Raw genomic sequence first — 576,716 nt, 5'->3', positions numbered from 1 at the left:
TCTTTTTAACCTTTATTTAACTAGGCAACTCAGTTAAGAACAAAGTCTTATTTACAATGACGTCCTAGGAACAGTGGGTAAACTGCCTTGTTCAGGGGCAGAACGGCAGATGTTTACCTTTTCAGCTCAGGGATTTGATCTAGCAACCTTTCAGTTACTGGCCCAACGCTCTAAGCACTAGGCTACCTGCCACCCCTGATGGGATGCAACCTACTGATTTGAGTGTTTCTCCTTTTTGTCTCTGCGCTCCCACTGCAAGGAATAATAGCAGGGCTGATGGTGCACAGTGAATCTGGGCCTTTGAGAAGCTGCCTCTGATGTGGAGATGTGGAGAAATTGTTTTCATAATCAAGACTGAGCTCCTGTATTTGTCTCCTCAGCCTTGTGTGGAATTTGAAAACAAGAGGCAGTTTTAATCACAGAGAATACATTTGGAACAGTGATAGGGTGGTAGGATGATATTGCAGAGTGCACTCTAAGACATTCTCTTAGCTGAGAGCGTACATTATTTCAGTTTCTTTGTTTTGTTCAATATTGCGTGTGTGTTTAATTAAGAGGAGGTGGTCTCGGTAAACACTATTTTGTTGATCTGACAAGTCAGCCAAAGGGACATTGTGTAAATTAGTGAATTGAGCAAACTTGTTATCTTGGTAAATTGTGCAGTGATATGATGTCAGGATCATTTGAAATATTCTCTGTGATAGTTTGGGGCAAAGTTGCAATTAGGGTTTAATGAGGGAAAGTGTTTGCTTGTTCAGTAATACTTACAGTGTAATGACATTAGCCTCATGGTCAAAGGCTCCTGGAGGAGGTTGTCAGTGTTGTTAGAGAGCACACACACACGCAGTGGCAGATTGAGGAGCCGTGCAACTGAAAACCCTGTCACCCATAGTTTAGACTGCTGCTGGGCTGCTGAAGGGAGACGGACCGGGAGGAGAGAAGGGTGTGAGTGGGGCAGGAGGGTAGAATGAGAGGTGAGACCGGTACTTGGGTCCAGAGTTGTGGATAGCTTGGTAGGTGAGAACCAGGGTTTTGTAGTCAATGCGTCAGGATGTGGGTAGCCAGTGATGATTAACAGCTCTGGAGTGATGTGCACGTGGGGGAGGTGTGGGGGAGGACACATGCAGCACAGTTCTGGACATATTTAGAAACTTGGCAGATGCGTCAACAAAAAGGGTGTAGTCCAGACGGGATGAAATAAAGGCGTAGATGAGTCGCTCAGCTGCAGGTTGTAATAGCACAGATCGTGACCTGGCAATGTTCCGTAGATGGAAAAATTTGACTTTGGTCATATTTTTGGGAGCTGACTGTCAAATATTACGTTTTTGAAACTCCCTGGAGGGGAGGACCTTGATGCCATCAATATTGAGGCTGTGGCTGCTGTTGTTGTTAATGATGGTGCCAGAGCCAATCAGGATGAACTCAGTCTTTTGCAGTACTGGTGTGACTGCAAACTGTTTGAGCTGAGGAGGAACACATCCAGTGATGATGGACTTGTCGATAATTTCTGTGAAGAAAGGCTCCAGAGCAGGTAAGCAGGTCTTGACAAGGGAGGTGGGGATAGGGCAAAGTGAGCAAGTGGTGGGTCTCATTGTCCTAACCAGCTTGGTTAAATCAGCTGCAGTGACTGTGGTGAAGTTGGAGAGCGTGGGACTGGGTAGCTCAACTACTGGGGCAGGAGAGGACAGGATAGTGTTATTGATGTTTCCAATTTTGCTTTGGAAGAAGCACAGGTATTGATTGCACCCTTCTGGGGAGGCGGAGGTAGCAGAATTGTTCATAGGTTGGAGGAGCTTGCTCACAGTAGAGAACAGCTCCCGGGAGTTACCAGTGCCGTTGCTCATTAGTTGGGAGTAGTAAGATGTCTGAGCTGCATGTAAGGCCTGTTTGTGTTTTAGCTGATGCTGCTCATGCATCTGTGCATGCACAGTTAGCCCAGTTTTCTTATACTGTTGTTCTAGATGATGGCCAGTTGCTTTGAGAGAGGGTAGCTATTTAGTGTACGAGGGAGAAGTTTTGGAGAAAGACACCATACAGGTTTTCAAAGGAGCAATTTCATCCAGTATGGAGGCCAAGGCAGTGTTTTATTGAGCCACAGAGTCAGTAACTGGTAGGTAGAATATGGATTCAGTAAGCTGGACAGTGTTCATTGTTTTCAGACTCCTAAGCTGAATGGAATGTTTATTTTGGCGTCGGTAGAAGAGCTAGGGTGAAGGTGATGAGTTTATGATCGGACAGCCCTGACACATTTCCTTCCAATTTGACGAGATGCCACGCCCACGGACGCTAGTTTCTTCTCCACAATGAGTCTGAATCTGAGTACCTTCCCGATGATTTCTAGAATGCAAACACATTCTAACCGTTCTAACTGTTCTGACTGGTCCCAAAAACGGATTGGTTGGACCAGAGCCAGAACACACATGGTTAGAGCAGCATTTTGAAAATGTGTCATTGGCTTTGATACTCTGATTTGATATAGATAATCCAATCGCGGAAGACTTTGTTTTGTACAACACATCATATTGACAGTCAACACAGCACCCTCTCCAATCTTTTTTCTTTTTTCTCCCTTTTCCTTTTTCCCTCCTAAAAATTCAGTTTCATTAATAATAACTTCTCCTGGCATCTAACGGACGAGTCAGAGGTGGAAATCGAGTTAGACCGCTCTGTGTGGTCTGGGCCAAGGACAGTGGATCAGCATATCTGACACCCTAATCCAATTGAGCCTACTTTCCCCTGCACTCTCAGACCTTGTCCCTTCACATGAATTTCCCCCCTGCCTCCAATGCTGACAAGTGGGCTGTCTACAGGAGTCCCACGGAGGTTGGGTTGGAGATTGTTGTCTCCAGTTTGGGTATATAGAGGCCAATCAGGAGCCATAGGGGGGGAATATAAACTTAAAGCTGCAATATGTAACATTTTGGCCGACCCAACCGAATTCACATAAAAATGTGAGTTATAGATCTGTCATTGTTATTGAAAGCAAGTCCAAGAAGCGGTATTTCGGTTCTATGTGCGCTATTTCTATGCTCCCCGTGTTTTAGTTTCTTTTTTGCATCTTATACTTTTGGTTTTGAACACCAGCTTCAAACAGCTGAAACAGCTGAAAAAATATTGCACAGCGGTTTAGATGGTACATTTCAATGTTTCTTGTTTTGTCACAAACTGAAATTAGATGAACTATTAGAAATGTAGCAACCAATAAATGGTGAAGTGATTTCTGGGTAGTGCATCTGAAATGCATTGAATCCAAAATGGTTCACATTTGTCATGGCATGGTATGGTCTATCGGGGTCATTTCAGGGGCATTTATAATAATAAAATTATACATTTAATTTACACAGTGCTATTACAGAGGAATCAGTATATACAGTAGACATAGGCAACGTGAATGTACAATTGAAGTCGGAGGTTTACATACACTTAGGTTGAATTAATACTCGTTTTTCAACCACTCCACAAATTTCTTGTTAACAAACTATAGTTTTGGCAACTTGATTAGGATATCTACTTTGTGCATGACCCACGTCATTTTTCAACAATTGTTTACAGACAGATTATTTCACTTATAATCACAATTTCAGTGGGTCAGGAGTTTACATACACTAAGTTGACTGTGCCTTTAAACAGCTTGGAAAATTCCAGAAAATATTGTCATGGCTTTAGAACCTTCTGATAGGCTAATTGACATAACTTGAGTCAATTGGAGGTGTACCTGTGTATGTATTTCAAGGCCTACCTTCAAACTCAGTGCCTCTTTGCTTGACCATTGAAAAATCAAAAGAAATCAGCCAAGACCTCCACAAGCCTGGTTCATCCTTGGGAGCAATTTCCAAACGCCTGAAGGTACCACGTTCATCTGTACAAACAATACTACACACGTATAAACACCATGGGACCACGCAGTCGTCATACCGCTCAGGGAGGTGACACGTTCTGTCTCCTAGAGATGAATGTTACATGGATGTGAAAAGTGCAAATCAATCCCAGAACAACAGCAAAGAACCTTGTGAAGATGCTGGAGGAAACAGGTACAAAAGTATCTATATCCACAGTAAAACTAGTCCTATATCGACATAACCTGAATGGCCGCTCAGCAAGGAAAAAGCCACTGCTCAAAAACCGCCATAAAAAAGCCAGACTACGGTTTGCAACTGCACATGGGGACAAAGATCATACTTTTTGGAGAAATGTCTGGTCTGATGAAACAAAAATAGAACTGTTTGGCCATAATGACCATCATTATGTTTGGAGGAAAAAGGGTCAGACTTGCAAGCCGAAGAACACCGTCCCAACCCTGAAGCATGGGGGTGGCAGCATCATGTTGTGGGGGTGCTTTGCTGCAGGAGGGACTGGTGCACTTTACAAAATAGATGGCGTCATGAGGTAGGAAAATTATGTGGATATATTGAAGCAACATCTCAAGACATCAGTCAAGAAGTTAAACCTTGGTCACAAATGGGTCTTGCAAATGGACAATGATCCCACGCATACTTCCAAAGGTGTGGCAAAATGGCTTAAGGACAAAAAAGTCAAGGTATTGGAGTGGCCATCACAAATCCCTAACCTCAATCCTATAGAAAATATGTGGGCCTCCTTGTTGCGAGCAAGGAGGCCTACAAACCTGACTCAGTTACACCAGCTCTATCAGGAGGAATGGGCCAAAATTCACCCAACTTATTGTGGGAAGCTTGTGGAAGGCTACCCGAAACGTTTGACCCAAGTTAAACAATTTAAAGGCAATGCTACCAAATACTAATTGAGTGTATGTAAACGTCTGACCCACTGGGAATGTGATGAAATAAATAAATGCAGAAATAAATAATTCTCTCTACTATTACTCTGACATTTCACATTCTTAAAATAATGTGGGGATCCTAACTGACCTAAGACAGGGAATTTTACTAGGATTAAATGTCAGGAATTGTGAAAAACTGAATTTAAATGTACAGTCGTGGCCAAAAGTGAGAATGACACAAATATTAATTTTCAGAAAGTCTGCTGCCTCAGTTTGTATGATGGCCGTATGCATATACTCCAGAATGTTATGAAGAGTGATCAGATGAAGTCCCTCTTTGCCATGCAAATTAACCGAATCCCCAAAAAGCATTTCAACTGCATTTCAGCCCTGCCACAAAAGAATCAGCTGACATCATGTCTTTGATTCTCTTGTTAACAAAGGTGTGAGGGTTGACAAGGCTGGAGATCACTCTGTCATGCTGATTGAGTTCGAATAACAGACTGGAAGCTTCAAAAGGAGGGTGGTGCTTGGAATCATTGTTCTTCCTCTGTCAAACATGATTACCTGCAAGGAAACACGTGCCGTCATCATTGCGTTGCACAGAAAGGGCTTCACGGGCAAGGATATTGCTGACAGTAAGATTGCACCTAAATCAACCTTTTATCGGATCATCAAGAACTTCAAGGAGAGCGGTTCAATTGTTGTGAAGAAGGCTTCATGGCGCCCAAGACAGTCCAGGAAGCACCAGGACCGTCTCCTAAAGTTGATTCAGCTGCGGGATTGGGGCACTACCAGTACAGCACTACCAGTACAGAGCTTGCTCAGGAATGGCAGCAGGCAGGTGTGAGTGCATCTGCATGCACAGTGATGCAAAGACTTTTGGAGGATGGCCTGGGGTCAAGATGGGCAGCAAAGAAGCCACTTCTCTCCAGGAAAAACATCAGGGACAAACTGATATTCTGCAAAAGGTACAGGAATTGGACTGCTGAGGACTGTGGTAAAGTCATTTTCTCTGATTAATCCCCTTTCCAATTGTTTGGGGCATCCGGAAAAAAGCTTGTCCGGAGAAGACAAGGTGAGACATCAGTTCTGTGTCATGCCAACGGTAAAGCATCCTGAGACCATTCATGTGTGGGGTTGCTTCTCAGCCAAGGGAGTGGGCTCACTAAATTTAGCCTAAGAACACAGCCATGAATAAAGAACGGTACCAACACATCCTCTGAGGAACAATGCCTTTTCCAGCATGATGGAGCACCTTGCCATAAGGCAAAAGTGATAACTAAGTGGCTCGGGGAACAAAACATCGATATTATGGGTCCATGGCCAAAAAACTCCCCAGAACTTAATCCCATTTAGAACTTGTGGTCAATCCTCAAGAGGCGAGTGGACAAACAAAACCCCACAAATTATGACAAACTCCAAGCATATATTATGCAAGAATGGTCTGCCATCAGTCAGGATGTGGCACAGAAGTTAATTGACAACATGCCAGGACAGATTGCAGAGGTCTTGAAAAATAAGGGTCAACACTGCAAATATTGACTCTTTGCATCTTCATCTAATTGTCAATAAAAGCCTTTGACACTTATGAAATGCTTGTAATTGTACTTCAGTATTCCATAGTAACATCTGACAAAAATATCTAAAGACACTGAAGCAGCAGACTTTGTGGAAATTCATTTTTGTGTCATTCTCAAAACTTTTGGCCACTACTGTATTTGGCTAAGGTGTATGTAATCTTCCGACTTCAACTGTATGTGTTTTATTATGGCAGAGTTGTAATGTCATGTGTTCTACCAAAAACAATCAGACATATTTCTTAAATGTTGAATTGATTTCAGCCAAACAACCTCAAAATGCATCTCACTTCCAATTCATTCTAATCTGAGTGTCGTATTATCCGTCAACCTTTTACCAAGGCGTTAGTTTATCAGTGCTGAAACATGGCAGTGCCGTAATGACTGCTGTTATCAATGCAGAGGTTAGCCTTCTGATGTCTGTGTTTGTTCTAACAAGCACACATTTTCCCCATGTACTTGATGGACTCTAGAGGCAACCATTTGTTCTCTCCGTGTGTCTCTCTAAGGTCTCTCTCTGTGTATTTCTCTGAGTTTGTCTCCGTGTATCTCTCTGAGTCTCTCTCCGTGTATTTCTCTGAGTTTGTCTCCGTGCAACTCTCTGAGTCTCTCTCCGTGTATTTCTCTGAGTTTGTCTCCGTGTATCTCTCTGAGTCTCTCTCTGTGTATTTCTCTGAGTTTGTCTCCGTGTATCTCTCTGAGTCTCTTTCCGTGTATTTCTCTGAGTTTGTCTCCGTGCAACTCTCTGAGTCTCTCTCCGTGTATTTCTCTGAGTTTGTCTCTGGGTATCTCTCTCTCTCTCCGTGTATTTCTCTGAGTTTGTCTCCGTGTATCTCTCTGAGTCTCTCTCCGTGTATTTCTCTGAGTTTGTCTCCGTGTAACTCTTGGAGTCTGTCTCTGTGTATCTCTTGGAGTCCTGCTTTATTACTTAAACAAGCAGTGTTGGATATTGAATCATTTTATTGATAAAATACGCCACATACTGAATAATACACACCACAAACTTGATAATACACATCACACACTAGATAATACACCCCACACACTGGATAATACACCCCACACACTGGATAATACACACCACACACTGGATAATACACATCACAATCTGGATAATACACACTACAAACTGGATAATACACACCACACACTGGATAATACACACCACACACTGGATAATACACACCACAATCTGGATAATACACACCACACACTGGATAATACACAGCACACACTGGATAATACACATCACACACTGGATAATACACACCACACACTGGATAATACACAACACACACTGGATAATACACACACACTGTATCGGTTGAGAACAAACAAAATATATTGTGGTTGTTTTTTACAGCACGGCATCAGAACACAGATACTGAAGTTAGTTGACATTATATACAATATGTCTGAAGAACATTGTGTTATTAAAGTGTGAGATGAGTCAATGTTGATATAAATATGTTCTCAGCAGTGTTAGGAATGTACTGTACATAGTCCCTTGTGTGTATGCTGTCTGCCCTAGGGACAACAACGTGCGCTTGCTCTTACTTACATGTTAAATGCACAGATTTCTATCAGGATACGGACCAGTTAATGTAAGCAGGCCTAGGACCCCAAAACATAGCAAGAGTAGGTTTGTCAGTGTGCTACCTAACAGGTTTCACAACAGCAGTGAGAGTAGCCGACTGTACATGTTTATTTGTTACAGCAATGATTTAGTTCATGGTCATACATTAAGGGGATGTCTACAGTGTGCCTATACAAAAACACTGTTATAGTTGGATGATAGTCTTTCTTGCAGTATTTCTAACATTTCTTGAAAGTGACACACCTGTAAAAAAAAACATCAGTAGTTCAACAGTTTAAAAAAAGATGGCCTATCACAAGATTAAACATAATGTCGACCTAGTCTTTGGGCATGGTTTTATCAAGTTGGCTCTCAATGAGTGTTGTACAACAATGAAACTTTTAATTGAGAATATTTTAAATGGCATTGACAGTTTACAAAGCATCCACATTTCACAGCTACCTAAAATGTATCGGCAATATTCACAAATCCAAAGCAGACTATTCAATGTGAGTTCACCGGACCAAGGATATGTGGACCACATGATGTCAGCTTGGCTCAAAGTTTTTCCTTCCATTTGAAGGTCAAGGTGAGCTCTTTTAAAGGCGTATTTGTATTGTACATTTCTCGGATGTGCCTCAGGGTTGTACTCAAGGATCCATGTAAAACAGTGTTATACATTTAATCACGTTTCTTTGCCAGTTTAGATTCTTCTCTAAAACATATATTTTATCCAATATTGTCTCTCCTAAGGACAGGTTTTTAAAAGGTTTGCTGAAAGAACATATAAAATATGTTCATAGAAATTAAGGTATGATAATATGGATTGTCATGTTCAGCCAGGATACTATCACTTAGCATGTCCCAGATGTCATCCTCTGAATATTCTATGCATTCATTGCGTGGCTCATGCCATGTAAATCCATTAACAGTAGGTTTAGTGTTTCCTCTGGTGATGCCAATTGGTATATTCATAGCACATTTCTCAGGCAATTAAATTCATACTGCTTCCTTCCCTTCCTGTTTAGAAACATCTCTCTCTTCCTTCTTACCCACTCCTTCACTCTCTCCTGTCTTTCTCTCCTTCTCCCTCACCCTCTCTCTCCCCCCATTCCTCTTCTTGAGTTTAAAATGTGGATATACATGTTGAAGACTCTCTATTTCCCTCCACACTGCCTCCTGCAATGGAACCATCTCACCGTTTTTACTTCTTACTCTGACTCTGTGTGCCAAGCCTTCATCTTCCAGGATAAAAGTGTGGGGATGCATTAAAACCTCTTTGTTGAGTAGGAAGAATAATGTGACACATGACACATAATGATACCTTTCCCACAAACATTTGTATTCATTAAAGAGGGAGCACTCTGAACCATCTCTCAATTCTGAAGTGCATGCTAACCAGTCTGTACTTTGCCTTATTGAAACCCACTCCTGGAATGTTCCCGTTATTTAGAGTTCTCTTCTCATTTAGCAGGGTTATGGAGATATATCGACTGAGTGACAAATCAAAAGGGGCAAGTTACAAGATAAGAATCTCTAAGAAATGTAATTCCAGTGTTGGTGAAGCTACTCTGAAAAGATAGTTTACTAAGCTACCAATTACACACTGAAATAAGTTAAGCTACACCAAAGCTACCCCTAAGAAAAATGTAGTTTACTACATGAAAACCCCTTTGTGAAAAATTATTATATGTAAATCTGAAATGTCATAGACTAAAAACAGATCACTTTGAGGTTATATATTAACAGAATATGTAATTTAGTCTACTAAACACAAAAATAATGTTTGAAGTGAGAATTAGGCAGCTCTGATTCTAAAATAGAAAGGCATCACTTGACTACTTCACCCCTATTTGATCTTATTATTGCTAAAAGACTAGTGTCTAGTTCCAGTAGTTTAACTACATGGCAAAACAAAGTTATTAACTTGTTATGGCTGGGGGCAGTATTGAGTAGCTTGGATAAATAAGGTGCCCAGAGTAAACTGCCTGCTACTCAGGCCCAGTTGCTAATATATGCATATTATTAGTAGATTTGGATAGAAAACACTCTGAAGTTTCTAAAACTGTTTTCAAGTCTGCCTATCAAATACACAGTGTCTATGGGGTCAAATTGCACTTCCTAAGGCTTCCACTAGATGTCAATAGTCTTTAGAACCTTGTCTGATGCTTCTACTGTGAAGGAGGGGGGAATAAGAGGGGATTGAGTCAGAGGTCTGCCAGAGAGGCATGAGCTGACCACGCACGTTCACGTGAGAGCTAGCTTGAGTTCCATCGCAGTTCTGAAGACAAAAGAATTCTCCGGTTGGAACATTATTGAAGATGTATGATAAAAACATCCTAAAGATTGATTCTCTACTTTGCTTGACATGTTTCTACGAACTGTAATATCACTTTTTGGACTTTTCGTCTGAACTAAGCGCTCATGCATTGAGCATTTGGATTACTGGGCTAAACGCGCAAACAAAAAGGAGGTATTTGGACATAAATTATGTACTTTATCAAACAAATCAAACTTTTATTCTGGAACTGGAATTCCTGGGAGTGCATTCTGATGTAGATCATCAAAGGTAAGTGAATATTTATAACGCTATTTCTGACTTCTGCTGACTCCAACATGGCGGATATCTGTATGATTGATTTGTTGTCTGAGGGCCGTACTCAGATTATTGCATGGTTTGCTTTTTCCGTAAAATCTTTTTGAAATCTGACAGCGGTTGCATTAAGGAGAAGTGTATCTATAATTCCATGCATGATAGTTGTATATTTTATCAATGTTTACTACGAGTATTTCTGTAAATTGATGTGGCTCTCTGCAAAATCACCGGATGGTTTGGAACTACTAAACGTGCCAATGTAAACTCCGATTTTTGTGTATAAATATGAACTTCATCAAACAAAACATACATGTATTGTGTAACATGAAGTCCTATGAGTGTGGGGGGAGGGTGATCATCAAAGGTTAGTGATTAATTATCTCTATTTCTGCTTTTTGTGACTCCTCTCTTTGGCTGGAAAATGACTGTGTGTGTTTTTGTGACTAGGCTGTTGTGCTTTCGCTGTAAAGCCTTTTTGAAATCGGACATTGTGGTGGGATTAACAACAAGTTTATCTTTAAAAGGGTGTAAAATACTTCTATGTTTGAAGAATTTTAATTATGAGATTTCTGTTGTTTTGAGTTTGGCGCCCTGCACTTTCACTGGCTGTTGTCATATCGATCCCGTTAGCGGAATTCAAGCCATAAGAAGTTTTAACTGCTGAAAACACTACCCAGATATGAATTTAGTTCAACTACCCCCAAGATACTGGAAAATGTACTTAAGTTACTAGTTGAACAAAATGTAGTCCACTACTCCCCATCTCTGGTTAATTCTGGTCAATTTTCTAACTCTGTGAGATTGGGAAGGCCGGTAGCCTTGTGGTTAGAGCTTTGGACTAGTAACCAGAAGGTTGCAACATCGAATCACTGAGCTTACAAGGTAAACAATGTGTTGTTCTGCCCCTGAACAAGGCAGTTAACCCACTGTTCCTAGGCTGTCATTGAAAATAAGAAGTTGTTCTTAACTGACTTGCCTAGTTAAATATATGTTTTCAAAAATTGTGTATGATATACATTTAAACGGTTCCAGTGACAGAACCATTCCAGTTCCTTCTTCATCTGCCATCTGCCATTACTTCTATGTAACAGCAATATTGCTATTGTAGTAATTACAGAGTTACCACACAGGTATAAGAGCAACTAAATGTAAATTGTTACCAGGTCCATAGACTTTAATCTGAAACATCATGTTGTTCAGGCTTCTCAGAGCCACGGCTCTGTGTCTACATGGTAAAATTTCTGTGTGTAGGTTTTAGTTTTTCTCAAGAATGTACCATAGCACAGTTTGTGTCGGTAGACTTTAATCTAAAAGACCACACTGTCAGGCTTTTCAGAGGCACTCCTAAAGTTGTAAGTACAAAAACACTGTAACTATGTCCTCTATGGGCAGAATAGTTTTCACAGGATCCTACACTAGCTCCCTGTCTGACTCCTCCACTCCTCTTAACACTTCTTTCTGAGGACTAAATCCCTTTGCCTTTGCCTGATTTATCACGGCCTTAACTCTGTCCCAATATGTCACCGACCGGAGAGTTTTACATTTTTAACTCTGGCGTTTCTCTGGCGTTTCTGAAAACGGCTGTCATGTGGCTGAGCCCTTTATGAAGCAAAGCGAGGTGACATGTTCTTCCTGGAACCGAAAAAGAGAGTTAGGAGAGCGAACTAGCTCCCCCCAGCCTGGCTGCGAGCGTTCCATTTCCTTCACCAAATCATAACTGGGTAATGTATGCTAAGCTGCGTCCTTATGAAGGGGGAATTAATGGGTGGGGTTGGTGTAACTGCCTTAAACAAGGGATTACCCTGTCGCTGATGAGGTTGGGCTCTGTGATGGGATTATTTACACTGCTCCAGTGGCAGGGGCCAGGTGTCATTAGGAACACAAATCCCCTAATACATTTTCTGAAGTGGGGGGAGGGTGATATAGCAATCGCACAGGGGGACTGCCATGAACAATGTTCATGTCATCTACGGACGCTCTGGATTTGTAACGTTAATCTGGGCATATTAGCGAATTTGTAGTGGGGGAAAGTTTTGCTCCTTAGCTTTTTCGCTAAAGTGTCTTTTGATCGCCCATGCTGGAAGTGGAGACAAGCAGGCAGCAATGGCTTAATCAAAGGAAATATTGGTCTAGGCTTCAGAGGCTGTTGAGAGGTTGAGGCACCTGGGTTACAGGACCTTTGACTAAATACAGTACAGTAATCCTCCCAAAGGACCTTGCACATCTTTTCCTGTTCCCATAATTCCCCTCTCTTAGCCAGGCCTCGGCATCAACAATTTAAAGCACATATTAGCATTCCTTTAATCCCTAACAAGAGAATGATAACACGGACACTGCACAAAAAAGTTGACTGATTAAGTGCTGTCTTGCTTATCAATTGTTTCAATTGTTTCCTGTCCATCAGCCCTTTTTAAAAACATTTTATTTAAATGATCATTTTATAACAACTTAATCCATCTCTTCTCCTAATCCCTGACGGCCCAGTAGCCCTTTCATAGATGAAAGGGGGCTGCTGACCTTAGTTCCTTTGTTATGTCTTTGTTTTAGTATGGTCGGGGCGTGAGTTGGGTGGGTTTGTCTATGTTTCGTTTTCTATGTTGTGTTTGCGTTTGTCCTGGTATGGTTCTCAATCAGAGGCAGGTGTCGTTAGTTGTCTCTGATTGAGAATCATACTTAGGTAGCCTTTTCCCACTTGTGTTTCGTGGGTGTTTATTTTCTGTGTCTGTGTGTTCCACACGGAACTGTTTCGGTTTGTCATTTCACGTGTCGTTTATTGTTTTGTTTCAGTGTTCGCTTGGTTTAATAAAGAACATGAACACGTACCACGCTGCGCATTGGTCCTCCGATCCTTACTACTCCTCCTCGTCAGAGGAAGACAGCAGTTACAAGAGGTGACACGTTGAACACCACATTATCGTTACATTACACATTCCCAAGGATGACTGTATGACTGCATTATGACTGTAACTCTATATGTACCCGCACGTTTACATCATGCCTTCATCATGTATGTCATAATGACATAGACGTATAGGCTTTATAGAGCTGTTCTGCTGCCCCACAACCGTCCATATGGGAGTAAACTAAGCGTTTTCACTGGGGATATTTAACTCTAGATAGGCTACGTGAAATCCCTGGAGAAATGCTCTGGTAATTCTGCTCGGAGTGTTCTTCTTCATTGGTCATTTACAGTACTTACATGTGACAAATTAATTCAGTGAAAATGAACTGAGCAATTAAAATTGTGTGAGCATGTGTGGAAGAAGTCTGTAAAGAAACCATTATAAAACATACTAGTACATTTAGTGTTTTTCTACTGACTTTTCTGTGGGTACATTGAGAAAGAGTGTTTGAGAGGAAAAATAATTTGGTGTCTAAAATGTTATGAACCAGTAGATAGGAGTCTTGCTGCATGGTGTACACGGTCGTAACTATTTCTAGCTGTAGTTTGCCTTCACTCCCTCTTTAAGTCAAACCCTAAGGGGCATCAAAGGGCTCGCAGAAAGTAAGTAAGAGAAGTCCCTGGGACTTTGGTCTCGCAGACGACAGCTTTAAAAACTAACAGATAGGTTTTATGTTGACACTAAGTGCTCTTAGTTTGCTCAGAGGGAAATTATGGCGTATTAGGCTGTGGAGTAGAATGAATGGCTGTGGAGTTGCTTGGAGGGGGTTATCTACTGGAGATAGACTGTATTGTGAGGAGGGAGGATTTTCAAGGCACAATCCTGCTACTTCATTATTCGCTGCAGTGAAGCAGGGCCCGGGTGAACAGCCTTCTCCCTTTCTCCCGCTCTACTCCAGGTCACAGTGCATTCTCACCACTGTTCTCCACCGACAATGGCTCATAACTCAGCAAGACACCCAAGGAAAATAACACTTTAGAGAGGCCCAGTGAGTACAGGCTGGCAGACCATTTAGTGGTTTTCATACACATTTCAGAGGAAGGGGATGATAGCTTGGGCACTTATTTAACAAACTGTCATACATGTAGCAGCGTGGATTTCATGGTCGCAGGGCTTTTGGATGTTCTCCTGTCATTCGTGTGTGAGATTTGAGCAGTGATTATTGTTAACAGAACCAACCTGTTTTTGTTCCCACTGAGAGGTCCCTCTGAGGTGGCCAGATGACTAGACCATCTTAAAAACCTCTTAAACTTTGACACACGCTCCAGTGGCATTTTCTAAATGACGCATAATATTATATACCACCCTCATGAAGTACATTTCGGGTTTCAAAACTAGTCCTACAAAATCACAATAGTACAGTTGGAAAGTTAGGGCAGCGCACAATTGGCCCAGCATCATCTGGGTTAGGGTTTGGCCGGGGTAGGCCGTCATTGTAAAGACACATTTATTCTTAACTGACTTACCTAGTTAAATAAAGGTTCAATAAAATAAAAAATAAATAAAAAGATAAGAAATGTGGGATTCAGAAACATGTGACTATAACAGAGCCCAAGATACCAAAGATGTTTGTTTGTTTTTTCAAAATAACCAATCAGAGTTGAACAGGTTAACCTTCCCGGGTGTTCTCCTGATGTATAACGCAAGAGTCACAATCTATTTTGATTTGCTTTTCGAGTTGCCCGGGTGATTTCTCTTTGTGCTAGCACACATTCAATATAGTAGTCTCAAATTACCCACTAAGGACTGTATCAATCAAAGGACCACCGTGCATACAATACAAATGAGTAGTTTCATTAAGGCCCACAGTGTAAAGAGAGACAGCTTGTTAATGAATTAATAAAAGATGACAGAGGACCCAAATGCGGCCCATAGAAATATGGCGTGGCAGATGTGGACATGTATGGCTGAGTTCTCAATAAGCGTGTTATACTTTCGTGTTAGCTCTGATTAGATTTACCATGGGGAAAGATTCTGAGTTAGAGGTGCAGGTAAACAGTTGAGATTATATTAAATTGCCTAAAATCCTTCATTTGATCAAACCTGCAACGTGCTTGTTAGTGGGCTGTCTAATGGCCTTGATAATTATACAATTATATATTTCGTATCACTCTTTTACTTTCAAGAGGTAATTATAAGTACAATTTGCCAACCATTAGCATAATTAACTTGCTTTAAATGTTATTTCCTTGAATAACACCCTGGGCGTGAATGCTGTATTTATAGTGACATCTTACACAATGCAATACCACATGTGCTTATGTAAATGACTTCCTTTACTTATTTGGTCCTCTAAGGAATAGGAACATGGCTCATAGAGACCAGCTATGTTCTAAATGCTGTGAAATCAGTATGATACACCAATAAGATTGTACAATCCCATACCACATGTGTTTATTACCTTTATTAAATGAATCTAAAATTACATGTTTACTTCTTTGGGCCTCCAAATAATAAGAATGTGGCTCATGCATGAAGACCAGCCAAGTTCTACACTGAACAAAGTTACAGTTCATATAAAGAAATCAGTCAATTGAAATGAATTAATTAGGCCCTAATCTATGGATTTCACATGACTGGGAATACAGATATGCCTCTGTTGGTCAGTTTACATATACCTTAGCCAAATACATTTAAACTCTGTTTTTCACAATTCCTGACATTTAATCCTAGTAAAAATGCCCTGTCTTAAGTCATTTAGGATCCCCACTTTATTTTAAGAATGTGAAATGTCAGAGTAATAGTAGAGAGAATGATTTATTTCAGCTTTTATTTCTTTCATCACATTCCCAGTGGGTCAGAAGTTTATATACACTCAATTAGTATTTGGTAGCATTGCCTTTAAAATAGTTTAACTTGGGTCAAATGTTTCAGGTAGCCTTCCACAAGCTTCCCACAATACGTTGGGTGAATTTTTGCCCATTCCTCCTGACAGAGCTGGTGTAACTGAGTCAGGTTTGTAGGCCTCCTTACTCGCACGTGCTTTTTCAGTTCTGCCCACAGATTGTCTATTGGATTGAGGTCAGGGCTTTGTGATGGCCACTCCAGGTAACCTAGCGGTTAGAGCATTGTACTAGTAACCAAAAGATTGCAAGATCAAATGCCCCTGAACAATGCAGTTAACCCACTGTTCCTAGGCTGTTATTGAAAATAAGAATTTGTTCTCAACTGACTTGCCTAGTTAAATAATGATAAAATACCTTAACTTTGTTGTCCTTAAGCCACAACTTTGGAAATATGCTTGGGGTAAATGTCCATTTGGAAGACCCATTTGCAACCAAGCTTTAACTTCTTGACTGATGTCTTGAGATGTTACTTCAATATACAGTGCCTTGCGAAAGTATTCGGCCCCCTTGAACTTTGCGACCTTTTGCCACATTTCAGGCTTCAAACATAAAGATATAAAACTGTATTTTTTGTGAAGAATCAACAACAAGTGGGACACAATCATGAAGTGGAACGACATTTATTGGATATTTCAAACTTTTTTAACAAATCAAAAACTGAAAAATTGGGCGTGCAAAATTATTCAGCCCCCTTAAGTTAATACTTAGTAGCGCCACATTTTGCTGCGATTACAGCTGTAAGTCGCTTGGGGTATGTCTCTATCAGTTTTGCACATCAAGAGACTGACATTTTTTCCCATTCCTCCTTGCAAAACAGCTCGAGCTCAGTGAGGTTGGATGGAGAGCATTTGTGAACAGCAGTTTTCAGTTCTTTCCACAGATTCTCGATTGGATTCAGGTCTGGACTTTGACTTGGCCATTCTAACACCTGGATATGTTTATTTTTGAACCATTCCATTGTAGATTTTGCTTTATGTTTTGGATCATTGTCTTGTTGGAAGACACATCTCCGTCCCAGTCTCAGGTCTTTTGCAGACTCCATCAGGTTTTTTTCCAGAATGGTCCTGTCTTTGGCTCCATCCATCTTCCCATCAATTTTAACCATCTTCCCTGTCCCTGCTGAAGAAAAGCAGGCCCAAACCATGATGCTGCCACCACCATGTTTGACAGTGGGGATGGTGTGTTCAGCTGTGTATGCTTTTTGTTGCCAAAAAGTTCAATTTTGGTTTCATCTGACCAGAGCACCTTCTTCCACGTTTGGTGTGTCTCCCAGGTGGCTTGTGGCAAACTTTAAACAACACTTTTTATGGATATCTTTAAGAAATGGCTTTCTTCTTGCCACTCTTCCATAAAGGCCAGATTTGTGCAATATACGACTGATTGTTGTCCTATTGACAGAGTCTCCCACCTCAGCTGTAGATCTCTGCAGTTCATCCAGAGTGATCATGGGCCTCTTGGCTGCATCTCTGATCAGTCTTCTCCTTGTATGAGCTGAAAGTTTAGAGGGACGGCCAGGTCTTGGTAGATTTGCAGTGGTCTGATACTCCTTCCATTTCAAAATTATCGCTTGCACAGTGCTCCTTGGGATGTTTAAAGCTTGGGAAATCTTTTTGTATCCAAATCCGGCTTTAAACTTCTTCACAACAGTATCTCGGACCTGCCTGGTGTGTTCCTTGTTCTTCATGATGCTCTCTGCGCTTTTAACGGACCTCTGAGACTATCACAGTGCAGGTGCATTTATACAGAGACTTGATTACACACAGGTGGATTGTATTTATCATCATTAGTCATTTAGGTCAACATTGGATCATTCAGAGATCCTCACTGAACTTCTGGAGAGAGTTTGCTGCACTGAAAGTAAAGGGGCTGAATAATTTTGCACGCCCAATTTTTCAGTTTTTGATTTGTTAAAAAAGTTTGAAATATCCAATAAATGTCGTTCCACTTCATGATTGTGTCCCACTTGTTGTTGATTCTTCACAAAAAAATACAGTTTTATATCTTTATGTTTGAAGCCTGAAATGTGGCAAAAGGTCGCAAAGTTCAAGGGGGCCGAATATTTTCGCAAGGCACTGTATCCACGTAATTTTCCTGCCTCATAATGCCATCTATTTTGTGAAGTGCATCAGTCCCTCCTGCAGCAAAGCACCCCCACAACATGATGCTGCCACCCCCATGCTTCACGGTTGGGATGGTGTTCTTCGACTTGCAAGTCTCCCCCTTTTTTCTCCAACAATAATGATGGTCATTATGGCCAAACAGTTCTATTTTTGTTTCATCAGACCAGAGGACATCAGACCAAAAAGTACGATATTTGTCCCCAAGTGCAGTTGCAAACCGTAGTCTGGCTTTTTTATGGTGGTTTTGGAGCTGCGGCTTCTTCCTAGCTGAGCGGCCTTTCAGGTTATGTCGATATAGGACTCGTTTTTACTGTGGATATAGATACATTTGTACCTGTTTCCTCCAGCATCTTCACAAGGTCTTTGCTGTTGTTCTGTGATTGATTTGCACTTTTCACACCAAAGTACGTTCATCTCTAGGAGACAGAACGCATCTCCTTCCTGAGCGGTATGACGACTGCGTGGTTCCATGGTGTTTATACTTGCGTTCAATTGTTTGTACAGATGAACGTGGTACCTTCATTTGGAAATTGCTCCCAAGGATGAACCAGACTTGTGGAGGTCTACAAAAAAAATATCTGAGGTCTTGGCTGATTTCTTTTGAATTTTCAAATATATCAAGCAAAGAGGCACTGAGTTTGAAGGTAGGCCTTGAAATACGCCCACAGGTAAACCTCCAATTGACTCAAATGATGTCAATTAGCCTATCAGAAGGTTCTAAAGCCATGACATCATTTTCTGGAATTCTCCAAGCTGTTTAAAGGCACAGTCAACGTGTGTATGTAAACTTCTGACCCACTGGAATTGTGATACAGTGAATTATAAGTGAAATAATCTGTCTGTAAACAATTGTTGGAAAAATGAAATGTGTCATGCACAAAGTAGATGTCGTAACTGACTTGCTAAAACTGTAGTTTGTTAACAAGAAATTTGTGGAGTGGTTGAAAAAATAGTTTTAATGACTCCAACCTAAGTGTATGTAAATTTCCGACTTCAACTGTATATCAATGATGCTGCTCTTGCTGCTGGTGATTCTCTGATCAATCAAATGTATTTATTTCAATCACATTTATTCATAAAGCCCTACTTACATCAGCTGATGTCACAAAGTGCTGTACAGAAACCCAGCCTAAAACCCCAAACATCAAGCAATACAGGTGTAGAAGTACGGTGGCTAGGAACAACTCACTAGAAAGGCCAGAACCTAGGAAGAAACCTAGAGAGGAACCAGGATATGAGGGGTGGCCAGACCTCTTCTTGTTATGCCGGGTGGAGATTATAACAGAACATGGCCAAGATGTTCAAATGTTCATAGATTACCATCCGGGTTAAATAATAATAATCACAGTGGTTGTAGAGGGTGCAACAGGTCAGCACCTCAGGAGTGAATGTCAGTTGGCTTTTCATAGCTGATCTTTCAGAGTATCTATACCGCTCCTGCTGTCTCTAGAGAGTTTAAAACAGCAGGTCTGGGACAGGTAGCACGTCTGGTGAACAGGTCAGGGTTCCATAGCCGAACAGTTGAAAGTGGAGCAGCAGCGCGACCAGGTGGACTGGGGACAGCAAGGAGTCATCAGGCCAGGTAGTCCTGAGGCATGGTCCTACGGCTCAGGTCCTCCGAGAGATAGAAAAAAGAAAGAAAGAAAGAAAGAAGGAAAGAAAGAATTGTAATTATTTCACCTCTGTGGCCTACTTATTGCCTTTCCTCCTCAACAGCCTACCTGGTTAAATAAAGGTGAAATAAAAAAATATTCATAAAAAATAGGAATAAATAGTACTACTCCAGTAGTCCTTCAACATTTAGTGTACAAAAAAAACCTAAATATAATATTTGTTGATTTTGCATGATTGGCCATCTATAGCCATTTGTAGTCTAAAGTCAAAGGAAAAAAGCCAGACGGTTCAGCCAAATCTCAAAGAAATGTACAGATTCACTCTTCTAGTTCGCTTCCCACTGGGCACGGACATCAATTCAACGTCTATTTCAAATGACGTGGAAACAACGTTGATTCAACCAGTGTCTACCCAGTTGGTCTGTTGCCATGGAAACCTTACTTTATTATCCTCATCTGCCCTTTTCTACCTTGTGGGAAATATGAACACGTTCCTATGCATCCACTCAGAGTCAAATGATGTTTACATTAAGAAGAAGAGTCGTGAATAACAACAGGGTGAAAGTCCGACAACACCATCCTGAAAAAGCGTAAATGTAAAAACATTGTCTGTGAATTAATCACATTTTTTATATGTGGCCACATGTTCCTCATTCCAATGTTAATCATATTTTTGTCTCTGAAGTGTGGTTCATGTCTCCATGAAGGTATTTATAGAGTCATTTAAATTCGGCGAGCTCCCCCATTACTCCAGCACTAATAATGCCCTCATAATCCTTATTTTCGGAGGCTCCGAAGTATTCAGTCCCCTTGACTTTTTCCACATCTTGATAGGTTACAGCCTTATTCTGAAATGGATTAAATAGTTTTTTCCCCCTCATCAGTCTACACACAATAACCCATAATGGCAAAGCAAAAACACGTTTTTGCTAATTAATTAAACAATTAAATATAACATTTACATAAGTATTCAGACCCTTTACTCAGCACTTTGTTGAAGCACCTTTGGCAGCGATTACAGCCTTGAGTCTTCTTGGGTATGACGCTTCAAGCTTGGCACACCTGTGTTTGGGGAGTTTCTCCCATTCTTCTCTACAGATCCTCTAAAGCTCTATCAGATGGATGGGGAGTGTTGCTGCACAGCTATTTTCAGGTCTCTCCAGAGATGTTCGATCGGGTTCAAGTCCGGGCTCTGGCTGGGCCACTCAAGGACATTCAGAGACTTAAAATAAAATGTTATTAGTCACATGCGCCGAATACCTTACAGTGAAATGCTTACTTACGAGCCTCTAACCAACAATGTAGTTTAACAAATTGCAGATAAGAATAAGAGATAAAAGTAACAAGTAATTAAAGAGCAGCAGTAAAATAACAATAGCGAGACTATATACAGGGGGTACCGATACAGAGTCAATGTGTGTGGGCACAGGTTAGATGAGATAGTATGTAGAGTTATTAAAGTGACTATGCATAGATGACAGCAGAGAGTAGCAATGGTGTAAAGAGGGATTGGGGGGAGGCACTGCCAATAGTCTGGATAGCCATTTGACTAGATGTTCAGGAGTCTTATGGTTTGGAGTAAAGCTGTTTAAAAGCCTCTTGGATCTAGATTTGGTGCTCCGGTACCGCTTGCCGTGCGGTAGCAGAGAGAACAGTCTATGACTAGGGTGGCTGGAGTCTTTACAATTTTTAGGGCCTTCGTTTGACACCGCCTGGTATAGAGGTCCTCGATGGCAGGAAGCTTTTGCCTTGATCACGTTGAGAGAGAGGTTGTTGTCCTGGCACCCAACCACCAGGTCTCTGACCTCCTCCCTATAGCCTGTCTCGTCGTTGTCAGTGATCAGGCAAATTTAATGATGGTGTTGGAGTCGTACCCCTGAGGGGCCCCTGTGTTGAGGATCAGCATGGTGGATGTGTTGTTACCTCACATAGGTGTTCCTTTTCTCCAGGTGGGAAAAGGCAGTGTGGAGTGCAACAGAGATGGCATTATCTGGGGATCTGTTGGAGTGGTATGCAAATTGGAGTGGGTCTAGGGTTTCAGGCATGATGGTGTTGATTTGAGCCATGACAAGCCTTTCAAAGCACTTCATGGCTACAGACATGAGTGCTATGGGTCGGTGGTCATTTAGGCAGGTTACCTTGGGCACAGGGATTATGGTGGTCTGCTTAAAACAACTTGTTATTACAGACTCGGACAGGCAGAGGTTGAAAATGTCAGTGAAGACACTTGCCAGTTGGTCAGCGCATGCTCGCAGTACACGTCCTGGTAATCCGTTTGGCCCTGCGGCCTTGTGATTGTTGACCTGTTTAAAGGTCTTACTCACATCGGCTGCGGAGAGCATGATCACACAGTCTTCCAGAACAACTGGTGCTCTCATGCATGTTTCAGTGTTATTTGCCTTGAAGCGAACATAGAAGAGATGGTGATGGTGTAGTATGATTCAATCTTATCCTGTATTGACGCATTGCCTGTTTAATGGTTCATCGGAGGGCATAGCGGGATTTCTTATAAGCTTCCGGGTCAGAGTCCTGCTCCTTGAAAGTGGCAGCTCTAGCCTTTAGCTCAGTGTGGATGTTGCCTGTAATCCATGGCCCTCTGGTTGGGGTATGTACGTACGGTCACTGTGGGGACGACGTCATCAATGCACTTATTGATGAAGCCAATGACTGATGTGGTGTACTCCTCAATGCCATCTGAGGAATCCCGGAAGATATTCCAGTCTGTGCTATCAAAACAGTCCTGTAGCTTAGCATCTGCTTCATCTGACCACTTTTTATTGATCTAGTCACTGGTGCTTCCTGCTTTAATATCTGCTTGTAAGCAGGAATCAGGAGGATAGAATTATGGTCAGATTTGCCAAATGGAGGGCGAAAGAGAGGTTTATATGTGTCTCTGTGTCAGAGTTCTTTTTCCTCTGGTTGCACATTTAACATGCTGATAGAAATGTCATAAAATGGATTTAAGTTTCTCTGCATTAAAGGTGAACGCTGGGTGAACGCTTTTGTGTTTGCTTATGGTGGAATACAGCTCATTCAATGCTGTCTTAGTGCCAGCCTCTGACTGTGGTTGTATGTAAACAACTAGAAAGAATACAGATAAACTATTTCGGTAGGTAGTGTGGTCTACAGCTTATCATGAGATACTCTACCTCGGGTGAGCAATAGCTCGAGACTTCCTTAAATATCGTGCACCAGCTGTTGTTTCCAAAAATACATAGACCGCCGCAACTTGTCTTACCAGACACCGCTGTTCTATCCTGCCAGTACATCATATAACCAGCCAGCTCTATGTTGATATTGTCGCCGTTCAGCCAAGACTCCGTGAAGCATAAGATGTTACAGTTTTGAATGTGGCGTTCGTAGTTTAATCTTCAGCATAACCCGTCGATTTTATTCTCCAACGATTGCATGTTTGCTATCAGAATGGAGGGAAGTGGGGGTTTATTAGATCGCATAGAATTCTCAGAAGGCAGCCCGAACTTTGGCCCCTCTTTCTCTGCCTCCTCTTCATGCAGATCACGGGGATCGGGGCCTGTTCCCGAGGAAGCAGTATATCCTTCACTTCGGGCTCGTCAGAGTCATGAAAGGAAAAAAGGATTTTGCTAGTCCATTGTGAGTCATCACAGTCCTGATGTCTAGAAGTTTGTTTTCAGTCATAAGAGACGGTAGCGGCAAAATTATGTAGAAAATAAGTTAAAAAATGTGTTACAAACAACGCCAATAAACAACAACAAAAATACAATCAGCTGGTGGCACGTAAAACATCTGCCTTCTTCTCCGGCGCCATCTCACAAGACTTGTCCCGAAGCCACTCCTGCATTGTCTTGGCTGTGTGCTTAGGGTCGTTGTCCTGTTGGAAGGTGAACCTTCACCCCAGTCTGAGGTCCTGAGCGCTCTGGAGAAGGTTTTCATCAATGATCTCTCTGTACTTTGCTCCGTTCATCTGTCTCTCGATCCTGACTGGTCTCCCAGTCCTTGCCGCTGAAAAACATCCCAACAGCATGATGCTGCCACTACCATGCTTTACCGTAGGGATGGTGCCAGGTTTCCTCCAGACATGATGCTTGGCATTCAGGCCAAAGAGTTCAATCTTGGTTTCATCAGACCAGAGAATCTAGTTTGTCATGGTTTGAGAGGCCTTTTTTGTCAACTCCAAGCGGGCTGTCGAAAAGAAACAACCATAAATTCCATGCAGGGAAAACACACCATAACTCAGCATTCTAACACTCAACAAGGAACAAACACGCACAAAGCATATATGGAACCAGAGGGTTAAATAGGGAAATAATATTAACGTAACGGGAACCAGGTGTGTACAATCAAGACAAAACAACATAAAAAAAGAAACGTAGATCAGTGGCAGCTAGAAAACCGGTGACGGAAACCGCCGAACGCCGCCCGAACAAGGAGAGGCACCAACTTCGGCGGAAGTCGTGACACAAGGGGTCTGAATACTTTCCAAAGTCACTGTATGTAGTACTAGGTCTACCAAAGTTTTTTTATATTTTTTTTATTGGGCTGCCAGTTCCCCATCCCTGTCCTAGAGTAGGCCTGCGGGCCACCAGTTAACCATCCCTGGCCTAGAAGATGTGTTTGCATTTCTATTTTCAGAACCACATGCTTACCCATCCATGATAATCTATTGCATATAACCTGGGAGCCAGATGTTTTTCCTCTGTTTCCAACGGCATTAGCATTCTCAAGCATTAGTCCTATCAGGGGTTGTTTTGGAAGGAATTGTAAGAATATCATGACTGCGGAAGTTATCAATGTAATTTGAGAGCTAACTTCTCCATGAGCCGTGGTGGTATATCTTCTATGACCTTATATCTGCTAAGACCATTTTAGTAGATTTTAGTGTGTGTGTAAACATTTGGGGAAGAGAGCATGCATAGCATTTTTCTGGCAGGTGTACGCCGCTGAAAGTCCCGGCGCTTTCATATGAAACTGCTGGCTCCACGAGAGACACGTTTGGCTTTTGATCAAAGCAGAATAACTGACGGCTCGACATATGCCATATGAATTATTAAACATACAAGTTACCCCTTGTAAAGAAATAAATTGCCACTCCTCCTGCCCCCCCCTCCTGTATGCAGAATGTCAGCCAGGGTAGTAGAAAGTGAAGCTTATTTTTTTATTAGCCTAAAATCAGAACTGGGAACCGTGGCCTGTCAGTCAAAGCTGATGTGCCCACAGAGTGCCAGAGAGCGGCACTACATATGTAAAGACAAGCTCCCATTCACTTACGAGAGTGTTGATGCGTTTCAAAACGGATCATTAAAAACAACCTGATTTTGAAGAGCGGTTGATACAATGATCAAACGTCTTTGTGCCGTCGTAGACAGAATCCTGGACTGAACTTAAGTATATATAAAAAAGAGGAGCAACATGAATTTTGGAAAAACATATTTCCTATGCCTAGAGAAGCCGGACCATGATGTAGGCTACTGTATAATTTCACTCTTCCACCCAATTAACTTAATTTTATGCTGTAGCACATACTGCTTCATTCTACTCTGGAATACATACGGTTTCATTCTACTCTGGAATACATACTGTTTCATTCTACTTTGGAATACATACTGCTTCATTCTACTCTGGAATACATACTGTTTCATTCTACTCTGGAACACATACTGTTTCATTCTACTCTGGAATACATACTGTTTCATTCTACTCTGGAATACATACTGTTTCATTCTACTCTGGAACACATACTGTTTCATTCTACTCTGGAATACATACTGTTTCATTCTACTCTGGAATACATACTGTTTCATTCTACTCTGGAATACATACTGCTTCATTCTACTCTGGAATACATACTGTTTCATTCTACTCTGGAATACATACTGTTTCATTCTACTCTGGAATACATACTGTTTCATTCTACTCTGGAATACATACTGTTTCATTCTACTCTGGAATACATACTGCTTCATTCTACTCTGGAATACATACTGTTTCATTCTACTCTGGAACACATACTGTTTCATTCTACTCTGGAATACATACTGTTTCATTCTACTCTGGAATACATACTGTTTCATTCTACTCTGGAATACATACTGCTTCATTCTACTCTGGAATACATACTGTTTCATTCTACTCTAGAATACATCCTGTTTCATTCTACTCTGGAATACATACTGTTTCATTCTACTCTGGAATACATACTGTTTCATTCTACTCTGGAATACATACTGCTTCATTCTACTCTGGAATACATACTGTTTCATTCTACTCTGGAATACATACTGTTTCATTCTACCCTGGAATACATACTGTTTCATTCTACTCTGGAATACATACAGTTTCATTCTACTCTGGAATACATACAGTTTCATTCTACTCTGGAATACATCCTATTTCATTCTACTCTGGAATACATACTGTTTCATTCTACTCTGGAATACATACTGTTTCATTCTACTCTGGAATACATACTGTTTCATTCTACTCTGGAATACATACTGTTTTATCTACTCTGGAATACTTGCTGTTTCATTCTACTCTGGAATACGTGGTGTTTGATTCTACTCTGGAATACATACTGTTTTATTCTACTCTGGAATACAAACTGTTTCATTCTACTCTGGAATACATACTGTTTCATTCTACTCTGGAATACATACTGTTTCATTCTACTCTGGAATACATACTGCTTCATTCTACTCTGGAATACATACTGCTTCATTCTACTCTGGAATACATACTGTTTCATTCTACTCTGGAATACATACTGTTTCATTCTACTCTGGAATACATACTGTTTCATTCTACTCTGGAATAAATACTGTTTCATTCTACTCTGGAATAAATACGGTTTCATTCTACACTGGAATACATACGGTTTCATTCTACTCTGGAATACATACTGTTTCATTCTACTCTGGAATACATATGGTTTCATTCTACTCTGGAATACATACTGTTTCATTCTACTCTGGAATACATACAGTTTCATTTTACTCTGGAATACATACTGTTTCATTTTACTCTGGAATACATCCTGTTTCATTCTACTCTGGAATACATACTGTTTCATTCTACTCTGGAATACATACTGTTTCATTCTACTCTGGAATACATACTGTTTCATTCTACTCTGGAATACATACTGTTTCATTCTACTCTGGAATACATACTGTTTCATTCTACTCTGGAATACATACTGTTTCATTCTACTCTGGAATACATACTGTTTCATTCATCTCTGGAATACATACTGTTTCATTCAACTCTGGAATACATACTGTTTCATTCTTCTCTGGAATACGTGGTGTTTCATTCTACTCTGTAATACGTGGTGTTTCATTCTACTCTGGAATACGTGGTGTTTCATTCTACTCTGGAATACGTGGTGTTTCATTCTACTCTGGAATACGTGGTGTTTTATTCTACTCTGGAATACATACTGTTTCATTCTACTCTGGAATACATACTGTTTCATTCATCTCTGGAACACATACTGTTTCATTCTACTCTGGAATACATACTGTTTCATTCAACTCTGGAATACATACTGCTTCATTCTTCTCTGGAATACATACTGTTTCATTCTACTCTGGAACACATACTGTTTCATTCTACTCTGGAATACATACTGTTTCATTCTACTCTGGAATACATACAGTTTCATTTTACTCTGGAATACATACTGTTTCATTTTACTCTGGAATACATCCTGTTTCATTCTACTCTGGAATACATACTGTTTCATTCTACTCTGGAATACATACTGTTTCATTCTACTCTGGAATACATACTGTTTCATTCTACTCTGGAATACATACTGTTTCATTCTACTCTGGAATACATACTGTTTCATTCTACTCTGGAATACATACTGTTTCATTCTACTCTGGAATACATACTGTTTCATTCTACTCTGGAATACATACTGTTTCATTCATCTCTGGAATACATACTGTTTCATTCTTCTCTGGAATACGTGGTGTTTCATTCTACTCTGTAATACATGGTGTTTCATTCTACTCTGGAATACGTGGTGTTTCATTCTACTCTGGAATACGTGGTGTTTCATTCTACTCTGGAATACGTGGTGTTTTATTCTACTCTGGAATACATACTGTTTCATTCTACTCTGGAATACATACTGTTTCATTCATCTTTGGAACACATACTGTTTCATTCTACTCTGGAATACATACTGTTTCATTCAACTCTGGAATACATACTGCTTCATTCTTCTCTGGAATACATACTGTTTCATTCTACTCTGGAACACATACTGTTTCATTCTACTCTGGAATACATACTGTTTCATTCTACTCTGGAATACATACAGTTTCATTTTACTCTGGAATACATACTGTTTCATTCATCTCTGGAATACATACTGTTTCATTCATCTCTGGAATACATACTGTTTCATTCTACTCTGGAATACATACTGTTTCATTCTACTCTGGAATACATACTGTTTCATTCTACTCTGGAATACATACAGTTTCATTTTACTCTGGAATACATACTGTTTCCTTCATCTCTGGAATACATACTGTTTCATTCATCTCTGGAATACATACTGTTTCATTCTACTCTGGAATACATACTGTTTCATTCTACTCTGGAATACATACAGTTTCATTCTACTCTGGAATACATACTGTTTTATTCTACTCTGGAATACATACAGTTTCATTCTACTCTGGAATACATACTGTTTCATTCATCTCTGGAATACATACTGTTTCATTCATCTCTGGAATACATACTGTTTCATTCTACTCTGGAATACATACAGTTTCATTCTACTCTGGAATACATCTGTTTCATTCTACTCTGGAATACATACTGTTTCATTCTACTCTGGAATACATACTGTTTCATTCATCTCTGGAATACATACTGTTTCATTCTACTCTGGAATACATACTGTTTCATTCATCTCTGGAATACGTGGTGTTTCATTCTACTCTGGAATACGTGGTGTTTCATTCTACTCTGGAATACGTGGTGTTTCATTCTACTCTGGAATACATACTGTTTCATTCTACTCTGGAATACATACTGTTTCATTCTACTCTGGACCAGGTATACGCAGAGATGACTTTAGGAACATGTTCAGATGTGACCTCCCTCTAAAGCTGCATAATGTTGAATAGTCAAGACCTGTTTAAAGATATAGTGCAGTAAACACTATTTTAAGAGCCTACCCCGGAGTAGCGGTATTCACAGTCCTCTGCTAGATTCGTACAAGTGGGGCGTGATGTAATTTATGTTAATTGATGATTTTCCCATATGTCTGCCATAGAAGCGACGCTGGAGCCTGAGCACGCCCACGGTGGGAATTGATTGCCCTTCTGTTGTTAATCAGCGGCTGTTTTAGGGGTTGTGTCAGATGGCAGAGTCTCTGGCTTCCTGCTGGATAAAATATGGGCCTGTATGGATAAAGATGGCTTCATAATGCAAACTAACTGAGCCTTGCATGTAGATCAAAGCCAACAGCTGGTCGGGGGGAGGAAAATCACACAACCCCCGTCTCTTTGGTAGAAACGGAAAGTGGGGTGGAACGACAAAAAGGCGCCTAACAATGCTTTACGAGGACCTGCCAAAATCACACCCATCCAAGTCTCCTTACAGGTGCGATCACCCTCATATCGATCCAATGCCGTCTTTGCATCTTAACATCATGTTACCCCTTTAAGCCAAAGCCTAGGCATTTGCTCTGGAATGTTCAGGTCTCATGGAAGGTTAGTCATCGCCCAAACGTATCTCAACCGGACCATCTCTCCTGCTATACATCGGCTCAGATAACAGTCTTGCACAGTAGGTCCGAGTGGGCGCAATTTGTAGCCTTGACACCCGTTAGTCCCGGATCTGTCGAGAACCTCTGCTGCAAATGGTCCAGCACTCATATAAGCTTTAGAGGTTATCTGACGCAGAAGCCAGAATCACTCACTTCTGTTCCCAGCTTCTATCTCTCAGTTTCCATGGGAGGCCAGACACTTCAACAAATAGACACATGCCATAAATTGAGAGGAAAAAAGGTCTGACAGATGAACAGATGGGTTCAGTATTTTACTCTCTCTCTGTCTCCGTCCACCTACTGCTGATGAAGTGAGGTAAAGAAAGAAAGAGAAAGTTAGTGAGAGAAAGAAAAGGTGGGGGGGAAATGATCTGTGTCAACGGATTACACCCAAATTGCTCCTTCACTTTAATATTCCAATGAGGCCCAATGGCGTGAGCAATGTCAGAGCAATTAGAGATCCCGTGTTTAGAGGTTACCTCTCTTCCCCGTGCCGTGATCTTTCCTGAGTGCACACCCTGAGCTGCAGACATGGAGACACAAGGCAATCTTTGGTGTAATTGATATTAGCAGCCTTATTAAACTAAAGGAATGGAAACAAACAAAAAGCCTGTGTGGTCGAGAATACTAATGAGAAGTGAGTCAAACAGACACAAGAGGAAGTGAATGTTTGAATCTGCACCTTGCCCTTTCCCTTGGAGGAAAGCATGCATTTTTTAAAGTTCAACCACATCTCAGGAGCACTTGTGTGCACAGATAAAGTAAGTCCTACTCGGTGGATGTGAGCAAGGGTGTAACTTTGTGTTGCATATTGGGGGGGTCAGGGTCAATGGGTTCCACAGTCAACACCCATCTAGGAGGGTCTGGGGGCATACACCCCCACTCTGGAGATTTTCAAGGGAAAATACATCCCAAACTTTCCTGATAATTTGGAAATGATATCTATCCATTAGACAGCTGAAAAATTAATAAAATGGCCACCGGACTATTACATTGACCCCCCCCCCCCCCCCCCCCCATTTGTCTTGTACACTGCTGCTACTCGCTTATTATCTATGCATTGTCATTTCACCCCTACCTATACAATATGTACAAACTACCTCAACTAACCTGTACACTGCCTCGGTACCGGTACCCCCTGTATATAGCCTCATTATTGTTATGTTATTATGTTACTTTTTATTATTTTTCTATTTTATTTTTCACTTTAGTTTATTTGGTAAATATTTTCTTAGCTCGTCCTGAACTGCACTGTTGGTCTACACTTGTATTCGGTGCATGTGACAAATAAAGTTTTATTTGATTTGAAATACCAATCATTTCTGTATTACTTTAAACTGTTGGTCTAACTATCAGTTCAGAATGAAACCATGCTTGGAATTTATTTTGTAGAACAACTGTGAGAAAATCAGTGATGGAGTGCGTTCGATTGAACGTTTGCTACATTGCGTAACGGATTGTACTGAATGGCACGTTTCCCCAAAACATTATAAATGTTCTTGTACAGACTTTGAGGTAGCATATGTTTGCACCGTTTAGTGGGTGTGGCTTGAAGCAATGAGTGACGTATTTGAAGGGCAGCGGTGCATTTTGAACTGACAACCCAACCCCTCCGTGTTTTTCAACTTTTCGTTTAGAACAGCACAGTTTCTTTTTAATTGAACGTTTTTTGTACTGAATGCAGCTCTGGTGACATTTCTACTCCAAATGTAATTAAAATAAAATAATTGTTACACATTTAAAATATCATTTTAAACTCCACAAATTTGCTTAACATTGTACTAGTCCATATTATCATCCTGGTGTGTTATTTAGCATTAAAGATAATTTTCTCAGTTATAAGTACAGTCTTTGAGAAACAACCCTTTGAACATGTTTGGCTATGTCAATGGTGATGTTGCCACATAATTTCATAGGCATTATTATCTGCTTTGCGACATTTTCCAAGGGGTTTATTTTTCAAACTTAATTTGTAACAGGAATCTAAACCGGCCTCCACAAATAGTCCCTTCCGGGAAATGTGTAGAATAAAAATGATTTCTCCCACTTTATTGTCACTTGGGAATGGGCACATCTCCCAAAGTACGTTCTTTGTGGCATGTTGATGTTTCTTAGAGCGATTTAGGCGTGGGGACAATCCTGTAAGTATAAACAACAAGTCAATGCCTGTCCAAATGATGAATATATAGATTGAAGTTGGACATGATTGTCTAATATAGCACAGTAGGTGGCATGTCTGAGATATGCATGAATGAAATAGAAATGGGCCAGTCCAAAATGGAACCATATTCGCTTTACTGTTGACCAGGTTCAATAGGGTTCTGGTCAAAAACGATGCACTTTAAAAGGGAATAGGCTGCCATTTGGGAAGGGCCCATTGGCCATGCTGAATGCCATACACACCTTGTGTTTTTCGATTGCATCAGCAGATCTGTCTCCTCTGCTCAGGTTTTATCAGAGCAGCTTGACGGTGGATTTAGATCCCTATTATGGTGTATATAAATACTTACAAACATTCTCCAGCCCCTTTGATGCCAAAGCAGCAGAACATTTCAATATGTCTTCTGATTCTATGGTCACAAGATGATCTACAGTAGGTTGGGAAATGTAGTTCTCAGTGGCACACTCTACCATGTTACAGTCAAATCAGCCTGGCTTGATAAATTAAGAAGTGTGTCACTATATTATACTACTTACTGTATCTCTAATGCAATTATGCCCAAAGATTCACCAGATTCCACGTGTTGTAGTTGTGTCAAACAATCAGTAATGTCCCCATTTGTTTCTCCAATCACAATGTTAAATCACCTCTGTCTCATTCCCACAGCTCTCTGATCTAATCACACACTTAATATTCAGTTAATCGCAACACATATCTACAGGCCAATGGGTAATTTAATAATAGTCTGAGGGATTTACTTAGTTGAGATGCTCTGTGATAACTACATTTTGAAACTTGATATTGTCTCAGCACTCCTACACAACAGGGTGTCATCCAATCAGTACCACATTCTTCCACCAACCTGGACATAATGACCCCAATATGTTATTTGCTGATTTAATGGTAAATTAGGCAATGATGTGCATGCTTCCAAATTCACGTGACATATATAATGATCATTTCTAAATTAATTCATATTTTTCCATTATTTGACACAAGGGTGCCGACGCCTGGGAACATTAACATTTCATATTTGGTTGCTTTGTTAAGACAAAAGTTGGTTATTTGCTTATAAATGCACACAATGACAAGTGATACAGTATGCACGCGTGCTATGCATTACAGAAATGATGCCTATGGGGACAATATACCCACCTAATAACCATAGACTTAACTCACACACAGAGACAGCATGCAGAAGCTTACCTATAAGCATGCTAACATTTATGAAGCTATAAACGTGTTACATTTTTGCATATATTTGAATTATTTGCTGTCAAATGTATTAAATAAATGATTCCAAGAAAAGGGATGAATTTTATTTTTCTTACTGAAAATGTTATGACTTTCTGTCTCATCTCAAAAGCATTGGTAGACATTTAATATAATATTTACTTTAGCTTTGATGTCCGTTAACAAGTTAACCAAATGTAATTTCCGTCTGAGCGAATGGCCTCTCCAAAGGCTCAGGTGATGCACTGCGGAGACGCCAAACAATGACCTGATAAATTGTTATATCCCTCCTACCCCCTAGAGCCACCCCAATAATGCATGACTAAATGAAGTAATCATTTCTTCTGGGAACATCACTCAAGGAAGATAACGGGTAGGTATATCACTTCGCTCCATATGGTCACAGTAGTCAAGCGCAAGCCAATGGGAGCGCTCCAATTTGCCACAGTGTTCCTGTCATGATTAAATAGTTCCAAGGATGGCTCCGGCACACAGGAAGGCTCTTTGACCACCCTGATACTCATCTCCTGCCACAGATTGGAGGAGGTGGCGGCTGCAGTAGGTGGCAGCTGCAGCAGCAGGGGCTGTGTAGCTCACTCATTGGATTCACTTTCTTTTCTGTGTTTTTTTAACCTCCAGGCATTTTTCTATTATTTCTACTTCATGAATATAGGGGAAAAAAATATGTTTTTCTTTTTTCACCAGTATTTCAGCTTGTGAGTGTAAATCATAAAAAGTAAAGACCGAGAGGGGACATAAATATATTAATGAGACCATAAATCACAGCCAAGGATAAACTGTCCTCAAGTCCTGTGGAAATATGCTCTGAGAACATTGGCACTTCGGTGTTACTTTCATTAGAACTATAATTTACAGAACTGTTTTTATTCTCAAGTCGTTGGTTAAGATCTCTCCTGGACTTTTTAAGAAGAATGAAAGGCTACATTCTGCAAATATTATATTGTGCTACTGTAAAAGTAAGACATGCCAGCTCTGGCCATAATAAGCAAGTTATTGTTAATAATATAGCTCAGGAGATTGCTTCATTTTTTCGTATTTGTTTTTTAAGGATGCATAAACCTAAAGCAAAAGTGAATTTTAAAGGTGCTTCTTTTCTGTTGGACTGCCGAGCTCTGTCTGACAGATGACAACTTCCTAATATGGATGCCGTATGATAACTTTATCAATACATTTAATTAACTGTTCAATCAATAAATCGGTTCAACAACATCACATTATCAACTTTACCTGCTGCCATTATCAAGTAGTAGATTCTGAACAGAGATCTGACAGTGAAAGCAGTGTTAAGGGAAAAAAATATGTAATCACTTCCGTCATGGCGTTTGTAAAAAATATATCTCTTTGCTCTTTTGAAAATTAAGTTTATAACCTTTAGAGTTTCTTTCTTTGTCTTTTTCCAAAGCTGCCATTCCCATCGGACAAAAGCCGCTATGAAAAGTATTAAAAAGTTGTGTTTCTTTAGTTATATTTTATCCATTCTATAATTAATATAATTTTGGGTGCCAAAGAAGTTGCAAAGAATTAAAAAATTATATAAAAAAAGATGTCTCGTTGCAAATGCAGTTGGGTTGACTTTAGCAAATAGCCTTGAAAATGAATGAAGTTCAGTCAGGCTAATCCTGTTGAATGAATTACACAGGATTATAAATCAGGTCGCCTCGAGCTATTTCTCCCAAGCTATTTCCATTTGTCTTTTGTATCTCCTATGGATGGAATTCATTGAAAAATGTGTTCATCTCTGCCTGTGGTATTACAAATTCCTGCACTCTTTTGAGACTGGCAATAAGACAGTAGTAGATGGTCTGTGTAATGCCAACTTTGTCATTACTATTTTATGATCTGTGCCGCCTGTAGCAGCAAGGTCATATACGATGTGGGAGATATGGCATTTGACTGATAATCCTGAGCAAAACAAGAATAAAGAGTTGTATTGTGTCTGAAGGCTTACTCAAATAAATACAGGTTTACTAGAATTGCAAATGCTGGGAGAGTAATGAAGTTAGAGATAAAACTATAACCATTGCTTGAAGTGCACCAAAAATGACTGAAACATGTATGATTTCGGAAGCATATATGTAGGCTGTAGAAAGGTAAATTAAGGTTTTGTGAAGACGTTATTAAGCCTTACAAGTTGTAGTTTATTTCAGGTGGAAGCAAAAGTTGGTTTCCCAGAACTGTTCCAGAATAGGTCATTTTCTTTTAAGGGGCATGCACTTTTTTCATTCACCCAAATAGAAGCCATTACAGATTTCAAATGAGCAACTTGAGGCTGTCTGAAGCTAAATTAAGTAAAACTGAAATAGAACAAATCCTTTTCGTTATCCCTCTTTCTAGATGAATATCATTGCTATTCATTCACAGTTGTCAATGAGAACTGAAAACCCAAATTGCAATTAGGCAACATAAATATGTTGTGCATTACATTTCCATTTAGGGATTATTCTTGTGGCATTCAAATATTTGTGAGTGACACAGTTCAAAACACATTGTCCAAAGTCTAAATGATGAATAAGTGACTCCATCTACGAAAAACGAATGTCTCAGAATAATATATTTAACGTAACTATTGAAAGTAGATGTCATTCACACCCTGTAACTCTTTGGAGTGGCTCAGCAAATTCCCATTCTGTTGTCTCGCCACTAAAGCATTTATTTATGCATCATGTTTTCACCGTGAGTTTCTAAGAATGTGTTTGCGATCCCCATAACTCAGTCTAATTACTTTAAGACACAGCTTATTCCTCAGGTTAATTCCACTATCATGGGCATCAGCCTATGAGGCACATAGACGATTATTCCGCCATTTGATAGACCATTTTGTTTGTGATTGGCTTCCCTGTGTCCCTCCTGAGAGAGTGTTTTTGCTCATTTCACAAACATAATTTAGATCCACAGGTAATAGATGTGCCGGAGATAAGATTAGCATTAAAAAAAAACATTCTTAATTTGGGCTGTGGAATTTCTCCCTCACAAATGGGCACAATATGTCTCATCACAAGGTTAACACATTGTCACTCCCTTTTTGTTCCTTCCCCAGGTGTTAGGGTTTCCGTTCCAGTGTCATGTCTGTGCGTTGTTTGTGTTTCTTGGTTAGTATTTAGTTGTGTTTATTTATAAACCACCTACTCCCTGAACTTGCTTCCCAACTCGCAGCGCACTCATTACAGAATAACGCCTCACCTGAGGGAAGCATCAGGGAGTGTTTTTTTGTTTTTTGTTTTTTTCAGTGGGAATGACGTCAGGTCCGGGAGCCGCTAGAGGCTGTCATGCCTCAGACAGATCGCCAGGCTCCCCTGCCTCCGCCGGCTCGTCAGGCTCTCATGCCTCAGCCGGATCGTCAGGCTCCCCTGCCTCAGCCGGATCGTTGGGCTTTCATGCCTTCACCTGATCGCCAGACTCCCCTGGTTCCACCGGCTCGTCAGGTTCCCGCGCTCCAGACGGACTGACAGGTTTCCCGCGCCTCAGCAGAGGTGGCCGGTCCGCTCCTGATCCATGGGATCATCATTTTGGTCAGTGTCCTGCAGCTGGAGCCGCGCGTCGGGGAGGGGGTACTGTCACTTGTGCTCCCTCTCCGGCCTCTAGGTCACCAGGCTGCTCGTTATGGCTCACATCTGTCGCCATTGTTATGCGCACCTGTTTGTCTTCAGACTCACCTGGACTCCATCACCTTCCTGATTACATTCCCTGTATAAACTGAGCAAAAAAAGAAACATCCCTTTTTCAGGACCCTGTCTTTCAAAGATATTTTGTGTTAAATACAAATTACATCACAGATCTTCATTGTAGAGGGTTAAAACAATGTTTCCCATGCTTGTTCAATGAACCATAAACAATTAATGAACATGCACCTGTGGAAGGTCATTAAGACACTAACAGCTGACAGACGGTAGGCAATTAAGACAACGTCACCAATGGGCACAAACCCACAGTCGCTGGACCAGACAGGACTGGCAAAAAGTGCTCTTCACTGATGAGTCGCGGTTTTGTCTCACCAGCGGTGATGGTCGGATTCGCAGTTTATCGTCGAAGGAATGAGCGTTACACCGTGGTACCCTTCCTGTAGGCTCATCCTGACATGACACTCCAGCATGAAGATGCCACCAGCCATACTGCTCATTCGGTGCATGATTTCCTGCAAGACAGGAAGGTCAGTGTTCTGCCATGGCCAGTGAAGAGCCCGGATCTCAATCCCATTGAGCACGTCTGGGATCCGTTCCCCCCAGAAATGTCTGGGTACTTGCAGGTACCTTGGTGGAAGAGTGGGTTAACATCTCACAGCAATAACTGCCAAATCTGGTGCAGTCCAGTGCAGTCCACTGCAGTACTTATTGCACCTGGTGGCCACACCAGATACTGACATTACTTTTGATTTTGACCCCCCCTTTTTTCAGGGACACATTATTAAATTTCTGTTAGTTACACGCCTGTGGAACCTGTTCAGTTTATGTCTCAGTTGTTGAATCTTGTTATGTTCATACAAATATTTACACATGTTAATTAAGTTTGCTGAAAATAAACGCAGTTGACAGTGAAAGGAAGTTTCTTTTTTTGATGAGTTTATGTCACTCCCTTTGGTTCCTTCCCCAGGTGTTATTGTTTCTGTTCCATTGTCATGTCTGTGCGGTGTTTGTGTTTCTTGGTTAGTATTTAGTTGTGTTTATTTATTAAAACACAGACTCCCTGAACTTGCTTCCCGACTCCCTGAACTTGCTTCCCAGCGCACTCGTTACACACATTCCAAATTAGTTTGATGTTTGGACTAGCGCCTCATACCGCCAAGAAAATCTTCTCTTTATGAAACTGCCACTTCATGTGTCTAAATGTAAATAATTTTAGAAATGTGATTTCTTCTCTAATTAATCATTGGCAGTGCCTTAAAAATAGCCAATTAGCTAGAGTAATTAGGGGTCAGCGGACTGTGAAGACCTATCACTACTGTTTAGAAATCAGTTGGGGCATGAATCCTTCACCATCTGAGTCAAATAAAGGGGCAATATGGGATTGATGCATCAATTTTAAGACTTTTAAATTAACTACAACTAAAAGTATTTAGTCAGCCACCAATTGTGCAAGTTCTCCCACTTAAAAAGATGAGAGAGGCCTGTAATTTTCATCATAGGTACACTTCAACTATGACAGACAAAATGAGAAAAGAAATCCAGAAAATCACATTGTAGGATTTTTAATGAATTTATTTGCAAATTATGGTGGAAAATAAGTATTTGGTCACCTACAAACAAGCAAGATTTATGGCTCTCACAGACCTGTAACTTATTCTTTAAGAGGCTCCTCTGTCCTCCACTCGTTACCTGTATTAATAATGGCACCTGTTTGAACTTGTTATCAGTATAAAAGACACCTGTCCACAACCTCAAATAGTCACACTCCAAACGCCACTATGGCCAAGACCAAAGAGCTGTCAAAGGACACCAGAAACAAAATTGTAGACCTGCACCAGGCTGGGAAGACTGAATCTGCAATAGGTAAGCAGCTTGGTTTGAAGAAATCAACTGTGGGAGCAATTATTAGGAAATGGAAGGCATACAAGACCACTGATAATCTCCCTCGATCTTTTTTGCTCCACGCAAGATTACCCCGTGAGGTCAAAATTATCGCAAGAACGGTGAGCAAAAATTCCAGAACCACACGGGGGACCTAGTGAATGACCTGCAGAGATCTGGGACCATAGTAACAAAGCCTACCATCAGTAACACACTACGCCGCCAGGGACTCAAATCCTGCAGTGCCAGACGTGTCAGATGAAACCAAAATATAACTTTTTGGTAAAAACTCAACTCGTCGTGTTTGGAGGACAAAGATTGCTGAGTTGCATCCAAAGAACACCATACCTACTGTGAAGCATGGGGGTGGAAACATCATGCTTTGGGTCTGTTTTTCTGCAAAGGGACCAGGACGACTGATCCGTGTAAAGGAACGAATGAATGGGGCCATGTATCGTGAGATTTTGAGTGAAAACTTTCCATCAGCAAGGGCATTGAAGATGAAACGTGGCTGGGTCTTTCAGCATGACAATGATCCCAAACACACCGCCCGGGCAACGAAGGAGTGGCTTCGTGAGAAGCATTTCAAGGTCCTGGAGTGGCCTAGCCAGTCTCCAGATCTCAACCCCATATAACGTCTTTGGAGGGAGTTGAAAGTCTGTGTTGCCCAGCAACAGCCCCAAAACATCACTGCTCTAGAAGAGAACTGCATGGAGGAATGGGCCAAAATACCAGCAACAGTGTGTGAAAACCTTGTGAAGACTTACAGAACACGTTTGACCTCTGTCATTGTCAACAAAGGGTATATAACAAAGTATTGAGATAGACTTTTGTTATTGACCAAATACTTATTTTCCACCATCATTTGGTGGAATAAATTCATAAAAAATCCTACAATGTGATTTTCTGGATTTTTTTTCTTATTTTGTCTATCATAGTTAAAGTGTACCTATGATAAATTACAGGCCTCTCTCATCTTTTTAAGTGGGAGAACTTGCACAATTGGTGGCTGAATAAATACTTTTTTGCCCCACTGTATATAGAGTACCAGTCAAAGTTTGGACACATCTTGTCACACCTGTGATCTGAGTGGGAATTCTATGTTGGATGTCTAGTTTGTCTGTTTCTGTGTTTGGCCGGATATGGTTCTCAATCAGAGGCAGGTGTTAGTCGTTGTCTCTGATTGGAGCCATATTTAGGTAGCCTGTTTTGTCATTTTGGGTTGTGGGTGATTGTCTGTTAGTTGCTTGTGTCAGCACAGTTCTCATTATAGCTTCACGGTTGTTATTCGTTTATTGTTTTGTTTTCAGTGTTCAGTGCTTTCTTTTATTAAAAAATCATCATGAACACATACCACGCCGCATTTTGGTCCACTTCATACGACAATCGTGACACATCGACTCATTCCAAGGTTTTTCTTTATTTTCACAATTTTCTACATTGCAGAATAATAGTGAAGACATAAAAACTATGAAATAACACATATTGAATCATGTAGTAACCAAAAAAGTGATAAACAAATCTAAATATTTTTTATATTTGAGAATATTCAAAGTAGCCACCCTTTGCCTTGACAGCTTTGCACACTCTTGGCATTCTCTCAACCAGCTTCATGAGGTAGTCACCTGGAATGCATTTCAAATAACAGGTGTGCCTTGTTAAAAGTTAATTTGTGGAATTTCTTTCCTCCTTAATGCGTTTGAGCCAATCAGTTATGGCAAGAGCTGCTCAAATAAGCAAAGAGAAATGACAGTCCATCATTACTTTAAGACAATTCGGAAAATATCAAGAACATTGAAAGTTTCTTCAAGTGCAGTCAAAAAAAACAAGTCCTATGATGAAATGACGCCGGAGAAGGCAGATGTTTTACGTGCCCCCAACTGATTATTGTTTTTGTTTATTTGTGTTTGTAACTTTGTTTTTTTAACTTATTTTGTGGATAATGTTGCTGATACCATCACTTATGACCGAAAATAACTTCTGGACATCAGGACTGCGATTACTCACCATGGACTGTCAGAATCATTTTTCCTTTAATGACGATAAACTGCTTTCTCGGGAACAGGCCCAGATCCCTGTGATTTGCGTGAAGAGGTGGAGAAAAAGGGGCCGGAGGGCAGGCTGCCTTCTGAGAATTCATAGGTGATCGAATAAACCCCCACTTCCTTCCATTCTGCTAGCAAACATGCAATCTTTGGGTAATAAAATAGATTACTACGTGGAAGATTAAACTAACAATGGGACATTCAAACTGACAAACTGTAATATTGTATGCTTCGGGGAGTCGTGGCTGAACGACGACACTATCAACATACAGCTGGCTGGTTTTATGCTGCACCGGCAGGATAGAACAGAAGCGTCTGGAAAGACAAGGAGCAGCAGACAATGTATTTTTGTAAATAACAGCAGGTACACAATATCTAAGGAAGTATCGAGCTATTGCTCGTCTGAGGTAGAGTATCTCATGATAAGCTGTAGACCACACTATCTACCTATAGAGTTTCCATCTGTATTTTTGTAGCTGTTTACATACCACCATAGACAGCGCCTGGCACTAAGACAGCGTTGAATGAGCTGTATTCCGCCATAAGCAAACGCTCACCCAGAGGCGGCGCTCCTAGTAGCCGGGGACTTTATTAAAGGGAAACTTAAATCCGATTCACCAAACTTCTATCAGCATGTTAAATGTGCAACAAGAGGGAAAAATACTCTGGATCACCTTTACTCGACACACAAAGACGCATAAAAAAAACTCTCCCTCGCCCTCCATTTGGCAAATCTGACCATAATTCTATATTCCTGATTCCTGCTTCCCAGCAAAAATGTAAGCAGGAAGCACCAGTGACAAGATCAATAAAAAAGTGGTCAGATGATGCAGATGCTAACCTAAAGGACTGTTTTGCTAGCACAGACTGGAATATGTTCCTGGATTCCTCCGATGGCATTGAGGAGTACACCACATCAGTCATTGGCTTCATCAATAAGTGCATCGATGACGTCGTCCCCACAGTGACCGTATGTACATACCCAAACCAGAAGCCATGGAATACAGGCAACATCCACACTGAGCTAAAGGCTAGAGCTGCCACTTTCAAGGAGCGGGACTCTAACCCGGAAGCTTATAAGAAATCCTGCTAAGCCCTCCGACAAACCATCAAACAGGCAATGCGTCAATACAGGACTAAGATCGAATCGCACTACACTGGATCTGATGCTCGTTGGATGTGGCAGGGCTTGCAAACCATTACAGACTACAAAGGGAAGCACAGCCGAGAGCTGCCCAGTGACGAGCCTAGCAGACGAGCTAAACTACTTCTATGCTCGCATCGAGGCAAATAACACTGAAACACGCATGAGAGAACCAGCTGTTTGGGAAGAATGTATGATCAATCTCTCCGCAGCAGATGTAAGACCTTTAAACAGGTCAACATTCACAAGGCCAGACGGATTACCAGGACGTGTACTGCGAGCATGCGCTAACCAACTGGCAAGTGTCTTCACTGACCTTTTCAAACTCTCCCTGTCCAAGTATGTAACACCAACATGTTTTAATCAGACCACCATAGTGCCTGTGCCCAAGAACACTAAGGTAACCTGACTAAATAACTACCAACCCCATAGCACTCACGTCTGTAGAAATGAAGTGCTTTAAATGGCTAGTCATGGCTCACATCAACACCATTATCCCAGAAACCCTAGACCCACTTCATTTTGCATACCGCCCCAACAGATCCACAGATGGTGCAATCTCTATTGCTCGCCACACTGCCTTTTCCCACCTGGACAAAAGGAACACCTATTTTAGAATGCTATTCATTGACTACAGCTCAGCGTTCAACACCATAGTGCCCTCAAAGCTCATCAATAATCTAAGGACCCTGGAATAAACACCTCCCTCTGCAACTGGATCCTGGACTTCCTGAAGGGTAGGTAACAACACATCTGCCACGCTGATCCTCAACACAGGGCCCCCTCAGGGGTGCATGCTCAGTCCCCTCCTCTACTCCCTGTTCACTCATGACTGCACAACTCTAACACCATCATTAAATTTGCCACAAAACAGTGGTAGACCTGATCAACGACAACGACCAGACTATAGGGAGGAGATCAGAGACCTGGCCGTGTGGTGACAGGACAACTCTTCCTCAACATGATCAGGACAAAGGAGATGATTGTGGACTACAGGAAAAAGAGGCCCGAGTACGCCCACATTCTTATCGATGGGGCTGCAGTGGAGCAGGTTGAGAGCTTTAAGTTCCTTGGTGTCCACATCAGCAACAAACAAACATGGTCCAAGTATACCAAGACAGTCATGAAGAGGGCATGACAAATCCTATTCCTCCTCAGGAGACTGAAAATATTTGGCATGGGTCCTCAGATCCTCAAAAGGTTCTACAGCTGCACCAGCTGACTGGTTGCATCACTGTCTGGTGTAGCAAGTGCTCGGCCTCCGACCGCAAGGCACTACTGAGGGTACAGAGGATAAGTTCATTAGAGTTACCAGCCTCAGCAATTACAGCCCAAATAAATGCTTCACAGATTTCAAGTAATAGACATATCTCAACATCAACTGTTCAGAGGAGACTGCGTGAATCAGGCCTTCATGGTCCAATTGCTGCAGATTAACCATTACTAAAAGACAACAATAAGAAGAAGAGACTTGCGTGGTCCAAGAAACAAGAGCAATGGACATTAGACCGATGGAAATCTGTCCTTTGATCTGATGAGTCCAAAATTTAGTTTTTTTGTTCCAACCACCGGGTCTTTGTGAGACGCAGAGTAGGTGAATGCATGTGTGGTTCCCACCGTGAAGCATGGAGGAGGAGGTGTGATGGTGTGGGGGTGCTTTGTCAGTGATTTATTTAGAATACAAGGCACTCTTAAGCAGCGAGGCTACCACAGCATTCTGCAGTGACACGCCATCCCATCTGGTTTGCACTTAGTGGGATTTTCATTTGTTTTTCAACAGGACAATGACCCAACACACCTCCAGGCTGTGTAAGGGCTATTTTACCAAGAAGGAGAGTGATGGAGCATTGCATCAGATGACCTGGCCTCAGCAATCACCCAACCTCAACCCTATTGAGATGTTTTGGGATGAGTTGGCGCTGGTTGAGAGAATGCCAAGATTATGCAAAGCTGTCATCAAGGCAAAGGGTGCCTACTTTGAAGAATCTAAAATCAAAAAAATATTTTGATCGTACTCCATCACAACCCCAAATATATGCTCATCGATGGTCAGTCCTTGCATCCATGAATGTGAGTGCTTACATTTTTCCGTCCTCATCCATTAGCTGTTTAGCAAAAAATTGGTTATGGCTTTGTTGTTGAATCCCAGATTGTCAGTTTAAGAGATCACTTCGCTATTGACACACATACAGTATGACACTAGATTTATATGAGTTTTGTCATATTACTTGGGAAAGAAAGTACCTTGATTTTGAATCCGCAGTCAAGTAACTAGCACCCTTGCCATCAGTCACTTTCTATTCTGCAGCACAGAAAACTCAACGCAAACTCATGAAGAGGTTCTGATCTCTTGGTGTAATGGCTAAGGTGTTGGACTGAATGTTCGAGTCCCGGTCAGACTACCCCCCTGAATTCTCTGCAATAGAGAGGATTTACTTGTCCACCTGAGTTAAGCCCTTTTTGTATGGAGGTCTATGACAGAGTGTCAAATTATGTGAGGCTTATTTGATCAGATAGAAGTTTCATAATGTTTAGGCTGTTACAAATGTACTGATATAAGTGGATGTACGTGGCATTTTGGCAACTTTGAGAAAAACTACTTAGTTGTGTCTGTTGTTCAAACGCATATTTGCCCTCTCATTGGCTACAATGGTCCCACCTGATCTCGCCTGCCTTCAATCATTGAGGACATGTATTTCCATTGTTAGAGCGGTAACTCAACTATCTTGTTAACATAATATATTCAGCAAAAAAAGAAATGTCCTCTCACTGTCAACTGCGTTCATTTTCAGCAAACTTAACATGTGTAAATATTTGTATGAACATAAGATTCAACAACTGAGACATAAACTGAACAAGTTCCACAGACGTGTGACTAACAGAAATGGAATAATGTGTCCCTGTACAAAGGAGGGGGGGGTCTAAATCAAAAGTAATGTCAGTATTTGGTGAGGCCACCAGCTGCATTAAGTACTGCAATGCATGTCCTCCTCATGGACTGCACTAGATTTGCCAGTTATTGCTGTGAGATGTTACCCCACTCTTCCACCAAGGCACCTGCAAGTTCCCGGACATTTCAGGGGCAATGGCCCTAGCCTTCATCCTCCGATCCAACAGGTCCCAGACGTGCTCAATGGGACTGAGATCCAGGCTCTTTGCTGGCTATGGCAGAACACTGACATTCCTGTCTTGCAGGAAATCATGCACAGAACGAGCAGTATGGCTAGTGGCATCTTCATGCTGGAGGGTCATGTCAGGATGAGCCTACAGGAAGGGTACCACATGAGGGAGGAGGATGTCTTCCCTATAACGCACAGCATTGCCTGCAATGACAAGAAGCTCAGTCCGATGGTGCTGTGACACACCGCCCCAGACCATGACGGACCCTCCACCTCCAAATCGATCCTGCTCCAGAGTACAGGCAGCGGTGTAAAGCTCATTCCTTTGACGATAAACTGCGAATCCGACCATCACCCCTGGTGAGACAAAACCGCGACTCGTCAGTGAAGAGCACTTTTTGCCAGTCCTGTCTGGTCCAGCGACGGTGGGTTTGTGCCCATAGGCTACGTTGTTGCCGGTGATGTCTGGTGAGGACTTGCCTTACAACAGGCCTAAAAGCCCTCAGTCCAGCCTTTCTCAGCCTATTGAGGACAGTCTGAGCACTGATAGAGGGATTGTGCATTCCTGGTGTAACTCTGGCAGTTGTTGTTGCCATCCTGTACCTGTCCGGCAGGTGTGATGTTTGGATGTACCGATCCTGTGCAGGTGTTGTTACACGTAGTCTGCCACTGCGGGGACGTTCAGCTGTCCATCCTGTCTCCCTGTAGTGCTGTCTTAGGCGTCTCACAGTACGGACATTGCAATTTTTTGCCCTGACCACATCTGCAGTCCTCATGCCTCCTTGCAGCATGCCTAAGGCACGTTCACTTTCTTTTGGTGTTTTTCAGAGTCAGTAGAAAGGCCTCTTTCGTGTCCTAAGTTTTCATAACTGTGATCTTAATTGCCTACCGTCTGTAAGTTGTTGGTGTCTTAACGACCGTTCCACAGGTGCATGTTCATTAATTATTTAAGATCTTTGAAGTTATTTGGATTTTTACTAATTATCTTTGAAAGACATGGTCGCTTCTTTTTATGCTGTTTAGATAATCTTTGGGTTAAGTACTTGTATTGCATTGTTTATTTTATTTAACATTTATTTAACTAGGCAAGTCAGTTAAAATAACAAATTCTTATTTACAGTGACGACATTAGAGCAGGTGTGTCCAATTACAGATGTACAGATGCCGGCAGAGACTGAGCATCTGAGTTTGGTTACCTCGATGCAAAGCATGTGTGGCTTAGTCCCATATGCACTCCTCTCTGCTAAAGCCATTGCTGTAAGGCACTCTCAGTCCTACTCAAATACGCACCATGGGTGTCTGGGGCCCCCAAATCTACTGGATTGAACAGATAAGCAGGGGAAGCAGCTGCCGACACTAAGTGAAATGATTAAAGCTAGCATATTTTGGGTGAAGTCAATGTGATTTTGGCCCTGAAAAGACCTCGCTTAACGTGTCAGACCAGATAAATAGCATTAGCGAGGGGGAGCTTAGAGGCCCAGACTCAAGCATATTATTGGGAAACCGGTTTGCAAGAAAATAGAGGCAAGGGGGAAATATACATGAAGAGTATATCCTATCTGAGATCCCTGGGTGTTAAATGGGCTGCCTATAGGATTAGCCATAGCCTCGGCAGATGTTAATTTCCAAAACATATGTCAGGGCTTAAAGCCTGGTGTAAACACTACCACAGTGGACAGAGTTTATCAGTTTTGGAGCAGGCTCCATATTAACAACCTCTTTAAGCAGCTCAGTTGCAGTTGTCTGTCACACAAGCTATAAGTACACTGCCATCACCTGGGCATTGCAGAAAATGTATAGGGACACACAAATACATAAAAATATATACAAAAATATATTAATTACATGTTTTATTTATGTGTGTATGTGTGTGCGTACGTGCAAGAGAGCGACAGAGGGAGAGAGAGAGACAGGGAGAGGAGCCAGGGGCGAGCCGGTGAACCTCCCATCTGTTTGCACTCCAGAGGGGTTGGAGAGGGCTTCATCTCTCCATGGTTACAGGCACAGCTGCTCTATGGAGTTCAGAGATGGCAAGTACAACCAAAGAGCAACCCCCCATGTCAGGATTATTTTGTATTTTCTTTGAGAGAAACTCACTTAAAGGAACTTCAAGAACACAGTCCAAACTCCAATGGATTACGCTCTGTCCAGGCTTTAGTAGAATGGGGAAGTTATGAGATGGCTTGGCTTTTTGTTCCATTTCCAACCGGCCACTAGGTGCAATGCGAATGCCTGTTACTAGGCCTGTTACTAGGTGAGGTACGGCTCTGAACATCTGGGCTCAATCCCAGTGCTACTAGGCAGTCATTTTGTAATTTTAGTTTTTCAGTTTTAACCCAAACCTTAACCAGTCAGAATTAATGCTGAAATGTAACCCCTAATGCCTTAATTATTTTCCATAGAATGCATAGCCCCTCATTGATTATCCCTTACAATTCTTGACCTGGAGGCAAAACTGAGCAATTTCCAATAGATGGGCCAGCTGCGATGTGAAAATTGCTTGTTTCGTAAAAATGTGGGTTTAGGGTTAGCAGTGTGGGTTAGCAGTGTTGTTAAAGTTAGGGTTAAGGTTAGGTTTAAAATCAGACTTTATGACCTTGTGGCTGTATCAGCTAGTGACCACTCTGCAGAGCTGCCTCAAGGGCAAGATTCATGACGATAAATGCCAGCCTGTGCGTTGAACAGGTCTCCTTTGCCCTATTGTACATCTGGCAAACACATATATTTGTGTGCATCCACAGTCCAGTACGTCCTGTGCCTCTTCCCCGCACTCGCCCTGAGGTGCGTGTCACCAGCCTGGTACCACCAGTGCCGGCACCACGCACCAGGCCTCCAGTGCGCCTCCACAGTCCAGATCTTCCAGCGACAGTTCCCAGTCCAGAGCTTCCGGCGACGGTTCCCAGTCCAGAGCTTCCGGCGACCTCCAGCGAAGGTCCCCAGTCCGGGGTCTCCAGCGATGGTCCCCAGTCCGGGATTTCCAGCGATGGTCCCCAGTCTGAGGTCTTCAGCAACGATCCCCAGTCCGGGATTTCCAGCGATGGTCCCCAGTCTGAGGTCTTCAGCAACGATCCCTAGTCCAGGGATGTCTAGGGATCTAGGTATTTTTGTATATCTATGTTTAGTTGCCTGTCAGCACTAGTTTGTATAGCTTCACATTTCGTTTGGTTGTTTGTTGTTTTTGTTCATTCATTAAAAAAAGAATGTACGCACACCACGCTGCGCCTTTGTCCAATCCTTATGACGAACGTGACACCATCAGACTGTTAAATAGCCATCACTAACATTGAGTGGCTGCTGCCAACATACTGACTCAAATCTCTAGCCACTTTAATAATTAAAAATTGGATGTAATAAATGTATCACTAGTCACTTTAAACAATGTCACTTTATATAATGTTTATATACCCTACATTACTCATCTCATATGTATATACTGTACTCTATACCATCTACTGCATCTTGCCTATGCTGTTCGGCTATCGCTCATCCATATATTTATATGTACACATTCTTATTCATTCATTCCTTTATACTTGTGTTTAAAAGGTATTTGTTGTGAAATTGTTAGATTACTTGTTAGATATTACTGCATGGTCGGAACTAGAAGCACAAGCATTTCGCTGCACTCGCATTAACATCTGCTAACCATGTGCATGTGACCAACAAAATTTGATTTGATTTGGACCAGATGCACATGCCGCTAGAGGTTATTTAAGTAGGTGTGTTTCACAGTGTTGTATGAGCTGACGATCAAACTCGGATCGGTTCCTCAGGGAGTCCTCAGTTCAGAGGGTATGTATTAGTCTGTCTGTCAAATCGTCTCACTTCTCTTCACCGCCTCAGCCATTCTGACCTCAATCACAACCCCCCATAAGGTACAATAACCTGTACTTAGACTTCTAAAGCAGGGGGCACTAGCATGGCATGGAGCTAACAGCTTCTATGGACATTCCTTTTCTGCACTCTTCAGAAGCAATCTGCAAAAGTAGTTGGATGAGAATTAGGGGTATCCAGGCAAGCGCTGAATTTGACTAAGTAGAGAGGGATTTTTTTCAGACTCTCTGCTGCTACATATGAAGAAAGGCTCAAATTGGAGTGCTTCTGGGCTAATTATGTGGCAGCTCAGAGGGCCTGTATCCTAGGCTAATGCAGTGAATCTAATGTAGATATGGACAAAGGCACATAACAGCAATCAATTCAATTCCGGGGAAGTAACACGCAACCGTTTTCACATTCGAATCAAAGCAGGCTCTTGAGAAGGCATGGCCTAAGATGGATGACATGATTTCAGTGTTTCTGCAATGTCCCTCTCCAAAGTCACATAAGCTGTTTGATACCATTAAAACGAGACACTTTCAAGGGCTAATGTATGTGGAGCGTTCCCTCTTTACATTGTAATACTGTTGGGAATTCCAGCTCACATTAAATCAACTCTTTCATCACATTGAGATGGTCCACAGACAGTAATGGTAATAGAGGTCTTTTCTGGCACATTTTCATTTATCAGGGAGGAAAACTTTTTGAAAGAATTCAGAACACATACAATGTTTTATTGAACCTTGTCACCTGGAGGAAGTGAGGAAGCCCTGAAAACCTTAAGCGTACCCTGTCAGAGGGCCTCAAAGCAGGCCAAGTCACATAGATGCTCCGCTGATAGCTAAGTAAAAAGGGTGAGGTGTCATACCTGCCAGTAGAGAGCTGAGCCATGGGGGTTACCATATCACACTCCAAGGAGGATGCAAAGATACTTATAGTCATAGGTACATGGCACAGGAAAGAGGAGGGTGAGACAATACAATCCTGACTAACACCTAAGGTGGCACAACTCCAGTGTGCTAGATAAGTGATGCCCCAGGGGAGAAGCCTAGGGTTTCAACCACAGGCGTTGGGAAAACCTGATGGGTGAAAACCCAGCTTAGATGTGATCTGTTGTATTGTACAATATTCACAATGGGATGTTATTCACACTAATCTGGTAGTAATATCTCCTGCTAAGATGGTGTGCAGTTGACATCAACAGTATTGTGAGTGTTTTGAAATGTCATCCTTTTCTCCACTCAAGAGGCTTTCTTTCAATAGAAATTCCCCTAATTCCTTTAACACTAAGTGTGTAAGATACCATGATAAATATTCATGTTGAATTTGCTTGTTTTTGGAAACACCCGGCTATCTGGGAATTAGTTTATAGTTTTTACAGTAGTATGCCCTTCAATTACCTAAAGTGTTTTCCATCCTTTTTACCTCAAATTAGTCCTTTTATTGGTGTCATTGTCATGTTTTCCATGTGTATCGACCTACAGTAACTAGCTACAGTGTAGGCATATTCACTTTATTCAAAGTAAATGGCGGTAGCTTCCAAAAGTCTTGAACAGCTGGGCAGTTAAAGGTGAAACAGTTTACCTGACATACATTGTCTTCATATTCTTCATACCTGCATCAGAACAAAATAATACATGTGCTTTCTCAAAGGTTCAAATATTGCTAATGCCTCAATAAAGCCGTCGCTTATGATCAGTGGGTATTGGTTGACAAAGTACCCTATCACTTAGCATGAATTAAAGCTTCTGTATGCTAGCATGCTAGCTGCCCATAGCTAGCCAACAATGTGGTTGTTTGGACCCGCTAACAGAGACACTGGCTTGCTTCTCACACAGCCACGGCCAATTGTTGGTCTCAAACATAGGTTACAGTGTTGCGCAAACCATAAACCCAAGCCAAATAAACTCTTAGAATATTAGGCCCAGGCTGAAAATCTACATTTTCACATTACGTTTTTTTTGTGGGGGCAGGAGAATTAACTAAGAGGCAACTCGAATGAACTTTCCTCGCTTTTATTAGGATTTTTACATTGTAAGGAGATACCGGATCCAGGCAAATAGGTTCCGGAACAAAAGAGTTGGATGGATCCTGTTCCAGCACCGGCTCAAATTAAGCACTGCATTCACCTCTCTTTCACTGATGCCTCTAATGTCGTTGAGGATAGGGTAAATCAAGTGTGTCAATCCACCATCCACAGCACATCGCTAATGGAGAAGAAGCAGTTTGGCAGTGCAGAAAATTTCCTCATTAAAGGCTAGAGACTCGGGCATACACACACGCACTCACACCTTCATACAAATACACACACTAACACACATGCATGCATACTGTACACACTAATACACACACACACACTCACACACACACACACACACACACACACACACACACACACACACACACACACACACACACACACACACACACACACACACACGTGCTGGCTGCTTGGGAATTTCAGGCTGTACATTCACAACTGCACATGGGTAAATTGGGACACACAGCCTTGCATTCCTAATTAACATGGGATGTAATGCAGAGAATACATTACAACTGTAATCTGATAGACGTTTGGAAATGTCACAAATGCTGTTGCTTCCATGCATTTACTAAAATAAGCTGAAATTGGAATACTTAACATCTTTATAAGGCAACTAACCTGATCATTGTACTGTATGAAGCAGATCTAGGACTGTTAGTTCCATTGCAATGCTTTTAACCTTCCCCTTTCTCATTACCCACCTAAACCCCAGAGTGCCATCCACGCTCGGCAGCAGGTGTGTGGTCTCATGCACAGCCCCACTAATGTGGCTCAATCATATCTAATCAATGACTGGCATTTCTACCCAGAGATATTATATTTACCTTCCCTGTTTGGCCAAGATATAATCAAGTCCCTTCGGCCCTAAGCCCACTCCGGCCACAAGGCTGTTGCTATGGCGACCGACCATTGTGCCGGTAGCCTTTGTGAATTCTGCAGACACTACCTCTTAATTATACCCCTAGCTTGCTTTTCATTCTCTTTAAAGGGACATATTTTCTTTATAAATGGATCAGCCTCTGTCATTAGGAGCACATGGCTGTCTTTTTGGATCGTAATTTGAAGCTCTGTTCCCGTGTGTGCTCAATCCATGGGGTAAGAATAAAACCAGCGAGGTGAAGTAGAGAGGGTTAACTGCTAAACGTCTGAAGTAAATGTTCAGCTGTGAGGTCAGCATTGTGCAAATTAGGCTAAATATTAGCTACCTTTACCCACGTAGTCCAATCAAGTAGCCCAATAACGTAAAATGAACAAGCATGAAACTGATAACACTGTCGTCTTCTTCAATGTTCTCATCTTAAGAAGGACAATTTTTAGAGCGGCTCACATTACGTCCTACCCTGTCCTCATCCTCCATTCACACTCTGTCCTCATCCCCCACTCACACCCTGTCCCTCATCCCCCAGTCACTCCATGTCCTCATCCCCCCCCAGTCACACCATGTCCTCATGCCCCAGTCACACCCTGTCCTCATCCCCCAGTCAGACCATGTCCTCATCCCCCAGTCACACCCTGTCATCATCCCCCAGTCACACCCTGTTCTCATCCCCCAGTCACACCCTGTCCTCATCCCCCCAGTCACACCCTGTCCTCACCCCCCAGTCAGACCATGTCCTCATCCCCCCCAGTCACACCATGTCCTCATCCCCCAGTCAGACCATGTCCTCATCCCCTCAGTCACACCCTGTCCTCATCCCCCAGTCACACCCTGTGTTAACTCTGAAAGCAGATGGATATGCATGGTTGATGTCTATTGCACCTGTTCCCTATGTGCTCAGATTTGCTCTCTGTGTTTCTGTGAAGATAAATAAACCATCTGTTCCAAAGCATTGAGGTTTCATACATTACACTTTGCCACTATTCAGAGTGGAAGGAGTTCCAAAATCTGTCAACTGCCTTGAAGTGTGTTTCATTAGTTTCATGTTTGCTAGACACATTTGCATTTCTGGATTCATTGTTTACTACTTATGCAAAGTGCCATTCACAGACAACACATTCACATTTCAAGTAATGTGTCCCAAAGAATAAACAAACAAATAATTAATTTGATTGACACTATTGGACTGAGATGCAGGTCCTACACTGCAACAGTAGAAATACAATCTTTCCTCAGTGTCTATTTTGAGTTGGCTTGCCATTGCCAACAACATGCCACAAAGTTCTCCATGTTGAATGTGCTGACTACAGCAAACTTTGACATGAGTATTTTGTAGTAGAGCTCACCAGAACAGAGCCCTATGGGCCCTAGACAAAAGTAGAGTACTTTTAAGGGACTAGGGCATACTTAGACTGGATCTAGGGCTGCAGAATGAAATTGCCTCATGGCTCGATGTCTGCTCTGCCTTAACACTGGTGTCAAGTGGAATACACAAAGTTGTCACTCCAAGTCAGAACATGTGTTTACAACTAAAGCTTTATGTGTTGTTTGAGTGGTAATTGCCAGTGATGTCGAAGCAACAGTAAAAATGTTTGAAAAAATAATAAATTATTGATGCTGTTTACTCATTAAGTAAATTATAAAAAGGTTCTAATAAACGGTAACTCTTTAGAACAGTGGTCACAAACCTTTTCTGAGTCGAGATCACTTTCTGAGTCAAAATGATCTACCGCTCAGATTTATTTTTGAACATGACTTAGAAACGTAAGCCTTTGCAACAATAACCAATTAAAAACTGCTCTGTAGCAATGAGGTTTGTGCAGTAGGCTATAGGCCCAATACAGTACATTATCACTGCACATTGGCTAAGCTTGAATTGCCCTGCCAGTGTTGTTCTTCTCAGACCATTTTGAAATTAGAAAATATTTTTAAAAATTAATTAAAAAATGTTATTAGTAGATGATCACTGGTAATAGATAATTTGCTGTATTACTTGTGAGGCCCAGCTGAGTGAACTTAATAATTTGCTGTATTACTTGTGAGGCCCAGCTGAGTGAACATAATAATTTGCTTATTTTTATTTACTGGACTGATGACCTGCATCTGATGGTCAGTCTGAGGTAGGGAGCATTCATTTTCAACTGGAGCCCGCGGAGCAATGTGCAGGGGATTGTGGGAAGGTGAGCGGTGCAAACCCTGCAAGCAAAGTGATAGAAAAAGTTCAGCTCTGCTCTACTTTATGCAAATTGCACACCGCCAACGCTGCCGTTAACCAATCATGTGCAGAGCAGATGTTTTTGCTTGAAAATCTTGTTCATAAAACATAGTTTCCGCCTGTCATTAGTTCTGCATTAGCATTATCAATGCTCCCCATGCCACAAAAATCTGTCTTATAGTTAGCCTCATATACAATATCTACTTATACAATTTTACATTGAAGAGCTCGCGACTGGATGAAAAGGTCATGTTCATTTGAGAAAGCGACACAGAAACACCGACAAATTAGACAGATCCCCTTCATACCTTTATATTGCAGAATTGTGATCTGTGATGAATGAACATTGACACTAGTTCATCTTGAATAATGTTTCTAAGTTAACAATTAAAACACGTTTAAACACTTCACTTCAATGGATCAACATTGAATGAATCAAAATATAATTTCAAAATGTACAAATAATCTAACTTGTTTGTAAATGTTAAACATCTTAGGTAAGTAGGCTATTATTACTAAAGCATCATTTCAGGTGAACAAAAAAGTCCATACAATAGGTAGCCAACCTTACTCCACTCCCTGATCTACTGGGTGAGCAGGCTTCTATTCCAGCCCAGCAATACTACACATTATTATCAATTCATTAGGTTTGATAAATTAAATCAGGTGTGTTAGTGCTGGGCTGGGCCAGAAGCCTGCACACCCAGCAGACCTCTAGGAGAAGGATAGGCCTGCTCCAGTTGTAATACGTTTGAAGCCTACATTGTGTGTGACTTTTAACTGTATTGTCAAATACAACATTTGCTAACATAAGTACACATACAAACCCTGGCATACAAGGAAGGATGTGCCAGCAGTCTCTTGGGACATTCACTGGGACCTCCATCTGCAGACAGGCTTTCACAGCTCTCCTTATCTGAGGACAGACATCACAAAGAAACAGTCGTCATTTTATTACAATCAGACAGCCATGAATATTATCTGTCTTGATAGTTTTACTCTCTAGGGATTAAAACTGGAGAATATTTTCATAATGTCATCCCACAACCTGCCCTATCGAACTAGTACACCTACTTCCTTTTCTGACAGCTGGAGCAGAAAATCCTTTCACCCTCTTCCACTGCTGTTATCTACAAATGTTTTTGGAGCATGAGTTTTTAGTTTGCAAAGATAAATAGGCCTACATAACTAGCTGTAGTATGTAAAGTTAGCTAGCTAACGTTAGATAACAAGCAGATAATTAACCTAGACACGGTGGACTGCTGCAGCTAGCTAGCTGATAACACATCATTTTTTAAACATTTTCTAAATGTATTTAATTACTTACTTGTAGGTTCACGCCTACGGCCACGAAGAGGCCAATATTTTGGAGCGAAGAGTTGTCAAGGGGAGGAACCACTTATCGTCAGAACCACTTAACTCGGACAAAACAGAGATGCTTGTTCTAGGTCCCAAGAAACAAAGAGATCTTCTGTTGAATCTGACAACTAATCCTGATGGTTGTACAGTCGTCTCAAATAAAACTGCAAAGGACCTCGGCGTTACTCTGGACCCTGATCTCTCTTTTGATGAACATATCAAGACTGTTTAAAGGACAGCTTTGTTCCAACTTTCTGTCCAACATTGATGCAGAAAAATGAATCCATGCTTTCGTCACTTCTAGGTTAGACTACTGCAATGCTACACTTTCCGGCTACCCGGATAAAGTACTAAATAAACTTCAGTTAGTGCTAAACACGGCTGCTAGAATCTTGATTAGAACCAAAAAATACTCCAGTGCTAGCCTCTCTACACTGGCTTCCTGTTAAGGCAAGGGCTGATTTCAAGGTTTTACTGCTAACCTACATAGCATTACATGGGCTTGCTCCTACCTATCTGTCCGATTTGGTCCTGCCGTACATACCTACACGTACGCTACGGTCACAAGATGCAGGCCTCCAAACTGTCCCTAGAATTTCTAAGCAAACAGCTGGAGGCAGGGCTTCCCCCTATAGAGCTCCATTTTTATGGAATGGTCTGCCTACCCATGTGAGAGACGGAGACTCGGTTTCAACCTAACCTAACCTAACCTCATCTCTTCAGTAGGTCCTATGATTGAGTGTAGTCTGGCCCAGGAGTGTGAAGGTGAACTGAAAGGCAAAGGAGCAACGAACCGCCCTTGCTGTCTCTGCCTGGCCGGTTCCCCTCTCTCCACTGGGATTCTCTGCCTCTAACCCTATTGCCGGTGCTGAGTCATTGGCTTACTGGTGCTCTTCCATGCCGTCCCTGGGAGGGGTGCGTCACTTGAGTGGGTTGAGTCACTGAAGTGATCTTCCTGTCTGGGTTGGCGCCTCCCCTTGGGTTGTGCAGTGGCGGAGAACTTTGTGGGCTATACTCAGCCTTGTCTCAGGATGCTAAGTTGGTGGTTGAAGATATCCACTCTAGTGGTGTGGGGGCTGTGCTTTGGCAAAGTGGGTGGGGTTATATCCTGCCTGTTTGGCCCTATCCGGGGGTATCGTATGGGGCCACAGTGTCTCCTGACCCCTCCTGTCTCAGCCTCCAGTAGTTATGCTGCAGTAGTTTGTGTCGGTGGGCTAGGGTCAGTCTGTTATATCTGGAGTATTTCTCCTGTCTTATCCGGTGTCCTGTGTGAATTTAATTATGCTGTCTCTAATTCTGTCTTTCTTTCTTTCTCTCGGAGGACCTGAGCCCTAGGACCATGCCTCAGGACTACTGGGTCTGATGACTCCTCAGTCCACCTGGTCGTGCTGCTGCTCCAGTTTCAACTGTTCTGCCTGCGGCTATGGAATCCTGACCTGTTCACCGGACGTGCTACCTGCCCCAGACCTGCTGTTTTCAACTCTCTAGAGGCTGCAGGAGCAGAAGAGATAATCTGAATGATCGGCTATGAAAAGTCAACTGACATTTAATTGTGAGGTGCTGACCTGTTGCGCCCGCGACAAACACTGTGATTATTATTATTTGACCCTGCTGGTCATCTATAAACATTTGAACATCTTGGCCATGTTCTGTTACAATCTCCACCTGGCACAGCCAGAAGAGGACTGGCCACCCCTCATAGCCTGGTTCCTCTCTAGGTTTCTTCCTAGGTTTTGGCCTTTCTAGGGAGTTTTTCCTAGCCACCTTGCTTCTACACCTGCATTGCTTGCTGTGTGGGGATTTAGGCTGGGTTTCTGTACAACACTTTGAGATATCAGCTGATGTAATACATTTGATTTGATCGCCAAAACGTACCTTCACCATCCCGCCGCTTTCCCTACCTCCACTGAGAAAAGGGCACACAGTCCAGCTGATGGTGAAAATCAATTAGCACTGCATTATTTCTGCCTCATGCACAAATTCATGTTGTTACTCCTATGACCAGCGAAAGTGAAATATTCCTCGATATTTAAAGGAACACAAGCCACCAATAATAACAACGCAAGCTTAAAGGAACACTTTGCTATGCTAATTATTGCAGCTGCAGAGCTGGAGTACGCACATTTTATGTCTTATAAAAGTGTTGACAGTGCTGAATAACAATTTAAAGATGAACTCACTTATAAAAACAGCAGCTCTTTGCTGTATTCGTTGAGTCTCTCTCTAGTCATGGTTTTAGAAGGTTTTCATTCTCACAGTATAAATTTTGCTGTACGTTCGAGGTTTCTTTTTACACTCAATAGCTCAAGGAAACTGTGCTGGTGTCTGAGCTATCTGATTGGTCAGCGGTAGACCAATAGATGCACTTGATTTGCTCTCTTGCCCTGCTGGGTAGGCGGAGTTCTACCTTCAGACACATGAAATGGATCAACATGGGAGCCCTTTTCCTTCCCGGCATCTACCGCCAACAGCGAGCAACGAATAAAAAAATATGAAAGCAAGGCTTTCTCGTTCGTTTTTTTAAAGACATGTTAGGTGATCGACTGGGCATGCTTTAGAGATCGACCAGTCGATTGTGATCAACCGGTTGGCGTCCACATCTTTAGTACAAACAGAAAACTCCATGTTAGTAGTCCTGTGTGGCTCAGTTGGTAGAGCATGGTGCTTTTTTTATTTATTGAACCAGGTAGGCCAATTGAAAACAAGTTCTCATTTACAACTGCGACCTTGCCAAGATAAAGCTTAAAATGTCATGGTCGTGTTTTGAATTCCCATTGCTGCCACCCATTCAACAATGTTTGCAAACACTATTTGAAGGGGGCAATCAGCAGTTGAAACAATAAAGTGTTTTCCCTGCCCTGGTTTCGGTAAATGTAACCACTCTCAAATTCATAGACAGAGCTATGGATGCCATCCATGATATCAAGATTAGCTTTAACCATTTTGAGGCTGTGTTTACATTTACTTTGTTTTCAGATATTGGCGTAAAACAATATTATATTTTGGGTTCAAGAGGAAATGATAGTTAAATTCTTCAAGAATAAATGGGTACATAACATTCAATTATGTCCAAAAGGGTTGCTTTGGATAAAGTGTCTGCTAAGTGGTATATATTATATTAGTACAATGGTACTAATCATTATGTCATTATGGTACTACACAGCTCATCTTACTCTTTCTCCTATGACAACAAACATCTGTTTCCTGTATATTTTCCAATAGACTTCCAACCTCGAGTGGGAAGTTCTGTGCTGCAATGTTCAATAATATCAGGATAAGGTAAGAACCAGATGCAGACTGTGTCGAAGTAATAATGTTTACTACAGCAACAGAGGCATAGGTACAGGATGGCAGGCAGGCTCAGGTCAGGCAGAGGTCGGAAATCCAGATGGGGCAAAGGTACAGGACGGCAGGCAGGCTCAGGTGCAGGCAGAGGGGTCAGGACAGGCAAGTGTCAAAAACCAGGAGGGGGAGAAAAGGAGAGGCTAGGAAAAGACAGAAGCTGACAGGACAAACGCTGGTAAGCTTAACAACAAGACGAACTGGCAACAGACAAACAGAAAACACAGGTATAAATACACCAAGATAATGGGGAAGATGGGTGATACTTGGAAGGGGGTGGAGGAAAGCACAAAGACAGGTGAAACAGATCAGGGTGTGACAGTACCCCCCTAGGGGCGCCATCTGGCATCCTACCTGGGCGCATATCTGGTTGCCCGGGGTGCCGGTGGAGGAAGTCGGTGATGAGGGCATGGTCCAGGATGTCTCTAGCGGGGACCCAGCACATCTCCTCTGGGCTATAACCCTCACAGTCTGTGGTCAAACCCTCAGGAGGCGTCTCACAGTGTATGCCGGATGGCCATCTACGACACAGGGTGGAGGGGTGGGCCTGGAAATGGAAGACAAGGGACTGAGAGAAACAGGTTTGATATAGGACACATGAAATGTGGGGTGTATACGAAGGGTACAGGGCAACAGAAGACGAACAGCAGAGGGGCTAATGACCTTGGAGATGGTGAAAGGGCAGATAAACTGGGGGGACGGTTTGTGAAACTCCACACGGAGGGGCAGATCCCGGGTGGATAGCCTGCCTTCTGCCCGGGACGATACCTGAGAGCCGGGGTCCGATGGTGATCCGCTTGTCATCGATACTTGGAGGTGGTCTTGAGGAGGGCTGACCAGGCTCTCCTCCAGGTATGATGACAGCGACAGACAAACATCTAGGCAGAAGGTATGCCGACCTCTTCTTCCTGCTCAGGGAAGAGCGGAGGCTGATACCCCAGGGAACACTCGAAGGGAGTGGCAGAGCAGAGAAGGGTGTTGCGAGCCAATTCGACCTACACCAGCTGCTGGCTCCAGGTGGTGGGGTTTGCGGGGACCAGGCAGCGCAGGGTGGTCTCGAGGTCCTGGTTGGCTTGCTCCAACTGGCCGTTCGACTGGGGGTGGAACCCGGAGGACAGGCTGAATGACGACCCAAAGAGTGTGCAGAACGCCTTCCAGAACTGGGACGAGAACTGAGGACCCAGGTCGGAGACCATGTCCACGGACAGTCCATGGATCCGGAAGATGTGCTGCACCATTAGCTGGGCCATCTCTTTGGCAAAGGGTAGTTTTGGAAGTAGAATGAAGTGGGCAGCTTTGGAAAACCGATCCACCATGGTCAGGATGGCGGTGTTGCCATCAGACGGGGGAAGTTCCGTAACTAAGTCCAGGAAGATGTGAGACTAGGGACAGTGGGGGACAGACAGAGGTTGGAGGAGACCAGCTGGAGCATGCCGAGGAGTCTTCTTCTGTGCACAAACTGTGCAAGCGGCGTCGAATCCGGACACGTCCGGAACCATGGTTGGCCACCGAATGTGCTGTCGCACAAAAGCCAGGGTACAACAGGCGCCAGGGTGGCAGGCCAGCCTGTAGGAATGGGACCACTCCAGGACCGCGGAGCAGAGCGGATGGTGTTGGGAACAAACATCCGGTTATCAGGGCCCCCCCCAAGGTTTGGCTGGGAATGCGACGCCTCACGGACCTGCTTCCCAATTCCCCAGCTGAGTTCCGTTGCCAGGCATGAGGTGGGAAGGATGGTCTCGGATTCAGGGGTAGTAGTCGTGGGGCTATAGCGGCGGGACAGTGCATCCGGCTTGACATTCTTGGATCCCGGCCGGTACGAGAGGGAGAAGTTGAACCGGGTGAACAGCAGGGTCCATCTGGCTTGCCTGGAGATGAGGCACTTGGTGGTGCGGAGATACTCCAGGTTCTTGTGGTCAGTCCACACGATGAACGGATGTTCCGCCCCCTCCAGCCAGTGCCTCCATTCCACCAACACCATCTTCACTGCGAGATGCTCCCAATTCCCCACATCGTAGTTCCTTTTCATGGCGTTGAGGTGATGGGAGAAGAAGGTGCAGGGACGTGGCGAGGTCAAGGGCAGAATGCTGGGACAGGACAGCCCACACTCCGAAGTCCAAAGCATCGGCCTCCACCACGAACTGACGAGATGGGTCCGGATGAACCAGGATGTGAGCTGTGGTGAAGCGATGTTTGAGGTCCCAGAATGCCTGGTCAGCAGCTGGGGACCACGTGAATGGAACCTTGTGCAAGATGAGTGCTGTCAGGGGGGAAGACAGGGTGCTGTAATCCCAGATAAAGTGGAGATAGAAATTGGCGAACACCAGGAACGTTGCAGCTGCACCCTGGACGTAGGCTGAACCCAATCCATCACAGGCTCTCACCTTTCCGGGATCCACCTGGACACCCCCAGCAGAGATGATGTAACCCAGAACGTGGAGGGATGGAACTTGCACTTCTCCACGTTCACAAACAGCGGATTCTCAGAAGGTGTTGAAGGACCTGCCCGACATGGAACATGTGTTCTTGATGGGAGAGGGAGAAGATGAGGATGTCAATGTAGATGAAGACAAACCGGTTCAACATGTCGCGGAGAACATCATTCACCAGAGCCTGAAACACAGCAGAGGCATTGGTGAGGCCAAAGGGCATGACCAGATACTCATAGTGGCCACTGGCCATGTTGAAGGTGGTCTCCCACTCGTCCCCCTCCTGTATCCGCACCAGGTAGTTAGCATTCCCTAGATCCAACTTGGAAAACACAATGGCCCCCTGGAGTGGCTCGAAGGCCGAGGAGATGAGTAGTAATGGGTAACAGTTCTTAACCGTAATGTTGTTGAATCCCCGGTCATCAATACACAGGCGCAGGGTCTTGTTCCTTTTCTCCACGAAGAAGCAGCCTGCGCCGGTGGGAGAGGAAGAGGGACAGATAAATCCAGCAGCGAGGGAGTCCCCAATGTAGGTATCCATAGCCTTGGTCTCCGGTCCCGACAGAGAGTACAGACGTCCCCAGGGCAGTGTGGTGCTAGGGAGAAGGTAAATCCCACAGTCATAGGGTCGGTGCAGCGGAAGCCACTTGGCCCGGGCCTTGCTGAACACCTCCCGGAGGTCCTGGTACTCCGCGGGAACGGTGGAGACGTCCGGGGCACCTTCCGAGCCCCCAGGAAGAAGTGGCAGAACGGGCTCCAGCCCATGATGGCACCAGTAGACCAGTTCATGAGGGGATTGTGTTGTTGGAGCCAGAAGAATCCCAATAACACAGGAATTAGAGGGTACTTGATGAGCAGAAACTGGATAGCCTCGCTGTGGTTCCGTGACACCCGTAGGTGGATGGGAGTGGTGTTGTGGGTGACTCGGTTTATAGAGCGCCCGTCCATCGCACTAAGGTCCATGGGAATGGAGAGGGGCTGAGTCGGGATGTTCAGCTCAGGCGCCAGGGTAGCGTCCAAAAAAACTGTTGTCGAACCTGGAGAGATTTGGACTGGTCTTCCCACAGCAGAATGGCATGAAAAGGGGTGAGAGCCGGGAAGCAGAAACGTTCTCCATTTGGCCCACCAGAGTCCTTTCTCCTACCGGTTAGCCTGGCTTATTTAGAGGACAAGAAGACACGAAATGACCAAGAGTCCCGCAACACAAACAACTCTTTGTGTCGATCTTTTATTGCCATTCCGCTGGCAACAAGGTGGAGTGGCCAATGAGACAGCGCTACTAGCAGCTGGGTTACTGAGGAGCTGTGGGGTTACCACCGTGGTAGGCTGCCTCCCAGACAACCCACGGAATTGCTCCAGCAAACCGTCCAATGCCCGGTCATGGCGTTCAGCCAACATTTGGACCCCCTCCTTAAGGCCACGAAGCAGTTCCTCGTGTCTCCCGATGGTTGCTCCTTGGGGGTCTGCTGGGTCAGTCATGGCCAGTTCGTACTATCAGAATAAGGTAAGACCAAAAGGTACATGACGGCGGGCAGGCTCAGGGTCAGGTCAGGCAGAGGTCGGAAATCCAGATTGGGCAAAGGTACAGGACAGCAGGCAGGCTCAGGGGCAGGCAGAGTGGTCAGGTGGGCGGGTTCGGGGTCAGGACTGGCAAGGGTGATAAAAAACAAGAGTGTGAGAAAAAAAGAGGCTAGGAAAAGACAGGTGCTGACAGGACAAACGCTGGTAAGCTTGACAACAAGACGAACTGGCAACAGACAAACAGAAAACAGGTATAAGTACACAGGGGATAATGGGGAAGATGGGCAACACCTGGAGGGGGTGGAGACAATCACAAAGACAGGTGAAACAGATCAGGGCGTGACAAATAATGTGAGAATCAAACTATACCACCTTCTGCTTCCGGATCTTGTGCATAGTTCAAACCCCAAGCTCTGACTGAATATCTAGGCTACGTCCCAAATGACACCCTATGCCCTACATAGTGCACTACTTTTGAGCAGAGCCCTAGTGCACTTATTAATAGAGAATAGAATGTTCCTCCTCTGCCAGGTGCTGATATATGCTACAGCTGTTTCCTGTAGCTGTAGTGTACAGTACATTAGCCATGGTAATTAGAGTATAGACCAAGGGAAGACAGCAATCACTCTGCATCCTCCTGAGTCCTCCACATCACACTGTCACAAGTCAATCAGGTGCCACCTCACCCTGTTGAAGCTTCGTAAGTACTGTAGAAGAATGAGTGGTTTTGATTGTGACATATAAAATGTGTATATCCCTCATTAAAGGCTGTCTATGCATATTGTTTTATAAGTATACTGAAATAGCACTGTGTAATCTGTTGTATTCAGCGCATCTGACAAATAACGTTTTATTTGATTTGATTTAATTGATTGTTGCTACATCTACAATACCAGTTAAAATTTAGGACACACTTACTCATTCAAGGGTTTTTCATTATTTGTTACTATTTTCTACATTGTAGAATAATAGTGAAGACATCAAAACTATGAAATTACACATGTAATAACCAACAAATCAAAACATATTTTATATTTGAGATTCTTCCAAGTAGACACCCTTTGCCTTGATGACAGCTTTACACCTTAGTCACCTGGAATGCATTTCAATTAACAGGTGTGACTTGTTAAAAGTTCATTTTCCTTCTTAATGCGTTTGAGCCAATCAGTTGTGTTGTGACAAGGTAGGGGTGGTATACAGAACATAGTCCCATTTGGTTAAAGACCAAGTCCATCATTACTTTAACCTCTCTGGGATATGTGTGACGGTAGCGTCCCAACTGGCCAACATCCAGTAAAAATGCAGAGAGCCAAATTCAAATAAATTACTCTAAAAATTAAACTTTCATGAAATCACACATTCAATAAATCAAATTAAAGCTACACTTGTTGTGAATCCAGCCAACGTGTCAGATTTCAAAAATGCTTTACGGCGAAAGCAAACCATGCTATTATCTGAGAATAGCACCCAAGCAAACAAACACAGAGCATCATATTTAAAACCTCCATACGCGACACAAAACACAGAAATAAATATATAATTCATGCCTTAGCTTTGACGATCTTCTTCTGTTGACACTCCAATATGTCCCATAAACATCACAAATGGTTATTTTGTTCGATTTAATCCGTCAATAATGTCCATTTATTTGGCGCGTTTGATCCAGAAAAACACTGGTTCCAACTCGCACAACATGTCTACAAAGGTTACCTGTAATCTTTTTCCAAACATTTCAAACTACTTTTGTAATACAACTTTAGTTTTTTTTTTACGTAAATAATTGATCAAATTGAAGATGGGATGATGTGTGATCAATACCGGAGGAAAACAATGTGTAGCATGCTTTCAGGTCACGCGCCTCTAACAAAGAGTACACTTCCCTCGAGCCTCATTCTGAACAGTTACTTCTTCATTTCTCAAAGGAAAAACCTCAACCAATTTCTAAAGACTGTTGACATCCAGTGGGAGCGATAGGAACTGCAAGAATGTCCCTTAAAAATCTGGATTCCCAATGAAAACTTATTTACAAGAGAGTGAACTCAAAAATAAAAATCTGAATGGTTTGTATTCGGGGTTTTGCCTGGCAAATAAGTTCTGTTATAGTCACAGACATGATTCAAACAGTTTTAGAAACGTCAGAGTGTTTTCTATCCAAATCTACTAATAGTATGCATATCTTAACTTCTGGGCATGGGTAGCAGGCAGTTTAATTTGGGCACGCTTTGCATCCAAAATTCCGAATGCTGCCCCCTATCCTAGAGAAGTTTTTAAGAAGGTCAGCCAATTCAGAAATTTGAAAGTTTCTTCAAGTGCAGTTGCAAAAACCATCAAGCGCTACGATGAAACTGGCTCTCATGAGGACCGCCACAGGAAAGGAAGACCCAGAGTTACCTCTGCTGCAGAGGACAAATACTGTACATTAGTTACCAGCCTCAGAAATTGCAGCACAAATAAATGCTTCACAGAGTTCAAGTAACAGACACATCTCAACATCATCTGTTCAGAGGAGACTGGTGAATCAGTCCTTCACAGTCAAATTGCTGAAAAGAAACCAATACAAAAGGACACCAATAATAAGAAGAGACTTGCTTGGGCCAACAAACACGAGCAATGGACATTAGACCGGTGGAAATCCGTCCGGGGTCCAAATTTGAGATTTTTGGTTCCAACCGCCTTGTCTTTGTGAGACGCAGAGTAGGTGAACGGATGATCTCTTTATGCCTGGTTCCCACCGTGAAGCATGGAGGAGGAGGAATGACAGTGTGAGGGTGCTTTGTTGGTGACATAGTCTGTGATTAATTTAGAATTCAAGGCACACTTAACCAGCATGGCTACCACAGCATTCTGCAGCGATACGCCATCCCATCTGGTTTGAGTTAAGTGGGACTTTCATTTGTTTTTCAACAGGACAATGACCCAACACAAATCTAGGCTATGTAAGGGCTATTTAACCAAGAAGAAGAGAGATGGAGTGCTGCATCAGATGACCTGGCCTCCAGAATCACCCAACCTCAACCCAATTGAGATAGTAACTTCCTCACCATTTTAGATAAGCATGCTCCATTCAAAAAATGCAGAACTAAGAACAGATATAGCCCTTGGTTCACTCCAGACCTGACTGCCCTCGACCAGCACAAAAACATCCTGTGGCGGACTGCAATAACATTGAATAGTCCCCGCGATATGCAACTGTTCAGGGAAGTCAGGAACCAATACACGCAGTCAGTCAGGAGAGCAAAGGCCAGCTTCTTCAGGCAGAAATTTGCATCCTGTAGCTCTAACTCCAAAAAGTTCTGGGACACTGTGAAGTCCATGGAGAACAAGAGCACCTCCTCCCAGCTGCCCACTGCACTGAGGCTAGGTAACACGGTCACCACCGATAAATCCATGATTATCGAAAACTTCAACAAGCATTTCTCAACGGCTGGCCATGCCTTCCTCCTGGCTACTCCAACCTCGGCCAACAGCTCCGCCCCCCCCCCCCCCCCCCCCCCGCGCAGCTACTCGCCCAAGCCTCTCCAGGTTCTCCTTTACCCAAATCAAGATAGCAGATGTTCTGAAAGAGCTGCAAAACCTGGACCCGTACAAATCAGCTGGGCTTGACAATCTGGACCCTCTATTTCTGAAACTATCCGCCGCCATTGTCGCAACCCCTATTACCAGCCTGTTCAACCTCTCTTTCATATCGTCTGAGATCCCCAAGGATTGGAAAGCTGCCGCAGTCATCCCCCTCTTCAAAGGGGGAGACACCCTGGACCCAAACTATTACAGACCTATATCCATCCTGCCCTGCCTATCTTAGGTCTTCGAAAGCCAAGTCAACAAACAGGTCACTGACCATCTCGAATCCCAACGTACCTTCTCCGCTGTACAATTTGGTTTCCGCGCCGGTCACGGGTGCACCTCAGCCACGCTCAAGGTGCTAAACGATATCATAACCGCCATCGATAAAAGACAGTACTGTGCAGCCGTCTTCATCAACCTTGCCAAGGCTTTCGACTCTGTCAATCACCATATTCTTATCGGCAGACTCAGAAGCCTCGGTTTTTCTGATGACTGCCTTGCCTGGTTCACCAACTACTTTGCAGACAGAGTTCAGTGTGTCAAATCAGAGGGCATGCTGTCCAGTCCTCTGGCAGTCTCTATGGGGGTGCCACAGGGTTCAATTCTCGGGCCGACTCTTTTCTCTGTATATATATCAGTGATGTTGCTCTTGCTGCGGGCGATTCCCTGATCCACCTCTACGCAGACGACACCATTCTGTATACTTCCGGCCCGTCCTTGGACACTGTGCTATCTAACCTCCAAACGAGCTTCAATGCCATACAACACTCCTTCCGTGGCCTCCAACTGCTCTTAAACGCTAGTAAAAACCAAATGCATGCTTTTCAACCGTTCGCTGCCTACACCCGCACGCCCGACTAGCATCACCAACCTGGATGGTTCCGACCTAGAGTATGTGGACATCTATAAGTACCTAGGTGTCTGGCTAGACTGTAAACTCTCCTTCCAGACTCATATCAAACATCTCCAATCTAAAATCAAATTTAGAGTCGGCTTTCTATTCCGCAACAAAGCCTCCTTCACTCACGCCGCCAAACTTACCCTAGTAAAACTGACTATCCTACCGATCCTCGACTTCGGCGATGTCATCTACAAAATAGCTTCCAATACTCTACTCAACAAACTGGAAGCAGTTTATCACAGTGCCATCCGTTTTGTTACTAAAGCACCTTATACCACCCACCACTGCGACCTGTATGCTCTAGTCGGCTGGCCCTCGCTACATATTCGTCGCCAGACCCACTGGCTCCAGGTCATCTACAAGTCCATGCTAGGTAAAGCTCCGCCTTATCTCAGTTCACTGGTCACGATGGCAACACCCACCCGTAGCACGCGCTCCAGCAGGTGTATCTCACTGATCATCCCTAAAGCCAACACCTCATTTGGCCGCCTTTCCTTCCAGTTCTCTGCTGCCTGTGACTGGAACGAATTGCAAAAATCGCTGAAGTTGGAGACTTTTATCTCCCTCACCAACTTCAAACATCTGCTATCTGAGCAGCTAACCGATCGCTGCAGCTGTACATAGTCTATCTGTAAATAGCCCACCCAATTTTACCTACCTCATCCCCATACTGTTTATATTTATTTACTTTTCTGCTCTTTTGCACACCAATATCTCTACCTGTACATGACCATCTGATCATTTATCACTCCAGTGTTAATCTGCAAAATTGTAATTATTCGTCTACCTCCTCATGCCTTTTGCACACAATGTATATAGACTCTCTTTTTTTCTACTGTGTTATTGACTTGTTAATTGTTTACTCCATGTGTAACTCTGTGTTGTCTGTTCACACTGCTATGCTTTATCTTGGCCAGGTCGCATTTGCAAATGAGAACTTGTTCTCAACTAGCCTACCTGGTTAAATAAAGGTGAAATAAAAAAAATAAAAAAAATGAGTTGGACTGCAGAGTGAAGGAAAAGCAGCCAACATGTACTCAGCATATGTGGGAACTCCTTCAAGAATGTTGGAAAAGCATTCCAGGTGAAGCTGGTCGAGAGAACGCCAAGAGTGTGCAAATCTGTCATCAAGTCTGAAGGTGGCTACTTGGAAGAATCTAAAATCGAATATATATTTTGACTTGTTTAACACTTTTTTGGTTACTACATGATTCCATATGTGTTATTTCATTATTTTGATGTATTCACTATTATTCTACAATATAGAAAATAGTAAAAATAAAGAAAAACTCTTGAATGAGTAGGTGTGTCCAAACGTTTGACTGGTACTGTAGCCGCGGTGTGTTCCAATCAGTTATCAGCCGCAATGTTTTGCAGTAAGTCATCAGCCGGGGTGAGTTGCAATCAGTCATCAGCCGGGGTGTGTTGCAATCACTCAGTCACTTTTGATGGATCCTTTAATATGATATTGTAGCTGTCATCTCCTCAAAGGCACGGCTGAGCTCTCACACTCTCTCTCTCTCTCTCTCTCTCTCTCTCTCTCTCTCTCTCTCTCTCTCTCTCTCTCTCTCTCTCTCTTAAATGGGGAGCAGGGGATATCATTATTCTTACTTAATGTACAAAGTTCTTTACCCGTCTTTATAGCCGTGGCCTATTTCCTGTATATCTTTTTGTTGCAATTTGGATTTGCACAACCCCTCTTCAACAGTAGTTCTGGTCCAACCCCTCTTCAACAGTAGTTCTGGTCCATCCCCTCTTCAACAGTAGTTCTGGTCCAACCCCTCTTCAACAGTAGTTCTGGTCCAACCCCTCTTTCAACAGTAGTTCTGGTCCAACCCCTCTTTCAACAGTAGTTCTGGTCCATCCCCTCTTCAACAGTAGTTCTGGTCCAACCCCTCTTCAACAGTAGTTCTGGTCCAACCCCTCTTTCAACAGTAGTTCTGGTCCAACCCCTCTTTCAACAGTAGTTCTGGTCCAACCCCTCTTCAACAGTAGTTCTGGTCCAACCCCTCTTTCAACAGTAGTTCTGGTCCATCCCTTCTTCAACAGTAGTTCTGGTCCAACCCCTCTTCAACAGTAGTTCTGGTCCAACCCCTCTTTCAACAGTAGTTCTGGTCCATCCCTTCTTCAACAGTAGTTCTGGTCCAACCCCTCTTTCAACAGTAGTTCTGGTCCATCCCTTCTTCAACAGTAGTTCTGGTCCATCCCCTCTTCAACAGTAGTTCTGGTCCAACCCTTCTTCAACAGTAGTTCTGGTCCAACCCTTCTTCAACAGTAGTTCTGGTCCAACCCCTCTTCAACAGTAGTTCTGGTCCATCCCCTCTTCAACAGTAGTTCTGGTCCAACCCCTCTTCAACAGTAGTTCTGGTCCAACCCCTCTTTCAACAGTAGTTCTGGTCCAACCCCACTTTCAACAGTAGTTCTGGTCCAACCCCTCTTCAACAGTAGTTCTGGTCCATCCCCTCTTCAACAGTAGTTCTGGTCCAACCCCACTTTCAACAGTAGTTCTGGTCCAACCCCTCTTCAACAGTAGTTCTGGTCCAACCCCTCTTTCAACAGTAGTTCTGGTCCAACCCTTCTTCAACAGTAGTTCTGGTCCAACCCTTCTTCAACAGTAGTTCTGGTCCAACCCCTCTTCAACAGTAGTTCTGGTCCAACCCCACTTTCAACAGTAGTTCTGGTCCAACCCCTCTTCAACAGTAGTTCTGGTCCAACCCCTCTTTCAACAGTAGTTCTGGTCCAACCCCACTTTCAACAGTAGTTCTGGTCCAACCCCTCTTTCAAACAATTGTTCTGGTCCAAAAAAAGTGCCATCAATTAAGGGATGTGTTGACAATCTTCCCTTTGTCTAATATTCATGTGTTTTCAATCAATCATTCCCCACAGGTCATTCATGTTAGAGCCATTAGATGTATATGTCACTCCAATGTTACTTCGTGAACAGCCAAGGTAATCGTTATATATTTACATAGAAAGTATTCCGTTGACAAGGGGAAAGGGAATGTTATGAAAACAACCTTTAGCACAACCAGTCATTGATGTATTTTGTTATTGCTATACATGCTATGTAGTATGACTGTGACCTCCTGGTTGCGAACAGCAGAGGCAATCTGCATGCGTAACCGGACACTCCTAACTGGCATATAATTATAGACCCAAGGATATGACAACCTTGTGTGGAAGTGTGTAGGCTGCCTGGATGATGGGCGACTTGTGAAAGTCAAACAGCTACTTATGAGTTGGAGGTGCATGCCAGCTGACATGAAAAATCTGCTCATTGGCCTAGGGGCAGCAAAGAATGTTGATGGGGAGAGGCCTCAAGCATGCAGCGCTCGGCGTGACGGGTTTTCTCCACAGGACATTTACAATGACCTCTGGATACTGGTAATATTAGGACAGCCTCTCGGAATCTGACTGATGCATAGATGGAATGAGAGGTGGAGATGGGAGGGGGGTAGGGTTGAGGGGAGAGAGGGGGAATGAGAGAGACTGTATGTGATGTTTAGTACATATTTCAGAACTAGCGCGGCAGTAAATCTGACAAAAGACTGCAGGTCACCTCAGTTTCAATGTTTTAAGGATTTGTACAGATGACCCTGAAGTTTCTGTTTATGTCTGGATTATTTGCTGTATATACTGCAGATAATCTGAAGGCCTGGGGTTGGATATTGGAACAGTAACCAGTTAACACTTCTAACATTTCATATCAATAATATTTAATCTCTTTTTACACTAATGTTTAATTACTGTTAACAACCTGACACCATCTCAAAAGGTAGGATTTGAGGTTGTTTTTTTCAAATTCTTTTCTTTTGAGGGTTTGGACACACATCAAACTTGAAAGCCTTGTTCGAATGCCTTCATGGCAATTTAGCAAGCGCTCCAATTTGACATACACTTTATAGACAAAAGTATGTGGACACCCCTTCAAATAAGTGGATTCGACTATTTCAACCGCACCCATTGCTGACAGGTGTATACAATTGAGCACACAGCCATTGAATCTCCATAGACAAACATTGGCAGTACACTGGCCTTACTAAAGAGCTCAGTAACTTTCAATGTGGCGCCGTCATAGGATGCCACCTTTCCAACAAGTCAGTTTGTCAAATTTCTGTCCTGCTAGAGTTGCCCCGGTCAACTGTAAATCCTGTTAATGTGAACTGGAAACATCTAGAAGCTACAACGGCTCAGCCGCGAAGTGGTAGGCCACACAAACTCAGAGGAAGGGACCGCCGAGTGCTGAAGTGCGTAGATTGTAAAAATCTGCGCAAATCTGTCCTCGGTTGCAACACTCACTATCGAGTTCCAAGCTGCCTTTGGAAGCATCGTTAGCACAATAAATGTTTGTCGGGAGCTTCATGAAATGGGTTTCCATGGCCGTGCAGCCACACACAAGCCTATGATCACCAATGCACAATGGCAAGCGTCGGCTGGAGTGGTGTAAAGCTCGCTACCATTGGACTCCGGAGCAGTGGAACCTCTTTCTCTGGAGTGATGAATCACGCTTTACCATCATCCGACGGACAAATCTGGGTTTGGCGGATGCCAAGAGAATGCTACCTGCCCGAATACATAGTACCAACTGTAAAGTTTGGTGGATGAGGAATAATGGTCTGGGGATGTTTTCATGATTCGGGCTCGGCCCCATACTTCCAGTGAAGGGAAATCTTAACGTTACAACATACAATGACATACAGAAATGGTTTGTCGAGATCTGTGTGGAAGAACTTGACTGGCCTGCACATAGACCTGACCTCAACTCCATCAAAGACCTTTGGGATGAATTGGAACACAGACTTCTAGGAGGGGTCAGACCTTCAGATTGCTATCATGAACACCTTATGTTTGATCATAACTGACTGTCTGGTCCACAGAGTGCCTTGATGAAAATGAGCAAAACAGCATTTTGATGGTGTATTAACTTTCTATTTAGTTGGATGTGGCATTTGTGCATGTTATTCCACTGTTTATAGTTATTAACTGACTGCAAATTATTTGATTGTAATCTTGAATATGGCAATCTTCTTGTGTAAACTCCTCCATAAGGTATGTGGTTGTTGAAAAAGTCCACCTGACTACTGCAATTGCATGAATCCACCGCACCTCATGAGTTATGAATACAGTGAATTCATGGTCAACGACATGGCTGAAAAATCATTAACACCTTATCTCCACATTATCATAATCAACTGATATAGAATTGAGTATCACATGAAAAATTCAGCAACCATGAACAATAACGTGAAGACAATCGCAACTAAACTCTGGGTCAATTGTTAACAGGTTTTACTTTCAAGCATTTATAGTGTTTAGCAATCCTCGCCATCACCTTAGCCTTTCACAATGAGGACTATTTCAAACAGAGGGAGGAAAAAAAATAAAAAATCATTAAAACATCCAGCTAATCACTGTCTAATTATATCACAGAGTAATTACACAGCAATTACAGCCCTCTATTCTGACGGAATTGAGCACATTTAGAGTAGAGGGTACATATGGGTTGATTAAAATTATGCATTAGATCATTTGAATGAGGAAATGTTGTAAAGTGTAATGCTCTGTCCGCTCTCCATTCCTCTGCATATTTTAATCAGTTTAATTCTGTTTGATTAAATTTGCTCATGAGTTGGTGGAGACCCAAGGAAATATGCTCTGTCACATTCCCTCTGTCTTTGTAACCACCCCTCACAGGAAATGTACTGTGTTAACAGAGACGCTTCAATTTGTTTGCCGCAGAGTGTGCTCGCCAACCCTCTGGGGGAAGTTCAATCGCCTCAGGCCTTGGATTAAACGGACGAGTGAATTTTCCATCGACGGCTCATTCTTATGTAGATATCTACACGTCAGCCACTTTGATGAAAACTTTAGCCATGTTTCATATATCCGCAATATTTATTCAGATTTACATACCAAAATTCAGTTGAATTAATAGTGTGGGTACGGCATCCCCGCCACTTGTTTACTATAAAGCTGAGCAACGGGGATGGAGAAAGCACTTTCATATGAATTGGATGGACTTATGGATGCAAGGCCTGACAATCCATGGGATCAAATCCACTGTACAATGTTTGTTGTTGATGGGTTAAGACAGAGAACGATCTGTTCTACTCTACATTAAGTTCCTTCATGTTCCTCTTAAATAACATTACTAGGATAAACCCTGTGTCGTAGCAAAGGCACCTGTAGTCGTTAAGAAATAAGATGTTATACTCATGGGACTGAGTTTAAAGTTAAGGAGGAGTTGTCTCCATGGGAGAGCTCATGTGGATCTTGATTTACAATCAGGATCTCGCTCCAGTAGAAAACTGAGAATGAATAAAGGTTAAGTGTCATTGCAGTAATGTTCCCACTATTAAAACGATGGAAAAGCCATGAACCACAGAGTTTACTTCTCTGCTCTTCTTTTCTATTCTTTTCCTGAGGTCAGCCTAACACTTTTTTGTCACCTTGGGCATAAATGGAACACGGATAATAAAATACCAAAAAGCCATTATTCAATTATAAACTGCATAGCTAATTAAAAGTGATTAAGTGCATTATCCCTTGCTGGCTGCATGTGAAATTAAAATGTAGTTGTGTGCAGTATAAGGTCCCTTAATAGTCGGCTGATGAAAAGAGCAGACAAATGACTACATTAAAATAATTAAGGGATCCTCTTTGGATAAAGACTCTCTGAATAACAGTCCATTTAATGCTATCTGAGTAACATTCCATTTGGGTAAAGAATTTCTAAAAATCACTCCATTTAGATAAAGACCCTCTGAGTAAGAGTCTATTTGGGTTACAACTGTCTGAACAACAGTCCATTTGGATAAAGACGCTCTGAATATCAGTATATTTGGAAAAAGACTACGAAAAATAGTCAATTTTGATTCTGTCACGGTGCGTGAATGAGGACCCAAAAGCGAATTAACGTAAACAGAACCTCTTTAATAACAAAACATAGGTAGGCTCAGATGGACCGGCAGATTCCGACAGGACAGGACAAGGTTGCAGCAAACATGACGATAGTCTGGTTCAGGCATGAAAAACACAAACAAGAATCCGACAAAGACAGGAACAAAAACAGAGAGAGATATAGAGGACTAATCAGAGGGAAAAAGGGAACAGGTGGGAAAAGGGGTGACGAGGTAGTTAGGAGGAGACAAGGAACAGCTGGGGGAAAGAGGGGGAGAAAAGGTAACCTAATAACGACCAGCAGAGGGAGACAGGGTGAAGGGAAAGGACAGAAACAAGACACAACATGACAATACATGACAGTACCCCCCCACTCACCGAGCGCCTCCTGGCGCACTCGAGGAGGAAACCTGGCGGCAACGGAGGAAATCATCGATCAGCGCACGGTCCAGCACGTCCCGAGAGGGAACCCAACTCCTCTCCTCAGGACCGTACCCCTCCCAATCTACTAGGTACTGATGACCACGGCCCCGAGGACGCATGTCCAAAATCCTACGGACCCTGTAGATGGGTGCGCCCTCGACAAGGATGGGGGGGGGGGGGAAGACGAGCGGGGGCGCGAAGAACGGGCTTGACACAGGAGACATGGAAGACCGGGTGGACGCGACGAAGATATCGCGGAAGAAGAAGTCGCACTGCGACAGGATTAATGATCCGAGAAATACGGAACGGACCAATGAACCGCGGGGTCAACTTGCGAGAAGCGGTCTTAAGGGGAAGGTTCTGAGTGGAGAGCCAAACTCTCTGACCGCGACAATATCTAGGACTCTTAGTTCTACGCTTATTAGCAGCTCTCACAGTCTGCGCCCTATAACGGCAAAGTGCAGACCTGACCCTCTTCCAGGTGCGCTCGCAACGTTGGACAAAAGCCTGAGCGGAGGGGACGCTGGACTCGGCGAACTGAGATGAGAACAGCGGAGGCTGGTACCCGAGGCTACTCTGAAAAGGAGATAGCCCGGTCGCAGACGAAGGAAGCGAGTTGTGGGCGTATTCTGCCCAGGGGAGCTGTTCTGACCAAGACGCAGGGTTGCGAAAAGAAAGACTGCGTAAGATGCGACCAATAGTCTGATTGGCCCGTTCTGCTTGACCGTTAGACTGGGGGTGAAAGCCGGAAGAGAGACTGACGGAAGCCCCAATCAAACGGCAAAACTCCCTCCAAAATTGAGACGTGAATTGCGGACCTCTGTCCGAAACGACGTCTGACGGAAGGCCATGAATTCTGAAAACATTCTCGATGATGATTTGTGCCGTCTCTTTAGCAGAAGGAAGCTTAGCAAGGGGAATAAAATGAGCCGCCTTAGAGAACCTGTCGACAACCGTAAGAATAACAGTCTTCCCCGCTGACGAAGGCAGTCCGGTGACAAAATCTAAGGCGATGTGAGACCACGGTCGAGAGGGAATGGGAAGCGGCCTGAGACGGCCGGCAGGAGGGCAGTTACCGGACTTAGTCTGCGCGCAGACCGAACAAGCAGCCACGAAACGACGCGTGTCATGCTCCCGGGTGGGCCACCAAAAACGCTGGCGAATGGAAGCAAGCGTACCCCGAACGCCAGGGTGGCCGGCTAACTTGGCAGAGTGAGCCCACTGAAGAACGGCCAGACGAGTAGGAACGGGAACGAAAAGAAGGTTCCTAGGACAAGCGCGCGGCGACGGAGTGTGAGTGAGTGCTTGCTTTACCTGCCTCTCAATTCCCCAGACAGTCAACCCGACAACACGCCCCTCAGGGAGAATCCCCTCGGGGTCAGTGGAGGCTACTGAAGAACTGAAGAGACGAGATAAAGCATCAGGCTTGGTGTTCTTAGAGCCCGGACGATAAGAAATCACGAACTCGAAACGAGCGAAAAACAGCGCCCAACGCGCCTGACGCGCATTAAGTCGTTTGGCAGAACGGATGTACTCAAGGTTCCTATGGTCAGTCCAAACGACAAAAGGAACGGTCGCCCCCTCCAACCACTGTCGCCATTCGCCTAGGGCTAAGCGGATGGCGAGCAGTTCGCGGTTTCCCACATCATAGTTACGTTCCGACGGCGACAGGCGATGAGAAAAATACGCGCATGGGTGGACCTTGTCGTCAGAGAGGGAGCGCTGAGAAAGAATGGCTCCCACGCCCACCTCTGACGCGTCAACCTCGACAACGAACTGTCTAGAGACGTCAGGTGTAACAAGGATAGGAGCGGATGTAAAACGATTCTTGAGGAGATCAAAAGCTCCCTGGGCGGAAACGGACCACTTAAAGCACGTCTTGACAGAAGTAAGGGCTGTGAGAGGAGCTGCCACCTGACCGAAATTACGGATGAAACGACGATAGAAGTTCGCGAAGCCGAGAAAGCGCTGCAGCTCGACGCGTGACTTAGGGACGGGCCAATCACTGACAGTTTGGACCTTAGCGGGATCCATCTTAATGCCTTCAGCGGAAATAACAGAACCGAGAAATGTGACGGAGGAGGCATGAAAAGTGCACTTCTCAGCCTTCACAAAAAGACAATTCTCTAAGAGGCGCTGGAGGACACGTCGAACGTGCTGAACATGAATCTGGAGTGACGGTGAAAAAATCAGGATATCGTCAAGGTAAACGAAAACAAAGATGTTCAGCATGTCTCTCAGGACATCATTGACTAATGCCTGAAAGACAGCTGGAGCGTTAGCGAGGCCGAAAGGAAGAACCCGGTATTCAAAGTGCCCTAACGGAGTGTTAAACGCCGTCTTCCACTCGTCCCCCTCCCTGATGCGCACGAGATGGTAAGCGTTACGAAGGTCCAACTTAGTGAAAAACCTGGCTCCCTGCAGGATCTCGAAGGCTGAAGACATAAGAGGAAGCGGATAACGATTCTTCACTGTTATGTCATTCAGCCCTCGATAATCTATGCAGGGGCGCAGAGACCCGTCCTTCTTCTTGACAAAAAAAAACCCCGCTCCGGCGGGAGAGGAGGAGGGGACTATAGTACCGGCGTCAAGAGCTACAGACAAATAATCTTCGAGAGCCTTACGTTCGGGAGCCGACAGAGAGTATAGTCTACCCCGGGGGGGAGTGGTTCCCGGAAGGAGATCAATACTACAATCATACGACGACCGGTGTGGAGGAAGAGAGGTGGCCCTGGACCGACTGAACACCGTGCGCAGATCGTGATATTCCTCCGGCACCCCTGTCAAATCACCAGGCTCCTCCTGTGAAGAAGAGACAGAGGAAACAGGAGGGATAGCAGACATTAAACATTTCACATGACAAGAGACGTTCCAGGAGAGGATAGAATTACTAGACCAATTAATAGAAGGATTATGACAAACTAGCCAGGGATGGCCCAAAACAACAGGTGTAAAAGGTGAACGAAAAATTAAAAAAGATATGGTTTCGCTATGATTACCAGAGACAGTGAGGGTTAAAGGTAGCGTCTCACGCTGAATCCTGGGGAGAGGACTACCATCCAAAGCGAACAAGGCCGTGGGCTCCCTTAACTGTCTGAGAGGAATGTTATGTTCCCGAGCCCAGGTCTCGTCCATAAAACAGCCCTCCGCCCCAGAGTCTATTAAGGCACTGCAGGAAGCTGACGAACCGGTCCAGCGTAGATGGACCGACAAGGTAGTGCAGGATCTTGAAGGAGAGACAGGAGTAGTAGCGCTCACCAGTAGCCCTCCGCTTACTGATGAGCTCTTGGCTTTTACTGGACATGAAGTGACAAAATGACCAGCGGAACCGCAATAGAGACAGAGGCGGTTGGTGATTCTCCGTTCCCTCTCCTTAGTCGAGATGCGGATACCTCCCAGCTGCATAGGCTCAGCACCCGAGCCGGCAGAGGAAGATGGTAGTGATGCGGAGAGGGGGGCAACGGAGAACGTGAGCTCCTTTCCACGAGCTCGGTGACGAAGATCAACCCGTCGCTCTATGCGAATAGCGAGTTCAATCAAGGAATCCACGCTGGAAGGAACCTCCCGGGAGAGAATCTCATCCTTTACCTCCGCGCGGAGACCCTCCAGAAAACGAGCGAGCAAAGCCGGCTCGTTCCAGTCACTGGAGGCAGCAAGAGTGCGAAACTCAATAGAGTAGTCTGTTATGGATCGATTACCTTGACATAGGGAAGACAGGACCCTGGAAGCTTCCTCCCCAAAAACAGAACGATCAAAAACCCGTATCATCTCCTCCTTAAAGTCCTGATACTGGTTAGTACACTCAGCCCTTGCCTCCCAGATTGCCGTGCCCCACTCACGAGCCCGTCCAGTAAGGAGAGATATGACGTAGGCGATACGAGCTGTGCTCCTGGAGTAAGTGTTGGGCTGGAGAGAAAACACAATATCACACTGGGTGAGGAACGAGCGGCATTCAGTGGGCTTCCCAGAGTAACACGGCGGGTTATTGATTCTGGGCTCCGGAGATTCGAAAGCCCTGGAAGTGGCCGGTGGATCGAGGCGGAGATGGTGAACCTGTTCTGTGAGGTTGGAGACTTGGGCGGCCAGGGTCTCAACGGCATGTCGAGCAGCAGACACTTCCTGCTCGTGTCTGCCTAGCATCGCTCCCTGGATCTCGACGGCAGAGTGGAGAGGATCCGAAGTCGCTGGGTCCATTCTTGGTCGGATTCTTCTGTCACGGTGCGTGAATGAGGACCCAAAAGCGAATTAACGTAAACAGAACCTCTTTAATAACAAAACATAGGTAGGCTCAGATGGACCGGCAGATTCCGACAGGACAGGACAAGGTTGCAGCAAACATGACGATAGTCTGGTTCAGGCATGAAAAACACAAACAAGAATCCGACAAAGACAGGAACAAAAACAGAGAGAGATATAGAGGACTAATCAGAGGGAAAAAGGGAACAGGTGGGAAAAGGGGTGACGAGGTAGTTAGGAGGAGACAAGGAACAGCTGGGGGAAAGAGGGGGAGAAAAGGTAACCTAATAACGACCAGCAGAGGGAGACAGGGTGAAGGGAAAGGACAGAAACAAGACACAACATGACAATACATGACAGATAAAGACTCTAAATAACACTCCTTTTGGATTAAGACTCTGAAATACAGACAATTTGAAAAACATGTCTCTGAATAACAATCCATTTGGATGAAGACTCTCTGAATAACAACCCATTTGGATAAAGACTCTCTGAATAACAGTCCATTTGGATAAAGACTCTGAATAACAGTCCATTTGGATAAAGACTCTCAATAACAGTCCATTTGGATAAAGACTCTGAATAACAGTCCATTTGGATAAAGACTCTGAATAACAGTCCATTTGGATAAAGACTCTGAATAACAGTCCATTTGTGTCACGTATTATCAAGGTGGGTGGAATCAGGCGCAGAGAGCAGGTTTCAGTGATTCGACAGTTTATTCTCCTGCGCACAAAAACACGGTCAACCCAACATACAGGGTGAAATAATCCAACACAGGATCAAAAATAGACCGGAGAAATAACACACACGTATTACACCAAATACATGAATACAAACAATCCCGCACAAAACAAGGGCGGGACAACCTACTACATATAAAGACGTTAATTAAACTAAAATACACACAGGTGAAACTAATAAGACAAAACCAACAGACAAACGAAAAAGGGATCGGTGGTGGCTAGTAGGACGGAGCTAACTTCGGTGGAAGTCGTGACAGTACCCCCCCCCCCCCCCCGCAGCGCGCCGCCACCGTCCACGAGGACGACCCGGAGAACGAGGTGCTGGGCGATCCGGGTGGAGGCGGTGGAAATCTCTCAGGAGAGAAGGGTCCAAAATGTCCCTCACCGGAACCCAGCATCTCTCCTCCGGACCGTACCCGTCCCAGTCCACGAGGTACTGTAGGCCCCCCACCCAGCGTCTCGAATCCAGAATGCCCCGAACTGTGTACGCCGGGGACCCCTCGATGTCCAGGGGGGGCGGAGGGACCTCAGGCACCTCACCTTCTTGCAGGGGACCAGCCACCACCGGCCTGAGGAGAGACACATGAAACGAGGGGTTAATACGGTAATACCTAGGAAGTTGTAACCTGTAACACACCTCGTTTATTCTCCTCAGGACTTTGAACGGCTCTTCACACTGCGGCCCCAGCTTCCGACAGGGCAGGCGGAGGGACAGGTTTCAGTGATTCGACAGTTTATTCTCCGGCGCACAAAAACACGGTCAACCCAACATACAGGGTGAAATAATCCAACACAGGATCAAAAATAGACCGGAGAAATAACACACACGTATTACACCAAATACATGAATACAAACAATCCCGCACAAAACAAGGGCGGGACAACCTACTACATATAAAGACGTTAATTAAACTAAAATACACACAGGTGAAACTAATAAGACAAAACCAACAGACAAACGAAAAAGGGATCGGTGGTGGCTAGTAGGACGGTGACGACGACCGCCGAGCACCGCCCGGACAGGCAGGAGAGCCAACTTCGGCGGAAGTCGTGACAATTTGGATAAAGACTCTGAATAACAGTCCATTTGGATAAAGACTCTGAATAACAGTCCATTTGGATAAAGATTCTCTAAATAAAAGTCCATTTGGATAAAGACTCTCTAAATAACAGTCCATTTAGATAAAGACTCTGAATAACAGTCCATTTGGATAAAGACTCTCTAAATAACAGTCCATTTGGATAAAGACTCTGAATAACAGTCCATTTAGATAAAGACTCTGAATAACAGTCCATTTAGATAAAGACTCTGAATAACAGTCCATTTGGATAAAGACTCTGAATAACGGTCCATTTGGATAAAGACTCTGAATAACAGTCCATTTGGATAAAGACTCTGAATAACAGTCCATTTAGATAAAGACTCTGAATAACAGTCCATTTGGATAAAGACTGAATAACAGTCCATTTGGATAAAGACTCTGAATAACAATCCATTTGGATAAAGACTCTGAATAACAGTCCATTTAAAATAAAGACTCTCTGAATAACAGTCCATTTGGATAAAGACTCTCTAAATAACAGTCCATTTGGATAAAGACTCTCTAAATAACAGTCCATTTGGATAAAGACTCTCTGAATAACAGTCCATTTGGATAAAGACTCTCTGAATAACAGTCCATTTGGATAAAGACTCTCTAAATAACAGTCCATTTGGATAAAGACTCTCTGAATAACAGTCCATTTGGATAAAGACTCTCTAAATAACAGTCCATTTGGATAAAGACTCTGAATAACAATCCATTTGGATAAAGACTCTGAATAACAGTCCATTTGGATAAAGACTCTCTGAATAACAGTCCATTTGGATAAAGACTCTCAATAACAATTCATTTGGATAAAGACTCTGAATAACAATCCATTTGGATAAAGACTCTGAATAACAGTCCATTTGGATAAAGACTCTGAATAACAATCCATTTGGATAAAGACTCTGAATAACAGTCCATTTGGATAAAGACTCTGAATAACAGTCCATTTGGATAAAGACTCTCTGAATAACAATCCATTTGGATAAAGACTCTGAATAACAGTCCATTTGGATAAAGACTCTGAATAACAGTCCATTTGGATAAAGACTCTGAATAACAGTCCATTTGGATAAAGACTCTGAATAACAGTCCATTTAGATAAAGACTCTGAATAACAGTCCATTTGGATAAAGACTCTGAATAACAGTCCATTTGGATAAAGACTCTGAATAACAGTCCATTTGGATAAAGACTCTGAATAACAGTCCATTTAGATAAAGACTCTGAATAACAGTCCATTTGGATAAAGACTCTGAATAACAGTCCATTTGGATAAAGACTCTGAATAACAATCCATTTGGATAAAGACTCTGAATAACAGTCCATTTGGATAAAGACTCTCTGAATAACAGTCCATTTGGATAAAGACTCTCTAAATAACAGTCCATTTGGATAAAGACTCTCTAAATAACAGTCCATTTGGATAAAGACTCTCTGAATAACAGTCCATTTGGATAAAGACTCTCTGAATAACAGTCCATTTGGATAAAGACTCTCTGAATAACAGTCCATTTGGATAAAGACTCTCTAAATAACAGTCCATTTGGATAAAGACTCTGAATAACAATCCATTTGGATAAAGACTCTGAATAACAGTCCATTTGGATAAAGACTCTCTGAATAACAGTCCATTTGGATAAAGACTCTCAATAACAATCCATTTGGATAAAGACTCTGAATAACAATCCATTTGGATAAAGACTCTGAATAACAGTCCATTTGGATAAAGACTCTCTAAATAACAGTCCATTTGGATAAAGACTCTCTGAATAACAGTCCATTTGGATAAAGACTCTCTGAATAACAGTCCATTTGGATAAAGACTCTCTAAATAACAGTCCATTTGGATAAAGACTCTCTGAATAACAGTCCATTTGGATAAAGACTCTCTAAATAACAGTCCATTTGGATAAAGACTCTGAATAACAATCCATTTGGATAAAGACTCTGAATAACAGTCCATTTGGATAAAGACTCTCTGAATAACAGTCCATTTGGATAAAGACTCTCAATAACAATTCATTTGGATAAAGACTCTGAATAACAATCCATTTGGATAAAGACTCTGAATAACAGTCCATTTGGATAAAGACTCTGAATAACAGTCCATTTAGATAAAGACTCTGAATAACAGTCCATTTGGATAAAGACTGAATAACAGTCCATTTGGATAAAGACTCTGAATAACAATCCATTTGGATAAAGACTCTGAATAACAATCCATTTGGATAAAGACTCTGAATAACAGTCCATTTGGATAAAGACTCTCTGAATAACAGTCCATTTGGATAAAGACTCTCAATAACAATTCATTTGGATAAAGACTCTGAATAACAATCCATTTGGATAAAGACTCTGAATAACAGTCCATTTAGATAAAGACTCTGAATAACAGTCCATTTGGATAAAGACTCTGAATAACGGTCCATTTGGATAAAGACTCTGAATAACAGTCCATTTGGATAAAGACTCTGAATAACAGTCCATTTAGATAAAGACTCTGAATAACAGTCCATTTGGATAAAGACTGAATAACAGTCCATTTGGATAAAGACTCTGAATAACAATCCATTTGGATAAAGACTCTGAATAACAGTCCATTTAAAATAAAGACTCTCTGAATAACAGTCCATTTGGATAAAGACTCTCTAAATAACAGTCCATTTGGATAAAGACTCTGAATAACAGTCCATTTAGATAAAGACTCTGAATAACAGTCCATTTGGATAAAGACTCTGAATAACGGTCCATTTGGATAAAGACTCTGAATAACAGTCCATTTGGATAAAGACTCTGAATAACAGTCCATTTAGATAAAGACTCTGAATAACAGTCCATTTGGATAAAGACTGAATAACAGTCCATTTGGATAAAGACTCTGAATAACAATCCATTTGGATAAAGACTCTGAATAACAGTCCATTTAAAATAAAGACTCTCTGAATAACAGTCCATTTGGATAAAGACTCTCTAAATAACAGTCCATTTGGATAAAGACTCTCTAAATAACAGTCCATTTGGATAAAGACTCTCTAAATAACAGTCCATTTGGATAAAGACTCTCTGAATAACAGTCCATTTGGATAAAGACTCTCTGAATAACAGTCCATTTGGATAAAGACTCTCTAAATAACAGTCCATTTGGATAAAGACTCTCTGAATAACAGTCCATTTGGATAAAGACTCTCTAAATAACAGTCCATTTGGATAAAGACTCTGAATAACAATCCATTTGGATAAAGACTCTGAATAACAGTCCATTTGGATAAAGACTCTCTGAATAACAGTCCATTTGGATAAAGACTCTCAATAACAATTCATTTGGATAAAGACTCTGAATAACAATCCATTTGGATAAAGACTCTGAATAACAGTCCATTTGGATAAAGACTCTGAATAACAATCCATTTGGATAAAGACTCTGAATAACAGTCCATTTGGATAAAGACTCTGAATAACAGTCCATTTGGATAAAGACTCTCTGAATAACAATCCATTTGGATAAAGACTCTGAATAACAGTCCATTTGGATAAAGACTCTGAATAACAGTCCATTTGGATAAAGACTCTGAATAACAGTCCATTTGGATAAAGACTCTGAATAACAGTCCATTTAGATAAAGACTCTGAATAACAGTCCATTTGGATAAAGACTCTGAATAACAGTCCATTTGGATAAAGACTCTGAATAACAGTCCATTTGGATAAAGACTCTGAATAACAGTCCATTTAGATAAAGACTCTGAATAACAGTCCATTTGGATAAAGACTCTGAATAACAGTCCATTTGGATAAAGACTCTGAATAACAATCCATTTGGATAAAGACTCTGAATAACAGTCCATTTGGATAAAGACTCTCTGAATAACAGTCCATTTGGATAAAGACTCTCTAAATAACAGTCCATTTGGATAAAGACTCTCTGAATAACAGTCCATTTGGATAAAGACTCTCTGAATAACAGTCCATTTGGATAAAGACTCTCTAAATAACAATCCATTTGGATAAAGACTCTGAATAACAGTCCATTTGGATAAAGACTCTCTGAATAACAGTCCATTTGGATAAAGACTCTCAATAACAATCCATTTGGATAAAGACTCTGAATAACAATCCATTTGGATAAAGACTCTGAATAACAGTCCATTTGGATAAAGACTCTCTAAATAACAGTCCATTTGGATAAAGACTCTCTGAATAACAGTCCATTTGGATAAAGACTCTCTGAATAACAGTCCATTTGGATAAAGACTCTCTAAATAACAGTCCATTTGGATAAAGACTCTCTGAATAACAGTCCATTTGGATAAAGACTCTCTAAATAACAGTCCATTTGGATAAAGACTCTGAATAACAATCCATTTGGATAAAGACTCTGAATAACAGTCCATTTGGATAAAGACTCTCTGAATAACAGTCCATTTGGATAAAGACTCTCAATAACAATTCATTTGGATAAAGACTCTGAATAACAATCCATTTGGATAAAGACTCTGAATAACAGTCCATTTGGATAAAGACTCTGAATAACAGTCCATTTAGATAAAGACTCTGAATAACAGTCCATTTGGATAAAGACTGAATAACAGTCCATTTGGATAAAGACTCTGAATAACAATCCATTTGGATAAAGACTCTGAATAACAGTCCATTTAAAATAAAGACTCTCTGAATAACAGTCCATTTGGATAAAGACTCTCTAAATATCAGTCCATTTGGATAAAGACTCTCTAAATAACAGTCCATTTGGATAAAGACTCTCTGAATAACAGTCCATTTGGATAAAGACTCTCTGAATAACAGTCCATTTGGATAAAGACTCTCTAAATAACAGTCCATTTGGATAAAGACTCTCTGAATAACAGTCCATTTGGATAAAGACTCTCTAAATAACAGTCCATTTGGATAAAGACTCTGAATAACAATCCATTTGGATAAAGACTCTGAATAACAGTCCATTTGGATAAAGACTCTCTGAATAACAGTCCATTTGGATAAAGACTCTCAATAACAATTCATTTGGATAAAGACTCTGAATAACAATCCATTTGGATAAAGACTCTGAATAACAGTCCATTTGGATAAAGACTCTGAATAACAATCCATTTGGATAAAGACTCTGAATAACAGTCCATTTGGATAAAGACTCTGAATAACAGTCCATTTGGATAAAGACTCTCTGAATAACAATCCATTTGGATAAAGACTCTGAATAACAGTCCATTTGGATAAAGACTCTGAATAACAGTCCATTTGGATAAAGACTCTGAATAACAGTCCATTTGGATAAAGACTCTGAATAACAGTCCATTTAGATAAAGACTCTGAATAACAGTCCATTTGGATAAAGACTCTGAATAACAGTCCATTTGGATAAAGACTCTGAATAACAGTCCATTTGGATAAAGACTCTGAATAACAGTCCATTTAGATAAAGACTCTGAATAACAGTCCATTTGGATAAAGACTCTGAATAACAGTCCATTTGGATAAAGACTCTGAATAACAATCCATTTGGATAAAGACTCTGAATAACAGTCCATTTGGATAAAGACTCTCTGAATAACAGTCCATTTGGATAAAGACTCTCTAAATAACAGTCAATTTGGATAAAGACTCTCTAAATAACAGTCCATTTGGATAAAGACTCTCTGAATAACAGTCCATTTGGATAAAGACTCTCTGAATAACAGTCCATTTGGATAAAGACTCTCTGAATAACAGTCCATTTGGATAAAGACTCTCTAAATAACAGTCCATTTGGATAAAGACTCTGAATAACAATCCATTTGGATAAAGACTCTGAATAACAGTCCATTTGGATAAAGACTCTCTGAATAACAGTCCATTTGGATAAAGACTCTCAATAACAATCCATTTGGATAAAGACTCTGAATAACAATCCATTTGGATAAAGACTCTGAATAACAGTCCATTTGGATAAAGACTCTCTAAATAACAGTCCATTTGGATAAAGACTCTCTGAATAACAGTCCATTTGGATAAAGACTCTCTGAATAACAGTCCATTTGGATAAAGACTCTCTAAATAACAGTCCATTTGGATAAAGACTCTCTGAATAACAGTCCATTTGGATAAAGACTCTCTAAATAACAGTCCATTTGGATAAAGACTCTGAATAACAATCCATTTGGATAAAGACTCTGAATAACAGTCCATTTGGATAAAGACTCTCTGAATAACAGTCCATTTGGATAAAGACTCTCAATAACAATTCATTTGGATAAAGACTCTGAATAACAATCCATTTGGATAAAGACTCTGAATAACAGTCCATTTGGATAAAGACTCTGAATAACAATCCATTTGGATAAAGACTCTGAATAACAGTCCATTTGGATAAAGACTCTGAATAACAGTCCATTTGGATAAAGACTCTCTGAATAACAATCCATTTGGATAAAGACTCTGAATAACAGTCCATTTGGATAAAGACTCTGAATAACAGTCCATTTGGATAAAGACTCTGAATAACAGTCCATTTGGATAAAGACTCTGAATAACAGTCCATTTAGATAAAGACTCTGAATAACAGTCCATTTGGATAAAGACTCTGAATAACAGTCCATTTGGATAAAGACTCTGAATAACAGTCCATTTGGATAAAGACTCTGAATAACAGTCCATTTAGATAAAGACTCTGAATAACAGTCCATTTGGATAAAGACTCTGAATAACAGTCCATTTGGATAAAGACTCTGAATAACAGTCCATTTGGATAAAGACTCTCTAAATAACAGTCCATTTGGATAAAGACTCTCTGAATAACAGTCCATTTGGATAAAGACTCTCTGAATAACAGTCCATTTGGATAAAGACTCTCTAAATAACAGTCCATTTGGATAAAGACTCTCTGAATAACAGTCCATTTGGATAAAGACTCTCTAAATAACAGTCCATTTGGATAAAGACTCTGAATAACAATCCATTTGGATAAAGACTCTGAATAACAGTCCATTTGGATAAAGACTCTCTGAATAACAGTCCATTTGGATAAAGACTCTCAATAACAATTCATTTGGATAAAGACTCTGAATAACAATCCATTTGGATAAAGACTCTGAATAACAGTCCATTTGGATAAAGACTCTGAATAACAATCCATTTGGATAAAGACTCTGAATAACAGTCCATTTGGATAAAGACTCTGAATAACAGTCCATTTGGATAAAGACTCTCTGAATAACAATCCATTTGGATAAAGACTCTGAATAACAGTCCATTTGGATAAAGACTCTGAATAACAGTCCATTTGGATAAAGACTCTGAATAACAATCCATTTGGATAAAGACTCTGAATAACAGTCCATTTGGATAAAGACTCTGAATAACAGTCCATTTGGATAAAGACTCTGAATAACAGTCCATTTGGATAAAGACTCTGAATAACAGTCCATTTAGATAAAGACTCTGAATAACAGTCCATTTGGATAAAGACTCTGAATAACAGTCCATTTGGATAAAGACTCTGAATAACAGTCCATTTGGATAAAGACTCTGAATAACAGTCCATTTAGATAAAGACTCTGAATAACAGTCCATTTGGATAAAGACTCTGAATAACAGTCCATTTGGATAAAGACTCTGAATAACAATCCATTTGGATAAAGACTCTGAATAACAGTCCATTTGGATAAAGACTCTCTGAATAACAGTCCATTTGGATAAAGACTCTCTAAATAACAGTCCATTTGGATAAAGACTCTCTAAATAACAGTCCATTTGGATAAAGACTCTCTGAATAACAGTCCATTTGGATAAAGACTCTCTGAATAACAGTCCATTTGGATAAAGACTCTCTGAATAACAGTCCATTTGGATAAAGACTCTCTAAATAACAGTCCATTTGGATAAAGACTCTCAATAACAATCCATTTGGATAAAGACTCTGAATAACAATCCATTTGGATAAAGACTCTGAATAACAGTCCATTTGGATAAAGACTCTCTGAATAACAATCCATTTGGATAAAGACTCTGAATAACAGTCCATTTGGATAAAGACTCTCTGAATAACAGTCCATTTGGATAAAGACTCTCAATAACAATCCATTTGGATAAAGACTCTGAATAACAATCCATTTGGATAAAGACTCTGAATAACAGTCCATTTGGATAAAGACTCTCTAAATAACAGTCCATTTGGATAAAGACTCTCTGAATAACAGTCCATTTGGATAAAGACTCTCTGAATAACAGTCCATTTGGATAAAGACTCTCTAAATAACAGTCCATTTGGATAAAGACTCTCTGAATAACAGTCCATTTGGATAAAGACTCTCTAAATAACAATCCATTTGGATAAAGACTCTGAATAACAGTCCATTTGGATAAAGACTCTGAATAACAATCCATTTGGATAAAGACTCTGAATAACAGTCCATTTGGATAAAGACTCTGAATAACAGTCCATTTGGATAAAGACTCTCTGAATAACAATCCATTTGGATAAAGACTCTGAATAACAGTCCATTTTGATAAAGACTCTGAATAACAGTCCATTTGGATAAAGACTCTGAATAACAATCCATTTGGATAAAGACTCTGAATAACAGTCCATTTGGATAAAGACTCTGAATAACAGTCCATTTGGATAAAGACTCTGAATAACAGTCCATTTGGATAAAGACTCTGAATAACAGTCCATTTAGATAAAGACTCTGAATAACAGTCCATTTGGATGAAGACTCTGAATAACAGTCCATTTGGATAAAGACTCTGAATAACAGTCCATTTGGATAAAGACTCTGAATAACAGTCCATTTAGATAAAGACTCTGAATAACAGTCCATTTGGATAAAGACTCTGAATAACAGTCCATTTGGATAAAGACTCTGAATAACAATCCATTTGGATAAAGACTCTGAATAACAGTCCATTTGGATAAAGACTCTCTGAATAACAGTCCATTTGGATAAAGACTCTCTGAATAACAGTCCATTTGGATAAAGACTCTCTGAATAACAGTCCATTTGGATAAAGACTCTCTGAATAACAGTCCATTTGGATAAAGACTCTCTAAATAACAGTCCATTTGGATAAAGACTCTGAATAACAATCCATTTGGATAAAGACTCTGAATAACAGTCCATTTGGATAAAGACTCTCTGAATAACAGTCCATTTGGATAAAGACTCTCAATAACAATCCATTTGGATAAAGACTCTGAATAACAATCCATTTGGATAAAGACTCTGAATAACAGTCCATTTGGATAAAGACTCTCTAAATAACAGTCCATTTGGATAAAGACTCTCTGAATAACAGTCCATTTGGATAAAGACTCTCTGAATAACAGTCCATTTGGATAAAGACTCTCTAAATAACAGTCCATTTGGATAAAGACTCTCTGAATAACAGTCCATTTGGATAAAGACTCTCTAAATAACAGTCCATTTGGATAAAGACTCTGAATAACAATCCATTTGGATAAAGACTCTGAATAACAGTCCATTTGGATAAAGACTCTCTGAATAACAGTCCATTTGGATAAAGACTCTCAAAAACAACTCATTTGGATAAAGACTCTGAATAACAGTCCATTTGGATAAAGACTCTGAATAACAGTCCATTTGGATAAAGACTCTCTGAATAACAATCCATTTGGATAAAGACTCTGAATAACAGTCCATTTGGATAAAGACTCTGAATAACAATCCATTTGGATAAAGACTCTGAATAACAGTCCATTTGGATAAAGACTCTGAATAACAGTCCATTTGGATAAAGACTCTCTGAATAACAATCCATTTGGATAAAGACTGTGAATAACAGTCCATTTGGATAAAGACTCTGAATAACAGTCCATTTGGATAAAGACTCTGAATAACAGTCCATTTGGATAAAGACTCTGAATAACAGTCCATTTAGATAAAGACTCTGAATAACAGTCCATTTGGATAAAGACTCTGAATAACAGTCCATTTGGATAAAGACTCTGAATAACAGTCCATTTGGATAAAGACTCTGAATAACAGTCCATTTAGATAAAGACTCTGAATAACAGTCCATTTGGATAAAGACTCTGAATAACAGTCCATTTGGATAAAGACTCTGAATAACAATCCATTTGGATAAAGACTCTGAATAACAGTCCATTTGGATAAAGACTCTGAATAACAGTCCATTTGGATAAAGACTCTGAATAACAGTCCATTTAGATAAAGACTCTGAATAACAGTCCATTTGGATAAAGACTCTGAATAACAGTCCATTTGGATAAAGACTCTGAATAACAGTCCATTTGGATAAAGACTCTGAATAACAGTCCATTTAGATAAAGACTCTGAATAACAGTCAATTTGGATAAAGACTCTGAATAACAGTCCATTTGGATAAAGACTCTGAATAACAGTCCATTTAGATAAAGACTCTGAATAACAGTCCATTTGGATAAAGACTCTGAATAACAGTCCATTTGGATAAAGACTCTGAATAACAATCCATTTGGATAAAGACTCTGAATAACAGTCCATTTGGATAAAGACTCTCTGAATAACAGTCCATTTGGATAAAGACTCTCTAAATAACAGTCAATTTGGATAAAGACTCTCTAAATAACAGTCCATTTGGATAAAGACTCTCTGAATAACAGTCCATTTGGATAAAGACTCTCTGAATAACAGTCCATTTGGATAAAGACTCTCTGAATAACAGTCCATTTGGATAAAGACTCTCTAAATAACAGTCCATTTGGATAAAGACTCTGAATAACAATCCATTTGGATAAAGACTCTGAATAACAGTCCATTTGGATAAAGACTCTCTGAATAACAGTCCATTTGGATAAAGACTCTCAATAACAATCCATTTGGATAAAGACTCTGAATAACAATCCATTTGGATAAAGACTCTGAATAACAGTCCATTTGGATAAAGACTCTCTAAATAACAGTCCATTTGGATAAAGACTCTCTGAATAACAGTCCATTTGGATAAAGACTCTCTGAATAACAGTCCATTTGGATAAAGACTCTCTAAATAACAGTCCATTTGGATAAAGACTCTCTGAATAACAGTCCATTTGGATAAAGACTCTCTAAATAACAGTCCATTTGGATAAAGACTCTGAATAACAGTCCATTTGGATAAAGACTCTGAATAACAGTCCATTTGGATAAAGACTCTGAATAACAGTCCATTTAGATAAAGACTCTGAATAACAGTCCATTTGGATAAAGACTCTGAATAACAGTCCATTTGGATAAAGACTCTGAATAACAATCCATTTGGATAAAGACTCTGAATAACAGTCCATTTGGATAAAGACTCTGAATAACAGTCCATTTGGATAAAGACTCTGAATAACAGTCCATTTAGATAAAGACTCTGAATAACAGTCCATTTGGATAAAGACTCTGAATAACAGTCCATTTGGATAAAGACTCTGAATAACAGTCCATTTGGATAAAGACTCTGAATAACAGTCCATTTAGATAAAGACTCTGAATAACAGTCCATTTGGATAAAGACTCTGAATAACAGTCCATTTGGATAAAGACTCTGAATAACAGTCCATTTAGATAAAGACTCTGAATAACAGTCCATTTGGATAAAGACTCTGAATAACAGTCCATTTGGATAAAGACTCTGAATAACAATCCATTTGGATAAAGACTCTGAATAACAGTCCATTTGGATAAAGACTCTCTGAATAACAGTCCATTTGGATAAAGACTCTCTAAATAACAGTCAATTTGGATAAAGACTCTCTAAATAACAGTCCATTTGGATAAAGACTCTCTGAATAACAGTCCATTTGGATAAAGACTCTCTGAATAACAGTCCATTTGGATAAAGACTCTCTGAATAACAGTCCATTTGGATAAAGACTCTCTAAATAACAGTCCATTTGGATAAAGACTCTGAATAACAATCCATTTGGATAAAGACTCTGAATAACAGTCCATTTGGATAAAGACTCTCTGAATAACAGTCCATTTGGATAAAGACTCTCAATAACAATCCATTTGGATAAAGACTCTGAATAACAATCCATTTGGATAAAGACTCTGAATAACAGTCCATTTGGATAAAGACTCTCTAAATAACAGTCCATTTGGATAAAGACTCTCTGAATAACAGTCCATTTGGATAAAGACTCTCTGAATAACAGTCCATTTGGATAAAGACTCTCTAAATAACAGTCCATTTGGATAAAGACTCTCTGAATAACAGTCCATTTGGATAAAGACTCTCTAAATAACAGTCCATTTGGATAAAGACTCTGAATAACAATCCATTTGGATAAAGACTCTGAATAACAGTCCATTTGGATAAAGACTCTCTGAATAACAGTCCATTTGGATAAAGACTCTCAATAACAATTCATTTGGATAAAGACTCTGAATAACAATCCATTTGGATAAAGACTCTGAATAACAGTCCATTTGGATAAAGACTCTGAATAACAATCCATTTGGATAAAGACTCTGAATAACAGTCCATTTGGATAAAGACTCTGAATAACAGTCCATTTGGATAAAGACTCTCTGAATAACAATCCATTTGGATAAAGACTCTGAATAACTGTCCATTTGGATAAAGACTCTGAATAACAGTCCATTTGGATAAAGACTCTGAATAACAGTCCATTTGGATAAAGACTCTGAATAACAGTCCATTTAGATAAAGACTCTGAATAACAGTCCATTTAGATAAAGACTCTGAATAACAGTCCATTTGGATAAAGACTCTGAATAACAGTCCATTTGGATAAAGACTCTGAATAACAATCCATTTGGATAAAGACTCTCTGAATAACAGTCCATTTGGATAAAGACTCTCTGAATAACAGTCCATTTGGATAAAGACTCTCTGAATAACAGTCCATTTGGATAAAGACTCTCTAAATAACAGTCCATTTGGATAAAGACTCTCAATAACAATCCATTTGGATAAAGACTCTGAATAACAATCCATTTGGATAAAGACTCTGAATAACAGTCCATTTGGATAAAGACTCTCTGAATAACAATCCATTTGGATAAAGACTCTGAATAACAGTCCATTTGGATAAAGACTCTCTGAATAACAGTCCATTTGGATAAAGACTCTCAATAACAATCCATTTGGATAAAGACTCTGAATAACAATCCATTTGGATAAAGACTCTGAATAACAGTCCATTTGGATAAAGACTCTCTAAATAACAGTCCATTTGGATAAAGACTCTCTGAATAACAGTCCATTTGGATAAAGACTCTCTGAATAACAGTCCATTTGGATAAAGACTCTCTAAATAACAGTCCATTTGGATAAAGACTCTCTGAATAACAGTCCATTTGGATAAAGACTCTCTAAATAACAATCCATTTGGATAAAGACTCTGAATAACAGTCCATTTGGATAAAGACTCTGAATAACAATCCATTTGGATAAAGACTCTGAATAACAGTCCATTTGGATAAAGACTCTGAATAACAGTCCATTTGGATAAAAACTCTCTGAATAACAATCCATTTGGATAAAGACTCTGAATAACAGTCCATTTTGATAAAGACTCTGAATAACAGTCCATTTGGATAAAGACTCTGAATAACAATCCATTTGGATAAAGACTCTGAATAACAGTCCATTTGGATAAAGACTCTGAATAACAGTCCATTTGGATAAAGACTCTGAATAACAGTCCATTTGGATAAAGACTCTGAATAACAGTCCATTTAGATAAAGACTCTGAATAACAGTCCATTTGGATGAAGACTCTGAATAACAGTCCATTTGGATAAAGACTCTGAATAACAGTCCATTTGGATAAAGACTCTGAATAACAGTCCATTTAGATAAAGACTCTGAATAACAGTCCATTTGGATAAAGACTCTGAATAACAGTCCATTTGGATAAAGACTCTGAATAACAATCCATTTGGATAAAGACTCTGAATAACAGTCCATTTGGATAAAGACTCTCTGAATAACAGTCCATTTGGATAAAGACTCTCTGAATAACAGTCCATTTGGATAAAGACTCTCTGAATAACAGTCCATTTGGATAAAGACTCTCTGAATAACAGTCCATTTGGATAAAGACTCTCTAAATAACAGTCCATTTGGATAAAGACTCTGAATAACAATCCATTTGGATAAAGACTCTGAATAACAGTCCATTTGGATAAAGACTCTCTGAATAACAGTCCATTTGGATAAAGACTCTCAATAACAATCCATTTGGATAAAGACTCTGAATAACAATCCATTTGGATAAAGACTCTGAATAACAGTCCATTTGGATAAAGACTCTCTAAATAACAGTCCATTTGGATAAAGACTCTCTGAATAACAGTCCATTTGGATAAAGACTCTCTGAATAACAGTCCATTTGGATAAAGACTCTCTGAATAACAGTCCATTTGGATAAAGACTCTCTGAATAACAGTCCATTTGGATAAAGACTCTCTGAATAACAGTCCATTTGGATAAAGACTCTCTAAATAACAGTCCATTTGGATAAAGACTCTGAATAACAATCCATTTGGATAAAGACTCTGAATAACAGTCCATTTGGATAAAGACTCTCTGAATAACAGTCCATTTGGATAAAGACTCTCAATAACAATCCATTTGGATAAAGACTCTGAATAACAATCCATTTGGATAAAGACTCTGAATAACAGTCCATTTGGATAAAGACTCTCTAAATAACAGTCCATTTGGATAAAGACTCTCTGAATAACAGTCCATTTGGATAAAGACTCTCTGAATAACAGTCCATTTGGATAAAGACTCTCTAAATAACAGTCCATTTGGATAAAGACTCTCTGAATAACAGTCCATTTGGATAAAGACTCTCTAAATAACAGTCCATTTGGATAAAGACTCTGAATAACAATCCATTTGGATAAAGACTCTGAATAACAGTCCATTTGGATAAAGACTCTCTGAATAACAGTCCATTTGGATAAAGACTCTCAAAAACAACTCATTTGGATAAAGACTCTGAATAACAGTCCATTTGGATAAAGACTCTGAATAACAGTCCATTTGGATAAAGACTCTCTGAATAACAATCCATTTGGATAAAGACTCTGAATAACAGTCCATTTGGATAAAGACTCTGAATAACAATCCATTTGGATAAAGACTCTGAATAACAGTCCATTTGGATAAAGACTCTGAATAACAGTCCATTTGGATAAAGACTCTCTGAATAACAATCCATTTGGATAAAGACTGTGAATAACAGTCCATTTGGATAAAGACTCTGAATAACAGTCCATTTGGATAAAGACTCTGAATAACAGTCCATTTGGATAAAGACTCTGAATAACAGTCCATTTAGATAAAGACTCTGAATAACAGTCCATTTGGATAAAGACTCTGAATAACAGTCCATTTGGATAAAGACTCTGAATAACAGTCCATTTGGATAAAGACTCTGAATAACAGTCCATTTAGATAAAGACTCTGAATAACAGTCCATTTGGATAAAGACTCTGAATAACAGTCCATTTGGATAAAGACTCTGAATAACAATCCATTTGGATAAAGACTCTGAATAACAGTCCATTTGGATAAAGACTCTGAATAACAGTCCATTTGGATAAAGACTCTGAATAACAGTCCATTTAGATAAAGACTCTGAATAACAGTCCATTTGGATAAAGACTCTGAATAACAGTCCATTTGGATAAAGACTCTGAATAACAGTCCATTTGGATAAAGACTCTGAATAACAGTCCATTTAGATAAAGACTCTGAATAACAGTCCATTTGGATAAAGACTCTGAATAACAGTCCATTTGGATAAAGACTCTGAATAACAGTCCATTTAGATAAAGACTCTGAATAACAGTCCATTTGGATAAAGACTCTGAATAACAGTCCATTTGGATAAAGACTCTGAATAACAATCCATTTGGATAAAGACTCTGAATAACAGTCCATTTGGATAAAGACTCTCTGAATAACAGTCCATTTGGATAAAGACTCTCTAAATAACAGTCAATTTGGATAAAGACTCTCTAAATAACAGTCCATTTGGATAAAGACTCTCTGAATAACAGTCCATTTGGATAAAGACTCTCTGAATAACAGTCCATTTGGATAAAGACTCTCTGAATAACAGTCCATTTGGATAAAGACTCTCTAAATAACAGTCCATTTGGATAAAGACTCTGAATAACAATCCATTTGGATAAAGACTCTGAATAACAGTCCATTTGGATAAAGACTCTCTGAATAACAGTCCATTTGGATAAAGACTCTCAATAACAATCCATTTGGATAAAGACTCTGAATAACAATCCATTTGGATAAAGACTCTGAATAACAGTCCATTTGGATAAAGACTCTCTAAATAACAGTCCATTTGGATAAAGACTCTCTGAATAACAGTCCATTTGGATAAAGACTCTCTGAATAACAGTCCATTTGGATAAAGACTCTCTAAATAACAGTCCATTTGGATAAAGACTCTCTGAATAACAGTCCATTTGGATAAAGACTCTCTAAATAACAGTCCATTTGGATAAAGACTCTGAATAACAATCCATTTGGATAAAGACTCTGAATAACAGTCCATTTGGATAAAGACTCTCTGAATAACAGTCCATTTGGATAAAGACTCTCAATAACAATTCATTTGGATAAAGACTCTGAATAACAATCCATTTGGATAAAGACTCTGAATAACAGTCCATTTGGATAAAGACTCTGAATAACAATCCATTTGGATAAAGACTCTGAATAACAGTCCATTTGGATAAAGACTCTGAATAACAGTCCATTTGGATAAAGACTCTCTGAATAACAATCCATTTGGATAAAGACTCTGAATAACAGTCCATTTGGATAAAGACTCTGAATAACAGTCCATTTGGATAAAGACTCTGAATAACAGTCCATTTGGATAAAGACTCTGAATAACAGTCCATTTAGATAAAGACTCTGAATAACAGTCCATTTAGATAAAGACTCTGAATAACAGTCCATTTGGATAAAGACTCTGAATAACAGTCCATTTGGATAAAGACTCTGAATAACAATCCATTTGGATAAAGACTCTCTGAATAACAGTCCATTTGGATAAAGACTCTCTGAATAACAGTCCATTTGGATAAAGACTCTCTGAATAACAGTCCATTTGGATAAAGACTCTCTAAATAACAGTCCATTTGGATAAAGACTCTCAATAACAATCCATTTGGATAAAGACTCTGAATAACAATCCATTTGGATAAAGACTCTGAATAACAGTCCATTTGGATAAAGACTCTCTGAATAACAATCCATTTGGATAAAGACTCTGAATAACAGTCCATTTGGATAAAGACTCTCTGAATAACAGTCCATTTGGATAAAGACTCTCAATAACAATCCATTTGGATAAAGACTCTGAATAACAATCCATTTGGATAAAGACTCTGAATAACAGTCCATTTGGATAAAGACTCTCTAAATAACAGTCCATTTGGATAAAGACTCTCTGAATAACAGTCCATTTGGATAAAGACTCTCTGAATAACAGTCCATTTGGATAAAGACTCTCTAAATAACAGTCCATTTGGATAAAGACTCTCTGAATAACAGTCCATTTGGATAAAGACTCTCTAAATAACAATCCATTTGGATAAAGACTCTGAATAACAGTCCATTTGGATAAAGACTCTGAATAACAATCCATTTGGATAAAGACTCTGAATAACAGTCCATTTGGATAAAGACTCTGAATAACAGTCCATTTGGATAAAGACTCTCTGAATAACAATCCATTTGGATAAAGACTCTGAATAACAGTCCATTTTGATAAAGACTCTGAATAACAGTCCATTTGGATAAAGACTCTGAATAACAATCCATTTGGATAAAGACTCTGAATAACAGTCCATTTGGATAAAGACTCTGAATAACAGTCCATTTGGATAAAGACTCTGAATAACAGTCCATTTGGATAAAGACTCTGAATAACAGTCCATTTAGATAAAGACTCTGAATAACAGTCCATTTGGATGAAGACTCTGAATAACAGTCCATTTGGATAAAGACTCTGAATAACAGTCCATTTGGATAAAGACTCTGAATAACAGTCCATTTAGATAAAGACTCTGAATAACAGTCCATTTGGATAAAGACTCTGAATAACAGTCCATTTGGATAAAGACTCTGAATAACAATCCATTTGGATAAAGACTCTGAATAACAGTCCATTTGGATAAAGACTCTCTGAATAACAGTCCATTTGGATAAAGACTCTCTGAATAACAGTCCATTTGGATAAAGACTCTCTGAATAACAGTCCATTTGGATAAAGACTCTCTGAATAACAGTCCATTTGGATAAAGACTCTCTAAATAACAGTCCATTTGGATAAAGACTCTGAATAACAATCCATTTGGATAAAGACTCTGAATAACAGTCCATTTGGATAAAGACTCTCTGAATAACAGTCCATTTGGATAAAGACTCTCAATAACAATCCATTTGGATAAAGACTCTGAATAACAATCCATTTGGATAAAGACTCTGAATAACAGTCCATTTGGATAAAGACTCTCTAAATAACAGTCCATTTGGATAAAGACTCTCTGAATAACAGTCCATTTGGATAAAGACTCTCTGAATAACAGTCCATTTGGATAAAGACTCTCTAAATAACAGTCCATTTGGATAAAGACTCTCTGAATAACAGTCCATTTGGATAAAGACTCTCTAAATAACAGTCCATTTGGATAAAGACTCTGAATAACAATCCATTTGGATAAAGACTCTGAATAACAGTCCATTTGGATAAAGACTCTCTGAATAACAGTCCATTTGGATAAAGACTCTCAAAAACAACTCATTTGGATAAAGACTCTGAATAACAGTCCATTTGGATAAAGACTCTGAATAACAGTCCATTTGGATAAAGACTCTCTGAATAACAATCCATTTGGATAAAGACTCTGAATAACAGTCCATTTGGATAAAGACTCTGAATAACAATCCATTTGGATAAAGACTCTGAATAACAGTCCATTTGGATAAAGACTCTGAATAACAGTCCATTTGGATAAAGACTCTCTGAATAACAATCCATTTGGATAAAGACTGTGAATAACAGTCCATTTGGATAAAGACTCTGAATAACAGTCCATTTGGATAAAGACTCTGAATAACAGTCCATTTGGATAAAGACTCTGAATAACAGTCCATTTAGATAAAGACTCTGAATAACAGTCCATTTGGATAAAGACTCTGAATAACAGTCCATTAGGATAAAGACTCTGAATAACAGTCCATTTAGATAAAGACTCTGAATAACAGTCCATTTGGATAAAGACTCTGAATAACAGTCCATTTGGATAAAGACTCTGAATAACAATCCATTTGGATAAAGACTCTGAATAACAGTCCATTTGGATAAAGACTCTGAATAACAGTCCATTTAGATAAAGACTCTGAATAACAGTCCATTTGGATAAAGACTCTGAATAACAGTCCATTTGGATAAAGACTCTGAATAACAATCCATTTGGATAAAGACTCTGAATAACAGTCCATTTGGATAAAGACTCTCTGAATAACAGTCCATTTGGATAAAGACTCTCTAAATAACAGTCAATTTGGATAAAGACTCTCTAAATAACAGTCCATTTGGATAAAGACTCTCTGAATAACAGTCCATTTGGATAAAGACTCTCTGAATAACAGTCCATTTGGATAAAGACTCTCTGAATAACAGTCCATTTGGATAAAGACTCTCTAAATAACAGTCCATTTGGATAAAGACTCTGAATAACAATCCATTTGGATAAAGACTCTGAATAACAGTCCATTTGGATAAAGACTCTCTGAATAACAGTCCATTTGGATAAAGACTCTCAATAACAATCCATTTGGATAAAGACTCTGAATAACAATCCATTTGGATAAAGACTCTGAATAACAGTCCATTTGGATAAAGACTCTCTAAATAACAGTCCATTTGGATAAAGACTCTCTGAATAACAGTCCATTTGGATAAAGACTCTCTGAATAACAGTCCATTTGGATAAAGACTCTCTAAATAACAGTCCATTTGGATAAAGACTCTCTGAATAACAGTCCATTTGGATAAAGACTCTCTAAATAACAGTCCATTTGGATAAAGACTCTGAATAACAATCCATTTGGATAAAGACTCTGAATAACAGTCCATTTGGATAAAGACTCTGAATAACAATCCATTTGGATAAAGACTCTGAATAACAGTCCATTTGGATAAAGACTCTCTGAATAACAGTCCATTTGGATAAAGACTCTCTGAATAACAGTCCATTTGGATAAAGACTCTCTGAATAACAGTCCATTTGGATAAAGACTCTCTGAATAACAGTCCATTTGGATAAAGACTCTCTAAATAACAGTCCATTTGGATAAAGACTCTGAATAACAATCCATTTGGATAAAGACTCTGAATAACAGTCCATTTGGATAAAGACTCTCTGAATAACAGTCCATTTGGATAAAGACTCTCAATAACAATCCATTTGGATAAAGACTCTGAATAACAATCCATTTGGATAAAGACTCTGAATAACAGTCCATTTGGATAAAGACTCTGAATAACAATCCATTTGGATAAAGACTCTGAATAACAGTCCATTTGGATAAAGACTCTGAATAACAATCCATTTGGATAAAGACTCTGAATAACAGTCCATTTGGATAAAGACTCTCTGAATAACAGTCCATTTGGATAAAGACTCTCTGAATAACAGTCCATTTGGATAAAGACTCTCTGAATAACAGTCCATTTGGATAAAGACTCTGAATAACAGTCCATTTGGATAAAGACTCTCTGAATAACAGTCCATTTGGATAAAGACTCTCAAAAACAACTCATTTGGATAAAGACTCTGAATAACAGTCCATTTGGATAAAGACTCTGAATAACAGTCCATTTGGATAAAGACTCTCTGAATAACAATCCATTTGGATAAAGACTCTGAATAACAGTCCATTTGGATAAAGACTCTGAATAACAATCCATTTGGATAAAGACTCTGAATAACAGTCCATTTGGATAAAGACTCTGAATAACAGTCCATTTGGATAAAGACTCTCTGAATAACAATCCATTTGGATAAAGACTGTGAATAACAGTCCATTTGGATAAAGACTCTGAATAACAGTCCATTTGGATAAAGACTCTGAATAACAGTCCATTTGGATAAAGACTCTGAATAACAGTCCATTTAGATAAAGACTCTGAATAACAGTCCATTTGGATAAAGACTCTGAATAACAGTCCATTTGGATAAAGACTCTGAATAACAGTCCATTTAGATAAAGACTCTGAATAACAGTCCATTTGGATAAAGACTCTGAATAACAGTCCATTTGGATAAAGACTCTGAATAACAATCCATTTGGATAAAGACTCTGAATAACAGTCCATTTGGATAAAGACTCTGAATAACAGTCCATTTAGATAAAGACTCTGAATAACAGTCCATTTGGATAAAGACTCTGAATAACAGTCCATTTGGATAAAGACTCTGAATAACAATCCATTTGGATAAAGACTCTGAATAACAGTCCATTTGGATAAAGACTCTCTGAATAACAGTCCATTTGGATAAAGACTCTCTAAATAACAGTCAATTTGGATAAAGACTCTCTAAATAACAGTCCATTTGGATAAAGACTCTCTGAATAACAGTCCATTTGGATAAAGACTCTGAATAACAGTCCATTTGGATAAAGACTCTGAATAACAGTCCATTTAGATAAAGACTCTGAATAACAGTCCATTTGGATAAAGACTCTGAATAACAGTCCATTTGGATAAAGACTCTGAATAACAGTCCATTTGGATAAAGACTCTGAATAACAGTCCATTTAGATAAAGACTCTGAATAACAGTCCATTTGGATAAAGACTCTGAATAACAGTCCATTTGGATAAAGACTCTGAATAACAGTCCATTTGGATAAAGACTCTCTAAATAACAGTCCATTTGGATAAAGACTCTCTGAATAACAGTCCATTTGGATAAAGACTCTCTGAATAACAGTCCATTTGGATAAAGACTCTCTAAATAACAGTCCATTTGGATAAAGACTCTCTGAATAACAGTCCATTTGGATAAAGACTCTCTAAATAACAGTCCATTTGGATAAAGACTCTGAATAACAATCCATTTGGATAAAGACTCTGAATAACAGTCCATTTGGATAAAGACTCTCTGAATAACAGTCCATTTGGATAAAGACTCTCAATAACAATTCATTTGGATAAAGACTCTGAATAACAATCCATTTGGATAAAGACTCTGAATAACAGTCCATTTGGATAAAGACTCTGAATAACAATCCATTTGGATAAAGACTCTGAATAACAGTCCATTTGGATAAAGACTCTGAATAACAGTCCATTTGGATAAAGACTCTCTGAATAACAATCCATTTGGATAAAGACTCTGAATAACAGTCCATTTGGATAAAGACTCTGAATAACAGTCCATTTGGATAAAGACTCTGAATAACAGTCCATTTGGATAAAGACTCTGAATAACAGTCCATTTAGATAAAGACTCTGAATAACAGTCCATTTGGATAAAGACTCTGAATAACAGTCCATTTGGATAAAGACTCTGAATAACAGTCCATTTGGATAAAGACTCTGAATAACAGTCCATTTAGATAAAGACTCTGAATAACAGTCCATTTGGATAAAGACTCTGAATAACAGTCCATTTGGATAAAGACTCTGAATAACAGTCCATTTGGATAAAGACTCTCTAAATAACAGTCCATTTGGATAAAGACTCTCTGAATAACAGTCCATTTGGATAAAGACTCTCTGAATAACAGTCCATTTGGATAAAGACTCTCTAAATAACAGTCCATTTGGATAAAGACTCTCTGAATAACAGTCCATTTGGATAAAGACTCTCTAAATAACAGTCCATTTGGATAAAGACTCTGAATAACAATCCATTTGGATAAAGACTCTGAATAACAGTCCATTTGGATAAAGACTCTCTGAATAACAGTCCATTTGGATAAAGACTCTCAATAACAATTCATTTGGATAAAGACTCTGAATAACAATCCATTTGGATAAAGACTCTGAATAACAGTCCATTTGGATAAAGACTCTGAATAACAATCCATTTGGATAAAGACTCTGAATAACAGTCCATTTGGATAAAGACTCTGAATAACAGTCCATTTGGATAAAGACTCTCTGAATAACAATCCATTTGGATAAAGACTCTGAATAACAGTCCATTTGGATAAAGACTCTGAATAACAGTCCATTTGGATAAAGACTCTGAATAACAATCCATTTGGATAAAGACTCTGAATAACAGTCCATTTGGATAAAGACTCTGAATAACAGTCCATTTGGATAAAGACTCTGAATAACAGTCCATTTGGATAAAGACTCTGAATAACAGTCCATTTAGATAAAGACTCTGAATAACAGTCCATTTGGATAAAGACTCTGAATAACAGTCCATTTGGATAAAGACTCTGAATAACAGTCCATTTGGATAAAGACTCTGAATAACAGTCCATTTAGATAAAGACTCTGAATAACAGTCCATTTGGATAAAGACTCTGAATAACAGTCCATTTGGATAAAGACTCTGAATAACAATCCATTTGGATAAAGACTCTGAATAACAGTCCATTTGGATAAAGACTCTCTGAATAACAGTCCATTTGGATAAAGACTCTCTAAATAACAGTCCATTTGGATAAAGACTCTCTAAATAACAGTCCATTTGGATAAAGACTCTCTGAATAACAGTCCATTTGGATAAAGACTCTCTGAATAACAGTCCATTTGGATAAAGACTCTCTGAATAACAGTCCATTTGGATAAAGACTCTCTAAATAACAGTCCATTTGGATAAAGACTCTCAATAACAATCCATTTGGATAAAGACTCTGAATAACAATCCATTTGGATAAAGACTCTGAATAACAGTCCATTTGGATAAAGACTCTCTGAATAACAATCCATTTGGATAAAGACTCTGAATAACAGTCCATTTGGATAAAGACTCTCTGAATAACAGTCCATTTGGATAAAGACTCTCAATAACAATCCATTTGGATAAAGACTCTGAATAACAATCCATTTGGATAAAGACTCTGAATAACAGTCCATTTGGATAAAGACTCTCTAAATAACAGTCCATTTGGATAAAGACTCTCTGAATAACAGTCCATTTGGATAAAGACTCTCTGAATAACAGTCCATTTGGATAAAGACTCTCTAAATAACAGTCCATTTGGATAAAGACTCTCTGAATAACAGTCCATTTGGATAAAGACTCTCTAAATAACAATCCATTTGGATAAAGACTCTGAATAACAGTCCATTTGGATAAAGACTCTGAATAACAATCCATTTGGATAAAGACTCTGAATAACAGTCCATTTGGATAAAGACTCTGAATAACAGTCCATTTGGATAAAGACTCTCTGAATAACAATCCATTTGGATAAAGACTCTGAATAACAGTCCATTTTGATAAAGACTCTGAATAACAGTCCATTTGGATAAAGACTCTGAATAACAATCCATTTGGATAAAGACTCTGAATAACAGTCCATTTGGATAAAGACTCTGAATAACAGTCCATTTGGATAAAGACTCTGAATAACAGTCCATTTGGATAAAGACTCTGAATAACAGTCCATTTAGATAAAGACTCTGAATAACAGTCCATTTGGATGAAGACTCTGAATAACAGTCCATTTGGATAAAGACTCTGAATAACAGTCCATTTGGATAAAGACTCTGAATAACAGTCCATTTAGATAAAGACTCTGAATAACAGTCCATTTGGATAAAGACTCTGAATAACAGTCCATTTGGATAAAGACTCTGAATAACAATCCATTTGGATAAAGACTCTGAATAACAGTCCATTTGGATAAAGACTCTCTGAATAACAGTCCATTTGGATAAAGACTCTCTGAATAACAGTCCATTTGGATAAAGACTCTCTGAATAACAGTCCATTTGGATAAAGACTCTCTGAATAACAGTCCATTTGGATAAAGACTCTCTAAATAACAGTCCATTTGGATAAAGACTCTGAATAACAATCCATTTGGATAAAGACTCTGAATAACAGTCCATTTGGATAAAGACTCTCTGAATAACAGTCCATTTGGATAAAGACTCTCAATAACAATCCATTTGGATAAAGACTCTGAATAACAATCCATTTGGATAAAGACTCTGAATAACAGTCCATTTGGATAAAGACTCTCTAAATAACAGTCCATTTGGATAAAGACTCTCTGAATAACAGTCCATTTGGATAAAGACTCTCTGAATAACAGTCCATTTGGATAAAGACTCTCTAAATAACAGTCCATTTGGATAAAGACTCTCTGAATAACAGTCCATTTGGATAAAGACTCTCTAAATAACAGTCCATTTGGATAAAGACTCTGAATAACAATCCATTTGGATAAAGACTCTGAATAACAGTCCATTTGGATAAAGACTCTCTGAATAACAGTCCATTTGGATAAAGACTCTCAAAAACAACTCATTTGGATAAAGACTCTGAATAACAGTCCATTTGGATAAAGACTCTGAATAACAGTCCATTTGGATAAAGACTCTCTGAATAACAATCCATTTGGATAAAGACTCTGAATAACAGTCCATTTGGATAAAGACTCTGAATAACAATCCATTTGGATAAAGACTCTGAATAACAGTCCATTTGGATAAAGACTCTGAATAACAGTCCATTTGGATAAAGACTCTCTGAATAACAATCCATTTGGATAAAGACTGTGAATAACAGTCCATTTGGATAAAGACTCTGAATAACAGTCCATTTGGATAAAGACTCTGAATAACAGTCCATTTGGATAAAGACTCTGAATAACAGTCCATTTAGATAAAGACTCTGAATAACAGTCCATTTGGATAAAGACTCTGAATAACAGTCCATTTGGATAAAGACTCTGAATAACAGTCCATTTGGATAAAGACTCTGAATAACAGTCCATTTAGATAAAGACTCTGAATAACAGTCCATTTGGATAAAGACTCTGAATAACAGTCCATTTGGATAAAGACTCTGAATAACAATCCATTTGGATAAAGACTCTGAATAACAGTCCATTTGGATAAAGACTCTGAATAACAGTCCATTTGGATAAAGACTCTGAATAACAGTCCATTTAGATAAAGACTCTGAATAACAGTCCATTTGGATAAAGACTCTGAATAACAGTCCATTTGGATAAAGACTCTGAATAACAGTCCATTTGGATAAAGACTCTGAATAACAGTCCATTTAGATAAAGACTCTGAATAACAGTCCATTTGGATAAAGACTCTGAATAACAGTCCATTTGGATAAAGACTCTGAATAACAATCCATTTGGATAAAGACTCTGAATAACAGTCCATTTGGATAAAGACTCTCTGAATAACAGTCCATTTGGATAAAGACTCTCTAAATAACAGTCCATTTGGATAAAGACTCTCTAAATAACAGTCCATTTGGATAAAGACTCTCTGAATAACAGTCCATTTGGATAAAGACTCTCTGAATAACAGTCCATTTGGATAAAGACTCTCTGAATAACAGTCCATTTGGATAAAGACTCTCTAAATAACAGTCCATTTGGATAAAGACTCTCAATAACAATCCATTTGGATAAAGACTCTGAATAACAATCCATTTGGATAAAGACTCTGAATAACAGTCCATTTGGATAAAGACTCTCTGAATAACAATCCATTTGGATAAAGACTCTGAATAACAGTCCATTTGGATAAAGACTCTCTGAATAACAGTCCATTTGGATAAAGACTCTCAATAACAATCCATTTGGATAAAGACTCTGAATAACAATCCATTTGGATAAAGACTCTGAATAACAGTCCATTTGGATAAAGACTCTCTAAATAACAGTCCATTTGGATAAAGACTCTCTGAATAACAGTCCATTTGGATAAAGACTCTCTGAATAACAGTCCATTTGGATAAAGACTCTCTAAATAACAGTCCATTTGGATAAAGACTCTCTGAATAACAGTCCATTTGGATAAAGACTCTCTAAATAACAATCCATTTGGATAAAGACTCTGAATAACAGTCCATTTGGATAAAGACTCTGAATAACAATCCATTTGGATAAAGACTCTGAATAACAGTCCATTTGGATAAAGACTCTGAATAACAGTCCATTTGGATAAAGACTCTCTGAATAACAATCCATTTGGATAAAGACTCTGAATAACAGTCCATTTGGATAAAGACTCTGAATAACAGTCCATTTGGATAAAGACTCTGAATAACAATCCATTTGGATAAAGACTCTGAATAACAGTCCATTTGGATAAAGACTCTGAATAACAGTCCATTTGGATAAAGACTCTGAATAACAGTCCATTTGGATGAAGACTCTGAATAACAGTCCATTTAGATAAAGACTCTGAATAACAGTCCATTTGGATGAAGACTCTGAATAACAGTCCATTTGGATAAAGACTCTGAATAACAGTCCATTTGGATAAAGACTCTGAATAACAGTCCATTTAGATAAAGACTCTGAATAACAGTCCATTTGGATAAAGACTCTGAATAACAGTCCATTTGGATAAAGACTCTGAATAACAATCCATTTGGATAAAGACTCTGAATAACAGTCCATTTGGATAAAGACTCTCTGAATAACAGTCCATTTGGATAAAGACTCTCTGAATAACAGTCCATTTGGATAAAGACTCTCTGAATAACAGTCCATTTGGATAAAGACTCTCTGAATAACAGTCCATTTGGATAAAGACTCTCTAAATAACAGTCCATTTGGATAAAGACTCTGAATAACAATCCATTTGGATAAAGACTCTGAATAACAGTCCATTTGGATAAAGACTCTCTGAATAACAGTCCATTTGGATAAAGACTCTCAATAACAATCCATTTGGATAAAGACTCTGAATAACAATCCATTTGGATAAAGACTCTGAATAACAGTCCATTTGGATAAAGACTCTCTAAATAACAGTCCATTTGGATAAAGACTCTCTGAATAACAGTCCATTTGGATAAAGACTCTCTGAATAACAGTCCATTTGGATAAAGACTCTCTAAATAACAGTCCATTTGGATAAAGACTCTCTGAATAACAGTCCATTTGGATAAAGACTCTCTAAATAACAGTCCATTTGGATAAAGACTCTGAATAACAATCCATTTGGATAAAGACTCTGAATAACAGTCCATTTGGATAAAGACTCTCTGAATAACAGTCCATTTGGATAAAGACTCTCAAAAACAACTCATTTGGATAAAGACTCTGAATAACAATCCATTTGGATAAAGACTCTGAATAACAGTCCATTTGGATAAAGACTCTGAATAACAATCCATTTGGATAAAGACTCTGAATAACAGTCCATTTGGATAAAGACTCTGAATAACAGTCCATTTGGATAAAGACTCTCTGAATAACAATCCATTTGGATAAAGACTGTGAATAACAGTCCATTTGGATAAAGACTCTGAATAACAGTCCATTTGGATAAAGACTCTGAATAACAGTCCATTTGGATAAAGACTCTGAATAACAGTCCATTTAGATAAAGACTCTGAATAACAGTCCATTTGGATAAAGACTCTGAATAACAGTCCATTTGGATAAAGACTCTGAATAACAGTCCATTTGGATAAAGACTCTGAATAACAGTCCATTTAGATAAAGACTCTGAATAACAGTCCATTTGGATAAAGACTCTGAATAACAGTCCATTTGGATAAAGACTCTGAATAACAATCCATTTGGATAAAGACTCTGAATAACAGTCCATTTGGATAAAGACTCTCTGAATAACAGTCCATTTGGATAAAGACTCTCTAAATAACAGTCCATTTGGATAAAGACTCTCTAAATAACAGTCCATTTGGATAAAGACTCTCTGAATAACAGTCCATTTGGATAAAGACTCTCTGAATAACAGTCCATTTGGATAAAGACTCTCTAAATAACAGTCCATTTGGATAAAGACTCTCTGAATAACAGTCCATTTGGATAAAGACTCTCAAAAACAACTCATTTGGATAAAGACTCTGAATAACAATCCATTTGGATAAAGACTCTGAATAACAGTCCATTTGGATAAAGACTCTGAATAACAATCCATTTGGATAAAGACTCTGAATAACAGTCCATTTGGATAAAGACTCTGAATAACAGTCCATTTGGATAAAGACTCTCTGAATAACAATCCATTTGGATAAAGACTGTGAATAACAGTCCATTTGGATAAAGACTCTGAATAACAGTCCATTTGGATAAAGACTCTGAATAACAGTCCATTTGGATAAAGACTCTGAATAACAGTCCATTTAGATAAAGACTCTGAATAACAGTCCATTTGGATAAAGACTCTGAATAACAGTCCATTTGGATAAAGACTCTGAATAACAGTCCATTTGGATAAAGACTCTGAATAACAGTCCATTTAGATAAAGACTCTGAATAACAGTCCATTTGGATAAAGACTCTGAATAACAGTCCATTTGGATAAAGACTCTGAATAACAATCCATTTGGATAAAGACTCTGAATAACAGTCCATTTGGATAAAGACTCTCTGAATAACAGTCCATTTGGATAAAGACTCTCTAAATAACAGTCCATTTGGATAAAGACTCTCTAAATAACAGTCCATTTGGATAAAGACTCTCTGAATAACAGTCCATTTGGATAAAGACTCTCTGAATAACAGTCCATTTGGATAAAGACTCTCTAAATAACAGTCCATTTGGATAAAGACTCTCTGAATAACAGTCCATTTGGATAAAGACTCTCTAAATAACAGTCCATTTGGATAAAGACTCTGAATAACAATCCATTTGGATAAAGACTCTGAATAACAGTCCATTTGGATAAAGACTCTCTGAATAACAGTCCATTTGGATAAAGACTCTCAATAACAATCCATTTGGATAAAGACTCTGAATAACAATCCATTTGGATAAAGACTCTGAATAACAGTCCATTTGGATAAAGACTCTGAATAACAATCCATTTGGATAAAGACTCTGAATAACAGTCCATTTGGATAAAGACTCTGAATAACAGTCCATTTGGATAAAGACTCTCTGAATAACAATCCATTTGGATAAAGACTCTGAATAACAGTCCATTTGGATAAAGACTCTGAATAACAGTCCATTTGGATAAAGACTCTGAATAACAGTCCATTTAGATAAAGACTCTGAATAACAGGCCATTTGGATAAAGACTCTGAATAACAGTCCATTTGGATAAAGACTCTGAATAACAGTCCATTTGGATAAAGACTCTGAATAACAGTCAATTTGGATAAAGACTCTGAATAACAGTCCATTTGGATAAAGACTCTGAATAACAGTCCATTTGGATAAAGACTCTCTGAATAACAGTCCATTTGGATAAAGACTCTCTAAATAACAGTCCATTTGGATAAAGACTCTCTGAATAACAGTCCATTTGGATAAAGACTCTCTGAATAACAGTCCATTTGGATAAAGACTCTCTAAATAACAGTCCATTTGGATAAAGACTCTGAATAACAGTCCATTTGGATAAAGACTCTCTGAATAACAGTCCATTTGGATAAAGACTCTCAATAACAATTCATTTGGATAAAGACTCTGAATAACAATCCATTTGGATAAAGACTCTGAATAACAGTCCATTTGGATAAAGACTCTGAATAACAATCCATTTGGATAAAGACTCTGAATAACAGTCCATTTGGATAAAGACTCTGAATAACAGTCCATTTGGATAAAGACTCTCTGAATAACAATCCATTTGGATAAAGACTCTGAATAACAGTCCATTTGGATAAAGACTCTGAATAACAGTCCATTTGGATAAAGACTCTGAATAACAATCCATTTGGATAAAGACTCTGAATAACAGTCCATTTGGATAAAGACTCTGAATAACAGTCCATTTGGATAAAGACTCTGAATAACAGTCCATTTGGATAAAGACTCTGAATAACAGTCCATTTAGATAAAGACTCTGAATAACAGTCCATTTGGATAAAGACTCTGAATAACAGTCCATTTGGATAAAGACTCTGAATAACAGTCCATTTGGATAAAGACTCTGAATAACAGTCCATTTAGATAAAGACTCTGAATAACAGTCCATTTGGATAAAGACTCTGAATAACAGTCCATTTGGATAAAGACTCTGAATAACAATCCATTTGGATAAAGACTCTGAATAACAGTCCATTTGGATAAAGACTCTCTGAATAACAGTCCATTTGGATAAAGACTCTCTAAATAACAGTCCATTTGGATAAAGACTCTCTAAATAACAGTCCATTTGGATAAAGACTCTCTGAATAACAGTCCATTTGGATAAAGACTCTCTGAATAACAGTCCATTTGGATAAAGACTCTCTAAATAACAGTCCATTTGGATAAAGACTCTCTGAATAACAGTCCATTTGGATAAAGACTCTCTAAATAACAATCCATTTGGATAAAGACTCTGAATAACAGTCCATTTGGATAAAGACTCTCTGAATAACAGTCCATTTGGATAAAGACTCTCAATAACAATCCATTTGGATAAAGACTCTGAATAACAATCCATTTGGATAAAGACTCTGAATAACAGTCCATTTGGATAAAGACTCTGAATAACAATCCATTTGGATAAAGACTCTGAATAACAGTCCATTTGGATAAAGACTCTGAATAACAGTCCATTTAGATAAAGACTCTGAATAACAGTCCATTTGGATAAAGACTCTCTGAATAACAGTCCATTTGGATAAAGACTCTCTGAATAACAGTCCATTTGGATAAAGACTCTCTAAATAACAGTCCATTTGGATAAAGACTCTCTGAATAACAGTCCATTTGGATAAAGACTCTCTAAATAACAGTCCATTTGGATAAAGACTCTGAATAACAATCCATTTGGATAAAGACTCTGAATAACAGTCCATTTGGATAAAGACTCTCTGAATAACAGTCCATTTGGATAAAGACTCTCAATAACAATCCATTTGGATAAAGACTCTGAATAACAATCCATTTGGATAAAGACTCTGAATAACAGTCCATTTGGATAAAGACTCTGAATAACAATCCATTTGGATAAAGACTCTGAATAACAGTCCATTTGGATAAAGACTCTGAATAACAGTCCATTTGGATAAAGACTCTCTGAATAACAATCCATTTGGATAAAGACTCTGAATAACAGTCCATTTGGATAAAGACTCTGAATAACAGTCCATTTGGATAAAGACTCTGAATAACAGTCCATTTAGATAAAGACTCTGAATAACAGGCCATTTGGATAAAGACTCTGAATAACAGTCCATTTGGATAAAGACTCTGAATAACAGTCCATTTGGATAAAGACTCTGAATAACAGTCAATTTGGATAAAGACTCTGAATAACAGTCCATTTGGATAAAGACTCTGAATAACAGTCCATTTGGATAAAGACTCTCTGAATAACAGTCCATTTGGATAAAGACTCTCTAAATAACAGTCCATTTGGATAAAGACTCTCTGAATAACAGTCCATTTGGATAAAGACTCTCTGAATAACAGTCCATTTGGATAAAGACTCTCTAAATAACAGTCCATTTGGATAAAGACTCTGAATAACAGTCCATTTGGATAAAGACTCTCTGAATAACAGTCCATTTGGATAAAGACTCTCAATAACAATTCATTTGGATAAAGACTCTGAATAACAATCCATTTGGATAAAGACTCTGAATAACAGTCCATTTGGATAAAGACTCTGAATAACAATCCATTTGGATAAAGACTCTGAATAACAGTCCATTTGGATAAAGACTCTGAATAACAGTCCATTTGGATAAAGACTCTCTGAATAACAATCCATTTGGATAAAGACTCTGAATAACAGTCCATTTGGATAAAGACTCTGAATAACAGTCCATTTGGATAAAGACTCTGAATAACAATCCATTTGGATAAAGACTCTGAATAACAGTCCATTTGGATAAAGACTCTGAATAACAGTCCATTTGGATAAAGACTCTGAATAACAGTCCATTTGGATAAAGACTCTGAATAACAGTCCATTTAGATAAAGACTCTGAATAACAGTCCATTTGGATAAAGACTCTGAATAACAGTCCATTTGGATAAAGACTCTGAATAACAGTCCATTTGGATAAAGACTCTGAATAACAGTCCATTTAGATAAAGACTCTGAATAACAGTCCATTTGGATAAAGACTCTGAATAACAGTCCATTTGGATAAAGACTCTGAATAACAATCCATTTGGATAAAGACTCTGAATAACAGTCCATTTGGATAAAGACTCTCTGAATAACAGTCCATTTGGATAAAGACTCTCTAAATAACAGTCCATTTGGATAAAGACTCTCTAAATAACAGTCCATTTGGATAAAGACTCTCTGAATAACAGTCCATTTGGATAAAGACTCTCTGAATAACAGTCCATTTGGATAAAGACTCTCTAAATAACAGTCCATTTGGATAAAGACTCTCTGAATAACAGTCCATTTGGATAAAGACTCTCTAAATAACAATCCATTTGGATAAAGACTCTGAATAACAGTCCATTTGGATAAAGACTCTCTGAATAACAGTCCATTTGGATAAAGACTCTCAATAACAATCCATTTGGATAAAGACTCTGAATAACAATCCATTTGGATAAAGACTCTGAATAACAGTCCATTTGGATAAAGACTCTGAATAACAATCCATTTGGATAAAGACTCTGAATAACAGTCCATTTGGATAAAGACTCTGAATAACAGTCCATTTAGATAAAGACTCTGAATAACAGTCCATTTGGATAAAGACTCTCTGAATAACAGTCCATTTGGATAAAGACTCTCTGAATAACAGTCCATTTGGATAAAGACTCTCTAAATAACAGTCCATTTGGATAAAGACTCTCTGAATAACAGTCCATTTGGATAAAGACTCTCTAAATAACAGTCCATTTGGATAAAGACTCTGAATAACAATCCATTTGGATAAAGACTCTGAATAACAGTCCATTTGGATAAAGACTCTCTGAATAACAGTCCATTTGGATAAAGACTCTCAATAACAATCCATTTGGATAAAGACTCTGAATAACAATCCATTTGGATAAAGACTCTGAATAACAGTCCATTTGGATAAAGACTCTGAATAACAATCCATTTGGATAAAGACTCTGAATAACAGTCCATTTGGATAAAGACTCTGAATAACAGTCCATTTGGATAAAGACTCTCTGAATAACAATCCATTTGGATAAAGACTCTGAATAACAGTCCATTTGGATAAAGACTCTGAATAACAGTCCATTTGGATAAAGACTCTGAATAACAGTCCATTTAGATAAAGACTCTGAATAACAGGCCATTTGGATAAAGACTCTGAATAACAGTCCATTTGGATAAAGACTCTGAATAACAGTCCATTTGGATAAAGACTCTGAATAACAGTCAATTTGGATAAAGACTCTGAATAACAGTCCATTTGGATAAAGACTCTGAATAACAGTCCATTTGGATAAAGACTCTCTGAATAACAGTCCATTTGGATAAAGACTCTCTAAATAACAGTCCATTTGGATAAAGACTCTCTGAATAACAGTCCATTTGGATAAAGACTCTCTGAATAACAGTCCATTTGGATAAAGACTCTCTAAATAACAGTCCATTTGGATAAAGACTCTGAATAACAGTCCATTTGGATAAAGACTCTCTGAATAACAGTCCATTTGGATAAAGACTCTCAATAACAATTCATTTGGATAAAGACTCTGAATAACAATCCATTTGGATAAAGACTCTGAATAACAGTCCATTTGGATAAAGACTCTGAATAACAATCCATTTGGATAAAGACTCTGAATAACAGTCCATTTGGATAAAGACTCTGAATAACAGTCCATTTGGATAAAGACTCTCTGAATAACAATCCATTTGGATAAAGACTCTGAATAACAGTCCATTTGGATAAAGACTCTGAATAACAGTCCATTTGGATAAAGACTCTGAATAACAATCCATTTGGATAAAGACTCTGAATAACAGTCCATTTGGATAAAGACTCTGAATAACAGTCCATTTGGATAAAGACTCTGAATAACAGTCCATTTGGATAAAGACTCTGAATAACAGTCCATTTAGATAAAGACTCTGAATAACAGTCCATTTGGATAAAGACTCTGAATAACAGTCCATTTGGATAAAGACTCTGAATAACAGTCCATTTGGATAAAGACTCTGAATAACAGTCCATTTAGATAAAGACTCTGAATAACAGTCCATTTGGATAAAGACTCTGAATAACAGTCCATTTGGATAAAGACTCTGAATAACAATCCATTTGGATAAAGACTCTGAATAACAGTCCATTTGGATAAAGACTCTCTGAATAACAGTCCATTTGGATAAAGACTCTCTAAATAACAGTCCATTTGGATAAAGACTCTCTAAATAACAGTCCATTTGGATAAAGACTCTCTGAATAACAGTCCATTTGGATAAAGACTCTCTGAATAACAGTCCATTTGGATAAAGACTCTCTAAATAACAGTCCATTTGGATAAAGACTCTCTGAATAACAGTCCATTTGGATAAAGACTCTCTAAATAACAATCCATTTGGATAAAGACTCTGAATAACAGTCCATTTGGATAAAGACTCTCTGAATAACAGTCCATTTGGATAAAGACTCTCAATAACAATCCATTTGGATAAAGACTCTGAATAACAATCCATTTGGATAAAGACTCTGAATAACAGTCCATTTGGATAAAGACTCTGAATAACAATCCATTTGGATAAAGACTCTGAATAACAGTCCATTTGGATAAAGACTCTGAATAACAGTCCATTTGGATAAAGACTCTGAATAACAGTCCATTTAGATAAAGACTCTGAATAACAGGCCATTTGGATAAAGACTCTGAATAACAGTCCATTTGGATAAAGACTCTGAATAACAGTCCATTTGGATAAAGACTCTGAATAACAGTCCATTTGGATAAAGACTCTGAATAACAGGCCATTTGGATAAAGACTCTGAATAACAGTCCATTTGGATAAAGACTCTCTGAATAACAGTCCATTTAGATAAAGACTCTGAACAACAGTCCATTTGGATAAAGACTCTCTGAATAACAGTCCATTTGGATAAAGATTCTCTAAATAACAATCCATTTGGATAAAGACTCTCTAAATAACAATCCATTTGGATAAAGACTCTCTAAATAACAGTCCATTTGGATAAAGACTCTCTAAATAACAATCCATTTGGATAAAGACTCTCTAAATAACAGTCCATTTGGATAAAGACTCTCTAAATAACAATCCATTTGGATAAAGACTCTCTAAATAACAGTCCATTTGGATAAAGACTCTCTAAACAACAGTCCATTTGGATAAAGACTCTAAATAACAGTCCATTTGGATAAAGACTCTCTAAATAACAGTCCATTTGGATAAGGACTCTGAATAACAGTCCATTTGGATAAAGACTCTGAATAACATTCCATTTGGATAAAGACTCTGAATAACAGTCCATTTGGATAAAGACTCTGAATAACAGTCCATTTGGATAAAGACTCTGAATAACAATCCATTTGGATAAAGACTCTGAATAACAGTCCATTTGGATAAAGACTCTCTGAATAACAGTCCATTTGGATAAAGACTCTGAATAACAGTCCATTTGGATAAAGACTCTGAATAACAGTCCATTTGGATAAAGACTCTGAATAACAGTCCATTTAGATAAAGACTCTGAATAACAATCCATTTAGATAAAGACTCTGAATAATTGTCCATTTGGATAAAGACTCTCTAAATAACAGTCCATTTGGATAAGGACTCTGAATAACAGTCCATTTGGATAAAGACTATGAATAACGTTCCTTTTGGATAAAGACTCTGAATAACAGTCCATTTGGATAAAGACTCTGAATAACGTTCCTTTTGGATAAAGACTATTTGACTAACAGTCCATTTGAATAGTCTTTCAATTTAATCCAATTGTTTAATACTGTATAGAGGCAAAATACAGACACAACTGTTGAATAATTGTTATGTAATAAATAGGACTGTTTTTTCCCAGCTCTTCTTAGCACTTGACAAGTTCTTGTTTTTTTCTTCTATAACTTCTCATAAGTCAAGTAGCTTTGGAATAATGACTAATACGTTTAGAAATCAGGATATAGCACCTATGTTATGTCCTTGACATCTGCTCTGCAGTTGTGGTACAGAAAAATTTCACTAAATGACAACCCTGCACAGAATACAGAATACAGGCCTTGTCATTTCCTCTATGATTTTGGATGTACTGTTTAAATACCTCAGATAGATATAAGAGAATGTTCCTTCACCCTTTCGGAGGCAGTAATAGACACAAATCAATCATCATTTGATTGATTATTCGTTTAGACAGGACTGCTCTTTGACTAACTTTATTACAGAACCAAGGCAGTCGACAGGAACAACATTTTCAAAAAGGTCTGTAATTACTGTTATTATGACATTATCTGACATTTCCACTTTTTTCTGCCTTCAAAACTTGTAAAAGTTTAAAAGGGCAATTCCTCCACTTTTCAACCTCATATTCATTATCTCCATCACCAAACCAGTGTCTACGTATGTGTTTCTATGATCTGGGTTTAAAAAGATCACAGTGTAGGATTAAAAGTAAGGTATTTTCTTGCTCCCTACATCACCATGAATCTCATAGTGTTTGAAAATCGTTGTTTTTAAAGTGTTTCAACTGTTGATGATGTCATCGGTAGAACCTTTTAGCGTTCTATGTTTTTTGTAGAAATGCGCCGTTTTCACATACATTTATGTAGACACTGGTATAGTGCTGGAGATAATGAAAATTAGGTTAAAAGTGGTGGAATTTCCCTTCAAGCCTGCAATGGTGCAGGTTGAAATCACCAGCTATCGTCTTGTAAGGCCCAAATCATACAATAAGTTGATATTTCCCAGAAAGTGTGTCTTGGCAAGACTCAAACATAATTGAGCCCGCATGTTAGTTAATTTGGGTCTAATATGGTGAACTGAAGGCCTGTTTGGAGATTGAATAGGGAGCTCTCGTAATGATCAGGTCTCAATTGGCCCACCACCGTCCCCCTATGGCGTCTCTGCAACAGTTGCTTAGGAACCACTTCCCCGTTCCCACCAGTCCTTTTGTTGTAGCTCATTGCATGACTTTATTTATTCGCCTTTAGGCCCCGGAGGCTTTTAATGGGTATTTGCTCAGTTTAACTCCCACTGTTCTTTCTGTAGCAAGTTTATTAGCATAATTTGGCAAACAGTTGTTTACCTGCTCCAGTAGACGTGGGCAAGCCAGATGGGTTCCCTGTAAGGGATTGGGATTCCAAGTTGCCTGGTGTGGCTTCTTTACGTATTTTAAATTGTCAAATAAAATACAAATCTGTTATTTCAGCTTTCATAATCCAATTCGTGGATTTGAAATAATCCTTTGACTTAATTATGTTTTTCTCCCTCGATATACAGATGTCTTGAATTGGAGGGAAGTGGTTGAGACTGGCATTAATCCAATGAAGTATTAAGAATGAACCATACATGTCCCATACAGTATGTAGCAGATGGCTAAGCGCATCGCTGATACCTTCCGGAGACCAAGAAATACTGTTGTCCCGGATCCAGAAATGCCTCAGCTGGTGCTTCTTGAGTATTTGTGTTATGGTGCAGAGGGTTCTGAGTTTGCACCCAGGTCAGGGAGGAATTTCCACTTTGTCACAATATGCATGCCATACATTACTGTGTACTGTACTGTCTTAGGGGGCAGAGTCTGCAAGTTGTTATTTACTGTACTGAGTTCGAATTAGCTAGATTTGAATCTGGACCAATCACCTTTGCCTACATGATGACTTCCTTAATTCTATAGTAAAACACCTACTACAGCTCAATAACTCCTTTCCAGGTGATTACATGCAAGTCCTGCCACTAAGTCACTAGAGTCATACCACAGAGTAAATGTTACAGGCTTATACTCTCCTGCTCATAAGTAAAACTGCTATTGTCACCCCAAAGGGAGTTAGGGTGGAACTTACATGCACATCCCCTACTTATGTTCAATGTTCACTTTTAAAAAAAGATAGTCAAGTTAGTTGTGCTTGCCAGACTGTATTATTTATGCTGTAATTGATCGCTCCTGGATAAAGCCGGGCTGCTGTACATGATAAATGGTATGGTTCGGGCCAGTTAAGGGATCGTTATCATAGTTAACAGCTACTCTCTTTATGTCCTTGAGGATTTGATTACACGAGAATCACTGTCAGTTGTATGTTACTTTCAATAAGACTGCCTGACAGCTAACTGTCTACTGCATAGTATTTTATTGGCAGGTCTCAGAGTGAAGGGAATTGACAATAATTGATGTTACGTTAACACAGTCACAAGTGGACTCGAAACTAGAGCCTAACTCTATAATGTCATTGTTTATAGGGGGTAATCTGTGTCATATTCAAAACATGATGTTGTGTGGTTTAATATAAAAGCTCACTTGATATTGATTATTGCTTGGATCCACTAATACTCTACTATGACCTACCATCTCTGAAAGCCAGGACAGGTCTATTAAACATAAGAAGCTGATTGAAAGTAATTATTACACCTACTTATTTAGTCACATCTGCTGCCCTGTGGCACTCAGGTGGTCGCTCAGAGTGCACAACATGTGTAGAACATGCCTCTGAGACTCGAGGCTAATCATCACATAGAAGTATACGTTTTTTCTATTTCTTTGAATCATCACCCTTCTACCTTGACGTCAATAACCATGAGGAGTCAATCGGTGCTCTTTCTGCCAGTTTAGGGCCCTTGTAATTACTGTTTGACTATGACTTATGGGAAGGCTCTATTATTTGCAGCCGCTGCCCAAGGACGCACAAGGCCCATTGCTCTCGTAGTGCTCATACAGAGAGCGTTGCTTTGAATATGCCACTAAACAGTTGCTTGGCTCAGAGAGCACTGCCAGGAGCTAAACAAATCAGTCAATGTGAATAGAGATCACGACAGTGAAAAATACCCACATTTCTAGCATTAACTTTGATACCCTTTTTTTACCTCTGCACACTTTTTCTATGCAAACTGTATTGAGGACGATTTCCCTTTTAACATTTCCCTTTCTTTATAAGGTTATGGGAAATGTCTAGGAGTGCAGAAAGCGATTCCACAATATTGCCGCTTAGATAATTTTGCCGATCTGCCTCCCCTCAAACTCTGAATTGTATTAATATTTAATCACATTATGAATTGTATGAGGAATACAATTACCAAGGTAAATACACCTGTTCCGCCAAGCAAGAAATTGAGAAAATCCCACTGCAAGCAGCTTTCCCTCTCAAGGTGAGCTTTAGGAAAATGATTGCAGCAACTTGGAGAGATTTGCAACGTGGTAATCCACCTTTCTATTAATTTGCTTCCCGCAGTTTGTCAGTTCAAAGGAACTCGTAAGAGAGGGTGTAGTGTTCTCCCTCCAACTTTAATTTACTCACTTTGCTTGCACATAGAAATCCATGGAAATTATGGCTCCGTCTGGAGAAATAGGTGCAACATCCATGGCTTCTTCTGTCTAGGATTTCCTTCAGCCAATGTCTAGATGTTGCATTACCAGATTATATATTCTTGTTCTATTGTTGCACTCATATTTTTATCCTTTTGTGGTCGCCTCGCTTGTCATTGAGAAATATATTCCCTAGTACATTGCTGTGCTCATAATTATCTGATAATTAATTAATTAATGACTAGGCTCTGGTGATGAACCCTGATTTGACACTTCATCTGCAGCATCCTGGTTTGGAGAGAGTACCGGCCATTTACACCAGTATTGTCAAATGACAAATCTATTATAACCTCATGTATAATAATAATAATAATAATATAGGTTATATACAGTATATATTTGTGTATGTTTGAGAGGCAGTTATTTTCCAAGAAATTGTGCACATAGCAGAGCAGAATTGAAAAGGATTAGTAGAATAAATGACAGTTCTGGTCAGTTTCCAGCTACACTACATTAAACAGTCAAGAGGCTCCTCAGTGAAGTGCATAAGCTTCATGTGCTGGTCTACACCTCTTCCTCTCCTCACTGAAGCATGACAACCCAGAGAAAGCGAGAGAGAGAGCGAGGTAGGGAGACAGATAGAGAGGGAGGAGAGAGAGTGAGGTAGATGGATTGAGAGAGAGGAATGGCGAGAGAGAGGGAGACAGAAAGAGAAAGAGGGAGGGGGAGAGAGTGAGGGAGAGACAGTATGGGAGACGGATAGAGAAAAATGGAGAGAGTGAGTGAGACGGATAGAGAGAGTGAGGGAGAGAGAGTAAGGGACACAGATAGAGAAAGAGGGAAGGAGAGACAGTGAGGCAGACGGAGCGAGAGAGAGGCAGGGAGAGAGAAAGGGAGGCAGCCAACTCCTTCCTCAGACCCCAGAGCTGTAGTTTCCATGACTGCCTTCAACGTTAATACTCACTCTCTCCCTTCCTCCCTCACCTCTCCTTCCACAGTAATGAAAGACTGAGGCAGTACCTGCAGAATGGTCATGAGAGGATAATGGAATCACACAGGATAATAAGGCCATGTTTGATCTGTGCAGAGCCACTCAAGGGTGCTGCGGTGTAGTCCAAAGGGAGGGGCTGGCTTCGTCTGCTGTTAGTGTGTGAGAGATGGGACCCTATCTCTTGATCGTCTCACTGCACACGTGCAGCCCAGTTAATCTATGTCTGCGCCTACTGGCCGTGACCAGATGGATGCAGGCCTTACTGTAGCGACAGGGAAGAGTGGGGCTGCTGGAGTACCTTGGCAATGGGCTGGGGAAATGTGTGGAGTGTCCTCAACAGCTCTGTGCCGGAGTGGGAAGGCCTTGACTGGGGAGAAGAGAGAGTGAGGGGTGAAGAAGAATGTGACATGCATGCCATCAAAGCTATGGAAAAGTTACACTTGCCTTGTTTGCACCTTCACTTATTTTGAACTTTTATGTGCCTCACATTCTACTCCATGGCTGCGTCTGAACAGCCAACAAAACAGACAAGAGGCTGAATAGTTCATCAAATTCCTGTCAAATGCTGGTCAGCGATGGAGCTTCAAGGGGAAAGAGTACATGTTTATTTCAGATGTAGGATCTTAATCACTCTTTTGTTGCAGAGAATTTCCCACAGCAGGAAATGCAAACTTGTAGTGTATTTGAGTTTTAAAAGGCTTCTAAAGTTAGCAATTTCCACTTTGAAATTTCAGACCTGATTTGCCCTAATGAAAAATGTATCAACCCTTACAAATGAATTATAATCCACATAATAAGTCACATTTCTTGTTTCCTGCTGTAGCAAACTGACTGAAATTATGGTCTTACATCATTCTTATGGTTTGCTCAAGCTGCTCCCATCAGCCCGCCTCTAATCTGTAGGTATCTGGCGTACACTCGACTCCGAATTGCTGTTTATTCCATCCTATGGTATTGCTCTGAATGCTGCAAGGAGGATGGTCTGTGGCTGCTTGACTCCAGTGCTGACACAACACTATTCCTGAAATAGCTGCTGCTTGATTTACCCAGGCAAAATGTGACAGTAATTGTAAAGATTTATATCAATAGGAAAAAGCTGACAAAGCCGCATGGCTATCAGATCTGACAGACTTAATGAGTGTTGAAATGTTGCATGTCACACTAAAGTCCTGCTTCACCATGATTTCCGTTGTACTGACCTTGGTCCTTGGTATTCCTCTTCCTTATGAAATCTAGGTATGTGGGAGTATTTACCTCGACCATCTACTAAAATGACATGGACAACACCACGACAATTCCGTTGATTTGTCCGGGCATATTCCCTTCTTTTTATTTTATTTTTTTATCTTAAGCGGTTTTAACATTCTTTAAAGTTAGTGCTGTAGAAGCAACATACTATATGGACTATCAACTTTAACTCCCAGACAACTTCAAGTCCTCCTTTTGCCTGAAAGATTGGAAATCTGCCAGATTTCACCAGATGTTAGATAGCTTCCTGCTTAACTGTTTGCACAGTGTCACGTGGCCTTAGACTGTAAAGGTGTCAAACAGCATAGGGTGTCAAATTATGATAGTGTTTCATTGTGTGTCAAAGTAAGCTCTTTGTCGAACAAAGGAACAGGAAATGAATTGGATTCTGTTACACTGTGTGGGAACATCATCCTGAGTGTTGTTTCTATTAGTCACTTTGCTGTGTTTACTGTGTTTTCTGTGTTTACTGTGTTTGCTGTGCTTGCTGTCTTTGCTGTGTTTACTGTGCTTGCTGTCTTTGCTGTGTTTACTGTGTTTACTGTGCTTGCTGTCTTTGCTGTGTTTACTGTGCCTGCTGTCTCTGCTGTCTCTGCTGTCTCTGCTGTGCTTGCTGTGCTTGCTGTGCTTGCTGTCTTTGCTGTTTTTGCTGTCTGCTGTTTTTGCTGTCTTTGCTGTGTTTACTGTGCTTGCTGTCTTTGCTGTCTTTGCTTTGTTTGCTGTGGGTGCATTCACTTGAGATTGGTTAGACAGCCAGACTGGAGCACAAATGCCAAACTTTGCCTTCTCTTTCTCATAATTCCATGTATTTTCTCAAACACTTTCAAAAGTTGACTTGTCCTCCAAGAGGAATACAACTTAAAGTAAAATGAGTATAACTCTCCTGACTGTAGTACAGAATCTTATAGTTAAAAACCTACCTTGTGTCTTGTTGTGCTGTGTGTTGTTTTGACCTATATATTTTTGTATTACCAGCCCCCATCCCCACAGGCCTTTTGCCTTTCAATAGGCCGTCATTGTAAATAAGAATTTGTTCTTAACTAACTTGCCAAGTTAAATAAAATGAAGATTTTAAAAAAATAAGGTATTTCACTCTTTGAGTTTGGAGCACATTTCCACTGGAAACATCTGCTTTTCTTATAATGGGAATCACAATTGTTTTGGTAATTCCATCCCATCTAAAACATCCCTCCCCTTTCAGTGCACTCTGAAATTACCAATGGAATGAAGTTTGGACTTTTTTCCTTCTAGAGACTCAGTAGTTTTACCAGCTAGGACGGGTGAATCTGAAGGAATTCTCCTCTGGGCTTGCATTATGGAAAATAGCTCTCAGTCCAGCAGTCAACAGGCTCTATGGAAAGATGTGAGTCTTAATGTCTTTTTTGTTGTTGTTAATTGATATTGGTAATAAGTAGTAATGAATTCAGTATTTATTTTACTGGGTGATGAAAAGACAATGAATGCAATTACAATGACAACAAATGTCAGTATTTTGTCATGCATATTGGGAAAAAACTACCTTACAGAGAATAGAGCCATTGCAATTGGTATATTGTGAGTTTTAGGTGGGTTGAGAGACCTGAAGGTCATGGTGAGGCTAAGATAAATAAAATAAAACAAATGCCTAGAGTTATGTCTGACATCATACAGTCACCGAATGTTTTCTCTTTGGAATCACAAATAGAAGGGGACTTGATATTGGTGCCTGAGTGTTTCCAGAGGCATATTTTACTCATCTTTCCTCTCCACCTTGCCTCCTTGGGTCCTTGTGTTGTTTATTCTTCCTCAGACTCACCTGAGCTAGGGGACTTTATTCCTCAATAACATGTGTTATCACGTACAGTGAGATTTCAATATGTCTGTGGCTGTTTTTGAGTGCTTATTGCTCTCTTACAGAATAAAAAACCACATTGCCTCTATAATCCATAGATATTCTCCCGAATAATGTGATGTTGGACATAAAGTTCTGCTTCTTAAAAGTGACAGTGACTTGCTATTTATTTCATCTGTTGTGTGTCTATGCTTTTGGTACCAAATGAAAATCGTACATTCCAATAAGAGATTAAGAAGCTGTTCATCCATCACACTCTTCTCTCATGTGAAGGTTTTGTCAATTGTTACAACAGACTCGCTAAGATGTGAATAGAGGGAATCAATAGGATTGTACTGAATCCAAAGTGGACTACTCTTAGTCCAGTCTTGTGGAATAATTTAAACTAGTCTTGTGGAATAATTTAAACGTTTTGTTTGTGTGTTACCTTAATCCACCACAATTCAATGATATGTGTAAGGATGGCAAAAAATGCCCACTGCCATGACCCCCCACTGCCCCGTTGTTAAGCTTTTGCAGCTTTCTATTTTTTTAAGTAAGCGCTCCATCCCTCTCTCTTTCTGTCTCAGAACAGCAGGGGTCCTCAGGCTCCCTCATCACAGACTGAGTCCTGCTATAGAGGTACCAACCACCTGGCTGATTGTCAACCCTAAAACCTGATTAACACTGGTCGACTGGCAGTCGCCTGTCTGTAAACGCTCTACTCCTCTCTCACTTCCTCTCCACCCCCCACCCCCTCCCTCTCTCTCGCTCTCTCTTTCTCTGTGCAATTTATATTCTGTCTAAACTGTCCTCGAGTCAAGTTTCCACTGCTTATGCAAGCTGCTGGAGGAGAGAGTAGACTTAGGACACATTTTTTTCCATGCTGGGAGAAATTCTCTTTATGATAGGTATTTCTGGCCCTGTGATTATGTATCCTTCTGTTTCCTATCATCAGACCTTGAGAGGAGACCCGGTGCCTTGATGTGCCACATTGGATGTTTATGGCTACTACTATGGTTTATCACATACCCTACATGACAAAGAGTATGTGCACACCTGCTTGTCGAACATGTCATTCCAAAATCATGGGCATTAATATGGAGTTGGTCCCCCCTTTGCTGCTATAACAGTCTCCACTCTTCTGGGAAGGCTTTCCACTAGATGTTGGAACGTTGCTGTGGGGACTTGCTTCCATTCAGCCACAAGAGGTTAGTGAGGTTGGGCACTGATGTTGGGCCGATTAGGCCTAGCTCGCAGTTGGCATTTCAATTCATCCCAAAGGTGTTTGATGGGGTTGAGATCAGAGCTCTGTGCAGGCCAGTCAAGTTCTTCCACACTGATCAAACCATGCTGAAACAAGGAAGGGCTTTCCCAAACTGTTGCCACAAAGTTGGAAGCACAGAATCATCTAGATTGTCATTGTAGCATTAAGACTTCCCTTCACTGGAAATAAGGAGCCTGGACCATGAAAAACAGCCCCAGACCATTATTCCTCCTCCAACAAACTTTACAGTGCATACAGGCAGGTAGCGTTCTTCTGGCATCCGCCAAATCCAGATTTGTCCGTCGGACTGCCAGATGGTGAAGTGTGATTCACCCCTCCAGAGAACGAGTTTCCACTGAGAGTCCAATGGCTTTGAGCTTTACACCATTCCAGACGACGCTTGGCATTGCGCATGGTGATCTGATGCTTGTGTGCGGCTGCTCGGCCATGGAAAACCAATTTCATGAAGCTCCCAACGTTCTTGTGCGGATGTTGCTTCCAGAGGCAATTTGGAACTCGGTAGTGAGTGTTGCAACTGAGAACAGACCATTTTTACTCGCTATGTGCTTCATCACTCGGTGGTCCCACTGTGCGAGCTTGTGTGGCCTACCACTTCGAGGCTGAGATGTTGTTGTTCCTAGACATTTCCACTTCACAATAACAGCACTTACAGTTGACCGGGGCAGCTCTAGGAGGGCAGAAATTTTACGAATTGACTTGTTGGAAAGGTGGCATCCTATGACGGTGCCACGTTGAAAGTCACTGAGCTCTTCAGTAAGGCCATTCTACTGCCAATGTTTGTCTATGGATATTGCATGCCTGCATTCTCAATTTTAGTCACCTGTCAACAACGGGTGTGGCTGAAATAGCCGAATCCACTTATTTGAAGGGGGATCCACATACTGTATATATAGTGTACATGTGCATTATATGTGCATACTAAAATACATACATTTCACTTTTGCATTCTTCATGTTGAAAGTATGATCGGATCTGTCAGGGATGAAAGCCAGATAGAAATCCAGACGCGGAGAGAACTATCTGTCCATCTCTATAAATCCATATTCTTGCTGGTTAGACATTAGTCATCAAACATTGGCAGCATCATCATCTTATCACCTTAAAAGCAAGTTTAGTGTAAATTACGACTCAATAAGTATAGTCTATAGAAGCCCAATATACACATTTAGCAAGCACCTAGCAAGCACAATGACAGTCATTCAATTCTACCTTAATTCATAGTTGTTAATTAACCATTTGTTCTGCATTCCTAAACAAGATATTGTATTTGAATAACGTATCCTTTTTATCATTGCCTTAGATGCAAGAAAATTGATCAATTCTTTTTTAAGGAAGAACAATTTTGCTAATCGAAGTTAGCTCCGTTTTCGATGTCTTCTTTTCATGGTCCTCGGAAACCTTTGAAAGCGTGTGAATTAGAACATTTCATTCCCTCACCCCTGGAGCTTTGAGGGGGAACAAAAGCCCTGTTTTATTCATTTGTGGCCTTGAGCTCTGGGAATTGAGTTCAGTGGGGAGAGTTTTAATTGGAGGAAACATTTAATAAACGTGACCTTTTAGTATCTCTGAAGCACTGCAGATTTTCCATATGCTGATTATTTACTTCGTGCGGGCATAGTAAGGTACTTCCAGAAAGTAGTTTTTCAAAGTTGCAAGCATATGTTTATCACCAACTTCATCAATGGAAGCCTGGAAACAGAGAGTAAGGAGTTGTACAGGTGGCAAGGTTGCCAAGTTTTCAATCTCCAATTCCTCTTTCAGATGCCTTCTCCTAGTTCTTCTCAAGGGACTGCAATGTTGTACAAGGTTCAAAATGACATGCTGAACCGCATTAATACTATAATAAAGAAGTATGTGGGTTTTTTATTGATATAATTATTGATATAATATTTCTGCAATGTTGTAGAGTAGGCCTATAGAGGCTATGGAGAGTAAGCAACATTAGGAATCTTGCATCAATAAATGATTGTCAGACACTATTTAAATGATGTCATGTTATAATGTGGTTATTACAATGTTATAACACTACCATTGGAATAAAAAAAATCCTCACTGCAGGTGTATACCAAGTGTTGAGAGACTATTTTAAAGTTTTAAATTATAGTTACTTCTTCAATGACATTATAAGATATGTACATGAACCACGCTGAGGTGTGAATGGATTAGCAGTGCTTCTCAGGTGCTTCTACACCTGCATTGCTTGCTGTTTGGGGTTTTAGGCTGGGTGTCTGTACAGCACGTTGATATATCAGCTGATGTAAGAAGGGCTATATAAATCAATTTTGTACCATAACATTTTCTTTAAAATGTTCTCCTTAGGTGGAGGTCGGAAAAGAGAAGAAGACCAGGTACCGGAGTTACCAGCGAGGAGCCCTGATTCTAGGGGTGGTCTTCTTGATGTTAACCCTGGGCATCTTCAGCCTCAGACACTTCTGGAGTCCAAGTCTGGGGAGGGTAAGGCCTGGTTTATGTCTGTAACAGTAGTATTGCTTCATGATTCATGATTCAAAATATTTGTTGTTTTAGCTTGTTATCAGAGTCATAAAGTTGAATGGCCTTTTTCAAGTTCTATCAACTTTGAATTTCAAGCTATCCTCATTTACACCAAATGTACTTTGACTAAGTCAACTTCACCATTTGTCATTATAACCTACTATTCCTTGTTGAATCAATTTCAACTTTAGTTAGGATAACTTCAACTTTAAACTTAATATAACTAGCACCAAATTTACTTTGACTAATAAAATAAAGTCAGGTCAACTTTATAGTCAGTTTAACCTCTATTTATAGTTTAACTCCCATCCTGTTAGCGGGATAATTTTCGTCAACATCCGCTGAATTGCAGAGCGCCAAATTCAAATTAAATTACTAAAATTAAATTTTCATGAAATCACAAGTGCAAAATAGCAAAACACAGCTTAGCTTGTTGTTAATCCACCTGGCGTGTCAGATTTCAAAAAAGCTTTACAGCTAAAGCAAACCAAGAGTTTATGTAAGGACATCTCTCTCAGCAGACAAAACATTACAAACAGCTAGCAGCAAAGTAGATTGGTCACGAAAGTCAGAAAAGCAATAAAATGAATCGCTTACCTTTGACGATCTTCGGATGTTTGCACTCACGAGACTCCCAGTTACACAATAAATGTTCCTTTTGTTCCATAAAGATTATTTTCATATCCAAAATACCTCCATTTGGTTGGCAAGTTTTGTTCAGAAATCTACAGGCTCGAGCGGTCACGACGGGACAGACGAAAATTCCAAATAGCATCCGTAAAGTTTGTAGAAACATGTCAAACGTTTTTTATAATCAATCCTAAGGTTGTTTTTACAAAAAATAATCAATAATATTTTTACTGGACCATAGCTTTTTCAATGGGAGAGAGAGAGAAAATGTCTGCTCCAAGCTGTTGCGCATGCAAAACTCTGCTGGCACCCAGCCATCCACTGATGTGATGTGATCGTTCTCGCTCATTTTTCAGAATAAAAGGCTGAAACTATGTCTAAAGACTGTTCACACCATGTGGAAGCCATAGAGAAAGGAATCTGGTTGATATCCCTTTAAATGGAGGGAAGGCATGCAATGGAACAGGGAGCTTTCAAAATAAGAGGCACTTCCTAGTTGGATTTTCCTCAGGTTTTCGCCTGCAATATCAGTTCTGTTATACTCACAGACAATATTTTTACAGTTTTGGAAACTTTAGAGTGTTTTCTATCCTAATCTGACAATTATATGCATATTCTAGTTTCTGGGCCTGAGAAATAGGCAGTTTAATTTGGGTACGTTTTTCATCCAAACATCAAAATACTGCCCCCTACACTCAGCAGGTTAATCAATTTAGTAGAAATAACTAGCCTCCATTTTGAAATGACTTCATATTTTCAATGAATCTAACTTACTATCAGTAGACCATATATACATTGACATAACAACATTAACCCTGACCATAACAATTATATAACACAGATTTCAGTAGGGAACCTTATGCTCCCATCTGTCTCTTGCTCAATGTGTGAGCTTTTTCACCAGTTTGAAAACTGGCAGTGCACTCAGTTAAGTCAACCAACCAACACAACACTTAAAGTGTTCTCAGTAACAGTTAAAGAAAAACATTTATTGTTAACATGTGGTTGTTTATCTACCTTCGTTGAATTCAGTAAGTGAAGTTGCTCTGGATAAAGCATCTGCTAAATGACCAAAATGTAAATGTCAAAATTAATTAACGGTTGCATTATTCTAAGAGCTCAGCAACCCCAAAATAAGTTGAAGTCATCTGAACTTGACAATTTCAGTCAACATAACTCTTATGTTGCTTCATTAGATTTGACTTTTTGGTTGTGAATTTCGAAGTCGAGTAAACACGTAGTTCTTAGCTGATTCAACTTGATTTCATAAGTTAAGACAATTACAGTCAACACGACTGTTATGTTGCTTCAGTTGTTTTGACTTCATGGTGAATTTCTAAGTTGAGTAAACACATTGTTTGTTGCTAACTCAACTTGATTTAATAAGTTATGACATTTTGAGTGAGTTAATTCATCTATTTTTTTCAACTCAACCCAATTTTGCAAATTTTCTTGGCTACTTAAAATGTGTAATTTTAACTGAATCTCAATATATTTTTTTTTACAATGTACACTAGAGTCATATTAAAGGTTTAGTCTAGGGAGGGTAAGGCTTTGCTTATGTCAGTAACAGTAGTATTGCTTCATGATTAACCAGTACACTAGAGTTGTGGTAAAGGTTTAGTCTGGGCCTCAGCAAGGTAAGGCCTGGCTTATGTTAATAACTGTGGAATGTCATAATGACTCATTGTATTGCTTCACAATAAACCAGTATGGTAGGTTTCCATCGCTCTCATCAAACTAGCTCATGTCCAACCTTGATACGGGTTAAAAGTTACACATCCGTTCATCCTTCTCTACCATGAAAACAGCTACGTATATTGATGTCATGCTTCAATGCTGTATGGCCCAGCTTTTAATGGAAAGTTAGAATTGTTAGGACTCAGGATAAAAGACCCACTCAAGCTTTTCCTGACCAAATCCTATCTATGACTTCCATGGAAAATGTGTTGAAATGGAGAGAGATGGCCACACAAAGAGCCAAGACAGCCTTAGTCGGCAGTCAGTATAATATTGCACTGAATTAAAAGCTCTGTTGGCTCTATCGAAGCTCTATCGAAAAGACAGCTGTGGTTTGAAATGACTTTCTCAATGTCGTGGTTTTCGCATATGTAATTTGAAGAAGCTGTCATGTTATACGATGATATCTCTTGTTGGAAATGTTTGATTGCAGCGTCATTTATCATTTTGTCTATTAACTTCTCTCTACTAGCAGTGTAAATATGTTTACGCAATTGGTGCTCCTGATACCTCTGTCCAATCGACCTTAATTGCGGTTGACCACATTGGCAGCACTAGAACTCAAGCCTCTTCATGTTATAATTGGAGTAAACTCTTGTCTGAGCCATTCATCTTGTGAAAATCCAATTCACTCACTTTTGATGGAGAGCATTTTCACTCCGCTTCTTTCCCCCAGATTCCCCATGGGGGGAAAAAAGCTAATTTACTCAAGACCATGGAAAAATAAATACATCGATACTTTCTTCTCAAGGAACATTAGCCAGTATTTGTGTTCCAGGCGCTACCTTGAATGAGAGAAAAGAACTGTAAATGATTTTGCTTCTTGTACAGAATATTTAGACCAATGATAAAAAGACCTACTAACTTAACTAGATATTTCAATGTCGACAGTAAACCACAGTAGTCCATATGCTTGAACAAATAATACAAATGGTTTGCTGTTTATAGGGGCCTTCAATTAGCAATAATACAACTATTTTATATACTACGTATACTGTACAACAACCAGCTTCAATAACCCTCTCTTAAGAAGCTATTGGAATACTATTGAATTAAAATATCCTTTTTGTCGATTTGTAGCACAGGTAAGTTGTGAATTGCTGTATGCATCAAAATGGGAACTTTTAATTTCACATGAGGGATAGTGCTGGAAGGTAACAGAGCACAGGCTAATCAAGGTACAGCGAAATGCTCTGTATGGACAGGCATTGTCCACCTTCTCCTCCTCCTTGCTCACCAGGTATAAATCACCTTTGGGTCTGTCTTCTTTGTCCTTGTTAAATATTTCATGCCGGAGGTGGAGGAGTCATTATTTCCACTTTAATAAGCTGTGATCACTCTCACGTGGCACATAATGCTCGCATCCCAAATGCCACTATGGCCCCTGGTCAAAAGTAGTGCACTATAAACGGAATAGGGTGCCATTTGGGACGCACCCAATGTGTTGAGGGCAGAGGCTTCCCAGGGATTGGACATCAAACCCGTGGCCCCTCACTTCCCCTTTAATGGGGTCTTGAGGGGAGGCCCCGTTCTCTGGCCTTCATCAATGAGAAAGATGGAGCCGCTTCAAAGCCCAATCACCTGTCTGTCTGCCTGATGGGAAGCCCCCTTAGACACACTGCAGTAAAACACACCAATTGTATCCTCGCCAAGCCCATCTTGGGACTCATCTGAAGGAGAGTTTGAACAGAGAATGGGAATGTGTGTGTGTGTGTGTGTGTGTGTGTGTGTGTGTGTGTGTGTGTGTGTGTGTGTGTGTGTGTGTGTGTGTGTGTGTGTGTGTGTGTGTGTGTGTGTGTGTGTGTGTGTGTGTGTGCATAAAAAAGCTATGTTTCCACAGACAATGACAATGAAACCTGTATACAGTATATGCAAACATTACAGCTTTAGGCAGTCACAACTTCACAGCTCCCAATAAATATTTCAACCACAATAATATATATTTAATGCACAACCTCCTCTGCCCGTGTGGATGAGTCTCTTTAAAAAAATATCTTAATGTGGAATGGCTTGCTGCTCTTACCTTTCTGTTTCCCTGTAAGCTCTCATCAATTATTACATTGGTCTGGAAAGCTTTAACCCCTGACAAACTAATTAGAAGTCAATACATCAATTGAGCTTGCCTCTGCCACTCTCCACTCTGGCAGGAGCCTCCAACACGCTGGTCTCCTGTCCCCTGCCATGGAAAGGTAATTTGTTTTGCACATTGTATTTCAATATGACACGGTACCCACTTGGGAACTTATTTTAATTACTTGCAAACATATGTTGCTAGAGAGGCCTGCTGGGGAAGATAGTTTGCCATCATTCTCCCTGCCTGTGTGTGTTTTAGTGTGCAGGCTGGGCTGCTGCCTACGTCCTCTCTTAGCTTCCGGTACATTTATGTCTTAATGTTTACAGTGTAGTCATTATTGTTAGTGGGCTCCAAAGCTCACAGGGGATTTTGCCTCCTTGTGTATTAATCTACTGTTATTACCAACATACAATGGTTCGTCCATGGATGTATTATATGGTGTGCTTAGCAACTGTAGAAATGTATGCGTGATTATGACTTCATACCTGCACTCATCAAGGGATTACCTGTGGTGAAAATAGACCTGCGGTTTGATACATTACAATGGATTTAAATCAGTGCCGGTACTATGCTGGGTGTCCTTTGTAAGAATTCTATGAACATAATTCGTCACCCAGTTCGTAGGGGGTATTCTCTTTCACTTCATGTTGTTCAGGTGATTGCTATACTCTCCACAGCCTCTTCGAGACGTGAAACAATTTGGGTGCAGAATAACTTCTTGGGGCTGCAGGTGGCCTAGCGGTTAAGAGAGTTGGGCCAGTAAAGGTTGCTGGTTCAAAAACTGAGAGGACTAGGAGAAAAATCTGTCTATGTTCCCTAATTGCTCCTGTAAGTTGCTTTGCATAAAAGTGTCTGCAATATGACGTTAATGGCAACTAGCCACAGAATAATTGTGAATCGAGAGTTGTTTGTGAACCAGTGACTCCAGGGGGAGCCCAAATAGCTCCCAGGTGCTGCTGGGACAGTGTGGTGAAATTGCATGAGAAACACAGGTGTCAGGCTGAAGGGAAGCACTCCATTATTCAAGCTGGAATTGCATTGCTCACCTTGATGTCTCGCCCCAGTCCCCGGGCAGTCCCTCACACGTTGCCCCAGACTGCAACTTAAAGACTTCAGTGTCAGGCTGGGGTGGCCTAATGAACAGTCTTGCACCTGCTCCTTTCAAATGGTCACAGGTGCTGGGCTTTCTACTGCCCTCCTCAGTTTGTGTCCTGAGTTTGTTTTGACAATTCCAGCGGTGCCCTAGAAATGTCACCAAGGAGACTGGTTCGCATGTTTTGTACTTAACGTCATCCTACCAACCTGTCATATGGTCACATTGTTTTTTCAAGGGAGGAGGATGAGCGCACTAACTCCAACAGACTTCAAGTTCTCTTGGACCCAGAAGTGAAGGAGGGGGAGGGACAAAACAAATGTCATGCTTAAACTCTACCCAGCTAAAAGCCTGAGGTAGTGACGGTTTTCTTAAACCCTGCCCAGCTGAAAGCCTGAGGTAGTAACTAGGTTATTGAACCCTTAAACCCTGCCCAGCCAAAAGCCTGAGGTAAAACTGTGTCCGTAAACCCTTAAACCCTGCCCAGCCGAAAGCCCAAGGTAGTCACTGTGTTCTTAATAAACCAATTAGGCACATTTGGGCAGACTTGATACAGCATTTTGAACAGAAATGCAATGGTTCATTGGATCAGTCTAAAACTTTGCACATACACTGCTGTCATCTAGTTGCCAAAATCTAAATTTCACCTAAACTGGAATACTACATTGTGGCCTTTCTCTTGTATTTCAAAGACGATAAAACAAAAAAACAAAAAAATATGTTTTTTTCTTTATATTATCTTTTACCAGATTTAATGTGTTATATTCTCCTACATTAATTTCACATTTCAACAAACTACAAAGTGTTTCCTTTCAAGTGGTATCAATAATATGCATATCCTTGCTTCAGGTCCTGAGCTACAGGCAGTTAGATTTGGGTATGTCATTTTGGGCTAAAGTCTGATCCTTAAGAGTTACCCTGCCCAGCCAAAAGCCTGAGGTAGTCACTGTGCTCTTAAACCCTGACCAGCCTAAGCCTGAGGTAGTCACTGTGTTCTTAAACCCCGAGGTAGTGACAGTGTTGTGGTATGTGAAGGAAGGGGTGGCTGTGGCATGCTGCCCACCTCTGGGAACTGGGTGCACTTCAACTGTAGCTTCTGCTAGGAGCATTGAGAACACTGCTACAAAGCGTGTTGGGAACACTCGTCGGGGCCATGTGGCGTTTCAATGCGAGTCTGTGCATCTCCCTCTCCAAAAGCGAGAGTGACAGAAGAGAAGTCGGAATTAGCATTTGAATGGCCGGCAGTTTACTTCCCAATCTGTAGGCACCTGATGTGTGACGTGTTGCATGCACAGTCTGTAAACTCATTCACTGGGGCAAGGTTGGCAGGCCATCTCTTCCCCCCCTCCCCATCTCCCCTACTCTCCCAATCTCCCCTACTCTCCTCCATCTCTCATACAATCTTCCATCTCCCCTACTCTCCCCATCTTCTCTACTCACCCCATCTTCCATACTATCTTGCATCTCCCCTACTCTCCCTATCTCCCCATCTCCCCTACTCTCCCCATCTCCTTATCTTCCATACAATCTTCCATCTCCCCTACTCTCCCCATTTTCCATCTCCCCTACTCTACCCATTTCCCCTCCTCCATCTCCACAACTCTCTCCATACCCCCTCCTCCATATTCTCAACCCTCCCCATCTCCCCATCTCCCGTCCTCCATCTCATCTACCTCTCCCATGTCCTCTACTCTCTCCATATTCTTTACTCTCCCCATATCCCCTCCTCTATCTCCTCTACTCTCCCCATCTCCCCTACTCTTCCCATGCTCCCAATCTCCCTACTCTCCCCATGCCCCCCCCCATCTCCCCTACTCTCCGCATGCTCCCTCTCCCCATCTCCCCTACTCTCCCCATGCTCCCCCTCCTCCATCTCCCCTACTCTCATCATGTTCCCCCTCCCCATCTCCCCTAATCTCATCATGTTCCCCCTCCCCATCTCTCCTACTCTCCCCATGCTCCCCCTCCTCCATCTCTCACTCGAGCGAGAGCCAAGCAGTCTTACTCTCCCCTCTGTTGTACAATTTGGATTCTGATTGAGCTTTCACATCCTGTTTGGCTCTCCCAACGAGTCTGATCTTCTGCTTCTGTCCCAGTGCATTCTCTAGGGTCGTCATTAGTTACCACAGCCACAAAGTCATAAACCCTGCCTATTTATAAAATGTATCTTCTTAAAATGTGATTTTAAAACTAACCCTAACCTTAAACACACTGCTAACCTTGTGGGTAATTAAGCAAAAAAAATTAGGCACGTTTTTGTTTTCAAACATTTTTCAGACATAGCACGTTTTGACTTTGTGGCTGTGGAAACTAGTGGAAACAGTTCTCTAGCCAAACTAATGAAGTGTGGAAGAGGAGCACACACTCCATACTCTCAAAGTATTATTATAGGCAGTATCTGCACCTATAGTCACAAATCCCCAGAGTCTTCACATTGACAAATCCAGTTGGAAATGGATTGAAAATGGAATGAAATGTTATTCATTACAACGCTTTGCATTGTATGCATGTACTAAGTAAAAGTGAATGAACAATTCTCCTTGAATGTTGCATTGAATATGAACTGAGAATCGAAGCCGACAAAGACTACCGGGACATCAGTCTGAGAGTACCCTGCTTCACCTCATGTGTTGTGTTTCTATCATGCTCTGTCAACATCGCTTGCGCTATGCAACGCAGCATCTCAACTGGACTAAGCCGGATGGATGCGGGACGCTCTGTGGTTGTTTCATGTGGCATAACTTATCAAAGATAGAGTGCAAATGTCCCCTTTGCCCGCCAGATGTTGGTTGCTTTGTCATTCAACGTTAATAAAGATAATAAAATATTAAGCACAGGAAGATTGACATCTCCCTTTGGGAAACAGGCCTGTTTTTATTCAGAGCGGGTGAAGCATCATCTGCCCCTGTGCTTCAGCTCTCACCGTCTAGTTCAGGGAGCCCCTCTAGGTTGATTTATATATTTGCTCCAATCTCAAACTTAAAAGTACATGTCAGCCATAAAATGTTAGAGATTGGTATAATTTGCTCCGAGAGCTCAAAGTATTACATTTTTACGGCACCTTGCGAAACAAAGCAGACGTCTTGGAAGACAAGCGTCAGATCTGGAAATAAATCAAACATCAGACAGCATACACCGAAGCAATCTCGGCTACAAACATCTTTAAATTGATTATTGCATAATTTATCTCCGGCGGTACACTGTGCGGATGGCAAGCTGTCATTTGCACCACGTGAAAGCCAGACAAAGCATTGTAGTCTCACTCCTTCGAAGATCCTTGACTAGAAGTGCAGCGCGAAAGTATCATGTCGAGTCCACGGTGGACTGTGTACTTGTTCTTCCTCTGATCTTGGACTTGGTGCAGTGTACTGTAGCTCCAAGGACAGGAAGTCTGTTGATGCATGAAAAACAAATGCCTCACATGGTCTTATGAATGGGTACAATATCCTGCCAGGTCGGCGAATAACAAAACTTTGTCACAGCTGGTGACGTTAAACCAAGTTATTCTATTCCAGCTTCCTTTACGGTTGCTAAGTTGCCTCTATGGAGATTCATAGAGTGACGTATATCTTTAGATTTGTGTGTATTGTTGCAAATCGTTTTTAGATGCTACTGCACTGTTAGATACTACTGCACTACTGCTAGGAACACAAGCATTTCGCTACACCCACAATAACATCTGCTCAATATGTGTATGTGACCAATACAATGTCATTTTATTTTATTTTATTCATATCTGGTGAGGCTTGACGACATCTCAAAAGGTTTGTACATTTAGTGATGTAGTGATGCTTCAAGTTAAGTTGTTAATCTATTAAATAGTTTTGCATGTGGCAGAATGTTCCCAAGCCATACCGCTCACTAGTATGAAACATAAAAAGAAGTCAAGTAGAGATGTAAAGGTCTATTTTAATGCACACAGTTAGTAGGTTTTATCAAGTATAATTATGCTTGTTTACACTAATCACGATGCTTTGCAATTCTCCGGTCCGTTTGAATAATAACAGTGACTCATCATCCTGTCTGCTAATATCATAGTGTAAATCTTTGGCAGACAGTGTCAACAATTGTTCATTTTCCAGTAGAGGCAGAAATTCATAGTTTAGCACTGGACTCTCTGAACTACTTACTGATGACTGTCGGCGAAACAAAACCCTATTTGCCTCTTGAAAAAGTCAATCAGTAGTCTACTGCTGTTATTTCCAAGAATGACTTTACATCTATTGGCTCTAAATAATGGACTAGCTAGTCATAAAATGATAGTCATAGAGGTGAAATGGGAGAATTCATTCAGAGTGGAATATAATGACCTCAACATGTTTTGATGTTTCGCACTCGTCTTTGAATCTCGGCAGAAAAGCCTAGGGACATAGAAGGATTCATCAAAAGTGACTCTAAATTATGAGCGTTTTAGACTTGGGACATGGGCCTTTGAAAGCACATGTACACCAGAATGATGTTTTTGCATACCGTTTATACCCTTAAAGCTTAAGAGCTTGAGAAGTTGTTCATACAGCTCCCATCTGAGGAACCTCCTCAACCAGTCCGATGATAGGTCATTTTCAATCTTCAATGCTGACGTGTAGAGCCCCTCAGCGCATTATTATAAAACAAGTTACAGAAGACAATGGAATAGTTGATTGATTATTCTAATCTAAGTGATTGATTAGTCTACTCTAGGTGATTGATTAGTCTACTCTAGGTAACTGATTAGTCTACTCTAGGTGATTGATTAGTCTACTCTAGGTGACTTATTAGTCTACTCTAGGTGATTGATTAGTCTACTCTAGGTGATTGATTAGTCTACTCTAGGTGATTGATTAGTCTACTCTAGGTGACTGATTAGTCTACTCTAGGTTACTGATTAGTCTACTCTAGGTGATTGTTTAGTCTACTCTAGGTGACTGATTAGTCTACTCTAGGTGATTGATTAGTCTACTCTAGGTGATTGTTTAGTCTACTCTAGGTGACTGATTAGTCTACTCTAGATGACTGATTAGTCTACTCTGGGTGACTGATTAGTCTACTCTGGGTGACTGATTAGTCTACTCTAGGTGATTGTTTAGTCTACTCTAGGTGATTGTTTAGTCTACTCTAGGTGATTGTTTAGTCTACTCTAGGTGATTGTTTAGTCTACTCTAGGTGATTGTTGGGATCAGGTGGATAGAGTCATTCAAACCAATTCTCATGCCCATCCATGTTTGCCCAATTATCTCAGTAAGTTCCAACTTCTGTCTTTCTGAAACAACATTACATTAATCTATTTTGTTATTTTAATATACTTACACATTCATATTTTTCTATACAACCAGTATGTAAGCGGATTTATTTAAATACAATCTTTGTGAAAATATATATATTTTTTAATTCCATAGTTTCTCTCAATGCAAAATAAGTCAAGTATGCTTGAAGGATCCTGGGGTTGGCGGATCAATAGTGCCATCCATTCACAGTCGACATGGACTAGTGTTCGTCTTAGCACCTGTGAGTGTTGGGCCACCAGAGGGCCCTTGGATGAGAGGCTCTCCCATCTGAAGCCCTAAACTAGTGCTGACAGCTCGCGCCCACGCACCCAGGGGCCATGGCAATAGATCAGGGAGTTATCCTCATCACCAGCACCAACCACCAGCAGGGACTCAGTAGGAGGGCTACAGTGTGTCTGCTGCTGCACACAATGACTTCCCTTTATTGTGTCTTCAGGGAAGCAGTTCGATGTAAACAACGTTTGAACAATTATGAGGCTGTAAATATCACAGCCATTTCAAAGGTGCTGTCCCCTACAGTCTACCTTGTTCAAGGGGTAGCATGTTATATTAGTAATAAGATCGTAGTAATGGTAGTGAAATACTCAACCCTGTGGGAACTGCTGTGCGGAGAATGTCAATGGCATTGTGGAACATTAAAGGAGAGAAAAATATATTTGATGAAACAATGGTGGTCGAGCTGGTGTCTATGTTCAGTCAGAAGACTGTTTTGATAATTGTCGTTTTTTTACAGAAGTTTGAGATTGCCAAGTTGTGGTCACGTGTAATGTGTTGTCCTCTTCTGCAAACCATGCTGTTGACAAGCCTTGAATCCCTGCTTAAAACATTACAAACCTACCTGGCTAATGGCTGCTAAAGTATCTGGTTGTCCTTCTAAAACTCTGAAGTTCGGCCTTTCACGACTTTACCTCGTGCTACCATACGGTAGCGCTTGTTTAATAGTTCCTTTTTCCGTTCCGGTCCTCATTAGCAGCTAATGCTGTTCTTCTGGCCAAATGAACCCATGCATCTAAATGATCTAAAATACAGGCTTACAGCTACTCACAAGCTGTTCCTAAATGCCACTGAGCTGCGGGAGCGCCGAGCACACACTTGTCGATGTATTAAGACGTGGTGTGACTGGAAACCAAACCGGAGTGACAGAGATGCATATCCACCATAGAGGTGACCTCCTTGATGGCTTTCCTAGGCTTCTCATTCAGTGGCACGCGTGGACGTTTACCTTAGTATTTGGTCTGGCCAAGTCTGTTTCTCATTCATGGAGATGCGTCGAAGAGTGCCGGAATCTTGGGGGAAGGCCTTTGATGAATATTTCATGTTACATCAACTGCCCTTTTATTAGACAAGATTGGCCATATTCAAACAGTGGAAATGTATTCAGGCAAAAAATCTGCAACAGGATTCATTTGACATGTTCCTCGCGAGGAAAATGGTACTCGCCGGCCATCACGGAAAAGGAAAGCGAGAGAGAGAAAGGAGAGAAAGAAAGATGCATTGAGGAAAAATAAGAAATAGATGAGAGCAAAAGAGGCACAGGTAGAGAGGAGAGAATGAAACAGAGAGAGAAGAGTAAGAAAGAGGCAGAGAGAGGGAGGAGAGAGAGAGGAGTAAGAGGCAGAGAGAGGGTAGAGAGAGAGGAATAAGAGGCAGAGAGAGGGAAGAGAGAGAGAGGAATAAGAGGTAGAGAGATGGAGGAGAGGGAGAGGAGTAAGAAAGAGACAGAAAGAGGGAGGCGCGAGAGAGGAGTAAGAAAGAGACAGAAAGAGGGAGGAGAGAGAAGGTGAGACCAAGTGAAAGGGGCCAAATCTTTAGTGCCCTTCATTTTTTTTTTACATTTTATTTTAAAACCTTTCATTGGTTGTTACCCATTCCAGCACAGAGATAACAATCACAGAAGCAGACTATAGTGAAACTTGGAGGCGCTCCGTCATTTATAATGTCCTGAAAAAGTGATTTTGTCCTGTCTTTGAAAGGGTTGGTGAAAAAGACCTCAGAGAGATGGGAAGTTATAGATTGCAGGTGGAGAGAAAGGTCACAGTTGCCTGAGCAAAGGTTATGTGGTAATATGCTCATTCCAACTTACAAAGTATAAGTCCCCAACCCCATCACCTTTAACAAAGTATAAGTCCCCAACCCATCCCCTTTAACAAAGTATAAGTCCCAACCCCATCCCCTTTAACAAAGTATACGTTGCCTGCCCCATCCCCTTTAACAAAGTATAAGTCCCCAACCCCATCCCCTTTAACAAAGTATACGTTGCCAGCCCCATCCCCTTTAACAAAGTATAAGTCCCCAACCCCCTCCCCTTTAACAAAGTATACGTTGCCAGCCCCATCCCCTTTAACAAAGTATAAGTCCCCAACCCCATCCCCTTTAACAAAGTATACGTTGCCAGCCCCATCCCCTTTAACAAAGTATAAGTCCCCAACCCCATCCCCTTTAACAAAGTATACGTTGCCAGCCCCATCCCCTTTAACAAAGTATAAGTCCCCAACCCCCTCCCCTTTAACAAAGTATACGTTGCCAGCCCCATCCCCTTTAACAAAGTATAAGTCCCCAACCCCATCCCCTTTAACAAAGTATACGTTGCCAGCCCCATCCCCTTTAACAAAGTATAAGTCCCCAACCCCATCCCCTTTAACAAAGTATACGTTGCCAGCCCCATCCCCTTTAACAAAGTATAAGTCCCCAACCCCATCCCCTTTAACAAAGTATAAGTCCCCAACCCCCTTCCCTTTAACAAAGTATACGTTGCCAGCCCCATCCCCTTTAACAAAGTATAAGTCCCCAACCCCATCCTCTTTAACAAAGTATAAGTTGCCAGCCCCATCCCCTTTAACAAAGTATAAGTCCCCAACCCCATCCCCTTTAACAAAGTATAAGTCCCCAACCCCCTTCCCTTTAACAAAGTATACGTTGCCAGCCCCATCCCCTTTAACAAACTATAAGTCCCCAACCCCCTTCCCTTTTTTATTTTACCTTTATTTAACTAGGCAAGTTAAGAACAAATTCTTATTTTACAATGACTTCCTACCAACAAGACCAAAGAGATGTGCATAGACTTCAGGAAGTGTACAACACCTACCTCTGCAACATCTATCAGAGGTCCGAATATAGAGATTGTAGAGGAATACAAATACCTGGGTGTCCTCTTGGACAATATGCTTCAGTGGAGTAAATGTACAGACCTGATCTACAAAAAGAGCCAACAGAGACTGTACTTTCTCAAAAAGCTGGGATCTTTTAATGTACACTATACTGACTCTGTTTTACAAATCTTTCATTGAGAGTATTTAAACTTTTTGTATTGTTTGTTGGTTTGGTAATGCCACTGTCAGCCAGAGAAAAATGCTGAGAAGGATTATCACCACAGCAAGCAAGGTACTTGGAGTCACAACAGACAGGCCTCGATGAGATCTTTAAGATCAGGGCCCTCCGTAAGGCTCACAAAATCATTTTAGACCCAAGCCACCCCCTGTACCCAGACTCTGAACTACTCCCCTCTGGGCGCAGGTATAGGACACCCCTCAGCAGAAAAAACAGAACTAGACAATAATTTGTGCCATGTGTGATATCCCTCCTAAATAGCTTGGTCTAATGTTCCTATCGACGCAGTAAGGCCAGCAGGCTAGTCTTTAAAAAAAAAGGTTTTATTGGTATGTAACTGTTATGAAAGTTGTATTGTCAATTTTGTTTTGTATTTAAACGTCACTTTAAATGTGTACATGACACTGCAACAAAATTTCCCCATGGGGAGAATTGAGTCAGTAAGTAAGTAAGTACCCCGGCCAAACCCTCCCCTAACCCGGACAATTGTGCGCTGCCCTATGCGACTCCCAATCAAGGCCGGTTGGGATACAGCCTGGGATCGAACCAGGGCCTGTAGTGACACTTCTAGCACTGAGATGCAGTGCCTTAGACAACTGCGCCACTCAGATTAATATCAGATGTTCCACTTCTAATATTAGTCTGAATAAAGGATTTTTATAGAAATCCACATTATTTTCAGACATCTCCCGCAGTGCCGAGTTAGACAGAGAGAGAGAGATACAACTGCACCCCAAGATAAAAGGAAAGACAATCATCTCTTGACTGCAATGCAGTGTAAAAAAAACACTGTACTTTCTTTTATCATTAAAACAGACAATGCTTTAGACGACAATGTGTCCCAGTCGCTGAGTTCGTCTCACAATAGTGGGCTGACCAGGAAGAGATGGAATTGCTCCCAAAGGCGCCCCCCCCCCCCCACACACACACACACACACACACACACACCTGAACATATCTCTATTATGGGCACAATAGCTCATATCAAGGTGATTTATTGCCAGAGAGGGCTCAAGTTGTTTAAAATGGCTGGTGCGATTAGTCATATATGCGTTAGAGCTGAAAAAAGGGGGACCGTGGTGCTCCTGCAAATTAAAAGCAGCTGCAGATGGTAGTCGACCACAGCAAGGTGGTCAAACGTGGCAAGCGGCGGAGAGTCGCTGGGGATCAAGGATAGATGTGGGTCATTACAATCCTTTCAGGAAAGAAGCGGGTAAGAATAGTGTTGCGTTCAACATCCAGATACCCTGCAGAGAAGCAGACAAAGAACACCCATTTAATTCCAGCAATATAAATAAAGTGGAACAACATCATCATTTCAGAATTATGTCGAAATTGGCAAAATACCTCTATAATAGCCCTACAATTATGCTCTGAAATGGCCACATATTTGATTTGGAGTCAGGTATTATATTTACCATATCCAGTTACAAAATATAAAACTGCTCCACTTTAAGTGTTTTTTCTTGTGTAAATTCCCCACAGCTCTGTAGCCCTGAGCTCTAATTCCAGCCTAAATGCCACATCGAGCAAATTGAAACAGTAGTATTTGTATGACTTCCAAATACACTAAATTAACCAGAGTTCCTAGAGTTCTTCTTAGGTATCAAGGATTTAGTACACTTGAGGATACATATTAAATCCCATTGGCTTTCAGATGAGTGTTGGGAATTCCTCAGAGTTTCTCCAAACCATGTTTGTTTGAAGAGTTTACTCTTAGGATTTCAGTGGAAGCGAAAACTAAATGGCTAGGCCATTGATAGTGCAATTAGAATAACTTGGAAAGGTGTAGTGGAAAAATGAGATGTGATACTCGAGACTATCGATTTGCTGGCACCGAGACCACGCATGAGGACTCAATAAATTGTTTGGATGGATAGCTATATATTTGCATCTCAGAGAGTCACTCCTTCACTGTGAAAATCTCCGGAGCGAGACATTCCAGCGGAAGTCCTGGGTGCACAGACACCGTTGGCGGTGTGAAGACTGATGAAATTCATTTTACTGTGAATGAATTTTAAAGTGAATGGGTTGACTGGTTATCAGGCATATCCCTGTTGTCCGGTCGTAACATTCACTTTGAGTCTGTGTGTGTTGTTCCAGCCTTTTGTTCATTTGGGTTGGGGGTGCGTTCTCACTGGAATTTGGTTAAAATGGCAATGAATATGCTCATACTTTGAGTTCTTGCTTCCAAGCTCCTGTGTGTATCAGACTCACTTTTCTTTCTCTTGGAGATTATTCTGTACTGAAGACAAGTGTATCCACGTTAAGTTTTATATAGTTGATAGTCATTTACTCTGTGTTATTCTGTAATGTGTCATGTATTTCATGTATACTGGAATTATTTAAGTGTCAATTATTTAGTGACTAGCGATTAGTTGAATTGAGTAAATGCACTCCTTGTTTCACAGAGTCATTCTTTGATTGACTATACGTTTGGTAATGTTTACAGAAGACTACAGCCAGGCAATATGTTCCTCCACCATGTACAGTAGACTACAGCCAGACAATATGTTCCTCCACCATGTACAGTAGACTACAGCCAGACAATATGTTCCTCCACCATGTACAGTGGATTACAGGCAATATGTTCCTCCACCATGTACAGTGGATTACAGCCAGACAATATGTTCCTCCACCATGTACAGTGGATTACAGCTAGGCAATATGTTCCTCCACCATGTACAGTGGATTACAGCCAGACAATATGTTCCTCCACCATGTACAGTGGATTACAGCCAGGCAATATGTTCCTCCACCATGTACAGTGGATTACAGCCAGGCAATATGTTCCTCCTCCATGTACATTGGATTACAGCTAGGCAATATGTTCCTCCACCATGTACAGTGGATTACAGCTAGGCAATATGTTCCTCCACCATGTACAGTGGATTACAGCCAGACAATATGTTCCTCCACCATGTACAGTGGATTACAGCCAGGCAATATGTTCCTCCACCATGTACAGTGGATTACAGCCAGGCAATATGTTCCTCCTCCATGTACATTGGATTACAGCCAGGCAATATGTTCCTCCACCATGTACATTGGATTACAGCTAGGCAATATGTTCCTCCGCCATGTACAGTGGATTACAGGCAATATGTTCCTCCACCATGTACAGTAGACTACAGCCAAACAATATGTTCCTCCGCCATGTACAGTAGACTACAGCCAGACAATATGTTCCTCCACCATGTACAGTAGACTACAGCCAGGCAATATGTTCCTCCACCATGTACAGTGGATTACAGCCAGACAATATGTTCCTCCACCATGTACAGTGGATTACAGCCAGACAATATGTTCCTCCACCATGTACAGTGGATTACAGGCAATATGTTCCTCCACCATGTACAGTAGACTACAGCCAGGCAACATGTTCCTCCATCATGTACAGTAGAATACAGCCAGACAATATGTTACTCCACCATGTACAGTAGAATACAGCCAGACAATATGTTCCTCCACCATGTACAGTAGAATACAGCCAGACAATATGTTCCTCCACCATGTACAGTGGATTACAGCCAGACAATATGTTCCTCCACCATGTACAGTGGATTACATCCAGACAATATGTTCCTCCACCATGCACAGTGGATTACAGCCAGACAATATGTTCCTCCACCATGTACAGTGGATTAAAGCCAGAACAATATGTTCCTCCACCATGTACAGTAGACTACAGCCAGGCAATATGTTCCTCCACCATGTACAGTAGACTAAAGCCAGGCAATATGTTCCTCCACCATGTACAGTAGACTACAGCCAGGCAACATGTTCCTCCATCATGTACAGTAGACTACAGCCAGGCAATATGTTCCTCCACCATGTACAGTAGACTACAGCCAGGCAACATGTTCCTCCACCACGTACAGTAGACTACAGCCAGGCAATGTGTTCCTCCATCATGTACAGTAGACTACAGCCAGACAATATGTTCCCCCACCATGTACAGTAGACTACAGCCAGACAATATGTTCCTCTACCATGTACAGTAGACTACAGCCAGACAATATGTTCCTCCACCATGTACAGTAGACTACAGCCAGGCAATATGTTCCTCCACCATGTACAGTAGACTACAGCCAGGCAATATGTTCCTCCACCATGTACAGTAGACTACAGGCAATATGTTCCTCCACCATGTACAGTGGATTACAGGCAATATGTTCCTCCACCATGTACAGTGGATTACAGACAATGTGTTCCTCCACCGTGTACAGTGGATTACAGGCAATATGTTCCTCCACCATGTACAGTAGACTACAGCCAGGCAATATGTTCCTCCACCATGTACAGTAGACTACAGCCAGGCAATATGTTCCTCCACCATGTACAGTAGACTACAGCCAGACAATATGTTCCTCCACCATGTACAGTAGAATACAGCCAGACAATATGTTCCTCCACCATGTACAGTAGACTACAGCCAGGCAATATGTTCCTCCACCATGTACAGTAGATTACAGGCAATGTGTTCCTCCACCGTGTACAGTGGATTACAGGCAATATGTTCCTCCACCATGTACAGTAGACTACAGCCATGCAATATGTTCCTCCACCATGTACAGTAGACTACAGCCAGGCAATATGTTCCTCCACCATGTACAGTAGACTAAAGCCAGGCAATATGTTCCTCCACCATGTACAGTAGACTACAGCCAGACAATGTGTTCCTCCACCATGTACAGTGGACTACAGCCAGACAATATGTTCCTCCACCATGTACAGCAGACTACAGCCAGGCAATATGTTCCTCCGCCATGTACAGTAGACAACAGCCAGGCAATATGTTCCTCCACCATGTACAGTGGATTACAGGCAATATGTTCCTCCACCATGTACAGTGGATTACAGGCAATATGTTCCTCCACCATGTACAGTGGATTACAGCCAGACAATATGTTCCTCCACCATGTACAGTGGATTACAGGCAATATGTTCCTCCACCATGTACAGTAGACTACAGCCAGGGAATATGTTCCTCCACCATGTACAGTGGATTACAGCCAGACAATATGTTCCTCCACCATGTACAGTGGATTACAGGCAATATGTTCCTCCACCATGTACAGTAGACTACAGCCAGGGAATATGTTCCTCCACCATGTACAGTGGATTACAGCCAGACAATATGTTCCTCCACCATGTACAGTAGACTACAGCCAGGGAATATGTTCCTCCACCATGTACAGTAGACTACAGCCAGGCAATATGTTCCTCCACCATGTACAGTAGACTACAGCCAGGCAATATGTTCCTCCACCATGTACAGTAGATTAAAGGCAATGTGTTCCTCCACCGTGTACAGTGGATTACAGGCAATATGTTCCTCCACCATGTACAGTAGACTACAGCCAGTCAATATGTTCCTCCACCATGTACAGTGGATTACAGACAATGTGTTCCTCCACCATGTACAGTGGACTACAGCCAGACAATATGTTCCTCCACCATGTACAGTAGACTACAGCCAGGCAATATGTTCCTCCACCATGTACAGTAGACTACAGCCAGACAATATGTTCCTCCACCATGTACAGTGGATTACAGGCAATATGTTCCTCCACCATGTACAGTGGATTACAGCCAGACAATATGTTCCTCCACCATGTACAGTGGATTACAGCTAGGCAATATGTTCCTCCACCATGTACAGTGGATTACAGCCAGACAATATGTTCCTCCACCATGTACAGTGGATTACAGCCAGGCAATATGTTCCTCCACCATGTACAGTGGATTACAGCCAGGCAATATGTTCCTCCTCCATGTACATTGGATTACAGCTAGGCAATATGTTCCTCCACCATGTACAGTGGATTACAGCTAGGCAATATGTTCCTCCACCATGTACAGTGGATTACAGCCAGACAATATGTTCCTCCACCATGTACAGTGGATTACAGCCAGGCAATATGTTCCTCCACCATGTACAGTGGATTACAGCCAGGCAATATGTTCCTCCTCCATGTACATTGGATTACAGCCAGGCAATATGTTCCTCCACCATGTACATTGGATTACAGCTAGGCAATATGTTCCTCCGCCATGTACAGTGGATTACAGGCAATATGTTCCTCCACCATGTACAGTAGACTACAGCCAAACAATATGTTCCTCCGCCATGTACAGTAGACTACAGCCAGACAATATGTTCCTCCACCATGTACAGTAGACTACAGCCAGGCAATATGTTCCTCCACCATGTACAGTGGATTACAGCCAGACAATATGTTCCTCCACCATGTACAGTGGATTACAGCCAGACAATATGTTCCTCCACCATGTACAGTGGATTACAGGCAATATGTTCCTCCACCATGTACAGTAGACTACAGCCAGGCAACATGTTCCTCCATCATGTACAGTAGAATACAGCCAGACAATATGTTCCTCCACCATGTACAGTAGAATACAGCCAGACAATATGTTCCTCCACCATGTACAGTAGAATACAGCCAGACAATATGTTCCTCCACCATGTACAGTGGATTACAGCCAGACAATATGTTCCTCCACCATGTACAGTGGATTACATCCAGACAATATGTTCCTCCACCATGTACAGTGGATTACAGCCAGACAATATGTTCCTCCACCATGTACAGTGGATTAAAGCCAGAACAATATGTTCCTCCACCATGTACAGTAGACTACAGCCAGGCAATATGTTCCTCCACCATGTACAGTAGACTAAAGCCAGGCAATATGTTCCTCCACCATGTACAGTAGACTACAGCCAGGCAACATGTTCCTCCATCATGTACAGTAGACTACAGCCAGGCAATATGTTCCTCCACCATGTACAGTAGACTACAGCCAGGCAACATGTTCCTCCACCACGTACAGTAGACTACAGCCAGGCAATGTGTTCCTCCATCATGTACAGTAGACTACAGCCAGGGAATATGTTCCCCCACCATGTACAGTAGACTACAGCCAGACAATATGTTCCTCTACCATGTACAGTAGACTACAGCCAGACAATATGTTCCTCCACCATGTACAGTAGACTACAGCCAGGCAATATGTTCCTCCACCATGTACAGTAGACTACAGCCAGGCAATATGTTCCTCCACCATGTACAGTAGACTACAGGCAATATGTTCCTCCACCATGTACAGTGGATTACAGGCAATATGTTCCTCCACCATGTACAGTGGATTACAGACAATGTGTTCCTCCACCGTGTACAGTGGATTACAGGCAATATGTTCCTCCACCATGTACAGTAGACTACAGCCAGGCAATATGTTCCTCCACCATGTACAGTAGACTACAGCCAGGCAATATGTTCCTCCACCATGTACAGTAGACTACAGCCAGACAATATGTTCCTCCACCATGTACAGTAGAATACAGCCAGACAATATGTTCCTCCACCATGTACAGTAGACTACAGCCAGGCAATATGTTCCTCCACCATGTACAGTAGATTACAGGCAATGTGTTCCTCCACCGTGTACAGTGGATTACAGGCAATATGTTCCTCCACCATGTACAGTAGACTACAGCCATGCAATATGTTCCTCCACCATGTACAGTGAATTACAGACAATGTGTTACTCCACCATGTACAGTGGACTACAGCCAGACAATATGTTCCTCCACCATGTACAGCAGACTACAGCCAGGCAATATGTTCCTCCGCCATGTACAGTAGACTACAGCCAGGCAATATGTTCCTCCACCATGTACAGTGGATTACAGGCAATATGTTCCTCCACCATGTACAGTGGATTACAGGCAATATGTTCCTCCACCATGTACAGTGGATTACAGCCAGACAATATGTTCCTCCACCATGTACAGTGGATTACAGGCAATATGTTCCTCCACCATGTACAGTAGACTACAGCCAGGGAATATGTTCCTCCACCATGTACAGTGGATTACAGCCAGACAATATGTTCCTCCACCATGTACAGTGGATTACAGGCAATATGTTCCTCCACCATGTACAGTAGACTACAGCCAGGGAATATGTTCCTCCACCATGTACAGTGGATTACAGGCAGACAATATGTTCCTCCACCATGTACAGTAGACTACAGCCAGGGAATATGTTCCTCCACCATGTACAGTAGACTACAGCCAGGCAATATGTTCCTCCACCATGTACAGTAGATTAAAGGCAATGTGTTCCTCCACCGTGTACAGTGGATTACAGGCAATATGTTCCTCCACCATGTACAGTAGACTACAGCCAGTCAATATGTTCCTCCACCATGTACAGTGGATTACAGACAATGTGTTCCTCCACCATGTACAGTGGACTACAGCCAGACAATATGTTCCTCCACCATGTACAGTAGACTACAGCCAGGCAATATGTTCCTCCACCATGTACAGTAGACTACAGCCAGGCAATATGTTCCTCCACCATGTACAGTAGACTACAGCCAGGCAATATGTTCCTCCACCATGTACAGTGGATTACAGGCAATATGTTCCTCCACCATGTACAGTAGACTACAGCCAGGCAATATGTTCCTCCACCATGTACAGTAGATTACTGGCAATATGTTCCTCCACCATGTACAGTGGATTACAGGCAATATGTTCCTCCACCATGTACATTGGACTACAGCCAGGCAATATGTTCCTCCGCCATGTACAGTAGACTACAGCCAGGCAATATGTTCCTCCACCATGTACAGTAGACTACAGCCAGGCAATATGTTCCTCCACCATGTACAGTAGACTACAGCCAGGCAATATGTTCCTCCACCATGTACAGTGGATTACAGGCAATATGTTCCTCCACCATGTACAGTGGATTACAGGCAATATGTTCCTCCACCATGTACAGTAGACTACAGCCAAACAATATGTTCCTCCGCCATGTACAGTGGATTACAGCCAGACAATATGTTCCTCCACCATGTACAGTAGACTACAGCCAGGCAATATGTTCCTCCACCATGTACAGTAGACTACAGCCAGGCAATATGTTCCTCCACCATGTACAGTGGATTACAGGCAATACGTTCCTCCGCCATGTACAGTGGATTACAGCCAGACAATATGTTCCTCCACCATGTACAGTAGACTACAGCCAGACAATATGTTCCTCCACCATGTACAGTAGACTACAGCCAGGCAATATGTTCCTCCACCATGTTCAGTGGATTACAGGCAATATGTTCCTCCGCCATGTACAGTGGATTACAGCCAGACAATATGTTCCTCCACCATGTACAGTAGACTACAGCCAAACAATATGTTCCTCCGCCATGTACAGTGGATTACAGCCAGACAATATGTTCCTCCACCATGTACAGTGGATTACAGGCAATATGTTCCTCCACCATGTACAGTGGATTACAGGCAATATGTTCCTCCACCATGTACAGTAGACTACAGCCAAACAATATGTTCCTCCGCCATGTACAGTGGATTACAGCCAGACAATATGTTCCTCCACCATGTACAGTGGATTACAGGCAATATGTTCCTCCACCATGTACAGTAGACTACAGCCAGGGAATATGTTCCTCCACCATGTACAGTGGATTACAGCCAGACAATATGTTCCTCCACCATGTACAGTGGATTACAGGCAATATGTTCCTCCACCATGTACAGTAGACTACAGCCAGGGAATATGTTCCTCCACCATGTACAGTGGATTACAGCCAGACAATATGTTCCTCCACCATGTACAGTAGACTACAGCCAGGGAATATGTTCCTCCACCATGTACAGTAGACTACAGCCAGGCAATATGTTCCTCCACCATGTACAGTAGACTACAGCCAGGCAATATGTTCCTCCACCATGTACAGTAGATTACAGGCAATGTGTTCCTCCACCGTGTACAGTGGATTACAGGCAATATGTTCCTCCACCATGTACAGTAGACTACAGCCAGGCAATATGTTCCTCCACCATGTACATTGGATTACACACAATGTGTTCCTCCACCATGTACAGTGGACTACAGCCAGACAATATGTTCCTCCACCATGTACAGTAGACTACAGCCAGGCAATATGTTCCTCCACCATGTACAGTAGACTACAGCCAGGCAATATGTTCCTCCACCATGTACAGTAGACTACAGCCAGGCAATATGTTCCTCCACCATGTACAGTAGAATACAGCCAGACAATATGTTCCTCCACCATGTACAGTAGACTACAGCCAGGCAATATGTTCCTCCACCATGTACAGTAGATTACAGGCAATATGTTCCTCCACCATGTACAGTGGATTACAGGCAATATGTTCCTCCACCATGTACATTGGACTACAGCCAGGCAATATGTTCCTCCGCCATGTACAGTAGACTACAGCCAGGCAATATATTCCTCCACCATGTACAGTAGACTACAGCCAGGCAATATGTTCCTCCACCATGTACAGTAGACTACAGCCAGGCAATATGTTCCTCCACCATGTACAGTAGATTACAGGCAATATGTTCCTCCACCATGTACAGTAGACTACAGGCAATATGTTCCTCCACCATGTACAGTGGATTACAGGCAATATGTTCCTCCACCATGTACAGTGGATTACAGGCAATATGTTCCTCCACCATGTACAGTAGACTACAGCCAAACAATATGTTCCTCCGCCATGTACAGTGGATTACAGCCAGACAATATGTTCCTCCACCATGTACAGTGGATTACAGGCAATATGTTCCTCCACCATGTACAGTGGATTACAGCCAGACAATATGTTCCTCCACCATGTACAGTGGATTACAGGCAATATGTTCCTCCACCATGTACAGTAGACTACAGCCAGGGAATATGTTCCTCCACCATGTACAGTGGATTACAGCCAGACAATATGTTCCTCCACCATGTACAGTGGATTACAGGCAATATGTTCCTCCACCATGTACAGTAGACTACAGCCAGGGAATATGTTCCTCCACCATGTACAGTGGATTACAGCCAGACAATATGTTCCTCCACCATGTACAGTGGATTACAGAAAATATGTTCCTCCACCATGTACAGTAGACTACAGCCAGGGAATATGTTCCTCCACCATGTACAGTAGACTACAGCCAGGCAATATGTTCCTCCACCATGTACAGTAGACTACAGCCAGGCAATATGTTCCTCCACCATGTACAGTAGACTACAGCCAGACAATGTGTTCCTCCACCATGTACAGTGGATTACAGCCAGACAATATGTTCCTCCACCATGTACAGTGGATTACAGGCAATATGTTCCTCCACCATGTACAGTAAACTACAGCCAGGCAATATGTTCCTCCACCATGTACAGTGGATTACAGCCAGACAATATGTTCCTCCACCATGTACAGTGGATTACAGGCAATATGTTCCTCCACCATGTACAGTAGACTACAGCCAGGGAATATGTTCCTCCACCATGTACAGTGGATTACAGCCAGACAATATGTTCCTCCACCATGTACAGTGGATTACAGAAAATATGTTCCTCCACCATGTACAGTAGACTACAGCCAGGGAATATGTTCCTCCACCATGTACAGTAGACTACAGCCAGGCAATATGTTCCTCCACCATGTACAGTAGACTACAGCCAGGCAATATGTTCCTCCACCATGTACAGTAGACTACAGCCAGACAATGTGTTCCTCCACCATGTACAGTGGATTACAGCCAGACAATATGTTCCTCCACCATGTACAGTGGATTACAGGCAATATGTTCCTCCACCATGTACAGTAGACTACAGCCAGGCAATATGTTCCTCCACCATGTACAGTGGATTACAGCCAGGGAATATGTTCCTCCACCATGTACAGTGGATTACAGACAATGTGTTCCTCCACCATGTACAGTAGACTACAGCCAGGCAATATGTTCCTCCACCATGTACAGTAGACTACAGCCAGGCAACATGTTCCTCCTCCATGTACAGTAGACTACAGCCAGGCAATATGTTCCTCCACCATGTACAGTAGACTACAGCCAGGCAATATGTTCCTCCACCATGTACAGTAGAATACAGCCAGACAATATGTTCCTCCACCATGTACAGTAGACTACAGCCAGGCAATATGTTCCTCCTCCATGTACAGTAGACTACAGCCAGGCAATATGTTCCTCCACCACGTACAGTAGACTACAGCCAGGCAATATGTTCCTCCACCATGTACAGTAGACTACAGCCAGGGAATATGTTCCTCCACCATGTACAGTGGATTACAGACAATGTGTTCCTCCACCATGTACAGTAGACTACAGCCAGGCAATATGTTCCTCCACCATGTACAGTAGACTACAGCCAGGCAACATGTTCCTCCTCCATGTACAGTAGACTACAGCCAGGCAATATGTTCCTCCACCATGTACAGTAGACTACAGCCAGGCAATATGTTCCTCCACCATGTACAGTAGAATACAGCCAGACAATATGTTCCTCCACCATGTACAGTAGACTACAGCCAGGCAATATGTTCCTCCTCCATGTACAGTAGACTACAGCCAGGCAATATGTTCCTCCACCACGTACAGTAGACTACAGCCAGGCAATATGTTCCTCCACCATGTACAGTGGATTACAGGCAATATGTTCCTCCACCATGTACAGTAGACTACAGGCAATATGTTCCTCCACCATGTACAGTAGACTACAGGCAATATGTTCCTCCACCATGTACAGTGGATTACAGGCAATATGTTCCTCCACCATGTACAGTGGATTACAGACAATGTGTTCCTCCACCGTGTACAGTGGATTACAGGCAATATGTTCCTCCACCATGTACAGTGGATTACAGGCAATATGTTCCTCCACCATGTACAGTAGACTACAGCCAAACAATATGTTCCTCCGCCATGTACAGTGGATTACAGCCAGACAATATGTTCCTCCACAATGTACAGTAGACTACAGCCAGGCAATATGTTCCTCCACCATGTACAGTAGACTACAGCCATGCAATATGTTCCTCCACCATGTACAGTGGATTACAGACAATGTGTAACTCCACCATGTACAGTGGACTACAGCCAGGCAATATGTTCCTCCACCATGTACAGTGGATTACAGGCAATATGTTCCTCCACCATGTACAGTGGATTACAGGCAATATGTTCCTCCACCATGTACAGTAGACTACAGCCAAACAATATGTTCCTCCGCCATGTACAGTGGATTACAGCCAGACAATATGTTCCTCCACCATGTACAGTGGATTACAGGCAATATGTTCCTCCACCATGTACAGTAGACTACAGCCAGGGAATATGTTCCTCCACCATGTACAGTGGATTACAGCCAGACAATATGTTCCTCCACCATGTACAGTGGATTACAGGCAATATGTTCCTCCACCATGAACAGTAGACTACAGCCAGGGAATATGTTCCTCCACCATGTACAGTGGATTACAGACAATGTGTTCCTCCACCATGTACAGTGGACTACAGCCAGGGAATATGTTCCTCCACCATGTACAGTAGACTACAGCCAGGCAATATGTTCCTCCACCATGTACAGTAGACTACAGCCAGGCAATATGTTCCTCCACCATGTACAGTAGATTACAGGCAATGTGTTCCTCCACCGTGTACAGTGGATTACAGCCAATATGTTCCTCCACCATGTACAGTAGACTACAGCCAGGCAATATGTTCCTCCACCATGTACAGTGGATTACAGACAATGTGTTCCTCCACCATGTACAGTGGACTACAGCCAGACAATATGTTCCTCCACCATGTACAGTAGACTACAGCCAGGCAATATGTTCCTCCACCATGTACAGTAGACTACAGCCAGGCAATATGTTCCTCCACCATGTACAGTAGACTACAGCCAGGCAATATGTTCCTCCACCATGTACAGTAGAATACAGCCAGACAATATGTTCCTCCACCATGTACAGTAGACTACAGCCAGGCAATATGTTCCTCCACCATGTACAGTAGATTACAGGCAATATGTTCCTCCACCATGTACAGTGGATTACAGGCAATATGTTCCTCCACCATGTACAGTAGACTACAGCCAGGCAATATGTTCCTCCACCATGTACAGTAGACTACAGCCAGGCAATATGTTCCTCCACCATGTACAGTAGACTACAGCCAGGCAATATGTTCCTCCACCATGTACAGTAGAATACAGCCAGACAATATGTTCCTCCACCATGTACAGTAGACTACAGCCAGGCAATATGTTCCTCCACCATGTACAGTAGATTACAGGCAATATGTTCCTCCACCATGTACAGTGGATTACAGGCAATATGTTCCTCCACCATGTACAGTAGATTACTGGCAATATGTTCCTCCACCATGTACAGTGGATTACAGGCAATATGTTCCTCCACCATGTACATTGGACTACAGCCAGGCAATATGTTCCTCCGCCATGTACAGTAGACTACAGCCAGGCAATATGTTCCTCCACCATGTACAGTAGACTACAGCCAGGCAATATGTTCCTCCACCATGTACAGTAGACTACAGCCAGGCAATATGTTCCTCCACCATGTACAGTGGATTACAGGCAATATGTTCCTCCACCATGTACAGTGGATTACAGGCAATATGTTCCTCCACCATGTACAGTAGACTACAGCCAAACAATATGTTCCTCCGCCATGTACAGTGGATTACAGCCAGACAATATTTTCCTCCACCATGTACAGTGGATTACAGGCAATATGTTCCTCCACCATGTACAGTGGATTACAGCCAGACAATATGTTCCTCCACCATGTACAGTGGATTACAGGCAATATGTTCCTCCACCATGTACAGTAGACTACAGCCAGGGAATATGTTCCTCCACCATGTACAGTGGATTACAGGCAATATGTTCCTCCACCATGTACAGTGGATTACAGCCAGACAATATGTTCCTCCACCATGTACAGTGGATTACAGGCAATATGTTCCTCCACCATGTACAGTAGACTACAGCCAGGGAATATGTTCCTCCACCATGTACAGTGGATTACAGGCAATATGTTCCTCCACCATGTACAGTAGACTACAGCCAGGGAATATGTTCCTCGACCATGTACAGTGGATTACAGCCAGACAATATGTTCCTCCACCATGTACAGTGGATTACAGGCAATATGTTCCTCCACCATGTACAGTAGACTACAGCCAGGGAATATGTTCCTCCACCATGTACAGTAGACTACAGCCAGGCAATATGTTCCTCCACCATGTACAGTAGACTACAGCCAGGCAATATGTTCCTCCACCATGTACAGTAGACTACAGCCAGACAATATGTTCCTCCACCATGTACAGTGGATTACAGCCAGACAATATGTTCCTCCACCATGTACAGTGGATTACAGGCAATATGTTCCTCCACCATGTACAGTAGACTACAGCCAGGCAATATGTTCCTCCACCATTTACAGTGGATTACAGCCAGACAATATGTTCCTCCACCATGTACAGTAGACTACAGCCAGGGAATATGTTCCTCCACCATGTACAGTGGATTACAGACAATGTGTTCCTCCACCATGTACAGTAGACTACAGCCAGGCAATATGTTCCTCCACCATGTACAGTAGACTACAGCCAAGCAATATGTTCCTCCACCATGTACAGTGGATTACAACCAGGCAATATGTTCCTCCACCATGTACAGTAGACTACAGCCAGGCAATATGTTCCTCCACCATGTACAGTAGAATACAGCCAGACAATATGTTCCTCCACCATGTACAGTAGACTACAGCCAGGCAATATGTTCCTCCTCCATGTACAGTAGACTACAGCCAGGCAATATGTTCCTCCACCACGTACAGTAGACTACAGCCAGGCAATATGTTCCTCCACCATGTACAGTAGACTACAGCCAGGCAATATGTTCCTCCTCCATGTACAGTAGATTACAGCCAGACAATATGTTCCTCCACCATGTACAGTGGATTACAGACAATATGTTCCTCCACCACGTACAGTGGATTACAGACAATGTGTTCCTCCACCATGTACAGTTGATTACAGGCAATATGTTCCTCCACCATGTACAGTTGATTACAGGCAATATGTTCCTCCACCATGTACAGTTGATTACAGCCAGACAATATTTTCCTCCACCATGTACCGTAGACTACAGGCAATGACTCAATAAATGAATGCAAGAATATTGGTTGCCAGGATTTGTTGTTTGTATCTAGCCTCTCAATAAGTGCATAACAGTGCAAGTTAGACACATGTTCATTATTGTCATACTGAGAGGTGATGTAAGGCTTGCTACTTTGGCTAGATCCTCCAGAGATACACAGGGCCTGTTGCCTTTATTCACATAATAATGAAGTCAGTTGATAACTGTGATTTATTATTATTTCTACACATAATTATACACAACTATATAATGGTGGCCCCTCATCCTCAGTCGATGGGGATTTCCATCAACCAACAGAGGCACATACTAAAGTACAACCTTTCTTCTGTTAGCATCCCTGTATGTACCACCACGTCCCTAGATGTACCACCACATCGCTATATGTACCACCGCACCTCTAGATGTACCACCACATCCCTATATGTACCACCACACCCCTATATGTACCACCTCGTCCCTAGATATACCACCACTCCCCTAGATGTACCACCGCTCCCCTAGATGTACCACCATGCCTCTATATGTACAACCGCGTCCCTATATGTACCACCCTAGATGTACCACTGCATCCCTAGATGTACCGCCTCACCCCTAGATGTACCACCGCTCCCCTAGATGTACCACCGTGTCTATATATGTACCACCGTGTCCCTAGATGTACCACTGTGCACCTAGATGTACCACCGCGCCCATATATGTACCACTGTGCACCTAGATGTACCACCGCACCCATAGATGTACCACCACTCCCCTAGATGTACCACCGCTCCCCTAGATATACCACCACTCCCCTAGATGTACCGCTGCTCCCCTAGATGTACTATCTTGCCCCTATATGTACCACCGCTCCCCTAGATGTGCCACCGTGCCTCTATATGTACCACTGCTCCCCTAGATGTACCACCACTCCCCTAGATGTACCACTGCTCCCCTAGATGTACCACCGCGTCCCTAGATGTACCACCGTGTCCCTAGATGTACCACCGTGCACCTAGATGTACCACCGCGCCCATAGATGTACCACCACTCCCCTAGATGTACCACCGCTCCCCTAGATGTACCACCACTCCCCTAGATGTACCACCTCACCCCTAGATGTACCACCGCTCCCCTAGATGTACCACCGCTCCCCTAGATGTGCCACCGTGCCTCTATATGTACCACCCCGTCCCTAGATGAACCACCGTGCCACTAGATGTACCACCGCGTCCATAGATGTACCACCGTGCCTCTAGGTGTGCCACCGTGCCCCTAGATGTACCGCAGCACACCTAGATGTACCACAGTGTCCCTAGATGTACCACCACATCCCTAGATGTACCACTGCACCCCTAGAGGTACCACCGCATCTCCATATGTACCACCGCATCCCCATATGTACCACAGCAATCAGGAAAACCACAGAGAGAATAGTGGATGTACAATGGATCTCAAGTCGTTATATTTAGAATATTTAGATGTTGCTCCTGATTTTGTGTCCTTTCATTAAAGAAATGTTGGCAGATTTTTTTTTTATCTCCCTTGAAGAATAAATACAATGTTTGGTAGATCACTAGAAAGAGTGGAAATGGCACTGTTTGTTCTTGGTCTAATTTTTAACTGACAAACTTTGAAAACCTAACTTAAATCAAGAACAAACAGTGCCATTTCCACTCTTTCTAGTGATCTACCAAACATTGTATTTATTCGTCAAGCGACATTTCTTTAATAAAAGGACACACGTTAATATCCAAAGATTAGCTGCAACAGAATAGGTAAATAAACAAAGTCCAAAGACATAATGACTAGTTCAACAATGAGTATATCAAAAAGATGTGTGTGAATCGAAAGACCAAACAGGAATAGAAAAAATGGTTCTGTAAAAGTTGTGCCAGTTGTGACCAAATCGTTGTTCTAATAAATGGTTAGTACACAGTGTGTAGGAGTCCCTTCATCCATTCCTCTTCAGTTTTTGATTCTCCTACGCACCTGTGATAAGACAATTCTTCTGGTTTGCAAAAGTTGTTGATATCTCAAACTATTGCACAAATTACAACAATCAAGAAACAAAATATGCTTAATATCTCTCTATCGCCTCTGCTCGGTTGACACGGGCAATATGTAACCATCAATTTACATCCCTCCTGTGTTGTGTTTTCTCTGCTTGCTGTCAACGCTCCCGTCAGTGAGATTGATACCGCACAGCCCCCGAAAGGCTCCTTTTCCTGTGCACCGTGCTAAGCTGATGATCTATTAGTAGCAACTGACCACCACTGCTATTTTCCAAGTTGGCACCTGTCCAGAATTTTGCTGCCTGTCGTCAGCTGACATCACCAAAGGGTACACTGGGAGACTTGGGATGGTGGCAGGCAGTGCCAGAACATTCCCCACTCCATTTATCCATATTTTATAGGCCTTGGGAACTAACCGGCCTGGTAATCAATGTCCACAAGCATAATCCCCCTCTGTATTTTTCTCCCCTATACCCACAGCAGTACTATCGAGAGACGGCTACTTTGTAGTGTTATCTAAAGCTCTCCTTGAAAGACTGGTGACATTTGTAGGTCTACCCTTTATGAGAATAATTATCTGAGATAGCAAGACATAATGCTGGTGTGTCTGACTGATTCCATGTACAATGTACGACAATCACAATATGTTCTGGTGAAAGCACCTGTTGTACTGAAATGAGTGTGCATTAGTGAGCTGATTTCAAATGGATGGCCTGTGGGGACACTTTGAGCACAAGTATTATTGCATTTTCAGCTTTCTGTCCGCCCACGGTAGCTGATTCGGTGGACATTGACATGCATTCAATACATGTGAATGCCATCTGTGCTCCTGTCTCTGCCAGATCTACCCTAAACAAAAATATAGATGCAACATATAAAGTGTTGGTGCCATGTTTCATGTCCACACATGTTCACAGCCATTGAAGAGGAGTGGGACATCATTCCACAGGCCACAATCAACAGCCTCTATGCAAAGGAGATGTTGCACTGCATGAGGCAAATGGTGGTCACACTAGATACTGACTGGTTTTCTGATCCATGCCGCACACTTTTTTTTAAAGCATCTGTGACCAACAATAATAGTAGTAATAATAGTAATAATACTTTAAAATACTACCTAAGTAATTTTGGGGGGGGTATCTGTACTTCAATATTTATATTTTTGACAACTTTTACTTCACTAAATTCCTAAAGAAAATAGTATACTTTTTACTCCATACATTTTCCTTGACACCCAAAAGTACTCGTTGCATTTTAAATGCTTAGCAGGACAGGAAAAATTTCTAATTCACACACTTATCAAGAGAACACCCCTGGTCTTCCCGACTGCCTGTGATCTGACGGACTCACTAAACACACATGCTTTGTTTGTAAATGATGAGTGAGTGTTGGAGTGTACACCTGGCTAACCGTAAATAAAAAATGAAATGGTGCCAAATGGTTTGCTTAATATAGGGAATTTGAAATTATTTATACTTTTACTTTTGATACTTAAGTATATTTAAAAACAAATACTTTCAGAATTTTACTCAAGCAGTACTGGGTGACTTTCACTTTTACTTGAGTCATTTCCTATTAAGGTATCTTTACTTTTACTCAAGTATGACAGATACTTTTTCCACCACTGGTTGCATGTTGCATTCATATCTTTGTTCAGTTTATAATGGTTGAAGTAATTTCCCTTGTGGTTCTTCATTTTCCAGCATTTAACATAGGTACCTGGTTCACCTTCTTTATCTCCCTCCCTCTCTCTTCACTCTGTTTAATTTCACATCTTTCTCTGAATATTCTCTGGAATTGTTTTCCCTCATCTCTCATCTTCTCGTTTGTCTGGCGGTTGCTACCCACCTTCTGTTTCAACATTCTGAAACCCCCATGGGAGAGGAGCAGAGCTGTAGATTAAATTCAGTCTCTAATTCTTGAAGAGCGGAGGAGGATTAGTAGAGTAGCGGTGGTGCTGGTACTCGCAGAAGGTTGTAGAAGTGGTTATTTTCAATGTCTCTAACAGAGATGTCCGTTTCCGTTGGAGTGGGGAAAAACTAGACTCTAAAAAAACAACATTGCAGAGGAGCGAGTGCAACCCTGGGGAGACATTTAACTAGTTCTCATGTGACTGGCCATGTGACTGGCCATGTGAGGTGAGAGTCAGGAGCTCTGCTAAATTACCATGCTGGAGGACAAGGAGACAATGGTGGGGATTCTGTGTGAAAAAGGAGCAAAGAGAAAAGCTATAAGAGAGAGCTAGGGAAATTTCCATTCCGATTTCTCACTGGCAACCAACCAAGGCTGAACGCTGGACTCTCCTCTCCCTCCCGCAGCTGTTTAGACTGACTGATCTGTCTACCCAGGAGACCATCTTCTGTAACAGTAACAGTGGTGCTAATGTCATTTCCCATCCTTCTATTCATCCACCCACTAAACTTCCTTTAGAAACAATGTGAGGGCCTCCCGAGTGGCGCAGTGGTCTAAGTCACTACCTCGCAGTGGTAGAAGCAACGCTACAGACCCGGGTTTGATCCCGCATCATCCGGGTTAGGGGAGAGTTTCGGCTGGGGGGGCTATAATTGGCTCATCACGCTCTTGTGGCGGGCCGGGCGGCTGCAGGCTGTCGTCAATTGAATGGTGTTTCCTCCGACACATTGGTGCGGCTGGCTTCCGGGTTAAGCAGGTGGTTGTTAAGAAGCGAGGTTTAGCAGGTCATGTTTTGGCGGACGCATGACTCTACCTTCACCTTCCGAGCCTGTTGGGGAGTTGCAGCGATGAGACAAGATCGAAATTGTGTGAAAATAATAATACAAAAATGACAATGAGAGGTTCATACAGCATCCAAGATGTAGGCTATGTCAATCAAGACCTACCGCAGGCTCTTTCTCTCTGACTTGTAATTGGTGACCAGTATGGCTGTCTGAGCTGCTGCCCACCTCTATCCATCACCGGTGTACCTGAGGCTCCCATGAGGCTCTCACACTCACACACACACACACACACACACACACACATAAACAGTCCTGTCCTTCATACACCCACTCACTTGCACACAGCATCGCTGTGACCTTTACGCAATGTCCTTCGGTACCACAGATGGATAGAGCCCCATTCACACAATCAACCTGTGGGCTAGTTGGGCCTGCTGTATCTTATTCACTAGGCCCTTTTGTGGCTCTACAGTATGTTTGCAACCATCTGGGTAGAGGTTGTTAAGGACCACATCGGAGAAAGGCCTTGCTGTGGATAAATAAACAAGACATTGTCAGGAAATGCTTCCATGCAATTTGCAATGTCGCGTTCGTGTTGGAAGCGAATTTCCCGCGGTGCAAGTAAATATTTCACTCTTTTACGCCTACTGTATGGATATTTATCAGGATTCTCAGTAGCTGTTGTTAAAGCAGCAGCTCCTCTTCCTGGGGTCCACACAGAACATGAAACATGACATTTTACAGAACATTAATAGACAGGAATAGCTCAAGTACAAAACATGTGACAAAAAAACTTTGATTGATTGAACCTTCGATTTTTGTATGTCGACTGATGATGGTGAGAGGCATAGGGATATGTGGGAAACCTGAGCCCTTCCTAAGGGGAATGGGAGATACTGTTGATCGTTTTCGATAATAGGAGATCTTTCCCTCGTACCCTGTAAAAAACGTATTTAGAGTCGTCATGGTTGTACGGAGTAAGGAAGGCATAATCATTTGTACTGTGACATTCATAGAGAAGTTATCATACAGTGTATTCTCTTGGCTGCCTTGGTACTGGGGAGACTAATTCAGACACTTTTTAAATTGTTCCTTTAACTTAACTTCACTGTTTTGATAAGTCATATTTCTTATATATCATGTATGTTGAGTATGTTATGCACCCGCATTGAATCGGAACCTTAAAATTAATTATATGACATATCTGAATAGCCAGCCCGATCGAGAACAAATCAATATGAATTTGCTTCAGAAGCACTCAGGATGTACTCCCTCAGCATTGGCCTCCCCCGTCTACGTGAAGTCGCACAGAACGCTAATTAACTTTCACTATCATTCCTTGCAACGCTGAGATCTTTTGTGAGGCAGTCAGGCTTCGGTTGCCGAGCATGTGCTTCTGGAAGAATTTGCTGTTTAGTAATTGGTAAAAATGCTGAGGAGACAATGAAGCAAAGTTAAAACTGAAGAACACTCTCGGTTTCTAGTGAAGAGACTCAATGTTGGTGAGGATGGGCTATAAGAAATTGAAATATTCGATTTGCGAAAAGATTAGATGAATGTTAGTGCTATCCAAAGTCAATCCACCCCAAAAAATCCATTACAATTAACCATGTTTGATATGACAATTTGTGGTAAACAAAGGTATGAATATTGTCCATTAACCAAAATGCTAGTTCTAAGAAAGCCATATTTCTAACCTCTTTGCTGTTATATTCACAAGCTTAAAGTAATTGTCCAGTGTCCAGAAATATGACCTATATTTGATTACAATATGAGTAAAATAGTTTTCCTTACAAAACATGGTAATTAAATATGTTAAAAAGCGGCTTTTCTGTGTTAGAATGGTGTTAAAAATATTAATACGAGCAGACGGCTGATTGGCCAGCTCATCGTCCTCAGGAGGATGACATCATCATCTATGAGGAAATAGCAAGGATTAAGTCTGTTTAAGATACAAGTTTGAGGTGTTTTTTTAAGTGTTTTTCCTCCAATTTTTGATTTGGCCAAAAATACGAGTATAGGACAGATCAATAACATTAGGTATGCGTGAATAGAATATGAATTCTGAAAGTTTTCAGACCACTTGACTTTTGGTGAATTCAGAAAGTATTCAGACCCCTTGACTTTTCCCACATTTTGTTACGTTACTGCCTTATTCTAAAATTGATTCAATAGTTTTTTCCACTTATCCATCTACACACAATACCCCAGAATGACAAAGCAAAACTGTTTTTTCAATTTTTTTGCAAATTTATATATATAAAAAAAATAAATGAAATATTACATTTAGATAAGTAATCAGACTTTTTACTCAGCACCTTTGGCAGAGATTACAGCTTTGAGTCTTCTTGGGTATTATGCTACAAGGTTGACACACCTGTATTTGGGGAGTTTCTTCCATTCTTCTCGGCAGATTCTTAATCCTGACTAGTCTCCCAGTCCCTTCCACTGAAAAACATCCCCACAGCATGATGCTGCCACCATCATGTTTCTCCATAGGGATGGTGTCAGGTTTCTTCCAGATGTGACACTTGGTATTCAGGCCAAAGAGTTCAATCTTGGTTTCTCATGGTCTAAATCCTTTAGGGGCCTTTTGGCAAACTCCAGGCGGGCTGTCGTGTGCCTTTTACTGAGGAGTGGCTTTCATCTGGTCGCTCTACCATAAAGGCCTGATTTGTGGAGTGTTGCGGAGATGGTTGTCCTTCTGGAAAGTTATCCCATCTCCACAGAGGAAATCTGGAACTCAGTCAGAGTGATCATCAGGTTCATGGTCTCCTCCCTGACCAAGGCCTTTCTCCTCCGATTCTTCAGTTCTTGGAAGAGTCTTCGTGGTTCCAAACATCTTCAATTTAAGAATGATGGAGGCCTCTGTGTTCTTGGGGACCTTCAATGCTGCAGAATTTCTTTGGTAACCTTACCCAGATCTTTGCCTTGACACAATCGTGTCTCGGAGCTCTACAGACAATTCCTTTGACCTCCTGGCTTGGTTTTTGCTCTGATATGCACTGTCAACTGTGACCCTTATATAGACAGGTGTGTGTCTTTCCAAATCATGTCCAATCAATTGAATTTACCACAGTTGGACTCCAATCAAGTTGTAGAAACATTTCAAGGATGATCAATGGAAGCAGGATGCACCTGAGCTAAATTTTGAGTCTCATAGCAAAGGGTATGAATACTTATGTAAATAAGGTATTTCTGTTTTTTATTTGTAATAAATGTTCTAAAATGTATAAAGACCTGTTTTTGCTTTGTCATTATGGGGTATTGCGTGTAGATTGATGAGAAAAAAACATTTATTTAATCCGTTTTAGAATAAGGCTGTAACGTAACAAATGTGGAAAAGGTCAAGGGGTCTGAAAACTTTCCAGCCACAAACCCAAGGATCCACAGAAGCCATCCATTCCCATTTTCTAAACAAAAACGATAGCAACATTATACACCAATTTAAAACTTTGAGCAAGTCAATTCAAACTGTTCATTCATGATATACATTGCAATCCATTTAAACATGACGTGATGAGGAGAATCTCACCACTGGAGTTTAATCAAATTGATCACTGCCTACAGAAAATATGATAAACTGTTTTAGTATAAATCAATAAGTCCTTTCCACCTTTATGCTAATATAGAAGAAAAGGCTTAAATGGAACTTTACTCCACCGCAAGGGCTCCCAGACTGTTTAATGGCTCTAAATTTCACATAACTGCTCGACTGACACTTGAATATCAGGTCCATCTTCATTTGGCCACGTCTTAAGATTTTAAAGTTCAGGTTCCTTTCTGAGCCAAGGCCATTGAGACCCATGTTAATGGCTATTTATATTCCAGAGCCATACTTGCTGTGATTTTCTGTTAAGAATTATATCCCATTCAATCATTATTTCTACCCTATTGATGAGCTTGATGGTAATATGTGGTGCAGGTCATTTAAATGTCACAAGGAGTGTGTGGTAGTGAGTAGGTGAGCAACATGTTGAGCAGATGTATGAAGAGTGTAATCGAATGCTTATCTAACCTCTTTCTGAATGGTATTGCCACGCTATAGAGCTTTAACTAGTGGTACTAGAGTCACTAAACCAACCTAGGAGAATCATGCATGGACATCATAGTCATAAACACTAGAAAGAAACTACATTTGTCACAGGGCTTGGGTTATTTCTGTGTTAGATCCCTTAACAATCAGTGGCCCCGACGCGTTGATTGGGAAAATTAATCTTGATGGATTTCATTGGCCGCCTACCTGTATCCATTAATCAACTCTCTCATTGGTACAGTATGGGGCGCTTTGATTCATCACCCCAACAGATGAAGATGAACTCAGCAATATATTTCTCATCATAACACCACACTCCACATACATATTAATAGCGTAGTTTTCATCTCGTAGGCATGAATCATTTTTGTAGACAGGGAATTTTAACTGCCGCCCCGGCGTGCCCAAGAACAATACATAATCAAGTGCTTTAAGGTACGGCCAAGAAAAACAAACAACTATCCCAGCCACATTTTCGAAGTGGCATTTATTCGACATAAAAACTCGAAGGGTACTTACGCAGCCTCTATGGATGTACAAATGTGCTTGCAGTTTGTCAATAGAAATGTATGAACAATGACTTAGTATTATCTCTGATCTTGTTTTTGAATACTTTCGCACTTTACAAATGTCAGCATGCAAGATGCCACTGGGGTGGTGTATTGGTTGCATGGGTCAAACTTGGACATGATGCTTTGAAGAATATGACATAGCTAGATCAATGTGATTGCATCAAGTGAGTGTATGGGCCTCACATCTTTAGATTACAGTATTTCTCTTTGGATTATAATTATTTGCAGTGTATTACGCCTGTAGACTGTATGTTAAGCCTATTGAAAGGCCATACATTAAGGATTAAGATCACTTAATTTGTCAATTATACACAAGGTACAAACAAAATTGGACTTCTGATTTATCCAAACCCCTCTGAAAGACACACATACTGGTTGGAGCGGGGAGCTGCCACACTGGGTGCCCATGGATAAGTTGTTGGGGGGCTTAGGTGCCTTGTTCAAGAGTCAACGACATCTAGGATTTGATACCAGCAACCCTCCGATCACCAGCTCATTTCCCGCAAGACCCAGGATTTGACCTAGCAACCCTCCGATTGCTGTCACACCTCTCTAACCACTAGGATACCTGCCACACCTAGCGCTATTGGCAGTATAGTAAGCTTATTGAAAGGCTATTGGTTTAGAGCTACTGAGTTGAGTCGCCCTACCCTCATGTACTATTGGTTAAATGACCTGTCAGTCAGGCTGAAGACGTTTCTGATTGGTCCTGTGTCTCCAGGTGTATGACCAACATTACAAGGCCATGCTGGACGGTATGGAGACAGACAGTATCATGGAGATTGACCCCGCCCACCGCATTGAGATCTTCAGGATGGGGAACGGCAGTGATGAGGTGCTCGAGGTCCACGACTTCAAACACGTAAGTGTTGTCAAAATTCACATTAGGTACAGTATACCTTCTGCATACTTCATATACTGTCATTTTCTTTTCTTTATTATAGTTTTTGTGCAGAATGATTGTGTTTGTGTTCAAGCCCTTTCCAAATTGCTGTTAGATTGTGTAAAAGCATTTCTGTTCTCTGAAATCATATCATCTTCTTCGACAATACGATGCACTCTCTCCTGTGTTTTTCTCTCTGTCTCTCACGGAAAAATCTGATATCCAATGTGTCATCTAATAACAAGAGGTTTCAATTCCCTCTCATATGCAACCCCTTATCCACCACACACACACACACACACACACACACACACACACACACACACGTAACTGACAAAATAAAGGAAACACCAACATAATGTCTCTTAATAGGTTGTTTGGCAGCCACGAGCCAGAACAGCTTCAATGCACCTTGGCATAGATTCTACAAGTGTCTGGAAATCTATTGTAGGGATGCGACACCATTTTTCCACAAGAAATTCCATAATTTGGTGTTTTGTTGATGGTGGTGGAAGACGCTGTCTCAGGTACTGCTGCAGAATCTCCCATAAATGAATTTGGGTTGTGATATGGTGACAGACTGCCATGGCATATGGTTTTCATGCTCATCAAACTATTCATTAACCACTTGTGCCCTGTGGAGGGCGGCATTGTCATCCTATGAAGGCATAGCCATGGTAGCCAAAATAATGTCCGAAATAATGGCCTGCCCAGCATTTTTATACATGACCCTAAGCATGATGGGATGTTAATTGACTCAGAAACCACCCCTGCATGGAAGCATCTGCTTTCAATATACTTTGTATCCCTCATTTACTTGTGTTTCCATTATTTTGTCAGTTACCTGTACATATACAAACACACATGCACACACAGACACACACACAACCTTACCTGAATATCATGTATAAAAACCAAAAACTATTTTAAGTGAGAAGTAGACATTGGTCTGAAGCCGAAAAGTAAGCTACACCAAGGTTTCCCAGTGCACAGCTTTGACCTACTACAATAGCTATGTTGGTATATTATACTTCCAACAACGTGTATGCTGGTTGCTTAGGATTCAAACTTTCTCAAACAGCCTAATTCCCACTCTGAGAGGAGGTGCTTCCACAATAATATGATTTGTACAGCATACAAGGTAAAGTATTGGATTCTTCACACACCACACTAATCCCATTCCACTACCGTTTCAAGCTTCTTCTTTTTTATTATATGAAAGCAAGCTTTGCTTTTATACTTACACGATTGTCGTGCTTGATTGAGAGAGGTGTTTTATCTTCTAGTAATGTGGTGCCTGCCTGTATTTCCTTTAACCTTTTCATTTAGCAACACATGTCATTGAGAAGTAAATATTCTACTACTCAAAGTCTCTATGAGCAGAGGAGGTCTTGAAGAACAGATGAGTAATAGAATCAGGTAGGGTAGCACTGGGCTTGAATAAAAAATCGCAATGCTCATTATCAGCCACTCACCACTGGTCTGTTTGCATATTAGTTGGCTGTCTAGGCCTAATTGGTGAGACTGACACATACTAGCCTACTACCAACATATATCTACTCTCTGTGTTTAACTTACTTGTAAAGGCTCAGCTAGGTCATTGGGTGTTCTTCAATAAGATGATTCTGGACTGTAACAAATAAATCAGATAGACCTACTAGGCCAAGGGTGTCAAACTCATTCCATGGAGGGCCTGGCGTTTTTTTTTTTTTTTTTTTTTTCAGACCTAGACAACCAGAGGAGAGTTCTTTACTAATTAGTGACCTTAATTCATGAATCAAGTAGAAGGGAGGAGCGAAAACCTGCAGATACTCGGCCCTCCGTGAAATGAGTTTGACACGTGTACCAGGCCCACATATAGACCTATCCAGCTAGCTGGCTAGCTAGTAGCCTACACTTCAGACTTGCTAATTATTTAAACTGAACTATATAAGGCAAATCTAACAAATCTGAAAATACAATTAAAATATAGTCAGAATTTTCATGTTTGGTGATGATTCATAGTTTTATGAGTCTTTGTTGGAGATTATCTCAGAGATAAGAAGGGAGAGTGTGAAAGTCTGACAGATCCTCTCAGAGCACGCTTTAAGCTCAAGCACATAGAAATATAACAGGTGAACAGATTGGACTTGGTGCTTCAATGGGAATGTTGGCTAGAAAAATGAAAAACATAGAGAAAATGGTTTATTGTCCTTGCAAAAGTCTAAATTATACATTTAATGCTGCCCTGGAACAGGAGGAAGAAAGGAATCTGTTTATGATCTTATTGTTATATTACTAGGAATGCAGTTCTAGTCATTCCACATCTACACTACTACTACATTTCCCATACTTTTTTTGCAGGCTTCCAGGCATTTACTCATTCATCAACATGAAAACTGTGTGGCATTCGTGGATCTACTAGTCGGAAAGCATCACAACCTCTCCCTTAACTACTGTCACATAGCTAGAAATGAAGTGGGGCAAACTGATGAATTTCTGCGCCAGCAGAGGGCCTGTGCTGCTGCTCCCCCTGACATCATAGTCATTAACCTCGGTGGAACAGACTTGGGACACACAAAGGGAACAGCCCTAGTAAGTCAGATGCGTGTTGATTTGGCGGTAGTCATCCAAATGTTCCCCGGAACAACGGTGGTCTACTATGACATCTTGCAGCAGAGGAGTTGGATGTTCCAGTGGGGGGAGGACATCAACAAGTGTATAAAGATGGCCCGGCATCCTGTCAACCAGATGGTGTTTGCATTTCTCCATGACAGGCGCATGCCCACAATCCACCACCCTGCCATCAAGCAGTGTGTCCCTGGGCAGTACCATAGAGAAGGTATGCATCTCACGGATGAGGGCAATGACCTCTTCCTTGAGAGTCTGAGAGCTGGCCTCTCCTCTGTTCTTTTTAAAATTTTCGTTTTTTTAACCCCATTTTTCCCTCATATTTCATGGTATCCAATTGGTAGTTACAGTCTTGTCCCATCGCTGCAACTCCCGTACGGACTCGTGAGAGGCGAAGGTCGAGAACCGTGTGTCCTCTGAAACACAACCCAGCCGAGCCGCACTGCTTCTTGACATAATACCCGCTTAACCCTGAAGCCAGCCGCACCAACATGTTGGAGGAAACACCGTACACCTGGCGACCGTGTCAGCGTACATTGCGCACGGCCCGCCACAGGAGTCGCTAGAGTGCGATGGGAAAAGGATATCCCTGCCAGCCAAACCCTCACGACGCTGGGCCAATTGTGCACCGCCCCATGGGTCTCCCGGGCGCGGCCGGCTGCGACAGAGCCTGGATTCTAAGCAGAATCTCTATTGGCACAGCTAGCACTGCTACGCCACTCGGGAGGCCTCTCTCCTCTGTTCTAGCAAGACACATGCAGTAGTACACACCACCTGTCATGTACTGTCATGTTGTCTTGTCTCTGTCCTTTCCCTTCACCCTGTCTCCCTCTGCTGGTCGTGTTAGGTTACCTTTTCTCCCCCGCTTTCCCCCAGCTGTCCCTTGTCTCCTCTAACTACCCATTCACCCCGTTCCCCACCTGTTCCCTTTTTCCCTCTGATTAGGTCCCTATATCTCTCTCTGTTTCTGCTCCTGTCCTTGTCGGATTCTTGTTTGTTTGTGTCATTCATGCCTGAACCAGACTGTCATCATGTTTGCTGTAACCTTGTCCTGTCCTGTCAGAATCTGCCGGTCCATCTGAGCCTACCTATGTTTGGTAATTAAAGAAGCTCTGTTTAAGTTGATTCGCTTTTGGGTCCTCATTCACGCACCGTAACAGAAGAATCCGACCAAGAATGGACCCAGCGACTTCGGATCCTCTCCACTCAGCCGTCGAGATCCAGGGAGCGATGCTAGGCAGACACAAGCAGGAATTGTCTGCTGCTCGACATGCCGTTGAGACCCTGGCCACCCAAGTCTCCAACCTCACAGAACAGGTTCACCATCTCCGCCTCGATCCACCGGCCACTTCCAGGGCTTTCGAATCTCCGGAGCCCAGAATCAATAACCCGCCGTGTTACTCTGGGGAGCCCACTGAATGCCGCTCGTTCCTCACCCAGTGTGATATTGTGTTTTCTCTCCAGCCCAACACTTACTCCAGGAGCACTGCTCGTGTCGCCTACGTCATATCTCTCCTTATTGGACGGGCTCGTGAGTGGGGCACGGCAATCTGGGAGGCAAGGGCTGAGTGTATTAACCAGTATCAAGACTTTAAGGAGGAGATGATACGGGTTTTTGATCGATCTGTTTTTGGGGAGGAGGCTTCCAGGGCCCTGTCTTCCCTATGTCAAGGCAATCGATCCATAACAGACTACTCTATTGAGTTTCGCACTCTTGCTGTCTCCAGTGGCTGGAACGAGCCGGCCTTGCTCGCTCGTCTTCTGGAGGGTTTCCGCGCAGAGGTAAAGGATGAGATTCTCTCCCGGGAGGTTCCTTCCAGCGTGGATTCCTTGATTGAACTCGCTATTCGCATTGAGCGACGGGTTGATCTTCGTCACCGAGCTCGTGGAAAGGAGCTCGCGCTCTCCGTCGCCTCCCTCTCCGCATCACTACCATCTTCCTCTGCCGGCTCGGGTGCTGAGCCCATGCAGCTGGGAGGTATCCGCATCTCGACTAAGGAGAGGGAACGGAGAATCACCAACCGCCTCTGTCTCTATTGCGGTTCCGCTGGTCATTTTGTCACTTCATGTCCAGTAAAAGGCCAGAGCTCGTCAGTAAGCGGAGGGCTACTGGTGAGCGCTACTACTCCTGTCTCTCCTTCAAGATCCTGCACTACCTTGTCGGTCCATCTACGCTGGACCGGTTCGTCAGCTTCCTGCAGTGCCTTAATAGACTCTGGGGCGGAGGGCTGTTTTATGGACGAGACCTGGGCTCGGGAACATGACATTCCTCTCAGACAGTTAAAGGAGCCCACGGCCTTGTTCGCCCTGGATGGTAGTCCTCTCCCCAGGATTCAGCGTGAGACGCTACCTTTAACCCTCACTGTTTCTGGTAATCATAGTGAAACCATTTCTTTTTTAATTTTTCGTTCACCTTTTACACCTGTTGTTTTGGGCCATCCCTGGCTAGTTTGTCATAATCCTTCCATTAATTGGTCTAGTAATTCTATCCTCTCCTGGAACGTCTCTTGTCATGTGAAATGTTTAATGTCTGCTATCCCTCCTGTTTCCTCTGTCTCTTCTTCACAGGAGGAGCCTGGTGATTTGACAGGGGTGCCGGAGGAATATCACGATCTGCGCACGGTGTTCAGTCGGTCCAGGGCCACCTCTCTTCCTCCACACCGGTCGTATGATTGTAGTATTGATCTCCTTCCGGGAACCACCCCCCCCCCCGGGGTAGACTATACTCTCTGTCGGCTCCCGAACGTAAGGCTCTCAAAGATTATTTGTCTGTAGCTCTTGACGCCGGTACCATAGTCCCCTCCTCCTCTCCCGCCGGAGCGGGGTTTTTTTTTGTCAAGAAGAAGGACGGGTCTCTGCGCCCCTGCATAGATTATCGAGGGCTGAATGACATAACAGTGAAGAATCGTTATCCGCTTCCTCTTATGTCTTCAGCCTTCGAGATCCTGCAGGGAGCCAGGTTTTTCACTAAGTTGGACCTTCGTAACGCTTACCATCTCGTGCGCATCAGGGAGGGGGACGAGTGGAAGACGGCGTTTAACACTCCGTTAGGGCACTTTGAATACCGGGTTCTTCCTTTCGGCCTCGCTAACGCTCCAGCTGTCTTTCAGGCATTAGTCAATGATGTCCTGAGAGACATGCTGAACATCTTTGTTTTCGTTTACCTTGACGATATCCTGATTTTTTCACCGTCACTCCAGATTCATGTTCAGCACGTTCGACGTGTCCTCCAGCGCCTTTTAGAGAATTGTCTTTTTGTGAAGGCTGAGAAGTGCACGTTTCATGCCTCCTCCGTCACATTTCTCGGTTCTGTTATTTCCGCTGAAGGCATTAAGATGGATCCCGCTAAGGTCCAAGCTGTCATTGATTGGCCCGTCCCTAAGTCACGCGTCGAGCTGCAGCGCTTTCTCGGCTTCGCGAACTTCTATCGTCGTTTCATCCGTAATTTCGGTCAGGTGGCAGCTCCTCTCACAGCCCTTACTTCTGTCAAGACGTGCTTTAAGTGGTCCGTTTCCGCCCAGGGAGCTTTTGATCTCCTCAAGAATCGTTTTACATCCGCTCCTATCCTTGTTACACCTGACGTCTCTAGACAGTTCGTTGTCGAGGTTGACGCGTCAGAGGTGGGAGTGGGAGCCATCCTTTCTCAGCGCTCCCTCTCTGACGACAAGGTCCACCCATGCGCGTATTTTTCTCATCGCCTGTCGCCGTCGGAACGTAACTATGATGTGGGTAACCGCGAACTGCTCGCCATCCGGTTAGCCCTAGGCGAATGGCGACAGTGGTTGGAGGGGGCGACCGTTCCTTTTGTCGTTTGGACTGACCATAGGAACCTTGAGTACATCCGTTCTGCCAAACGACTTAATGCGCGTCAGGCGCGTTGGGCGCTGTTTTTCGCTCGTTTCGAGTTCGTGATTTCTTATCGTCCGGGCTCTAAGAACACCAAGCCTGATGCTTTGTCTCGTCTCTTCAGTTCTTCAGTAGCCTCCACTGACCCCGAGGGGATTCTCCCTGAGGGGCGTGTTGTCGGGTTGACTGTCTGGGGAATTGAGAGGCAGGTAAAGCAAGCACTCTCTCAAACTCCGTCGCCGCGCGCTTGTCCTAGGAACCTTCTTTTCGTTCCCGTTCCTACTCGTCTGGCCGTTCTTCAGTGGGCTCACTCTGCCAAGTTAGCCGGCCACCCTGGCGTTCGGGGTACGCTTACTTCCATTCGCCAGCGTTTCTGGTGGCCCACCCGGGAGCATGACACGCGTCGTTTCGTGGCTGCTTGTTCGGTCTGCGCGCAGACTAAGTCCGGTAACTCTCCTCCTGCCGGCCGTCTCAGGCCGCTTCCTATTCCCTCTCGACCGTGGTCTCACATCGCCTTAGATTTTGTCACCGGACTGCCTTCGTCAGCGGGGAAGACTGTTATTCTTACGGTTGTCGATAGGTTCTCTAAGGCGGCTCATTTCATTCCCCTTGCTAAGCTTCCTTCTGCTAAAGAGACGGCACAAATCATCATCGAGAATGTTTTCAGAATTCATGGCCTTCCGTCAGACGTCGTTTCGGACAGAGGTCCGCAATTCACGTCTCAATTTTGGAGGGAGTTTTGCCGTTTGATTGGGGCTTCCGTCAGTCTCTCTTCCGGCTTTCACCCCCAGTCTAACGGTCAAGCAGAACGGGCCAATCAGACTATTGGTCGCATCTTACGCAGTCTTTCTTTTCGCAACCCTGCGTCTTGGTCAGAACAGCTCCCCTGGGCAGAATACGCCCACAACTCGCTTCCTTCGTCTGCGACCGGGCTATCTCCTTTTCAGAGTAGCCTCGGGTACCAGCCTCCGTTGTTCTCATCTCAGTTCGCCGAGTCCAGCGTCCCCTCCGCTCAGGCTTTTGTCCAACGTTGCGAGCGCACCTGGAAGAGGGTCAGGTCTGCACTTTGCCGTTATAGGGCGCAGACTGTGAGAGCTGCTAATAAGCGTAGAACGAAGAGCCCTAGATATTGTCGCGGTCAGAGAGTTTGGCTCTCCACTCAGAACCTTCCCCTTAAGACGGCTTCTCGCAAGTTGACCCCGCGGTTCATTGGTCCATTCCGTATCTCTCAGGTCATTAATCCTGTCGCAGTGCGACTTCTTCTTCCGCGATATCTTCGTCGCGTCCACCCGGTCTTCCATGTCTCCTGTGTTAAGCCCGTTCTTCGCGCCCCCGCTCGTCTTCCCCCCCCCCCCCCCCCATCCTTGTCGAGGGCGCACCTATCTACAGGGTCCGTAAAATCTTGGACATGCGTCCTCGGGGCCGTGGTCATCAGTACCTAGTTGACTGGGAGGGGTACGGTCCTGAGGAGAGGAGTTGGGTTCCCTCTCGGGACGTGCTGGACCGTGCGCTGATTGATGATTTCCTCCGTTGCCGCCAGGTTTCCTCCTCGAGTGCGCCAGGAGGCGCTCGGTGAGTGGGGGGGTACTGTCATGTACTGTCATGTTGTCTTGTCTCTGTCCTTTCCCTTCACCCTGTCTCCCTCTGCTGGTCGTGTTAGGTTACCTTTTCTCCCCCGCTTTCCCCCAGCTGTCCCTTGTCTCCTCTAACTACCCATTCACCCCGTTCCCCACCTGTTCCCTTTTTCCCTCTGATTAGGTCCCTATATCTCTCTCTGTTTCTGCTCCTGTCCTTGTCGGATTCTTGTTTGTTTGTGTCATTCATGCCTGAACCAGACTGTCATCATGTTTGCTGTAACCTTGTCCTGTCCTGTCAGAATCTGCCGGTCCATCTGAGCCTACCTATGTTTGGTAATTAAAGAAGCTCTGTTTAAGTTGATTCGCTTTTGGGTCCTCATTCACGCACCGTAACACCACCACAGTTACTGCCCCTTGCCTGCCACTCCACAAACCCAAAGGCGCTTTTAGAAGACACCTAATACATTCAAATAAGTGTGTGTGTCGGGAGGGAGGGAGGGAGGGAGGGAGGGAGTCGCAATCTTCTGATCCACAGGCGGTAACTCTAACCATTACACGATAAAACCTGTAACATTGACAGACCATTTAAATTGACAGTTTATTTATCTTGCTTGGTAAAAAGACAATAGTCTAAAACAGTTGATTTGTTGAAAACCCGAAACCCCTGACTACTTTTTACTTGTGGATGGCGACTTCAGATTTTTTGTGAAAATACAGAAAAGTAACCGTGTTGATCAGTCAGCACAAATTTGGATTACATTAATGAAATAAAGGAAAGAGAGTATGCCAGAGCTGGAAACAATGCTACACATGTGGAAACGGTGATGCTGTCAGTCAAGTCTGGTTCTGTGGATTTGGGGTTCAACCGGAGCAGGTTTTCATCAAGGATCTCTCTGTACTTTGCCCTGTTCATCTTTCCCTCTATCCTGACTAGTATCCCTGCTGCTGAAAAACATCCCCACATCAAGACGCTGCCACCACCATGCTTCACCGTAGGGATGGTATTGGCAGCTGATGAGCGGTGTCTGGTTTCCTCCAGACCTGATGCTTGGCATTCAAGTCAAATAGTTCAATCTTGGTTTCATCAGACCAGAGAATCGTGTTTCTCATGGTCTGAGAGCCCTTTAGGAGCGTTTTGGCAAACTCCAAGCGGGCTGTCATGTGCCTTTCACTGAGGAGTGGCTTCCGTCTCACCGCTCTACCATAAAGGCCTGATTAGTGGAGTGCTGCAGAGATGGTTGTCCTTCTGGAAGGTTCTCCAATCTCCACAGAGGAACTCTGGAGCTCTGTCAGAGTGACCATCAGGTTCTTGGTCACCTCCCTGACCAAGGCCCTTCTCCCCCGATTGCTCAGTTTGGCCGGGCGGCCAGCTCTAGGAAGAGTCTTGGTGGTTCTGAACTTCTTCCATTTAAGAATGCAGGCGGCCACTGTGTTCTTGCGAACCTTCAATGCTGCAGACATTTTTTTAGTACCCTTCCCCAGATCTGTGCCTCGATACAGTCCTGTCTCGGAGCTCTACGGACAATTCCTTCGACCTCATGGCTTGGTTTTTTCTCTGACATAAATTGTTAGCTGTGGGACCTTATGTAGACAGCCTTTCCAAATCATCTCCAATTATTTGAATTTACCACAAGTGGACTTCATTCAAGTAGTAGAAACACCTCAAAACATGCACGAGCTCAATTTCGAGTCTCATAGCAAACGGTCTGAATACTTATGTAAATAAGGTATTTCTGTTTTTTATTTGTAATAAATTTGCACGAGTTTCCAAGTGCACTGTTTGTAGTTCTCAGTAACAGCCGGACGGCCAATCAAGTTGATTTTAACATTGAGCTCCATATTACAGCTTCATGCTAGTCGGCGTGACTAAAACAAAATATCTAATAACAAGAGGTCTCAGTTCACTCACACTCAAACACACACGCGGCCACACACACACACACACACATGCACACAAACACACGTTGCTAGTTTCTCCTCCAGCCCATCCAATCTGAATGATCCACTTCTGTCAGTGAAGCGAATCCACCGAGGAGATGTGTTTGGCCAGGCATGGCCACGGGAGACTACATTATGAAACAAGTGAGCGAGCAGAATAATCCTCATTGTGATTACAATTGAATAGAAGAGTGGAGGAAAACACAAACCTTTTTATAAGTTATACTAACTGTAAGTTGAGGGGGATGGGTTTGGAATGTATTTTATAAAGAAAGGATGTTTCAAGTCTTTACTAATTAAAAAGCCCCCTTTAAAACAATCTCTGTTAAGCCCAAGGGCTGTGTATGAGGAATTGAAATGGGCAGATAATGCCGCTTAAGGCCAGAGGCGAAATCCCTTTTCTATTGTTTCAGGCTAATACAGGGAACATGCTGCAGGAAGAACCTAGGGAACTGGCTTTCAAGTATATTCAACGGTCTATTATATGAGAATCATTATGGTCACACAGTGCAACCACCTGCCACCTGCCACCACCACCACGTCTGCTGTATTTTTATGAAGCTCTTCTCAACAAAAAATAATGTAGTAATTTCATGAATAATTCGACGCGAACAGTGGTTCATATTTTGTGTAATATTCTATCTGGAACTACAGTAACACTTTGAATCAATGATATTACACAATCACTAACCTTCAAACAATTTTGAAATACACAAGAATTTAAGAATACATTTCCAATATTGATGTAGAATTTACTTGGGGGCGAGAGAATAGACTAGAGTAGGCCTACCTCAATGCCAGTTTCCCAGAACCTTGAGCTTGACATGAATACAAAACTTGTGTTCGACAACTGTATTAAATCTAGACTAAGACTAATCTAATGATCCCGTTTCATTTGAACCAAAATACAAGTCTGCCAGTCTACCTGGTTAAATAAAGGCGAAATAAAAAATAGCAATCAAGATGCTATGCTATGCTGTAATAATATGCTTTACATTTTAACATGAAATCATTTATATTTTCGTTGAACTACATACTGTTTCTCAGGTACTCCAATATCCAAAAATGACCTTGTTTATTGTTTACGGCCAGCGACATGAATCCTGGATTGTGTCCATTCGGGAATAAACAGAACAAAATGGACTGAAAGAGGAAGGAACTACTTGGACTTGTCCAATAAGAAACCCTCATTTTGTTTTTCCGTGTTCTACTGTATTCCCTAATGAACACGACCCAGAGCTAATTATAGACGCAATGATAGTCGCATTGGTTGAAGCTCAGTGTTAAATTCAAATCTCCCTACCCATCATATTTTAGCCAATATGACACCAATCAAATCAATTTGATTGGAGGTACACAACACGCCTCTTGTCATGAGCCGTCCATCCGCTACTGAGAAGCACAAACCAAGGCTACTGTATATAGCTAGCTATATGGTGGTATTCAAGCTGAGGTTAATCAATAAATGCAAACAGATATTTTGATTAACTAGGTAGCTAACGTTACCTTGCTTTTACAAAGTCCAGTGGCTAGCTAATGAACAGGCAAATAAAGACAGCTAGACAATGAAAGGGGTTTTGTTTTGATTAGCTAGGTAGCTAATGAAAAGTTCAACCAGTCACATGAGAGCTTACGTTGGCTAGGTAACTAACCAACAAGCGAGGAAAGCTAGCTCGCTATATTTTGCACTAAGGATTTTCATATAAGGCTGAAGTTATCATATTTAAACTTCTGATCTAGACATGTGTAATTAGAGCACTAACAAATATGCATAAATAAGATAGCAAAATTCATTGGCTGCTATGAGAGCCAGTTAACGTTAGCTAGCTAGGTAACATTAGCCAAGGTGTATGGCTAGTTCATGTGCCACAATGTATTAAACTTTATTACACAAAACATAGCTAGTTAATGTTGTTTAAAACCACCATTGCACAGACTAAGCTACAGTTAGACGAGGTAGCCAGATTTCAGACAGGACAAACACTGCAGTTAGCTACGATGCATTTCCTCGACTAACAACCAAGACCACACAAACCATAGCCGAGAAAACAAATGAACCACTAGTTATGAACCGCATATAGTAAATGGTTGTACCCCAAACGCATGTTAACAGAACCTCAGTTGTGCATGCTAGAATCAAGCTACCAGACTCGACTGACAGCATCGCTGCTTCAAACATGTAGAATGAATTCCAGCTCTATCTCCTTCTGTCTTGTCATTCTTATAATCTAAATTTGTGCTGACTGATCAACACCGTGTCAAGTTACTTTTCAATGTTACTTTTCAATTGCAATTCGTAACATATCATGTGAAATGGATGATGGACACCCACAACTGAATACATACAATATGAAACGTAACATATCATACTAAATGCAGTGTTTCAGATTCTGTACAGAATAATACAAAATTGTATGAGATCAGGATGCAGCAGCATGCAGTCAAAAAATAACATAATGTTAAGAGATCAAATTGCAGCAGCGTGCACTCAAAAGAAATGGAAATGCTTGCTAACTTGATTAACTACGTGATTAAATGACACACACACTTATGTTAATGTCTTAGGTGGCTCTTTAAATTGCCTGGAGAGGCAGGCAAGTGGCAGGTGGTGTGTACTACTGCATGCATCTTGCTTGAACGGAGGAGTGACCAGGGAAGCGTATCCACAAAGCGTCTCAAAAAAGGTCCTAGGAATCCTGTTATAACCAGTTTTAAGACAAAATAAACTCCAGACTCAGAGTATGGCTGCGTTTCAAACTCATAAAAGACACCCTCGTCCACTTACCCTCGCCTTATGCCCTTGGGGGAATCCCCGCGGCGGCATTTGTCGTCGGCCCAAATGATTAGTAATATTTAACATTTATGAACATACAGTCTTATATCGGTTAAAAGCTTAAATCCTTGTTAATCTAACTGCTTCGTCCGATTTACAATATACTTTACAGTGAAAGCTTACCATGCGATTGTTTGAGGACGGCGCCCCACATCAACATATTTTTCAACCAGCACAGGCTTCATAAAATCGAGGTTAAATAATTATTCATCACTTACTTTTTGAAAATCTTGCTCTGTTTGCAATCCCAAGGGTCCCAGCTACAACATGAATGGTCGTTTTGTTAGTTAAAATCCTTCTTTATACCCCAAAAAGTCTGTTTAGTTGGCACCATCGATTTCAGTAATCCACTCGTTCAACATGTAGACAAAGGAATCCAAAAAGATACCACTAAACTTTGTTAAAACAAGTCAAACTACATTTCCATATAATCCTCAGGTTCCCTAAAATGTAAATAAACTATAATATTTCATATGGAAAGAAGTATGTTCAATAGAAAAGTCAAATTTGCCTGTGCGCGTTTACTTCCTCGCGCGCCCACAGACTGATTCCCAACTGTGACTCCCGGTGCCAAAACTCAAAATTCTTCCTCATTTCAGAAGAAACAAGCCTGAAACTTTGAAAAAAGACTGTTGACATCTACTGGAAGCCATAGGAATTGCAATCTGGGAGCTGGAATTACATAAGACCCATAGCTTTCCATTGAAAGAGTATGGGATCTAAAAAATTAAATAAAAAATTATTCTGGTTGGTTTTTCTTCAGATTTTCGTGCTACCATATCAATTGTGTTATAGTCTCATACCTTATTTGTACCATTTATACAAACTGCAAAGTGTTTTCTATCCAATGATATCAATTATATGCATATCCTGGCTTCTGGGCCTGAGTAACAGGCAGTTTACTTTGGGCACGTCAGTCAGGTGAAAATTCTGAATAAAGGACCCGAGCCTGAAGAAGTTGTGTCACGTCAATATGGAGTCAACATACAAGTGTAAGTAAAAACGAATGTAAATAAGTTTCAATTCTGCTACTAATGCACAAACATGTCTCCTAACAGTAATTATGTTTTTGTTTGGTTAGCTTTTGGAAATAATAAAACATTTTCCTTCTTCAGAAGTAGCTAGGCAAGGGCGGTCCATTTAAAATGAAATCCTTCCTCCCTCGCCCCTTGCCCTGCAAGTGTAAACTCGTCAGATGTCATGAAACATAATCAGAAGTGTCCACTTAATTTGAGGACTGAGGGGAGAGGGTGTGTCTGTTAAGTGTTTGGAATGCAGCCTAGGTTTTAGGATGATGTTAAAAAACTGACAATAAACGTTGAGCCAGTTGTAAAATCAACTCAGAATAGTTTATCTCAGCTGGTAATCACGACAGTTTGAGGTACTGCAAAAGAAAAATAGTGATGACACTCATTGACTTGTTGCAAATTACGGGGAATAACCAATCACAATGAGGCATCGCCAGCTGTGCAATTTATAGCACGCTTCAGACAACTACGGTGAATGTGACTGTGCATCAAATGTTGTACCCCCGGCACGATCACTTTGCCTACGCTTAATTCTTGCCTAATATGTTGCCATGAATAACCTTTTTTTCCGATATTCCGATATTTTGAATAATGTGATCGTAATTTTGCACAGAATCATGCAGTATAATGATTTACATTATCATTATATCCACACCCTCATCACTCCCGTTAAACAACTCTAAATCGCTTGGCACAGTAGCTATTCGCCTATAATGTTTGAAAAGTCTGTAATTTGCCCACATATGCGCATTACCAATTTAGGCATATTTTGAACAATGTGATATTCTGCTTGATATACCATTATTATTAGCCTAGTGGTTATAAGTATAGGCATATATCATGTGAGCACTGAGCCATCTCGATGCACTTGTTGATGTCCTCCTCCCACAAGAACATCCAACTCCTCCACTGTGTAATGTCAGAGTAGACCACCGTTGTCCCAGTGAACATTCGTATGACTACCTCCAAATCAGCTCGTATCTGACACACCAGGGCTGTCCCATTTGTTCGTCCCAAGTCGTTTCCACCGAGATGAATGACTATACTATATTCACGGTCAAACCTCGCCTTGGCGAGAGATAATATTTCAGAACCATTCCATTGAGAACAGCTCATCCATATTTCACACTCCTGTAGTCATCTAGCCAGCTGCATTGTTTAATCGCATGGTAAATATTTGCTTCAGTCTTTGTTTCCTTGCTCTCACCAATTTGCTTTGAGCAATGATCAGTAGGATTATGAGCTGGGGTCTTATCAATAAATAAAACCAATAAAACCCACAACATTGTGAGGGTTCACAAGGAGAGCACGTGTTAAACTGTATTATAATGTTGATAATAATGTTGCATAATCATGTAATAAACCACGGTGGTTTCAAGCACAGGGCGCAGCATGTGTTTATTGTAAAGGACCACAGGAGGAGGCAGGTAGCTGGGTCCAGGGGCAGGCAGAAGGTCATACACAGGAGGAGGCAGGTAGCTGGGTCCAGGGGCAGGCAGAAGGTCATACACGGAGGGTCCAAAAAGGCAACAGTACAGCCTGGGGAAAGTCTAGTAAAGTCGTCCGGGAGATCAGGCAATAGGTTGATAAGAGGAAATCTTATAGGCTAAGGTACAGACAGGGAATAGGCAAAAGGCGTTCTTAGTGAGGCAGGCAAAAACGATCAAACACGGGAGGATTAAATTACGGGAAAACAGAGCTCCGAATAGAAGTGTATCATAAAACAAACAATACCCCACAATGATGGGGTGCAAAGAACTGAACTAAATAGTGTGTGATAATGACATACAGGTGTGTGAACAGGTGATCAGAATTCTGGTGATTGGGATCTGGAGAGTGAGTTGCATTCAGGGGATCTATGTGTTTGAGAGTGTGAGTTGGAAGCAGACGTTACAGTAACCCCCCTCCCACGGGCGGCTTTTGAGGGCCTAAGTAGCTGAGCAGGGGGCCTCCCCCGGGACATGGAGCTGGGCAGTCAGGACGGTTAAGGTGGGTCGAGGATGTCCTGGGCGGGTCATTCTTTGGGTCCGTACCATTCCTAATCCACCAGGTAGTGAATGCGACCACCCAGGCGCTTGGAGTCAAGGAGGGGGTGCACCAAGGTGCGCCACTGGAGGATGGAGAGGGCTGTACCTCACAGGCTTGAGAAGGGACACATGGAAGGATGAGAAGATACGGGAATGGCAGGGAGACGATAGGTGACAGAATTGATGCGGTGTGTTATTTTGAAGGGACCAATGAACCGGGGACTGAACTTTTGCAGGGGTCACAAAGCCAAATATCCCGGGTAGAGAGCCACACACGTTGCCCAAGGGTGGAAGAGTGGAGTAGGTCGGCAACACCGGTCAGCGAACCGTTTCTGAGAGAGGGAAACTTAAGTGGGTGCCCATGTGGGGTCTCCCAAACCTGCTCATTCTGCCGAAACCACTCATCGACGGCAAGGCACAGTTCCGGGCACTGTCTCCCAAGGGAACACGGGGGGTTGGTATCAGAAGACACACTGGAAAGGAGTGAGATGGAGTGAGGAATGCACCAGGGGGTTCTGCGCGTATTCGGCCCAGGCTAGATAGCGACTTCACTCGGATGGTATCTGGAGGATAGGCTGATGGAGACCCCCAGTCGGTGGAGACGAACTGTGGTCCCCAACCCGAAATGATGTCTTCCGGGATCCCATACAGACAAAACACCTATTGGAACATGCACTCTGCCATTTTCATGGCGTTAGGTAGATGCGGAAGGGTCTGCATCTTGGAGAACCAGTCCACTACCACTAAAATAATAGTGAAGTCCGAAGAGTCTAGCAGATCCGTGAGGAAATCCATGGCGATGTGGGACCGTGGTCTGTGTGGTGTAGGAAAGGCTCAAGCTTACCGGTAGGTAGTTGGCAAGGGCTCTTTGCCCATGCACAGACAGGACAGGAAAGAACGTAATCTTGCTTCATCTGCTGTTACTTATGACCATCAGAACTTGTGTGTCAGTAGCTTGTGGTCTGGGTGATCCCGGGATGGCCAGAACTCAGAGAGGTATGGCACCACTGCATTAGTTGGGGTCTGATGGACGCCGGAACGTAGGTCTTGCTTGCAGGGGTGTCGGGAGGTGCTGGGTCATGTTGTAGGGCCTCTTGGACGGCTGATTGGATATCCCACTGTATGGGTCCTGCGACACAAGAAAGTGGCAGGATGGGCTCAGGAGCTGGGTTAGAGGAAGGGGAGTCAAATAGATGGGATAAGGAATCAGCCACATTTTTCTTGCCAGGCAGATAGGTGACAGTGAAGTTGAAACGGGTGATTTAGAGTGCCCAGCGAGCATGTCTGGGGGGTTGAGACTCTTAGCACGTCTTAAGTACTCCAAATTGCGGTGGTCGGTAAGGACAAGGAATGGGTGATGAGTTCCCTCTTAATTAACCAGTGGCGCCACTCTTCGATAGTCAGCTTAATGGCGAGGAGCTCTCGGTTCTTGACATCATAGTTCCTCTCAGCGGGTGACAATTTCTTGGAAAATAATCCACATGGGTGTAATTTGGGAGGTGGCCCTACCCGCTGAGAGAGAACCGCTCCTACGCCGACCTCGGCTGCATCAACCTCCAGAAAAAAGAGAAGGGTAGGATTTGGCTGCCTAAGGATGGGTGCAGAGGTGAAGAGGAGTTTAAAGGTCTCAAATGCAGTAAGGGCAGTGTCGGTCCATTGGATGGTACTGTTTTTTTGACTGGTGAGAGCTGAGAGAGGAGTGGTTGTGCTGCTGCAGTTTCGGATGAACCTTGCGGTAGTAGTTGGAAATCCTAGGAAACGTTGTAGATCCTTTACAGTGGTAGGTTTGGGCCAGTTAAGCATGGTCGTGACTTTGCCTTATCCATATTAACCCCTCCTGGTGTCAACACAAAACCTAGGAAGGTTACTGTGGTAAAGTGAAAGGCGCTCTTCTCAGCCTTGACATACAGATGGTGGTCCCGTAGTCATTGGAGGACCTGTTACACATGCTGTACATGTTCTGCAATGGGAGTGAGGGTAGATCAAGAAATCATCAATGTACACGATGAGGAACTGATTTGATCATGTGCTGGAAAACTTCATTCATGAAGGACTGGAAGACTGCGAGAGCATTGGTGAGACCGTAGGTAATAACCAGGTATTCGTAATGACGCCTAGCAGTGATGAACGCCGTCTTCCACTCATCCCCACTTCGTATACTGACCAGGTTGTAAGCACTACGTAGGTCGAGTTTGGAGTAGATGGTAGCCTGTCCAACTTGTTCTAGTACGGTCGGAATCAGAGGAAGAGGGAATCAATTATTGATGGTGAGGTCATTGAGAGGTCAGTAATCTATGCAGGGATGGAAACTGGATGCAGCCGGAGACTTGGATGGACAGATGAATCCATAGCCTCATTCTCTGGAATGGACAAGGGGTAGATCTGACCCTTAGGGGGCGATGACCCAGGAAGGAGGTCAATCGCGCAGTCCTCCGGGCAATGAGGGGGCAGAATGGATGCCTTTTTCTCGCTGAAGACACTCTGGAACTGGGCATATACAGGTGGGATGTGTATTGGAACGGCAACCTCCGATCCTTCTATAGAGGTGGCTCAACAGGGTAGATTGAAGCAGTTCTTAAAACAGGTGGGAGACCGTGACAGCAGTTCCCCTTGCCGCCAGGAGATGGCAGGGTTGTAAAGGCTTTAGCCAGGGGTGACCGAGGATTAGGGGTTCTTTAGGCAAAGACAACACCATTAACTGGATGACCTCAGAGTGAAGGAGGCCAATCTGAAGGGTGATACTTTTGGTCATGCGAGTCACATGACCAGTTCCGAGAGTTTGTCCATCCAGTGCATTAATCCTAAAGGGAGGCTTAACAGGGATTAGTTTGACTCTTAACTGTTGTACCAATTGTTCGTAAATGAAATTACCTGCGGTTGAGGGGTTGTGGTCACCCCTTCGTGGGGGGCAAAACGGACAGCTATTGAGTAGGTGGTTACTCTCCACAATAGAGGCACAGGTTTTCACGTAACCTCCGATGTCTCTCGGCAAGCGTGAGAGGAGCACGGCCGAGTTGCATGGGCCTGGAAGACTCGCAGGCCATGGTTGACTGTATAGGTCTGCGGTCCACCAGTAGGTTGCCAATGGATATGGACATCCAGATGTATTGGTTGAGGTTCGTTAAATATCCTCTGCAGGCCAGTTCGGTCTGTAACTCCCAATTAAGACCCCTCCGGTAGACTGTAAGGAGAGCTGGTTCACTCCATCCACTGCCAGCAGCCATGGTGCAGAACTCCAGGGCATACTCAGTGGTGGAGTGACGGCCCTGTCATAGCTCACATAACAGGTCCCCGGTGTGACGACCTGAAACTGAATGGTCAAACACCTGATTCAGAGGACAGATCAGCACTTTGAGCGGGCCATAGGGTTGTGACCCACTCCAGAGCTTTGCCTGTGATTAGGGAGATGATGAAGTCCACCCTCTCTTTGTCAGAGGTGTAGTCAGCGGGGGGATGGTCTATGTACAGGTTACATTACATAAGAAATCCTTGACATTTGCCTGGGGAGCCTTCATATTATTAGGCATGGATATGGGGCAAGATGAACGAGAGGAGGCTGTGGCAACTGATATCGGTGAAGCAGGAATGGACTGGCGAAGGAGGTTCGCAGAGTTCATCAATGTGTTTCTCCTGTCGGGCTAGACGTAGCTGCAGCTCCACTGAATCTGTCGTTTTTGGTGAGGTATTCTATAATGAACGTGATGGGAGACAGAGAGCTGGTTCCAAGCGCAGGGAGTAGCAGGTGTTTATTGTAAATGACCACAGGAGGAGGTTCTGAACTTATGTCAATATTACACGTACACTAACAGTTACAGACATCAGGAATGCAGACAGGCTCTATCTATCTGAGCTACTGTGTCCCACACACCACCACCTGTTGTTATGTTGAGCACCTACTGACCAAAAAAAGGATGCTATTATGATATTTGTTCCCCAATGACATGTATTGCTAAAATAAAGGTTTAAGGAAATACAGGTACATTACTACAAGACAAACCAGCTCAACCAAGCCTGATAATATTGTAAGTATAAAAGCAAAGCTTACTTTCATTTAATCCAAAAAATAATGAAAGGTAGCATAATGTTAATGTCTTACTGTGGTGTGTGAAGAATCCAGTAGTTTACCTTGTATACAGTACAAATCATATTATTGTGGAAGCACCTTCTCTAAGAGTATGAATTAGACTGTTTGAGAAGGTTTGAATCATAAACCTTCCAACACAAAGTTTGAAGTACAATACTAACATAGCTACTGAAGTAAGTGTTAGAGGGGAATGTGTGGAATAGGCACTGTGGTGCTCATGTGAATTTCTTGCCTTCAGACCATGCCTATTCTCACTTAAAACATATTTTTTTGTTTTTCATATTTAATGCCATGAGTTTAGGTTCAGCTTTCAGAAGAGCTGAGGGGAGAGTTTGAGTTTAATCATTTTTATAATTATTTAAATAAAAGTAGAATGAGCATCCTGAGCTTCCATGTTTGTTTCCTCAACACGTCACCAGACACTCAACAGACGCAGGAAGACACGGGAATTTAAAATATTACATGGTATTACATTTTATAACACTTTTCACAACACGTTAAGTGTGTTTCCTCAGGCCACTACTCTACTACCACATATCAACAATACAAAATCCATGTATGATTGATGATTGATTGATTGGTACAGCATCCCCTAACCTTTCTATGCAATGGCGATGCAACAGGCCCTCCAATCAAATCATTGTTCAGTTGGAAAGCTCAAAGCTGTTGGTGTATGTGTAGCATGTTTAATTGGGGAGAATAGCGAGCCGGTATTTTGACGTGGTTTTATAAGCCCGCATCTTTTTCCCATTTCTTATCCCCGTAATGATGTGTCTTTTCTTCATTTTCTGGTTGACCAATCCCGGTAATCATTGCATCTCATCACGAGAATGTCCTTTCCCTCTCTCTGTAGCGGCACTCGCCATTACAGTAAATTAAACAGGCTCATCACAATAAAGTCAGGCATAAACATTATGCTTTTGTGTCGCCGGCTATTATTGCCTTGTTTTTCCCCCTCGCAGATGAAACTATACACAAGGGGATTATGACAGGGGGATTATGACAGGATTATGACAGGGGGATTATGGCGAGGAGATTATAACAGGTGTTGCTTCATATCGTGTAGTCATGTGTGGCGTCTAGAGACAAGTGGAGAAAAGTGTCTGTATTACTGAGTTAACACTGATTTAAAGAAGATGTCAGAAATGCATCAGAGCCCTGTGCCATTTAGATGCAATTCAATTCTGATTGAATCAAGTCCATTTTCATGCTACCACTTATCGTGATACAATGTGAAGGCAGGCGTTGCCGGTAAAGATCCAGCAGTCTATTGTCATATGCTGATGACTCTATGTTATTCTATGGTAGCCCTAGAGACAGCAGACAATCTGATATATGGTAGCCCTAGAGACGGCAGACAATCTGATATATGGTAGCCCTAGAGACGCCAGACAATCTGATATATGGTAGCCCTAGAGACGGCAGACAATCTGATATGCTTTCCTGGGGTTTCAGATTTATACCGGCAGAACTACTTTGTCGAACAGAGAATGGCACACAGAAAGACAATTAACAGATATGTCTGCTTTGTTGAAATAGGCTTTCTCTGGTCGTCAAATTGAAAAGACCCTGAATTCCACACAGTAGAGGATCGTCAATGGTGCTGAAGGGAGTGGCTCTTCACTTGGCTGAACAGATTAAGAGAGTGACAGGGACCTATGACTGACTAATTCAGCTGGGGCAGCCTCCGTAGAGACACCTGATGCATTCCAAATCACACCCTATTCCCTATATAGTGCATTACTATAGGCCCTGGTCAAAGGTAGTGCACTGTACATAATAAGGAATAGGGTGGGATTTGGGGTGCAACTGCTGCTTTGCCCTCTGACATGTCGCTTGACTCTCCTGCTGGAGACATCCCTCTATGAAGTATTGTTTAGTTAGGAAGAACCCCTCGTTCTTTACTCACAGTCTCTTCTAAAAGGTTTGTTTTGTAGGTGCCGAGCTGCCTTTGAACTGTGATTTACTACAAAATTAAAGAAGATAAAGAGGATGGAAAGCCCCTTTGCACACTCATTAGATTCTAACTTCTCTTAGTTGTTAAGAGCTTAGATTTTTCTTCAAGAGACCATAGAAACAAACGGGTTGAAAAAATGATATCGCCCTGGCGCTTAGCTGTTCCACATCACAGATGAAATAATGCTAATTATTATTCCTTCTCTCTTTTTTCCCTCAAAGGGAATCACGGGGATCTGGTTCGCCAAACACCAGCGGTGTTACATCAAGACCCAGACCACAGAGCTTCCCAAAGTGACAGAGGTGGTGACAGTGGACACAGAGCTACTGGTATAGAATGACTATCTGCATCTCTCTGACTCACTCAGTGTGTGTGTGTGTGTGTGTGTGTGTGTGTGTGTGTGTGTGTGTGTGTGTGTGTGTGTGTGTGTGTGTGTGTGTGTGTGTGTGTGTGTGTGTGTGTGTGTGTGTGTGTGTGTGTGTGTGTGTGTGTGTGTGTGTGTGTGCGTGCGCGCGTGCGTGCGTGCGTGCGTGCGTGTTACCACAGGAAACGATCATGCATTTTGCAAGGGTAGTAGGAATAAACAGAGAAGAGTAGTCAGAGAGCAGAGCACAAACACTCACCCTGACCATCCAATCTTCTCTGCCCTCCACCACTGAAAAAGAAACTCCAGTCTCCAGTGCTCATGAAACAGTCTGAAAGCTGCCCACATATCAAATGGTGTTTGCTGCCAATCTTGAACTAATATAAATATTTAATTGTACTCTTGAAAGGCTTGACCCAAATAGCCTAAAGGGGGAAGTGTGAGAGAGAAAGAGGGGTCTGAGGAAGAGATATAGCATTCATCTCACGTCTCCCGGCCCAATAGCCTTATGTGAAGTTTGGCGAGAATGATGGGCGAAATTCTATCAATCAAAATATCTCATTTCTTGGTGCCACAGTACAATTCACAGTGCAAAAAAGTGTTTGTGTTTTTTTAAAGAATCCCTTACTCAATATATTCAGCCTCTACCATTCTCCACTCTCAATATTTTCAGCCTCTACCGTTCTCCACTCTTAATATTTTTAGCCTCTAGCATTCTTCACTCTAAATATATTGAAGTCTTTACCATTATAGATTCTCCATAGTTTCAGCCTCTACCATTCTCCACGCTCAATAGTTTCAGCCTCTATACCATTCTCCACTCTTAATATTTTTTGCCTTTACCATCCTATACTCTCAATATTTTCAACCACTAGCCTTCTCCACTCTCAATACTTTCAACCACTAGCCTTCTCCACTCTCAATACTTTCAACCACTAGCCTTCTCCACTCTCAATACTTTCCGCCTCTACCATCCTCCACTTTCATTTCCATTTTACACATGGCTCCAACGGATCTGGGAAACATCATAACGCTCTTCCCTGGTGCATCATTTAAAAAATACACTATATTATGTTGGTACATTGTCATGCCAAGTAAGTCACAGATATCCCTTTCTGACTTTAAGATCACAAGCTGTTTAGACAAAGAACCAGACTGCATCCCCTTCTCCCTCATCTTTATAATGTCTGGCCCATGTTTCCAGATACTAATTGCCCAGCCTGCACCATATTTTCCTGCCATTTTGCAGCGGGTGGAAAAAGTAGCCAATTGTCATACTTGAGTAAAAGTAAAGATACCTTAATAGAAAATTACTCAAGTAAAAGTGAAAGCCATCCAGTAAATACTACTTGAGTAAAAGTCTAAAAGCATTTGGTTTTAAATAAATATAAAGTAAAACTATAAATCATTTAAAATTCCCTATATTAAGCAAACTCGACGGCACAATTGTCTTGTTTTTATTTTATTTGCAGATAGCCAGGGGCACACTCCAACACTCAGACATAATTGACAAAAGAAGAATGTGTGTTTAGTGAGTCTGCCATATCTGAGTCAGTAAGGATGAACAGGGATGTTCTCTTGATACAGTAAGTGTGTGTATTGGACCATTTTCCTGTATTGGACCATTTTCAAAAAGTAACGAATACTTTTGGGTGTCAGGGAAAATGTATGGAGTAAAAAGTATATTATTTTCTTTAGGAATGTATAGAAGTAAAAGTTGTAAAAATTACAGATATTAAAGTCAAGTACAGATACCCCCAAATACGACTTAAGTAGTACTTTCAAGTATTTTTACTTACGTACTTTACACCACTGCCATTTTGGTCTTCTTTTGTCCACTGTCAAACCTAATTAGACTTCTCTGTTAAACCTTAATTCACAGCTGTGGAATCAATCAGATACAGTGCCTTGCGAAAGTATTCGGCCCCCTTGAACTTTGCGACCTTTTGCCACATTTCAGGCTTCAAACATAAAGATATAAAACTGTATTTTTTTGTGAAGAATCAACAACAAGTGGGACACAATCATGAAGTGGAACGACATTTATTGGATATTTCAAACTTTTTTAACAAATCAAAAACTGAAAAATTGGGCGTGCAAAATTATTCAGCCCCCTTAAGTTAATACTTTGTAGCGCCACCTTTTGCTGCAATTACAGCTGTAAGTCGCTTGGGGTATGTCTCTATCAGTTTTGCACATCGAGAGACTGACATTTTTTCCCATTCCTCCTTGCAAAACAGCCGGAGCTCAGTGAGGTTGGATGGAGAGCATTTGTGAACAGCAGTTTTCAGTTCTTTCCACAGATTCTCGATTGGATTCAGGTCTGGACTTTGACTTGGCCATTCTAACACCTGGATATGTTTATTTTTTAACCATTCCATTGTAGATTTTGCTTTATGTTTTGGATCATTGTCTTGTTGGAAGACAAATCTCCGTCCCAGTCTCAGGTCTTTTGCAGACTCCATCAGGTTTTCTTACAGAATGGTCCTCTATTTGGCTCCATCCATCTTCCCATCAATTTTAACCATCTTCCCTGTCCCTGCTGAAGAAAAGCAGGCCCAAACCATGATGCTGCCACCACCATGTTTGACAGTGGGGATGGTGTGTTCAGGGTGATGAGCTGTGTTGCTTTTACGCCAAACATAACGTCTTGCATTGTTGCCAAAAAGTTCAATTTTGGTTTCCTGACCAGAGCACCTTCTTCCACATGTTTGGTGTGTCTCCCAGGTGGCTTGTGGCAAACTTTAAACGACACTTTTTATGGATATCTTTAAGTAATGGCTTTCTTCTTGCCACTCTTCCATAAAGGCCAGATTTGTGCAATATACGACTGATTGTTGTCCTATGGACAGAGTCTCCCACCTCAGCTGTAGATCTCTGCAGTTCATCCAGAGTGATCATGGGCCTCTTGGCTGCATCTCTGATCAGTCTTCTCCTTGTATGAGCTGAAAGTTTAGAGGGACGGCCAGGTCTTGGTAGATTTGCAGTGGTCTGATACTCCTTCCATTTCAATATTATCGCTTGCACAGTGCTCCTTGGGATGTTTAAAGCTTGGGAAATCTTTTTGTATCCAAATCCGCCTTTAAACTTCTTCACAACAGTATCTCGGACCTGCCTGGTGTGTTCCTTGTTCTTCATGATGCTCTCTGCGCTTTTAACGGACCTCTGAGACTATCACAGTGCAGGTGCATTTATACGGAGACTTGATTACACACAGGTGGATTGTATTTATCATCATTAGTCATTTAGGTCAACATTGGATCATTCAGAGATCCTCACTGAACTTCTGGAGAGAGTTTGCTGCACTGAAAGTAAAGGGGCTGAATAATTTTGCACGCCCAATTTTTCAGTTTTTGATTTGTTAAAAAAGTTTGAAATATCCAATAAATGTCGTTCCACTTCATGATTGTGTCCCACTTGTTGTTGATTCTTCACAAAAAAATACAGTTTTATATCTTTATGTTTGAAGCCTGAAATGTGGCAAAAGGTCACAAAGTTCAAGGGGGCCGAATACTTTCGCAAGGCACTGTAGGTGCCTTGTCTTTGGTGAGGAAAAGGCAGGGAAGAAAATTGGAGGAGGTGCTCCAGAGGACAGGGAAAGACACAAGGCTGCATTGATGCACAAGCACACATGTGCATGTACAAAAGGTTAGCTCATAATCATACTGGATTAGTGAAAACCAAGTCCCATAATATGCACACTGGTCCATAGCCTTTTAACTGAGGAATGTCAAGTTATGACACCCTAAAGTACAATGTGCTGTGTAGTGCATTTGTTAATAAAAAACATGTATTAATGTATTTGTTAACTATCAATGCATTGTAATTATTAAGTTATTATACATGTTGTCAATGTATCTATTGATCCTTTACTCATGTTTGTTTATTTTGTTTTGTTTTTTATAATCTGTTTCTTATTTTCCATAAGATAATGTACTCATGTTAACTACTACATTAGCTCATTGTAAAGTATTACCGGTATTGTATAACACACAGTGGTACTAAACTACATTATTGGGATAGCATATCAAGGACTTGAAGACCTTTCTGACCTTTGACCTCTTGTAGACTTCCTCTACATTAGAAAGTAGAACGTGATCTACTGTCCATCAGAATCCACCCACCCGTGGCCTGGGAGACCTCTGTCTCACAGACAAGTCTCCCTTAAGGTTCTGACTGTGGTACTACCTTGTGAACCACAGAGGGGCTGAAGAGAAAACAGTAATGGTTTTGCTGCTGCTCCAAGCCTGCGGGCTATGTGAACGTGGGCTCAGCGCGGGGTGTCTGGAGCCTCAGATTCTCAGAGGCCAGGTGAAAACAATGCAGCTGGTGGAGAAACTGCGAGCAGCTGATAAGGAAATAAAGCACTCGGGGAGTAGAACCAGGTGACAAACAGGAATTGTTTGCCACCAGTATTTTCCGCCATTTTCAATGTGTTCCTCATATGAAATGATGGGAGGCTGTAATCCCTGAGCCTCCCTCCAGTTTCCTCCAATGTTGAAGCGATGGAATTGCTGTTGTCCTCCTTCTTCAGACAGTAGAACAGTGTCATTTGATCCCTTCTTGCTCTTCGGGGGAACCACTTAATATGTACGGCCACAACCAGCCTAGCTGGCAAGCCAGAACCTCCCACTCAGATAAAAACCACAAACAAATGCCATACCATGCATGCAAAACAACACATTCTTGGAATGATATGTACTGTAGGTAAATGTCATATTACTAAAACAAAAAGCTGTATGTCATTTTGAACATACAAATAATGACCATTATGAAAAGTGTGCAATGTCTGTTCAGTATGGGAGACAGCCAGATGGGAAGTAATGTCATATACAGTCTTATGATATCATGAGAACATGTTCATTGATCTATGACAAACACAAGTGACCTAAGTATGTGTCACAAAACAAATGTTGCACCTTTAGGACATTATAGCAAGACAGGGCAAGTATATGGTCTTTACAGTATGACACTGATTGTGTGTGGAATGTACTTACATAGGCTCAAAGTTACAATATACAAATACATTACATTAGTCTGACACCCAATACAAAATGTCTTTACTTTGTCCAATATTATATAGATACAAAACAGCTTAAATTGGGACATAACTGCATGCTAAAAAAATGTAGCTCTAAAATCATAATCACGTTGACTTTGTAGTGGTCAAATAGCCTTTTTCAATCCCTATTCCACACTAGCCATGATCAATTTAGCCTTCCGGATTGTGGTTATCTTCCTTATTGGTCTTGTTTCTCAACTGGTCAGTCTGTGTCCTGACCTCCACTTACTCATTTCAGGGAGGTTTGCTTAGTTGCTCGGCTTCAGTGGTTCTGAGGTCCAATTAGGCAGGTCTGTTTGTGTTTCCTGGCCTTCATTTTAATGTCTGTAGTTCAGGGGGAGTGAGCGCCCTAGTCCTCCTTTGAGTCATCATTAGCTTAGCCCGATATGGACCAGGCTAAACATTTGCTGAAAAGAGTGAGAGCAAACTGTGTCAAAGGCTTGGTGGCTTGGCAGCTTAGCTAAGCACTGACACAGGCAGCTAGCGCTTGAGTAGCCACGCTGCTACGCATTCTTTCATCTGGCCAGAACGAGGTGCGAGTTTGTCTCCACAGGGTTACTGGCATCATGTCACTTCACAACAAACAGTTAGAGCGAGACAGCAGCATGGGCAGTAAATTCAAATAAAGCAAGAATCGGCAAGGTGTGAGGAAGAAAGGGAGGGAGAGTCGAGAGTGCACAACCTAATATAAATGATACCAGTGGTTCCAACCATAGCCCGGGGATCCTTCATCAAGCTCAACTAATGTGCAATTAAGCTTCAAACCGGGAGAGAATCACCTTGTAAAAACATTTGTCAAGTAAACTGTTTTGCTGTTCTCTCCAGCCGCTAATTAACGAGGCACTGGGAAGAGGGGTTTGTTTGCCGACGTATTTACATATACATAAAGAAACAAATATCAGGCATCGCCAAAAGCCCCTTTCATACATCTCTATTAGATAGCAGTGACATGCATTCCCTATCATTAAGCAATAATAGTTTACTTTACAGCTCATGAACTACAGTATGAACAAATGAAGCACGTCGCTGAACTGAATGCAGTAGGAGGGGATGGGGGAGAACGCTATGCTTATTATTGTGGCTGCTGTATTTTAATGATATTGCGGCCTTTCACCGCACAATAAAGTATAAAGCACTGGAAAGTCATTTCAAAGTCAAATTTATGCCGTCGTTGGATAATCGTCGGGCAGAAAGGGCTGCCTGGAGGCCTGATAGGAAGAAACAGAGAATGAGCAGGAGGCTAGGAGGCAGGAAGTGGCGGTGCTCCCAGTGGACAATAAAGGGTGATGAATAAAAGGACATGGCCAGGGCTTGTGTGCTGTGGCTCTGGGGAGAGAAGGCTGAGAATGCAGAGGGTACAGAACTGTGTGTGTGTGTGTGTGTGTGTGTGTGTGTGTGTGTGTGTGTGTGTGTGTGTGTGTGTGTGTGTGTGTGTGTGTGTGTGTGTGTGTGTGTGTGTGTGTGTGTGTGTGTGTGTGTGTGTGTGTGTGTGAGTGTGTGTGTGTGTGTGTGTGTGTGTGTGTGTGTGTGTGTGTGTGTGTGTGTGTGTGTGTGTGTTCTTGGGCTCTGACAGGTGTGTGTGGAGGAAGGTGTGTGTGCGTGCCTGCGGCCATGTAAGGCTGGGTGTGTTTGATACTCACTGTATATGTGTGTGTGTGTGTGTGTGTGTGTGTGTGTGTGTGTGTGTGTACTTGTTTTCCTACCTTATCAGGACTCCAATGTCCTAACAATTCACCCAAATGTCCTGACAAGGTAGGAAAACAATCACTTTTTTGAAAAGGCAGGACTTTCTTCATGTCCTGAATTTGTTCAAATGGTATTTTAAGCTTAAGGTTTGTTTTTAATTGTACATTTATTTAACTAGGCAAGTCAGTTAAGAACAACTTCTTATTTACAATGACAGCCTACCAAGGCCAAACCCAGGCTGGGCCAATTGTGCGCCGACCTATGGGACTCCCAATCACAGCCGGATGTGATCCTGCCTGGATTCAAACCAGGGACTGTAGTGACGCCTCTAGCACTGAGATGCAGTACCTTAGACACAGGGTTATGGTTAAAGGGATACCAGTTTGAAGGAAGTTAGTTAGTTAGACTTCTAGTTTTTGCGCTAACGCTAGTTAGGAATTGCGCAAGCGCTAGTTATCAATTTCCTTCCTTATCACTAAGGTTAGGGTTAAGGTTAGAGTTAGGGTTCGGGTTTTTGGGGTTCGGGTTAAGGTTAGGGTTAGGTTAAGGGTTAGGGGTTATGGAAAATACGATTTTTAATGGTCAAACATTTTTACTCCCCAAAGATTTCACGAAAATGAAGATGTTTGTGCATGTGTGCGTGTGTGCGTGCGTGTGTTTGCTTTCCCTGACAGGTGGTTGAGACAGAGGGCATAGACATGCAGGTGATGGAGGACTCCCAGGTGTGGGTGCCTGCCGAGGAGCCCATCGCTAATCCATCCTTCCTCCTCAACTCCAAGATCTGGGAGATATGCCAGGAGCTGCCCATCCACTGGATCCATCCCTCCCCCATGAGAGGTACAGGGCACCGGGGCCTCTCCAACCCTCTCCACCCCCTCCTTCACATCACTTCAAACAGGAAAAACAGACGTTTCTGCTGTGATCCAGTAAAGTACATCAACAGATGTTCTCTGTACTTCCTCCTTTTGGTGCAGATGCTGAGTTCCACGAGGTGGAGGATGAGGAGGACATACCTGATGCTGAGGTCAGAGGTAACCGCGTCGCTCGTGACGTCCTGGACCAGGTTCCTGTCAACGACTACGTATGTACTGTACTGGGGCTGCATCTGAAATGGCATCCTATTCCCTATATAGTGCACTAGGGCCAAAGTATTGCAGTACATAGGGCCTACCCAGCAACCCGGGAACATTTCCAGAACATTAGCTAAGATTCCCATTAAATTAGGGTTTTATTTAAAAAATAAAAATAAATGAAAGATCCTTGGAATGTTCTCCTAACATTCATTTAAATGTTGTGCATAACATCTGTAACAACCATTACAGAACCTTCCCCAAAGTTCTCATTAAGTTCCCAGGTAATGTACAGTAACGTTCCCAACACAATGTACCAGTAACGTTTTCCCAGCAAACGTTTTCCCAGCAAACCAAAATTGGTTCTGTGAAAGTTCCCAAAACATTTGTTAGGTCGCGGCAATTATTCTCATAACACAAAAACATTCCATTCTTGGTGATGGAATGATATGATGATATTGATATTTAAAAAAATATATATTTCACCTTTATTTAACCAGGTAGGCAAGTTGAGAACAAGTTCTCATTTACAACTGCGACCTGGCCAAGATAAAGCAAAGCAGTTCGACACATACAACAACACAGAGTTACACATGGAGTAAAACAAACATACAGTCAATAATACAGTAGAAACAAGTCTATATACGATGTGAGCAACTGAGGTGAGATAAGGGAGGTAAAGGCAAAAAAAAGGCCATGGTGTAAATACAATAAAGCAAGTAAAACACTGGAATGGTAGATTTGCGGTGGAAGAATGTGCAAAGTAGAAATACAAATAATGGGGTGCAAAGGAGCAAAATAAATAAATATAATAAATAAATACAGTAGGGAAAGAGGTAGTTGTTTGGGCTAAATTATAGGTGGGCTATGTACAGGTGCAGTAATCTGTGAGCTGCTCTGACAGCTGGTGCTTAAAGCTAGTGAGGGAGATAAGTGTTTCCAGTTTCAGAGATGTTTGTAGTTCGTTCCAGTCATTGGCAGCAGAGAACTGGAAGGAGAGGCGGCCAAAGAAATAATTGGTTTTGGGGGTGACCAGAGAGATATACCTGCTGGAGCGCGTGCTACAGGTGGGTGATGCTATGGTGACCATAGAGCTGAGATAAGGGGGGACTTTACCTAGCAGGGTCTTGTAGATGACATGGAGCCAGTGGGTTTGGCGACGAGTATGAAGCGAGGGCCAGCCAACGAGAGCGTACAGGTCGCAATGGTGGGTAGTATATGAGGCTTTGGTGACAAAACGGATGGCACTGTGATAGACCGCATCCAATTTGTTGAGTAGGGTATTGGAGGATATTTTGTAAATGACATCGCCGAAGTCGAGGATTGGTAGGATGGTCAGTTTTACAAGGGTATGTTTGGCAGCATGAGTGAAGGATGCTTTGTTGTGAAATAGGAAGCCAATTGTAGATTTAACTTTGGATTGGAGATGTTTGATGTGGTTCTGGAAGGAGAGTTTACAGTCTAACCAGACACCTAGGTATTTGTAGTTGTCCACGTATTCTAAGTCAGAGCCGTCCAGAGTAGTGATGTTGGACAGGTGGGCAGGTGCAGGCAGCGATCGGTTGAAGAGCATGCATTTAGTTTTACTTGTATTTAAGAGCAATTGGAGGCCACGGAAGTAGAGTTGTATGGCATTGAAGCTTGCCTGGAGGGTTGTTAACACAGTGTCCAAAGAAGGGCCAGAAGTATACAGAATGGTGTCGTCTGCGTAGAGGTGGATCAGAGACTCACCAGCAGCAAGAGCTTCATCATTGATGTATACAGAGAAGAGAGTCGGTCCAAGAATTGAACCCTGTGGCACCCCCATAGAGACTGCCAGAGGTCCAGACAACAGACCCTCTGATTTGACACACTGAACTCTATCAGAGAAGTAGTTGGTGAACCAGACGAGGCAATCATTTGAGAAACCAAGGCTGTTGAGTCTGCCGATGAGGATGTGGTGATTGACAGAGTCGAAAGCCTTGGCCAGATCAATGAATACTGCTGCACAGTAATGTTTCTTATGATGATGATATTGGCCCATTATTCTTTAAAAAAAATCTTCAAGCTCAGATAAGTTCATTGTTGATATTTGCTAGACAGACATTTTCAAGTGTTGCCCTAGATTTTCAAGCCAATTTACGTCAAAACTGTAACTAGGCTACTACTACATTCAATGGCGTCTTGGAAAGCAACTCCAGTGTGGATTTGGCCTTGGTGTTTTAGGTTATTAGCCTGCTGAAAGGTGAATTTGTCTCCAAGTGTATGTTGGAGTAACTACAATGTTGTTGACCCATACTCAGTTTTCTCCTATCACAACCATTAAATTCTGTAACTGTTTGAAAATCTCCATTGGTCTCATGGTGGAACTGAGTTAGGAAGGACGCCTGTATCTTTGTACTGCCTGGGTGTATTGATACTAGAGGTCGACCGATTATGATTTTTCAAAGCCGATACCGATACCGATTATTGGAGGACCAAAAAAAAAGCTGATACAGATTAATCGACTGATTTAATTATTTATTTATTTGTAATCATGACAATTAACAACAATACTGAATGAACACTTATTTTAACTTAATATAATACATCAATAAAATCAATTTAGCCTCAAATAAATAATGAAACGTGTTCAATTTGGTTTAAATAATGCAAAAACAAAGTGTTGGAGAAGAAAGTAAAAGTACAATATGTGCCATGTAAGAAAGCTAACGTTTAAGTTCCTTGCTCAGAACATGAGAACATATGAAAGCTGGTGGTTCCTTTTAACATGAGTCTTCAATATTCCCAGGTAAGAAGTTTTAGGTTGTAGGTATTATTAGAATTATAGGACTATTTCTCTCTATACCATTGGATGTTCTTACAGGCACTTTAGTATAGCCAGTGTAACAGTATAGCTTCTGTCCCTCTCCTCGCCCATACCTGGGCTCGAACCAGGAACTTCATCGACAACAGCCACCCTCGAAGCTTCGCTACCCATCGCTCCACAAAAGCCGTGGCACTTGCAGCACAAGGGGAACAACTACTTCAAGGTCTCAGAGCGAGTGACGTCACCGATTGAAACATTATTAGCGCGCACCCTGTTAACTAGCTAGCCATTTCACATCGGTTACACCAGCCTAATCTTGGGAGTTGATAGGCTTGAAGTCATAAACAGCTCAATGCTTGAAGCACATCAAAGAGCTGCTGGCAAACGCACGAAAGTGCTGTTTGAATGAATGCTTACGAGCCTGCTGCTGCCTACCACCGCTCAGTCAGACCGCTCTATCAAATATCAAATCATAGACTTAATTAGAACATAATAACACACGGAAATACGAGCCTTAGGTCATTAATATGGTAAAATCTGGAAACTATCATTTCAAAAACAAAATGTTTATTCTTTCAGTGAAATACGGAACCGTTCCGTATTTTATCTAACGGTTGGCATCCCTAAGTCTAAATATTGCTGTTACATTGTACAACCTTCAATGTTACATCATAATTATGTACAATTCTGGCAAATTAATTACGGTCTTTGTTAGGAAGAAATAGTCTTCATACAGTTCGCAACGAGCCAGGCGGCTCAAACTGCTGCATATACCCTGACTGAAGTGACACAATTTCCCTAATTGAAAGAAATTCATGTTAGCAGGCAATATTAACTAAATATGCAGGTTTAAAAATATATACTTGTGTAGGATTTTAAAGAAAGCCATTGATGTTTATGGTTAGGTACACATTGGTGAAACGACAGTGCTTTTTTCGCGCTTGTTAAATCATCACCCGTTTGGCGAAGTAGGCTGGGATTCGATGAGAAATTAACAGGCACCGCATCGATTATGTGCAACTCAGGACACGCTAGATAAACTAGTAATATCATCAACCATGTGTAGCTAACTACTGATTATGTTAAGATTCTTAAGATTCTTTATTATAAGATAAGTTTAATGTTAGCTAGCAACTTACCTTGGCTTCTTGCTGCACTCGGGTAACAGGTAGTCAGCCTGCCCGCAGGCTCCTCATGGAGTGCAATGTAAGGCAGGTGGTTAGAGCGTTGGACTAGTAACCGGAAGGTTGCAAGATCAAATCCCAGAGCTGACAAGGTAAAAATCTGTCGTTCTACCCTTGAACAAGGCAGTTAACCCACCTTTCATAGGCCGTCATTGGTGTCCAAAAATACTGATTACCGATTGTTATGATAACTTGAAATAGGCCCTAATTAATGTGCCATTCCGATGAATCGGTCGACCTCTAATTGATACACCATCCAAAGCATAATTAATAACTTCCTCATGCTCAAAAGGATATTCAGCTTCTGCTTTTAAAAGTTTTACACATCTACCAATAGGTTCCCTTCAATGCGATGCATTGAAAAACCTCCCTAGTCTTTGTGGTTGAATCTGTGTTTGAAATTCACTACTCGATTGAGGAACCATACAGATTCCACTTTTGTGTAGATCAGTGATACAACATCTCAATTTAATACATTTTAAATTCCGGCTGCAACACAACAAAATGTGGAAAAAGTAATTGGGTGTGAATACTTTCTAGTGCACTATATAGAGTATAAGCTGCCGTTTTGGATGCAAACCAACACCACACTAGGTGATACGAGCCACGGTGGTGCCTAGTTCTCCTTAATTTATTCCTGCAGAGAAATTGACTCTTGCTAATTGATGCTTAATTTCATAGCATAAAACAGACTTGTCTTGATGTACCACAGGGCATAGAAATTGCTCTATATATCTGTTTAAATGAACTTGCCTTGCTTAAGACTTTCTTAATGTCTCTACATTAATGGAGAGGAATATCTAGCCTTCAAAGGCAGCAACGTTTTCCCCACAGCCTCAGCCAGAGCCTTTTTTGCTTTCTTTTCGGGCAAAGGCAGGTAGCTAGCAGTCAGCTTGTACGAACGTCGTGCAAAACAGCACTCCTAAGGTCACTCATTACTGAATAGATACGCCACATTTATTAATCATGCCTTAATTATCATGGAAGGAAACAAAGAGGGAAGAGAACAAAATGCCATGTTTTTGTGCATGTGAGCGGCTTAGTGCTCCATGATTAGTTACCCTTGACACACACACATGCATACACACACGAACAGCAACACACACATCATGCACTCAAAGGTAAATGTACACACACACACACACACACACACACACACACACACACACATATATATATATATATATATATATATATATATAGTATAGACCACCCAGGCTGTCTAGGTAAGCATTAAAAAGCTCATTCCAGAAAAGGAAGAATGGTTTTGAGTTCTGAGGAACCAAGGGACAGACGGACACTCACCCATACACACACACATACATACACACACACACACACACACACACACACACACACACACACACACACACACACACACACACACACACACACACACACACACACACACACACAAACACAAACACAAACAAACATACAGCCATAATATTAACATTTATCAGGCTTGGCCCAGGAATACCTGCCTGCCTGCCTGCCTTCACTCTCCTCCCTTTTCTCTTCTCCTCTCCTCTCCTCTCCTCTTCTCTTCCTTCCCTCCTCCCCTCCTCCTCTCTTCCTTCCCCTCCTCCCTGCTCATCCTCTATGGTCCCAGCTGCAATGCTATGCAATTAAAGCACACCGGGAGATGAAACCCGCTCTCCTTTTGAAAATCAGCTAAGGCTCCAACCCGCCCATTCCAAGGCAACCGCTAGTCAATGTTTGTGGGCCCAGCAGATAACAAAGGCCTTTGTGACTGACGGAGGGGAGGTAGCAAGTTATAATTGGCAAGTCTGAAGTTGATGATGCCAGTGGATGAGTCTGAAGTTACTGTTGATGCCAGTGGGATGAGTCTGAAGTTACTGTTGATGCCAGTGGGATGAGTCTGAAGTTGCTGTTGATGCCAGTGGGATGAGTCTGAATATTCTGTTGATGCCAGTGGGATGAGTCTGAAGATGCTGTTGATGACAGTAGGATGAGTATGTAGATGCTGTTGATGCCAGTGGCATGAGTCTGAAGATGCTGTTGATGCCAGTGGCATGAGTCTGAATATGCTGTTGATGCCAGTGGGATGAGTCTGAAGATGCTGTTGATGCCAGTGGGATGAGTCTGAAGTTGCAGTTGATGCCAGTGGCATGAGTCTGAAGATGCTGTTGATGCCAGTGGGATGAGTCTGAAGATGCTGTTGATGACAGTAGGATGAGTCTGAAGATGCTGTTGATGCCAGTGGCATGAGTCTGAAGATGCTGTTGATGCCAGTGGCATGAGTCTGAAGATGCTGTTGATGCCAGTGAGATGAGTCTGAAGATACTGTTGATGCCAGTGGGATGAGTCTGAAGATACTGTTGATGCCAGTGGCATGAGTCTGAAGATGCTGTTGATGCCAGTGGCATGCATGAGTCTGAATATGCTGTTGATGCCAGTGGCATGAGTCTGAAGATGCTGTTGATGCCAGTGGCATGCATGAGTCTGAATATGCTGTTGATGACAGTGGGATGAGTCTGAATATGCTGTTGATGACAGTGGCATGAGTCTGAATATGCTGTTGATGCCAGTGGCATGAGTCTGAAGATGCTGTTGATGCCAGTGGGATGAGTCTGAAGATACTGTTGATGCCAGTGGCATGAGTCTGAAGATGCTGTTGATGCCAGTGGCATGCATGAGTCTGAATATGCTGTTGATGCCAGTGGCATGAGTCTGAAGATGCTGTTGATGCCAGTGGCATGCATGAGTCTGAATATGCTGTTGATGACAGTGGGATGAGTCTGAATATGCTGTTGATGACAGTGGCATGAGTCTGAAGATGCTGTTGATGCCAGTTGGATGAGTCTGAAGATGCTGTTGATGTTAGTGGCATGAGTCTGAAGATGCTGTTGATGCCAGTGGCATGAGTCTGAAGATGCTGTTGATGCCAGTGGCATGAGTCTGAAGATGCTGTTGATGCCAGTGGCATGCATGAGTCTGAAGATGCTGTTGATGCCAGTGGCATGAGTCTGAAGATGCTGTTGATGCCAGTGGCATGAGTCTGAAGATGCTGTTGATGCCAGTGGCATGAGTCTGAAGATGCTGTTGATGCCAGTGGCATGAGTCTGAAGATGCTGTTGATGACAGTGGCATGAGTCTGAAGATGCTGTTGATGACAGTGGGATGCCGACATAGACCGAGACCTTTTGTAGAGTGCTGATTCTGACCCCCGCACCCCTCCACCGGATCTGGCCTCCACCGTGGCCTTTCCTCTGACGGCCACTGGGGCCCCTGATGACGTATTTCGGCAGGTAATTTCGAAGCGACCTGACTAATAATCATTAACGCAGTGACAGAGGTGGGGAGATATATGGGGCCGACCTTTAGCCGCGGCTACCACGGAAGAGCCTTCGCACAGAGCTGCAGCAGCGGCCCTGGACAGCTCTCTGACTGAATAACTATCATCTGGCAGCGCTGGAGAAGCCACATCACTGTCCTTCACCTAGACGGGGAAAGGATAAGCCTTCAGATATGATTGGGAAGCAGGCCTCAGTCTGTCCAGCCGGCCACATAATTATATTGTAAACGTGTTTTGGCCGGTTGTGTCACAGATGTCGTCGGGAGAAAGAGAGGAGGACCAAAGCGCAGCATGGTAAGTGTTCATGATGATGTTTCATTAAAACTCACAACACTAAACAATAAATTACAACGTGAATTTACAAAACCGAAACAGTACCGTGTGGCCCAAACACTCACATGGAAACAAACACCCCCAAACCAAAAGTGAAACCCAGGCTACCCAAGTATGATTCTCAATCAGGGACAACAATTGACAGCTGCCTCTGATTGAGAACCATACTAGGTTGAACTCAAAAACCAACATAGAAAAACAAACATAGACTCCCCCCCCCCCCCCCCCCCCAAAGGTGCGGACTCCGGCCGCAAAACCTGAACCTATAGGGGAGGGTCTGGGTGGGCGTCTGTCCGCGGTGGCGGCTCTGGTGCGGGACGTGGACCCCACTTCACCATAGTTATTTTGTGCCTCTTAGCCCGCCTCCGTGGCCTCTTTAGAGCGGCGACCCTCGCCACCGACCTTGGACTGGGGACCCACGCCGAATGGATGGGAGATTCCGGCAGCGCCGGACAGGCGGGAGGCTGCGGTAGCGCCGGACAGGCGGGAGACTCTGGCGGCTCAGGACAGACGGGAGACTCTGGCAGCGCTGGGCAGGAGGAAGGCTCTGGCAGCGCTGGACAGGCGGGAGCACCTGTAGGGAGAAGACGGAGAGACAGCCTGGTGCAGGGGGCTGCCACCAGAGGGCTGGTGCGTGGAGGTGGCACCGGATAGACCGGACCGTGAAGGCGCACTGGAGCTCTTGAGCACCGAGCCTGCCCAACCTTACCTGGTTGAATGCTCCCCGTAGCCAGGCCAGTGCGGCGAGGTGGAATAGCCCGCACTGGGCTGTGCAGGCGAACCGGGGACACCATGCGTAAGGCTGGTGCCATGTACGCCGGCCCGAGGAGATGCACTGGAGACCAGATGCGCAGAGCCGGCTTCATGGCACCTGGCTCGATGCACACTCTAGCCCGGCGATACGGGGGGCTGGGATGTAGCCCACCGGGCTAAGCATGCGCACCGGGGACACTGTGCGCTCCACAGTAAGCACGGGAAGTTGGCGCAGGTCTCCTACCTGACTTCGCCACACTCCCCGTGTGCCTCCCCCAATACATTTTTGGGGCTGCCTCTCGGGCTTCCAGCCGCGCTGCCGTGCTGCCTTCTCATAACGCCGCCTCTCGGTTTTCACTGCCTCCAGCTCAGCCTTGGGTCGGCGATACTCTCCAGCTTGTGCCCATGGTCCCTTGCCGTCCAGAATCTCCTCCCATGTCCAGGAGTTCTGCGATTCCGGCCGCTGCTGCTGCCCGTTAGTTACCATACTGCTTGGTCCTTTCTTGGTGGGTGTTTCTGTCATGGATGTCGTAGGGAGAAAGAGAGGAGGACCAAAGCGCAGCGTGGTAAGTGTTCATGATGATGTTTCATTAAAACTCAGAACACTAAACAATAAATGACAACGTGAATTTACAAAACCGAAACAGTACCGTGTGGCCCAAACACTCACACGGAAACAAACACCCCCAAACCAAAAGTGAAACCCAGGCTACCTAAGTATGATTCTCAATCAGGGACAACAATTGACAGCTGCCTCTGATTGAGAACCATACTAGGCCGAACTCAAAAACCAACATAGAAAAGCAAACATAGACTGCCCACCCCAACTCACGCCCTGACCATACTAAAACAAAGACAAAAACAAACAAGCTAAGTTCAGAACGTGACAGGTTGGAGGTTGGGTGATTGGGTTGAGCCATAGTGTGACCCTGTAACAATGCCCAGGCCTCTTTGGCAGGCAAGGTTAGCATTGAAAAAAACAAGGATGCCCGGGCATGAGTGGAGGTTGGAGACCAAGGGTAAACAGAGGCTGTAAAGACCTCCTGTCCTCCCTGAGTGGGCAGTGATGGTTCACAGGAGACCAAGGGCGAACAGAGGCTGTAAATACCTCCTCTCCTCCCTGAACGAGGCTATGCCAAACTGTAAACACAGATACTTCCTGGGCCTATGTGGCACAGTTGGTAAGAGCCTGGCGTGTGGTGCTAGTGATGCCAAGGTCGACATACTGTACACCTACTAAAAATGTATCGAAGTCGCTCAGGATAAAAGCTTAGTGGCATATTTATAATATATTTCATATTATACTTCCCCTTGGCTTAACCATTACAGGTTTTGCCCTTGCCTGCATAATGAAGTTAATGTGGTTGATATAAGACGACACAACCAGCACTGGGAGTACAAGGCAGTGCCTTCTGCATCTCATACCTAGGGTGTGTCCTAAATGCCACCCTATTCCCTATGGGCCCTGTTCAAAAGTAATGCACTATATAGGGAACAGGGTTCCATTTAAGACGAATCCCAACACCTACAGTCATGTGACAGTATGAAATGGAAATGTTGTCCCTGGTGTTTTAATAGAATATCAAAGAGACTGTGATGATCAGCTCTGATATAGACGATTAAATAACAGCAACGAGGCTTGTGTGTTTCAAGCCACAAGGAGAACAGTAATCAGCGTGTGTAAAATAACACTCAGTAGTGTGGAAATTGAAGGAGTCGTCGCGGCTCGATTCGCTTCCTCATTATTGAATGACTGACTGAAAGTTTGACTTGACAGACTGATCAAATCTCTGATATGATGTTACGCGTGAGACGCGTTTCGGTGTGTGACCAAGTCAGATATCAGACAGAGCGCGAGGGTAATGACTTTTACCCTTCGTTAATGCCACTTGTTTGTGAGTGACGGCCCCAGATTTCCCACGGTGCCCCATTCCAATCACCCGCCGCCACATCCTGTTGAAGAAGGGAATTTGAAGCCAAAATGATTAATATGCGTGCTCCGTTTTTAAAAAGGATGCCTCTGATTAATTTGTCTCGGAGGTACAATGCCAATTGTCTGTTTGTTTTTGTAATCACCCATCATTTGAATAAATATATTTCCATTAATTTTCCCAAACTGAAGCTCTGGATTTGGATTTCATACCATCACAGTTTTAGCTGTGAGGCGGCTGATAAGATTATTGTCGGTTGCAGTGACAGCTTTTGTGTTTTCTCCATAATAGATTGTTGCCTTGCAGCTGATGACCCTAAACATGACTAACATCATCAATCAGCAATCGCCCACCAGCCATTGTCAGAGTCATAAATCAAAACACATTTTAAATATCACCCTTTTTTTTTTCCGAGGTGTTCGTCCTCCGTATTAGGAGTATGTAATGTTAGTACGTTTATCTGTCACAGCAGTTGTGATGATTGATTCGTGATTTGAATTCTACCTACTGCACTATTTGTTGTGTTTATAATATGCTGGCTCCAAAAATTCTGGGAGGGTGAATGTAGCTTAACTCCAGCCACAAACAGTGGAGTCAACAACATCTGTGAGACCGTAGACCATTTAGTGGCCTGTAAACTATTTCCTGTGCCTAATACTGCCTTTATAGGAAAGCCAAACAGCCTCCAGTCCACACTGCCCATAATTTACTGTAGAGGATTAATCAGAGTCAAAGTCGTGTTCCTATGTGCCCCAGCCCTTTGAAAGACTGGGGTGAAACAATGACCTCGCATTTTCAGTTCCCCCTCTCATTAGATGTATTTTTTATTTTTTTCTGCTGTTACGAAAGACTGACTCATAAGCAAAGCTGCATGGCCGCTTCTCCAAGAAGTAAATTCCAAAAGGGGGACAATTGGTCTCTTTCATCAAAGCTATTTAACCAGACAGTGCTGAATTGTCTGTGAAGATTCACTCAGATTCACTCGCTGCAGGAGATTGAAAACGTGGCCGAATGTATTTGTGCCGCTCTGAGACGGGTTTCTGCTGCCGCCGACCACAACTAGGGGCGGAGAGTTAACTGGCACTTCTCTGAACCCAATTCAGAGTCTCCCTGGATCAAAGGCATGGCACTCAGCCCTACCACCGTCTGGAGAGGGCATGCGCCCGGCCGACCGGCACAATGGAAAAACCCAAGGGCCATTAATTCTACCCAATTTACCTTTCGTTTGGCTTTCATTTGGCCCTTATATAAATTCACACCCAGTCGGCACGAGCAAATAAAAAGATCCTTGTTCGGCGATCATTACTCGGCTAATTGCTTTAGGAATGTGCCATCCACTTAAAGTCAAGGTCAGGGGGAGTGCGCCCACAGAGAGCCTCTAATTTGTAGTCTCTAATGGAGGAGTGGCGGCCATTTTGACTCAGCTCGCGTGGGTCGCTGCGGGGGGGGGGGGGGGGAGGTCAGAGATGAAAGAAATAGTGCAATTATCCCGGTAACCGGCAGTGTCAGAGTCACTTTGATTGAAGATAGCCCTGGGAGAAAGGAGCCGAGGACTCTGGGATGTGAGATGGAGCACGGTGAAGCTAAGAGTAATACTACTACTAACATAACTTTCCAATGCTATCTTGATCCCTGTGTCACAGTCGATGGTGGAAACATTTTGCCCATTTGTTTCCTTAGACATCCATTTTAATCTTTCTCTTCTGTTTAGCTGCTTCTACATATATTTTTCTGACCCACAACCGAAGCGAGGACATCAATTCACCCAATCCAATCCGCTGTCTGACTGTCCCTGACGTGTCCCTGACGTGTGTGTACTTTAAAGGAAATACAATTGGTCTCCTTTTCTTTTCCGTGTGAGTGAGCTGGTACTCACTCACAGGGAAAAGAAAAGGAGACCAATTGCATTTCCTTTAAAGTACACACACGTCACTGAACAGAGAAAGATCAAGTAAAAAAAAAGAGAAACATTTAGCTATCACAGAAAAAATAAACCTTTCCAGTGAGGTGTAAGCAATCCATCCCATCTATACTTCAAATTAAACTCAATATCTCTGTCTCTGGCTTCCTTTGTGTGGATCACCTGTCCTTTAAAGCACCTAACTTCTTTCCTTCCTCTCATCGACTTGCCGTTTGTCCTTCACAGAGAGACATTGGAGTTGAGCTGGATAACCGTCTGGATGATCATGGCTACTGCTGCCAGCACTGTCGTCGTGGTTACCGCTACTGCCAGCGCTACTACGAGCCTCTGGGGGGGTTCAACCCCTACCCCTACTACTACCAAGGAGGACGTGTCATCTGTCAGATCATCATGCCCTGCAACTGGTGGATAGCCCGTATGCTTGGGAGGATCTGATTGGATAGTGGAACTGGATTCAACTATGTTTCAGCACAAATGACAGGTGCATTCATTTAAGGCTGTATTTACACTGCAGTAGGCTTAGTGTCTCAGCAACCGCAAAGAGACTTTAGTGCATGCCAGAATTTGTATTAACTCTAAGCAAGAGTAAGTGACATTTTGCTTTTGTGAACGCTTGGTAGAGTGTAAACCCAGCCTAGGCCCATTATCTTTGAAAATAATCAAATCTACTGTCAGTCTCTCAAAAGTCTAAATGGGAATTTTGGGAGCATCTTGGTGATTTCTCTAAAAGGCCTTGATGTGTCATCGGTGTGCTGAAGTGCAATTTTTCTTTCAACGTGTATTAAATCTTTTTTTAAGAATTTGTAACAGTAGCTAAAGAGCTAGTTTTGGCCGTTTCTCACGGTGCTGCATTTCTTTCTCATTTCATTTCCTTCTTAATCTTTTTTATGAGTGGCGTGTAACCGACTTTCTCTTGCTGTGTGGAGCAGACCTATGTTCAAATAGTATTTGATTTCTTTCAAATACTTTGAGCTTTTGCACAAGACAAACACTGCTAAAGTATTTGAAAGAAAACAAATACTATTTGAACCCACGTCTGCTATGGCCTATGACAACCAACAATGTATTTTATGTAGAACATACTGAAGTGCTGTAGCCTGCTCACTCTGTCAAGAGCATTTAACCCTTTCTAGACTAAAAAAAAAATATGTCCTATTTTTTGTGAATGATCTGTTTTGACTATTGTTTACTACAATTAGCATGTTTAACTTAAAATATATATGTATTGATGAGGAGGTATATAAACAAAAAAACGATCAGAATGAGTCGACTAATTATAATAAAGCAGCGGCTATAGATATGCTTAATTCTTTTAATTCAACTTGCCAATCTTTATTTGATGTAAAGTCATTATTGTTATTTTAAGCAGCATTGTTTTAACTGTAATGGCTGTAAATTACATAATTATGCCACAGCTCAATTACCATTATGTAATGTAATCTGCACATTTTTCTCCGTTGCTCAATAGCTCACAGTAATCATGCTCTGAACAGTGATTCTACTGGAATAGATAGGCCTACAACCACAAGAGATACTGTATGATGGCTTGACATGCTTAAGTTATTATCAATTACATGCAATTAAAATGTATTTTGATACTAAAATACATCTAATGCTACTCATATCAAGATAAAGAACTGACTCCTTGTGAGTCTTAATTTGCATTCAAAGTTGCTATAGCAATGCGGCATCCATATTAGGACGTTTTGTCTGATAACTAATATAATGGTTTCACCTGACAACTGAGGAACTTCCTAATATGGATGCCATATTCAGGTTTCTACTGGCTGAAATTCCAACATTGGTGGAAAATAGTCCAATACCGTACATTCAAATGGTCCAATGCTGCAGTTCACACATCTATTAACCTTTGAGGGTCAATCTATGACATGTCCTGACTCCAAAATGTATTGATTAAGTCATATGCCACTTTGCTTCAAAAGACATTATACACCCTGTTCATAATGTTCTATGAAAGTAGTTATAGATGTTTATGAGCACGGTTATTAGAACAGATGTTGTTATTATGTATCATATAGGTTGTTCATAAGAAGTGTTACTAATATCCTTCCTCGAAAAAAAACCTAAATAGATGCTCTTTAACCAAAGCAACAAAAGAGGTAAAAAGACATGAGAAAAGATAGAGCCGGTTTCACTTTGATTCATGTTGGTTTGAAGTACATCCAATTTCTCTGTACCCTCCCTCCAAGTGATGTACCCTCCCAGTAATGTTGCATGAAACATACTGTAGGTTCTCTACATTTAGAAGAAGAAGAGAAGGTTAAAAAAACAATCGACCTCAAAAAGGTCAAACATTTCGCGAAAATAAGCAAATTGACTGTGTCTGTCTTAAGTCTAAACTCAACTTCATTACTTATGTTAATGTATTAATTAACAGGCGGAAGTAAAGAACTGAAGTTCAAGCTGCAAACACATTGTATTTTCAAATCAATAATGTCAATGGCCAAGGGCAACATGTCGAGTAAAAATATTGTCAGGCGTTAACAAATGCAATAATTGCAAACATACTTCAAATGTGCCGACAGGCTGCTCCGCCATGCCCCAAGGCGGTTCTGAAAATAATATACAATTTGTGTTGATATGTATTTTGTTCTGCCTGTATTTTTCCCTTATCACGTCATGCTGCTGTGTGCATTGAAGCTGACACAATCAGTATACTGTAGCAACAGACATGGCAAAACGATGGAAAGAGAATGGGAGGGAGAGAGGGAGCAGGAGAGGGAGACAGAGAGACAGAGAAAGTCAAACAGACGATGGACTGACTGTGTATAGAAATGGTTAGGTTATCTGAGCCCTAGTATTATGTTTGATCTTATTAGGATATTATGTTTGATAACCAGCGGTCTCATGCATTGTCAATCCTACAATGTTTCCCAGGAGATTCAGGCTTGGCTATTGTGTGGTTGTGAGAGTAAATTGCCCATGGGAGCCTTGAGAGTAATTTTGAATTTTGAATTTCCACCTCACTCTGACGGTGGAATGTGATACAGATATTACAGCAATTGTGTTACTGAGAACATTTCACGCCTTCTTGAGAGTCTTGGCCAGTGAGTAGAGACGAAGGAAGTCAATCTGTATAATATCCACCTGATAATGTATTCTACTGTTGTTCCCCTCCCCTCATAATAGAGGATTTCTGAAGGTAAAAGGTGACAGGCGAAAGTTGTTCTGTTAGACAATGATTTGATATGATTTCCCCACTAATGATTGGTGGGTGTATCAATATCAAGTTGGCCCATAACTGTCAAATTTGCCATGAATTAAATCTCAATTGTTCTCCATCTGTAATGCCATGAGAGCAATAGATTCTGATTAGTACTCGATTCGTGAGTAATTCATTTTTTTAATAGTTAGGAGACTGAGGACAATCGTTGTGTGGATGTTGAAATGGGAATTGTCCAATTTGTGAGTAGGTGTATCTTTCCTCAACAAACCCTATCCAGATGACTACAAGCTACACATTCAAATCTGTATCCATGACCCCACTCAGAGTAAACACCAGAATCTGTAGTTTCAAAGGTAAATCCCTCATGTCCACGTTCCTCATGTCAATTATTCAGCATCTAGGAAAAAAATCCCTGGAAGCATTGTGTTGAGCAGAGCAGGCGTGCAAAAGAGAAACAGTGCTGCAGGATCCATACTGCAGCAATTGGACCATGAAGGCCTGATTCACGCAGTCTCCTCTGAACAGTTGATGTTGAGATGTGTCTGTTACTTGAACTCTGTGAAGCATTTATTTGGGCTGCAATTTCTGAGGCTCGTAACTCTAATGAACTTATCCTCTGCAGCAGAGGTAACTCTGGGTCTTCCTTTCCTGTGGCGGTCCTCATGAGAGCCAATTTCATCATAGCGCTTGATGGTTTTTGCGAGTGCACTTGAAGAACCGCTAAAAGTTCTTGAAGTTTTCCGTATTGACTGACCTTCATGTCTTAAAGTAATGATGGACTGTCATTTTTCTTTGCTTATTTGAGCAGTTCTTGCCATAATATGGACAGTCTTTTACCAAATAGGACTATCTTCTGTATACCCCCTTACTTTGTCACAACACAACTGATTGGCTCAAATACATGAACTTTTATGAAGGCACATCTGTCACCTCATGAAGCTGGTTGAGAGAACGCCAAGAGTGTGCAAAGCTGTCATCAAGGCAAAGGGTGGCTATAAGAAGAATCTCAAATATAAAATATATTTTGATTTGTTTAACTTTTTTTGGTTACTACATGATTCCATATGTGTTATTTTATAGTTGTGATGTCTTCACTATTATTCTACAAAGTAGAAAACAGTAAAAAAATATATAAAGAAAAACCCTTGAATGAGTAGGTGTTCAAAAACTTTTGACCGGTAGTGTACACTTGTGAATTCACTTTTGTTACCACATCAAAACTGCAGTGTCATTTACCCTTCTATGAGTGAGGGGAGAGACATATTTGGCTTGTCAGGTGGATAGTGTTACAGATGTATTGCTACTGCCATCTTGTGGTCTCATGACAGAATGGCCATTTTGAGACTGATCTCCACCAGTGTCGCGTTATGATTACCTGCAGGGGCCCTATGCTTTAAGGTTTAACTTGTCAGCTTGAGTACGTAAATGCCTTTCTTTGCTATTTCTAACTCAAACTTTGAATCATCTGTCAAATTCAAATAACAGCACATATCAACATCTATGGAGAGAGCCTCTCCTTTGAAAATCTTTTAATATATTCAGAGCCCAGTGGTCACTCAGATGGTCAAATTACAGTTGAGGTGGGTTGCTAGGCAGAGCACAGTGCATGGCAGTAGTACTGCTAGGCCATGAGACAACAGACAAACGCTATTATGCTTAGGCTGTGTTGTGGGGTCAGTGTACATGGTCCATGATGCACTGAAGGCCTGATGTTTGAATAATCTCTCCGCCATGGTTCCCGACACAGGCTGGAGGCTCTACCGTGTCAGCCGTCATCCTTCAACAGCTCCTCGCTCTGCGTGAGAGAGGCATGTGGAGCGGCACGGCAGTAAACACTCACTAGCGCGAGCTAGGTCGTCTCACACTGTGTCACTGGCTGCAGGCGACGCAGGAAATAGACCTCTCCCCTCCCAGGTTCCGGATGGACTGGGCTGCCTGGCTTTCTCTCCGGGCTCGCTGACTCACTGCCGCGCACGCACGCACACACACACACACACACAGAAGCTCGTCTTTCATTAGCTTTATAATCCCACTAGCATCTTGCTGGCTTTAAAGTCCAGACACCACAGGTCTATTCAGGTGGAGTGAAAAGGTAGTTAGCATCTCACTGCGTGATACAGCATGAAACAAAAATGGAGACGGTTTTGAAATATTACATCGATATGGACAAGGACAAAGGTCCATCGGCGAAGGCTTATGCAGTCATTGTTGGTGACAGGAAGTGGTATTGTGGCAGTTTTTCTGTGTTGTTTGGTGTGGTAACCCTATGGCGTTGCAGGAGTGTGTGGTCCGCAGCTGTGTGGGGAGAGGGGTGGGTGTCGTGCATGGAGTGTTGGGGGGGGGGGGGGTTGTGTACTGCAGCCAAACCCATCTGTCAGCTCTCTCAGCAGACCCCCACCCGAGGCTCACTCAATCCCAGCCAATGTACACCCCCCTCCCTTCCCTTCTCCCCTACTCTCAACCCACTGCTCAGGCTGCTCCGTACAGTAGGTCACAGCAGTGACAACAGCCTCCACTGTCCCCCAGCACGACTGGACTAATGTATTAATCTGCCTACGGCAACTGGAAGACGACTCCGAGGTACGGTCCAATCAGTCTCTTTGGCCTGCTAAAGGCTTCATTCCAGTAGAAATGCCTTTTCTTCTCCTGTTCTTCAAATCCCATGTTGCAGATTGTACACAGCAATATTGCTCTCTAACTTCAAAGCTTGGAGCTACTTCAATACCATTATGTGTACAATAAAAGCCCATAAGTAGCCCTTTAGAAACCAGCAGCACAGCTGCTTCTGCTATTATCTAGAACAGACTGGTTTGTCTGTCTGTCTCCTGAGCACGATTCGTAGCGTCAGTTGCACCAATGAACAGCTTATTCTTGCTCAAATCTCAATTGTTGCCAGTTTGTTTCATGTAGACATATTGTAGTCGTTGCTGTCGTTTTTTCCCCGCTGCAGTAGGACTAGCAGGCCCACAGTTTTCTGTTGTTTTTACAGCAACAGACGTGGAAGAAGGACATATGGCTGGAAACATCCTGACCCTCATCAGAGCCCTCTTTAGGCACGATGTGTTACGGAGTAAAGGACTAGAGCTTGAACTATAGCCGATGGACCTATCCAATTGGTACCTTTGGTATAGCTCAATCGGTTGGTATGTTGTCAGGGAGGACGGTTATGTGTGTTTGTGAGCAGAGGATCACTGGTTTGAGCCTGGCATGGGGACAGACCGTGGAGGAAGATATACTGAGAGCAGCACACCGACATCTGTTTGATTTGGTCTTGTGTGAAAGAGTGTGTTAATACGCTCATCAAAGAGGAGACAAGGTAAAAGTATAATTATTTTATCAGTCAGTCCTAGTTTTCAAAACAGCCTGCCCACACTATTTTAATTGTCTTATATCATATTGACAACCTGGTTAAACCAGACTGAAAAAAACGTGTGCATCAGTTTGAATGCAAAGCTATAATATTGTTTCATGTCATATTGATAGCCTGGTTAAACCAGACTGAATGCCGGACTGATGTTAAAAGTAGCGGAATCAGTTTGGATTCCAGGCTATTACACTGAGTATACAAAACATTACTCTTTCCATGACATAGACTAACCAGGTGAATCCAGGTGAAAGCTATGATCCCTTATTGATGTAATTTGTTAAATCCAATTCGATCAGTGTAGATAAAGGGGTGGAGAATAATTTTAAAAAGAGACATGGATTGTGTATGAGTGCCATTCAGAGGGTGAATGGGCAAGACAAAAGATTTAAGTGCCTTTGAACGGGGTATGGTAGTACGTGCCAGGCACACCAACTTCTGTCAAGAACTGCAATGCTGCTGGGTTTTTCACACTCAACAATTTCCCGTGTGAATCAAGAATGGTCCACCACCCAAAGGACTTCAGCCAACTTGACACAACTGAGGGAAGCATTGCAGTCAACATGGGCCAGCATCCCAGTGGAACACTTTTGACACCTTGTAGAGTCCATGCCCCGATGAATTGAGACTGTTCTGAGGGGAAAGGGGGGGGGCAACTCAATTAGGAAGGTGTTCCTAATGTTTAGTATACTCAGTGTATATTGAGTAAACACTGAAGCGGAATATAAGCAAAATGTGTTTTATTATTAAAAAGGTCCATTGCAGTCGTTTTCATCTCAACATCAAATCATTTCTGGGTAACATTTAAGTACCTTACTGGGATTGTTTTCAATTACAATGGTCAAAAAGAAATAGAAAGAGATTCTTAGCAAAGAGCAATTTCTCAAGCAATAATTTTGATAGGACTGTCTGGGAGTGTCCTGAATGGGGAGGGGAAAACTGAAAACTAGCTGTTATTGGCAGAGAGGATTGGAACTCTTGCTTATTGGTCTATTAACTAATTTACTGTCTGGTGATGTTATCAGGCAGGCCGAAACTCTATCCCACCATAACAGGCAGAAATTTCAGGTGGTCTTTTCAAACACCTCTTACACTAAAAGGGCATTATCATCATTTTCAAAATTTCACAGTATTATTCCAACCACATAGTGTGGAAATATATATAAAACACAGGAAAATAACGCTTTGACTGCACTGGGCCTAAATATTCTTTCTTAAAAAAAATCTAATCTAGTTTCAGCATAGGAGGAAACCACAGAAAACCCAAGACAAAGGAAAACGTAATGATCGGACAGACAGCGCGGACAGACGCCAACATCTCACATACAACAGTGCTTAAAAAGGAAAATACCTGTATATACAACATAAGCGTCTGTAAGCAGGAAAATCCAGTCAACCCCACCCACAGAGTTCATTGCAGTCAATTATCAACACCAAAGACTGTTTTGGTACTTTTTGTAACCCTAGAGAGCATTGATTGTCACAACTTTTCATAACTTTGTACTGTACAACATTCAGATTGTCAACACAGAGAGCCCTTTGGTTGACATAAGACTGATGCCTGGGCACAAGTTCTAAAAAGTAGCATAACCTAAAGTAGCATAACCTAATGAAGCAGGCGTAAAATAAATGCCTGAGCGACGTTTCTTTCTGGACCTGTTGAGGAGGGAAAAAATGATGGGAGGTTCTCTTCTGCACTGTTGACACAAATCCGTAAATGTGGAGGAGTTAAGATGGAGTGTCACCGTGTTAATGTCCAAAAGCGGAAGTCACGTCCCAGACTCTCCATTTCTCCTGAAATTAGCATTAAAGCTTGTCCTCAGATGCTGAGCAAGAGTTCAGATGGTCTGTTGCTCACTCCAGCTCAAGTGAAAAAAATACAAGTAATTTAGCCATGGTAGCGCTCAAGATAAATATTGGTTTACTTACACTAGCATCTGCAGGCTATCATGGCCATTCAGAGACCTTGACGTCTCAGGTCCCTAACAAAACTGGGACACCCAATAAAAAGAGCACAGACACCAGTCTGACCAAAGACCAAGAGCTAGGAGCGGAGCACCAGAATTGTAAATGCATAGAAGTAGGGAGGAAAACACCAGTGTTGAGTCACAATTTGCGTCACAAAATAGGAGAGGTCACAGAGGACCTGATTGAGACCAAATTACCAAATTAACTGGACAGGGGTGTGTGAATCTATCCAACTGATCTCTACTGCTTGACTGTTGAATAAGGCTAGAGGTTGTGTCCGCTGTACAAAGGGAAGAAGAACCAAAGCACATACAACACAATGTTTAAATGACACAGGACAGAGATGTTTATAGAGACCATCATTTGCGTCGGGGCAAACCACTTTGAGTCCAAAACAGAGGAAGTATCATCATCAATGCTGCGCTGATTATAAGGAATGCTTAAAAAAAACATATCAGCTTTTTGGAAAAAAAATTCACCGACAAATGAGCTTCCTGTTATTTGATTTCATATACTTTGTATATTATCCCTCGTGTTTTCCATATGTAAATAACAAACAAATGTGCCTTTTTATACAGAATTTAGAAATTCACAAAATAAATACATTTGTGGCCTTAAATTGAATCTCAATAGTATATTATTACTTTATATATATTTATATATATTCCATTTCATATAAACAGGATTAAAGGCCTTAATGGGAAGATAGGAGGCTAGTAAAATCTATTTTATTTTTCCTCCGTATTTTCTCTCGCTCTCTCTCTCTCTCTCTCCCTGCATCAAGTCTGCAGCTATATACAAACAGGTTTGTGATTGGACTGTCCAAGGGGACAGGAAATGCCCATTTCCATAGTAACACATTGCTGTAAGGCGATGAGTAATGGAGGGGAAAGCACACCTTATCGACAACTTATAATATGGGGGATATGGAGGAAACTCCGGATAAGTCACAATCGTTTGAGTCAAAACAATCTGAACCGTCATTTTCCCCCCCTCAGACTTTTCCAGTCAAGAGTTTGAACTGTTTTACCTTTACGTATAAGGCACTCTTCCATTAAAGGTCAGTAAGGTGCGTTTCCGTCATTCTTCCTTAAAAAAAAAGTGGAGACGGCATGTAGAAATGACACATTTTCTGCTCATCAAGTCTGATTTCATTGCATTCTCCCACACGAGTTCCCATCTCCTGTTTTTGGTTTGCTGTTTTTGTCTGTTAGCATTGACACAAGTCTGATGAGATGTACTGGTAGGTAGAACATTTACTAATCTAACTGGCACATGTGGTGGGGTAGATCCCTGGTTATCCAATGGCTGTTCTCCTGGCGGGGACAGGTTTGGGAAGGGGGCGGGTTTACTGACAGTAGCAAGGTAGGTAGGTAGATTGATCCGAGTGAGGGCCTTTCGAACTATGGAGCCTTCAACAACACATCACAAAACAATCCCTTGATGTTGAAATTTGGGCACGGGATCACAACAGTGAGTAAGCAAAAACATCCTGCGGGGGCCAACGTTTGGTCTCTGTCGCTCCACATTTAAAAATCCATCGCTTTTCAAAATAAGATTATCAACGGGATAAGAACAAGGAAACTTTGTTAAAAAGCAATTGCACCATTTTTCAACCTCATATTCATTATCTCCAGCACCATACCAGTGTCTACATATGTGAAAACAGCGTGTTTCTATGATCTGTGGTTAAAAAGATAAGAAGAAAGGTCCTAAATGTGTTAACTTTTGATGATGTTGGGTAGAACTTTTTAACTTTATATATGTTTCGACAAAACGTACAAATGCGCCATTTTCACATATGTAGACAATGGTATTGTGCTGGAGACAATGAAAATGAGGTTGAAAAGTGGTGGAATTGCCCTTTGGGTAGTCTTTCTTTATGTTGATTTCATAGTCCAACTTTGATGGAGAGTCCAGGCCTATTAGCAGGTTGGCATTTATTGTCATTAATCTTGCCCTGGAGGCAGCTCTGCAGAGTGGGCACTAGCTGGAACAGCCACAAAGTCGTAAAATCAGATTTTAAACCTAACCTTAACCTGATGGACTACAGTTATCCATTGGATGGTTCTCCATAGGTGACAGTTTTATTTCTCATCACTGCATCCTGTATCAAAAGGTTGTCTGGTCCTCATTAACGTCCCATATATCACTTCATTACTCCCGTATTGTTTACAAAGCTCTACTACACAAGCTTCCAACTTATCTCACTTCGTTGTTAGTTGTTGTTAGTATAAAACATGATATAAAGTATAAAATCAGGAGATACCAAACTCTTGAGGTTCCTTGTGGTCTCCACAGAACTAAGTAAATCCTCTTTTAGTTTTAATACACCTCATTGCTGGAACCAATTTTACAATACATTACAATTGGATGTTGTACTGCCGCTCAGGCAATTGCAAATACTAATTGGTAAACTTCTTACTAATGAATGTAAGAATATTTGTGTTGTGCTGTATTTTAGTTTGTTTTACATTGTATCTGATTTCAATTCAATTTTGTCTTATGAATAGTATGTGCATGGCTCCCTTGTGAAAGAAACCCTGGTCTCAATGGTGACTCCCTGTTCAAATAAAGGTAAAATAAAAAACCTAATCTTAACCACACTGCTAATCCTAATGCCTAACCCTAAATTAAGATCAAAAAGCTCATTTTTGTCTTTCTTAATTTTTACGATAGAGACAATTTTGACTTTTCAGCTGGACCATCTAGTGGAAATCACTCAGTTCTGCCTCCAGGACAAGACTCGTGACAATAAAGGTCAGCTTATGGTCTACTAGACCTCTGTGGGTTCTGCCTTGATCTGGATGAAGGAGGCTGGGAGGTGGACAGTGATCTCTGGCAGCTCCTGGAGCCCCTTGACCCCCACCATGTGCTCCGGTTGCAGGGCCATCTCCCCGCGCACCTCTAGCTCCTCCACGGGGGTCAGGCCCTCACTGGGGCTGCTTCCCTGGGAAAAGTATCCGTTCACTGGAGACTCGCTTCCAGTCTCCCCCTGGTTCGGTCCAAGGCTTTGGTTCTTCCCAATGATCACAGTCCTGTAGGTGAGCTCTGCTTCCCCTGCCTCCATCTCCTCCTTGCCAAACGACGGGTCTCCATTAACCAATGACTGCAGGTAGTAGGGGTCCAGCATCTCCTCCTTGATGCCGTGCAGGCCATGGAGGAGCTCGCCACCGCTGGAGGACTTGAGGACCGTAGCAATGACGGTCCCCGGCTGCTGGGCCACCATGGTCTGACCGGTGGCCGTGTTGAGAGTGACCATGCGGGGAAGGCCGTTGAGGGAGGCAGTGGTGGAGCTGAGGACCCCTGTGGTGGTAGTGGAGCCCAGGCTGGTGACAAGGAACTGGGGGTGCTGGTGGTGATCCTGGAGGCTGCCCATCCCAGTGGCCAGGGAGGCCGTCTGGATGGTGAGGACATCCTTGCCCCCCGCCGTGGTAGAAGGGACGGTGTGGAGGATGACCCTGGGCTGGGAGGAGTGGCTGGACGAGTCACCGTTGGACAGGAGGGGCTGCAGCTGGCCAGAAGACGTCAGGACCATGGGGACGGAGTTAGGCATGTTGATGGTCCTGAGGAGAGAGAGGAGATCAGATCAATCAATCAACCAATTAAATGTATTTTATAAAACCCTTTCTATATCAGCAGTTGACACAAAGTGCTTTACAGTCAGGTTCAGACACACTTTTAATAGAACACTATCCTAGTATGATATAGTTAAGCAATAAAGCCAGAGGGGGTGTTGTATATGGCCAATATGCAACGCGGCGTGCCTGGATACAGCCCTTAGCTGTGTTATATTGCCATATACCACCAACCACTGAGGTGCCTTATTGCTATTATAAACTGGTTAACAACGTAATTAGAAGAGTAAAAATAAATGTTTTGTCATACCCGTGGTATACAGTCTGATATACCATGGCTTTCAGGCAATCAGCATTCAGGGCTCAAACCACCCAGTTTATAATATAGTATAGAACATATCTTCAGGCATAAAAGTAGCTTTATGTTTCATATTGGCATTATATATGAGCTTTCAAAATCTGTGTGTGTATGGATATGCATGTGCATGTATGAATGTGCGTGTGTGTATCTATCTCTCACCTCAAAGTGTGTGTGGAGGCCGGCACAGCCGCCCTCTGGTTGGGCTGCAGCACGTGGACCGTCTGGATCATGTGTTCTGCCTGTTTACCATTGACCTCATGATACAGCCCTCCATCCATATCAATGGGCTCTCTCTTCACTTGTTTTACCGATATAGGACGGTGCCCATGGGCATGGATTTTACCCTGCCCCCCTCTGGAGCCTCCCCGGCCGTGGTGGCTGGGGCGGTGGCCCCCGTAGCCAGATGTGAGGTCGGGGCATGGGTCCTCGTCGTCAATCACCACTAGGTCGGGAGGCATGTCTTTAAACTGGTAGACCAGCCGCTGACCCTCCACCTTAGCCAGGATACCACGCTGGTAGTAATACCTTAGGTAGGGACAGGTAAGGTAAGATGTTTGTGGCATTGAATAAACATGAAGTAACATTACAAACAGAAAGAGACTTGAGGAAAGTTTCAGCACTTTTCACCATTGACTTCAATGGAGAACTTTCCTTTCTACCCTGCTAGCCTGCGTCTTGAATGATCATGACCGTGGCTTGAATAAGGTCCACTTTGAATAAAGTGTCAGTGAATATTTATTTTATGCCTTGGTCCTTGATAATGTTGACCTGCGAGACGTGACTTAAACTCCTGGTACAAAGGATGTCTGGGGTCTGAGTGCCTTGCTCGCTGTATTCAATATTTTTCTCAGTTATGTTTCATAACAGACACTGATGTTATAATACTGCCTTCAAGAGGAGAAGGGGATGTCGGTACAACACAACATACTGCAGTTTGTTGTCTATGCCATCTAGAAGCACCTACTCCACTTTCCATTTCGCTATTTACTTCAACAGGGCCACTTTCCATTTAGCTATTTACTGCAACAGGGCCACAGACATTTAGCTATTTACTGCAACAGGGCCACAGACATTTAGCTATTTACTGCAACAGGGCCACAGACATGTAGCTATTTATTGCAACAGGGCCACAGACAATTAACTATTTACTGCAACAGGGCCACAGACATTTAGCTATTTACTGCAACAGGGCCACAGACATTTAGCTATTTACTGCAACAGGGCCACAGACATTTAGCTATTTACTGCAACAGGGCCACAGACATTTAGCTATTTACTGCAACAGGGCCACAGACATGTAGCTATTTACTGCAACAGGGCCACAGACAATTAACTATTTACTGCAACAGGGCCACAGACATTTAGCTATTTACTGCAACAGGGCCACAGACATTTAGCTATTTACTGCAACAGGGCCACAGACATTTAGGTATTTACTGCAACAGGGCCACAGACATTTAACTATTTACTGCAACAGGGCCACAGACATTTAACTATTTACTGCAACAGGGCCACAGACATTTAACTATTTACTGCAACAGGGCCACAGACATTTAACTATTTACTGCAACAGGGCCACAGACATTTAGCTCTTTACTGCAACAGGGCCACAGACATTTTAGCATGATAGCCTTCGTAACTGTATGTCTGTGATGTCTGAGATGTCTGTGATGTCTGTGATGTAGGCCAACGCCATGTGTGTCCTTCCTCTCACCTGAGTGCCCTGCCCATGGTTTCATAGTTCATGTCAGGTTTGTTCTTGTGTTTGCCCCACAGTTTGGACACGGCCTTGGAGTCCACCAGCTTAAAGATGCCCTTCTCCCTCTGTGTCCACTTGATGTACTTGGGACAGGTGTTCTTGTCCTGCAACAGGGCCAGGAGAAACTCCCATAGGTAGATGGTGTTCCCTACATAGGGGGAGAAAGGAGCAATTCACAGTTTGAACTAATACAGTAAATGTCAGTCTAATAGAGTATGTGTGAGTATAATACAGTACATATGAGTCTAATACAGTATATGTGAGCCTGTAGTTCTGCTACACCTGTCCATAACTCATTTAGCACTGCAGATTTTACTTAAACGGAAGGCAGAGATGTAATTGCAGTTTTCCCTCCTCATAACCTAAATAAATACATGTGCTGTACTCGTCTGCTATGTACAGTGTGTACCTAGGCTTGGAAAATAAATGCATTGGATGGGGCTCTGGCAGTAGATGACTCTTGTTTGAGAAACAGTTAGGCCAGAATTAGTTAAAAACAGCAACCCCTCCAGCAGCCACCGTGACAACATAATGTATATGTGTGCGGCTGAACCAACCCCCTCTCCCTATCTCTATGTGACGTGGAAGGGAACACACAAGGAGAGGGGAAAAGGGTTTTATCAGTAGTTCATCAATGTACCCTCCAGCGCGCAATCACTTATTTCCCTGTGAAACACAGCACGTTGAGAGCAGCTCGTCAATTAGCAAGCTGAGGTCCAACCCAACTGGACTACAGGGGCTGGGCTGCTGGTTGCCGGTTGCTGATTGCACCACTCTACAAGCAGAAACATGCACAGTAGCTTACAGAAGGAACCAGGAGATACCTTGATTTCAATTGCCTGTTTTTTCAATAAACAAACTGATTGAGAAGGGCCCAGGAGAGAACTTGATTTCGATTGGCTATTTTTTCAAGAAGCAAGCTGATTGAGAAGGGCCCAGGGGAGACCTTGATTTTGATTGGCTTTTTTTTGAGAGGTGAACTGGTTGAGATGAACGCTCACCTTTGCCCTCCTTGCTCTTCTTCTTGAGTGGTAGGTTGGGAGTGGTAATGGGGGAGCAGGGGCGCACCGGCCGAGGCTTGCGCACTAAGACAGGAAAAGGGTAAAGGTCAACACTGTGACACCCAATTAACCACATCCCTGTTATTGACTAAATAAATAAAAATGTCAGCACTGTATTATGAACAATTTGCTAATATTAATGCTATAAGCTAAGGTTAATAAGGTTACAAACTATGGTTAATAAGGCTGTAAGCTATGGTTAATAAGGCTATAAGCTATGGTTAATAAGGCTTTAAGCTATGGTTAATAAGGCTATAAGCTATGGTTAATAAGGCTATAAGCTATGGTTAATAAGGCTATAAGCTATGGTTAATAAGGCTGTAAGCTATGGTTAATAAGGCTATAAGCTATGGTTAATAAGGCTTTAAGCTATGGTTAATAAGGCTATAAGCTATGGTTAATAAGGCTATAAGCTATGGTTAATAAGGCTTCAAGCTATGGTTAATAAGGCTATAAGCTATGGTTAATAAGGCTGTAAGCTATGGTTAATAAGGCTTTAAGCTATGGTTAATAAGGCTTTAAGCTATGGTTAATAAGGCTATAAGCTATGGTTAATAAGGCTGTAAGCTATGGTTAATAAGGCTTAAAACTATGGTTAATAAGGCTATAAGCTATGGTTAATAAGGCTTTAAGCTATGGTTAATAAGGCTATAAGCTATGGTTAATAAGGCTGTAAGCTATGGTTAATAAGGCTGTAAGCTATGGTTAATAAGGCTTTAAGCTATGGTTAATAAGGCTTTAAGCTATGGTTAATAAGGCTAGAAGCTATGGTTAATAAGGCTTTAAACTATGGTTAATAAGGCTATAAGCTATGGTTAATAAGGCTATAAGCTATGGTTAATAAGGCTATAAGCTATGGTAAATAAGGCTATAAGCTATGGTTAATTAGGCTGTAAACTACGGTTAATAAGGCTATAAGCTATGTTTAATAAGGCTATAAGCTATGGTTAATAAGGCTATAAACTATGGTTAATAAGGCTATAAACTATAGTTAATAATGCTGTAAGCTATGGTTAATAAGGCTATAAACTATAGTTAATAATGCTGTAAGCTATGGTTAATAAGGCTATAAACTGTGGTTAATAAGGCTATAAGCTATGGTTATTAAGGCTATACACTATGGTTAATTAGGCTATAAGCTATGGTTAATAAGGCTATAAACGGTGGTTAATAAGGCTATAAGCTATGGTTAATAAGGCTATAAGCTATGGTTATAAGGCTATAAGCTATGGTTAATAAGGCTGTAAGCTATGGTTACTAAAGCTATAAGCTATGGTTAATAAGGCTATAAGCTATGGTTAATAAGGCTATAAGCTATGGTTAATAAGGCTATAAACTATAGTTAATAATGCTGTAAGCTATGGTTAATAAGGCTATAAACTGTGGTTAATAAGGCTATAAGCTATGGTTATTAAGGCTATACACTATGGTTAATTAGGCTATAAGCTATGGTTAATAAGGCTATAAACGGTGGTTAATAAGGCTATAAGCTATGGTTAATAAGGCTATAAGCTATGGTTATAAGGCTATAAGCTATGGTTAATAAGGCTGTAAGCTATGGTTACTAAAGCTATAAGCTATGGTTAATAAGGCTATAAGCTATGGTTAATAAGGCTATAAGCTATGGTTAATAAGGCTATAAGCTATGGTTAATAAGGCTTTAAGCTATGGTTAATAAGGCTATAAGCTATGGTTAATAAGGCTGTAAGCTATGGTTAATAAGGCTTTAAGCTATGGTTAATAAGGCTTTAAGCTATGGTTAATAAGGCTATAAACTATGGTTAATAAGGCTATAAACTATAGTTAATAATGCTGTAAGCTATGGTTAATAAGGCTATAAACTGTGGTTAATAAGGCTATAAGCTATGGCTATTAAGGCTATACGCTATGGTTAATTAGGCTATAAGCTATGGTTAATAAGGCTATAAACGGTGGTTAATAAGGCTATAAACGGTGGTTAATAAGGCTATAAGCTATGGTTAATAAGGCTGTAAGCTATGGTTAATAAGGCTATAAGCTATGGTTAATAAGGCTATAAGCTATGGTTAATAAGGCTTTAAGCTATGGTTAATAAGGCTATAAGCTATGGTTAATAAGGCTGTAAGCTATGGTTAATAAGGCTGTAAGCTATGGTTAATAAGGCTTTAAGCTATGGTTAATAAGGCTTTAAGCTATGGTTAATAAGGCTAGAAGCTATGGTTAATAAGGCTTTAAACTATGGTTAATAAGGCTATAAGCTATGGTTAATAAGGCTATAAGCTATGGTTAATAAGGCTATAAGCTATGGTAAATAAGGCTATAAGCTATGGTTAATTAGGCTGTAAACTACGGTTAATAAGGCTATAAGCTATGTTTAATAAGGCTATAAGCTATGGTTAATAAGGCTATAAACTATGGTTAATAAGGCTATAAACTATAGTTAATAATGCTGTAAGCTATGGTTAATAAGGCTATAAACTGTGGTTAATAAGGCTATAAGCTATGGTTATTAAGGCTATACACTATGGTTAATTAGGCTATAAGCTATGGTTAATAAGGCTATAAACGGTGGTTAATAAGGCTATAAGCTATGGTTAATAAGGCTATAAGCTATGGTTAATAAGGCTATAAGCTATGGTTAATAAGGCTGTAAGCTATGGTTACTAAGGCTATAAGCTATGGTTAATAAGGCTATAAGCTATGGTTAATAAGGCTATAAGCTATGGTTAATAAGGCTATAAGCTATGGTTAATAAGGCTTTAAGCTATGGTTAATAAGGCTATAAGCTATGGTTAATAAGGCTGTAAGCTATGGTTAATAAGGCTTTAAGCTATGGTTAATAAGGCTATAAGCTATGGTTAATAAGGCTATAAGCTATGGTTAATAAGGCTTTAAGCTATGGTTAATAAGGCTTTAAGCTATGGTTAATAAGGCTATAAACTATGGTTAATAAGGCTATAAACTATAGTTAATAATGCTGTAAGCTATGGTTAATAAGGCTATAAACTGTGGTTAATAAGGCTATAAGCTATGGCTATTAAGGCTATACGCTATGGTTAATTAGGCTATAAGCTATGGTTAATAAGGCTATAAACGGTGGTTAATAAGGCTATAAACGGTGGTTAATAAGGCTATAAACGGTGGTTAATAAGGCTATAAGCTATGGTTAATAAGGCTATAAACTATGGTTAATAAGGCTATAAGCTATGGTTAATAAGGCTATAGGCAAATATATTTTCCAAGGTACTCCTGTGTAACTCTTAAAAGCATATCTCTTCGAAACATGAGAGTAAGTGGAACATCTTCATATAGAAGATTAAAAACAAGCCTAAATCATGTTTTGTAACACTGCTCCCTAGATTCCAGTAGAACCCCTGCAGTACTTTTGGTTTTCCTCTGTGGTTTGGACACGCTCTTCTGAGGGATCTCGTCCATGGAGGATGTTTCATCGTCCAGCGATACATCCATGCAGCCGTTGGGCTCCGGCCGCAGGTGGATGTAGGTGTAGTCAGACTCCAACATGGTCCCGTACGTATGAACTACAACAACAAGAGAAAACAGTAGTACACTCAATATGACTCCTAGTTCTGTAATATTATTGTGAGACTGAACTAAAGCAACAGTCAGAGATAATGACAGGAGTTAGTGGAAATACTACAAATGAAACCGCATACAAATTAAACTGCATACCTTCATCAAAAATGTGCAGGTTTTAACAAAGTGATAAATCAAATCAAAATGTAATTATCACCTCCACAGGATAAAACGTGTGTAAACGGTATGGTAAAATGCTTCTTTACAAGCTCTTCCTCAACAATGCAGTATTCGATATCAAAGGTAAAGAAATTGAAAATCCAGAATAGAATCTTGAAAAGAACACGGAATCAATACTAGGTCAGATAAAATAAAACCCACAAGATAAATGCTCTGGGGTAGAAGTTGGATTCAGTTAATACACATGTGGTACCAACATTACAAAAAATACTCCTTCCCCTAACCTCCTAGAGAGTAGCAACAACAGAACAGAATTCGTACTCATGCGTTTCTCATCCAGAATGTTGTTTGGTGACTCCATGTTAAGAAGGGCTGCCGCAGCCTCATTGGTCTCCATGTTATCCTCTGTACCCGATACCGTCCTTTCTACTGGCCAATCAGACAGGGATTGTCATCAGAACAAGAAACAGACAGCTTTAGAGACAAACTTGAAAGGATATTACAATCAATAAGGGTGAATTCTAGGTAATTTAGATAGTACCAGGCCCTGTCCGGAATCAACTCCTAGCTCCTACCCCCTAGGCATGCATGCATATCATGCCCTCCTCCCCCTCACCTGAGAGGCCCACGTCTCCGACCATAATGGGCTCCTCCATCACATGTACAGTGTTGTCCACCATAATGCCGTTGGTCACCTCGTCCGACTCCATGCCCGAGTAGACCTGCATGAGGTCAGCAGCGGGCACCTGTTCCACGATGACTGCTGGGAACACGGACGGATCATCCAGCTGGACACACAGAGAGGCCAACAGAAGACAGAGACCACAGTTGTTAGACCACAGACGTTAGACCACAGACCACAGTCGTTAGTCCACAGACTTTAGACCACAGACGTTAGACCACAGACGTTAGACCACAGACCACAGTCGTTAGTCCACAGACGTTAGACCACAGGCGTTAGACCACAGACGTTAGATCACAGTCGTTAGTCCACAGACGTTAGACCACAGGCGTTAGACCACAGGCGTTATCCTTTAAGTACTACAGCCTTTGTAAAGTTAATGTAGACTTATACACTGTGCTTTACAGTTGCTCTGGTATATCTCACACATTGGCTTGATCCCCATGCAGCTGAACAAAATGAACTACTTACACAGAGAGAAAGAGAGAGAGACAGAGAAAAACAGAAAAACAGACAGACACAGACAGACAGACAGACAGACAGACAGACAGACAGACAGACAGACAGACAGACAGAGAGAGCAAGAGCTAGACATATCTACATAAACCCACATTTCTCATGTGACCAACATGGCCTCATCCTAACAAGAATTTAAAAACTGCTGGTAATAACGCTACATATATATTTTTAAAGAATATCAGAATGCTTTTTCCCTACCACATCTCCGGATTCCAACCGCAAGCTCTGAACCATTACACCGAATCATCGCAGCTAGCTATCTGCTATCCGAGTGGCTACTCCTGGCTAACGTCTCTGTCCCGAAACAAGCACCAGTTAGCCTGGAGCTAGCCCTGAGCTAGGCCCATCTCCTGGCTAGCCAAAGAGGTCCACCAGCCAATTCTTGGACTACAATACCTCTTTTGTCAATTGGACTGGACCTTTTACTGCCGACACGGAGCCCCACCAATCCATCACGACTGGTCTACCGACGTAACCATCCGAGGTGGATTCAACAGGTTCTTCCATTGCGACGTCACCTGAGGCTCATCTGCTATCCCTGGCCCGCTAGCGCACTGAATCGCTGTGTCTCCAGCTCACCTAGCATAGTAGCGACTACTGAATTGGCTCCCTGACTCATCTAGTGCTACTCATTGGACCCTATGATCACTCGGCTACACATGCCTCTCCCTAATGTCAATATGCCTTGTCTATTGCTGTTTTGGTTAGTGATTATTGTCTTATTTCACTATAGAGCCCCCAGCCCTGCTCAATATGCCTTAGCAAGCCCTTTTCTTTCCACCCCCCACACATGTGGTGACCTCACCTGGCTTAACTGGTGCCTCTAGAAACAAAACCTCTCTCATCGTCACTCAATCAATGCCTAGGTTTACCTCCACTGTACTCACATCCTACCATACCGTTGTCTGTACATTATGCCTTGAATCTATTCTTCCGACACTCAGAAATCTGCTCCTTTTAATCTCTGTTCCGAACGCACTATACGACCAGTTCTTATACCCTTTAGCCGTACCCTTATCCTACTTATCCTACTTATCCTCTGTTCCTCTGGTGATGTAGAGGTTAACCCAGGCCCTGCAGCCCCCAGCACCACTCCCATTCCCCAGGCGCTCTCATTTGTTGACTTCTGTAACCGTAAAAACCTTGGTTTCATGCACGTTAACATCAAAAGCCTCCTCCCTAAGTTTGTTTTATTCACTGCTTTAGCACACTCCACCAACCCTGATGTCCTAGCCGTGTCTGAATCATGGCTTAGGAAGTCCACCAAATCCTGAAATTTTCATCCGTAACTACAACATCTTCCGACAAGATAGAACTGCCAAAGGGGGCATAGTTGCAATCTACTGCAGAGATAGCCCGCAGAGTTCTGTCATTACTATCCAGATCTGTGCCCAACAATGAGTTTCTACTTCTAAAAATCCACCTTTCCAGAAACAAGTCTCTCATCGTTCCCGCTTCTTATAGACCACCTTCAGCCCCCACCATATGTGAATTGATTGCCCCCCCATCTATCTTCAGAGTTCTAACTGTTAGGTGACCTAAACTGGGACATGCTTAACACCCCGGATGTCCTACAATTTAAGCTAGATGCCCTCAATCTCACACAAATTATCAAGGAACCTACCAGGCACAACCCTAAATCCGTAACCATGGGCACCCCCCTCTTAGATATCATCCTGACCAACCTGCCCTCTAAATACACCTCTGTCTTCAAGCAGGATCTCAGTGATCACTGCCTCATTGCCTGCGTGCGTAATGGGTTTGAGGTCAAACGACCATGACCTGGCCCGGGTGTCCTGGAAGGATATTGACCTCATCCCGTCAGTAGAGGATGCCTGGTTGCTCTTTAAAAGTGCCTTCCTCACCATCTTAAATAAGCATGCCCCATTCAAAAAATGTAGAACTAAGAACAGATTTAGCCCTTGGTTCATCCCAGACTTGACTGCCCTTGACCAGCACAAAAACTTCCTGTGGCTTCTGCATTAGCATCGAATAGCCCCCGCGATATGCAACTTTTCAGGGAAGTTAGGAACCAATATACTCAGTCAGTTAGGAAAGCTAAGGCTAGCTTTTTCAAAAATAAATTTGCATCCTGTAGCACTAATTCCAAAACGTTTGGGGACACTGTAAAGTCCATGGAGAATAAGAGCACCTCCTCCCAGCTGCCCACTGCACTGAGGCTAGGAAACACTGTTACCGCCGATAAATCTATGATAATCGATCATTTCAATAAGCATTTTTCTATGGCTGGCCATGCTTTCCACCTGGCTACCATGGCCAACAGCTCAGCACCCCCTGCAGCAACTTGCCCAAGCCCCGCCCTGCTTCTCCTTCACCAAAATCCAAAATCTGGATCCCTACAAATCATCCCTACACTGGTCATCCCCAAAGCCAACTCCTACTTTGGCCGCCTTTTCTTCCAGTTCTCTGCTGCCAATGACTGGAACGAATTGCAAAAATCACTCAAGCTGGAGTCTCATATCCCCCTCACTGACTTTAAGCATCAGCTGTCAGAGCAGCTTACCGATCATTGCACCTGTACACAGCCCATCTGTAAATAGCCCACCCAACTACCTCATCCCCATATTGTTATTTATTTTTTGCTCCTTTGCAACTCAGTATCTCTACTTGCACATTCATCTTCTGCACATCTATCACTCCAGTTTTTAATTGCTCAATTGTAATTATTTCGCCACTATGGCCTATTTATTGCCTTACCTCCCTAATCATACTACATTTGCACACACTGTTTACCCATACTTTCTATTGTGTTATTGACTGTACGTTTGTTTATCCCATGTGTAACTTTTTTTTTTTATCTAGGCCAGGTCGCAGTTGTAAATGAGAACTTGTTCTCAACTGGTCTACATGGTTAAATAAAGGTGAAATTTAAAAATATATATAATTAAATAAATTAACACTGTTAACCCATTCACTTCTACAGTATCATACCTCATGAACACTGTCAACCCATTCACTCCTTTCATATCTCCTGAACACTGTCAACCCATTCACTCCTTTCATACCTCATACCTGTGTCTTTTTGCTGGGGATTCCAGACACGCTCCCCCATTTCCAGCACAACATTTCTGAACATGGGAAGAGGAAATTACCAGAGCTCTGGCCAAACTGAGTACACTTGAGTATAAAAAAACATTAAGAACACCTGCTCTTTCCACGACATAGACTGACCAGGTGAATGCTATGATCCCTTATTGATGTAACTTGTTAAATCCACTTCAATTCATGTAGATGAAGGGGAGGAGACAGGTTAAAGAAGGATTTTTAAGCCTTGAGACAATTGAGAAATGGATTGTGCATGTGTGCCATTCAGAGTGTGAATCAGCAAGACAAAATATTTAAGTGCCTTTGAATGTGGTATGGTACTAGGTGACAGGCGCGCCGGTTTGTGTCAAGGACTGCAATGCTGCTGGGTTTTTCATGCTCAATAGTTTCCCGTGTGTATCAAGAATGGTCCAACACCCAAAGGACATCCAGCCAACTTTTTTATTTTATTTAACCTTTATTTAACTTGACAAGTCAGTTAAGAACAAATTCTTATTTTACAATGACGGCCTACCCTGGCCAAACCCTCCCCCAACCCGGACGACGCTGGGTCAATTGTGCGCCGCCCTATGGGTCTCCCGATCACGGCCAGTTGTGATACAGCCCGGGATCAAACCAGGGTCTGTAGTGACGCCTCTAGCACTGAGATGCAACGCCTTAGACCGCTGCGCCACTCGGGAGCCCAACTGTGGGACTCATTGGAGTCAACACGGCCCAGCATCCCTGTGGATAGCTTTCGACACCTTGTAGAGTCCATGCCTTAACGAATTGAGGCTGTTCTGAGGGCAAATGGGGGGGAGCAACTAAATATTAGGGAGGTGTTCTTAATGTTTGGTATGCTCAGTGTGTAAGAAACTGTAGCGTATGGCAACCAAGCCCACCTGGCAACCCTTTGAACACTGACCGCTTCTACCAGTGTTTCTCCTAGCTTATTTTCCAGGCAGGTTGCATGCAAACATCCAGGGTCTATTTAAATACATATCGCCCTATACAATGGTAGGGGAAACACTGTCTACAGTTGGCCTACCCATGTGACATGGCAGTTATACTGACAGGACATGTGGCAGTTATCCAGACAGGACATGTGGACACAACAAGCTTCTCTCATTTCTCATTGTTTGAGGTCCTTGTGGAGTAAACAAACAGTTGTATTTTCCTTCAGCACAGTTATTTTGCTGTCTTCAACAGTACCATAACATGATTGTTGTTTTTTTCCCATTACGTGGGTGGTTCCACGAAATGAGTGTCTTTTGCGTCCCTTTGATATCTTAAGTATAAATTGTGCACAAATATTGAAAAGCATGTTATATTCAGTAATGTGCCCTTCAATACAGACCACATTGAGAATTCAATGAATCAAATAAAAATAAATGTATATGAATAAAGACTTAAGTGCCAAAATGTCCCTCCATGCACTTCTGTGACTTCCAGGAATTTTAACCCACTTAACCCCAGAATGTCTCCACATTTTTATCATCATTGTATCATTTCTAAAGATTATTATTTATTTAATGTGATTAGTGATTCATTTAAAGTTTTCTTTTGTCTCTCATTTTAAGGTTAACCTTGCTACATGAACTGAACTCTCGTTTTTAATATGATGAAAATATTCCCTTTTAAATACTATTTTCAAAATAAATATTGAACATCTAATAGCCAAATCATGGTGTAAAAGCAGGTGAGCTGGTTCTACTCTATTTGTACATTTTCTGGTGTTTTGTGGTGGAAATGTAATTTTTTTATTGTGAAGCTTCAGCTTGCATTCCATTGCCCATCCCTGCTGCACACAACAACCTTCCATTCCCCCTGTCACAAGGTGATTCATGGCTGATTTAAGATGACATCGTCAACCCTGTTACTTTATTTGGCACTAAATAGGCACTTACTATGAAATGGGAATATGTATTTTATTAGGTTGAACATGTGCTCTTTATGACAGAATGTTAAAATTAGATAAAATCAAGTGTTTTTTTTCACCAAGTCACAAATCTCAAAAGGCACAGAATTTGTGGCATGGCCCATGCCCTAAAAGCTCCAGTCCCGGCTTGAAAGCAGGCAGGACTCCTAGCTTGCAGGTATTTTACTTCAGTTTAAGCTATTCTAAATATCAAACAAACAAAAATGCTCTAATGAAATGGTGCAAAGTATTATAGCCTGATTACACTCATAGCCAGAAGAAACAAATGAATTCAGTGTCAGTTTCTGAAAATAACCAAGAGATGGCAGCAGACTACAGCTCATTGCCTGATTATCATATGATCTATGATGCTTTGTCCTGCCCAAACAGTTCATGCAAGTTCTCAATCATTAGAAAACAATTAGTGGCCAAATACTTAGCCATACTGAAAGGCAGTAACAACATTTTGACTTAAACTTCCAAAATGGTTTTAATGGAATAGCCTAACAACGTGCAGAGTTGTAGGACTTTACCTTTCCAATCCCTTGAGATAGTCTTTGTTATGTTGTGGAACATTATAAGCGTTCTGCTTTTTTGGTAATTCTTGTCCATTTTAGTAATTATATTTCTATGGTCTCTCTCTCTTTCTCTTTCTCTCTCTCCTCTAAAGCACAAGTTTCCATTGTTGTGGTTGAACCCCGGGAACTCCAGGTGTCTAAGCTTTGAGCCTTGAGCCCACGGAGGGACTAGGGAGTCCAAGGCTACATCCACTCAATGCTACACTTTAACCAGATAACTAACAGTACACTAACAGCACAATGCCACACACAACTGCATTATGTTGAATCATTAATCCTCTATGGGTCATTACCATACAATTAAACTATGTAAACATAGCTATGAGTTCAGCGACTGTTCTAGTAACTTCACAGACAGAGTCCATGCTAAATTATTTTCCATGATGTCAGCACTAACGATCAACAGTTGGCCACGAGACCACTTGGGAAGTATAAAATAAAGGATGCTGTTGTTGTGTGCGCTTGACTATAAAAGATGAAATGTCATTGACGTAATGGTCTCAGACTATAGTAGCATCTCAGTCAGTAGGGAGTCCCATCTGGGTTCACTGATGTGAGAGAGCACCAGTGAGTCTGCTGAGTTCACTGCAGTGTATTAAACCCCACACTGTCTCCCCTCCATAGCAAGACCAGACCATGACAGACCGAATCCCACACAGAATCTGCTGACGGGCAGAAGATGTCTGTGTCTGTCTACTGTTGTTGTTTTGACATAATGGGGCTCAGTTGCACCTGGAGGGTTTGTCACAAAGCAGGATCAAATAGTTAGCCAGCGAGATAGCTTTTGTGCATACAGTGCATTCAGAATTATTCAGACCCCTTCACTTGTTCCACATTTTATTATGTTACAGCCTTATTCTAAAATTAATTAAATTATTTTCCCCTCATCAATCTACACACAATACCCCATAATGACAAAGTAAAAACATTTTTGCAAATGTATAAAAAAATTACAACTGTAAAATCACATTTACATAAGACCCTTCACTCAGTACTTTGTTGAATCACCATTGGCAGCGATTACAGCCTCTAGTCTTCTTGGGTAAGACACTACAAGCTTGGACCACCTGTATTTGGGGAGTTTCTCCCATTCTTCTCTGCAGATCCTCTCAAGCTCTGTCAGGTTGGACAGGGAGCGTCCCTGCACAGCTATTTTCAGGTCTCTCCAGAGATGTTTGATCGGGTTCAAGTCCGGGCTCTGGCTGGGCCATTTAAGGCCATTCAGAGGCTTGTCCCGAAGCCACTCCTGTGTTGTGTTGGCTATGTGCTTAGGGTCATTGTCTTATTTGAAGGTGAACCTTCACCCCAGTCTGAGATTCTGAGCGCTCTGGATCAGATTTTCATCAAGGATCTCTTTGTACTTTGCTCTGTTCATCTCTCTCTCGATCCTGACAAGTCTCCCAGTCCCTGCTACTGAAAAACATCCCCACAGCATGATGCTGCCACCATGCTTCACTGTAGGGATGGTGCCAGCTTTCCTCCAGACGTGACACTTGACATTCAGGCCAAAGAGTACAATCTTGGTTTCATCAGACCAGAGAATCTTGTTTCTCATGGTCTGAGAGTCCTTTAGGTGCCTTTTAGCAAACTCCAAGTGGGCCTTTTACTGAGGAGTGGCTTCTGTCTGGCCACTCTACCATAAAGGCCTGATTGGTGGAATGCTGCAGAGATGGTTGTCCTTCTGGAAGGTTCTCACATCTCCACAGAGGAACTCTGGAGCTCTGTCAGAGTGACCATCGGGTTCTTGGTCACCTCCCTGACCAAGGCCATTTTCCCCCAATTGCTCAGTTTGGCCGGGTGGACAGCTCTAGGAAGAGTCTTGGTGGTTCCAAACTTATTGCATTTAGTATTTTATTTGAATCTGGCGCTCTGCATTTTCCCTGGCAATTGGCCAGTTGAGACATTTGCATCCCGCCTATCCCCAAGAGGTTATTAAGAATGATGGAGGCCACCTTCAATGCTGCAGAAATGTTTTGGTACCCTTCCCCAGATCTGTGGCTTGACACAATCCTGTCTCGGAGCTCTACAGACAATTCCTTCGACCTCATGGCTTGGTTTGGTTCTGACATGCATTGTCAACTGTGGGACCTTATATAGACAGGTGTGTGCCCTTCCAAATCATGTCCCGTCAACTGAGTTGACCACAGGTGGACTCCAATAAAGTAGTTTAAACTAGAGGTCGACCGATTAATCGGAATGGCCGATTAATTAGGGCCGATTTAAAGTTTTCATAACAATCGGAAATCTGTATTTTTGGGCACCCATTTACCTTTTTTTAAATTTTTTTTTTACACCTTTATTCAATCTTTATTTAACTAGACAAGTCAGTTAAGAACACATTCTTATTTTTAATGACGGCCTAGGAACGGTGGGTTAACTGCTTCGTTCAGGGGCAGAAAGACAGATTTTCACCCTGTCAGCTCGGGGGATCCAATCTTGCAAACTTACAGTTAACTAGTCCAACGCAATAACGACCTACCTCTCTCTCGTTGCACTCCACAAGGAGATTGCCTGTTACGCAAATGCAGAAAGCCAAGGTAAGTTGCTAGCTAGCATTAAACTTATCTTTAAAAAAACAATCAATCATAATCACTAGTTAACTACACATGGTTGATGATATTACTAGATATTATCTAATGTGTCCTGTGTTGCATATAATCTGACTGAGCATACAAGCATACAAGTATCTAAGTATCTGACTGAGCGGTGGTAGGCAGAAGCAGGCGAGTAAACATTCATTCAAACAGCACTTTCGTGCATTTTGCCAGCAGCTCTTCCTTGTGCATCAAGCATTGCGCAGTTTATGACTTCAAACCTATCAACTCCCGAGATGAGGCTGGTGTGACCGAAGTGAAATGGCTGACTAGTTAGTGAGCGTTAACAGCGTTTCAAACTTCACTCGCTCTGAGCCTTGGAGTGGTTGTTCCCCTTGCTCTGCATGGGTAACGCTGCTTCGATGTGGTGGCTGTTGTCCTTGTGTTGCTGGTTCGAGCCCAGGGAGGAGCGAGGAGAGGGACGGAGGCTATACTGTTACACTGGCAATACTAAAGTTCCTATAAGAACATCCAATAGTCAAAGGTTAATGAAATACAAATGGTATAGAGGGAAATAGTCCTATAATAACTACAACCTAAAACTTCTTACCTGGGAATATTGAAGACTCATGTTAAAAGGAACCACCAGCTTTAATTTGTTCTCATGTTCTGAGCAAGGAACTGAAACGTTAGCTTTCTTACATAGCACATATTGCACTTACGTTCTTCTCCAACACTTTGTTTTTGCATTATTTAAATCAAATTGAACATGTTTCATTATCTACTTGAGACTAAATTGATTATATTGATGTATTATATTAAGTTAAAATAAGTGTTAATTCAGTATTGTTGTAATTGTCATTATTACAGTACCATGAAGCCGTGGCGACCCAGTACCATGAAAGTGTGGCCGTCCAGTTCCATGAAAACGTGGCGACCCAGTACCATGAAAACATGGCGGCCCAGTATCAAAACATGGCCGCCCAGTATTAAGAAAAAGAGACGGCCCGGTATCATGAAAACATAGTGGCCCAGTACCATGAAAACATGGCCGCCCAGTATCAAGAAAAAGAAACGGCCTAGTACCATGAAAACGTGGCGGCCCAGTACCATGAAAGTGTGGAGACCCAGTACCATGAAGGCGTGATGGCCCAGTACCATGAAAACGTGGCAGCCCAGTACCATGAAAACATGGCGGCCCAGTACCATGAAAGCATGGAGGCCCAGTATCATGAAAGCATGGCGGCCCGGTATCACGAAAACATGGTGGACCAGTATCATGTTGAACAAAAGGAGTCAAGAGACACTCTAAGCTAATTAAAGGTGTAAAACAGAGTATGTAATTTAGAACGAATTACACAAGAGCCATAATGGCTGCCTCTAGGGAAACCAGAGAGATAACGATCACTAGGTGATTTTCATCTCCAAGTTCCCAGTTTCGGCTATGAAAGCAAGCCCCTGTGTGTGAGAGGTTCCCCTATAATCAACTCGGTTCTGCTTTACCTGCCTATGACGCCGTTGTTAGCCCCACCTACCTATTTTCAACATCCCCTAATGGGGCTGATAGAGGAAGTGAATGGCAAACATTGCCACACCACAGATAACTGAAATAATTAAAACGGGGTGTGTTTTTGAGAGACTAGACCTTATGGAGTTCTGTACTTGAATGACTGTTCAGTTAAATGCGAGAGTGGGTGTAAATAATGTAAGTGTATGACCACAGCAGGCTGCCATATAACTCTACTAGCAGGCTGCCATAGAACTCTACTAGCAGGCTGCCGTAGAACTCTCATAGCAGGCTGCCATAGAACTCTCACAGCAAGCTGCCATATAACTCTAATAGCAGGCTGCCATAGAACTCTAATAGCAGGCTGCCATAGAACTCTAATAGCAGGCTGCCATAGAACTCTAATAGCAGCTTTCAGACACTAAACTGAGCTAAACATCATTATGAAATCATTACACTGTGGCTCTGATTCAGGGAGCTACTTATTGACTGTGAAATCCAATATAAGAAGGCTAGTCATTACTGTCCAGCAAGCTAGGCTAGCTGTGGCTTTCTCCGATTCCAACAGCCCCCATATGGAAAGATAAATCCTTCAGACTAGCTAGCTCCGGCAAAAACAAAATGGACACCTTCATTAGTGTTAGCACTAAATATATATAAGTTAAGTTTAAGAGCTTTTTTCAAGCTACCAGGTGGACAGGCAATGTAATCCTCTGAGCAGGGAGAAACCCTAGAGGAGGCCTGTGTTATTTCCACACAACAGGTATGTCTGGTTAGGCATGAACCAGGACATTCAGGCAAGAGTATCCAGCGACAACTCATCCATCCACATCTACACAAATACAAAACGCAGACACACACACACGGCACAAACATCAGGCACACACACACACAAACCTGTTCCACAGAATTCAGACAAAGATGTGGAGGTAAGATAAACACACCTGGGCACTGAAGTGCACTTACACATACAAACCGTACATTTTGTGCTGTAAATTGACTGGGTCTTGGCAAAGACCAACCCTCTCCTCCCACGCACACTAAAAGAGTCACAACTCCAGGTCTCTCACACTTTCCGACTCTGTCCTCCCAACAGCCCACACTCCATATCCCAGCCCTCTCCTTGCCATCCCTTCATACTCCACTCCTTCTCTCCATCTCTCCATACTAAGTGAACATATGGAATTATTTCAAGATGATCATACCATGGATCATTTAGCTATTTGATTTTAAAATGTTATACCCCTTTACATTTACAATTAGTAGAAAAAATATTGAATTTGGCCTTTACTTCTATAGCCCATAGAAATGCACTGAATAACACATTCATAAATGTAAAAAAAAGACAGTCCAAAAATAAATGTGTATTATGTTACTTAGAGTAACGTGCAGGAATCCTTCATGGTGAATCAGGCACATCCGATGCGATATTACAACAACAAAGTTACTGCAAACAACGAACACCGTTTTTCCCCCTCAGACATGATTGCACGCGTGTTAGAAGAGCACAATATGTAGTGCAAGTTTTTTTTTACCATGTTGCGCGATGCACCTCAGCTCAGCAGCAAAAACTATAACAATGGTGGTGAGGTGGCCAGTGGTGCCGTTTCCCCCTACTGCAAATTCCATCTTGAAGTTTTCTATATTGTTGGTAGTGGTACATCATGATAACACTACTGATATCGACTACTACTAAACCCCAATGTAATGATAGGTACCTGGTTTATCTCATCCATCCCATTGCTAGCGAACTCAAACACCAACTCGTTGGGCTGCACCGAGGTCGCCATAGTGATGGAGGTCCGAAGGTAGGACGCAGACGGACAGACGGGGAGGGTGATTTCCTACCCCTCTAGGGAGTGTCCAATCACAAGGAAACCACCAGATTGAACCAAAGGTTGAGAGGTCCGTGATACTGAGGGTCAAAACAAAATGGCTTCCCTTCTTGAGAATATCCAGTGGCCTCCTCACTCTTGTTTCTTTTCTCTGTGGTCCCTGTTAAGGTGTGGTGCAAAGTGAGAATGAGAGACCCAGGAATCAGAGAAGAGCCGCACAGATGGATGGAGGCAGCCTCTTCCTGGGGCCTGCTGCGTCTGGAGCATCTATGCCTGCCTGAGAGAGAGGAGAGAGAGGAACATGTCAGTAAACAGTCATTAGGAGCCAAGTGTGTGTGTGTGTAAGAAAAATATCCCAGCCAGCACAGTACTGTTCGGGTCAGCACCAAAGTGTGAAAAGGATCTAGGAGACAGCCATGGGCCTGACTCTCTGCTTGCTCCCATGACAAGACTGCTGGTTTCAGTGGATCATTCAGATCCTTGGTTCCTTGTTGGCTCAGAGGGCCCCAACCGCCTGCCTGCTTGGCTCAGAGGGCCCCAACCGCCTGCCTGCGTGGCTCAGAGGGCCCCAACCGCCTGCCTGCTTGGCTCAGAGGGCCCCAACCGCCTGCCTGCATGGCTCAGAGGGCCCCAACCGCCTGCCTGCTTGGCTCAGAGGGCCCCAACCGCCTGCCTGCTTGGCTCAGAGGGCCCCAACCGCCTGCCTGCTTGGCTCAGAGGGCCCCAACCGCCTGCCTGCTTGGCTCAGAGGGCCCCAACCGCCTGCCTGCTTGGCTCAAAAGGGCCCCAACCGCCTGCCTGCTTAACAGGTCCTCTCACAGTCTTCCAAAGTACAATCAAGAGTAGCACTGAGCAGACTGAAAAATGCACCATGCTTTCCAATACATGCATCACCCGGCTTCACATTGTCACTCTTGCACTCCCTTGAAACTGTGTGTGATTATAGCTGCCTGTCTCCTTGATGAGTACCTATATTAATGTTAAATGTGTGTGATTATATCTGCCTGTCTCCTATAGGTTATACCAGTGCGATGTTCAACATTATGTAAAGTGTCACGACCACCATTTCTGCTGGTGTCAGATCATAACTACCATCCAGCACTGTTGTGTCCTTGAGCAAGGCACTTAACCCCTAAATAATAACCCCTAAATAACAATCCCTACATAACAACCCCTACATAACAATCCCTACATAATAACCCCTAGAGAATAACCCCTAGAGAATAACCCCTACATAATAGGGGGCGTTGCACTGCGTTAGACCCTGTGCTTTTCCCAAAATGTGTTGGGTGTGTTTCTGCTGTCTGGAAAACACATTTCCTTCGCACAATGACAAACATATTACTGTTCAATTCTACAACCATTTCATGTACTTAGATCAGGTTACAGAATCTCATGACGGATAACAAACATGATTTCAGGAATCATGACAGAAGCCAACGTTTTTACATAAACTCAGAAGTGGTCGACCTCATAATCATAATCGGTCGACCTCTAACCCAGACTATTTACATTGAACCCCCCCCCCCCTCCCTTTCTTTCTCTACTGTTGCAGGGTGGGGCCTGTTTGCCTTGAAATGTCTGACCAAGTGCATTCCTGGTCCAATTGTGTCTCTGAGAGGGTGGTGAAAAGGGGGGGGGGGGGGGGGGGGGGGGGGGGTGAGAGAGGGAAGATGTGTGGGGTTCAAATTAGGAGAGGAGAGGAATACTGTAGCATTTCTTAATATTATTCAGTTCCTTTGGCTTTGATGCCTCATGACTGAACGCTCTAAGAGACTCTGGGTTGAGGTCAGTGATAAAGTAGTCTACAGTACTACTGCCAAGAGACAAGCTATATATGTACCTACCATAGGAGTCCCATCGAAGCCTACCATTGACTATGTACATACCCAGTGTTCGTTTCCCAACTTTGTGATTAAAAGTTGCTTGTTTCTTCCCAGTCTGCTCATAACATAAAGCTCAGATGAGAGAAAGGGGGAGTGGAAAGGAATAATGGGACAAGGGGGTGAGGGGACACTTGCCCCCTCCTAGGGGAATGGACCTCCTGGTGTGGGTAAATGGGGGGGTGCTTCCATTCCAGGCACCACATTAACCCCTCTCAGTGGGCACAGTGACAACTCTGACAGCTCGGTCTGCTAGGTGACTCTGCGCAAAAAGCAGTGAGACAGGATAGGGACCACACACGGAGCAGACAGCACACATAAACCTGGACTAGGCAGAATCTCCTCTCTCTGCTTCTCTGGGAACAATGTAAACATCTACAGGTCAAGTTCATATGGGAGCCCAGTGAAGAACGTAGGCATCTACAGGTCATGTTCATATGGGAGCCCAGTCCTGGCTGCATAGAGATAAAGTATATTTATTTTAGGCACATTTCATTCTATGCAGGATACAGTCTATGACATCATTGGTACTGCCCAACTCCAATGCTCCCTTCTAGACTTAAAGGGACAGTTCACTTCAAAGTCAAAATCAATCGCTTAAAATGTAAATCAAATCAAATTTGATTTGTCACATGCGCCGAATACAACAGGTGTGGACCTTACTGTGAAATGCTTACTTACAAGCCCTTAACCAATAATGCAGTTCAAGAAATAGAGTTAAGAAAATATTTATTAAATAAACTATAGTAAATAAAATTACAAAATAACAATAACGGGGGTACAGGGGGGGTACAGGTTAGTCGAGGTAATTTATAAAGGAACTATGCATAGATAATAAACAGCGAGTAGCAGCATTATAAATACAGGGGGGGGGGGGGGGGGGGTCAATGTAAATAGTCTGGGTTAGAGGTCGACCGATTATGATTTTTGATTATGATGATTATGATTGGAAGACCAAAAAAAGCTGATACCGATTAAATCAGCCGATTTTTATATACATAAATTTGTAATAATGACAATTACAACAATACTGAATGAACACTTATTTTAACTTAATATAATACATAAATAAAATCAATTTAGTCTCAGATAAATTAAACATGTTGGTTTAAATAATGCAAAAACACAGTGTTGGAGAAGTAGGTAAAAGTGTAACATGTGCCATGTAAAAAAGCTAACATTTAAAGTTCCTTGCTCAGAACATATGAAAGCTGGTGGCTCCTTTTAACATGAGTCTTCAATATTCCCAGGTAAGAAGTTTTAGGTTGTAGTTATTATAGGAATTTATTGGATTATGTCTCTCCCTACCATTTGTATTTCATATACAGTGCCTTGCGAAAGTATTCGTCCCCCTTGAACTTTGCGACCTTTTGCCACATTTCAGGCTTCAAACATAAAGATATAAAACTGTATTTTTTTATGAAGAATCAACAACAAGTGGGACACAATCATGAAGTGGAACGACATTTATTGGATATTTCAAACTTTTTTAACAAATCAAAAACTGAAAAATTGGGCGTGCAAAATTATTCAGCCCCTTTACTTTCAGTGCAGCAAACTCTCTCCAGAAGTTCAGTGAGGATCTCTGAATGATCCAATGTTGACCTAAATGACTAATGATGATAAATACAATCCACCTGTGTGTAATCAAGTCTCCGTATAAATGCACCTGCACTGGGTGTGATAGTCTCAGAGGTCCGTTAAAAGCGCAGAGAGCATCATGAAGAACAAGGAACACACCAGGCAGGTCCGAGATACTGTTGTGAAGAAGTTTAAAGCCGGATTTGGATACAAAAAGATTTCCCAAGCTTTAAACATCCCAAGGAGCACTGTGCAAGCGACAATATTGAAATGGAAGGAGTATCAGACCACTGCAAATCTACCAAGACCTGGCCGTCCCTCTAAACTTTCAGCTCATACAAGGAGAAGACTGATCAGAGATGCAGCCAAGAGGCCCATGATCACTCTGGATGAACTGCAGAGCTCTACAGCTGAGGTGGGAGACTCTGTCCATAGGACAACCATCAGTCGTATATTGCACAAATCTGGCCTTTATGGAAGAGTGGCAAGAAGAAAGCCATTTCTTAAAGATATCCATAAAAAGTGTCGTTTAAAGTTTGCCACAAGCCACCTGGGAGACACACCAAACATGTGGAAGAAGGTGCTCTGGTCAGATGAAACCAAAATTTAACTTTTTGGCAACAATGCAAAACATTATGTTTGGAGTAAAAGCAACACAGCTGAACACACCATCCCCACTGTCAAACATGGTGGTGGCAGCATCATGGTTTGGGCCTGCTTTTCTTCAGCAGGGACAGGGAAGATGGTTAAAATTGATGGGAAGATGGATGGAGCCAAATACAGGACCATTCTGGAAGAAAACCTGATGGAGTCTGCAAAAGACCTGAGACTGGGACGGAGATTTGTCTTCCAACAAGACAATGATCCAAAACATAAAGCAAAATCTACAATGGAATGGTTCAAAAATAAACATATCCAGGTGTTAGAATGGCCAAGTCAAAGTTCAGACCTGAATCCAATCGAGAATCTGAGGAAAGAACTGAAAACTGCTGTTCACAAATGCTCTCCATCCAACCTCACTGAGCTCGAGCTGTTTTGCAAGGAGGAATGGGAAAAAATTTCAGTTTCTCGATCTGCAAAACTGTTAGAGACATACCCCAAGCGACTTACAGCTGTAATCGCAGCAAAAGGTGGCGCTACAAAGTATTAACTTAAGGGGGCTGAATAATTTTGCACGCCCAATTTTTCAGTTTTTGATTTGTTAAAAAAGTTTGAAATATCCAATAAATGTCGTTCCACTTCATGATTGTGTCCCACTTGTTGTTGATTCTTCACAAAAAAATACAGTTTTATATCTTTATGTTTGAAGCCTGAAATGTGGCAAAAGGTTGCAAAGTTCAAGGGGCCGAATACTTTCGCAAGGCACTGTATATTTTACTATTGGATGTTCTTATAGGCACTATAGTATTGCCAGCCTAATCTCGGGAGTTGATAGGCTTGAAGTCATAAACAGCGCTGTGCGAAAGAGCTGCTGGCAAACGTAGGAAAGTGCTGTTTGAATGAATGCTTACGAGCCTACTGCTGCCTACCACCGCTCAGTCAGACTGCTCTATCAAATCATAGATGTCACGTTCTGACCTTAGTTCTTTTGTTATGTCTTTGTTTAGTATGGTCAGGGCGTGAGTTGGGGGGGTTGTCTATGTTCTTTTTTCTATGATTTGGGATTTCTGTGTTTGGCCTGGTATGGTTCTCAATTAGAGGTAGCTGTCAATCGTTGTCCCTGATTGAGAACCATACTTAGGTAGCCGGGTTTCACTTTTGAGTTGTGGGTGATTGTTTTCTGTTTGTGTCTGTTGCACCTGACGGAGCTGTTTCATTTGTTCTCTTTTGTTACTTTGTATTTAGTGTTCAGTTCAGTTTATTAAAAGGATGAACACTTACCAGTGGGTTAGAGAGTTGGACTAGTAACCAAAAGGTTGCCAGTTCAAATCCCCGAGCTGACAAGGTAAAAATCTGTCGTTCTGCCCCTGAACAGGCAGTTAACCCACTGTTCCTAGGCCGTCATTGAAAATAAGAATTTGTTCTTAACTGACTTGCCTAGTTAAATAAAGGTAAAAAAAAAAATACATAAAAATAAAACACTGAATGCAAGAGAAGTGACACCATTTCCCTAGTTAATATTGCCTGCTAACATGAATTTCTCTTAACTAAATATGCAGGTTTAAAAAAATAGACTTGTGAATTGATTTTAAGAAAGGCATTGATTTTTATGGTTAGGTACATTGGTGCAACTATTGTGCTTTTTTCACGAATGCGTTCTTGTTAAATCATTACACGTTTGGCGAAGTGGGCTGTGATTCGATGATAAATTAGCAGGCACCGCATTGATTATATGCAACTATAAGCTAGTAAGCTAGTTAAACTAGTAATATCATCAACCATGTGTAGTTAACTAGTGATTATGTTAAGATTGATTGTTTTTTTATAAGATACATTTAATGCTAGCTAGCAACTTATCTTGGCTCCTTGCTGCACTCGAGTAACAGGTGGTCAGCCTGCCACGCAGTCTCCTCGTGGATTGCAATGTAATCGGCGTCCAAAAATGCTGATTACCGATTGTTATGAAAAATTGAAATCATCCATAATTAATCGGCCATGCCGATTAATCGGTTGACCTCTAGTCTGGGTGGCAATCTGATGAATTGTTCAGCAGTCTTATGGCTTGGGGGTAGAAGCTGTTAAGGAGCCTTTTGGACCTAGACTTGGCACTCCGGTACCGCTGCCGTGCGCTAGCAGAGAGAACAGTCTTATGATGTGGGTGACTGGAGTGTATGAGTGTATGAAATGTATGAGTGTTTTGTGAATACGGGCCTTGAGAAATTTAGATTTTTAAATTAACTGTCCCTTTTAGAGATGCCAGAATATGATATGACCCCTACAATCCTGTCTCACTTCTCTGTTCAATTTCCCTTTTCTCCTATTCAGCATGCCATCCACCATGACTGTCTGTTAGAATTTGAAAGTGCCATGAATCAACCAAACTATTATGTTATCTTAGTCCGAGAGTTTAGAGATAAGCTTGTGACTGAATGAATCATTCGCACCGTCCAATCACAAGTGGGTTATCTGATGCTAGCCAAACGCCTGTTATCAGATCAATAGAAATATCAAGGTGGAAGGGCCTGGCTTTTCTATATGATGGGTTAAATGTGAACAATGTCAATGTGTGAGAGTGTGTGTGTGAGAGTGTGTGTGCGCACATGCGTGTACTCTATATCCCTCCTGTTACTGAATCATTGATTTGGGTGGCCCAGTGCTGAGGGCAGACAGAGATACTACAGTCAGTCATTAGAGAGACCTGCACAGTATCCCAGAGCACATGACAACAGCTGCCTTGTCTGCACAGGCAGAGGGAGGCTGAGATCACTCTCAGCCAGAGGAGAGGAGAAACAAGCAAAGCAAAACAGAAGGGAGGAATGCTCTCTTGCTCTGTTAAAGTGTTCCTCAATTTCACAAGCCTCCACAGAGCAAATAAAGCAGTGTGACTTTAGGCTGGGTGGGGCCACTCTAGACCAGCCTCAGACTGCAGGAGTTAGTAGAAGTAATTACCACTCCACTGTGGCTCACGTCACGTGACTGATGGTTGACTTGCTCCACACACTCCCTCCCTCAAACATGGCTATCTGTTGTAGCGTATTCTCAGCTCTATGTACTGTAGGAGGAGGAGGAGCTAGCTGAGAACAGACAGCAGAAGACTGCTCTCCCTCTCCCAAAGTAACTAGCAGTCGCAATAACAACCAATTAGAGGCCTGGGGTCTGTTCAAAAGGGAGCGATGTTACAGAGCGTTGTATTGTGTAGAACAGATATGACTGTCTGTCAGGTGGAATAGAGATTACCAACTGGGCAAAAAACAGTTGATATGACTATCTGTTATGTGGAATAGAGATTACCCACTGGGCAAAAAACAGTGGATATGACTGTCTGTTATGTGGAATAGAGATTACCCACTGGGCAAAAAACAGTGGATATGACTGTCTGTTAGGTGAAATAGAGATTACCCACTGGGCAAAAACTGGTTGGAATCAATGTTGTTTTCATGTCATTTCGACCCCAAAAAATCTATCTGATGATGTTGAATCAACTTGGAAAACTGACTGGATTTGCAAAAAGTAATCAACGTAAATTTTTACCTAAATGATTTTGTTTTGAATTCACGTTAGTTGACAACTCAATCAAATGTATATAAAACATTGAACTGCAGTCTGTGCTCAGTGGGTAGCATAGGCTCAACTTGTTAGGCCTACCTTTCTATCTGCAATGTTCTGAACGTTTCACGAAATGTAATACACCCGTGTAACAAACGCACAGCTCCCAGCAGGCCATGCTTCCCTCCTCTTCGCTCTCCACAGCTGAGCTCATTGTTGACCATGAAAGGAGGTAATTTAAGTCAATTGAATGACTAGGCAATGAGTCAGCCTGCATGTGGCAACCACGCAAACATTGTGGGAAACAAGAAAACCGACCAAGAACAAACTATTCTTATCGACCCCGGTTACTTGCTCGAATTACAAAATGTGAGATGTTCAATGTTCAAAAGAGGTGACGTTGTTATAGGGTGGTTGGAGAATGCTCCGATGGTTCTGGTATAACTATGTGATGGGCGGTAGTATTATGGGTGGTGCTGCTTGCTCTAACACTCACTAGCCCTGTATTGAGAGTGTAAGATCATGGCCTCAATGCTGTCAGCTCAAGAGTCTCAGAATAGCTCCTGATCTAATGAGCGCTTTTGGGGTGGAAAGGGGAGAAAGTTAGAGGGAAGACAGGGAGAGTGTGGAGTTCTTTCCTGCTTGGTGATAGCGGGGAAACTGACTATCACTGGCATTTCAGGGTGGATGGAGAGGATAGACAAGAGAGTGGGCATAATTCATTCTACTTCCGGCGCCGACAGAGATGGACGCCTCGCTTCGCGTTCCTAGGAAACTATGCAGTATTTTGTTTTTTTTACGTGTTATTTCTTACATTGGTACCCCAGGTAATCTTAGATTTCATTACATACAGTCGGGAGGAACTATTGAATATAAGAGCAACGTCAACTCATCATCATTACGACCAGGAATGTGTCTCTCCCGAAGCGGATCCTGTGTTTTGCCTTCCGCCCCGGACAATGGATCAGATCCCAGCCGGCGAACCAAAACAACGAGGCCGTAAAAGGGGCAAACGAAGCGGTCATACTACACGCCAATGTCCAGTCTCTTGACAACAAGGTTGATGAAATCCGAGCAAAGGTAGCATTCCAGAGAGACATCAGAGACTGTAACGTTCTTTGCTTCACGGAAACATGGCTCACTCGAGAGATGCTAACGGAGTCGGTGCAGCCAGCTGGTTTCTTCACGCATCGCGCCGACAGAAGCAAGAAGAGGGGCGGGGGGGTATGCCTTATGATTAACGAGACGTGGTGTGATCATAACAACATACAGGAACTCAAGTCCTTCTGTTCACCTGACTTAGAATTCCTCACAATCAAATGTCAACCGCATTATCTACCAAGGGAATTCTCTTTGATTATAATCACAGCCGTATATATCCCCCCCCCCCCCCCCAAGCAGACACATTAATGGCCCTGAATGAACTTTATTTGACTCTATGTAAACTGGAAACCACATATCCTGAGGCTGCATTCATTGTAGCTGGGGATTTTAACAAGGCTATTCTGAAAACAAGACTCCCTAAATTCTATCAACATATCGATTGTGCTACCAGGGCTGGTAAAACCCTGGATCATTGTTATTCTAACTTCCGTGATGCATATAAGGCCCTCCCCCGCCCTCCTTTCGGAAAAGCTGACCACGACTCCATTTTGTTGCTTCCAGCCTACAGACAGAGACTAAAACAAGAAGCTCCCGCGCTCAGGTCTGTTCAACGCTGGTCCGACCAATCTGATTAAACGCTTCAAGACTGCTTCGATCACATGGATTGGGATATGTTCCGCATTGCGTCCAACAACATTGACGAATACGCTGATTCGGTGAGCGAGTTCATTAGAAAGTGCATCGGTGATGTTATACCCACAGTAACGATTAAAACATTCCCAAACCAGAAACCGTGGATTGATGGCAGCATTTGCGCGAAACTGAAAGCGTACATTTTTTTTTAGCACTCACTTCCGTCCTCATGAAGTGCTTTGAGAGACTAGTCAAGGACCACATCACCTCCACCCTACCTGACACCCTAGACACACTCCAATTTGCTTACCGCCCCAATAGGTTCACAGACGACGCAATCGCAACCACACTGCACACTGCCCTAACCCATCTGGACAAGAGGAATACCTATGTGAGAATGTTGTTCATCGACTACAGCTCAGAATTTAACACCATAGTACCCTCCAAACTCGTCATCAAGCTCGAGACCCTGGGTCTCGACCCCGCCCTGTGCAACTGGGTTCCTGACGGGCCGCCCCCAGGTGGTGAGGGTAGGTAGCAACATCTCCACCCCGCTGATCCTCAACACTGGGGCCCCACAAGGGTGCGTTCTGAGCCCTCTCCTGTACTCCCTGTTCACCCAAGACTGCGTGGCCATGCACGCCTCCAACTCAATCATCAAGTTTGCAGACGACACTACAGTGGTAGGCTTGATTACCAACAACGATGAGACGGCCTACAGGGAGGAGGTGAGGGCCCTCGAAGTGTGGTGTCAGGAAAATAACCTCACACTCAACGTCAACAAAACAAAGGAGATTATTGTGGACTTCAGGAAACAGCAGAGGGAGCACCCCCCTATCCACATCGACGGGACAGTAGTGGAGAGGGTAGTAAGTTTTAAGTTCCTTGGCATACACATCACGGACAAACTGAATTGGTCCACCCACACAGACAGCGTTGTCAAGAAGGCGCAGCAGCGCCTCTTCAACCTCAGGAGGCTGAAGAAATTCGGCTTGTCACCAAAAGCACTCACAAACTTCTACAGATGCACAATCGAGAGCATCCTGTCGGGCTGTATCACCTGGTACGGCAACTGCTATGCCCACAACCGTAAGGCTCTCCAGAGGGTAGTGAGGTCTGCACAACGCATCACCGGGGGCAAATTACCTGCCCTCCAGGAAACCTACACCACCCGATGTCACATGAAGGCCATAAAGATCACCAAGGACAACAACCACCCGAGCCACTGCCTGTTCACCCCGCTATCATCCAGAAGGCGAGGTCAGTACAGGTGCATCAAAGCAGGGACCGTTCTGTACCATCACTCATTCATATATCTTTATGTACATATTCTTTATCCCTTTACACTTGTGTGTATAAGGTAGTCGTTGTGGAATTGTTAGGTTAGATTACTCGTTGGTTATTACTGCATTGTCAGAGCTAGAAGCACAAGCATTTCGCTACACTCGCACTAACATCTGCTAACCATGTGTATGTGACAAATAAACATTTGATTTGATCACACTTCTCTCTTCACTGAACACCGCAAAGTTTAGGAAAACTGACCCACTGCAGTCAATTACAACAGCTCATCACATCCCAGTGACGGAATATAGCCCTCTACTTGAGGAGTTCAGTCTCAGTCAGAGAGACAAACAGAAAAGCTTAGCCTCAAATACATCTCTAGAGCATGGTCTCGTTCCCAGAAACTGCTAGCTATTAGCCTGGCAAAAGTGACGCTACATTGAAGGTAAAAACGAAACGTTGAACTGCAGTCTGTGCTCAGTGGGTAGCGTAGGCTCAATTTGGTAGGCATACCTTTCTGTCTAGAAAGGAGCTGATCGTGGACTATAGGAAAAGGCGGGCCAAACGGGCCCCCCATTAACGTCGATGGGGCTGAAATGGAGCGGGTGGAGAATTTCAAGTTCCTTGGTGTTCACATCACCAACAAACTATCATGGTCCAAACACACCAAGACAGTTGTGAAGAGGGCACGACAACACCTATTCCCCCTCGGGAGACTGAAAAGATTTCGCATGTGTCCCCAGATCCTCAATCAGTTCTACAGCTGCACCATCGAGAGCACCCTGACCGGTTGCATCACCACCTGGTATGGCAACTGCTCAGCATCTGACCATAAGGCGCTACAGAGGGTAGTGCGTATGGCCCAGTACATCACTGGGGCCAATCTTATATTAGGCGGTGTCAGAGGAAGGCCCCCAAAATGTTTTGTCAAAGACTCTAGTCACCCAAGTCATAGACTGTTCTCTCTGCTACCTCACGGCAAGCGGTACCGTGGGCGCCAAGTTTAGGACCAAAAGGCTCCTTAAACAGCTTCTACCCACAAGCCATAAGACAATGAATCAAATGGCCACCTGGACAATTTACATTGACACTTTAGTTTATTTAGTAAATATTTTCTTAACTCTATTTCTTTAACTGCATTGTTGGTTAAGGGCTTGCAAGAAAGCATTTCACGGTAAGGAATACCTACACCTGTTGTATTAGGCGCATGTGACAAATACAATTTGATTTGAAACCAAAGCAGCTACATTTTCATACACTACCAATCAAAAGTTTTAAAACACCTACTCAATCAAGGGTTTTTCTTTATTTTTTACTATTATCTAAATTGCAGAATAATAGTGAAGAATTCACAACTATAAAATAACACATATGGAATAATGTTGTAACCAAAAAAGTGTTAAACAAATCAAAATATATTTGATATTTGAGATTCTTCAAATAGCCACCCTTTGCCTTGATGACAGCTTTTCTGCAAAGAAACCACTACTAAAAGGTCACCAATAATAAGAAGAGACTTGCACGAGCAATGGACACTCTTGGCATTCTCTCAACCAGCTTCATGAGGTCTTAAAAGTTCATTTGCAGAATTTCTTTCCTTCTTAATGCGTTTGACCTTTTTAATGCATTGTGTTGTGGCAAGGTAGGGTAAAACAGGTAGCCTAGTGGTTAGAGCTTTGGACTGGTAACCGAAAGGTTGCAAGATTGAATCCCTGAGCTGACATGGTAAACATCTGTCATTCTGCCCCTGAACAAGGCAGTTAACCCACTGTTCCTAGGCCGTAATTGAAAATAAGAATTTGTTCTTAACTGACTACATAAATAAAGATACATTTTGTTTTTAAAAGACCAAGTCCACACTATGGCAAGAACAGCTCAGATAAGCAAAGAGAAATGACAGTCCATCATTACTTTAAGACATGAAGGTCAGTCAATACGGAAAATTACAAGAACATTGAACATTTCTTCAAGTGCTGTCGCAAAAACCATCAAGCGCTATAATAAAATTGGCTCTCATGAGGACCGCCACAGGAAGACCCAGAGTTACCTCTGCTGCAGAGGATAAGTTCATTAGTTACCAGCCAAATAAATGCTTCACAGAGTTCAAGTAACATACACATCTCAACATAAACTGTTCAAAGGAGAACAGTTACCATGAACAGTTACCATGAAGGAGCCTTCATGGTAAAATTACTGCAAAGAAACCACTCCTAAAAGACACCAATAAGAAGAAGAGACTTGCTTGGGTCAAGAAACACGAGCAATGGACATTAGACCGGTAGAAATCTGTCCTTTGGTCTGGAGTCCAAATTGGAGATTTTTGGTTCCAACCGACATGTCTTTGTGAGACGCGGTGAGGCTGAACGGATGATCTCTGCATGTGAATTTCCCACCGTAAATCATGGAGGAGGTGGTGTTATGGTGTGGGGATGCTTTACTGGTGACACTGTCTGTGATTTATTTAGAATTCAAGGCACACTTAATCAGCATGGCTACCACAGCATTCTGCAGAGATACGTCATCCCATCTGGTTTGGGCTTAGTGGGACTCTCATTTGTTTTTCAACAGGACAGTGACTCAACACACCTCCTGGCTGTGTAAGGGCTATTTTACCAAGAAGGAGAGAGATGGAGTGCTGCATCAGATGACCTGGCCTCCACAATTGTTTTATTTCACCTTTATTTAACCAGGTAGGCCAGTTGAGAACAAGTTCTCATTTACAACTGCAACCTGGCCAAGATAAATCAAAGCAGTGCGACACAAACAACTACATAGAGTTACACATGGGATAAACAAATGTACAGTCCAATAACACAATAGAAAAAAATCTATATACAGTGTGTGCAAATGAGGTGAGATTAGGGAGGTAAGGCAATAAATAGGCTGTAGTGGCAAAGTAATTACAATTTAGCAAGTAAACACTGGAGTGATAGATGTGCAGAAGATGAATGTGCAAGTAGAGATAATAATAACAATATGGGGATGAGGTAGTTGGATGGGCTATTGACAGATGAGCTATGTACAGGTGCAATGATCTGTGAGCTGCTCTGACAGCTGATGCTTAAAGTTAGTGAGGGAGATTTGAGTCTCCAGCTTCATTGATTTTAGTCATTCGTTCCAGTCATTGGCAGCAGAGAACTGGAAGGAAAGGCAGCCAAATGAGGAATAAGCTTTGGGGGTGACCAGTGAAATATACCTGCTGGAGCACATGGGTGCTGCTATGATGACCAGTGAGCTGAGATTTCTTTTATTTCACCTTTATTTAACCAGGTAGGCTAGTTGAGAATAAGTTCTCATTTACAACTGCAACTTGGTCAAGATAAAGCAAAGCAGTGCGACACAAACAACTACACAAAATGACACATGGAATAAACAAACATACAGTCAATAATACAATAGAGAAAGTCTATATACAGTGTGTGCAATTGAGGTAGGATAAGGGGGGGTGAGGCAATAAATAGGCCATAGTGGAAGTGTAGAAGTGTAGTGTGTAGAAGATGAGTGTGCAAGTAGTGATACTGGGGTGCAAAGGAGCAAAATACATCAAATAAATAACAATATGGTGATGAGGTAGTTGGATGGGCTGTTTAAAGATTGGCTATGTACAGGTGCAGTGATCTGTGAGCTGCTCTGACAGCTGGTGCTTATAGCTAGTGAGGGAGATATGAGTCTACATCTTCAGTGATTTTTTGCAGTTCGTACCAGTCATTGGCAGCAGAGAACTGAAAGGAAAGGCGGCCGAAGGAGGAATTGGCTTTGGGGGTGACCAGTAAGATATACCTGCTGGAGCGTGTGCTGCGGGTGGTGCTGCTAAGGTGACCAGTGAGCTGAGATAAGGTTGGGCTTTACCTAGCAACGACTTATAGATGATCTGGAGCCAGTGGGTTTGGCGACGAATATGAAGCGAGGGCCAGCCAACGAGAGCACACAGGTCGCAGTGGTGGGTAGTACATGGGGCTTTGGTAACAAAACGGATGGCACTGAGATAGACTGCATACAATTTGCTGAGTAGAGTGTTGGAGGCTATTTTGTAAATGACATCGCCAAAGTCAAGGCTTGGTAGGATAGTCAGTTTTACTAGGGTATGTTTGACAGGATGAGTGCCTTGTTGTGAAATAGGAAACCGATTCTTGATTTAATTTGGGATTGGAGATGCTTAATGTGAGTCTGGAAGGAGAGTTTACAGTCTAACCAGACACCTAGGTATTTGTAGTTGTCCACATCTTCTAAGTCAGAACCGTCCACAGTAGTTATGCTGGACGGGTGTGTAGGTTCATTGATAATTTGTGTGAGATTGAAGGCATCTAGTTTAGATTGTAGGACGGCCGGGGTGTTAAGCATATCCCAGTTTAGGTCACCTAACAGTACAGGCTCTAAAGATAGATGGGGGGGCAATCAATTCACATATGGTGTCCAGGGTACAGCTGGGGGCCGAAGGTGGTCTATAAGAAGCGGCAACGGTGAGAGACTTGTTTCTGGAAAGGTGGATTTTTAGAAGTAGAAGCTCGAATTGTTTGGGCACAGACCTGGATATTATGACAGAACTCTGCAGGCTGACTCTGCAGTAGATTGCAACTCCGCCCCCTTTGGCAGTTCCCCGACCTCAACCAAATTGAGATGGTTTGGGATGAGTCGGCAACTCCGCCCCCTTTGGCAGTTCCCCGACCTCAACCAAATTGAGATGGTTTGGGATGAGTCGGACCACAGAGTGAAGGAAAAGTAGCCAAGTGTTCAGTATATGTGGAAACTCCTTCAAGACTGTTGGAAAAGCATTCCTGGTGAAGCTGGTTGAGAGAATGCCAAGAGTGTGCAAAGCTGTCATCAAGGCAAAGGCTGGCTATTTTAAGAATCTCAAACATTTAATATTTTGATTTGTTTGTTAAACACATTTTTGGTTACTACATGATTCCATATGCGTAATTTAATAGTTTTGATGTATTCATTATTATTCTACAATGTAGAAGATAGTAAAAATAAAGAAAAACCTTGAATGAGTAGGTGTTCTAAAACTTTTGATTGGTAGTGTAGATCTGACCTGAGAGCAAAGCAAAATACCAATGTACAAGTTGTCAGAAAACCCCAGAAAGACAGAGGACAACACCACATTTTTGTGCTCATCAAGTGTGGTCAGCAGAGAAGTGCTGTTTTGCAGGAATCATCTGGGTTCCTGTTGGGGAAATGACTCAGTGGTATTAGGCTGGTGTCAAGTCAATCCTGGAGCTCTGTGATAGCCAGTGCTCATGCACATCAACAGGGACATAAAACACATGGTGTCAGCAGACCAGAGGCTAAGAAATGTACTTAATTTAACAACAACAGCAAAACCCTACTGAGGGAGACAATGAACTAACCACTCTTCTGACATAAGTCACAGACAATTTAACATCAAGTCTTTTAGACATGCAAGTTGCTAAAAACTTTTGAGACATCTCACACCATGTCAGTGGATGTCATGTTAGTGGAACAAAGCATTGACAGCCTTCCAAGGCAAACTAGCCCAGTTGTTTGGGAATTATACATAGCAGAAAAGGTCACAGTCCTCCGCAATTAAGGAGGCTGCTGCCTCGGCACCAGAGAACAGTGTACACAGACAATGTCCTTTCACCACCACAGCAACCTACAGCAGTGTGTGTAAAAACTGGCAGTAGTTTTCGCTGCTTTGCTCGGCACATGTTCATGCATGGGCCATGGTAGTGTACAACGCTCACAGTCTCAATTTTTCTCACTGCATTGTTGGAAAGGGCCCATAAGTAAGCACTGCACTGTTAGTCTGCACCTGTTGTTTAGGAAGCATGTGACAAATACAATTTGATTAGACTTGATTTGAGCTGGCGAGTGCGGCCGGTAAAGCGAAACAACAAAACATGCCGCTATGTCTCAAATCAAATCAAATGTTATTGGTCATATACACATGGAAAGCAGATGTTATTGCGAGGGTGGACTGATATGTCTGAGTTCTACAGTGCTGCATTGAGAGTTACATTAACACACAGTTCTACAGTGCTGTTACTGTTCGGTTATGTCTGACGTTTGGTATATGGGATTGATTACGCTGTTGTGTATGAGTCAGTTGAGTTTGATAATAAACAACATCGAGTTGATAATGGACCCGTCATTCTAAACAAAACACCTGCATCCAAACCAACAGTGATGTCTGTCTGTTGTAGTAATGCACAGGGAGGTGGGCTGGTGTGCTACGACCAAATGAAGATGGAGAGAAAAAGGTCACCTCCAGTACAGGGTTTTCAGTGGGAGAGATGGAATTTAATCTGATATCTCTTAAACCTTGTACTATTCCACTGCAGCCCCAGGCTCTGAGTGAGAGAAGGTCTAATATGGACAAGGTCGGAGGCAGCAGCACCCTCACCCAGACAACTGCTGCTAGTGCTAACTTTCTAAGGCCAACCCCAAAGAGCTACAGCATTCTGTGGTGTGTGGCAATACAGACTGGTGCTTCTAGTGCTAACTCGCTAAGGTTAAATCTGAAGAGCTATAGCATTCTGTGGTGTGTGGCAATACAGACCGGTGCTGCTAGTGCTAACTCGCTAAGGTTAAATCTGAAGAGCTATAGCTAGCCCTCTGGTGTGACAACACAGCTCATAGTGCTACCTCACAGCTCATAGAGCCACACGAGTACCATGATCATTTGCATGGTAATTTACTATGTTTTATTAGCAGACAGATCAGCTGTGTGTGTAGAGTCTAGAGCATGATAATCGAATTTATTGATCATAGATTATCAAAATTCACATGACTTCTGCATTGAGTCTTCATACGGATGTGGGAGAGTTAAATCATTCAAATCTAGGAATGTTTTTTGTTGTATTACTAATTGTAGCTTACTTGTAGCCTACACAAGTATCCTGATGCTTTGGAAATATATTGACACACACACCTCCCTATCATGGCAGAGCATACCATGCATGAGGACAGAGAGAAGAGGGAGTAGAAAACTGAAAATAGAGGTGCAAAATATAATTGAGAGAAGAGAAACAAACAGCAGTGACAAACTGACCTGTGAAGCTTGCGCTGACAGGAAATGCATCACTGGGTTTCAGCGACTTCCTGTCTGTTAAACCACATTCAGTAGAAACCCTCTCTCAGTGCAAGAGTCTAATGTTATTTTGCACAACTACCCCTACTCGCTTCTAACTAATTCATTGGGTCTTTGACGTGTTTCTACCCTTCCTCTGTGGCCTTAGAAAGTCCAAAACTCAGGAACTGTGGGGTCTGAAATTATTGACAACCTTGATCAAGATGAGCAATAATGACTGTATAAAATAAATAATATTTTATGCTATATTGTATACAACATTTTGGAGGGGAAATTATATTATTTTCTAACACAATTGCGCAGAGAAAGAGATATAGTTTAACAAGTAATACATTTTTTTCTTAAAGATTCCTATAAATAAAGTAGTCAAAAGTTTTGTATTTGTTCCCATATTCCGAGCACAAAATGATTACATCAAACTTGTGACGCTACAAACTTTTGGATGCATTTTCAGTTAGTTTTGGTTGTGTTTAAGATAATTTTGTGCCCAATAGAAATGGTAAGTAATGTATTGTGTCATTTTATTGTAAATAAGAATAGAATAGGTTTCTAAACACTTCTACATTAATGTGGATGTTACCATGACTATGGATAATCCTGAATAAATCGTGAATAATGATTGAGTGAGGGTCAAAGATCATACCCCCAAGACATTCTAACCTCTTACCATTACAATAACGGGATGTTAGCATGTCTTTGGGGTATGATCTTTGACCCTCTGTAACTTTCCCACTCATCTTTATTCATGATTCATTCAGGATTATTTCGTTTATACAGTCCTTATTGCTCATCTTTATCAACAATTTCAGACCCCACTCTATGTACACTACCGTTCAAAAGTTTGGGGTCACTTGATCAGAAATACAGTGTAGACATTGTTAATGTTGTAAATGATGATTGTAGCTGGAAACGGCTGGTTTTTAATGGAATATCTACAGAGACGTACAGAGGCCCATTATCAGCAACCATCACTCACTCCTGTGTTCCAATGGCATGTTGTGTTAGCTAATCCAAGTTTATCATTTTAGAAGGCTAATTGATCATTAGAAAACCCTTTTGCAATTATGTTAGCACAGCTGAAAACTGCTGTGCTGATTAAAGAAGCAATAAAACTGGCCTTCTTTAGACTAGTTGAGTATCTGGAGCATCAGAATTTGTGGGTTCGATTACAGGTTCAAAATGGCCAGAAACAAAGACCTTCCTTTTGAAACTCGTCAGTCTATTCTTGTTCCGAGAAATGAAGGCTATTCCATGTGAGAAATTGCCAAGAAACTGAAGATCTTGTACAATGCTGTGTCCTACTCCTTTCACAGAACATTGTGACAGACTGTCTCCAACCAGAATAGAAATAGGAGTGGGAGACCCCGGTGCACAACTGAGCAAGAAGTACTTTACAGTGTCTAGTTTGAGAAACAGACACCTCACAAGTCCTCAACTGACAGCTTCATTAAATAGTACCCGCAAAACACCAGTCTTAACATCAACAGTGAAGATGCGACCCCCCGCGATGCTGGCCTTCTAGGCAGAGCTGCAAAGAAAAAGCCATATCTCAGACTGGTCAATAAAAAGAAAAGATTAAGATGGGCAAAAGAACACAGACACTGGACAGAGATATGGCTTTTTCTTTGCAACTCCGCCTGGACGGCCAGCATCCCGGAGTCGCCTCTTCACTGTTGACGTTGAGACTGGTGTTTTGCAGGGAATTTCTAAGTGACCCCAAACTTTTGAATGGTAGTGTATTAAAAATGCCCGTATTCAATTGTAAATATGAAAAACAGTGTGATTGCTAGAGGTCGACAGATTATGATTTTTCAACGCCGATACCGATACCGATTATTGGAGGACCAAAAAGCATTTGTAATAATGACAATTACAACAATACTGAATGAACACTTATTTTAACTTAATATAATACATCAATAAAATCCATTTAGCCTCAAGTAAATAATGAAACATGTTCAATTTGGTTTAAATAATGCAAAAACAAAGTGTTGGAGAAGAAAGTAAAAGTGCAATATGTGCTATGTAAGAAAGCTAATGTTTCAGTTCCTTGCTCAGAACATGTGAATATATGAAAGCTGGTGGTTCCTTTTAACATGAGTCTTCAATATTCCCAGGTAAGAAGTTTTAGGTTGTAGTTATTATAGGACTATTTCCCTCTATACCATTTGTATTTCATTAACCTTTGACTATTGGATGTTCTTATAGGCACTTTAGTATTGCCAGTGTAACAGTATAGCCTCCGTCCCTCTCCTCGCTCCTCCCTGGGCTCGAACCAGCAACACAACGACAACAGCCACCATCAAAGCAGCGTTACCAATGCAGAGCAAGGGGAACAACTACTAGAAGGCTCAGAGCGAGTGACGTTTGAAACTCTATTAGCGCGCGCTAACTAGCTAGCCATTTCACTTCGGTTACACCAGCCTCATCTCGGGAGTTGATAGGCTTGAAGTCATAAACAGTGCAATGCTTGACGCACAAGGAAGAGCTGCTGGCAAAACGCACAAAAGTGCTGTTTTGAATGAATGTTTACGCGCCTGCTTCTACCTACCACCGCTCAGTCAGATTCTTATATACTTGTATGCTCAGTCAGATTATATGCAACGCAGGACACGCTAGATAATATCTAGTAATATCATCAACCATGTGTAGTTAACTAGTGATTATGATTTTTTTTGGATTTTTTATAAGATAATTTTATTGCTAGCTAGCAACTTACCTTGGCTTACTGCATTCGCGTAACAGGCAGTCTCCTTGTGGAGTGCAACGAGAGAGAGGCAGGTCGTTATTGCGTTGGACTAGTTAACTGTAAGGTTGGATCCCCCGAGCTGACAAGGTGAAAATCTGTCGTTCTGCCCCTGAACGAGGCAGTTAACCCACCGTTCCTAGGCCGTCATTGAAAATAAGAATGTGTTCTTAACTGACTTGCCTAGTTAAATAAAGGTATAAAAATAAAATGAAAATACATCAAAATCGGCACATCGGCGCCCAAAAATACAGATTTCCGATTGTTATGAAAACTTGAAATCGGCCCTAATTAATCGGCCATTCCGATTAATCGGTCGACCTTTAGTGATTGCTCAGCGTGACAGTGAGCCTCTTCTTGTTAACCTAGATATGCTATACCTTCCCTTCCAAAACTCACGCTTACATCTAACATATAGACACAGACAGAAACCTGACTAGGTAACCCCTTTCCGTTCCTTCCTTCCTTCCTTCCTTCCCCATGTGTTCGTGAGGTTTTACGCCAATTCTAAGAAGAACCAAGCTCCTGTCACACTATGTTCTGCCAGTAAAGCATTGGTCAAACATAATATTTTCTATCTTACCTGAGGTAAATAGCCCACCGTCCAAAGCATGGATTCTGAATGATAGTCATGGTGTGGTCTTGAGAACATTTTCAGAACTACCCCACCACCAGCAATCTGTTTCTATTATGTGGCAACAGGCCACACGCCACAGATAGGAAGAGCCATTTGACTTGTGAAAACAGGACAGGAAATTGCAGAAAGGGGCAAAAAAATACATCTGCCCCCTTATATCTTGAGTAAAGCTAGCAGCTACATGAGTGCTACAGGAGGCTACTCATTAAAATGTAAATTCGGCCATTTTACCTGTTCACAGAATAGCAAGAATGATTAGAATCCAGAAACTGGAAAGGTGCCTATTGGTCATCTGTGATCAAAAACAAAGAATGATATTGAAGAGCAGCGACGCAAATCTCACATGGGAGATGGTTGTTTGTTCATCATCATTGACCCCATCTCCAATCTGGTTCATGCACACTGAGGTGAAATGATTAGCTATTAACAGGATCCAGTTGTGAACTAACATGATTGCAAAATGTGGGTGTAGACGGATGACTCTGTTGTTGAAGAATCTTTACACTTGTCCTTGGTCCAAGAATTAGTTCCCTGCTTCTCGAGACACATCAAAAGAAAGTTTGAGGTTTATGTATGAAGTTAATTGTATATCTAATGGTTTTGACATATGTCGTATGAGCCTGGGTGGTTTTTCGGTTAAGTCTCTCTCTGGGCTTTTAGGACCTTATGTGTTTGGGTGACACAATGGGTTGAAATGGAAAAGACAGAGACAATGAAAGTATGCATCTCTCTGCTTTAGCTCAGCTGCCTCTTACTGTGCATTGACAATTCTCCTCTCTCAGAAATATTTGAATTGCTTTGTTTTGAAGACTCTCCTGTTGTTTTGGCTGCTGTGAGGTAACAATTTGGTACATGACCAGACTGGAACTTTCAGCTCCATCCAGCATCCCAAAGTTGCACAGAAACCTCCCTCTATCTCCTAAGCAACAGCTGCCTAAACGCTAACATAGTACCCCTTTAAGTCAAAATTAAGTGGAAACTAATGCTAAGACATGGCCCTGTGAAGCTAATTCCAAGTCCAATGGCCCTCAGATGGACTTTTTTTTAACGCTGCTCCATGGTAGCAGATGTGTGATTGTGAAATACCACCGCCCCCGTCAACTCTCTGTCTCACACACACACACACACACACACACACACACACACACACACACACACACAAACAAACGCCCACCCCTGATCTGTTTACATTCATACCAATACCGACATGTCACAGCACAGGTCGGCAGGAGGATACAAAAAAAACCGGAAAAATATACCAGCAGCACCATGCTTCACAGTACACACACCCACCATGCTTCACAGTACACACACCCACCATGCTTCACAGTACACACACCCACCATGCTTCACAGTACACACACCCACCATGCTTCACAGTACACACACCCACCATGCTTCACAGTACACACACCCACCATGATTCACAGTTCACACACCCACCATGCTTCACAGTACACACACCCGCCATGATTCACAGTACACACACCAACAATGATTCACAGTACACACACCCACCATGCTTCACAGTACACACACCCACCATGATTCACAGTACACACACCCACCATGCTTCACAGAACACACACCCACCATGCTTCACAGTTCACACACACACCATGCTTCACAGTTCACACACCCACTGATTTCTAATTTGTTTTGCTTCACAGTTCACACACACACACCACGCTTCACAGTTCACACACCCACCATGCTTCACAGTTCACATACCCACCATGCTTCACAGTTCACACACCCACCATGCTTCACAGTGCGCACACCCACGATGCTTCACAGTGCGCACACCCACCATGCTTCACAGTTCACACACCCACCATGCTTCACAGTGCGCACACCCACCATGCTTCACAGTTCACACACTAAATCATGCAGCAACAACCTTGAATGAAAAGAAAGTTGACCGTGAGATTCCTGCTTTTTCACCTCACCAGACGATCAGACCACGCTACCTTGAAACTTTGCTTTGCATATTCCAACAGATAATACTTCAGACCTGCCAGTTTGCAAGGCTTACCCTAAGAACCATGGTTCCATAGGCAGCTGTTGTAAAAATGAGGAGAAAAATGCAGTCAAGATACTTTTGTTTCTCCAGTAGTTGCTTGAGGCAGAAATTATAGCATACCAAGTCTGTACTGAGATAGTGTCCTCAAATCGTTTGGCACTATCAGAACACTGAGGCTTTGGCTCCTTATGGGGGTGGGGGCCTGGCTGCTCAGAGCGGTACATACCAAAACAGGTTTGGACACAAGCAGGCTGGTGTGTCCACCCATCGGCAGGCATGCTGCAAGTCAGCAACACACACAGTCAGCATGCCTAAAGAAAGAGGAGCTTAACTCTGCTTCTTTGGCCTCAATCTTCTCACCGGCTTTGGGGTCAAATGCTATAAAAAAGCTACTTGTCTTTGGGTGTCTTTGGGTGCTTTTTTGCATGCATCCAGAGGCAATGAAACTGAGAACAGGGGGAAACTGAAGTGAGCACATGTCCTATGTCCCCTTAATTTGATACATTTTTAGGAGAAAATACACAAGATTTATTGTATTTATTTGAAACATAATCAATTCAAAAGACATTGCATTTGATCTTCAGTGCCCCTTCAAACAAATCACTTGCATGCATCTATAGTACTGCATTGAGAAAGCTCATGAGGTACTAACATTTTGTGCATAATTCCTGTGGGTGAGTCACTTCAGTTAGAAATCACACAAATAAGTGGTGGAATTACTATTTGCAGCTTTAGCAGAGATTTAAAGATTAAGACTAAGGGTGAGCTGTCGGTAAACAGCTAAACAACCAGCAAATCAGCTCTTACATTCTGATACCCTCTAAAGCCAGGACCACTCTCACCCTAGACAACTGAGAGAACACCACCTCTTCTTAATGAGTTTATTTGACTCCAGACAATGAAATGCCAGGTTACCAGAGTATTAGATATCTAATCTTAGAGCCTGTAAAAGTGTGTGTGTCAAGTCAACCCCAGTCTCAATATGAGAAGTTTGTAAGAGTGAGTCATTCCTCCATGATGTCAAACAGACACATCCCATAGGAACATGGGGGGAAAATCAGTGGTGGAAAGAGTACCCATTCCTAAAAGTAAAAGTGAAAGTCACCCAGTAAAATACTACTTGAGTAAATGTCTAAAAGTATTTGGTTTAAAATATACTTAAGTATCAAAAGTAAATGTAATTTCTCAAATATACTTAAGTATCAATGGTAGATGTAAAAGTATAAACTATTTAAAATTCCTTATATTATACAAAGCAGACAGCACCAATTTCATGTTTTTTAAAATTGATGGATAGCCAGGAGCACACTCCAACACTCAGACATTATTTACAAAAGATGCATTTATGTTTAGTGAGTCTGCCAGACCATAGGCGGTAGGGATGAACACATGTTCTCTTGATAAGTGTGTGAATTTCACAAATATCTGGTCTTGCTAAGCACTGAAAATGTAACAATTACCTTTGGTTGTCAGGGAAAATGTATGGAGTTAAATGTACAATATTTTCTATAGGAATGTAGTGAAATAAAAGTAAAAGTTGTCAAAAATATAAATAGTTAAGTACAGATACCCCCAAAAACTACTGAAGTAGTACTAAAGCATTTTTACTTTAGTACTTTACATCACCGGAAAAAAATATTTAGTTACTAAACTAACCAGCCCCCCAAAAATTCCCTCCGCATTCATTCATCTGTGGCGTTTGGTATGGTATTGCATGCCTGAGATGTTACAGTGGTAGTAGAGAGTAGTCTCTGCACTTGGCCTTTCCTTGTCACATGTTGTCAGAACTGACGGACGTTGGGGGAAGGGTTAAGAGAAGGAAAGAGCTCCGGGACAATGTTGCTTGAAGGCGAGCCACTGTCATTGTATAGGTTATGATTAAGCTTTTCATCCTTGAAAGACTTTCACATAAAACATGTTACGAAATCACCACTTATGATGTCAAATTTGTTCACATTATGCATTCAGTGACATCAGGAGCAGTCAAAGGCTGAATCCCAAATCACACCCTTCCCACGCCGCCGCCATATGCACAAGTGTCCCAAAACTGAGGGAGTGAAAATGATCAAGGATGTACGTGCTAATTAGGCCCTCCAATAACCATTTCGACCAAGCCAGCAAGGATGCAGGCTCCAGAGCGAAGTGCTATCCCAACACACACCCCAACATGTTTGGAGTTTGCACAATTTCCTACAAAATAATTTAGATACGTTCCTAATTATATCACACGTGTGTTTGTGTCTGATTTAGAGACTTGACACATAAAACAAACGGAATACGTCTCAAATTAAATGTTTAACAGTTACTGAGGTAAAACGACAGGCGATTTGAATTTCATTCTCGTTTAACTATTTAAAACGGGAACATGAATTGCATCATTCAAGTCAGGAGTGTGACCCAAAGTTGATGGGTTTACTGATCCCTTCGCTACTCTGGAAGTCACCCTCTGAGTTTCATCAGCAACACATAACAACTGAGGGCCCACCGAGCAAGGGGGTAGTTTGGGATTCGCCGATTCTGCTCAAAATCATAGAATAAACATCAAATTGCTGTGGTTTTTCATGTTCTATTAATTCAATTCCACATTTGACCATGTTGTAATTTGGTTTTCACTGCAGTGTATTGTATTGTGTGAGGTTGGGTGTAGGTGGGAGAGAGGGAGCCGAGCCAGTACAGGTCAATATTTGTGAAGCAGCGCCGGCCAGACTTTATAAAGCAGGTCGTTTGTTTATGATAGCAGAGGGGAAGGTGCAGCATTGATGCAGGAGATGAGGAGGACAATAAACCACATGTCCATAGAGACAGACAAGCGTTGTTGTATAAGAGGGGTTGAATGGTGACCTGTTGTTATTCAACCATAGAAGGTGAAAGTAATGTAGTAGGCCTACTTTAAAGCTGAGTGATCATGTATATGATACTAGGTGGAAAACATATTACACTATCCGCACACAACATACATGTAGGGTCTAACAAACAAGGTAGCCTTCACTACTTTGAATAAAGGGAACAGACAACCATCTCTGGGTGCCTGTGACTTCTCCTGATGAGAATCACAATGCAAAAATGCATAGGTAAACAAGGAGTGGCTGTTGCTTAGGAACGAGCAGAGGGAGGTTTGTAGAGCAGGCTCTGTGATAAGAGAGAGAGAGGGGAGAGGGGGGGGGGTTCTGTGTCACTGGCAGGGGTTGTGTGTTTGAGAAGACACAGACTGCATCCCAAGCCTGACAAACACACACACACACACACAATGACAGTGCAGTGAATGAGTCTTTCAGTCACACAACCCTCAAAGACCTACTCTACGTGAGGAACTAAGCAGAGTGGGTAGGGAATAAATTATGAACTGAAGTGTACACACTACTTCCAAGCATCAATTAACTGGTATGAATTTTTAAACCGAATCTTTCTGAGAGTGGAGGATAATGATGTAAATGATGTCATCCTTCACAGTGATGGGAGCTCAGACACTCAATTTAACAATTTGAAGCCGTCAATGGAACATATGATGCCTGTGGGCTTCGGAAAGTATTGAGACCCCTTAACTTTTTCCACATTTTGTTAGGTTACAGCCTTATTCTAAAATTGGTTAAATGTTCCCCCCCTCATCAATCTGCACACAATACCACATAATGACAAAGCAAAAACAGGATTTTGCGGGTAGATGAGTTTGTTTTATTTAATCCATTTTAGAAAAAGTCTGCAACGTAACCAAATGTGTAAAAAGTCAATACAGTCTGAATTCTTTCCGAAGGCTATGTAACTAAGGAGCAGCACCTGAGAGAGCAGGTAGTGATCAAGGTCAAACAGGACAAAGCCACTCTAAGTTTCGAACCATGTGGAAGTTGATTGCCAATTTGCCAAGGGAAAAAAAATGATCACATTGGTTTTGAAGTGACGCTCAAAAACTTGACGGATTTCACTTTCACCGAGCGTCTAAGGCTGAGTTTACACAGGCAGCCCAATTCTGAGCTCTTTTTCCACTAATTGGTCTTTTGACCAATCAGATTAGCTCCTTTGCCAATAATTGGGCAATAAGATCCTTTGCCAATATGATCAGAAATGGCCGGCCTGTGCAAACGCAGCCTAAGTGACTCTAACCCAATTTGTCATCCAAACAGTCCAGAATGCTTAAATAAACTCAATACAAAATGCATACTGTTGAAAACACACATGGCAATCCCAATGCACATTATTTAAGGAATAACAATATGTGTGCATGTACTAACCTGTCCTAGATACAGTTAAACCACGTATTGGTAAGGTGACAGACATTATGGGTACTGTAGTACATCATGCTCCAAACCACAGACAACATTCACTCCCTGTCATCCTCCCTCTCCTCTCAGATCAGTCTGTATCGATTCAGACTGATCTCTGCTGCATTACTGTATTAGTGTTGCTGCTTTGGGAGAGCTTAATGCCTGGAAACTCACACTCTTCCCCTGGAAGCCATTCCCAGCCAGCCTCTGATGCAATTTTCTGACTGCATTAACATTGAGCTTTGATATGGCCAGGGCAGCGTGGATCATTTTAGGAGCAGTTCTAGCCTCTCTTCTCAGACAGAAATATGAGCAGGCTTCTTAGGTCATCATATTATTTTTAGCCATGTTTTCTATGTCAATGTTGGGTACAGTGGGAGTTCCTAAATGAATTAACAGCATTGTGAGTACATACTTATCAACATATTTTCCACTGTTACATTCTATAGAACTATCAAGGTAAAAATATATCTGTGACATCCTTGGCTGCAACCTTTTAGGACCCATGTTTTGTTAGTTATCAACCTGGCCATTACAGACCAATCTGCATGCAGGAAATAGCTTCATTTCATGGTGGTACATTGTTTTCTCACAACATCAGTCCAACAGCCACCCTGTGTCTGTTACTTCACACTGTTCTCATGCTCTTCACAACTGTCAAATTATTTTGAACTAGGCTTTGAATTTGATAGAAGTTCTGAGGGTGTCTCTTTGGTATGAAATAAAAGTGCTGAAAACAAGTTGGCTCACTATTTAAAAAGAAGATGGAGAACAAGATATAGGATGACAAATACCAGAGTTGTTCCACAGGTACAGTCGACTAGTGCTAGCTAACACTACCTAGCAAAATAAATAAATACAAATATTGCGATACGTAACTGTATCGATCCCCCTTAACACTTCATTTGGATAGTCTGAAGAGCATCAACAGATGGACAATCAGTAACATATCAACAAACTATCTATTAATCCTAAGCCTAGCTCTAACTCTTATTCTAAACCTTACCCTAACTGTAACCTTAGCAAGCAGTTGCTTATCAACAGATAGTCAATACTGTATTGAAATACAGTGTTGGGGGGGAGTCGGCATGGGCAGTTATGGAAGGCATGGGCAGTTATGGAAGTCATGGGCAGTTATGGAAGGCATGGGCAGTTATGGAAGGCATGGGCAGTTATGGAAGGCATGGGCAGTTATGGAAGGCATGGGCAGTTATGGAAGGCATGTGCAGTTATGGAAGGCATGGGCAGTTATGGATGGCATGGGCAGTTATGGAAGGCATGGGCAGTTATGGAAGGCATGGGCAGTTATGGATGGCATGGGCAGTTATGGAAGGCATGGGCAGTTATGGAAGGCATGGGCAGTTATGGAAGTCATGGGCAGTTATGGAAGGCATGGGCAGTTATGGAAGGCATGGGCAGTTATGGAAGGCATGGGCAGTTATGGAAGGCATGGGCAGTTATGGAAGGCATGGGCAGTTATGGATGGCATGGGCAGTTATGGAAGGCATGGGCAGTTATGGAAGGCATGGGCAGTTATGGATGGCATGGGCAGTTATGGAAGGCATGGGCAGTTATGGAAGGCATGGGCAGTTATGGAAGGCATGGGCAGTTATGGAAGGCATGGGCAGTTATGGATGGCATGGGCAGTTATGGAAGGCATGGGCAGTTATGGAAGGCATGGGCAGTTATGGAAGGCATGGGCAGTTATGGAAGGCATGGGCAGTTATGGAAGGCATGGGCAGTTATGGAAGGCATGGGCAGTTATGGATGACATGGGCAGTTATGGATGGCATGGGCAGTTATGGATGGCATGGGCAGTTATGGAAGTCATGGGCAGTTATGGATGGCATGGGCAGTTATGGAAGGCATGGGCAGTTATGGAAGGCATGGGCAGTTATGGAAGGCATGGGCAGTTATGGAAGTCATGGGCAGTTTTTCGGATGACGGACAAGGCTTTGAGCTAGTCTTTGTAACTGTGGGCCCTTGCATGTGTCTGACTGAGGACTCAGAGCATAGCAGACACAGGAGAAGTCTGTGTTCCTGGAGTCATGGAAGGCTTAAAAAGGCAGGGCCCAGTTTTCCACACCACTGAGTGCAGAGGCCCACCCCACTCCCGACCAGCCACAGACACCAATGCAGCTGTGGCGTCTGGGAGCCAAATCTCCGAAAACCACATGAAAAATATGAACATTTTCTACTGGTGCCTAAGTTAGAATGGCTGAAATGAAATGATAGCGATACTACATAGGGAGAAGAAGAAGAAGTTGGATTAAAATGACTGGATGATGGTCAGACATTTGAAGGTGGTAGTATTGGGCTTGATGTGTCCTGCAGATGAAGCAGTATAATGTATTTTTGAGGCATGTTACCTCATGAACGGTGGGACCGGACAAACGCAGCTGGAAACATGATGCTGTATATTCATGTGCAGAGGCCACAGAACTATACTGTCCTCTTTGGAGATGTCAGTTGGTGGAAATGTCAATATTCTACCTACCATCTCTTCACTAAACAAGAAAAGCCATGTTGTCTGTATGAGTAAGCCATCAATTACTGAACGTATACCTTTCAGAAAAACTATCCGTCTTTTGCCGCCCACGTACATGTGATGTTTCCATGATAGATATCATAGCAAGACAGATAGCAAGAGGTGCTACTGAATCATTGAGGTTTTAATGGGAAGTGGGTTACGGTTGATCTGTAAAGACAAGCAACATACTCCTGCAGTATCCTGCTGACTCACTTCACCAGATGTCCTTTCTAAGAAAGAATCCTAATATTGACTGACTATTTTTCAAGACGATGGATCCCGTTGAAATTCCATGGTATATCAGTAACTAGCCTTGCTATGACTCCTATTACCCAAGGCACCCTGTTGCTGTATATGTACATAGCTACCTCAATTACTTCGTCCCCTGCACATCGACTCGGTACTGGTACTCCCTGTATATAGCCATGTTATTTTTTACTCGTTATTGTTATTCGTTCTTCACTGTGTATTTATTCCTTGTGTCACTATTTCCAAATTATTTGTTTAATCTTTACCTCTGCATTTCACTGTTAGTCTACACCTGTTGTTTACGAAGCATGTGACAAATACAATTTTATATGATATTTGATTGACACTACCAACCCTACTCACAGAGTTGGAAAGATTCCGCCCCCTCAGCTCACAGTCCTGATGTTGAATAACCGGGAACGTTATCAATAGGAAGGTGTGATCTGATCTTCACCACAAACGACTCTCTCTTCCCCCGGAAAATGACTTATTTTATTACCACAACAAGCTTCCTGGGGGGCATGGTGGTGAGAGTCGGGCACAACTGCCCACTCCACAAGGCTAGTGTGGGAAGGAAGGAGGGAGGGATAGGGGGGAGATAATGGAGCTGGCTAATGATCCAGTGAGGCTGAGGACAAAGAGACTTAGGGAGGTAGACGGGAGCGTGTCCCCCAAACATGATTTAGATGTGTGGTCACATGGTCTTGGTCTCCCTGGTTCACAAACCAAACCAGCCTGAGAGACTGACTAGCTTGATTCTTTGTAAGTCACTTGAAATAAGGATGATAATCATGCAGATATTAAAAAATTTGCCGGTACATTTGTATACTTTTTAGCCAGTATTTCTGAAAGTAGCACACACGAGCCAAAAGTGGTCCCCGAAAATAGCTTACTACGTCGCATATGTACAGATAGGTGCACCACGTCATTGCTATCTCTCTTTTTTCTGTGTCCACTGAGCCGTTATGCCCGCTCTGCAACCTCATTGGATAACGCTGGGCAGGCCTCTTGCTAACGGTCACTCAAATGCGAGGGGCTAAAGCTCATTGGCTAGAACTCAAATTGCTAGGGGGCTGGCCTGCGTGGGGGGAAATGTAGGGAAAATGGCATGGCAAAGCTTCAGGAAAATTGGCTAATTGAAGTAAGACAGTCATTCTGCTCATAGATTATGCATGTATGAACTACACATTGACACATCCAGCCCAAAGTTGAAAGTTAAAAAAATACTTTCTCAGTCACCAAAGTACCAGTGACTTGAATCCAAATACTGAATGGCCTGTGCAAGTTAAAATAATTAGTAATGTGGAGCTGAATGTTAACCAGATGGACCTCATCAGAGACATACAGTACCAGTCACACCTACTCATTCCAGGGTTTTTCTTTATTTTTACTATTTTCTACATTGTAGAATAATAATGAATACATCAAAACTATGAAATAACACATATAATAATGTAGTAACCAAAAGAGTGTTAAACAAAACAAAATATATTTTATATTTGAGTTTCTTCAAAGTAGCTACCCTTTGCCTTGATGACAACTTTGCACAGTTCCATTTTGAGCTTTAGAGATAGCTCACATAGTGAGCTAACAAGATCACATCAGCATCATCATCTCCTTTCTCAGGTTTTCTGATTCTGGTGTGAGCAGAAATCTTGCCCTATGTTTCTGCTTCCAGTATTGAGACACCCAGCTTGTATTTCTGGTTCCCCCTGTACCTCAGAACAATGGTTTGCAAGTCTCAACTTGTTTGTGTGAGTCTCAGACAGTTGCAACATTGGGAGAGCTGTGCTTTACTCAATGGAAATGGAGAGACAAGTATGGAAACGCAATGCAAATCCACCTCTGGATCAACTCAAAGGACCCTCAGCCAGGCAACACAGCGCACTAGATCTTTTAAATGTGACCAATTTTGTTATTTTACCTTTATTTAACTAGGCAAGTCATTTAAGAACAAATTCTTATTTACAATGACGGCCTACCCCGGCCAAACCCGGACAATACTGGGACTCCCAATCATGTCCAGATGAGATATAGCCTGGATTTGAACCAGGGACTGTAGTGACACCTCTTGAACTTAGATGCAGTGCCTTAGACTGCTGCGCCACTCGGGATCCCTGCACTTTTAGAATGAACAGTCAAACACATAGTTACTGTATACCATTTTTTCCATCAACATGAAGGCTATTGATATTGAATGGGTCCATGTATGTCTCCATCGGTCTCTGGCTAGCTTGAGCCTGCAGCATCCCCCACAATAAAGGAGGGGCAGAGTTTCAAACCAGAGGTGTAGAATTCAGATCACCTCGAGCACATTGTGACTTGTTACAGCCAATTTTCCCATCACTCAGGCCTCAGATGTGTGTGAAAGCCCCTAACAACAAAAGAAAGAAGGGACCACAACCCAACCTAGAATTACCCACCCAAACAGGTTCCTGTCACTGCCGTTACCTGAGATCATGTCACCCGTTACCAGAGGTCACCTGAGACACATGCCGTGTAAAAAAAAAACTGGAAACTCGGGAAATCTCTGACTTCCGACTTCAGTGGGTTCAAGACAACTGGGAACTCTGGGAAAAAAACGAGTACCGACTGGGAAAAATCATTTGGAACGGTCATCCAACTCAGAATTCCAAGTCGGGAACTCGGGCATCTTTCTAGAGCTCTGACTGAAGATTACTGACGTCATGATTTTACCACATTTCCCCCCCCCCCCCCCCCGAGTTCCCAGTTGTCTTGAAAGCACCATCTACATGAGAACTTTTTTTTGTTAACATGTCATAGCAACAAGACTGACAAGCCAGCAGGCCACAGAATCTGCTTATTTACCCATCAACTGCGAAACAGCTTGAACAAACTGCCGCCCTCTGTCATTCAATGTCAACTACAGGCTGGATTGTGAAGGGAGAAAATGTGAGCCAGAACAGACCCAACCCTGTACTGTTCCATATGAGGGCATGTCAAGCCTGGGCTGATTAAATCCACCCCTACTCCTCTTCCTCAGCCAGGCCAAATGATCTAATTACAGGCTAAGACTTGTTGACTCTGTATTGTGTGAGGAGCCAACCTGATACTACTGCTCCCCTCCCTCCGTTCCTCCCTCTCTTCACCTCTCTGCCACTCCCTCCCTTGTGACAGAAACTAGGCCCCTCTCTACAGCCACTCAATAGGTCAACAATGGGAGTGTTGTGTTTCTCTCACTTCATGGCCAAACCTCAGGTACTGTGCCTCATTTACAAGCCAAATCAAGAGGCCAGGGTGGGCACAAAGCATGATTACAAAGTTAGCTCAGATGCAAACTGGGAATAGCTATGGGGTACAACTTAGCAATTCACCAATGTTAAAACCGGGTTATTGACTCATGATATTAAAAGTGTGTAAAGCATTGGTTGAATGCAACATTTTCCAGGTGTAGGCCCTGCTGACCTAAACAGTGACCTCATAACTAACAACCACAGAGGGCTGATTTGATACAGTATCACTAGGTTTACGAGACAGAGTGTAAGCTTCTCCAATGATATGTGAGGAGATCATTGAGCCAACATTGAGTGAAAGTGCTTTATTTTGGGTCTTTCGAGGTCTGATGGATCTCTACAACAAAAACTATGGGGTCACTTTGTTTTGAGAGTTTTCAGATACATTTTTAACTGCCAACCTCAATAAAGTTTGTCAGTGCAGAGCATGTTTCTGGTGAAACAGGAACCATGATTTTATCTCTGCTGCAACTTTTAGCAACCGAAACCTACCACAACTAGGCACGCCAAAGGTAACTCTACAAAAACCATTCATGTGAGAATAGCATGTTGAGATGTGAACTGCTTAGGAGATAATGGTAGCACAACACCAGTTTGTTTGTCATCCACTATGAGTCGCAACGAATACCTGCTGATCCTCCTCTGCCTTACAGGAAGATCAACATTCATGCAGGGCTCCGGTGGCCTGATCAGTTCCTGATAAGCAAGCCTGAAATCAAACAGAACCTTACCTGACCGTGCAACAGGGTGTGGGGAGAAGCACATTCTAGAATCTAGATACTATTTAATTAATTACTTATTATTTTAGAGGTAGGCTAGCGCCGGGCCAAAGCAGAGTTAGCAAAAATGTATAACCTTTTCAAATTTATGGCCTATGGTCTACTGAGAGTTCCCATGAAAGAGAATTACAAGTATTTCTACACCATGACCAACTGTAAACGCTCACGTGGGCTTGGTCAGGGGGCTTGGTCTCGTGGTCAGGGGGCTTGGTCTCAGGGTCAGGGGGGCTAGATCAGGGGGCTTGGTCTCCGGGTCAGTGGGGTTGGTCTCGGGGTCAGGGGACTTGGTCTCGGGGTCAGGGGGCTTGGTCTCGAGGTCAGGGGGCTTGGTCTCGGGGTCAGGGGGCTTGGTTACGGGGCTTGGACTAGGGGGCAGGGGGCTTGGTTACAGTACCCTCCCTTGCTAAAGCACGCCATATATGGCAATGACTCTAAAGCAAAACAACAACGATGACAAGTGACAATGATAAACTAACTAGCAATTAGTTTCAGCCAATGAGCTTCAGCCCCTCACCAGAGAGAGAGAGAGATGACGTGGTGCACATATCACGTAGTACACCATTTTCGTGGAGCACTTTTGGCTCATGGGAGATACTTTCAGAACTACTGGCTATAAAGTATACAAAAGTACTGGAGAATATCTTTAATTGTATCAACATTAACTTTTTTGTTTCTCGATTTATATTTGTGCAAGTCGTACTTCTGCTTTTCTCGTGACACATTCGCAAATATAGAAAACAAATGAGGAACACATACAATGTTAAATACATGACCCATATAAACAACTCTATTTGGTTTGAACCAACTATTTACCCATAAAGAAACAAAAATACTGCAGTCACTAACCTCAAAGACACAGGGCTTATGTGTCGGACTCCATGTTAACAGTGGAACAAGTGACAGATCTGAATGACTTAAAAACACAGGGGGAAACCAAGACAACTGCAATGAAAGAAAAATAATCCAAGTAAGGGTGTGCCTCCAGAGAGCAGCGGGACCCAGCGCGGTACAGGAGGTGTGGAACACTGACCTGCCCTTTACCTCTCCCACTCACAGCGATAAAACTAAACTGAAAAGGAGAAGAAGAGAAAGCGAGGCAATGGCTGCTGTTGAAAATGTAAAAAAAAAAAAAAGGAGAAGTGTAGTGAAGCAACTTGCCCTGGCTCTCCCTGTGAGTCACACAGCAGGACAGCCATTGGTGGGGGAGTCCTCAGGCAGTGTGGCTGCACCTGGCCAATCACGAACCAGGGTGGGCCCTGTATGCAAATCCTTTCAGGTGAGTCGCGGCAGGTGTTGGGGATTGGCTGTGGGTCAGACGTGGGGAGGGGAGAGCGGGACGTATCAACCAGCAGGCCACACCTTGAGCAATGTGAAAGACAACAGACTGGTTTCTTCTGCGGAGGAGTGCTGGGGAGGGAGTTGGGTGCTGTAAATGCATAGTTCAGTTTACCATTGGTTGAGGACACTTGGACTTTGACCGAGCACTATAGAGCAGTCTCGTCTTGGTGGTTAAAATCAGTAAATGGAAGACCTGAGAAACACTGGGTTGTAAAAATGTGTCAGAAGAATACAGGAACATTTTCATCATTAAGTGTTCATTAGAGGGTTGTGAGGTGTGAGGTCATTTAGGTAAAGCAAAGGAGACAGTCAGAGGTAAATCCAGAGGAGTGGCTCTTGAGCCAATAGAAGCCCCATAAAACCAGCTTTATATGTGACTTCAGTGGGAGGTACCAGCATAGTGGGCTATAAAGACAAAGCAGTCTCACCTGACCGCACTTTGACATCAAAGGCAGGCTACTGGTCTTAGCTAATGCCTCAGCACAGGTGTTTATATAGACCCCCCTCCTCCCCCTAAACCCCACCTGGATGATATACCGCTGATGTATATTAGTGGCCATACTGTCTGCAGCTCTCATCACATGCTCCCCCATAATCAACCAACACAATCAAACACGAGCTAACAGGTGTACAGCTGTCACAGCCAACACTGGATGTATTACTATTCCAAGAGCAGGATTATCCATGTTAGCTTCTCCTGTTTGCCTGATAATGTGCATACTCGTGTTCACACACAGACAGAGACAAAGACACACACACACCTGCCCATTCAGCTGAAAAGGCCTGAAGAGCCAATTAATGTAAATCTGCCACTGGGGCACCACCATCCCCCACCTCATCCTGTGTTCAGGGCTGTTACATCACGTGTCTTTAGATAGCATCTTTATCGACACAATTCGACTGACAAACAGGAAGCTGAGTAGTTCTGTGGCGTAGCTGTGTGTGTGTGTGTGTGTGTGTGTGTCAGTGAAGGCTGGTGGGAGGAGCTATAGGAGTACAGGCTCATTGTAATGGCTGGAATGGAGTAAATGGAATGGAGTCAAATGTGGTTTCCATATGTTTTATCTGTTTGATACCGTTTCATTTATTCCATTCCAGCCGTTACAATGAGCCTATAGTCCTAAAGCTCCTTCCACCAGCCTCCACTGGTGTGTATGTGTATGTGTGTGTGTGTGTGTGTGTGTGTTTGTGTGTGACATCTCAGCTACATTTTCAGTAAAAGGAGTTGCATTTGATGTGGTCACCTTTTCACTAACCCCAATCTGAGACCAATCAGGAATGGCAGTTTTTACTCAGGCTGGCCCAGGTTAGGACCACTTCGGCACAGAAGAGAGAAATTGCTTCGAACAGAGCAAGTAAACCAAACAACCCCCATTTATCACCACCCCTGGAAATACTGCGTGTCCACTACACAGCCCCAGATCAGACGCATTCAGGAGAAGTCCAAGCAGCCCTCTAGTCCTCTACACCGTCTGACTCCAGTCTTAAAGACCCAGGGTTGTTAGATGGTGAGAGATTTATACACACCAAGTCACACACAAGACCACACACATACACACACGCACACGTACGCACATACACACACGCACACACACACACTGGTAACTCATTCATAGTGTGGATGAGCTGATTATTAACCTGTAAATACTGTGGATGTGCAGACTATTGACCAGTAAATAGCGTGGATGTGCTGATTATTGACCAGTAAATAGTGTGGATGTGTTGATTATTGACCAGTAAATAGTGTGGATGTGCTGATTATTGACCTGTAAATAGTTTGGATGTGCTGATTATTGACCAGTAAATAGTGTGGATGTGCTGATTATTGACCAGTAAATAGTGTGGATGTGCTGATTATTGACCAGTAAATAGTGTGGATGTGCTGACTATTGACCAGTAAATAGTGTGGATGTGCTGATTATTGACCAGTAAATAGTGTGGATGTGCTGACTATTGACCAGTAAATAGTGTGGATGTGCTGATTATTGACCAGTAAATAGTGTGGATGTGCTGATTATTGACCAGTAAATAGTGTGGATGTGCTGATTATTGACCAGTAAATAGTGTGGATGTGCTGACTATTGACCAGTAAATAGTGTGGATGTGCTGACTATTGACCAGTAAATAGTGTGGATGTGCTGACTATTGACCAGTAAATAGTGTGGATGTGCTGATTATTTACTCCTAAATAGTGTGGATGTGCTGACTATTGACCAGTAAATAGTGTGGATGTGCTGATTATTGACCTGTAAATAGTGTGGATGTGCTGATTATTTACTCCTAAATAGTGTGTGGTGGTGCATGTTTTTTTCTTCTCAGAGCCTGGTTGTGTGGCTCTTTCTGGTGAGGAGAGGCAGAATGGCAGTATATTCAGACCACATGGCCAGTGTAATCATGTCAATTAAGATTTTTTTTCTCCCACGGGTCCACAATAACCTTTTCAATGAGGCTTTTTGATGGCAACATCGCTTTTCCTGGGGCTTGATACTACAGCTTTGATTGGTATCTGAAGTACTTCTGGGAGTCCCAGCTCTCCGTTTCCTATTAACAGCCCCCCAACAAAGACCCCAGTTCAGAGAGCAGAAAATTGCCTCGCCTTTTAATCGGCTGTTAATTGCAGTCATTTGCAAAAAACAAATCAACACACTAGTAACGGGTGGCAGGATCATTGACTTTGCTGACAAAAATGTCAAAAGGAGAGAAAAGCAAACAGATGAGAGGGCAGGTTCAATAGACACTTGTGGTTGACACAGATAGCAGCACTCCATTATCCTCTCCAGCTGTTTCATTAAGGAATACTAAGGAGCACATTTTGTTCCACTTTCTGCCAGTGCCCATGCTGAAGACCACCTCATCCCCCACTGCAGTCCCTTTTATCTGCAGAGGGAATAAGATGACAGCTCGGCGGATATAGGCCTCAGAAACTATGACATTCCATCTCTACAACTTAGAGGACTTATGGGTCGCTGTCACTGTCTCTGGTGGTTATTTTCAGCTTCAATGTTCAGCTGTAGGCCATTATTACATGGACCAAATCTAGGATCTGGCTGTACTTTCGCCTTGGAGGGGAGAAAAGTATCAAAGGTTGATATAGGGCCACAATATCAATCCTGTGAGTGTTTGTTATCTTATTAGCGTGTGAAAGAGATGTGTGCCATATTTTATATTTAAGTGGCTAAACGAGCACAATCATTTAATAAAGGACTTGAAATAGATACAGAAACAGAAAGGCCATAGGGGAAAAGCGACAAACAGAAAAGCTACAAATTAAATAAAAAGTTTCAAAGTCCAAAGAAACTATTTTGGGGTAAAAGTAAGCCAAAACGGCCATCAAGTCAAGACAGAAAAGGGCTCTCTCATACCCTACCCTTGTGGAGGGTTAGAGAGAGAGCTGCAACCTTGATGTTTGCAGAACTCAACCATGTGACCTCGCTGACTAAGTGAAGAGACACACCTTTACTTTATAGCCTAAAAATAAAGACAGCTAAGAGTCATATAGAGTGCATTCGGAAAGTATTCAGACCCCTTGACTTTGTAGACATTTTGTTACGTTACAGACTTATTCAAAAATGTATTACATTGTTTTCTTCCCTCATCAATCCACACACAATGCCCCATAATGACAAAGAAAAAATAGGTTTTTAGACATTTTTGCAAATGTATTTACAATTTAAAAAATAAATACCTTATTTACATAAGTATTCAGACCCTTTGCTATGAGACTTGAAATTGAGCTCAGGTGCATCCTGTTTCCATTGATCATCCTTGAGATGTTTCTACAACTTGATTGGAGTCCACCTGTGGTAAATTCAATTGATTGGACATGATTTGGAAAGGCACACACCTGTCTATATAAGGTTCTAAAGAGCAAAAACCAAGTCATGAGGTCGAAGGAATTGTCCGTAAAGCTCAGAGACAAGATTGTGTCGAGGCACAGATCTATGGAAGGGTACCAAAACATTTCTGCAGCATTGAAGGTTCCCAAGGCCTTCATCATTCTTAAATGGAAGAAGTGTGGATCCACCAAGACTCTTCCTAGAGCTGGCTGCCCAGCCAAACTGAGCAATCGGGGGAGAAGGGCCTTGGTCAGCGAGGTGACAAACAACCCGATGGTCATTCTGACAGAGCTCCAGAGTTCCTCTGTGGAGATGGGAGAATCTTCCAGAAGGACAACCATCTCTGCAGCACTCCACCAATCACGCCTTTATGGTAGAGTGGCCAGACGGAAGCCACTCCTCAGTGAAAGGAACATGACAGCCCGCTTACAGTTGACATGAGCATCTCGTCATTATATACAGATGTCTGGTTTCAGCTACTTGTGAATTGGAAAGGAAGGTTGGTGGATACTGGCTTCCCCTAAAGTAAAATGATATTTTGCCCAAATTATATAATTACTCCTGTCTAAATAAAATCATTGAAATACTTCACCAGAGAGCATGACTTATCCGCAGAGGATCATTGGCTTCTAAAAATGTTTGCTGTGGATTGTTTCAAACACAAGTGCATAGGCCTATTCCGATTTGGGAAGCCTGCAATTTGGGCAGAACGTGGGAATAGGCCCAGCTGATTATTGAGTTCGCTGCTGTCAGTGAAAAGCATCTAAAATATGTGTGAAGATAATGTGTCTTGAGCAGTGGAGATTTTAGTTTGTAAATTTTGGTTGGGCAAAAAAAAAAATGTGCGATGCATGCCAGAAAAGCCACTACACAACACAATACAAAAAAAAATACATTAATTGCACTATAATGGTGACAAACAGTGCCCGCAAACTGTTAGAGCCTAGATAAAGCTGTCCCAACAGCAGAGTCCCAACAGCAGTCCCAACACCTTACCACTGCTACACCTGGCTATCAGCGGAGCCTTGTCTGGCAGCGAAACAGTTCATTCAGCCTCGGGATGCTGGCCTTCTAGGCAGAGTTGCAAAGAAAAAGCCATATCTCAGACTGACCAATAAAAATAAAAGATTAAGATGGGCAAAATAACACAGACACTGGACAGAGGAACTCTGCCTAGAAGGCCAGCATCCCGGAGCCGCCTCTTCACTGTTGACGTTGAGACTGGTGTTTTGCGGGTACTATTTAATGAAGCAGTTGAGGACTTGTGAGGAGTCTGTTTCTCAAACTAGACACTCTAATGTACTTGTCCTCTTGCTCAGTTGTGCACCAGGGCCTCACACTCCTCTTTCTATTTTGGTTAGAGACCGTTTGCAATGTTCTGCAAAAGGAGTAGGACACAGCGTTGTACAAGATCTTCAGTTTCTTGGCAATTTCTCACATGGAATAGCCTTCATTTCTCAGAACAAGAATAGACTGATGAGTTTCAGAAGAAAGTTATTTGTTTCTAGCCATTTTGAGCCTATAATCAAACCCACAAATGTTTATGCTCCAGATACTCAACTAATCTAAAGAAGGCCAGTTTTTTTGCATCTTTAATCAGTACAGCAGTTTTCAGCTGTGCTAACATAATTGCAAAAGGGTTTTTTAATGATCAATTAGCCTTCTAAATGATAAACTTGGATTAGCTAACACAACGTGCCATTGGAACACAGGAGTGATGGTTGCTGATAATGGGCCTCTGTACGTCTCTGTAGATATTCTATAAAACAAATCAGCCGTTTTCAGCTACAATTGTCATTTACAACATTAACAATGTCTACACTGTATTTTATATTATTTTAATGGACAACATTTTTTACTTTTCTTTCAAAAACGAGGAAATTGTGACTCCAACCTTTTGAACAGTAGTATATAAATATATATATATATATATATATATATATATATATATATTTTAAAAATGTGTGGCTCAACACAGGTGAGGCTCTGTCCTGAATGATGGGACGCCACTGGTCTTGAGTATAATAAAAAATGTTGACTCAAGAAGAGGGGTGTGGCGAAGATATGGGTGTGGCTCTCTTCAGAATGCATGTGCTCAGCTCTCCAGAATGACTCAGCTGTCTCGCACCAATTCTTGCACATTCATTGTTTCAATGTGTGAATTGATTGCCCTTTGTTTATTTTGATCAATTCCCTATTACATATGTGAACAGTAGTAAATGTACCATTAATCTCCATCATTTGGTTACATGAATTTCTGTTAATACATATATTAATTATAGTCATTTACCGTTCTCATTCTCAGAGTGGAAATGTTGTTTGCAGACTTCAAAACCTGCTACACTTGCGACAAACAAGTTTTGGTTCATTTCATGACCATCATTTACGAGTTTTGTCAATTTTTACATTTTTGTGTTGTTTGGAGTGGTCCATGTGAGCAATGAGCATATTTCTCTGTCCTGGGAGCATGCGCACCTGAGCACGCATAGAAGTACCTGGCCTGCTGCACGCAAATGTAGGAAAGTGCCCATTTAGGGATGTCTGGTTTCTTTTTGTCAGGGTCCCTGCTCATCCGCATCCACCACTAATAAGCTGAATTTCTCAGTAATTTTTTCTTCACCTCACACAGTAAGTCAACAAAGTCTGTTTTTATTAACATCCATTGCATACTATACTAGTTTCTCAATCCTATATTAAAAATCTTTCCAACACTCTCCCCCTCAATAATGACCAAGCCTCGGAGTGAATGAGCAAAATATCATGATCTGATTATCCCATATATCAAGTGGAAACATAGTAAAATACCTGAAAACTTTTCCCCAAAACAGCTGTCTGTCCCAAGCTCACTGACATGGGAAACTCTCAGGGTAGGGCCTGGAATAGGCTAGTTGATACAATATTGCAGGTTCACTAGCAGCAACTTCAGGCCAGACCCAGTTGATTGATTTGATACCATGTGCACGATAGTTCAAGACCTATAGAAAGGGAGGCAGACAGGTGGAGTATAGAGATGAATGCGATTACAAGAACCTGAATTTTCATCAGGATATTTGTCAACTTTATGTATTTTTACTTAGTTGACAATAAAAGTGATAGGCCTACTCCTGCATTGGCCTATAGGCAATCTGAGTCTTGAACTGCCAATGGATCACGATGTATCAATGTGTCCATATGGCATTAGTTGAATTTTACCTTTTAGATTTTTAGCATTTTAATTCAGACTTTTACTATTAAGTTAATGACAACGATTGAGAAAATAATATGTTAGTTTTGAAATGAAACTGTTCCACGAAAATATGCATATGAAAATCATAACTGGCACACAGATCGGCATAAATGGTTTTAAATTGTAAGCTTCCCCAAACTTGAAACTCGCGCATCACCTATTGAGTGATTTGTTTGGGAATCAGATGAAAGTATAATGACTGGTGTTTATGCCACATTGAAATGTAATACATTTTACTATAAAAACCCATTTAAAAAAATGTGCACACATTGGAGGTCCCATGAAAAAAAATCAAATGCCCTGTCTTTCAGCGCAGTTCCAGCAACTACGGTGGATGTGTAACCAGACCAGTGGAGTACAGTACATCTTATCTCAGTTCTATGAAAATAGTATAGAACTGAATCAAAGGCCTGATTGAAGACCATAAGAAAATATCATAAGGAATGGATAGAAATGTACAGAATGGTTACTTGGAGGAAAATGGGGAGGGTCATGCTTTTTCAGTTTCAGTCAAGGGCAGGGTTTAATATGTTTTAAATCTAGTACAGGGGAGGGTCATGCAATTTGTAATTAATGAAACATCAATATTTCTCAGTGTTTCTCAGAATTAGTTGCTTATTAGGTTATATATCGATGTGTGCCTGATGCCACCCCTCATCTCTGATTCTCCACTGGGCACACAATATCAAGTGCGGCTATGGGCTATTTAGTGTGGTCTCAATCAAATTATCCATAGCCTATAGGCTACGAAGTGCATGCTCGGAGAAGCACAGTGCAAAGTTATATTTCTAAGATATCTGCTGGGATGGGGTAAATAAAACTGGGCTGCATTACACACGCCAATGGATATTCCAACCTTGAGCCCCGGCCTGCTCTGCTCTTGCTGATCCAAAACTATTGTGTGCTGCCTAACCAATGGCTGTGCTGTGTAGGCTTCTTCAGAAAATAATTGTTGATTAGGCCTAGTCCCAAAAATTCACTATCTTGCGAGTGGACTAGCCTATAGCCTGTGTTCTGTTCAGTTTGAGAAGGAGCGCGTGAAGATGAGGACCGGATGTCAACTTTGATAGCTTGCTACTACTAGAATAGATTTTATTAAAAACAAAAATGTTTGTCACGTTGTATAAGGATCGGAGACAGGCACAGGAATCCGTAATAGGGTTTTTTAATACTCCACCCAATTTACACAACATGCCATGAAAGGCACGGGGACCCGTAATAACAATTGCACAGGACACGCAGCACGAAAGCCGAAACACAGGTACTCACAGGACCAACGGACATAATAACAATAACCGACTACTTTTAAAAATCCACCTCTCTAAAAACAAGTCTCTCACCGTTGCCGCCTGCTATAGACCACCCTCTGCCCCCAGCTGTGCTCTGGACACCATATGTGAACTGATTGCCCCCCATCTATCTTCAGAGCTCGTGCTGCTAGGCGACCTAAACTGGAACATGCTTAACACCCGAGCCATCCTACAATCTAAACTTGATGCCCTCAACCTCACACAAATTATCAATGGACCTACCAGTTACCTCCCCAAAGCTGTAAACACGGGCACCCTCATAGATATCATCCTAACCAACTTGCCCTCTAAAAACACCTCTGCTGTCTTCAACCAACATCTCAGCGATCACTGCCTCATTGCCTGCATCCGTAATGGGTCAGCGGTCAAACGGGCACCACTCATCACTGTCAAACGCTCCCTGAAACACTTCAGCGAGCAGGCCTTTCTAATCGACCTGGCCGGGGTATCCTGGAAGGATATTGATCTCATCCCGTCAGTAGAGGATGCCTGGTTATTTTTTTTAAATGCCTTCGTAACCATCTTAAATAAGCATGCCCTCTTAAGAAATTTAGAACCAGGAACAGATATAGCCCTTGGTTCTCCCCTTAACCAACACAAAAACATCCTATGGCGTTCTGCATTAGCATCGAACAGCCCCCGTGATATGCAGCTTTTCAGGGAAGCTAGAAACCATTACACACAGGCAGTTAGAAAAGCCAAGGCTAGCTTTTTCAAGCAGAAATTTGCCTCCTGCAACACTAACTCAAAAAAGTTCTGGGACACTGTAAAGTCCATGGAGAACAAGAACACCTCCTCCCAGCTGCCCACTACACTGAAGATAGGAAACACTGTCACCACTGATAAATCCACTATAATTGAGAATTTCAATAAGCATTTTTCTACGGCTGGCCATGCTTTCCACCTGGCTACCCCTACCACGGTCAACAGCACTGCACCCCCCACAGCAACTCGCCCAAGCCTTCCCCATTTCTCCTTCTCCCAAATAGTCAGCTGATGTTCTGAAAGAGCTACAAAATCTGGACCCCTACAAATCAGCCGGGCTAGACAATCTGGACCCTTTCTTTCTAAAATTTGCTGCAGAAATTGTTGCCACCCCTATTACTAGCCTGTTCAACCTCTCTTTCGTGTCGTCTGAGATTCCCAAAGATTGGAAAGCAGCTGCGGTCATCCCCCTCTTCAAAGGGGGGGACACTCTTGACCCAAACTGCTACAGACCTATATCTATGCTTTCTAAGGTCTTCGAAAGCCAAGTCAACAAACAGATTACCGACCATTTCAAATCTCACCATACCCTCTCTGCTATGGAATCTGGTTTCAGAGCTGGTCATGGGTGCACCTCAGCCACGCTCAAGGTCCTAAACGATATCTTAACCGCCATCGATAAGAAACATTACTGTGCAGCCGTATTCATTGATCTGGCCAAGGCTTTCGACTCTGTCAATCACCACATCCTCATCGGCAGACTCGACAGCCTTGGTTTCTCAAATGATTGCCTCGCCTGGTTCACCAACCACTTCTCTGATAGAGTTCAGTGTGTCAAATCGGAGGGTCTGCTGTCCGGACCTCTGGCAGTTTCTATGGGGGTGCCACAGGGTTCAATTCTTGGACCGACTCTCTTCTCTGTATACATCAATGATGTCGCTCTTGCTGCTGGTGAGTCTCTGATCCACCTCTACGCAGACGACACCATTCTGTATACTTCTGGCCCTTCTTTGGACACTGTGTTAACAACCCTCCAGGCAAGCTTCAATGCCATACAACTCTCCTTCCGTGGTCTCCAATTGCTCTTAAATACAAGTAAAACTAAATACATGCTCTTCAACCGATCGCTGCCTGCACCTGCCTGCCTGTCCAACATCACTACTCTGGACGACTCTGACTTAGAATACGTGGACAACTACAAATACCTAGGTGTCTGGTTAGACTGTAAACTCTCCTTCCAGAACCACATCAAACATCTCCAATCCAAAGTTAAATCTAGAATTGGCATCCTATTTCGCAACAAAGCATCCTTCACTCATGCTGCCAAACATACCCTTGTAAAACTGACCATCCTACCAATCGTCAACTTCGGAGATGTCATTTACAAAATAGCCTCCAATACCCTACTCAACAAATTGGATGCAGTCTATCACAGTGCCATCCGTTTTGTCACTAAAGCCCCATATACTACCCACCATTGCAACCTGTACACTCTCGTTGGCTGGCTCTCGCTTCATACTCGTCGCCAAACCCACTGGCTCCATGTCATCTACAAGACCCTGCTAGGTAAAGTCCACCCTTATCTCAGCTCTATGGTCACCATAGCATCACCCACCTGTAGCACGCGCTCCAGCAGGTATATCTCTCTGGTCACCCCCAAAACCAATTCTTTCTTTGGCCGCCTCTCCTTCCAGTTCTCTGCTGCCAATGACTGGAACGAACTACAAAAATCTCTGAAACTGGAAACACTTATCTCCCTCACTAGCTTTAAGCCCCAGCTGTCAGAGCAGCTCACAGATTACTGCACCTGTACATAGCCCACCTATAATTTAGCCCAAACAACTACCTCTTTCCCTACTGAATTTATTTTATTTTATTTATTTATTTTGCTCCTTTGCACCCCATTATTTTTATTTATACTTTGGCAAATCTACCATTTCAGTGTTTTACTTGCTATATTGTATTTACTTTGCCACCATGGCCTTTTTTTGCCTTTACCTCCCTTATCTCACCTCATTTGCTCACATCGTATATAGATTTGTTTCTACTGTATTATTGACTGTATGTTTGTTTCACTCCATGTGTAACTCTGTGTCGTTGTATGTGTCGAACTGCTTTGCTTTATCTTGGCCAGGTCGCAATTGTAAATGAGAACTTGTTCTCAACTTGCCTACCTGGTTAAATAAAGGTGAAATTAAAAATTAAAAAATAAACAAAATATGTAAAGTGAAGTAGAACTGCATGAAATGTTTATAAAAGGCTATTTTTTTCAGACCTGCAAATACGATGATGATTAATTCAATGCTTTTACTTTAAAGGAGATCTTTCCACCCCTACTCTTGTCCATGGTGACCTGTGAACCAAAAACCTTCTGGCCCGCAGCCCTGCCCGCTATCAAAATTCCTGCATTGCCATGTAATGCTTACAGGACGAATAACAGTTTCTAAAACTGCATATTTAAGGCTCTGATCTCTCCAAGAAGTGAGGGTAAACGGTAGACATGCTCTCTAATATCCACTTTGTTTTCATTATTATTTTGGGTACAGGGAGGGTTTGCCTAAAATATATTTTGCTGAAGGGAGGGCCATCCATTTTCATTTGGGAGAGGTCCGATTTTCTCCATGTAACCCTTATTATAAATAACGTTCACTCCCTAAATAAGACAAACCTTGAGGGCATGAGATGTGGAGCCTTGTGAAGGACAGGCAGTGCTGTTTGAGCAGCTCCAAGGTCAGCTGATGGCTGTTCCCTGAGCTAGAGGTGTGCGTCCCCTATGGGCCCTGGTCAAAAGTAGTGCACTACATAAGGAATAGTGCTATTTTGGGACGCAACCAAGGAAAGTCCTCAGCCAGGGCTAACTGGGCCAATAGCATGCAGATTGGGGTGAAGCGGGAGAAAGGGTCAGCGAGGCATTCTAATGAGCCCCACTGATATGGACAAAGAGGTACAACTAAACACCATGAAACACTTTGAAATGACAATGGAAACTTGTCAATGTTACTCAGGGCAGACTTACTTCGAACAATGGGTGATAAAATAAAAAGGCCAACATCGTTTATTTCAATGATCCTTAGGGGAGAAAATATTTTCTAGTTCACTAACTCAAACCCTTTCAACCTTTAGTTAATTGGCAGACAATGAATGGTCAGGAAGATTATGCCGCTTTGGTCAGTGTTATGTTACGTGACTGTGACCAGGCAGGACTGAGGAATTGGTCAAGGTTATTTCAATGTAGAAGGACCCATAAGCTTCAACATGTGAAGTTCATAGGAGCATGTCAAATTGGGTGTCATATGAAAGGTAAGATTTCAAATATATATATGTATTAAGGCATATATTAATTTTTCAACCATTTTCCATCCTAAAAATGTGAAATAAGCTTAAGGCTATGATTTCTGGTCAAACAGATGGAAAAGGGGTCATTGAAATCATCAACCAGAATGTAAAAAAAAAAAAAAGATATTAGAAATACATGAAAACACATTAGACCATGTAATTGTTGAATACTAGTTTCTGATTGGCTTGAAAGGCATTCTAGAGCGTGCATTATTTCCCTAGAACGCATAGTATATCAGCAAGGTAGAATTAATAGGCTATAGCTAATTCTTACATATTATATGTTTGAGCTGCTATTGAAAGCAATAGTCAAATTGAAAACATTGGCATTGTTGAATTCGATTTTCATAATAGCAGGCTAGGACTGATGGTTTGGTTAGCTAAACTAGCAACTCTGTTGGTTTGGTTACCAAGGCAACTACTTTAGCTGTCTGGTAAACTTGCTACCAGCTTCAGTGGATGTTGAACACATTTCTACCTGCAAATTATAAAGTGATAGCCATGGTATGAAAGGGATAATCACCTATGCGTTCTCTGTAAAATAGTGTGACTCCAGGGAAGGTTAGTTCCACTCCGCTAGCGTGTGGTGAAACACACCTTCCACGTTGTTCATTCATTTCCATAGAACGCACAGCCCCCCATTGATTATCCCTTACATAATGTTGAAGTAAAGACCCCTGCCAACTAATATCAACACTTATATTTAGTTTGGGACATATAATTCTGCCTTCAGTAAGTTAAAGAAATATTGCCTTGTGCATTCCTTTACCAAAAACCCACATATCTTTTTTTATTTATTTACCTTTATTTAACTAGGCAAGTCAGTTAAGAACAAATTCTTATTTTCAATGACGGCCTAGGAACAGTGGGTTAACTGCCTGTTCAGGGGCAGAATGACAGATTTGTACCTTGTCAGCTTGGGGATATGAACTTACAACCTTCCGGTTACTAGTCCAACGCTCTAACCACTAGGCTACCCTGCCGCCCAATCTTTAAGATATTTTCTAATTTCTCCCCCACCATGAGGAGGGAGGATAATTTAATTTCACGAGTAAAGGTAGACCTATTAATTAGTTATAGTGTTTTTACAGATATAAATGTTGTTTATATAATGGAATTGCTGAAAAATCAGTAACAGAATTTCTGCACTTGAATTGGCTACAATGGGAATTCATAGTAATCACAAACCACAGTTGGGTTCACAAGTTTGGACAGCACAGTACAGTATAGTTCAGTACAGCACAGCACGGCACAGAATAGTACAGTACAGTATAGTTCAGTACAGCACAGCACGGCACAGCACAGGAGAGTACAGTACAGTAAAGAAAAGTAGAGTAGTAGTTCAGTAACTTCAGTAACACACTAAAGTTGAGTACACTATAATGTACTGTACTGCACTGAACAATAACTGACTACTGAATATACTGTACTCTACTGTACTGAACTCTACTGTATTCTACTGAACTCTACTGAACTTTACTCTACTGAACTTTACTCTACTGTACTGTACTCTACTGAACTCTACTGTACTCTACTCTACAGTACTCTACTCTACTGTACTAAACTCGACTGAACTCTACTATATTCTTGTTTGGCATACATTTTAAGTAAAAAATCTGAGTCTCAGCGCAATTCCGTTTCGAATTGCCCACAACTCTGACTCACAGCAATGACTGTGGATGACTGCATTGACTGCAGCCACACAGAACTAACAAAGAGAGAGGTGTAGGCGTATAGCTGAATGGAAATGCATCCAATGCACATAGCCTACAGCTGAGTCACTCTCATAGATCTGCCAAATGAGGTGATGATGCGCTGACCATGGGATGATGCACTGACCATGGGATGATGCACTGGATTATAATCTGCAGATGGTCTCATGTTTCAACTAGTAACCTGACATGACACAACTATTGCACCTGGATGCAGATTAAGTTAAATCTCAACCAGGATAGAAATTGAGCGCACAGTACAGTATAGTTCAGTACAGTACAGTACAGCACAGCACAGAATAGGTTATAGGTATCCAGGTTATTGCGGCATCCGAATATTCCGCTCATGTGATAACATTTAACACGTCCTGGAACTTCCTGGTGATGATTATATGTTATTTTGTAAGACTGCAGCCCATTTTGTGTGGTAGTACATCCTTACACAAATAATGCGAGCACTCAACTAAACCTGCAGTTTATAGCTGGGCATATTTTCAGTAGTTAAGAGCAGAATATTCGGCAGGAAGGAGGAGCCTTCCAGCCGAGCTACACAAACACACACCCTTCACATAAAATGCATCCCATTAAACATTAAACACACACGGCAAGGCCAACATTCCAGACAGTCCGCATCAAACCTCTGTGAACAGTATGCGCTACCTGCAGTCTGGACAAAGACCAGAGCTACCTCCACCGAGGCTAATTGACTGACTGTGTCTGTGGAAGAACTCTCCTTTTTAATGGCTTAAGAGCTGCTAACACTGGGCAACAGCTGAAAGGACTCAAGTTTGGTCTAGTATACAGCTTTGCCATTTCATTACAAAGTATTTTGTTCACATGCAGTGTATATAATGTCCACAGGCTTTGGAAGCGTACTGTTGAATGAACACCCAATAGTAGAATGTAGTTATTAAATAATTCAAATATCAGGCACGAAGGAGGGACAGTCTGTCACTATAGAACTCCCCTCAGAAAAAAACTTTCTGCATAGCCTATATAGTGTGGTGACAGATATAGGACAGTAACTTAGCCTATATAATGTGGTGACAGATATAGGACAGTAACTTAGCCTATATAGTGTGGTGACAGATATAGGACAGTAACTTAGCCTATATAATGTGGTGACAGATATAGGACAGTAACTTAGCCTATATAGTGTGGTGACAGATATAGGACAGTAACTTAGCCTATATAATGTGGTGACAGATATAGGACAGTAACTTAGCCTATATAGTGTGGTGACAGATATAGGACAGTAACTTAGCCTATATAATGTGGTGACAGATATAGGACAGTAACTTAGCCTATATAATGTGGTGACAGATATAGGACAGTAACTTAGCCTATATAATGTGGTGACAGATATAGGACAGTAACTTAGCCTATATAATGTGGTGGCCGATATAGGATAGTAACGGCTTCTCTGTGTACGTGACGAGCTGCTAACTGGCTAACACATGTTGTCCAGCTCACTCTTTAAGACGCCGTTGCATTTCACACGTGAACTTGTTTGACGCTGTGGATCAGCTGAACGAGGTGAGATCATCAGACACATGGTCACAGGCACACACTGACATGACTTTGCACGTCAAGCTTTCATGACAGACATTAGTAGCACTCCACTGACCGACATGCATCCTAACACATGGCAACAACACAAAGCACCAATTCAAATGACAGTGTAAGCAGAGAGAGAGAGAGAGAGAACGTGATGCTCCTTGTGGTGACAGGCTGCTATGTATGTGGTTAGCTTAGCTGGCTATTGTTTGAGCATCACACTAGTAGTCAAACCACAACCCAGCCACCCCCGCCCAATTTAATCAAGCATCGGATACATAGCGTGCTGACTAAAAATACCCAAGATACATACACATCAGTCTCAACAAAAAGTACCCGGACTGAGAGGTGCAACCTTGAATTTGCACCAATCAGATGGTGCCAACAGACGATGACGTGCCAGAAACGAGACAGCAGAAAAACCTCTGCATCAGTCCAGACTGATTGTCAATCACTATTGTGGTTGGTCATCTTTTGCCACCATAATGTTTTAACAGAGTAATACCTGAGTAATGGCACAGTTTCTAAACCCAGAGGCGCTGGGAACGCTTGCGAAACAGGGGTTTGAGAAGTCAATGAGAGAAGTGAAAAATTCTTCCTTAGTTTTTGAAATATATAAGGCACAACACAACCTAAATTCGAACCAATGCCTTGAGTAGTTGAACATCTTATTACTCCAACCTCGTGAAACTGACAAATTGACACGTTTTCATTTTCATCAAAAATAACTTCACATTGAAGGAGTGCCTTTGATTTGACAGCCTGCACATGCGCAGTTTGGCATGAGACCCGATGGCGTGTTTTTATGAATGAGCTTAGCTAGCCAATGTCGCTATGACATTGCCTACAAGTATGATCGGGGATTTCAATTGGAGAAGCAGTTTCTGCTTATCTTCATGCTGTACCTTCTTTGGTAATAGCCTATATGTTTCATGGGAAGAAAAGCTATATATTCTGGTCATAGCAAAGTTTACCAAGTCTTAATTAAAGCTACTGCTGAGACATTGCATTGTTATTTTGGAGCTGGTTAACATATATGACCTCTAACATCAGTATGTCTTGGCCAAACAAGACACGTTATGTAGTTTACAAGACATCAACACTGAGGTTAACCTGATGACAGTACATATGGAGATATGGAGTCCATTTTTATTGTTTGGAATGGAGTCAAACGCTTCATATTGTGTGAGGCAACATGCAGGCTGGATGGGGTTACAGGTGGAATTTCCCCTGGCTCCCATTTCTCTTTGACGTCACTTCTGCCGCTTGGCTGTAGCGCTGCCTACTGAGATATCAGAGGACGGAGAACTCAGGTGACAGAGCTGTTGAAACCAAATCACTGTGAAATAAGGAACTTTACAAAGCAAGTTCCCCCACTGTCTTTCAACAGAAACGGGCGGACACAGTTAGATATCTTCGGTGTGAAATAGGGAAGTATGACGATTTTGTTTCAGGTTTTCTGTGTAAATTTGGTTCCTTTATTTGAGTGAGTCACTTCACATTTTGGTCAACTTACATACTTGTTTACATATACAGAGAAACATATAAACATTGCCACCTTGTGGTTACTTGAGAGGTGTCAAATGACACTAATTTACCTCAGAGAGACTGATCACTGGACTTGATTGGAAAGAAGACATCAAACCAGGCATCTCAAGAGACATTACAGGGGCTTCTAATCTAAAGCTTTTTCAGAGGATGCGATAGAGCATATGTTTCCCACATCATCTGACGTGAACACTGACCAAAAAGGATATGACAAACACAAGAGTCATTTCATTCACTCACCTGTCTCTGTCAAGGCCACTATGTAAGGTATCTGTCCTTTGTGAGGCTATAGTGGTGCTTCAGACACAGCATAAAAGTCTGATACAAGTGAGCTGGTAAGATCGATATCCAGGAGCCCATTAGGGCAGCTCTCTGCCGGTTAAGAAAAACCTCAAGACTGAGGCCGGGACAATGACAGGAACCCTCAATAGTATGGAGTACAAAGGAGCACAGCTCACCCATTGTCTGGAGTCATCGTCACCCAGTCACTCCTCAGCGGCTAGGGCTGCTGTGCCCTGCTGATGGTGACATCACGGTCACACCATAAGTACCAGGGATACCATTTTCCCCAGCCAGGCAGTCACAGAGGCTAGTGTTCCAAGTCAGTGTGTATAAACACACTATCAACTGCAACCTGATGCCTGGCCTGTTCTCATCAGGTTAATCCAAGCACTGTCTCATGAAAGGTGAGGGAAGTTAGTCCCTCAAAGTCCCGTTGTGCGGGAGAAATCCCTTCAGCAACAAAGTTCAAAGGCAGAGAAGGCAGGGTCATTGATGCACATGACTATCAAGGCCGAGAGAGAGAGGGAAGGAGGGAAAGAGGGTGGGAGTGAGGAGTGTGGAGTGAGGCAGGCACCATGGGATTTTTAAAAAACTATTCATGAAGTCTGTGCATGCAACATATGCTAGAGACCACTACACTGCAGACAAGCATATTTAGGAGCTCTTGTTGGAGATAATTGGTTTCAGAAGACTGAGATTTCCAATTATCTGCCAGGCCTCTGGGATAGGCTGGCTGTGTTGCAGGGAGGGGGGGTGGCAGTGGAGGAGAGGTGGGGTCAGAGGGACCAGCTGATATCTGTTGCTGACGGGCTGAGCTGAGAACCACAAGAACCCCCACCCCCCCCACCCACCCCCCCACCCCCCCCACCCACCCCCCACCGGATAACAAGAGCACAAGTATTCCCCTGTCTCGCCCCTCCCTTTCTCCAGACAACAGCAGGCACGGAAGGCCAATGAGATTTCTCAGCTTGCAATGTCCCTGAGGCCAGCATCTTAACCGAAAAATGTAAACATCTGGCAAACATTTATATTGGCCACAGATATGTTGAGGAGCTCAAGTCATTTGAGAAAACACGGTTTAGTGGAGATCCAAGCATCACGTTTTTTGGAGGGTGAAGGTCGTTTATTACATGAAAATAAGCATGAACATGTTAGATGACCATGATGAGCAGACATGGTTCAGACAAGTGCCCCAGAAAGAGGGGGTCTTTCTCAACCTCTTGAACTGAATGACAAACTTCAAGATAGAGTAGTGGAACATTGTTAATGGTACCGCATGCCATTTCTAATAATCAGAGGAAATTAGAAGCACTGGTGCAATGACAGACTATTCTCCAATAGTAAATTCAGAGTCTGAAGAGCTATTGGTTATGCTTATTAATGTGATGTCTAATACTTCTGATGGCAACAATAGGGTGTAGTTGAACTCCTCTTTACATAACAGAGAAAACATTAACAACCCATTTCTTTCAGGACTGTATAATTGATCCCTCACACTCACATGAAGCACAAATGGCCACTGGACCCAGGAGACACTGGAGACAGGCTAGCTCTGTCAGCAGCACACAACAGCTTCACACATTTACCACACAGCACCCCTGTCACAAGGCAGGCATGGTAGTGGCACAATGACACAGCTTCTCCGTAAGAGGAGGGTTAATAAAGCAAAACAGTAGGTAATTCAGACTGGAGGCTTTTCACATTAAATGTGGGGTCAGTGGCAGAACATTGGTTTAATAGAAATCTTGAAGTTGAGAAATTAAAGTAGTCCATATCTGTAGTAGCCTAGGTGAATATACAGTATAAACTACAGTATAAACTTCTTATTTACTTTGTTGTGGATTTACATAAATAAATACCTGATGTATGCTATATGAAAATAAATTTAATAAATATAACACGTTACTAAATAACTCTCATAAACGTATTGAAAGGGAGGGTTCTAGAAAATAAGGGACTGCTTGGCAGGGACTGCTTGGGAGGTGGTAACACAACTGTTAGATTAATACACATTCCAGACTAATCGTCAAGACAGCGTTAAAAAAAACAGAAGTACATCATTAGCTATTCGAGTAGCGAAGACTCACCTTTAGTCCTTATCTTATAGCCTAGCGTCAGACGTTTAAAATTCCAATGTTTTACGCCTCATGAATGATGGCTTCATCAACATCGGACAGTAGCCAAATATCTTCAGTAGGCACTTATCAACATCTTGGTAATATTCCCCCAAAAAGATGTAATTCTTCAAATGTGAGATGAAAGCTCGACATCATCGGTACAGTACAACGACTGAGGCAACTCCAGTTTCACTACTTTCTCGTGCTTGACGAAAGGTTACACAGTTTTTTTTCTTATTTTTTTCTTACGGAAAGCTGATGCGTGGGGAATTCCTACCAGTCACATTTTCCCTAACCTGACGTAACAGGCGTAAAAGAAACCATAAAACATGATTGTTTAGCATTAAAAACTATGGAGAAACAGGACGTTATGAAAAAATAATGTTATGTTGGTTACTCTTATTGAGAAGACTAAAAACTTACCGGTATAGACTAGAATAAACTAGGCCTATCTGAATTTCAACTGAACTGAAAATGATATAGACACTTCGTTTTTATAATTAGAATTATTCTCTATAGCAGATTGTGTTATCACCAACTAGATTTACAATCGCGAACATTATGGAATTCCATGCCTATTAAAAAAACATTAAATATAGAACGCCTAGCATGTGGCTCAGATTGATACATTGAAACAGATAAATGCACACTGTCCCTTAGAATATCAAAATAACAGTACATTTTGAATCACGCCCACTTCAGAGGGATCGCGTTTTCGGTACATTTCCTTCTTCGGGAATGTACTTAATCTTATAAACAACTGTGTTGTCCAGTTGAAAAATATACATTCCAGACTTCAGATGTTGTTGCAGAGTGTTTAGCATATTACTGATAAAAACACTGGTCCTGCTCTCTGTGAGGAGTTTTACAATTTATTGTGAAACAACTGTTGCTTTTCATGAACGAGACCATATTAAAAAAAATTGATTCCCATACCGGGAGTCGAACCCGGGCCGCCTGGGTGAAAACCAGGAATCCTAACCGCTAGACCATATGGGAATAGATACGTCATAAAAGCAAACGTATAGATTTATATCTGACCTGTAGAGGAATAGTAATACTTGTAAATACGTCAGTTATAGTTAGCTGACTCTCCTAAACGGGCCTACATAGCCCCTTAGGGTCATTGTATAAAAAGTTCTACCATTATAATGTTCTAGATTATTACAGATAGGTAGCCTGTAGGTAACCTTGTTTTAAAAAAGTCTGAATTTAACACATCTCCACATTTCTGCTATCCATGTCAATTCAACCCCACCTAGTGTCGACTTCATGTAACTTGTGCCATGTACTAAAAAACAGTAGCTATAAACAGAGAGGAAGAGGCGAAGCAAGAGGGAGCCCAACATCTGTCTTCTCCTGCAGGTTGCGTTTTTTCGATCACCAAACGAGTTGTTGTTGTATGGAGGTCAATGAGTGTCGAATTTAAGTAACTATAAGTAGGACACGTAACATCCCGGCAACGTTGAGAAAAAACACTTTATATGGGCTCCCGAGTAGCGCAGCGGTCTAAGTAAATGTTTTTGTTTGGTTATCTTTTGGAAATTGTAGAAATAAAACATTTTCCTTATTCAGACGTTCCAGCTAGGAAGGCTAACATTAGTTAGCTAATTAATTTGCTAGCTATCATACAGTAGGCATCTATTAATAATTATATTTTTAATATATGTAGACATGCAATCATAATTGACTGTAGTGCATATGAAGCACCCACAAGTTACCGGTGGCTGAAAACACAATCATGGCATGATGAAGGAGTGACGAATTTCCGGCCAAGGGTGGTCCATTTTAAAAATCATTCCTTCCTCCAGGATGTCCCGGGCAGGCACCCACACCCACCCACCCATCCATCAGGGCTGAAGCCCTCCCAGTTTTTTTATTTTACCTTTATTTAACTAGGCAAGTCAGTTAAGAACAAATTCAGGTACTGCAGGGTTTCTTGGACCCGACGAGCCTCCAACAGACGCCGGACCGTGTAGGCCGGGGGACCATCAACAAGTCGAGCAGGCGGAGGTGCAGTTGTGGGGGGAGAGAAGGGACTTACCAGCTTGAAACGGGAGACATGGAAGGATGGACAGACCCTCATAGACCTGGGAAGCTGGAGACGATAGGGTTGATGCGACTCAGGATCTTGAATGGTCCTATGTAGCGTGGAGCGAGCTTCCGTGAGTCCACCTGTAAGGGAAAATCACGGGTGGACAGCCACACCCGTTGCCCCGGTCAGAGGAGCCCGAAAGGCCTTCGGTAACGGTTTGCCTTGGTCTCGGGCAGAGGAGTGGAGCAAGGAGGATCGCGCTATCGTCTAATGAACGCCTCGGCTGATGGCACCCCCGCTTCGGCCTATTTATTCAGGAAATAGGGAGGCGGGGTCGAACCAGAACTGACACTTGAGCGGCGAACAGTCCAGTGGACGAGTTCGGCAGTGTGTTGTGAGCATACTCTGCCCAGACGAGGAACTTGCTCCAGTTGCTGGCCTGGGATGGAGACAAAACAGAGGAGAAACTCCTCCAACTCCTGGTTGGCCCACTCCGTTTGCCCATTCGACTGTGGGTGGAACCCCAAGGAGAGACTCACCGACAAGGCTTTCCAATATCGTGCGACGAACTGGGGCCAACAATCCTAGACAATGTATTGGGGAAGTCTGTATAGTCGAAAGACATGGGTAATCATGAGATCAGCGGTCTCCTTCGCTGAGGGCAACTTGGGTAAGGCAATGAAATGGGCTGCCTTGGAAAACCGATTGTTGACCACCAGTATAGTGGTAAGCCCTTGGGATGTGGGTAACCCTGTGATAAAGTTTACAGACAGGTGGGACCAGGGCTGGCTGGGGATGGGCAGGGGTTGGAGTAACCCAGCCAGTCACAGTCGTGAGGACTTGCTTTGGACACAGGTGGAGCAGGCCATAACAAAGGATCTCACATCTTTAATCATGTTGGGCCACCAGAATTTCCGTCTCAGGAACTCCAGTGTCCGATTAACCCCTGGATACCCAGTTAATTTAGAGGAGTGTAGTACTCAGGAACGGGCTGATCGCGGAACATAAAGTCTGTTAGTGGGACCCCTGCCGGGGTCAGGTTCTCGGGTCTGGGTTTGTCGGACTGTGGTCTCAATAATCCATATCACGGGGGCCACAATGCGGGAGCTGGGGATGATGGGCTTTGAGTCCCTCTGTCACGACCGTCGTCAGGGTGGAAATGACCAGACCAAGCTGCAGCATGGTGAGCGTACATTTATTTTTATTATAAAAATGTTGCCAACAAAACAAAGAATAAGGAACCGACCGTGAAGCTTACTTCGTCTATACAGGCCACTAACAAAGACAACTAGCCACAACTAAGGTGGAAAAACAGTCTGCCTAAGTATGATTCCCAATCAGAGACAACGATAGACAGCTGTCCCTGATTGAGAACCATACCCGGCCAAAACATAGAAACACAAAACATAGAATGCCCACCCCCATATCACACCCTGACCTAACCAAATAGAGAAATAAAACGTCTCTCTAAGGTCAGGGCGTGACACCCTCTCCTTGTTAGAGACATCATGTTGGCAGGACAGGGTGTCTGCTTTCTGATTCTTGGATCTCGAGCGATAGGCTAGTGTGAAGTTGAACCTATTAAAGAACACAGCCCACCTAGCCTGGCGAGCGTTCAACTTCTTGGCTTCTTGAATGGAGACCAAATTCTTATGGTTTGTCCATTTCACGAAAAGGATGAGGTGCTCTCTCCAACCAGTGTCTCCACCCCCCAAGGGCCCACTTAACTGCCAAGAGCTCCCGGTTGCCTACATCGTATTTGCGTTCCGTTGGCGAGAACCACTCTCACACATTCTCGGATGCGGTTGTCGAAATTGATGGCCAAAGTTATCAGGGACTCGAGGTCCTCTCTCATTTCCCGAGCGGCCAGTTCATCCTTGATGGAGTTAAACAGACCCTGCTGGAAAGCGGTGACCAGTGCCTCAGTGTTCCACCTACTCTGTGCGGCGAGGGTGCGGAACTCAAATACGAAGCCACTGGTCAGGCCCCTTGGCAGAGGTTGAACAAATGGCTTGCCGCTTCTCGTCCATAGACTGGGTGTGCCGTTGCCCACACTAGGGCCTTGCCCGAGAGTAGAGAGATGTAGGCGATCATGGCCCAATCGGTGTGAAACGAGGAGGACTGTAGCTCGAACACCAGAGAGCACTGAGTGAGGAACCCCTTGTATCCTCCCGGGTGGCCGTCATGCCGCTCGGGGACTGGGATCTTGGATTCCCGGTGCAGGTTCCCTGGAATAACTACGGTGACGCTTGTAAAACTGGGTGATGAGACTTGGGCATTGGCTCTTCCTGGGTTAGGCCATTGTTGGAGGGAATCGGTAAGTGCCCGGAGGGTCTCTGATATTTGTGTGAGTTGTTCTTGCTGCCGCCCCAGCAGTGCTCCTTGTTGGGTTATAGCATTCTGGATTTGGGTGATCTCTGCTGGGTCCATGTTGAGGCAGAAGCTTGCTGTGACGTGGTAAGATTGGACCCAGGTGCAGAGAAGAGACCAGACGAGGAATCAGTGGTTAAGGATAAAAATAATACTTTACTGAGAAATGGTAGCCACAGGATCACAGTAAACTTGAAAAACCAACAAAATCTAAGTCTCGAAAACTCACTCAGGAAACAAACGCACATGGTTAACAATTCAAGCTTCTGCAAAGGACAACCGTCTCTAGGACGGTCTCTGCCGCCCTCTGGTGACAGGTGGAACCATGACATGAACTATATTTTAAAGCAAATACTTTTACTTAAGTAGTATTTTACTGGGTGACTTTCACTTTTACTTGAGTAATTTTCTATTAAGGTATATTTACTTTTACTCAAGTATGACAAGTGGGTACTTTTTCCAAAACTGGCAATTTTCCTTTTTCCCAATTTGTATCACCGTATCAAGAATGCAATGTAGGTAATCCGTGAATTACTTCCCACACCAGTACAGTAGGTGGCGGTGTATGCACCTAAAAGTTGGATCCGATCCGCCATACAAATCTTGAAGAAGAAGAAGAAGAAGAAGAAGAAGAAGAAGAAGAAGAAACAAATAAAGAAAAAAAGAACCATACCAATACTCACCCCTCTTTTCCTTGTGAGTGGTAACGTTAGTAGTGGCTAGCCCAGCCAGCTCCTGTCTGAGGGGGAGAAAGACTCGTGGGAAATATAATCATTACTGTGAAAATCGTTTGTTTCAAAACGTGTGACTTGCAACCATATGCGTACGTTTTAGTTCAACTGAATAAGATGTCAACTCCAGCAAGACGACGTTTAATGAGAGATTTTAAGCGGTATGTGTGAGGAGCAGCTTGCTAGCTCGCTTGGAAGTCTAGGTGAAGCGTTTGTCTGACTTGCTAGCTAGCTGAATTGTTTTTTTTGTTGCGAAATGTTATCAAACATCTGTTAACAGTTACTGGATAGCATAAGTTACTAGCTACGTGATAAATAAGTTACTAATACATGGATTGTTAACGTAAAGATAACATTACAGCTGAATATTTGGAAGTTGTAGTTAACTGGCCTGGCTACTACTGCTAACGTTAGCCTATTTTAATTAGCTAACTTGCGAACTACTAACGTTTACTAATTAAGCATCGAAAATAATATTATTTCTCAGGCTTCAAGAGGACCCTCCTGCAGGAGTTAGTGGAGCCCCGTCGGAAAACAATATAATGGTATGGAATGCCGTAATTTTTGGGTAAGTGACTGGACTATAAAAGTAGTAACTAACGTTAGATAGCTAGAAATAGATGATTAACGTTACCCGCAAAATCAATGACATGTCGTAACATGTATCCGAAGTAGGGTATAATGAATTATCTGTTAATTTTCAAGAAATTAACATTGAACCTCTTGTCTCTAGCATATTAAAGTTATCAAACTAATGTTAGTTTGATATCTAAAGTGAACTGTTTTCTCTCTTCCCCAGCCCAGAGGGAACACCTTTTGAAGATGGTAAATAGCTCGCTAGCTATGCGTTTCCTTTTTTGTAGCTGGTACATTCTTGTGCATGTGTTTGACAACTCAAACGGAAGTGATCAGTACCATGATATGGACTATTTAATTGCATGGGAGACCTGTTAGTTGGAACAGTACGTAGACTAGCAGTACTAGTACTACTGCCATATGTACATAGCCATTGAACACTGGTCACTTTAATGTTTACATACTGTTTTACTCACTTTGTGTATACTCTGTATTCTAGTCATGGCTCATGATCATCCTATATAATTACTGCTTTTACACACCTTTTCTATTCATATACTGTCCATACTGGCTGTACACACCATTCACATATATTTATATTCCGGTCTCTAGTCTGGAAGCTCATTTCCTGCATTTTATCAATGTTGCCTTTTGCTGTATTTAAATACTGTATTCTTAACAGTTTATACTAATATTTCTACTACTGTACATTGCATTTTAGTTACTGTTTATACACATCACATTTATTTATATTGAATGCTTGACATAGCTCACTGTATATCTACTGCTGTGTGTGCCATTTTGTTTTAATATATTTTGTTTAAATTCACCCAGTGTATATGTATAGATTGCAGTTGGATTACTTTTACAGTATTAATTGGATTTGTTCTGACAGTACAGCATGGCACCGAGTTCTTAGGAAACTATTCAGTATATATATTTTTATGTATTATTTCTTACATTGTTACCCCAGGAAATCTTAAGTTTTATTACATACAGCTGGGAAGCACTATTGGATATAAGAGCAACATCAATTTACCAATTTCCCTCTGTTCGGACCACCAGCCAGGACAATGGTGCTAATTCCAGTAGGCGATCCAAAACAACAACGCCGCAGACGAAGCGGCCACCTGGCCAGGCTTCGCAGACGTGCACACCGCTCTCGAGTATAGTACTCGCCAATGTCCGGTCTCTTGACAACAAGGTAGACGAAATTCGAGCAACAGTTGCTTTCCAGAGAGACATCAGAGACTGTAACATTCTCTGTTTCACGGAAACATGGCTCTCTCTTGATATGTTGTCAGAATCAGTTCAGCCATCGGGCTTCTCCCAGAGATAAACACTTCTCTGGGAAAAGGAAGGGTGGGGTGTATGCTTTATGATTAACGACTCATGGTGTAATCATAACAACATACAGGAACTCAATTTTAACAAAGCAAATTTAAGAACAAGGCTACCTAAATTCTATCAGCATATTGATTGCGCATGCGCAATACCCTTGACCACTGCTACTCTTAACTTCTGTGATGCATACAAAGCCCTCTCCCGCCCTCCCGTTGGCAAATCCGACAACGACGTCATCTTGCTCCTGCAATAGCACCTCTTCAACCTCAGGAGGCTGAAGAAATTTGTCTTGTCACCCAAAACCCTCACAAACTTTTACAGATGCACAATTGAGAGCATCCTGTCGGGCTGTATTACAGCTTGGTACTGCACCACCCTCAACCGCAAGGCTTTCCAGAGGGTGGTGTGGTCTGCACAACGCAGCACCGGGGGCAAATTACCTGCCTTCCATGACACCTATAGCACCCGATGTCACAGGAAGGCCAAAAATATCAAAGACATCAACCACCCGAGCCACTGCCTGTTCACACTGCTACCATCCAGAAGGCGAGGTCAGTGCATCAAAGCTGGGACCAAGAGCCTGAAGAACAGCTTCTGTCTCAAGGCCATCAGACTGCTAAACGGCAGGCACTAACTCAGAGGCTGCTGCCTACATTGAGACACAAACAGTAGTCACTTTATACAATGCAGTCTAAATAATGCCACTTTAATAGTGTTTACATATATACATACAATGTATTTTTTTTTACCATCTATTGCACCTTGCATATGCCGCTCGGCCATGGTTCATCCATATACTTACATGTACATATTCTCATTCACCCCTTTAGATTTGTGTGTATTAGGTAGTTGTTGTGGAATTGTTAGATTACTTGTTAGATATTACTGCACTGTCGGAACTAGAAGCACAAGCATTTTGCTACACTCCCATGAACATCTGCTAACCTTGTATGTGACAAATAAAATTTGATTGGATTCTTTCTAAATATTTGTTTTAATTATTTGTGTACTTGTTTGACATTGTACTGCATTGTTAGGAGCTAGTAACGCAAACATTTTGCTGTACCCACTATAACAACTGCTTAACTGTGTACACAACCAATAAACCTTTTTGATTTGACATTGTAGACCAGGTGGTGTCTTATCAGAACTACTACAATAATCCAGCTGACCTGTTAAATTGCTGAGATGAGATTACTGCCTGCCAGAAAGTGAATGAATCCTGTGAAATATGGGTTAACTGTTGGTCAAAACCAGGGGATTGTATCTGTTTGACATCATCTGTCAACGAATATGCATATCAGACCCACCAGTAATCCTCCATTCTAGCAAATGTCCCTAATTGAGTTGCATTTATGTACATTTGTGCTTTAGGATGTGTATATGTTATTTTATTGAAATGGTAACAATTTAGTGGCGAATTACAATATGCTATTTGGTTGCTCAAAACATTTTGCAGCAAGACAACTTTGAATTTGTTCTAAGCCATTCTGTTTTGGCCTGGTCCCAGATCCATTTGTGGTGATTGTCAAGCTAACCGGTTACCATTGTGTGATTGATTGTTTTAGTGGCCACTTGATAATTAATATTCTCATATCCTTTATTTTCAGGAACTTTCAAACTCACAATAGAATTCACAGAGGAATACCCTAATAAGCCTCCAACTGTGCGTTTTGTCTCCAAAATGTTTCATCCAAACGGTACGTTTAAAAAAATATATTTTTTTAGAAACATGCTTATTGCTTACAGGATCATTTTATAGTGGAACAGCTGAATATTTGTCAACAAGACAATCCACCAGTCTTTGTTATGGAGTAAATGTATGTTCTGTGTTGTGCAGTCTACGCAGATGGTAGTATATGCTTGGACATTCTTCAGAACCGCTGGAGTCCAACTTATGATGTTTCTTCAATTCTAACTTCAATACAGGTATACACAGCATTAACCATGAATCGTCATGAAATACTTGAATTGTATAAAGCTCCTTTTGTGCTTACATTTTTTTCTCTCAAATAACAGTGTTTGAAACTTTGAATTGAAAAAATCTAGTCAAGGGTGCCAGAATACTATTGCTACTGAAGTGTCTACTATTCATCGTCTTAGTCTTTACTGGATGAGCCGAATCCCAACAGCCCAGCCAACAGCCAGGCGGCTCAGCTATATCAGGAGAACAAGCGGGAGTACGAGAAGCGGGTGTCTGCCATCGTGGAACAGAGTTGGCGTGATTGTTGACCCCCTCACAAAGTATGAACAATATCCAGCCTCAAGTCAAAAAGAGAACAGAAGAAACATATCTCAAAGGAAATGAAATACACATGGTTTGAATCTTTCTCTGCAGTATGTTTGTTTCTCTTCATGCATAATGCTCCTCCTGGACAAGAGCACATCAAAGTAAATGTACCTTGTTATGTCTAGGTTACTTACAATGTAATTTATCCCCATTTTTTTATTTTTTATCCTGGCACATAAAGGTACTGGGGGGGGGGGGTTGAGTTACTCTTGTCATTTTAGTGTTTTAAGTCTTTGGCTTGTAGTGTGATTTTGCTGTATTGGTTCAGATAATTGTGTATGTCCAGAAGTTTGAGGGTTTTCGCTGTGGTTTGACTTTTTTGTTTCTAGCTTTCACATGGTTGCCTTTTTGGAGCTATAGTATTCCAACTAAGAAACAATTTGATGAACACCTGTCATGGACTTTTTTCCAACCAATGTCAATTTCAAAACCCTACCTTTTTTACATGCACAACCCATGTTCTTGTTGGGGCTTTGTTTTATGAATTGAATGGCTCTTTGAATGATATCTCCAACAGGACTCAAGTGTTTTGGAAAGGCACATACTTGGTGCACTTTTAAATGCAAGTCCTGTAACACTAGTGCAAAAGCATATTTATGATGATTGACAAATTGCCTGCTCTGAGAATTTGTGGTAAACGTTTTCTCATGCACAGAACTCAATGTATCAAGGCAAAGGTTGTCTGTACTTAATGCTCAAATCTTATGGTTTAGATACCCAAATTACTTGGAGTTCCATTTATTTGTATCATTACATAATTACGAATACCACATGGGAATGTTGCAGTGTCCTTAACACCATTCAAACTGTACATTGTCTTGTAAATAAAAATGATACATTCAACATGCTTTTCTTGAGGGATGATGGAGTGACACGATTTACTAAGTTTCCAGCTGGTCTCACTCAGATCCCTCCCTTTTCTCCACAATATTGCTGCAAACAGTGGAGGGGTATGGTTCAAATTGCCACTGATATAGCAGTTAATTAAGAAAACATTTTTTTAATAACACCAGTCAACTCACATATTGAAGTCCAGACAGTAGACTTAATTTATTAATTAGCGTTATTACAGCTGTGAAAACAAGCAGACGAGTGAACTGTATTCACACAGGCTTATACATCTGACATTCCAAAGGGATCACAGCTTGCACTTTTACCATGTGACAAAGATCAAATTCAAGTCATGGAAGCAGTTTATTTGTAAATCTTCTCAACTATCTGAGGGGGGGGACATTACAAGTATTGTGACATGGATGTTTCAATGTCAGCACATAGTTACAGATGTTTACACCTGTCATCACCTGAGGTGATGCCAACAGTATATACATTTCTAATGAAACTTTTGTGAAGGTGAAATGGCAGGCATTCTGCTGGTTAAGGCTATTTCTGTAGCCATGAAAAACATTTGCTAGAAATTGAGGATTTCTGTCAAAAGATACAACACTAATCAACCGTAACAGCACAAAGCAGTTCAAGACTAGCATATTGTGCAAATTTGAAGCTGACAGAAGACAAAATAGTGGAATGACACAAGAAGCGTTGATACAATGTCAGAAAATATGCAATTGTATGAAAAGGAATGCAGAAACCACAAGTGTTTCTCTGAAAGACAAGCCTAGAAGATTGAAACATTTTACATTCAGAAACTTTTCTCAGATCAGGTGTGATTTTTTTTTGTGGTAAGTATTGTTGGAGCTATGACATATCCAGTCAGTGTGAGGCCTGAGGTTTCACCAGCTCATAGCGTCCCACCTGCCCTTCCTGCAGGAGCTGGCCAATGAGCTGGTCTTTGTGCACTTTGCGGCTGACGATGAGGAAGCGCAGCCTGCCCTGGCCGTATGACTTACTGCGCAGGCCATACTTCTGGGATATCTGGTGGATCTGCTTGCGTTCATCATTGTTGAGCTCAGTGGAGAAGCGCAGGTCGTCCTGGCGGTCTGAACTGGCATAGTTACGGATGATGTCCTCGATGTTCCGTTTGGTGAGCTGATTCCCAGACTTGTCCATGTCCATACCCAGTCCCTCTCTGGAGAATTGCTCTTTGACCTTGATGGGTTCAGAGATGCCCTCCCCTTCCCGGCCCAATCCGCCACCCTTCCAGCCCATCTTGCGGAGTAGCTGATTCCCGATATTGTCCTCCTTGATCTCCTGTCTCGAGGACTCTTCACCAGAGCGAGTCAGAATCTGGTGGCGAGAGAGGGCGTCAGCATTACCCTCCTTCCTGAGGTTGGATTTCACCACAGCCTGTGTTTGCCGGAGTGTGGCCAGGGCCTCCTCTGCTGCAATGTGCTTCACCGTTTTCTTGGGTCCGATGCCTGCCGCTACATACTGACCCTCCAGGAACACCTCACACCTCCAGCGGTGGTCTGGTAGCACTGTGAACTTGTAATCGGCAGATACCTTGTTGAACTGGGCAGTGTCATTGATGATGCAGATGGCATTGTCCGAGTTCTCCAGGATGACCAGTTCGCTCAAGTGTTTCTTCCTACCACCCTGGTTACCGAAACGACCACCCGACGGGTCAGAGTGATGGTTCCCTCGAGAGAACTGCTGTGGTTGTTGTTGCTGCTGCTGCCGGGCTGCCTGGTTCATGCGTAGTTTCCTCACTGCCTCTTCAGCTGCTGTATGTTTAGACGTCTTCTTACTTCCCCTGGCCTGTGCCACCAGTGCATCCTGCAAGTACACACTACATTGCCATGCACTGCTGTTGGGGACCACGTCGAACTTGTAGTCAATCTTCATGCGGTTGAAGGCGGCAGAGTTGTTAAGAATGCAGATGGCATCATGAGCGTTGTCAACAACGACAAAATCTGTCCAGTGCTTGCGTTTGTCAGGCTCGTATTGACCCTTGGAGCTAGGCGTCGGCTTGTCCTCTGGGTTACGCAGTGCCGGTAGAAACGCAGGGGTAGGGCAGTGCGTTTGGCAGACCACAATATCATTGACCAAGGAGTGTTTGAATTTGCGCTGCACTACACGGACCTCCACCAGTTTAAAGAATAGCTTCATAGCCTGCTCAGAAGCACGGTCCCTGGCCCCGTTTTTGCTGCCAGAGTAGCCAGTAGCAAGGTAAACACACTGGCATCTCAGCTCACAGGCATAGCCATCAGTCGGTACTTTCCTGTTCTTGGGTAGGTCTGCTGGAGGGATATCCTTGAGGTTGACATAGACATACTCCGGATTGGTTTTACAGGCCTGGATGCTACGGCTCAGCATGAAATTGTAGTTAGGAGATTCAGCTCCACACATGAACGCAGGGTCTCTTAAAGTGACAGCTATGGCGGATGCCACACTATTGATCAGCCTTTGCTTTTCATCCAGCACGGCTTGAGATATGGGGATGGGTTGTGAAGAAGACCCAGAGACAGATGAGGGGCTGCTCCTCCCTGGGCTGCTGTAGACTCTGCTGAATGGTCTGCTGGATGTGGGTCTGTCCTGCTGCCTGAAGCCAAGGCCTTGGCGTCCTGAAGCCCCCCAGCCCCCTGATCGACTGCCCCCTCCATATCCATCAAATCTAGGGGCCTGAGCGTATGTGTCCGGATGCCTAGTGCTGTGGAACTCGTATCTGGCCGAGTAGTCCTGCTGCATTTTAGTCATATAATTTGAGGTGGATCCTTGGCTTCCATTACCTAAACCACTTGTACTACCTGAGGGTATGTCTCTATCTCTTTCTCTATCCCGCCAAGAGTCTGAAGAACCATATGATGAAACTCTGTCGAACACAGGCCTAGCTGCAGAGGAGTCTGGAGCTCGGTTGCTGCCATAAGAGGGACGGTCAGAGTCTGAGTCCCACTGTCTCACACTGTTCACCTCACTCCTACGGCGTTCCTTGTCATTCTCCTTCTCATCATTGCCAGACCTGCCACTGCTGCCACCACTAACAAAGTGCACAGGCTCAAATCGTGGTCTGGAACCAAATTTGGACACCGGCATTTTCCTCATTGGCTCTTCTCCTAACATTAAAGAACAAAACAGAGAATCAATCAATGACAAGCGTATAACAATCAATGAGTAATTTTTCATCTTCCAGTAAATTAGAAAAATACTTTAAAACAGTGGCAAGGAGTTCAATTTGAAGAACCAAAATCACTCACTGCCATCTGATGAATTGGGTCGCTTCTTTGCTTCAGCACTTGGAACCAGGTCAAAGGAGGGCATTTCGCCAATGTTAATCCTTTCAGCCATGTCCAGCACCTCTCACCTCAGATCAGAGCCATACCTTTAAAAGAAAACAGAGCTATATAAAAAAGGTAAACAAGCATAATGTGTATTTCTATGCTAGCACAGTAAAACAGTTAACGTGGCTTTACTACAGGAAATACTCTATTAGGGAAAGAACCTTTGTTCCCACATAATTCCCACATCAAACTGAGGGCTAAAAACAAATCTGTAGGCTACATATGAACACAGGTTCATATTAGGCCATGATTCCGACAAGGTACGCCTATGTCCTTATCCAGGTGTCAGGAAAGGCCTTGTGGGCAGAGAAGACCATCCTGCACCACATGAACAACGAGAACTACTGAGGCTGCTCAATTTTCAATTTGCATTTGTTTCACAATAAATTATTTTATGGCCAACCACCGTTTCTCACTTTCGAAACGCATTGACAGTGACTTGGCTCTGTAAAGGTAATTATTGGAATGATGGCAAAAAATAACTAGTGCTCGCTAACAAGATCAGTTTACAGACTGCAACAAAGAAGATTAGCGAACGTTACCAGGAGTGTAATCATTACCCAGACATGTTTCTATTGGACAAAGTCAAGTAGCCCCCTCCCCATTTCGTTTGAGAAACGTTTTGCAACTGAGACAGCATAATGAATACGCCCCAGCTGACAGAAAGGCCACCATCATGAGTCGCTAAGAATGAATGTTGTGGCTAACGTTAGATAACTAGCTAAGAATAGGCAGACTGATGTGGATAAAAATGCTATTATTTATGGCAACATTAACTACATTTCTGATTAATTATGAATCCTTTGTGTGCACAACTTCTCAAAACCGTATTTCCTACGAAGTATGACCACAGAATTTCTAAACCCAGAGGGGCAACATCGCCGGAACGCTTGCGAAACAGACCAGGGTTTGAGAAGTGAACAATTATTCCTTAGTTAATTTTCTCAAAATCTAAAGACACAACCTAGATTCAAGCCAATGTCTTAAGCAGTTGAAGATGTTATTACTCCAACCTCGTGAAAGTGACAAACTGACACGTTTTCATTTTCGTCAAAAACAACTTTACATTGACGGAGAGCCTATGATTTAACAGCCTGTGCATGCGCAGTTATGCAAGAGACGACCATTAGCACCGATGACGTGTTTCTACGCATGAGCTTAACTAGCCAACGTCGCCATGACATCGCCAACAAGTGAGATCTGGGATTTCTATTGGAGAAGCAGTTTTGGCCTATCTTCATACTGTACTGTCTTTGGTATAACGTTACCGAGTTAACTAGCACGCTACATAGCAACTAGCTAGCTAACTTTAGCATAACAGCTAACTACGTTATCATTGACGCACACAATTAAGTCTTCGTTTGCTAATTTGAGTTGTCTACAGATTAAATGGTATAACTAACAATCTATTTTAAAGTAAACCAGATTTTAGCAGACGAAACAAGTGACGCAGTAAACGAGCAAAGATGGCTAGCTAGCTAGCTCATTGAAAAAATATTGATGCATCATCTTGCACGGGAATGTGATATGGAGCACGAGACAGATAGCTAATTGTCGAATTGTTTTTAGCTCAAATTAATATATTAGCCACTTACCTCAATGCAAAGTAATAAGTCCGATGTTTCTTTGTGGCCTTAGTGTCAGTCTTCCACTAACATAGTTCAATGTCTAACGAGCGGCTTCGCCTTTGGTCATCACCATAACATCCGGGGGGGTCGTCAGTAGTCATCACAGTCACAAAGTCATAATTATGGATAAACACCAACATCGCCTATTTATTTCCTTAAAATCTGATTTTAAACCTAATCTTAACCACACTGCTAACCTTAAATTAAGATCAAAAAGCTATTTTTTGTTTTCATTCATTTTTACGATATAGCCAATATTGACTTTGTAGCTGTAGTAACTAGTGACAACCCGTCAACGTCCCATATAACCACAGATAGAACAATGAGACAGATATTTCAGCGAATGTATAAGTGTGAAGCATTCGGTTGGCGTATCCACTCACTGCCACATATGGTGGTGAGAGGAAGCCCAATAGTCGACAGTGGGAGAATATTGAGCGGATTCATTTTTTCCAACATTATGGACATTTTCTCATCGATGAAACATTTGATTTCAATACCGTTTTCTGCTCCCAAAACTATATGATACGAACGGAGTGGACTGCGTTTTGTAGATTTTACCCTTTGCCAAAGTTGTAAAAAAAAATGTTGGTTGTTTAGGAGTGCAAGGGCGAATTGAACTATTGCACACGCGCACTCTACAAAGCAGGCGTTCCCTAACAGAAATATGCAAATACCTGCTACAACGCGCCAATAGGATATCGTTGCCTCGTGCTTGGCTCTGCCTCCCTACTTGATTCTTCTGCCCACTACCTCATTTGTTCCCATTGAAAATGACGTGTGGTGGTCTTTCTGGGGTTAGTTATAAAAATCTTTGCTTTTACAACCCTCCATTTTCTAGTCCATCTAAAATCATGGCGTCTGGAATGTTTCCGCATGCATGCGCTCCACCTGAGAACCAGAAGGTGTCAGTCTTCCTCTTTACTTTCAAAGTGCACCAAAAATGTGGGCTTATTTCAATGTGTGAATATTTCTATAACACCAATGTTTATTTGCACAACTAAGTAATTTGGCATAACAAAACAAATTTCAATGTGTGAATATTTATACAACACCAATGTTTATTTGCACAACTAAGTAATTTGGCTTAACAAAACAAATGCACACTTTATTTTCATAATTTTATTGAAAAAGTACATCAATGGAATGAAACTACAATAAAATATTTCATAATTCATTTGTGGTGTGGACAGATAATTCACTAGGAGGGGTGATTATGGCAGATGCTAGAAAAATGTATGACAATTTCTTACACCAAAATGTAACTACACAGAGAGAAGAGTCACATCCAAAGATCATATCTCATAAACAGGTCTCCACTTCCAATACACAAAATATATCCTTATAAATTATACAAATATTTCCATCTGTACCTAGGATTCAACTCCATCTCATTGTAATATTTGGCAATATGGATGCTGAAAATTGTGGAGAAGGGTATAACAAGGAGTAATACACAAGATAAAACTGATCCAAACAATATAGAGCACCAAATGTGAAATAGTGCAAGACGGAACTGTTAGGTGAGAAAACAGCTATGGGAGCAAAAGGTCAAGATCACAGAAGTGATGAAATAAAAGAGCATTAGACATGCAAAATACAGAATAGGGTGATGGTAGTTAAAGCACAATGTGTAAGGGGCATTAAATGTGACCTACATGGTATTTCAGAACGGAAAAAGTGTTTTCACTAAATAAGTGCTTGACATGAATACGGCTCTGGCTCTTCTAAGTTGCAATGAAACAACCTATGCAGTGAACATAAATAACACTGTTTTGGATCGCAGTTGTCTTTTGTTTTTTAACTGACAAAAGTATCTACTAGTCACACATGTAAGGTTAGATGTCACACTTTGCTCTATCAATCACCAAATGAATGTATTTTGGTTTTATCAGTGTTTTATTGAGATCTGGGTTATGCTATTTGTATTCAAAACTAACTCCCCCTTTGAATGAGGAGCACATTAATCATATAGGTTATTTGTAATAGTATCGGTTATTTCAAACAGAATAAGCCCTTCTCAAAATGGATGTAATATATGATTGAATGTTATTACATAAAGACTTCCTTAAAATTAACTGTCAATGAAATTCAGATAGTTTTGTGAAAAATATAAATTAATCCAGAGCCTTGGCTCTGTTACAATTGGTAGAATGAAACTATTGATTAGATGTGTTTCTCTTGAACAACCGTTTAGAATCCTACCTGAGCAAAGCTTTGTTCATTCATACACCAAGACGGAGCTGCAAAATATTAAGTGTGAAGGACTCCCACTAGCCAAAGTATACCTTGATTAGGTGACAAAACGTAAACTATCCAAAAAATACCATGTGAAGCCCACATTAGGCCATGGTCAACAAAGCAGATGAGATAGAAGTTAAAAAAGGTTGACGCAGAGAGAAAAGACAGGAAGAGGAAACGGGTGCTTAGTTCTCGTTGAAGCTGCAATCCCCTCTTCAGACAGGTGGGCAAGACAGATTAAAAGAAGCTAGAGAGAGGAAGAGACAAATGCAAAGTTACAAGAGAGGCCCAGGCAACAGTGCTTACCAGAAGGCAAGGTTCAAGATAAATAAGAAACAAGGATTACTGACATTTTGGGAGGAAAGACAGAAAGTATTTGGGTTTTCCTAAGGCATGTATAGTTGCTACTGTACTTCAAACTACATTACAAATGTACGGCCAGTGTCGTAAAAAAAACTACTAATATAATACCATAATATAGCTGACTAATTCGATTTGAGCATAATACTGATTTAAAACATTTAATAAATAGCTTAATCCCTTCATCGAGACAAGTCTAATTAACTGCTCGCAGCAGATATTACGTCCTCTGAAAATCCCAAAAGGGTATTCAATGTCATTTAATAAATCAAACATGGACAATTTTAATAAACCTAATATGATGGAAAAACTACCAAGACGTGCACAACAACATAGTCCAGAAATGTCAATCTTACAGAAACAAAGAGCAAATGCTGATATTAATCATCAAAGTCAGCACAGCAAAAACACACGACATGACAAAAGGCATAGCCATAGACAAGATATTAAGATTAAGCCACATAGTGAGCACATATAGTTAGAGCAGCAGTGATATACATACAGTTGAAGTCGAAAGTGTACATACACCTTAGCCAAATACATTTAAACTCAGTTTTTCACAATTCCTGACATTTAATCCTAGTAAAGATTCCCTGTCTTAGGTCAGTTAGGATCACCACTTTATTTTAAGAATGTGAAATGGCAGAATAATAGTAGAGAATGATTTATTTCAGCTTTTATTTCTTTCATCACATTCCCAGTGGGTCAGAAGTTTACATACAGTCAATTAAGTATTTGGTAGCATTGCCTTTAAAAATGGTTTAACTTGGGTCAAATGTTTCAGGTAGCTTCCCACAATAAGTTGGGTGAATTTTGGCCTATTCCTCCTGACAGAGCTGGTGTAACTGAGTCAGGTTTGTAGACCTCCTTGCTTGTACAGGCTTTTTCAGTTCTTCCCACAAATGTTCTATGGGATTGAGGTCAGGGCTTTGCGATGGCCACTCCAATACCTTGACTTTGTTGTCCTTAAGCCATTTTGCAACACATTTGGAAGTATGCTTGGGGTCATTGTCCATTTGGAAGACCCACTTTAACTTCCTGACTGATGTCTTGAGATGTTGCTTCAATATATCCACATAATTTTCTTCCCTCATGATGACATCTATTTTGTGAAGTGCACCAGACCCTCCTGCAGCAAAGCACCCCCACAACATGATGCTGCCACCCCCATACGTCACGGTTGGGATGGTGTTCTTTGGCTTGCAAGCCTCCCCCTTTTTCCTCCAAACATAACGACGGTCATTATGGCCAAACAGTTCAATTTTTGTTTCATCAGACCAGAGGACATTTCTCCAAAAAGTACGATCTTTGTCCCCATGTGCAGTTGCAAACCGTAGTCTGGCTTTTTTATGGCGGTTTTTGAGCAGTGGCTTCTTCCTTGCTGAGCAGCCTTTCAGGTTATGTTGATATAGGACTCATTTTACTGTGGATATAGATACTTTTGTACCTGTTTCCTCCAGCATTTTCACAAGGTCCTTTGCTGTTGTTCTGGGATTGATTTGCACTTTTCGCACCAAAGTACATTCATCTCTAGGAGACAGAATGCGTCTCCTTCCTGAGCGATATGACGGCTACGTGGTCCCATGGTGTTTATACTTGCGTACTATTGTTTGTACAGATGAACGTGGTACCTTCAGGCGTTTGGAAATTGCTCCCAAGGATGAACCAGACTAAAAAAAAAATCTGAGGTCTTGGCTGATTTCTTTTGATTTCCCCATGATGTCAAGCAAAGGGGCACTGAGTTTGAAGGTAGGCCTTGAAATACATCCACAGGTACACCTCCAATTGACTCAAATTATGTCAATTAGCCTATCAGAAGCTTCTAAAGCCATGACATCATTTTCTGGAATTTTCAAAGCTGTTTAAAGGCACAGTCAACTTAGTGTATGTAAACTTCTGACCCACTGGAATTGTGATACAGTGAACTAATCTGTCTGTAAACAATTGTTGGAAAAATGAATTGTGTCATGCACAAAGTAGATGTCCTAACCGACTTGCCAAAACTATAGTCTGTTAACAAGAAATTTGTGGAGTGGTTGAAAACAAGTTTTAATGACTCCAAACTAAGTGTATGTAAACTTCCGACTTCAACTGTATAGGGGTATCTTTTAGTTAGTACATAGAGCAGATTCATGTTTTTTTAAACCAGGGTCCACAATGCCTCTCCTCAGCCTTGGGGTACCGGCTACCCACAAAGCCTGGTCCCTTAGCAAAGCTTGAGGGTGGAAGCACCTACTCAGTGCAGAGCCAGGGATTACTGCAAAGGAAAGGTAAATACATAGAGCAGTGAACAGCAGGACTGAAGCAGGGTGTGAATGACACCACACACCAAGGCACACCCTGCCACCCCAAAGAGCTGAGGACAACAGTTCCCCAGAAATGTTGAGACAAAGAGCAACTTGAGAAGGGATTGTGAGAAGTTGTAAACCATACCTACTACACCCTTGTACAAGAATGTTTTTCCATGCATTTAGATGGAAACAAAAGACCTACATCTGTGGACACTCGTCAGACCAACTGTCCCACATGATTATATAGAGCAAGGACACACAGACATGTTTTTGGAGGGTGGAAATGTTTTTCTGATAAACAACACCCTGTCCTCAAGATACAGATGTGAAGGAAGTGGATTAGAAAATAAAACCCAACAATCTCATTGGCACTGACACTTATCTGCCAAATAAAGGAGTGTTCCTATCCTGTTTCTCCAGGAGGGATGGAGAATGACTGCTGGCTCAGTTTGTTCAGACAAAAGCAGTGCAGTAGTATAAGGCTGAATGCTAAAATGCTCATGCAAGTCTCCCACTGAATTCAATTCAGGATTTATGTGAAATTCCAAGTTACATGCGCATATCCCAAGTTAGGATCCAGCCCTATGAATTCAGGTTAGCAGACAATTTTGCTCTGTAAAGCTCTGTAAGGAGAGTTGTTTTGACAATAACAATGGTGTGATATCTCAAAAACCTTGAATGAGAGTTAAATATGTAGACCAAAGCTAGTGTTTTCAACTGTAATCAGAATGTGAAACCCTAATATCCTCACATGCAGAACCCACTTACATACTATGTTACTGCTTCATTAAATATTTCATACACAATAATCGTGGCCACAGTTGAAATATTTGGTGAAATTCCCTCTTTATTTCCCTTGGAGATGAAGTATTTTTTGTGTAACACTGATACAAGTGCAATACTGATCCCTACATTATTGTTATTTGGTTAAAAGGCTTCAAATATGATGTTATATGTAGAAAAAAATCTAAAAGTCACAATTGCACTGGAAATATACAAAATCACATTTGTGTAAAATGTGCAAACGTGAAAAGCTAACAAGTATGCAGATAGCGTACAGTATATGAAAAACAATGAGGAATGGGCAAAGACATGACAAGAAATCATTCATATTTGCACATGCACCAGGCTAAGATGAAATAACATCAGAAGTTGATTAACACTCACTCTCTCCGTAGCCTGAGTGCCAGTCTGTTTGTGCTATCATGCCAACTCCCTGTCGCTCATTATTCATGCCATGTTACGAGCAGGAAAAAGCACAAACTGATCTGGAACTAGGCTACTCTCTTGATAGGTGGTGGACAACATGCCCTCATTCAAAACATACAATAATAGTATCTTAATTTTCAATAATTACACATTATATTGCAACACGATATCAGCGCACATCGTCATAATGTCATACTATTGGAGTGGTTGATTATACCCTGGTAGTGAGTAGAATAGTGGTCTGAAACATGGATCGGAAGATGCTAATGAGCACGCACACAGACAGCTATGTCTTACTATACTAGTGAGGTCTTTTGGGGGACCAACAACTGATTTCCATTCAAAATCTAATTTTCCCTAACCTCAACTCTTAACCTAATCTTAACCTCTAACCCTAATTCTAACCCAAAATCTAACCCTAAAATAGTCATATTACAAGTGAGGACCAACAAAATGTCCTCACTTCTCTGAATTTTAGTTGGTTTACTATTATTGAGAGGACTTCTGGTGCTTACAAGTATAGTAAACATGTGTCCACACACACACAAACACACCCACTCCACTGGCCTGGTCAGACCACAGCTGATATACATTTCACCTTAGCCTCCACAAACTCCTGCCTGTCACAACAGTAGTTGTGCAGTAGTTGTGCATGTAAAAGTAAAAAGCACACTCAGTCATGCAGAACAGGTCAACAACAAAAACAACAAGAAAATAAATATACTTTCCAACAGAAAGCAAACAGGCAAACAGAGGATGATGGCTCGTAACAAAAAGAACGTACAAAAACAAGCATCTTTAGCGCAAAAAGGATGTGTTTGAGTCAAGGATTCCCATTCACAGTAATGGCTGGAATCTTCCACAGTGCAGGGGCCTGTGTGGGGTTTGGAATAGGGGAGAGGGGGAGGGCTGGAGGGCACAGAGAACAGCATGGCACTGCCAGGGATGGGGTGAAAAATCATTCCTACAGGAATCCTTAACTGGAAACGAGAGAGAAGGACCATTACTGCTTTCTAGGGGTTAACGCTAACACTGGTAGATACCACAGGAGGCTGCTGAAGGGAGGACGGCTCATAATAATGGCCGAAACGGCACTAATGGAATGGCATCAAACACATGGAAACCAGCCATTACCACAAGCCTGTCCTCGCCAATGAAGGTGCCACCAACTTCCTGTGATAGACATACTTTTTAATCAAATGACAGAATCACATTCTTCATGTTAGTGGTAAAATGTAATGTTAAAAGGAACATGCACTTAGGTTGTTACTGTTTATAGGACTTATGAGTGAATGGGGGTGGGGAGATTTAGAGTGTCTGTTGAAACTAAATTGACTTGGTATGCTAATAGACACCACACCAACTCAGTGGCCTTGTGGTTAGAGTGTCCGCCCTGGGATTGGAAGGTTGGGAGTTCCATCCCGGCCAGGTCATACCAAAGAATTTAAAATGGGACCTGATGTGTCTTTGCTTGGCATTCAGCATCAAGGATTGGGGGTAAGGTCCTGTGATAGACTAGTGTTGTCCAGGTGTCCAAGCTGACCAACGCTACAGAAACAGGAGATAGGCTCCTGCCGTTTGGGCTTGTGCAAGGCTCCTTACTTTATGGACTACCACAGATGGGGACAGCCGAATAACTATTTTGGAACCCTTTCTGTTGATGAGTGTATGGCTGAGGCTGTATGAATAGCGTATCTCTCAGTGGGTTTTTCTTTTGTATCAACAAAGAGGTGGGTGTCAAATAGCTGAAGGATCAACAACAAAAACATTGCTATAGAAAATCCTTGTACACAAGGATTGGCACTATAGCTGAACAGCGCACTAGCGTGACCCTGCAGTTTCTGCAGGACTCTGAATGTCTCTTTGTGTAGTGGCTGGGCAGGGTGGACCACAAATGCAGATTGTTGTGGTGTTGATAGTAGACATATTGTTGCCTGCATTTCTACCAGCTGCTAGAAGTTAAAATACTTATTGAAATACATTTCTAATTATAATTTGAGGACTCCCTTCTCATTTATGTGTAGAACTCACATCTGATTAACATGTATTTAAACATTGATTTATGTGCTTTTTGTCATTGGTTACCAGGGGAACAGTTGAGTATGCAAGCCTTACCAGGACAAGATGCCTCATGCAGCATGCAGCAAGTGGAGGAGTTAACTGTAAAACAGCATGGATGAACATAGGTGACACATGTACTCACAGGAGAAATATGGTGCATTCAAGACAACTTGGAAACTAGGAACCTCAGAGTTAAATATGTTTTTTTGTGTAGAGCTTTCTATTGGCTGATTTAGATATTTTCAAAGTGGGAAACTTGGGCCTCATCTTTCTACAACCAGTTTATACGTCGGAAATGTCAGTTTCCGAGTTGTTTTGAACGCGGCAACACATACACATGTCACATCTACACCACTCACTAAAACATGCCATGCTCATGTCCTTTGGTTCCTGAACAAAACATTAATTTGTAGCATAAGCTATCTACAGGCTTATATTTTGCACTAGATAAGGAAATAGAAAGGCTCCAAGTTTGGGATCCATAGGTTTAGCAAACGAGGAAGTATTTAACTATCATTCATTCGGCCAGTTTCTCAGACAAGATGAAGCTAGGCTTTTTAGTCTAGGTCAAGCCTTAATCTGTGTCCAGGAAACTGGCTAATAATGTTTTGATCAGTAACCCAGAGACATGAAGTGAATGGGGAGTAGAGTAAAGTGAACCATGTGAGGTGGAAAAACAGCTGCCTGGCAGGGGGAAAAGTCCAGAGTTCAGAGATAGTGGAGAGAAAGGACAGAAGAACTGTAAAGAAAATCATTTAGAATTTTAAAAAACCTTTCTCAGTGCAAGTGTCTTCTTTCTTTCTAACGGGGCCGGTGACAGGGCTCACATCAGCTTGAATACACAACCAGGAGTGATTACCAACATGAAGGGACCCACGACAACAACTCTGTCACCATGGCCCTAATACTGCAGCCCTATACTACAGATAAAACAAGCTGTAAAAATGACAACCAACATTCCTATGGCATATAGGCTTATACCAGCAGTGTCCCTAGTGTAGGGTAAATACAATCAGATTCCTGTAATACCAAGTCTAATTTAGATGAATCTGGTTTAGGATATTACTAGATATAGTGCTCTACTCTGTAGAAGAATAGCAAGTCCACCTCTATACCATAGTTATAAAGGAATAAGAGCAAAGGCTTGCTAGACTGTTAAGCGAAGCATCACGACATCTATTGCTCCTCCATTTCAAAATAATCAGTCAGTTCCGTTGATTATCACTCATCCATTAGACTGTGGAGAGAAACCACTCAGTGCTCAGTGACATTAACGGTCAGGCAAAGCGTTCCTGGAAATGCATCGACACAAGGCAAATGAAAGCTTCGATAAGGAGTTTGTCGTTTTTCTAGGTGTGGTGTGTGCCAGACTTCTTTATATCTGAGGTGCAGTGATGCAACAACAGCATACAGTGGTCCACATACATACAGCACAGAATTAAATCACATTTCTATTTTGATCAGTCCATCCCACTCTCTGTATCACCAAATACACATGCGTGGATAGGGAAGGACAGTATTACATCATTTTGGATGGCACCTATTCTAAGTGGAATGAATGACCCAGTGTTCCCCTATTATTGTATAGGCGGGGCACCCCTCATTTTGGTTAATGAGGCCCTGAATGTTGATTTGGGGGCCTTTGCGCTCAGCCTGGGAAACAATCTAGGGGAAACACTATAGTCACAATTTATCCAGTTGGTCTTTGATCCTCCTAGATCAGATTGCTCCAGTCTAGTATCCCTAAGGAATCCTCAAGTATAGCTGGGTTGTGTTCATTAAGGCAGGCAACATGAAACATGTTAAAGCGTTTCGAACTAAACATGAAAATGAGCGTTTCTCATTTGACAGGTCCAGGGAGTCCCTCCCTGTTTCAGTCTGTTCTATTCTGTTTGGGTGCCTAATGAACACGACCCTGAACACTGCCTGCTGTGTGAGTAGTAGGGAGGTGAACGCCGGAGACACTTACTTTTTCCTCTCCTTGTCCCTCTTGAGTGTGGTGGAGCCCCCTGCCTGCAGAGCCTGGGACTGTAGGAGCTCAGCGGCCATCTTTTTCTGCTTGAACCCGTTGAGCTCGTCATCCAGGGATTTCTTCTTGTCTTCCAGCTTCTTCTTCTCATCCTGGTGCAGCTTCTTGAGCCGGTCAAACTTCTCGTGCAGCTGTGTTGCGAGGGAGAAGACTTACATCTCAGATAGAAACTAATTTAGGTGTGATATCTGTAGCAAACAGAGATGTCGCACATGTAACCCTAGTTCTTCTTAGGTTGGTAGGATTGGTGATGAGATGGCAGAATTAAAGCGTTAACTAGTAACAGAGATACAGTGCCTTGCGAAAGTATTCGGCCCCCTTGAACTTTGCGACCTTTTGCCACATTTCAGGCTTCAAACATAAAGATATAAAACTGTATTTTTTTGTGAAGAATCAACAACAAGTGGGACACAATCATGAAGTGGAACGACATTTATTGGATATTTCAAACTTTTTTAACAAATCAAAAACTGAAAAATTGGGCGTGCAAAATTATTCAGCCCCTTTACTTTCAGTGCAGCAAACTCTCTCCAGAAGTTCAGTGAGGATCTCTGAATGATCCAATGTTGACCTAAATGACTAATGATGATAAATACAATCCACCTGTGTGTAATCAAGCCTCTGTATAAATGCACCTGCACTGTGATAGTCTCAGAGGTCCGTTAAAAGCGCAGAGAGCATCATGAAGAACAAGGAACACACCAGGCAGGTCCGAGATACTGTTGTGAAGAAGTTTTAAAGCCGTATTTGGATACAAAAATATTTCCCAAGCAGCACTGTGCAAGCGATAATATTGAAATGGAAGGAGTATCAGACCACTGCAAATCTACCAAGACCTGGCCGTCCCTCTAAACTTTCAGCTCATACAAGGAGAAGACTGATCAGAGATGCAGCCAAGAGGCCCATGATCACTCTGGATGAACTGCAGAGATCTACAGCTGAGGTGGGAGACTCTGTCCATAGGACAACAATCAGTCGTATATTGCACAAATCTGGCCTTTATGGAAGAGTGGCAAGAAGAAAGCCATTTCTTAAAGATATCCATAAAAAGTGTTGTTTAAAGTTTGCCACAAGCCACCTGGGAGACACACCAAACATGTGGAAGAAGGTGCTCTGGTCAGATGAAACCAAAATTGAACTTTTTGACAACAATGCAAAACGTTATGTTTGGCGTAAAAGCAACACAGCTGAACACACCATCCCCACTGTCAAACATGGTGGTGGCAGCATCATGGTTTGGGCCTGCTTTTCTTCAGCAGGGACAGGGAAGATGGTTAAAATTGATGGGAAGATGGATGGAGCCAAATACAGGACCATTCTGGAAGAAAACCTGATGGAGTCTGCAAAAGACCTGAGACTGGGACGGAGATTTGTCTTCCAACAAGACAATGATCCAAAACATAAAGCAAAATCTACAATGGAATGGTTCAAAAATAAACATATCCAGGTGTTAGAATGGCCAAGTCAAAGTCCAGACCTGAATCCAATCGAGAATCTGTGGAAAGAACTGAAAACTGCTGTTCACAAATGCTCTCCATCCAACCTCACTGAGCTCGAGCTGTTTTGCAAGGAGGAATGGGAAAAAATGTCAGTCTCTCGATGTGCAAAACTGATAGAGGCATACCCCAAGCGACTTACAGCTGTAATCGCAGCAAAAGGTGGCGCTACAAAGTATTAACTTAAAGGGGCTGAATGATTTTGCACGCCCAATTTTTCAGTTTTTGATTTGTTAAAAAAGTTTGAAATATCCAATAAATGTCGTTCCACTTCATGATTGTGTCCCACTTGTTGTTGATTCTTCACAAAAAAATACAGTTTTATATCTTTATGTTTGAAGCCTGAAATGTGGCAAAAGGTCGCAAAGTTCAAGGGGGCCGAATACTTTCGCAAGGCACTGTACCTTCCTGTATACACACATACACAAACCTCTTTCTCGGCCTCCTTCAGCTCAGCCTCCTTTTCCTTGACTCTCTGGACGAACATCTGCCTCATCTCTTCCTCTTTCTTCTGCAGCTCTCCCATGAACTCGTTCCTCTTGGCCTCGTACGTCTCCTGCAGACTGGGGTCCACACAGAAAGAGGAAAGACATAAATTATGTCATACTAATGAGTCATATATGTTAGTACTATGTCTATCATTACAGTGGAATAGAGCAGACTGCCATTTAAATCAAAATGATACAGGTGGTTGTGATTAACTAAGGGGGTGGTAGAAAGTGGAAAGTGGTGCATACCGTTTCTTCACCCTTCTCCTAAAGAGTGCTCTGGCACACTCCTCGCCATGGAGTTCAAAGCATTGGAATTATGTTAGGAATTGACTGAAGGGAGTTCCTTTATTTTTTTAAACTATTTTTTTTTAATTAAAAAAGGGTTTTCTACATGACTACAACACAAAAATAAAACGCACACTATACAAAGCATTCTTTTAGGTGGTCAACATATATTTTCCAAATTCGGTCAAACATGCCTGGTTTATGTTTCATTTTATAATATATAGTCTTATGGGATTGTAGCTAGATAGTTCAGTCCTCCTGTTTGTTATTGAAGGTGAATATAAGGCTTTCCAATTGATGGGGTTCCATTTTTTGCAGCAATTAGACCTAGAATACAAAACGTCCTCTGATATTAATCACCAATATTTACATTTCCCAACAGACATAATCTTGGAGATGGATGGATATAAATGACTAAACACAATGAAACGATAGCACATACATTGTCAGTTTACCACAGGACCACAGCATATGTAATAGGGTTCCTTTGTGCTTTTTGCATCTCCAACAGAGATGTGACATTTCTGGGCGCATTAGATGCATTCTGGCAGGAGTGTAGTAAGTCCTATGAATTATATTAAATTGCAGTAGTTTCTGTCTACCGTTGTAGGAGCAGGTATAAACGATTTCACATAATATTTTTTATTTCACCTTTATTTAACCAGGTAGGCTAGTTGAGAACAAGTTCTCATTTACAACTGCAACCTGGCCAAGATAAAGCAAAGCAATGCGACACAAACAACAACAGAGTTACACATGGAATAAACAAACGTACAGTCAATAACACAATAGAAAAGTATATATACAGTGTGTGAAAATGAGGTAAGATTAGGGAAGTAAGGCAATAAATAGGCCATAGTAGCAAAATAATTACAATTTAGCAATTAAACACTGGAGTGATAGATGTGCAGAAGATGAATGTGCAAGTAGAGATACTAGGGTGCAAAGGTGCCAAAAAAAACAATTACAATATAGGGATGAGGTAGTTGGGTGGGCTATTTACAGATGGGCTGTGTACAGGTGCAATGATCGGTAAGCTGCTCTGACAGCTGATGCTTAAAGTTAGTGAGGGAGATATGAGTCTCCAGCTTCAGTGATTTTTGCATTGGCAGCAGATAACTGGAAGGAAAGGTGGCCAAAGGAGGAGTTGACTTTGGGGATGACCAGTGAAATATACCTGCTGGAGCGCGTGCTACAGGTGGGTGCTGCTATGGTGACCAGTGAGCTGAGATAAGGCAGGAATTTACCTAGCAAAGACTTATAGATGACCTGGAGCCAGTGGGTTTGGCGACGAATATGAAGCGAGGGCTAGCCAACGATAGCATACAGGTCGCAGTGGTGGGTAATATATGGGGCTTTGGTGACAAAACGGATGGCACTGTGATAGACTACATCCAATTTGCTGAGTAGAGTGTTGGAGGCTATTTTGTAAATGACATCGCTGAATGTCAGGGCTCGGTAGGATAGTCAGTTTTACGAGGGTAAAGGACAACCTTGTGGACAACCTTTTACGAGGTTGTCCACATCTTCTAAGTCAGAACCGTCCAGAGCAGTGATGCTGGATGGGCGGGCAGGTGCGTGCAGCGATCGGTTGAAGAGCATGCATTTAGTTTTACTTGCATTTAAGAGCAGTTGGAGACCATGGAGGGAGTGATGCATGGCATTGAAGCGCATCTAGAAGTTTGTTAACTTCCTTGGGATAGGGGGCGGTATTGTGACGTCCTGATGAAAAGCGTGCCCAAAGTAAACTGCCTGCTACTCAGGCCCAGAAGCTAGGATATGCATCTATAGTTTCTAAAACTGTTAAAATAATGCCTGTGAGTATAACAGAACTGAAATAGCAGGCACAACCCCGAGGACAAACCATCCCACCCCGAGGACAAACCATCCCCCACTGATTTCAATGGCTGGCACTTTTATAATAGGGCGAAATCGTGCCTGATTGCAGTTCCTAGGGCTTCCACTTGATGTCAACAGTCTTTAGAAAGGGTTTCAGGCTGGTTTTTGGAAAAATTAGCCAGAAATTGTAGTTTTTCTAGGTGGCTCCCATTTTGGCTGTAGTGTTTCCAGTCGCGTGAATGAGAGCGCGTTCTTTGGTATTTTTCTCCGGTAAAGACAATAACGATTCTCTGTCTTAAATTGTATTGTTTATTTGCGTATTAGGGCACCTAAGGTTTGATTATAAACATTGATTGACTTGTTTGGATACGTTTATTACGTTTATTGCTAACGCTTGGGATTCATTTTGTATGCATTTTGAAGGAGGAAACCGAGTGGATTATTGACTGAAGCGTGCCAGCTAAACTGAGTTTTTATGGATATAAAGAAAGACATTATCGAACAAAAGGACCATTTGTAATGTAACTGGGACCTTTTGGAGTGCCAACAGAAGAAGATCTTCAAAGGTAAGGCATATATTATATCGCTATTTCTGACTTTCGTGTCGCAACTCCCTGGTTGAAAATGATTTGTTATGCATTTGTGTGCTGGGCGCTGTCCTCAGATAATCACATGATTTGCTTTCAGCGTAAAGCCTTTTTGAAATCTGACACTGCGGATGGATTAACAACAAGTTTAGCTTTATTTTGATGTATTGCACTTGTGATTTCAGGAAAGTTTAATATTTGTAGTAATTTAATTTGAATTAGGCACTCTGCAATTTCACCGGAAGTTTTCGAAATGGGACACTAGCGTTCCACTGATCCGCAAGAAGTTAACACAGTGTCCAAAGAAGGGCCAGAATTATACAGAATGGTGTCGTCTGCGTAGAGGTGGATCAGAGAATCATCAGCAGCAAGAGCGACATCATTGATGTATACAGAGAAAAGAGTCGGCCCGAGAATTGAACCCTGTTGCACCCCCATAGAGACTGCCAGAGGTCCGGACAACAAGCCCTCCGATTTGACACACTGAACTCTATCTGAGAAGTAGTTCAGTCATTTGAGAAACCAAGGCTGTTGAGTCTGCCGATAAGAATGCGGTGATTGACAGAGTCGAAAGCCTCGGCCAGGTCGAGGAAGACAGCTGCACAGTATTGTCTTTCATTGATGGCGGTTATGATATCGTTTAGGACCTTGAGCATGGCTGAGGTGCACCCATGACCCGCTCGGAAACCAGATTGCATAGCGGAAAAGGTACGGTGGGATTCGAAATGGTCGGTGATCCGTTTGTTAACTTGGCTTTCAAAGACTTTAGAAAGGCAGGGTAGGATAGATATAAGACTGTGACAGTTTGGGCCTAGAGTGTCGCCCTTTTGAAGAGGGGGATGACCACGGATCTCAGACGATACAAAAGAGAGGTTGAACAGGCTTGTAATAGGGATTGCAACAATTGCGGCAGATACTTTTAGAAAGAGAGGGTCCAGATTGTCTAGCCCAGCTGATTTGTAGGGGTCCAGATTATACAGCTCTTTCAGAACAGCAGCTATCTGGATTTGGGTGAAGAAATGGGGGAGGTTTGGGCAAGTTGCTGTGGTGGGTGCAGAGCTGTTGACCGGGGCAGGGGTAGTCAGGTGGAAAGCAAGGCCAGCCATTGAAAAATTCTTATTGAAATGATCGATTATCATAGATTTATCAGTGGTGACAGTGTTTCCTATCCTCAGTGCAGTGGGCAGCTGGGAGGAGGTGCTCTTATTCTCCATGGACTTTACAGTGTCCCAGAACTTTTGGGAGTTTGTGCTACAGGATGCAAATTTCTGTTTGAAAAAGCTAGCCTTTGCTTTCCTAACTGCCTGTGTAAATTGGTTCCTAACTTCCCTGAAAAGTTACATATCGCAGAGGCTATTCGATGCTAATGCAGTACGCCATAGGATGTTTTTGTGCTGGTCAAGGGCAGTCAAGTCTGAAGTGAACCAAGGGTGAAGTGAACCTATATCTGTTCTTAGTTGTACATTTTTGGAACGGGGAATGCTTATTTAAGATGGTGAGGAAAGCAATTTTAAAGAATAACAAAGGCATCCTCTACTGACGGGATGAGGTCAATATCCTTCCAGGATTCCCGGGCCAGGTTGATTAGAAAGGACTGCTCGCTGAAGTTTTTTAGGGAGCGTTTGACAGTGATGAAGGGTGGTCGTTTGACCGCGAACGCAGGCAACGAGGCAGTGATCTCTGAGATCCTGGTTGATGACAGCAGAGGTGTATTTAGAGGGCAGGTTGGTCAGGATGATATCTAAGAGTTTACGGACTTACGGAGTTTACGGGCCGTGTTTACGGACTTAGGGTTGTACCTGGTAGGTTCTTTGATTATTTGTGTGAGATTGAGGGCATCCAGCTTAGATTGTAGGACGGCCGGGGTGTTAAGCATATCCCAGTTTAGGTCACGTAACATTACAAACTCTGAAGATTAATGGGGGGCAAATCATTCACATATGGTGTCCAGGGCACAGCTGGGGGCTGAGGGAGGTCAATAACAAGCGGCAACAGTGAGAGACTTATTTCTGGAAAGGTGGATTTTTAAAAGTAGAAGCTCGAACTGTTTGGGCACAGACCTGGATAGCATGACAGAACTCTGCAGGCTATCTCTGCAGTAGATTGCAACTCCACCCCGTTTGGCAGTTCTATCTTGGCAGAAAATGTTGTAGTTGGGAATGGACATTTCAGAATTTTTGGTGGCCTTCCTAAGCCAGGATTCAGACACGGCTAGGACATCAGGGTTGGTGGAGTGTGCTAAAGCAGTGAATAAAACAAACTTAGGGAGGAGGCTTCTAATGTTAACATGCATGAAACCAAGGCTTTTACGGTTACAGAAGACAACAAAAGATAGCGCCTGGGGAATAGGAGTGGAACTGGGGACTACAGGGCCTGGGTTAACCTCTACATCACCAGAGGAAAAGATAAGGATAAGGGTAAGGCTAAAGGCTATAAGAACTGGTCGTCTAGTGCGTTGGGGACAGAGAATAAAAGGAGCAGATTTCTGGGCATGGTAGAATAGATTCAGGGCATAAAGTACAGACAATGGTAAGGTAAGATGTGAGTATAGTGGAGGTAAACCTAGGCATTGAGTGAAAATTAGAGAGGTTTCATCTCTGGAGGCACCCTTTAAGCCAGGTGAGGTCTCCGCATGTGCATGGGGTGGGACAAAAGAGCTCTCTAAGGCATTTTGAGTGGGACTGAGGGCTCTACAGTGAAATAAAACAGTAAGAACTAGCCAAGGCAGCAGTAGACAAGGCATATTGACATTAGAGAGAGACATAAAGCAAACACAGGTGTTGATCAGGAGAGCTAAGACAACAACGGGTAATTGGCGATGAATGGGCGGGCGGGTTAATTAGGTACATACAGGACCTGAGTTTGAGGCTGGGGCCGACAAGTAAACAAAAAGAGGTACCGTGTTATTGAAACAGTCCAGAGGGCATCAGCTGTGTAGCTGAGTGATCATTGGGTCAAAGGGTCAAAGGAGCAGCAATAGGTGAGTCAGGGTGCAGTTCTGTAGTCACTACTACGCTAGGCGAGCAGGGGACACATCGTTCAGAAAAGCTAGCGGGCCGGGGCTAGTAGATAATTCTTCGGCGACATCGTAACAGAATAGCCTGTTGAGACCCCCTCGGACAGTTACGTCGGTAGACCGGTTGTGATGGATCGGTGGGGCTCCATGTCGGCAGTAAAAGGGTCCAGGCCAATTGGCAAAATAGTTATTGTAACCCAAGAATTGGCTGAAGGACCTCTTTGGCTAGCCGGGAGATGGGCCTAGCTCGAGGCTAGCTCCAGGCTAACTGGTGCTTGCTTCGGGACAGAGACAATAGCCAGGAGTAGGCACTCGGGTAGCAGCTAGCTAGCTGCGATAATCCGGTGTAAAGGTTCAGAGCTTGCTGGAATCCAGAGATGTGGTATGAAAAAAGCAGTCCGATATGCTCTGGGTTGATATCGCGCTGTGCAGACTGGCAGGAATTGACCGGGCTGAGGCTGGCTGATGTCCGAGTTAATGGTGATGACCGCTAGCACTGGCTAACTGACTACTAGCTAGTAGCTAGTTAGCTGGCTAGCTTCTAATGGAGGTTCCAGTTCCAAAGTGTAAAAGAATTGCAGATCCGTACCACATTGGGTGAGGAGGGTTGCAGGAGAGGATGTTCAGTCCGTAGATGGAAATTGAGATTAAAAATATAAAAAATATATACGAAGAAAACTATATATACATGGGACGGGACAGGACAAATAGACATCCGACTGCTATGCCATCTTGGAACATATCTGTGACCAATAGTTCTCCTCAATGTCTTCCTTTAGATCTGTTTCCCATGGTTTCCATCTAGGTTCTGAACCATCTGGTAGAGTTTAAATCAACCCTTGATATAACTTGGCAATCAACTTCTTTAGCGTAGCAGCCTCTTTCCGTATTTTTTCTATGCTAGAAGCCGTCGGTTCATCCAGATTCTGTTGAAGTGATTGAATAAGCTTTCTGAATGGAAGAACTTAAAAGAAATCGGCCTTGGATAATCCAAGTCTTTCTTGTAATTGATTGAATTAGTAGAGATCCATGTTCAAAATTCATAATGCCACTTTGGAACAAGGACTTAAAGGTGTTATCATTAAACACTGGAGGTAAGGTGAGGTTATTCCAAATAGGGGTGCCTGGCGATATTTGTTCTTTCCACCTCATGAATTGATGTACATTTTCCAAAACATTAATGACATTGAGAATCATGGACTGTCTGTTTTTAGTAGTGAATATATTTTAGATCACAACGTATTACATGTACGGCTTCAATAGTCCTCCATGGATAGGAGGATAGACTGATTTCCATTGTTTAAGTGAAAGCAGTTGTACAGCCCAGTAATACATCTTCCTATGAGGTAGTCCAAGACCTCCAGCTTTCTAGAGGAAGTATTAAACAGTCAATGTGACTCTTGAGGTCTTTCCATTCCAATTAAAGTTGGAGAGCAGGCCATTTTATTTTAAAAAGTTGGATGGAATTGAAACTGACAGGGCCTGGAATAAATACATCAACCTTATTAATATATTCATTTTGATTATGTTGACCCTATGCATCATAGAGAAAGGGAGAGATCTCCATCTCTGAACATCGGATTCAACCTATCTATTAAAGGAGAGTAATTGATTTTATATGCCTCCTCCAGACTGCATGGTATCAGTACACCCAGGGATGTCATATGTCTTTGTCTATTTCCACTTAGATGTATTTTCTAAGCTTGAGAAGTCATGATTACAAATGGGCATTATTTCAGTTCTCCCAATTTACTTTGAATATGGACACAGCACCATGTGTCCAACAGTAATAAAAGCATGTCAGAGAATATTCTGGTTCAGATCAATAAAGTAAAATGTAATCTGCATACAATGATGTCACATGTTGATCTCCACCAATCTCTATGCCCCGGATTGAGCCATGAGCTCTAATTATTGTTGCTAGGGGTTTTGTGGCTAAAGAAAATAAATAACCAGACAAAAGTTTTCCCTGTGGAGGCAGTTTACACCATTGTAAAATCCACGACAAGGAGTGTGCAGCAGGGTGGAGAATCGGGACGCAGTCTCTGAGGGATGTAGGGAGTTAAGAGGAAACAGGAAGTAAGGAGGAAATATGGAGAGAAGCAGCCTCACCTGAAGGGTTTGCAGTCGGGGTCTGTGTCCTTGAAGCCCATCTCCTCCAGCTTGCAGCGACGGTAGAGCTCATAGTGTCTGGTGTGAGTCTGCTCTCTAAGATCCTCCATGTTCACCCTGATTAGCATCTCTCTCAGCTTCACAAAGTCACAGTGGTTTTCATTCTCCACTGCCGACGACACACACACACACACACACACACACACACACACACACACACACACACCACACACACCACACACACCACACACACACACGTCAGACAGCTACTACTCAACAGCGTTTAATTAAAACACTACCACTGGTTGACAACGTGGGTCAATCCATTAACCACTACAGATTGAACAAACAACAGCCATTGTAAAAGACCAGAACCACACATTCACAACTCACATAATTGCTTGTTTTAAACACATTTCTGATTAAAGTGTGATTGAAATGTGCAGGCTTGTGTAATACTCAGTGAACACTAATAACAAATGTACACAGCTCCATTCATGCCCTATGGAGGGTTCATTTCTGGTTTTAGAATCTAGCGGAGGGCCACGTAAGGTGGCCAAATAACGAATTGACAGGTGATAAGGTGTGGGAATACGGAGGAAGTGTTATATCATTTGAATATCTTGTAATTTGATATACTGAGAATACGAGATGTTTCACATTTGTATTCCTATGGTAAATCAGTGACTTACCCTGATAATGCTCACAGGTTTCATGACCTACCACTTTTCAAGTATTATTGACTCGTTTGAAATAAATCAATCCCATAGAACCCTCCGACATTTGTGACATGACTCAAGCAACCGCTGCTGTAGCTCATACAGTTATGGAAGAGTGGGCGCATGCATTGTTAAATAGACAAACTTGAATGAGATTACATAAGCAGCAGTGATAGCTTCCCTCTTGACGGTATGAATGTAGTTGTTAAGGGAGTTGGGGCGGAATGAGTGGGAGGGAAATGTTGGCCAAAAATGGAAGGACACCCCCCCTCTCATTTCCCCTGTTGTAAGTGACCTAGCTTACCCTGTACCGTCCCCCAGGGGTACTGCCGCGCTTTCACCATCTTGTTGCCGATCTTCACTTCCTCCGTGCTTCCCACCACGGCAAACGGCAAATGGGCCTGCGGAGCAGAAGGGATTCTCGTTAGTGCAGTGACACCTGAGTCCATCTTTCTGCCTTTCTCTCTTTTTATCAAACACAACACACAAATACACACACATCATGCAAGCACACACACGATTGACACTTCCTGCAATTATCATTCCATGTTATCACTCCATTACACAACTTGATTATTTATTTGTTTAGATTTGGATCAATTGGAGCACATCTCTTGACAGGCAAAACAATTGGCAGAGTGAACCTAACACAAAGTTAATTGCAAGTGATGTGAATCATGTTAGGTCTGTATTGCAAGTTAATACACGTTCCATTCATCCAACAGCAAGGGCTTCTGACTGCAGTGATGGGAGTGGGTGGCCTTTCTGCCAGAGTGGTGGCGTCTTCGTGAGATCGGAGGGCGAGAGTCTTGAGAGCTAATTGACTAACGCAAATCAGCTGGGTTCTGCTCAGTCAGAAGCATTGGCATTCTCCACTCTCTTATGTCACTCCTCATGGTCCGCTCATTGAACCCCGGCCCGTTAGTCAGCGGCCAGGGGCCCTTTCCCACACAGAGCTTCCTGTAGCAAGAGCTAGCTGATTGTCATACACTGTACTGGACTGGTGGAGGAGGAGGACACAGATGGTGCTCGTATCCTGCTCTAGTGCTGCTGTTTCAATGTTCTGAGAATGAACAGAATAAATGACTCACAACTCATAGTGAAAGGAAACTCACTCGAGGGGTACAGATACACAACTACATCTACTCCTGTAGATGTACGTATATTGTATTACTTGGCCTCACAAAACAAAAAATCCATGAAAACATCAACTATCGTATTCACTTGATATTTCTTCCTAACCAAACCTTGTCAGTCACTCTCATACTTCTCAACTATAACTAGTAAGTCTGTATAACTTTCTGAAATGTTTTCTGAAATGCTGCTGAACTAAAATGAGCAGCATCATAGAAGGGTTATCTTACGTTCATGGTGGAGTTGATCTCTGCCACCGTCTCATCGTCGATGGGGAATTGGTAGATCAGAACACCATTGCTGACCAGCTCACTGGTGATCTTGATCTTGAACTTGGTCAGCTCGCTTTTGGAGATGGCGTCTGATTTGGCGATGATGGGGATGATGTTGACCTGTTGTTTGAGGAGGTGAAATTAGATCAGAAAATGTTATTAGGCTATCCGCTAATGAGGAAAAGATATGTGCAGGTGTAACAGTATTAGCTTCCGTCCCCTCGCCCAACCCGGGCTCGAACCAGGGACCCTCTGCACACATCAACAACAGTCACCCACAAAGCATCGTTACCCATCGCTCCACAAAAGCCACGGCCCTTGCAGAGCTTGGGGAACAACTACTTCAGGTCTCAGAGCGAGTGACGTCGCCGATTGAAACGCTATTAGTGCGCACCACCGCTAACTAGGTAGCCATTTCACATCGGTTACACAGGCACATAGACAAAACAGTCATTCAAAATACATACTAAAACACAGGCATTGATTTGTTTGTTTTTTACAGACTTGCATCAAGTTTTAAAATCAGGATTACAATATTGAGTACAAAATGCATGCTAGCAGCTAGGGAGCAGAGCAGATGAAGGATTGTTATGATGGGCTGACAGTGACAAGGTGTGAACAAATAATGCCCACACATTGGGATGTAGCTAAATAAGGAACAGCTTTGAGGCTCATGTCAAATGCAATTTTACAACCCTCCGCTTTCAGCAGGACAAAAAAAACTACTGAAACTAAATTGGCTGTACTTTCAAATCAGAGCCCATGAAAACAATGTAGATCAAGATAATCCTATAATCATTTGATCCAAAACCTCTCCGCTCCACACATTAAGGGTTTGTTTCCCAGATACAGATTAAGCCTAGTCCTGGATTAAAAAGCCCTTTTCCCTGGAGCTTCTGCATTGATAATTTGTAAGTACAAGACTAAGCTTAATCTATAATAAACACATACAAAACACTCCCATACGAAAAATAATAAAATGGAGTACATTTCAATAAAATATATACACTACCGGTCAAAAGTTTTAGAACACCTTCTCATTCAAGGGTTTTTCTTTATTCTTACAATTTTCTATATTGTAGAATAATAGTGAAGACATCAAAACTATGAAATAACACATATGGAATCATGGAGTAACCAAAAAAGTGTTAAACAAATCAAACTATATATTATATTTGAGAATCTTCAAATAGCCACCCTTTGCCTTGATGACAGCTTTGCACACGCTTGGCATTCTCTCAACCAGCTTCATGAGGTAGTCACCTGGAATGGATTTCAATTAACAGGTGTGCCTTGTTAAAAGTGAATTTGCGGAATTTCCTTCTTAATGTGCTTGAGCCAATCAGTTGTGTTGTGACAAGTTGGGGGGTATACAGAAGATAGCTCTATTTGGTAAAAAAACAAGTCAATATTATGGCAAAAACAGCTCAAATAAGCAAAGGGAAATGACAGTCCATCATTACTTTAAGACATCTTCATATCATATCTTCCAGTCAATAAGGAAAATGTCAAGAACATTGAAAGTTTCTTCAAGTGCAGTCGCAGAAACCATCAAGCGCTATGATGAAACTGGCTCTTATGAGGACCACCAAAGGAATGGAAGACTCCTCTGCTGCAGAGGACAAGTTCATTAAAGTTACCAGCCTCATAAATTTCAGCCCAAATAAATGCATCACAGTGTTCAAGTAACAGACACATGTCAACATTAACTGTTCAGAGGAGGAGACTGTGTGAATCAGGCCTTCATGGTCAAATTGCTGTAACGATGCCACTACTAAAGGACACCAATAAGAAGAAACTTACTTGGGCCAAGAAACAAGATCAATTAGACTGGTGAAAATGTGTCCTTTGGTCTGGAGTTGGTCTGGAGTTCCCACATATGCTGAGCAATTGTTAGCTGCTTCTCCTTCACTCTGCGGCCCGACTCATTCCAAACCATCTCAATTTGGTTGAGGTCAGGGGATTTTGGAGGCCAGGTCATCTGATACAGCACTCCATCACTCTCCTTCTAGGTAAAATAGCCCTTACACAGCCTGGAGGTGTGTTGGGTCATTGTCCTTTAGCTAGCTAGTTCCCAATTAAATTAAAATGTGTTCATGAACATGAGCAATTTATTCTTCATCTTGTGTGGGATTGTTTCAATGACTTTGTCTCCATAGCCACGGGAAGATGTTTGAAGCTGGGGGGTGCAGCAATTTTTTAGCCGACTCCATCTCTGCATTATCCGCAGGGTAACTGTCAACTTGTAAGTCTGAAAATGTACATTGGAGATGAAGGAATCCACATTTGATATTCAGAGACATTATGTTCAAATAAAGATGTTAAGTGCAAAGTGGTCATTTGTACATTATATTTTGTGTTTCAGATTCAACCTGTGACTCCCATGCCACAATTCAACAATAGACCAAGTTATTTGAGCAAAAAACATTTTGAAAGCACTCTTTTAGTTGGTCATTCAAACTTTTCAAAGTATACAATCACATTTATTTATAAAGCCCTTCTTACATCAGCTGATGTCACAAAGTGCTGTACAGAAACCCAGCCTAAAACCCCAAACAGCAAGCAATGCAGGTGTAGAAGCACGGTGGCTAGGAAAAACTCCCTAGGGCATGCTGTTGTGATTTAGTGCTGAACTATGTAGTTCTATGCATTTAATTTTAATGTAGGCTAGCTACAGTACGTGGTATAAAAAGCTAAATGTTCCATTCGTAAAATACATGGCAACATTCAACGTACAAAACATAAGGGACACCTTCCTAATATTGAGTTGCACCCCCTTTTGCCCTCGGAATAGCCTCAATTCGTCGGGGGATGGACTCTACAATGTGTCGAAAGTGTTCCACAGGTTCATGTTGACTCCAATGCTTCCCACAGTTGTGTCAAGTTGGCTGGATGTCCTTTGGGTGGTGGACCATTCTTGATACACGCGGGAAACTGTTGAGTGTGAAAAACCCAGCAGCGTTGCAGTTCTTGACACACTCAAACCGGTGCGTCTGACACATATTACCATACCCCGTTCAAAGGCACTTAAATATTTTGCCCATTCACCTTCTGAATGGCACACAACCACAATCTATGTCTCAAGGCCTTCTTTAACCTGTTTCCTCCCCTTCATCTACACTGATTGAAGTATATTTAACAAATTACATCATTATGGGAGCATAGCTTTCACCTGGATTCACCTGGTCAGTCTATGTCATGGAAATGGGTCCTAATGTTTTGTACACTCAGTGTCTATTTAAGCAATGACGCCCGAGAGGGGTGTGGTATATTGCCAATATACCACGGCTAAGAGCTGTTCATATCCACGACGCAACACATTGCTAGGACACAGCCCTTAGCCGAGGTATATTGACCATATATGACAAACCCAGAGGTGCATCATTGCTATTATAAACTAGTTACCAACATAATTAGAGCAGTAAAAACAAATGTTTAGTCATACCCACGGTATACGGCCTGATATACCACGGCAAACCACCCAGTTTATAATTCTGAAATATATTTGCGAATATATTTTACAACCAACCACAGCATACTGTCAAAATCTATTTCCACAGTATATATTTAAATACAGAAACATATGTAGAAATATATGAAAACAGATTTTTTTTTAATGGCTTAAACATATATTTATATCTGTAATTTACATACACTTAAATACGTGTACATATATGTTGGTTGTTAAAATCTAGGTTATTATATACTTTTTCTGTATGGGCTACTAAACCCATATCAAACCAAAGTTGTACCCAAGCTGCTGGGTTTAGCCTATATTGTGCAGCAGCATCAAGCTGGTGTTCTGATTGGAGAGTGTACCCAGCTAGAAAATAACCAAAGGAGAACCTTCTGGGAACATTACGGGTACGTTCTGTGTTTGCTGGGGAGACCTCAGCTGGAAGGTAGCAGAGCGGGGCCGGATGATGCGAGCATCTCCTATGCAGCCAGGTCATTACATCACAGCTAGCTAGCTAAACCCCCTGAGATAAGTGGGGAACATCTGGCCAAGACAGGATATAAATAGACCTTGAGATCTGGGCCTACACCTCCCTTTCTTATGCTTCTCTGGATGCCTTGTGCCTTGGTCTACAGCAGGGATATCATGCAGACGGATACAAAAGCTAGAAATGTAACATGTCTTTTTATATCTGAACACCGCTAGCCTCTACTAGCTTCAGGGATGTTTGATTTGGGCATATCTATGTGCATTTCCGCCATAATCAGAGCTTGGAACAAAGCAAAGATAGAAAAATTGACAGCAGAGCAGTAAGAGCATTTACCAGAGAGGGTAGTACTAGTTAATCTCCAACGCAGGATCTATCTCGTGAAGAAATCTCCAAACACAATGTTAATGATGAGAGCCTACTGATCCAGCTGGTTTAGAAGAAACACATTCTCCAGCCCCCATGCTTGGTGTCAAAATCAGAACATGAAGAGATAGGGAAGGGATATGCAGGAATATCTGCTTCAATGGAGGCATAGGACGAAAGAGGAGGCCTGAGGATGCAGGGGAGTCTTTGTCAAACAACACCCACCACCACTTCTCACCCATAAACTCAAGAGACACTGCACTCCTATCTACGCAACAGGCTTTGTTTCACTGTAGCTGCCTGCCTACACAGGGAGGCTTTGGCTTTGGATCACAGAGGCTGGAAGGTGGCTAGGGTACAGCTGCTCTGGCAAACACTCGAAAGTCAGGAAGTTTCTATGCAAATAGGGCCTTTTGGGTTGGCCTTAGAAAAATAGAGCTAGTGTCACCATGACGACCAAGGGCCGTTTCACGGCTGACCTACACCGTCACGGGACAGGAGCCCATCTTTGAGCGTGCAAATGGTGTAGAAGAGTTTATGAGCAACGATGCTCTGTGATGACATCAATGATGCCCTGCATCTACATGGTGACATCATCTTGAGGCTAGAGAGCTTTCCCCCTGCATTTTATAAATAGCTATGAAAAAAATTTAACTCTTCAACCCGAGGTTATCATATTAGGGAAGCTGCTTTTCAAGTGGCACTTCAAATCAGCAGAGTTTAATGAATGAATTGCATAATATGGTAATTTAGCAGATATCTTTTTCCAAAGCGGCTTACAGAGAAGCCAACCTTGACAGTGACACATATAGGTCAACTCAGTGTACTATATCTGTCCCACGCAGGATTTGAACTCAGTGAACCATTGGAATCATAGTGTCATTAGCTAGCCTTGCAGCCCACCTTGCTGTCCAGTTTCTTCATAGTGACCAGGTCCAGGGACTTGAGGGAGTGTCCGGTGGGCGCGATGAAGTACAGACAGGCATGGATGCGTGTGTCATGGTAGCTGTGTAACGTGCGCTTGATTTTCAGCTCCTCCTGCAGATAGGCCTCAAACTGGGTGTCGATAAACTCCACAATAGACTTGTAGCTGAGGAGAGAAAAGCATGTGTTTCAAGGTGTTATAAACACACCATAAACAGCTGATAAGGAAACCGGAATGAAGATGTTGCTGTGCACCAAAAAGAGAAAATGTGCCTTACTATAGTCATATAGGATTACGGGTAGGGTATACCTTTACCTTTACACCACCATAGAATACGAGAGGGTGTTGTAAAGCCTCTCTTAAAGAGATTTTGGCAATGAAGCCCTTTACCTATTTCCCCAGAGTCAGACGAACTTATGGATACCATTTTTATGTCTCTGCATCCAGTATGCCAGCTGACACACACATGGTTAATCTGACTCTGGGGGAGTAGATAAAGGGCTGCAATGCCAAAATCCAGAAGTATTCCTTTAAGTAAGAGATTTAAGCCAGTTTGTACTTTAATCCCAGAGTGTTGTCAGTGGGAGGTAGCTAGATGCTAAGTGAGTACAGCTCAGCTCCATAATAGTGATCTGCTGATCCATCATTCAGCTGAGCTGGGTCTCATTAGCAGAACATGGTGGGGAAGAGACGTGGGAACGCACGGATCAGGGAGCAGAGGAGAGGCATACCATCGCCAAGGAAGGGGAAGATTCACCGCACAGCCGAAGGCGGATAGGAATCTCTGATTAAACACAGGTTTTACCTCTGCCCTTCAACACACACACGTGTGAGTGCACAGACACACACACACACACTTCTTCCCACACACCTCTTCCCACCTCCACTCCCCCTCATAAGAAACTCATCCGAGGTAAACTGCTAGCCCTTAGCTCACCCTCATCCAGCCACCATTTGATAGTGATGTGAAGCAGTTTGAACCTGGAGCGCTGACCTACATGAGGGTTCCTGTAACTAGCACAGCCTCCCCCTCGGGGCCCTAACCAGAGCAGCTAGAGAGGTCTGGGACAGACTGAGGACTGAGATTAGAGAGAGCTGCCTGGTGCTCACATGACATCATCCATCCTCTCTCTGATCTCTCATGACGAGGAATGAGGTTCACATGACAGGAGGGAGGGAGAATTTAGCCCTTGAGACTCATGCTCAAGTGTCAGACTACTGTTATCCATAGTGTCTAACAATAAATCTATCAGTGACTCACTGTTTTCATAAGGTGTGGGAGAGGCATCATAAGAGTAGTACCTAAAGTTCCACCAGACTCCAAAGGGGATGACCTCAAGTCCACACTTCATAGGGGGCATCTCAGACACATGAAGCGGAATCTGGGGCTCTAATCCCAAAAACAGACAGATAGACAGACAGACATACAGTATATTCATGTTTATCTACATCATTGTCTCTCACCTGTCCTCTTTGTTGATCTGGTCTCCAAAGCCCACAGTGTTGACCACGGTCAGCTTGAGGCGCACATTGCTCTCCTGGAGCTCGTAGGTGTTGGACTTGAGCTGCACGCCCGGCTGGTTGTGCTGGGTGGGTTCGCCCTCGAACTTGGTGTTGAACAGGGTGTCCATGAGAGTGGACTTGCCCAGGCCCGTCTCCCCTAAAATACACACATACCTTTCAGTTCATTCACCATTGTGTAATTTTTTTGTGGACTCCATTTGATTCTACTATCTGGAGTTTGGGTTTGTGTGAGATAGTTGTACTAAGCTCATTAGGCATTCATAAGCTATATTCTTCTAGAGTCAAGGGGTATAGGTTACAGTATATCATTAATGGAAATTAGCATTGAACAGCAGGGAATATTCCAGATTGGGCCATTGTCAGAATAAATGTGGCCTTAAAATATTCTCCCATACTGTACATTACAGGATTTAGTACATCCTGTTGAAAATACTTCAGTTTTACAATTTGGACTCGGGCTGCAGAGCAGATCTCTCTAATGCCACCAGAATGTTAATTATATGGACTCTTCCCATTTGTCACTTCCCTATACATTTAGCTATGTGAGCCCCTCCCTCTGCCTCCTCTGCTGCTTTTGGCAGGAGGCGCTTTTTAATGGAATAAAAAAGATGCGCTGCAGAAATGTCTAATAAGTTGGGTGCCTTTAGGAGGGACTCCATTGAATGGGACATCTTGCAGCGGCGCAGCACAACAAGCTAATCCTATGTCCACCAGAGTTGATATCTAGAGCAGACCATCATAAAAATGGCTGCATGGGTCTGAGTCACGGATGTCCTGATGCGTTCTGACAAACTCACACTGTTCAAAGCTGTCAGTCGAGTGAGAAGGCACCTTCCTTTCCCAGTGCAAGAACATCTAGTTGTACACCCCAAATGGCACCGTATTCACTAAGTAGTGTACTATATAGGGAATAGGGTGCCATTTGGGATGCTACCCTAGGCTTACTTCTGTTCATCAGACACCACATCTACACTCAGAGCACGCAGAGCTCTACACTGCCAACGATATATTAGTCTTCCTTTCACAAGGCATCAGGCTTTCACTCTGAGTGCACACTAAATAGTGTAGGGGGAGGGGGGTTAGAATGGAACAGCACAGTGCCAGATTCTCCCCTCCCATTTCCTGCATCTGAGGTTAAGTCCACCTCAGGTCATCGTCAAGATGTTTCCATGGTCTCTCATCATCCTCATAGAAATTTGGCAGGGCTGGATAAGCATCTCGCTTGGCAGGGACCCAAGCTGAACCCCATGCTAAAGATGGGGCCCTGACATCCAAAGGTTTCCATTTGAATGTACCAGCAAAAAGCATAAGAAATCTAAGTCTCATGAAGACAAAATGTTTTGCTCTCAATTAAGTTCTTGCCACATGCCTCCGGATCACATTTCTGGGGCTTGAGCTGTAGGCAGGCCTGTGCAATTTTACAACAGCTTTGCTTTCTGGGATCCACACACACCAGACTTCATAGAGTAGACTGTAATAATAGAGGTTCTAGGGCTTCTGCCATTGCTTTTGAATGTTTTGAGTGCCATGGATAACTTTCAAGTAATTTAGAGTATGGAAAATTGAGAGAATTATATTATCTGTTTCCTACATTCAACAAAATTGACAAAATTGACCATTTGCTTTAAAATAAGGCTAATATATGAAAACTATATCTGTCAATAGGCAGGTTTCCATTGAGCCAGGTTTATTTAGACAAAAGCAATGTCACCAAAAGAATGTTTGCGACATGTGTAATGGAAACGGCTGTCCAATCAAAAACGCGTCTTTTGACCAATGAGGAAAATTATATGTTCATTGTGTAGATAATACTCTAAGAAAACCCATGGTCCAAACCTCATCTCTATCAAAATATGTTCAAAACTTATTGGCCGTTTTACCCTTGTAGGATGGCCAAAATTAGGGCGAATAAATAAACGGAGGCCAGAGAAAAAGTGTGAGAATTAAGGCTAACTGACATCTTTCTTCTCCAATCCGGATGACATAAAACAATATAGAGGTAAGATCTATATCAATTTTGAGACATGACATTATCATAGTTTAGTATACACTGTTCATATTAAAGCAAAGTTTGTGTTCTTTTTCCGAAGACTTCTTACAGAAACGTTTTATTTTCAGTCTTTTACATTCAATTCAGCTCATCATGCTAATTTAGATTTTTGCGAACCCGTTTTTGTTGAGAAAGCTGCGCCGCTCTGTAAACAGAGCTTGGTGCTCATTACCGGATATATTAGGTTACGAAGTCTGACCTTTTGGATATCATGTTAATGATATGGGATAAAAAATATAGGACAAAACACATCACGACAAGAGAGACAACACAACACTACATAAAGAGAGACCTAAGACAACAAAGCCAGTCAGCAACACATGACAACACAGCATGGTAGCAACACAACATGACAACAATATGGTAGCAGCACGACATGGTAGCAGCACAAAACATTGTACTAACATTACTGGGCACAGACAACAGCACAATGGGCAAGAAGGTATAGAGACAACAATACATCACGCAAAGCAGCCACAACTGTCAGTAAGAGTGTCCATGATTGAGTCTTTGAATGAAGATATTGCGATAAAACTGTCCAGTTTGAGTGTTTATTGCAGCTAGTTCCAGTCACTAGCTGCAGCGAACTGAATAGACGAGCGACCGAGGGATGTGTGTGCTTCGGGGACCTTTAACAGAATGTGACTGGCAGAACGGGTGTTGTATGTGGAGGATGAGGGCTGCAGTATATATCTCGGATAGGGGGGAGTGCAGAGATGTGTCCTATAAGGAGCACTGGTGGCAAATCTAATGGCCGAATGGTAAAGGACATCTAGCCGCTCGAGAGCACCATTACCTGACGATCTATACATTTAGTCTCCGTAATCTAGCATGGGTAGGTTGGTCATCTGAACCATGGTTAGTTTGGCAGTTGGGATGAAAGAGGAGCCATTACGATAGAGGAAACCAAGTCTAGATTTAACTTTAACCTGCAGCTTTGATATGTGCTGAGAGTAGGACAGTGTACCGTCTAGCCATACTCCCAAGTACTTATATTGAGGTGACTACTTCAAGCTCTAAACTCTCAGAGGAGGTAATCACACCAATGGGGAGAGGGTCCTTCTTCTTACCCAACCACATGACCTTTGTTTTGGAGGTGTTCAGAATAAGGTTAAAGAGAAAACTTGCTGGATATTAAGAAAGCTTTGTTGTAGAGTGTTTAACACAAAATCTGGGGAGGGGCCAGCTGAGTATAAAATGGCATCATCTGCATATAAATGGATGAGTGAGCTTACTGCTGCCTGAGCTATGTTGTTGATGTAAATTTAGAAGAGCGTGGGGCCTAGGATCAAGCCTTGGGGTACTCTCTTTGTGACAGGCAATGGCTGAGACAGCAGATTTTCTGGCTTTATACACTGCACTCTTTGAGAGCGTTAGTTAGCAAACCAAGCCAAAGACCCCTCAGAGACACCAATACTCATTAGCCAGCCCACAAGAATGGAATGGTCTACAGAATCTAAAGCTTTAGCCAAGTCAATAAAAATAGCAGCACAACATTGCTTAGAATCAAGGGCAATGGTGACATCATTGAGGACCTTTAAGGTTGCAGTGACACATCCATAACCTGAGCGGAAACAAGATTGCATACCAGAGCGAATACTATAGACATCAAGAAAGCCAGTCAGTTGATTATTGACAAGTTTTTCCAACACTTTTGATAAACAGGGCTAAATAGACATTGGCCTATAACAGTTAGGATCAGCTTGATCTCCCCCTTTAAATAAAGGACGAACCGTGGCTGTCTTCCAAGCAATGGGGAACTCCCCAGCGAGGAGAGAAAAAAAGGTTGGAGATGGGCGTGGCAATGATAGGGGCAGCAACTTTAAAGAAGAAAGGGTCTAAACCGTCTGACCCAGATGTTTTTTGGGGGTCAAGTTAAAGGAGCTCCTTTAGCACCTCGGACTCAGTGACCGCCTGCAGGGAGAAACTTTGTAGCGGGCAGGGGAAAAAGCGGGAGGAGCGTCGCATTAGAAGGGGTGAGAGATGAGGAAATGTTGGACGGGCAAGGAGGCATGGCTGAGTCCAATAGGAATCCTGACTTAATGAAGTGGTAATTAAAGAGTTCAGCAATGTGCTTCTTGTCTTGTCAGTAAAAACCACATCAACAACATTGAGGGACATGGGCAGCCGTGAGGAGGAGGGTTTATTCTCCAGGTCTTTAACCGTTTTCCAGAACTTCTTGGGGTTAGACTCACAGAGAGAGAACTGCTCCTTAAAGTAACTAACTTTGGCCTTTCGGATTGCCTGAGTGTACTTATTTCTCATTTGCCTGAACGAGAGCCAGTCAGCCTGAGTATGCGTGTGCCGAGCCTTTCGCCAAATGCAATTCTTGAGATGGAGTAACTCTGCAAGATCACGGTTGAACCAGGGGCTGAACCTGTTTTTAATTCAAATTTTCTTTATGGGGGCGTGTTTGTTAACAATACCACTGAAAATATTAAAAAAGAATGTCCTAGCATCTTCGATAGAGGGTATCAAGCTGATTCTATACCATGCTCATTAACGTTTTTTAGCAAGCATTTATGACAAATCAGGACAGGTCATTTCACGGAGCAGCCATTACGAACACAGGCTGTATAACAGTGATCACTAAGGTCATTACAGAAAACACCAGACTGATACCTATCAGGATTATTTGTGAGGATAACATCGAGGAGAGTAGCCTTTTCTGGGTGTTTGGAGTCATACCTTGTGGGATTGGTGATAATCTAAGAAAGATTTAGGGAGTCCCATTGCTTTTGGTAATAATCTAAGAAAGATTTAGGGAGTCCCATTGCTTTAAGACTTGGTCAGGTGGTTTTAGCATGTCCCAGTTTAGGTCATCTAGCAGAACAAATTCAGACTTGGTGTATGGGGCCAGGAGAAATCTTAGGGCAGGTAGGAAGTTTCAACATGGCACGGACAGTGGCGAAATGTTAGCACATGAAAACAATTTAAATATGTAAAATGACTTTTAATCCTTCCGTCTACATATTTGAAGACATGGCATATGGGCTTGTAGTGAGATACCCAATGGGCTGGACGATTCATTCTCATCACTCATCTTGAAAAACACAGGGACACAGGGACAAAGACACACAGGCACACAGGCACACGTGGAGGCAGCGGAGGAGGAGGGGAAGATGGCTCATAATTACGGCTGGAATGGAGCGAATGGAAGGGCATCAACCACATGGAAACTGTGTTTGATGTATTTGATACCATTCTACTCATTCCGCTCCTGGCATTACCACGAGCCTCCCCCCAATTAAGGTGCAACCAACCTCCTGTGACGCACACACAGGCTAATTAACTTGTGAATCTTATGAGAGCTTTACTCAGAAATGCTTTAATTAATTAGTATAGTATACTATTTATTTATTTTATCTCAGACTTGTATAGCCTACTGGACTCTTAGAGAGCTACTCAATCAAGTTATTTTGTTGGGGAGAGTGACTCTTTGAACTTACAATGGCTAGCCCCATTTCTTCTTGTGCTTTGTGGTGCTCTTTCCATGACTCCTGCGAACTTTGTTGACTATAAACTTACTTGTTTAACAGACCGTGGGACAGACAATGTTGGTTCCCACACTCGCGACTCTGACTCTCTATTGGTTACAAAGATTATTGGACTCCCATCCTAATCTAACCCTCTCTCGCCGGCTTTGCTGTACAATATGATCTTGTTGCCATCTGATGCACGTTTAAATGTCATAACAAATCAACACTGCAGAGCTCTCTTTGTCCTCTGCCATGCCCTGATTTTATTACTGCTGATGATATCTGGAAATGTGCATGTACACCCTGGTCCGTCTACTGTTGCTAGCCCAATTCTGACTTGTGCTCTGATGATTTCTACTTCACTGATTTCTGCTCTCATTAAAGCCTGGGTTTTCTGCACGATAACACTAGAAGCTTTTTACCTCAAATGTCTCAATTGAAAGTGTGGGTTCACAGCTCTTATCCAGCCAGATGTGTTGGTCATTACTGAGCCATGGTTAAGAAAGAGTATTCTGAACACTGATGTTAACCTTTCTAGTTATTACCTTTTTCGGCAAGACAGATCTTCCAAAGCTGGTGGAACGTCAATCTTTACCAAGGAACCCGGTCAGTGCTCGGTTGTCTCCACAATTTGATTTGCTGGTTTTAAGCATTAAGCAAATAGCTCTTTGTTGACTGTTGCTGGGTGTTATCATCCACCATCAACACTGACCTGTATCCTACCTGCCCTAAGCTCTCTCCTGGCCCCACTAAGTCTGAATTTGTGCTGCTAGGTACAGTGCCTTGCGAAAGTATTCGGCCCCCTTGAACTTTGCGACCTTTTGCCACATTTCAGGCTTCAAACATAAAGATATAAAACTGTATTTTTTTGTGAAGAATCAACAACAAGTGGGACACAATCATGAAGTGGAACGACATTTATTGGATATTTCAAACTTTTTTAACAAATCAAAAACTGAAAAATTGGGCGTGCAAAATTATTCAGCCCCTTTACTTTCAGTGCAGCAAACTCTCTCCAGAAGTTCAGTGAGGATCTCTGAATGATCCAATGTTGACCTAAATGACTAATGATGATAAATACAATCCACCTGTGTGTAATCAAGCCTCCGTATAAATGCACCTGCACTATGATAGTCTCAGAGGTCCGTTAAAAGCGCAGAGAGCATCATGAAGAACAAGGAACACACCAGGCAGGTCCGAGATACTGTTGTGAAGAAGTTTTAAAGCCGTATTTGGATACAAAAATATTTCCCAAGCAGCACTGTGCAAGCGATAATATTGAAATGGAAGGAGTATCAGACCACTGCAAATCTACCAAGACCTGGCCGTCCCTCTAAACCTTCAGCTCATACAAGGAGAAGACTGATCAGAGATGCAGCCAAGAGGCCCATGATCACTCTGGATGAACTGCAGAGATCTACAGCTGAGGTGGGAGACTCTGTCCATAGGACAATAATCAGTCGTATATTGCACAAATCTGGCCTTTATGGAAGAGTGGCAAGAAGAAAGCCATTTCTTAAAGATATCCATAAAAAGTGTTGTTTAAAGTTTGCCACACGCCACCTGGGAGACACACCAAACATGTGGAAGAAGGTGCTCTGGTCAGATGAAACCAAAATTGAACTTTTTGGCAGCAATGCAAAACGTTATGTTTGGCGTAAAAGCAACACACCATCCCCACTGTCAAACATGGTGGTGGCAGCATCATGGTTTGGGCCTGCTTTTCTTCAGCAGGGACAGGGAAGATGGTTAAAATTGATGGGAAGATGGATGGAGTCAAATACAGGACCATTTTGGAAGACTGCTGATGGAGTCTGCAAAAGACCTGAGACTGGGACAGAGATTTGTCTTCCAACAAGACAATGATCCAAAACATAAAGCAAAATCTACAATGGAATTCTATATAGTGTTGTGGTGTCTCTCTTTATGTGGTGTTGTGGTGTGGTGTCGCTGTTTATGTAGTGTTGTGGTGTCTCTGTTTATGTAGTGTTGTGGTGTCTCTGTTTATGTAGTGTTGTGGTGTCTCTGTTTATGTAGTGTTGTGGTGTCTCTGTTTATGTAGTGTTGTGGTGTCTCTGTTTATGTGGTGTTGTGGTGTCTCTGTTTATGTAGTGTTGTGGTGTCTCTCTTTATGTAGTGTTGTGGTGTCTCTCTTTATGTAGTGTTGTGGTGTCTCTCTTTATGTAGTGTTGTGGTGTCGCTGTTTATGTAGTGTTGTGGTGTCTCTGTTTATGTAGTGTTGTGGTGTCTCTCTTTATGTAGTGTTGTGGTGTCTCTCTTTATGTAGTGTCTCTCTTTATGTAGTGTTGTGGTGTGGTGTCTCTGTTTATGTAGTGTTGTGGTGTCTCTGTTTATGTGGTGTTGTGGTGTCTCTGTTTATGTAGTGTTGTGGTGTCTCTCTTTATGTAGTGTTGTGGTGTCTCTCTTTATGTAGTGTTGTGGTGTGGTGTCGCTGTTTATGTAGTGTTGTGGTGTCTCTGTTTATGTAGTGTTTGGTGTGGTGTCTCTGTTTATGTAGTGTTGTGGTGTCTCTGTTTATGTAGTGTTGTGGTGTCTCTGTTTATGTAGTGTTGTGGTGTCTCTGTTTATGTAGTGTTGTGGTGTCTCTGTTTATGTAGTGTTGTGGTGTCTCTGTTTATGTAGTGTTGTGGTGTCTCTGTTTATGTAGTGTTGTATCTCTTTATGTAGTGTTGTGGTGTCTCTGTTTATGTAGTGTTGTGGTGTCTCTGTTTATGTAGTGTTGTGGTGTCTCATGTTACTACCATGCTGTGTTATCATGTGTTGCTGCCATGTTGTGTTGCTTAGGTCTCTCTTATCATGTGTTTTTTGTCCACATTTTTATTTTTAATCCCAGCCCCCAGCCGTCCCCACACTAGGGCTTTTGCCTCTTGGTAGGTTGTCATTGTAAATAAGAATGTGTTCTTAATTGACATTGTTGTGTGTGACATTACGTATTACGTCCAGCTGTATTTATCGATAGAAGTTAAATGAAAATGCACCGTAGCAGGCAACTGTCTAATTTATTTTTTATGCAAACTTTCTAAATGTAGACCATTTATACGCTCAGGTCAAGACTATAGAATGGTTAACTGCACCCTTTGTAATTCCTCTTTTTCAATTGGCAGCGGGGGAAGAACGGCAGTGGTAGAACATCAACAGACAAAAAAGCATAAAGCTTGTCTGATTGGCCGTGTTGGTATGCCCTCTGTCACCACATTCTTCAAGAAGGTAGAGCCTTCCCAAGAAGAATATGATTTAGCTGTGCAGGAGGGTGTCTTTGCATACCACACTATGCGACACAATCATAGTTACAGATCTATGGACTGCACAGCACAACTCGCACGGAAGCTTTATGAGCCAAAGTTTACATGTGCTAGGACAAGATGTGAAGCCATAGTGAGTAACGTGTTAGCACTATGGGCAACTACATTGGTAACACAGGACCTAGACCAGGTTGAATTTGTGTCCCTGTCCATTGATGCGTCCAATCATGGACATGTAAAGCTGCTGCCAATAGTAGTCAGATTTTGTAAGATATATGATGGCAGCACATCTGTGGAAACAAAACTGCCTGATTTTGTTGAATTGAAAGGAGAAAACAGCAGAGGAAATTGCAGCTGAGGTCCTGGTGGTCATCCAAAAATGTAACCTGGAAAACAAAGTCGTGGCATTCTCTGCCGACAACACAAATGCCAACTTTGGTGGACTGAATAGGCTGGGGAGGGTCAGTGTCCATACCAACGTTAAAAATGCTCTGCAGCGGGAGGTGATTGGCTTAGGTTGTCCTGCTCACATCATTCATAACACTGCCAGAACAGCTTCGGATATGATTCCCCTTGATGTTGAGTACCTGCTCACAAAGATATTTGTATATTTTCACCGTCAGAGTAGAAAGACTGAAGAGCTTTTGCGATTTTGTTGGCCAGGAGTACCATAACATTTTAGGACACAGCAATGTTCGCTGGCTGTCCATGCTCCCTGCTCTAGAAAGAGTGCTGAAAATGTATGTGCCATTGAAATCCATTTTTATTTCTGAATACAAATGCCCTGTTGTCCTGCGAACAATGTTCAAAGATCCACTGACTGAACTTTGGCTGGCCTTTGTCCATGGAAACTTGACCGTATTCAGTGACACGATCAAGATGCTTGAAGGCCAGGACCGCTGTGCTGTGGAGTCCTCTGCAATCCTGAGAAACGTTGAGGCAAAATTGACTGCAAGACCTGATGACAACTTAATTTCAGTTTTGGTTTGAGGACTTCTGAGAGAGCTAGAGGATAATGGAGCCATGTCTAAAGAGAGCTTTCTCAAAACATCCCAATCATTCTTCACTACGGCTGGGAACTACTTGCAAGCATGGGGAAAGCACACAGATAATCTAAAAGATTTACATTGTCTCCTTTTAAAAAGGCAACCTCAGCGTGAAGAGGTCCTGAAGGCAGCAGGCACACTGCAGGAAAAATCCCCCAATGTGACCATCAATGAGGATGCATTGTTTGACGAGGTTACTGGCCTGCAAGAGTTCCTAAAGGGGGGATCGCTTGAAGAATGGAAAACATCTGAGACACCGCTTAGTCAGAGATGGAGCACGGTGGTTACCGACTTCAAAGAGAACGACATCCCACACAACCTGGCTAGATTAGCGTCTGTTGTCATGTGCTTACCTGGAAGTAATGCACCAGTCGAGAGAGTGTTCTCCCAAATGAATAATCTATGGACAGCAGCAAGAAATATGTTCACTGTTCCTACCATCAAGGCCATGCTTATTGTGAAGACAAACTTCAACCTCCCCTGCCAGGAGTTCATGGAGAAGCTGGCCAAAGACAGAGCAATCCTGAAGAAGATACATTCTTCTGAGAAATATACAGATTAGGTTGGTATCAGTATACAATGTAGGCACCAACCTCATCGTCTTATTTCTTTATTATGTTGTTAAGTATTTCACATATACTATTGTCTGTTTTCTCAATTTTGCTAATGTTCTCTTCTGCTCTTATTCTACCCAGACTACCAGGACCACTGTTCAGATCTGACAGTTCTGTATTGTCTGTAGTGTTTCTGTAATATAGTTGTTTTCTCTATCACAGTGGGCCTGTTAGACTAAATACATGAAACCGGAATTGTCTCCCTTTTTATTTCATAGATAATAACATTGGATATTTTAATGATATATTGACTGCCGAGCTGGAAATGTCCCCAGTTTTCATTTCAGAAATCTGGTCACCTTACATTAGTGGCTAAGACGATTTAGCTTAACTTGCTAAGAAAATACAAACTAGCTGTTTGCAGATGTAAGAAACACAAACTAATAGTGTAATTATAGAACACTTGTGGAATTATATTAAGATCAAAGTGGAAACAACATCGTTGTCATCAACATTACTGCATTTGCTGCATTGACCATGCAGACTGAACGAAAGTGTCTTGTGGTCAAGCAACAACAAATGCGCTCCTTGAGTGACAGGGGGTGGAACTAAGTCTGTGTGGAAAGCAGCATGGAGAGAGAGAGAGCGGAGAGGGATGACTAAAGTAGCAGAGTAAACTATAAAAATGGACGTTACACACAGCGTTTCACATTTAACAAACCAAACATTAAAATACCGTTATAGAAGGTAAAGTAAAAACCCAAAACGGTCTGTGCATAAATACCAGTATATAGTAAAATACGGTATACCGCCCAGCCCTACTATTGACCAGTGAGAAACAACCAAAGTGGGTCAAAGACAGAATGAATTAGGTTTACATTCACAGTGGAAACGCAATAAATAAATTGCGGCGGAGAATGGCCCCCATTTTGCCTTGAGGAGAAAAGGGAGGTTTCACGCATGACACACTCACCAATGCAGAGGATGTTGAAGCAAAAGCCGTGGTTGACAGACTTGTTGACCAGCTGGTCAGGCATGCTGTCGAAACCGACATGGCCGGCGAGAGGGACGGCGCGAGCACCTTCTCCCTAAAGACAAGAGAATGATTTTGAGATTAGGAACACTGAGTAAAGATGTGTAATTAATCATTAACACCAGGTATAATCACAGATACATATGAAACAGGGGTGGTACGGATTAGGCTATCGTAATTTAGGTTAACATAAGGCTGATCATAATAACATTCTTATTTCACCTCAGTTTACACATTTCATGTAGAACATGACTACACAGCAATATGACATGTCAAACATTCCCTCCCACAACTACTGCTGGTGTAAATTCTAAATTCAAACTGTTGAAGTGTTAACCACAGCTACAATCTATGGTTTAAGCTACAATTTCGGTATTTTTGCCAGACTAGTTTCACACATTCCATTGTATTCTAGCAAGATAACGCATGTCAGCTCAATTCTCAGGTTAAGAAACTCCCTCTGCAACTGGACTTCCTGACGGGCTGCCCCCAAGTTGTAAGAGTAGGCAAAAACACGTCTGCCACGCTGATCCTTAACACTGGGGCCCCTCAGGGGTGTATGCTTAGTACCCTCCTGTCCTCCCTGTTCACCCACGACTGAATGGCCAAACACGACTCCAACACCATCATTAAGTTTGCTGACCGACAACAATGAGACGGCCTATAGGGAGGAGGTCAGAGGGTAGTGCGTACGGCTCAGTACATTACTGGAGCCAAACTTCCTGCCATCCAGGACCTATATAATAGGCGGTGTCAGAGGAAAGCCCATAAAATGTCAGTCACCCAAGTTAAAGACTGTTTTCTCTGCTACCGCACTGCAAGCGGTACTGGAGCGCCAAGTCTAGGGCCAAAAGGCTCCTCAACAACTTCCACCCACAAGCCATTAAACTGCTGAACAATTAATAAAATCGCCACTGGACTCTTTACATTGACCCCCCCCACCCGCTCCCTTTTGTACACTACTGCTACTCATTGTTTATTATCTATGCATAGTCACTTCACCCTTACCTACATGTACAAATTACTTCAACTAACCTGTACCCCCGCACACTCACTCGGTACCGGTACACCCTGTATATAGCCTTATTATTCTTATTGTGTCAATTTTTTACTTTAGTCTATTTGGTAAATATTTTCTTAACTCTTCTTGAACTGCACTGTTGGTTAAGGGCTTGTAAGTAAGCGTTTCACGGTAAGATCTACACTTGTTTGTTTTGGCGCATGTGACAAATAAAGTTTGATTTATCTGTGCTCTAGTTGTAATACACTTCCTGTTTCCTGTATGCTGACATATTTGCTTAAAGCACAGCCTACTGTTGAAATCACAATGTCCATATATGGCAGGTAAAACATCACATTTTGAGGGGTACTGTAGAACAAGGGCATTGTTATGTGAGAGTAACACATGTATTATATCAGATGACCCAACTTGATACAGGAGGACATGGATCCTACGAATCCAATAGGAAATGTTGTAGGCCTTACCCCAAATCCATAAGGGCCTAATATGGATGTGTGTGTGTGTGTCTGTGAGAGAGAGAGTAGAAAGCTAGCATCATCAGACATCCTGTTTCGAGAACTGCACAGGGTGGTGGTGTCGGTAGTAAAACAAGGAATTTAGATGACATGGAACTGACATGTGTGCCATCAATAGTGAATCAACTGAAACACTGTAACGCCACCACTAAAATGACTAAATGTAACAAAAATGTGCTTTTAAAATATTTTGAGGCAGACAGCAAAATCCGCTCAGCTAAAAGGGGAGGTTGAAAATAGTTACACAGACTTGGGTAAACAGTTGTCAATTATTTGGATAGTTCGAATTGGTTATATAAGCTGAAAGGCTATTGGTTAAACAGACAGTATTTCTTGGTTAAACAGACAGTATTTCTTGACTCAACACACTCCTCAGCTGGCCTACATGTGCAGCATTCCCAAACCCAAGGCCTACTTGGGGTCACAATGACATAAGGCGTGTTGTTGACTTCCATTTTTTGAGACATTTGGGTTGAATTAATTGCACAAAAAAGCGTTGATGTAGGTGAACATAACCGGAAAACCTATTTAGTTTAGCCTACCAATCTTTCACCCAGTGATTTTTCAAGCTGACACATTCTGAAATTAAGTAAATCCCTTTTGATGAATCCACATTATTAGCCTCATTATTATTTAGTTGTATATCAATAATATGAATCATCCCCAAGCGGTTCCCCTATATGATTCGTTATGCACACCAGACAACGCCCAGCGAAGTAACGGGACTGAGGACCAGAAACAATGTGGTAGTCTACTAACATAATCGAACTCACGAGAGACGGCGGATATGCATGCAAGTTGCAATGTCCAGAAATAAATACAGTCATGATATCAAATCAATAATACCATATCAATGTTATGTATAAATAGTTTTAACTGCGAAATGGAGAAAGGATGAAGATACTGGATCGCAACGATAACCAAGTAAGGGAACGCACGCGGGCAATAGCCTAAATCAGACAATTGAATGTTCGCGATCATTTTTTCCCCCATAAACCATGCGGTTTCGTAATGAGCGATATTTATCTAGATACATTGTATCAATGCGATATTAACGTTGTAATAAAGAGGTAATTTGATATGGAGCTAGCTTGTAAAAACAGTACAACAACCATGGGGAGATGGGCTTTCCACCTACATGTATCTATGCTGTTTGAGTTAAATTCACCCATTACTCAAATGTATTAATTTTAGCAAGTTACATCGGTGCCCTAGCCAAAAGAGCAGGAAAAGCATCCTTAATTATAGTACTCACCGCTTGCCTAGCTATTTCAGTGGCCGCCATGGTTATTGTTTGGGATGAAGACCCTTATGCAGGAAGCTGCATACGACAAGAGTTGGCTTCATACACGAGAGAATGTACCACTTTTCCGCAGATATTTATATAAACAAAATAAAATATCCAAAATGGTAAGAGCATTAATTAAAATATAAACTTTTGAAAACGGGTGGTAGCATATCATTATACACCATGTTAAGCTGATGAAATAACGTTTGCATAACCAATTAATTACATACATAACATACACCTTAATTATATGGTATACCCCTATTTTTATTGGAACCTTCTGAGTAGGCTGGACCGGCTGGACCAGTAAGATGCCATGAAATGCTCATCTTTTTGCTGAAATGGTAAAATACGTGTGCCATTTTTATCAAAGCCAATAGCCTTTCCATCAAATTATAAGCTTTAGAGTACGATTTATCAAGAGGGAAACAAATAAAAGAGAGAGGGAATTTTATATCAGTGCAAATATTTTACATAAGTGATAACATCAAGCTGTTTTAAAAAGTGAACAATTGATTTATGATATTACAGAGCAAGTTTAATATCAGAACTAAAAAACACATTAAACACACTGTCTGCAGTAGAGGTGAATGACAATCACTAGTGTCATGGAAGTGTCATTGTTACAATGCAAGTTTGGTGTTTGGTAGTTAACTGTTATCCTTGCTATTCGGGGTCCTTGGGACGTTCCAACTCAGACTTGAGTGAGGGTTATGGTTATTAGGGTATGGATGTCCCAAGGGTCCCGTAATGCACTAACCGTGCGACTGGCTCCCCCGTGCGCACGTAAACCAATGCAATGGGATGAAAAGGAAGCCGCGAAGACGTTTCTGCTTATACAAATCAAAACAAACGGACAAGCCCATGATACCGGACACGAATACGATAAAATGCACTCATATGACCACTAGCCACCAAACGGCAAGTCCTTGACACGGTATAATTTAGCACATTATAAGCAAGGTAACTGGCGCTTAAGTTTTGCATAACAAAAGTATGCATGACTGTAGCTAACTAGCTCTAGCCAACGTTAGCATGCCACCAACTAGCAGAGTTTCTCACGATGCAATGTAGCAAATCGATGCAATGTAGTTAAATCGTGAAGTTAAGAAACTGCTAGCCACCAACCAAACCAAAGGTTTTATGAACATACTTGGACCCTGTCTTCACAAATGTTGCTCTCGGGGTTTGTTTTCTGGGTTGTCACAAAACTCAAGCGTATTTTGATACCCTGGTAGTTGATAATACTGTAACGACCCTGGGTTTATAAGCGCGGAAATCGACTCTGCCGCACGAGCATGCTTTTGCGGCACAGTCGATAGCGCGCCGGACCTCGGGCTCGAAGGTCGAGGGTACGTGACCTGCTCCCTGCTGTTTCATTACATTGGTGTCAGAAGTGGGCGGACCTTGCATCCACGACAGTGCGTGTGCTTGTCCGGTGAGCGCGTAAGACGTAGAGCAGCAAGCTAGCGCGAGGACGCGCTCTTTGAAAAGGACGACCCTGGGTTTATAACGGTGGAAATCGAGTCTGCCGCACGAGCATGCTTTTACGGCACAGTCGATAGCGCGCCGGACCTCGGGCTCGAGGGTTCGAGACCTGCTCCCTGTTGTTTCATTACAATACATAGCCTAGGTAATTGTCTGAGATAGCTAGGTAACAATATTTTACTAATTAGCTACTACTTTACCCAAACAGGAAATGGCTTCAATAATCTTCGCAGAGAGAGAAAATGCCACCCTACATACAGCTGTGCTAAAGACGCGCCAGCGGTTGATATCTGCTGCAGGTAGTCTGCCCTATACCTACTCACAATTGTCAATCATTGACCTGTTTGTCTACCTTACTCGAGTTCTCTGCGATGCTTCATAACCTACATTGGTTGAGTTAATTCCAATGAGAACTCGCATGCACTACCATCCTCTTGAAGACTCTGCTGACAGGAAAAAAGTTGCATGTTCCTTTAGTCTGGTCGTAAGGCTTTGGGGGTAGTGAACAAGATCACCTCAACTCCAGCTGTAAATGGACAAAATAAACTCCTTGAGACACAGGTCAGAAACTCAATTTCACAAATCATGTTAGCCAGGTGATGTGCTTATATCTGTGTAGTGATCATAATGTTCTCATTATGAGTCATCTTGTGCTGGCAGGACTGGTATATCTTCCACAAATGCCATGTTTGCCTGAAGAGGACTTCGAAGTGCTCGAGACATACACACGCTTGTCTCCATTGAAGAACCTGCATAGGATTTGGGGTTCAATTCCATTGTGAGATTGTCAGTATATTGTCAGTCATATTTCAATTTCTCTCCTTTTTTTCTGACAATTGCACTACGGAATTGGGTGCCTTCCTTGAAACTAGCAACGAGCTGACCATTGACCTGCCCCCAGAGATGAATGTATGAGTCTATAGCTTTGTACAGTTGAAAACTTAATCTGTATAATTGTTTTTTTTTTATGAATAAAGTTTTAGCCTGAATAGTTTTCTAGTGAGTTTAATTTTATTTTTGTCACATTGGCTGCCAGAAATCTAGGACACTTGCAATATGATCATGCTGAAAGGATCCCTTGGTAGTCTCATGTCAGTGTTGCCTATACCTAATCAAGGCTAATCCTTTAGGATATGTGTGAGCAGTGCTGTCAGTGATTCCTTGCCTGGTCCAAGACCTGTCTGTGCTGCTGTCTTGTCAACTCCTATGGTAATTGTAATGCCCCAATGGCCATAGGAGTTGGCATGACTGCAGAAACATCTGGGGCCAGGAGACCTGATTCCAGAGACAGCATGAAAATACAAGCTAGATAATGTAATTGCATGTACTCTCTACCTGCATGTAGGCTACATGGTATAGTCCACACCTAACAGTAACTCCTTATCTCTGTGTATTAATAAGTGATGAATTGGGAGTGAGTCAACATGGTGACTGGCTGTATTTTTTTTCTAAGTTTTACTTCCCTCCCTTTGAGAAGTCCACTAGTGGTCACGTGTGCTTTTGGTTGTAGTGCTGTTGGTTTAATCACGAATTAGAATTGAACTTTGTCAGTTACTGTTGAGGCTAGGGGAGAGAGGAGAGAATAGGAAGTTAAAATTATTTAACATTTTTTTGGAGGGCGAACTTCAACTTTAAATTAGTTACAGAGAGCCTATCGGTGTAGAGGGGTGGTTGCTGTTGACAAAATAGGTTTAAGCTTGAATCGCTGGTTAAAGAGAAAGTTAAAATGACTCGCGCTAAGAGGATATACGTAAATGCTTCTTGGCACCAAGTCGACTGACTACAGGTGAGCGGAACTGTTATTTATGACCTATCCAATATAAAGAAAAACAACATTTTTTACTTTGTTTACATGTGAGTCTACAAGAGATGTCACTAAACTGTCTGCTTATCACGATGTAGCCAATGTCTACAAGCCTGTGTAATTGGGCTACTGAAAACAGGAAAGGAAAGGTCTAATTTGGTTTTTAAACGAGCAATGAAGGATTATAAAAAAAAAAAAAACATGTTTAAGTTTCACAAAATTGTAGGCTTATATGCTATAACTTTATTGGGGAGAAGTACGTCTACACTACCATTTTCTTATTTTCAAAGACCGAATAGAATTAAACGTTTTAGCCTATAACATGTATTTGTTTACTAAATAATAAAATACAACATGAGTGGCCTATAGGCTAATAAACATTTTGTTGTTTTTTCAGAGACAAGTATTGAAGGTCCAATGCGCAATGGAGACAAGCATTTCCTTGTTTAATGCTATCCAAAATACTTATCTAAATTGAGGAAACGAGAAAAGGCAACTAAGTCAGGCAACATGTATAACGGCACCAGCATCAGAGAGCCGACAGACAACTCGGTGACACATTTCCAACCCCTGCAAGACGGAGGCGCATTGGAGTCTGGATCTGAACAAACTAATAATGGGCAAGATTCCCATGTCAAGCAATCTGGACAGGCCAACGTCTTGGACCGTTTGTCTAGAGCTGGTGTACGGGCATTCCCTGCCAGTGTCACTACTTATGCTTCGGCACGCAGATCAAGACTGCAGAGACAGCCAGTGGTGTGTGACACCAACAATAGCTCATCAGAGAGAGGCTCGCTCACACCCGCCATGCGTAAAATATATTTGAAGGACTTATTTTTGAACTCGTCCGGTGGATTTGCAAGTGTTCGATCTTCGACAGGTTCCGGTGCGTCTTCAAGGGAGATTGGTGAGGAGGTGGTGGAAGGTTGGGCTCTGTGCCCCATGGAGCATGCATGGATGTTGTCTGTTGTAGATGGAAACTATGAAACCATCGTGGACTTTCTTTCCGAAGATTCTAGTCTACTAACCAGGAAAGATTTTGTCAGTGGGTTTACAGTGCTACACTGGTTAGCCAAAAGTGGCCAGGATGAGACACTAATACAATTGCTAAGGCATGCTGAAAATGAGGGGATTCCAGTCAACGTGAATTTGAAGGGCAGTGGGGGGCTCACCCCACTCCACGTAGCAGCTATGCACAGTCGATACATGGTAATTAAAATTCTAGTCGGTGCGTTCGGTGCCAATATCGATGCCATGGATTACAATGGAAGGAAAGCTTGGCAATATCTGAAGGGCAACGCTCCTGAGGAGATGAAGGAGCTTCTTGGCACTTGGGATGATGAGCACCGTAGCGTGGGTCAGCAGAACACTAACAACAGTGCCACACTAGTGCCCAAGTCAGAATTGAGTGATGAGGAGAGAGACGATCCAGTCTACTTTGATCGGACTCGAAGGAATGGCAGCTGGCGCGGCTCATTTAAAAAGTTGTTGGCTCCATTCTTGTCATTTGTGAACAAAAATTAAAGGTCAGATGGCCACATGTTTTCCCACGCGAAACCAAGCGTTTTCATCACGACTCATTGAGCATCGTTTGTAAAGACATTTACGCACCCCAAGGCTTGGCGAAAAAAAGATTATGGGTTGCAGTGGAACAGTTTTACGTTCATCTTCAGAATGTTCTGTATTCAACAATATTGACATTAAATACACTTCTATTTGAAGGCATTCGCGCGTGCTCTTGTTTTCTAAGAGTTGTCAACACTAATTTTGACACTTCCTGCAAATTGTGTAAGCATAGGTATAGCAATTGCTACAGAACCAGATACATGTTATATTCTCAAATACAGCCTATCATTCTAAAAATTGTAAAGTAACAATTCTGCTTAGGATTTTATGGTCATTATAAAAACGAAAACTAGTCTTCGCTTCAATTACACACTGGTTTATTTGGATTGAACATTTTAGACTTGCGCCCATGTAAACCCGTTCCTAAATAAACTTTCAATAGTAATGTTTCTGTTTAAGTCCGAATCACTGATCAATGCATAAGCCTCATTTAAGTGTAGTGCATTTGTAGGTTTTTTAGTGGACAAACATCATTGCGCCGGCAGAAAGGGCACCATTCTCCCCCTGGTGGCTAAAAGTAGAATAATCTTACCATTCCATATTTCACATTTTGGTTTGAGCAAACAATTCTGAAGTGACAGGGTCACTAGCCCGTTATTTAGTAAACTTATCATATGCCCTGTGACCCTAGAGTGTAATGCCTTTATCAGATGTAGAGCTTTGCACTAATGCCCACGCTACAAAAATAGGTAACACCAATGAAACATGGCTGGCAAATATTGGGTAAGCGACATTAACTGGAAGCTTTCTACATTTTCATACAAGCATTTCCTGAGTGAAGGATGTATTGCAGTTTCCCCAAACTCAGTCCCGAGGACCCTCGATGGAGCACAATTTTTTTTTTTGTCCCAACTAATCATGAAGCTTTGAGTCAGCAGTTTGGTGCTATGACAAAACTATATGTGCACCCCTTGGGGTCTGCAGGACAGTTTGGGAAACACTGATTTATTGAGTTTTGAAAACACTCACATGGCACAACCAAATCTAATTTATCACAAATCTTTAATTGTCAAACACAAGCATAACCAGAGTATCTGTACAAAAAGACCACTGTTCCAGATAGTATGGCTTCCCCTCCAGATCAGGGCCCAGCAGGTAGAAGATGCTGGAGATCTGAAGACCTGTGCATTTACAAGCCCAACTTGGTCCTCCTCCAGTGTCTCCTCTTGGAGTTGTACCTGGAACATTGAAACAAGGAATGAGTTGGACTGATAAAAGAACTACCAAGCAGTCTCCATGGTGGCGTTAGTAAAAAATAATATATATATATATATATATATATATTTTTTTGAATCATTAACGTTCCTTGGTATTAAGACAGGTTGTACTTAGGCTTGTTAACACTAGCTTGTTTCTATATGTTTCTATACAATAACTTGGCAGACATCCAATGAGTCATTTCCATATGCCCAAAAGCAAGGAAATGAGGTTGAGGTAGGCCAATAGATTACATCCACAATGGGGATGTCAGCCACAATATGATTGAAAGACGTTCAACCTTACTAATGGATAAGAACCACATTACTTCAGTAGACAGCTATGATACTTCTCCATTGCTCTACTGAAAGAGAATACGTCACAGGTGCTGTGAACTCCAAAGTGGATGGCACATTTAATCATTAACTACTTTTTGGTTAAGGGCTTGTAAGTAGGAATTTCACTGTAAGATCTACACCTTTTGTATTTGGCACGTGACAAATACAATTTGATATAGATTAGATTACTCTCAGCAGGATTAATGACACCACTCCCACTGAATGGAAGCACTGCAATTGCAGACTTGCTTTAGACCGACATATCGTGCATTCAGCACCAGTTACACCGTACAGAGGGAGGCTAGGCAGCATACCTGATCTTGTTGCCAGTCTTCATTCTGATCCACTGTGGAATTGGCCTGTTCTGCTTCTGCTTCTTGGCGAGAAAGCGTTTGATCCTGAAAGTCTTGTGGGACGACTGAAATGAAGAGATGAGCCATGTTATCTAGCTAAACCTGCATTTATTTAATCACGTGCCAGGCGTAACTGACGTGTTTTTCTTGCTAAGCCTGCTAGCTAGCTTAGTGTTTTGCACTTATGTTACCGGTAGACGAGTGTAAGTAGAAACGTCACAATTTTGACATTACATTTATGAAAATATTTTTAGTGTGACAACTGTTACTGTAGGCAGCTCTGCTTACATAACATGTCATTTTTCAGTAGAAACCGTCTTGGTTTACACAATACTAAAATGTACTTTTCTAAGGACTGAATACTACTATCGGAGACAATATAAAGGCTTTCGGTGTGGCCGTAAAAAAACACTTTCCGAACGATATGAACAAGTACGCATTTCACTTAACTGGACAAGGATGTTATAAGATTTCAACTTACCATTTCGTGTACAGTCCTTACACCACAATGGCGGAGGCCGAAGAGAAAGAAGGAGGGGAAGCGGTGGTGATGTATGCAATCCGAACCAATCAGAGTGGAGAAAACTCTTGCGCTACGCGCCCACAGCGCCATCACGAGGATCCCTTCCGCATTGCATCTTGATGTCTGTGTACCACTTGTAAAAAGTTCGAGTTATGTTTTTTCTTTCTTGAAACTATTTACAGTACATACCAATATGGAGTAATGAATAAATCCCATACACAATTTAGAACAAAACATTATTTATTGCGGTCATTTGTCATTGTTTAGCAAGGCTACATCAATTATGAAAGAAACACAAAATGTTTATTCCAATTAGAATTTTGTTAACCATACAGTAGCATTGTTTACGTATGAAGATGCATATATGTATGACGGGGAAGGCCACAAGTTAAGGTTAATAGTCACCCATTGGGGTTCCATGTAGTCTCAAATCAAGGCATAGCTCAGTTTAATATGTTCAATTAAATGGCTATTTCATTCTCCCGAATCGGTGAAATAACATAACTTAATATTGTATTATTGTTTTGTTACCTGTAGACTATTTCTGTTGCTTATTTAAAAAACTAGATATCAGTCTTGTATACGTGTTTGGTTTTGTCCCCATGACACTGTAGACGCGGATGCCTATTTCACTCCCTCAATATCCCCAGAATGAATCTAACATACCTTAAATTAATAACAGATTTTCAGAGTTTTTGCCGAGGATGTTTTAGTTGCGCGATTTTACATCTAAGGTGTTTGGTAGTATTTCTCAAGTTTAAAAAACTAACAAAATCCACAAGGTGTTGTCTTACGTAAACAACGTCGGCGGTGCTGGGCAGGTCTGATTCACTGTCGATGCTATTGGATAAAGCGCAATCACTGCAGCTGTTCACCCCATGCTAGTGGGCAAATGGTCATCGTCAAATCAAAACACAAACCTTAATTTAACCGTTGTGACGCACGGATGTTCCAAATTCCGTTATAGACGAGACTGACTTTATGACCAAATGTATCCAATTTACACTTTGTCCATTTTGACACTAGAATAACAGTTTGACTCATATCGATGCCACATTGGCCATCTTCAAAGGGATTTGTTGCTTTTTAAAGGCAGTCGCTCCTTAAATGTACAGAGTATAAACCTAAAATATGCCTAAAAGTTAACAAAATAGATTTTAATAGATGCAACAGGATATCTTTAAATCAGTAATCTCCTATACTGTTCCGAAAGTAGAGAATGTTCTATTTTATGTGATAAAAAGAGAATACACAACCAATCAGGGTGAAAGCCTATTCAATATAAGAACCGTGCTTTGCAACTGTGTAGCACAGACTGTGTACCAATACTGTAGTAAGGTCACTTAAAATTCATGTGGTCCTAGAAAGCTTTGGCTTTGTCTCGTTGTACCCTATAATCAAACTCTCACAAACATTAAAAGGAAGTGCTAATTTTCCCTTGATTTTCTTCAGAAACAAAACTAAGAGGGGCACATTCAGGCACTGAGGGGGGCACCATGGTCACATCCCTGCCTCTGGTTGTGAGTGGGAGGATGGGATGTGGCTCTGCAAGATTATCATTGTAGGCGCCTCTCTGGCACCAGTTTGCTTGGCTCAGAGCAAATCTCTCCCCCTCTCCTCACTCGTTTTATCATTCTTTATTTGTGGTCATTTTTTTATCATTCATCTCCCTTCTCTTGGGATCGCTTGCTCTCACTCTCTGACTTTCTCTCCCCAGCATGAGATTCTCCTCCTCCACCACCTCGAGCTCCTCGGTTCCTAGCACCTGGCTGGTAAAGCTGAATGGCAGGCCGATCCTGATGCACAAGGGAACAACATGACTATGGTTAAGAGACAACAAAAAAATTGACAAAAGTATTCAGGAATGTGATCGGGAGAAAATGTTATAAATATAATAAAAAGTATCCCGATTACCCCAAGTCAAAACATCAGGACAGAATTGATTGATACAGAAAAATTTATATTTGACTACTTTCCAAAAAAGACTGAAGTCTTCTCTTCTCACCTTGTTTCTTAAACGATCTCTTTTAGCTTTCTCCTCCCTCAGGGTTTCTTCTGACTTTTTAGGCTTATCGGTATGGCTTGAAGTATGGCTTACAGAGTCTCCTGCATTCTCGCCCTTTCTCTTTTCCCAGACACGATCTCCTTTCTCCTTTTTCCCTTCGTCCTCTCGCTTTCTGTACGAGTTCTCTCCGTCGTGCCGTTCCCTTCTCCTTCGTCGATCCTCATCCTGTCGTCTGATGCGCTCCTTCTCTTTCTGCCGCCGTTCCCTCTCCCTGTCTCGTTCGCGATCCCTGTATCTTTCTATGTCTCGCTCTCTGAAGTCTTTGTGTCCATCTCTATGTCCCTCTTTGTGTCCATCTTCTTCAGCTCTGTGAAAGACAAACACATTAACATGAATACAATATAAGCCTTAAGGATCGTACCCTTTTTTTCAATTTTTGCCTAAAATGAAATACATTTGGCTAACGGCCTGTAGCTTCGGACCTGAAGCAAGGATATGCATATTTTTGATTCCATTTGAAAGGAAACACTGAAGTTTGTGGAAATGTGAAATTAATGTAGGAGAATAACACATTAGATCTGGTAAAAGATCATTCAAACATGCGTTTTCTTTGTACCATCTTTCAAATGCAAGAGAAAGGCCATAATGTATTATTCCAGCCCAGGCGAAATTTCAATTTTGGCCACTAGATGGCAGCAGTGTATGTGAAAAGCTTTAGACTGATCCAATGAACCATTTGATATCTGTTCAAAATGTTTTATCATGACTGCCAAAATGTGCCTAAAAGGTTAACTAATACATTTAAGTTCATAATTGTGCACTCTTCTCAAACAATAGCATGGTATTCTTTCACTGTAATAGCTACTGTAAATTGGACAGTGCCTTTAGCTTAAATTCTTGTTTATCTTTCTGCCCATATCAGATATGTCTATGTCCTGGAAATGTATTTTGTTACCTACAACCTCATGCTAATCACATTAGCTCAACCGTTGTGCGGTGTGGGGGGGGACCTATCCTGTAGAGGTTTTAAAGACCTGTAACATCTGTAAAATAAAAATGGCAGTGACAACTTACTTCCGTGATCCCCTATCCTCCCTGCTTTCATGGTTTTGGCGCTTCTTCATATCAGAACCCCCTGGAGCTCTGTCGTCTTTCATCTTGTCCTTCTCAGGTTTCTTTGACTTCTCTTTAGGCTTTTCCACATCCACGTCATCTCCCCGGTCTGGTTTTCTCAGGAGCTGAACAGAGACAAACGCATTACCAACATGAAAAAAACAGTCTGTGTTATTCTGCTACAATCGCTTTGGGATCCCCTGTATCATCACGCAGTTGAGTAGTTTGAAAGGATTCCTCTTTTCCTTACCTTGATTTTTGGCTCCTCCTTTGCCTGGTCTTTATCTTTCTCTGCAGTTTTGTCCCCTTTCTTAAACTTCTCGGCTTCTTTGCGCTTCCTCCTGTCCTCCTCCCTCCACTTCCGACGTTCCTCATCCCGCTGGCGCTTCCGTTCTAGCTCTCGTCTCCTCCTCTCCTCTTTCTTTTCCTCACGGATTCTCTGACCATCAGCAGTCAACGCCACATGAATAGTCTGTCCAGCCTCATATACTATGCAAGAGAAGCACAGCTAAAATACATAGATTCCAAACTGGCTATACATACCTGTTTGTTCTTCAAGAAGTCCAAGAGGGGAGTCGTTTTCTTAGCTAAAGGCGGAGAAAATAAGCAAAATCCTCCATTACTGAAATACCCCTTTGGCAGACTAATTCATCTCACATTAACACTCATCTAGCGTGTTTCAACTGACTTGGGTTTCAACCAAATGGAACCAGAAAATGTTTATCGCCATGTTTACATACCCACTAGTTCCTTTGTTTTAGCCTCTATTTCCTCCAGTAGAGTCTCTGGAGTGGATGTAAACTTTTCATCATCACCATTATAAATCTCCAGGAATTTCTTGTAGTCAGCATCTAATGAACAAACAGTGTCTCAGTGGGACATTACAGCTAGAGGATCTACACTGAACAAAAATATTAAAACGCAACAATTTCAAAGATTTGAATTGAGTTACAGTTCATAAGGAAATCAGTGAATTGAAATAAATCCATTAGGCCATAATCTATGATTTTCACATGACTGGGAATACAGATACGCATCTGTTGGTCACAGATACCTTTAAAAAAAATGGTAGGGGTGTAGATCAGAAAACCAGTCAGTATCTGGTGTGACCACCATTTGCCTCATGCTGCATGACACATCTCTTTTGCATAGAGTTGATCAGGCTGATTGTGGCCTGTGGAATGTTGTACCACTCGTCAATGGCTGTGCGAAGTTGCTGGATATTGTCAGGAACTGGAACACACTGTTGTACACGTCGATCCATAGCATCCCAAAAATGCTCAATGGGTGACATTGAGGATTCTCCTATGAAATCACTCTTCTCAAACGTGCCATTGAAGGTGAGAATTTGTCCACTGCGGATGGTTACGATGCCGAGCTGCAGTCAGTTAAGGACCCTGGTGAGGATGACGAGCACACAGATGAGCTTCCCTGAGACAGTTTGACAACTTGTGCAGAAATTCTTCAGTTGTGCAAACACAGTTTCATCATCTATCCGGGTGGCTGGTCTCAGACGATCTCGCAGATGAAGAAACCGGATGTGAAGGTCATGCATGGGCTGGCGTGGTTAGCTTCTTGATATGCTACACATCAGGTGGATCGATTATCTTGGCAAAGGAGAAATGCTCAGTAATGGGGATGTAAACAAATGTGTGCACAAAATATGAGCGAAATACATTTTGTGCGTGTACGGAACATTTCTGGGATCTTTTATTTCAGCCCATAAAAACATGGGAACAACACCTTACATATATATTTTTGTTCAGTGCATTTGAAAAGTATTTAGACCCTTTGACTTTTTCCACATTTTGTTACGTTACAGCCTTAGTCTAAAATTTATGACATACATTTTTTCCTCACCAATCTACACACAATACCCCGTAATGACACACCAAAAACATGTCTAGAAATTTTATCAAATTAATATAAAACAGAAATCACATTTACATAAGTATTCAGAACCTTTACTCAGTACTTTGTTGAAGCACCTTTGGCAGCGGCTTTGCACATCTGTATTTGGGGAGTTGCTCCCATTCTTCTCTGCAGATCCTCTCAAGCTCTAAGGTTGAACAGCTATTTTCAGGTCTCTCCAGAGATGTTCCATCTGGTTCAAGTCCAGGTTCTGGCTGGGTCACTCAAGGACTTGTCCCGAAGCCTGCATTGTCTTCGCTGTGTGCTTAGGGTCGTTGTGTTGGAAGGTGAACCTTCGCCCCATTCTGAGATCCTGAGCAGGTTTTCATCAAGGATCTCTCTGTACTTTGCTCCATTCATCTTTCTCTGCACCCAAAAAACATCCCCACAGCATGATGCTGCCACCACCATAGGGATGGTGCCAGGTTTCCTCCAGACATGATGCTTGGCATTTAGGCCAAAGAGTACAATCTTGGTTTCATCAGACCAGAGAATCTTGTTTCCTCATGGTCAGAGTCCTTTAGGTGCCTTTTGGCAAACTCCAAGCAGGCTGTCATGTGCCTTTTACTGGCTTCTGTCTGGCCACTCCACCATAAAGGCCTGATTGGTGGAGTGCTGCCTAGACGGAAGAACCTTCCAGAAGGACAACCATCGCCACAGAGGAACTCTAGAGCTCTGTCAGAGTAACCATTGGGTTTTTGGTCACCTCCCTGACCAAGGCCCTTCTCCTACGATTGCTCTAGGAAGAGTCTTGATGGTTCCAAATTTCTTCCATTTAAGAATGATGGAGGCCACTGTGTTCTTGGGGACCTTCAATTTTGTAGGAATTTTTGTACCCTTCCCCAGATCTGTGCCTCGACACAATCTTGTCTCTGAGCTCTACAGATAAATCCTTTAACCTCATGGCTTGGTTTTTGATCTGACATGCACTTCCAACTGTGGGACATTATGTAGACAGGTATGTTCCTTTCTAAATCATGTCCAATCAATTGAATTTACCACAGGTGGACTCCAATCAAGTTGTTAAAACATCAAGGATGATCAATGGAAACAGGATGCACCTGAGCTCAAGTTCAAGTCTCATAGCAAAGGGTCTGAATACTTATGTATATAAGGTATTTGCAAACATTACTAAAAACCTGCTTTCGCTTTGTCATTATGGGTATGGTGTGTTGTTGATTATATATTTTTTTATTTTAACACATTTTAGAATAAGGCTGTAACATAACAAAATGTGCCAAAAGTCAAGGGGTCTGTATCCAAATGCATTGTACATGGTGTGCAATTGCAACCAATCATATAATGACTAATGTAACATTTTCACCTTCGTCGATTGTTCCACTTTTGGCATCCTTTTTCTTACTCCTTTTTTTGGCAATCTTTTGAAAAGGAGCAAATTCAACAATGGCTGGATACTCCTGCCCTGTTGAAAACAAAGGGGCAACACTAATACACAATTCACTCAGAAGTTGATGCAATGTAGGCTTATATTGTGTGGTTCTTATTAGATGTCAATCTTTTTTTTTTTACCCCCTTTTCTCCCCAATTTCGTGGTATCCAATTGGTAGTTAGTCTTGTCCCATCGCTGCAACTCCCGTACAGACTCGGGAGAGTCGAAGGTCGAGAGCCGCGCGTCCACCGAAACACAACCCAGCAGAGCCGCACTGCTTCTTGACACAATGCCCGCTTAACCCAGAAGCCAGCCGCACCAATGTGTTGTATGGCAACACTGTGCACCTGGCGACAGTGTCAGCGTGCATTGCGCCCGGGCCGCCACAGGAGTCGCTAGTGCGCGATGGGACAAGAACCTCCACCTCCCCTAACCCAGACGATGCTGGGCCCCATGGGTCTCCCGGTCGTGGCCGGCTGCGACAGAGCCTGGACTGGAACCAGGATCTCTAGTGGCACAGCTGGCACTGCGATGCAGTACCTTAGAACACAGCGCCACTCGGGAGGCCTTAACCGTCAATCTTTTAATGAACTGAAATGAATCACACCTCTATTATCAATGAACACATATCCATCAAACCGGTCTCTGAAAAGGACAATATCTTCCTGATTCTTGAAGTTGATGTATGCTCTGGCGAAGACGTGGGGGTACATGCTGTACAGGAGAAAAGCTAAGTAAGTAACCAGGGTACCAAATATGTGATTCTGACAGACAATGGTAATCAACAACAGACTATATGCACCTGCTGTCATTGGAGAAAAATTCGAGGTAGTCCACTTCTGGAAGTGGCTGCAATTGATCCTCCAGTTCCTCCTTGGTTATGCTAGGAGGCAGACGTCGGATAATGATCTGTCGAAAAACAAGACACTCAAATGTTAACCAACTTATCAATTGAATATCCGAGCCCTCAAAGCCAGATGGTTAAAAGTATTAGTTAAGTTAAGACTCACTAGCTAAATACACTGAACAAAAATATAAAACGCAACACGTAAAGTGTTGGTATCATGTTTCATGAGCTGAAAAAGATCCCAGAAATGGTCCATACACACAAAAAAAACATTTCTCTCAAAGTTTGCACACACATTTATTTACATCCCTTTAAGTGAGCATTTCTGCTTTGACAAAATAATCCATCAACCTGACAGGTGTGGCATATCAAGAAACTGACTAAATAGCATGATCATTACACAGGTGCACCTTGTGCTGGGGACAAAAGGCCACTAAAATGTGCAGATGTCACAACACCACAGATTTCTCAAATTGAGGGAGCATGCAATTGGCATGCGACTGCAGGAATGTCCACCAGAGCTTTTGACAGATAAATTAATATTACATTATCTACCATAAGCTTCCTCCAAAGTTGTTTTAGAGAATTTGGCATTTATGTCCAACCAGCCTCACAACCGCAGACCACGTGTATGGCGTTGTGTGGGCAATCGGTTTCATGTCAACGTTGTTAATAGTGCCCCATAATGGCGGTGGGGTTATGGTATGGGCAGGCATAAGCTACGGACAACAAACACAATTGCATTTTATTGATGGCAATCTTAATGCACAAAATACCGTTGGGAGATCGAGGCCCATAAGGTATGTGTCCAACAAATACATATCTATATTCCCAGTCATGTGCAATCCATTAGGGCCTAATGAATTAATTTAACTTGACCGATTTCCTCATATGAACTGTAACTCAGGAAAATCAATTACATTGTTGCGTTTCTTTTTTTTAGTATAACTTAAATGTATCTCTTCAATATGCAACATTCAAAAGCTAGCTAACGTTAACCAAGTTCAATTATAAAAGGTTAATCACGCCTGCTCTACTAGCTAGCTAGCTTGCCAGCAATACAGGAGTAGCTAGCCTAGTGAAATCCATGTAGCTAGCTAACGTTAGCTATTTGGCTTAGCTAGCTAATGTTGTTAGCTGGCGTACCTTCGTCATTGCTTCTTTCTTCTCCGGCTTTGGCTTCTCCGTTTTTTCAGTATCTTCGCATTTTATCTCCATCATTTTCTCAATCGGACGAGTGTTTTCCTTGTCCTCTTTCATCGTTATGCCATAAACCTGTTGCAATCAACAGCCCTGTATCAACTTTTTTTACTTGCTTGTTTGCTAACGATTGTTGATTGGCTTTTCGGAGACCAAAGATTATGGATATACGGACGAGATACATCTCTCTACGCCCTAACAATTGGAGCCGTTGTCCACAAAGCTGCACGACGGGCTATCTAACTCCCGCCTATCCTTTCTTTGGATTGGTGGATAGAGCTCATTATTGTAATCATGCTTTAATATTTGACGAGGGTTGTTGACGTCAACTGCCTGTATTCAATTGAAATGCGATGCTACTAACCTCGTGACATGAATATGCATAGCCATTTTGAGACATCTCTGATATAATTGTTTTTCTCAATTTCCTGGATGTTACGTGTCCTACTTATACCAGTACACTCGTAACAACTTAAGCATTACGAAACTTATATTAGATCAACCTCACGAAGCTAATAAACCATTTTCTTTTTTTGGGGGGCAAATTCGACACTCATTGACTTGCATTGAAACACTCCTTGGTTGGTGGGCGAAACATCGAAAAAACGTCACCTGCTTCGAGCGAGACAGATTTTCCGCGGAGTTGGGCCTCTCTCTTCCGCTTCCTCAATGTGAAACTTCCGGAAGTGAACGGATGACCGTGAACTATTCGGGTTGGTCGACATTTTGTTAGCCTTTCTTAGCAAGTTAGCAAAATAAACTGTCGTATTTCGCGTGTCTGACAAATAAACGCCTTTGTCACTTGCGTCACCCACATTGCAGCTATGTGGTATGAAATTCTTCCCGGTCTCGGAGTCATGACTGTTTGTCTCATCCTTCCTGGGGTTTTCACTGCACAGATCCACAAACTCACCAACGGGGGGAAGGTGAGAGATATTTGCTTACCGATGTGTTGAATGACAGCAATCGCTAGCTAGCTAAATGTGAAGTTTTGAACTGGTTGAAGTAATACCATTAGCTAGTTCTATATACTAAATTAGCTATGCTAACACTTCTTCTCTTTGACTTTTAGGAAAAGAGAATCGCCCGGGTTCCATATCAGTGGTATCTGATGGAGAGAGACAGACGTGTGTCAGGAGTGGATTTGTATTACAAATCGAAGGTAAACAGGCAATGAATTCACGTTTTTGCAATAACGAAGTACTGTAACGTTATATTACTAGTGTCTGTCAGGCATTGCTTGGGCCTACCTAAATCTTTCTCTTCTTTACAGGGACTTGAGAATATCCACTGATCCCAGATCTCACCTATGGAATGGATTTCTGTCAAGAATTCGTTGTACATTAAAAGTTATGTATTGTCTGAATTAACCAGTTTCTTTGTGTAGTTACTGCTGATTATGTTGAAAACCGTATGAAATAACACGTCAGGTTTACAGAGTTTTGAATGTATTCAATAGACAATTTGTAACTACTTTCTATGGCTCCTAAGGAATTGCTCCTATTCACTGATATCAGGGGAGAACAGCTAATAATAATGGCTGGAGCGAATGGCATCAAACACATGCAAACCATGTATTTGATACCATTCCACTCCAGCCATTACCACAAGCCTCAACTAAGGTGCACCAACCTCCTGTGACTGATATTCATAACATGTTATGTCTGTCTGATGTATGGTTCTAGATGACCCTAGTTGCTTGACTGGGCACGTACCAGGTCGTCTTTACTGCAGTCATGCTGCACATATATCATGTGGTTCCTGAGATGTTAAACACTTGAAACGAATCACATTTAGTAATCTCAGAGCATAATGATATCTGAAAATATGTGTAACAAGACTGCATCAACGATGGCCTGGAACACAGCCTATCATTGTGTTCAAGGATTGGCCTAAGGGTGCGTTCATAAAATTAACTCTGGCTATCTACTCTGATTTCAGAGCGCTTTTGAGTGTGCTAGAGCACAGAATAACTGATGAATTTACGAACGCTCAACACCCGTTGAATATGGCCGGCGTCAGTAAACGTCGGCATTAAATTGTTGCCAGCAGCACCGTTACAGTCACCAGTGCTCTGGATAACATAAAAACAACTTAACCAGCTCTGCTAGGGGTAGTCAACTGGTCAGTGAGATTTTCTCTAATTTGACTGGAAGTAGCTATCTAACTAGACAGCTTGGATGCTTGACTGCTGTTGTGGGGTCAGAACGCTCGGCTCAACCCTACTCCTCCACCAGAGCGTCCAGTGCACACTCTGAACGCTCCGAGTGAAACGCTCTGAATAACGGACAATCTGACAACACTCTGAATTTATGAGCGCACTCTGAGTTGCAATCTTGCACTCCAGATTCAATTTACAAACTCACCCTAAGTAACCTGCTCCACAGACTCACTGATCTACAAATCTACCATACACTCAGCATTGTGCCGTCTCTGTACATAAGGGACTGGTGGTATTGAATTTCAAGGACATCATAAGGCTGCACAAGCACATCGTGCCAAAGAATTACAATTCTTCCAGTCTAGACAGACTATTTGTATTGACCTCCAACGTCATTTTAGAGAATTTGGCAATACGTCCAACCGGCCTTACAACCGCAGACCATGTGTAACCACGCCAGCCCAGGAACACCACATCTGGCTTCTTCACCTGCAGGATCGTCAGACCAGCCAGCCGGACAGCTGATGAAACAGGAGTATTTCTGTCTGTAATAAAGCCCTTTTGTGGGAAAAACTCATTCTGATTGGGTGGGCCTGGCTCTCAAGTGGGTGGGTCTATGCCCACCCATATTAGTTTATTTCAATATCCTTATATGAACTGTAACTCAGTAAAACTGTTGAAATTGTTGCATTTTGCATTTATATTTTTGTTCAGTATTTAATACATTTCCCAGAGAAAGATCCAACCTAATTTTAAACATCAACTAAATACACCTATTGCATAAAGCCCCACTATTTTTAAATTATTTATTCATTCTGAATATGTGATATTACATACATGTTTCCTACGTTAAACGTTACATAGGTAGAAGGTTCTTGGATGGATTGGATTTGAATTACAATGAGTGTACAAAACATTAGGAACACCTTACTCATATTGAGTTGCGCCCCCATTTGCCCAAAGAACAGCCTCAATTCATTGGGGCATGGACTCTACAAGGTGTCGAACGCGTACCACAGGGATGCTGGCCCATGTTGACTCCAATGCTTCCCACAGTTGTGTCAAGTTGGCTGGATGTCCTTTGGGTGGCGGCCATATTCAACGGGTGTTGATACACTGTTGAGTGTGAAAAACCCATCAGCGTTGCAGTTCTTGACACGAAAACCAGTGCGGTTGGCACCTACTACCATTCCCCGTTCAAAGGCACAGCAATCTTTTGTCTTGCCAATACACCCTCTGAATGGCACACATACACATTCCATAACTCAATTCTCTCAAGGCTTAAAAATCCTTCTTTAACCGGTCTCTTCCTCTACACTGATTGAAGTGGATTTAACAAGTGACATCAATAAGTGATCATAGCCTTCACCTGGTCAGTCTATGTCATGGAAAGAGCAGGTGTTCCTAATGTTTTGTACACTAAGTGGCTTTTGTGGAGCGATGGGTAACAATGCTTCGTGGGTGACTGTTGTTGATGTGTGCAGAGGGTCCCTGGTTCGGACCCAGGTATGGGCGAGGGGACGGTCTAAAGTTATACTGTTACAGATGCACAGTATTGTAATAGCCCAATACAAAATGGCTTTCCGGATGGGTCTCCAAATCTATACACCATACATCTGCATGGTCCAGTCTTGTGCTCATCTTTGAAAATGTTTGCTTTGTGACAAACAAGCACTTTCCAATATTCAATTGACTACTTTCTAAATAAACAAAATAGTCCACTGTGTCAGAGAGGTTTTAAAATATAAGTAATATAAGCCTAATTCCCAATACAAAGAGGAAAGAAATAACATTCTCAAATCACGAAACGATGAGAAAAAAAAACAACGAAAGATAATGCTGGGAGAAAAAGTTATCCGAAGCTGAAAGTTCCCGAAAGGGGAGGAACAAAAAGGCTAATTTGTCCTCTTTGCCTTTAGTTTTCCTGTACACCATTTCTCTGAAGCTGGAGAGGATTTTGCTCTCCCTCTTTCCTCCTGGTTGAATGATGCCAAGGCTCTCTTTTCATCCACACTGTCGATCTGGTTTTCCTTTCTCGGACGCACATCCTCCATACGACGATGTCTGGAGGGTAACAAAATTGCAATGAGCGTTACAAAGCAGTCGACCAAATGTGTAAAATATGATGAAATATTGGAAATGTCCAAATGAAAACAGAAGAGTAGTAATGTACCTGCTACCGCTCATCACGAAGCCAGACATCTCAATGGTTGCGATTTCGTCACTAGTCAACCCGATTTCACCTCTTCTTGGGATACGCTTGCTTGCTTTCACATATTCTGCCATAGCGGCACCCTCACCTGGCAAGCAGGGCATGACCAAAATTAGGGGGAAAGAGAAAAATGATAGTAGCACACTAAAATTAAGGCGCTTGGGTCATAGTCACTAAGAAATAAACTGGGCTACTTGAATGTGTCCAATAAGAAATGCTGCTTTTCGTTTTCAATCGCAAACTATTCTATTAAAGTGCAAAACATTTTGCTACAGTGTGCACTAACAAATATGACCCTGGCTTTATTTTCTACTTAATGCCATATAATTACAATGTGATTAACTACTGTCAAGAGTTGTAGACAGTGTGGAGTTTCCCTTATAATGTTAACAATAGTAAGCTATTAACATCTCTAAAGTTATAATAAAACGTGGTAATAAAGTTATTATAATTTCATAACAACATCTGAGAGGAATTTCAAAATGTTTCCATAACTTTGCTATTGCATAACCCCAGCCACAGCACAAGGTAGATTATTAAATGTAAGAAAGATTACTCTATGCATACTTACTCGAGAGGCTTGTCGTCCTGGGACAGGTGGGTGAATGGGGCCTCTGGGCCCACCATGTGTTTGTCAATGCAGGTCCTCTCCACCCACAGATCCCCGTTGGTGTCCTCCTCCTCTGACCCGTCGCTCGCTGACTGCTTGCGGTTCTTCATAGTCTTCTTCTTCTTGAACTTCTTTGACCTGTGAAGAGAAGACAAAACACAGTTAAGGAAAATGCTGTAGTGTATAGGTATGTCATGTATTTATGTTATGGACGGTTGACTAGAGGTAGAATGTAGAATCATTTACTTTTTGCTCTTCTTTTTCACTTCCTCATCTGAAATAAAACAACATTAGAGGGTGAAATAAACTTAGCCAGACAAACAGCCTTTATAATTGAATTGAACCTTTTTCAAGGTGAAACATTTCTCAACACCAGAGTCCGACTCTTCCTCGCTGTCATCGGAGTGTTTCTTGTTCTTCCTTTTGGATTTCTTATTTTTCTTCTTCTTATCATCTATGAATTAGACTGCACTTGTCTTAATCTCTCCCCAATTCAAGGGTGTAATCAGAACATACATTTGACTTACTACATAATATAGAATGCCCAGTTTCCACTTTGTTCTTGACTAGTCGATGCATGTAATTCAGTCAGATATAGGCTAACTCAGGGCAGACTTTCATAGAAAAATTATTATAAAGACTACTACAGTAGCTAATTCAGCACACTCACCCGATGAGCTTGAATCTGAGCCTCTGTTTTCCACATACTCTTCAACTGGTGAATGGTCCTCAGAGCTTATTGGAAAAGGTCACAAAATTATCTAAATTTAGATAATTTGATAGTTGGTGTGTATAGCCCAACTCTTCATAATCTTGTACTTGATTAGTTCAATAATATGCATAAGAATAAGTTACTCTGGCGCCATTACTCTTGGTGAATAGCCCCAGACCTCAGGTCATCCAAGTTGGTCTGATGAGTCCAAATTTGAGATTTTTTGTTCCAACCATTGTGTCTTTGTGAGACGCAGAGTAGGTGAACTGATGATCTGCGCATGTGTGGTTCCCACCGTGAAGCATGGAGGAGGTGTGATGGTGCTTTGCTGGTGACACTGTCAGTGATTTATTTAGAATTCAAGGCACACTTAACCAGCATGGAGAGTGATGGAGTGCTGCATCAGATTACCTGGCCTCCACAAATCACCCGACCTCAACCCAATTGAGATGGTTTGGAATGTTGTTGTCTTAGGTCTCTCTTTATGTAGTGTTGTGTTGTCTCTCTTGTCGTGATGTGTGTTTTGTCCTATATTTATATGTTTTTTTAATTTATTTTAATCCCAGCCCCCATCCTCGCAGGTTTTTTTTAACCTTTTGGTAGGCCATCATTGTGAATAAAAATTAGTTCCTAACTGACTTGCCTAGTTAAATAAAGGTTAAATAAAAAAATTAAATACTACAGCATTCTGCAGCGATACGCCATCCCATCTGGTTTGCGCTTAGTGGGACTATCATTTGTTTTTCAACAGGACAATGACCCAACACACCTTCAAGTTGTGTTATGGCTATTTGACCGAGAAGGAGAGTGATGGAGTGCTGCAACAGATGACCTGGCCTCCACAATCACCCGACCTCAACCCAATTGAGATGGTTTGGGATGAGTTGGACCGCAGAGTGAAGGAAAAGCAAGTGCTTAGCATATGTGGGAACTCCTTCAAGGCTGTTGGAAAAGCATTCCAGGTGAAGCAGGTTGAGAGAATTCCAAGAGTGTGCAAAGCTATCATCAAGGCAAAGGGTGGCTATTTGAAGATTCTCAAATATAATATATATTTTGATTTGTTTAACACTTTTTGGTTACTACATGATTCCATATGTTATTTCATCGTTTTGATGTCTTCACTACTTTTCTACAATGTAGAAAATAGTTTAAAAATTAAGATAAACCCTTGAATGAGTAGCTTTGTCCAAATGTTTGACTCGTACTGTATATCCATTGATTCTTGAAGAATATAACTTATAAATGCCTCATGAGCTTAGTTCAACTGTGACACTCCATGAGAACCCAAAATATAAGCTTGTTTTTCTCCAATGTTTGTAAACATTGTAAATGTAAACAACCACTGTATATCCTCATAACATGGTTAAAACAATAATGTTGATATCATGGATGGTCAGTCCTTGCATCCATGGCTCTGTCTATTAATCTGAGTGGTTACATTTCTCCAGAACCATCCCTCAGCTTTTTACAAAAAAAGTGGATTGTCAAGATATCAAAGTGTCACCAACAAAACATTTAAACAATAGGCCTACAGCAAATGCTGCATATGGCATTCATTTTTCACATGTAAATAGCGCTATTCAGTAGTGCTCAAAGCATGCCATTCCATGAGCACAACATTTATTTTGAGATGGATGAGAAGAAGCCTACATAACCAACCCATAAAGTAAAATGTAACACCCATATATGGCCAGCTATGTAAACTTTAACATTGATTTATCCTGTAACAGATTTCGTTCAATTGTTAACATACATGTGTGTCTTTGTCTAATGCCTCTTAAGGGGAAAGTAATCTAAAAGTAACGGCATGTAATCAGGAGATGCTGATTGGCTGACAGCCGTGGTATATCAGACCGTATACCACAGGTATGACAAAACATGTATTTAATTACATTGGCAACCAGTTTAGAATAGCAATAAGGCACCTCAATGGTTTGTGGTTAAGGCCACAATCCAGGAACTCTGCGCTGCACATAAGAACAGCCCCGAGCCATGGTATATTGGCCATATACCACACCCCATTAGGCCTTATAGATTAATTAACTCCTCCTCCACATTTACTGGATTGGTTGAACAGTGCAGAAGAGAACCTCCCCCGAAAGTTGAGTATGTAGGGGCTCAAGTGACTTCACAAACCCCTGAAACAATTTTGTCGTTAGATTGTGTGAGTCATATAACGCTAACTAGCTGGCTGTGAGTAAACACAGCTGTGAGACCAGGTGGTAACTAATTAACTTGCACAAGCGAACTACATTTACCCCGAGATGAAGGCGTTTTGTCTCTGGCGTGGATCATCATTCCTGCCGCCACATCGCTGATTGCTGTACCTCTCGCGGGGTTTTTTTTCCCGTACGAAACCCTTTGTCATTTCTCTCTATCTCGAATATTCGAGGAGGTTTATGCTCTTCTTCATTTTGGGGGGCCTTGGGCATGGGACCAAAGACTGGACTGGAGTCGCGAGATCGACTGCCGCTGCCAGATCGGTTCCGTCGTCTTCTGGGGCTTCTCTGGTCTTGATCGGACAGCGTTCTTTATGCTAACATCCTAAATAGCGTTTTTTATGCTAACATCCTAAATTCGAGAGCTTGGTAAAGAATAAACAGGAATGACTACCTAATTGCTGTTTCGGTCATTCTGCGTTGTTTATATACGAGCTTCAGAAACAGTACATGATGGGGTGCGAGTGTAAACAGGTCTCCCTTGAAACACGCAGCACGATGTTCTTTGTTCCGCATAGTACATTAGACTGGAACTGACTTTTAGCAGTCGCTTAAGCAATGTCGCTGGCTTAAAAAATAATAATTTTGGTCTGTATTAATTATCTCAAATAATGGCATTTAGCATATCTAGTTTCAAACGTTTGAACTGCAGCCAATGTGCTCTCGCTACATGGAACTATTTTGACACAGAGTTGTTGCGACTCCTGTTGGCTATGCATGAACTAGCAGTAGGTCACACCGACGGTAACAAGGAGATTGACGTTTTGTTGTCTACAACCATCTACCGATACTTCGTTTGGAAAGAACATCAATCATACGGCTTGGCGTTGCAGGTAAATACCAAGTGTTAGCTACTTGTAGAAACCAACATCGTATATTGGCCTCATACAATAATTTTGTAATGATGGAAGATCAACTCTCACCAAAAGGCCGCGAACCAGGAAGGGAACATCCGTACCTATGTTAATAGCTAGCTAAACTAGATCCTCTTCATATAATCAATCAATATGAAGCCGTATTTCCCTAATGTAAAATAATACATTGTACAAGGCTACCTTAAATCACTACCATAATAGCTTTTTATTTGAAAAATATATTAGATGTGATTGGCATGCAAGACTATTGTGTAGACCGGCCTTCTATTTGTGAATGGTGTTAGGCTAACTAGCTAACGTTAGCTAGATGGCAAGTTACAAACAATGCATATTGGTTTTCGCTCTTTCCTCCCCAACAATATTTGTACAGACCTTGACTTTTATTGATCAATTATGGCTTTAGCTCGTTAGCTAGCTAGCAATGTAGCTAGTTTGCCAACTATTTTATTCACCCCCAACAGCCAGCATAATGGGTAGCTTGCTGACTCCCTCTGCCTTTAAAACAATGAGTTACTATGAATGCATGATGAGGTCATCCAACAAGAAGTGAAAGGTGATTTGCAATTTACAGCTAATAGGGCAGTAAAGGAACTGTAAGACCTGGGATGGAGGACATTTTTGTATATTGATATAATAGACTGTCAAGTGAATGCATTTATTCGCTGCTCTTGTCTTCACCCCACAGGGATGTCGGGCCTAAAGCTGATCTCTGCAACTGACACCCGATATTCAGGAACGGTGCTGAAGTCGATGAATAGACAACGAAATAACGGATTGTTCTGCGACGTCACCATAATTATACAGGACCGTAAATTTCGAGCGCACAAAAACATATTGTCAGCGTCGAGTACTTATTTCCACCAACTCTTCTCAGTGGCTGGACAGGTGATTGAGTTGAATTTCATAAAGGCGGAAATCTTTGAGGAAATCCTGAATTACATTTACAGTTCCAAGATTGTCCGCGTTCGCTCTGACATGCTCAAGGAGCTTATCAATGCTGGGCAGATGTTGGGGGTGAAGTTCATTGCGAATCTAGGCGTACCGCTCTCACAAGTCAAGGGCCTACCTGGCCTGTCCAAAGACACGGAAAACAATGAGGTGAGCTCTGTGGACAAAAACAGTACAGAGCCAACGATGCCCATTATCACCGAGTCCTTTTCACTGTCTGCAGAGGAGTTCAACCAGACTGACCGAAGTACGGATCAGGACTCAGACGATGACATTATGTTTGTGTCCAAAACGGACGCCATCAAAAAATGCAAGCCCTCTGAAATCATTGATTTGGATGCACCCGAAACAGAGGAAGCCTCTGTGACAAAGCAACCGGGAGAGGCCAGACCCCCTGCTTTGACAAAGGACCAAGAGAAAACGGTCAAAGCAGCCCTGCACCTTAACAGCTCCTCTCAGACCCTGCGAGACCACAGTCCTCTGAACATCCCTATGGTGTCCCCTGACACCAGTTCCAATATTCCATCTTCACCTGCTGTAGCCTCGTCTTGCAGCACATCCACAACGCCAGCTAGAATTGGCACTTTCATCCCCAAACTCCACAGCACCTCCCTGCCCTCAGAAACCCCAGAGATAATAGGGATCCATAAGAAGCAGGTCACACTAGCTCGAAAGGGCAACTTAAAAATCAAGCTCTCGGATGTGACGTCACCAGGCGGATTCATCAATGAGGCAGGCATTAGCATTCCCCAAGCGGCTGCAGCTGCAAAAAAGACAATCACACTAGATAAGGCCTCAGAGCTCGGCTCACTTTCACCAGGCTGCAAGGTGTATGCCAATATCGGGGAGAACACATATGACATTGTCCCCATGAAGGACGATCCCGGGGAGGGAGATTCTAAAAACAGTAGAGGGGCAAAGAGGTCTCTGATGGCCACACCTCTTCAACCTTTCAACACCTCTCAACTGCCACAGGGTGCTTCGAGCAAGAAGAAGGCCAAAAGCGAGCAGGAAGATCACTATGAGCTCATCATGGACGGGAAGACCTTCTTTGTGTGCGTGGTCTGTAAGCGTCCCTACGTGTGCCTGACAAGCCTCCGGCGCCACTTCAACACCCACTCTTGGGAGAAGAAGTACCCATGCCACTACTGTGACAAGGTGTTCGCCCTGGCTGAGTACCGGACAAAACACGAGATCCACCACACGGGTGAGCGGAGGTACCAGTGCCTGCTGTGCAACGAGATGTTAATCAACTACCAGCTACTGTCAACTCACTGCAAACAGGCCCACAACCAAGACCCGTCTGGGAGGAAACAGAAGGACGACACCGACAACAACTTGTACCGCCTGCTCCCTTGCAAAACGGTGCAGTTCAAAACCTACTCATATGAGACGGACGGTTCAGATCCAGGAGGGGTCCCTATTATCCAAGAGGATGGGAGCGTCCAGCACATTAACCCTGGAAGGGGGCAGCCCAACCCACTACCGTTACAGTCCACCCAGGGCAAGATGTTAAACTGGGATGACATATTTGTGGCGCCTGAGGCACAGCCTCGACCAGCTGCGCACGCCCACCGACCAGGGAGCCACCCCATCCAACCTCCCCCAGGCTCGTCTGAGTTTGAGTTTGTCATACCAGAGACCTACTGAGCAGGGTGGCTCACCGATCTGTGCCTTGTCAGTGGGGTCCCCTTTTCGAATTATGTTTCCTAGGTCCATGTCAAATATCATCCATGTTGTCTTTTTCAAATGTTCAACAGTTGTTTTGTAGGAAGATCCTATGTGCACTAGCTAACCCATCTGGAGTGTAGTATGACTTTTTTGTTCTTATCAAGCTCGTCATTGAACTGTCTATTGTCTCATTGTATTTCTACTGACGCTTTTTAATGGTAAATATTTCCAAGAACTTTGGAGTGCTCATGCTGTTCAACAGAAGGACCCTCAATCTAGTCATATAAATGTATTTATTGTTAGTACATATTTTTATTATGATTTTTTTTTTATAGAGGCAAAGTATGTTATGCCTTTGAGAAGATAATGTACAGTTTATTTTCAAACCACAGATATTGGATCAGGATGTGGGATATTGATGGAATTAATTGATACTGAAACGATGCTCTTTCTGCACACAGGGATTCAGATACCAGCTCATTGATGGGATACATTGCTTCAAATACCATATGTGTTGATTAAAATCTGGATTGTTCAAATTTCTATTGGATTATTTTTGTGCCACAAATGAAGAGGCAATGAGCACAAATGACTGGTTTTGCTGTGTTTGTAATTAATGGTTGATTATAACACTTCTGCCCAACGTTGAAGGGAAACGCAATTGCAATAATTATTTAGTAGTTGAATTGGTTGCACAAACCTATAATTTAAGATTTAATTATGTCCATTAAATATTGAAGTCCTTGCAAATGGTTTGATCATGACTTACCTTACATGGTCTACTATTTTGTTGGGACCTTTTTTTTTCTTTTCATATGCTGGCCATATATTTTGCAGTCTTTCTAAAAGTCATGTTCTGTCAAGGATGAAGCTGCCTGCTACTCTGTATGTATAAAGTTAGCCTATGTAGTGTATCATAGTACTCATGTAACTCATTGGAATCATGTTCCTTTTTCTTCCCATTCTTGTCTCGTCAGTATGTAGTTGAATAGAGTTGGACTGTAGAGCTAACTTGACATTTTATACTGCTTCAGTATGTCCTTCAATAAGGGCACATCCAGCTTTTATGGTTTAAAGCAAAAATTACAAAATTAACAGTGGTGTCTTCTACATAATTGTGCTAAACACCTTTTTAATTTTAAAATGTTCTTTGTTTAAATAATGTATTTATTAGGTCTTAGTGCTGAACAACTGTTAATAAAGTAAATAAAACCAAAGTGTGTCTCATTTCAAGAAAGGAAGAAATCTTTAGCTTGAGATGACTGTCCTTTTTGTATGAAGAAGGATAATTCTGGTTGTTGTCCTCACTTTCATAGTAATGAAAGAAGATACATCTGGTAGTTGTCCTGACTACCAAAGTAATGGAGGAAAATTAATCTGGTAGTTGTCCTGACTCCCGTAGTAATGAAGGAAGATACATCTGGTAGTTGTCCTGACTACCAAAGTAATGAAGGAAGATACATCTGGTTGTTGTCCTGACTACCAAAGTAATGGAGGAAAATTAATCTGGTAGTTGTCCTGACTCCCGTAGTAATGAAGGAAGATACATCTGGTAGTTGTCCTGACTACCAAAGTAATGAAGGAAGATACATCTGGTAGTTGTCCTGACTACCAAAGTAATGAAGGAAGATACATCTGGTAGTTGTCCTGACTACCATAGTAATGAAGGAAGATACAGTGCCTTGCGAAAGTATTCGGCCCCCTTGAACTTTGCGACCTTTTGCCACATTTCAGGCTTCAAACATAAAGATATAAAACGGTATTTTTTTGTGAAGAATCAACAACAAGTGGGACACAATCATGAAGTGGAACGACATTTATTGGATATTTCAAACTTTTTTAACAAATCAAAAACTGAAAAATTGGGCGTGCAAAATTATTCAGCCCCCTTAAGTTAATACTTTGTAGCGCCACCTTTTGCTGCGATTACAGCTGTAAGTCGCTTGGGGTATGTCTCTATCAGTTTTGCACATCAAGAGACTGACATTTTTTCCCATTCCTCCTTGCAAAACAGTTCGAGCTCAGTGAGGTTGGATGGAGAGCATTTGTGAACAGCAGTTTTCAGTTCTTTCCACAGATTCTCGATTGGATTCAGGTCTGGACTTTGACTTGGCCATTCTAACACCTGGATACGTTTATTTTTGAACCATTCCATTGTAGATTTTGCTTTATGTTTTGGATCATTGTCTTGTTGGAAGACAAATCTCCGTCCCAGTCTCAGGTCTTTTGCAGACTCCATCAGGTTTTCTTCCAGAATGGTCCTGTATTTGGCTCCATCCATCTTCCCATCAATTTTAACCATCTTCCCTGTCCCTGCTGAAGAAAAGCAGGCCCAAACCATGATGCTGCCACCACCATGTTTGACAGTGGGGATGGTGTGTTCAGCTGTGTTGCTTTTACGCCAAACATAACGTTTTGCATTGTTGCCAAAAAGTTCAATTTTGGTTTCATCTGACCAGAGCACCTTCTTCCACATGTTTGGTGTGTCTCCCAGGTGGCTTGTGGCAAACTTCAAACAACACTTTTTATGGATATCTTTAAGAAATGGCTTTCTTCTTGCCACTCTTCCATAAAGGCCAGATTTGTGCAATATACGACTGATTGTTGTCCTATGGACAGAGTCTCCCACCTCAGCTGTAGATCTCTGCAGTTCATCCAGAGTGATCATGGGCCTCTTGGCTGCATCTCTGATCAGTCTTCTCCTTGTATGAGCTGAAAGTTTAGAGGGACGGCCAGGTCTTGGTAGATTTGCAGTGGTCTGATACTCCTTCCATTTCAATATTATCGCTTGCACAGTGCTCCTTGGGATGTTTAAAGCTTGGGAAATATTTAATCTGGTAGTTGTCCTGACTCCCGTAGTAATGAAGGAAGATACATCTGGTAGTTGTCCTGACTACCAAAGTAATGGAAGAAAATTAATCTGGTAGTTGTCCTGACTCCCGTAGTAATGAAGGGAGATACATCTGGTAGTTGTCCTGACTACCAAAGTAATGAAGGAGGATAAATCTGGTAGTTGTCCTGACTCCCATAGTAATGGAGGAGGATACATCTGGTAGTTGTCCTGACTCCCATAGTAATGGAGGAGGATAAATCTGGTAGTTGTCCTGACTCCCATAGTAATGGAGGAGGATACATCTGGTAGTTGTCCTGACTCCCATAGTAATGGAGGAGGATAAATCTGGTAGTTGTCCTGACTCCCATAGTAATGGAGGAGGATAAATCTGGTAGTTGTCCTGACTCCCATAGTAATGGAGGAGGATAAATCTGGTAGTTGTCCTGACTACCATAGTAATGAAGGAGGATAAATCTGGTAGTTGTCCTGACTACCATAGTAATGAAGGAGGATAAATCTGGTAGTTGTCCTGACTACCAAAGTAATGGAGGAAAATTAATCTGGTAGTTGTCCTGACTCCCATAGTAATGAAGGAGGATAAATCTGATAGTTGTCCTGACTACCATAGTAATGAAGGAGGATAAATCTGGTAGTTGTCCTGACTCCCATAGTAATGGAGGAGGATAAATCTGGTAGTTGTCCTGACTCCCATAGTAATGGAGGAGGATAAATCTGGTAGTTGTCCTGACTCCCATAGTAATGGAGGAGGATAAATCTGGTAGTTGTCCTGACTACCATAGTAATGAAGGAGGATAAATCTGGTAGTTGTCCTGACTCCCATAGTAATGGAGGAGGATAAATCTGGTAGTTGTCCTGACTACCAAAGTAATGAAGGAAGATACATCTGGTAGTTGTCCTGACTACCAAAGTAATGGAGGAAAATTAATCTGGTAGTTGTCCTGACTCCCGTAGTAATGAAGGAAGATACATCTGGTAGTTGTCCTGACTACCAAAGTAATGAAGGAAGATACATCTGGTAGTTGTCCTGACTACCAAAGTAATGAAGGAAGATACATCTGGTAGTTGTCCTGACTACCATAGTAATGAAGGAAGATACATCTGGTAGTTGTCCTGACTACCATAGTAATGAAGGAAGATACAGTGCCTTGCGAAAGTATTCGGCCCCCTTGAACTTTGCGACCTTTTGCCACATTTCAGGCTTCAAACATAAAGATATAAAACTGTATTTTTTTGTGAAGAATCAACAACAAGTGGGACACAATCATGAAGTGGAACGACATTTATTGGATATTTCAAACTTTTTTAACAAATCAAAAACTGAAAAATTGGGCGTGCAAAATTATTCAGCCCCCTTAAGTTAATACTTTGTAGCGCCACCTTTTGCTGCGATTACAGCTGTAAGTCGCTTGGGGTATGTCTCTATCAGTTTTGCACATCAAGAGACTGACATTTTTTCCCATTCCTCCTTGCAAAACAGTTCGAGCTCAGTGAGGTTGGATGGAGAGCATTTGTGAACAGCAGTTTTCAGTTCTTTCCACAGATTCTCGATTGGATTCAGGTCTGGACTTTGACTTGGCCATTCTAACACCTGGATACGTTTATTTTTGAACCATTCCATTGTAGATTTTGCTTTATGTTTTGGATCATTGTCTTGTTGGAAGACAAATCTCCGTCCCAGTCTCAGGTCTTTTGCAGACTCCATCAGGTTTTCTTCCAGAATGGTCCTGTATTTGGCTCCATCCATCTTCCCATCAATTTTAACCATCTTCCCTGTCCCTGCTGAAGAAAAGCAGGCCCAAACCATGATGCTGCCACCACCATGTTTGACAGTGGGGATGGTGTGTTCAGCTGTGTTGCTTTTACGCCAAACATAACGTTTTGCATTGTTGCCAAAAAGTTCAATTTTGGTTTCATCTGACCAGAGCACCTTCTTCCACATGTTTGGTGTGTCTCCCAGGTGGCTTGTGGCAAACTTCAAACAACACTTTTTATGGATATCTTTAAGAAATGGCTTTCTTCTTGCCACTCTTCCATAAAGGCCAGATTTGTGCAATATACGACTGATTGTTGTCCTATGGACAGAGTCTCCCACCTCAGCTGTAGATCTCTGCAGTTCATCCAGAGTGATCATGGGCCTCTTGGCTGCATCTCTGATCAGTCTTCTCCTTGTATGAGCTGAAAGTTTAGAGGGACGGCCAGGTCTTGGTAGATTTGCAGTGGTCTGATACTCCTTCCATTTCAATATTATCGCTTGCACAGTGCTCCTTGGGATGTTTAAAGCTTGGGAAATATTTAATCTGATACATCTGGTAGTTGTCCTGACTACCAAAGTAATGGAGGAAAATTAATCTGGTAGTTGTCCTGACTCCCGTAGTAATGAAGGGAGATACATCTGGTAGTTGTCCTGACTACCAAAGTAATGAAGGAAGATTAATCTGGTAGTTGTCCTGACTCCCGTAGTAATGAAGGAAGATACATCTGGTAGTTGTCCTGACTACCAAAGTAATGGAGGAAAATTAATCTGGTAGTTGTCCTGACTACCATAGTAATGAAGGAGGATAAATCTGGTAGTTGTCCTGACTCCCATAGTAATGGAGGAGGATACATCTGGTAGTTGTCCTGACTCCCATAGTAATGGAGGAGGATAAATCTGGTAGTTGTCCTGACTCCCATAGTAATGGAGGAGGATACATCTGGTAGTTGTCCTGACTCCCATAGTAATGGAGGAGGATAAATCTGGTAGTTGTCCTGACTCCCATAGTAATGGAGGAGGATAAATCTGGTAGTTGTCCTGACTCCCATAGTAATGGAGGAGGATAAATCTGGTAGTTGTCCTGACTACCATAGTAATGAAGGAGGATAAATCTGGTAGGTGTCCTGACTACCATAGTAATGAAGGAGGATAAATCTGGTAGTTGTCCTGACTCCCATAGTAATGGAGGAGGATAAATCTGGTAGTTGTCCTGACTCCCATAGTAATGGAGGAGGATAAATCTGGTAGTTGTCCTGACTCCCATAGTAATGGAGGAGGATACATCTGGTAGTTGTCCTGACTCCCATAGTAATGGAGGAGGATAAATCTGGTAGTTGTCCTGACTCCCATAGTAATGGAGGAGGATAAATCTGGTAGTTGTCCTGACTCCCATAGTAATGGAGGAGGATAAATCTGGTAGTTGTCCTGACTACCATAGTAATGAAGGAGGATAAATCTGGTAGGTGTCCTGACTACCATAGTAATGAAGGAGGATAAATCTGGTAGTTGTCCTGACTCCCATAGTAATGGAGGAGGATAAATCTGGTAGTTGTCCTGACTCCCATAGTAATGGAGGAGGATAAATCTGGTAGTTGTCCTGACTCCCATAGTAATGGAGGAGGATAAATCTGGTAGTTGTCCTGACTCCCATAGTAATGAAGGAAGATACATCTGGTAGTTGTCCTGACTCCCATAGTAATGGAGGAGGATACATCTGGTAGTTGTCCTGACTACCATAGTAATGGAGGAGGATAAATCTGGTAGTTGTCCTGACTCCCATAGTAATGAAGGAGGATAAATCTGGTAGTTGTCCCAACTCTCATAGTAATGAAGGAGGATACATCTGGTAGTGGTCCTGCTATTGATGTAAAATATTACTAGGTCTTTAAGAGTTTATTCAGAAGATAACAGCTCTATAAATGTTATTTTGTGGTTCCCCGACTCTTTTGTTAATTACATTTACATGATTAGCTCAATCAGGTAATATTAATTACGGATCAATTATTTTATAGAATAGCATGTCATATCACTTAATCCGGCATAGCCAAAGACATGACAGTGGTCCTAACTCTCGTAGTAATGAAGGAGAATGAATCTGGTAGTTTTCCTAACTCCCAAAGAAACAAATGACGATAGATCTGGTAGTTGTCCTAACTCCCATAGTACTGAAGGAGGATACATCTGGTAGTTGTCCTGACTACCGTAGTAATGAAGGAGGATTAATCTGGTAGTTGTTCTAACACCCATAGTAATGAAGGAAGGTAAATATTGTTGTATGGTTGTTGCCCTAACTCTCATATTAATGAAGGCCCCTCCATTGGCATTCCCTCAACCCCAGTTTATTTTATTTAAAGAAATGAAAATCAAATGCTCCTTGTGAGTTGTGTATTCAACACCGTATGATGTTTGTTGACTTTATTTACCCTATACTGATAGTATACACTGACTGTACAATACATCAGGAACGTCTGCTCTTTCCAATGACAGACTGACCAGGTGAATCCAAGTGAAATCCACCCCTTATTGATGTCACTTGTTAAATCCACTAAATCAGTGTAGAAGAATGGTAGGAGACAGGTAAAAAAATTATTTTTAAGCCTTGAGGCAATTGAGACATGGATTGTGTAAGTGTGCCATTCAAAGGGTGAATTGTCAATACAAAATATTTAAGTGCCTTTGAACATGGTATAGTAGTCGGTGCCAGGCTCCCCTGTTCGTGTCAAGAACTGCAATGCTGCTGGTGATTTCATGCTCAACAGTTTCCCGTGTGTATCAAGAATGGTCTACCATCCAAAGGAAATCCAGGCAACTTGACACTACTGTGGGAAACATTGGAGTCAACATGGGCCAGCATCCCTGTGGAACGCTTTCGACACCTTGTATAGACCATGCCCCGACGAATTGAGGCTGTTCTGGGGGCAAAAGGGGGTGCAACTCAATATTAGGAAGGTGTTCCTAATGTTTTCTATAATCAGTGTACGTTGTCTATGGAAAGTAACACTGTACATGCATTTTTTCACAAAAAGTATTTTTAATGGCGAGACAATCAATCCACTCCATTCAGCAGAAGTACATCTTCAGCTGTTGAGAAAGTGTTGTTCAAAAAAATTATGCAAAAACAAAGCTGATTACTTTAATCGATGATCTCAAGACGCTGCTCTTTACTCTGAGGTCTATGCATATTGTGATTAAGATACACACAACGCTGTTTTTTGCTATATTCAAGTGTAAAAGCCTGTTATATCACACCTAGAAAGAAACAGAATAGGTTCGTGTTTAGCCAGTCCCTTTGCAATTTATAAAATACATTACATAACGTTCGGAGTGATAATTTATGTTTCAGATTCCCCCTAATCCACCCCTTACAACAAACAGACTTAGAGTATGTTCTCATTATTTGCTCTGCTATAACTCTGTTCACAATCTATAACAACAATACTGTGAGCTAGATTAATAGGGTGAACTGTGACCTATCTATAACAACAATATTGTGAGCTAGATTAATAGGGTGAACTGTGACCTATCTATAACAACAATACTGTGAGCTAGATTAATAGGGTGAACTGTGACCTATCTATAACAACAATACTGTGAGCTAGATTAATAGGGTGAACTGTGACCCATCTATAACAACAATACTGTGAGCTAGATTAATAGGGTGAACTGTGGCCCATCTATAACAACAATATTGTGAGCTAGATTAATAGGGTGAACTGTGATCTTCAGTATCGATTCTTCAATACCTTCATTTTCAATTGCACTACTAGAGAAAATTGTGTACCTTTACATAAATCCAAGCACCGTTACAGCTGACATTTCTTGTACTGGGGTGATAATGATGTTGTAGAGTACATCACAGGAGAGCACATTGTCCAAGGAGGAGAGCACATTGTCCAAGGAGGAGAGTACATTGTCCAAGGAGAGCACATTGTCCATGGAGGAGAGCACATTGTCCAAGGAGGAGAGCACATTGTCCAAGGTGGAGAGCACATTGTCCAAGGTGGAGAGCACATTGTTTGAGGAGAGCTTCTCATCTGGCCAGGATAACTAGTGCTTCTCTTGAGTTGACAGATATGGATAAGGCATCTTAAGAAAGGTCAGCTTGTTTTTGATACACTACAACCAATCCCAATTCGCTCCTACCCCTTCCCCTTGGCTGTAACCTTTTGAAATTGACAATTATTTGAATGACTATTTCATTGGCAAAGTTGACAAACTCATGCCCAAAACAAACTGTGAGCCATCATATTTATGGTTGAAAAATTGTTATCCATCAATAATGAGAAATCACCTGGCATTGACAAATTAGATGGAAAGCTACTGAGGATGGTAGCTGACTCTATAGCCACTCCTATCTGTCATATCTTTAGTCTGAGCCTGGAGAAAAGTGTTTGTCCTCAGGTCTGGAGGGAAGCCAAAGTCATTCCGCTACCCAAGAATGGTAAATCAGTCTTTACTGGTTCTAACAGCTGACTAATAAGCTTTCTGCCAGCTCTTAGCAAACTTCAGGAAAAAATGGTGTTTGACCAAATACAATGCTATTTCTCTGTAATCTAATTAACAACAGAGAAGGGCACTCAACATGTACTGCACTGACACAAATGACTGATGATTGGCTGAAAGAAATTGATAATAAAAAGATGGTGGGAGCTGTATTGTTAGACTTCAGAACAACCTTTAATATTATTGACCATAGCCTGTTGTTGGATAAACGTATGTGTTATGGCTTTACATTCTTTACCATAGGATGTAAAGCCATAACACATATTTGGTGCAAATCATTCCGTAAGTTCTAGACCTCAGCTGAATCTGGTAATGAATGATGTGGCTGTTGAACAAGTTGAGGAGACTAAACTTCTCGGTGTCGCCCTAGATTATAAATTGTCATGGTCAAGACATATTGATTCAATTGTTGTAAAGATGGGGAGAGGTCTGTCTGTGATAAAGAGATGCTCAGAATTTTTAACATCACAGTCAACCAAAAGCCCAGTTTTATCTAATCTTTTGACTATTGCCCGGTGATATGGTCAAGTGCTGCAAAGAAGAACCTAGAAAAGTTGCAGCTGGCCCCTGCAGCACGTCTTGCCCTTCAATGTACTCTGAGGGCAATTGTCTACAGTATGCACGTCAGTCTCTCTTTGCTCAAAATAGAATAGCATCAATTCTTGTTTTTGTCAGAAATATTAATGTGTTGAAAATTCTAAATTGTCTGCATAATCAACGTACATATAGCTCTGACAGAAATACTTACCCCACCAGACATGCCACCAGGGGTCTCTTCACAGTTCCCAGGTCCAGAACAAATTAAAGGAAACGTACAGTATTATATAGAGCCACGATTGCATGGAACTCTCTTCCCTCTCATATTGCTAAAGTGAACCGCAAACTTGATATCAAAAAACAAATAAAGCAACACCTCTCCCCCATGTGACCTACTTGTTGTGTGTATGTACTGACATGTATGTGTAACTGATCGATGCACACACACACACACACACACACACACACACACACACACACACACACACACACACACACACACACACACACACACACACACACACACACACACACACACACACACACACACACACACACACACACACACACACACACACACACACACACACACACATTATTATTCTTAAGTTTTATTAAATGTGTCCTTAGTTGTAGTTTATATTTAAGTCTGTAATGTCACTAACCACGTTTCCATCCACAGTTTTTATGCGGATAAAGTCATACCGTACAAAAAACAATCATGACAGCTGTGAAGGAAACAGGATGTTTCAGTACAATTTTATAAACGCCAACAGATCATTTGTTTGTTCGACATGGTGGGATCTTTTTGTGTCTGTACAATTAATTAGGCAAGAAATGGCAGTGGAAACACCTTTATGAGCAAATGTATCAAAGTAAACTTGAAGTCATGCGATGATATGGTGTGTGATCCTCCCACTACAACTCGGGAAACCATGCAGTTTATTAGGCTACAGATGAAATATGTTATGATGAACTTCACAGGGTGCTGAAAGTGCAAAGTGATCTTGTTGCTCCTTTCCAATAACTATCGAGGGTCCTTTTCTGGTGTCATGATGATCGATTTGACAAATAAAAATATTCTTGCTCTTATCCATAATAATCTTATCATTTTTTACTACCTGCACAGCCTACCCGCACTGTATCTGTGAGTTGTTGGCTAGAACACACTGCCAAGACCAGAGTAGGCACATTAACGCAACAGTGTTAGTAGTAAGTAAAGTTAAAAATGCGATGGAAACACATTGAACTTAAAAAATGTATTCTGTACATGAAAACTTATGTGAAAAAGTAAATTGTCATCACGCACTGATTTTTATCCGCAACAAGTCTATTTGGTGGAAACACACCTCTGGTGGGAAAATGCGCATGTTTTCTTTATGCGGATTCTAGAATATTTGCATGAAAATCTGTCCTCAATGGGATGGAAACCTAGCTAGTGTTCATATTTTTAGATGTATGTAAATTATAGTATTTTTGTCTGTAATGTATTTTTTCGTTGTGTATCAGACCCCAGGTAGACTAGATGTCACCATTGGTGTCGGCTAATGGGGATCCTAATGACATCAAATCAAATAACCCTTTGATGTTTGCAGACCTGTAAGGTGTAAACGATAGGATGTTGCCTCCCCCACTACGCTGCTTATAGTTATCCAGACCCCTTAGAAATGCAGACATGGAAGAGTTAGGGCCAAGGGGAGGAGTTAGGGAGCAAACTAGCACCAACTGAGAGAGTCTGCTGAGAAAAGGGGGTGTAGGCCAAGCAGGGTCTTGCTATACGCTCCATCCAGGTTTGGCTGAATCCTAACAGGCTATACTTACTGGGGGATGAATTAAACCTCACCGCACTGGCTTCTAGTCACATCGGTGACTCATGATCTTTCTTTATTCCACTAACTCCTTGTATCTTTATATTCCACACAGCTCAGGCAGGCTTGGCTGCTCAGGAACAGTTTGGAGCACCAGATGCAGCAGCAGCTCGCGTTCAAACAGGTTAATATTCAAGGTCCACTAACACCCATCAATACCCATTGCCCTTTGTTGCCAATGTAGCTGGCAAAAGAGGAGACGATACCGTATGTCCTCCCCTGTTCTTTCCCAGTTCCAGCCTCTCTCCTAGGGGCTGTATGGCGGGGGCTTCTCATCGGGTGGGCAGTAAGGTGGAGAGTAGCACGGGGGGACCAGGGAGGACCACATGTGGCTGGCCCCCGACTGGGACTCATCAGACAGGCCAGAAGAGTCTGGGAACATCATACTGGAGCCCTGAAGAGACATGAGCCGGGGTTGAAACAAGACAGGCGACTTGAGTTTGTACAGTACTCATCCTATGGTCAAGCAGTGAGGACAGAATCATAACACCATTGACATAAACTCGTGATCTCCTCAAGAGTTTGAGCTACCCACACATAGTTTAAATGAATCTTCAGTCCTAATGAATTATTCCTGTTAGTTGTGGCTTTCTCGGGGCTAATGAATGATGGGTATTAGTAGTTTATTACCTGCAGGTCGTAGGCAGTATAGGGTGGCAGGTAGGGGGCATTGCTGTAGTAGCAGTTGAAGGAGGAGGTGCTGGGAGCTGGAAGCTCTGTGGAGACAGGGGCTGCTGGGAGGGGCTCTGACTCACACGAGTCAGGGGTCAGCATGGGCGTCTGTCCAAAACACATACAGATAGAATGAGCAATACTGATACCTGTGGTTCATGGTGTGCACACACACTCTCACGCACACACGCGCACACACACAACAATGATTGACGAAGGGCCACGCTAAGGGTCACACTAAGGGCCGAGGTGCTAAGTTTTCATCTTGAGCAAACCCTAAGTAAATCAAATGCCTAAAATGCCTAATTAACATCATTCAACCTTTTAAGAATGGTTTGTTTCTGCCTACCGGGTTACTATCTTATACCATGTCTGCTCCTCCATCTCTGGGTCAGTGTCTTATATCATGTCTCCTCCTCCATCTCCGGGTCAGTGTCTTATATCATGTCTCCTCCTCCATCTCCGGGTCAGTGTCTTATATCATGTCTGCTCCTCCATCTCCGGGTCAGTGTCTTATATCATGTCTCCTCCTCCATCTCTGGGTCAGTGTCTTATATCATGTCTCCTCCTCCATCTCTGGGTCAGTGTCTTATATCATGTCTCCTCCTCCATCTCCGGGTCAGTGTCTTATATCATGTCTGCTCCTCCATCTCCGGGTCAGTGTCTTATATCATGTCTCCTCCTCCATCTCTGGGTCAGTGTCTTATATCATGTCTCCTCCTCCATCTCTGGGTCAGTGTCTTATATCATGTCTCCTCCTCCATCTCTGGGTCAGTGTCTTATATCATGTCTCCTCCTCCATCTCTGGGTCAGTGTCTTATATCATGTCTCCTCCTCCATCTCCGGGTCAGTGTCTTATATCATGTTTGTTCCTCCATCTCTGGGTCAGTGTCTTATATCATGTCTGCTCCTCCATCTCTGGGTCAGTGTCTTATACCATGTCTGCTCCTCCATCTCTGGGTCAGTGTCTTATATCATGTCTCCTCCTCCATCTCAGGGTCAGTGTCTTATATCATGTCTCCTCCTCCATCTCTGGGTCAGTGTCTTATATCATGTCTCCTCCTCCATCTCCGGGTCAGTGTCTTATATCATGTCTGCTCCTCCATCTCTGGGTCAGTGTCTTATATCATGTCTCCTCCTCCATCTCCGGGTCAGTGTCTTATATCATGTCTGCTCCTCCATCTCCGGGTCAGTGTCTTATATCATGTCTCCTCCTCCATCTCTGGGTCAGTGTCTTATATCATGTCTCCTCCTCCATCTCTGGGTCAGTGTCTTATATCATGTCTGCTCCTCCTCCATCTCCGGGTCAGTGTCTTATATCATGTCTGCTCCTCCATCTCTGGGTCAGTGTCTTATATCATGTCTGCTCCTCCATCTCCGGGTCAGTGTCTTATATCATGTCTCCTCCTCCATCTCTGGGTCAGTGTCTTATATCATGTCTCCTCCTCCATCTCTGGGTCAGTGTCTTATATCATGTCTCCTCCTCCATCTCTGGGTCAGTGTCTTATATCATGTCTCCTCCTCCATCTCTGGGTCAGTGTCTTATATCATGTCTCCTCCTCCATCTCTGGGTCAGTGTCTTATATCATGTCTCCTCCTCCATCTCTGGGTCAGTGTCTTATATCATGTCTGCTCCTCCATCTCCGGGTCAGTGTCTTATACCATGTCTGCTCCTCCATCTCTGGGTCAGTGTCTTATACCATGTCTGCTCCTCCATCTCTGGGTCAGTGTCTTATATCATGTCTCCTCCTTCATCTCTGGGTCAGTGTCTTATATCATGTCTGCTCCTCCATCTCTGGGTCAGTGTCTTATATAATGTCTGCTCCTCCATCTCTGGGTCAAATAAATCCAATAAATCCATTTAAATTGATTCAGCTTGAGGTTTGCACATTTGGGACTATTCCATTGCTTCCATTATACCGCGTTAAACTCAATCAATCGCAGCTCAAGTATTTCAAACTATTTGACATAACTAGGTAGGGGCGACAGGTAGCCTGGCGAAAGGTTGCTGGATCGAATTCCCGAGCTGACAAGGCAAAAATCTGTCGTTAACACACTGTTCCCCAGGCGCCGTGGATTTTGATTAAGGCATCCGTCCTCACCTCTCTGATTCAGAGGGGTTGGGTTAAATGCGGAAGACACAGTTCAGTTGAATGCATTCAGTTGTACAACTGACTAGGTATCCCCCTTTCTTTCTTGAACTAAGTACACTATATACGTCCCAGGGTCATATTCATTAGGCACCAAACGGAAGAAAGCGGACTAAAACTGGTAGGGAATACCTGAACTAGTCCAATAAGAACCACTTTCTTTAGGTTTCTGTTGAAAAACACTTTAACACTTAATGCAAGGATGAGCCCTAAATAATACAACCCAGATATGTCCTGCTGTTCATCTCACCATGTCCTTGAAGCCTCCCAGCACGGCGGCGGTGATGATGCCCAGGAAAAGAGCGATGATGTTGAGGATGGTGACGGACCACAGCAGGTGATAAAGGTGTACCACATCCTCACAGCTCCCCACCTCCGTGTACTCGTGGTAGCCCCCCATCAGCTCCACACGGCTGGGCCAGTGTGTGGGAGAGGTGGGTGTACGAGATCAGGAAGGACAAAGAGTAAATACATACAGAAGTAAGTAAGAACCACCTACTTGAGACGCAAGGCTACAGAGAAAAGTGTCATTTGTACCACATTCACTGTCTATTTAATTATTTGATAGAAAATGACAACAGAATATTAATACATGAACATAAGTTGGCATTTGGCTGTCAAATGGAGCAGAAATGGAGGAACTAGCTACAACTACTAGAGAGTAAGAGCTGGGGGACAGGTAGGTGGATTGGTCTTCATGCAGGAGTGATACACTCATTCCCATGGTCTTCATACACTCATTCCCATGGTGTGTTCCAAGCAAGAATACTTCTACACAGCTACTGTTAAAATCAACCACAACAACAGAAAATGGGTTGTTAATGAGTCTCAAGGGGCTAAAAGAAAGGGACCTACTTCCAAATCATGGACGTTTTCCTAAACTTTTTCAAAACATCTTTATTCGCATGTCCCAAAAGAGGATGTTCTCTGAAACATAAGCCCAAAAAAGTTTTTACAATTTCATTTTTCCACCGGTGCTGACCTTACAGCAACAAAAAATACACTAAAACAGCACAAGGGTAAATACATGAGGTAAACAAGGAAATAATCAAACTAAGAAAACAATCAAGTCGAGTTAAGCTGCCTCACAGACTGCAAGATAATATCAAAATAATCCTGTGATGACAGAAGTTGGTGAAAGAGGCTTGGGAAACTCACTTGCCACAGTTGTAGAGGTCACAGCAGTAGCAAGTATTAGATTTCACACGTAGGTTACAGGTTGCACGGGATGCTGTCTGGCAGTGAACCTAGATTTCACACAGGTAGTCACTGTTATCACACAGTAAAGCATATGGATCATGCTCTCTATATTGGGAAACTGATGGATTTTCAACTCTAAGGCAATGTTTAAACCACTTTAAGGCAACTTTTTAACTTTAAGGCAACATATAAACAACTTCAAGGCAACCTTTCAACAAAGTGGTGATATGAGTGTGCACTTACGTCCTCATAATCCACAGAAGATTTTGAATTGGCGTAGAAATCACAGCGGCCGGCATAGTAAGGTCTAAGGTCCTGGGGCGTAACAAAACATACAAACATTTCATCCTACTGTTTAGGTTTTACACATCACTAGAGAAGAAACAACAGCATCAACCACACCAGCAGGATACACTGCAACAACACTAGATTAAAATGTATTTATGTCTTTTAGTTACTCTATATGTAAGTAACCAGTATGTAATTAATACTTTCTCATGGAAAATAAAGAAAAGGTACAAAAACAATGATATAATTAAGCAATAAAGCACGAGGGGGTGTGGTATATAGCCAGTATACCATGGCTAAGGGCTGTTCTTAAGCACAATACAACGCGGAGTGCCTGTACACAGCCCTTAGTCGTGGTATATCGGCCATATATCACAAACCCCCGAGGTGCCTTATTGCTATTATAAACTGGTTACCAACATAATTAGAGGAGTAAAAATAAATGTTTTGGGCATACCCGTGGTACAAGGTCTGATATACCATGACTGTCAGCCAATCAGCATTCAGGGCTTGAACCACACAGTTTATAATTGAAAATAATTGACAATGGTCATATTATATATGAAATCAGTTACTAGTGTGGTTACTGTGTAATAACACCAAAACATTGATATTCCATATGACTGCATGTTAACTGCATTAGAGCTTGGCTTATTGCCTCTGCTTGGTACTGCTACTCACTATGTGTCTGGCTGCAAACACCCCGTCCACAATGGCACAGCAGAAGGCAGCCACCACTCCAAAACTGATGAACACAATGGACGCCACCAGCTGTAAGAGAAACAAAGAGTGAGGAGAGAAACAAAGAGTTATCCACTCAGACCGTAGTCTTATTACCTTCCATTGGAAAGTCACCTCAGGGGAAATATTCTCATTCCATGAATAAATTATTGTGTTTGTTGTTCTGCATCTAATGTTGGACATGATGTATTATCCAATACATGATGTATTATCTACTACATGATGTATTATCTACTACATGATGTATTATCTACTACATGATGTATTATCTACTACATTATGTATTATCCACTACATTATGTATTATCTACTACATGATGTATTATCTACTACATGATGTATTATCTACTACATTATGTATTATCTACTACATGATGTATTATCTACTACATGATGTATTATCTACTACATTATGTATTATCTACTACATTATGTATTATCTACTACATTATGTATTATCTACAACATGATGTATTATCTACTACATGATGTATTATCTACTACATGATGTATTATCTACTACATGATGTATTATCTACTACATTATGTATTATCTACTACATGATGTATTATCTACTACATGATGTATTATCTACTACATGATGTATTATCTACTACATTATGTATTATCTACTACATTATGTATTATCTACTACATTATGTATTATCTACTACATTATAATTCCTGAGAAGCCAGTGTTTGGAGGATATATTGGCATGGGTGTATATCCTCCAAACACCAGCTTTGAGGGCATTATCACTTTTACGGGTTACCAACATATTCAAATAATGATTGACATATTTTCATGAAAAACGTTATTTTGATAAGTTTATTCATATTATTTCATCCTGCCACAAGATATAGTCTCGACACAAATCTAGGATTGCTACCCTAGCTATGGACGCGACCCAGTCGTTCTAAATGTTCCATTGCCATACTGACTGGCAACATTCTTATCCCTTGCCTGCTAGCTAGCCAACTACAGCTAACTTACAGTCACGTCAAAAAGTGCAGCCAGAATAATGGCAAAGAAGCTGCATTTGCATTTGTTTAAGCTGTTTTCTAGTGACATTTATTTGGATACATCCATAACAATGAGGTAATGAGGCGAGATTTCGCCTGGCATAGAAAATGTGCTCACTTGTCAGGACACTGTTGTTCAGAGGAGCTAGCCAACAACACAGCTAACAATCACTTCAAACTGAAGCTGGAAAGACTGCAAACTAGCTGCACTTTGTTTCGTTTGACCTTTTTTCAATTGACATTTCTTTGTGGTATATGGCCAACATACCATGGCTAAGGCCTGTATCCAGGCACTCCGTGTTGCGTCGTTCTAAGAACAACCCTTAGCCGTGGCCATATACCACACCCCCTCACACCTTATTGCTTAAATGTATCTATTACATTATGTATTATCTACCACATGATGTATTATCTACTACAGTATTCAAATCAAATCGTATTTGTCACGTGCGCCGAATACAACAGGTGTAGTAGACCTTACAGTGAAATGCTGAATACAACAGGTGTAGTAGACCTTACAGTGAAATGCTGAATACAACAGGTGTAGTAGACCTTACAGTGAAATGCTGAATACAACAGGTGTAGTAGACCTTACAGTGAAATGCTGAATACAACAGGTGTAGTAGACCTTACAGTGAAATGCTGAATACAACAGGTGTAGTAGACCTTACAGTGAAATGCTGAATACAACAGCTGTAGTAGACCTTACAGTGAAATGCTGAATACAACAGGTGTAGTAGACCTTACAGTGAAATGCTGAATACAACAGCTGTAGTAGACCTTACAGTGAAATGCTGAATACAACAGGTGTAGTAGACCTTACAGTGAAATGCTGAATACAACAGGTGTAGTAGACCTTACAGTGAAATGCTGAATACAACAGGTGTAGTAGACCTTACAGTGAAATGCTGAATACAACAGGTGTAGTAGACCTTACAGTGAAATGCTTACTTACAGGCTCTAACCAATAGTGCAAAAAAGGTATTAGGTGAACAATGGGTAAGTAAAGAAATAAAACAACAGTAAAAAGACAGGCTTTATACAGTAGCGAGGCTATAAAAGTAGCGAGGCTATATACAAACACCGGTTTGTTAGGCTGATTGAGGTAGTATGTACATGTAGATATGGTTAAAGTGACTATGCATATACGATGAACAGAGAGTTGCAGTAGCGTAAAAGAGGGGTTGGTGGGTGGTGGGTGGCGGGTGGCGGGACACAATACAGATAGCCCGGTTAGCCAATGTGCGGGAGCACTGGTTGGTAGGCCCAATTGAGGTAGTATGTACATGAATGTATAGTTAAAGTGACTATGCATATATGATAAACAGAGGGTAGCAGCTGCGTAAAAAGAGGGGTTGGGGGGAGGCACACAATGCAAATAGTCCAGGTAGCCATTTGATTACCTGTTCAGGAGTCTTATGGCTTGGGGGTAAAAACTGTTGAGAAGCCTTTTTGTCCTAGACTTGGCACTCCGGTACCGCTTGCCATGCAGTAGTAGAGAGAACAGTCTATGACTGGGGTGGCTGGGGTCTTTGACAATTTTTAGGGCCTTCCTCTGACACCGCCTGGTGTAGAGGTCCTGGATGGCAGGCAGCTTAGCCCCAGTGATGTACTGGGCCATACGCACTACCCTCTGTAGTACCTTGCGGTCAGAGGCCGAGCAATTGCCGTACCAGGCAGTGATGCTCTCAATGTTGGATGCTCTCGATGATCTACTACATTATGTATTATCTACTACAGTATTATCTATTACATGACGTATTATCTACTATATTATTATCTACTACATCATGCATTATCTACTACATTATGTATTATCTACTACAATATGAATGATCTACTACAGTATGTATTATCTATTACATTACCGTATGCATTATCTACTACAGTATGTATTATCTATTACATTATGTATTATCTACTACATGATGTATTATCTACTACAGTATGTATTATCTATTACATTATGTATTATCTACTACATTATGTATTATTTACTATATTATTAATGATCTACTATATTAGGAATGATCTACTACATTATGCATTATCTACTACAGTATGTATTATCTACTACAGTGTTATCTACTACATTATGTATCATCTACTGCATTATGTATTATCTACTACATTATGTATTATCTACTACATTATTATCTACTACAGTATTATCTACTACATTATGTATCATCTACTGCAATATGTATTATCTACTACATTATGTATTATCTACTACAATATTATCTACTACAGTATTATCTACTACATGATGTATCATCTACTGCATTATGTATTATCTACTACATTATGTATTATCTACTACAATATTATCTACTACAGTACTATCTACTACATTATGTATCATCTACTGCAATATGGATTATCTACTACATTATGTATTATCTACTACAATATTATCTACTACAGTATTATCTACTACATTATGTATCATCTACTGCAATATGTATTATCTACTACATTATGTATTATCTACTACAATATTATCTACTACAGTATTATCTACTACATTATGTATCATCTACAACATTTTGTATTATCTACTATATTATGTATTATCTACTACAATATTATCTACTACAGTATTATCTACTACAGTATTATCTACTACAATATTATCTACTACAGTATTATTTTCCACCATAATTTGCAAATAAATTCATTAAAAATCCTACAATGTGATTTTTTTTCTCATTTTGTCTGTCATAGTTGAAGTGTACCTTGGTGTACAATTGGTGGCTGACTAAATACTTTTTTGCCCCACTGTATGAGTGTGTGAGGACGCGTGTAAACCAAGTCACTGAGAATGCAACATTGGGTGCGTGAGTATGAATGTTCTCGGTGAGGAGAGGGGGTGGGGGTGTATATTGGGAGTGGGCACAGGACAACTGTGATAGAGTGCTCTGACTGTCACCTCGGTCCAGCGGTGCCCGCCTCACGTGGCACAGTGCCCAGCTCTTTTCAGGCACCGCTACCCTCACCCTCAAGTCCTTTTACTGCTCAAAGAAAGACAGCATGTATTCAATGACACATCACCCCACCCTTTCTACAACACTCTACAGCCCTCCCTGGGAGGAGAGGAGAGGAAGGAAGCAGTAGCCAGGGACAACACACATTCAAAAGCGACCAGCAACTGTAGGGACTTGGGTCTGAGCCAAGATTCATTTCATGGGAATATATTCCATTTATGTTTGGCAACATCAACAACAACAATATTTCCACATTTTGACATCATGTATACATGTGTGGATGGTGCCGGATATATCCATATGTTGTCCACTGTATTATGTATCAGCTCCACTGTATTATGTGGGAGGAATGCACTAGGGTGGCAACAGCTCCACTGTATTATGTGGGAGGAATGCACTAGGGTGGCAACAGCTCCACTGTATTATGTGGGAGGAATGCACTAGGGTGGCAACAGCTCCACTGTATTATGTGGGAGGAACGCACTAGGGTGGCAACAGCTCCACTGTATTATGTGGGAGGAATGCACTAGGGTGGCAACAGCTCCACTGTATTATGTGGGAGGAATGCACTAGGGTGGCAACAGCTCCACTGTATTATGTGGGAGGAATGCACTAGAGTGGCAACAGCTCCACTGTATTATGTGGGATGAATGCACTAGAGTGGCAACAGCTCCACTGTATTATGTGGGAGGAATGCACTAGGGTGGCAACAGCTCCACTGTATTATGTGAGAGGAATGCACTAGGGTGGCAACAGCTCCATTGTATTATATGGGAGGAATGCACTAGGGTGGCAACAACTCCACTGTATTATGTGGGAGGAATGCACTAGGGTGGCAACAGCTCCACTGTATTATGTGGGAGGAATGCACTAGGGTGGATACAACTACACTGTATTATGTGGGAGGAATGCACTAGGGTGGCAACAGCTCCACTGTATAACGTGGGAGGAATGCACTAGGGTGGCAACAACTCCACTGTATTATGTGGGAGGAATGCACTAGGGTGGCAACAGCTCCACTGTATTATGTGGGAGGAATGCACTAGGGTGGCAACAGCTCCACTGTATTATGTGGGAGGAATGCACTAGGGTGGCAACAGCTCCACTGTATTATGTGGGAGGAATGAACTAGGGTGGCAACAGCTCCACTGTATTATGTGGGAGGAATGCACTAGGGTGGCAACAGCTCCACTGTATTATGTGGGAGGAATGCACTAGAGTGGCAACAGCTCCACTGTATTATGTGGGATGAATGCACTAGGGTGGCAACAGCTCCACTGTATTATGTGAGAGGAATGCACTAGGGTGGCAACAGCTCCATTGTATTATATGGGAGGAATGCACTAGGGTGGCAACAGCTCCACTGTATTATGTGGGAGGAATGCACTAGGGTGGCAACAGCTCCACTGTATTATGTGAGAGGAATGCACTAGGGTGGCAACAGCTCCATTGTATTATATGGGAGGAATGCACTAGGGTGGCAACAACTCCACTGTATTATGTGGGAGGAATGCACTAGGGTGGCAACAGCTCCACTGTATTATGTGGGAGGAATGCACTAGGGTGGATACAACTACACTGTATTATGTGGGAGGAATGCACTAGGGTGGCAACAGCTCCACTGTATAACGTGGGAGGAATGCACTAGGGTGGCAACAACTCCACTGTATTATGTGGGAGGAATGCACTAGGGTGGCAACAGCTCCACTGTATTATGTGGGAGGAATGCACTAGGGTGGCAACAGCTCCACTGTATTATGTGGGAGGAATGCACTAGGGTGGCAACAGCTCCACTGTATTATGTGGGAGGAATGAACTAGGGTGGCAACAGCTCCACTGTATTATGTGGGAGGAATGCACTAGGGTGGCAACAGCTCCACTGTATTATGTGGGAGGAATGCACTAGAGTGGCAACAGCTCCACTGTATTATGTGGGATGAATGCACTAGGGTGGCAACAGCTCCACTGTATTATGTGAGAGGAATGCACTAGGGTGGCAACAGCTCCATTGTATTATATGGGAGGAATGCACTAGGGTGGCAACAACTCCACTGTATTATGTGGGAGGAATGCACTAGGGTGGCAACAGCTCCACTGTATTATGTGGGAGGAATGCACTAGGGTGGATACAACTACACTGTATTATGTGGGAGGAATGCACTAGGGTGGCAACAACTCCACTGTATTATGTGGGAGGAATGCACTAGGGTGGCAACAGCTCCACTGTATTATGTGGGAGGAATGCACTAGGGTGGCAACAGCTCCACTGTATTATGTGGGAGGAATGCACTAGGGTGGCAACAGCTCCACTGTATTATGTGGGAGGAATGCACTAGGGTGGCAACAGCTCCACTGTATTATGTGGGAGGAATGCACTAGGGTGGCAACAGCTCCACTGTATTATGTGGGAGGAATGCACTAGGGTGGCAACAGCGCCACTGTATTATGTGGGAGGAATGCACTAGGGTGGCAACAGCTCCACTGTATTATGTGGGAGGAATGCACTAGGGTGGCAACAGCTCCACTGTATTATGTGGGAGGAATGCACTAGGGTGGCAACAGCTCCACTGTATCACGTGGGAGGAATGCACTAGGGTGGCAACAGCTCCACTGTATTATGTGGGAGGAATGCACTAGGGTGGCAATAACTCCACTGTATTATGTGGGAGGAATGCACTAGGGTGGCAACAGCTCCACTGTATTATATGGGAGGAATGCACTATGGTGGCAATAACTCCACTGTATTATGTGGGAGGAATGCACTAGGGTGGCAACAGCTCCACTGTATTATGTGGGAGGAATGCACTAGGGTGGCAACAGCTCCACTGTATTATGTGGGAGGAATGCACTAGGGTGGCAACAGCTCCACTGTATTATGTGGGAGGAATGCACTAGGGTGGCAACAGCTCCACTGTATTATGTGGGAGGAATGCACTAGGGTGGCAACAGCTCCACTGTATTATGTGGGAAGAATGCACTAGGGTGGCAACAGCTCCACTGTATTATGTGGGAGGAATGCACTAGGGTGGCAACAGCTCCACTGTATTATGTGGGAGGAATGCACTAGGGTGGCAACAGCTCCAATGTATTATGTGGGAGGAATGCACTAGGGTGGCAACAGCTCCACTGTATTATGTGGGAGGAATGCACTAGGGTGGCAACAGCTCCACTGTATTATGTGAGAGGAATGCACTAGGGTGGCAACAACTCCATTGTATTATATGGGAGGAATGCACTAGGGTGGCAACAACTCCACTGTATTATGTGGGAGGAATGCACTAGGGTGGCAACAGCTCCACTGTATTATGTGGGAGGAATGCACTAGGGTGGATACAACTACACTGTATTATGTGGGAGGAATGCACTAGGGTGGCAACAACTCCACTGCATTATGTGGGAGGAATGCACTAGGGTGGCAACAGCTCCACTGTATTATGTGGGAGGAATGCACTAGGGTGGCAACAGCTCCACTGTATTATGTGGGAGGAATGCACTAGGGTGGCAACAGCTCCACTGTATTATGTGGGAGGAATGCACTAGGATGGCAACAGCTCCACTGTATTATGTGGGAGGAATGCACTAGGGTGCTTTGGATGTAAGTTGTTTACTGCTAATTGCTCCTCATCCAGCCCGTCTGTAGTTTCTGTGCGTTAAGGCTGTCATGCTACACACTCATTATTTATTTTGGGAGCTATGGAGAGTGGCTATGCCCCTGGCAACACCCTTCATCTGCAGTTCCTTCTGTACATTCCTGCGTGGACATCTGTCCTCCTCCTCTTACACATATCTATTTCTGGGTGCATCTCACAAGAAGCGCTAGGAGCTATTTTCTGATAGCCACGCTAAAACCCCCGTGAGCCAACTGTGTCATTCTGCTAGAGAAGGTAGCTGTGGTTGTGTGCCCATGCCACATGAAGACCGCAATTTGGATGTAGTCTATGTCAAGTGAATGCAGCTTAAAGAATTGGATTGGGTTATTGGTGGTGTATGTCTGCAGAGAGATATAGAGCCGTGGCATAGAAACTGATACGGAAGTGCAGGCGTAATATAATTCCTCTTACCATCTGCCTCTTGTTTTCTATCAGATGGGCTCCGATGATTCCCAGAAAGGAGCCAAAGCCCAGCTGAAAAAAGAGCAGACTGTTGATAGGGCGCCAGTGGAACTGGAATAAATAGGAAATTCATTTGAATCAGCAATTACAACACAACACTGATTCCCTGAGGATCAGGAAATGGCCTTTCCATTCGGTTCACCCAAATTACCTTTCCCCAGAAATAATCAAATGGCCCTGTTCAAATACTGTACAAATGCATCCTCCCTTCCTTGTTTCCTTGAGGTAAGTCAAAATCTATAAATGATTGCATAAGTGTCCAAGATCACCACCTTATTACTTTCATCAATCAAACAAATTCAGATCTGTGATTACTTCATGGAAGTAATCACAGGTCTGTAACAGTTTACCCACCTTTTGCTGAAAAAGGCATTGAAAGTATAGGGTGCGTTACTTTTTTCACCACGATCGGTGATCAGCGTTTACCCACCTATTTTTTACCACAACATCACTGGTAGGAAGGTAAGGAAGGATGCATTTCTGAAGTATTCGAACAGGGCCCATATCTATGATCGTGACATTGATCACTCAGTAAGATACATCTGGTGAAAGTACAGCCAGTCTCAGCTCTATTCACACAAGTTCACAATAACATTTATCTTGATCTATCCTAGCCAATGCTGTTCTTAAATATCTGGCTTATTATTGTATCTGAAATTTGATTCACTGGTATTTCTTCAGAAGAATGACCATAGTTGATTTATTCTTATAGACAGCCTAATCAACATCCACTGTCACGCCCTGACCTGTTTCTTGTGTTTGCCTCCACCCCCTCCAGGTGTCGCTTATTTTCCCCAGTGTATTTATCCTGTTATTCCTGTCTCTCTGTGCCAGATCGTCTTGTATGTGTTTCAAGTCAACCAGCGTGTTTTCCCGTGCTCCTGCTTTCTCTTTTGCTAGTCCTCCCGGTTTTGACCCTTGCCTGTTTTCTGGACTTCATACCCGCCTGCCTGACCATTCTGCCTGCCCTGACCTCGAGCCCACCTGTCACTCTGTACCTCCTGGACTCTGAACTGGTTTTGACCTTTTCCCTGTCCATGACCATTCTCTTGCCTACCCCTTTTGGATTGTCAATAAATATCAAAGACTCTAACCATCTGCCTCCTGTGTCTGCATCTGGGTCTCGCCTTGTGCCTTGATAATCCACACTGAATAGAATAGAACAAAGGACATGTATTTTTACTGTTAGGAAGCTTCTTCTTTAAAAGCATATATTACTTTTTATAATGGCTTAGAATAAGGCTTACAATATATTAGTATAAGCTCTATAGGACCACCACTGTTGCTTTCTTCTGAGGCAGAATGCTGAGGGTTGTATAGATGGGGATTATGAAGCCAATTTATGGATGATGAGTACATGTTTCATCCTCTAATGACAAACATGCTAAATAATGAATGTGGGGGAAATGCCACCCTCTGAGAGACCATCATAAATTATCACTCAAAAGCAGCTAAAAGAGAGCTTACATCAGCCAGAGCATATTACCCTGGATGGTATACTCTTTTCAGAAACACTTCAAGTTAATTAAAGTCTGCAGGCATAACGCGCTTTAGAGTAGAAAAGAATAGAGTAGAACAGAATAGAGTATAATAGAATACAATGGTATAGAATAGAGTAGAATAGTAAATCTGTGACGGAATTTCTTGTTTATCACTAATTATTATAATAATAATAATAACAATAACAATAATAATGCTATTATAGAAGCATGTATAAGCATGTATAAAATATGTATAATGTATTATAAGAATCCAGCTTTTAATATGTTATTTTGCTCTGTGTAACAACATTTCAACTTTCTCAAAATGGCTGGTATTTAGTCAGGATCGCGAGGATGATAAGCCATTACAAGAGGGTCATATACTCATGACAAGTCTTGTGATGCATTATAGTGTTACCCTCTTCTCGTTGAGGTATGAAATATCGCTAAGACAGTAAGATGTTAGACTTCTACTTACAATGACTCCAGGGTAGTAGCCACCGACTGTGATGTTCTGTGTCCTGGTGGTGGCTGCCAGTCCAAAGATAAGGATGAGTACAGACACAATAAGCAACATCATAGTGACCATGATGGACTTCCGTTTCCTCTGTTTGAATGATCCTGGAAGACAAACACAGAGTTAGACAATATACCCTCAATATACCTGTATATACCATCAATACACAGTGGTGGAAAAAGTACCTAATTGTCATACTTGAGTAAAAGTAAAGATACCTTAATACAAAATGACTCATGTAAAAGTGAAAGTCACCTAATAAAAACCTACTAAAAGTCTAAAAGTATTTGGTTTTAAATATACTTAAGTATCAAAAGTAAAAGTATAAATCATTTCAAATTCCTTATATTAAGCAAACCAGACAGCACAGTTTTCTTTTTGATTTATTTATGGATAGCTAGGGGCACTCTCCAACACTCAGACATAATTTACAAACAAAGCACCACCTAAAAAAATTCTAATTAACAATAATAGTTGGTACCCTTCCCCAGATCTGTGCCTTGACACAATCCTATCTCGGAGCTCTATGGACAATTCCTTTGACCTCATTACTTTGTTTTTGCTATTACTGTCAAATGTGGGACCTTGTATAGACAGGTGTGTGCCTTTCCAAATCATGTCCAATCAATTGAATTTACCACAGGTGGTGTCCAATCAAGTTGTAGAAACATCTCAAGGATGATCAATGGAAACAGGATGCACTTGACCTCAATTTCGAGTCTCGTAGCAAAGGGTCTGAATACTTACGTAAATAATGTATTTCTGTTTTTTTGTTTTTATACATTTACAAAAATGTCTTTGTCATTATGGGGCTTTGTGTGTACATTGATGAGGAAATGTTTTAATTTAAGCACTTTTAGAATAAGGCTGTAATATAAAAAAATGTGGAAAAATACAAGGGGTCTTAATACTTTCCGAATGCACTGTACCTGTATATACCCTCAATATACCTGTATATACACCTCTATATAACCACAATATACCTGTATATACCTTCAATATACCTCTATATACCCTCAATATACCTGTATACACTGTCAATATACCTCTATATACCATCAATATATCTGTATATACCGCCAATATACCTGTATATACCCTCACTATACCTATATATACCCTCAATACACACTATATATACAAAACTATATGGACACCCTTTCAAATTAGTTGATTCGGCTATTTCAGCCACACCCGTTGCTGACAGATGTATAAATCGAGTACACAAACATGCAATCTCCATAGACAAACATTGGCAGTAGAATGGATTTACTGAAGGGCTCAGTGACTTTCAATGTGGCACCGTCATTGGATGTCACCTTTTCAACAAGTCAGTTTGTCAAATTTCTGCCCTGCTAGAGCTGCCCCCGTCAACTGTAAGTGCTGTTATTGTGACGTAGAAACGTCTAGGAGCAACAACAGCTCAGCTGCGAAGTGGTAGGCCACACAAGCTCGTAGAATGGGACCGCCGAGTGCTGAAGTGCATAGCGCGTAAAAATCGTCTGTCCTCAGTTGCAACATTCACTATCGAGTTCCAAACTGCCTCTGGAAGCAACGTCAGCACAAGAACTGTTCGTCGGGAGCTTCATGAAATGGGGTTCAATGGCCGAGCAGCCGCACACAAGCCTAAGACCACCATGAGCAATACCAAGGGTCGGCTGGAGTGGTTTAAAGCTCGGCGCCATTAGACTCTGGAGCAGTGGAAACGCGTTACCTGGAGTCACACTTCACCATCTGGTAGTCCGACGGACTAATCTGGGTTTGGCGGATGCCAGGAGAACGCTACCTGCCCGAATGCAGTGTCAACTGTAAAGTTTGGTGGTAGAGGAATGATGGTCTGACACTGTTTTTCATGGTACGGGCTAGGCCCCTTAGTTCCAGTGAAGGGAAATATTAATGCTACAGCATACAATACATTCTAGATGCTTCTGTGCTTCCAGCTTAGTGGCAGTTTGAGGAAGGCCCTTTCCTGTTTCAGCATGACAATGCCCTTTGTGTAGCCGATGTGAAATGGCTAGCTAGTTAGCGGTGGTGCGCACTAGTGGCGTTTCAATCGGTGACGTCACTTGCTCTGAGACCTTGAAGTAGTGGTTCCCCTTGCTCTGCAAGAGCCGTGGCTTTTGTGGAGCGATGGGTAACGATGCTTCGAGGGTGACTGTTGACGTGTGCCGAGCGTCCCTGGTTCGGGGCGAGGGGACGGATGTAAAGTCTATACTGTTACATTTGCACAAAGTGACAGAAATGGTTTGTTGAGATTGGTGTGGAAGAACTTGACTGGCCTGCACAGAGCCCTGACCTCAACTCCATCTAACACCTTGGGAATGAATTGGAACGCTGACTGCAAGCCAGGCCTAAAAGCCCAACATCAGTGCCCGACCTCACTAATGCTCTTGTGACTGAATGGAAGACACTCCCAGCAGCAATGTTCCAACATCTAGTGGAAAGCTTTCCCAGAAGTGTGGAGGCTGTTATAGCAGCAAAGGGGCGACCAACTCCATGTTAATGCCCATGATTTTGAAATGAGATGTTTGTTGAGCAGGTATCCACATACTTTTGGTAATGTAGTGTACCTATATATACCCTCAACAAACCTCTATATCGCCTCAATATACCTCTAGATACCCTCAATATACCTGTATATACCCTCAATATACCACCTTTTGGGGATTGTACTAATATAGTTTTTGACAGTAGTATTCCTGTGTAAGTCATAATTACACTCCTCTTCAACTGATAGGGCAATAGCAATAGGAGTGTATTATGGTTAGCTGAGTAATAAACCAAGGAACCTAAAGCCTTGATTAAACTAACAATGTCGTTCCCCTTGCTCCATTCCATTCAAAATGCATGCATGTGTAGTTAAAATATATTATCATCTAGACATTGATAATTTGTTTCTCATTATTAACATTATCGATTCAATGTGACGATTCACGGTAGCATACATTTTTGATAATACTGGCTTTATCTAGTATTATTTTGTCTTTAACAACATGATTTGGGGTATTTAGAATGCTATATAGTTAGAGAATTGAACATAACAAGACTATTTAAAGAACTAAATTTCGACAAAAAATGTATGTGTCCTAAGCGCTCGAATTGTCTGATGTCGAATCAGGTGCACGTGTTGTTATAACCATGTAATTAATGAATAATTGCATGGTAATAACATCTTATAGAACTACTTTGTAAGAAACACAAATACGATGTAACGTGCCGTGGGTGTGTGAATGTTGTTGGCAAAGTAACAAATACCTAATCGCTGTATCTAATGCTGCATGGCTGCACCTGCAGTGGCCCGAGCAAAAAGAACAGAAATGTACTGTCTCTATCTAATGTAAACTAACGGCTTTCCCATATTAATCAAGAACTGCCCTGCTTGTGTCAAACACATTTAATTCCCACAGAGTTAGTATTACATCCTATCTATTTATCCTGACAATGTGACAAATTGTACCTTTCTTCAGGATTTTGACAAACCCACAAAAAAGAAAAACAGTCAGCCAGTCCAATGTAACCTACATTAGCCATACTAGCCAGTAGGCTACAGACAAAAATATATCGCACCAAGTAGCCTATAATTTTTGCTGTAACCATGCGGTTGACCTCGCACATACTGTACCTATAGGAGTTTCTGTCAAAATTATTCCGGCTTGTTGATTCTGTACAAGAGGCATTTTCTAATTAACCGCGGGAGCTGAATATAGGCCCAAAATTATGATTCAAGGTTAAAAACTAGACACAAAACAAGCGGAACAAAAACGTGTTTACTGCTAAGAGCTAATGCACGCGTGACATTTGATTGCAGTGGCATTCTCTAATAGCAGACCTCCCCGCGCCACGTCCGTGGCTGTCTCTTTTACATTAGTGTCTATTGACATGTCCACTCTCTACTGTCTTCATCCGTCGTGAACCGCGGAGCGTCAATAGGTGCACAGTTTTACGCATGCACCACGCTTCAGTCACAGTCACACTCAGGACATTAACTAATTTAAATCAGTCCAAAATAATCGTAGGCTTATTTTATCTCAATTTATTAGCTGAACATTTTCATATAGCCTACTTATAGCCAAAATATATATATGTATTTAGTTTCTGCTTTTTTGCATTCGTCTTTATTATTGTTATATACTGTCATTAGAATATAACCGTTATTTTGATCAGACAGGGAGACATTAGCTGATAAAAAGGCTCATAATAAGCAAGAGTGGAGCAAGGGGAACAACTACTTCAAGGTCTCAGAGCAAGTGACGTCACTGATTGAAACGCTATTTAGCGCACACCGCTAACTAAGCTAGCCGTTTCACATCCGTTACATAGGCTAGGAATTTGGAGACGTTCGAGCGCCACCCAATGTCAACATTCAAAATTGTTACCATCAACTGCTATAATCTTCATGGCCTAACCTCTGAGTAATCTATTCGTTCTTCCAGGTTTCCTTAAACTGCTCCCTTTCATTGTGATCTGCGCTAATAGGTCCTATATGCGTCATGATTAGGTTTATGCAGATAGCTCTTGATGACTAAGACTACTTGAACTTCACAGAACAACAGTTTTATGGCAAGCAGCCGATGGTGGTCGGTTGCAAACTTGCACACGTTGGGTCTGATCGTGAATGAAGTCTGCACCTCTCTCTGACAGTGACAGACCCAACGTGTGCATGTTTGCAACCGACCACAATCGGCTGCTCGCCATAAAACTGTTGTTCTGTGAAGTGCAAGTAGTCTTAGTCATCAAGAGCTATCTGCATAAACCTAATCATGACCCATATAGGACCTATTAGCGCAGATCACAATGAAAGGGAGCAGTTTGAGGAAACCTGGAAGAAGGAATAGATTACCATATTAGGCCCAGAGGATCACACTATTGGAATTTACTCGTTGCATTACATTTAGCATAGCCTACAACAAGCAGTGGCCATTTAAAAAGCACAAAAATAGATACATTATTAATTTAAAAAAACTAGTTAATGCAGCTTTAAGCACGACAGTGATTGACAGACAGTAGCATGTTGGGAATAACATAGAAATCGTATTTTCGGTGCTGCGTCTATGCCTGAGTCTCAGTTCAGCTCAACAGACAATGTGACTGGTGTGCGTGTGCAGAATGCCGTACATCGGCCCCTACACTGTTGCCAAAAGTTCGTCTGGGATTAAAAAAAGACATTGCTCCCTCTCTCCCACGAGCCCCCCCCCCCCCCCCCCCCCCCCCCCCCCCCCTCCCCCGTGTTCCTCTTTTCAGTATGCACTCACTCATTCACTATGATGCTCGCCTAGCTGTGAGGAGCTTCTTGTGCCCGGCTCCCCTTGTGTGCGTAAAACTTTCTAATGAAATCCCAAATTAATTTTTGACCAATTTAGAATTCGTTCTACTTAGGGTCAAGAGGGATTCAAGACACTCAAAGAACTTTCCCTGCTAAAGAAAACTCAGGTATGTCAAGATTCGTTTAAAACATATATATCTTTTTGGGAAATCAAACCCTGGAGCTGTGCCAAAATCAATTGTGGATAAAAACATTTGTAATGGTTTTTCAAAGTTATTTGGTAGACCTCACGCAAAAATGTCGGAAACAGTGGGTGCAATGGATTTGTATTACTTTCCAAGGATGTTAGGATGTGCCGCTTTAATTCCTTGGAGAAGGTAGTAGATGTGATTGGTTTAACAAGTACCTTTCTCTCTGTGAAGAATCATGGAGCCCATTTCTACGGCGGGAGGGGCTGAGGAAGAGCACCATGGAAACTTCTCACCAAATCCAGTAAGTCCACTTTAGAAAACAGAGGATGACATGAAAACTAATTGATTTCTGGGACTCATTCTGCTGTCTACAAGTGCACCTTGCAAGAGGATTGGGGTACCGTACCTCATGGATTTAATTAATAATTCGTTCAGTTCTTACCCATTTATGTCAGAATAGAATAAAATTAAATCCCTATCTGCCTGTAACTGTTAACCCATCAAACCTGCATGCCATATATCAGATCTAGTTCTGATTTGGATTCTTTAAACATCCAGAAGGCCTACCAGTAATTGATCCATCTGCAAATAACAGGATGCTTTTTTTAAAAGTGCATTTGATCTTACAACAAAGCCATAGAAAAAGTTCTTAAAAACTCCACTTCATTAAGAAAGTGACATTCTTAAAACCCCAGGGGGTTTCACTGACCACTGGAGATCTTTCTGTGGCCTCCCTATGCTGAGAATCAGTGTTTTACATCTGGCTGTCGTCGTGACCCTCCAGCTCGGATGCAGCTGTTGCTCCAAGCAGGAAGGTCAATCTCGAGGAGGAGAGCCCTCCCAAAGAGGACTACGAAACATGATGGGACAGGACCATCGCGGAGGAGCGTTCCTACAGCGGATGTCATGCTGTTTTGGAAAATTGCATTTACTCGATAAATAGGGAATAATAGTCTTTATGTAAAAATATTCATGGCGCTTAACCTAAAAAACATAATAATCCAAAAATGGCTTTCTATAATGAGTTAGAACCAATATATATTGATTGACAACATTGTGGCAAGGCAAAGTCGGACTGGGGTGATTCTTACCTTCCTTTTCTCCCTCTATTTATTCCTTGTGCAAGTCTGCAGAGGCGCCGCCTGGAAAGCACGCAGTGTCAGAGGCCTTGGAAGAGGTGCAGGAGGAGTTGATAGAACATCAACCTCTGGAGCAGGAAGACCTGAACTTTGAGAAATGGAAGCCCAAGCCCAAACCTAAGAGAACGCTCCACGAGAAAGCAGGCGATGTGAAGACATATCTATGGAACGCAGAGACCAGAGAGTTCATGGGCCGCACTGGGCATAGCTGGTGTAAGTAGAAGTGCTCAGTAGTAGCAGAACTGCATGTTGTGCTTACATATCATATCACACAAAATATTCCACCCGCAAGATAACAGCTAAAGCGTGTACATTATGCAGTGTTCAAAACTGCAACATTAGGTCTACTGACACATTGGTACTTAACCTCTTTATAGAGCCATTAACCTCTCTCATTTGTAATCATTACAATGTTAATCGCCAATGGTTGAAGCAAAAGTGGTGGTTTCGTGGCTTATTGTTTTTGGATGATGGGCTGGGATGGGCTGTAGCTGGGGGGGGGGGGGGGGGGGGGGGACCTCGTTCCTCGCCTCTGCTCACTGGACTGTGAGTGTGTGTGTCCCCGAACTTCATGTTTACATAGGTGCACAGACAACTCTGTCCCGATGTGGACAAAAACAAGGCTGCCTGGGGACGGATTCCCGGCGGGAGTGCGCTGTTCCGGGCAGCGCACTGGCCAGGAATCACATTCCTCATACCCCTCACCTGGCTTTCCACTGCCTCTTTCCCAAAGCTCCCGTGAACTCTGCATTTGACCCTAGCGTGCTCGCGGCCTCACGGTCACAGGCGAACACATAGGGAGTAGACAAGTGACTGTTCGGCGCAGTCGTCAGACAAACTTTCTTGGCAGAGGCTGTTTCCTGGGGTTTCAGAGGCTGTTTCCTGGGGCTTGTTGAATCAGTGATGATGGAGCAGGGCTCTTGATCCGACAGCCTTGTTGCTATGTGACGCGTTTGGGTTTGAACTCTACCATACGAGAGCAGTCCAAGGAGCCAAGCTTTGAAAAATGTCTCAAGAAAGAGCATGTTCCTCCTGAAAACGTCAGAAGCTGAAAACTTGCTATTTTTTCATCATCGTGCCCAGTAATACAGAAGACAAAAGGCCAGGCTCAGGAAAAGGAGCGATAGTTTCAGAAAGCAATGTATGCACACTTGTGAAGGAATGGGGCCCCATGTGCCCCCTGGCAAGAAAGGAGAGGGGACTGAGTTTGAAGTCTGTGATGTGTCTCCTGTGTGAGAGGAGTGTGAGAGGGGGACACATTAACAGAGTGGGGTGATTGGGGCTACTTGGAGCTGGCCATGGTTCTATGGCTGCAAAAGACCGTCACTACGATGGCAACCGGAGGTTCACTGTGTTCCTGAGTGAAAGGACTGCTGGGTGAATTCTCACTGAGCTCAAACAGTAAGGCCTTTGTGGGCTCAGGGGACGCAAGGCTGGCTGCAACTAGTCTCCTGTGAAATTGCCTGCGCAGTAAAAGCCTTTAGTTTAGGGCACGTTTGGGTTTGATTAGTTGCTAATGGACTGTTAATTGCAATCGGGGGAGAACAATGGCAGTTCCCAGGGTTTTCTTTTTTTCATATAGTTCAGATAATGTGAATGAGTTTGTTAACAAATATATTTCGTAACAAAATACAAACTGATTGGAGTGATTCCCATTTGCAGACTTGGAGAGACAACTCTTTTGTATTGGTTTAATTAACACAATAGTGAGCATCCTGAGCAAAGCCATTAGGAGTGTCTAGACAGCCCAGACAATTCCAACTTCCAACATAATAACAGGGGATTCATTATACTTCATTATATAGGCAATTCAAATCAATGACTTTCTGTTCTGATGCTGTGCTTGTGTCTTTCCAAATCACGCTGATAGCCATAAACACTGTTACCCTCGCCGTTCTTCTCATCATCTCCATGAAATTGAGTTATAATGACTGGTTTGAATTCATTCTCTTTATCTGCCATCCATGTTACCTCTTTCTAGTTCTGATCATCCTCTTCTACACGGCACTGTATGCATTCCTGGCGGCCATGTTTGGTGCCTGTATGTGGTGCCTCATGCTGTCTATCAGCCCCTACCATCCAACCCACAACGACAGGGTGATGCCACCAGGTAAATATAAACTCTAACCCACAACTCCCTATTTCTCTGTCATTCTATCCCTCTATCACTCCTCCATCCTTCTATCTGTCCATTCTATCTGAACGTAAGCACAGTTGACTGTCTATGGGTTTCCTTTGGCAGGTATGACGATGTCCCCACAACTGGATGGGCACTATGAGATCGCCTTCAATGCATCTGACCGCAAGTCTTGGAAGAAGTATGCAAAGCTAATGGAAGAACAACTAAGACGTGAGTCAGATGCATGATGGAATAGTTGGCATTTGGCCAAACTTGAATAGAAACATGAATTCCACCGTGAACATGACATTACCATGTTGATTCCAATGCTACTTTTAGCTGTACAAAAATGCGGGAGTGTGGGCTGAAAGTTAGCTGAGGATAGTGTTTGTTTGTGTTGGGTTCAATGGGATTCAAATGTTGGGGACATGTTGGGGAATGTTGGGGGTATGATATTGAAGCAGAACAGGCACACAGTAAGTTAATCCTCTCCCCCCACCTTCCCTACCTTTGTCCCATGCCCAAACCGCCACTGGCAGAACTGCATGCTGGGAAGGGAAGCCTCTTTGTGGGCAGAGTGTATCCATTGAGTTCTGCTACATTTTCCCCCTTCTTCAGTTCCCCGCTTTGGTCAGGCTGCCTGAATCAGAGGCCTGGCGGAACAATTGGTTTATTTATGGGAGCCCACCCCTCCCCATCCACCTCATGTCCCTATTTTTTCAACCAGTCACACTCCTTGACATACAGTAGCATATACCATTCTTTAAATTATCAATGGTGTTTCAGTGCTAACCATGAGCCCCCCATGAAAAAAGGACCATTTTCTTTTATGTATCTCTTTCAGCATACAATGACGCCGTGCAGGAGCAGAGGAACATCCAGTGTCCGCAGGACGCGTACTTCATGCAGGATGAACAAGGGGAAAGCGCAGAGAGGAAGGCGTGCCAGTTCAAGAGGTCCTGGCTGGGCGAGTGCTCGGGGCTCCAGGACCCCCACTTTGGATTCTCCCAGGGGAAACCCTGCATCCTCCTCCGAATGAACCGGGTAAGACACAGCTCAGATCAGATCGTAGAGACCTCCCCCATGGAGGACCCATTGTTTTAATATAATTTTGATGAGAAACAATGTTGTAAATCTATGCATATTTAAAATTCACAGTGGTTATCTTCATTTTTTTACCTAGCGATAATATTAAAACGTTCATAATGGGGACAATAAAACTATATGCTACAGTAGAGTCACAGGAACGCTGTAATCATATCACAATACCGTTTTTATCTGTTCCTCACAATGGCCACAATATGATGCTATAGAGGGATAGCCTGATCCCAGATCTGTTTGGACTGTCTTTGCCAACTTCTATGAGCGTGCCAAGCACGTTTGGCATGACAACGATCACAGGAGTCATTCTCCCAGCACAAACAGATCCAGGACCACACTATCCCTCTACAGCATCAGTCACCTAACATGAACTTCATCCTAAAGCTGCATATATATAATCAGTGTTTGCTAACAGATAGTGTTATCTGTGTTATAGACGTAAAGTAGAGTTTATCGATGAAATGGAGGATGCCATTGAGGTAATCTCAGATAGATAGATTTCAGTGACATCTTGTGGCCATTGTGAGGAGCAGATAAAAACTCTCTTGTTATATGATTACAGCATTCCTGTGAATCAAATCAATGTTATTGTTACCATTATATACTGTAGCATATAGTTTTATTGTCCCCATTTTTAACGTTTTAGAGTGAAACCTGGTGGGGATATCCAAAATTAATATTATCGCTAGGTAGAAAACGGAAGATAACCACTGTGAATTATAAATATGCACAGATTTACATGGTTTCTCATCAAAATGACGTTATAACAATACAAGGGTAATTTCTTTGCTCTCATTTCTTTCCCTGTAGATACTGGGCTATTTACCTGGCCATGGCACTCCTGTAAACGTGACCTGTGGAGTCAAGGTACAGTAACGATCAGCATTCCTTCCTCCAAACATCATCTCTTCGTAACTGAATATAATAACTGCTTTAGTCACCAAAATATAACTCACTAGGTGACCTCTCACTCTTTCAGAAAGGTGCGCCAGAAAGCTTAGGAGAACTTCAGTTCTTCCCAAAAAGCATTTTCAACCTGATGTACTACCCTTACTATGGGAAGCTGAGACATGTAAGTGAGGATTTTCAGCATCATGACTTCCACTGTTGCTCTCATGATCTAGATTATATGCATGATCATAGTGACAATAGCCACTCAAGTTGCTTGTGTCCCATATCCCTTCTCCCAGGTGAACTACACAGCACCGGTGGTGGCCGTGCGTTTCAATGGGCTGCAGTATGACACCCACATTGTTGTAAAATGCAAACTCAATGGCAAGGGCATCATCAATGATTCGCCTACCGATCGCTTCCTAGGCAGTGTGTCCTTCTCCTTCGATGTGGGCGCATAGTAGTATTCCCCATGCTGAATGCTGTCCCCATGACAACCAGGAGACAAGAGAATATAGGAAAAAATCTCATTATGTTGAATCCTTGTTTTGCATAAAATAGTTGACCAGCTTCTCTCTTCTCCCAATTCCTCATGTACTCTTGTGCCTTTTGCTGAAAAAAGCAATCATTTGGAATGTTAATGGATCATAAGCACACACACACACGACACACACACCTCACCGATAGTCTTGAGCACAAGCTAAGTATAGAAACTGAATATTACCATTGAATACTTAGCTAGATTAATGCCACTAGCTAGGTTTATGAAACACAAGGCTCATCTCACAGGTAGTTCGTCTCTGTAGCTATGCAATTTATAATTTAAGACATTATTAATATACATAAATACCCACTGTACAATAAGGATATAAGAGGAACATGTTAAGCACATTTTGATTTTAAATCAAATTGTGTACTAATTTCTTTTGAGTTTGTACTTTTCAACAGCATTTCTATTGTGTTTTGTAGACTCCAAGGGCTACAATATGAAGAATGGTGAAGGCAGGACACTTTTACTTACACAGTAAGATAAACAGTAAATGACTAGGTTACATTTCAGGTTTTACATAGTAAGCTAAACAGTAAATGACTAGGTTAAATTTCAATAAGATAAACAGTAAATGACTAGGTTACATTTCAGTAAGATAAACAGTAAATTACTAGGTTCAATTTCAATAAGATAAACAGTAAATGACTAGGTTACATTTCAGTAAGATAAACAGTAAATGACTAGGTTAAATTTCAATAAGATTAACAGTAAATTACTAGGTTACATTTCAGTAAGATAAACAGTAAATGACTAGGTTACATTTCAGTAAGATAAACAGTAAATGACTAGGTTACATTTCAGGTTATATTGTTTTTTGATAGCTCCTTATTCTACATTTATTGATAATATACATTGAGTGTACAAAACATTAATATTGAGTTGCACCCCCGTTTGCTCTCATAACAGCCTCAATTTGTTGGGGCATGGGCTCTACAAGGTGTCGAAAGCATTCCACAGGGATGCTGGCCCACGTTGCTCCAATGCTTCCCACAATTATGTCAAGTTGGCTGGATGTCCTTTAGGTAGTGGACCATTGTTGATACACATGGGAAACTATTGAGTGTGAAAAACCCAGCAGCGTTGCAGTTCTTGACACAAACCGGTGTGCCTGGCACCTACTACCATACCCTGTTCAAAGGCACTGAAATCTTTTGTCTTGCCCATTCACCCTTTGAATGGCACACATACACAATCCATGTCTCAATTGTCTCAAGGCTTAAAAATCCATATTTAACCTGTCTCATCCCCTTCATCTACACGGATTGAAGTGGATTTAACAAGGGATCATAGCTTTCACCTGGATTTACCTGGTCAGTCTATGTCATGGAAAGAACCGGTGTTCTTAATGTTTTGTATACTCAGTGTATGCTGCCATTTTGTTTTATTTTGTATGAACACAAGACTGCTACTGAGACTGTAATACTGCAGGCTGACTTTGATCTCTATATTAGCTGATGGGAAGTAAGATCTACTGTGGAAACCGACAGAGGTCACATTGTTGCTAAACTTGTACGCCAGTCTTGCACACTCTTCATGAAATAACAGGCTATTTTGATTTAGGCCTAGAATTAATCCTTGTTACTGTACCTTTGCTATGATTCTACTAAACCTGGTATCCATGTATTTATTCTGATATATACTATAATAAATACAATGTTGATAAGAACAATGCTTTTTTTCCCATAGGAATGTATTATATATTTTTTACATGCAACTCTTTTCTTACGTTGAAGGTTGTCAAGCACAGTATATTAAACATAACTTATTACACATGCACAAACAAGATAAAGTAATGACTATCCTTTAGCCATCATTCTCTGAAGGTCTACTTTGCCCAGATATACACTTCCCTACGTATTTATTTGGACAGTGAACCTAAAATTTCCTCGATCATTTTGGATTTGAGATCAAATGTTTTTTTTTTGTGTGAGGCGACAGAACAGAATGTCACCTTTTATTTGAGGGTATTTTCATATATATATCGGTTTTACCATTTAGAAATTAAAGCACTTTATGTATCTAGTCCCCCCATTCGATGGTGTCATAAGTATTTGGATAAATTCACTTATAGTGTATTACATTTAGTTAAACGTTAAGTATTTGGTCCCATATTCATAGCACGCAATGACTACATCAAGCTTGTGCCTCTATATAAGCTATTTATGCTTTTGTAATTCTCACTCATCATTATTCACGATTCATTCATGATTATCCGTAATCACGGTAGCAGCCACATTAATGTTGAAGTGTTCAGGAACATATTCTATTCTTATTTACAATAAAAGTGGCTACAAAATTACACAATACATTATTTTCCATTAATTTCTATTGCGCAAAACATCTCACTCATCATTATTCACGATTCATTCATGATTATCCGTAATCACGGTAGGAAACACAACCAAAACAAACTGCAAATGCACCCATTGCCATCCAACAAATGTGAAGAGTCAAAAGTTTGATGCACTCATTGCGTGATAGGAATATGGGACCAAATACTAAACTTTAGACAAAATGTGATACACTAAGGGTTGGTTTCCGGGAAATAGACTAAGCCTAGTCTTGTACTAAAAAGCTATTTTAATGGAGATTCTCTACAAGCTTTTTAGTCTAGTACTAGACTTAGTCTGTTTCCAGGAAACCAACTCTATACGTGAATTAGTCCAAATGCTTATGACACATTGAAATATGGGGACTAGATAAATAAAGTTCTTTAATTTCTAAATGGTAAAACAGATTTGAAAATACCCTCAAATAAAAGGTGACATTCTGTACTGTCGCCTCATGTCAAATAATTGATCTCAAATCCAAAATGCTGGAGTAGAGTGCCACATTAAAAGTTTTAGCTTCACTATCCAAATAAATAAGTAGTGGTGTGTATATTTAAAGGCATTGCAGAATGATTTATTAATTTTATTCATTATGTTGATATGGTACAGTCAATGATCAAAACTGCCTAAGAAATATTAAAATGGTGAGCGTTATGCCAATTCATATTGTTTAATAAAACCACTGTAGCAAATGTTAACAATAAACATTAAATTATATTGACTAATTGAACAATGTGTATCTGTCATGTACTATAAACATTAAGGAATTCACACAAAATCCTGAAAAAAATGACATGATTTGACACATCAAGTATAAAACCACAACGTATCAAGTCAGATTAAATGAAATTGTTAATTTGAGGCTTATTGATGCGCAAAACACTAAACAATATGGGAATCCAACCAATCCATTGGAGATATTAACTGTAGATCTATCCATTGTTCTCTGCAACACATTGAACTTCCATAGAAAAAGGCTCATATGACCTTAAAAGGAGACAGAATTTGGGCACCTACTAATATACCAGTGATGACTGCACCCATAACATAGCACTGGGACGTCCATAATGGACACTCTATTCCCTTTATCGTGCACTACTTTTGAACAGGGCCTATACAGAATACAGTTCCTTCATAAAGTATTCACACCCCTTGACTTTTTCCACATTTTGTTGTGTTACAGTCTGAATTTAAAATGGATTGAATTGAGATTGGTTGGTCATTGGCCTACACACAACACTCCATTTCAAAGTGAAATTATGTTTTTTTGAAATCTTTTTGAAATCTCTGAAATGTCTTGAGTTAATAAGTATTCATAGGAGAAAACTGAGGATGGATTAAGAACATTGTAGTTAGTCCACAATACTAACCTAATTGAAAGAGTGAAAAGAAGGAAGCCTCTACAGAATACAAATATTCCAAAACATGCATCCTGTTTGCAACAAGCCATTAAATACTGCAGAAAAATTGGCTAAGCAATTTACTTCTTGTCCTGAATACAAAGCGTTATGTTTGGTGCAAATCCAATACAACACATTACGAAGTACCACTCTCCATATTTTCAAGCATAGTGGTGGCTGCATTGTGTTATGGGTATGCTTGTTATTGTGAAGGACTGGGGAGGTTTTCAGGATACAAAATAAATGGAATGGAGCCAAGCACAGACAAAATCCTAGAGGAAACCCCAGTTCAGTCTGCTTTCCACCAGATATTGGGAGATTAATTTACCTGACAGCAGGATAATAACCTAAAACACAAGGCCAAATGTACACTGGAGTTGTTTACCAAGAAGACAGTGTTCCCTGAGTGGACGAGTTAGTTTTGATTTAAATCTGCAAAAAGATCTACGGCATGACTTAAATGGTTGATTAACAAAAAATCAACAACCAATTTTACATAGCTTGAAGAATTTAGAAAATAAAATGGGCAAATATTGTACTATCCAGGTTTCGAAAGCTCTTAAGAGACTTACCCAGAAAGACTCACAGCTGTAATCGCTGCCAAAGTTGCTTCTATAAATTATTCACTCAGGGGTGTGAATACTTATGTATACAGAACAAAAACATAATTGCAACATGCAACAATTTCAAAGGTTTTACTGAGTTACAGTTCATATAAGGAAATCAGTCAATTAAATTAGGTGCAGCCATGGGTGGGCCTATGCACTTGGGAGCCAGGGAGCCAGATTTTGAGTGAAAACCTCCTTCCATCAGCAAGGGCATTGAAGATGAAACATGGTTGGGTCTTTCAGCATGACAATGATCCCAAACACACCGCCCCGGCCAACAAAGGAGTGGCTTCGTAAGAAGCATTTCAAGGTCCTGGAGTGGCCTAGCCAGTCTCCAGATCTCAACCCCATAGAACATCTTTGGAGGGAGTTGAAAGTCCGTGTTGCCCAGCAACAGCCCCAACACATCACTGCTCTAGAGGAGATCTGCATGGAGGAATGGGCCAAAATACCAGCAACAGTGTGTGAAAACCTTGTGAAGACTTACAGAAAACGCTTGACCGCTGTCATTGCCAACAAAGGGTATATAACAAAGTATTGAGATAAACTTTTGTTATTGACCAAATACTTATTTTCCACCATAATTTGCAAATAAATTCATTAAAAATCCTACAATTAGATTTTTTCTTTTCCTCATTTTGTCTGTCATAGTTGAAGTGTACCTATGATGAAAATTACAGGCCTCATCTTTTTAAGTGGGAGAACTTGCACAATTGGTGGCTGACTAAATACTTTTTTGCCCCACTGTATATATTTTGAATTCAGGCTGTAACACAAAACGTGGAACAAATCAAAGTGTATGAATACTTTCTGAAGGCACTAGGTAATAGGGTGCCATTTGCAATGTATCCTGGACGACAGTCATGCCAATAGAGATTATACAGTCATGATCCTGATCAAAGTCTGATCTGTGGGCCTGGACATTGCATTCGTTTTTTTTTACTAACTCTATTTTATCAATGTACCAATCGGGCTTCAGGAAGAAGCATAGCACAATTACAGCCATGAAGGTTTTAAATGATATCACTGAAGCCATTGACAAAAAACAGCACTGTGTCTCACTTTTTATTGATCTCTCGATACAGTTTGATACAGTTGATCATGCTATACTAAGGCAGAGATTATCGAGTGTAGGTCTTTCAGAGCATGCAGTTGCATGGTTTGCTTACTATCTGTCTGATAGAACTCAGTGCACTCAATTTGATGGGTTTGTGTGTTAAATTGTCTGTCTTGAATGGTGTGCCCCAAGGCTCTGTACTTGGTCCTCTCTTATTTATATAAATTATTTAGACAAAAATGTCCAAAATGAACAACCTCATTTTTCATGCTGATGATACTGTTATTTACTGTTGTGCCTCGTCTCTTACAAAAGCTTTCCAGAACTTGCAAACTGCTTTTTCTACTGTTCAACATACCTTGTGTCAATTGAGGCTTATCCTCAATACTGACAAAACTAAACTAATGGTGTTTTCTAATGCAAGAAATAGACCTCTGAACCTTTCACCTATTACTACCTGTCAGGGCAAGGAGATTGAGGTTGTAACCTCATAAATATCTTGGAATTTTAATTGATGACGGCCTCTCTTTTAAATGGCATATTCAACAACTTACAAAAAAATTGAAGCTGAAATTGGGATTTTATTTTAGGAGTAAGCCCTGTTTTTCTTTTGAAGCCAGGAGGCTAGTATCAGCTACATTTATGCCTTTACTAGACTATGGGGATATTTTATATATGAATTCTTCCGCTCAATGTTTGAGATCAATTGACACTCTTTACCATGGCACTTAGATTTATTTTAAACTGCAAAACCCTTACGCACCACTGCAGTTTGTATACCAGGGTTGGCTGGCCGTCTCTAGTCACTCGTAGGCTCAGTCACTGGTATACTTTTATTTACAAAGCCACTGAGTTTACTACCTTTTTGTGTGTGAATTTTTATTGTTCAGAAATGTGGTGGGTACTCTCTTCGTTCGCTGGCCTTTATCCTGCTAACTGTTCCAAATGTCCGAACTGAATTTGGTAAAAGGGCTTTTATGTTCTCTGCGCCATCGTCTTGGAACACCTTACAAAATACTTTTAAACTGGAAGAACTTGTCCCGATTGGTGTTTGTAAATCACTGATGAAGGATTTTGAGGCTGATTCCCTGACCTGTCAATTTTTTTAATTTGCTGTTTTATACTCTTGTGAATTCCATGGTTTTTACTAGATTACTTGTAGTTTCATGTCTGTCTAAATTTTTTTGTAATGACTTGTTGCTGCCCATCTTGGCCAGGGCGCTCTTGAAAAAGATATTTTAATCTCAATGAGCCCTTCCTGGTTAAATAAAGGTTAAAAAAAAAAAAGAAAGAAAAAGAAAAAAAAAGAAATGTGTGTAACATTGCCAGGGCTAGATTTACAACTGTATGCAACACACACACACACAATGTCCTTGTCATAACAAGCGCAGTAAAAGGAAAGGAAAACATCAGTGGGTAACGAAAGAAGAGGCAAAGTGCTACAAAACAGGAAAGCAACTATTTTAATTCTCCGCTCCAACTGAAGTTCAACAAGTTAACATCATCTCAACATTCTTCATCAGATTTAGACAGGCTTGGTTGAGGGGAATACTAGTGCAACAAAAAAAGGCACAAAACCACATCTTGGGGGCAAAATTAACCAGAGGTCTTATGTATTGGTACAGAACAGAATAACAAGCCTGATAATATAACCATCATCCTTGGTCAAACACAATGCATTTCACTGGTTTATTAAAAACTCAGGTTGTTCATTTACCTGCTCTGAAATGCAGAGGTCCGGAAATAAGTTTCCTTTCTGTCCAAGCTTTGGTCATAAAATAATTTGTGCTAGAATATGTAAATTATTATACTTTCTATTATGAGGCCTGGGCAGTGTTCAGAAGGACACACCGTAGCAACTGTTTGCAACAAAAAAAGGTTATTGTTCAGGCAGTACCTCCCCGTTTCACTAAGTTTCAAAACGCCCTACCTACTGAACATGATCCAGGTAGTAAACGCCTTTAGAGGAAAAGGCTATAAGGACACTCCTAACAGCAAACCAACATCACATTTAGTTTAGTCTATTGCAGAGTCCCTATAGCCTCCGTCTTAACAGAGCCATTTGTGATACACGACCGGAGTCTATACCGCTGTCTTCCTTAACCTGAGAGGGGACTTCTTAACATTATATTTTCTCTAAAACATCAAAATCACATGTTTATGCAACTGCTCCAAATGCTGGTTGGTACGCGTCTTTGTAAAGTTAGTCCTAGTACAATAAAGGGACACTAAGAGAAGATTAGTGCAGGTGGTATAATAACATTCAAAATACAGGGAATTCACAAAAATAGGATATTTTCTAATTCTACAAATATTTAACAATGGTTACTTATGAATAGCAATGCCTCAATTTGTATCTATGAACTTTCAACAAATTCTTTGCACAATTTCAAGTCCCTATTTATCCAAAATCAACATAATTAATTCTATACAAGAGAGTAATTAATTAGAAACATAGAAATATAATGCAACACAAAACAGTGAGAACAAACAGCCTCATTCATATGAGCCTCTCTGGGAATAAAGAAACTGATGGACTGTTATTAAGATGACCCATGATACTTCACTCTGTGCAATTTACATCCACACACACCTGGTGCAATACCACTGATTATGTTGACAGGTTTTGATGGTAAATGATTTCAGTCATTGTTGGTGTAAAAAAAAAATAGCAACAGACGGTCAACTTTCAAAATGACTGTTGGGTGGGGTGATACTTCGGGTGGGAGTCTGAACAGGGAATTAATTTGCTGGGGGTAACGTCAAGGAAAGATACATTTTTTCCTTCCATTTTCAATCGGATGCCATAGAAGCTTTGGGGATGGGGAGCCAACGTGTTGTGACGGGCTTGGGTGGGGGAGGATGGGAAGGAATGGGTAGAGGCAGAAGCAGCTGGGATTGGTTGGATTATACAGACTGGTAGCCGGTGCGACTCTTCCTCCGGCCAATCAGGTAAGAGATAAGCACAAGGATGATTAGGAAGCAGAGGGCCACGCCCACAGCAATGGGCACCAGAAAGCTCAAATCAGAGTCCATGAAGCACTCCACGGCTGCCACAGAAGAGACAGAAGAAGGGTTAGCGACATTAGCATGCTAGCAATTAGTTAGCAGAAAACACATTTTAGTGAAGAGAGAAGAAACAGGATTTGGTTAAGCTCTTCACAGACAACATGGGTGACAAGGCTCGAAAAGCAGCAAGACATCAGATCAGAACCCAGACATTCATCTACAACATGGGGGCGGTTCTGTCAGAGCATATTCGGTGAAGGCAGATCTACAACAACACCGGGGATTCTGTCAGAACATGGGCAGTGACAGCAGTTAGGAAAATATTTGGCCATCATCTGCAATCTATAGTCAACCATGTTATAAGTAAGGAATAAGAGTCAGCCAATCAATTCTAAATATATCTACAAGAACTGTTACATGCCAAATGTTATCAATGGAGCCGAGCAATTTCTTTAACACAAACATCTTCTCCAACTCATTGTTTCATGGGAAAGAGCTTTGCTTCAGGTGAATTGTACATTAAGGTTAACTATGCACAGCACATATCAATTTGTAGTCAACATGTATCCTGATGAGGAAAGATACAACCTCAGCATAGCCAGTGGGGTCATTTAGAAGTGCTCATAGCTAGAGCCTTGGTTTCTCTTTCTCCCAATAAAATATGCGATCAATACAATGAGGATCAGCACAGCCAGAGCAACCCCGACGGCTATAGGAACGATCCAGCTCCCTGTCGTGTCGTCTCCGCAATCCTCCGCTGGGTGACAGTAAAGAAAGTGGGCATGAGGGACGTTGCAGGGTGGAAGAAAGGTAAAACATGAAAATGGTCATACTAGGAGGCTTCTCAGTCAAGAATAGTTGGAAAACAAAGAGCAATTTACTAAAATGACCAGGGACCAATAACACTTATTTTCATAATTGTAAAATATAAAAAAATGTTCCACGCCATTGTTTTGGGGGACAATTTCCATTCCCATTTATTGCAGCTAAAAGCCTATTGAAAAGGAATTCAAAAATAAACATTTGTTTGGAGTTACACAGAAGAAAATACAATGCATCTTACATTTGGAGGATGGGCCTCTCCTGAAATAGGGATTTCCCTTTTCTTAACATGATGCATTTTGAATTCATAAAATAGGAGACATTTAGACTAGTGGAGAATCCATTAAATGTAAAGATATCAAACCTGAATGAATCTCAAATGGACAAGCTTCATTGAGTAAGGCACAAATTTGTCACAATCATAACATTGTCAAGTGAATGAAAATTGGGAGTAGTAAATGTTAAGATTCCAAAGGGTATTTTAGAATTGACTTTATACAGGGTCTGAAGCCAATATCATAGTAACAAACAGGATTTGTAGAAAAGCAGTCAATTTTCCAAGACACATCACACCGGACTGTAATGCAAGAATCAAAAATAATATTTGATAAGGAATAAATGAATCATTCACATCATCTGAAGAAAAATTGGTTGATTCAAAAGCAACTAAAGGCAGCAATCAAATGTATTCATGCCTCATGCTGACCACCGCACTACAACATAATACCCACTGTATCCCATCCTAACAGTACAAAAATATACACATCCTGTGGACAATGACCTTTACTACCACTCTCTGTCGATAGGTACAACTTACAAGGGGTTAACTGGGCAGGGTTGGGGTTAATTCCATTTAATTTTAGTCAATTCAGGAAGTAAACAAAAATTCACATTCAAATGTTCCTCACTGAAGAGCAGAGAGGACAATTGGAATTAGAAATCAATTTACTGAAATTGACTTGATTGTAAAAATGGAATTGACCCCAGCTCTGTTTACAAGTTCCCCTTACTAACTGGCAGCTTTCTGGCGCAACACTGGAGCAAAGACTATACTATACACAGGTGTAATATTGCAGCATGCATTTTGAACTTACGTCAAACTTACTGAACGATTTAATGCATTTATATGTACAAAATAAATCGGCATCTGCGAAGAACACATTTGAATGGCAGCAAATAAGTCAACTACAGCTATCCCTTTTTGAAACCTAATGCCAACATGTCATGACGGGAGAGGGGGTTTGGTTTCATTTCTCCTTTCAGGTTCATCTTGTACATCCTCATGGACTTTTCAGAGTTAAAGTAACACTTCAAGGTAGATTTCACACCTCACAAAATGAGCCAGTCAGTCAAAGAGTTAACACATCATTCTGAGACAGACAGACATTAGTGGCAAACATTATGTCAACTAGTGCCGTGTGTGAACATATAGGGACAGATCCCTTGTTTGGTAACGTCAACTTGGAGAAGGCACTACATGCCAATAATATCACTGTTTTTTAATGTGGCCACACAGATTTCCGTCGTAAAGTCTTCCCTTTCCAGATTCAAACTACTGTGACTAGTGGATTATCAGTAAGGTGAGAGAGGAGAGCGAAGCAGCAGACCTTTATCCTGGTTAGTTAGTAAGGAGTTCCTGAGACAAATCAACAAAGCTACTCAATGTCGCCCCATTGAGCTGCGAGGCAAATTCTAAAATGTTCAAGTTGTCGAAATGTTGCGCTGCTACAATGAATTGTGAGGATGAATGAAACCACAAAAGAAAAAGGTTAAACTAAAATGTACACAGACATGAAATAAAAACATGAAACAAAAAAAGGTGAAGGAGAGGGGGAGGGAGCATGATTCACAATGACAAGGGCACAGCACCCAATTGTCACAACTCCTCGTGAAAATGCGCAAACAGTAGCACAAGTACTCTGACCGGAGTTTCTATAAAATGTGCTACTTGATCAAAAGAGAGCCTACGCTGAACAAGAATCTGGAAAGTGATGCAAGGAAATGGAGTGTCATAGGAAACAACCACTTTCAGATATGCTGCAATAAATAAGGCCTTCTATACTGTACAGAGACAGAGAATCCTGCACTGCTCCTTTCAACAAAGGGGGACACACACACACACACACATACAGACAAAGCAAATCAAACAAAAAGGGAAATTACACAAAGAACATGGGTGGTCCAACCTGGTCCTGGAGAGCGTTTTGAGTATTCAGAATTACCTGAACAAAGCTACTCAAGTCTAAACCTAAGTGAAGCTAGCCTAATCTCAAGTCTAAAAGCAGCTCTTAAGAGTGGCTGAAGTAAAGAGACTATAGTCTGACTATTCCAGTTTGTGAGTCAGTCATTAATGGAAAGATTACACAGCCAATCCAGGATCAGGTTTTGGGACCCCCCTGACACATAAGGATCAAACTGTGTTCTGGAATCATGATCACAGATAGCTTTTTAGAGGGTTTGATATCCCACATAGGTCTTCCTTCGACCAATCACGTAAGCAATCACTACAATGAGAATCAAGATGGCCAGGGCGACACCAACAATGACTGGGATTAAGATGCTGGTGTCATCCAGTGAACATTCATGGGCTGCAGACGAGAGAGAGAATCAATGAGCATGACTCGGAACATCTCATCTTCTCATGCTCATTTGGTTGTTAATCAGTTTAAGCAGGGGCAGAAACATGGCATAGTATAAAATACATATGAGCATTTTAGTCATTTAGCAGACGCTCTTATCCAGAGCAACTTAAACGAGCAATTAGGGTTAAGTGCCTTACTCAAGGGCACAGATTTTGTTTACTTAGTTGGCTCGGGGATTCGAACCAGGAACCTTTCGGTTACCCACGCAACGCTATTAACCGCTAGGCTACCTGCTGCTCTAAATACTTAGCCGTTTCTCACCAAACTGGACAGTTGACCTATTCTACTGATACCAAGAGTGGTTATTATGGCCTATGCCTCAGTTTCAAGCATATTTGCTGCATTTGGCTCTAGTAACCCTAGTAAACTGTAGCATATAGCTAATACAACACAAAGGTATTGATTACAATTCACCATCTCAGAGTCACCTACCTGTAGCAAATTCCCCTTTTTCAACCCCAAAGGGCTGGACGCGAAGCTTGAACGTGTAGAGAGTGAGCGTTTCGGTGACAGTTAATGTCTGCTCCCTGTTGCACATGTAGGAGCTGCCTACCGCCGCCACCCAAATGGACATGTTGGTATTGGCTGCAACAACAGCCACCCCTGGACGTAACACACAGAGTGAGCAAAGAGAGTAGAGGTTTTAATATGCATTGTATATACTGTGTATGTATGTAATGTATAGTGTTTATTTCTTATAAAGCCGCACTGTGTCCAAGACAACTTTCCCCTGGCGGACAATAAAGTTGATCCTATACTAACGTCCAAATAGGGACTTGGTTTCCTACACTAGTGCTTTCTGAAAGGGTTTGTAGTGCTAGGTTGCCTACCAGTGGCTGGTTTCACTGTGACGTTCAGAGCGTGCAGGTGGAACTTCTTGCTGTCCTGTAACGAGCAAGGAAACACCTTGAACAGGAGACAAACAGACCTTACGCTGCATCCTACCGCCTTAGTCCAGCTGTCTACAAGTTAAATGCAGACAACCAGGATAATAACGGCCTTAGTTTCAGATATTTGGCCTCGTCAACTTACGTTGCTGAAAGTGAACATGATGGTGATTGTGTCCGATGTCAGTATGAGGATGCTGCTGTTGACCCCACAAGCCCCGCCCACTTCAGTCGCACTGGGCACCAGATTGATGGTCTCCACTTTCTAATAAAGGGGAAAGGGAGTGTGGGATACCTAGTCAGTTGTACAACAACGCATTCAACAGAAAACACAGGTTGATAAACAACAAGAATATTAACATACTAGTAACAACAACCTATCTTCATAGACAAGTCAAGTTCTCTGCGACAAACATGTCTGAACCCTTTCTACTGAACAGGCAATTGCATGACAACATCAAAAGAGCCCATTTTAAAATGGCTATACTATGTGTATACATACGTCTCCTTGCTTGAAGCCGATCCGCAGGCCGAAGGTGGCCATTAAGCAGGCTGTACTGTTGAAGTCGGGTGCGATGCTGTAATTTCCAGTGGTGGGTGTGGGCAGTGTAGGGGTAGGGGTAGAAGTGGGGGCAGCTGTGGTGGTAACGGTCGTGGTGGGCGCCACAGTGGTGGAGGTTAGGTCAGCAGTGCATACAGTGTCTGTGTAAGAAGGACAGAGAAATACTTTTCAGAGAACAAACAGGGTTGGGATCAATTCAGTAAGTAAACTGATATTCAGTTCACTTCTTGAATTGATATTGTATTGAAATGGAATAGACTTCAAACCTGGAGAACAGACACAGTAATAGTGTTTGACATAATGCACAATAAATCAGATAATTGTCACAGTTGATCCTACAATGGCCTGATGCTTGTTCTCGTACAACCTACCGGTGTCACTTTTGCTGCCGTTTGTGACAAACGCCTGTAAAGTAACATCATACAGCGTCTGAGTGACAGACTCTACTCTCTGGACATTTTCACTCTTGCAGGAGTAGTAGGTATCCACACCCACGTTGGTAATCCTTGGCTTTGCTGTCACAGACTTGGTTTCTAAACCCAAGAGAGATTCAGTCAAATATCAGCATGCGTCATATCAACTACAGTACCGAATTGGTATATCATGAATGAACAGTATCATGACAAGGCTGTGTAGTCACTAGTTACCGTTTGACGTGGAGTTGGTGAAGACTCTTGAGTCATTGAGGTTGTAGGTGAAGACAATGGAATCTACTTGGTACGTTTTGTTGTCCTTAGTGAATTCAACCGCCCAGCTGTGCCCGTCTCCAAAACCGAGTTTCAATGTTGATGTTGTGTTATTGCAGATACTCCCTTCTGTTGTCACATTTTCAGGCAGTACAAAAAGAACCGTTTCACTCTGAAAAGGGGCCGAAAATATTGGACAGTCATTAAGAAAGTGACAAGAGGGGAATCCCATTCCTGTCAAGTACTTTCTCAGGAACAGGGCTATTTCAGATGCTTAGGTCATGAGAAAATAGTATTGTTGACATAACTTAACAGTGTGTCCGTTCTTATGATGGATTAGGAGGAAAAAAAGGAACAAAATAATATTTTATATCCTGGGAAATATCTAGGCCTATAAATCAGACTGAGATGGGAGTTATTAAAGAGAAGGAAAAAAAAAATTTTTTTTTTTTTTTTATATAAGGGCTATAACTTTGATGAACCCTGGTGAAATAGACAAGCCATGAAAATTACAGGATACAGTTGTGGCCCAAAATAATGGCACCCTTGCACTTTTTTCAAGTAACTCACAATGTCCCACCAAAATAAGTTGAAATTGACTAAAGTATTTGGACTCCACAATTCTTTATTTCACTGTTATTACAGAACCTTTATTTTTTATTCAGAACTTAATATATACATTTAAAATAAACAGAAATGGCATTGACAAAATTATCCACACCCTAGACTTAATATTTGGTCAAAATAACCGCAATCAAGCACATCCTATAGCCATTGATGAGCTTCCTGAACCTCTGCACTGGAAGTTTGGCCCACTCCTCATGTAAACGGTTCCAGTTCTCCCAGATTTGAAGGGTGCCTTCTTCCAACTGCTGTTTTCAGATCTCTCAACAGGTTTTCAATGGGATCTTAGATCTGGCCACTTCAGAACAGTCCAGCGTTTTGTCTTGAACCATTCCTGGGTGCTTGGGGTCATTGTCCTGCCGGAAGAACCATGATATTCGATGGAGACCCAGCTTTCTGACACCGGGTCCGACATTGCGCTCTAAAAGGCCTTGGTATTGTCCTGATTTCATGATGCCATGCATACGTTCAACACACCCAGTGCCAGAGGCAGCAAAGCAACCACAAATCATCACTGAACCTCCATGTTTGACTGTAGGGAAGGTGTTCTTTTCTTTGAAGGCTTAATTTTGTTTTCTGTAAACAGAGATGGTGTGTTTTACCAAAAAGCTCTAAGTTGGTCTCATCTCATTCTCCCAGACAGATTTTGGCATGTTCAGGTGTGTTTTGGCAAATTGCAGTCAGGCAGCTTGCGTAAGTATTCACCCCCCCTTGGCATTTTTCCTAATTTGTTGTTTTACAACCTGGAATTAAAATAGATTTTTGGTGGTTGGATCATTGGATTTACACAACATACCTACCACTTTGAAGATGCAAATGATTTTTTCTTGTCTCTATAAGTTGGCATATCCAGCCACTGTGATTTTTGCCCATTCTTCAAGACAAAACTGCTCCAGCTCCTTCATGTTGGATGGGTTCTGCTGGTGTACAGCAATCTTTAAGTCATTCCACAGATTCTAAATTGGATTGAGGTCTGGGCTTTGACTAGGCCATTCCAAGACATTTAAATGTTTCCCCTTAAACCACTCGAGTGTTGCTTTAGCAGTATCCTTAGGGTCATTGTCCTGCTGGAAGGTGTACCTCCGTCCCGGTCTCAAATCTCTGGAAGACAAAACCGGTTTCCCTCAAGAATTTCCCTGTATTTAGCGCCATCCATCATTCCTTCAATTCCGACCAGTTTCCCAGTCCCTGCCGATGAAATACATCCCCACAGCATGATGCTGCCACCACCATGCTTCACTGTGGGGATGGTGTTATCGGGGTAATGAGAGGTGTGGAGTTTGCACCAGACAAAACGTTTTCCTCATTGGCCAAAAAGCTACATTTTAGTCTCATCTGACCCGAGCACTTTCTTCCATATGGTTAGGGAGTCTCCCTCATGCCATTTGGTGAACACCAAACATGTTTGCTTATTTTCTTTAAAGCAATGGCTTTTTTTTCCTGGCCACTTCTGTAAAGCCCAGCTCTGTGGAGTGTACGGCATAAAGTGGTCCTATGGACAGATACTCCAATAACCCTGAAGGAGCTGCAAAGCTCCACAGCGGACATCTTCGGTCTCTTTGTTGTCTCTCTGATTAAAGCCCTCCTTGCCTGGTCCGTGAGATTTGGCGGGCGGCCCTCTCGTCAGGTTTGTTGTGGTACTATATTCTTTCCATTTTTTAAATGTTTAATAATGGATTTAATGGTGCTCTGTGGGATGTTCAAAATTAATTATATTTTTTTACAACTCAACCCTGATCTGTACTTCTCCACAACTTTGTCCCTGACCTGTTTGGAGAGCTCCTTGGTCTTCATATTGCCGCTTGCTTGGTGGTGCCCCTTGCTTAGTGGTGTTGCAGACTCTGGGGCTGTCAGAACATGTGTACAGTTGAAGTCGGAAGTTTACATACACCTTAGCCAAATACATTTAAACTCAGTTTCACAATTCCTGACATTTAATCCCAGTAAAAATTCCCTGTCTTAGGTCAGTTAGGATCACTACTTTATTTTAAGAATGTGAAATGTAGGAATAATAGTATAGATAATGATTTATTTCAGCTTTTATTTCTTCCATCACAATCCCAGTGGGTCAGAAGTTTACATACAGTCAATTAGTATTTGGTAGCATTGCCTTTAAATTGTTTAACTTGGGTCAAACGCGTCAGGTAGCCTTCCACAAGCTTCCCACAATAAATTGGGTGAATTTTGGCCTATTCTTCCGGACAGAGCTGGTGTAATTGAGTCAGGTTTGTTTGCTCGCACACACTTTTCCAGTTCTGCCCACAAATTCTTCTGCCCACAAATTGTTGTCAGGGCTTTGTGATGGCAACTCCAATACCTTGACTTTGTTGTCCTTAAGCCATTTTGCCACAACTTTGGAAGTATGCTTGGGGTCGTTGTCCATTTGGAAGACACCTTTGCGATCAAGCTTTAACTTCCTGACTGATGTCTTGAGATGTTGCTTCAATATATCCACATAATTTTCATGCCTCATGATGCCATCTATTTTGTGAAGTGCAGCTGCAAACCGTAGTCTGGCTTTTTTATGGTGGTTTTGGAGCAGTGGCTTCTTCCTTGAATAGTGGCCTTTCAGGTTATGTCGATATAGGACTCGTTTTACCAGCATCTTCACAAGGTCCTTTGCTGTTGTTCTGGGATTGATTTACACTGGAAATTGCTCCCAAGGATGAACCAGACTTGTGGAGGGCTACAATTATTTTCTGAGGTCTTGGCTGATTTCTTTTGATTTTCACATGATGTCAAGCAAAGAGGCACTGAGTTTGAAGGTAGGCCTTGAAATACATCCACAGGTACACCTCCAATTGACTCAAATTATGTCAATTAGCCTATCAGAAGTCTCTAAAGCCATGACATAATTTTCTGGAATTTTCCAAGCTGTTTAAAAGGCACAGTCAACTTAGTGTATGTACTCTTCTGACCCACTGGAATTGTGATACAGTGAATTATAATAAAGTGATATAGTCTGTCTGTAAACAATTGTTGGAAAAATGACTTGTGTCATGCAAAGTAGATGTCCTGACCGACTTGCCAAATCTATATTTTGTTAACAAGAAATTTGTGGAGTGGTTGAAAAACGAGTTTTAATGACTCCAACCTACGTGTATGTAAACTTCCGACTTCAACTGTATATATAACGAGATCATGTGACACTTAAATAAAGTCCACCTGTGTGCAATCTAACTAATTATGTGACTTCTGATGGTAATTGGTTGCACCAGATCTTATTTAGGGGCTTCATAGCAAAGGGGGTGAATACATATGCATGCAGCAATTTTCTGTAATTTTTTAAATTTCACTTCACCAATTGGGACCAATTTGTTTATGTCCATTACATGAAATCCAAATAAAAATCCATTTAAATTACAGGTTGTAATGCAACAAAATAGGAAAAAAGCCAAGGGGGATGAATACTTTATTTGGCACTGTATGTATTTCTCTCAGCAGTGGGGTCCTCTTGGGTCTACTACCATATAAATCCCTTAAGGGCCCCCTTAGTGGCCAAGTCCAGGGAGGTTGGCTACAGTGGCGTCGGCCTCAAACTTCTTGTTAACATTACATACAGTGGGAATATGAACATCAAGGTCTCTGGAGATTGTCCAAGCTTGGCTACAATCTTGTATCTGACCTCAAATAATTTTCTGCTTTTCTTTCTTTCCCCTATGCTCATTGTGGTACACAGTGACACGAAATAGGAGAATGAGTCCTTTTCTCTATTCAAACTGGTTGAATCAGTAATTTTTTTTATATAGTAGACACCTGCAACTCACCACAGACGAGTTCAATTCCAAAGTAAAGGAGAATCACCTGCTTGAAATTACTTATTTGTAACTACTTCTAGAAGGTGCCAATAATATTGTCCGGCCATTTTATGATTTCTTTGTGGAATAAGCTAACATTTAGTAAATTATTCAGATTTCTTTTTTTTTTCAACTGCAAACCAAATACATGAATATGTGGATACCAAAATATGTATTCATTTCAAGACTTTTCAGGAAGAAATGATTCATTACTTGAAAAAAGTGCAAGGGTGTCAATATTTTGGCTCACAACTATTTAGTCAACAGGGGAAAAAAACTAAACAGAAAATGGATGAACAGAAGACATTTCTCAGCAGCTGGGCTACACCCCTATACCCAGAGTCAATATTCATGTAGTCCGTTTATTTGTGTGGCTATTCTTAGCTCGCTTAATGTTCTGTTCGGTAGCCAACTAGCACTCACGTGGCTGCAAGTAATGCTTAAGTTGTAAAACGTGTATTGATATAAGTAGGACAGATGATGACTGAAAAAAACAAAAAACATATCGGAGTTGTCTTTCGATGGCTATGCATATTCATGGCATGAGGCTAGTAGCATAGCATCCCTCTCCCTTGATACCTGGACTGTTTTAGGAGTTCTCTAAAGGCTTAGATGTACTAGCCTGCAAATTAAAAACAATTTAAATAGGAGTAAATATACAGATTACGCACCTTATTTACACCAACTTCATAGGTGACGGAGAAGTTGACCATCAAATTGGCGTAGAGGCATAATTTATTCTCTGTGTTGTTGACTGACACCTCAGTCGCATGTGACAGGTGGAGTTCTGCAATAGAAATAAAGTCTTGCATTTCATAATGAGAAGACAAAAAAAGATGAGGCAGATGTGTAAATAAACCCCTTTTCAATATATTCAAGGTAAACGCACATCTTACCAGCATAGGTAGGCTAGTCAAACATGCGTTTTGGATATTTTCTACTTCCCTTATAAAAGTAGCCCAATGGCCTCAAATCACTGTAAATGTCAGAGTGGGGAACACGCCATGGGCTAACGATTTCCTAACCTTCATTTTTAAACTGTTGAATAAACCGTTCATCAGCAGATTACTCTCACATGGGACTAAATGGTAGGTCACGGTTAGGCTTGACCTGGAGTGACAGGGACCACGTCACCCCAGGTCACGGTTAGGCTTGACCTGGAGTGACAGGGACCACGTCACCCCGAGTGACCTGATATCAGAGGCCCTAGCTTGCAACAGAGGACTCTGGGGCCATTTCTCACTCAGGCCAAATGAACACATTGATGTAAATATAAACTTTATGCATATGGGGGGGCGATCAGAGATTTACTACTGAAAACAAAACTAGGATTCTGACTGTATTGAATATTAAAAGAGAATCGTGGCAGACAAGTGATTGCTGTAGCAATTTTAACAAAAAAGAAATCATTTTTTTATATATATTTTTTCATTGTTGGACATAAGACTAAAAACACCAGGAAATCCACTCCAAGTGATTTTCATTTTTGAAATCTGTTACCAAGTATAATAGAGAGTTGTGATCATAATATAACTAATAATTAATTGGATTTATATAGTGCTTTTCCACCAACTGGGGTACTCAAAGCGCTTTACATAGTAGGGGGAAACTCACCTTACCCCCCTATCAATGTGTAGCACCCACCTCAGTGCTGCACAGTAACCATTTTTGTGCCAGAACGCTCACCACACATCAGCTATCAAAACAAATTGTATTTGTCACATGCACCGAATACCTTAGTGAAATGCTTACTTACAAGCCGTTAACCAACAATGCAGTTATGAAAAATAAGTTAAGAAAGTATTTACTAAAATAAAATACATGTAAAGAATACATATAAAAATAAATAATTAAAGCACAACAATAAAGTAATGAGGCTATATACAGGGGGTACCGGTACAGAGTCAATGTGCGGGGGCACAAGTTAGTTGAGGTATTATGTACATGTAGGTACAGTGACTATGCATAGATAATAAACAGATAGTAGCAGCAGCGTAAAAATGGAGGTGAGGGTCAATGAAAATAGTCCGGGTAGCCATTTGAATAGCTGTTCAGAAGTTATGTCATGGGGGTAGAAGCTGTTAAGAAGCCTTTGGGACCTAGACATGGTGCGCCAGTAACGCTTGCCGTGCGGTAGCAGAGAGAACAGTCTATGACTAGTGTGGTTGGAGTCTGACAATTTTTAGGGCCTTCATCTGACAACACCTGGTATAGAGGTCTTGGATGGCAGGAATCTTGGCCACAGTAATGTACTGGGGCGTACGCACTACCCTCTGTAGTGCCTTGCGGTCGGAGGCCGACCAGTTGCCATACCAGGCAGTGATGCAAGCAGTCAGGATGCTCTCGATGGTGCAGCTGTAGAACTTTGAGGATGTGAGTGCCAAATCTTTTCAGTCTCCTGAAGGGGAATAGGTGTTGTCGTGCCCTCTTCACAACTGTCTTGGTGTGTTTGGACCATGATAGTTTGTTGGTCGTGTGGACACCAGTGAACTTGAAGCTCTCAAATTGCTCCAAAACAACCCCTTTGATGAGAATGTGGGCGTCCTGTAGTCCACGATCATATATCCTTTGTCTTGATCACAATGAGGGAGAGGTTGTTATCCTAGGCACCACACTGCAGGTCTCTGACCTCCTCCCGAAAGGCTGTGTCATCGTTGTTAGTGATCAGGCCTACCACTGGTTGTGTCATCAGCAAACTTAATGATGGTGTTGGAGTCGTGCCTGGCTGTGCAGTCATGAGTGAACAGGGAGTACAGGAGGGGACTGAGCCCGCACCCCTGAGGGGCCCCTGTGTTGAGGATCAGTGTGGCAGGTGTTGTTACCTACCCTTACCACCTGGGGGCAGCCCGTCAGGAAATCCAGGCTCCAGTTGCAGTTGTTTTGTCCCAGGGTCCTTAGCTTAGTGATGAGCTTTGAGGGCACTATGGTGTTGAACGCTGAGATGTAGTCAATGAATAGAATTCTCACATAGGTGTTCCTTTGGTTCGGGTGGGAAAGGACAGTGTGGAGTGCAATAGAGATTGCATCATCTGTGGATCTGTTGGGGTGGTATGCAAATTGGAGTGGGTCTAGGGTTTCTGGGATGATGGTGCTGATGTGAGCCATGACCAGTCTTTCAAAGCACTTCATGGCTACAGACGTGAGTGCTACGGGTCAGTAGTCATTTAGGCTGGTTACCTTGGTGTTCTTGGACACAGAGACTATGGTGGTCTGCAGGGGCGGACTGAAACAACAATTCAGGCCAGGAATTTGACTCCATCCCAGGACACCCTGTTCACGCAAACCACCAGACGGCTAATTTTATAGGCTAACCCTATTTGTTAAAGTAACGGGTACCAAACAAGTTATACATTTGGCCACTATGCTCATTGGGGAAGAAAGTTATCCACATTACAAAACACAAACATTTGGGACTGACCAACAAGTAGCCTATCTGAACACTGAGTAAGGTAAACTATGGTTATGGGTCCACCATCAATCTCACTAGGAATACACCAACCATAGCACATACAAATGTACAAGGCTAGACACACAAAACAATTAGCCTACACTTTTTTTTAAAGAGAATGAGATATACAGAGTTAGCTCAAATGATTCTCTATATTCAAGCATATCAAAAAACTTCACACACACATTCACTAAACATAAGCTACAACAATGTAAGTAAGTATAATTAAAAAGTCAAAAAAGCACTCTTCAAAAAAATGTAGATTACAGTGTTCACTAACTGGTGCCCATAAAGCAAACAGCACAAAAATAAAACACATCTAAACACTGAGTCAATGAAATTGAACATTGGCTACATAACTGCAAGTATAATACGAAAGTCCAAAAAAACATGCCTCTGTACAAAAGCTTTAACTCACAGCAAATTGTCTTTCACCCATGTCAGCCTGTAATTACCACTAGTAAACCAGCAGGCGGCACAGTAACTCACTGGCATCTTGTCAATGTCATCATCTTTGTCAAGTCCCATAAGAATCTCCCTCTCGGTTGCCATCAAAAGGAACGTGTCAAGGTTCTCTTGAGTGAGGGAGGTTCTTAGGCGGTTCTTCATGAATTTCAGGGTGGAGAAGGTCCTCTCACAAGCCACTTGAGTGATGGATAGGGTGAGGAGGAACTTGTAGCCCAAACCAATGATGTGAAACACTTCCTTGAGCAGATTGTACTGAGACAGGAGAAGATTGCAGCACATCGGGCAGTTTTTACACGTGGAACAACTTCTGCTCACCAACTCCACACTTTCATCAGGATCCTCAAAGCCTTCCCATGATTCATCACTGGCGGCGGCAGCCCTGGTGTTGTCCTCCTCCAATGCTGACTGTTTCAGTCTTTCCCACTGTTGTGCAAGGCTGATCAGTTCAGCCTGCAATGCCTCAACAGTGGCATGTTCATCAAATTCCAGTAAGCATTCGCTGAGCTCCTTCATGGCTGTCTTTGGAAGGCCCTTTTCTCTGATCTCAGGAAAATGCTTCGGATTCATGCAGGAGACATCTGCACACAGCACTGTGTTTGCTGCATAATGGCGGTGAATACTTTCAACAAGTGTCCAGTACCACATTGTGGATCTTGATTTTGTAATCCATGTCAGCATTAGCAATGGACTCATCTTCTGCCAACTCACCTGGTTCTCTTCATTTTTTTGTTCTCTTCTCTGGGAGAGCAGTCTGAGCTTCAGCATCACAGTCCTGCTGCTCCTCCAGAATGCCATTGGCCCACCCAACAAAGTTGTCTGCTGCCCTCTTCACACCCACAAAGACTCGGGCACACTTTTTCAGGTTATCCTCTGTTCCTGTCACCAAGTGCTGTGCTGTTACGATATCCATGCCACTTGTTTGCAAGTATTTAGAGAGAGGGGACATCTGCTCAAGAATCCTGAGAAAAACCTCAGCTGTAAGTATTGTTTCATACTTTAGGAGAGCATCCTAGTACCCTTGGGCCTTGCATCGGATGGCAGGTTTTATGGTCGCATAATTTTCAATTCTTTCCATTGTGATGACCACATCCGTGTGAAGTGCATGGTCAGGCTTTGCAAAGCCTCCAAATACTTTCCTCAAGGCATCAACTTTGACCCACCAGTGTGTTTCACCAATTGCATCAAGCCGTCTGCGTCTCCTGTCCTCACTGGTTTCCTCCCATAGCTTCATGCGCTTGTAGGAATCTTGAACGAACACAGCAATGTCATTCAATAGTGAGAAAAGGGATTCACTTGCCAAACCCCAGTGGTGTCAGTTAGCACAAGGTTGAGGACACCATGTGTACTTGGTTAGGAGACGCTCCTGTTAGCAATGCAGAGAAGACCCTGTATTGTCCTGCATATTAGCTACTTCGCCTGTTGCATTACCAACACACTGTTTGATATCTTTGTCCATCTCTCAAGGGTCTTTTTCACAAGGTCCACAAAGTACTGTCCAGTCGATGACTCACGGTCAATGACCGCAATGAGTCTCTCGTGGACAACATCAGTGAAATATCGCAGAACTACTGCCCACTGTCCTTTGGATGTTAAATCCTGTGTTGTGTCCATTTGTACTGAGATCATCCCTGCCTTTCTCACTTCAACAGCAAGTGTCTACTGAATCAACATTCTGACTTCAATTACTTTATTTGCTGTTGTTTTGGACATCATAGTTACCAAGAACCCTCTCCCTTTACTTTCCATCTGCTTCTTGCTCTTCTCAATGCAATCACTAACATGCTCAGGTAGGAAGAGATAATATTTGCTTAGCAACAATATAAGCTCAAGAAACTTGCCATGATTGACAGCCATGTTTTCCAAGTTATATGCAGCTTCGTGTCTGTGTCCTCCGTAGCTAAGCCCACATTTAGCAATAACTTTAACTACATCAATCACATGTTCCATGACCTGTCTCCTCTTTCTGACCTGTTTTAGTTGAACTGACATTTGCTTATCACTCAGAAGGGTACGGATGTCTGTTTTGCTGGCTCTGAGGAAAAAGGCTTCTGCACTTTCTCTATGGTTCTTGCTTCTCTCATGTTCCTGTACGCTCTGATGGGCATGTTTCAGGCCTACATGCCTCCTTTGACAAATGCACTATCACTGGCTGAAGGTTTTGCGAACGAAAGACATATTGAGCAGGGACAAGGAGTGAGTTACTTCATTGTATGTCAGCCATTTTCTGTTTGTGCCATCTTTGGAGTGGAATACATTCGGAATGACTGAGGGGTTTGTTTTGGGTGGTCCTGAAAAAAATAAGTCAAAATCCTTGGACTGAGGACGGGCAAAATAATCAAATGGATTTTCAGTGCTTTCACTGTCTCTTTCTGTTTTCCCTGTACTGGGCTCTGAACTTCTCTCTCTGCACATCTGGTTGCTCTGCAGAATGAGATTAACATTGTAAATAACCTAAACTTAAACTTGTATTACTTGTGCAGTCATCGATTGTATGCCCCTCGATTACAGTCCTACTGATAATCTCATAAATAAAGAACATATTAACCTAAAATCATAGCCTATATGTTTAGGTTTGTGCTCAGGTTGTATCTGAAGGTTCCTGCTCTGAGTCTGACTCTGAACTGACGCAGACGCTCTAGTGCTGCTGCTGCTTCCTTCTCCACCTTTGCAAAGAAAATACTATTATCAGACTCACTATCATTAGTGTATCAGTAGGCTCTTAATTTTTCCCAGAGCTGTATATTATTGTAGTAACTTGTAATGCTGGTACTAATGGCGCTAATGATCTTTGTCATTGCCTGTGCTGTGTCACACAGGCTGCTGTGTCACACAGGCTACTGTGCTACATTCATGGATGTATTATGGTTACATTACTGTAGCCTGTTTCGCTGTACAGTGTATGTGCTCTTTCCCTCGCTTATGTGGCATGAATCATGACCGAATGCTGGCATGTCCATAGTCTAGGTTTACTATTTTTTACTAGTTGAAACATATTGCCTTCAATGTCATTATGATCACTGTTGCACTCATTACCATGATATAATTCCTCCACGAAGACGTGCAAACTGTTTAGCCTACTGGCCGTTGTGTCACTATTATTAACTAGGCTACTTAGCTAACCATGCTGGGTGTCGTGTGGGTGTGTGTGTTTTAGCTAGTGTTTTTGACTCCCTTACTGGTCCCTTACTGGCAAACATGTTGCTTATTTTGCAGCGTCTGTGGCAAGGGCCTTTCTCTTTTTTTATTCTCACTCTCTGCTCCACCTTTCCTTTTCTGGCCGTCCATTTCGCCATGTGACTTGTCGAAAATGTTGTCGGTAGAGAAGCAGGTTGACGGTTGCTATGTGCGTCGCGGAGAGACATGATGTCATTTTTGGCACGGGGACACTGCAGCGAGAGGGAGAGTCACGCCTGATGCGTGGATTCTCCGTCAACTCATTCCTGCTTGCTATATTGTCACTTGTCAAGTTTACTATTCATGGCAGGCCAAAACAACCCTCAGGCCACCGGGAACTGTCCCTGTGCACCTGGCGGCCAGTCCGCCACTGGCGGTCTGCCTAAAACATGTTGGTATTACAGACTAGGTCAGGGACTGGTAGAACATTTCAGTGAAGACACTTGCCAGTACACGTCCTGGTAATCAGCCTGGCCTTGTGAATGTTGACCTGTTTAAAAAGGTCTTACATCAGCTACGGAGAGTGTGATCTCGCAGTTGTCCGGAACAGCTGGTGCTCTCATGCATGCTTTCAGTGTTGCTTGCCTCGATGCGCACCTAGAAGTCAATTAGCTCCTCTGGTAGGCTCGTGTCACTGGGCAGCTCGCGGCTGTGCTTCCCTTTGTAGTCCGTAATAGTTTGCAAGCCCTGCCACATCCGACGAGCGTCAGAGCTGGTGTTGTCTTAGTCCTGTATTGAAGCTATGCCTGTTTGATGGTTCGTTGGAGGGCATAGCGGGATTTCTTATAAGCTTCCGGGTTAGAGTCCCGCTCCTTGAAAGCGGCAAATCCAGCCTTTAGCTCAGTGCGGATGTTGCCTGTAATCCATAGCTTCTGGTTGGGGTATGTACGTACGGTGCACCAGCTGTTATTGACAAATAGACACAGACCGACAACCTCGTCTTACCGGAGGCAGCTGTTCCATCTTGCCGATACATGGAAAATCCAGCCAGCTGTAAGTTATCCATGTCGTCATTCAGCTACGACTCGGTGAAACACAATATTTTACCGTTTTTAATGTCTCGTTGGTAGGATAGTCTTAATCGGAGCTCATCCAGTTTGTTATCCAATGATTTCACCTTGGCTAATAGGACTGATGGTAGAGGCGGATTACCCACTCGCCCTTAAATCCTTACAAGGGACCCTGACCTACGTTCCCGATATCTTGGCTCTTCTTCATGCAAATGATGGGGATATGGGCCTTGTCCAGTGTCTGAAGTAAATCTTTCTCAGCTGACTCTTTAAGAAAAAGTATTCATCCAGTACGAGGTGAGTAATCACTGTCCTGATATACAGAAGCTCTTTTCGGTCATAAGAGACAGTGGCAGAAACATTATGTACAATATAAGTTACAAATAACGCACACAAAAAACACAATAGCACAATTGGTTAGGAACCTGTAAAACAGCAGCCATCTACTCCGGCACAAGGTGGGGACATGAGGAGTGATATGCCAATTAGGAATGAGGGGGATGATTAGGTGGCCATGATGGAATGTGGCCAAGTTGGGGCTTTACCCATGAGGGGGGTGAACACCCCTACTCTCACAATAAGTTTTATGGGATTTTGATTGACCAGTCGATGCACACCCATTTTAACATCCCATATGAAAGACATCACCCTAAGCAGGGCAATGTCTCCAAATTTAATCAAGGTTTGAAATGATTATATTTTTGTCAAATATGATCTGTTTAGCTTTCTTCCAGTCAATTTGTAGTCTAAACGTATTTATTGTTATGTTCCTCCCCCCGGACGGCTGGATCTAGTTGATCCCTTGTTTAAGATTTCACAGCAGTCAGCAGCCGTTTCACAATCGAACAACACTGTTGGGAAAGGGCAATCAAGAGATGCTTGGTCATGAGTTGCTACAGATTGTACGCGAGCTAATGTTAAAAACCAACGACTGTTGGTGTCCATTACTTGGCGTTACAGGAAAGCAGGTTAGTTTGTATGGGGCTCTCTTGTAATGGACACCAATCTTTGGTATATCACTTTATCTGGGGTAAAATCTGTAGCTAGGTCATGAGACAACTTCCTGATCAACAAGCTTGCAAGGTAACGTTAGCTAGCTAAATAAGATACAACCTTCGAGGTGTGAATCCTTAATTTCCTTTAAACCAAGATTTTGGATTGAACTGGATTTACAACAGTAACTGGTTGCTGTTGCGAACTACGAAAATGTCATGCAACGAAGTGACTAACGACGTTAGCAGATTAGTAACTAGCTAGATAGGTGTTCTGAGCCAAGTCATCTTATCACATGTTCCAAATAAATTGGGTGAATGGAACTGGTGGATTGTTGACAGGTTAAGGTTTGATAGACACAATAATGACGATATAAAGCCAAATACAATGTCTAAACATGACATTGGGTTATAGCCAAAGACAAGAGGAAAAACTCGTCATTTTCCCTGTCCATCCGGGAAGAAGTCCTATCTGCAACTGCTAAATAACACAACAGGCGCATTACCTAGCTAAATAAGCATGACAGGTCAACAGTTCCATAAACTTCAAGTCTGAGATTATGGACAGCATTTTTTTTGAAACAACGTTAAACTAAATTATAGTTAACGTTTGTTTGCTAACTACTGGCGTAGAAAATAAATAGCTAACAATCTGGTAGAGGATAGGCCTGAAGTGACGGAGCACCGAAAGTTTCCTTTTTTGTGACCCACAATATTAGCCAACGGTGACACAAAGCAATATTAATTTCAATTGTCTAAACATACCATTTCCAAGAGCCAGGAAGAAAACCACAAACGCGCACCAAAACATGATAATTTGGTAGCCAAAACACTTCACCCGGAAACAGCGTTCGACTTCGGCTACCTTCCAAATGTGCATCTACCGCAAAAGCAACCAGGAAATTAAAGTCATATGACCTGCGGGCAGAGCTTCCTATATACTAAGCACGTATCGGAACTCCACAAGAAATGTGCTTTGAATAAACCTAGTTGCTACTTCTCCCCCTGAATAAGTGACAAAATATGGATTTTGTAGAATCATGTTCCTGTTTATTTTGTGACACACATCACCCAAACAACCAATCAAAAGATACTATTTCCTCCCTCTTTTTGGGGGAACACATTTGACTATTTACATCGTATGACAATACGGACAAAGATGGTTTAGAAACTCTGATATGGATAACTTCTTGTAATAAAAAGGTGCAGCTGATATGTTGGTAACCCAATATTATATACTACATGCCAATACTATCTTACTATTGGAGGGGGGGGGGTTGAGATGTCTATGAAAATTAACAGATATGAAGGGGGGGAAACAAAATAGAAACACTGACAATTATTTTAATCTGAAGCAGTAAAACAAACATTTATTCAGACAGGGCATAAAGTCCAGTCAAGCATGATTTCTCAATAAACAGTTTCATCTGTTGAGATATCAAACAACTCCATCTATCCACAAACACATGGCCTTCCATAAGGCCTACAGAGAGGACTTACAAAGAATATAATGCTTGGAACATAAGAGATATCATACTTGGGAACATGAAGGGAAACAGGGGCTGATGTGGCTGTGCTTTTAATAGTACATAATCTCTGTCGAAGTTCGCAACTAAAATTAATACATTTGTAAAGTCTTGTCTATAAAAAAAGAAAACATTGAAACAGTCAGGGCTAAAGTAAAATGGAAAACTAAATGCATATAACATGTACAAGTTAAAGTGTTTGTTTAGCAGCATTAACAAATCATATAACAAGTGCTCTATTTTTGGCACATATTGTCAATTCCTCATATTGCTACTTAACAATCGTCCCATTGATTGCTGTTGTTGCTGTTAATAAACAGGAGTAGGTTGCGACTAATAGATACTGAGAATTGTTAGACTTGGCTGCAGGTGCGCATATTTGACACTGAAATCAACCACGGAAAAATTATATCCTACTGTGAATGTTTATCCATGGGTCTCACATACAACATTGATTGATGAGACAAGCTTTACTTTTGTTTTTCTCTTTTCTTCCAAGTGTAGTATGTTAAGAGCCATGTTAGGTGTTTGGACATTTGCATGGGACAGTACAGAGTGAATTAAAATCAAATAAAGTAGTGACTTAAAAACAAGGGTCAGAATGCCATAAACAAATGACAATGGACAGAGATCTAAGTTTGAAAATAAATACTTTTTTTCCCTCTCTGTAAAAAAAGAACAAACTGAACAACATTGGTTTGTCTTTTTTTGTCCAAGGTAGCTAGTCCAATTCTCACCGAGGGGCACTGAGAAATGAATGGACAATATTCTTGTTTAATGGGCATGCAGTCCACAGGAAAACAGGCCCCTGATAAAATCCCGCTGAGCAGTATCCATTCAGTTGTCGGTTGCTGGGTTAAAGAGGGTAACGCTGACATCCATGTGTGCAGAAGAGCAAGAGGAAGAGCATCCATGGGACAGTGCTCAGGGAAGCCTTCAGCCTGACTAGACCACCTGCTCTCCATCTCCCTCTCTTCATCCCTCGCTCTGTCTAGCTCGCTTTAAGCCACATAGTTGTATTGGTTGGGGTTCTCCTTGTCGCGCTCCATGTAATCTCTGTCAATGAGAGACTCTATTCTCTTCTTTAGGTCAGCAGGCTGTTGAGAAAGTGAGTGTCAGCAAACAGAAAATCTCAAAATTACAGTCCACTCTGAAGTGCTTGGAAATGTACTTGGATCATACATGAGTTTTCCTAAAGCCTCGTAGCTAACAAGGCACTTTCTCTCAGCCACCAAGTCACACAGCAAACTGGTCTCAGAGCATTTCATATTATTCTGTACATATAGCCGAGACACTCCATTTGGTATGATCAGTTTTGTTTGGTAACATAAGACAGATGGTTACTTAAGGCAAAAACAAAAGGAGGTTGGTTGGGGTGGAAGGGTCTCCGAGGACATCATCGGACGGGGCCAGTGTCCACTGGGGGTTAGGGTCAGTCTGTTATATCTGGTGTAATTCTCCTGTCTTATGTGGTGTCCTGTGTGAATTTAAGTATGCTCCCTCTAATTCCCTCCCTCTCCTCTCTGAGGATCTGAGCCCTAGGACCATGCCTCAGGACTACCTGTCCTGATGACTCCTGGCTGTCCCCAGTCCACCTGGTCGTGCTGCTACTCCAGTTTCAACTGTTCTGCCTGCGGCTATGGAAACCTGACCTGTTCACCAGACGCGCTACCTTGTCCTGGACCTGCTGTTTTTGATTCTCTCTCCCTCTACCACACCTGCTGTCTCGACCTCTGAATGACCCTGCTGGTCATCTATGAACAGCTTGAAGAACAATCTGGCCTTCATGGCCATGTTCTATCTTCACACGGCACAGCCAGAAGAGGACTGGCCACCCCTCAGAGCCTGGTTCCTCTCTAGGTGTCTTCCTAGGTTCCTGCCTTTCTAGGAAGTCTTTCCTAGCCGCCGTGCTTCTCCATCTGCATTGCTTGCTGTTTGTGGTTTTAAGCTGAGTTTCTGTTTTAACTAACCCTTCCCCTAGTGGTTAGAGCGTTGGACTAGTAACCGAAAGGTTGCAAGATCGAATTCCCGAGCGGACAAGGTAAAAATCTGTCGTTCTGCCCCTGAACAAGGCAGTTAACCCACTGTTCCTAGGCCGTCATTGAAAATAAGAATTTGTTCTTAACTGACTTGCCTAGTTAAATAAAAGGTAAATAAAGGTAAAAATGCTAACTCCTAAACTTATCCCTAACCCAGCTAACATTAGTGAGCTAGCTAACTTTAGCCACATAGATATATTTAGTGAGCGAGCTAACCTTAGCCACTTTGATATATTTAAAAAAATATCATACGATTTGCAAATTCGTTACATTTTGCAAATTCGTAACACATTGTACGTTTCGCAAATTCTTAACATATAATTTGAATTGTAATTCGTAACATATCATATGAAATGGGTGATGGACATCCACAAATAATAAATACCATACAAAACATAACATAAATGGATTGTTAGATTTGCATACAGAATAATACAAAATGCTCTGAGACCAGGTTATGCACAGGGACCGGAGTAACAATTGCAAAATGTATGTTGGAAGGTCAGTCTGTGTAAATAAAGTACCACGTTCCCTACATTGCTTTCGGAAAACTTCACCCCTGAGTGAGTAGTCTTCTTGCACACAGGGTCATGTGTTTCACACGTTTGTTCACTCACCTTGACAGGGAACTTGAGTTGGTTGTACACTTCCGACACCAAGAGGTTATGGCTCAGAGTCTTCCTCATCTTCATGATCCTGACGATGGCGGCATCGATCTGATACTGCCGGTCCTGGTAAACTCGTTCCGTGGTGCTGGCTTGCTCCTCCACCTACCAAGGACAATCCACCAAATGAATGAGTGGCTTATATCCCCCCCACCCATTTTCCTTTTAGTTATAGATAGACAGTACAGATAGAATCAAATGGGTGAGATTGATGAAGTAGCTCAGTTAGTAGCCCATGGCACTGGCAACGCCAGGATAGTGGGTTCAATTCCCGGGACCACCTAAAAGTAAAATATATACAGTTGAAGTCAAAAGTTTACATACACTTAATTAAGTTGGAGTCATTATAACACATTTTTCAACTACGCCACAAATTTCTTGTTAACAAACTATAGTTTTGGCAAGTCGGTTAGGATATCTGCTTTGTGCATGACACAAGTAATTTTTCCAACAATTGTTTACAGACAGATTATTTCACTTCTAATTCACTGTATCACAATTCCAGTGGGTCAGAAGTTTACATACACTAAGTTGACTGTGCCTTTAAACAGCTTGGAAAATTCCAGAAAATGATGTCATGGCTTTAGAAGCTTCTGATAGGCTAATTGGCATCATTTGAGTCAATTGGAGGAGTACCTGTGGATGTATTTCAAGGCCTACCTTCAAACTCAGTGCCTCTTTGCTTGACATCGTGGGAAAATCAAAAGAAAATCAGCCAAGACATCAAACAAAATTGTAGACCTCCACAAGTCTGGTTCCTCCTTGGGCGCAATTACCAAATGCCTGAAGGTACCACGTTCATCTGTACAAACAATAGTATGCAAGTATAAACACCATGAGACCACGCAGCCGCCATTCCGCTCAGGAAGGAGACGGGTTCTGTCTCCTAGAGATTAATATACTTTGGTGCAGAAAGTGCAAATCAATCCCAGAACAGCAGCAAAGGACCTTGTGAAGATGCTGGAGGAAACAGGTACAAAAGTATCTATATCCACAGTAAAACAAGTCCTATATTGACATAACCTGAAAGGCCGTTCAGCAACGAAGAAGCCCCAAAACCACCATAAAAAGCCAGACTACGGTTAACAACTGCAAATGGGGACTAAGGTCGTACTTTTTGGAGAAATGTCCTCTGGTCTGATGAAACAAAAATAGGACTGTTTGGCTATAATGACCATCGTTATGTTTGGAGGGAAAAAGGGCGAGGCTTGCAAGCCAAAGAAAACCATCCCAACTGTGAAGCACGGGGTGGCAGCATCATGGTGTGGGGCTGCTTTACTGCAGGAGGGACTGGTGCACTTCACAAAATAGATGACATCATCATGATGGAAAATTATGTGGATACTATTGAAGCAACATTTCAAGACATCAGTCAGGAAGTTAAAGCTTGGTCACAAATGGGTCTTCCAAATGGACAACGACCCCAAGCATACTTCCAAAGTTGTAGCAAAATGGCTTAAGGACAACAAAGTCAAGGTATTGGAGTGGCCATCACAAAGCCCTGACCTCAATCCTATAGAAAATGTGTGTGCAGAACTGAAAAAGCGTGTGCGAGAAAGGAGGCCTACAAACCTGACTCAGTTCCACCAGCGCTGTCAGGAGGAATAGGCCAAAATTCACCCAACTTATTGTGGGAAGCTTGTGGAAGGCTACTTTGAACGTTTGACCCAAGTTAAACAAATTAAAGGCAATGCTGTCAAATACTAATTGAGTGTATGTAAACTTTTGACCCACTGGGAATGTGATGAAATAAATAAAATCTAAAATAAATAATTCTCTCTATTCTGGCATTTCACATTCTTAAAATAAAGTGGTGTTCTTAACTGACCTAAGACAGGGCATTTTTACTGGGATTAAATGTATTTTGCTCAGGTGTATGTAAACTTCTGACTTCAACCGTACATGACTAAGTGGCTTAGGAAAAAAAAGTCTGCTAAATGGCATAATATTATTATTACAACATAGTGGAGAGTAGCAGACTTGAACACCCGCCTCTAAGGGGCAATGCATAGTTCAGAAACGTTAGTGCTAGAACTAGACTGGACTGAGACTCATATTCCCATCTAAATAGCATTGGGACATATTCATTATGCACTAAAACAAACCTGTCCAATAAAAACATGACAAATATTTCCTCCTAATGAATACAGCCCTGCTGAGAAAGAAAGAGAATATACCGTTTCTTTCATCTGGATCTGGTTGATCTTGATCCTGAAGAGTTTGTGTTTGAAGTCATCGTTACACGAGAACTTGTCTCCGTCCTCCACGTCTTTGCTTTTGGGGACTTTATGGATGACGCGCGCCTTGCCACACGCCAACGACTGCAGGGTCCGCCGCAGCTCGCCATCCTCTGCACACACATCTCACTTTAGGTCAACGCAAACTCAAACCAAAAAGACTGGGCTTGTGTTTCAATCAAATAGAAAAGATGATAGTGATAATAATTGATACAGTTTAAGCAACATGTCTGAAAATGTCTCAAGAGGACTGCTATATTGGATCCATTAGGATTTGTGTCATGACTGAGTACATTGTGATCATACAGACCTATTCCTGTAGCTAGCTTGATCTCCTCTAAGGTGAATTCCTCTCCTTCATTGAACATGAGCAGCACTAGTGTCTGAAACAGGGATACCTGAAGCTCCTTTTTGCCCTGTTTGTGGAAAAGGAAATGTTATCACAATGAATTTCTGCCTAACATACTAGATTAATAAAAATTACTAGCTACTGTACCTCTTTAAATTCAGCTTTTAAAACACAATGGCCTAATGTCGACTGCCACTGGAGCTTTCTGCCACTGTGCTTGCCGAGGTAAAACGTCTTGAAGATCTCCTGCAGCCGCACCATCTGGCCAAGAAAGAGTGTTAAAATAATCATAGACAATGACTATGGCTTTGTCCCAAATTGCACCTTATTCCCTATATAGTTCCCTGGTCAAAAGTACTGCACTATAAAAAAAGGGAACAGGGTGTGACATAAACCAAATGTATTACATAGCAGGTCATAAAATAACAGAGCCTGATACTTGCACTAACCTCTGGGAGCAGATGGACCTCCATTGGGACGTAGGTGGGCCAGTATCCCATGGTGAGGATGTTCACCGTCAGCTCAATGTTACCAGGGAGGTTTTGACACTATGTAATAGGAAAAGGGAGAAACAAACCAACCAATCAATGGTGTCTAATGAGACACATCTAGGCTAATAATTCTAAAGTTAGTTGTTGTTGTGGCAATATTTTCACAAGTTGCAAAGACATAATTATTATTATATATTTTTTTTACATATGGATAGCTGACTGCGTAACGTCTTTGATTCTGTTGTCCTAAAACAGAGAAGGACAAAAGCATGTGTACCTGTTTGAACTGCACCATGATGTCCTTGGAAAGCTCCATGTCCTTGAACATGCCTTCCAGCTTGCTGGTGAATGCCGCTCCACATTCTAAAGAAAGGACCAAGGTTACGAGTCCCTAGTCTCATTCAGTGTCACATGCTTCATCGTTGTTGGTCAAAGTTCTATGTGTACAGTTAGTAGTAGTAGCTAGTGATGGGGGGGATTGATATAGTTACGTACTGCAATATTATATTGATACTTTGACTCGAAAGGATTTTTGTAATAAAATAATACATAAACACATATATACTGATATATATTAATCACATACACCTACCTTGACATTTTCCACATTTTGTTACGTTACAGCCTTATTCTAAAATGTATTCAAATTGTTCCCCCCCCCCCCCCCCCCCCTCATCAATCTACACACACTAGCCCATAATGACAAAGCAAAAACAGGTTTTTGAAACCGTGGCAAATTTATAAATAAAAAAACCTGATATTACATTTGCATTCAGTTGAAGTCAGAAGTTTGCATACACTTACGTTGAAGTCATTAAAAAACTCATTTTTCAACCACCCCACAAATTTCTTGTTAACGAACTATAGTTTTGGCAAGTCGGTTAGGACATCTACTTTGTGCATGACACAAGTAATTTTTCCCAAACATTTTTACAGACAGATTATTTCACTTATAATTCACTGTATCACAATTACAGTGGGTCAGAAGTTTACATACACTAAGTTGACTGTACCTTTTAAAAATGGCTTTAGAAGCTTCTGATAGGCTAATTGACATCATTTGAGTCAATTGGAGGTGTACCTGTGGATATATTTCAAGGCCTACCTTCAAAACTCAGTTCCTCTTTGCTTGATATCATGGGAAAATCAAAAGAAATTAGCCAAAACCTCAGAATAATTTGTTTGTAGACCTCCAAAAGTCTGGTTCATCCTTGGGAGCAATTTCCAAACGCCTGAAGGTACCACGTTCATCTGTACAAATAATAGTACGCAAGTATTAACACCATGGGACCACGCAGCCGTAATACCGCTCAGGAAGAAGACACGTTCTGTCTCCTAGAGACAAATGTAATTTGGTGCGAAAAGTGCAAATCAATCCCAGAACAACAGCAAAGGACCTTGTGAAGATGCTGGAGGAAACAGGTACAAAAATATCTATATCCACAGTAAAACAAGTCCTATATCGACATAACCTGAAAGGCCGCACCATCGCAACCATGAAGCACGGGGGTGGCAGCATCATGTTGTGGGGGTACTTTGCTGCAGGAGGGAATGGTACGCTTCACAAAATTCTTCAAAATGGACAATGACCCCAAGTATACTTCCAAAGTTGTTGCAAAATGGCTTAAGGACAACAAAGTCCAGGTATTGGATTGGCCATCACAAAGCCCTGATCTCCATTCTTTAGAACATTTGAGGCCAGAACTAAAACAGTGTGTGCGAGCAAGGAGTTCTACAAACCTGACTCAGTTCCACCAGCTCTGTCCGGAGGAATGGGCCAAAATTCAACCAATTTATTATTGTGGGAAGCTTGTGGAAGGCCACCCGAAACGTTTGACCGAAGTTAAACAATTTAAAAGGCAATGCTACCAAACACTAATTGAGTGTATGTAAACTTCTGACCCACTGGGAATGTGATGAAAGAAATTAAAGCTGAAATAAATAATTCTCTCTACTATTATTCTGCCATTTCACATTCTTAAAATAAAAGTGGTGATCCTAACTGACCTAAGACAGGGGATTTTTACTGGGATGTCAGGAGTTTTGTATATGTAAACTTCTGACTTCAACTGTAAGTATTCAGATCCTTTACTTTGTTGAAGCACCTTTGGCCGCGATTACAGCCTCAAGTCTTATTGGGTATTCCGCTACAAGCTTGGCACACCTGTATTTGGGGAGTTTCTCCCATTCTTCTCTGCAGATGCTCTCAAGCTCTGGTCAAATTGGATGGGGAGCGTCATTGCACAGCTATTTTCAGGTCTCCAGAGATGTTCGATTGGGTTCAAGTCAGGGCTCTGGCTGTGCCACTCAAGGACATTTAAAGACTTGCCCCGAAGCCACTCCTGCGTTGTCTTGGCTATGTGCTTAGGGTCATTGTCCTGTTGGAAGGTGAACCTTCACCCCAGTCGGAGGTCCTGAGAGCTCTGGAGCAGGTTTTCATCAAGGATCTCTCTGTACTTTGCTCCATTCATCTTTCCCTCGATCCTGACTAGTCTGCCAGTCTCTGCCGCTGAAAAACATCCCCATAGCATGATGCTGCCACCACCATGCTTCACCGTAGGGATGGTACTGGTCAGGTGATGACTGGTGCCTGGTTTCCTCTAGACGCAATGCTTGGCATTCAGGCCAAAGTGTTCAATCTTGGTTTCATCAGACCAGAGAATCTTGTTTCTCATGGTTTGAGAGGCCTTTCGGTGCCTTTTGGCCAACTCCAAGCGGGCTGTCATGTGCCTTTTACTGAGGAGTGGCTTCCATCTGGACACTCCACCATAAAGGCCTGATTGGTGCTGCAGAGATGGTTGTCCTTCTGGAAGGATCTTCTATTTCCAGAGTTCATCTGTGGAGCTCTGTCAGAGTGACAATCGGGTTCTTGCTCACCTCCCTGACCAAGGCCCTTCTCCCCCGATTCCTCAGTTTGGCCGGACGGCCAGCTCTAAGAGTCTTGGTGGTTCCAAACTTCTTCCATTTAAGAATTTAAGACTGTCTTCTTGGCGACTTTCAATACTGCAGAAATGTTTTGGTACCCTTCCCCAGATCTGTGCCGAGACACTGTCTCGGAGCTCTACGGACAATTACTTCAACCTCTTGGCTTGGTTTTGGCTCTGACATGCACTGTTAACTGTGGGACCTCATATAGACAGGTGTGTGCCTTTCCAAATCATGTCCAATCAATTGAATTTACCACATGCGGACTCCAATCAAGTTGTAGAAACATCAAGGATGAATGGAAACAGGATGCTCAGGAGCTCAATTTTAAACCTCATAGCAAAGGCTCTGAATTCTTATGTAAATAAGGTATTTCTGTTTTTATAAAAGTAGAAAAATAAATACCTGTTTTCGCTTAGTCCAAAAAATGTATTTAAATACATTTTAGAATAATCAAATTGTATGTCACATGCGCTGAATACCATAAAATGCTTACTTCCAAGCCCTTAACCAACAAAGCAGTTAAGAAAATATAGTTAAACAAATATTTACTGAATAAATTAAAGTAAAACATATATATATATTTTTTAAATGATGTTACAATAAAATAACAATAACGAGGCTATATACAGGGTGTACCGGTACCGAGTCAATGTGGGGGGTACAGGTTAGTCGAGGTAATTTGTACATGTAGGTAGGGGTAAAGTAACAAAAAGTGGTAAAACCGAAGGGGTCTGAATACTTTCCAAGTGCACGCACACACATTCACGTCAAAAGTTTGAACACACCTACTCGTTCAAGGGTTTTTCTTTATTTGTACTATTTTCTACATTGTAGAATAATAGTGAAGACATCAAAACTGTGAAATAACACATAGAATCATGTAGTTAGCAAAAAAGTGTTAAATCTAAATACATTTTATATTTGAGAGTCTTCAAAGTAGCCACCCTTTGCCTTGATGGCAGCTTTGCACACTCTTGGCATTCTCTCAACCAGCTTCATGAGGTAGTCACATGGAATGCATTTCAATTAATAGGTGTGCCTTGTGAAAAGTTCATTTGTGGAATTTCTTTCCTTAACACGTTTGAGCCAATCAGTTGTGTTGTGACAAGGTAGGGGGGTATACAAAAGATAACCCTATTTGGTAAAAGACTAAATCCATATTATGGCAAGAACAGCTCAAATAAGCAAAGAACGACAGTCCATCATTACTTGAAGACATGAAGGTCAGTCAATCTGGAAATGTTCAAGAACATTGAAAGTTTCTTCCAGTGCAGTCGCAAAAACCATCAAGTGCTATGATGAAACTGGCTCTCATGAGGACCACCACAGGAAAGGAAGACCCAGAGTTACCTCTCCTGCAGAGGGCAAGTTCATTAGAGTTACCAGCCTCAGAAACTGCAGCCCAAATAAATGCTTCACAGATTTCAAGTAACAGACACATCAACATAAACTGTTCAGATGAGACTGCGTGAATCAGGCCTTCATGGTCGAATTGCTGCAAAGAAGCCACTACTAAAAGACACCAATAAGAAGAAGAGACTTGCTTGGAATGGTGGAAATCCGTCCTTTGGTCTGATTAGTCCAAATTTGAGAATTTTGGTTCCAACCGCCGTGTCTTTGTGAGATGCAGAGTAGGTAAACGGATGATCTCCGCATGTGTGGTTCCCACTGTGAAGCATGGAGGTGTGATGGTGTTTGTTGGTGACACTGTCTGAAATATTTAGAATTCAAGGCACACTTAACCAGAATGGCAACCACAGCATTCTGCAGTGATACTCCATCCCATCTGGTTTGCGCTTAGTGGGACTATCAATTGTTTTTCAACAGGACAATGACCCAACACACCTCCAGGCTGTGTAAGGGCTATTTGACCAAGAAGGAGAGTGATGGAGTGCTGCATCAGATGACCTGGCCTCCACAATCACCCGACATCAAAACAATTGAGATGGTTTGGGATGAGATGGACCGCAGAGAGAAGGAAAAGCAGCCAACAGGTACTCAGCATATGTGGGAACTCCTTCAAGACTGTTGGAAAAGCATTCCAGGTGAAGCTGGTTGAGAGAATGCCAAGAGTGTGCAAAGCTGTCATCAAGGTAAAGTGGCTGTCATCAAGGTGGCTATTTGAAGAATCTCAATTATAAAATATATTTTGTTTCGTTTAACAATTTTTTGGTTACTACATGATTCCATGTGTTATTTCATAGATTTGATGTCTTTACTACAATGTAGAAAATAGTAAAAAAAAAGAAAGAAAAACCCTTGAATGAGTAGGTGTCCAAACCTTTGACTGGTACTGTATATAGTTTTTAAATAGTGAGCCAACATGTTTCCAGGACTTATATTAATATGACTGATCAAAACTAATCTTCTCATACTCTCTCATGTCTCTCTGCAGCAAGTAAATTGAACCTGTTGCATGGGGTGGAAAACGCCAGAACATCAGTTTTTACACGCTGAAATTGCAAACTAACGTGTGTTTGGCACTACCGCCGCCGTACCGCCAGCCGAAGATAGAACCCATATAGTGAGCAATATGTTTGGAACATCAAATCGCAATACATGTAGAATCGTGAGAATTGCAATACATATTGTATCGGCACCTAAGTATTGTGGTATCATTCCCAGTCCTAGTGGTGGATTCTGATGTAGACAGTGGTGGGGGATTGTGTGTGGAATTGTTCTAAAATACTATTTGAAATATTTAAAATACTTTTGAGCGTTTGATTGAGCTTGCCTGAAGTGTCGGATGGGTGGGGTAGGTTGAGCACCTTTCCACTGTCTCAGTCAATCAAGCACAGCCATTTGATGGAAAATGTATACTATTTGAACCCAGGTCTGATGGGGAACCCACTGACCATGTTTCAGTTTCGACAGCATGGACTTCTCGGCATCCACGGAGGCACTCTTTCCCACCAGCAACCTCTTGGCCAGATCTTTCTTGTAGAAGGCCTCAAAAACGTCTTTTCCTATTCAAGAATTCAAAAAGGTGAGGATGAAGTTAAAGTACAAAGACAGACTTCAACAGGCTTCTAAGAGACCCGTCAAAGAGGAAAGTTAAAAGGACCTGGAAGTAGATGATGGTTTGGCGAAATATGTTGGGACCACATGACCATAAATGAATATGTTGGGACCACATAACCATAAATGAATATGTTGGGACCACATGACCATAAATGAATATGTTGGGATCACATGACCATAAATGAATATGTTGGGACCACATGACCATAAATGAATATGTTGGGACCACATGACCATAAATGAATATGTTGGGACCACATGACCATAAATGAATATGTTGGGACCACATGACCATAAATTAATATGTTGGGACCACATGACCATAAATGAATATGTTGGGACCACATTACCATAAATGAATCGGAAGATGATCATGATCTTGTCCAACATCTTCTCCAGCTCCTCGTCCGTGGCCTCCTTGTTCCCCGCCCTCAGCTTCCAATCCACGTGTTTTGCTACAAAATACAACCATGTGTTGTTTTATTTACATTTTTGTAGTTTACTTGCAAAAAAAAACTGGAATAGAATTTTTGCTTAATAGCTTTATTCTGAAGCTTTAAACTGATGGGAGCATAATGCACACACACGTCTATGAACGAAGACAATTTGAAAAGATTAGTTCTCTTTCAGTCAGTTCACTCGTTGTAGTGCTATCGTTATCATGTTTCCCATAGCGATCATCATGAGATACCAACCAATGAGCTCAGCAGGTTTGTTTGTCCTCTTGTTGATGAAGGTCTCGAAGGCTTCCTTCATGGCATTGACAAACTTCTCATTCTTCATGAAACAGACGTGGATGATGTGGTCCACCTTGTCCTTGAAGTCCAGCAGCTCCTGTACCATGGTCTTGTCCTTCTCAGGGTTAATGACCATCGTACTTCCAAAGGCCTGTGTGATGTTGGTAGAGGTGTCAAGGGTTGCTTTAGGTTATATACTATACAAATGAATGATCCAAATCTCCAGCTGTTTTGTACTTGGAAGGAAGTATCCCCACACCTTCAAAAAGTGAATTAGTAAGAGTAAATTACAGATTCGGACTACTGATGTTTTCAAGCATACCTTGATGTACTCGATCCAGTGTTGTAGGAGGACTAGCACGCCCCCTCTCACCCGACTGAAGAGCTGATAGAGAAGACACAAGTCCTGGATTCTGTTCTCATCTAGCAGGTGATTCAAGCCTAGAGATGGAAAATAGTAGTTTAGTTTAAGGTATTTAGTGACAATTTAGTTCATGTAACTAAACAAAAAACAGTCCATATATTTTATTTATTTTTACATTTGATGTTCTCATCATGTGATAAGTGATATGACAATAGCATCGTTATTTTTTTTACTCCGTTAAAATGTCATCCATTGTAAGCAAACAAATGCCCCAGTGTGGTAAGTCTGTAGTCTCTGATATATACCTTTCTGCAGTGTTGCAGTGAGATGTTCACCCAGTAGTTGCTTTTCCACAGTGGCAATGAGAGGTTTTCTGAAAAAAGAATGCGGGAGAGGGAGGAAATGAGGAGTCAAATCTCTCTTTTTTCATCCTTTATATTTAGACAGGTAGATCCCGTTGAGACCGGTGCCAAGGCAGCAGCAAATCAAAAATTAATTACGTCAAATGTGGAACTGAAAACAGATGACACCAATACTGATGGACTCTTGGAAGACGAACCCCTTGTATTCTAACAAAGAATACTCACTGTGTGCTCTGGTCTAGATATGTGATGACTCTGTCTGCTTCCTCCTCTAAGCGTTTGTTGACGTGATGGAGATAATCTGGGACCTGACGAGATATTCAAGAAGTGATCAGATTAAACCATCAAGTAGCTGCTAAATCATTTGGGATACGAAGTCAAAAGCAACCTATCCTTACAGGGTCAGACAAACATCTAGTGCCATGTAAAACCACTCCACATATCACATATTTTCTTTACCAGAAGTAACTGTAAGATGACTCAAGACTCTAAATGCTAGCCATGTCCCAGATCGGTTTGTGCTGTATAGCCAAACAATACATTTTACTGTCAAACATGACGATCATTGGAGTTAGCAAAAGAGCAAGAACAGACCTTGCCAATTTCTATGATCATTGTCAAGTTTTGGCAGTACAATGTCATGTTTCGCTATACAGCACAAACAGATCTGGAACCAGGCTATTAAAATGTGGCCTCCAGTCAGACTCAGAATATTCTAATTTATGATGACATAGGGCTCTGAGGTCTGGAGTAGACAGTCAGTGGTGTTGCACTGCCCAGGGGGATAAATCACCTCTCTCTCCTGCATCAGCCTCTGTCCCTCAGCGGCATACAGACGATTAGTCTCCTCCAAAAAGCGCTGCTCAAAGGAGTCCTGATAAATCTGTCAGGAGGAGGGAGAGCATTGGGTGTCATTAAAGCCATTTCTTAAGTGGGGGAGGTGATAGTACATCAACTCAAATCCCGACGCGGGTGTTGTTGATCGCTAATAACACAGCTGACAAACACCCCATGATGTCTTAGAGACAGCAGTGTCGGAGATTCGGTATTTATTAGGATCCACATTAGCTGCTGCAAAAGCATCAGCTACTCTTCCTGGTGTCCACATGAAACATGACATAATACAGAACATTATTAGTCAAGGATTGAACTGCATACATTTACAGTGCCTTGCGAAAGTATTCGGCCCCCTTGAACTTTGCGACCTTTTGCCACATTTCAGGCTTCAAACATAAAGATATAAAACTGTATTTTCTTGTGAAGAATCAACAACAAGTGGGACACAATCATGAAGTGGAACGACATTTATTGGATATTTCAAACTTTTTTAACAAATCAAAAACTGAAAAATTGGGCGTGCAAAATTATTCAGCCCCCTTAAGTTAATACTTTGTAGCACCACCTTTTGCTGCGATTACAGCTGTAAGTCGCTTGGGGTATGTCTCTATCAGTTTTGCACATCGAGAGACTGACATTTTTTCCCATTCCTCCTTGCAAAACAGCTCGAGCTCAGTGAGGTTGGATGGAGAGCATTTGTGAACAGCAGTTTTCAGTTCTTTCCACAGATTCTCGATTGGATTCAGGTCTGGACTTTGACTTGGCCATTCGAACACCTGGATATGTTTATTTTTGAACCATTCCATTGTAGATTTTGCTTTATGTTTTGGATCATTGTCTTGTTGGAAGACAAATGTCCGTCCCAGTCTCAGGTCTTTTGCAGACTCCATCAGGTTTTCTTCCAGAATGGTCTTGTATTTGGCTCCATCCATCTTCCCATCAATTTTAACCATCTTCCCTGTCCCTGCTGAAGAAAAGCAGGCCCAAACCATGATGCTGCTTGAACAGACAGTTCGGTACCTTCAACACATCAATGCCTCTCACAAAGACCAATAGTGATGCAGTCAATCTCTCCTCAACTTTGAGCCAGGAGGGACTGACATGCATGTTACTGACACTTTCTGTCTGTGTACATCTAAGTGCGATACGTTCTGCTTTGTTCTGGACCAACTGCAATTGTCCTGTGTCTTTCTTTGCCTTACATGACCACACAGCTGGGCAGTAGTCCAGTCTGGTCGACACGGATGTCAAGAAGGCAGAGCAATGCCCAATCATGGACAAACCTTTCCCATTTTAGCAACCATTGAGTATGTTTTGACCATGAAAGCTTGCTATCTAGGGTTACACCTAGCAGGTTAGTCTCCTCAACTTGCTCAATAGCCACATTATTCAATAATAGATCTAAACGAGGTTTAGCGTTGAGCGAGTGATTTGTCCCAAAAATTATGCTTTTAGTTTTTGAGATATTTAGCACCAGCCTATTGCCAGTTACCCATTCTAAAACTGACTGGAGCTCTATGTTAAGTGTCTCATTTATTTTACGGTTGCAGCCGATGCGCATACTGTTGAGTCGTCAGCATACATAGACACACAGGCTTTATTCCAGGTCAGTGGAAGGTCAGTTGTAAAAACAGAAAACAATAACAGCCCTAGCCGGCTGCCCTGCGGTACACCACACTCAATTGAAATTGCATGAGAGGCTTCCATTAACAAAAATCCTCTGTTTTCAACAATAGATTATGATCAATAACATCAAAAGCTGAACTGAAGTCTAACAAAACAGCTCCCACATTCTTACTATACATGTCTTTCAGCCAATCATTAGCCATTTGTGTCAGTGCCGAGCATGCTAAAAGTTGTTCATTTGTTTTCTGTAAAATAACTTTGTATTTGATCAAACACCATTTTTTCCAAAAGTTTGCTAAGCACTTTTGGTTGGCTGTTTGAACGATTAAAGAGTGCTCTGCTATTCTTGGGTAGCAAGAATAGCCTCCCTCCCTCCCTCCATTTAAAAAAACAACAACAACCTTTATTTAACTAGGCAAGTCAGTTAAGAACAAATTCTTATTTTCAATAACAGCCTAGGAACAGTGGGTTAACTGCCTTGTTCAGGGGCAGAACAACAGATTATTACCTTGTCAGCTCGGGGATTCGATCTTGCAACCTTTCGGCTACTTGTCCAATGCTCTAACCACTAGGCTACCTGACACCCCAGTAGCCTGAGGGCACACACTGTCTTCTAGGCTTAAATTGAAGATGTGGCAAACATGAGTCACAATGTATTCCGCAACCAATTTCAGCAAATATACCATCCAGTTTTTTGGTACATGGTAGATTGTCCTTACTTATAGACAGATTTTTTTTTAAATAATCACCTCTTCCACACCCACTTTGTAGAACTCAAAACTACAGTGATTGTCTTTGATTATTTGGTCCATTATGCATGAATATGAAGGCTCAGAATTAGTTGTTTGCATGCAAGTGTGCTAATCTTGTCACCAAAAAAGTTGAAGTGGTTGGCAATATCAAAGGGATATCATAGTGCAGGATCAACCCCTATCCACCCTGCACATCTGGAAGAAATGGATAGCTACAAGAAACAGCTTTCATATACCTGTCCAATCCTTTCTGATCTAAACAAATGCTTAGGGAGTAGGGCAGGGGTTCCCAAATGTTTTTGGCCCAGGACCCCATTTTGATATCTGAAAATTCTCACGACCCAAACCATGTGAAAACAATGTAATTAACAGCCAATGTTTACTTTTATTTTATTTGGGGCTTTGGCAGTCAATTTAAAACCATTCTAACAGTAATTCTGATTGTCTTCAACTCACCATCACATACTTTTAATGTGGGGCTATGACAGTCAAATGCAAATTATTCAGACATAATCTCTCTTATCTCACCACCACTAATGAGATGGATGTGCTTGATGCATGTCGCGTCGGAATTTTTCAGTCAGGGGCCGTGGTCGACAGGGCGCATCTCATCTCTGCTGTCACATCCAACCTGGGTCGATATTTGTTTTTTTAATGCAGTTGAGAGCACCGAATCAAGCTTCATACAGATATGAGCTGGTGAAAGGTAGCCTACCATGAGTTTTACGGTGCTTTCAAGACAACTGGGAACTGAAAAATACAAGGTCAAATCATGACGTTAGTGATCTTCTAGGTCAGAAAGTCTATGAAAAGAGGCCTGAGTTCCCGACTAGGAATTCTGAGTTGGATGACCATTCAAAATGATTTTTCCAAGTCTGCGCTCGTTTCTTTCAGAGTTCCCAGTTGTCTTGAACGCACTGAAGTCGGAGATTTCCGAGTCGTTTTGAACGCGACATTAATTCTCAAAGGGAGACAGCAGGGCATTCCCTTTGAGTCAGGAACCAAATCCCCTCTGTAGTGACCCGTGAATGCGTTGTCTGCTGCATTCGAGCACATGGCAGCTCGATCAACTGTTCGATTTCACTTACCGGCATGTCAACTGAGCCAGGATCACAGTCAAATGGATTGGGAAGTAGGTACCAAACTGCTCTTCCAATGAGAAAAATATTTCCAATACTCCCCCTCTATAACCACCAAACCTCAGTGTGAAATAGAACATTGTCATGCTCTGATCCCATATTTCCACAGTTGTGAACACGTGTGCCTACAGTGGATGTGGTTTGATGTAGTTTACAATCAAAAGTTACCTGCTGCCATATACAGTATCTCAGAGTTCTGTGCTCAGCTCTTTTGCCGGCAGTTTTTTTTGGTGTATCATACAATGTGTCCATATGGCAGAGGAAAACACATTCATAACTAGAGTGCAGAGGCCTGCCCGCCATACTGTAGATGGAGCCCCATCTGTGCAAAAGCCCACCATTCGATCCCAACATCCGCTATGCTGTTTCATGCTCAGGAATCGTGGGACAGAACAATATGTCTTCATGAATAACATCCCCGACAAAAGTCAACGCATGTGCATCTTGGCCCTCACGCCCATTTGGAAAGCATAAGCTGGGGAGCTTGAGTCAGTCAGACTTTACGCTTGATTGCTAGCAATAGCATAAATTCTTTGTTTACCAGTTATCCGACATAGGTAATGATAAGAGTTTATGTGCCTCACCACACATTTTTTTCACCATCTCAATTGCCGCCGAAAATATAAAAGTCTCTGCAATAGTGTGCGTCGCGGTCCTAGCCTTTCACCATGGGAATGATTCAAGTGTTTCATGAGCTGAAATAAAAGATACCCAAAATGTTCCATACACACAAAAAGCTTACTTCTCTAAAATATTTGTTTACATCCCTGTTAGTGAGCATTGATTAAACAGCATGGTCATTACACAGGTGCACCTTGTTCTGGGGACAATAAAAGTCCACTCAAATGTGCAGGTCACACAACACAATGAAGTCTCAAGTTTTGAGGGAGTGTGCAATTGGCATGCTGACTGCAGGAATGTCCACCAGAGCTGTTGCCAGACAATTTAATGTTAATTTATTTTCCACAAGCTGTCTCCAACATCGTTTTAGAGAATTCGGCAGTATGTCCAACCGGCCTCACGACCCCAGACCACGTGTAGCCATACCAGCCCTAGACCTCCATGTACGGCTTTTTCACCTGCGGGATCGTCTGAGACCAGCCACGCAGACAGCTGATGAAACTGAGGAGTATTTCTGTCTGTAATAAAGCGTTTGTGTGTGGAAAAACTAATCCTGGCTCCCAAGTGGGTGGGCCTCTACCCTACCAGGCCCACCCATGGCTGCGCCCCTGCCCAGTCATGTAAAATCCATTGATTAGGGCCTAATTTATTTATTTCAATTTAATGATTTCCTTATATGAACTGTAAATAAAATTGTTGAAATTGTTGCGTTTAAATTTTTGGTATATATTTTTTTCCTTCAGGATTTTGGAAATTCTCATGTGACCCTATTTTCATCAGATGACCCCACATGGGTTCAAGACCCCTTGTTTGGGAACCACTGGGGTAGGGGCTAAGGGTTGATTAACCGGGCGAATAGGACAAGAAATCCACTGAGTAGGCTTTCCCATACCCTGTGTGAAGGGGCGTAGCCATACCTGCAGGTCAGAAAGCATGCTCAATAGGCTCCGCAGCAGGCTACGGTCGACGGTCTCGCCGCTGCGCTCCCTCTCGATGAGCAGCAGGATTCCGTCGATGGTCTTGCTCTGGACCTTCATGTCGCTGATAATGTAAAACCTAAACAACTCCAGGCCCATGTCCCTGAAGGGAAGAGGGGTGATATTAATATGAACCAAAGCCAATTACTATTGACAGAACACAGTTAGAAATTGAACAATGTTTTCTACAGAATTTTTATTTGAGGGAGAGAAACTCACCAGACTGACGGGAGCATTGAATTTTGTAAAACATAGGTGCGGTCCAAGAACAAAAATATACTTCTAATCATGATCTGTAAAAGAGGAAAGAAATCCTTTATAGGAAATTGTTTGAATGCGATTGAATCAAATTACATCCTATCAAGGACAGAGTCCTAGACATACCATTTGTCTGCAGTGATCTTGCCAACACTTGTCTATTTTCTTCAGGAAGAGTGTACTGTCCAGTGCATCCGTGAGCACTGAGTCAAGGATGTAGCAGGTTTCATATGCATAACAACACAAAGCAGCCGCAGCGTCCTTTCAGTACACATGATTAAAAAGACATGCATTCAATATCAACCTTCATAAGAACATGATTTCAGTTTCTGTAGTTCAAAGGACAAAAGCTATCCCCTAGTAAATACTTGAACAAAATAATTAGACTTATGAAAGCCTACATTGAGTGATCAAGGATTAAGCAGTGTCTAAACATATATTCAACCATCTTTCTAGTACCATCTATTTACACACACAGAAAAAGATATTCTCTGAATTGATCGATTTGTGCCTTGATGTGGTCTTCACACACAACCTGCAGTTGTTTGTAGAGCTTGGCTGATATCTTATGGGAGCAGAGGTTCTCCACAGCCTAAAACAACAAACAGAAAGGAGAGTGCTTAAAGAGTTTATTACATTTCAGGGCTAAAACACTGATTATCTATGAATGTAATATCCTACAGAAGACACCGCCACCAAGTAATCTAAACATCCCATAACTCAACACAGCTATTAAACAGTGCAGACATATCACACAAATTATTGTCAAGCTCTTTCGCAAGATACTAGCCTAGAGACATGAAGAAAAAAATAGCTTGTTTGTTAAGACTGTTTAGCTTACTGACTGCAAAATCATAGGTTTGAATAAGAAGTCAAGGTCACAGAGGAGGAGGGCTTCCCATCTGTGGCCAATCATCATAATAACCACAACCACAGAGTAGTTTTCATTAGGGCAGGGAGCATAAAACATTTTGCATTGGTCAATGAAAACAAGCACTTCTTATTGGACAAGTCCAGGTTTGGTGCCAAATGCCATGTTGTTTTTACTCGTCATTGTTATTTGTTAGTCACTGTGTATTTATATTTATTATCTTTAACTCTGCATTGTTGAAAAACAACCCGTAAGTAAGCACTGTTAGTCTACAAAGCATGTGACAAATAAAATATTATGTGAACATGACCCAGGGCTGTTCTGAAGGGAAATGAGGCCGGTGCAGCATTGAGGTACCTGGTAGAGCTCCTCAAGATTGTACTTGATTGAAATGCTGTTCTGAATGGCCTCAACCGCCTCCTTTAGCTTTTGCCAGGTCTCGTGTGTGTAGTTCTCTGGCAATTTGGGCTTTTCTGTGAAGAAAATGAAAGAGAGACAGGGAAGCAGTTTCAGAACAGTAATTCTCTGATGTGTCATTCTTTTATCTGTACCACTGTTTTTTTGTTGTTGTTTTTTTTTTGTCTTTTTTTTTTTTTACACATAATCAGTCTAACATCTAAAAAAATTACAATATTCACACAAATGAACTACATCATGTCAGGCATTTAAATAGTAGTGTATCATTGTGCATTTTATAACTAAGCAATAATGCCCGAGGGGGTGTGGCATATGGTCACTGGCTAAGTGCTGTTCTTACGCGCAACGCGGCGTGCCTGGATACAGCCCTTAGCCGTGGTATATTGGCCATATACCACAAACCCCCGAGGTGCCTTATTGCGACTATAAAGTGGTTACCGGTGTAATTAGAGCAGTAAAAATAAATGTTTTGTCATATCCGTGGTATACGGTTTGATATACCATGGCTGTCAGCATTCAGGGCTCGAAGCACCTATTTTACAATGACACATATTCAACTGTAAAATTGCATAGATTAGCCAGACTAAAGCACATACTTTAGGCAAGGCCAAGTAATTAACACAATTTTAAAAGAAACGTTCACTATAAGGGACAAATGGGATTACAGCAAGCAATTCCTTGCATCCATCCATCACTAGAATGTTTTGAATATCACACTACCTTTGAAGTTCTTGATGACTAGTTTCTTTGCAGCGCCAGGTTTGCTGTTGGAGAAGGTAGTGGAGCCTGCCGTTTTCGTCAGCCCGTTTGCATGGTGCCCAACACCCCCAGCCAAAAAAACTGTTTTCATCTTGTTAGAAGAACACGATGCAGACGACTCCTCGGCCATTTTCACATCCAGTCCAATGAAATCTACTGAATCTTCGAACCTCAACTTCTTCTGAATGTGTTGCGAAGTGGAGGTGCAGGAGGAAGATGAATAATTTGTGGTTTTAGGAGATGAAGAGATTGAATCAATGTCTTCCCTCTCAGAACTGTTTATTTTCCTCTTCTTCGAAGGCGTGATACTGCTGTCGTTATTTACATCTGAAGCTGCTGGTCTAGCCTCTTGGGTTGGCGGTGGGGGATTAGGGGAAGGTAAACCTATTGGAAACATGAAAAAATGAATACAAATTCTAATAGCTATAGCCAGTCTACTAATCATAAACCTCCAGATGTGCCGTGGGTTAACAAGTCGCGATTCCAAGGTTTATCTTGCTATATTCCAACCGAGTCGTCCGGTCTTTTACAAGTATCTAGCTAAGAAACAGACAATACATTGCAAACTACAGCCCCATTTGGACCAGCTCAATGACTTGGACCCTCTCACTGTTCTTGTTATTTCTGCTGGCAGAAGAAAGATGGTTGATTACTGCTTCCTATTGCTTGGCCTCTCTTTAATATCCACGTTGTGGAGCGGTAGTTAGTTTTGTCGGCATCCAATAGAGACTTATTTCTAGCCGAAAAATGTAATGTATCAAGTGTTAAATTGCCATAACACCTGGGAAGTTCAATATCAAAACGTACCTTCTACAAGCGATTCCATGACCTACCGGAAGTGCTTTACCCACATGTTACTGCTGCAAAAGTGGTTTCCACTAGTTAGCACAGCCATAAAATAAAAATAAAATGTATGCTTTTAATCTTAATTTAAGGTTAGAGTTAGGCATAAGGTTAGCAGTGGGGTTAGGGTTAGGTTTAAAATAATACATTTCAGAGGATAAATTGTAGAAATGGGCGGGGTTTAGGACTTTGTGTCTGTAGTAACTAATGACGACCTGCAAAAGTGGCTATGCTACTTAGCAAGCTTTATTTAGCTGTACAACTGTCATGTACCGCAAGATGGCGCCAGAGATGGTGTAAATGTATTTCCATTTTATTAGGCAAGTCAGTTATGAGCAAATTCTTATTTTCAATGACGGCCGAGGAACAGTGAGTTCCTAGCCTTGTTCAGGGGCAAAACGACATTTTTACCTTGTCAGCTCGGGGATTCGATCTTGCAACCTTTCGGTTACTAGTCTAACGCACTAACCACTAGGCTACCTGCCTGCTACATGTAGTAAAATCTTCTGACATGGTCTAATAGTGTGCTTTAATGTACCCAAGTAACCCAACTATGTTTTCCTAAGTTTTCTGGTTTACTGTCAAAAGTTATGGTTTACAACGTATTTTCAACATATAGAAAGGACATGGAAAAGAATAAAGTATAGAAAGAAGGGAGGAAGGAAGGAAGGACTCATCTTTAAAATATTCGAATGGGGCCTTCGGGTTCGGATCCTGCCGTATTTCGTTCGAAACTGTCGCATGCATGTCGCAAGTTGACGTCACTTGCTGCCTATAAACTGCGAAACAGGCGTGGGGAGACTATTGAATTGAAATACATGTTATTGGATTTTTGTTCATTAAAGTCAAACATCAAGCAAAAATAATAGACTTGTCTAGGTAGAGAAGAACACAGCAAACGCGACCAACGAGGATGTTTAAGAAGTAGGTATTACGCATGATTTCCCTAGCTAACTTGCTATCTACATGACCAGGCAGCTAGTTAGCTAACTATAGCCACTTAGCTAGCTAACTATAACATGTTCTTAGTCTTCCAAATAGACTTATCAACTGATAACTCTTGATTAGCTTTCATTTGAATGAAGGGTCAAACTAACATGAATGTGTTTCTATTGTCTCGTTTCAGATTTGATGAGAAGGAAAATGTTTCCAACTGTATTCAGCTGAAGACCTCTGTAATCAAAGGCATCAAAAACCAGCTGTTGGACCAGTTTCCAGACATTGAGTCATGGCTCAACCATATCATGCCAAAAAAGGACCCTGTCAAAATAGTGCGATGGTAAGTCAAGAAGATAATCTTTTCCCCCTTATCAGTGGCCGTGTTCGAGACTATGTACAGTCAATGGTTTCAGATCAGAAAGTCCATGATGCACCTCTTTGATTGAGGGGTTGGGTTAAATGCGGAAGACACATTTCAGTTGAATACATTCAATTGGACAACTGACTAGGTATCCCCCTTTCTCAGTGTGGGTAAATGTTGACTAACTGACTGATCTACAAATAATAATTAGTAGTTATTTATGATCATGCAAGGTGATTCGTTGATCAGTCAGTCACAAGTCACCAGCACTGTCTGCTGCAATGTCGAACAAGTCCATTGTATTTTGAATATTTGTTGACATCAGTTTTACTAGGCCAAGATGGACTGTGAAGGAGTGTAGTCTAGCCTACTCCTTACCATCCAAGGCCCTTAAGTTATGTCTAGAGGCAAATTGACTCTGGCATCCAAAACAGTCTGATACTCCATATAAATGTAAATGGATTCTCAATTGCAATTGGGTTCAAGAGATACAAAGCCCTCTACTTTCATATCACATCAAAATAATTTTACAAATGCAAAAAACACTTATTCTACATTTTAACTGTTGCAGCCAACAGTATAAAAAAAATAAAAAAAACTTTCAACACTTTTCTAGCTTCCTTCTTCCGTTACACACAGGTGTTCGGAGATGCTGGATATCTATTTAGAAACGGTGTCGGGATTGTTGTACACATTGGCCCCGTTGCATGCTTCGGCTGAGAAGCCAAGGGGGCTGGATATTGCCCCCCCTTGGGTGGACAAGAGAAGAGTTTGACATGTTGTTTTGTGTTCCGTCATCCAACCTGCAGCCATGAACACATTGAAATCTTGACGGTGAATGGAGAATTGCTCTTCTTCAGACAAAGAGAAGGACCGTTCTACCCAACCCTCCGACTGCTGCATAAGTGTAAGACCTCTGCTCTTTTTGATGTGCAGGTGTCTGATGAATTGCTGTGTTGCAGTGTACTGTTCAGTAAGTTTCTCTGTTCATATTTTACAGACCCCTTTATTCTTCCACACCAACAAGTAGACAAAGGGGCCATCAAGTTTGTCTTAAGTGGAGCCAATATCATGTGTCCTGGATTGACGTCCCCAGGCGCCAAACTCTACCCCTCTGCCTCAGAAACAGTAGTTGTATCCTTCCTATGACCGATTTATGTTGAACATTTATGTTCAGTACAACATCTTACTGGGCTGTATTCTCAGTGTCTAATAGTGAAAGTGTTTATTTAGGATCAGGCCCCCTGGCCCCCATCCATCCAATTATATTCATTGTGATCATGATGATGCTTTCAGAAACTAGGAGGTCCAAGTTCCTGTTGGAAATGTCTTACCACTAGATCGGCCCTCAAGTCGGAGTTCCAAGTGGGAGACTCAGACCAGCATTTTGATACCAGAGTGTATGAGTCACTGACCTTTCAACTCTCTGACCAAAAGATGCTAAAACAAGGCCAATCACAACCTTAATGTTTATAATGTTGCAGTTTGACCCATACATGTTTTTACACATTTTTACCTTCTGAACCGTTATGTCAGCTTGTAATGATGTCATACACCAGCATTGGTGTTTTTGGTTCTTCCTGTTAGTATCAAGTGCATGTGAGATGGTGTTTCCTTGACAATTGGTTTCAGGCCATAATGGCGGAGGGCAAGCAACATGCCCTTTGTGTCGGAGTCATGAAGATGTCTGCAGAAGACATGTAAGTATCATATCATGTGCTTTTTCCTATTTGGGTCTTTCTATAATCTAGGGTACCAGGGAGGATTTCCTACACTGAACAACTTGTTTCAGCTGTTGATAAGTTATTGATAATAATCTGCAAAAAATATTCTTCATGTCATTACATTAATATAAGGGGGCATAGCTATATTCAATCAAATTCACGAGTTGATGTTTAACCCTTTATCATGGTTGGTGTCTTGATGGATTTTCCCCAAAATTGAGCGGCATGAAACATTACTTTTCTGACCTTGCATTTAAGATGGCGTTATCATGTATTAAGCATTCATCAGTTAAATTAGACATTGAACTTGAACCCTTTAAGAATCCTAGATCTAGCTGTTAGTTTCTTTTTTGTATAGAGCTCTCAGAAATGCAGTGCAGCTATTGTGGTGGAAAAACCACTCAGAAGGCAGTCCGATCTCAATATAAAAAGCTTTATTACAAGCATGCATGCAAGGTAAAAAAACAATTCGACTCGCTCTTAGATTTCAGACATTTATACAGACCCAGGATGGGAGGGGTGATTTCAGACATTTATACAGACCCAGAATGGGAGGGGTGTTGCACATGCCCTTTGAATGAGCCTGTTAATTCTGCTTATCAATAGATGGATTGTTTCACAGGAAGTTAGAACACAGTAGTTTAGAAACAGACTGGTTATATTTAGGGATGCGCCGATATTACATTTTTGGCGGATACCCGATTGTTTTCCTTGCCAATATACCCAATACCAATAATCAATATTTAAAATTTGAGGCCTTTAAAATATTCTAGTACAGTTAACTATTTAACACACACGGACCAAAAAGTTTTGTTGGCATTTACATATGTCCCCATTACCTGTAAAACAATCAAAACCCATTTATTTTACTTATTTGCTGGGTTTCGTTGTTCATTTGTTCAGTCTTTTCATTCTCAACCAGGATTTCATCATGATGTCAAGCAGTGAAGTTTCAGCTCTGTCTGTCCGTGGCCTCTTCTGTCATGGGTCCTCTTCCTCGGTGCGCACTGTGTCCATTTCCATCTTGTCCAGCTGTGTCTAACATTTCACATGAACCCTGTTTGTCTGCATCGAAGTAGCCTTGTCCCTAGCATCAAAAAAGGTGGCGACACAGTAAAGCAGGTCAGAATGCCACCGAATCGCTTGTTCACAGCCTCTAGTAGAGTACTTTTGCAAGTTAACCCCACGGTCTGTGTCTGCAGTTTTGTTGAGCAGGTGTTCCACTGCCATGACAGAGGGTATCACGTCTGCTGCAGACAGTTTGAGCTTATTTCTCCAGTCAGTTGTTTGAATGTAGTTAGGAGTGTTCATGTTTACAAGTTTCAAAACATGTTCTCAAATGCCATTGAAATGGCAGCAGCGGTGTGAGAACCAGCACATTCTGGAGCAATACGGCTTTCCTTAGTACGTAATCCTTGTTGACCCACTGTGCTGTCAGACTCATAATGCTTATGGGGCTGACATCACTGGTCCAAATGTCAGTCGTGAAGCTAATAGCAGTGACGCTCATGGATGCTGTGTAACTCTGGTAGGGCAGCATCTGAAAAATAGCGCCTACTTGGTAGCGTGTACCGGGGCTCGAGGTGCTCAACCAGTCGGCGAAAGCCAACATCCACAACAGAGCACAGATTGTCATTATCTTGGCGTTAATGGATTTCGCCTTTGAGTTGTCTCGCTGAAATGTTCTTACTCTTTCAAATGACTGCTGGACTTGAACTTGTTTAGTTGTTGGAAGTGTGGTAAGTTTTTTTTTTCTTTCTGCTTTGGTTCTAAGTAATCGCTGAACGTCTGGGGGGATGCACTTTCAAATGGGTGATTAGGTTTGTGGTATTGAAATATTTCACTTTCTCCCCTCTGGAAATAATAGCAGCACAAATGTTACATATGGCCTTTTTGTTAGTTTCCTTTGAAACTTGAAAATGGATCCACACAGCAGACATTGTGGGCCAGGTTAGGAATGCTGTGTTGCACGTGTAGCGCTGTATTTTTCATGCCGTCATTACGTCATCTACCTACATTATATAGGTATTCATGTCAGCTTTGACATCGGTTTTGCACAACAGCGTTAAACTAGACAGATCCGATGCTGACATTTGTAGCTAATATCGGCCGATTCCGATCTGCTTACCAATACATTGCGCATCCCTAGTTATATTACAAAAGGGCAACTTGAAACAGTGCGATTTTGAGCATATCAGGGAACAGAGCAACCTTACAGACAAGATGAGGAACAGAATGACCTGTCCCTTCTACAGGTCATATAAGATAACAAATCAAAATGTACTCTGCAACAATCTCCCCTTTTTATGTTATCTCAGCATAACTAGTCCTGGTGCTCTGTAAACCAGGGGTTTCAGACTTCCCTGTCTGGGGGGAAATGGCATTTCAGTCATAAGAATGTTCTGTCCCTCTTCTTCCAGATAGGGAGCAGAGGGGACAGATAGGTTAACATTATTGCTCACACTTTGCTTGAGAATCCGTTTGACACAAAGGCATATACAAGTTACCAGCCAATGAAAACGTAGAAAACAGAATAACAAAGGAACAGATGTTTACAGCATTGATAAGCTCACCATCTTCCCAGGAGAAAAGGCTCTCAGAATTGTTCAGTCACAATGGCTGATATAACCGATTCTCCTGCCTTAGATTGTTCTACCACCAGTCTGTCAGCCGCTAGCACCTGATGACAGACTCATGGACAAGTCCTTCAGATGTTCCCCATGCTAGTATAAAGCAGTGGTAACTATAGCGGTTATTTTTTCTAAGCGTCAACAAGCTAGTATTATCAAAAAGTTCAGGCACCACTGGGTTGACTAGCTCTGCACCTATCAGAGTCCTAGGGAGAATGGCATACTGGTCATCCATTAACAGAAATGATCTAGCATCCAAGCAGAAATCAGATGGAACTGGACAGGAGTGAGTGGTGTTTTCCAGGAGTCCAGTAAATAAGTTTCTGCAATAGGATCCATTTCCAGGTAGCAGTTCAGTGTCATGTTATGGGTATGCATATCCAAAATGATCTATGAGATTGCAAAACCCATTGCTTCTAACCAAAAAAGTAACCTTAAAACCTAAACTGATACGGTCATTAACATGGTTCTAAAATAATTATGCATTGATACTTGGATGCGCATTTGGTGTCCAGCTGATTTATTTAAGTGTGATATTTTCTCACATCTGATCCAGGAAGGAATTTTCAGCTGTTGTGATAGCGCATGTAATGTTTGAGGAATGTCCAGAATGTGTCTCATTCATTACACCAGTGAAGACAGTTGTGCCTGGATCCACATTGGTTCTAATATCCCAAGATTGAACTGAGAAAGCCTCAAGGTAATGAGTTCCTTTACATATGTTTTTGCGCCTCGGATTGGACACGGAGTCTACTGTGCAGAATTCTATAGGATAGACTATTGCACAACACCCAGTGCTTTTCCTATTAATTATTCTGGATATATAGTGCATTCGCAAAGTATTCAGACCCCTTGACTTTTCACATTTTGTTACGTTACAGCCTTGTTCTAAAATGTATTCGATTTTTCCCTCCCCAATCTACACACAATACCCCATATTGACAAAGCAAAAACATTTTTTTAGAAATTTTAGCCAAATTATACTTTTTTTTTAATACATTTACATAATTATTCAGACCCTTTACTCAGTGCTTTGTTGAAGCACCTTTGGCATCGATTACAGCCTTGAGTCTTGGGTATTATGCTACAAGCTTGGCACACCTATATTTGCGGAGTTTCGCAGATCCTCAAGCTCTATCAGGTTGGATGGGGAGCGTCACTGCACAGCTATTTTCAGGTCTCTCCAGAGTTGTTAGATTGGGTTCAAGTCCAGGTTCTGGCTGGGCCACTCGGACATTGACTGTGTGCTTAGGGTTGTTGTCCTGTTGGAAGGTGAACCTTTGCCCCAGTCTGAGGTCCTGAGCGCTCTGGAGCAGGCTTTCATCAAGGATCGCTCTGTATTTTGCTCCATTCATCTTTCTCTTCGATCCTGACTAGTCTTAGGCCCGCCTCTGAAAAACATCCCCGCAGCATGATGCTGCCACCATGTTTTACCATTGGGATGGTGCCAGGTTTCCTCCAGACGTGACGCTTTGCATTCAGGCCAGAGTTCAATCTTGGTTTCATCAGGCCAGAAAATCTTGTTTTTCATGGTCTGAGTCCTTTAGGTGCCTTTTCGCAAACTCCAAGTGGGCTGTCGTGCCTTTTACTGAGGAGTGGCTTCCGTCTGGCCACCATAAAGGCCAGATTGGTAGAGTGCTGTAGAGATGGAAGAACCTTCCAGAAGGACAACCATCTCCACAGAGGAATTCTAAAGCTCTGTCAGAGTGACCATCGGGTTCTTGGTCACCTCCCTGACCAAGGCCCTTCTCCCCCGATTGCTCAATTTGGCTGGGCGGCCAGCTCTAGGAAGAGTTTTGGTGGTTCCAACTGTGTTCTTGGGGACCTTTTAATGCTGCAGACATTTTTTGGTACCCTTCCCCAGATCTGTGCCTCGACACAATCCTGTCTGAGCTCTACGGACAATTCTTTCGACGTCATGGCTTGCTTTTTGCTCTGGCATGCACAGTTGTGCCTTTCCAAATCATGCCCAATCAATTGAAATTACCACAGGTGGACTCCAATCAAGTTTTAGAAACATCAAGTATGATCAATGCAAACAGGATGCACTGGAGTGCAATCAAGTCTAATAAAAGGGTCTGAATACTTATGTAAATAAGGTATGTTTTTATTTGTAATACATTAGCAAATGTCTAAACCTGTTTTCGCTTTGTCATTATGGGCTATTGTGTGTAGATTGAGAGGGGAGGGATATTTAGAATAAGGCTGTAACGTAAGTCAAGGTCTGAATACACTGTGAATAACATTTCATAGCCCAGTGGGCTTATTCACAATATGATCTGGTAATGAAAACACGAAACAGTGGTGGAAAAAGTACCCAACTGTCATACTTGACCGTAATAAATGGCTCATGTAAAAGTCACCTAGTAACATTCGACTTAAAGTATTTGGTTTAAAATATACTTAAGTATCAAAAGTAAAAGTATAAATAATTTAAAAACCAGATGGCACCATTTTATTTATTTATGGAAAGCCACAAACTAAGCATGTGTATTTAGTGAGTCCGCCAGATCAGAGTCAGTAAGGATGACCAGGGATGTTCGGTTGATAAGTGCGTGAACTATTGACTATTTTCCTGTCCTGCTAAGCATTCAAAATGTAACAAGTACTTTTAGGTGTCAAGGCAAATGTATGGAGTAAAATGTACAATATTTTAAGGAATGTAGAAAAGTAAAATATAAATAGTTATGTATAGATACCCCCCAAAAAACAACTTAGGTAGAAATACTTTACACCACTGATGAAATACATTTTGTTTTCCTTGTTACACCTGCAATTTTAAACAATACCAGGGGCTTGAAAGTAGCCAACTTGAATTGGAGCTCAGAAATTCAAGTAGACTGCTGGTTTAGGCCTAGCTTGAAAATCAAATATTGACCGTAATTTGGTGTTTGAAAAGTCCTTGTAATTATTGTAGCCAATTTGTAAGTTCTGCTCCCATATAATTATCAGTGATTTAATTTTTGATCTGTTTGTGAGCGATGTGGCCAGTTGTGTTTGTTTCCCGCTGCTTCAATTGAAGGGTGAAGCCCTACTCTGTTGCGGTAAAACCACGTGCGGTTATTGAGGACGACAACATCTGTTGGCTTATGATACAAATCCTTCCATTATGTGTGCCTGCGTTGGCCACAGACTACAGAAAGATGGCCATGCATCCAGTCTATTTATTCAGGCAATGTCCACAATATTCTCACATTTTACAAATTAATCATTTGAATATCAATGCATTGCAGAGGCCTAAAAATACATTCTTATTTTTGGTATGTTGTTTCATTAGTCTATGGTTGCTATACAATAGTTAAATGTTGCATCATATGGGACAGAATTCTATATTTTGAAAGTTCCATATCTTAAACCTGATTGCTGACATCTTTATATATTTTGGCAGTATATCAACAATGGACTAAAAGTTTTTGGGTGGAGTTTTCCTTAAGTGGTAATGGCCTACTTTTGACACTTTACGCTTTTTTGGGGGGGGGTTCTATATTAGGCCCTATAAACAAATGACAATTAGGTTCTTGAAAAAGTCCCTGAATTTGACTTGCCAATGTATGTGTACTCTACTTAAAGGATGTGTAGTCCAAGGTCTATGTTGTATAGGTGGAGTTATGGGCCACTTTGCATATTTACTTTTATTCCTCTAAAGTACACAACTGCATAAAACATTTTCTTTCAAACCATTTTGAAATGTTGATCAGTCACACATTGGCCCCCTTATTTATAGAAAGACCCATTTACACCGCAGAAATGTACTTGTATGTGTACCCAGTGCAGGCTGAGGGGAGGAAGGCTCATAATAATGTCTGGAACAGAGCAAAAATGGAGTGGCATCAAACATACGGAAACTATTCCACTTCAGCCATTAACGAGCCCATCCTCCCCAATTAAGGTGCCACCAACCTGTGTGTGTATGTATACTACTGTACTTTTGGAAACTTGCCTAATGCTCATTCCACTTCACTTTTTTTGTGAGCAGAGAGAAAGTCAACAAGGGAGTAGGAGTTGAAACTGTTCACTATCTTAATGATGGACTGTGGCACATGAAGACGTATAAGTGAGATGTCTTCACCCCTGGACAACGTGAAGCTCTTGACAGTGAGGCTGCCAGTCAATTGTTTACACCAATGGACTTAGCTGTGTAACTAGCTGGAGGCTTTGAACCAATCCCCAATTAATGCACAAATAAAAACCTGCATTCAAGATATTTTCACGGCCTTTACATTTCATGGTTTCTTTGCCAATGTCGTTGGGATTCACTTGCTACCAGGAGCAAAACATTTTAAATGGATTGTAGATCATAGTACCACATATGCTGTTACATGGATTTGATGTTAAATCAAATAACTCTTTAGTGAATTGGAGGCTAACTGAAGATAAACTCCCCAAATAAATAAAAATGGTCACATTCAACATTTCAGGTGTTGCTTGTTTTCTCATACATACAATCTAGCTGACACTTGTCCATATTAAATCTATTCCAGGGTGTACAATGACGCTTGATGGGGCATGAATACAGGCGTGTTTTTAAACGTGTGCGCATTTCTCAAATGATTCAAAAGGGGTGTGGCAGATTTCAAAAGGCTTCAGCGATAGGGAGCCAAGAGGATACAGTTGTCCGCTTCTCCTCGATGGCACACCTGATTATTAACAAATTCACACTCCTACATATGGCGGCCCCTTTTCGGGTCACAAAGCAGACTTTCTCCCGATTGAGAACCACCTATTGGTTGTTGGATACAGCCGTGGTCCTGTTCTGACAGCATTGGGAAATCAGTAGAGAAGATGTGATCCGGAAATAAGTTGTCTCCTTGCATGGTCTCGACTGAAAAGCAGACTTGGCCTTGGAAAAACCTGTCATACCTGCTTTCCAATCTCAATAGGCGTTTAAAGGTTATGGGTATGAAATTAGGGCTTTGACATCAGTGAAAACAAAATCCATAGAATACTTCCACATAAAATATAATGGACACAGATATACTGGCGCAAATTAACTGATTACAAAATGAGGGTTACAGTTTCAGCCAGTTATCAGATAGTGGGGTATTAAGGAATGGGCCTGACAAGCATTTGTATGTCCTTCAAAAATTCAGACTTAGCCATATTAGTCATTAGTCCCAAAAAGAAGTGTACAAAACATTAGGAACACCTTCCTAATATTGACTTGCACCCCCTTTTGCTTTCAGAACAGCTTCAATTCGACGGGGCATTGACTCCGATGCTTCCCACAGTTGTGTCAAGTTAGCTGGATGTCATTTGGTCTGTGGACCATTGATACACACGGGAAACTGTTGAGCGTGAACCAGTATAGTTGCATTTCCTGACACACTCAAACCAGTGTGTGCCTGGCACCTACCACCCCTGTTCAAAGTCATTTAAAATATTTTGTCTTGCAATGGGCAACAATCCATGTCTCAAGACTTAAATCCTTCTTTAACTTGTCTCCTCCACTTCATCTACACTGATGGAAGTGGATTTAACAAGTGACATAAATAACTTTCACCTGGTCAGTCTCATGGAAAGAGCAGGTGTTCCTAATGTTTTATATATAGCGTATTCACACCCCTCGACTTTTTCCACATTTTGTTACAGCCGGAATTTAAAATGGATTGAGATGTCAATGGCTTACACGGAATACCCCATAATGTCAAAGTGCAAGGTTTCACATTTTTTACCAATTTAAATTGAAAAGCTGAAATGTCCTGAGTTAAGTATTCAACCCCTTTTCTATGGCAATCCTAAATGAGTTTAGGAGTAAAAATGTGCTTATCAGGTCATAAATTGCATGGACTCACTGTGTATAATAAGTGTTTAACATTAATGACTACCTCATCTGTTCCCCACACACAGATAATTGTAAGGTCAAGCAGTGAATTACAAACTGATTCAACCACAAAGACCAGGGAGCTTTTCCAATGCATCGCAAAGGGAACCTAATGTTAATGGGGTTTTTTTTAAAGCAGATGTTGAATATCCCTTTGAGCATGGTGAAGTTATTAATTACATTATCAATACACCGTAACCACAAAGATACAGGCGTTCTTCCTAACTCAGTTGCCGAAGAGGAAGGAAACTGCTCCGGGATTTCACAATGAGGCCAATGATGACTTTAAAAACAGCAAAATCCTAGAGGAAAACCTGCTTCAGAATGTCCTTGAGTGGCCCAGCCAGAACCTGGACGAACAACTGGAGAGACCTGAAAATAGCTATGCAGTGACACTCCCATTCAACATGTCAGAGCTTGTGGATTTGCAGAGAAGAATGGGAGAAACTCCAAATATAGGTGTGCCAAGCTTGTAGCGTCATACCCAAGAAGACTCAAGGCTGTAATCGCTGCCAAAGATGCTTTAAAGTACTGAGTAAGGGCCTGAATACTTGTAAATGTGATCTTTTTATTTTGTATAATTTGCAAAAATGTCTAAACCTGTTTTTGCATCGTCATTATAGGGTATTGTGTGTAGAAAAAGACTAATGTAACCATGTGGAAAAGGTCAAGGGGTCTGAATACTTTCCTGAAAGCACTGCGCGTGTAGATCTATTAGCTTATCAATAACAAGGGGTAAGAAACTGCTTCACTATGAGATAGGCCTATTTGGCTTTACAGTGCTCAGTATTTGGTTTAGCACTTGTCAGTAAGAACTGATTTCCCATTATGACTAAATGCAGCAACAGTCTCAGCAGAACAATTAATTTCATTTAGTTTTTGGTATTAGGAGGATAAACATGGCTGCCAATTTATTTAATCGGGTGTTTCAAGTGAGTAAAATAGTTACCCCAAAATTAAACAAACAAATCCACCAACAATTTATATTACAATGGTGGCAACCAATCATGTGTAGCAAACTGTTTAGAGACATCTCAATACTTCAAGATTATTTCAAAATGTTCACTCCATGTGGCCTTATAAACTCAGCAAAAAAAAAGAAATGTCCCTTTTTCAAGACCCTGTCTTTCAAAGATAATTCATAACATTCCATATAACTTCAGATATTCATTGTAAAGGGTTTAAACACTTTCATGCTTTTCTTTCTTTTACAATTGTGGAACGGTCGTTAAGACACTAACAGCTTACAGACGGGTAGGCAATTAAGGTCACAGTTATGAAAACGTAGGACACTAAAGAGGCCTTTCTACTGACTCTGGAAAAACACCAAAAGAAAGATGCCCAGGGTCCCTGCTCATCCGCACGAATGTGCCTTAGGCATGCTGCAAGGAGGCATGAGGACTGCAGATGTGGCCAGGGCAATAAATTGCCATGTCTGTACTGTGAGATGCTTAAGACAGCACTACAGGGAGACAGGAAGGACAGCTGATGGTCCTCGCAGTGGCAGACCACGTTACAATACCTGCACAGGATCAGTAGAGCCGAACATCACACCTGCGGGGGACAGGTATAGGATGGCAACAACAACTGCCCGAGTTACACCAGGAACGCACAATCCCTCCATCAGTGCTCAGACTGTCTGCAATATGCTGAGAGAGGCTGGACTGAGGGCTTGTAGGCCTATTGTAAGGCAGGTTCTCACCAGACAGATACTGGCAACAACATCACCTATGTGCACAAACCCACCATCACTGGACCAGACAGAACTGGCAAAAAGTGCTCTTCACTGACGAGTCGCGGTTTTGTCTCACCAGGGGCGATGGTCGGATTCGCGTTTATAGTCGAAAGAATGAGCGTTACACCGAGGCCTGTACTCTGGAACGGGATCGATTTGGAGGATCCGTCGTGGTCTGGGGCGGTGTGGCACAGCATCATCAGACTGAGCTTGTTATCATTGCAGGCAATCTCAACACTGTGCGTTACAGGAAAGACATCCTCCTCCCTCATGTGGTACCCTTCCTGCAGGCTGATCCTGACATGACCCTCCAGAATGACAATGCCACCAGCCATACTGCTCGTTCTGTGCATGATTTCAGGCAAGACAGGAATGTCAGTGTTCTGCCATGGCCAGCGAAGACCCCAAAAAAGAACTCAATCCCATTGAGCACACCTGGGACCTGTTGGATCGGAGGGTGAGGGCTATGGCCATTCCCCCCCAGAAATGTCAGGGAATTTGCAGGTGCCTTGGTGGAAGAGTGGGATAACATCTCACAGCAAGAACTGGCAAATCTGGTACAGTCCATGAGGAGATGCACTGCAGTACTTAATGCAGCTGGTGGCCACCAGATACGGACTTACTTTTGACCCCCCTTTGTTCAGGGACACATTATTCAATTTCTGTTTGTCACATGTCTGTGGAACTTGTTCAGTTTGTCTCAGTTGTTGAATCTTATGTTCATACAAATATTTACAAGTTAAGTTTGCTGAAAATAAACGTAGTTGACAGTGAGGACGTTTATTTTTGTTGTTGAGTTTAATAGCCTAAACTAAATCAGCCACAAATACCAATAAAAATGTCAATTGTGTTAATGAAAATGTATACTCTAGATTACAGGAATGTCAAACTCATTCCATGGAGTGTTAAACCATGCAAGGGGAGTTCCTTACTAATTAGTGACCTTGATTCATCAATCAAGTACAAGGTTGGAGCAAAAACCTGCAGACACTTGGCCATCCGTGGAATGTGTGGCACATTTGCTCTTCAGATTTCTTCATCTGTTCATTACTTTTCCACAATGGTATTATGTGCAGAGTGCAAATTCAAAAAGGTATAAAAAACTAAGAATAATAATTTGCCTCCCTCGAGTACTTGCCAACCTCCCTCATGCTCACAAACTGAATAAGAAAACTGTCTTTATTCACCACTTGACAGCAGCAGTCTGGTTAATGCCATATCTGCCCCAAAGTGGGAAGACTTGCACTTTAATCATTGTCAGAGCCCTCAGGGGGCAGGAATATCAAGGAATCATGAAAGTTGTGCCCATACGGGCGTAGTCTGTAAACTCCAAACATCATGACCTGCATCTGGTTTGGTGACATTCCGCTGAAGGTGATGGCTAAGTCAGAGCAGCAGCCCTCCACCACATCCAAGTTGTTTTTGTTCATGCTGTCTTGGATGAGTGAACCCACACTCTTACTGTTGAACAGGCCCTTACCCTGTGTGTCCTCGCCATTCTCTGCAAAGACTCCGGTGTACTTCAGACATATAGCTAATTGTTTCTCCTCGCTCAGCTTCCACAGGGCTCTGCCTCGCTCTGGACACTTCTCCTCATCCTTGAACACATTCACCAGCCTCTTGAGTGCCTCATAGCTCAGCACAATGCCGCTCTGGTACTCCACGTACTCCAGTTCACCCGATTTCATGGCATGGCCAATGTAGAAGGGCTCGTTGGGGTCCTTGGCCAGAATGAGATACTTAAGGTTCTCGATAATGGCGAAGGTGGTGGGCCGCGCCACGAAGAACCAGCGCAGGTCGCCGGCATTGTCATACGCATGCTTCAGGGCCTTGCGCAGTTTGGCCCACTCGTCCTGTTCGTTAAGGTCCACCGCTTCCAGAGCTTTGGCCGACTCAGAGCTGTAGAATACGGCTTGGTCGCAGTGTTTACCCCAGGTGTCCTTGGCTGTGGACCAATACACCAGGACAGAAGGCTGAACCATGATGACGCAATAGACTCGCACTCTCTGGCTCAGCTCCACCATCTGGGAATCAGACAGGCTCTGTAGCTCGTCCTTGGTGGGAGCCTTGATGTGGTGGTGGTGGTGGTCCTCTGGGCTGGACTGCATGCCTGGTGCAAAGCTCCCCAACAGGGACAACAACAGGCAGAATGTGCCTCCCAGGGCTATCCCCTTCACAAAGGAGCTGCCTTCCGACAACATGTTTGTCAACAGTACACGCTGAAAGTAGGAACAAACCATTAATTCACCATATTACTAATCAAACTGGATACTCATGACCGTTAAAGAACACGCTAGTTACATACCTAACAATGACTGTCATTTCATGTTATTCGAGTGTGTTGCTAACTACTGTTAGCATTAGCAAGGACATGACTCAACTGTCAGTGCAAAACTATAAAACTATTTAATGGCTGGCTGGCTACCCTAGCTATAACTTGACAAGCAGGTTACAAGTAATGAAACAAGGCGAATAGCTAGTTAGCTTGATTTCTAGCGAACGTTACAGATAGCTAGCTAGATTAGCTATAGTCACAAAAAGGCATCTCATTAAGAGAAACGTTTCAACACCCCCCCCCCCAAAAAAAATCAAGAAAACACTTACCTACAAACGACTGCAGCTGACAGAGAATTCCCTCCTTTCCTTTTTTGTTTCCACTCCTGTCGAAGGAGGTTTCCGTATGCTGATATACCTCAGGGTTGCAAGGTAGCTGTTGGATTTACAAACACAACGAACTTCCGGGTTCCTCTTCTTTGCTATCATGGCGTTCGCACACCTTGTTTGTGAATGCTGCCACCTACTGTGTTCAATCACTTTACATTTATGATACAAAAAATAAAATGGGGGGGAATAATAAAATTGCACACCAACCAACCATACACCTATATACCGCTATTTCATAAAGAATCTCAAAACATCTTATAACTCTTCTGCGGTAAAATCTCATACACCCAGGTACTTCACTGCAGCTGCCACACCTACACTCATTAAAAAACCCACTACCCCATTCCACTACTTTGACTCTATTTTCTCCCGCACCATGCCTATGGCCTGGAAGGATGGGGCACTCCCACTCAACACACCCTGTAACTCTTCAGAAGTCAAATCTCGTTTATTCAAATACTTCTCTGCAGCTGCCACCGCCAACATCTATTTTCTGTGATTTATGTTCCATTTCTGCAAGACAGATGATAACCATTGGTATGACAGCTAAGAAGCCAACCTTACTGAAGCTCAAAACACTTAATGGCCTATCCCTCTGTACTGACACAAATCTACTACCTACTCACTGGGATCACGGTTGCCAGGTCAAGCAAATATTTCTAGCCCAATGACCACTCAAGACCTGCCCAAAAGGCTTGAAAACTAGCCCAATTCATTTTTTCACAGCGAGAGGAGGCCATATTTATACAATAAAACTTTTTTCTATAACATTATCGAGCCAACTAAGAAAGAATATCATAGTAACTTGTAACGACGTTAGAAGCAAAATGTAGGTTTCCTCAAAATAATAATTATTGCAAGATATGACGTGACGTAATAAAGGAATTTTAATATGTGGCAAGAGAAAAGATAATCGCTCTCATTAAACTCACCAGATCATTTGCACAAGGGGGTATGGTATATGGCTAATATACCACGGCTAAGGGCTGTTCTTAAGCATGACGCAACTCGGAGTGCCTGGATACAGCTGTTAGCCATGGTATATTGGCCAAATACCGCAAACCCAGGAGGTGCCTTATTGCTATTATAAATGTAATTATAACAGTAAAAAGTCACATTTTGTCATACCCCTGGTATATAGTCTGTTATAAACTGGGTGGTTCGAACCCTGAATGCTGATTGGCTGACAGCCGTCTTATATCAGACCGTATACCACGGATATGACAAAACATTTATTTTAACTGCTCTAATTACGTTGGTATCCAGTTTATAATAGCAGTAAGGTCCCTCAGGGGTTTGTGAGATATGGCCAATATACTACGGCTAAGGGCTGTACATAGGCACTTGGCGTTGCATCGTGACTAATAACAGCCCTTAGCCGTGGTATATTGGCCATATACCTCACCCTAATTGCTTAAATATACCACGGCTTTCAGCCAATCAGCATTCAGGGCTCGAACCAGGTTTATAATTGTAAATAAATCCCCTTTGCACATGTGCATAACTGTAGATACACCCGACAGATCTCAATCTATGAGCAAGAAAAACTTGAATGAACATAAAATAACTAATGTAGGCTATTTTCTGGCAATTGTGCTGTTATTATGTGCCAAATGTTAAGACTACAAATGGCCCATTTGCAGATTGATTTATCCTTCCGATAGGCATGGGCTACAGATTAAAATCTTGGTTTATGATTGTAATTCAATTTTGCCATGGTTTGCTTTGATAAAAGCAGGTAGACTATAGCCTCTGATAGGCCTACATCTAATTTCAGATAGTCTACAGTGGCCTAGACATGAGGCAAGTGTAAACTGAACGATTTAGCAGTTTGCTTAGTTCAAATGAACAATCTCATTTATTCAACATGAATAACAAGGTGATGAAAAGGTAAGAAGTGCTTGTGTTTATCAATAGCCTGCTGGAATAGGTTACTGAGGATGGGGTAATAATTTCTATCACTGAATTAAATATGAATAATATGTTAATGAACTGAATATACTTGTCAACAACAGCCAGTGTTTACTTTTTTTGTTTTTACCTGTAACCTAATCTGACGTTAACGTCAATCTGATGCTTTCTATCAACTGATCGGCAATTGCGATAGAGCTTTGAAAATTTCAAATTTAATTAACTAAACATGTCCATTAATAATTGCATAGTAACACAAGGTTACAACAACAATAAACTGAAGTTATAGGCTATATTTATTAAATTAGTTTGCCAGCTCCAGGTAGGCTACACAAGTGCCACAAATTGATTTGCAATGACTCCAGTGATATCGTCATTTCAACATATTTATTGTATCAAATGGTAGCCTACAATGGCATATACATTAAGGCTACTTGATGGCCAACAGAGGCAAATGTATAATTCTTCACATTTAGCCTAATGTCAGTCTCATTGAGGCCTTTTCCCCATAACTTCACATTTCCATTCGGGCAGCCCCCGAGACCGAATAACTGAACATGCATAAAGCACTTCGCTTGATACCGTTTTCTTTCAAATTAAGCAGTTGACATTAGAATGCAGTTTTAACCACCTCCGAGCGAATTTATGTAATGCGCCCAACGTCTTTTTCCAGTGCTTTGTCTCCATTATTTCTTGATGTGCATCAGTTCTAGTTTATTAATATGTTTTATGGAAGATGGGTTGGAAAAAGGTGTCTCCATAATGACATACCCTACCTACAACTGGTTAAAAAAAAAGTTAAATACAACAAGGAAACACTGCCTGGGATCATCTCAGGGTTCATAACCCACTTCCTGGTTCTGAAGTCATGTGACTCACTTATCATTGACAGCTCATCTCTGTGGCGGTGAGATAAAAAGCACACAAAAAAGCTAAAAATTATGTCTTATGTCAACTTAAACTATGTGTTGAATATATAAAATTCCAGTTATGTTGGTGCAAACCAGATTCAAAGCCATGGTACAAACTTACATGGATGACATAACTCATCATATAACATTTTATTTTATATAGCCTTACATTGAAATTAGACTTTGACACATCATATATGGTTTTTATTTTGAAATTGAGAACCACAATACTGTATGTAGGAAGTTCTTCTTGCTTTCAGCACAATTTTTTCAGCAAAATGTTTCACCTAAGAATGAGCAGTTGAGATGATGTACACCAGGTGTGTCAAACTCATTCCATGGAGGGCCTAGTGTCTGCAGGTTTTTGTTTTTTCCTTTCAATTAAGCTCTAGACAACCAGGTGTGGGGAGTTCCTTGCTAATCAGTGACCTTAATTCATCAATGAAGTACGAGGGGGGAGCTAAAACCCGCAGCCACTCGGTCCCGTGGAGTTTGACACCTGTGATGTTTTGCGAGACACCAGATTGCTTTCAACAGTAATTTCAACAGAAACCTGTGCAGACACGCTTATGATAACCTCATCAATCACTTACAACAGTCTGGGCCTTTTGATCATACTCCTATTTCCTGTTTATTAGAAACCTTTCATTTTGACAAAGAGACCGCTAAAACTCAGAGCAATGACACACCACCCTATGTCATTCTTTGTGCCCTTTTGAACTTTCGTGTTCTATTTTCTACGGATCACAAGGTTATGTATGATCAAGGTTATGTGTGAAATGTAAATGATTGGATAGTTTTGCAAATACATATACAACAATATTTATTTATTTATGTACAACATTCAAATGACTTCCCATATAAACTGACATTAGAAAAGCAGGGCACACAATTATCTTTGCCAGTAATTGGGTGTTGCTTCATGTTAGGACAATGAGAAATGGCCGAAGACTACAGAGTGAGCGATTTCCCTGAAGCTTGCCTAATGATGGTCTCTAAACACAAAATTATGTAGACAACTGTTACTTAAAGGGGTACAAATGCTTGTCACTTTAGTGGAACCCTGTAAGGTATGTCCATTGTACCTTTAGTTATAGGTACCTAATTGTACCCTCGCAGTTCATACCATTAAGAGCCAATAGTATACTTTAGAGCAGTGGTTTCCAAATTGGGGTACTAAAATGCAGATGAGAGGGTACTTCAGGAGTACTCCATCCAGATTAAAATGCATTTGGTGGTACAGTAACCAAAAAAGTTTGGGAACCACTGCCTCAGGGGATGAAACATGGTTGTTGCATTCAATGGCTTTCAGTCCTGTAGCCTTCACCAAGTGCCTAAATTAATATGTTATCATAGAACCTTTTATGACTGTACATTACACATATCATGAAGCCATACTTTAACAGTCTAGTTTTATCCCAACACAGTAATCTGAAATCAGTTAAATTACATTATGCTGGTTTGCAAAGTGATATTTATTCCTGTTTGAAGTGAGGAAATCACAAAATCTGATCCTTTAATCACCCACAACCTGCATTTAGCATGACTGCCACAGTATCAGTTTATAAATGAGATTAGCTAAACCATTTAAACAGGAACAACTATCTCAGTAACGGGTGCAATAATTACTAATAGATTGGATTAGTAATTTAAAAAATTATGTTTTTTGTCTTTGTATAACATAAGATCAGTCTATCAATCAATCAATGTACATGCAAAAACACACAATGTGCATCTAAAAACAAACATGTTGAATTAAAAAATATAAAATAAACTAGCAATATAGCATGCTGGGAAATATGCTAATGAAGGGTGTGGTTTTATACCCCAGGGACTAATACTTTACCCTAACCATACTCTTTTTTTATGAGAGTGTAAGACAAAGAAAATAAACAAAGAGACCACAACATATTCCTAAAGAGTCTCTGTGCTTAAAAGGGGCCTTGATCAGAACAGTGATACATGTTGTTCCACCATGTTGTCTGGGGTAGGATGAACAACCCATTAGAACAAGAAAATGGTTTCAGTCACATATAAAGAATTTGAGGTTGCTGACTGGCCACTGATTGCTATTGGAGGGGAAACATTTGTAGGGCCCTCTGAACAAGCAGGGATAGGCCCCAGTTGCTTTGACAGAGCCCCCTGAATTGTGTTCATGATGACTGAGACTGAGACTGGGTGACATGACGATGTATCGATCCCGTCGTGATGGATGGTCGAGTAAGACATAAAAGTGAAGTTCCTAGTCGAGATAAAGTAGTGCAGTACAGGGCCACATAAGCTATTGTCATCATGCTGTCCTTAGCACTGTTCTACTTTTTAGTTGTTATTTGCTCTGCCAGACGGACGCATGCTCTACCACTGTATCCAGACACAAGCTTGGAACCCCAAGAAGGTAGGCAAGAGAATCTTGTGGTATCTTTGAATTCTTTTGATCTGACCATGTCTATGATGTTCTATTTTAGGGCATGTCTAGCTGAACCTTCCTTATGAGACGTACTGTAAGATGTCTCATCTTTTCTTGGTATCATTTATAGTGTTTAGATTTCTGGTATTCATTCTTAGATCCCTTTGCATAATGTTGTGAGGGCAATGTTGAACTCTGGAAGTCTCAGTTCATTATCTACAACCATGTCAAAGGTTTGGACACAGTTACTCATTCAAGGGTTTTTCTTTATTTTTACTATTTTCTACATTTTAGAATAATAGTGAAGACATCAAAACTATGAAAAAACGCATATGGATTAATGTGGTAACCAAAAACTTTTTTGGTTACTACATTATTTAATGTGTGTTATTTCATAGTTTTGATGTCTTCACTAAAGAGTAAAAAAATAAAGAAAAACCCTTGAATGAGTAGGCATTCTAAAACTATTGACCGTTTGTATAGGTCTAATACATCACAGTCGGAATTGCAATACAAGATATATAAAATGGCCGTGTCTCTTCACAGTCCCCTTTGTGCAGTAAGGTGTCCTTTTATCTGTTTTTTTAAAACTGGTTTTATTGCTAGCTTGAGTTACCCTGGGCTGTCAGAGTTCCATGTAATCATGGCTCTATTTAATACTGTGCATTTCCCAGCCTCTGTTCTGGAACTTCGGACTGTGAAGAGACCTCTGGTTACATGTCTTGTGTTGTACCGATGCCTGTCCGAACTGTGTGCCAACTGCTTGAACAGACAGTTCGGTACCTTCAACACATCAATGCCTCTCACAAAGACCAATAGTGATGCAGTCAATCTCTCCTCAACTTTGAGCCAGGAGGGACTGACATGCATGTTACTGACACTTTCTGTCTGTGTACATCTAAGTGCGATACGTTCTGCTTTGTTCTGGACCAACTGCAATTGTCCTGTGTCTTTCTTTGCCTTACATGACCACACAGCTGGGCAGTAGTCCAGTCTGGTCAACACGGATGTCAAGAAGGCAGAGCAATGCCCAATCATGGACAAACCTTTCCCGTTTTAGCAACCATTAAGTATGTTTTGACCATGAAAGCTTGCTATCTAGGGTTACACCCAGCAGGTTAGTCTTCTAAACTTGCTCAATAGCCACATTATTCAATAATAGATCTAAACGAGGTTTAGCGAGTGATTTGTCCCAAAAATTATGCTTTTAGTTTTTGAGATATTTATCACCAGCCTATTGCCAGTTACCCATTCTAAAACTGCCTGTTGCAGCCGACATGCGTACTGTTGAGTCGTCAGTGTACATAGACAAATGTTTTGGTTAGTACATGATTCCATGTGTGTTATTTCACATTTTTGATGTCTTCACTATTATTCTACAACGTAGAAAATAGTAAAAATAAAGAAAAACCCTTGAATGAGTATGTGTGTGCAAACTTTTGTCTGATAATGTGGGTCTACCATAGATGACAAATGGGGATAGATTTTCCTCTGAGAACATTGAAGGCAATAGCTATTTTGATAGTTAACTTCACTCGGAGTCTGGATTTTTAACACCAGTTCTGAGTAACATGACATTGGGTTTACTGGAACTTTCAGCAATGGTGTGAATCTCAGTACTGAGATAATACTGTTTGATTATTGAGAGCTGTTTGGTCTGAGCAGTGCTGATCCAGCAGTTGGTGGCAGAGGTGGAGGATGGAGAGAACACTGAATTGACTGACCAAAGAGAGGTAAAGAATTTCTACTCTCTCCTGCTGCAGCGCGATGGAGTCAGGGATACATGGAATAAAGCAGGTGAGGAGAGACGAAACCTTCAATGAAGATACCAAGGATTGGACGTGAATGTTCTGATATCCCATGACTCTTTGCCATATGCAGAGGAGTTAGTCAAAAGGACAGTTGGTTTTATTCTAAGCAGCTAGTCACCCATATAACGTGATGAGGTCTATATTTACTGGGTTTATTTTCTCAATTTTCCTTCAGGAGCTAAAGATTCTGTGCAGCAGGATAAATTTGTCAACATGGTAAGTGTGCTAGACATTTCTATTGACTGTGTGATACAAAAGAACCCTCTGGTGAACCTGTTCCATTCTATTACATTCTATATGGATCAATGTGTAATAAAATATATTCTGTCTGTTTTTTTAGGTTGATGATCTGAAGGTGGTGGTGTTGAAGCTCGCTGCAGCCGACAAGCTTCGCTCTCCGGGCTTCCTTCGTTCTGAGCAGAACTTGCCGAAAACTAACAAGAGAGGTGAGTAAAATCAACGTTATCCTGGACCGACTCTGTCGCAACACCTTTACTCATGTGTTCCTTAGGATCATAGTAAGAGCAGGTGTTTGCTGAGGACAATTGAAAGCACAGTATCGCGTCAACAACTTAAGAAAATACCATATACAGTGGGGCAAAATAGTATTTAGTCAGCCACCAATTGTGCAAGTTCTCCACTTAAAAAGATGAGAGAGTCCTGTAAACTTTCATCATAGGTACACTTCAACTATGACAGACAAAATGAGAAAAAAAATCCAGAAAATCACATTGTAGGATTTTTGATGAATTTATTTGCAAATTATGGTGGAAAATAAGTATTTGATCAATAACAAAAGTTTATCTCAATACTTTGTAATATAACCTTTGTTGGCAATGACAGAGGTCAAACGTTTTCTGTAAGTCTTCACAAGGTTTTCACACATTGTTGCTGGTATTTTGGCCCATTCCTCCATGCAGATCTCCTCTAGAGCAGTGATGTTTTTCCAAACACGACGAGTTGAGTTTTTACCAAAAAGTTATATTTTGGTTTCATCTGACCATATGACATTCTCCCAATCTTCTTCTGGATCATCCAAATGCTCTCTAGCAAACTTTAGACGGGCCTGGACATGTACTGGCTTAAGCAGGGGGACATGTCTGGCACTGCAGGATTTGAGTCCCTGGCGACGTAGTGTGTTACTGATGGTAGGCTTTGTTACTTTGGTCCCAGCTCTCTGCAGGTCATTCACTAGGTCCCTCCGTGTGGTTCTGGGATTTTTGCTCACCGTTCTTGTGATCATTTTGACCCCACGGGGTGAGATCTTGCATGGAGCCCCAGATCGAGGGAGATTATCAGTGGTCTTGTATGTCTTCCATTTCCTAATAATTGCTCCCACAGTTGATTTCTTCAAACCAAGCTGCTTACCTATTGCAGATTCAGTCTTCCCAGCCTGGTGCAGGTCTACAATTTTGTTTCTGGTGTCCTTTGACAGCTCTTTGGTCTTGGCCATAGTGGAGTTTGGAGTGTGACTGTTTGAGGTTGTGGACAGGTGTCTTTTATACTGATAACAAGTTCAAACAGGTGCCATTAATACAGGTAACGAGTGGAGGACAGAGGAGCCTCTTAAAGAAGAAGTTACAGGTCTGTGAGAACCAGAAATCTTGCTTGTTTGTAGGTGACCAAATACTTGATTTTTTTTCTCATTTTGTCTGTCATAGTTGAAGTGTACCTATGATGAGAATTAGGCCTCTCTCATCTTTTTAAGTGGGAGAACATGCACAATTGGTGGCTGACTAAATACTTTTTTGCCGCCCACTGTATATGCTGGCATATTTACAATGCAATAAAGTGTTTGGTAAGGATGTTTAACTAAGGACTGTCTCGTCGAAGGTGAGATGGAGTAACTACCCATTGGGCACACAGTGGTTGAAGCAATGTTGTTTATTGAACTAATGTGGAATAGACGTTGAATTAACGTCTGTGCCCGGTGGGTATAGCCTAGCAGGAAACAAACAGTATATGATGTAACATGATAGGACTCATGAAGAAAGAATTGATGCACAGAATCTTGACATGTGTCTATCTTTGTCGCTTTCTTCCCTGGATAGCATGCTTCTGGAAATACTGTGTGACCAACTAGAAGCTGTGCGGTGAAGGAGGATAAGAGACGTTTCGAAGATGCCTGGACAACAAGCTGTGTCCCTTATTACATATTAAACGTACGTCCCCAATACAATGTTTATACTTATAACCCTAGACTAAATTATTTATGAAAATATATTTTTTAATCCGGTTGACAAGGGCCTTGCGTTGAGACTGGCTGACAATAAAATGAAATATATCATGTGGATTGAACGGAACAACTTTGTTTTTGAGAGACCAACACTGTGTAAGATTGCATATCAATTTCTATACAAATACACAACGTATATGCCTCGAACCAATGCTTGGAAGCAGAATAAAGTCAATAACATTAAACACTAAAATTAGACGTCAACTATATTTTAGTTGACTAATTTAGAAATGCACAGTAAATACATATTTTGTGTAATCATACCACATAAATCACTGACTGCATATACTGTATATGGGATGCTTTGAAATGATCAGCAAACACACACACACACGCACGCACATACGCACGCACGCACACACACACACACACACACACACACACACACACACATACAAACAAGCATACAGACACACTCAAGGGTCAGACATTTTCTTTCACATCATAGTTTGAACAGGTGTACTGTATTATAGTAAAGCATATTTTCCTGATACCTAAACTTATTTACATGCTAATTGACTGCAGTCTTGTTCGTGAGAGCTTAATATTATGAGTGGTAATGGTAACTCAACAATAGGTTTTGTATCACTAGTTTCAATCACACATAAACATAATTAGAATACACTCATATATTCTTGTAGTATGGGTGTGCAGGTCATAAACAACAAGGTAAGAAATATATATTTACACTATGGACAAAGAAACTCACTAAATTAGATAAACAGTCAAATTGCACACTTGGCCTATTTAGTGTGGCATATGATGAAATTTGCCAGTATAATTACATGAAATAAATAGTCTGTACTTGTCTTCATACATAGACCTTAGTTACTGTAGCAGCCTACTATTACACAATCTGTAAAACATATGGCATTGTCGTTCATCTTGTGCATGCCCTAGTGCTAAATTAACCTAATGCACATTAAGCAGGAGGGGGTCTCTTTGTGAACTTTGATTTCTAGAATGCCTATCTGCATCCTCACACAGGAATTTATAAATGTTGATTATTAAACAGTTGACATGAGATATTTCAATAATGATTGCTGGCCCCTCCCAAAATTCCTTCATGTTTTGTGAATGGCTTACCATTTCCATGGTAACAGTAAAAGAGGAAATGTTGTGTAATAGTTGTGTAATGGTTGTGTAATTGTTGGCTAATGATTGTTTATAGGTTTACAGCCTCTTATTGGCTACGTCCAGGTAAGCCTTCTCGATCTCGATGTTGGCAGGACAGGTCTGCCTGAACTCCTCCCTCTCGTAGGCATTGTTCAGGTACCTCCATACACCAGTGAACTGGACCGGGATGTCAAAGTCACAGTACTTCTTGGCAGCAATCTATCAAATAAAACCAAACCAAATAAAACCAAACCAAAACAGTTGAATTGTGAGACATTATAAACAATAATAGTCATATTAGAGAATGTTCCCAATGGTTAAAAATGGAGTTATACTTCTCCTAGGATTTTTTAAAGTTTATTTAAATTGAACCTTTATTTAACTAGGCAAGTCAGTTAAGAACAAATTATTATTTACAATGACTGCCTACCAGGGAACAGTGAGTTAACTGCCTTGTTCAGATTTTTTACACTGTCAGCTCGGAGATTTGATCTAGCAACCTTTCAGTTACTGGCCCAACGCTCTAACCACTAGGCTACCTGCCACCCCAAAATGATTAGAAAGTAAGGATTAGAAAGTAAGGATGGGCCCTGTCATTGCATAGGTTGTGTAGTATAGTCATAAGACATGCCTAATACCAGAAAATAATCAAATTCATATTTCAAACCGTTTATGTCATTTGCCTATTTATTTCACCTTGATGACATGCAGCTTGGGCAGCAGGTTGCAGTCTGCCAGGGTGAGATGGTTGCCATCCAGGAACTTCCTCTTGGAGACAAGGATGTTTTCTATGGAGTTTTGGTTAATCTCTTCAGGGATGGGGGAGGTCAGGTAGAGATCCAGACGCTTGAACTCCCGCAGCAGCGCCTTCTCATGGACTATGGATTTAGAGAGACACAGGCATGTATGTCAGACAGGTCTGGAGCTTTGGAGATATTCCTTATGGATAAAAAAAAGCACTTTCAGTTGAGATTCTCTATTGAGTATGCTATACAGACCAGGAGTAGGCTTGGGCTGGGCCCTAAAATTCACATCAAACCAGCATTTCATTAAGGCATACATCATTGCCAGTGTGCTTTAATAAATGAATCATGGGCATTGTTGGAATTCCATTAGTATATTTAATTGTCATATTTTCCATTGCCTCATAAGACATTGTCTAATCTAAAACATGAATGTGGACTGACTGAAACTTTACTTACAAGTACTGTTGGCTGGTCTATTCTTAATGAAAGCGGAAAACTTGGCGAAAATGTCAGCGCCCACGTCAAAGGACTCTTTGCTGAGTGGGCTAAGGTGTGGATACCTGAAGGGAGTGGGACGAGAGGAGTATGAGTTTGTTTGAAGAAGGTTAGTGCCATTCACTTTTTCTTTAATATAATAATACTTTACCTGGGAGGGGCCAATGTCTGTTCCAGAAACTCCTCGATCTTGATAAAGTCCGTCTTGAGGGTGCCGTTGTACAGGAGGAACGGAGGGTTGGTCCCAGGTGCCAAATCCTTCAGCTCTGCTGGTTTTCTAGAGTGTACCAGGGCAGGGTTGGTTGGAGAGGTTGGCAACGGGCAGGAAAAAGAAAGGGAGTAGACATGGTCATATATGGGATCATTCCAGCTTTTATTTCAACAGATACCATGCTTAATCATTCATTGACACAGTCACAACGAACACAAAGGTTATCAAGCCATGATTCCAGCAATCTATGATTCAGTAAGTAAAACACACTGGCATGGGAGTGGCTCCTCAATCACTCAATTATCAGCATCCTTTCAACGTTTCCTGATCCTATTTGCTCACCGGTAATGGGCCTGAGAATTTTACACAAGAAAGGGGATGGATTAAGAAAAGGTGTTTGTTCAATTCTACACAGAGCTCTTTCTCCTTTCTGCAAATGTTTTAGTTTTTCAAGCCCCGCCCTCTATCACCTCTCTGTATCAAACTCCATTAAACAGTTTGGTTTCTGAAAAACATCCTTGTTCTTGCTGAACTCTTTATAGAGCCCTGTGTGAGCGACCTTTAAACAGATGAACAGGAATTGGAAGGGCGGGAAGCCAGGGAGGCGGGGGCTTACTTCCTCATGTCGACGGTTGTCACGGTGAACTTGACTCCTTTTAGCCACAGGACCATGAAGAGCCTCTGGCAGAAGGGGCAGTTGCCCATGTTCTCTCCATCGTGGCCAGCCTGAAAGACAAGCAGCATTATTTTTTTAGTTTAGGTTTTGTTATGGCCTGTTGCCAAATCTGTTTGTGCTGTCTTGCCAACTCCTAGGGTCATTGTCACACCAAACAATGACCATAGTAGTTGGCAAAACAATACTAACACATCTGGGACCAGGCTAGTTTAGTGGTAGTTTATTTCACAGACAGAAATATACGATAACTCCTCAAACACAGAAGACTCATGGTCACACATAAGATAGGGAGCCCTATTCAAATTCCAATGGTTGATGTTGACATTGTCCATGTTATCTATTACAGTAAGTCCTGATCTCCTGTCCTATCATGCAATTCATATTCATCTCATGATCAAAGACACAAATACACGCACTTGTAGTGTTGGGACTGGCTGGGTTATTTTAGGAACTGCTACTTGAGAGGAAAAGCAGGCATTGAGTTGGAGAGGAAGCTTACAGAAATTGACATGGGCTCTCCTCAATACCCACCTATTCCACAGAGTCTGATTACTGACCCACCAACGCTACTCTACCTCTGGTATGGATAAACAAATGGGATGGTTCTTTGCGTGTGTGTGTGTGTGTGTGTGTGTGTGTGTGCTTCAAATATGTACCATTATGTACTGTACGTATATGACTTTACAAAGATACAGTCCATATCTACTTATTTGCAATCTTATTTCAGTTTTCAGAATGTGCATGTGTGTTAGAGCGTGTGTGTGTGTGCCTGCCTCAGGGGGGGGGGCCAGGCGTTCCATGTGTGCCGCCTGCTCCTCTAGGGCATGTGGTGATAAGGTGGCCTCCAGTGTCTGGTGTCATTACACAGTGATAAAGGCCACCCTCACTCTCACTGACACACCCTCACTCTCACACACACACACACACACACACACACACACACACACACACACACACACGCACACACACACACACACACAGGGTGGCAGGGTAGCCTAGTAGTTAGAGCGTTGGACTAGTAACCGGAAGGTTGCAAATTCAAATCACCGAGCTGACAAGGTACAAATCTGTCGTTTTAACTGCCCCTGTTAACTGCTCCTGAACAGGCAGTTAACCCACTGTTCCTAGGCCGTCATTGAAAATAAGAATTTGTTCTTAACTGACTTGCCTAGTTAAATAAAGGTAACTAGGCAAGTAAAATAAAATAAAAAAAACACACACACACACACACTCTCAGAGTGCTGTGAAGTGAACATGAAATCTTGCTCAGATGCCAGTGTTTACCTAACACAACACTACAAGCATTGAGCCATTCTGTGAAATAGAGGCTATGGCTGAAGTGACTGAAGCTTTACATTACATCTTGTACATTTCATTAGCTTTCACATGAAACAATTTTGCGGTATGTTTTTCTGTATTACAATCATCACACGATTTACATATTTTCACATATTGTTGAAATGATATGCATAGACTATGTTAGAATTAATACAAATTATTATTTTCTTATTCTAAACTAAAGGATGAACAAAATACTGACCTTTATGAAGAGTTCAATAGTCGGGTCTTTGTCGGAGTTCTGTCGTTGCGCCATTCTTTTCAAAAGCTGTGCTGTGTTGTGCAAAGTTCAGAAATGCTTCTCCAACAAGTGTCCTCAGGTCTCAGCAAAACAAACCTGTTAACTCTGAAGACTCCAAGTCCACGAATGTAAAACGTCACTCTTCCCTTGAGTCTTCTATATATCTCTGTGCTCTAGTGTGATGGTTTATATATGGATCTTAGGAGGCAGTGTAAGACCCTTGTAGCTGGGACGTTTTGTTTGTGGGCTCCTTAAGGCTATCACTCTGAACACATTTTAAACGTAGGAGGAGGGGGAGGGCCCTGAGGATGGGTGTGGTCCTCTCTCATATAAACACAGTGCCAAGCTCTCTCTATGAGGAGAGCTTAAAATAGGTCCTAGTACTTGTCAGTTAATAATGGTTAATCAAACAATGTAGAAATATAGTTTCACCATGTGACATAAAACCATCATATCCCCCTATAACGCCAACCGTAGCACCATATTGAATACAGTGTTTTCATGATCTGTCACACTAATAACAGTGGACACATTGAAGTTTTTGTCTCTCCCTATACAAAGCATGTACTGTGTTGGAATACACTGGGAACCAGTAACACCTCATTTGGAAATGTTTTGATACCTGCTACTGTAAGTCAACAAAGTCTGAACGTGTTGTGCTCATTAGTTAACGCTCACTGAGGATATCTTGTGACGAGATGCATGAGACACAAATAAACATTACATATTATTTATGCTGTGTTAGGATTTCTAACCAATTTTTTTTTTTTAAATTGGCCCAAAATGTCCCATAACCTTTACACGGTTAGTTGCCTAAATATAAAACTAACATCTACCAACATCAACACAGCTGTATTCCCTACCTGGAAAAATGTGTGATAAAGCGTTTATTGAATTACATTTAGAATATGTCAGGAATGCATGATACCTGGCCAGGCAGTAGATACTGGCCAGCATGATTTTAGTGAAACCACATGGGTGTTTGTGGGAAATGTTGGTGCTTGGTGAGTCACAGGGGAGGGGAAGGTCAGGGTCATTGCGTCATGATGGGAGAACCCCCAGCCTACATCCCCTGGGTGAGGGCATGGAGCAGATGAGTGGCAGGAACTGTAAGGAAACGGAAAGGGTTTAACCTCTTGAAGCTAGGGGGCACTATTTTCATGTTTGGAAAAATAACGTTCCCAAAGTAAACGGGCTATTTCTTAGGACCAGATGCTAGAATATGCATATAATTGACAGATTAGGATAGAAATACTCTAAAGTTTCCAAAACTGTCAAAATATTGCCTGTGAGTATAACATAACTGATATTGCAGGCGAAACCTGAGGAAAATCAAACCAGGAAGTGGTTTCTATTTTGAAAGCTCCATGTTCCATAGCCTGCCTTCGCTCCATTTAAAGGGATATCAACCAGATTCCTTTTCCTATCGCTTCCTCAAGGTGTCAACAGTCTTTAGACATAGTTTCAGGCTTTTATTTTGAAAAATTAGCGAGAAAGATAACATCGCGTCAGGTGTTCGCATGAGTTTTGCTCGCGCAACAGAGTTTGGGCAGCCATTGCCTCTCCCTCTCCTACTGATAAAGACAGTTGCAGTTGATATATTATCGATTATATATTTTAAAAACAACCTGAGGATTGATTATAAAAAACTTTTGACATTTTTCTGTGGACATTACGGATATTATTTGGAATTTGTCTGCGTTGTCGTGACCGCTCTTTCCTGTGGATTTCTGAACATAACACGCCAAACAAACGGAGGTATTTTGGATATAAAAATAATCTTTATGGAACAAAAGGAACATTTATTGTGTAACTGGGAGTCTCGTGAGTGAAAACATCCGAAGACCATCAAAGATAAATGATTAATTTGATTGCTTTTCTGATTTTCGTGACCAAGCTACTTGATGCTAAGTGTACATAATATTTTGTCGAGCGATTGATAAACTTACACAAACGCTTGGATTGCTTTCGCTGTAAAGCATATTTTCAAAATCTGAGACGACAGGTGGATTAACAAAATGCTAAACTGTGTTTTGCAATATTGCACTTGTGATTTCATGAATATAAATATTTGTAGTAACATTATTTGAATGTGGCGCTATGCAATTCAGTGGTTGTTTTTTTATTTTATTATTATTATTATTTTTTACCCCTTTTTCTCCCCAACACCGTGCACCTGGCAACCTTGGTTAGCGCGCACTGCACCCGGCCCGCCACAGGAGGCGCTGGTGCACGATGAGACAAGGATATCCCTACCGGCCAAGCCCTCCCTAACCCAGACGACGCTAGGCCAATTGTGCGTCTCCCCACGGACCTCCCGGTCGCGGCTGGTTACGACAGAGCCTGGGCGCAAACCCAGAATCTCTGGTGGCACAGCTAGCACTGCGATGCAGTGCCTTAAACCAATCCGCCACCCGGAAGGCGATATTCAGTGTCTTGGCAATTTCTCACATGGATAGCCTTCATTTCTCAGAACAAGAATAGACTGATGAGTTTCAGAAGAAAGGTCTTTGTTTCTGGCCATTTTGAGCCTGTAATTGAACCCACAAATGCTGATTCTCCAGATACTCAACTAGTCTAAAGAAGGCCAGTTTTATTGCTTCTTTAATCAGTACAAGAGTTTCCAGCTGTACTAACATAATTGCAAAAGGGTTTTCTAATGATCAATTAGCCTTTTAAAATGATAAACTTGAATTAGCTAACGCAACGTGCCATTGGAACACAGGAGTGATGGTTGCTGATAATGGGCCTCTGTACACCTATGTAGATATTCCATGAAAAATCTGCCGTTTCCAGCTACAATAGTCATTTACAACATTAACAATGTCTACACTGTATTTCTGATCAATGCAATGTTATTTTAATGGACAAAAAAATTCATTTTCTTTAAAAAACAAGGAAATGTTGAAGTGACCCGAAACTTTTAAACGGTAGTGTACCTCATACCATCTGTTGCACCTTGCCTAAGCTGCTCGGCCATCGCACATCCATATATTTATATCTACATATTCTTATTCCATCCCTTTAGATTTGTGTGTATTAGGTAGTTGTTGGGGAATTGTTAGATTACTTGTGAGATATTACTGCAATGTAGGAACTGCTAACCGTGAATGTGACCAATTAAATTGGTTTTGATTAGATTTAATTTGAGTGTCCCGAGTTTATATTTACTATGTTACATCTACATCTACATCTACGTCTATGACACCAGGCTGCCGTTAACGTAGTTCGAAGTATTTGGTCCCTATTCCTAGCATGCAATCTACAACTTTGTTGGATGCAATTGCTGTTTGTTTTGGTTGTGTTTCAGATTATTTTGTGCCCAATAGAAATTAATAGTAAATCATGTATTGTCATTTTGTAAATAAGAATAGAATATGTTTCTAAACACTTGTTTAATTTGGATGCTACCATTATTACGGATAATCCTGAATGAATTGTGAATATTTATGAGTGAGAAAGTTACATAAGCACAAATATCATACCCCCCCAAGACATTCTAACCTCTCACCATTACAATAACAGGGGAGGTTAGCCTTTTGTAGGGTATGATGTTTATGCCTCTGTAACGTTCTCATTCATCGTTTTTTAAAAGTGCATTTAAAGTTTGATTTGATTTAGTCCTATTCTTTAACTTAGATTTCTGGTTGTGATGGAGACGTGAATCAAACATATCAATTATTCATTTGCTGACAAACTGAAACTAAAGTCAGACTAAGTCAGTGGCACAAAATTACATTGACAACCAAACACAATTCAACATCACTTTTGCAATACAGTAAATAGTCTATTAACTTGTCGACAAAGCACTTTCAGCACAAAGTGTGCCTGTTCAAGATGGCATGTAAAGGTCGCAGGTCTGTGGGGATCTTCACAATCTAAATATCTGTGCAGACTCTTGAACAGCATTGATCAATCGCGCTATGTACTGTTCATGTAATATCAAATACAATCCAGGTCATTTGGTTGTGCTATTAGATTCAGCACAGTAATAACACATTAACTTGTTGTATGAATACAAAATATCTGACATTGTATTCCCATTTGAACTATGTTGTGCTTTTAAATGGTTGAAAGTGCTATCATAATACATTTACAGTAGGTGACAACTAAACCAAAAATCTTACATGGTTTTTCCATTGGAATTTGGTTGTTCTTTTGGATGGTGGAAAGCATAGTGATAACACATTGGGATGTCAACAAACATCTGACTGTCTTTTTAAATGGGTGAATATAGATTGAAATCTCATCAACGTCTCAATCAGAAATGACCCACATTTCCACGTTTGAAGTCGCTGGAGTCGGATATCACGGCCCTCATCTCTTACACACGCTCTTCTCACCCCTCCCAGTACTCCCATTAAGTATTGATGTCCGGTATTCTACAGTCCATACCAGCTCCACAATGCAACCAAAGAAAAAAGGGTTTCCGAAGAACCCTTTTAGGTTGTAGATAGCACCTTGTTTCTAAGTGTGTAGTAGACATAGTGGGAGTTCCCTAGAGGACTTAATCATCGTAGTGACACTCCTTGGGAGGTGTTCTGGATTTCAGTGGTATGTATGCAGGATCACTTGTCATGTTAAAAGAACTGAATCATAAAGTGGTGAGGGAAAGAGTGGAAATGTGGGATGAATAGGGTTTCTCAATAGGATCAGCAGTGATGAGTATCTACCCAAGCCCTTATGAATTCCATTTGAATTACTGGATCAGTCCATTACAGTAGGAATGTCCAAGAGTGTGACTCCTCTTGGTCTTGTTTGACCTCTAGAGACAAGGAGGGAGTTTGTGTTTGGGAGGATTCATAATAAAACACTGGAGTGCCATTCCTAAATGTGATGACCTACACCATAAACAACTAGCTATCTGCTCTTATCCAAGACAGTCAACTCTCACTGATAACACTGTGCCATTCCTCACTCCACTTGGTGCAATGGTGAACCTACATACTGAGTTTCCTAGTTATATTTATCAATGTTTGGTTGCTATGACAACTGCGCTGAGTGGTGCTGATAGCTCAGTTGAAACATGGTAGGTTTGGTTACCACGCTGGTCACATCTATTGAACATACAGGTGTGCATTTAAGTCGCTTTGAATAGACCTGTCTACTAAAAGACAATATTTATTAATGAGTTTTGCAGGAACACTACTGTTATTCAAAATATTACTTATTATTTACTTTTGTCCCTTTTTACTTTTAGACAGCTGATACGCAACTTTTCTTCGGGTAATGTACTTTTCCTAGTCAATCTAGGATGAAAAGGGGAAACAGCAGGTAAGTTACAAACATATGGAGCAATGAAATCACTATTAACAAAAACATTGTGAGAATGACCTGTGAGATCTGAAGTGTTACTGAAAAATGCAGAGCTGGCTGGAAATGTGTTACTTGCCATTGACCTCTCTCTTCCCTTTCCTCAGAGCAAAGGAAAAGGAAAGGCCTATCTCAGGAAGATACATCAGCCATATCTCTATTACAGTTTTCCCCAAATGTTTACACACTAAAACTGGCCCATAAGGCACACTGACACAAACCTGTAACTCTTTTAGCAGCACCAGACACCAAATTTGGAGTACTACTGGCACATGTTTTGCCTTACCCTCAGATTGCAATTCTACAACAAACATTTGGCAAAACACAACACACAAACTCAAATTTCATGTGTGCGAATGAAAAGCAACACTGTTCAACAAGCTAAGCTCAATTACCAATTGATCACTTTCACTCTTCACATGTTCAAACACTAATTGCTTAAATGTTCACTTTGCAATCAGACCTTTGTTATGGATAAAAAGGCCCCCGGTGAGTACTCCGGTCTTTGGAGAACAAAGCACAGTAAAGAATGTAGATTCCAATACATACTGTAAGGGGAATTAAAGTCAATGTTTCATGTATGAAATTGGGAGCTATACTATTTTGTAACACGTTTATCTTGTGTACTGTATGCTATTTTGTTTTTGTAGAACTGAAAGACGACCATCACGTGGTGGTAGAACACGTCTATTTACAGACGAACAGGAGGCTGCCATTGTGAAATTCAACAACAGATTATTGAAAACCCTGCGATCTTCCATAACATCAGAGTGATCTTATCAACCATAGCCCGATTCCTTAAGGAACCCCATTCCGTAAAATTGATCTAACATAAAGTACAGTACTACAAATACAGTAGCATGTGCAAAATATATTGACTGTATGTTTGCATTTTTACTGTATGTGTGCATACAGTATGCTGTTTGACATGTATTGATAAATGTGGACACCCTCTCCTCAACAATAACGTACCTTACCTGCTGCTCCCCCCCACCCCAAAACATGAATCACTGTTGTAGTTGTTAATATGTATATTATACGTTTTTTTATAAAAATGTGTCTTGTTTTTATTTTACTTGGTCCCCCCCACCCCTCAATGGTCATGCTGCTCCCCCTATGGTCACCCCCCCCTCACTCCCCCAATGGTCATGCTGCTCCCCCTATGGTCACCCCCCTTCACTCCCCCAATGGTCATGCTGCTCCCCCTATGGTCACCCCCCCTCACTCCCCCAATGGTCACTTAGTCCTGCATGTTGGAGCTAGGAGCCTAAGATTTTCATTGTATCCTGCAATCACACCTGCAATCCTGTACATGTGACTATTAAATAGTCTGAATCAACCCTGTACATGTGACTATTAAACAGTCTGAATCAACCCTGTACATGTGACTATTAAACAGTCTGAATCAACCCTGTAGATGTGACTATTAAACAGTCTGAATCAACCCTGTACATGTGACTATTAAACAGTCTGAATCAACCCTGTACATGTGACTATTAAACAGTCTGAATCAACCCTGTAGATGTGACTATTAAACAGTCTGAATCAACCCTGTAGATGTGACTATTAAACAGTCTGAATCAACCCTGTAGATGTGACTATTAAACAGTCTGAATCAACCCTGTAGATGTGACTACTAAACAGTCTGAATCAACCCTGTACATGTGACTATTAAACAGTCTGAATCAACCCTGTAGATGTGACTATTAAACACGCTGAATCTGAACACACACAGAAGCTGTCAGATGTTATTTTTGACCGTGAACAGGGTTAAGACAACAGGTATCATCACCACAACATCCTAACCACTCGCTCATTGTCAGTAACAGCAAAGCAGCATCTCGTAGTGGTTAACCCCCCTGGTGGTCTGTAATGTAGGATGGGCACCATGACCAGCCCATGGAGCTTCTGGAGGTCCTGCTGGTCTCTGTCCCTCTTCCTTATCCCGGCTCTGAACACACACAGTCCGCTCCACATTGCTCCGGTGAGTGCAGTGTTTTTGACCTTTGTTGTTGCTGTAGAGAAAGAGTGTGGGGGTGGGGAGGGGGGGTAGATGCTGGTACGGCTCCCTCAGCACTACATGCTCTGTGGAGAGGAAGCGTCCACAAGACACTGGCCGCATCCCAAATGGCACCCTGTTCGCAATGGAATGCTTTACCTTTGACTAGGGCCAATAGGGCTTTAGCCAAGGTGATGCACTGTATAGGGAATTTAGGCCAGGACACTCTTGAAAAAGAGATTTCAAATCTCAATGAGCCCTTCCTGGTTAAATAAAGGTTAAATAAAAACAACATAAATAAATTAGTCTTTTTAATTCTGAAAATATTACAATTCTTGTTAAATTCTCCACATATCACTGAGAATGGCCATGACGACGATCTGTTTCAACACACATATCACTGAGAATGGTCATCACGACGATCTGTTTCAACACACATATCACTGAGAATGGTCATCACGACGATCTGTTTCAACACACATATCACTGAGAATGGTCATCACGACGATCTGTTTCAACACACATATCACTGAGAATTGCCATCACGACGATCTGTTTCAACACACATATCACTGAGAATGGTCATCACGACGATCTGTTTCAGCACACATATCATTGAGTGTGGTCATCACGACGATCTGTTTCAACACACATATCACTGAGAATGGCCATTACGACGATCTGTTTTAGCACACATATCATTGAGTTTGGCCATCACGATGATCTGTTTCAACACACATATCACTGAGAATGGCCATCACGACGATCTGTTTCAACACACATATCACTGAGAATGGTCATCACGACGATCTGTTTCAGCACACATATCATTGAGTGTGGTCATCACGACGATCTGTTTCAACACACATATCACTGAGAATGGCCATCACGACGATCTGTTTTAGCACACATATCATTGAGTTTGGCCATCACGATGATCTGTTTCAACACACATATCACTGAGAATGGCCATCACGACGATCTGTTTCAACACACATATCACTGAGAATGGTCATCACGACGATCTGTTTCAGCACACATATCACTGAGAATGGCCATCACGACGATCTGTTTTAGCACACATATCATTGAGTTTGGCCATCACGACGATCTGTTTTAGCACACATATCACTGAGAATGGCCATCACGACGATCTGTTTTAGCACACATATCATTGAGTTTGGCCATCACGACGATCTGTTTTAGCACACATATCACTGAGAATGGCCATCACGACGATCTGTTTTAGCACACATATCACTGAGAATGGCCATCACGACGATCTGTTTTAGCACACATATCACTGAGAATGGCCATCACGACGATCTGTTTTAGCACACATATCATTGAGTTTGGCCATCACGACGATCTGTTTTAGCACACATATCACTGAGAATGGCCATCACGACGATCTGTTTTAGCACACATATCATTGAGTTTGGCCATCACGATGATCTGTTTCAACACACATATCATTGAGTTTGGCCATCACGACGATCTGTTTCAAGACACATATCAAAGGGAATCTAGAATGATAGTAATAGTCATTTTTTGTTGTTAAATATGAATGACATTGACATCCATTTGTGATAATAGCAGTGATTTATTTGTGTTGTCCTGGTTACATCTTTATCGACGAATGAAAGACACATCATCATGACAACAAACAGATGTTACATGATGATTTGTTTGGACAAGATAGACAGCCAGTCCACACGAGGGGTGACCGCCACTGACCAGTGTTGCCTCTGTCTGGGGGCTTGCCGTTGTCACTCTACTGCTACATTATATTTGATCCTTACAGGGATCAACATCTGTGTACGGGTGTGAGCTAAGAGCTGCCCTAAGAATAGCTTATTGTGAGGAAGAACCTGGTACTGCCCTACTGGGGCTCTGTGGAGCTGCCTGTCACTGGGGAACACAAAACAGACCCAGCCAGGAAGAGTCATAGAGGGGTCAGGAAGAAGAAATGACTAGAATGACTAGAAATTATATTCCGTCTAGTCATTCTATTTCTATGGCCCAGGATATCGTGACAATGGGATGAGTGTCATGCCCTGGTCGAGGTATTTTGTGTTTATCTTCATTTATTTGGTCAGGCCAGGGTGTGGCATGGGTTTTTGTATGTGGTGTGTTTTGTCCTGGGGTTTTGTTAGGTATTGGGTTTGTGGCTTAGTAGGGTTATCTAGTTAAGTCTATGGCTGTCTGAAGTGGTTCTCAATCAGAGGCAGGTGTTTATCGTTGTCTCTGATTGGGAACCATATTTAGGCAGCCATATTCTTTGGGTGTTTTGTGGGTGATTGTCCTTAGTGTCCTTATGTCTGTGGTTATGAGCATGAGAATTAGGCTGTTTTCGTTACGTTTTTGTATTGATTCGTGTTTACCGTGTGTTATTAAACATGAATCGAAATCTACACGCTGCATTTTGGTCCGACTCTCCTTCACACCTAGAAAACCGTTACAATGAGGGCAGACCGAACCATAGAATAAGAATGACTAGAATGAATAATACCCATTTAAGTCAACGTTTTGTCCTTTCTAGGGGATTCTGTTTCTATGGATCCAACTCTATTAGGAACTCTGTTCTCCTATGTGTTTTTCTAGGTCTATGTATCATACTACAACACTGCTCAGGAGAGATACTCCCAGTGTTTGGGACACAACCCTCTTGTAACCATGGCTGGGTGACCATGAGGACAATGACACAGGACACACATTGTGTAATGTGTCAAACTGTTTGTTTGCTCTTGCAGATTAAGCTATGGTTAAGAAGCATGTTCAATTAAAGGAGATTCTCAATATAAAGTGCTTTGTAGTCCAGGATAGGCTTAATCTGTTTCTGGGAAACCAGCCAACAGGGTTTAGGAGAGGTCATGTAATTTCATTGTTAAAAGATGACTTAGGAACAGAAAACTAATTCTGTGTTAGGTCGGTTCTTTGATTTGTATGGCAAATTATTTACTACTATCTCTATTTAGTCTTGGTTCAAGTGTATCAAGCCCTATACGGCTTCTTGGATGTGACGTCATCCTTTATTTCTGACATATGTTTCATAAACACTGAACAGCTTGTCAAGTAATAAAAAGATGATTAAAACCACTCCTGGGAGATTACATTTGACATGGTGTTTGACCAGCGTCATATTGTACTGTTGAAATTTGGCTGAGATTGCCTGCCTGTTAAATGTAGAATAAATTACAGTACAGTATTTCTGCATAATAATCCCCATCCACGCTGTTTAGGGCCTATTTGTTAGAACAAATTCTATGTGAAATTGATGCTAAATTTCTTTAGATGTGGTGATAGGACATTTTGATCAACAGCAGGACACCAGATTGATGCGTGAGGTTTAAGTCTCTTCTCTATGCAAACCATCTGTTCCTTTTCAGTCCTGAGAAACCACACTGCTCATGCCTGTGATGGGGACACCCTGTCTATCATGTGTCCCTCCAGGTCCTCTGTATCCATCCTGTCAGCGTTCTACAGACGCCGTGTCCCAAGCAAGAACTTGTGTCACCCACGCAAACAGAAACATAACCAAGGACAACACTGAATGCACTTCCTCTTTTGCTATCCAGGTAGAGTACAGTACTGTACCACTCAGAGTTGTCCTCTATCCAGCTCGAGTACAGTACTGTACTACTCAGAGTACAGAGTATGAACTACAAACATCTCTGAAACTGGAAACACTTATCTCCCTCACTAGCTTTAAGCACCAGCTGTCAGAGCAGCTCACAGATCACTGCACCTGTACATAGCCCATCTATAAATAGCCCAAACAACTACCTCTTCCCCTACTGTATTTCTTTCTTTATTTCTTTAGCTCCTTTGCACCCCAGTATTTCTACTTTGCACACTCATCTACTGTCAAATCTACCATTCCAGTGATTTAATTGCTATATTGTATTTACTTCACCACCATGGCCTATTTATTGCCTTTACCTCCCTTATCTCACCTCATTTGCTCACATTGTATATAGACTTATTTTTCTACTGTATTATTGACTGTATGTTTGTTTTACTCCATGTGTAACTCTGTGTTGTTATATGTGTCAAACTGCTTTGCTTTATCTTGGCCAGGTCGCAGTTGTAAATGAGAACTTGTTCTCAACTTGCCTACCTGGTTAAATAAAGGTGAAATAAAATTAAAATAAATAAATAAAATAAAGAGTTGTCCTCTATCCAGGTAAAGTACAGTACTGTACCACTCAGAGTTGTCCTCTATCCAGGTAAAGTTCAGTACTGTACCACTCAGAGTTGTCCTCTATCCAGGTAGAGTTCAGTACTGTACCACTCAGAGTTGTCCTCTATCCAGGTAGAGTTCAGTACTGTACCACTCAGAGTTGTCCTCTATCCAGGAAAAGTACAGTACTGTACCACTCAGTTGTCCTCTATCCAGGTAGAGTTCAGTACTGTACCACTCAGAGTTGTCCTCTATCCAGGTAGAGTACAGTACTGTACCACTCAGAGTTGTCCTCTATCCAGGTAGAGTTCAGTACTGTACCACTCAGAGTTGTCCTCTATTAATGAAAGCAAAACAGAAGCAGTTATCAGCAGTTGGCCCCAAAAGTTGACAAGTCTATGAAAATGTTGCTCTTCACCTAAATAATATTAATCACATACTGTCAAGAATAACTCCAACAGTGATTTAATAAGTTGTGGGTTCGAACTTGGGTCTCTGGTATGCCTCAAGACTGTGTAAGTCTGCTCTGGGAGCTAATGAAAGTCCTTAGGTCTCAGGCAAGGTTACTCCTGAGACGTAATGACTTGAATGTTATGTTATCTTGTCCCTGCCGAAAGTGGTGTCAGAGTGTCAGGACCAGCGTTCCTGTCATATACCTGTCATCAGTCCAGTGTTTGGTCGGGAACCTCACCAGCAAGTACCTCATTGTGTCCTACAAGCCTCGGTGAGACGAGTCCACAGGGTAATATAAACGGTCATAAACTGTGGTTGTGAATTTAGGAGACAAAATATCTAAGAAAGTATTCCTGGACACATCAGCTATATCAGGAAATGTATCATCGGACTTAGAATGACATTTGTCTGTTTCTATTTAACTGAATAAAATACAATATTATTATCGAATTCTATTGAAATATATTATACAGTCACTTTGTCAGTGATGATACTGCTGTTTTAATCTTTCATAGCACCACCGTACTAAGTTTGTTGTGTGAAAGCAAGACACTGAAGCTGGTGTGTAAGAATGACACTGTCCTGGCTATCAATTCGGCTACGTTTGGCCACCTGCTGCATGGGAGTCTCAACTGTCCTCAGGAATCTGCGCCACAGCCTGACATGGGTCTGAAACCAGACAGTCATTGGTCTGATAAAGGGAACTAAAGTGTCATCTAGTGGTCAAATACTAGGATGAAAATAATGTGCATATCAATAGTGTGTTAGTGTGTTACTAATATGTCACTTACTACATACACATGGCTAACACACGAGTAGGCATGAGGTATATGGATATACCCTCAACCTATGCATGTTTTCAACCTTTATAGCCTGCTGTATATCAGAGTCAAACCAGGGTCAAATACCTATCTCAAATATTTTTGCTTGATTAAGCTTGTAGTTTGTCCTTTTGGTCAGTGGTGGAAAGAGTCCCCAATTGTCATACTTGAGTAAAAGTAAAGATACCTTGATAGAAAATGAGTCAAGTAAAAGTGAAAGTCACTCAGTAAAATACTACTTGAGTAAAAGTCTAAAATTATTTGGTTTTAAATATACTGAAGTATCAAAAGTAAATGCAATTTTAAAAATACACTATAGTATCAAAAGTAAAAGTATAAATCCTTTAAAATTGCTTATATTAAGCAAACCGGAAGGCACAATTGTCTTTTTTAATGTATTTTTTTGGAGATAACCAGGGTCACACTCCAACACTTAGAAATAACTTACAAACAAAGCATTTGTGTTTCATGAGTCTGCCAGATCAGAGGCAGAGGATGACCAGGGATGTTCTCTTGATAATAAGTTTGTGAATTTGACAATTTTCCTGAAAAATGTAACGAGTACTTTTGGATGTCAGGGAAAACGTCCATTATTTTCTTTAGGAATCTAGTGAAGTAAAAGTACAGATACCCCCAAAAACTATTCAAGTAGTACTTTAAAGTATTTTTACTTCAGTACTTTACATCACTGCTTGTGGGTGACGATGTAAAACATTTATGCTGTTCTGATGTGTATGAGGAAGTAAATCTAGATGCATCACTGGAAGTATTTCTACAATTATTCATGCAAATTGTTGACAAGCATGCACCTGTTAAGAAATGAACTGTGAGAACTGTTAGAGTCCTCTGGGTTGATGATTCAATATTTTTATGGTTCAATGAAATGATGGAAAAGAGGTGGCAAACAAGTCAGGCTACTCAGCTGATTGGTTGACATACCGTAAATTGAGAAATTGTGACTAAACTTAACAAAGAAGAAACTATATTACCAAACCAAGGCAAATTACATAAAGCAGAATGGGAAAATAAGTTGGAATACCTTAAATGATATCATAGGCAGAAAACCCAATTCCTCTCCATCGTTCACTGAAGTTGATGGGTCATTTATAACAAAACCTTTACATATTGGCAGTCATTTCAATGAATTGAAATAGTGAACCATATCTTTGTATAAAATATCTAATAATTAAGGAGTAGGATTGCTGTTTTGAATTTGGTCAAGTTAGTGTGGTAGAGGTGGAAACTATTGTTATGAACTTTCTCAACCTTCAGTCTCTTGGTCGTCGATCAACTTTTTTATATAATGAATAGCACTATATAAGTTGAATAAATTAGTATTATTATTACAGTTTTCCCCAAATGTTTACACACAACTGGCCCATGAGGCACAATGACCCACATCTGTAACTCATTTAGTAGAACCAGACACCAGATCTGCAGTACTACTGGCACATGTTTAGCTTTACACTCAGATTGCAATTCTATAATAAACATTTGACAACACGCAATTCGCTACCTTTGACACAACCTTCACAACTAAAATATATTGTGTGTAAATTAAAAACAACACTGTTCAACAAGCTAAGCTCAATTACCAATTGATCACTTTCACTCTTCACATGTGCAAACACTAATTGCTTAAATGTTCACTTTGCAATCAGACCTTTCTTATGGATAAAAAAAGGCCACCAGTGAGTACTCCGGTGTTTGGAGAACAGTGGAAGTGTCACACAGCTAGGAGTGGTGGGTGCGGAGTCAGGCGCAGAGAGCAGAGGATTCATAGAAAACAGACTTTATTTCGGTCAATGGGAAAGTGGTCAACGCCAACACAACAGGCGAAAAAATATGACCGACCCAAAACAGGACACCAAAAAGGTCAGAGAACATACCACACGCAACCATCCACAGACAAACAGAAAACAGGCCCGCACTAAAGCAGGCGGGCCTAACCGGCTTAAAAAGCCCTAAAACAAATCTCAAACAAGGATCAGGTGAAACCAATACAGACATAACAAACAGAAAAGGAAAAAAGGCAGCAGCTAGTAGACCGGTGACGACGACCACGAGTGCCTCCCGAACAGGCAGGACAAAGGTGGAGGTGGACAGAGTAAACTCTGATGAAATTTGGGCGACTATGGTGGACCATGTTGTCAACCATGGTTTGACCATGCAAGAGGCTGGGCAGAGAGTGCTGGCCAATCTGAGCTGCTTCACCATAGCATCCATCATCCAGACGTTCCAAAATGAGAATTGGTATGTACTGCAGACATTGGACCTCTCTACTACTTTTACTACCTGACAGTAGTACATCAAGCTGAGTAAAGACTGTAGATTCCAATACATACTGTAAGGGGAAACAAAGTCAATGTATCATGTATTACTGTATGTATGAAATTGGGAGATATACTACTTTGCAACATGTTTATTTTGTATACTGTATTACTGTAGTGTTTACTGTATTTTATGCTATTTTGTTTTTGTAGAACTGAAAGACGGCCACCACGTACGTGGAGGCTGCCATTGTGCAAATGGTAGTTGAAAATAATGCCATAACACTGCGGAAATCCAACAACAGATTATTGAAAACACTGAAAACATCAGTGAGCTTATCAACAATAGCTCACATCCTTAAACACCATCTCCAGATGAAGCAAATCTACAGAGTCCCATTTGAAAGGAATTCCCAAAGAGTGAAGGATAAACTGTACGAATATGTGCAAGTAAGCAATGTAGTGGTATTACACTCCTGAAACATTAGACTCATTGATGTTGCCAGTGAACTTTACCATACAGCAATTACAATGTTTACTCTTATTTCAGAGAATCATGGAGTTGGATGCAAGTCCTGTCCCCCAGGAACTGATATTCATAAGTGAGGCTGGATTCAATTTAGCATCATTGGTCAACGCGCCATCATTGAGGTATCTGACCAGCGCGAGGGAAATGTCACCATATGCGCAGCTATGAGCCACAATGGGGTCCTCCACTGCCATGCCACCCTTGGACCATACACACTGCCCATCTCCTTAATTTCCTGAACACTTTACATGACAATCTTTTTCAGACAGAGCAGAGAGGGCCAGGCGATCCTGAGCAGCAAATGTATGTTCTAATTTGGGACAACGCGAGTTTTGCTACTGCTTCCATGACCAACCCAGGTTTACAATTCTCTATCTCACACCATATTCACCATTTCTCAATCCCATTGATTTGTTTTCCGCATGGGGGTGGAAGGTGTATGATCGCACACCCCATGAACGTATGGCTGTTCTCCAGGCAATGGGGAGGCCTGTGGTGACATTCCGGTCCTTTCAGGGGTGGATGAGTCATGCCAGAAGGTATTTCCCCGCTGTCTGGCCAAGGAAAATTTTGCCTGTGATGTTGATGAAAATCTGTTGCTGGGCCAAAACAACAGATATGACTGATTTTGTTTTTTGCAATAGAGTATTTGTTTCCTGACTTATGATTTTACTGTATTTTGAGAGTTTCTTTATCTATTCTGTACAATTGATCTAACATACAGTACAGTAGTACAAATAGGCCTATTTTTATTCCTTTGAATATGCAAAATATATTTGCTGTGTGTTTGCATTTTTACTGTATGTGTGCATACAGTATGCTGTTTGACATGTTGATAAATGTTGAAATATAAAATGTACATTTTTGCAATTGTGTTACTTTCTAGTTTGAGTACACACAAACAACATACAGTACAACAAAATCATAGTCTTTACACTGAAATAGGTTCTGATAGTAGTGTTTTGAATGTCCCATTAGTGTGATCTTCGTTACCACAAAGTTAGATTCATTTGATGTATGTTTTTATTTTGAGCAGGGAGTAGATTATTTTGATTGTGTTGTGTTTCATTTTGCAAGATGTCTGTGGGGTTTGGAGAAATTGGCTAACTGTTTTGAGTACCTGAGATGTAGTTTCAGCAAACGTGTGTTAATTGTGAAACTGTAAAGCACCCTTTGCTGTCTCTAACAGCCGCCCAATCAGTTTGCTGCATGCTCTTAGTAAACTGATGGTGGGAATTGTGTTTGACCAAATACAATGCTATTTTTCAGAGAACAAGTTAACTACTGACTTTCAGCATGCATATAGAGAAAGGCCCTCAACTTGTACTGCACTGACTCAGATGACTGATGATTGGTTAAAAGATATGGATTAAAAGAGGATAGTTGGAGCTGTATTGTTATATTTCAGTGCAGCCTTTGATGTTATTGATAATGTTGCATATAAAGGGTGTGACCGTTGAGCAAGCTGAGGAAGCTAAATTCCTAGGTGCAACACTGGATGGTCAATTATCATGGTCAAGTCATATTGACAAAGTTGTGAAGATGGGGAGGGGTATGGCTGTTTCAAAAAGATGATCTGTGTAACACAAAGATCTAGATGTTCAGTCTCTGGTATCATCCCATCTTGATTACTGTCTGGTAATATGCCTGCAAAGCTGCAGTTGGCTCAAAACGGAGCAGCACGCCTTTCCCTTAATTGCACATACAGAACTAACATCAACAGCATGCATGCCAGTCTTTCTGGGTTGAGGGTTGACCAGAGATGAATAGCATCTCCTAGTTTTTATGAGAAGTATTACTGTAATGAAAATTCCAGATTGTCAGCATAATCAAATACACCTGGCTATCAGCGGAGCCTTGTCCGGCAGCGAAACAGTTCATTCAGCCTCATTTACTGCCTTAAAAAAAACAAAGCTGAAATGGTGACTTGCTTAAACAAATGTCGTTTTTACTGACAATTGAGATGTACAAACTATGGCATAAGGGGACAACTAGCGGATAAGAGGCTATTTATTTACTTTTTACATTGTTTGCAAACTGATATCTGACACATATTAATGCCAAAATAACATGCAAAACCAGCAACAACCCCCCAAAAAACAGGTGGGGCTCAGCCCACCTGCCCTGAATGACGTGTTGCCATCACTCCCTTCCATCTCCAATTACTCAAGCAAACAGCTAAATTATCTTTAAAAAAAAAATTCAACAACATATCAGGGGACACACATATCAGGGGACACACAGACACACTTTAACACACACACTTTAACACACAAACACATACACAGACACACTTTAAAACACAAACACACACACTTTAACACACAAACACATACACAGACACACTTTAACACACACACTTTAACACACAAACACATACACAGACACACTTTAACACACAAACACACACACAGACACACTTTAAAACACAAACACTTTAAGACACAAGCACACACAGACACACTAACACACACACTTTAACACACACACACACACAAATTATTTTTTTATTGTATTATTTGTATTATTTTAGTTGTATTGTTTGTATATAATTGTATTTTAAATGTGTGTGACTGTCCTTGTCTATCAGTGTATCGGTGTTTTGTTACTGGTACACCGGCCCCAGCATCATCAGGCCTCAAAACGTGTTTCATACCAACTCTCTTGAAATCTTTACTGGGTATGTCTATTGTTTGCTGTGTGCATGTAGGCTGGTTTCTCATACGCAGGGCTTTTTGTACTGTATATAGTATGCCTTGTTTTACTTTAATGATCAGCAGGCACCAATCGTAGGCACCAGATCTGGTCCCAGATCTGTTTGTGCTGTATAGCTGTAGGAGATGGAAAGACAGCATAAACAGATCTGGGACCAGGCCAACCAAATGTAACTCTCTTGATTGTATAGCTGTCAACATAGGCTTTGTCTTCTATGTATTCCTCATTGAACAATATCCTGCTAGTTCTTCCATTTATTCCTCATTGAATAATATCATGTTACTTCTATCTATTTCTCATTGAACAATATCCTCCTAGTTTTTCTATCTATTCCTGAATGAACAATATCGTGATAGTTCTTCTATTTATTCCTCATTGAACAGTATCATGATAGTTATTCTATTTATTCCTCATTGAATAATATTATGCTAGTTCTTCTATATATTCCTCATTGAACAATATCATGCTAGTTCTTTTATTTATTCCTCATTGAACAATATCATGCTAGTTCTTTTATTTATTCCTCATTGAACAATATCATGATAGTTCTTCTATTTATTCCTCATTGAACAATATCATGATAGTTCTTCTATTTATTCCTCATTGAACAATATCATGATAGTTCTTCTATTTATTCCTCATTGAACAATATCATGATACTTCTTCTATTTATTCCTCATTGAACAATATCATGATAGTTCTTCTATTTATTCCTCATTGAACAATATCATGATAGTTCTTCTATTTATTCCTCATTGAACAATGTCATGCTAGTTTCACCCAAGACTAGTGTATCATCCCTTCATCCACAGGTCTTCCAGAGAGAGTGGTCCTCTACTTTGTCTAAGGGATCTGCCCCGGTCTAGTCTTCCTGCTCTGTCTGTTCGGCCTGCGCTCCACCGTGGTGAGGGACGTCAAGGACTTGACAGAGCTGGGGCATAAAGGCCTGCAGTGTCTGAATATCTACAGGGATTTATTGTATGGTATTATATTATAAAAGGCCTGTAATACCTGAGAATCCACGGGGAAGCTGGTGGGAATAGACAGCAACAACACATTAATCGTGGACTGAAAATGAACATTTAGTACCAATTATTTTCTTGTTATTTCATGTGATCTACCTTTCCTTAATATATGTAGTATACAGGGTTGGGGAGTAACTGATTACATGTAAATGTTACATATAATCTGTTTACAAAAAATGAATTAGTTACATTACCAGTGACAATATTGTAATCAGATTACAGATACTTTTGAAAAACTAGATCATTACTTCTTGGATTACTTTTAAATTCAGAAAGGATTTTTCCGATAGTTATTTTTTCATGATGAAACCTTTCTGTTTTCTCAATGACATTCAATTCAGCATGGAAAAAAGGAGCAAGTTGAAGTTTGTTGTTGGATCCTTTTTGTCTTCTTCTAACGCTTCTGAAGGGGAAAGTAATTCAAAAGTAACTGAAAGTAATCACATTACATTACTGAATTTGTGGAATCCAAAAGTTACGCTAATTAATAACATTTTGATAGGTAACTAGTAACTGTAACAGATAACGTTCAGAAAGTCACCTACCCAACTCTGGTAGTATATGATATGGTGACCTAACCTCTTTATATTGAGATGACTTGAGTGAACCATACACACAATAACATGACATGGTTTTAGTTGGTGAGGTCTTTCAACTTATTGCTTTGAAGTTTTGGGAAATTACAGATCAATTTCAGTTGCACTGAGTCAAATCAAATGTTTGTTTAATTTTGTACTATTAAATGACTTCAACTGTAAAGAGGACTCTCTCTCCCTCTACCACGCCTGCTGTCTTGACCTCTAAATGACCCTGCTGGTCATCTATGAACGTCTTGAAGAACAATCTGGCCTTAATGGCCATGTACTATCTCCACCCGGCACAGACAGAAGAGGACTGGCCACCCCTCAGAGCCTGGTTCCGCTCTAGGTTTCTTCCTAGGTTCCTGCCTTTCTAGGGAGTTTTTCCTAGCCACTGTGCTTCTGCATCTGCATTGCTTGTTGTTTGGGGTTTTAGGATGGGATTCTGTATAACCACTTTGTGACAACTGCTAACGTAAAAAGGGCTTTATAAATACATTTGATTTGATCTTAATGTAGCCTACACTAAACTGTCCATCAAGCAAATAATAATAATTTGGTGGGTGCTTATATTTGTCCTATTTCACAATTGGAAATGTGTTTTTTTTTGCATATCCCAACTCCCCCTGTAACACCCTTGGATAATGGGATCATGGTCAGCCATTATCAACAGCGACCCTGAAGCAATTAGCATTCAGTGCCTTGCTCAAGAGCACATCAGATTTTTTCACCTTGTCGGCTCTGGGATTCAAATTGGCAACCTTTTGAAAACTGGCGCAACACTAACCGCTAGGATTCCTGCCGCATAGGTTCAACTGTGTCTCAAACACATTATTGATAATGTTAGTCCAGGTAAGAGATTATCATTTTTATAAACGGATCAGAGAGCTTTGTAAACGTAGTCCCTAATTAGGTACTGTATTATCCTAATAAAGTGAATAGGAGCTAAAGGGGTTTTTATGGACTCATTCCTTAAGGTATGATCAATTTGCAACCAATTATATTCTATACCTTTCATCATACCCACACATATAGCCCAAAGACCGGCAGATGGCTATGTTGAGCTGGTATTAATGCTTTCATTTTACCGTCCAAATGCATTGAATGCAGCCGGCAAACACTCGTATCCCCGTGGACCGGTTCAACCTAAAACATTCTCCATGCAGGCTGTAAACGCGTCGATTTCCTCCTTAACTAGATTTAATGTCTGAAAATATGAATACTTTCTTCATGAAACTCAATTTTCCACCACCTGGATGCAATATGCAACATTTAGTTGTGGAAAATTGTGTTTCATAAAGAAAGTACGCATATTTCCCCCCCTCTTGCCATTAAATCTAGTTAAGGAGGAAATCGATGCATTTGCAGCCTGCATGGAGAATGTTTTAGGTACAAACCGGTCCACGGGGATATGATTGTATTGCCGGCTGCATACAATGCGTTGGACGGTATGATGGAAAATACTCAATCAATATCTCCATCTGCCGGGCTTTGGGCTAACACACTTTGATGCTGGAGCAGGCCTTATGATTCTGATAATATACGTCCATACTGTTCTGATGTAGCCTTTGTATGGGAATTAATATTTTTTTCCCTTTCCATATTATGACCCGTCCTTCTCTTTTAATATATATGCGCAAATGATGCGCAGCGTAGAAATTCTCATTAGCGAAATCTGACACTGGCTGTAACCACACCTCGCAAGTCCGGGGTTTTCGTAGCAGCTGGATGGCTAGTTGTCTAGCCTGGCATCTGGAAGCTGTGACATTGAAGAGGAGGGAAGACAGCATTGAAGACAAGGTGCCACATGGAGGATTTACTAGCGATCTAAATACATTATTATAAAAGCTAGCTATGCTACCGGCATTTTGATAAACACAGCTAACGTTAGTTAACTACCACGCATATTTTGTGTGACTGCGAACGTGAGTTGCGTCTGAAAACAAACTTCCAGGACCAGACTAACATTTTCTCATGACAGCAATATCAACATAGCATGACTACACTAGCCTAGGCCCTAGCACTCCCCCGCCGGTTAAACGTCCCGGTAGACAGCTGTCACCTGGAACTTTCCTTGGGTAAACGTCTGGACGGTCAGTGTATATACCATTAGTTACCACCCGTAGCTAAATATATATTGGTGAGAATGGATTCCTCCTCGGGCTTCGGGAGTGACGAGCAGTGCTTGGCAATATCCTTATGAAAGTCTGCCATTTTTTTTGTTTAGCTTTTTTAAAACTAGGTAGCTGTTAGCATGCTAACATAGCTATAGGTTTTTAGGTCGCTAAGTTATCCAGCTAAATTAACTGTTTAGGTTTGGTTGCATTTTATATTTGTAATAATATTGTCTTGCAGGTCAAACATTTTGTTGTGTTTACTCTGAATATTTCAGCTGATTAGTGTTTTTCTCAGTCTGACACTGAAATAATGATCCATGTTTTACTAGCAGGGTTGATTTAATACGACCCAAGAAAGCCTTTGGTCAACTGACCAAGACCATACGGAGAGCACACCTTACACCGGTTTTTAATTCTCTGTGTTTGTTTTCTGTGTGTTTTAGAATAGATTTTGAAAGTTTTAGAATTTATTTAGACAATATTATTTTATTAGTCTTTAAATCACTTCACGATTGTGCACCCCAATACATGACAGACATGCAGAATGTACCCAGTAGGTCCCACAGTTCCTCTGGCACTAGCCTTTTAACTATCCCAAAGCCTTGGACCAAGAGGCAGACTTTAGTTACTATGCCCTCAGCCCCTGGAACAGCCTGCCAGAGAACCTGAGTTTTTAAACTGTGAAACTTTGGGCATTTTTTAAAAGAGATCTTTAACACCTTTTTATTTTTGTTTTTCCACAGGGTGCTCTTAGTCTTTTAGTCATTCAGTTCTTTTAGATAATTCATATTTTGTATATATTATTTTATTACATTTCAGCTTTTTAAATTATTATTATTTTTACCACGGATTAGACTCTACAGTCCTTGTTCTCTGCATTTGCATCCATAAAGTTTGATTTGTTAACCCAGTAAGCCTAGTTAGCTAGCTAGGAATATTCTGTCCATAGAATTATAATACAAAATAGAATTAAATAGGATCTCTATGGCTCTGTCCAGCTGTGCATGTCTTGGAATCGCAACAGCCTACAAACTCTTGCTTTTTGCTTCAGTTTCCAAAACAAAACAGTATATGGTCATGATGACTTACTGTTTGTAGGTTGTGCAACTGTACTAACTAGCTTAACAATTTTTTTCTCTCAATAATACTACATAAGCCTTATACACGTCTTCCATTGTTATTAACATATAGCTCCATTTGAAGTATTTCACAACAACCTTGAATAGACAACAGTCTGGAATAGCTAGTGTGGTTAAATATTTGTTGACCAAATCATAGCCAATATTCTGGTCACTCGGCCTATTTGTAGTTTCATCTTCAAGTTCTAGCCTGCCCTAGTGTGTGTCCCTGCCCTCTCATCATTGCTGCTGGTTCCTTAATAGTGATGCTCAAACTGTAAGAGGACAGGAGGTAAGGCTGTCCGGTCAGAAGGAGCCCAGGCTACTGTCACTGATTGAGTTCTCTGGGGAGTTTATGTAAGTACTAACATTAGAGAACTCAGTGTCTGAAAATGTATGTTCATTCATATCTGCCTTTCTCACCCATACTGGGTCATAATGATGAGTTGTACTCAAGTGGTCAGGTTTATTTCTGTCAAGCAGTGGTGTACAATTTGAGATGAAACATTGCATTGCAAAACCTCTTCCTGTCCGACTGCTACTTGCAGGACATTTTTGCTTGTGTGGACCATCTGTACAAGACTATGCAGAAAGACCATACCAATGTTTGCCATGGTGTTCTGTAGTCTACCTTGCATTACAAGGTTCCTCATTATGTTTTTAGCAGCATAATGTTTGAGGGTGAGTGATGATTGACAGGTATGCCTCTAGAAAGACACAGTGCAGCACTACAGCATAAAACGATAGACCGGTGCAGCATGCCTGAATTGATCCGCAGGCTGTGTCCTGATGGGAGTTCACCTCCAAATGCATGCAGACCATTTAATTACAAACCTCAGATTGCCTAGTGGTTTTCATGTCAGAATCTCATGTTGACGCAGTCAGCTGCCAAAGTGGCTTTTTCTGCAATCAGATGTTTTTATATATTGTTTTGATATCGGGGCACGGACCCCCTGCAGTACCTCCCCACTTTTAGAAGCCTGGGTTTACAGCACCACTCTAGGCTTTATCTGACAGCCAGCACATGAGGAGATTCTCAGTCATCAGCTCTGAACATGGTTGCTTGTTTGATGTTTTTGTTTAGTGTGTGATAATACTCAGGACCATTTCAGCTGGTGTGTGTGTGTGCAGTAGAAAGACAGAGGTTAGCCCCAGTGCCAGCCATCACGCTGCCTATTATGTCTGTATCCCACCACCACTCTAATGAGACTCACATGAGAGCGCACACAAACTCCGTGGTCGACTACGTAAATGCATTAAAACTATGTACACACTGAGCCAAGGCACTTAACCTGCTCCAACCTCTATGTATCTAACAGCCCCCTGCTCCAACCTCTATGTATCTAACAGCCCCCTGCTCCAACCTGTATGTATCTAACAGCCCCCTGCTCCAACCTGTATGTATCTAATAGCCCCCTGCTCCAACTTGTATGTATCTAACAGCCCCCTGCTCCAACCTGTATGTATCTAATAGCTCCCTGCTCCAACCTGTATGTATCTAATAGCCCCCTGCTCCAACCTGTATGTATCTAACAGCCCCCTGCTCCAACCTGTATGTATCTAACAGCCCCCTGCTCCAACCTGTATGTATCTAACAGCCCCCTGCTCCAACCTGTATGTATCTAACAGCCCCCTGCTCCAACCTGTATGTATCTAATAGCCCCCTGCTCCAACCTGTATGTATCTAATAGCCCCCTGCTCCAACCTGTATGTATCTAATAGCCCCCTGCTCCGACCTCTATGTATCTAACAGCCCCCTGCTCCGACCTCTATGTATCTAACAGCCCCCTGCTCCGACCTCTATGTATCTAACAGCCCCCTGCTCCGACCTCTATGTATCTAACAGCCCCCTGCTCCGACCTCTATGTATCTAACAGCCCCCTGCTCCGACCTGTATATATGTACATTGCATTCTGAAAATATTCAGACCCCTTGACTTTTTCAGCATTTTGTTACGTTACAGCCTTATTCAAAAATGTATTTAATGTCTTTTCCCCTCAATTTACACACACTATCCCATAATAACAAAGCAAAAAATGTTTTTTTGTGTGCAAATTGATAAAAAAAAAAAAGAATAACTATCATATTTACATAAGTATTCAGACCCTTTACTCCGTACTTTGTTGAAGTACCTTTGGCAGTGATTACAGCCTTGTCTTTTTGGAACACCTGTATTTGGGAAGTTTCTCCCAATCCTCTCTGCAGATCCTCTCAAGCTCTGTCAGGTTGGATGGGGAGCATCACTGCACAGCTATTTTCAGGTCTCTCTAGAGATGTTCGATCGGGTTCAAGTCCGGGCTCTGGCTGGGCCACTCGAGGACATTCAGAGACTTGTCCCGATGCCACTCCTGCGTTGTCTTGGCTGTGTGCTTAGGGTCGTTGTCCTGTTGGAAGGTGAACCTTCGCCCCAGTCTGACGTCCTGATCGCTCTGGAGCAGGTCATCAAGGATCTCTCTGTACTTTACTCCGTTCATCTTTCCCTCGATCCTGACTAGACTATTAGGCCCTGCTGCAGAAAAACATCCCCACATCATGATGCTGCCACCACCATGCTTCACCGTAGGGATGGGACCAGGTTTCCTCCAGACGTGACACTTGGCATTCAGGCCAAAGAGTTTAATCTTGGTTTCATCAGACCAGAGAATGTTGTTTCTCATGGTCTGAGAGTCCTTTAGGTGCCTTTTGGCAAACTCCAAGCGGGCTGTCATGTGCCTTTTGAGGCTTCCGTCTGGCCACTCTACCATAAAGGCCTGATTGGTGCTGCAGAGATGGTTGTCCTTCTGGATGGTTCTCCCATCTCCACAGAGGAACTCCGGAGCTCTGTCAGAGCCAGCTCTTGGAAGAGTTTTGGTGGTTCCAAACTTCTTCCATTTAAGAATGATGGAGGCCACTGTGTTCTTGGGGACCTTCAATGCTGTAGACATTTTTGTGGTACGCTTCCCCAGATCTTCCCCAGTGCTTCGACACAATCCTGTCCCAGAGTTCCACGGACAGTCCTTCGACCTCATTGCTTGGTATTTGCTCTGATATGCACTGGCAACTGTGGGACCTTATGTAGACAGGTGTGTGCCTTTCCAAATCATGTCCAATCAATTGAATTTACCACAGGTGGATTCTAATGAAGCTGTAAAAACATCTCTAGGATGATCAATGGAAACAGGATGCACTTGAGCTCAATTTCGAGTCTCATAGCAAAGGGTCTGAATACTTATGTAAATAAATAACGTATTTCTGATTTTTTATTTTTATAAGAAAAACCTGTTTTTGATGTGTCATTATGGGGTATAATGTTTAGATTGAGAAAAAAGATTGAATCAATTTTAAAATCAGGCTGTAATGTAACAATGTGGAATACGTTTCTGAATGCACTGTCTGTGTGTCTTTCGGAGGTTGGGATGAAGTGGAAGTCACATTTCGGTTGGACATTGTATACAATTGGTGAATAAAGTGAACTTAATCTAAGCCCTGCTCTAGTCTGAGTAGTAGGCCTATGCTATGCTCTCATAGGCTGAGATGTATAATTTATTTATCTAGGCAAGTCAGTTAAGACAAATTCTTATTGACCGGGGTAGGCTGTCCTTGTAAATCTCGGACGATGCTGTGCCAATTGTGCGCCGCCCTATGGGACTCGCAATCACAGCCGGATGTGATACAGCCTGGATTCGAACCAGGGACTGTAGTGCCACCTCTTGGACTGAGATGCAGTGCCTTAGACCGCTCATAAATGAGTGATTACCAGGAGAGGTACTAGGAGGGGAAGATGTCAGGCATGTGTACTTCCAATGTCAAATGGGTTTTCAATTATGTTATGTTACTCTAGAGCTGGGACGATAAACTGAAAACTATCGACACGATCACTTATCGCAGGCATTTCATTATGATAAAGTTAGGTCGTCTATACTAGCCTATAAGTTATGAAATTAAATAAGTTATGGTTGATCGTTAATGGGACAATTGATGGCTACAGCCATCAAACTAGTAGTAGCTTAAAGGATAATAAAAAAAAATGTTAAACTGTGGTAGATATCTATGTTATGATCGTATCGTTCGATCTATCGTGGTCGCATCAATTCATGGAATTTATCGCAATATGGGTTAGAGTTAGAGTTATCGCCCAGACAGAGCTTGCCATAGTATTATTAGGTCTACTTGTTGATGATAGGTGGAACCTATTAGGTCTATATATAATGACAAGGGACTTTATAGGGGTGTTTTGGAAGAGAAGTTGGGTATACTACTTACGATGCCATCTCCAGCTAGCCTATTTGGAACAGAGTGTCCTGACCTGACACATTCAGACAAGCAGCCAGGGTTGCATCATGTTCCACTTCTGCACAGTAATCACATTTCTTGTTAAGAGTTGAAAGGAAGTGTGGACATGTTCTGACGCCCTGCCTGCTGCTGTACAGTCATTGGTAGGGAGTGAGACTTGACCTACATTAACCCTCATCACAGCTCAGACAGACGCTCCATTTGAGTTGGATTAGAGCTCAGGCCTTGTGATCATTTTCATATGAGGCTCTCATTTATTTGAATGTGTTGCATGGATTTCGGTTGGAATCGACTTCAGTTCACGGATGCTTTGGCTGTTGCATTGTCATCATCAGGGAGAGAAATATGACCCCACATTAACCCACACATCACAGCTCTGAAGCTCTAACATAAATACCTAATCATTTACTTTTCATTGCGCTTGCATTTTAATATCTTGCATCATGAAACGGCAACTGTTTGGGCTAAGTTACATAAGTTCTGTTTACGTTGATCTTTTTCCACTTAAATGTTTTAGGGAAGTCTGTAAAATCACTATGACAACACCTCTCTTGCTCACTATACTGCATGAGGTTTTATGCAAATTAGATTAAATGAAACTTCCTATCTGAAGACCAACCATGTAGGGTGCTGTATTCAAATATAATCCTCTCCTCTCCCTCCAGGTTAGGTGTTTTGGCTAACCCTGATACTGTTGTGTCCTGTCCGGTACATCAGTTGTCCATACCCATCAACAGTCATTTTCAGATTGTGCGAGGTAAGTGACCACCGGGTCTCAATTCACCTTTTAAATTCCATGTATGCCTACCATTTAGTTTTTCAATGTAACTAGGCTAAATGTTTGGGAAGTGTTATTGAATGGTACCATTGTTTGCAGTGCATGCTAAGGAAATGCTATTGAACTGCTACAGTTCAGAGCAGATTTCAGAGATTTGATATAGAACGGTTCCTGTACCAACAGACAGCTGATTGTGATGCAGAGCCCCTCTCTTGTAAAGCCTGCAGGCATTTAAACTTGACATTCCTTAACTCCCTACCATGGTAGCAGTATTAACTCAAGGTTATTGCTTGTCGTAGTGGAACAAGTCCAAGGTGCTTTGTTTACGATGGCCAGACATTTGAAAGTCAACAGCTAGTAGCTAGAGCCTATTGAAACCTGTTGACATATTCACTCTTCCCCACAGACCTTTGAGCCTCACGTTTACAACTCTTTAATGTTCTCTTTTTAACTGCTTTATTTCAGAGGCCGAAGAAGCGCTGCTCATTGACTTGCCATCAAAAAGTAAGTAAGACTTTTCTCCTCATACTTCTGTTTTTTAAATGGTCATCCACCTTGATAGGAATTGTTTCTAGTGGAGGTTTGCTATAAGTAAGTCAGCATCATTGTGTTGTTGTTTCAAACTTTATTATAGGAGCTTATGTGCAAGACCAGTGTTGTGGAAACAGTACTACAATAACAACATGACAATCGTTTGTAACAGAGCTCTTCATCCAATTTGGTTACATTTTTAGTGCATGCCATGCATGCCCTGAGCTCCATGCCTGGTTGTCTCTGCAGATTTATTTAGTTGCAAAAGTTGGTCATGAGTTGCCTGTGGCTATGGGACAACCTGCACTCTGTTGAAATAGCTCACTGTTGGCAAATCACTGTCTACCTCATTTTGTGCGGAGTTGGTAGACATGCAAGTGGACATGGGTAGTGTCTCCATGGTTGTGGTGAGTGAGTAAATGGTATATTTGTATAGGCTAAGTTGTGGTGAATGTAACAACGTATCCTGTCATGTGTTGTCTGCCTGCCCCTCCTGCCCTGTCACTCTATACCCAGCAATAATTGCCCCTTAGGAATAAATAGTGTATTGAATTGAATGAGTCTGTGGTAGCCATAAGGGGAGTCAATGGTGGATGTGTGTTTCTCCCTGCCCCTCCAGCTTGCGTTAGGATACGGGTCAGAGGGGAGAAAGCCCTGGAGCTGATTCTGGAGCTCCAGGATGATGAGCGCAGCCAGTCCTTCTTCTCCCAGTTGAAGAGAGCCAAGCAGCAAGGTGAGCCAGTCTCTCTCTCGCCCTCGCTCTTTCTCTCTTTTTCTCTTTCACTCTGTCTTTCACACTCAGTCTCTCGCTCTGTCTCTCGCTCTCTGTCTCTCGCTCTCTGTCTCTCGCTCTCTGTCTCTCGCTCTCTGTCTCTCGCTCTCTGTCTCTCGCTCTCTGTCTCTCGCTCTCTGTCTCTCGCTCTCTGTCTCTCGCTCTCTGTCTCTCGCTCTCTGTCTCTCGCTCTCTGTCTCTCACTAAATCACGCTCTCTGTCTCTCGCTGTCTCACGCTCTCTGTCTCTCGCTGTCTCACGCTCTCTGTCTCTCGCTGTCTCGCGCTCTATCTCTCGCTGTCTCGCGCTCTCTGTCTCGCGCTGTTTCGCGCTCAGTCTCGCGCTCTCTGTCTCTCGCTGTCTCTCTATCGCTGTCTCGCGCTCTCGGTCTCTCGCTGTCTCGCGCTTTCTGTCTCTCGCTGTCTCGCGCTCTCTGTCTCTCGCTGTTTCGCGCTCTCTGTCTCTCGCTGTTTCGCGCTCTCTGTCTCTCGCTGTCTCGCGCTCTCTGTCTCTCGCTGTCTCGCGCTCTCTGTCTCTCGCTGTCTCGCGCTCTCTGTCTCTCGCTGTTTCGCGCTCTCTGTCTCTCGCTGTTTCGCGCTCTCTGTCTCTCGCTGTTTCGCGCTCTCTGTCTCTCGCTGTTTCGCGCTCTCTGTCTCTCGCTGTTTCGCGCTCTCTGTCTCTCGCTGTTTCGCGCTCTCTATCTCTCGCTGTCTCGCGCTCTCTGTCTCTCGCTGTTTCGCGCTCAGTCTCGCGCTCTCTGTCTCTCGCTGTCTCTCTATCGCTGTCTCGCGCTTTCGGTCTCTCGCTGTCTCGCGCTTTCTGTCTCTCGCTGTCTCGCGCTTTCTGTCTCTCGCTGTCTCGCGCTTTCTGTCTCTCGCTGTCTCGCGCTTTCTGTCTCTCGCTGTCTCGCGCTTTCTGTCTCTCGCTGTCTCGCGCTTTCTGTCTCTCGCTGTCTCGCGCTTTCTGTCTCTCGCTGTCTCGCGCTCTCTGTCTCTCGCTGTTTCGCTCTCGCTGTCTCTCGCTGTTTCGCGCTCTCTGTCTCTCGCTGTTTCGCGCTCTCAGTCTCTCTCTGTCTCGCGCTCTGTCTTTCGCTGTCTCGGGCTCGCTGTCTCGTGCTCTGTCTCTCGCACTCTGTCTCTCGCTGTCTCGCACTCTGTCTCTCGCTGTCTCGCACTCTCTCTCGCTGTCTCGCACTCTCTCTCGCTGTCTCTCGCTGTCTCTCGCGCTCTCTCTCGAGCTCTCTCTCGAGCTGTCTCGCACCCTCGCTGTCTCTCGCTCTCTGTCTCTCGCTCTCTGTCTCTCGCGCTCTGTCTCTCGCTCTCTGTCTCTCGCTCTCTGTCTCTCGCTCTCTGTCTCTCGCTCTCTGTCTCTCGCTCTCTGTCTCTCGCTCTCTGTCTCTCGCTCTCTGTCTCTCGCTCTCTGTCTCTCGCTGTCTCATGCTCTCAGTCTCGCTGTCTCTCGCTGTCTCGCGCTCTCTCTTGCTTCTCTCTTTCTCTTGGTTCTCTCTCTGCTCAACACTACTATGTATTATTCATGAACTCATCCAACATGTATTTATTTCCCCAGGGTGACTGACTTCCACGCCTTAGTAATTTCCCCCTACGTCCTCTTCTCTCACGTTTCACCTATGTCCACCGGTTACATTCCTCAGCTATGTTTACGGTCAGAGGCCCCTTTCAAGGTGGCAGTGGCACCGTACCTACTGGTATGTCCTATCTCTGATGTTGAGTTACCAGAGCCACAGTTGATAATCTCCTGTAGCCGTGTCTTTTGATTTAGTTTTGACTGTGGTTGATGTGGATTGTGGCTTATCTAAATGGGATTACTCGTATCACGTTAATATTGGTGTCCACTGTCTTCATATAATTTGCCACAGTTAAAAGACTGGCAGGGCTCTACGCTGACCTTTATTACAAGGTGCATGTGTGTGTGTACGTTGAAAAATGTAGGCGCACACAAAGACATTTAGGAGCACAATTAAAAATATGAACGGTTTTATAGATTGAGTCCTTCATTCTTCTAAGCGCACTGGTGCTCCTAAATTAACATTCCAGGTTAAACAACAAAATATTTAGGCGCATAAGCGAGTGAAATGGTCTCACTGTAGAGCCCTGACTGTGTCCCATCACTACTCTGTTATAGATGCATTGTATATAGACTAATGTTTCAACCCCCCAAAAGTGCTAAAAATATAGAAAATCCATTACATTTCTTAATGATTATGACCTCATTTACAACACCCACTCCTGGAATATTGAAAGCAATAGGCTATCTATTTTAAATATAGGTCCCCAAGCAGTTTGGCTTGATTGGGGACAGTAACAGTTTTTGAAATGTCGAACCATTGCCTTGGCATGGCTGATTTAATGATTGAGACAGTGTAACCCCATTACCACAGGCTGAGGGTTGCTTCCCAAATGGCACCCTATTTCCTATGAGCCCTGGTCAAAAGTAGTGCACTTTATAGGGAATAGGGTGCCATTTGTGACACATCCTCTTTCTCTCGAACAGCCCTGCTGTGCTGGGTGTTGCCTCATTTCCCTAACATTTTATCTCTAGTAGTATTTGCGTTGTGAAAGGTCAATAGAAACAAGATGGGTGTGTATAGAACAATGAGTGTGATCCTTGGAAGGGAGTGTTGTCGTGCTATTGTCATTGTATTGCATTTCTCTTTAGATCTACAAAAAAACAACCTAGATTTACTGTAATCTATGAGATCATTCTTGGCACTCGTATTAGGTTGCTTTCCACATTTGCAGTTTGCAACGTGTAGAGAAATGCTGTCTCATGTAACTCACAGAGTAGCTTTGTCTCTTGATTGAGTGATCCAGCGCTGCCAACTTTTCCACAGTCGAGTCCAAAAGCAAAGCGATGGATCCTATCATGCCGGCTCCCCGCAAGGTCTCTGTCCCAGTCCCACCCATCCCTCCTCAGAGAGGGATCCACAAAGCTGTCAACTCTCACACCAAGCCCACCGGCGTACCGCCACCGCCTCCCAACCTCAACAACAGCTCTTCAGCCAACCAGACCGGCACAGGTATGGACACATGGATAATATTGGTCAAATTGAATGAAGAAGTTCAAATTGATTGCATTTTATATAGAGCTTTTCCAGATTCTCAAAGCCCTTGACATTGTATAGAGTAACTTAACCTTATCCAGAACCAATGTCCAGCGCCCAGCTGGGTGATGCTACTGCAGCCATTTTGCACCGGATAGTTACCAGACATCAGCACACATTACAATCAAGAGGTCAGGTGTGAATCCTAGACACTTGTTGCATATGACGGTTGAATGATACAGTGAATGTCACAAGGTTTCTCACATATGAATCTCTCCTCTATCTCAGCTGACAGACAGGACCCAGCTCTCTCTCTGGCCATAGACTTTGGCTTCGAGGACAACTTCAATAATTCCCTCAAAGTGGAGGAGAAGAAGAACCAGCAGAATGGCATCGGGCCCCCCCGGGAAGCTCCTCCAGTTCCCCCTCTGCCTCCACGTAAAGGCTCCTACACTCCCTCCAATCCTCTCCCACCCACACCCATCCCCACTTCCAAAGACAGAGTTTCGTCCATACAGGCTAAAGATGCCGCCTTCATCACGCCTTCCAAAACAGAGTGAGTGTTACCAGTAGGACCGTCCCATAGTATGCTCATCCTATTGGAGATGTTTTTTTTTCCCTTTAAAGAACTATCTGTATTTGGCTTCTGTAGAGTACCACAGTAAGAGTCATAATACTTATAAAACCTAGTGGTCAAACAGGGAAATGGTTCCTATCACTTTTCCACTGTTCATTTTTCCCATAGGGGATTTTTAGAAACACTTAAAATAGGGGCTGTGTTTCATGTAGGCTTACCCTGGCATGAAGTTTTGATAGCTATGTAAATTTCTCTAGGACAAGGTGACTTCTATCATTATATTCACCTGTATTTAACCCTCAAAAATGAAATCCTAATTAGCTGCTAATGTGGCTATCATAAAGAACTACAAATCCCATGATGATCTGGGCGAGACTGCTGAACCGAGTCAACGGTAAGGATCTCTGGATGAACTATCTGATGTTAGCTAAATGTAGTAATAAAGAAATTGGCAATATTTATTTAAATTTACAATTCTATGAACTGTCTTATGCAAGTTTTCAATTGACATAATGCCTGTTAGCAAAGGTGTTAGCTAGAGGAGCTTGTAGTTTTGCATGTAATTTACTTTGATGCTAATTAGCATTTTGATAAAAGTCACCTTGTCCTAGAGAGATATACATGGTTATCAAAACGCCACACCAGGGTAAGCCTAAACGAAATACAGACCTTATTTTAAGTGTTTATCAAATCCCCTATGGGAAAAATGAATAGAAAAACGAATGGAACCATTTCCTTGTTTGACCGCTAAGTTTTATGGGTATTATGGCACCTTCACTGTGGGGCTCATTTGGTGTCAAAGGGCCTCTATTTATAATTTCGGTGGCCTAGATCTTGATTTGTAGCCTTTACATCACACCCTACCTGAAAAATAATGTAATGGAATAACTGTGGGAACGACTCACCTCACCTGATGTTGCAGTCTTAGTGTTGACCGGCCCACCTCGTGGTGTGACAGCCCCACCACCAACAGCATGCGGAACGCCATGTTCTCCACTCAGGCCAGCCAGAGAGAGTACCTCATCAAACACCGCCTGGCCAAGAAGGAGAAGGAATACGTAGACATCAAGGACTTCAGGTGACTGTCCATGGGTTTGTGTGGATGGTGGGTGGGGCAGTGAGTCACCGGCTGGGTTCAAACCTGGGCCTCCTGTGTGACCACATTAGCTTGTGGAGATGATGCAAGTCTTCAGGTCTCAACCAAGGCAACATCACAAGAGTGGTTCATTGAACCAGCTCCATTACATATGCTCCCCTGCAGTAGCCACTTGTGAGTCTGGCCAGAAAGTTGAGGAGATCCATTGAAAGTTGAGGAGATCCATTGAAAGTTGAGGAGATCCATTGAAAGTTGAGGAGATCCATTGAAAGTTGAGGAGATCCATTGAAAGTTGAGGAGATCCATTGAAAGTTGAGGAGATCCATTGAAAGTTGAGGAGATCCTTTGAAAGTGGGTTATAGCAGCAGTTATTCCACATTTTTCTGTAGTTTTTCCGTGGTCCATTTTCAAAATGTGCAGGGTCCTGGGTTGAACTAAAAGTGTCTAAGCCAACTTTTAGTCACTGAGCTGTAAGTTCTTATTCTTAGCTGTAACCCTTATCAGGCTACACTCTAGCACTAAACTCACACATGTTTCTGTCTACATAAGTATGTGAATGTCTATATAAGAATGTTTTGTGTGTTTCAGATTCTTTTCTGGAACGTGGAATGTGAATGGCCAGTCTCCAGACAGCAGTCTAGAGCCCTGGCTGTGTTGTTCTCTAGAACCCCCTGACGTCTACGCTCTGGGGTCAGTGACATGTCTATCTGAGTACCCAATGTCTTCTACACAGTATGTATGAAGGAATGAACCTGGGTCGTATTCATCAGTGCACATCGTAGCAAAAATGTTTTGCAACGAAAAACGAAGACAAGCGTTTCTTATTGGACAACTTCAGGTAGTCCCTCTCTTCTTCAGTCCGTTTTCTTCTGTTTGTTGCCTCGTGAATACGACCCAGAGTTGTGGAACTAACAATTGGATCCTCTTAATTCCTCATTAATGATGGGATGGACGTTGCTAGTTGTAAACTAGACATTTCATTACATACTATAAAGAGTGCTTTTGAAGACTTTCCCAAACATTGGAACTACCGCACTGATTTCCCTGTGCATTCTGGGTGCTGTAGTTTCCAGGAGCTGGACCTGAGCACAGAGGCCTTCTTCTATCTGGACTCCTCTAAGGAACAGCTGTGGGTAGAGGCTGTGGAGAGAAGTCTGCACCCCAAAGCCAAGTACAAGATGGTGAGTCAATGAGCGGAATCTTCTCATCTTCAACACAAATGGTTTAATCAACTACAATATTACATTATTGTGATTATACACTGAGAACAGCGGATGTTGATAAACTGACAAGTTTGGTTCATAATAGGTTGATAGAAGCATCCATATCCAAATTCTGTCTCCCCAGGTGCGTACCATTCGACTAGTGGGCATGATGCTAGTGGTGTTTGTCAACAAGGTGCACAAGAATCACATTAAAGAGGTTGCGGCGGAGCACGTGGGAACTGGCATCATGGGGAAAATGGTACGAACGAGTCAAGTCAACTAAGAGGAAGTGTTTGTGTTTGCCCTTTGCTCCCATTAACTTTACGACTTAATAACATCCTAACTTTAAACTTTATGACATTTATAGATACAGTAGGTACATAGAACATAGACATAATGTAAATGATTAGATATTTGAATACCGCAATAATATACTGCTACTGCAAAGTATTGTAGTATTATGTTCATATACTGTAAAAAGGTATAGTTTTTCATATAACTAGTGTCCTTTAAACCCAAACGGCCTGAGCATCTGTTGCAAGACGCTTTACTAAACAAACAAATCAATCAGTCAGTCAACGTACAATGTTTTCTTTTCTCATTCCAGGGCAACAAGGGAGGTGTGGCGGTGCGCTTTGTGTTCCACAACACCAGCTTCTGCTTTGTCAACTCCCACCTGGCGGCCCACGTCGAGGACTTTGAGAGGAGGAACCAGGACTACAAAGACATCTGTGCCCGCATGAGATTCCACATGCTAGACCACCCTCCCCACAATATCGTCAAACACGAGTCAGTCCCCTCCAAGACCCATACTGTAGAGTCATAGTTCCAATGTCTACATTAGCATACCACTTAGTGCATTAGCCATGTATTCTCAGTACTACTATATGTTTCAGGGTCAAGGGGCTTACAGTAGTCATTACTATTATAGATGGAATTCTTTGGTGCTAATGTAATTAAATCCCAGAGAGAGAGACATTCTCAGGCAATAGTCCGGCATTTCAACATGTCATTTAACTGTAAAATAGTGTAACCATGCCACAGTATTTTTTCTTCATACAGTGTAATGTGTAAACGTATGGTATTACTGTAAGACTGTTTACATGCTGTTGTGTTACAATACATAACTCTTCATCCATTCTGTGGTCCAGTGTAGTGATCTGGGTAGGAGATCTGAACTACCGGTTGTTTGTGTACGATGCAGCTGAGGTCAAACAGCTCATCTCCCACAACCAACTGAGGAAACTGCAGGAGTATGACCAGGTGAAAATACACACACACACACACACACATCTGTTATCTAGTCCGTTGTCAATGTTTTAAACACTTTTTAAAATGTATATTAAAATACGAATGAACTAATGCTTGAAGTCATGTTGGCATTTTAAAGTTCTGCACAACAACAAAAAGAAAGACATTCAATATAACAAAGCCGGATTTCATTTCCTCTTTTCTCTGGTTTAAAGGGTTATAAATACTGGAGTTCCTCTGTCTGTCTCTGAATAATGTGTTGTTGGTATATTTCCCCTTCTGCCTCTATGAAGCTGAATATCCAGAGACAGAACAAGCGAGCTTTCACAGACTTCATGGAGGGAGAGATCAATTTCATGCCCACGTACAAGTATGACGCCAAGACGGACCGCTGGGACTCTAGGTAAAATACCACTGATCCGGATTCCTTTCCCACCAATCACATACTTCTAGAACACCCATAGAGTTTTGTAGTCTGATGTGTCAGCTGTTACCCCCCCACCCTCCACCCAACTGAGTCCAAAGGATATACCCCGTGTAGGCTAATCCTCATATGCCATAGCACCTTGAATATTCATGTTAACATACCTGGTAAGATCAAACCTGAAAAGTCATATTTCCAACCATTCTCTCCAATATTGACGAGGTGGGCCGGGCCCCCTAAGCAGCTTTGTACCCCACTGCCTAAATTACACCCCACTGCCTAAATAACACCCCCCCCCCCCCCCCCCCCCCCCCCCCCCCCCCCCAGTGGTTCCCACAGTTTGGGAACCACTGCCTTATTGGACTAAGTCCACGTTGTCAATCACTGTTTCAATCTGCTATCTTTCATTTGGTGCCGAATGAACAGCTGACTCCGTGTCTCTACCCCTTGTCTTTTTCTCTGGGGTTCTCCTGTAGTGGGAAGTGTCGTGTCCCAGCGTGGTGCGATCGGATCCTATGGAGGGGCAGTAATGTGAAGCAGCTCCACTACAGGAGTCACATGGAACTGAAGACCAGCGACCACAAGCCTGTCAGCTCCCTCTTCAGTGTCGGGGTGAGGATCATGTAAACACACACACACAGAATCTGGAAATCACATCTGACTGATTGAGGTCGAGACAGTCAAGGGAGACCTGACATTCACAAGGAGTCCATTTAGTAAAATACACGTACCTTTAACATACTATACAGCTCATTGAGGATCATAAAATACAAGTTTGTTCTTGAGTAGCGTGCTTTATGCTATATTGAATGAATCGTTGTTGGATTGATAAATTCTATTTGTGTGTGTCACAGGTGAAGGTGGTGAACGAGGCACGCCACAAGAAAGTCTTTGAGGAGATTGTGCGCATGATGGACAGGATGGAGAACGAATTCCTCCCGTCTCTGGCACTGACCCACAGAGAGGTGAGTCAACAGAACACAGAGACATGATTCTCATCTTATTGATTTCCTGTCCAGCATTTCCTCCCCCCTGATATTTTGTGTCATATCAATAAGTCTGTTTTGTCAGTGAAGTCATATTGATACCAAGACAGCAAGTATTGAGTCAGGGACTTGTGATTTAAAATCCTGATGAAAAATGATAGCCTAAGAAAATGGACAAGTCTGCCCAGATGCTTGAGTTACTTTGCAGGTGTAGAATGGTATGGGGATCTATTTGCATTTCAAACAATCTACTGCATAGATCAAACAAACATTCTTGCACTCTGGCTTACTATAACAATGTCTGTGAGTCTGTCCTCCTCTCAACCTCTCTCTTTCTCTCCCCTGCTCTCCATCTCTCCCTCGCCTCCCATAGTTCACCTTTAAGGACGTCAAGTTCCGCCAGCTGCAGCGGGAGAGTTTTGTGATCTCTAACGACGGGCAGGTCGCCTGCCACTTTGTCTTCATCCCCAAGCTCAACGACTTGCAGTACTGCAAGAACTGGCTCCGCGCTGAGCCCAGCGAAGGCTTCCTAGAGCCCAGTAAGTCTCCTTCACTTTCAGCCACGCAGTCACACATAATTATCACACCATAATTTGCCAATAAATTAATAAAAAAATCCTACAATGTGATTTTCTGGATTTTTTTTCTCATTTTGTCTGTCGTAGTTGAAGTGTACCTATGATGAACATTACAGGCCTCTCTCATCTTTTTAAGTGGGAGAACTTGCACAATTGGTGGCTGACTAAATACTTTTTTGCCCCACTGTATGAACTGTTCTCAATGGTGTCATTCATCTTTTGTCATACCACCAGGGCTGTTTTCTTGAGGCACCAAAACCAAAGAAAATAGACAAACAAATCCTACCTGGATTAAGAAACGCTCATGTCTAGTTTTATTACAAATTGTTGTCAATGGCATACCCAAATGAACACTTCCCTTCTCGGTCTCTCCCCACCAGACGAAACTTTAGAGATCTTCCTGGATGTGTACGTGAGCAAGGACTCGGTGACGCTGCTCAACTTGGGAGAGGACGCCATCGAAGACATCCTGGTGCTGCACCTGGACCGAGGCAAGGACTACTTCATCACCATCTCCGGCAACTACCTGCCCAGCTGCTTCGGTACCTCGCTGGAGACCCTGTGCCACATAAAGAAGCCCATCCGGGAGGTCCCCATCACCAAGCTCATCGACCTGGTGAGTGGAACTAGCTAATGTGAAGTTGCTGTAGCAACCAGGGAGGGATACGTTCAAGGTAGGATAGGAGTGATGTTTGTATTGAAAAGCCATTTAAATAGTGTTCATTGCAGGATTAATTGAACAGTCAATACATTTAGTGTTCATGCAGGATTAATTGAACAGTCAATACAATGTCCATTTTTTTATATACTTCTTTAGTCATCTGCAATGGCAGATAGTTGTTTTTCTCCATGACACTTTTGGCACGAGACTCCGCTAAACTTGGCTTCCCTAACCCTAAACCTTCTAAATGGGTAAGAAATCAAAAACAGCTAACACTGCAGCAGGCCTCAAAGACTGGTGTTGAAGAGTACATAGATTTGGTCTAGATATTTGTCCATGTCTCAACCTGTGGCTGTGTTTTAGAATCCCCAAGGGGATAAGGAAGTGGCAATTCGTGTGTACAAATGTCAGAAGGGTTTTCCTGAAACATTGGGAGCACTGACTAAGTCTAGACTAGTCATATACTCGGGTCTACTTTATAATACAAAAAGTCTGTCCATGCATTTCTCCATATTGTTATTTTACACGGGCTATCTATATCCACCTTGGCCTTAGTTAGAGTCTATGTTTATATGATCCATTTCAAATGATCTCTTGCTTCCACGGTCACTATTCTAATGTCATTCTGTTTGACTCTGCACGGGTACATTTGTTTGGAATAATTCAATTTTAAAGGTTCAATCTGTAACTTTTTGACCCCCTGAAATGCTCAAGAAATCAATGCTGAAACAAAAAACCACTACAATCAGTGTGTATTACACTCGCATAAAGACCCTCTCCCAGTCTTGGCAGCCCGGGACAATACTTTTTTGAAATCAGAAATGACCTACAGATCGCACTTTTAACACAGCCTATCATTATCTTCCTGACTCCTTGGTGGTTATGCATTATCTCCTGTCTACAGTATCTCCTCTGTTCTCTCTTCTTTCTGTCTCCTCCCTCATTGCCTCTCATTGCCTTGATCATTCCTTTCCAACTCTTCACTGCTCTGCTGGGGGCGAAGGGAGAGGACAGCTACGTGGAAAAGGTACATTCTACACGGTGTGTCCACCGTAGAAATAGAATAGTTAGAGTCGTTCTATTTCTATGGTGTCCCACTCTCCACTGTGAGGCTAATCTGATGCCCTGCTGTTGCTCAGCGATGTAGGCAACCCAGGTTCTAGTCAAGTAGTGTTGCTTTTCTGATTTGACATAAAAACACCTGAAATTGACCAAATATATACAGGACCTCGTGTTCTGGATTAGGGAAGCACATTGGTTCAGACAAAACCATGGTCAATTTTTACATGCTAAGGGCTTCAGTCACTGTAGGTCTCTAGACCCAGTGGTGTCCTGTCTGTCCCTGTTACAGTAGTAGTAGTTATAGTACAGGTCTCTAGACCCAGTGGTGTCCTGTCTGTCCCTGTTACAGTAGTAGTAGTTATAGTACAGGTCTCTAGACCCAGTGGTGTCCTGTCTGTCCCTGTTACAGTAGTAGTAGTTATAGTACAGGTCTCTAGACCCAGTGGTGTCCTGTCTGTCCCTTTTACAGTAGTATTAGTTATAGTACAGGTCTCTAGACCCAGTGGTGTCCTGTCTGTCCCTGTTACAGTAGTAGTAGTTATAGTACAGGTCTCTAGACCCAGTGGTGTCCTGTCTGTCCCTTTTACAGTAGTAGTAGTTATAGTACAGGTCTCTAGACCCAGTGGTGTCCTGTCTGTCCCTGTTACAGTAGTAGTAGTTATAGTACAGGTCTCTAGACCCAGTGGTGTCCTGTCTGTCCCTGTTACAGTAGTAGTAGTTATAGTACAGGTCTCTAGACCCAGTGGTGTCCTGTCTGTCCCTGTTACAGTAGTAGTAGTTGTACTAGTCCTCAATGTAATATCCCCATAAGACTGTCATTAAATGTGCCTGAGTGCATATTATAAGCTCTGTATTTCAAAACCCTTATGAAGGCCAGAAGCCCCAACTGCAATAAATACGCTTTTTTTATTTAATTCCATTGTCCTCCAAGTATTGCTGAATCTCCTCTCTCCTCATTTCATGCATCTTGATTGGAAAGAGACCCATGGCTCCTCAGGAACAGGGTTAGAGTTAAAATGTACAGGAGGGTAGCTCTCCAGGAACAGGGTTGGAGTTAAAACCTACAGGAGGGTAGCTCTCCAGGAATAAGGTTGGAGTTAACCTACTGGAGGGTAACTCGCCAGGAACAGGGTTAGAGTTCAAACCTACAGGAGAGTAGCTCTCCATGTACAGGGTTGGAGTAAAACCTACAGGAGGGTAGCTCTCCAGGAACAGGGTTGGAGTTAAAACCTACAGGAGGGTAGCTTTCCAGAAACAGGGTTGGAGTTAAAACCTACAGGAGGGTAGCTCTCCAGGAACAGGGTTGGAGTTAAAACCTACAGGAGGGTAGTAAATCAACATCCAGGGCCTGATGTAATAGAGTTCTGTAAAAGCCTTTATTTCTGGTTGTAGCCAAGGCGACATCTTTCTTAGAAGCTGCACTCAAATACCCTTAAGGAACAACGGTAGCACTTTGAGAGGCTCTCTAACTCTTACAATAACTTCGGCCTAGCTCTTGATATTGTAATTGGCTCTGCAGGCTATCACGGTGTCCCACTCCAGTCCTGTGAGTGTGTGTATCCGTATGTGTGACCCCCACTGCCAGAGCTTATTTTTGGACCCACTCTCGCTTGTTCTCAGCTAGATACGAAACAATGCGATCCACTCCCAGTTAAATGGCTGTCCTCCAAGACGACCCGACATCCAACCCTCGAGATAATCCACTCTAATATGTTCCCTATACCTGAAATGACACGCAATGTGCCATATTATGTAATAATTTTAGGAATGGAATCAACGTTCTGATCAATGCGAAGGTGATAGCACAGGATGAATCAAATCCTCCTTAGGAATTAAGCAGCTCATAAGTTTATGAATCGACCGGGTAAAGTTGGGTAAAGCTGGTTCCAGTCACGTTACAAACCATAGAGATGATGTGTCAGAATCAGCCTGTGCTCTGACACCATTTCTTCAGTATACTGTAGTATCTATGATGGTTCTCTAAGTATAGTATCTATGTTTCTAACATGTTGTGATGGTTCTCTCAGTATCGTATCTATGTTTCTAACATGTTGTGATGGTTCTCTCAGTATAGTATCTATGATGGTTCTCTCAGTATCGTATCTATGTTTCTAACGTGATGGTTCTCTCAGTATAGTATCTATGTTTCTAACATGTTGTGATGGTTCTCTCAGTATAGTATCTATGTTTCTAACGTGATGGTTCTCTCAGTATCGTATCTATGTTTCTAACATGTTGTGATGGTTCTCTCAGTATAGTATCTATGTTTCTAACATGTTGTGATGGTTCTCTCAGTATAGTATCTATGTTTCTAACATGTTGTGATGGTTCTCTCAGTATAGTATCTATGATGGTTCTCTCAGTATCATATCTATGTTTCTAACATGTTGTGATGGTTCTCTCAGTATAGTATCTATGTTTCTAACATGTGATGGTTCTCTCAGTATCGTATCTATGTTTCTAACATGTTGTGATGGTTCTCTCAGTATAGTATCTATGTTTCTAACGTGATGGTTCTCTCAGTATAGTATCTATGTTTCTAACATGTTGTGATGGTTCTCTCAGTATAGTATCTATGTTTCTAACATGTTGTGATGGTTCTCTCAGTATAGTATCTATGTTTCTAACATGTTCTGATGGTTCTCTCAGTATAGTATCTATGATGGTTCTCTCAGTATCGTATCTATGTTTCTAACATGTTGTGATGGTTCTCTCAGTATAGTATCTATGTTTCTAACATGTTGTGATGGTTCTCTCAGTATAGTATCTATGTTTCTAACGTGATGGTTCTCTCAGTATAGTATCTATGTTTCTAACGTGATGGTTCTCTCAGTATCGTATCTATGTTTCTAACATGTTGTGATGGTTCTCTCAGTATCGTATCTATGTTTCTAACATGTTGTGATGGTTCTCTCAGTATAGTATCTATGTTTCTAACATGTTGTGATGGTTCTCTCAGTATCGTATCTATGTTTCTAACATGTTGTGATGGTTCTCTCAGTATAGTATCTATGTTTCTAACGTGATGGTTCTCTCAGTATCGTATCTATGTTTCTAACGTGATGGTTCTCTCAGTATCGTATCTATGTTTCTAACATGTTGTGATGGTTCTCTCAGTATCGTATCTATGTTTCTAACGTGATGGTTCTCTCAGTATCGTATCTATGTTTCTAACATGTTGTGATGGTTCTCTCAGTATAGTATCTATGTTTCTAACGTGATGGTTCTCTCAGTATAGTATCTATGTTTCTAACATGTTGTGATGGTTCTCTCAGTATCATATCTATGTTTCTAACATGTTGTGATGGTTCTCTCAGTATAGTATCTATGTTTCTAACGTGATGGTTCTCTCAGTATAGTATCTATGTTTCTAACGTGATGGTTCTCTCAGTATCGTATCTATGTTTCTAACATGTTGTGATGGTTCTCTCAGTATCGTATCTATGTTTCTAACATGTTGTGATGGTTCTCTCAGTATAGTATCTATGTTTCTAACGTGATGGTTCTCTCAGTATAGTATCTATGTTTCTAACATGTTGTGATGGTTCTCTCGGTATCGTATCTATGTTTCTAACATGTTGTGATGGTTCTCTCAGTATCGTATCTATGTTTCTAACATGTTGTGATGGTTTTCTCAGTATCGTATCTATGTTTCTAACATGTTGTGATGATTCTCTCAGTATAGTATCTATGATGGTTCTCTCAGTATAGTATCTATGATGGTTCTCTCAGTATAGTATCTATGTTTCTAACATGTTGTGATGGTTCTCTCAGTATAGTATCTATGTTTCTAACATGTTGTGATGGTTCTCTCAGTATAGTATCTATGTTTCTAACATGTTGTGATGGTTCTCTCAGTATAGTATCTATGTTTCTAACATGTTGTGATGGTTCTCTCAGTATAGTATCTATGTTTCTAACGTGATGGTTCTCTCAGTATCGTATCTATGTTTCTAACATGTTGTGATGGTTCTCTCAGTATAGTATCTATGTTTCTAACATGTTGTGATGGTTCTCTCAGTATCGTATCTATGTTTCTAACATGTTGTGATGATTCTCTCAGTATAGTATCTATGTTTCTAACATGTTGTGATGGTTCTCTCAGTATCGTATCTATGTTTCTAACGTGATGGTTCTCTCAGTATCGTATCTATGTTTCTAACATGTTGTGATGGTTCTCTCAGTATAGTATCTATGTTTCTAACATGTTGTGATGGTTCTCTCAGTATCGTATCTATGTTTCTAACATGTTGTGATGGTTCTCTCAGTATAGTATCTATGTTTCTAACGTGATGGTTCTCTCAGTATAGTATCTATGTTTCTAACGTGATGGTTCTCTCAGTATCGTATCTATGTTTCTAACATGTTGTGATGGTTCTCTCAGTATCGTATCTATGTTTCTAACATGTTGTGATGGTTCTCTCAGTATAGTATCTATGTTTCTAACGTGATGGTTCTCTCAGTATAGTATCTATGTTTCTAACATGTTGTGATGGTTCTCTCGGTATCGTATCTATGTTTCTAACATGTTGTGATGGTTCTCTCAGTATCGTATCTATGTTTCTAACATGTTGTGATGGTTTTCTCAGTATCGTATCTATGTTTCTAACATGTTGTGATGATTCTCTCAGTATAGTATCTATGATGGTTCTCTCAGTATAGTATCTATGATGGTTCTCTCAGTATAGTATCTATGTTTCTAACATGTTGTGATGGTTCTCTCAGTATAGTATCTATGTTTCTAACGTGATGGTTCTCTCAGTATCGTATCTATGTTTCTAACATGTTGTGATGGTTCTCTCAGTATCGTATCTATGTTTCTAACATGTTGTGATGGTTCTCTCAGTATAGTATCTATGTTTCTAACATGTTGTGATGGTTCTCTCAGTATCGTATCTATGTTTCTAACGTGATGGTTCTCTCAGTATGGTATCTATGTTTCTAACATGTTGTGATGGTTCTCTCAGTATAGTATCTATGTTTCTAACGTGATGGTTCTCTCAGTATCGTATCTATGTTTCTAACATGTTGTGATGGTTCTCTCAGTATAGTATCTATGTTTCTAACATGTTGTGATGGTTCTCTCAGTATCGTATCTATGTTTCTAACATGTTGTGATGATTCTCTCAGTATAGTATCTATGTTTCTAACATGTTGTGATGGTTCTCTCAGTATAGTATCTATGTTTCTAACATGTTGTGATGGTTCTCTCAGTATCGTATCTATGTTTCTAACATGTTGTGATGGTTCTCTCAGTATCGTATCTATGTTTCTAACATGTTGTGATGGTTCTCTCAGTATAGTATCTATGTTTCTAACATGTTGTGATGGTTCTCTCAGTATCGTATCTATGTTTCTAACATGTTGTGATGGTTCTCTCAGTATCGTATCTATGTTTCTAACATGTTGTGATGGTTCTCTCAGTATAGTATCTATGTTTCTAACATGTTGTGATGGTTCTCTCAGTATAGTATCTATGATGGTTCTCTCAGTATAGTATCTATGTTTCTAACATGTTGTGATGGTTCTCTCAGTATAGTATCTTATGTTTCTAACATGTTGTGGTTGTGTGTTACTTCAGGAGAAGTCCAGGCTGAGCTTCCTGATGGTGGACAGTGCCGGCACGGAGGACAAGCCCTTAAAGATTCCCAAGGAGGTGTGGCTGCTGGTGAACCACCTCTTTACCATGTCCTGCCAGCAGGTGAGAGGATAGTTAAGGGAAATGTTCACAGCACTTTTATTTCTAGGTCGTACCACATCTGAGTATGTTTTTAATCTCAGTAATGAAGATTCTGAAATGCTGTTTGCAGTGAATTTGGATGATTTTCAGAATGAGGTATTCCTTAGAGGGGTAACCTTGGTTAACAAGGAATCCAAACAGAATATCACTCCATTTCACTATTGTCACTTCGGTTTGAAGAAGTGAAACAGCGCAAAATTCAGTTTGTATTCCAGGCTAACTCTTCTAGGCACTATTCTAGACTTAGTCTTTCAGCCCGTAAATAGTATTCTACCCTACCCTTATTTCAACGTCATTTCAAAACGACATTCTCCTGTAAACTCCTTGCCGTTCTTCCAGGAGGACCTGTTCCAGACACCGGGCCTGCAGGAGGAGCTGCAGGGTGTCATCGACTGCCTGGACACCAGCATTCCTGACTCAATCCGTATCCTTACTCACATGTCCCCAGTCATTCCTGACTCCATCCGTAATCCTTACTCATATGTCCCCAGTCATTCCTGACTCCATCCGTAATCCTTACTCATATGTCCCCAGTCATTCCTGACTCCATCCGTAATCTTTACTCATATGTCCCCAGTCATTCCTGACTCCATCCGTAATCCTTACTCATATGACCCTAGTCATTCCAACCCCCCTGGCCCAGATCCGCTAGTAAGCCCAGCCCTGTAACAGGACACTGTGACTGAGATGCCACACAGTTAGTTGGGTCACTGCGATAAAGCGGCTGCTATACACAGACTGGTGCCAAGGCATAGATTAGCAGTGTGGAGGAAGTATGATATCTGTGGTAGTTGGGGGGTGTACGGTGTGCAATCTTCCTGTCCGTCCGTATGCTCACGCACCAACACACACAACCAGCTTGTTTGAGGGTAGCTGTTTAGGATTCAAGGGGATTTGTAGATCAGGGATTCAACATGTAGTCATGTTCAAACACTGTACACCCACCCTCGGCCATAAATCTGTCCCCCCCCCAACTTTGTCTGACTGTTTCTGACTGTTCCCTGACTGTGTGTCAGCTGGTTGTAACCACTCCGTGGCCGAGGCCCTGTTGATATTCCTGGAAGCTCTGCCGGAGCCAGTGGTCTGTTACGAGCACTACCAGCGCAGCCTGGACTGCTCCCATGACAGCCGCCTCTGCAAACAGGTGCAGTGAATTCAATTACGATTTTAGGGTGGCCTAACATTAAATATTTTCACATAAAAGTCATTTTATATGAATCTGGAAATGGATATGAGTAGGAGTCATTGACTTCTGTTGAATCAATAAAGTTAATATGTATAATCATTGTAAAACATACAACATAGTTTGTCCTCTTGGCTCTACAAGGGGCTGGTTGTAGTTCTCATCTGTCTTTTCTCTGGGCTGTTTTGTCAGTTGATCTCCCAGCTGCCCCGGGCTCACCGCAACGTCTTCCGCTACCTGATGGCCTTCCTCAAGGAGCTGCTGAAATATGCCCACAACAACAACCTCACTGCCAACCTCATAGGTCAGTTCCCCATGGCCACATTTTCTATAACCTACAAGTGCTTTTTCAGTAGGGTACACTGTAGCAAAGCGTTATGCCACAGAATGCAAATATCTGTGTTCTTATTGGACATGTTCAGACATAGTAGTATGTCCCCGCTTCTCTCCAATTCAAAACTTATCTTCCATACTGAACACGACCCAGATTTAGGGTCAATACTACTTCAATTCAATAAATTCAGGAAATGAAATTCCCAGGTCTAGAATAGAAAAATGTGATTTATTTTCAGTAATGTTGATAAAACATTTAACTGGAGTTTCAATTCAGTGAATTTAAATGAAACGGCTCTAAACCCATGTTGCTTTAGAAATGCCTCTTTCTCACATCTTCCTCTACCTCTCTTTCCGCCACTGTGCCCCATGCCAGCTACCCTCTTTGCCAGCCTGCTCATCCGACCCCCGCCCAACATGGTGGGCCGACAGACAGCGCAGGACCGACAGAGAGCCATCGACTTCATTCTGGGCTTCCTCATGGGAGGGGACGAGGAGTGAGGGGTCAGGGGATCAGACCGCCAGGACCTTTTGATGACAGACTGAGGAATGGGGTTTTGGTGGACACACGGTCCATGTATGTGTGTAAGGGACCATGGTGGATTGTGTTGTGGGAGAACAAACAGTGCAATTATATGGGACCCTCTCTTATCAGACTCTTAGCAATGCCCCAGCCCCCAGCCTTTGTAGTGCTGTACTTCAGTCACTCACAACCATCACCATTAACCAAGTCCCATAGTTTTCATCTCTGCTCATTGTGTGGCTGCAGGACCAGGAGTTTAGATGTTGGGCAGCTTGGAGTGACAGTGAACAGTCAACTGACTGACGCCCCACTCCCCAGGCAACCCCCACTGAGGACTGTTCCGTGCCCCATTCAACCCCCACTGAGGACTGTTCCGTGCCCCATTCAACCCCCACTGAGGACTGTTCCGTGCCCCATTCAACCCCCACTGAGGACTGTTCCGTGCCCCAGTCAACCCCCACTGAGGACTGTTCCGTGCCCCAGTCAACCCCCACTGAGGACTGTTCCGTGCCCCATTCAACCCCCACTGAGGACTGTTCCGTGCCCCATTCAACCCCCACTGAGGACTGTTCCGTGCCCCATTCAACCCCCACTGAGGACTGTTCCGTGCCCCATTCAACCCCCACTGAGGACTGTTCCGTGCCCCATTCAACCCCCACTGAGGACTGTTCCGTGCCCCATTCAACCCCAACTGAGGACTGTTCCATGCCAAAACGACTCCCTTTACCTGATTTGAATGTGAACTCTGAATGGAAGTACAATATGTATGTAGGAACCCACAGATACTAAGATAATGATGATCTGTTAGTACGTTACACTAAAGATACACGTAGAGGGTCGTGCAGAAAATTTGGATCGCATTCTACCTGGTAGATATTCCTCCGAGGGAACGATTCAGCCCATGGGTACGTAGTGATATCGCACGCAAGAGACTTCTGGTGAACACAGAGAGACTAAATGAATCCTTGCTTGTCCGAAATACTGACCAAGGAAGTTTGACGTTCTTCTACAAGATAATGATGACAATCCGGAGCAGTCCTTTCTGGGATCTGGGAGACATATTGGGAGATATGTTAGAACTCTCAGTGGGCTATGGTGTAAACAAATGTTATTTATCATTTATATTTTCTCCTTACATAACTTTGTACCATCTTTAGAGTTTATTTCAACTTCATACTTCTTTTAAGAGACCACATTTTGGATATTGAACGTTATCGTGAGTTAGGCTGATTTCTCCATTCAAGTACATTACAACTCTGAACCCAAGTCACACTAACTTGACACTAACTTGACAGTAGAGTGATCAGTCATCCCTCCTGCTTGTACAGTATGTGCTATTCTACGGGCCAGTTTCTCAGACCCAGATTCATCTTATTGGAGAGTTAACATTCGCGATTGAGCATGCTTTTTTTTTTTTGTTCAAGAGTGGTTCAATGTGGTTGTCTCATCCAGCTATCTTAAGATGAATGCACTAATTGTGAGTCGCTCTGGATAAGAGTGTCTGCTACATGACTAAAATGAGGTGGCTTTTAGTCTTGAGTCCGGGAAAAACCCTCCCTACAGTGTGCTACAGAACATAACAAAGACAAACCCACTACGGCATCGATGTCTTAACTGTTGCAAACAGTCCCTCTCCTGTCCGTATTGACCTCTTGTGGGTTTTTTGACTCTGCTGTCACCTCTTATTATGGTGGTGCAAACCGTGTGTTCAATATGTATGTATTGTTTGTTGGTCATGCAGGTACCATCGTTTAAATGCTTGTTTATATGTTTATTTTCTCGCTTCTGCCTCGCTGTCTGCCTCGCTGTCTGCCTCGCTGTCTGCCTTCATACTGGTTAGAGCCTCATTGCATTGGGCCGGTGTGCTCAGGCAGGGGAATTCTTGTCACAGTCGATTCAGACAATATAATGCCCTGTTTTACTGTCTTGAGTTTCATCTAAAGTAGCACCCTATACCCTATATAATGCACTACTTTTGACCCGAGAGCGCTGGTCAAAAGTAGTGTGCTATATAGGGGAAAGGGTGCCATTTCGGACATACCCTAATACTTTTTTCAGTTGCAAAGCATTTTTTTACAGTGCAGGTTGAACAGGATTTAGATGTTCATTACTCTCCGCTGAGACAAAACTGTTTTTTCCCCCCTAATGCTGTCGTGGAACGTGTTATGGTTGTGAAACGAGGAACTCTAATGCTGTGACATTTCTACAGTGTTTCTTCCCTTTGTTTTCCACACTGTCGTCTAGTAACGTTGGTAATAAGGCGTGAAAACAGCTCCTGGCTGGCCTGTTGTGTGACACGCTTGGTCTATGACACTTGTTTCCACTGGAAATGTTTCCCTCTCTTATGTCTCCAGTCAACTAATCTAGCCAGAAAAGCCTGTTACTTAGTCAACAGACATGTACTGTAATCTAGCCAGAAAAGCTACAGAAAAGGCATTCAAAGTTTTAAAGTGTTTTTTAATATCGCATGATCTTGTAGCTAACACAATGACAGGCTGTTAATCAAAGCACTTAACAGTTTGGTTGTCTCTCTGTCAGCTCTCACCCAGAGAGGATTTTGAGTGGAGTTTTCCCAAGTCGTGTGTGACTTCCGGACTGCAATCATCCATACAGTACATTCGCTTTGCTTAGCTTTGCCAAACCATGATTGGCCCTGGATGGATTGGTCCTACCTGTTGTCTCGGACTCTAACCGAGGAGGAACAGTGAATCTGAGATTGTCATCTCATTCACAACACAAAGCTTTTACATCAGAGACGAGGTCATCTCCAGCTGCAGAGATATTGTTAGAATTGAATATTCAAATTGGGAGATGAACCCACACTCATGTTGTCCTAGCTGTCCCTTCATCTGTGGTCTGTCTGTGTTTTCATGTGTTGTCTTTTCCTGCTCTGCTCCCCTTCATACTGTGGCTTTTGTAATGGTCTGTCTAGTAATAATGCTACATGTGCACAGCTGTTTTTGGTATTTTTAATTTATTTAACGGAAATAAAATAATGTATGAAAAAAACACTTTGTATCTAACCTCTTTAATTGGTGTACCCAGTTGTTCACAGGTGAAACACTCAACAGCCCTTTGGGAATCCTTTCTATCTTGTAAACACCATCTAGATAAAAAATAAATAATATTGTGACATACTTACTATGGCTGACTTGTCTGCTCCATGTCAAATGTCCAGCTGCTGACGCTAACCCCTGTAGTTAGACCAGTCAGCGGGCTGGGAGAGATCCATTGCCTGGATGAAACACTCCCCCCTCATCTCCATGTATAAAGTCCTCAACCTGGACTCACTATCATCCGTTTGTCTGTGTTAGTTACTGTAGCCCCCGCCTGCAGTACCAGTCCCAGTAAACCAACCATGGCCATGGTGAGAGTGTCTTCCTACCGCCGGCAGTTTGAGGAGGAGCAGTGGAGTCAGAATGGAGGGTCCAACAGAGATTGTGGGGCGGTATGGAGAACACTGTGCACCGAGGATGGTTTACTACAGGAGATGGACTGTATGGACAACACTGTGCACCGAGGATGGTTTACTACAGGAGATGGACTGTATGGAGAACACTGTGCACCGAAGATGGTTTACTACAGGAGATGGACGGTATGGAGAACACTGTGCACCGAGGATGGTTTACTACAGGAGATGGACTGTATGGACAACACTATGTACCGAGGATGGTTTACTACAGGAGATGGGCTGTATGGACAACACTGTGCACCGAGGATGGTTTACTACAGGAGATGGGCTGTATGGACAACACTGTGTACCGAGGATGGTTTACTACAGGAGATGTGCTGTATGGACAACACTGTGCACCGAGGATGGTTTACTACAGGAGATGGGCTGTATGGAGAACACTGTGCATCGAAGATGGTTTACTACAGGAGATGGACTGTATGGAGAACACTGTGTACCGAGGATGGTTTACTACAGGAGATGGACTGTATGGAGAACACTGTGCACCGAAGATGGTTTACTACAGGAGATGGGCTGTATGGAGAACACTGTGCACCGAAGATGGTTTACTACAGGAGATGGACTGTATGGACAACACTGTGCACCGAGGATGGTTTACTACAGGAGATGGACTGTATGGAGAACACTGTGCACCGAAGATGGTTTACTACAGGAGATGGGCTGTATGGAGAACACTGTGTACCGAGGATGGTTTACTACAGGAGATGGACTGTATGGAGAACACTGTGCACCGAGGATGGTTTACTACAGGAGATGGACTGTATGGAGAACACTGCACTGAGGATGGTTTACTACAGGAGATGGACTGTATGGAGAACACTGCACTGAGGATGGTTTACTACAGGAGATGGGCTGTATGGAGAACACTGTGCACCGAGGATGGTTTACTACAGGAGATGGGCTGTATGGAGAACACTGTGCACCGAAGATGGTTTACTACAGGAGATGGACTGTATGGAGAACACTGTGCACCGAGGATGGTTTACTACAGGAGATGGGCTGTATGGAGAACACTGCACCGAGGATGGTTTACTACAGGAGATGGACTGTATGGAGAACACTGTGCACCGAGGATGGTTTACTACAGGAGATGGGCTGTATGGAGAACACTGTGCACCGAAGATGGTTTACTACAGGAGATGGGCTGTATGGAGAACACTGTGCACCGAGGATGGTTAGTCTACAGGAGATGGGCTGTATGGAGAACACTGCACTGAGGATGGTTTACTACAGGAGATGGACTGTATGGAGAACACTGCACTGAGGATGGTTTACTACAGGAGATGGACTGTATGGAGAACACTGCACCGAGGATGGTTTACTACAGGAGATGGGCTGTATGGAGAACACTGTGCACCGAAGATGGTTTACTACAGGAGATGGACTGTATGGAGAACACTGTGCACCGAAGATGGTTTACTACAGGAGATGGGCTGTATGGAGAACACTGTGCACCGAAGATGGTTTACTACAGGAGATGGGCTGTATGGAGAACACTGTGCACCGAGGATGGTTTACTACAGGAGATGGACTGTATGGAGAACACTGCACTGAGGATGGTTTACTACAGGAGATGGGCTGTATGGAGAACACTGTGCACCGAGGATGGTTTACTACAGGAGATGGGCTGTATGGAGAACACTGCACCGAAGATGGTTTACTACAGGAGATGGACTGTATGGAGAACACTGTGCACCGAGGATGGTTTACTACAGGAGATGGGCTGTATGGAGAACACTGCACCGAGGATGGTTTACTACAGGAGATGGACTGTATGGAGAACACTGTGCACCGAGGATGGTTTACTACAGGAGATGGGCTGTATGGAGAACACTGTGCACCGAAGATGGTTTACTACAGGAGATGGGCTGTATGGAGAACACTGCACTGAGGATGGTTTACTACAGGAGATGGACTGTATGGAGAACACTGCACTGAGGATGGTTTACTACAGGAGATGGACTGTATGGAGAACACTGCACCGAGGATGGTTTACTACAGGAGATGGGCTGTATGGAGAACACTGTGCACCGAGGATGGTTTACTACAGGAGATGGACTGTATGGAGAACACTGCACTGAGGATGGTTTACTACAGGAGATGGACTGTATGGAGAACACTGCACCGAGGATGGTTTACTACAGGAGATGGGCTGTATGGAGAACACTGTGCACCGAGGATGGTTTACTACAGGAGATGGGCTGTATGGAGAACACTGTGCACCGAAGATGGTTTACTACAGGAGATGGACTGTATGGAGAACACTGTGCACCGAAGATGGTTTACTACAGGAGATGGGCTGTATGGAGAACACTGTGCACCGAAGATGGTTTACTACAGGAGATGGGCTGTATGGAGAACACTGTGCACCGAGGATGGTTTACTACAGGAGATGGGCTGTATGGACAACACTGTGCACCGAAGATGGTTTACTACAGGAGATGGACTGTATGGAGAACACTATGCACCGAGGATGGTTTACTACAGGAGATGGACTGTATGGAGAACACTGCACTGAGGATGGTTTACTACAGGAGATGGGCTGTATGGAGAACACTGCACCGAGGATGGTTTACTACAGGAGATGGACTGTATGGAGAACACTGCACTGAGGATGGTTTACTACAGGAGATGGGCTGTATGGAGAACACTGTGCACCGAAGATGGTTTACTACAGGAGATGGACTGTATGGAGAACACTGTGCACCGAAGATGGTTTACTACAGGAGATGGACTGTATGGAGAACACTGTGCACCGAAGATGGTTTACTACAGGAGATGGACTGTATGGAGAACACTGTGCACCGAAGATGGTTTACTACAGGAGATGGACTGTATGGAGAACACTGTGTACCGAGGATGGTTTACTACAGGAGATGGACTGTATGGAGAACACTGCACCGAGGATGGTTTACTACAGGAGATGGGCTGTATGGAGAACACTATGCACCGAGGATGGTTTACTACAGGAGATGGGCTGTATGGAGAACACTGTGTACCGAGGATGGTTTACTACAGGAGATGGGCTGTATGGAGAACACTGTGCACCGAGGATGGTTTACTACAGGAGATGGGCTGTATGGAGAACACTGCACTGAGGATGGTTTACTACAGGAGATGGACTGTATGGAGAACACTATGCACCGAAGATGGTTTACTACAGGAGATGGACTGTATGGAGAACACTGCACTGAGGATGGTTTACTACAGGAGATGGACTGTATGGAGAACACTATGCACCGAAGATGGTTTACTACAGGAGATGGACTGTATGGAGAACACTGCACTGAGGATGGTTTACTACAGGAGATGGGCTGTATGGAGAACACTGCACCGAGGATGGTTTACTACAGGAGATGGGCTGTATGGAGAACACTGTGCACCGAAGATGGTTTACTACAGGAGATGGGCTGTATGGAGAACACTGCACCGAGGATGGTTTACTACAGGAGATGGACTGTATGGAGAACACTATGCACCGAAGATGGTTTACTACAGGAGATGGGCTGTATGGAGAACACTGCACCGAAGATGGTTTACTACAGGAGATGGACTGTATGGAGAACACTGTGCACCGAAGATGGTTTACTACAGGAGATGGACTGTATGGAGAACACTGTGCACCGAAGATGGTTTACTACAGGAGATGGACTGTATGGAGAACACTATGCACCGAAGATGGTTTACTACAGGAGATGGGCTGTATGGAGAACACTATGCACCGAAGATGGTTTACTACAGGAGATGGACTGTATGGACAACACTGTGCACCGAAGATGGTTTACTACAGGAGATGGACTGTATGGAGAACACTATGCACCGAAGATGGTTTACTGCAGGGTGTCTCAACCTTTTTTATAACAGGCTGGGAAGCTTCTTGGGGGACTTCTTCCATTAAACTAGAATGTAGTAGACAACCCTCTGAAGGACCGGGCAGCAACATCTTAGGGACCGTTTCTGGTCCAGTCACCAGAGTTTGAGTGACACTGGTTTACTAGAAGGAGGCTAATGGAAAGAATATAATGTTTGTATTGTGTTGTGCAAATTGGAGATGGGTTGAGACATACAGTACTTGTAAGGTTTATGATAATTTGTCTGTTTCAGAATTCAACAAAGTTTGAGTTATGACCAGATCAGGTTTGTTTTCTTTCACTGAAGTATGTCTGAGTAAGCTTTGCACTATTTCTATATACAGTATAGAAGGTCACTCCGTTTAACATAGTGTTTAGTGTTAGTTACGCCTTGTTCGTCCCAAGGGAAAAGTTTGACAGGTGATGACAAACGCCTTTTGTACTTGCATCAAACAATGAAATCAGGTTACCCTGGGCGGTGTTCATTTACACAGAGCTGATTTGGGAGAGGCAGCTATGCTATTCATTCAAGACTTTTCAGAGATTGCGATCTTGTGGCCCTTGATTTTCAATGTACATGCACAAAACCAACCAATACTTGTGATATTTAACCTATAGGTGTGTGTGTGTGTGTGTGTGTGGTGTGCACCCCTCCCACAGGGGTGTGGCTGCTGAGGAGTGTACGTGTGAGAAGCTGGACTTCGTGGCTGCCAAGGCGCTCGACAAGGAGAGTCTGGTCCAATTCACTGAAGACCACAGCGTTATTCTCGCCCTGATCGTTTTGTGGCACTCATCAACATGGTGAAGCCGGGATGGATTCAACCCTCTAAACATTGTCCTAAGGTTGAGCAAACATTGTTTTGAGATGGACCAACACCATATCACCATATAACCAGTGCAAAACGCTACGATAAATCAAAAGTGTTTTTCTTATACTGTATGTTGTTGTAGTCAGATGCTCCAAGGAAGCAACCCATTAAATGTAACATACACAGGGTTGTACAATTCCAGTAACTTTCCCCAAAGTCCCATCTTTCTCAGGTATCGTGGTTAGAATATACCTGAAATCAGACAGAAATAACCAAATCATCTGAATCCTCCAACCGGGATGTTTGGAAAACCAGGCAATTTTCTGGACAATTATCAGAATTTTGCAACCCTAACCATGCATGTCATTTCCTGTGTCAAAAAAAAACATGCTATATCATTGTACGTGCTGTTTGTGCCCTTTTAGGTGCGCTGCTTTGAGGAGGACAATGACTCTCTGGAGGCCCAGATCTGTGAGCTGCAGGAGAGGCTGGCTGGCCAACAGACCACCTCCACTGTCCTAGCTGTCCCTGAATGCAGCTTGGATGACATGGAGAGACTGCTTAAGGAGAGGGTACATATTAACAATATAGTGGAATGGAGGCATTCATATCACACTAGGAGCTAGGAAACAGACCGTTACCACTACCTACCAGTGCCAGACTGATATGCCACTGCGTGTCCAGGATTGGAGCCTGTGTGATGTGGAGGAGCTGAGGAGAGAGCTGGACTGTCTGCAGGAGCAGTATGAGCAGACCGTCCAGCAGAGGACACTCATCCGACTGGAGTGGGAGGATGTTGGCCTGGTAATGACCTCACTCCTGCACCCCTGGCGGCCATTTTGGTGTTATTGTTTAGTATGTGTTGATTTGTTGTCTTCGTTTGTTATGTATTCTCTAACAATGAGTAGACTTTTAATGTGTGCTACTGTCGATATAGAACATGCATAAAGACATAGATCTAACTTGTGGTAGCTCAACTTTTGTACCCAATCTTCATCTGCAATGAAGTACAATCATCTTCAAAAAGAAAATGCAAAGAAGGGTGGAAAGAAAGATAATTAATCTGAACATTCAGAGGGCCAATATTTGGGAGCGTTAATGCAACTGCACTAAACTATAATAACCACTAGATGGCACTATTGCCACGACTTGCCAACACTGTTTTGTCCTCTCCTATTAAACACATATCAGCTGTGTGTCTCATAGCCCAGCAGCTCCTCTGTAGCTCTATAGATCTCTACCCACTTTGTTGAACTGATCATCAGTCCTACAGTCTGGGCCGGCAGCCACAACGCAACCCGAGAACCCCAGTCTTAACAAACCCTACTATCCCATTTCCTCTCATTCCCTCCCTGCCTGCCACATCATCACACCCCTCTCCAATGTCAGCCCAGATGTGGGAGAAGCTGTTTTCATGTCTCCTTATTGAGTCATTCAGGCTTTTATCCCATACAGATGTAATACAGACAGTAATATAGTCGGAGCAGTAATGCTGCTGGCTGGCTCAGCCTCTGGCTCCAATAGGAAAGCAGCTGGAGTGTGGAGCGAGACTAGAGCCGGTGGGAAAAGGACACAGGCAGGGAGTGGAAAGGAGAAGAGAGATTGAATGTGATTGTGAACCAGTGTTGGAAGCAGCTCCTCGGGAGGAGGCTACTGTCTTTCTCGGAAGACAGACAGGCCGACAGACAGGCCTTGGAAGGGGTCAACAAGGCATGGCATGGTATTTGAAGTCCAGCCTTGCCATTGGCTATTGATTAAGCTACATTTTGGACAGCTTACATTGTCTGGTCTGGTCTGGTCTTGTCTGGTCAGCCAATTCTCTGAGTGTTCTTTTGAGCTTGTATCTGGGGCTATGGATACAATGTTTGGTTCAGCAGCAACAACGTGTTGAAGGCTGGAGGAGCTAGCAGATTCTAATTCAAAGCAGTAGACGGTGCTATAAAGCATAGCTAACCTTAAGCGACGAGAGGAGAGGAGAAGGGTAATGTAGGGGAGATTTCTTTAGTCTTTACAGTCCACAGTCTGCGAGCGCAAAACTCTCTCCAATTGACAAGCTCATGTTTGCCTAGAGATGACAGCAACAGACCGCCTGCCTCTTGTGTGACATCCATCAGGGCCCCATGTGTTCCAGCAGCCACAGCAGAAAGGTTCCCACCTTGGACCCGTTTTTCATTCAGATGTAAATGCTAGCACCAGGAGTAATTGAATTCATCACCAATTAATCAGGCACTTAAAAAGGGCTGGATGAGCTAAAAGCTAATTAGCTCTCTCCATCCCCCCCTCTTCTCTGCATTGCAGTGTCTAGCTTGCTACCTGCTGGCTGAAGGAATAGAGTGTGTCATGGTTCTTATGTGCTGAATTTCAAATAGACCCTAGCCCCTTCTTCTTACCTCTTACCCCCTAGGCACTCATGTAGATATTAAAGGATTGGATTGGTGTAAGCCAGTGTTTTCCACTCCTGGTCAAGGGGACATATGTTTGTTTTTGCCTAGCACCAATACACCTGATTAAACTAAAGACTTTATGACGAGTTGATTAGTTGAATCAAGTGTCTTATTGCTCCCCTTTGGGTCCCCAGAACCAGGATTGGTAAATACTAGTGTAAGCAATATTGTGAAAATGGAGAGTGCGAGCGAGGGGGGAGGGAGGGCGAGGGGGGAGGGAGGGAGAGCGAGCGGGGGAGGGAGGGAGGGAGAGCGGGTGAAGGAGGGAGGGAGAGCGGGTGAAGGGGGGAGGGAGAGCGGGTGAAGGGGAGGGAGGGAGAGCGGGTGAAGGGGAGGGAGGGAGAGCGGGTGAAGGGGAGGAAGAGCGAGCGAGAGGCGGAGGGAGTGAAAGCGAGCGAGAGGCGGAGGGAGTGAAAGCGAGCGAGAGGGGAGGGGTGAGCGCGCGGGAGGGCGAGCGAGCGAGGCGGAGGGAGAGCGAGGGAGGGAGAGCGGGTGAAGGGGAGGAAGTGAGAGGGAGGGAGAGCGGGTGGGAGGGAGAGCGAGAGGGAGGGAGAGCGAGCGAGCGAGAGGCGGATGGTGGGGGGGAGAGTGAGGGTGAGCGAGCGGGAGGGTGAGCGAAAGGAGGGAGAGCGAGGCAGAGGGAGGGAGAGCGAGGGAGAGCGAGGCAGAGGGAGGACAAGCGAGTCGGAGGGAGGGAGAGCTGGGGAGGGAGAGCGAGCGAGGGGGGGAGGGAGGGAGGGAGAGCGGGAGGGTGGGAGGGAGGAAGAGAGAGAGCGAGAGGGGAGGGGAGGGGGGAGAGCGAGGGTGAGCGAGCAGGAGGGAGAGCGAGGCAAAGGGAGGGAGAGCGAGGCAAAGGGAAGACAAGCGAGGCGGAGGGAGGGAGAGCTGGGGAGGGGGTTGGAGGCATAGGGAGAGCGAGGGGGGCAGGGAGGGAGAGCGGGTGAAGGGGAGGAAGGGAGAGAGAGGGAGGGAGAGCGAGAGGGAGGGAGGGAGAGAGAGGGAGGGAGAGCGAGCGAGAGGGGAGGGGGGTGAGCGAAAGGAGGGAGAGCGAGAGAGGCGGAGGGAGGGGGGTGAGCGAGCGGGAGGGTGAGCGAAAGGAGGGAGAGCGAGAGAGGCGGAGGGAGGGAGAGCGAGAGGGGAGGGGGGTGAGCGAGGGTGAGCGAGCGGGAGGGTGAGCGAAAGGAGGGAGAGCGAGGCAAAGGGAGGACAAGCGAGGCGGAGGGAGGGAGAGCTGGGGAGGGGGTGGCATGGAGAGCGAGCGAGGCGGAGGGAGAGCGAGGGGGGCAGGGAGGGAGAGCGGGTGAAGGGGAGGAAGAGAGAGAGAGGTAGGGAGAGGGAGGGAGAGCGAGAGGGAGGGAGGGAGAGCGAGCAAGAGAGGCGGAGGGAGGGAGAGCGAGAGGGAGGGGGAGAGCGAGGGTGGGTGAGCGAGCGAGCGAGGCAGAGGGAGAGCGAGGTGGAGGTAGGGAGAGCGAGAGGGGAGGGGGGAGGGAGAGCGAGCGAGAGAGACGGAGGGAGGGAGGGAGAGCGAGCGAGAGAGACGGAGGGAGGGAGGGAGAGCGAGAGAGACGGAGGGAAGGAGAGCGAGCGAGAGAGACGGAGGGAAGGAGAGCGAGCGAGAGAGACGGAGGGAAGGAGAGCGAGCGAGAGAGACGGAGGGAAGGAGAGCGAGCGAGAGAGACGGAGGGAAGGAGAGCGAGCGAGAGGGAAGGAGAGCGAGTGAGAGACGGAGGGAGAGCTTGGGAGGGAGGGAGAGAGCGAGCGAGGCAGAGGGAGGGAGAGAGAGGCGGAGGGAGGGGGAGCTGGGGAGGGAGGGAGGGAGAGAGCGAGCGAGGCGGAGGGAGGGAGAGCGAGGCGGAGGGAGGGGGAGGGAGAGCGAGGCAGAGGGAGGGAGAGAGAGCTGGGGAGGGAGAGCGAGAAAGGGGTGTGGGAGCTGGGGAGGGAGGGAGGGAGGGAGAGAGCGAGCGAGGCGGAGGGAGGGAGAGCGAGACGGAGGGAGGGAGGGAGAGCGAGAGAGATAGACGGAGGGAGGGAGGGAGAGCGAGAGAGACGGAGGGAGGGAGGGAGAGCGAGAGAGACGGAGGGAAGGAGAGCGAGCGAGAGAGACGGAGGGAAGGAGAGCGAGCGAGAGAGACGGAGGGAAGGAGAGCGAGCGAGAGAGACGGAGGGAAGGAGAGCGAGCGAGAGAGACGGAGGGAAGGAGAGCGAGCGAGAGAGACGGAGGGAAGGAGAGCGAGCGAGAGAGACGGAGGGAAGGAGAGCGAGCGAGAGAGACGGAGGGAAGGAGAGCGAGCGAGAGAGACGGAGGGAAGGAGAGCGAGCGAGAGAGATGGAGGGAAGGAGAGCGAGCGAGAGGGAAGGAGAGCGAGTGAGAGACGGAGGGAGAGCTTGGGAGGGAGGGAGAGAGCGAGCGAGGCAGAGGGAGGGAGAGAGAGGCGGAGGGAGGGGGAGCTGGGGAGGGAGGGAGGGAGGGAGAGAGCGAGCGAGGCGGAGCGAGGGAGAGCGAGGCGGAGGGAGGGGGAGGGAGAGCGAGGCAGAGGGAGGGAGAGAGAGCTGGGGAGGGAGAGCGAGAAAGGGGTGTGGGAGCTGGGGAGGGAGGGAGGGAGAGAGCGAGCGAGGCGGAGGGAGGGAGAGCGAGGCGGAGGGAGGGGGAGGGAGAGCGAGGCAGAGGGAGGGAGAGAGAGCTGGGGAGGGAGAGCGAGCAAGGGGTGTGAGAGCTGGGGAGGCGGAGGGGGGGTGAGCAGGGCGGAGGGAGGGAGAGCTGGGGAGGGAGAGCGAGCAAGGGGAGTGAGAGCTGGGGAGGAGGGAGGGAGAGCGAGCGAGCGAGGCAGAGTGAGGGAGAGCGAGGCGGAGGGAGAGAGAGGGAGGGAGAGCTGGGGAGAGTGAGCGTGGGGTAGTGAGAGCGAGCGGGAGGGTGAACGAAAGGAGGAGAGCGAGGCAGAGCAAGGCGGAGGTAGGACGAGCGAGGCGGAGGGAGGGAGAGCTGGGGAGGGAGAGGGAGCATGGGGAGGGTGGGAGAGCTGGGGAGGGAGAGCAAGCAAGGGGAGTGAGAGCTGGGGAGGCGGAGGGGGGGTGAGCAGGGCGGAGGGAGGGAGAGCTGGGGAGGCGCAGGGAGAGCGAGCGAGGGGTAGGGAGAGCGAGAGGGAGGGGGGAGGGAGAGCGGGAGGGAGGGAGAGAGCGAGAGGACGGAGGGAGAGCGAGCGTGCGAGAGAGGCGGAGGGAGGGAGAGCGAGAGAGGCGGAGGGAGGGAGAGCGAGAGAGGCGGAGGGAGGGAGAGCGAGATAGGCGGAGGGAGGGAGAGCGAGCGAGAGAGGCGGAGGGAAGGAGAGCGAGCAGGAGGCAGAGGGATGGAGAGTGAGGGAGAGCGAGGAGGAGGGAGAGTGAGCGTGGGGGAGGGAGAGCGAGGAGGAGGGAGAGTGAGCGTGGGGGAGGGAGAGCGAGCGGGAGGGTGAATGAAAGGAGGGAGAGCAAGGCGGAGGGAGGACGAGCGAGGCGGAGGGAGGGAGAGCGAGGCAGAAGGAGAGAGAGCTGGGTAGCGGGAGGGAGGGAGAGCTGGGGAGGGAGGGAGGGAGGGATAGCGAGCATGAGGGAGAGAGGGAGGGCGAGCGAGCAGGAGGCAGAGGGAGGGAGAGCGAGGCGGAGGGACGGAAAGCGAGGCGGAGCGAGGAGGACGGAGGGAGAGCTGGGTAGAGTGAGCGTGGGGGAGGGAGAGCTAGCGGGAGGGTGAACGAAAGGAGGGAGAGCGAGGCAGAGGGAGGGAGAGCATGGCAGAGGGAGGGAGAGGGAGCATGGGGAGGGAGGGAGAGCTGGGGAGGGAGAGCAAGCAAGGGGAGTGAGAGCTGGGGAGGCGGAGGGGGGGTGAGCAGGGCGGAGGGAGGGAGAGCTGGGGAGGGAGAGCGAGCAGGAGGCAGAGAGAGGGAGGGCGAGCGAGCAGGAGGGAGAGCGGGAGGGCGAGCGAGCAGGAGGGAGAGCGGGAGGGCGAGCGAGCAGGAGGGAGAGCGAGGCGGAGGGAGGGAGAGCGAGGCGGAGGGAGGGAGAGCGAGGCGGAGGGAGGGAGAGTGAGGGGGAGCGAGGAGGAGGGAGGGAGAGCTGGGGAGAGTGAGCGTGGGGGAGGGAGGGCGAGCGGGAGGGTGAACGAAAGGAGGGAGAGCGAGGCGGAGGGGGAGGGAGAGTGAGCGAGGCATAGGGAGAGTGAGCGAGAGGGAGGGGGGAGGGAGAGCGAGGGAGGGGGGAGGGAGAGCGAGGCAGAGGGAGGGAGAGCGAGCGAGGCAGAGGGAGGGGGAGCTGGGGAGGGAGAGTGAGCGAGGCATAGGGAGAGTGAGCGAGAGGGAGGGGGGAGGGAGAGCGGGAGGGAGAGAGAGAGAGGACGGAGGGAGAGCGAGCGAGCGAGCGAAAGAGGCGGAGGGAGGGAGAGCGAGCGAGAGAGGCGGAGGGAGGTAGAGCGAGCGAGAGAGGCGGAGGGAAGGAGAGAGAGCAGGAGGCAGAGGGAGGGAGAGCGAGGGAGGGAGGGAAGGAGAGCGAGGCGGAGGGAGGGAGAGCAAGGTGGAGGTAGGGAGGGAGGGAGAGCGAGGAGGAGGGAGGGAGAGCTGGGGAGAGTGAGCGTGGGGGAGGGCGAGCGAGCGGGAGGGTGAATGAAAGGAGGGAGAGCAAGGCGGAGGGAGAGTAAGGCAGAGGGAGGGAGAGCTGGGTAGGGGGAGGGAGGGAGAGCTGGGGAGGGAGAGCGAGCATGAGGGAGAGAGGGAGGGCGAGCGAGCAGGAGGCGGAGGGAGGGAGAGCGAGGCGGAGGGGGGGGGTGAGCAAGGGTGAGCGAGCGGGAGGGTGAGCGAGCGGGAGGGTGAGCGAAAGGAGGGAGAGCGAGGCGGGAGGGAGGGAGAGCGAGGCGGGAGGGAGGGAGAGCGAGGCAGAGGGAGGGAGGGAGAGCGAGGCGGGAGGGAGGGAGGGAGAGCGAGGCAGAGGGAGGGAGGGAGAGCGAGGCGGAGGTGGGGTGAGCAAAGGGTGAGCGAGCAGGAGGGTGAGCGAGCGGGAGGGTGAGCGAAAGGAGGGAGAGCGAGGCGGGAGGGAGGGAGAGCGAGGCAGAGGGAGGGAGAGCGAGGCGGGAGGGAGGGAGAGCAAGGGTGAGCGAGCGGGAGGGTGAGCGAAAGGAGGGAGAGCGAGGCAGAGGGAGGGAGAGCGAGGCAGAGGGAGGACGAGCGAGGCGGAGGGAGCAGGAGCTGGGGAGGCGGAGGGAGAGCGAGCGAGTGGTAGGGAGAGCGAGAGGGAGGGGGGAGGGAGAGCGGGAGGGAGGGAGGGAGCGAGAGGACGGAGGGAGAGCGAGCGTGCGAGAGAGGCGGAGGGAGGGAGAGCGAGATAGGCGGAGGGAGGGAGAGCGAGCGAGAGAGGCGGAGGGAAGGAGAGCGAGCAGGAGGCAGAGGGATGGAGAGCGAGGGAGAGCGAGGAGGAGGGAGAGAGAGCTGGGGAGAGTGGGGGAGGGAGAGCGAGCGCGAGGGTGAATAAAAGGAGGGAGAGCAAGGCGGAGGGAGGACGAGCGAGGCGGAGGGAGGGAGGGAGAGCGAGGCAGAAGGAGAGAGAGCTGGGTAGCGGGAGGGAGGGAGAGCTGGGGAGGGAGGGAGGGAGAGCGAGCATGAGGGAGAGAGGGAGGGCGAGCGAGCAGGAGGCAGAGGGAGGGAGAGCGAGGCGGAGGGACGGAAAGCGAGGCGGAGCGAGGAGGACGGAGGGAGAGCTGGGTAGAGTGAGCGTGGGGGAGGGAGAGCGAGCGGGAGGGTGAACGAAAGGAGGGAGAGCGAGGCAGAGGGAGGGAGAGCGAGCAGTAGGGAGAGCGAGCGGGAGGGTGAGCGAAAGGAGGGAGAGCGAGACGGAAGGATGGAGAGCAAGGCAGAGGGAGGGAGAGCGAGGCAGAGGGAGGGTGAGGGAGGGAGAGCGAAGCAGAGGGAGGGTGAGGGAGGGAGAGCGAAGCAGAGGGAGGGAGAGCTGGAGAGGGAGAGCTGTGGAGGGGGAGGGAGGGAGAGTGTGGGGGAGGGAGGGAGAGCGAGCGGGAGGGTGGGTGGGAGAGCGAGCAAGGGGAATGGAGCGAGCAATGGCGAGGGGGAGAGGGGGAAGGAGATCGAGCCGTGGCTGGAGGGACAGCGAGAGAGGGGGAGCGAGGGAGGGGGAGGGAGAGGGAGGGAAAGCGAGCGAGCGAAGGATAGGGAAGGAGGGAGAGCGTGGGGGAGGGAGGGAGAGCGAGCGGGATGGCGAGGGCGAGGGGGAGAGGGGGAAGGAGATCGAGCCGCGGCTGGAGGGAGAGCGAGAGAGGGGGAGCGAGAGGGAGGGAGAGCGAGCGAAGGATAGGGAAGGAGAGCGAGCGAGGGGTAGGGAGGGAGAGGGAGGGAGGGAGAGCGAGCGAGGGATAGGGAAAGAGAGCGAGCGAGGGGGAGGGAGGGAGACGGAAGGAAAGCGAGGGGGCGGGAGAGCGAGATAGGGGAGGGAGGGAGAGCGAGCGAGAGAGGCGATGCGAGAGAGGCGGGAGAGCGGGCAAGAAAGGCGGGACGGCGAGCAAGAGAGGCGAGAGAGAGGTCGAGGGAGACTGAAAAGGAGCAAAGAGAGAGCTGAGAGAGGGCAGTGAGAAAGGGAAAAGGAGAGTTCCATCTCTCCATCACTGTTTTTCCTCTGTGGAGACCGGCCACTCGGCTGCTGGCTAACACACTCCCTCAGGTACACGCTCGCTAACTCCCTGCACCGGATGACTCACAGTGCCCCTTTGTTTTATTAACTGCTATTATTATCAGACATATTCCCCTGATGAATGGACTGCCTCATCATTACTCAAGGTTCAGGCTGCTCGGGTGTTTCATTCTGCTGTGATGGATGCCTGGAGGTTGGTCGTGGAGTTGTATTGCTACCTGAAGATGTACATGACGGGGTCTTAATGGTGTGTCTGTCTGCAAAGGGTTGAGAGTCTATCCTGCTGAGCATACAACACACACCTCACAGCCTAATGTCTGTGTCTTAATGTTGTGTGTGTGTGTCTGCAGACGGTTCAGAACATGGTGGTCCCTGTAGAGGGTCCAGCTGCAGCAGGGAGAGAAGTCCTGGAGTTTTACAACCCTGACATCCTGGATATCAAGGAGTACTACAGCCGGCTGGCTGAGACCCTCCAGGTAGGGATTCTGGAGAACACACGCGCTTAGCATGCGTGCACGTGCGGTGTACATTATGTGAACATACCTGCACACAGAACACCCACACAAACACCCTTCAACGTAACCGCCTGGCCAGTCCAGGGGTAACTCTGAGCCTTCAGATGTTCCTCCTGACCTAACACTGGAGACGAACCTGAGAATCAGAGCTGCTGCACCAGAACAGACCCACTTTGTCCCACTGTGTGTGTGTGTCGGTGTGTCTGTGTGTGTGTTAAAATGAGTGAGTGTGTTACAAGCTAGAGGTGCTCTGCTGGGGTCAACCTGGCTCTCCGGTGTGTCTGACCCTCCTCGGGGTCCCTGGTCGGGGATTTTGGCCCTCCTGGTGAGATCACGCCCGTAATCAAACCGCTGGGGTGCTTCCTAGGTGGTGTGATTGTGTCTGTGTGGAGGCTTTGGCCCAAATTGACAGCAGCTTTTATGGTAATAATTACACTCTCCTATCTCATCCTTCCCTCATTCGTTGCCAGCTGGACAGCTTGCTGGCCTCCATTATTGTCTCACAAGGTGCATTGTCTCCAGCCCCAAATGATTGCCATTGGGATTGAAGTGTGATTTTCTGGCTGACTCTGGTACACGTTGCCCTCGTTGCCATTCATTTACGGTCTCATTTGTTCCCCTTCATCAGGACTGCGTTCCAAATGGCACCCCATTCCCTTAATGGTGCATTATTATTCTCCCTGTCTGGGTGGTACAAAGTACAGGACACTGATTATTCTCCCTGTCTGGGTGGTACAAAGTACAGGACACTGATTATTCTCCCTGTCTGGGTGGTACAAAGTACAGGACACTGATTATTCTCCTTGTCTGGGTGGTACAAAGTACAGGACACTGATTATTCTCCCTGTCTGGGTGGTACAAAGTACAGGACACTGATTATTCTCCCTGTCTGGGTGGTACAAAGTACAGGACACTGATTATTCTCCCTGTCTGGGTGGTACAAAGTACAGGACACTGATTATTCTCCCTGTCTGGGTGGTACAAAGTACAGGACACTGATTATTCTCCCTGTCTGGGTGGAACAAAGTACAGGACACTGATTATTCTCCCTGTCTGGGTGGTACAAAGTACAGGACACTGATTATTCTCCCTGTCTGGGTGGAACAAAGTACAGGACACTGATTATTCTCCCTGTCTGGGTGGTACAAAGTACAGGACACTGATTATTCTCCCTGTCTGGGTGGTACAAAGTACAGGACACTGATTATTCTCCCTGTCTGGGTGGTACAAAGTGCAGGACACTGATTATTCTCCCTGTCTGGGTGGAACAAAGTACAGGACACTGATTATTCTCCCTGTCTGGGTGGTACAAAGTACAGGACACTGATTATTATCCTTGTCTGGGTGGTACAAAGTACAGGACACTGATTATTCTCCCTGTCTGGGTGGAACAAAGTACAGGACACTGATTATTCTCCCTGTCTGGGTGGTACAAAGTACAGGACACTGATTATTCTCCCTGTCTGGGTGGTACAAAGTACAGGACACTGATTATTCTCCCTGTCTGGGTGGTACAAAGTACAGGACACTGATTATTCTCATTGTCTGGGTGGTACAAAGTACAGGACACTGATTATTCTCCCTGTCTGGGTGGTACAAAGTACAGGACACTGATTATTGGAAGGGTATTTACATAAGGACTTCTTTGCACTGTAATAACCCACACATACTGCTTTTCTAAACAACATCTGGAAGACAATGGACATTTCAACTTGTGGTTGTTGTACTGCTTATGAATATGTACAGCCTAAAATAATGTGACCCGCCTAGGAAAGTCATTCATCAGACACACTCATGGAGTGTCATGCAGTAAATGAATGGTAGTGACTATGTTGATATGTTTCCAGTGTGAGTTCAAGGAAACTGGTGTGGTTGTTGTTGTTGTCAACGTTGGAGCTGGAAAGGCGCTGGCGGTGGCCAGAGCTGCGGGGGTCACAGCCGTAGCCCAAATAACAGACGTCAACGAACTGAAGAAACTGGTGAGTAACCTCCTTCTCTCTCTCTGGCATTTACCTACTTTTTAGACAATCATAACCTGCAGATTTTACTCCTTTCTTTCTCCCTGATTGTTCACCCTGCAATCACTATCCCTGCAATCTATCTCTATCTCTGTGTGTTTGTCTCGCTGTCTCTCTGTCTCTCAAGCTTCTTTTTCTCCAGTAAATTCATACTTCTTAGACGTCTAATCAGAAAAGCCCACAATGAGTTCAGAATCAAACATCAGCCACTAAATCAAGAGAAATGGTAGAAAGTGAATGGCTTCTTCCCACAGACAGTAAAGTTTAGGGAGGAAAAGGCAGTTCTGTAACGACGTTCGTCTGTAGAAGGAGAAGCGGACCAAAAAGCAGCGTGGTGGTTACTCATGTTCTTTAATGGAAAATGAACGATACATGAAATAACTTAAATCTACAAAACAACAAACGGAACGTGAAAAACCTATACAGCCTATCCTGTGACAACAAACACAGAGACAGGAACAATCACCCACAAACACACAGTGAAACCCAGGCTACCTAAGTATGATTCTCTATCAGAGACAACCAATGACACCTGCCTCTGATTGAGAACCATACTAGGCCGAAACATAGAAAAGCCCCAAAACAGAAAAACAAACATAGACTGCCCACCCAACTCACGCCCTGACCATACTAAATAAATACAAAACAACGGAAATCAAGGTCAGAACGTGACATTTACAGCAACGACCTGGGGAATAGTTACAGGGGAGAGGAGGGGGGATGAATGAGCCAATTGGATGCCAGGGATGACAAACATGGCGGTTTGGTTCCCATTACTGTGGTTGTGGCCCTAGCCCCAGCTCTTTAAATAAACAGTCCCCCTCGGTAACCGCAGTCGCACTCTCATAACACCGTCTCCTCTTCCCTAATGTACAGCACGCGAGCCCACGCTTGGCCCAGCCTGGGCCTAGTTTGATGGACAGGTCCCTCCATCCCTCTTTTACTCCCTCCCTTCATCTCTCTCTCACCGGCTGTGATGGATGTCCCAGGTCTGGTTTCTCACCCAGACACAACTTGGCCAAACAAACCAGCTTGCAGTGAAGTCCGTCAGGCTCAGCCCAGAGATGTGTATAATAGTGTAGAACAGGCATTGATATGGATGACAGACACACCCCTGCCCGCACATGCAGGGCATTCGGCCAGGGCTCACTTATCATGCCAGAAAGAGAGAGCGAGCAGAGGGAGAGAAAAGAGAGATGGCCAGGTTGGGATCTCATCAGCCCTATGTTAGTTCTGGGACTGACTGGGTCCTCCTGGCAAATGGCACCCGATTCCCTATATAGTGCACTACTATTGACCAGAGCCCAGATGTAGTGCACTATAATAGGAAATAGGGTGCCATTCTGGACGCAGCCTGGAGCTCCTGTGATCTACCTGAAAGAGAAGCAGACGGCCTGGACCCTCATCATCCGTCTCTGACAGCTAATTGTTGAACTTCTCTGATTGCTGTAATTACTCACAGCCGGGCGGCGGGTGTGTGCTGGGATTGTGCGTGCGTGCATGTGTGTGTGTGCGGCGTGGCTTGTTTGGAAGAGAGTATTCCGTTTGAGCTTTTAATGTGCAGTTTAGAATGAAATAGGCAGATCCATTTTCTCTAGAGATGAACTACAATGATTGTGCCAAGTCACATCTCGATGAGTGTGGAATGTGGATCAATTACATTTATACCGATGCACGTTGTTACGATGTTACCTCCAACCATGAACCTGAATCTCTGGTTTTGTGTGTCTGTGTGTTTGTACCTGTGTGTGTAGATTGTAGAGCTTGAGAAGGAGGTTACAGAGCTGGAGAGGTGAGATTGAGGTGAAGAGAGAAGCAAATGTGGAGGAGATCGCTGACCTGGAGGTAAGAGAGATCTAGGAACAGTTTACACTACCCTCAATCCTAACCACAGATCTAAGAACAGTTTACACTACCCTCAATCCTAACCACAGATCTAGGAACAGTTTACCCTTCCCTATCCTCAAAATATCAGACTCGAGACTAGTGGTTAGGGTCAGCTTCTACCTCCATCCATCCCTTAAACCCAATGGCTCTATTCCAAAAACTTCTACCTCCATCCACCCATCCCATATACCCAATGGCTGTATTCCAATAACCACACTATCATACCACTTAGAATGTGTAAAATACATAGATAGTGTACATGGCTTTATAATAAGTGGTAGTGTGGTTATTAGAACATGGCCCTTTATCTGTCTGTTTCTTCTCAGTGTCGTATTGAGGAGAGGCAGGAGCAGCAGCATGGCCTGCCGGTCCAGATGAGGGAGCAGTGTGGGGAGTACGAGGGGCTGCTGGGTCAGACGATAGACCCGGACATCGAGATCGCTGCCTACAGGAGAGACCTTTCACTGATGTGTTTCACCGACAGGGCCCCATGCACAACAACAGATAACGTACAGTGTGATCATCAAGGCCTCTGTAGTAGTGAAAAAGATGGAGAGGTCCTGCATCATTTACTAATGGGCTTGTTCAGGAAGGAAACTGAAGTACCCAAAACACATGAAAAAGCACACTTGGAAAGACCATGACTAACCTTAATATAATATTCTCTGTAGTTTTACAATGACAATAGCATCTTCAGATGACATGATGTTGACCTAATATTTTAAATTTTCTTCACAATATTTGTGTAGCCCTACATTGGCTACAATGTCACCTGGGAATCCCCATATCCATAATATCCATATTAAGACATTCCTGAGGACAAATGTGAGTAGTATGGGTGGCAGAATGTCACCTGGGAATCCCCATATCCATAATATCCATATTAAGACATTCCTGAGGACAAAGGCCTGACATCCAAGGTCATCCGGGGTCACAGGAAACAGGCCCTACGACAGTCCGAGAAAACATAATGCAATTTCCTGTCCGGTGTTTTTGTGTTTCTGTCTTACTGCCCTCCTGTTTTGTCTTGTGTCCGTCCCTGTCTGTGTCCCTGTATGTGTCCGTCTCTGTGTCCATCTCTGTGTCCCTCTCTGTGTGTCCGTTTCTGTGTCCCTCTCTGTGTCCGTCTCTGTGTGCATCTCTGTGTCCCTCTCTGTGTGTCCCTCTCTGTGTGTCCCTGTCTGTGTCCCTGTCTGTGTCCCTGTCTGTGTCCCTGTCTGTGTCCCTGTCTGTGTCCCTGTCTGTGTCAGTCTCTGTGTCAGTCTGCCTGCCTGCCTGCCTGCCTTCCTGCCTGCCTGCTCGCTTGCTCGCTCAACCATCTGGCATCCTGGTATGTAGAAGGATGCACTTTGCCCTTCCTGACCCCTACCTTTGGACAACCCTTCGCTCACCCCTCTGCTGCTCTGAACACATCCCCGTGGCTCAGGAAGAGGCAGCCTTACACAATGCCTCATTAGAATGGACAGGGGGACCTCACACTATTGGGGCTTTATTATCCAGCCTGTTAATCTCAGCAGCCCCGTAACAGAGTCAGCCTTACCAATGTAGCCTTCTTTAAATACTGGTCCCCCAACAGACTGTTCCAAAGACATACACACACACAGACTCAAGACGCACACACACACACATTTTCATTAACACACACGCACACACGAAAATGTAGTCAAGGCGCAGGCAGACAGTCTGGGGGCCAAGTTGCCTAACTTTTTTACAGGGCTGTTTTGTCATCCATGATTAAAACCATGAATAAGAAATGAAAATCTGAGATGTTTTCTTCTCTCCGTGCTGCAGGACACTAGTGCCACCTGTAAAATGTATAGAATCAAATGACACTAGTGTCACCTGTAAAATGTATAGAGTCTAATGACACCTGTTAAATGTACACCGAGCGGGCGGAGCTAGCATGTTGGAGTGAACGGCTGTGCGTGAGAGGCTCCTGCAACTTTTTTATGAAATAATCTAATTTAACCTACTTTATGGCACTTTTTACAACAAACGTTTCTTTCTAATACAAGATTGTAACTTTTTATATGAAAATGCTGAGTAATAAGCGACCAAAGGACAATAAATCCACAGCGGGAGGCCTACTCTCCACTAAACAACGAGACAGAGGAGGCACATGCAACAATGTGACACTTACAGATCTTACCCGGGCTTTGGGGGAGCTACGTGTTGCTATAGCTGAGGATCTTAAGGCCACTATTGCTGAACTGGACACCAAAATCGAGAGCATCATTCGAACAGTCGCTTCGCATGGCCAGAGTATTGTGGACCTTGAGAAAGCTTCTGAATTCAACGCTGGTAGGATCGAGGAGTTAGAGAAGCTATGCACGTCATTGCAGGATAGTGTGCAGAGGCTTTCTGTGAAAGTGGTGGACCTGGAGGGCCGATCCATACGTAATAACCTTTGCGTTGTTGGTCTGGCAGAGGGGGTAGAGGCGGGCTCTCGCCCCACCGACTTCTTCGCCAAGCTATTGAAGGATGCAATGGGATCGGCTGTGCTCAGAGCGATGCATATTTTTACTTCCAGGTTTGATCACTGACACCTTCGGACGGATATACTTATATTCCCCCATTTTTGTTTTGTTTCGTTATTTATTTTACAATCCGTACATTATTCTTACTACCATACCATTTATTTATTGCTTGCAGGGGACTGGGGGTGATGGTTGGGCAGACGCAGACACCTGGTTAGCAAGTTGATGTTTTGGGCCGTTCTGCCTTTGTCTAGCCGTGGGCCGCTCTCCCGACTAGATTCCCACCAGCCCTCTGTAGTGCTTATGTCTGTGTAGGTGTGCTTTTACATATAATTACTATTTGTACTTTATTACTATTTTCTCTTAGCATTTTAGTATTATGTATGTGTATATTTTAAATCAGTGTAGATTGTTATTCTGGGGTATGAATGTTTGTATGTGTATATGTGCATATGGATGTATATACATATTTGTATATATTATTTTTTTTATGTATATGTGTATATATATGTATATGTGTATGTATATGTGTGTATATATATATATATATATATATATATATATATATATATATATATATATATATATATATATATATATATATATATATATATATATATATTAATTTATTATTATTATGAATTTATTATTATTATGAATTTATTATTATTATGAATTTATTATTATTAATTTATTATTATTATTAATTTTTTTATTGGGGGGAACGTTTAATTTAGCAATCCTTGTTCCGATCTCCTGACCCACAGTATGTAAAGGTACGGCTGACTATGTCGGTTGCGGATGGTTTATTTTTTGACCGGCAGTGCTTAGCAATATAATCTTGAGGCTATATCTTGCTTATCTCTGGGATTGACCCAGGATGACGCTTAAAAGCGCAATATGTTTAAGTTGCAACTTATTCTGTTTAGGTTTATTAGATGCTAACTGAACACTTTATTCGTGGGAGCCTCCTCAGTTCATATGTTAGTAGAAGTTCTAGGATAGTGAGAGGTGAACGTATAGTTGGGATTTTATTTTTGTTTTACCTCTTGTTCGAGGTCGCGCTGTGCTTCTTTGGCATCGGCCAGACAATGTGCTTATTATTTTTATTTTTCCTTTTTTTTCTCTCCTGTTTGTGCATGCCTGTTAAATGTGGGTTGATGGGGGGGGGGGGAGGAGAAGTGTTGGGGTAATTGATGGCTACAAACGAGAGGAGGGCGGGCTTACATTCACTTCCTGGAATGTCAAGGGTTTAAATGAACCAATTAAGAGAGGCAAGGTCCTAGCCCACTTGAAAGCACTCCCCATCTGATATTATATTTTTGCAAGAAACCCATCTGAAGAATAACTCTCATAGCAGACTTAGGTGTAGGTGGGTGGGGCAAGTGTATCACTCTAACTTCTCTGCCAAAACGAGAGGCACAGCGATTCTGGAACGGAAAGGAATTCCCTTTCTACATAAAACCACTATTGCGGATAAAGAG

At 42.3% G+C, this 576,716-nt stretch overlaps 19 protein-coding genes and 2 non-coding genes across 45 annotated transcripts; 9 read left to right on the top strand and 12 right to left on the bottom strand.

The window, feature by feature from the left end:
* Nucleotides 1-124,400: 124,400 nt before the first annotated feature.
* Nucleotides 124,401-213,083, top strand: tnmd (tenomodulin). The gene is made up of 7 exons (XM_021561493.2): nucleotides 124,401-124,557; nucleotides 128,612-128,746; nucleotides 169,007-169,147; nucleotides 191,290-191,397; nucleotides 198,855-199,017; nucleotides 199,155-199,261; nucleotides 211,705-213,083. Exons 1-7 carry the CDS (start codon nucleotides 124,510-124,512, stop codon nucleotides 211,912-211,914), a joined length of 912 nt encoding a protein of 303 aa, XP_021417168.2. The 5' UTR covers nucleotides 124,401-124,509; the 3' UTR covers nucleotides 211,915-213,083.
* Nucleotides 213,084-218,753: 5,670 nt separating this feature from the next.
* Nucleotides 218,754-298,557, bottom strand: elf1 (E74-like ETS transcription factor 1). 4 transcript variants are annotated; one of them, XM_021561490.2, is made up of 9 exons: nucleotides 298,168-298,557; nucleotides 242,952-243,345; nucleotides 231,067-231,238; nucleotides 230,772-230,879; nucleotides 230,120-230,275; nucleotides 226,698-226,781; nucleotides 225,652-225,844; nucleotides 224,097-224,462; nucleotides 218,754-223,564 (listed from the first exon to the last, which is right to left on the bottom strand). In XM_021561490.2, exons 2-9 carry the CDS (start codon nucleotides 243,021-243,023, stop codon nucleotides 222,775-222,777), a joined length of 1,941 nt encoding a protein of 646 aa, XP_021417165.2. In that variant the 5' UTR covers nucleotides 243,024-243,345; nucleotides 298,168-298,557; the 3' UTR covers nucleotides 218,754-222,774. The 4 variants fall into 4 exon arrangements, with proteins under 4 accessions (XP_021417165.2, XP_021417164.2, XP_021417166.2 ...); XM_021561489.2 differs by lacking the exon at nucleotides 298,168-298,557 and adding an exon at nucleotides 278,077-278,377; XM_021561491.2 differs by lacking the exon at nucleotides 298,168-298,557 and adding an exon at nucleotides 264,083-264,207.
* A 567-nt stretch (nucleotides 298,558-299,124) lies between these two features.
* On the bottom strand, nucleotides 299,125-299,196 carry trnae-uuc. The gene has a single exon. It is a non-coding gene; the product is annotated as a tRNA-Glu (tRNA).
* Nucleotides 299,197-303,228: 4,032 nt separating this feature from the next.
* On the top strand, nucleotides 303,229-308,386 carry LOC110488978 (ubiquitin-conjugating enzyme E2 A). The gene is made up of 6 exons (XM_021561488.2): nucleotides 303,229-303,494; nucleotides 303,821-303,901; nucleotides 304,133-304,158; nucleotides 306,864-306,953; nucleotides 307,094-307,182; nucleotides 307,357-308,386. The coding sequence occupies exons 1-6, from the start codon at nucleotides 303,451-303,453 to the stop codon at nucleotides 307,483-307,485; spliced, it is 459 nt and encodes a 152-aa protein (XP_021417163.1). The 5' UTR covers nucleotides 303,229-303,450; the 3' UTR covers nucleotides 307,486-308,386.
* A 182-nt stretch (nucleotides 308,387-308,568) lies between these two features.
* Nucleotides 308,569-313,797, bottom strand: LOC110488977 (NF-kappa-B-repressing factor). Its single transcript, XM_021561487.2, has 3 exons — nucleotides 313,314-313,797; nucleotides 311,635-311,759; nucleotides 308,569-311,493 (listed from the first exon to the last, which is right to left on the bottom strand). Exons 2-3 carry the CDS (start codon nucleotides 311,723-311,725, stop codon nucleotides 309,254-309,256), a joined length of 2,331 nt encoding a protein of 776 aa, XP_021417162.1. The 5' UTR covers nucleotides 311,726-311,759; nucleotides 313,314-313,797; the 3' UTR covers nucleotides 308,569-309,253.
* A 636-nt stretch (nucleotides 313,798-314,433) lies between these two features.
* LOC110488975 (septin-6) lies at nucleotides 314,434-356,493 on the bottom strand. Of its 8 annotated transcripts, none has more exons than XR_005035954.1 (11): nucleotides 356,464-356,493; nucleotides 353,613-353,727; nucleotides 342,188-342,383; nucleotides 340,702-340,888; nucleotides 335,447-335,608; nucleotides 334,387-334,483; nucleotides 333,364-333,532; nucleotides 325,464-325,596; nucleotides 323,478-323,668; nucleotides 322,281-322,340; nucleotides 314,434-315,834 (listed from the first exon to the last, which is right to left on the bottom strand). XR_005035954.1 is itself a non-coding variant. In XM_021561483.2 (11 exons), the coding sequence occupies exons 1-10, from the start codon at nucleotides 356,491-356,493 to the stop codon at nucleotides 321,604-321,606; spliced, it is 1,284 nt and encodes a 427-aa protein (XP_021417158.1). In that variant the 3' UTR covers nucleotides 314,434-315,834; nucleotides 321,563-321,603. The 8 variants fall into 8 exon arrangements, 6 of the variants coding, with proteins under 6 accessions (XP_021417158.1, XP_021417156.1, XP_021417160.1 ...); XM_021561483.2 differs by lacking the exon at nucleotides 322,281-322,340 and adding an exon at nucleotides 321,563-321,607; XR_002468504.2 differs by lacking the exon at nucleotides 314,434-315,834 and adding an exon at nucleotides 319,066-320,427.
* Nucleotides 356,494-357,917: 1,424 nt separating this feature from the next.
* On the top strand, nucleotides 357,918-362,564 carry sowahd (sosondowah ankyrin repeat domain family d). 2 transcript variants are annotated; one of them, XM_036943135.1, is made up of 2 exons: nucleotides 357,918-358,283; nucleotides 360,186-362,564. In XM_036943135.1, exon 2 carries the CDS (start codon nucleotides 360,299-360,301, stop codon nucleotides 361,310-361,312), a length of 1,014 nt encoding a protein of 337 aa, XP_036799030.1. In that variant the 5' UTR covers nucleotides 357,918-358,283; nucleotides 360,186-360,298; the 3' UTR covers nucleotides 361,313-362,564. The 2 variants fall into 2 exon arrangements, with proteins under 2 accessions (XP_036799030.1, XP_021417151.1); XM_021561476.2 differs by lacking the exon at nucleotides 357,918-358,283 and adding an exon at nucleotides 359,210-359,770.
* Nucleotides 362,398-363,953, bottom strand: LOC110488974 (60S ribosomal protein L39). The gene is made up of 3 exons (XM_021561479.1): nucleotides 363,784-363,953; nucleotides 363,264-363,367; nucleotides 362,398-362,592 (listed from the first exon to the last, which is right to left on the bottom strand). The coding sequence occupies exons 1-3, from the start codon at nucleotides 363,913-363,915 to the stop codon at nucleotides 362,544-362,546; spliced, it is 285 nt and encodes a 94-aa protein (XP_021417154.1). The 5' UTR covers nucleotides 363,916-363,953; the 3' UTR covers nucleotides 362,398-362,543.
* Nucleotides 363,073-363,201, bottom strand: LOC118938779. Its single transcript, XR_005036036.1, has one exon. It is a non-coding gene; the product is annotated as a small nucleolar RNA SNORA69 (small nucleolar RNA).
* Nucleotides 363,954-364,047: 94 nt separating the features above from the next.
* upf3b (UPF3B regulator of nonsense mediated mRNA decay) lies at nucleotides 364,048-372,550 on the bottom strand. Its single transcript, XM_021561475.2, has 10 exons — nucleotides 372,238-372,550; nucleotides 371,047-371,153; nucleotides 370,852-370,958; nucleotides 370,179-370,277; nucleotides 367,684-367,794; nucleotides 367,487-367,530; nucleotides 367,194-367,382; nucleotides 366,905-367,068; nucleotides 365,831-366,197; nucleotides 364,048-365,621 (listed from the first exon to the last, which is right to left on the bottom strand). Exons 1-10 carry the CDS (start codon nucleotides 372,349-372,351, stop codon nucleotides 365,484-365,486), a joined length of 1,440 nt encoding a protein of 479 aa, XP_021417150.1. The 5' UTR covers nucleotides 372,352-372,550; the 3' UTR covers nucleotides 364,048-365,483.
* A 125-nt stretch (nucleotides 372,551-372,675) lies between these two features.
* Nucleotides 372,676-373,661, top strand: ndufa1 (NADH:ubiquinone oxidoreductase subunit A1). 2 transcript variants are annotated; one of them, XM_036942651.1, is made up of 4 exons: nucleotides 372,676-373,004; nucleotides 373,114-373,217; nucleotides 373,364-373,453; nucleotides 373,565-373,661. In XM_036942651.1, exons 1-4 carry the CDS (start codon nucleotides 372,986-372,988, stop codon nucleotides 373,583-373,585), a joined length of 234 nt encoding a protein of 77 aa, XP_036798546.1. In that variant the 5' UTR covers nucleotides 372,676-372,985; the 3' UTR covers nucleotides 373,586-373,661.
* Nucleotides 373,662-375,153: 1,492 nt separating this feature from the next.
* LOC110488973 (NF-kappa-B-activating protein) lies at nucleotides 375,154-380,653 on the bottom strand. 2 transcript variants are annotated; one of them, XM_021561477.2, is made up of 6 exons: nucleotides 380,245-380,653; nucleotides 377,945-378,009; nucleotides 377,521-377,548; nucleotides 377,236-377,412; nucleotides 376,626-376,752; nucleotides 375,154-376,516 (listed from the first exon to the last, which is right to left on the bottom strand). In XM_021561477.2, the coding sequence occupies exons 1-5, from the start codon at nucleotides 380,352-380,354 to the stop codon at nucleotides 376,749-376,751; spliced, it is 384 nt and encodes a 127-aa protein (XP_021417152.2). In that variant the 5' UTR covers nucleotides 380,355-380,653; the 3' UTR covers nucleotides 375,154-376,516; nucleotides 376,626-376,748. The 2 variants fall into 2 exon arrangements, with proteins under 2 accessions (XP_021417152.2, XP_021417153.1); XM_021561478.2 differs by lacking the exon at nucleotides 377,945-378,009 and having other exon boundaries at nucleotides 380,245-380,631.
* Nucleotides 380,654-380,846: 193 nt separating this feature from the next.
* Nucleotides 380,847-384,916, top strand: zbtb33 (zinc finger and BTB domain containing 33). The gene is made up of 2 exons (XM_021561474.2): nucleotides 380,847-381,038; nucleotides 381,766-384,916. The coding sequence occupies exon 2, from the start codon at nucleotides 381,768-381,770 to the stop codon at nucleotides 383,676-383,678; it is 1,911 nt and encodes a 636-aa protein (XP_021417149.2). The 5' UTR covers nucleotides 380,847-381,038; nucleotides 381,766-381,767; the 3' UTR covers nucleotides 383,679-384,916.
* Nucleotides 384,917-394,077: 9,161 nt separating this feature from the next.
* Nucleotides 394,078-414,308, bottom strand: tmem255a (transmembrane protein 255A). 5 transcript variants are annotated; one of them, XM_021561469.2, is made up of 11 exons: nucleotides 414,009-414,308; nucleotides 410,348-410,490; nucleotides 409,483-409,536; nucleotides 408,338-408,400; nucleotides 400,206-400,295; nucleotides 399,480-399,551; nucleotides 399,195-399,283; nucleotides 398,892-398,963; nucleotides 398,287-398,455; nucleotides 395,845-395,994; nucleotides 394,078-395,608 (listed from the first exon to the last, which is right to left on the bottom strand). In XM_021561469.2, the coding sequence occupies exons 1-11, from the start codon at nucleotides 414,061-414,063 to the stop codon at nucleotides 395,462-395,464; spliced, it is 1,104 nt and encodes a 367-aa protein (XP_021417144.1). In that variant the 5' UTR covers nucleotides 414,064-414,308; the 3' UTR covers nucleotides 394,078-395,461. The 5 variants fall into 5 exon arrangements, with proteins under 5 accessions (XP_021417144.1, XP_021417145.1, XP_036799029.1 ...); XM_021561470.2 differs by having other exon boundaries at nucleotides 398,287-398,449; XM_036943134.1 differs by lacking the exon at nucleotides 414,009-414,308 and adding an exon at nucleotides 413,844-413,974.
* Nucleotides 414,309-415,640: 1,332 nt separating this feature from the next.
* On the top strand, nucleotides 415,641-423,306 carry LOC110488967 (protein ATP1B4). Of its 2 annotated transcripts, XR_005035953.1 has the most exons (10): nucleotides 415,641-415,816; nucleotides 416,072-416,141; nucleotides 416,967-417,192; nucleotides 418,961-419,089; nucleotides 419,222-419,329; nucleotides 419,943-420,142; nucleotides 421,010-421,066; nucleotides 421,179-421,271; nucleotides 421,390-422,184; nucleotides 422,255-423,306. XR_005035953.1 is itself a non-coding variant. In XM_021561468.2 (9 exons), the coding sequence occupies exons 2-9, from the start codon at nucleotides 416,076-416,078 to the stop codon at nucleotides 421,549-421,551; spliced, it is 1,041 nt and encodes a 346-aa protein (XP_021417143.1). In that variant the 5' UTR covers nucleotides 415,641-415,816; nucleotides 416,072-416,075; the 3' UTR covers nucleotides 421,552-423,306. The 2 variants fall into 2 exon arrangements, 1 of the variants encoding a protein (XP_021417143.1); XM_021561468.2 differs by having other exon boundaries at nucleotides 421,390-423,306.
* Nucleotides 423,307-435,604: 12,298 nt separating this feature from the next.
* LOC110488965 (cullin-4B) lies at nucleotides 435,605-473,090 on the bottom strand. Of its 2 annotated transcripts, XM_021561464.2 has the most exons (23): nucleotides 472,940-473,090; nucleotides 472,094-472,516; nucleotides 471,314-471,429; nucleotides 470,574-470,677; nucleotides 470,212-470,281; nucleotides 470,047-470,120; nucleotides 469,768-469,930; nucleotides 464,669-464,758; nucleotides 464,101-464,183; nucleotides 463,819-463,886; nucleotides 463,472-463,590; nucleotides 463,108-463,300; nucleotides 462,763-462,867; nucleotides 462,247-462,357; nucleotides 456,741-456,826; nucleotides 456,422-456,520; nucleotides 456,120-456,233; nucleotides 455,934-456,039; nucleotides 455,564-455,736; nucleotides 453,339-453,491; nucleotides 449,922-451,779; nucleotides 440,736-440,851; nucleotides 435,605-435,815 (listed from the first exon to the last, which is right to left on the bottom strand). In XM_021561464.2, the coding sequence occupies exons 1-21, from the start codon at nucleotides 472,956-472,958 to the stop codon at nucleotides 451,684-451,686; spliced, it is 2,565 nt and encodes an 854-aa protein (XP_021417139.1). In that variant the 5' UTR covers nucleotides 472,959-473,090; the 3' UTR covers nucleotides 435,605-435,815; nucleotides 440,736-440,851; nucleotides 449,922-451,683. The 2 variants fall into 2 exon arrangements, with proteins under 2 accessions (XP_021417139.1, XP_021417138.1); XM_021561463.2 differs by lacking the exon at nucleotides 472,940-473,090 and having other exon boundaries at nucleotides 472,094-472,923.
* A 691-nt stretch (nucleotides 473,091-473,781) lies between these two features.
* On the top strand, nucleotides 473,782-483,037 carry mcts1 (MCTS1 re-initiation and release factor). Its single transcript, NM_001160677.1, is given in 6 exon segments — nucleotides 473,782-473,899; nucleotides 474,102-474,254; nucleotides 475,085-475,182; nucleotides 475,276-475,409; nucleotides 475,908-475,975; nucleotides 482,606-483,037. Coding segments are annotated over 6 exon segments (546 nt in total). The 5' UTR covers nucleotides 473,782-473,888; the 3' UTR covers nucleotides 482,688-483,037.
* Nucleotides 483,038-486,949: 3,912 nt separating this feature from the next.
* Nucleotides 486,950-488,962, bottom strand: LOC110488964 (C1GALT1-specific chaperone 1). 2 transcript variants are annotated; one of them, XM_021561461.2, is made up of 2 exons: nucleotides 488,790-488,962; nucleotides 486,950-488,404 (listed from the first exon to the last, which is right to left on the bottom strand). In XM_021561461.2, the coding sequence occupies exon 2, from the start codon at nucleotides 488,384-488,386 to the stop codon at nucleotides 487,433-487,435; it is 954 nt and encodes a 317-aa protein (XP_021417136.2). In that variant the 5' UTR covers nucleotides 488,387-488,404; nucleotides 488,790-488,962; the 3' UTR covers nucleotides 486,950-487,432. The 2 variants fall into 2 exon arrangements, with proteins under 2 accessions (XP_021417136.2, XP_021417137.2); XM_021561462.2 differs by having other exon boundaries at nucleotides 488,794-488,949.
* Nucleotides 488,963-497,758: 8,796 nt separating this feature from the next.
* Nucleotides 497,759-503,219, bottom strand: LOC110488963 (chloride intracellular channel protein 2). The gene is made up of 6 exons (XM_036943132.1): nucleotides 502,910-503,219; nucleotides 501,310-501,419; nucleotides 500,634-500,759; nucleotides 500,444-500,547; nucleotides 499,938-500,119; nucleotides 497,759-499,460 (listed from the first exon to the last, which is right to left on the bottom strand). The coding sequence occupies exons 1-6, from the start codon at nucleotides 502,961-502,963 to the stop codon at nucleotides 499,299-499,301; spliced, it is 738 nt and encodes a 245-aa protein (XP_036799027.1). The 5' UTR covers nucleotides 502,964-503,219; the 3' UTR covers nucleotides 497,759-499,298.
* A 21,008-nt stretch (nucleotides 503,220-524,227) lies between these two features.
* Nucleotides 524,228-554,111, top strand: LOC110488962 (inositol polyphosphate 5-phosphatase OCRL). Of its 5 annotated transcripts, none has more exons than XM_036943128.1 (24): nucleotides 524,228-524,634; nucleotides 531,007-531,098; nucleotides 531,585-531,623; nucleotides 532,270-532,383; nucleotides 533,989-534,127; nucleotides 535,274-535,459; nucleotides 535,772-536,039; nucleotides 536,983-537,138; nucleotides 537,745-537,846; nucleotides 538,223-538,337; nucleotides 538,504-538,620; nucleotides 538,969-539,150; nucleotides 539,513-539,624; nucleotides 539,906-540,015; nucleotides 540,513-540,648; nucleotides 540,891-541,001; nucleotides 541,396-541,561; nucleotides 541,981-542,216; nucleotides 543,265-543,288; nucleotides 548,905-549,024; nucleotides 549,403-549,487; nucleotides 550,080-550,207; nucleotides 550,439-550,550; nucleotides 550,956-554,111. In XM_036943128.1, exons 5-24 carry the CDS (start codon nucleotides 534,076-534,078, stop codon nucleotides 551,078-551,080), a joined length of 2,643 nt encoding a protein of 880 aa, XP_036799023.1. In that variant the 5' UTR covers nucleotides 524,228-524,634; nucleotides 531,007-531,098; nucleotides 531,585-531,623; nucleotides 532,270-532,383; nucleotides 533,989-534,075; the 3' UTR covers nucleotides 551,081-554,111. The 5 variants fall into 5 exon arrangements, with proteins under 5 accessions (XP_036799023.1, XP_036799024.1, XP_036799025.1 ...); XM_036943129.1 differs by having other exon boundaries at nucleotides 524,228-524,927; XM_036943130.1 differs by lacking the exon at nucleotides 533,989-534,127 and having other exon boundaries at nucleotides 524,230-524,634.
* Nucleotides 554,112-559,035: 4,924 nt separating this feature from the next.
* LOC118938705 lies at nucleotides 559,036-573,765 on the top strand. Its single transcript, XM_036943131.1, has 7 exons — nucleotides 559,036-559,268; nucleotides 559,660-559,806; nucleotides 559,919-560,038; nucleotides 568,686-568,811; nucleotides 570,698-570,829; nucleotides 572,623-572,713; nucleotides 573,082-573,765. Exons 1-6 carry the CDS (start codon nucleotides 559,224-559,226, stop codon nucleotides 572,662-572,664), a joined length of 612 nt encoding a protein of 203 aa, XP_036799026.1. The 5' UTR covers nucleotides 559,036-559,223; the 3' UTR covers nucleotides 572,665-572,713; nucleotides 573,082-573,765.
* The last annotated feature ends 2,951 nt before the right edge of the window (nucleotides 573,766-576,716 follow it).

The sequence above is a fragment of the Oncorhynchus mykiss genome, chromosome 14, assembly GCF_013265735.2.
Source record: "Oncorhynchus mykiss isolate Arlee chromosome 14, USDA_OmykA_1.1, whole genome shotgun sequence".
Lineage (NCBI taxonomy): Eukaryota > Metazoa > Chordata > Actinopteri > Salmoniformes > Salmonidae > Oncorhynchus > Oncorhynchus mykiss.
Note: the sequence above shows the minus strand (reverse complement) of the source record. Positions and strands in the feature narration are given on the sequence as shown.

Coding starts and splice junctions, on each gene's coding strand:
- tnmd (XM_021561493.2), top strand. CDS start 124,510: ATGGAAAATAGCTCTCAGTCCAGCAGTCAACAGGCTCTATGGAAAGAT. Junction 169,148..191,289: donor AGGTCCACGACTTCAAACAC/GTAAGTGTTGTC, acceptor TTTCCCTCAAAG/GGAATCACGGGGATCTGGTT. Junction 199,018..199,154: donor CCATCCCTCCCCCATGAGAG/GTACAGGGCACC, acceptor CTTTTGGTGCAG/ATGCTGAGTTCCACGAGGTG.
- elf1 (XM_021561490.2), bottom strand. CDS start 243,023: ATGGCGACCTCGGTGCAGCCCAACGAGTTGGTGTTTGAGTTCGCTAGC. Junction 231,239..242,951: donor GGATGGATGAGATAAACCAG/GTACCTATCATT, acceptor CTGTGTGTCCAG/CTGGATGATCCGTCCGTGTT. Junction 225,845..226,697: donor GAAGAGCAAGGAGGGCAAAG/GTGAGCGTTCAT, acceptor CCCCCTATGTAG/GGAACACCATCTACCTATGG.
- LOC110488978 (XM_021561488.2), top strand. CDS start 303,451: ATGTCAACTCCAGCAAGACGACGTTTAATGAGAGATTTTAAGCG. Junction 303,902..304,132: donor TGGAATGCCGTAATTTTTGG/GTAAGTGACTGG, acceptor TCTCTTCCCCAG/CCCAGAGGGAACACCTTTTG. Junction 306,954..307,093: donor CAAAATGTTTCATCCAAACG/GTACGTTTAAAA, acceptor TGTGTTGTGCAG/TCTACGCAGATGGTAGTATA.
- LOC110488977 (XM_021561487.2), bottom strand. CDS start 311,725: ATGGCTGAAAGGATTAACATTGGCGAAATGCCCTCCTTTGACCTGGTT. Junction 311,494..311,634: donor ACCCAATTCATCAGATGGCA/GTGAGTGATTTT, acceptor CTTTAATGTTAG/GAGAAGAGCCAATGAGGAAA.
- LOC110488975 (XM_021561480.2), bottom strand. CDS start 356,493: ATGGCGGCCACTGAAATAGCTAGGCAAGCG. Junction 340,889..342,187: donor CAGATCAACAAAGAGGACAG/GTGAGAGACAAT, acceptor TTCTCTCCTCAG/CTACAAGTCTATTGTGGAGT. Junction 335,609..340,701: donor TGAAGAAACTGGACAGCAAG/GTGGGCTGCAAG, acceptor CTCAAACAACAG/GTCAACATCATCCCCATCAT.
- sowahd (XM_036943135.1), top strand. CDS start 360,299: ATGTATAACGGCACCAGCATCAGAGAGCCGACAGACAACTCGGTGACA.
- LOC110488974 (XM_021561479.1), bottom strand. CDS start 363,915: ATGGCGCTGTGGGCGCGTAGCGCAAGAGTTTTCTCCACTCTGATTGGT. Junction 363,368..363,783: donor TAAGGACTGTACACGAAATG/GTAAGTTGAAAT, acceptor TCTTCATTTCAG/TCGTCCCACAAGACTTTCAG. Junction 362,593..363,263: donor AAGACTGGCAACAAGATCAG/GTATGCTGCCTA, acceptor TCAATGTTCCAG/GTACAACTCCAAGAGGAGAC.
- upf3b (XM_021561475.2), bottom strand. CDS start 372,351: ATGAAAGAGGACAAGGAAAACACTCGTCCGATTGAGAAAATGATGGAG. Junction 370,959..371,046: donor TTTTTCTCCAATGACAGCAG/GTGCATATAGTC, acceptor TCTCCTGTACAG/CATGTACCCCCACGTCTTCG. Junction 370,278..370,851: donor TGTGTTCATTGATAATAGAG/GTGTGATTCATT, acceptor TGTTTTCAACAG/GGCAGGAGTATCCAGCCATT.
- ndufa1 (XM_036942651.1), top strand. Junction 373,218..373,363: donor AACTCACCAACGGGGGGAAG/GTGAGAGATATT, acceptor TTTGACTTTTAG/GAAAAGAGAATCGCCCGGGT. Junction 373,454..373,564: donor ATTTGTATTACAAATCGAAG/GTAAACAGGCAA, acceptor TCTTCTTTACAG/GGACTTGAGAATATCCACTG.
- LOC110488973 (XM_021561477.2), bottom strand. CDS start 380,354: ATGACAAAGGGTTTCGTACGGGAAAAAAAACCCCGCGAGAGGTACAGC. Junction 377,549..377,944: donor CTCAGATTCAAGCTCATCGG/GTGAGTGTGCTG, acceptor GTTTTATTTCAG/ATGAGGAAGTGAAAAAGAAG. Junction 377,413..377,520: donor GTGAAAAAGAAGAGCAAAAA/GTAAATGATTCT, acceptor TTCTCTTCACAG/GTCAAAGAAGTTCAAGAAGA.
- zbtb33 (XM_021561474.2), top strand. CDS start 381,768: ATGTCGGGCCTAAAGCTGATCTCTGCAACTGACACCCGATATTCAGGA.
- tmem255a (XM_021561469.2), bottom strand. CDS start 414,063: ATGCCTCTTGTACAGAATCAACAAGCCGGAATAATTTTGACAGAAACT. Junction 410,491..414,008: donor TTTGACAGAAACTCCTATAG/GTACAGTATGTG, acceptor TTTGTCTTCCAG/GATCATTCAAACAGAGGAAA. Junction 399,284..399,479: donor CTTCTGTGGATTATGAGGAC/GTAAGTGCACAC, acceptor TGTGAAATCTAG/GTTCACTGCCAGACAGCATC.
- LOC110488967 (XM_021561468.2), top strand. CDS start 416,076: ATGGAGCCCATTTCTACGGCGGGAGGGGCTGAGGAAGAGCACCATGGA. Junction 417,193..418,960: donor CCGCACTGGGCATAGCTGGT/GTAAGTAGAAGT, acceptor ACCTCTTTCTAG/TTCTGATCATCCTCTTCTAC. Junction 421,067..421,178: donor ACGTGACCTGTGGAGTCAAG/GTACAGTAACGA, acceptor TCACTCTTTCAG/AAAGGTGCGCCAGAAAGCTT.
- LOC110488965 (XM_021561463.2), bottom strand. CDS start 472,577: ATGATTAGTAGACTGGCTATAGCTATTAGAATTTGTATTCATTTTTTC. Junction 471,430..472,093: donor AGTCATCAAGAACTTCAAAG/GTAGTGTGATAT, acceptor TTTTCTTCACAG/AAAAGCCCAAATTGCCAGAG. Junction 463,887..464,100: donor TATCTAGACCAGAGCACACA/GTGAGTATTCTT, acceptor TTCTTTTTTCAG/AAAACCTCTCATTGCCACTG.
- LOC110488964 (XM_021561461.2), bottom strand. CDS start 488,386: ATGTTGTCGGAAGGCAGCTCCTTTGTGAAGGGGATAGCCCTGGGAGGC.
- LOC110488963 (XM_036943132.1), bottom strand. CDS start 502,963: ATGGCGCAACGACAGAACTCCGACAAAGACCCGACTATTGAACTCTTC. Junction 501,420..502,909: donor CTATTGAACTCTTCATAAAG/GTCAGTATTTTG, acceptor CTTGTCTTTCAG/GCTGGCCACGATGGAGAGAA. Junction 500,548..500,633: donor CAGACATTGGCCCCTCCCAG/GTAAAGTATTAT, acceptor CACTCCCTTCAG/GTATCCACACCTTAGCCCAC.
- LOC110488962 (XM_036943126.1), top strand. Junction 531,099..531,584: donor TCATTTTCAGATTGTGCGAG/GTAAGTGACCAC, acceptor GCTTTATTTCAG/AGGCCGAAGAAGCGCTGCTC. Junction 535,460..535,771: donor AGCCAACCAGACCGGCACAG/GTATGGACACAT, acceptor CCTCTATCTCAG/CTGACAGACAGGACCCAGCT.
- LOC118938705 (XM_036943131.1), top strand. CDS start 559,224: ATGGTGAAGCCGGGATGGATTCAACCCTCTAAACATTGTCCTAAG. Junction 559,269..559,659: donor CCTCTAAACATTGTCCTAAG/GTTGAGCAAACA, acceptor GTGCCCTTTTAG/GTGCGCTGCTTTGAGGAGGA. Junction 560,039..568,685: donor AGTGGGAGGATGTTGGCCTG/GTAATGACCTCA, acceptor GTGTGTCTGCAG/ACGGTTCAGAACATGGTGGT.